The sequence below is a fragment of the Dermacentor silvarum genome, chromosome 2 (genome assembly GCF_013339745.2).
Source record: "Dermacentor silvarum isolate Dsil-2018 chromosome 2, BIME_Dsil_1.4, whole genome shotgun sequence".
Taxonomy (NCBI): Eukaryota; Metazoa; Arthropoda; class Arachnida; order Ixodida; family Ixodidae; genus Dermacentor; species Dermacentor silvarum.
The window spans coordinates 38,520,141-39,096,856 of NC_051155.1; the positions used below are offsets into that span (position 1 = coordinate 38,520,141).

Consider the following 576,716-nt stretch of genomic DNA (forward strand, 5'->3'; position numbering starts at 1 on the left):
CATATGCGTGACGCGCGGTGCCAATTCTGCTCTTATTCAGTCACTGGTCTCCTACACCATTGGTAACATTAACCTAGTATAAACAAAGTGATTTCCTTAGTTCTTCGACGACACAGTAAAACCGTTCTCAGGACGTAGTATAATAAATTAAAAATAGCCTGAAGCCAGGGTTGAGAAATTATTCGCAAAGCTTGTAATTAATAATGAGCTTTGTTGTTGCGCCATACCTTACACATAACACGCCAGCATTCTGACCAAATGTAAGCTCGCTATAACAGTTCTCTTGGGACAGTGCAAAACATGGCGGTGAGCGAATCACTTCAGGGCACTTGTAAAACAGTTTTTCACAAGACTGCATAAAGGCGCATAAAAGTAACGTGACAAGCCAACTAAATATCAACGTCGGCACATTCAAAATGTCATTTTAACCATTATCTCCCAAAAGTTTGCCTCACCTATATTTTTTACACAGCCATTGACATTTCTAGTAAATAGCACATAGGCAATGAATTGTATTGTATTCATTTTTTATATTGAAAGCAATGAGCCAATGTATGTTAGCCATACGTTGACGAAAATATAAAACGACCTTACCTACGGCGTTCCCGCCATGATATGGACCGTATTGAACAACGTTCGGTTTCCTTGAATGTAACGTAGCGTTATACTGTTTAGGATTCCTGTAAAGGTTATATGGGAACGTTACTTCAGGACCCTGCTATGCATGTACTGCTTTTCAGTAATGTGAATTTATACAGTAACAATTACTTTAAGATATAGCACCTCGAATTTGTGTCTGTATTATGTTTTACCATTACATTAAATCAAGACATAAACAAGAATGCCATATGTGATTTCTTGAAAATTTTTCGTTGATATTGTACATTTCAAACGCATTTAGGACAGACAGCAATACCTCATACAAGAAAAAAATGATCCCTAAATAAATAGGTCAAGGTCACCAAATATTTTTTAGTTACAGCATTCATAACACACATGTAACGGAAAGCTGCCGTCTGTCAGAGTGCAGCTGCTAAAGGAACACAGTAACGCTTCTTCATACCAGACACCGTGGCGATACAGGAACAATAGGTTGATGGGGCTAGGGAGCAATCAACACACGGTGCTATCCCGAGTAGAGATGGGTCGCTCAGGAGCGAGCCGGACCTTGTGAGCGGCTCTTCTTAAAGAGCGAGTGAGTCGTGATTCAGTAAAAGTGAGCGGCGGTTCTTTTGGAGAAAGGGTGCCGGTTCTCTCGCGTTCAGTGAGCCGTGCCGATGCGTTCCGTCAAAGCCGTGTCTTCTGCTGGGTGCGACTTCCGCGCTATCTATTAGCGGTACGAGAAAGCAACTGCCCTCCTGCCCTTCCTCGCAAGAGTCGCCTTCACCCCCTCGCCTTCGGCCGAAGAACGAAAGAACCGCCGCTCACTTACTGAACCACGGCGCCCTCGCTCTTCAAAAGAGCGGCTTAAATGATCCGGCTCTCAGGAGCGAGCCGGATTATTTGAGCCGCTCTTTTCAAGAGCAAGGGAGCTCAGGAGTGAGCCGGATCGTTTGAGCCGCTATTTTGAAGGGCGAGGGAGCCGTGGTTCAGGAAAGTGAGCGGCGGTTCTTTCGGAGAGAGGAAGCCGACTTTCTCTCGTTCAGTAAGCCGTGAGGAACCGTTCCTAGAGAGCGCTCAGGAGCGAGCCGGATCTTTTGAGCCGCTCTTTTGAAGAGCGAGTGAGACGTGGTTCAGTAAGTGAGCGGCGGTTCTTTCGGAGTGAGGAAGCCGGTTCTCTCTCGTTGAATGAGGCGTGCCGAACCTTTCCGTCAGAGCCAGGTCTTCTGCTGGGTTTCGAGGTTTCGATTTCTGACCGACGAATGGGGGCCGGTGTGGGCAGACTCGCGTCACTGGTACTCGCTCGTAGCGTGTGGTATGCGCAGCAGTCCCTTGGGCTTTTTGTGCGTCCTATGGTGTGGTACCCGATGCCACCAATGGGAGAAGTAAAGAAGCCTGTATGGTTGGTACCAAAGGATGGTACCGTTCGTTGCCTGCTGCCATTCGAACGATGTCTCACGACTCTCTCCGATCGCAGATCGTGCGCTGGTCCAATAACACTTCGAAGATGGTCTTCCGTGTCTTTAAAGAAAACAGGCGAACGTACAGTTTGCGTCCTGGTCTTCATTTGTGCTAATTAGTGTAGTGATGAAAATGTCGCCCATGACATCCACTTCAGTGCATTTTCTGAGCGTGTATCATTAGCACGTCATTAAAACGAGGCCAATGATGTGTTGTGTTGTAATAGAACTTCATTTCTTTTTTTTTTTGTCCTGGCGCATGAAGGCATGATCGCCAGTATCGCGCATGCGCTGAAGAGAAAAAGAAGGGCACCAAAATTTTAAAAAGCGAAAGGTACGTGCGGAAATTTTGTGGATCTTTCATATGATTTTTGTATTTTACTTCAAGCAATGATTTCTACATTCATTTTGCATGGCGTTACAGCTCACTCATATTATAGTGAATGTACACCCGTGAGCAAAAGCATACGGACCAGCGTCACGGGTTGGTGTCTATATGCGTGATTACATTTCAGTAATAGCCTTTATTTACTAGTAGTAATAACGTGTCATCATTTTGTATTATTCGCGGCACCTCCAGGACACCAAAGCGCCAACAGAAACACCAACGCTAAAACCCGGGCTGGTCCTTGTATTGGGGCTGGCCGAGGCCTGCGCGTCCTACGCGCGACCTACGCTCCGGCCTCGGCAGCCCCAACACACGGACCGCCCTACTTCCAGCTATGATCACCCCGCAGCCCCTTGGTTGCCCTGGAGATCCAGCGCCGCCTGCTTTATTATATTCTCAGACCTACTCCGGAGGCCATTTCAGATATACTCCGTTTTCCGGTTACATGTGCCCTCTTGGAACAATATTGGTATAAAAAAAAAACAATCGTCGTGACGAGAAAAGCACCCCGAAACAAACAAAAAAAAACGCCCGGCGACTTCTGCAACATACCACGCCCGTGCGACGAGAATTACGGAGCGCCAATGAGGAATGTGCCTAACTTTTGTCTGCCATGGCATTGGAAGAAGAAACGTTTTTTATACTTCTACCTACTTGTTTCCTATAAATCGACAATGAATAATGGAAGCAGTGAACACCGCGGAAGTGACGGTGGTGGGTTCGCCGGGTTTTGCGAAAGCGCGAGAAGTTGGGCCACGGGAAGGCTTCGTTGCCGCAGCTCCGGTTGCACGACGTTGAATACTATCGCGAGTATTGCTGACAGTACGTTTTGGTACCACTCTTGTCCTATAGCAAGGGTGGTTCTTGATTGTGTCAATTAGCATCGCAGCCGACACTATTGGTGCCATGTTCAATTTTACGACCGGATGCTTACATGCTAGTGCAACTTCCGGTCGAACTGAACGACGTTCTGCCATGTTTCCGCTTCGCCATGGCGAAAAAATCGGTCCGAGACCGATTTGGCTCGCCGCCTGATTTCCGCCCATTTTGCCACCTAGGCGGGCGGATTTTTCTGTTTTTGCCGCTTCCGCCTGCTTCGAGACCAAGTGTGAACGTACCCTAAGAGCGGAACTAGCTTACAGATGGAAATGACAACATATTGTGAGTAGCCATCAGGTCTGTCATCGAAGCTCGCACAGTGCGATAAGGGGAACAGTACGGCCCCGTTCAGGTTTCAGACCTCGGGCCTTTTATTGCGACAGCAATTATATGGACACTTCAAGCGGATTTATGCCGTCAGCGTCGCTGTCGCCGTGAGGTTCCGTATAAAGTCCACGGGCGATAAAATCGTCGCCGCGCGCCGTATGCGCGAGTGAAAGAGCGCGGGGGACGCACGCTATCAGCGAACGCACGGCGAAAAGCAAACGCGACTTCCGTCGCGCGAAAGGCCGTGGATGTATGGGAGGGAGGCGGGGCGTTGCTGTGCTGCGGCACCAAATGCGTATCTTGCAACCGGGCGCAAGGGGAACTGGCCACAGAATCTCCCACGCGAAAGGATGGAAGCGGGAAGGCAACGCGGGGGGAGGGGGGGGGCAGTTTCTACTCTGCCAACAACGGCGCTTGTACTTTGCCCGGCTGTGGCGGTCGCCCGCACCGTCTCTTAAAAGCGATCTCCACATGGCTCTGACCTTTGTATGCGCTGTGCATTCGCCGCTCAGTTTCCGTTGAAGTGATAGCCCGCACGAACCTCCTCTTTACAGAGGTTGGTGTTGCCACGGGATCACAAGCTGTCACAATCCCCGAGTTGCGAATGCCATTCGTGTTGACGCTACCAGAAGCTCTGGGGTCTGTATCTATGTGAGGAATGGGATTGCTGCCAGTGAAGAGCCAAACGTAGCGGTGCCCAAGGGTGAAGCCTGTGCCGTTCAACTTGACGAAAGTGGTGTGGTCATCGAAGCCGTGTACGTTTTGCCGAAGAATTCAGTTAAAGACACTATAGACGTAGTGGCTACGTCTTTACCTAGTCGTGCGGCAAGTGAACTAACTGTGTGTGGTGGCTGGTGACTTCAATCGTGCTCAACACTCTCTTGGTGTTCCTTTGAAGGACACGTTTAACATGGACTTAGCTCGTGTTCCAACTGTAGAGGCAACCCAATGGGGAACCACCATTGATCTTGTGTATCACAGACAGACAATCAATTCAAGATACTGCGTTGGGGATACAGAGACGGCAGCGTGTTACTACATTGACCACCAAGCCATCTTTGTGGCAGCATCAATTCAACATCGTTTTATTAGTTGCAAGGAAGCCATCCTATTTCGGATGTTCTATAACGGGCTTTAAAGAAGATGGACTTCGAAATCAACCCTCATATAATGCGATACCTGCTGCCAACCTCGTATGGTAACGTCGTTTTCGCCATGTATTTATTTCTCATGTAAATGCGCAGCTTGCGGGAAGTGCGAATGATGGGCTACAACGTCGAACCAATCGTTCCTTAAAGGCTGCATTTCATTGAGGTAGCGGTAAAGCTGAAACATATTTGTGATGAAGACGATACTCCACCAGATTGGTACCACATTTTGGTGTGGTGCTCATATTTATTACCCTTTTAAAGCGAAATTTTCATTTTTGTCAAAGCAATTACACTGGGAGTATAAATAGTCCTTGTGATTGTGACTCTTCTGTATGTGACTGTCATTGTGACCGCCATTAACAGCTATGCACATTTCGTGAATGCTTAATGATGTCACTGTGCTTCTATCTAGATATATTTCTATCTAGATAGCCGACTCAATGATCCAAGTTATCTACCAGCTTGGACCACGATGTGTGATGAGTGAAAGGAAACGATTATGGCAACGACGACAAAGTGCGTGCGGGTTCTTTCGCGATTGGACCACGCATGTGAGTGATCTAACCAATTCAGCCATGGTCCAGTGTTGTTCCAAAGATGCGCCGTGCTACGATTGGACCATGTATGGCGAGCACGTGACGAATTGCTTCTTGGCGAGACACGCGCCTAGTCAGCGGGAGACGGAAGAAAGCAGGCCGACGTGTCGGACGCCGACAATCAAGGTTCCAAGGCACGCCGCTGTCCATGCAGCTGCCGCCCGACCGTTGCCCTAGGTCAAGGCGTTCGCCCAATCAAGTACTGCAGCTTGGAGTGTGGCTTGGCCTGCTGTGCTACTCCTTGCCGCGAGCATTGCGGATCGCGGGCAAGGCGTCTCCTTGGTCAGCTCTTCGGCGGAGCACCGTTCGTGGCCTGGCTAATGGCCGCAGATGCGCCGAGCACTGCGGCTCGAGCGCAAGCTGTCCGCTGGGCAGGCTGACCATTCCTGCAACGTGCACTGCGGCTCGGATGCAGGCTGACTGCTGAGCGGTCGTCCCTGGTTCATCGAGAGCCATCTCCTCACCATCCGACATCGAGGCGTGTCCGACCTCTGCTCGCTTGTACACCGTACCGTGAGCTCTCTTGAACTGTTTGTTTGTAGGACTCACGGCAACTTTAGTTCTTATAGCCTTGTATGTGTATCATGTCATGTGTCTTAACGTTCTGTGCGTTTGTAGTTTGGTTTTTTTTCATAAATGTAGTTTGGATTTTTCCCAGCGTCAGAAAGGAGCTGTAAAAAAGAGTTGCCTTCAGAAATAAAATTGCACTGCTTATTTGGTGCCGACGTTAACTTTACTGTCACATTGTAGGTTGACGGTGAACAACCAGTGGCACAACGCAATTGGGCGAACCTGTGCCCCGGAAAACAAGTCGCACAATGGTAACGGCGATCACACCAGTCGATCGTAAAAATCTGGGGCCACATTCACAAAGCTTTTCTTTAGCAAGTTTGCTTTGCCATTGGCCGGTCGCCTTCGGTAATGATGTGCCTCGCATCCGGATTTGCTCAAATTATTTGTTACGAAAAATTCTAGCGTAAGAAGTTTTTGGTGAATTAGGGTCCAGGGGCCCTATCCCGTAAAGCTATTCGAAACTGTTTTTATTCCAATCTCCTGACGTCAAATTTACGTAACCATCCGCGCAAGCATCGGAACCCACTATCGGAACAACCCAATCAAACACTGTCCTCGTTTATAGGAGGTAACTTTAGTTCACTTTCAAAACCACTAACATTGCGTACACTCAGCGTTTTTTTTATCTAATTGGCTGACAATAGGCGAGGAGCACGCTCTAGTGGAGAGGCTTTCGATGGGGCCGAGCGAGCACAGTGAAAATAGATCACCGCATGAAGAGGGTGGTGCCGGCTTCTCCGATTGGTCCACTTCGTCTTACTTAGCTTGCGGTGACTGGTCGAAAATCGCGGCGGCGTGCAACGGAAGGAGAAGAATGCCGCTAAAACGGGTTCTCAGCAAGGAAGAGCGGGCAGAGCGACGTTGTATAGGTGCCAAAAGGGCTTCATACCGTTTTACTGCCACGCAAAAAGGTTTATCATGCACAAATAAATATATGCTCACCGGCAGGTGCGAGTAGCGAGGGCCTGAGCGATCGGGCGGCAGCCACCTTCTGTTCCTTTCGAAACGGGGCAGTCTCTGGCTATTTAGAAAGATTTTCAGTTTTATTCGGCTTAATAGTGCATTTTTTTCGCGTACACGTCACTTTGATGTGGTGAGTTTTCGCGGTTTTGTGAGGTCGCGTGACAGACAGGCGAAGTGGGCGTAGCCAGAAAGCATTGGACGAATAGCAGAGGGTTAATGGTGAAAAGGTGTGGAATCAGGAATGGTTATTTTTCTCTTGTACGGTTTAATCATGCATAATCAGTGTGTACACGTTATATCAGATGGGGAGCTATCGCGGTTGTCGTGACGTCGCGTGACAGACAGGCGAAGGTGGGAGTGGCCCGAAAATGTTTTGACCAATCATGGAGGCTGATTGCAGAAATTGGAGTCAAAACAGTTCGGAATCACTCTACGTTATAGCGCCCCTGTGCTGGAGGAATACGCGCTTCCGGCCTCCTCAAATTCAGTAGCTTCAGCCTATTACAGGTGGTCCTTGATCGCTTCTAGCGAGTTTCAGACGCCAGTTCTCCTACCCTTTTAATTACAGTGTCAACATAAATCACTCTCAATACCACGGGAATTCACGCGCACAACAGTTCTGCAGACGGCTTTTTAATCCTGCCTCCTGGGCGTCAGGGTATGATCACCCTCGGCCGCATAAATAGCGTCCTCCACCTGCTGCTCGCATTGAAGCTTGTAACCGGGATGCCCGGCTATTAAGGCGAAAGTCGTAAGGGACTCATGCCCCGATGGCCGTAAAAAATCGTACCGCCTTGTCCAGTGGTACTGAAATTGTCATCATCAGCAATGGCTCATACCCCCCCCCCCCCTCCTAAGCAAGCAAAAATGCAATGGCTCATTCCTCTTATAATGCAGAGGTTACAAGCACTCTGCAAATTGAAGAGCACAGTGCATACATTCATTGGGATAACCCATACAACGTACAGAGACACGGTGTCTAGTCGAGTGATAAGAAAAATGTTAAATCCCCTCCCCTACCAGGAACAGGGGTGCACACGAAGCTTGTCCAACCCTAGAGGAGGGGCTGGTTGGCTTTTTGAGCGCTTGAGATGTTCACGGGTCCGTTGCCGCTGCTTTTGCTTCAAGGCAGCCTGCTCTTTGACAGACAGAACCAAGCGCGGCCTCCCCATCAACATTTAGAGAAAGGGCACATCGCTAGCCGCGCCGCCCAAATTCTTGGACGATACGACTACCGAGCCCGGCCGGAGACGCGTATCGTAATCTGGACTCCGGCCCATACGGGTCTACGTGGTCATGACGCTGCCGATGCCTCAGCCCGCGTGCCGCTTCAACACCCGTCGCCCGAGCTTCCAGAACGCAATCCGGCTGTCAACTTCCGTGAAATAACGCATCTTTACAAAAATTATGACGGCCGATTCCCCCCAACCGCCAAAGGCCTAACCAAAGCAGAGGAGCGCTGGCTCCTCCGGCTCTACACTAATACGGTGCTGTGCCCGGCAGTACTTCAATACTTTAACCCGAACTTCACCGCGGAATACCCGCACTGTGAGTGCACGTTCTCGGATGTGTTCCACATGGTGTGGGCATGCCCCTCTACACGGCTTATCCCCCACCCTCATACCCCCCTACCCGAGAGAGCTGGGAGGCTGCCCTTCTCGGCTGTTTTACCTTAGAGGGCCAAAGAGCCCTCGTGGCTAGGGCCCGAGCTGCTTAGGAAGGCACAGGCGTCCCGGACTAGGGACCCCTCCTACATTTTGTAAGGGACCGGCCCTTAAGACCGACCCCACTGCTGTCTTTGCATATATGATAATAAATGTTTTCCACCACCACCACCTGAACTGGCGAGAAATGGCAGGCGCAAGGCGAGCGAACAGCGATTTGCTGCTCCCAGCAGGACTGAGGGCAGCAAATTGGCCGTTTTGGTGCAGCTTTGGAGCAGCAAATACGATGTTTCAAAGAATAAAATAACCATTTTACCATAGCCGCATCGAAGCCACCAACTTGTAGTTGTGTAGCAGAGAAAGTGAGTTTTGGAGCGGGTAGCCATCCTAAGAACATTTAAATTAGCAAACTTTTGCTTGTAACAAATACAAGTGCTGAGAGAAAAAAAATTATGTGCCAAGGTGAAATTTCTATGCAACATTCTATGCTCTCCCTGTTAAGCAACTTAAGGAAATTTGATCAATACGGAACTGTAGGGAACTGTAACGGTAGTACAAGCCCTAGTAACAACACAATAGCAATAAGAATATATGTATGAGCATAAGAGGCATGCAATACATGGAAAAAACTAGTACTTCCGCTTTATCATAAAGAAACACGTACAAAGCAACTCTAAAAGTAGCACAAGTAAATCACATGGGATGTAAAGCTAATTTTTACCTAATCAACAAATACCTGAAAAAGAGCACTGCCACACAAAACCAGCACTGTGTCCACAGTATTTTGTCTGTCATGCATTATATGTCAGCAATTTGTCACTCTAAAGAACAAGTCTTACTTAAAATTTAATATCTAAACAAGACAAATATATCTCTCAGTGAAATATAACGCATCTGATTAACTACAGAAATATTGCAAGTTGAAAATTGTACTTTCAGGTGCAAAGCACTATAAAAAGCCAACAAACTTAAATGCAAAAATAAGGTATGAGCAAGCACAGCCGGTTACTGCTTCCTGCGATCATTGTGGCACAAAACAGCACCCACATTTAAAACATCACACTTCACAACATAACATCCCAACAAAAAGGCGGAAAAGAATACAGTCAACGTCCGATTTTTCGGACTCCCTAGAGCCCGCGAAATCGCCACAAACGTTGGCCAGTCCGAAAGAATGAATGCATGCCTGCCGCTAAGGGCTCAAATCGCTACAGGCACTGCCGAAAAATAGTTTTGAAGGCCTGCTAGTAGATTGATGAGGCATATCAGTGCTCGTACTGTGACAGGAAACGGCGGGTGAAAGTGTGTGTAATTATGGAATACATACTTTGTGCCCTGACAATTGCCCCTTCCCACTCTTGTTAAGCTTCGCCGCCATACGCGTAGGCTTCACCGCATAACAAAGGTGTATTGAGGCGAAGCTGACTTTCGGGGATTGGCATTATGCAACGGGCCGTGCTTTCCGAGCTTCAAAGCCAATCGCGAGGTTTACAAAGGCGGAGTCAGTGCCATTGCTGGCAGAGACCAATTATTTCAATTCAAAACACGGCACCGAACGGCAAGAGCCTTAATAGCGAACGTCGAAACAGCAACGCCTCGCGTTGCAGCGGTGGTGACTACAGCGGCCAGTGGACCTGCGTGCGAGAGCATCGGTTCGAGGCAGCGAGCTAATCAAAATGGCAGAGATGGTGGCTTTTATGAATGCCGTTTCGGACCTGTGGTCACGGCACAAAGTCCGGAAAACAGCACGGCAAAGGGTTCCTGCATCCTAAATTTTAGACGTTCTTATACATTGAATCCGTGAGGTACATGGTGGTGCCGCGAAGCCGTCTGAATTATCGGGCATGTCGGACATGGAGGCACCGCTTGGGAGCAGTTTCGGGGGAATAAAGCGTTTTGAAGCAGGATGGCGCAGGAAAAGCGGATTGTCGCAGTGTGGCGCAAATGGCGCAGCACTTCCACCCCTGACGCCGAGCGTTTGAGAGGCTCACGGGCCCGCTGCCGCTGCCGTTGCTTCAACGCAGCCTGCTCTTCGTTAGAACTAACCAAACGCGGCCTCCCCATCTGACTGGCTGGCCTGAACTGGCGGAAACCGGCGGGCACGAGGCGAGCGAACACGCGATCGCACCCTTTGCCTCCTCCGGAGGGAGGGGATGCCTGTAATTGGGTGGGGGTATGGCCTGATCGCACACGCCAGCCGCGGGCGCCGCTTCTACTTCTTCATACATAAAAAACCCCGCTTATGGCCGCGTATGATGAACCGGTTAAATTGCACTAATGAATCGGAACCAGTGGCTGAATGAGTTAGCCTGGTGGTCTCGAAATCCGGAGTTCGGTGGTTAATTCCGCAACCCGACGTGCAATTTTTATTTTCGCGCGGCTTGGGTTTTTTCGTACGCCAACATCAACGCCAACATCAACACCGACGCCGACACGAGTGAGGAAATAACAAGCTTCGCCTGAGAAAAAAAAAAAAAACGTGACTTTCTCGATGGCTCATACCCTCGTAAGCAATGGCTCAAACCTCAGTAAGCAAGCAAAATATGAAATGGTTAATACCACCGTAAGGCTCAGGCTACAAGCACTCAGCAAAGTGAATCCCGATGTATGTTTTGATCATGCACAATGAACAGTGGATACTTTAATTGACATCACCCGTACAACACACAGACCATCATACTGAAAATCGAAGAGAAACGTCGTTGGCGCGTATCTGATCCCGCTATATGATCGCGCGAATCCGCAGCTAAGCGTCGAAAACGAACTGCGAAAGCAGCAACGTGATCATGCGAGAAGACGCATTACCAAGTGTTAAACAGGCTTCCGCCTTCACGTGTGACAGGAATGTGACATGCTGCCGAACTTATTTTGAAAGTCTTCGAGCATCGTTCTGCATAATTTTAGTTGATGCAGCTTGTCTTGCTGGTAGCCTTCAGATTTTTCGTGCCGCTGTCTCCAGCAGTGGATGAGTAATCCACCAACGCCAATGTGCCTCCGCAGTTTACGGCTGCCAATCTCCAAAGCACACTAAAGGGCTTCGAGCTTGAAGCGAGTAGTGTAGACTGCTTTCCGCCTCACTGTAATACGCATCTTTACTTCGAGGACTCCGCGTGCGTCTCAACAAAACGAACCGTCCGACAAACTGACGTGCAAAACACGGATGATTACCTGCTCCCTGCAGACGGCGTTGGGTAGTTATAAAAAAGCATCCTGCGTCTGCGCTCGGCCATCATCATCATATCGCTTGAAATATAAGCCCCGGCCATCGCTCCCGCTGCCGAGCTGAAGGAGATCGTTATGCGTCGAGATATACAAGCACATGGGCATACCTCTAGATTTTTCCCTGCATCGGCAGCCTTATGTAGCTGAGCACTGTAAAAAACATACATTGGGCTGCTATACACTAATTAGGGCACGACAGCATTTTCACAGAGAATTACTTCCTGTAATATGATTCAGTCTGTTTCAATGTCATCTGACATATCGCAATGAATCATGGGCTTTTACATACGCATCATATACCGTCATAGTATGCAATAAGAATAAGCGCGTCTGTATCACGCTGCACATCCTCTGTACCCCTTTCTTGCCGAATTTAACATCCATCCTTTTCAGTTAGCACGCGATTATAAAACTTCCGTAATACTCCGAAGTGTAGTTGCATCCAACACGCCTTATCATTCAACAATTGTGGTATCCGCAAAGCATGTCACTAGACAAGCACTTCATACCAACTTCAATTTAAAAAACCTAACAATGCATATGGTTACTGTAAGTTAGCATTTGTTACAGCTAAATTTTGCAATAACCTTCCAACTAGCATCGAAAGAAATAATAACACTCCAAAGTACATAAAAACATTTTTTTTTCTGGAAAATATCTATCTCCAATGTGATGCTTCCGATATTTTTTGTGAGACCATATATTATCTGAATGCCCTGTCTTCTATTTTCTGTTACAAAATCGACTTTCCTCTTTGTAATGGTATTTAGCGCATGCTTTCTTTTATGATGTGACATGCGACACTACGCAATGTTATGTAGTTTACTTATATGTCCTGGTATTTTATCTTTTTTCTTGTTTTGCAATGAATCCTTTGTAATTAACGTGTTGCAATGGGCCCCTCACGAGCGCAGTCGGCTATTGATCCGGATGATTTTTCAACTGTATTTTTGCATATGATAAAGAAGACACAATAAAATGTTTCATTATTTATATGCGGGAGAAAATATAGAAGGAAGGAAGGAAGGAAGGAAGGAAGGAAGGAAGGAAGGGGGAATAGACCGAAAAAGAGGCAGGTTAGCCAGTTCTAAGACCGGCTGGCTACCCTGTGCTAGGGAAAGGGGGTAAGGAGAATAAAAGATAGTAGAAATGAGATGTTACAAAAAAGGGGGGAGAAGAAAACACACACACAATAAAAGCGAAATACGGCACAGCTGAAAGTCTGTCTCTATCACCAATTCTACGCTAACAACACTTTCAAAGCATTATGTGCAGAGGACGGTCTTCGCCAGTGTCGCAGCACCCTTTCCTCCGACAAAGGACGCTTGTCAAGTCCATCTAACATTCTTGAAAGTTCTTTCCTGGGTGCACTGAAGCGGTGACACTCACAGAGAAGGTGGGCGATTGTTTCCTCGACGCTACCGTTATCGCATGTAGGGCTGTTGACCATTTCGATCCGAAATGAATAAGCATTCGTGAATGCCACGCCAAGCCACAAGCGGCACAAAAGCGTCTCCTCAGCTTGTAACAATTGGGGGTGCTTTGATTATGCGAGCAAGGGCACAAAGTCATGTGCATTGTTTCCTCGTGATTATAAATTCAATGATAGAGCAAAAAATTTGCTAAACGTCATCATCAGAGGAGCCTATAAGCAAGCCTCAGAAGTACCCAACCACACCAGCACGGGACTTCTACTACAATTATGTATCCACAACACTCTAGACGAGTTGATCGAAGCGCAACATAAATCGCAACTGGATCGGCTTACCGTCGAGGAAACGGGCCGCAGAATTCTAACCACGCTTGATATCACCTACCACCGCCAACATGGAGACAAACAGCCAATGCCACGCGACATTCAGCAATGCATACACGCCGACCCTATTCCCAAAAACATGCACCCAGACCACAACAAAGAACGCAGGAAGGCACGAGCTACCTCCCTCATTAAAGCTTAGGCCAACAAGCGGACATCACCTTCGTGTCGATGCAGCTGAATACCGAAACAGACGTCGCTTTGCGGCGGTTACTACAGCAGGCGACTTGCCCCAACATGCTGCCAGGATCGCTATCCAAAATGCCGAGACAGCCGAGGAAGTGGGCATCGCGCTGGCCACTCTTGACCCAGCCTGTCACACCATAGTGAGCGATGCTCGCATGGCAATCAACAACTACATGAAGGGTCGAATTTCTCAACAATCACTCCGTATCTCACATCAAGCCCCGCATTCACCTGAAAATCAAATCACCCTCGTCTGGATTCCAGCACACTGCCGGCAATGTCCACCCGCACCTCACCAACCTCAACGAGGTTACAGCACGAGAACTAGTCAACGGTGCTGGAGACGGTGCGTGTACAGCAGCAGGACACGACCGCTTACAAGATACAACGACCTTGTAAAGTCATTTTACCTCGACAGAAGTACCTTACCCACCCTTCACCGCAAGTTAAGCAGAGCGCTATGGGAGTGCAAACATCAATACCCAGACCTCTATCCCGTGACCCTCTCATCGAGATGGCACGCCGCCCTAGCTGCGCAGCTCCCATCTCGACGAACAACTCTGGGCTACCCAGCAGGCCTACGAAGCGGCGAAGAGGCAAGACCTCGACGTCCCAGCCGACTAAACTGCTGGTTCTCAATAAAGTTCACTCTCTCTCTCTCTAAATTCGCACAAACTACGAGTGTTGGTTTATTGTGATATATAGGAATTTGACAAATACACGAAGTTGAATATGTACTTTTATAGACTGTGTATATTGCCGTAAATCTTATAATACCAAGCTAGCATAGTGCCAAGCGCCCAGGAAATCATGCACAGATCTCACTCAATGACGGCGAGCATAAACTGTCACAGCGCTGGCCTCATGAGAAGCGCCCGCAGAAAGGAGTGAGCGTGATTGTCCCAAAGCTAACGTTTCTTAGTGCCAATCGCTTATCCATTTCGACCGCGCCGCGTTCCCAAAACTCAGAGTACGCCAGCTCATGGACTAGGTGAGCGGCAACAGTGTTGCCACCATTTTTCTGTTCGAGCGTTTCGCTAAACAGAGACACAGAAGTTGCTTTCTTCCCTAAATTTGTCGCTATACTTGTCCCCGAAACCTTCGAGTGGATTTTAAATAACCTAGGCGTATTCAAACACAATAATATAGACTAACATCGCGTAACGGACATCAGATTCCTCACAATGGTTCACCATTCTGAGGAATCCGTACATCGTTTTATAGTGTACGTTCGATGCAGCATTAGGAGTTAAATTACCGGCAGTATTTTCGGTAGTGTGTTTAGGGTGTAGCAAAGGGAATGTACTGATATATTTACAAAATAATGGATGATACCCACCCCAATTCTGGGTTTGCGTTAATATTGTACGGTTACTGATCTAATGCAGTCTGCCCATAAATAAACTCAGGAAAGCCGCTTTTTCTTACACGATAACAAACTTAGTTTAAGCTGTCCATTGAAAGCTTTCTGTTTTCTGGAATTCGTAGGAGCATAACTAACTTGCGTGGGATATGTTCAGTCGTGTTAGTGCGGCGATTATGACACACAAATTAATTAAGAATACAGCACAAAAGCGAATAAGACACACAAAAGTAGTTAAATATAGCGAGAAGCTTGCTAAAATGCCAACACTGCGCGGGTCGACCACGCACAAAACTAATAGACGCCGTGGTAATTACCCTTGCATGCCCGGCATTCATCCTGGCACTTCGGCGAATAACGTCCAACATTTAGCGCGCAGGCACCGTATACGCTCTGCCGCGAGTGCAGCGACGGGCAGCAATGGCGAGGCAAGAAGTGGAGACCTGGGCTCTCCCCTCCTTTCGCCTCGCCGTGCACAAGATACCGTGCCTCCAAAACTAGGACCGCTATTCTTGTCAGCTGACTCTCACATGCTATCTCTCAGATTCACATCGAGCATCTTTGCTTCCCGCGCCGCCTCGGGACCGGGTGTTGCGCAGTATTGGGTGTCACCGGAGAAAAATAAACTTGTTTCCGTTAACTTGATGCAATACTGCGTTTCATGCTGCCCAGTGCTTGGCGCATTTTGTATATTGAGCGCGCTCGTGCAGAGGCGCTCTGGATTACTCGAGGCGTCCGCTGACAGGGCTGTGAGGCTGGTTAAGCCCGCACCCATGGAGGTCGACACTCCTGTGAGGTAGACCACCAACTACCTACAAGGAAACAGCGTAGAACATAGCTGTTGCTTCGGGAGACGTGGTCTGCCTCTGATGTCGTCAAACTCTTTGCTGTCCAAGGCTTTGAAATGTCCTTGCAGTCACGTAATGTCACGTTCGTTACCGAAGATCGAAGGTAGGCCTTGCTCAAAGCCATTAAATAGATCGTCTTTTCACAGAAGTAGAGATGCTTTCGAAAAGATATGTCCTTTTCAAGAAAGGTTAAGCTGCTGTTCTGCATTTGTTATAAGTATCCTAAAAATGTCACAGAACTACGCGGCTCACCCGGCACAGTTACAGCATAAGCTGGAGGTGCGGCTCCATAGAATAACCATAGGGCTGACATTGCTTCGGTGAAAGTTTGAGTAGCCTCATTGATCGACGAAACACTTGCTTACGCTTGCAGCCAGGCAAAGCTTCTAGAGGATGCGGGCACAATCGCAAAAAAAACATCGGTAGAAATTTAGGAGCCCAAGAAATTGACGAACTGTGGAAGGCTGTGGCAAATCGTAGATAATGCGAATCTAGGTCGGCAGTGGTCTAATACCATCGGCATCGACTACCTGTCCAAGGAACTCGAGCTTCCTACGACTGATTTGGCTCTTGGCAGCGTCACTAACAATTCCTCGACTGTCAAGGTGAGAAAACAAAAACTGCAAGTGCTCAAGATATTGTCACGGGTATAAACTATTTACAGAATGTATTTACAGGAAATAGACAGCAGCTGAGAACATAGAGAGGCTGTTGCCACTTCGTCCTCTTCCCCTTCGTCGACATTGTCTGTTTTCCTCACCGTAACCCAACCCCCGGCGGAAAAAGCACCGTCCCGGTGCTTCAGATGGGGCCATCAGGAAGGGCATAATAGGGCTTAAGCCGAGAGACGTGTACCATGTCGGGTGATGTGGAACCGGTTGGCACGACGAATGTCACTGGGATGATCTCATAAGTGACATTGGTCACTTGACGGAGAACGCGGTAAGGACCTTTGTAGCACGGAAGGAGTTTCTCGGAGAGCCCCACACATCGGCAAGGGGACCAAAGGAGTACGAGAGAGCCTGGTGCAAAGTATGTCTCAGGATGGCGGCAATTGTAAGTGTGCTTTTGAGTTTCCTGCGATGCCAACAAACGAGTACGGGCAAGCTGGCGCGCATGGCCAGCGTGTGCGATGGCGTCGCGGGCATACTCGGTCCGTGAATTCCGTACCAAGGGGAGCGAAGCGTCCAATGGTAATACAGGGTCACGACCGAAGAGCAAGTAAAAGGGAGAATACCCAGCAGTATCGTGGCGTGACGAATTATAGGCGAACGTGACATAGGGTAGCGCAATATCCCAGTCGTTGTGGTCGGGTGCGACGTATTTCGATAGCATGTGAGTGATGGTCCGATTAAGCCGCTCAGTAAGGCCGTTGGTCTGGGGATGATAGGAGGTAGTGAGTTTGGGCTTGGTAGAGCAGGACCGTAGGATATCGGCGATGACTTGGGAGAGGAAAGTGCGGCCACGGTCGGTAAGGAGCTGACGCGGGGCTCCATGGACTAAAATAATATCCCGGAGTAGGAAATCGGCAACGTCAGTTGCGCAGCTCGTGGGAAGAGCTCGAGTGATGGCGTAGCGCTTCGCGTAATCAGTAGCCACAGCGATCCACCTGTTGCCGGAGATGGACTCAGGAAAAGGGCCAAGGAGGTCCAAACCCACGCGGAAAAATGGCTCAATTGCAATATCGATCGGCTGTAAGTACCCGGCAGGAAGCACTGCTGGCTTTTTCCGATGTTGGCAGGACTTGCAAGCAGCTACGTATCGCCGTACGGAGCGCTGGAGGCCGGGCCAGTAGAAGCGGCGGCGCACGCGGTCGTAAGTGCGAGCAACCCCAAGGTGTCCGGCAGTAGGTGCATCATGAAGCTCCTGAAGCACGGTTAAGCGGAGGTGTTGGGGAACGACAAATACAAGGGGAGGACCGTGAGGGTGAAAATTGCGGTGGTACAATATCCCGTCGTTGAGGACGAACCATCGTAACGATGGATCAGTGGGAGCAGATTGCACTCGGTCAATGAGGGTCCTCAAGGTAGCGTCATGGCGTTGCTCGTGGGCCATGTCCAAAAGCTGGGAAATGGAAAGAACACTTGCGGAAGCATCCGTGTCGGCGTTGGTGGGCCTGGGTTCAGGGTAACGGGACAAGCAGTCAGCGTCATTGAGTAGGCGACCAGACTTATACACCACAGAGTAGGAATACTCCTGTAGCCGCAAAGCCCATCGCCCAAGCCTCCCTGTGGGATCTTTTAAGTAGGAAAGCCAACAGAGGGCGTGGTGGTCCGTTACAATAGAAAAGGGCCTGCCGTATAAATAGGGGCGGAATTTTGCTACAGCCCACACAAGTGCCAAACTTTCGCGCTCGGTAATAGAGTAATTCCGCTCCGCAGGTGACAAAAGACGGCTAGCGTACGCGATAACACGTTCACAGCCGTGCTGAACTTGTACCAAGACGGCACCGACGCCGTGGCCACAGGCATCGTTGCGCACCTCTGTAGGGGCTGACGTATCGAAGTGTCCTATAATCGGCAGGGTGGTGAGTATGGTGGTAAGGCGAGAAAAGGCGGCAGCCTGAGAGTCTCCCCACGAAAACGGCACATTTTTCTTCAGAAGATCTGTCACAGGGCGTGCTATGGTGGCAAAATCTTTAACAAAGCGACGGAAGTAGCAGCAAAGGCCCACGAAACTGCGGACATCTTTTTCGCACTGTGGGACAGGGAAATCTTTCACGGTGCGAATTTTCTCCGGGTCCGGTCGGATGCCAGACGCATTTACGACATGGCCAAGGACTGTAATTTCACGGTGGCCGGAGTTACATTTATTCGAGTTGAGCTGCAGACCGGCCTCGCGAAAAACAGCAAGTACACCTGAAAGGCGCTCAAGGTGTGTGCTGAAAGTGGGCGAGAACACAATAACATCATTTAGGTAGCAGAGGGAAGTCGACCACTTGAATCCTTGGAGTAATGAGTCCATCATACGCTCAAAGGTAGCCGGAGCGTTGCAGAGCCCAAAAGGCATAACTTTGAAGTGGTAAAGACCATCAGGCGTTATAAAGGCGGTCGTTTCACGATCGAGATCATCCACAGCGATTTGCCAATATCCGGACCATAGGTCGATGGATGAAAAATACTGTGCCCCGTATAGGCAATCAAGAGCGTCATCTATACGAGGTAGTGCGTAGACGTCTTTCGTCGTGATGTGGTTGAGGTGCCGGTAGTCGACGCAGAATCTCCATGTGCCGTCCTTCTTCTTTACTAGCACATCAGGTGACGCCCTGGGACTTGACGATGGCTCAACGATGTCTTTCGCGAGCATCTTGTCCACTTCCGTTTTGATGACTTGGCGCTCCGAAGCTGAAACTCGGTAGGGCCGCCGATGGATGGGAGGATTATCGCCTGTATGTATACGGTGTTTGACAAGAGACGTCTGGCCCAAGGGACGGTTGTTTAGGTCGAATATATTCTTGAACGAAAGTAATAAACTGCAGAGCTGTTCAGCCTCCAGAGGCGTGAGACTCGGGGCAATCATTTTCTTAATGTCGTGGTCAGTACAATTGGTAGACCGGAAAGGTTCACAGGACGTGTCGACGGCAAAAGTTTTAACACATTGAACTTCTAAAGCAATGATAGTAGCCAGGGTAATATCTTTAGGCAGAATTTGCTTTGTGAGCCCGAAATTCATCACATGGAGATAGGTGCGTTTGTCTTTGACTCTCAATATTGTATGCGGGACAGTAACGTTGTGACTGAGAACGATGGCAGTTATTGGAGCGGAGATCTAATCACCATCGGGAACTGGCATAGATGGCGCCATTTCCATGTATTGCAAGGCCTGTGGTGGAACGGGAACCAAATCAGTCGGTCTCAGGCGAATTTCGTGAGGTGTTGTAGGATCGTCCAGCAGAGGCAGGTCAAGACGCACAGTACTTGAGGAACAATCGATGAGCGCTGAATGGGCAGAGAGGAAGTCGAGGCCTAGTATGAGGTCATGGGGGCATTGGCCAAGCACAGAGAAAAGGACGACAGTATGGCGGCCGGAAATGCACACGCGTGCAGTACACAATCCGACCACGGCCACCACGCAGCCGTCGGCGATTCGTACGACCCGAGTAACGGCAGGCGTAACAATTTTCCTCAAATGGCGGCGAAGGCGGCTGGTCATAATCGATATCTGTGCTCCGTTATCTATGAGTGCTGTGACGGGTGTGCCATCAACGTGGACGTGGAGAAGGTTACGTTTCGTAAACAGCGTCAAAGGAGGATTTTGTGGCGAATTCGACATTGCAGCACTACCCCGAGGTGCCGTATTGCCTAGTTTTCCGGCTGAGATGGTCCTGGGTAGGTCGGCGAGGGCGAGCGGTGAAGCTGGGCCGAACGTGGCTGGCGACGCTGAGGCGAGGGCGAGCGAGTATAGCGGCGAGGAGAGGTAGCGGCGTCGGAAGCGTCGTAGAAGCGACGGGGTGAAGAACTGCGGGGCGAACTTGTATTCCAGAACGTGTTTCGAGGCGGGGACGACCAACGGCTACGGCAGTGACGGGAAACGTGGCCGATTCGGCCGCAGCAGAAACAGATCGGCCTGTCATCAGGTGTACGCCAGTCCGAGGGATTCCGGGCACTGTAGTGATAACGGGAACTGTACGGTGGACTGCGATAGGACCGAGGCATAGGTGCAGGGCCGGTGCCAGGACACTCAAAAAGCAGGCGCTGGGAAGACCCATATTAGCAATTTCCTGGCGAACCACGGATTGGATCAGCGATATCGTCTCAGCTGTGTTGGTCCAAGACGTCTGTTGAGGCGAGACAGGAAACGCTGCTTCGAGTTCGCGGCGCACAATGCGGGTCACGTTATCACTTGGTGGTGTCACGCTAGATTGGTCAGTTGGGTCGGTGCAAGAAGAGGTCGCTGCAGTATTTGGAAGCCGTGTGAACTGATTATGTATACGGCGGCTCTTCGCCTGCTCGAAACGGCGGCATTCCTTCATGATGGCGTCGACGGTCGATAAGTTTCTACAGACCAGAAGGTTGAATGCGTCGTCCGCGATGCCCTTGATAATGTGCCCAACCTTGTCCGCCTCTGGCATTGACGTGTCGATTTTATGACAGAGGGCGAGGACGTCCTGAATGTAGGAGACGTACGACTCGGTAGTAGTTTGGGCACGCGTGGCGAGTTGTTGCTTGGCGGCTAGCTGTCGGCCGGTCGGATTGCCAAAAACGTCGGACAGCTTCTCTTTAAACAACTCCCAGCTGGTGAGCTCTTCCTCGTGTGTATAATACCACGTTCGCGGTGTTCCGTCGAGATAGAACACGACATTGGCCAGCATTATGGTCGGATCCCACCTGTTTACCTTGCTGACGCGATCATACATCTTCAACCATTCTTCTACGTCAACACCATTGAGGCCGTTGAACTTGCCGGGGTCTTGCGGCTGAGGTAGAGCAACGTACTGGGTCTGCGTAGTCGGCGATGCGCTGCAGACGCGGTGCCTGCCGCTGAATACATGTTCCCAGACTGGGCGAGACGTCCGCTGCGGAGCTCCGTGGCGAAGACGCGTACCCAGCACCTCACCAAAATATCACGGGTATAAACTATTTACAGAATGTATTTACAGGAGATAGACAGCAGCTGAGAACACAGAGAGATGATTATGATGATGATGTCCTCAGCACATGGCTCGTACCCACTTCGGGGGATTGGCCAAGAATTGAGCATCTGAACTTTTAGATATGCATTCTGAAACTACAGCTAATGTGCAATTTAGTAATCAGAACAACAGACAGATTAATTTTTCTGAACTGCATAAGTTATAATACTAATGCCATGAATTAAAACTGAAATATCTCTCACAGAATTGTAAAAGTGGGAATTTAAAATTTTATTCGTTTTGTTGATTGAATGAAACCACAAACGGCATCAAATACGTCCCTGTGGCTAAAGCCCAATACCGAGGCAGCGAAAGTGAGTACTGATTCTGATGTTAAATTTAACCCTAATTTAGCAAGCGGTATTTCAAGAAGTCTTTTTCTTTGTAATTTATACCGACGACTTATTGAAAAAATAGTGTTCTACGGTTTCTATTCCTAGGCAGAATTGGCACAGCGGCGATATCGCCAGACCAGCCCAGTGTAAATATAAATTTAATGGTGGGACACGGCAACGTAATTTTGTAAGGATGACTTCCGATTGTATTGGTGGACACCAATGAATTTTCCACGGAAATTTTAGGTGCTGCAATTCAGTCCATGATGGTATTGTTTCCATGATATCTCTATGAATTGTATATTTCCGATATCTGATCGCTGTTATTTGTGCCACCACTGGAAGGACCGATAGTATCGGTCCATTCAGGGATGCTCTCGCTAATGAATCGGCCATTTCGTTTAATTGTAATCCGCAGTGTCCTGGTACCCATAATAATTTTATAAGATTCAGCTGGGGGGGAACTAATGTTAGAAACGTCCTTAGAGCCGGTGAACTTGTTGAAGCTGTAAGCGCAGTACAGACAGAAAGGGAATCTGTTAGAATTAACGCGCTGGATTCATTTAAAGGGAGTTTCCGCAAAGCTAGAATCATTGCTAAGAGCTCAGCTTCAAATACGGGAGTGAAATCTGGTAGTCTGAAGGAGAATGACCAGCCAATGTGAAAGCGAGGAAATGCCTACGCCCGCCTCTTCGTCATTCACGGAAGCGTCAGTGGCTATTATGTTAATTGTGTGTACGTGTGCAAGGTAATCTTGCAACATATTATTTAATAACCGGACTGAATGAAACTTAGGGTTCTGTGGGAAAATTTCATCTAATTCAATCTTTAAGTTCTGATTTGAATCATATGATGGAATAACGTCTCGAATTTTTACATTAAAACTGTCTAATTGCTTTTGCACAAAAATAACCTGTGGGGTGTGAAAACGTGGCCAATGAGCAAGAAAGAAGGAGTTTGGATCGTTTATAAATGCATATTCAGATCTTCTAATTGGAGAACTGTAAAATTTGAGAAATGTTTGTATCGTTAAGATGCGGAATCTGCAGGGCAATGTTGGTAGGCGCGCTTCCTGATAAAGAACATTGTTTGCTACAAACCTAGGGATTCCCAGGCACAGGCGCAGGGCTTCACGCTCCAATAGAACCAGAGGCTTAGTTTTGTAAGCAGGGCTTCCCGAGAACAATACACAGCCGAATTCCAATATTGGACGCATGTACATTTTGTATATCATTAAGAGGGCTTGCCTACGTAGCCCATATTTTCGGTTGCTCAGTCTGCGTAGTAAACCTAAAGCACGGTGAGCCTTAGATGCCACGTTTTCTATATGTGGACTCCAGTTGAGTTTTCTGTCATAAATGATACCTAAATATTTAAGAGACTCAACCTGCGGAATGTTTTCTTGGTTGTAAAATATGGATATAGAAACCGGATGCATAAGTGGGAACACCAATATTGCGCTTTTACTTACGTTTAATGACATGCCAATTGATTGAAGCCATACCTCAAGCATACTCAAGTATCTCTGCAATTTTTGGTATAAAGAATATATGTCGTTGTCGGCGGCGTAGAATGCAATATCGTCTGCATAAACGTAAACAAGCACGTCCTGACTGGCTGGAATAGAGCTCATTAATATGTTAAATCATATTGGAGATTGGACTGCTCCTTGGGGGACACCACGAGTCTGTTTGAATTTAGACGAAGAGGAGCCATCCTTAAAGCAATAAAATTCTCTTGATCTCAAAAATTCTGCCAACCACGCAATAATATATTTTGGGACATTATGATTCCGTAGTACATTCAGTAAAACTGTATGTTCTACGGAGTCTTATGCTTTAGCTATGTCTAATGTCACTAAAGCGGCATATTGTCTTCTTTTTCTAGCGAGTTGTATGCGGCTCTCTAAATCAGCATGGGCACACCATATAGAGCAATCAGCTCTGAAGCCTATTTGATTTGGATTTAATATTAAATTATCCGACATCCTGACACTAATTCTGTAATCTAGAACCCTCTCTATGAGTTTGCCCATATTAGAAGTAAGAGAGATAGGTCTGATATTTTCTATGGTGTAACCTAATCCTTGTTTTTTAGGTATCGAGATTGCTTTAGCTAGTTTCCAATCGTATGGTATCCAGGCGTTGTTTAGAGAATAGTTTATAATGCTTAGGAGATCAGAAGGAGATAGTTCGAATAAAATTTTTATCATATGCACTGTAATTCCATCGGGACCTGGAGCTGACACGGGTAAGTTTCGAATTACTTGAGCTAATTCAGGCAAAGTAACTTCATTAAAGTCTGACGTTAGGGCTGGTTTTTGTAAGTTATGTGACATAGGATGACATGAATCTACGCTCAAGGCCTTTCGCAATCTGTTCTAGGGATTTTGTCATTTCATCAGATGATAGAGTTACATAATGAATATTAATTGCTGGTGGCAGAATTTTGCGATTTCGCATATATCTAAACAGCGCTTTTTTGTTTTGGGGATTTGAAAGGAAATCAAAGTGTTTCCTATCATAATCTTCTTTTGATTGAGCGACTGTGCGTTTAAATATAGCGGCGTAAAATTTGTAATCAGCCCAATTTTTGGGGGACTGGTTATAAAGTAGTTGCTTCCAAGCTGCTTTTCTTCGTCTGTAGTCTCGTGTACAGTCTGGATTCCACCAAGGATTATGAGAGGCTTCCTTGGCAGACTCAATAATAAATTCAGCTTCTTTGTACGATCGTTTGATTACAGCACAAATTTTCATAGGTTTGGATTCTTCGCGCTCTTCAGAATGGTGGGCCAAATGTGCTTTTAAATCATTTTTAAATTTATTGTAGTTTACGAATACTCGGATCTGAGAGCACGATGGTATTAACGGGCAAGCAATTTCAAATATTATTGGACAGTGATCACTGTTGGTGGCACAGTCCAAGGCTGCCCAAGATGAACTAGTGAGAGATGAAGTCATGAAACTTAAATCTAAGGCTGAGCGCAACCGATTACAAACAAATGTAGGAGTTCTAGTGTTGAGACAAGTCATATTATTATCTATTGACCAATTCCACAAGCGTTCGCCACATTGATCTGTTCGAAAACCCCAACACGTGTGATGGGAGTTGAAATATCCCACAAGGATTTTATCCTTGCACCATGACGTCAACGCGGAATCCAAAGATCGAGTGTCTTGCACACCCGCAGGAAAGTATACATTTACTAAAGAGAATGGTAGGCAGCCCGGTAAGGTTACATCTAAGGCAAAAATTTCACTTTCAGGGGACATATGTTTGTATGAAATCTTCACCTTAAGACTAACTCAATTACTAATGAAGAAGGCTAAGCCGCCGCCTTTCGAAGGACGGTCCAACCGGAAAGATCGGAAGTTATTTATGTGAAAAGGTTGATGTGTTGAAAGCCATGTTTCTTGTAGTGCAATAATATCCGGGAAGAATTTCGATGCCAAATACAATAAATCTGTTACGGAAGAGTGAATGGATCGGCAATACCAATAAAGAATTTTGAGGAATCCTATGGCTGCGAAAGGATTGACTCAGTAACTGCCTTGCTTAAAATGGTGTCTTTTAAGAAATCGTTCTTTGTAAGGCTTTCTTTCAGGTATTTTCTGGTCTTTGAGTGAATAAGTGTAGTGGCTGTTTTCGACAAAGGGGATCTAGAACGTTTTAGCGATCGGGGGTCGAGGTCCATTTCCTCTGAGCTTTGTGCCTCCTCATTGATGCTTTCACTGTGATTTTTGTTTGCATCAACAGATGGACCAGCAATTTGATCATCTTGGGACGTGAGTTTAGGAGCTACCTCTTCATTTGATGGTCGTGAACACTCAGTAGTTTGCGAAGTTATACTGATAGGTGCTGTTGTGCCGAATATCTGCGCCATCTGGATAGCTAAGATTTGTGACAAGGACTCACAAAGGTTTCCAGCTAGGCGCTCCATGGCCTTCTCCATTGCCCTTTCGACAGCATCGGCAATTGAAATTGAAAGAGACGCTTCCGTGGACATTGTATGACGGGCTGTGACAGCTGCGTACCCCTGTGTGTCAAGAAGCCTGCATTTCAGCTATGGCTTCTTGACGAGAACAACGTCTTCGCTCAACGATTTCTAGAATCTGCAGTTCTCGTGCCCTTGCTGAGCAATTCAAATAATCAGCAGAGTGGCCTTCACTGCAGAGGCAGCACTTTTCTTCTTTGTTGGTGCATTCGCTGGAATTATGTTCCTCACCACAAACTCGGCATCTAGGAGGAGCCCTACATCCTTTCATTGTGTGTCCGTAGCGCCAGCACTTTACACATTGGAGAGGACGAGGGGATAAAGGTTCCACTCGATATATTAGGGACCATGCCTTGATTTCTGTTGGCCTATCTGTCCCTGCAAATGTTACAATGACACAGAGAGGCCGTTGCCACTTCGTCGTCTTCCCCTTCGTCAACATTGTCTGTTTTCGTCACCGTAACAATATTCTTCTGTGGAAGAGCTTGTGAAGAGGAGTTCTTCAGTGTATAGAAATACCAAATGCAGGCTTCCGGTTTACAGAATGACATAGACGCTGAAAATACTCGCTAGCGTTTTGTAGGTCGAATGACATCCGGATGATTTCAAGAAGGCCAAATGGGTCAATCTTAGACAAGATGGTTGCAGCTTGCTGCGCTACATTGATATCCTGAATGTTTACTAGTAGCTAGCGATGCACTCTGATGCTATTCAATGACTCCAGTGGGACTAGCACCATGTGAAGCGGTGATGCCAAATTAGTGCAGGAAGTGCAAATGATGCCTAGTGTCAGCATGTCTTGAAACTCCGTGCATGAGATATTCAGCGTTTTCTGAAAACAAGCGAGGGGAACCGAAGTAGACTGGTAGACCGAAGTCGATGGTCATGTTGTTGGGATCTGTTTGAACTACGGCTTCACGTACGGTTAGGTGGCGTGCGATGGCATTGCGTTGTACAAACGATGCGTTGGAGGCGGTCGCAACGGGAGTCGAGAGGAGGTTGTGCTCGCCAAGAACAGGCAAGAATACGCTCCGTACCTGTATATGGACCTGTACACGATATGTCTGTTGCGGTTTGCTCTGGCGGCTACTTCTTTATCTCTGTCGGCCCACGCTGCAATTCCGGCCAAATCGACAATACAATCAGTCCCAAGGAAAACCTCAGCGTTAGCCGAGAGCCGTTGTAAGAGGAATTCGTGCAGGCGGGCGTGGTCAATAGATATCGCGTTTTCTCCGAGTAGCTGTCTCATGCGGCGAAAAGTTAGGCTAGAGTGGCGATCTCTGAGTTCTTCAGCTCACAGAAGGTGCTGGATATGATAACCCTGGAAGCTATTGTGGGCTGCAGCATGGTGGCTTTCAGCACGTCTGAGGTGGTCGCAGACGATGAGGCATCCGACAAATCGGCTAATTTTCCACTTGAGAGCGAATACCAGCAAGTAGGAACCACGATTTGCCTCTAAGTAACCACGACGAAGGATTATGGCCGCAGTACGTCAGCAAAATGACGGCGATGAGCCGCCTGGAGTTCTCACCACGTTGTTCGGGAAGGTTGTCGCCCGTAGAATTTCTAGCGTCGATCGGGGCCATAGCAAACGGTGTCACAGCAACGTACCCTCTGGATCACGTCTGGATCCGCCTAGCTGGGGCGACGTGTCGCAGTGCAGATTCTTATATCTCGGAAGACCTCAGATTAGAGCAGGCAGGACAAATCAGCAATATGTCCGACGTGCTTTCAATCTGCCAAAAGCTAGCCTGTTCCGGGGCGTGCTGAGTAATGCACCAGTGCTCGTAAGAAACCGGCTTCGCTACTTTATTCACTGGACGCCAATGATGCTGCAAAGTGATTTCTCTACACGTCCCTTTGGAGGGGTGTACACATTCCCTTGTTTTTCTCAAGATGCACGTTTAATTATTAACGAATGCTTTTTACACATGACTGGGAATAATGTTTATTAGCTGGGGAAGAAGGGCGTGTACGTGAAGGGACACACAAAAAATAAATTGTGCGTTTTTACTTGCCAAAGCCACAATCTGCCGGGCGTGGAACCGGCAGTGCTATGTCAGTGCCGATCACGCACGTTCTGCTTCTCGTGCAGGTTGTATGTAGCTCCAGAGCACTTTCAACAGGCCACGAATGGGACAGCCACGGGATTATCGCCAACATCGCCGAAGTATTCGCATGCAACAGTGAAGAAATCTTCAAAGCACTGGATCGTGGACCGGCGAAGCCCACTACAGTGGAATCCGGCACATGTCCAGCAACAGTCAACGAACCTTGGTTCACAGCCACTATCACCAGCCTACAAAAGGCGGTAGACTGCACTGTCTCTCTGGGGCGTGGAACCGGCAGTGCTATATGTCAGTGCCGCTCACGCACGTTCTGCTTCTCGTGCAGGTTAGTGAATGTTTACCTTGTAAAAAATTTCCCGTTCTTATCCTGCCGGTTCCACCCCATATCCTGTATAACTGTGTACGCATGCACTCCGATGCCAGAAACCGCTCACGGCGTCGCATTTTGTTGTTGCGTCGTTTTGCCTTTTATTTTCTATTGTTAATACTCTGTGGTGACATTGAAGTGAATCCCGGCCCTGACACCGATGCTTCAATACAGAAAATTTTGGATGGGCAAAACGTGATTGTTCGAAAGCTTAATACTATTGAGATGAATCAAGCGGAAAGGAAGGCAGCTATGAATGATTTGACTACGCGTGTATCGTCAATGGAAGGAAAAATGTAAGTATTGGCAAACTTAGAAGCCGCCATTACGGAGTGTACACACACTATGATACACAGCACAGTGCGACACAGTTGCTCCAAAATAAGATTGATGATCTTGAAAATCGTAGTACGCAGCATAACCTTGTGTTCTACGGCATACCTGATACAATGTTCGCGAATCTTGGTCAACTTCTGAATCACTTCTGAAGGAAGTATGCTCGACAAAATACAAGTTAACCCTGAATCGCTGGAAAAAGCCCATCGACTTGGAAAATTTCGAGAAGGAAAAACGCGACCCTTGATTGCAAGGTTTGGGTCATTCAAAGAAAAGCACTTGATTTTAGGAAAGGCCAAAAATTTGAAAGATACAGGTATCAGTATGTCGGAAGACTTTTCCGAGCCAGTGCGCAAGAGAAGGCGAAATTTGTGGCGGTTCGCTCAGGAACATAAAAGCACGGACGCACGTGTGCAACTAAAGCATGACATCCTTTACATAGACGGCATCAAGTACATCTATGATGATCCTTCAGGCAAGGTTGTGCCGTGCAAATGACCCAATTAATCCTTGTCGACTTCACTTTCTTTTTTGGTAGTCAACTGCAGGAGCATTAAAAACAAAGTTGATGTTTTCGATAACTTAGTGCGCATGGTGAAACCAAGTGTAATTATTGGTACGGAATCATGGCTCGATAAAGACGTAGCGAGCTCTGAAGTATTTCCTGGTAACTTTACATGTTATAGAAAGGATAGTAATTATCACGTAGGTGGTGTTTTTATCTTGGTAGACCAGCGCATTCCTTCTACACGCATAAATGTTATAGATGATAAGAGTGAAGCAGTTTGAAGTCAGCTGAAACTCTCGAACGGCGAATCACTATCAGTCTGCTCTTTTTACCGGCCGCCAACTGGTTCAGCTAGAGAATTGTGTCATTTCACTGCTACAGCTACAAAAATTGCATCCGATTACGTCATTGTGGGTGGGGACTTTATTATACCTGATCTCAACTGGAATGAACAACCGATAGCCTCTGGAAGCTCTATTAGTTTCAAATTTGAAATTGCTGACATTATCAACCTCCTTTTATTAAGACAAACCGTGTTGAAACCTACGCAAGGAAGTCATATCCTAGATCTTTTTTTCACAAATATGCCAGAAATGGTCGAGAACACTGAAGTATTACCAGGGATAAGTGATCATGATGTCGTGCTATGCGAAATAAATATGAAACAAGTAAGTGTTTACAGTGAGAAGAGTCGGTGCATGTACAATTACGCCAAGGCTGATATCCAAGCAATCAATACTTCACTGGAAGCATATTTCGTTGTGTTCGAAACGCTTGCGGATGAGTATTCAGTAGAAAACCTATGGGTTCTGTTTAAAGACAAAACTTTTGAGCTGCGAAACCGATTTGTCCCGTCATGGGTATTGACTAGAAGGCGTAATAGAAGTGGGCCATGGTACACTAAAGAACTGGATGTTTTAGTGAAGCGTAGACAACGAATTTACCGTTCATTCAAACGAAACCCTTCAAAAGAGAACCTAAGTAAACTAAAACTGGCAACGCATGAAGTGAACAATGCTACAGTCCAAACAAAAAGAGCCTACTTTGAAACAATAGAAAGTAAAATAAAGCAAAATCCGAAGGAACTTTGGAAGCACATAAAACGAAATAAAAAAGACAATATTTCAATTCCAGCTTTGACCAGTGGCAATACTATCATTTGCGACGCCTCAGAAAAGGCTAAGTTGTTCAATCTTTATTTTACATCAGTGTTCTCTGCCCCAACAGATCCTCAGAAAGATCTTAAATTGTTGACACACGTATCCACACCCATGCCAAATATAGTGATCGAACCTCGAGGCCTTGAATTACTACTTCGTGATTTAGATTGTGCAAAGGCCGTCGGCCCTGATTTTTTACCTAATTTTATATTGAAGTCTTGCTCTCATACAGTGTCTCTGTACTTGAAACTTATTTTTGAAAAGTCCTTAGAACACAGTTCTCTTCCCGCTGATTGGAAAATAGCATCGGTCGCTCCTATACATAAAACTGGCCCGCGCAATGTTATCAATAACTACCGTCCCATTTCACTCACTTCCGTGTGCAGTAAAGTTCTAGAACACGTTTTATATACCGCCATAGTCAAACCTATAGATAGTAATTCTTTATTTAACCCAAACCAGCACCGATTTAGACAGGGACTATCGTGCGTCACACAACTAGTACAGTTCACACATGTCTTAGCGGCAGCACTAGACGACAAATCATCGGCTCACTGTATTTTTCTCGACTTTCAAAAAGCGTTCGACACCGTCTCACATTACTTGTTACTGCAAAAACTAACCAGTTTTAATATTAATCCTCAAGTTATTGCGTGGATCGCTGAATATTTACGTTAGAGGCGACAATATGTAGTCGTAAACGGCGAACAATCTGCAATAAATGATGTTACGTCAGGGGTACCTCAAGGATCAGTTCTGGGGCCCCTTCTTTTCCTACTTTATATAAATGACATTAATGAAGACGAGCAATCCCATATTAGGCTATTTGCAGATGACTGCATATTTTACCGTAAGATTACCACTGAAAATTACTGCTTCGTAATTCAAAACGACTTATGTGCCATACACGCGTGGTGTGAGCGATGTGAAATGAAACTGAATCTTCAGAAAACGGTATGCATGAGGTTCTCCAGGAAGAAAAAACCTGGAAATTTTTAATACACAATAAACTGCTCTCCGGTAAAAAAGGTATGTGAATATAAATACCTAGGCGTTCACTTTTGCCCCTCTTAATATTGGAATCGCCATGTGGATTATACCGTAGGTAAAGCTTGCCGGAGTTTGGGATTTTTACGACGAAATACACGTGCGTTTCCACAACAAACCCGGGAGTTACTATATAAATCATACGTTAGGTCAGCGCTGGAATACGCGTGCTGTGTGTGGGATCCTTTAACAGTAACTAACAAAGAAAGGCTAGAAAAAGTTCAGTCCGTGGCGGCAAGATATGTACTTGATATACCAATGTACGACAGGCAGTTTAGCGCAACGAAATCTAAGGCGATGCTGTCCATGGCGGCAAAATATGTACTTGATATACCAATGTACGACAGGCAGTTTAGCGCAACGAAATCTAAGGCGATGCAGTCCATGGTGGCAAAATACGTACTTGATATACCAATGTACGACAGGCAGTTTAGCGCAACGAAATCTAAGGCGATGCTAAAATGGCAATCTCTGCAGCACCGAAGAGCGTCATTTCGATTGAAGCTTTTACACAGCATATATCATTTTCATACCCGAATTCCCCGTGACGTATACATTAACCAGCCTCACTACACATCAGCACGCAAAGATCATGGACAGAAGATTAGGGAATACAAATGTAATACATCAGCCTTTAGCAGCTCTTTTTTTCCAAGAACCATCAGTCAGTGGAACCGACTACCTTCCTCAGTTGTAGAAATCTCGTGTACTAACAAGTTCTTTTCTGCATTAAAAACGATTAAATCTTTTGAACACTAACGCTTGATAAATATCGCGGTTATGTCTAACAATCACCATGACCGATACAGAATTCTAGCTGCAAATGATATTCTTTTAGTGCTTCTTTTTTGTTGTACTGCACCCTTTATCACTACCGCGTGTTGCTGCTATTCTTCGCTTGTTCTTTGCCTTTTTATTATGAATATTTGTCGTCATTGTGCTTTATGTACTTTTTTTGTTTGTCACGCGGCATCTGCAAGGCGCCTGTGTTCGACGTGGCTGTGTTCAACGCGGCCGTATGCTTTCCTGTCGACGTATAATAATCTGTTTTTCATTTACACGAATTTATGCAAACCTGCAATTTTCATTTTATGCTTGTTTTCTTCTGTACTTCTGTAATGCCTTAATGGTCGCTGTGGGTATTAAATAAATAATAAATAATAAATCTGAGTATGAGGCACGCCATAGTGGGGACATCGGAATAATTTAGACAACCTGGGGTTCTTTAACGTGCAAGAAATTCGAAGTACGCGGGTGTTTTCTGCATTTCGCCCCCATCGAAATGTGACACATCATCCTGTGCTGGCTTCTGGTTGAAGAAACCACGACTACCACACCATTAGCAGGCAGTAAATATATACTCAATCTTGATTTATATTTATTTTACAAGTCTAGTTATAGAGTGAATGGCCGCGGAGTGGCTGTGTGTATCTGCTCGTATATATTGGACCAATTGTGTGCAGCAGCCGTTAATACATATCTGTAAGTGTCAGTGCCAAAAGGTCGTAGCTGATATTAAAGCTGCGATATACACCTTCCGCGTAAGTGTGAAGTGTTGAGCATGGATTCGACTTCTTGGTGTACATCTAGAGAGCAACTTTTATGTCGTATTTCTACTTTAGTTTTGTTTGTTCGTAAATACGACTTTAGTCATTCTATAAAGTTAAGTAATACTTCGCAATTTTTGTACAGATTGTTGGAGTCATAGACTTTGGTAGTCCTAAGAAACACATCAATGACAAATTAAAAATGGCCACCGCTTCTCTTCTACCCTCAACACCCCCCTAGAAATTAAGACAACCGGTTCCCCCTTATCTCGATTCCTTGGGAAACCGCTGCTGCTGCCGCTACAAACGGAATTTCGATCATGCTCTATCCATAAGGAAATCATTATAGTTATTGGCTTCGGCTGTTCTTTACATGATATTGTTACAAATTTGCACCATCTTTACAATGACAAGACTTCTGCGCTACTAGTTGAAGCTCACCGCGTGGTCGCAAGCGTGGTACGATGTCGTCACGAAAATCAGTAACTTTATCTACAGTAACTGTACCGCGTTCCCTAGATCCTACAGTTTTAACTGAAATTAATGCAAATGCTAGTTTTCTCCCTCTTAGTTTATTTCATTTCCTAACCGCAGATTATGTTTTAAAGAGTCTCGCGTGCTAGTACGATTGTGAAAATAGCAGTGCTTTACACTAAATAGAATACGAAAAAGCCTAACGAATACTGACTTTTTTCTTTTTCTGTAATTACGTTCACATAAACGTGGTTTTCGGTTAATGATGACATGCATCTAGAACATTGTAACGGAGTTTTCTTGAAGAGATCGCATAGGTGGAGGTGTATGTATGCTTATTAAACAAGGTATTAATTAGGAACTGCTTGATGACCTATCTGCATGTACTTCAGATACTCGGGTGATATGTTTGAAATGCGGAAAGTTTCTTTTCGCTGTGGTGTACGCGATATTCTCTCATGTTAATATACATCGGTACAATTTAGTTCTAGGTGGCGACCTAAACATTGAAATTATTTCTAATACATCAAAACAGGCCAAATTTTTCATGCTTCTTGATTCGTATTTGTTCTCAAATATGATACTGAAACCAACTCGTATTACAGCAACTAGCGCCACGTTATTGGACCTTTTTATTACAAACTTACCACGTGAAAGCCTGTTTTCTGGAACAATCAACATTACACTTAGTGATCATTTAACGACATACCTAGTTATTGATAAGTGCCATATTGAATCAAAGCCAACCTCTAAATTTCGGTGCCGGAACAAAACTGAAAAATCTCTTTCTCAATTTCGAGACGAAATCTCCAGAACTAGTTGGGAAGCAGTACCCTTGTGCTCAACAGCAAATGCCGTATGTGACAGTTTTATGGCAATAATTTCCCGTATATACAAGCGATATTTTCCTTACAAGGAAATAAAAAAGTCGAAATGTTCACGGAAATCATGAGTCACAAAGAAGTTCTTAAAATGATTAATGCGAAAAATAGCATGTATGAACTATTCTTGAGAAATCGCGATTCAGATACATTGGGTTCCGATAGGAAGTATAGAAATAATTTAGCTCAACTTATGAAAAAGCAAAACGCAATTATTATTCTTGCATGTTCGAGGGCGTCGCAGGGGTTAAGGAGATCTGGATCAAGTTAAATTCGATTACCGCATTGCATAAAGTTAATATTAGTTTAGAAGAAATAACTGAAGGCGATCGAACCCACAGGGGCAAAGCATTGGCTGAGAAATTTAATAATCACCTCACTGCATTGGTAGCTAGCGTCAGTGACACTTGTGTACTACATTACAAGGCCGCACAAGTAGCTTCGTCGATTTATCTTTCCCCAACAGATGAATGTGAGGTTATGTGTGTTTTCAAAAAAAAAAAAAACTAAAGAAAAGTAAATCGTAAGATATTGGCGGTTTACAGATGGCTCCAATCTGTTTTATTATAGATATATTAGTCGTCCCCTTAACATACATTTATAATCTATATTAATCACAGGTATCCTCCCACAATGCATGAAACATGCAAAAGTTACAGTACTGTTTAAGAGAGGAGACAAAAATTATTTGAAAAACTATAGGCTTATATCCTTTCTACCATTTTTTTCCAAGTCCATAAAAAAGCTAATATTTATAAGATTGTCGAACTTCTTTACAAAACACTCCGTAATTACGCCGGCTCAGTACGGTTTTAGGTCATGGCTGTCGACAGAGGTAGCATTGCTACGGCAAAAGGAAATTATATTAAGCAATATAGAGGACAGGAAATATACTAGGCATATTTGCTAACTTTTCTAAAGCCTTTCGACCGGATAAATGACAATACCATTTTACAAAAGTTACCTATTACGGCATTCGAGGCACTGCACTGAATTTATTTACCAGATGTTTGAGCGATAGGCTACAGTGTGTAAGCATAAACAAAGAACAATCATCTTTGCAAAAAGTTACTCAAGGTAGTATGTTAGGGCGGCTACTTTTTATTACTTATGTCAACGACATTATTAACTTAAACCAGACACTCCAATATGTCATATATGTGGATGACACCTCCTTGTATTTCACAGGTGTGGACGTTAATGCCCTTATTTCAGCAGCAAACGTGACACTAGATGACTTGTATGCATGGTCGACCGTAAACACTCTACAAATCATCTCCTTAAAAACCAAAGCCGTTCTGTTTCGTTCAAAGGTAGCAACGTACACAGCTGCTTCAAAGCTCTACCTGAATGATTCTGCGATTGATTTTTCTTCGACAGCTAAAGCATTGGGAATAATTTTTCATTAGCATATGTTATGGGAAATGGTCAGAAACAAGCTAAGTAAGGAGCTAGGCAGGCTTGGGAGATGTCAGTCATTTCTACCGGCTACTCAGGTGTTAATTATCTCTAAAACGCTTTTTTGTTCACAGCTGCGCTATGGTCTTTTGGTGTGGGGCACTGGCACCGGTGCAATCTAAGCAAAAATTACTAGTGCTTCAACAAATGCAATAGGTTGTATTGCAAATGCCGAATATAATGCACATACCTCGGCATTATTCAATAAATTCAGTGTTAAGATTTGATAACATGTATGAATATTGTTTATTAGTGCCTTTGAAAACTGAATTTAACAAAGGAAATAATAATCTTACCTCCATAGCATGCTTAGACAGTACCTCGTCTCGACCTACTAGTCAGAGCGATTATTGGAAGGTTCCTCGATGCCGAACAAACTGTGGCCTCCAAATACTGAAACATTCACTCCCACACATACTTAATAAATTCAATTTTTCATTAGAGCGATTGCGCCTTTTTTGGCGACAGGATATGTTCAATCTTTCTTACTGACATGATGTATTTCTTTTGTTTTCTTGTTGCTAAAAATGCGGCATTTAATGCTGCATTTTGTGGAGTTTTTTTGTAATTTTTTTTCGAGGAGTGCAAACCTGTCTGCATTTTCTTTACTTTTTCTATGTATTTATACTCATTATTGTGTGAATTTAACTATGTACTGACGTGCCCATTTACTTGCTTACATGACTTTTTGAATGTTGTCACTTTTCGGCCTTGTATTGCTGGGATGTAGGGCCATTCAAGTTGCGTTTATGTCGCAGCTTTTTTCCCGCATTCGACACCACACATTGTATTTTTTCTTCGTGTATGAATGTAAAAAAATGTGAACAATGCACCCCACTGTGGTGCAATAAACTTCAAACTTCAATACGAATCAAATAGTTCCAGAATATAGCCTAATCAAATATGGAATATTTTGGAATAATATTCTGGAAGTATGGAATAATGTAGAACTGTCTCCTCGTTATTAGCAATCAGATTGACGATCTTGTATTTAGTATAAGCGTCTGCTAATACACTGTTTGATTTAATAACACTAGGTATGCTTTGTTAATAGTACGAATGGAGTGTTAGGAAGTGCTAAGCACATTTTTCTCAAGTGCGGGGCTCTTAGGACGATACGCGGTCACGCATCATCAAAGAAAATTTATAAACGCAGCCCTGTGGAGCAATTAATATCTATTTACACCGTCTTGAAGAAAAGGGGTAAAAATCACTAGCCCTTCCCCAGTCGAGAAAATGGCGGTAAGCGAAGCTTGTCGTGTGTGTATCTGACCTACTACTGGTCCTTCCCTTTCCTTCTACTTGTCCTTCCCTTTCGTGCAACTTTTTCCTCCGTCGTGTTGTATACGATTCTATGCTTGTCGCTGTTGTCGCTTGCGTTCGATTTCTCTAGTTTGCTCGGCGCCGTGATTAGGAGCAGTCGACCGCCATTGGCGCTTGCGATTCTTCGAAATTAAATTGCTTCACAATTAAATCTGTCCGTCAGACAATGAATGGTTCATACCCCTTAAAGGGCTACTCAAGCACTTGTCAAGAAAAGTGAGCTTTCAATGAATTTCAATTTTTCTTTAACCCCCGAATACAGACCAGAAGTTTAACATACCAGAAGACCGCTAGTCGCTTTAACCCCCGAATACAGACCAGAAGTTTAACAGACCAGAAGCCACCGCTATAGTCACTTTAATTTATGAAAAAAACAAGTCGCAGCGTCTCCAGGAGACGCCGTGGGTCGGTTAACGGGCTCTGATGACGAAGACCATCTTGACGCCACATTAGGTATCGGCGAGGTGCGTGATTCGAATAGAGCGCTCACGTGACCCCTGCATTGACGTCATCAACGCGCCCGGCTTTTCACCGCTACGCTTGGTGCGCAAGGGGCCGGGAACAGTTACGAAAGTTTAAACGGTGATTGCAGGGCTGCTACGTGCATAATGGATAGAATAACTGCAGGAGAGAGTAACTGCAGGAGTTCAATCCTAACCCCCGTAAATCTTCCAACCTACAACCGCTTCAGCTTCCCTCTAAGCAATGGCTCATACCCCCCGTAACCGCGGCCTCCCCATTACGACGACAGAAGAGAAGTGAAATTCTACGCTGGAATGATGAAGGGTAACGCAGCCAGCTGTGGAAGAAGACGACGACGCTCGAGCCATTGCTGATGATGATAGTTTTCCGCGTATACCGACCCCGACGCAAGCGAGCCAATAAAGGCTAGCTCAAAAGCACATTTTCTTGATATCTAATTCTAATTGTCGTGAAACATGGTGCTACCGTTCTATAAAGTATGCTGCAATAAAACGCATTGTGTTTTATTCGAAGAGAGGACACACGTGATTCGTCTGTAAATTTTAGCAACATTTTACTTTGAGTGGTTGTGTCTAGCTGAAAAACTGTAGCTGACAAAGCGACGCATCATACTCTACATAGTACCGTGTGCACACTGTGGATAGGATAAGCAATATCTCATTTTTGCTACAATTTCATGTTTGATCGTGTACAGCCGAGACGACGTAAAGTATTTCAAAAATTGCCGCAGAACCCATCTCACAATGAAGGTCGACGCTAATGCTATTGGCAATGAAGCAAATAGCGGGACATAATTTTGGCAACACAGAGACGCTTCATGTATGATGCTTGTATGCAACCGGGCTTTTGTCGTGTCTGGTGCCACCTCGTGTAATCTGATCGTATGCTCGACGCGAACTGTGTAGTATGTTCTGAAAGGCACACGCGCACCAGCCATTACGCTGGAACCTTCGATGATTCATCTATAAAATTTGATACGTTTGTCCCGCAGATTAGGGCCGGTATTTTGTAGCGATGCCTTTAAAGTAATAATGCCTTTTCGCGCTTATCGCGCTTTGTCAGTGGTCAGAGAGACGGTCCGCTCGCGTTATCAACGTTGATATCGTTAGTGGACCGTCGCTCTGACCACTGACAAAGCGCGATAAGCGCGAAAAGGCATTATTACTTTAAAGGCATCGCTACAAAATAGCGGCCCAGATTTTTGAGGATCGTGGACTTTGCTCGCCCCCATCGTTGCCCCCATCGTGGACTTTGCTCGCCCCCATCGTTGCTCGCCCCCATCGTTGGGCGAGCATTACTTCCTTTGCTGGGCACAGATTCGCCCAATAAAGAGTTAAATTTGTAAATCACGGTTTCACACGCGTCGTTCTTCACCGTCACTACAACGTGACAATACTGGCACATGTACTTGTTTCATCTTTCACCGGTGACCCCTTTTTCACCGGCTAACAAATGTTAAACGTTATCGCTCGGCGCAGGACGCGCCTGCATGGGAAGCTTCTCGAACGTTATCGATGCTTCTTCCCGTTGGCTGTTTTCACCGACGCTTATGTTATCTGATTATATGACCGACGCGAATTGTGTAGTACTTTCTGGAAGACACGCAGGCACCAGGCATTACTCTGGAACCTTCGATGACTCATGTATAAAAGCCGACGCGTTTCGCCGCTGATCAGTTTTATTGACGACCGACGATTGTGCTCGCCGCTCTTGTGGTAAAGTGAGTGTTTCTTTGCTGGGCACAGGATCGCCCAATGAAGAATCAGCTTCCTGATTCACAGTTTCGCCACTGTTTTCTTCAACGCCACAGCGACGTGACAATACGCACTAAGTTCTTCTGAATATAGATGACGCGGGTTCGAATCCGCCCAAGCACTGGGTAGATGTGAAATGATTTTTTTACAGCGAAGCTGTTAGCCTGTAGTTTGTCGGGATTTTTCGTCGCCTCGTGCTCACCCAAGAACAGTACCGCCACCTTCCGGCAGCGGACACTCGGACAGGCCTCAAATGGCAGCTTTAAGAGGGCTCTGTCTTTCAGTTTCCCGCTAACAGAATGATGTTTTCTCGTATATTCGAGTTTATCATGTTTGTAGCTTGTGTGTAAGTCGTACTTCACGAATTTTTTGACCCAATTTACTTTGAAAAGTACAGTTACTTCATTAGGCCACTTGCGCTTGGCGGAGGGTCTAGAAGAATGAGCATGTACGCTGCATTTCCGCACACGTGTGCACACACTGTATCTGTCCTTGGTGCGCGGGTGCTCTGCCGCTTGCATCTGTCACACAGCGTGTGCTGCGACTGTACTCTACAATATGGCGAACACTGTCCGAATAAAAGTATTACATCAGCAGTTTGTGGTTGTCTAACTTCGCTTGTAGCGGTGGTGCTTGTCTAGCGTCGGCAACAGCTTCGCTGTAGAGTGGAGGTAGGCAAAGGTACACTGGAGGCTATGAAGACGTTTTTTTTTCATTTAAAAGCAACACATACTAAGTGGGACATAGGTACCCAAGTTGGCATCTAAGACGCTTATTGATGAGCGGTGCATAGCCAGTGTCACATGTCCAGTGACCTCGGTAACCCGATGGCATCAGCAAAGCCGCCTGATGCACTATCCAAGTTAGCGGGCAAACGGTTAGAGACAGACAGACAGACAGACAGCAGACAGACAGACAGACAGACAGACGGACGGACCACGAAAACTGGGTGAAGTATGGTAAGAATGCTAATCGCTGTAAAAAGACTGACAATTTGATTTTGAGGTACTAACCGAATAACGACTTCAACTCCATCACCGAATCAAATAGGACGAGAGTCATTTGGTTATTCGAAAGTTTCGAATGTTTGCAAACCCCTACGTGTCAACGCAGAGCGAACCCCTATCATACGCAAGGTGAATTATTCCGTCATAAACACGAAATACTTCGCCATTATCTTGGGAGATAGTAAATTTACGGCATTTAACACAAAGACCTGCTTTAGGCCTCCATTACTCTGCTCGAAAAGCGGTCACTGTGTTTCGCTCTCGAGAGTATAGTTAATGTGGCAATGCGCTCCATTGCAACAAACCGTCTTGCAGCTCACTTTGGTACCAACTGATGCCTTTTATATAAATGATATCTCACGTTCTGTAAATGACATTACGATTTATATGTTCCATGGTTAATTTTCTGACAACTGTGCTCAATATCGTACTTTGCGTGCAATAAATACGTAGATTCAGTATCAATTACTGACGTGTCACGATATAGTGTACATCATTACAGTTTAAACTGCACAGTATTTTCAGCATTTATATGTAAAAACAATCGTCACTAGCAATTAGGACAATATTGCATAGAAGCCACAATATTAACAAAGCGTCGGAGGAAAGCGTGAATGCGTGATGAATATTGTATCGAGAACTAAAGATGCTTCGCAGAAAACCATCAAAATATCACGGCTGTATTACCTGACTTGCGTAGCTTTCAACCCTTCTGCGGCCAGAAGCTTTACAATATCCGCCTAAAAAGAGTAATACGATTCCTAGAGAGGCTCGAGAAGACGTGGTACAGATCATGTTTCTCTTCACTAGGACCCCACAGACAATATATAGAACTGCGGAAATGATTTTGCAGTTGAGTGGTAGAGCAGTATTTATATGAATGTATGCCTGCTGCGATAGGACATTCTACTTGATACATACTGTATTGTTGATTGGCTTTATTTCTTCTGACGCATATTCCTTCTGAAGGAAAATAAACAGCGGTAGGTTCAAAATTTAATGGCGCACGAGGACGAAAATCGTCACCAGAAGCCCACATTTATTCTACCTTGCCCAATCGCAGCCGTTTTATTAAGATTTGAAGATGTTTGTTATTAAATCAAACACCTAAAAGTTTTCCACGAATATGACTCACCCATTTAAAAGGTCGCCTGCGTACAACGCTTCTGAATAACATATTCTTGGTATAAGCGCAAAGAATACACGGACGGTCGCTTCTTCGCACTTATACCAAGAATATGTTACCCTACCAACTCGCGCAACTATCCGTCCTTTTCCTTCTAATTACTTGCGTTATATTCAAACATACAAGATCACCCGACGTGTTGGCGCACTGGACTACGAGGTCGTGCTAGGACTCCATTACTCAATCAAAGTGGCGCCGCGCACGACGCGAATTCATCGTCGTAGACCGTCTTAAGTCATTCATTCTACTGGTGCTAACGACTTCTGAGCCTCGATTTCTTTGTTGCTTTGTTATTTTTCTTCACTACGCGTACTTTGGCTGTTTGCATTCGTGTTCATTTAAGAGCGGGCATTGGCACTCGTACTCATTTATACATTACTATCACTGCGTTTCTTCGGCTAAAGACTGCTTCACATGATGCGGCTAGAGGGTGAAAAAAAATGTGACGCAGTCGCACGCGTCGCAATGTGATTTTATGAGGGCTCCTTCCACACGACTGCGATTTCAACGACGCGGCTCGGGCGACGCCCAGGGTTGTTTGCATGGTTGCACAATGCAACATGCCATGATCTAGAAAGTCATCAACAAGAACACAGTTTATTTGAATAAAACATACAACAGGTCCGTATGTGAAATCCTGCTGCACTATGCCGGCATACTGACGGTAGAGGAGGTGGAGGCTGGGCTGGCAGCAGTATCAGCAGCAGGAGCGGAAGGGGTAGCAGAAGGGAGAGGCTGCGCAAGCATCGCTGCTTCGGCATAACGCCGCCTCCTGCCACCAGCACGGTTGATGGCGCCACGCAACCAGCTATTTATGAAATCGTGCGCCTGGCTCACATCGACCCCTTGCTTTTCACAGATTGCATCTGCACACAACACATATACCTATGTTGTCGAAACACTGCGCAAGCAGTGCGACAAGTATACAATGGACACAAATGAAATTAAACGCCTATCACCTGCTGCCACTCTGCAGAGGCGTGTGTTGACGAACGTCCTTTTGCCTTTTTTTCCCGTGAAGACTAAACTGCAATTGGACCGCATGGCCTGTAATGTCATTCATTATGCTGGAAGCCACGTCCCGCAGGCATGTGCCCCCCAATCGAATCAGTTGTTTGCGCTGAAAAAAAAGAGAAGACAGAAAAGACTCAAATTAAATAGAAAATGCGCTGCAATAAATTCTGGCAAGTTGTGCTTGGTCTCGTCATTGCAGATTTTTCTTTAACAGCATGACAACGGATGTAGAGGCACAGGGATTTTTACTTGTATCATGGTGTTAGAAAATGACATATATATATATATATATATATATATTTTCATTTCCTGCTCACAGTTGATGCTTGCAAGGCCACTGAAACTGCTGGTAAATCATGAATTAAGAGTTTTCACTTGCTCATCACGCAGCTGTCTTGCCCAGCTTCTACAACAAAAACCCGCCGTGGTTGCTTTGTGGCTTTGGTGTTCCGCTGCTTAAGTACGAAGTCGCGGGATTAAAATCCCACCCACAACGGCCGCATTTCGACGGGGGCAAAATTCAAAAGCACCCCTGTACTTAGATTCAGGTGCTCGTGAAAGAAGCCCAGGTGATCAAAATTATTTCGGAGTCCCCCACTACGACGTACCTCATAATCAGATCGTGATTTTGCCACCCCATTATGAAATTCTACAGTAATATCTTCGTGCTGTAAGCATGCCATGCCCAAAGCCCCATGCAAGTGCAATCTCATTCTTAGTTTTAGCAAGTGTGCTGGGTTGAAAATAAGCCACATAACATAGGAGGTGGCAGTATAAATAAAACACCGACGACCAATTTCTACAACAGATATCACTGCAATCAGTGGCAATCATTCAGATAATAGTATAATAAACATGGCTTCATTAATGCCATTGCTGTTTGCGATAAAAATAAAACGGCAAATACGAGAGCAGCATCCACATGTTCACCCTGAAGCGACTGCTCTGCCACCTCGACGCCTTCAACTGTTTCGGCGGCCAACTGCGGCAGTGTCGGAGGCACTGCCTGTGGAACAGTTGGGACAATTGTGGTTTCCAGCCGCTCCAGCCTCTCCGACACCAGCTGCAGCTCCTGTTTTATCTGTGCAAAGCCCTCCCGCAGCTGGTACCGGATATCCAGCAGCAAATGTATGCTTTTGAGATCAGCAGCTGAAACAAGTATAAACAACTTAACACTGCTAAAAGTAATTAATGCACATGAAAAATACTGCATGGAATGTAACAAATAACTGTGTTACATTATATGCAGGCTGTCCCAACTATCATGCACTAAGGTTTAAAAATATGCAAATGCCACGTAGCTGGCCAGAACCAAAGTAATGTTTGCCGTCGCGTGGAGATACTCAGCATTTCTTACATTCCGCCTAATTAAATAATTAGCCTAAATAATTAACTTCTCGAATACTATATTTAGATATAAAATTGTCAACGAGAAAAATGTAGAGCAACATGAAAAACTCCCGATACGGCTTTCTGTTCAATACGCGCTACATAAAAGTGTTTTTCAAAGCCCGCAAATGCAAAGGTGCCTCCAGCGGCCAGTCGCGCGACAATTTTGCATGTATTCGCGGCCTTCTTGAACGCTTGGGTAAACATTTTATGTAGCACGTATTGGGCAACAGAAAGCTATCGGGTGTTTTTCATGTTGCTCTACAATTTTCTCATTGACACTTTTCATGTAATCGTAATATTTGAGGTGAAGTGCAAAAAAAAAAACGCTTAACCTAGCACTCGGCCACGCAACGCTTGACACAGCGGAGCTGGGTGATCGTAGCCCAGAATTTTCCGGAAGTGCGCTAGAACTTTTCATCTTATTACTCATCACAATGATAATTTATTTTCGGGCGTCTCGCACTTACGGCCGTCACTGCGCATTGCATAGCGCAGCTTGCAACACCGACACCGCGTTACACCGCGTTGCAATGCAGGCGCGTTCCAGCAGACCCGCTCGGTGAATGTCTCTCTCTCTCTCTCTCGCTCTCATAGCGGCCCGCGAAACCTGTTCACCTCGCAGAGCACGAGCGTGCGAACGCGCGAGCTGTGGACGACGACGCTCGAACGCAATCATATGATATACCAAGGATCTACATCTACATTCGCATAAATGCATCTATAGCCTAGTGGCTACGACGCCAGCCTTGGGACCGTGGGTACGAGAGTTTGAATCCCGCCTTGGCAAGAAAGTTTGTACTTCTTGACAGTTTCTTGATGCGAACCACAAGCCACAAATTACGGCTGGCTTGAACAGCTTCGGTGTTAAAATACTCTAGGTATCACCAAGCGACGCCAAACAACCTTACCTTGGTTCTGTCGAGCTACATGACATTTGCATATTTTTAAATCTTGGAGCATGATAGTTGTGACAGCTAGTATAGAGCGCCGTTTATTATTATATATCCGAGCAACCTTTTCTTCAGAAATGCCGGCCTCCATACCCTGCAACACATCCGTTCCAAAAACGCTTTCAAAGAATGAACGTTTGCTCACTTGTTACGGTTACCGGCGCACGAGATATGAATCAGGACGACACACAAAACACATTTATAACGTTGTAAGCCCACGTCAAACCTTTATACAACCGCAAGAATCGTTACACTGAGTTTGATATCTCCTTCTTAAAACATCCTAATAAGTCACGTGCGATGTGGCGCATACATGTCTGATTTGATGTACTTCTTCCGCATGGCCCGGTGGAATGCTTGAATCTCTACTGAGGGTTGTCTCCGTAGAATAGGCCTGGCTTGCCGTGCGTTGTCGTCGGAGAGGGCGAGGTGGTCCCCGTAGCCTAGGACGGGGCCGTTGTCCTCGGACCAAGCCTTTGCTGGCGGCCACGGTGCACAGCCGCGGGGCGTGGAGGATCAAGCCCGACTGGTGCAGGGCCGCTGGTGTCCTCCGCCTGCTCAACTCTTCGATATCGATGTCATTGGTTCACCGCCTTCTTCACCCAGTCTCCTCGCGGACTTCTTCCTTCTTCTCTTCTAGTGGTGTTCTGCCATTTCCCACCACCCTCCATCCAGGCCACGTCAGCCTTCTTTCTCTTCGTTCTTCCCTTTCTTTTTCTTCTTCTACCTCAGCTCGTGACATCACTGCCTAACTGCCTGGGTTACAGCTAGCATACTTCAGCAGCTAATACATGTCATGCTTACATTGTCACTTAACAACCAGGTCAATTGAATGCACACTGCCGGTCTTTCGTTCCCCTTCATTGCAGCTTAATTTTCTCCTAATAAAATTAAGTCAAATTGTGGCTTTTCTACTCTGGCATATTGGAATTTGATTCCACACTACTGGTCACTGCATCGGCTGCAATTGTCACCATTACCAACGCCTTGCCACTTCCATATCGTTGCAGAGTTAGCAATGAGCATATAGTTATTTCAAATCATTTTTGAGACCGCTGGCACCGCAGTGCACAGAAACGTAATCGCATAATATTTGTTATTTGACACTACGAACAAAGTGAGAAAGAAAAGAGCATGCTGAAAACACTGAATGGAATGTTCTAGGACACCACAACTTTTTCATTGGAAGACAGGCCTTGAATTCCTAAATTAAGATGTTACCTCTCTGAATAGTAAAGCAATTGTGAAAAAATACATTCAGTGGCCGAATGTGACTAGTGACCAAGCATTAGCAGTATAATTGTATTTGCACGAGCGTATCATTTTTAAGTCCTAGGTTAACAGCTGACACACCCTGCTTACTTGCCAGTTGTACACGTGCTTACAAATTCCATAACTGGCAGAAAAGTTGTCTATTGCTGAACAGGAAGTATTAAGACAAACATCAATATATGCATTAAGAAAAAAAAGCAGGTTGTGACTAAGCAGCCTGCTTAGCAGTGCCGGCTCACATGAACCGGAACGTCTCTCCCAGCTCGATCAAGCCCAATGAGTGGGCCCACCACCAGGCGCGAGGTCTCGTCAACCGCGCCGGTCCGAGGGGCCGACCGGACCACGGAACCGCTGCTTACTTTCCACGACATCACTGCTCACTACCACCTGGGACACAGGCAGTTCCCGGCTCCTCACCCGAAGCTCGGCAGACCCCAGGCCTAGGTTCTGAGAATGCTGCAGACGGGCTCATTTCCGTCTCGATCCAGGCTGAGTCATTACGCTCCGGGTGTGGATCCCCGCTGCCCCGACTGTAGCGAGGAACTGTCCACCTTGAACCACCTGCTGTGGCAATGTTCTGCATTGCAAGAGACGGTCGTCAAGAGCGACCTTCAAGTTCAGCTTCAGGCTGTCCAAAGCGCCTGCGACAGGGCTTGAGATCACGGTCTTCCGCCTCCTGTGCAGGTGCGGCACGCGACTACGAGAAAGTAGTCCCTTAGGACAAAATAAAGTTTCTTGTCTGTCTGTTCCAAAGCTTTTCCGAAAATAATGTTTATCACTCGCAATGTCTGTACAGTTAGGATATGTGAGAATTGTTAGGGGTGATATGCAGGCAAACGAACTGTGTGAGTTAAACAGGGGATGTATAAATATGGCGACGCCCTTGTTGTCGTCTTTCGAGCCCTTATATGAAATGTTTGGAAAACTTCCCCTCTACTTCAAGCAACCATGGTATACCAGAAGCTTGTGGGAAAATAAAAAGGTTTTCGCCCAATAGGCCTTAAACGAGGCGTGCCGTTGGTTCTTCCTTTCTCCTCTGTGAAGTACGGGAGAAACTTTTTTTTTACACCGTTGACGTATGCAGCATGTTATGGGTGACTTAGGATATATGTTTAGTCTGTTTAAGGTTGTTATAGCGTTTGTAGAATATTACGTATTCTTTATATCTGTACATTGTGTTCCATGTGTTTCAGAGCCCTGAAATAACTGTATGTGGCACCGACTTCAGATTGTCTGGAAAGAGAGGGCTCGTTATGTATAACATATTGTCACCTGTAGTAGTGGGCATAGGGCAAGCGCAGAGGCGCAAGAAGAAAGAAGTGCGCGTGCTAACCGCCCCGCTCGATAGTTGCCTCTCGCCGCCGTTTTCGCCAGAGCCCAGGTGCTCTCGAGAATTAAACGTCGTCAGCCCCCTTTTGAAGACGCGTGGTAAAGTGGTGGATGTGCTGGGTATTTCTCACTCATGCCACAGACTCCTCCTGGGAGCAGAAGCACCAGCCCTGTCCATACTCCTGTCCATCGGACCAGCCGCAGGATCCGGGGACTGCCGCCTGAACACACCGTAGTACTTCAGACTACCCCAACCGGTATGGAACGTGCAATGACGAACCGGTACACACTTCAGAACCCGCTGGTGCCGAAGTCGTTCCATGGCGATGTCTTCGAAGGCGTCGAAGACTGGATGACCGACTTCGAGCGCGTCGCCGAATACAACGAATGGGACGACGCGACTAAACGTAGGAATGTCTACTTTTGCCTCGAGGACGGCGCGCGTACATGGCTTCAAAACCGTGAAGAGCAACTGACGTCGTGGCGCGAGTTCCGCCGTCATCTACTGGACACTTACGCCAGTCCTGATCGCCGCGAACGAGCCGAACGAGCAATTCAGGTCCGCGTCCAGCTTCCCAACGAAAGCGTTACCGCGTTCGTCGAAGATATGACGCGCCTCTTCAGACGAGCAGACCCTGGAATGACCGAGGACAAGAAGTTGCGTCACCTGATGCGAGGGGTGAAGGAGCAGCTCTTCGCTGGTCTGGTGCGCAATCCTCTCAAGACTGTCGCTGAATTTTTAGCCGAGGCTGTAAGTATGGAAAAGATGCTTCAGCATCGCTCGAACTTTTATGATCGGCAAGTGAACGCGACTACAGACATTTTGACGGCCATTGGAAACAATAATGACAACCTTCGAGAACTCATCCGCACCGTTGTGCGCGAAGAAATAATGAAGCTTTACGGCACCCCACAAGCCACGGTGAGCTCCATTGCGAGTGTAATAAGAGATGAAGTGCACCAAGCGCTCCGGTCCACCGTTCCTTTTCCTGACACCGCGCCTGCACCTTCTGTACACCACCGTGCGACCTACGCAGAAGTCTTGCGACAGCCTGCTTCGTCCCCGCCGCTGTTTGTTCAGGCCGCTCATCCGGTTGCACTCCCACCAGCCCAACCGGTGCCATACATCGAGGAACGACGCACGCCTCCACCGTTTCCCCATGTCGCTTCTCCGGTTGTGCTTCCGCAAGAGCGACCAGTGCATTACGCCGATGACCGACGCATGTCCCCTCGGAAGTCAGACGTTTGGCGCACTCCGGATCGCCATCCTCTGTGTTTCCACTGTGGTGAGGCAGATCATTTGTGCCGCCAGTGTCCATACCGACGCCTCGGGTTGCGGGGCTTTTCCGCCTATTCGCCGCCACCCCGACTGGGCCAACGACCTCGGGACATTGAGGATTATCTGGCTCAGCAACGCATGCCACCGCCTACCGGGCGGCAGTCACGCTCGCCGTCGCCAAGGCGATTTTCACCATCGCCCCAGCGGTATTCGAGCGGACGGTCGCCAAGTCCCCGGCGGGAAAACTAACTACAGCGACCTTTGGGGGCGAGGCCGCTGGCAGTCGACGCGCTGAAGACTTCCGATCGACGCGAGTAAACAAGGGTACCGGTCCGACATCAACTGCAGCTGAACGGAATGACCGGCTTTCGCTCGACATACCGGTGGTGATCGACGGTTACGCGGTTAGCGTTTTAGTGGATACCGGAGCGGACTATTCTATATTAAGCGGGAAGATGGCGACGTTTCTGAAGAAAGTAGTTACCCCTTGGCATGGCTCGCAGATTCGTACGGCTGGCGGTCACGTCGTTACTCCACTGGGATCCTGCACGACAAGAGTTCGAATTCGAGGATCGACATTCGTGGCGAGTTGCCTTGTCCTACGCGAATGCTCCCGCGACGTCATTCTCGGAGTTGACTTCCTGCAGGAATACGGCGCTGTTATTGACTTACGGGGAGGTGTAGTCACCTTCTCAGCCGACCAAGCAATCGACACAAACGACGACAAACGACGTGACGACGCGCTACGTGTTTCCGCCGATAGCGTTACGCTTCCTCCACGAGCCAGTGTTCTAGTCGAGGTGATGTGCGGTGGAATGCGCGAAGGTGGAGTGGTCGCAGAAAGTAACTCAGCTCATCTGTTGACACAAGGTGCTTGTGCGCCCAGGAGTGTGCTACAGCTTCGTGATGGCCGATCTAAGTTGCTAGTCACCAACGTTAGTAACGAGCATCGACACCTCTTCCGCAGTACTTCGATAGCGTTTGCCGAAGAAATGGAACACGTTGCTGAATGTTTTGCCCCTGAACCAGTGAGGCTGGCTGACAAGTCACTGTGCACCGTCGACATTATACCGAGTTATCTAACGACAAACAGGCAGCACTGCACGAGCTCTTGCTTGAATTCAGGGCATGCTTTGCAAGCTCGTCTAAGATACGCCAGACTTCGGTTACAAGGCACAGGATCATCACATGCGACGACGCACGCCCGATACACCAGCAACCTTACCGCGTGTCGGCAAAGGAACGCGCAGCGATTCGTACGCAAGTACAAGAGATGCTTGAAGACGGCCTGATCGAACCTTCCAACAGCTCATGGTCGTCTCCGGTCGTTCTTGTCAAAAAGAAAGACGGAACGCTACGCTTTTGCGTCGACTACCGGAAGCTCAACAACGTAACTAAAAAGGACGTGTACCCACTGCCACGTATCGACGACTCGTTAGATAGACTGCGGCGTGCCCAGTACTTTTCGTCACTCGATTTGAAACGTGGATACTGGCAGATCGAGGTAGACGAACGAGACCGCGAGAAAACTGCCTTTGTGACTCCCGATGGCCTTTACGAATTTCGAGTGCTCCCCTTCGGTTTGTGTTCAGCCCCAGCAACTTTCCAGCGTATGATGGAAACTGTCCTCGCTGGATTGAAGTGGCAGACTTGCCTTGTGTATCTTGACGACGTAGTTGTCTTTTCTGAATCATTTGAGCAACATCTTCATCGCCTGCGGCATGTGCTAGAAGAGCTCCGATCGGCTGACCTCACGCTTAAACCAGAGAAGTGCCACTTCGGTTATGAAGAGCTCAAGTTTCTCGGACACGTCGTCAGCGCCAAAGGAGTTCGACCCGATCCCGACAAGCTTGCCGCTGTAGCCGCTTTTCCTCTTCCTGCCAACAAGAAGGCCGTCCGACGCTTCCTGGGCTTGTGTGCGTATTATCGCTGCTCCATCGACAACTTCTCGAAGATTGCGGAACCCCTGACTCGCCTTACCAGGGATGACACGCCATTTGCTGGACGAATGAGCAACAAGTGGCCTTCGCTGAACTACGCCAACGCATGCAGTCAGCACCCGTCCTGGCACATTTCGACGAAGAGGCTGACACCGAGGTGCATACAGACGCCAGCAACATCGGCCTTGGCGCAGTACTCGTCCAACGTCAAGACGGCATTGAACGAGTAATAGCCTATGTTAGCCGCTCGCTGTCCCGTGCCGAGGCGAACTACACTATTACAGAAAAAGAGTGTCTCGCGGTCGTCTGGGCGATCACGAAGTTTCGCCCTTATCTCTACGGCCGTCCCTTCAAGGTGGTGACAGACCACCATGCTCTATGTTGGTTGGCGAACATACGCGATCCTTCAGGACGGCTGGCACGGTGGAGCTTGCGGCTACAGGAATTCGACGTCACCATAGTTTATAAGTCTGGCCGCAAGCACGAAGACGCCGACACGTTGTCGCGTGCTCCCACCGAATCTTTCAGTCGACAGTCAGAGGACGACGACGGCTTCCTGGGCGCCCTTACCACGTCGGACTTGGTCAAATCGCAGCGTGACGACGCTGAAATTCGACCTCTCATCGACCACTTAGAGGGCCGTGAAACAACCATACCACGCCATCTACGTCGCGTCTTGACGTCCTTCTGTCTACGAGACAATGTGCTGTACAAGAAGAACGCCCGCCCGAATGATCGAGCCTACCTCCTAGTAGTTCGATATTCCTTTCGCTTGCGACGACGAGCCTACATCTGGCCACCTCGGCTCCTCACGAACGCTTGCTAGAGTGCGCGAGATGTATTACTGGCCCGGACTTTCAGCAAGCGTCAAGCAGTATGTGAAAGGCTGCCGTGAATGTCAGCGACGAAAGTCACCACCCCTGAAGCCCGCCGGGTTATTGCAACCCATTGAACCACCTCATAAGCCATTCGACCAAGTCGGCTTGGACATTCTTGGGCCTTTTCCTCTGTCAACCGACGGCAACAAGTGGGTGATTGTCGCCACTGACTATTTAACCCGCTATGCCGAGACAGAGGCGCTCCCACGAGCCACGGCTTCTGAGGTAGCGCAGTTCTTCATGTGTCATATTGTATTGCGCCATGGTGCCCCAGCCACTGTTATCACAGATAGAGGCACGGCGTTGACGGCACAGCTCACGGACCAAATTTTTCAACTAAGCAACACCAGGCATCGAAAGACGACCGCTTACCATCCGCAGTCCAACGGCCTTACGGAGCGATTAAACAAGACCATCACAGACGTGATCTCTATGTACATCGACTTCCAGCACAAAACATGGGATCGTATCCTGCCTTATGTGACCTTCGCGTATAATACCGCCGTACAAGAAACAACGCGCTTCACACCATTTCGCCTTGTCTACGGCCGCGAAGTCCAGACGATGCTGGACGCTATGCTTCCGTGCCACGACGCCGAGAACCTAACTACTGACGTCGAAGAATTTGCTCAGCGCGCTGAGGAGGCTCGCCAGCTCGCGCGGCTGCACATCGGTGAGCAGCAACACGCAGATGCACGGCGCTATAACATCCGTCACCGGCAACTGCGCTACAGTCCCGGCGACCAAGTGTTGGTGTGGACCCCTGTTCGCCGCCGTGGCCTTTGTGAAAAGTTGCTCAGCCGGTATTTTGGCCCCTACAAAGTGCTGCGCCGCATTAGTGACGTGAACTATGAAGTCGTTCCAGACAGTGCGGCGCAAACACGGCGCCGACAACCACCTAGTTCTGACGTAGTTCACGTCGTACGCATAAAGCCCTACGTTGCGCGTTAGTGATTTTTAGGCGCCCATTTGCACTGTGATGTGTGGTGCGCGACGGTTATGTTTGTGGTGTGCGACAAGGTGCGGTACATTCAAACAAGAAGCAGACGACAAGGAGAGCGCGCGCCGCTCTACCGCGCCGCGCCGAAAACGACGACGCCGAAGAGCGGCCAGCGCGTGAACACGTGTCACAAGAAAAGAAATCAAAAGAAAAAAAGCCAATCCAATCACAAAAGAACACGGAGCCTCGAGCAGCCAATGAGAAATCGACGAGTCGACCAGAGCAGCAGAAAAAGGAGCCGCGCTGGCAGTAGGGGGAGGAGTTCCAGAAGCGGCACCAGGACAAGGTCGGCCACCGGATCGGGAGTTGAAGACGGCCGTCGGGTTCCGGACCCGAGCCACCAGGACTTCACCCGGCCGGGGCCTCCTGCCAACCCTTTCCTGGGCCAACCCATCCATTCGAGAACTGCTGCCCGAGGCCGGCGAGCGTCTGCGCCCGTGGGCAGAACGAGAGCAGTCGGGCTACGGGCCCGAGCTCCACGACCAGCTGCCCGGCCAGGACACCGCCGCCGTCAACCCCTGCTGCCAAGCCGCCTGCCTTCCAGGGCATCGCCACTCTGCCCGATAATCAACTGCTGCTGCCCGAGGCCGGTGAGCGTCTGCGTCCGTGGGCAGAACCTGAGCTGTTGGGCTACCAGCCCGAGTGCCACGATCAGCTGCCCGACCAGAACGCCACCAGCGTCGGCTCGTGCTGCCGAGCCGCCTGTCTTCTCCCTCCGAGCCAGAGCTGCCACGCTCTGGCAGCCTGTACGACGCTCCGACACAACGTCTTTTGGTGAGACCAACACCGCTTATGTCGTCGTCTCGTCTCCGCTTCGCCGCGTCGAGACTGTAGTGCATACTCACACCCGCAGCCTGCCCGAACTTGCCTCATATCATTAGCGTTCTAGCTACGTGTTTTCATGTTATCTTTGTGTGTTTGGTTTATAGTTTTCTTTTCGTTCTAGTTTTATTAAAAGTTTGTGTGTTTTTTCAACAAACGGCTTTGTCCTCGATTGGGTTCTGGGAGGCTTCGCCTCGGAGAACCGCCAGAAAATATCACACGAAAGAACCTGCTCATCACAAATTGGCGTCAGTTGCGTCTTAGAATGGCCGAAACGGATGCGGCCAGAGAGACAAGGACGGGGGACCGAGGGCCTGGATGGAGTCCACCATTCAGCATAAATCCTCACAGTCTAATACCAGGATTCAACGAAACCCGGGACGACTTGGATGCCTATTTAAAGAGGTTCGAGAGTGTCGCCACCGGACAAGAATGGCCTAGAGAGAAGTGGGCCACGGCTTTAAGTTTATGCTTGAGCGGAGAAGCCCTAAATGTTTTTGGACGTCTGTCGCCCGAAGATTCCCTCAACTATGATAAAGCCAAGTTGGCGCTGCTCCAGCGCTTTCGTTTTACGGCGGAAGGCTACCGGGAAAAGTTCCGTCAGAGTAAGCTCCAAGATGGCGAAACTGGGAAGCAGTACGCGACTAGGCTATTGAGCTTCTTTGATCGATGGGTTGAAATGTCCAAGACCGAAAAAGAGTATTTGGCAGTTCGCAACCTACTGGTGGCGGAGCAGTTTTTAAATAACTGTCATCACCGATTAGCGCTTTTCTTGCGTGAGAAGAGCTATAGTAAGCTTGATTACATGGCGGAGGCTGCCGACAATTTCTTAGAGGCTCAAAGACAGCCCAACTTGCTTTTGTTCCGTGAGAGAACAGAAAGCATTAACCCTCCGAAGAAAAGCGGAAGTTCATCCGAGAGAGCTTCAATAAGATGTTTCGTATGTGGCAAATTGGGTCATAGGCCATCAGAATGCCGATCTAAGCCTAGGCAACCTTATTGTGGGTATTGCCGTAGGCCCGGCCATGATATAAAAGCCTGCACAAAGAAAGATGGCCCAGTGAACAAGACGTCTTGCTTGTTGTCGCCGAAGGGGCACCCGGCTGAAGGTGCTAACAAGCCGGGCGATAAAGAAGAGGAGGGCGTTGCTGGCTCGGTGAGAACTCACCCAAAGGCCGGAAAGCACAGGATGCCAGTGTTACAGGGCATAATTTTCGGCCAGAATGCTTCAGTCCTGCGAGATACAGGGAGCAATACCCTGGTAGTACGTCGTTCCCTCGTACCGGACGAAGCTCTTACAGGTACCACTGCTACGCTGTTCTTAGCAGATGGCAGCAACATCACGGTTCCCGAGGCAAAGGTCGAAATTCATTCTCCTTATTTTTCGGGTAAATCGATCGTCAAATGTATGACAGCACCGCTGTATGACGTTATCGTCGGAAATGTACCAGGAGCTTGGGAAGTTCATGACCCAGATGAAACGTGGAAGGAGAGGTTGATGGGAAAGTCCACCGCCCACTGTATAGCCGGTGGAAAACGAACCACGGGAGAAGACGATTCCCCGGGTTCTCTGCTGGTCGGCATCAAGAGCCAAGAACAACCGCCAAACTTATCCAAAGTCGATATCAGCACCTTGAGGATGAATCGAAAGGATCTCGGTACAGCCGAAAAGGAGGACAAGACCTTGGAGTCTTGCTGGAAGAAAGTAGGTCAACCCTTCCACGGGAAAAGGTCGACATCATACTCATTCGAAGTAGAAAAGGGAGTGCTATATCGTTATTACCGGCCGCCCTCAGGCAAAGTCACCCAACAGGTGGTAGTGCCGCAAAGACTACGTAGCCAAGTGCTCACTTTAGCGCACGAGAGTCTCATGTCGGGGCACCAAGGAATGAAAAGAACGACCGATCGCGTTCTAGAATCATTCTATTGGCCGGGAGTCCAAGAGGCCGTCAGAAGATACGTACGCTCCTGCGACACATGCCAGCGGACGTACCCTAAGAGCAAGGTGGGCAAGGCACCTTTTGAGCGGATGCCTTTAATCGACACACCATTTGAAAGAGTAGCCGTGGACATTATCGGACCCTTAAAGCCCGTATCAACGAAGGGTAACCGATATATACTGACTCTGGTGGATTTCGCCACCCGTTATCCAGACGCAATACCTCTGCCGTCGATCGATTCGGCTACGGTGGCCGAGGGATTGATAGAGATGTTTTCTCGCATTGGGTTTCCGCACCAGATACTGTGCGATCAGGCCTCGTGCTTCACATCAGATTTAATGAAGGAGGTGAATGACTTGCTGGCTATCAAACATCTTAGTTCGACGCCTTACCACCCCATCTGTAACGGGCTTGTGGAGAGGTTTAATGGCACACTGAAACAAATGTTACGCAAACTGAGCCAAGAGGAACCAAAATCATGGGATCGGTTACTAGCACCTCTCCTATTTGCGTATCGGGAAGTGCCTCAAGCCAGCATGGGATTTTCTCTATTCGATTTGATCTACGGTCGACACGTCCGAGGCCCGCTCAGTCTACTTAAGGAGTTGCGGACCGGAGACCACCTTTGCGAAGAAGTCAAGACAACATATGGGTATGTCTTGGACCTTAGAGATCGCCTGGAAAAGACATTACGGTTGGCGCAAGAGAACCTGTAGCGAGCTAAAACGAGCCAAAAGAAATACTACGACCGGGGGAGCAGGACTCGTCATCTGAAAGTTGGAGACCGTGCCCTTATCCTGCTTCCCACGACGGAGAACAAACTACTGATGCATTGGAAGGGGCCTTTCCTGGTCACAGGAAAGAAAGGCAACTTTGACTACTGGCTGGACATGGGACATACCACCAAGCTGTTCCACATCAACATGCTCAAACGCTATGAAGAGCGCCAACCAGCAATGTCCCCACAGTCCGCATCATTTGTCGTAGTGGAGGAGGAGGAGGAGGACGGACACGCCTGTACCCGTCTTCAAAGCCAATGAAGGCTGTGGTACAGAAGCGATAAAGGTGGGCGATGAGCTCATGAAAAGCCAACGTGAGGAGCTACGCGGACTTCTAGCCCACCACAAAGACGTCTTTTCCGAAGTGCCCGGAAAAACTAACTTATTGGAGTGTCGTCTTCAATTAACAACCTCTGAACCTATCAACACTCCGCAATATCCACTACCCTTCGCAATGAAGGAAGTGGTCGAGAAGGAAGTGCAAGATATGCTGCAGCTCGGGGTGATTGAACCGTCTGACTCACCGTATAACTCGCCCTTGGTGCTGATAAAGAAACCCGACAAGAGCTACCGTGCCTGCATTGATTTCCGTCGCATCAATGACGTCTTGGTTTCAGACGCAGAACCGATACCATGGACAGACGTGATGTTCGCTGAGGTCGGCACAAGAAGATTCTTCTCCAAATTTGACCTCACTAAAGGATATTGGCAGGTGCCACTTGACAAAGGTTCACGTCTGAAAACAGCATTTTCCACTCAGTCCGGACACTACCATTTCCTCTATATGCCGTTCGGGATCAAGACAGCGTCTGCGGTGTTTACTCGACTAATGAGAATTCTCCTCCAGGGCATTCCAAATGTAGAGTCCACTACATCGATGACGTCCTCATCGCTACCATGACTTGGGGGGAACACATAGAAACCCTCCATTGCCTGTTAAACAGGGTCCGAGAAGCTGGATTAACAATCAAGCCTCAGAAGTGTGAGGTTGGCGTAAGATCGATAGTTTTCCTGGGACATAAACTCGGAGGCGGGACAATTCAGCCGATAGAGAACACAATTGCGAAGATTGCAAAAGCTGCACGACCCGAGACTAAGAGACAACTACGTACGTTTCTCGGATTGGCAGGATACTACCGGGATCTAATTCCTCATTACGCAGAGAAGGCTCAGCCGCTAACGGAAATGACCAAGAAGATGGAAAAGAACAAGGTCTCCTGGAACGCCGAAAGAGAAGCCGCCTTTGAAACGCTCAAACAGGCGCTAGCGTCCGGACCCATAGTGAAGGCTCCTGACCTTAAGCGCGGGTTTATACTCCGCAGTGACGCCTCCGACACTTGCATCGGCGCAGTCCTTATGCAGGAACACAATGGAGTTTTGCACCCCGTATTATATGCTAGCCGTCAGCTATTGCCTCGAGAGCAAAACTACTCAGCAATTGAGCGCGAGTGCTTGGCATTAGTTTGGGCTATAGAAAGGTTCCATATATTTCTATATGGCACACACTTTATAGTGCAGACGGACCATCAACCATTGCAATATTTGTCACGGGCAAAACACCTCAACAGTAGGGTGCTGCGCTGGAGTTTAGCACTGCAGGAATACACCTTCCGTGTGGAGCACATTAAGGGATCCGAAAATGTGGGAGCGGACTACATGAGTAGATTGCAGTGACTGCGGACTTATTATCTAATGTGCACCTGTGTGTTATGTGACTGCTGACGTGTATCTGTTAGGATATTGTATGTGAACAGTTCTTCATGTTGCTGTTTTCCTCTGTGTGCCACCTGACCTAGTTTGTTTCTCGTGCGTTTGTGCTGCTTGGTGCGACCAGTGAACTGTGGAACTGGTATAGTGCTGGACTTGGCGCGCACTAAGCGGCAGTTTTCTGTTAAAGCTTTTTCAAAAAGGGGCCTATTGTGGTGCGTGGCAGTGCGCGTAAACAAAGTTCAGTGAATTGTGCGCGTGTGAACGTGAGCATGATGAGCGCAAGACGACGACGATGACAAAGAGCGTCAAGCACGAGGCGCCGCGGCACAAAGAAACAAAGAAACAAACAAACAAACGAAACGCCATCCAATTGGAAAGAACCACGGCGCTCACGGGGGCCAATGACCGATGCCCACGGAGCCCGAAGGTGACCAATCCGAAAGGGACACACGGGCCAGAGGGAAGAAAAACGAGGCAGTGACCGAAGAGAAGGGCGAGTTCCAGAAGCGACGCCGGGCGAAGGTCAACCACCGGGCCGGGAGACGAAGACAGGCTGTCGGGTTTCGGACCCGAGCCACGCGGACTTCGCCTGACCTGGGCCTGCCGCCCGCCAGTTCGCAGGCGTCGTTACTCCACTCGGTCGCACACTGCTACTTGAGGCCGACGAGCTCCAGCGTCTGTAGGCAGCGGTCGAGCTGTCGGGCTACGGGCCCGAGTTTGCACCCAGCTGCCTGGCCAACGCCTTGGCCTGGCGAGAACGCCGCCTCGCTCCTCACGTGCCGGCCGCTGCCCGTGTCCCCTCCGCGAGCCGGAGCCGATGCGATCGGACGCTCTACCCAGTCGTCGACTAACACGTCATCCAGTTGGTGAGACGAACGCCCTTCTTTCGCCGCCTTACCACCACCCTTCCACGTCGAACTGTTACGCGCGCTATCACCTACGCCAAGCCCTAGCTCTGTGTGGTGTTTAACTTGGATTTTTTTTCTCGTGTCCTCCTTTCTATTTATGACTTCTGCTTTTCCCTTCATTTCTCCTACTTTCCTTCTTAACGTGTATATTAAATGTCTTGTTCTGCTCTTTAAAACCAACGGCTTCGTCCTTTGATTCGGTCCTCTGAGGCCCTGCCTCGGAGACCTGCTTTCAAACAAGAACCTGCACATCACATGCACCTAATGCACTTACCTCTCCGTTTCTAGAGAGGTAGAGAATTGTCTCTAGCTGCGCTGCTGTAGCTCTGGCTGTGTTCTGTGCGCGAGCATCTTCATTGAGCGTGTTTTTTTCCCCTTTCCCACACCACTTCTTGAGCATCGAGCCGATGCTCTTTCCGAGGAAGGGCGGAAATGTCACCTGTAGTAGTGGGCATAGGGCAAGCGCAGAGGCGCAAGAAGAAAGAAGTGCGCGTGCTAGCCGCCCCGCTCGATAGTTGCCTCTCGCCGCCGTTTTCGCCAGAGCCCAGCCGCTCTCGAGAATTAAACGTCGTCAGCCCCCTTTTGAAGACGCGTGGTAATATGGATAAATAATATGTTCTTAGCTTAATTAGGAGGTTTGCCAACTGATTACTAAACTATCGGAGTCATCAGGGAGGTTCCCCAGCTACCTTGATTCTCCACAAGAAAAGTAGAAAGATAGCTATCAAGAAAGGGGTCAGGCAAGGAGACACAATCTCTCCAATGCTATTCACTGCATGCTTAGAAGAAGTATTCAAGCTCTTAGACTGGGAAGGATTAGGAGTGAGGATCGACGGCGAATATCTCAGCAACCTTCGGTTTGCAGATGACATTGTCCTATTGAGCAACAATGGAGAGGAATTACAACAAATGATTGAGGACCTTCATCGCGAAAGTGCAGGAGTTGGGTTTAAGATGAATATGCAGAAGACAAAGATAATGTTCAATAACCTGGCAAGGGAACCAGAATTTAGGATCGCCAGTCAGCCTCTAGAGTCTGTAAAGGAATATGTTTATCTAGGTCAATTAGTCACAGGGGACCCTGATCATGAGAAAGAAATTTACAGAAGAATAAAATTGGGTTGGAGTGCATACGGCAGGCATTGCCAAATCCTGACTGGGAGCTTACCACTGTCGTTGAAAAGAAAAGTGTACAATCATTGCATTCTACCGGTGCTAACATATGGGGCAGAAACTTGGAGGTAAACAAAGAAGCTCGAGAACAAGTTAAGGACCGCACAAAGAGCGATGGAACGAAAAATCTTAGGAGTAACGTTAAGAGACAGGAAGAGAGCGGTGTGGATCAGAGAACAAACGGGGGTAGACGATATTCTAGTTGACATTAAGGGGAAGAAATGGAGCTGGGCAGGCCATGTAATGCGTAGGATGGATAACCGGTGGACCATTAGGGTTACAGAATGGATACCAAGAGAAGGGAGCGCAGTCGAGGACGGCAGAAAGTCAGGTGGGATGATGAGGTTAGGAAATTCGCAGGCGCAAGTTGGAATACGCTAGCGCAAGACAGGGGTAATTGCAGATCGCAGGGAGAGGCCTTCGTCTTGCAGTGGACATAAATATAGGCTGATGATGATGATGATGATGATGATGACTAAACTATCGTTTGCCTATATTTTCTTGCGTATTCGTAATTCGTCGCTGGTATTCCTTTTGTCCTGAGTGAGCAAAAGCAAGCATTGTGTATATCTCCTGCATAAAAAAATAAGGTTGTCATCATGCGCAGGCGGAGATCAAAGCGCGTCGGTTAATAGAGGCTTTTGAAACAATTTACGCATGCAAGCGCCAAACTTTAAATGTCACCAAGGCCAAGCTTAGCAAATATGACAAACCGCTATAGGCAATATGTATGCGGAAGTATTTGTGTGTATCAATTACAGCATTTACAAAAATATTATTGAAGCATTCATACGGCTGTTATTCGCGATATTTACCAGAGTCCTAAAGGAACTCAGCGACACACAACACCGAGTTGAGCTTCCTTAAAGTGTCGTGCTGGGAAAGTCCACGGTATAGCGTAGTGGAATGTCAGAATGCGGGAAGGAAACTAAAAAAAACTGTCAGCCCTGCCACTGGGGTGGAGATGGAAGACCAGCGAAGCTGTACTATGGTGGGAATTATGTATTTACAATTATGACTATTAGGATGTGATGGTGTAATTGGTTATTTGAACTATGAAAAAATGATAAATATATATGATCGGATGGTTTTCATTTATTTAGTGACCACAGGGACCATGGCCTTATGGTCGCTACGGTACACCGCCAAAGCGTGTACTTCAAAGGTTGGCACTATCTTCATAAACACGTCACCAACGCCGCGCGCTTTCGGAGCGAACGCCAGCAAAACGTCGCTGCCGTCGACAACAGTTGTGCGTGTTGTTTGTGTGACCTAACACAACCGCAGTCAAAACGCTGGCTACGTGACGGAATGGCTAAACGCTGTTGTCGAGACTGGGCTTCTTCGATTTTCGGAGTTCTGGCATCCCGCTGGCAGCCAGACGGCAGCCAGCTAGTTCCGGTTCCCAAGACAACCCGAAGTTGTCCGAAGTTTGCAAAATCGAACACCCCGACAGCTGGCCGCGGAATAAACGTAAACATGCTACCAGCATGGCAGCGGCCGGCGTGGGCGCCGCACGCTTAGCGTAGTCGGCCCATTTCTGCGTTACCAGCTTGAAAATATAAGTCGCATTCGGGAATACGATCAGTTTTGCAAGATTTCGTGCGACTCGGCACAGGACGCGCCCTGGTACCTCAATTTTAATAGCGCAAAAAACGGCGTGCGACGGGTCCGCTGCCAAGACGCGAAATCACACGTAAGTGCACAACGAAAGCGATCGCTCGAGGATGCCTGGTAGCGGCGATTACGTCAGCCAACGGCGACATTTGAAATCATTTGACAAGACACGAAAAAGCAGGATATTCGGTATGTTAAATATTAGAGGAAGAGGACGACGACTGCGACTAGCCGCTCAGCGCGAGCGGCTCGCTCGTGATCTGGCGCTTCTGGACTGATTCGAACGGCCAGTATGGACGCGTTGTTACTGTCCTTCGGGCAATAAACTTCCGCTTCCCGCCCTTCTACTGCGAAGACGCCTTTGTTCTGCAGTTTCTGGTGCCGAGAAACCCGGGACTGTGTGATCCAAGCGACCCGACAACGAAAGGACTTCGCCGGCAACGAAGATGCAGCGGATCAAGGGCAGCGAGCGACCCAATGAGCTTTGCACACGCGTCTCCGAAACGCGGCAAGCCAACCCATAGAATCGAGTCAGTTAAGCGCTCCGGCGCTTCGTGTGATGCATGACACACTGAAGAACTGCAACGACGGACTACGGGTGCTCAAAGAACAGATGGAGGGTTACCTCACGGACGATCAAGCATCCGAAGACTACATCTCGGTCGCGGATTATGAAGACAACGCGGTAGCAACCTTGTCCCTTCTCTGTCACCACATCGAACAACTTCAGTCTCAAACGACCGCGGATCGAGGCCTACCGACACCTAACGACGCCTCAGCTTCAGGTACGATCTCGGGACATCGTGCCCTCGGTGATACCTCAACACCAGTTGTCGGTGCTTCTCGACTTCCGAAGCTCGACTTGGTTTACTTCAATGGAACAGTTCAACAGTGGCAGCCCTTCTGGGACATGTTCAAGCATGCCGTCCACGAAAATTCCAATTTAACGAACATCGACCGCTTCCACTACTTGAAAACTCTTTTGGCTAGACCAGCAACCCAAGCGTTCGAGGGAATTCAAGTGACGGACGCATCATATGCAGATGCCATCGAAATTCTAACCAACCGCTTCGGCAACGTAAGGATCATCGAGCAGAAGTACTTGGAGAATCTTGGAATCTTGGCGCGTGAAAAAAGTTGTCACCAGGATTCCTGCGTTTGCGACATTCACGATGCAAGGCGTGACAGGAAGACCTGTGCCACGCCTACCGTCTCCGTATCGTACACAACGAATCCAGCAAGACGAAAGGCACTTGTTTTTTTTTCTGCCTTTAACCCACCCACGTTACGGAAACGTGCACTTCTACAACAAGCCTGCAGGAGAAGAAGAGCCTTTTGGCCAAGTCGGGCAGATGTTTCAAGTGCACGATATCAGGCCACCGCTCGAAAGATTGCCGACGCAACATCCGTTGCGCTACCTGTAAAGGCAAGCACGCAACAGCTGTTTGGGACCCCAACTATGCTAGCAAGAAGAAACCGAGTGAACGGCAAACCCCGAGCTTGCATGGTGCCGCACAGGCACCTAAAAGTAATTTATTTGAAAATGACGTATTACTGCAGACGTTCCGACTATGGGCTCTAAGTGACTGCAATTCTTGCTATACAAGAGGGGTCCTGGACAACGGGAGCCAGAGAACATTTATCAGAGAAGATATATCGCGGAAACTATACCTACCAACACTGAAGAAGGTAGATGTTGAAGTGAAAGCGTTTGGTGGTTCGAGCGGTGCGCCAAAAGAGCAGCTCAACTTTGTTAAGGTGACTTTGATGAGCCAATTTGACAGCTCCAAGCATGAAATAGAGGCTTTGGAGGTTCCCTTTATCTGTGATCACTTGCTTGAACCTCCACAGTCACAGTCATTTGTGCAGAAGCTGTCTAATGAAAAGAAGTTTATTGCTGACTTTGTATCGCTTCCTGGCCTAAAAAGATAAGTCGGCATAAGTTTGCGCATTGGAGCCGACCAAATGTGGAAGCTCGTGCTAAACATGTTTGGTCTCACGACGAAGTTACAGGACTTGCTGCGTTCAACACCAAGCTTGGCTGGACATTTCAAGGGCCTGTACCATGCGACGGTCGCATTTTTAAAGAAGTCCGCGCGCATGTTTGCGTCCTTCGCACGAGTTGCACAGAGACTGACGTGTCTGAAACCTTACAGCACTTCTGGGATCTAGACAGCATAGGCATTTCTGAACCTTCTACCCACGATGAGCATGGAAATGAAGTGGTCCGGAAATTCACGGAGAACATAGCATTCAAGAACGGGAGGTACAAAGTAGCGCTACCGTGGAAATCTGTCAACACATACCTAGCAGACAACCGAAGTGTTGCGGTTCGGTGCCTACACTGTTTATTGCGGCGATTTGGTAGTAATGAGGAGCTTCTTCAGCAGTACGTCAAGGCAGTCAGGCAGTATGAACTGGATGATCACGCTGAAAGAGTCAAGGGAAAAGACTAGGCAGAGAGATGTTACTACATGCCGCACTATGCTGTTATCAGGGAATCATCCTCGACGACACGGCTGAGGGTGGTCTTCGATGCCTCGTCACACACGCATGGAGCAGCGTCTCTGAACGAATTATTAGAAAAAGGACCCAAGATCAACAACAACATGGTTAAAATGCTTGTGAATTTCAGGCTACACAAGATTGAAATTACTGCAGATGTACAAAAGGCGTTTCTTCAAAACGGCATTCAAGAGCCTGATCGCGACGCCTTCCGCTTCTTATGGTTTGAGAGCACGCCCATGTTCAGTGACCATGTGCCGAAAATAGTGGAGTATAGGATGACACGAGTGCCTATTGGAACTACAGCAAGTCCATTCCTCTTAACAGCTGACGCTCCAGTATAATTTCAAGCACGTCGATCCAGCGCTGAGATTATCTGCCATGCAACTTGCTGAGAATTTCTACGTTGACGATCTTGTCACAGGTTTTCCTTCTTCAAAAGAAGCTTTCCGTCTTTATAAAGAAGCAAATCTCATCCTCAGCAAAGCGGGCATGAAGCTGCAAAAATGGTCGACCAATGATGATGAGCTAAGAAAGTACATCACTGATAGATTGGACTCTGTCTCAGCAATGGCTCCTACGAATGTTCTTGGTTTGCTATGGGACACAGCTGCTGACAAGCTTATTCTAAACATGGAATCTCTGTTGCAGATTCTCGAAAAGAAGAACGACACCAAGAGATGTGTCCTTCAGATGACCGCACGGATTTTCGATCTATTAGAGTGGCTATCACCGTTCGTCGTTAGGATGAAAGTCCTCTTTCAGAGATTGTGGGAGCACGGCACAGCGTGGGAAGGAGTTATGCCTGATCAACTTAGACACGAATGGGGAACTTGGTCGGATGAGCTGAAATGCTCTCTGGTGTTTTCACTTCCCAGGTGTGAGCTGAAGTTATTATTGGACAAGCCTTCAAGCTCCCAGCTTCACGTATTTACTGATGCCAGTTCTATTGCTTATGGTGCCGTAGCTTATCTAAGAATGGAAGATAAATGCGGTAACGTTGATGTTCAGCTTCTATTTTCGAAGTGTAGAGTAGCTCCAATCAAACGGATCACGTTACCAAGTTTGGAATTGATAGCAGCGCTTCTGGCTTCTAGAGTCCTAAAGTTCTTTCGGGAGGCTCTAGAGTCGAGGACAATGGAAAATAGAAGAGCAACTGTGGACGGACTCAACTGTAGCGCTTTCTTGCATACAAAGCACGGCAACCAAGTGGAAGCAATTTGTTTGTAATACAGTCAACGAGATACGTCAAGTAACAGATCCAGACCAGTGGCATCACTGTCCGGGAACACAAAACCCGGCTGATCTACTGACGCGTGGGCTTTCGCTCACAAACCTTCGAAATAGCCAGCTGTGGTGGAAAGGGACTAACTGGCTTCTACGTGCGGCAAATAGTTGGCCAACGACATCTGACGCTCAAGATTCTGGATCGGAAGACGAACAAGTTTCTTCCGAGTTACAAACAAACGTTCCTGTAGTGGTGAGCGTGATAAGAGAACCACTTTTCAGTGCCGAACGATTTAGTTTTTACTTCCGAATGGCAAAAGTGACAGCATATGTAAAACGCTTCGTGGACAACTGTAGATCGCCAACGTCGCATACAGAAGGATCACTTACAGCTACTGAAGTTCAAGAAGCTGAGAACATCTGGTTCAAGCAAATGCAGACACATACCTATGCCAAAGAGAGAGCCCAACTTGAAGTGGGACAAGACCTCGACAAGACGTCGTCCATGAGAGACCTACATCCCTTTATCGACGAAAAGGGCGTCATGATGATTAGAACTCGCCTTCAGAACGCCGATGTCACATACAACGAAAAGACACCTGTGCTGCTGCCGTGCAACCACCCGGTCACGCGACTCGTCATTTTGCAAGCTTACAAAACTTTGCTCCACGGCGGTGTCGGTGACAAAATAAATGAACTTCGCGCCCGGTTCTGGGTGCCCAGAGTGCGACAAGCAGTGAAGAGAGTGCTCCGAAAATGTGTGATTTGTGCTCGTTTCCGACTCAAGGCTGCGAGTGCACCGGCAGCCCCTCCTCGCAGTGATCGTGTGTCCAATTCGCGCCCCTTTGAGGTTACGGGAGTTGACTTTGCAGGGCCAGTTTTTGTGAAAGATTGCAGTGGCGTTAAAGTGTACATAGTGATATTCACGTGTGCAGCAGTTAGAGCAATTCACCTTACTACGCTACTACATTTAAGAAAGCTGCACGTGACCTAGCTTCCATGCACCAGTTGTTGAGGAAAGAGGAAGTCAGCCAGTATTGCTCTACCCACGGCATAACATGGAAATTTATTGCAGAGAGAGCTCCTTGGTGGGGTGGTTTTTGGGAGCGGTTAGTTAGGATTGTGAAGATGTGCCTTCGCAAGTGATTGGGAAGGGCGTCTGTTGACCTTCAACTGAGCACTTTGCTGACTGAAACAGAAGGTGTTGTGAATTCCTGACCCATAACTTTCATATACTCTTCTCCTAGAGAGCCAGACATTCTAACCCCGTCTCATTTTTTGTTAGGCAGCTGTCTCTTGTCTAATCCTAAAACGTCGGATGAACGGGGAGAAAGAAAGACTGAGCTGCTCGGTTTGTGGGTCCACAGGCAGCTAATAATGGAACTGACTGTGGAAGCGATGGCTTCGTGAATATCTACTGACACTTCGAAGCGTTCACTTGAGGAAAGCATCAAAAGCTTATAGCATCAGTAAAGGTGATGTGATTATTCACGAAGACAAAGCTCCCAGAATGTTCTGGAAGACTGGTGTAGTAAGTGACTGCATCCAAAGTAAAGGTGGCAGCGTCCGTGCATGTAAAGTTAAAATACTCAGTGGCTCACAGATGATCCGTCCTGTGCAGAAATTGTACCCTTTAGAACTCGCCACCTCAGTGCCCGGAGTATGTTAAATATTAGAGGAAGAGGACAACGACGGTGACTAGCGCGCTTAGCGCGAGAGGCTCGCTTGTGAACTGGCGCTTCTGGACTGATTCGAACGGCCAGTATGGACGCGTTGTTACTGTCCTTCGGGCAATAAATTTCCCCTTCCCGCCCTTCTACTGCGAAGACTCCTTTGTTTTACACGGTACGTCTTGTACACATAAAATTTAGTGCCGACATGCTTGAATTTGATTTCAGAATGCTTGTTTTGACTGCGGCAGCGGCTGGCGCAGGAAAATGCATGCAGCTTGTGACCAGCGAAAAGCTTCACACTAAAATAGTATTGGTCCATCATGAGAACATTAATAAATGTAATGTACGTGTGGCCATTACTCATCTCAACCAGCGCCTTCCTTTAACATCAACTGCGCATATATATATATATATATATATATATATATATATATATATATATATAGTTAGAACGCATCGGTCTGAGATACCACCCAAGCATACGACGGAGAGATGGAGCGAACACGGGCTAGCTGCGACGACAAGCTAACTGCAGAAAAAAAGATATCGCCGCATATACGCGGGCGATATGCAAAGGGATACCTCCAGAGAAAGATGACCCGAAAAGGCATCGCAATGTGTGGGAATGAGCGTCTACAACTTCGCGGACAACTTGCGCGGAAAACGATGAGGATACCATGCAAGCATGATCGAGAGCACAGCGCGCTGTTCACGACCGGGAAGAAGCATTCTCGGGACACAGACGCATAAAAGAAAGCTTCGAATGGTTCGCCGCCGCACCACCTCGCAAGGCGAAACGGTGCGTTAGAATCCTAGTAAGGTAACGCTAGAAGTAATGCAATCAGCGATCCCTGAGGCCAAATCCAAAACCACGTCAGCCGGGGAGGCGCGCGCTATACTCGCGGACAACTTTCTGTGGCAATGAAAGGAAACCTACGGGTGCCCCCGCAGGGGCGTCTGCGTCAGCAGGCGTTTGGTGTGCTGCGACACAACGGACCCGAGCACATGAGGGTTGGCCCCTTCCGCGTTTAACCGTACGTGGCTTAGCCGTGTCCGGGGGAAAGGGGATCATGGGGGTTGAGCCGATGCCGAGTGCTTGGACCTTTACAGCCCCTCGGCGGAGGCAACACACGTCTTTGGCCTCGGCTTCACGTAGACGGCACCCCCGGACTGACCCACCCGGGGGAAATCGGTAGTTGCCTTTTCCTGTCTCTCTCTCCCTCCAACCTTCGTCTTTCTCTCTCACTTTCCATCTCTCCTGTCTTCTCGTCACTTCGTTTTACTTCTAATTTTCCAGGCAGCAAGGGTTAACCTGGTGTAGTTTATCCAGCCTTGGGTCTATTATATTAGGTTATAGTGGCTATGTACAGCTGGCGTCTTCGTTGCCTTCGGGTTTCGTAGCGTCCCCATGTTGGGCTCGGTGGTGGGTGGCTGGCATAGCTACCGAAATTATAGTTCCCTTTATGGCTCTTTCGTCATTTCCCCGACTCCCTGATCGCCCTCATAAACAAGGGCGCACCGAAGATATCTTTCAATTCATTGGTAACAAATTGTAAAATTTCCCCCGATTCCATGTTATTCATTCTGATAACTCTGAAAAGACGATGAGAATGATTTCACCCTTCCTCGTGTCAAAGTGTCGCACCGAAACTCTTGGGGCAGGCTACAAGGCATCAAAAATGGCTAGTTGAGACCTCCTTTTGGAACTCCGCGATACGAAACAGCACGAAAAGCTTCCAAACCTAGTGTCATTCGGGGAAATCCCGGTGAAAATATCCCCGCACCGAACTATGAACACCAGTCGTGGCGTTGTCTCCGACGATGACCTGATGCAGCTGGCAGAAGCTGAACTGTTGGAAGGCTGGAGCGAGCAAAGCGTGATCAATGTTAAACGAATTATGCTAAGGCGGGACGGCAAGGAGATCAAAACCAAGCAGCTAGTACTTACTTTTGGATCAAGTATCCTGCCCTAGACAATCGAGGCGGGCTATGTAAAGCTACGGGTCAGACCCTATATTCCAAATCCTCTTCGTTGCTTCAAGTGCCAGCATTTCGGTCACAGTTCCCAGAATTGCCGAGGCCGACAGACATGTGCTAAATGTAGTTCCGATGACCATGCCTCTGAAACGTGCGAAAACACACCACACTGCGTCAACTGTGATGGCGAGCATGCCGCATACTCGCGGTCATGCCCGTCTTGGAAGAAAGAAAAAGAAGTAATCACGATCAAAGTAAAGGAAAATATAACTTTTAAAGAGGCTCGCAGGCGGGTTCATACCTGCCTAAAGTCAGTTTTGCCGAGGTGGCGCGTTAGGGGGCAGCGCCACAGCGGCATCCGGCAGCTGTTCGGCCCACACAAGGTGAGCCGGCGGTGACGCCATCCGCCCCTTCGGTGGCTGCGGCCAATGCTGCTCCGCCGCCCCAGAAGAAGGGGCCATCGCCCTCCGGGCTGGTGGCCTCAAGGGCCTCGTCCCTCGAGACGAGGCCTTCACGTCAAGCCAACCGCTCGCAAGAGCGCGTGTCCAGCGCCTCGCAAGAGGCGATGGACACAACCACCGGCCAGACGGCGCCGCCAGCGCCTAAGGAGCGGCGGGAATCTCTTGACCGCTCCAGAAAAGAGAAACCTCGCGTCACGGCGCCTGGAAAGGGCTCCGTGAGCTAGTCTTCATCTTCTGAACACACAGCACAAACAATTTCTTCACTATGGAAACACAAATACTACAATGGAATGTTAGAGGACTTATTCACAACCTCGACGATATAAGAGAACTCCTACACAAACATAATCCTAAGTTGCTGTGTGTTCAAGAGACACATCTGAAACCCACAAACGCAAACTTCCGTCGTGCAATACACCACCTTTCGAAAAGACCGCAATGAAGCTAACGTCTCGTCCGGCGGTATAGCAATAACAGCAGATAAGTCTGTAGCTTGCCAACATGCAGCCCTCCAGACGCCCCTTGAGGCAGTGTCAGTTCGGGCCATTCTGTTTAACAGACTAGTAACTGTCTGTTCCATTTATATCCCCCCAATCATCGCCTTGAAAAAACAGACTTTTATAACCTCATTGACCAGCTTCCCGAACCTTACATCCTCGTGGGAGATTTTAACGCTCACAACACGTTGTGGGGAGACTCGCGGTGTGACGCGAGAGGTCGTCTCATTGAAAATTTTCTTCTGACCTCTGATGCCTGCCTTTTTAATAAGAGCTGACCGATTATAACGTCCAGCATGATTCGTATTCATCGATAGATCTAGCAATTGGATCTGCCTCTCTTCTGCCTGACCTCGAATGCAATGTCACTAACAATCCTTTTGGAAGTGACCACTTCCCCGTAACCCAAAACCTAATAACGCAGCATGATAACCCTCCCAGTATTCCTCGATGGAAACTAGCATCAGCTGACTGGGAGCATTTTAAAGAATCAACTTATTTAACACGAGATTTTATAAAAAATTTTAATATCGACGATGCTGTTGCATATTTTACTTCTTTTATTATTGATGCTGCTGAAAAGTGTGTCCCACAAACGAATGGTGGTTCACTTAAAAGACGTGTTCCCTTGTGGAACGAAGACTGCAGAGAGGCACGAAAGAAACAAAACAAAGCATGGGGCAAATTGTGCCGACTTCCAACTGCTGAAAATCTCGTTGAGTTCAAGCACGTCAAGTCACAGGGAAGGCGGACGCGCAGACAGGCAAAGAGGGCAAGCTGGGAGAGGTTTCTCTCAAGCATAAACTCTTGCACGCAGGAAGCGAAAGTCTGGAATGACTTGAAAAGACTTAATGGCCAGCAAAGCCAGCCATTACCCCTGGTCGATGACCATTGAAAGACCAAGCTGACGCTCTTGGCGAGCACTTTGAGCGCGTATCCAGTTCAATTCACTATTCCGAGGCATTCTTAAAACACAAAAATATAGCAGAACTCAACGTAATAAACCGCTGATGTAGACATAACGAACCTTATAACCTCCCCTTCTGTATCGCCGAGCTGAAAGCTTCCCTAACTGCTTGCCTCAGCTCTGCACGCGGACCTGACAGAATCATGTACGACATAATTAAACACTTCCACGAAGACACTCAAATGACACTGCTTGCACTGTACAATCTTATATGGGCTGCAGGACATCTCCCACATTCATGGAAAGAAGCCATTGTAATCCCGGTCTTAAAACAGGGCAAGGACCCATCCTCTGTGACAAGTTATCGCCCAATTGCACTCACTAGTTGTCTATGTAAGCTATTCGAAAAAATGATTAATCGGCGTCTTCTACATTTCCTGGAATCTAACAGATTACTTGACCCTTACCAATGCGGTTTCAGAGAAGGCCGGTCTTCAACCGACCATCTCGTGCGCATCGAAACAAACATTCGGGATGCTTTCATACATAAACAGTTGTTCTTATATGTATTTCTAGATATGGAGAAGGCGTATGACACAACGTGGCGTTACGGAATCCTGCAAGACCTATCGGCAATGGGCATCCGCGGGAACATGCTAAATGTTATAGAGAGCTTCTTGCAGAATCGTACTTTCCGGGTTAAAATAGGTAATGTGCTGTCCCGCACATTCATACAGGAAACTGGGGTCGTGCTCAGCTATACGCTCTTCATAGTCAAGATGAACTCGCTCCGAACATCAATGCCTTCAGCCATTTCTTATTCTGTGTACGTCGACGACGTACAGATAGGTTATAAATCTTGTAACCTTACAGTATGCCAACGACAGGTACAAGTTGCCCTGAACAAAGTCTCTAAATGGGCCACAGAAAATGGCTTTAAAGTAAACCCAAATAAAAGCTCGTGTGTTCTATTCACGCGAAAGAGAGGGCTCTTAGCAGACCCTGAAGTGGAACTACACGGTCAGCTCATACCAGTAAATACAGAATACAAGTTTTTAGGCACAATTCTAGACTCTAAACTGATATTTATTCCCCACATAAAGTACCTTAAAGCCAAATGCTTAAGGGCAATGAACATTCTTAAAGTATTGTCGCACACCACATGGGGCAGTAACAGGAAGTGTTTGTTGAACTTATACAAAAGCCTCATTCATTCAAACAAGCATATTTACCACTGAGGCTCATGCCCTGTTGTGTGCAGGGAAGCATATAATGAAAACAAAGCTTAAAAAATCTGTTATATTCACTGACTCTTTAAGCGTAGTAAAGGCATTAATGTCTCCTCCTAAACACAAAAATCCTGTGCTCAGTGAACTCTATTCAGTGCTGTGCACAGCATATACATCTAACCAACGTTTCACAATATGCTGGGTACCAGGCCACAGAGGCATTAAGGGCAACATGCTTGCAGAGAAAACTGCCGTTTCCCTTGTAAGAAAGGGGAACACATCCTCTACAGCTGTTCCCGCAGCAGATTTGAAGCATTTCTTGCGCAAAAGCCTTAGGAGCTATTGGCAGCACTCATGGGATGCGGAAACAAGAAAACTTCACGCCATCAAACCACAATTAGGTAATTGGCCACCCACTACGAAAACACGACAAACCGAAATTACTCTTTGCCGCCTTAGGATTGGCCACGCGTATGGCACGCACTCTCACCTGTTGACTGGTAATGAACCCCCTTCCTGTAGCAAATGTGGCGAGACGCTAACTGTATTCCATGTCTTAAAAGAGTGCAAGGAATTAGAGCCTCAAAGAAAGAAATACTTCCCCTTAGCATTCAAACAACACGTTCCTCTACACCCAGCAATGTTTTTGGGCACAGAACCGTTCTTTGATCATAGGTTAGTTTTAAAGTTTCTTGAAGATGCCGGTGCATTGAGAGTCATCAGCCCCCTGCATTCGTAGCAGATCCTCTCTTCAGAGGCTGCTGCTGCGACAGCATTATTGTAGAGCACGTGCCTCTCAGCCCTTGCGTTCAAGGGTCCTGTTGAGGCACCGGTGCTACTCTCACGTACATGTTTTGTGACATCACTTCAGAACAAACCATCCATGGGCATTTCCCTCATCTCCGGTCACTGTCACCATTTTAATAGTTATATATTTTACGCAATTTACAGCGACTGATTTTAGGCCTATTTACAGCCATTCAAGATCCACCATCTCGCAGTACATTCCTATAGCTCATAAACAATTCATTTGAAACTCATCACCACGTGTATGGCGCTCTTTGGCCATATGTGGCCCTTGCGCCAAAAAACCCCATACATCATCAAAGCTACGGGCGCGTGGATGCTGCACATGTGTTACCGCGCCAAGTAGTCCGGCAGTGTTTGAGAGTGCTTTTGGTTGCTTGGAACAGACGCTGAATCGACGCAGCTCCCACGTGCGACGGTTTCGCGTTTGCCCAGACGCGGAAGGGAAATGCCACAAAATAAGTAAACTTTGACACTCAGTAGTATGTTCTGTCTTATTTAACTGTTGCTAATAAGCTTTTTGTGTTTTCTCTTCCCCATCCTAAACAAACCTGGATTAAAGCACGGGACTCTTTTCAGTATCGCTCTCACTTGTGCGCGCTTTGCCTCCGTAGCTTTCCCTTCATTGCCATAGAAAGTTGTCCGCGAGTATAGCGTTCGACGCAAGCCAGTAGCAATGTAAAAGTCCTCAAGCGCCCGCGTTGCAATCCGTCAAGCCCCCACAAAGATGGCGGCGAGCGCTCATCGCCACTTTTCCTCGTCTGCTAGCCAGAGAACTACCAGAGAGCTACCAGACCAAAATCGTCCTGGCTGGTTCTGGGGGCTCGCGGGTAGCCAGAAGCGTCCAGCCCCAGTAAAACGAACGCGCGGCAGGAAGTGCCTAACGCGGTGGGCGGAGCCACCCGAGAAAAACTAAGGTGCTCTGGCAGCCCGCGGGTAGCCAGAAGTGGAAAATCTTCTCCTTCTTTCTGGTGTTTTACGTACCAAAACCAGTTCTGATTATGAGGCACACCGTACTGGAGCGCTCCGGAATAATTTTGTCCACCTGGGGTTCTTTAACGTGCACTACAACGCAAGCCACATGGGCGTTTTTGCATTTCGCCTCCATCAAAATGCGGCCGCCACGACCGGGATTCGATCCCGCGATCTCGTGCTCAGCAGCGCAACGCCTTAGGTGACTGAGCCACCCCGGCTGGCGGAAAATCTAAGAAGCCCACTGTTGGGGTAGAGGTGGGCGAGAGCCCAGAGAGAGTGGGCGGCACAGGCGGCAGAGGCCGGCAGGGCTGCGCTCATGCGCCGCAGTGGGAGAGCGGGCACGCACATGCACAGTCTACGGTGCCTCGATTCCCTCCTCGACCACCGCTCCCCTTCTACTGGGATGGATGGATGGATAAAACTTTATTTCATCTATTTAAATGTGGTTGCCCCCCCCCCCCCTATATGTCCGGACCCGCCGCGGTGGCTTAGTCAGCTAAGGCGTTGCGCTGCTGAGCACGAGATCGCGGGATCGAATCCCGGCGAAATGCAAAAAACGCCCGTGTGCTTGCGTTGTAGTGCACGTTAAAGAACCCCAGGTGGTCAAAATTAATCCGGAGCCCTCCACTACGGCGTGCCTCATAATCAGAACTGGTTTTGGCACGTTAAACCCTAGAATCAATCCAATCAACCTATATGTCCGGGAGCCCCCTGGCCGACATCTCTAGGCAGGCCCGGTCCACCAGCCAGAGCTGGTCATCCGAGCAAGTGGCCCGAAGAGCCGCCTCCCACGTAGAAAAAGAAGGGTTGGGAATAGGTTGTACCGCCATGGGCTTGGGGCAGCTCCACAAACAGTGGAAACGATCTGCCCGGGGCGCTTGGCAGCTGGTACACTGTGGATTATTAAGACCAGGGTAAAATAAATGTGCCAGATATGGGGAAATAAGTGCCTTGGTCTGGATCTGGCGCCAGATTGAACACTGATGGGAGGTAAGGGAATGGTGAGGGGCAGGTAATTCTCGTCTACCTTTCCTGTAATACGTGGTAATCTGGTGGTAGGTGTAGATCCCCTCTCCTGGTTTTTCCGTGGGCTTGGGTGAGTGGTCGTCCAGAGTCCGGAGGGAAAGACCTCGGACTTGCGCATTAACGCGCTCGTTCCCGGGGACACACTCATGCCCATGCACCCACGTGATGGTCACAGGATGGGGAAGCGGAGGGATGTTTTGTAAAATATGTGTGACTGTCTTAGGCGTTATGCCTTGAAGGAAGTAACGATATGCACTTTGGGAATCGGTGCAGATTTCTGTAATGGTAAAATCCGCGGCCGCATGCGCCACTGCTAGGGCTAATGCGACCCCCTCGGCAACGTCGGTGCGCGCTGTTTTAACCGAGGCAGAGATGTTAATGCGTCCGTCCTCCGTCATGGCAGCAACCGTGGCTGTTCCTTCGAGCGGACCGACCGCGGCGTTGACGTAGAGGACGTCTTCGCGATTTTGATAACGCCGGGCGTAATAATCGGCCCGCGCCTTGCGTCGGCCCGGGTAGCGTTGAACATTCATGTTTCGTAGCAACGGTTTGAGATGCATGTGAGCCTCGAGTCTTACAGGAATGGGGCACCACGGCTCTTCATTCGGGATCGTGCCGCTTGGCTCGCACCCCAGAGTCCGGAGTAGGTTTCGCCCAGTGGGTGTTCGGGAGAGGCGCAGGAGTTGATTACTTCTCTGTGCCTCTATGATTTCCTGGACGGTATTATAGAGACCAGTTTGCAGAAGGCGGGTAGTGCTAGTGCGCACCGGTAGCCTCAGTGCGGTCTTAACCGCCCGCCTGATTAGTCTATTAGCCTGATCCAGTTGTTTTTCAGTGAGATGATGATACGGGAGGTGGTAGGCGAGGCGACTGACCACCAAAGCTTCAATCATTTGCATGGTGTCTTTTTCAGACAGACCGTGATTGCGTGACGTAATCCGGCGAACCTGTCCTGAGATTTGCTTTATTTGCTTATCGAGAAGGTTCAGTGTAAAACGTGCGTCTAGGTTAGATTGGATGTGCAGACCCAGGATCCTGATTTTATCAACCTTAGGTACTGCTTGACCGTGTACGAACAGGTCTATGCCTGGGTCGCACGTGTAGGGTTTAATCGTGAGCAATTCCGACTTTTCTGGTGAGCAGAAGAGTCCCATTATGCTAATATGCTGTTCGATGACGTTTATAGCTGTTTGGAGGACATCTTGGGCCTCCCCAATGGAGCCTTGTGACACCCATAGGGTCATATCATCAGTATAGAACGCGTGGTGCAATTTAGGTATATCTGTGAGCTGTCTGGCAAGTGGGGCCATGGCTACGTTAAATAATAGTGGTGATATGACTGCTCCCTGAGGTGTGCCCCTATTTGGGAGTGCAAAAGCGGCGGATGTGAGTGGACCTAATCTAATCTCGCCGATGCGATTTTCCGAAAAAGCTTTGAAATACTGACAGTTCCTACGGCCGCATCCTGTGGTGGCAAGGGTCCTGAGGATATGTTCGTGTCCTACGTTGTCAAAGGCTTTTTGTATGTCTAATGCTAGGATAGCTCTCGTGCGTGCCGTCCGTCGTTCGGGATAGAACAATGTCTCTTAATATGCAAGAGGACATCCTGCGCTGATAGGTTGGGGCGAAACCCAAACTGAGTGTCGGGGAAGAAACGTTTAGCTTCTAAATGCGGTTGTAGTCGCCGGACTATCACGTGCTCAAGAAGTGTACCTAAACAACTCGTTAGCAAGATAGGCCGTAAATTCTGAAGCAGTAAGGATTTGCCATGTTTGGGAATAAGATAATCTGGGCGTGTTTCCAATCACCAGGCAGGGTTCCCTTTCGCCAGTGCTCGTTAAAGAGGTCCGTGAGCTCCTGCAGAGATATGTCATCTAAATTTCGAAGGACTTTGTACGTTATCCGGTCGGGCCCTGGTGCCGTGTCCCGGGTAATATAGGCGAGGGCCTGTTTCACCTCCGGGAGTGTGACATCTGCATCCAGGTTTTCGTCCGGAGCAGGTGGCGTTAAAGGGGATGCGTTCGGGCTTCTAGGTAAGGGCTGCGGAATATATAGAGTTTTGGTTTGCGCCATAATATCCCTGCCCTTTCGCTCCTCTAAGTAAATGAGCTTATGGGTAGTAGTGTTCATGTGGGTTTTCGTGGAAGTGGGATCGATAAGAGCCCTCAGGATGTTCCAGGTACGTTTTGTGCCCAGCGTTACTTTCAGGCTGCTGCAAAAGTTGGCCCAGTTTGTTTGAGCAAGCTGGGTGGCATATTTTGCAGCCTCCTCCGTGACTGCGGCGATACGGAGGCGAAGTTTGCGGTTTAGTCTCTGGCGTTTCCATCGTTTGGAGAGGCTTCGACGAGCCTCCCACAGATGGAGGAGGTGGGGGTCTACTTGTGGGGCATTCTTGGTGTTCTTAATCTTTCTGCCAGTCTGTCGAGCGCATGTTGTTTCTTCTCAGTCCAAGACTCCAAGGTTTGCGGTGTGGTATCCTCCACGGCGATGTACGTACGGAGTTTATCCCAGACAACAAGAGTCTGAATTTGCGGCCGAAAAATTTTGGAATTTGGCGTTAGGATTGTTTGGATACGTGGTGATCACTGCCTAATGTGTCCGGCAGGAGCTCGTGTGTTTTCACTATCACATGTGTGCTTGCCATCGTGAGGTCTGGCGTGGTGTCCCTTGCCGTACTGGTGCCCACTCTCGTTGGTATGGTAGGATCTGTAATTACAGTAAGTGCGTGGTGCATCATAGTGTTATGTAAAAGGTTGCCCTTCGCCGTGTTATTTGCATAGCCCCATGCCGTATGACGCGCATTAAAGTCGCCCACTATGATTCGGTGAGTGTGTCGTGTTCGAGCAAGAATTTCCGGTATCCTTGTGCCCTTATCTTTAGGGGGACTGTATATGTTGACAACCAACAGTCCTTTTCCCGATGTGAGATTGGACGGGATCATCTCGAGAGTGGTGTACTCGGTTTCTCCTTCTGAAGGACCCCCCGTAGGGGTTCGGTCGATAAAGGGGAGGGTTTAATAATAAGAATAGCAGTACGCGATGTTACGGATGCCACGTTATATCCCTGCAAGGATAGCGACACGGACCCTGTTTCCTGCAGGGCCACTATATCTGGCGGGTTCGTGGAGTGTTGAATGTATGCGGCCAATTGAGCGAGATTCTTTTTGATGCTTCTACAATTCCATCGCCATATGTTTAGGTCAGATGAAGTTTGGTTTCCGGGTGGACGAGCTAAGCCCGCTCTACCCGAATTCTGTCCCTTATTGGAATTGGTCATGTTGAGGCGTTATGGGGGTCGAAACCCCCGATTGTGGGCTAGTCACCTCCTCCGTGGGCTGAGGGAAGCGTGCGGCGGCGGATTTGGGTTGCTTATGCTTACGGGTTGGTGATGATTGAGCATGCAAATCGTAGAGGTGATTAATTGCAGTTTCTATTTTGTCAATGCGTTCAATAAACATTGTCTCCATTCTTTGTTGCGCCTGTTCTTGTTCCTTAACCAATTGTGTTTTAACAGCCTCAAGGCTGTCGCTTACAAATTTTAGAACTAGCTGCGTGAGGCCTTGTGTGAATTCTGGGGTTTGGAAACATTGTGCACAGTTGTTTTGTAAAAGGACTAGTGCATGGGGCGGTGCTGAGTGGGGAGGTACTGGGGAGGCCTGCTCAACGGGCGACTTACTAGCGTCGGCCAGGGGTCCTGCCGTTGCTGAAGCTGTGGGTATGGATCCAGGCTCCCTCCTGTTGTCGAACTGGATGAACTCGTTGGCCCCCCTCTTGCCGCCGAGCCAGGTGGTTGGGTGGGTTCTCGTTGCGGGAGTGCTGGCCACGTGACCTCGCTTCTCGCACCGCACTGAGCAGGAGCGAGTGGTGGGTGGTTGCTGAGTGGTGTCGCAGGTATCCGTATGGTAGGAGGTACTCGGGGTTGAACCTGTTGTTTAGTCTTCTGTTCGTGGTATGATATTGCTACACGCGTGTGGTATTTGATTGTTTGACCGAGGCGCGCGGGCGCCATCACTCGAGAAAAGAAGAGGAAGAACTAGCTGGGCTCGCGCTGTGAACCTAACCGGTTAGCGCTGCAACAGCTGTTGTAAATACAACCTGTAAATAGTTGCCCGTCTTACTGACTCGTTCTTCGCGTAACATCGTGGTGGAGGTGCAAAGTTCCCCGTCCTCGCCACGGAGCTCCGAAGCGGCCGCACCGTCGTCTTCTCAGCCATGGCTTCCGATGGAAACACCCCGTCGCCACCTACACCTGCGGCGCCTACCACAACGTACGTTATGGTTCCTAGTCTCCGTGATCCTGGGACATTCTCCGCCCAAAATGGCGTTGACGTCGACGACTGGCTGAGCATGTATGAGCGTGTTAGCCGAAGCCACCACTGGGACCCTACCATCATGCTTGCCAATGTGGTATATTATCTGGACGGGACACCGTTTGTCCGGTTTCGCACCCATGAGGTTGAGATATCCAGCTGGGACACTTTGAAAGAGAGGCTTCGCGACCTCTTTGGCAACCCGTCAGGTCGCCAACAGGCTGCGCGAAAGGAGCTTGCTACCCGTGTCCAGTCGTCGACAGAATCGTATGTCGCCTACATACAGGAAGTGCTCGCGCTTTGCCGGAAAGTCGGAGAGCACATGACCGAGGTTGACAAGGTGGGCCATATCCTTAAAGGCATCGCGGACGACGCCTTCAATTTGCTCGTCTATAACGACGTTTCTACTGTCGACGCCATCGTCAAAGAATGCCGCCGCTTCAAGGTAGCCAAAAGCCGCCGCGTCGTCCCACAGTTTTCCCGGCTCCCAAACACCCCTGCCACGTCCTCTTGCTCCGCTCTTCCTGCCACACGACCTTTTCAAGAGAACGTCACTCGTATCGCTCGCCGTGAGATTGAAGCGGCGAGTCCGGCCCCCCTTCATCCACGACCCCTCGACGGTACCTTTGACCCAGTGGCCCCTACTATTTCCGTCATACAAGCAGTTGCGCGGCAAGAAATTGCAAACCTTGGCATCCCTACCGCCTGCTCTGTCTCCCGACCTGATTAGGCATCCATTCCCATGGCCACATCCTTCAACGACCAATATTTCGCTCCCCGACCACGCAATCCTGCTGAATGGCGTACCCACGACGACAAACCGATCTGCTTCCGCTGCCACCGAGTTGGTCACGTATCCCGCCACTGCCGCAGCACCTGGATGCCGCCGTACTGGACCTCATTCCCTGCTCCTCGCCCATACGCCGACGCTCGCCGTTACTCACCTCGCCGTCCATACTCTACTTCTGATGCCCCTGACAGCCGCTCCTTCCGGGCGAATCGCCGTCGCCTCAACGCCGTCGCTCCCCGTCACCCCAACCTCGCCGCTTTTCCCCGCCAAACCACCGGACGGAAAACTAGGCCATGCAGCTCTTGGAGGTAGTGCTGCATCCCGTCCGTCCTGTACAAATCCTCCGCTGACGCTCCTCACGAACGCGAACCTAGTTGACGTAGACGTGGATGGTGTTCCATTCAAGGCATTGGTTGATACTGGAGCCCAAGTGTCCATAATGAGCGCTAATCTTTGTCGTCGTCTCAAAAAAGTTATTACGCCTGCCATCACTCGGGCCGTACGCGTCGCCAATGGCGCGACTGTTGCCGTCAGTGGTATGTGCACTGCGCGCGTAGGAATTGCTAGCCGCCACGTTCCAGTCCTGTTCACCGTGCTGACCAGTTGCCCTCACGACCTGATCTTCGGGCTCGACTTTCTGACGACGTATTCTGCCCTTATCGACTGTTCCACCGGTACGCTGTGCCTCGAGCTTCCTCTTGTTTCCGACGTTCGCCCCGAACAACCGACCACCCTCTGCACTACAGCGTTTGTTCGGTTACTTCCAAAAGCCCTAACCTTCGTCGAATTGGCCCTCAACGGCAACCGTGCCTGATGGCGACTATGTCGTTGCACCTATTCGTGACGTCCTCCTGGCGCGCGACGTCTCTGTGCCACACTCCATCGTTACCCTTGCCGCTAATCGGATGTGTACTCCCCGTCATCAATTTTGGCTTGACGAAGCAAGTCTTACCTGAAGGCATAGTGGTGGCCACGCTCCGGTCTGTGACAGACGACCACGTCACTGCTTTTGCAGCCGACGCGTCTCCAGATCCTCTTGATTACCCACAGGGTGCCTTGAACCTCGACGGCCCATTACGTCCCATGGTCGCTCCGGAACTCGTCCCTGACCAAGCAGCCGCCCTATATCGCCTTTTCTTGTCCTACCGCGACATATTTGACACTGGAAATAGCCCACTTGGTCAGACGTCCCTTGTTCAGCATCGGATAAACACTGGTTATGCCGACCGTATCGTGTGTCCACGGCAGAGCGGCAAGTTATTCAGCAGGAAGTAAACAAGATGCTCGCCAAAGGCATTGTTGAGCCCTCGTCGAGTCCTTGGGCGTCGCCGGTCGTGCTCGTCAAAAAGAAAGATGGCACGAGGCGTTTCTGCGTTGATTACCGCCACCTAAACTGAATCACTAAGAATGACGTTTACCCTTTACCACGAATTGACGACGCTCTTGATTGTCTTCATGGTGCCAAATACTTTTCGTCCATTGACCTTCGATCTGGTTATTGGCAGATTTCCGTCGATGAGCAAGATCAAGAAAAGACCGCTTTCGTGACTCAAGATGGCCTCTACCAATTTAAGGTTATGCCGTTCGGTTTATGCAATGCCCCCGCCACGTTCGAACGGATGATGGACTCTCTGCTTCAAGGTTTCAAATGGTCAACTTGCCTTTGTTACCTCGACGACGTCCTTGTGTTTTCTCCTACATTTGAGACGCACCTTGAGCGCGTTGCAGCCATCCTTGACGTCTTCCGCAAGGTTGGGCTCCAATTAAACTCATCGAAGTGCCACTTCGGGCGCCGACAGATTACAGTGCTCGGCCATCTCGTCGATGCTTCCGGAGTACAAACCGACCCGGAGAAGGTTTGAGCAGTAACGGCTTTCCCTGTACCTCAGTCTGTCAAAGACGTCCGGAGTTTTGTGGGGCTCTGTTCCTATTTCAGACGGTTCGTGAACGATTTCGCAGGAATCGCTCAACCACTCACAGAACTTATGAAGACGTGCCTTTTACGTGGGGTTCCCCTCAGCCTGCCGCATTTTCACGCCTTATCACGATTCTGACTAATCCACCGATCTTGGCCCACTTTGACCCGTCCGCACCAACAGAGGTCCGAACCGATGCCAGTGGTTATGGCATCGTCGCCGTCTTAGCGCAAGGCCAACACGGACACGACCGCCTTATAGCCTACGCTAGCCGACTCCTGACAACTGCAGAGCGCAACCATTCGATTACCGAGCGCGAATGTCTTGCTCTCGTCTGCGCTGTTTCAATGTTCCGCTCATATTTATATGGCAAGCCCTTCTCAGTAATCACAGACCATCATGCGCTGTGTTGGCTTTCGTCGCTCAAGGATTCTACTGGCCGGCTCGGTCGTTGGGCTCTCCGACTACAAGAATATCCCTACACAGTGACGTACAAGTCGGGAGGCCAACACCAGGACGCAGATTGCCTCTCTCGCTACCCAGTCGAAGACCCGACCTCTACGTCTGATCCTGACACCGACGCCTGCGTTCTCTCTGTTTTTCCACTGGTCCATGTCGCCGACGAGCAGCGCCGTGACACGTCCTTGCGTGTCATCATTGACCGCCTGGAATCTCCACTTGCCGACAGTTCCCTTCGCTTATTCACACTTCAAGATGGCGTACTCTACCGCCACAACGTTCACCCCGACGGCCCAGCATTACTCCTTGTGATCCCTAAACACCTTCGCTCGGCTGTTCTCCACGAACTTCACGACCTCCCCACTGCCGGTCACCTCGGTGTGTCACGTACCTACGACCGGATCCGCCGACGCTTCTATTGGCCTGGGCTTGCTCGCTCCGTTCGAAGATACGTAGCTGCGTGTGATAAATGCCAGCGACGCAATACACCATCGACGCTACCTGCTGGGTACCTACAACACATCGACATTCCCGCGGAGCCATTCTTTCGGGTTGGTTTAGATTTACTTGGTCCCTTTCCTCTTTCTACCTCTGGGAACAGGTGGATCGCTGTGGCCACAGATTACGCCACGCGCTACGCCATCACCCGAGCGCTCCCTACAAGCTGCGCCACAGATGTTGCCGATTTTCTTTTACGCGACGTGATTTTATTACATGGAGCTCCGCGACAACTTCTCACAGACCGCGGCCGGACATTCCTGTCAAAAGTTATCGCGGACATCCTGCAGTCCTGTGCCACGAGGCACAAGCTATCCACGTCATACCATCCGCAAACTAATGGCCTCACGGAGCGTCTTAATCGCACTCTCACAGACATGCTCGCGAAGTATGTCTCTTCAGACCACACAGACTGGGACCTCACTCTGCCGTTTGTCACCTTTGCCTATAATTCCTCGCGCCACGACACAGCCAGCAGTGGCGTAGCCAGGGGGGGGGGGGGTTGGGGGGGTTCAAACCCCCCCCCCCCCGAAATTTTTTCCGCAACCCCCCCCCCCTACTTACCCACCCTTTGTTTTCGTCGCTTCGCGCTGACATAATCCATGAAACCGGTGCTACTATCACAATTTAATTCCTGGGCGCTTCCGTTTGGGTTGGTAATTTACAGCGAATCAAGTCTGCATATGGAAAAAACTGTCACGGTGTTTGTCAAGGCTTTCACACTCTGTGAAGTTTTGGCCGAGAATGTGGCGGCCACATTCTGAAGCAACAAATGCGCAACAAATGAAGCAACAAATGCGGCAGCCGCATTTTAGATGATGGCGAAAACGCTCGACGCCCGTTTACTTAGATATAGTTTGCACGTTAAAGACCCCAGGTGGTCGAAATCTCCGGTATACATTTCCGCCGCTTCCCTTCAGGTGCCGGTTAGGCCGCGCTCGCGCAGGATTTTAGGCTACGTTCACACTTGGTCTCGAAGCTGTAGGAAGCGGCAAAATCTCGCCTAGGCGGCAAAACAGGCAGAAAAAGAGGCTGCGAGCCAAATCGGTCTCGGGCCGATTTTTTCGCCATGACGAAGCGGAAACGCGGCGGAAAGTCGTTCTGCTTCACTGGAAGCTACACTAGCATGTACGCAACCGATCGTAAAATGGCACCGGGCACCAAAACAATGGCACCAAAAGTGTGGGCTGTAATGCTGATCGACGCGATCAAGAACCAGCCCTTGCTCTACGACAAGAGTGGCACTAAAACGTACTGTCAGCAATACTCGCGATAGTATTCAAAGTCGCGCGACCGGAGGTGCGGCAACGAAGCCTTGGCGTGACCCAACTTCTCGCGCTTTTGCAAAGCCAGGCGAACTCACCACCGCCGTTTCCGAGGTGTCCGCGTCTTCCGTTTATTCATTGCCCATTTCTAGAAAACAAGTACGTAGAAGTATAAAAGCCATTTCTTCTTCCACTTCCATGGCAGACAATAATTAGGCAGATTCCTTGTTTTGCGCTCCATAATTCTCCTCGCACGTGTACGGTATGTTGCAGAAGTCGCGGGGTGCTTTTCTCGTCGCGACGATAGATTGGGAGCGTAGGTCTCACGTAGGACGTCAAGGCTTTGGCGAGCCCCAACACAAGGGCCAGCCCAGGCTTTAGCTGTGGTGTTCCCGTTGCCCCTTTGGCGTCCTGGAGGCGCCGACAATACGAAATGATGAAATGTTATTACAACTTGTAAATAAAAGCTATTAAAGAAATATTATCAAGCCTAGGCTCCAACCTGTGACTCAGCGCTACCGCGCCCGTGTGCGGAGAATTACGCAACGCCAACGAGGAATTTACCGAAGGTCGCAGATGACAGGCGAAGTTGCGTAAAATGACCACTTTTGATGACGGTACGTGGGTCAAAGAATGAACATACCGCTCGAAATAATGCGATAATGTGCGCCACCACGCCGACAAACGTACGCAGACTAGATGGATCTGGACGAAAACGGCAGCGGCGGCCGCGGCGGTAGCAAAACAAATGTGAACTTAGACAGGCGCGGAAAAAATTTTCCGGCCGCTTTGGCCTTTCCGCCCGCTTGTCGCTTTCCAAGTGTGAACGTAGGCTTAGTCTGCGCGAGAAACGTCTCTTGTTTGCGATTGCGCCAGTACGGAAGGGTGGTAATTTCTGTTGTGTTGTTGACTCCCAAACCAGCAATTACGGAAGGCTGGTAGTTGCTGTTTTGTTGGGGAATCCCAAACCAGCAATGTACACACGAAGGGGTTGATGACAGCAGTGAAATTCCACCGACTCGCAATAGAATGCACGAAACAGACAGCCGACAAGCATGAATTACTGCTGTGCGCAGAACAGCGTAAATAAACTCTTGTTGCAGACGCGGACGGTTCTCGTCGGAGTTCACGCGTCCTGAGAAATTGATTATGTGCACTATGCACTGAATAATACCGGAGTTCATTCCTGCATCACTAGTACACCAATCAGTCGAGATTCTGTGAGGTACAAGGCCGCTTCCTGTTTGCACCGGCGCAAGTGAAGCAGAAATGAGTTGCACGCACTACTTAAAATGCGTACACATGTCATATCTGTGCTGTGCGGTGAAATATTCTGTACAATTCTGAATCTGTTGACGTAAAGGCAAATGACGGCTGCACGCTCGCACACAGCGGAAGACACAGCGGCCCATGCACTTGCCGCAGGAAATGCAACCCTCTCGTATGAGGGAGCAGGGCGACGAAAAGTTCGAAAAAAAAAACGCCTTACGCGTTTTTGCGCGTATTTAAGTTTTCTAGCGCAAAGACGCAGCGAACAAGCTATTGCTATGGGAGTAGGTATAGCCTGGTCCCACGTGCATTTTCACGCGTATAGCCGTCCTTGACTTGTGAAACGCACTTCGCCCCGACGAGGACGACGCCAATCTACGCTTAATGGAAATTAACAATTAATGATGTCTTCTCCGATCGCACGGGTCGTCTCAATGATGCGTTTTCGAACACTGGTCCATTGAGTGGCGCGATGAGAGACCGTTGCTCCAAACGCCCACTGTACCTGTCGTACTTACTGTATATGCTGAGCTTACTTTACATTTTACTTTATTATTGCGATAGCAATTATATGGACACTTCTACCGGATTTCTGCCGTCGCCGTCGTCGTCGCCGTCGCCGTGAGGTTCCCTATAGATAAAATCTTCGCCGCGCGCCGTATGCCCGAGCGGAAGCATGCGGGGACGCGCGCTTCACGGAGAGCGAACGCACTCAATCACCCACGCGCAAGCAAGGAAGCGGGAAGCCAGCGCCGGAGGGAGCGCGGGGGGGGGGGGGGGGGGGCGCACTTCTACGCTGCCAACAACCGCGCTCGTCGCTCGTCCGCACCGTCTCTTATCTCCACACGGCGCCGTTATGCGCCGTGTATTCGCCGCTCAGTTTCCGTTGAAGCGATAGACCGCACGTACCTTCGCCCGCTGCGGCGTATATACGCTCGCTGCCAGCGTTTTGACAGTCGTTGTCTGCAGTCGTTCAGTGTGATCTATTCCTGTTTGTTTGTGCGCGCTCACACCACGCTTGTTCATTCAGTTAGTAATAGTCGGGCCACATTTTCCAACGCACGCTACACATGCAATGCTGCCCGGATCGGCAGTGCAGCACTACAGGTGTGTCCCTTCGCACGCGCTGCCCACGGGAAGCGCTTCTCATGAACATCACGGTTTCACACGCGCCTTCTCGTGGTCATCGAGTCTCTCTTCATGTCGGTCTACTTACGCCGCAGCACACCTGCTTACTTAATCAGCTCATGTTTGCTACAATTCATATTGCTACCAAAGCCGCTCACCTTACTTCGTATGACATTGCTGTGTTGCTATCGCATTCATTGCTTCGCCCTTAGGGCGAAACTGTGACATTTTTTTATTCACAAGCACACGCACACGCGAGGGGGGGGTAGGGGTGGTCCCATGTCTTTGATATACATGTCTAGAGTCTGCTTACACTACCGCTATTTATTATCGATCACGTGACCTAGAGGAAAGCAGAAGCTTGCCCCCCCCCCCCCCCGGTCGGGCCGGTGAACCCCCCCCCCCCCGAAAAAAATTTCTGGCTACGCCCCTGACAGCCAGCTATTCCCCATTTTCCTCCTGTTCGGCCGAGAACCAGCACTCCTCCTCGACACAACTCTCCCTGTTCACGCGGCACCCACCAGTGAATATGCACCTAATGCCGTCGCCCGCACTGCTCACGCAAGGGAAATTGCCCGTGACCGCCTTCTGAACTCCCAGGAGAGTCAAAGGCGTTTGTACGACCAGCGACACCGAGACGTGCACTTCCCGCCTGGTTCTTTTTGTGCTTCTATGTTCTCCGTCGCGTCAGGTCGCCTGTCAGAAAAACTGCTGTCGCGTTACACAGACCCCTACCGAGTGCTTCGTGCCGTGACTCCCGTCACATACGAGATCGCCCCTGACGCCCCATCTGCTTTCCAGTTGAGCGATATCGTGCACGTTACACGACTGAAGCAGTATCACCCTCCCTGTGATGACATTTAGACGCTCCGGGACGTCGCTTCTGCCGCCGGGGGATTATGCTACACACGTGTGGTATTTGATTGTTTGACCGAGGCACGCGGGCGCGATCACTCGAGAAAAGAAGAGCAAGAACGAGCTGGCCTCGCGCTGTGAACCTAACCGGTCAGCGCTGCAACCGCTATTGTAAATAATTAACCTGTAAATACCTGTAATAGTTGCCTGTAAATAGTTGCCCGTCTTACTGACTAGTTCTTCGCGTAACAATATTTTCGGTTCCTTGGATTGGGCGGTGCTCTGAGGTCCTTGGCTGCAGGTATTCTTAGGAATGTCGCCAGGTTGTTGGTTTGTCGTCGATACCTTGGTATCCCGCCTTGGTGAAGTCGTATTCTGTCGCTTTGGGTCCTGGCACTCCTCTTTCACCACTCGGGGCCCGAGCCCCCTCTGACGAGCAGGGCAACCCAAGTCGATGGTGGGATGGTCATCGGATCCGCAGGTTAGACAGCGTGGAAGGCAACGTTCGTGGTGTTCATCAGGGTTAAGCACGCCGCAGTTCCCGCACCGCCGTTCTTGTAGGTATGGGCAGATGTCGTGTCGATGTCCGGTTCGGAGGCAGCAGTGGCACACTTGGGTGACTGGGCGGAAAGGTCTGCATCGAAATTCCACGCCTTGAAAGTATACGTAGCTGGGAACTCGCCTTCCCTCGAAGGTGTAGAGGTATGCTCCGTTCTTTCCGAAGGGTAGGGCTTGGATAATGTTGATAGCATGGGGGGTAGGTGACCGTTTCGTTCATGAGGGCATCCTCAGTAGGTATATGTAGGGCTCCTGTGATTACCCCTTTGCAGGAGTTGTCCGGGGAAGCCACATACGCAGAGACTTGATATGACTTGCTACCGAGCAGGAGCGTCTGAATGTGGCAAAGCTGTTCGGCCAGGTCAGGGTCCGGGGTACTGACCAGGGCGATGTTCTGTTCCTTGCGTACTCGTATTCGCGCCTCCAGAGGCAGTGGGGCTCGGAGTGCAGTTTGTATCGCGGCTCGCAGCGGTAAGAGCGCTTCTTGTTGTAGTTATATGCCTCCTCTAATTCGGAGAACCACCTTGTGGTCCCCTTCGGGAAGGCTTGGCAGGCGGGGCCGGCCGGGTCCTTGTCGACGTTTGCGTGAGTCGAATGGGGCGGGTGGTGTCTTCGAGGACTCCTCGGCGACAACCCTGCGTCGGGGAGCGTCGACCACCCGGTACCATGGAGTGTGAGGCATGGGTGGCTGAGGGGGTGTATCATTGGACCGTAGCCTCCTATATTTTTTCATGCCCGCCGAGTGGCGAGCAGAGCAAGGCGCTCCGCCCGTACCTTCTAGTTCATGCGCTCGCCACCACGCCGCACTGCCGCCCCATACCCAGTAGTTTTTTTAGGGACTTTAATACCCAGAGCAGACAACGCGACTACTTTGTTGCGCGCGTGCTTGTGGAGAGAAACTTGCGCTCGTATTAGAGATGGAGCTGTGAAATAAATGCGCAGGTTGCACTCGTGTTTGTTCATGATGTACAGGGCTGATGTGAAGAAACGCAAACAGTGCGGCGCGATGTTTTCATCCTGCTGTGGCCTTGGTGGAAATAAAAAGATGGTAGAATAGTTTTATTCTAGTGGCTTCTAGTTATCATGCAGGCTGCAACCACTCGAAAAGAAATGCGAAATATCAGAGAATGTAGGTGCCGCACTGTTCGTGTTTCTTTCCATCCCCACAGTACATTGAAAGCAAGCAACACGAGACATATTGTGAAAACTGGACCTTTCACTTAGGCCCCCAGCTGTGAGATCAAGCTCACAGTTTCAGGATCTTTCGTGACAGTGGCTTTATTGCGAACACTTTGGCAACGTCTTGTTTGTCTGTCGCTTTCAGAGCGAAATTGGTGAATATTGGGCGAAAGAACTTCGTAAGCAACAATTTGAGCAAATTCTCTTGGTGCCCTGGCTTCGAACACATCAAAGCTTTGTGCTCGCTGAGGATTTCGGTAGCATTGTTCACAGCCTCCTTTAGAGGGTGATGCATACGCCTTCTTCTTGCTAGAAGAACTTCGACAAACTTCTGTAGTGCTTAGCGAACATCTAGAAGTTGTGCGGACGGGTAAATAAGTCCACCGCGGTCTTGGTGTTTAATGAGCGAGTCCGGTGGTGTCGAGGCGTTTGGCTTTGTTAAGAGCGCGAAGCACTCCACACATTCGAAGTTTTATCGTACGGCTCTTGCGAGGTAGCCACCAACCATAGCCAATGCGGCCACATCTGGAGTGGGAAGTAGAGGCTTATCTCGGTTTAGTCGCTCTATGAGCTCTCTACGTGCATCTGCAGGGAATTCCTCGCTGGTTTGCTCCCTTGTGTTTTTCTGTTGCGGCAGCGTTGACAAGCAATCACTCTCTTCTGCTGACATTATGTTGCTTGTACTCGACGCCGATGGGATACCGGTCTTGAGGGTTTTCTCAATGCCTGTGAGCATGGCGCGGACGTCCGTTTGGTCATTTGATCCTGCTGATTTCCTGAGCCAGCCAAAGAAAGACTCGATTGGGTCCGATGACATTTTCCTCGTCAAAACGAAGTGAAAAGACATCTCTTCAAGAAGATATCTAATGCACTCAACGTTCGAACGAGTTGTGATCACAAGACCCTCATAAGTCTCTTTGGTTAGAAAGTTCTTCGCCAGGCACTGACTTTTCAGATCGGCCAGGTAGTCGAGGAAGCTTGTCTCCAACCATATTAGTCGTTCATCGCCTGCACATTCAAACTGCTTGCAGTCAGCATTCTTCTGATGTATATGCTGGGTACAATTACTCACGTCCATGAGCACGAACCAGCGGTGCACGGAGTTCATAAATTGCACCGTCGGTCCGACACCCGCGAAGCTTGCGTCGCACGTGTGGCCCGCCTGCTCTTGCAAGAGCTTCATAGCAGCTGTCATGGGAGGAGAAAAAACTTGCACTGCTCTCTGCACGTTCATTTTTTCCATATTCGTAGGGAATACGTGCTTTCTCGTCAAAAATCGTACTGGCTTTACAAGGCTGCCTTGCTGCATTCTGTAGAGGCTCTTCAAGTGGTTCGCTGATATTTCGCCGCCTTTTGCCGATGTCACGGGACAAAAACTGTGATCGCACGTTTTTGATCAGGTGGCACTGATCGAATGCAAGAAAGAGCTTTCGATTCGGTTTGCCAGGGTGGTCAATGCAATGCTTGAGGCTTCCGTTGCACAGAAGTTGCATAGCCAAGACATTGATCTTGTGGTTGTCTGTGACAATGCGCACGACGAAAAATCCTATTTCTTCAACTTCCTTCAGAACGTGTCTCATGAGCCTGTGCAGCTCACGGCCAGTGCAGTTTCTCGCGAAAAAGTATGCCACGGGTATTTTGAACGAAACTGGAAGGCCGTTAAGGACGAAACACAAGAGTGAGTTGGCCAGCACAGGCTCATTTGTTGTTTCTTTGGGGAAGTTCACACCATAGTCCACTTCGCCGATGAAGGCATCTCTTTGCTTGTGATACAGTAGCCGTTGTTTGACGCACATTTGGTCTACAATTAAAGAGCATGCCCTCGCATGCAACGATGGATGAGAAGCGAGTTCTGCAGACAGCCTTTGCTTCACTAGTTCGGTCATGCCAACTTCTCCACGTGATGAGCCCATAAAGATCTCGAGGGTACTTCGACAGGGAAGCCGAAGAATACCTGTGCTCCTTACGTGTTCGTATGCACGAGTCGAGAGGTTACGCAAAACCACAGCATGGCGCACTGTCTCTTCAGACCACGTTTGTTTCTTCGCGAAATTCTGAACTTGTTCCACTAATATTGAAGCAGCCAGGTCTTTCTCTTTCGCTTTCTCCACAACTTGCAGGAATGCAGACACATAGCATTCTTCCTTGAGCTTTTGCAGTTCCTGTTTGTACTTGTCGACAGTGTTCTTGAGTCGCTCAATTCGCGCGTTCAAGTCTCGCTCCTTACGTCTCCACTTTCGTTTGTCCATTGCCGAAACCGAGAATAATGACGACACCTGCACAGCTCTGTCCACCTGCACGGTAGTAGTGATGCAGCGCTCGCTTGCGCCGTTTTCCAGCGGTAGCGGCAGTTCGGTTGCGGAGCAATCTATCAGTAACAAACAACTCTTGAGAGGCGACGTCGACGGACGGCAAGTCATTGAGAGGAAGCGAAGGAGACTCCAGTTGGCTTTCAACTGCTCTTCGTTTCGGCGGTGGCGTGTTCACTGGCGCAGCTGCCTCACTTTTTCTCACAGACGCGTCGCTTCTCTCTCTATTTTTCGGAGGCTGCAGCTACGCAGGATACTCTTCGAAAATGCTGGGAACAGCGTCTTTCTTGAGTTTGCGAATTTTGCAGCCCTCCTTGAAGTCGGAGGAACCGAAGTGTCGGCTGCATACAGTCGAGTAACACGACGTCGTATTCGGTGTCCAGTCGTCCCGAGAAATGACCTTTAGCCATTTCGCTCGCAGTTCCGGATCGCTTGGTATCTCGTGGAACGATATGCCCGGCGTCCGTTGTTTGCTTGAAGACTTGCAGCGTGGTACGCAGCAGTACGGCATCTTGTCGGGCGCAGGGCACCCCAACTGATTCCACACTGCGGATAGAAAACCAAATCGGTATGTCGAAAGTAATGCAGCATGAAATATTGTCACATAGGTGACGGTGAGCTGCCTGGCACACAGGTAGACAAAAAAAATTGTCGCAGTTTCACCTGAAAGGCGAAGCATCAATTGCGATAGCACATTTGTAGAGAGCTATACGGAGTAATGATATTAGCTTTATCAGCTGTATAAACTTGGACATGCAGCAGCACCGGCAACACGGAGTATTGTCGACGCCGTCGGCGTTTTGCCCGCGTTCGCTCAAAATGCGTGCGGCGTTGGTGACTGTTGCCGGAGCCTCTGGTATAAATAGGCACTTGGTGCCGCAGCTAAACGTCGCCTCCCTTCCCTCCCCCTCCCCCCTCCCCCTCCCCCACGGCCTCTCGCGCGTCGGAAGAAGGCGCGTTTGCTCTACATATGTGGTGATTGTAAAGGAGGAAAGAGACGCTTACTTCTGCAGCCCTTAAGCGAGCACGGCGCAGAACGCGCGTTTGTTCTCCGCCGTGCGTTCACTCCCCGTGAAAGCGCGCGCCCCTCGCGCCCTTTCACTCGCACATACAGCGTTCGGCGCGCCAATCACTTATCCATCGGCGACGATTTCATCTCCATTGACGTCATACGGAACCTCACGGCGACGGCTACGGCGACGGCGACGCCGACGGCAGAAATCTGCTTTTGAGTGTCCATATAATTGCTATCGCAATAAAAGTAACACTGCGTCGACGATGAACTTAAAATAGAATTTATTGGGTGAACTTGTGCCCCTAAAGCAAGCGAACTCGGCAACAGCGAAAACAGCAAGCGCGCCTACGGCGTTCGTCGGACTCTGGCAGCACGAGCGGTGGGCCCGTATTTATACCCTCTTGCGTCCAAGATCGAAACGCCTCAAGCTACGCCGCTTGCGTCGGCAGGAACGCGAGGCGGAGCTCGCGTTCCTGCCGTATGGGGTGCGTATGGGGTGTGGGGTGCGAGCGCCTCTTGCGGAGAAGGCAGGCGTAAATCGAGGAGGAAGGGGGAGGGCAGCGGACGGCCTCCGCCGCTCCACTGCGCGGGCATTAAAGAATGTCACAGTTTCGCCCTCAGGGCGAAGCAATGAATGCGATAGCAACACAGCAATGTCATACGAAGTAAGGTGAGCGGCTTTGGTAGCAACAACACGCAGAACTGTTGTCGACGCCATCGGCGTTTTGCCCGCGTTAGCTCAAAATGCGTGCGGCGTTGGTGACTGTTGCCGGAGCCTCTGATATAAATAGGCACTTCGTGCCGCAGCTAAACGTCGCCTCCCTTCCCTCCCCCTCCCCCATGGCCTCTCGCGCGTCTGAAGAAGGCGCGTTTGCTCTACATATATGGTGATTGTAAAGGAGAAAAGAGACGCCTACTTCTGCAGCCCTTAAGCGAGCACGGCGCAGAACGCGCGTTTCTTCTCCGCCGTGCGTTCACTCCCCGTGAAAGACGCGCCCCTCGCGCCCTTTCACTCGCACATACAGCGTTCGGCGCGCGGCGACGATTTCATCTCCAAATGGCGTCATACGGAACCTCACGGCGACGGCGACGCCGACGGCAGAAATCTGCTTTTGAGTGTCCATATAATTGCTATCGCAATAAAAATATAGGAGGCTATGATTGGACGCGTCGGCTGCCCCACTCAGGCCGGGGCGGTAGTCGCAGGGCCCGATGTCGTGCTCAGGCTCCATGTATTCAGCATCCATGCAGTCCAGTTCAGCGTTCATAGATACTTTTTCAAAAGTATCTATGAACACTGGTCCAGTTGGCCTGCCGGGTCGGAATTGCTCGCGGCCATTTCCGCGGCTTGGGCCCCTAGCCAGGGAGCCGCGTTGCGGGGCGCGTCGGGTGCGCGTCCGGTGGCGACGCTGCGTCCCTGTCCACCGTGCCGCTGTCCAATGCCTCGTTTACTAGTAAAGGAGGCATTGCGCTGTCGCTGTGGCGCGTTTAGGCTTAACACGATGACCGCCGCTTAGGGATCTCAAGCGGCCGTCTCGGGGTGAGAAAAGAGCCGAGTCCGGAAATATTGGTGTCAAGTAAAAGCTGGTGACTTGCCGGTGACAATGGTTGTATGATTCGTGCCGATGTTCAAAGATTCCGGGTGGTCGAGGATGGATTAGCGGAGCCAGATGCGACGCGATGTGCATCCGCCGGCGCCCAGGTAGCAATCTTCTACTGGGAAGTCGCGTTTGCTTTCCGCCGTGCGTTCGCTCCCCGTAAAAGCGCGCGTCCCCCCTCGCGCGCTTTCACTCGCACATAAGTCGCGTTTGCTCTCCGCCGTGCGTTCGCTCCCCGTGAAAGCGCGCGCCCCCCCTCGCGCGCTTTCACTCGCACATAAGTCGCGTTTGCTCTCCGCCGTACGTTCGCCCCCGTGAAAGCGCGCGTCCCCCCTCGCGCGCTTTCACTCGCACATAAGTCGCGTTTGCTCTCCGCCGTGCATTCGCTCCCCGTGAATGTGCACGCCCCTCGCCCTCTCGCGCTTTCACTTGCAGATACAGCATACGGCTAATGAGAGTTTTTTTCTATTACCGGATGAGACCATCGAAGAGTGAGCCTTTAACAGCTTCGCTGTAAAACAGTAAGGAATCCCACAGAAATGAACAAGAAGCGTGCTGGTTGATATTCATTGGTTAACTCGGATTCTTTATCCGTATATGTAGCGGAACTACAGCGTTTGTGGTCTTATTAGGAGCTCTCGAAATTATTAGTGATGCTGCTGGTGAATACTCGCGCCGATGGTCTGAATCTAATCACTGTGGCCTTTGAACGACTGCTAAATTTTGCTGCGCGTTAACTTAGCTGAACGGCGTCGGCCGCGCGCGCAGTAGCCACGAAGGAAGAAGTTCACTCTTTGAGATCCACTTCGAGATTGGTTTATTTGCAGTAGTAAATGACTAGATTGCGGAAAGGAAAGTGGAAAGAGAGAAGTAAAGAAACACAGTAAAATGGCGTGAGTCAGGCACGTTCAGTGCCGCGTAGAGGGGGCAGTGGCCACTGTCGGGTCGGTGACACGGGCACGGTTGTATTCACAATTAACTTGCTCGGACGGTGTCGTTAGGGGCAGCCGTAGGCTCTCGCTTGCTTCTCGGTAGCGTCTTCGCGGTTGTCATCGAGGATATTGTTAGCCGCCCCCGCCTCCGTTCTCTCCTCTCAGTAGCGTCGCCTCTCAGTAGCTCCACGGTTGTCATCCAAGGTGTTGTTAGGCGCCCTCGCCTCCGCTCTCGCTTCTCAGTAGCGTATTCACGGTTGTCATCGAAGGTCTTAACAGCTGCAATAGTGGTATGCCTGCAGTTTTATTTTACAAACAAGTGAAATTAATGCGCATTGCAAGTTAAATGAAGGTGTCCTATCTCGTTTTTCGCTTGTAGCATTGCTTCCCGTTGCGTGGAAACTTTTTGTATATATTCCTGCTAGACAAGCGGCAACAAGCATCCTTACTTCTGAAGACGACAAATGAGCACGAGAACACATCGTTTTGAACCTCATGTGTTTGCAATGCTGGCAGTCTGCTCTGCATAACCAAAACTTCACAAAATTAACATTGTCATCCCGTTTCCATGATGCCTCTACATTTATTGCGATAGCAATTATACGGACACTCCAAAGCGGATTTCTGCCGTCGGCGTCGTCGTCACCGTGAGGTTCCGTATGACGTCAACGGCGATGAAATCGTCGCTATAGTGCCTAGAATATACGTAAGTATATTCTAGGCACTATATCGTCGACGCGCTCCGGACGCTGTATGTGCGAGTGAAAGGGGTAGGGGGACGCGCGCTTTCAAGCCTGCACTCTACAACTACGCGGTTGGACGGGTGGCAACCCCAGCCTCCGGTATCTTGCGTTCCGACACTGTTCCCTCTCGCCCAATCCAAATCATCTGGGTGCCCACTCCCGCGGCCCATCCTGGCAACGAATGAGCCAATTCTATCGCTCGCGATTCGACTGACCGAGCAAGCCCGCCCCTTCCTGGAATGGATACGCGCGACGCGCTCCTCACGTACCACGATATCACCTTGCACTACCGCCTCTCTCGTCTCACCTTCCCCCACCGCACAAATCCCTTTCCCAGCACCACCAACACTTGTGGCGCCACCTTCAGGCCCACACCTTTCTTACTCCTGCACGTCTTGCCCTCTTCCACCCCGGGACGTACTCGCCGGCCTGCCGCTTATGTGACAGCTCCCGCGCCGATTACGATCACATCTTATTCTCCTGCCCGGCACACTTGCCCCCTGCATCTTGGCACCTAACCAGTCCGCAGCAGTGGGAGGCTGCTTTGTCCAGCACCGAGCCGGATCTCCAACTCCGGCTGGTGACCTGGGCAGAGGACGTCGCGACTAGGCACGGCCTGGACGCCACAACCGGCAGCCTGAATGCCGCCCACAACGCTGCTTTTTAATTTTTTTACTTCAGGCCTTCTCAATAAAAAAATCACAGTATATCCACGGGGTCAATGATGATGATTGGGCGAAGCTCCGGAGGGAATCATCGGATCTCCCGCTTAAGGGGACGCTAGCACAAACGCGTTAGAAACGTGCAGTACTCTCTAGTAAGGGGGAGCGGCCACAGCGTCTTACGCAGCCATTTACACATGCCGGAACGTGCACCGCGTTTGCCGACGCCATCACATGACTGCTGAGAGAGTATACCCCCCGTATTCATAAACGCTCCTCGACTTGAACTTGACTTGCCACCGCCTTGGGCAGCGCGTTCGAAACGCGTTGAAGGTAAGGCGGAGAGGCCACAGCGTCTTACACCAGCTTCTTACACGGGCCGTAACGCGCTAGCACAAACGCGTTAGAAACGCGCTAGAAACGCGGCCTTTCGTTAATGTTGGGTATTTATTGCCATCGTGGTGCGTGTGTCTATGTGCGCTTCGTGGCGTAGTGGGCTAACGCCGCGCGCTTGGAAGCGAGGGGTCCCTGGTTCGATTCCGCGCTACAGACGCAACTTCGGAATTTTTTTCTCATTTTTCTCAGACTGGTTACACACTACTACTACGACGACGGGGATGGAACGGGTGCCGCTATAAGGAGCTTTGCTCCTAAAAGTTTTCTAACACCACCACTTTCGCGGGGAGCGAACGCACGTCGGAGAGCAAACGCGCGTTCTGGGCCGTGCTCCCAGGAGGGCTGCAGAATTAGGCGTCTCTTTCCTCCTTTACATATATAGAGAGCAAACGCGACTTTTTCCGTCGCGCGAAAGGACGTAGGGGGACGGAAGGGAGGGATTGGAGGTGACGTTTAGCTGCGGCACCAAATGCGTATTTATATAAAAAAATTGTCGCAGTTTCACCCCAAAGGCGAGGCATCATTTGCGATAGCAAATTAGTAGAGAACTACACGGAGTCAGGATAGTAGTTTTATGAGCTGTATAAACTTGGACATGCAGCAGCACCAGCAACGCGCAGAACTGTTGTCGACACCGTCGGCGTTTTGCCCGCGTTCGCACCAAACGCGCGCGGCGTTTTTATATAAATACGCATTTGGTGCCGCAGATAAACGTCGCCTCCCCTCCATCCCTCCCTCCCGTCCCCCCACAGCCTTTCGCGCGACGGAACAAGTCGAGTTTGCTGTGTATATATGGAAAGGAAGAAAGAGACGCCTAATTCTGCAGCCCTTCAGGAAGCATGGAGCAGAACGCGCGTTTGCTCTCCGACGTGCGTTCGCTCCCTGTGAAAGCGCGCGTCCCTCTCGCCCTTTCACTCGCAGATACAGCGTCCGGAGCGCGGAAGATAGCGCCAACCTTTCCCTTTCCCTCAAGAACCACTTACCACCGCGGCGACGATTTCATCGCCGTCGACGTCATACGGAACCTCACGGCGACGGCGACGGCGACGACGACGGCGACGCTGACGGCAGAAATCCGTTTTGGAGTGTTCTTATAATTGCTATCGCAATAAAACGTTGCGAGGCGAGAAATTGGGTAAGATTTCTGACGCAGCTCTATGTGTGTCCCATTCTGATATCGTCGAAAACCTCCGAGCCGCCCCCAGAGGCCCCGCCAACAGTCACCAACGCCGCGCGCCTTCGGTGTGAACGCGGGCAAAACGCCGACGGCGTCGACAACAGTTCTGCGCGTTGCTGGTGCTGCTACATGTCCAAGTTTATACAGCTGATAAAACGACTATCCTTACTCCGTATAGCTCTCTACTAATTTGCTATCGCCATTGATTCTTCGCCTTTCGCGTGAAACTGCGACATTGTTTACTCATGTAGTGCCACCACGCTTATGAGGTCAGAAGTCATCAGAAGCGAAGCACAAAGTTTTCCCCACTTTTTACTTGATAACAACATCAACAAAGGGAATAACCTTTCATTTCTCTTACATAAGCGAAGAGACGTGCTGCCACCATTCCAAATAGAAAATTTCCTTCTAGCGAAACACTTAAAACGCATACGCTGAAAAATTAACCTATCGGTTCGGAAAGGTCACAAAGCTTTTCTTCGCGAGAAATTATAGAGAATGTGATGACTTGCAAGTCAACAAATGTCCATAACATTGAAAGGCCGCAGATCTCGTCATAAACTTCTGCTAGGCTTGTTGTCGTTTAAATCTCTCAGATGCTTTAGCAGCAGGCTCCATGAGTAACGAAACTAAGGTCACATTCCCCATGGTACGTCAAAGGCTAACCAGCTGTTTCTAAAAGCGGTCGAGGTACTCAAATGTTTACGCTTTTCGTGTTGCTCTATTAGCGCCAGGCACGCGGCCTCTGCTCTTTCGTTTAGCATGTTGGCGCAATATTTTATTCTGGTTAAGGTGCGGGCAAACTAGGCCGACAGGATCTTGTCGATTGCTTGTCGCAGGGCGGCCTGCTCCTTCTGGAGTCGTTCCATGGCGCTTTCGATGTCAGCAGCATGACAAGTCAAGCGATGTTGGATTTTGGTCTGCCGACTTGCCGCAGCACCGCTCGCCGCAGTGTTTCCGTTCCTGTCAAAGTACGCCGACGCATCTAGTCTGCAGACTGTCCAGCGATGAGGCCATTCCGGCGCATCGGCGGGAGTGGATTCATCGGCGAACAGTCGTGCGGCTTTATTATCGTACTGCAATGACATAAGGGCCCCATCCCCGCAGCGATGTAGCTGCCGTGGAAGATTACCGCTTAGTTCACCTCATCCTGCTAGCTGCGTTGCGAGATTTTCCCATTCTCATAAAGACAATGCGAATATTCGTGGTAATAAACATGACAGCCTTATTAAAAAATCTCGTATGTACGTGTTATACGTGGCTCGTATATACTAGATTATTGGATACGTGTCCTCGTATCCCACGTATGGATGCGAGGACCTGGTATGTCACGTATGCATACGAGGACCGCGTATCCGACGTATTCACTGCAGCACAATGCAAGGGCCTCGTATACACTGCCTTACGCTACTATTGGGCTTTGTGTGCCGAAGAACAAATATATATAGTAATTATTAGTTCAATATCTCATGCAGAACCTGAGCCATGAGGTCCTGTTGTGACGGGCTCTGTAATAATTTTCCCTATGTGGAGCTCTTTATTGAGGAGATATACATTAAGCGGTTAATGTATATCTGCTGAATAAAGAGCAGATATACATTATAGAAGGCCTTCTAGAAATAATTCTCTGCATTTGACTTGGGACGGGCACATGCCTGCCATGCCCTCTAGAACCTAATTCCTTTAGAGATGCAACATGGCGTGGGGAGTGTGTGCCTGCAGGTAAAGTAATGATCCGTTATACACTGAAAACTCTTTATTTACAAATCTATGTACACATGCTGAATGTCCGGAATGCACTTTATTTACAAAACTACATGCAGTTATGGTGCATCTAATGTCACCATTGAGAAAAATCATGCGGGGCAATGTTGTGTTCGTGCTTGCGTGCAGAAAGCATGGTTGCTGAGCTCAAGAGCACACTCAAAGGCTTTTATGATGGCATGTATGTGTAACTTGCACATACTGGTCCATGGAAAAACAGCACAATGCAAGGTTGACCCTTTGAAGGAAGACTTTTTTCACCAAATGCGACTCCCAAGAACATTTTTACTGCATGTTTACAAATTCCTCAGAGAGACCTATTCCGGAAAAAAAATGTAATGTAATTTTTTCAGGGCAAATGAAACCTGTGAAAAAAAATTATTTTGAGTTGGTATAGCATAATCCACCCATGGCGTAATCAAACTGCGTAAGTGAGCGCACTGAGGAAACCTCTATGGTCGTGCGCTCGTCATAAAACAAAAAGTGAGAAACCTCCGCTAATCCTTCATCTTATTTGCAACGAGCGTTAATGAGCTTTGAAGTCTCAAAAAAAGGACACGCAGGCATGGCAGCATCGCCTGTGAATCGCACCCTTGTGAGCACTATATCAGTGGGTATCAAGCGGTCACCCTTTCAGAGATTAGAAACTAGATAGCCATCAGTTATGCGAGTTATGCGAGTGCAAGAAGCTGAAACTGCCTGCGGGACAAAGACCGAAGTAACTGTCACGGGCCCAAATGTGCGAGCGGTAGCAGATGCGCCGGTCAAACAAAGCAAAAAAAAAAAACGGAACAAAAATTTAAACCATTGGCGCGACAAAAAAAAACCTGTATTCCCGCAGACTGCCAGCGCATGCTGGCCAAAAAAAAAAAAAAAGGTTGGAGAATTAGCGCCGGCGTCGTAAATATATGGCATCGACCATTTTGGATTTGTTCGCGGAGCTGTATGTTCAAGGATTTTTTCGATGTTCGGGTTTGTTGCCGAAACCAAACACAGCTTGCATTCACGTCTTTGTCCATGCAAACGTTAAAGCGCAGTGTGCAATACATAGGTTGCACGGACGTGATCGCGGTCGCCATATTGGGGTACCAACAGGTCGACAAGGGGCATAAGCAAGGAACATGACAGCATGACAGCAACAAAAAGCGCGTCTTGCGTCGAACTTCAGAGCGATAAAAATGATAAACCGGTGAAACAGCAACAAAAAGCGCGTCTTGCGTCGAACGTCAGAGCGATAGCAATGATAAACCGGTGAAAAACAATCGCCGTGAAAAAGCAAAACAGTTTGCGCGTCATAATACGTTGCACTGACGTCATCGTAGTAGCCATCTTAGGGTACCAGCGCGCTGAGATATGGCTGCGTGACGTCACATGAATATTATATATAGGTGCCTCGCAAGCTAGTGAACCTGTGTAGTTAATGCCGTCGTCACTTCCTGGAACGCTACGTATGGGGTGCCATCACTGCATGAAGGGGGGAACCAAATTTTGATGATGCAAAGTTCCGGGGTGCGGTCATTATGCAAGTGAATATGGAACTTATCCTGCTGGAACACATTACCCTTGGACTGCAACAAACTACTGGACGCAACAAACCAGGATCGCCAATTACTTTCAGTAATGCAAAAGTTGTCAGAAGTAGCGTGTTGTAGCAAAGAAAAGTAGCAATTAAATTTCTTGCCTGGATCGTGTTCTTGTGTATGGTTAACCCTGCGATCTTCCTTGGCCCCTGCGGCTTCAAGTTAACGAAAGTTTACTCTATGTACACATGTTTACAATTCCACGCTTACTTAATGTCTCTCATCATGCCTCAGTTCTCTCAGTTCTCTCAGTTAGATAATGTCTCTCAGTTATACCAAGTTGTAGAATAACATGGCTAACTCACATCAGATATAGCTTGAAACGGGGCAGAAATCAATGCACATAAGCGGACATACACCACGCTGAACATGCTATGCGTGCACGTTTCCTCTTTGTGTAACTATTATTTACACCGCTTCATCTTCGTGTCAGTGTTGCCATGTTGCATTTGAGTTCTGTACATGACGTGTACAAAGCATACATACAAATGCGTGCCCAAAAAGCAACAAGCCGCGTGAATCGGAACGAAACTGCATGTTTATTGTGCTTTACTGAAAACAAGAACTTGTAAGACACTAGAAATGGGCTGACTAGAAGAAGGATTGTTTGAGAATCAGATTGACTGGTTGCTAGCACAACATGCCTCCTGCTTTGCCTGAAAAGGAAAATAAACACCAATAAATTAAGACTCTTTATTATTAGTAAAGTCTCGTTACAAGGGACACTCGGTTATGAGAGACATTTGAAGATGGTTTGGTTAGTTTTCCTAGGTTTGCCATGTTAACAACATTGCATACAAGAGACATGGTTACAAGAGATACTCGGTTACTAAGGACAACTTTTTTATGTCCCTAGAGCCATTCTTCCTTATTTGTAAGAGACACAACCCAGACACGCTCACGTAACGCAGCTAACGTCGTGCTAACCGGTATGCGCTGCAATTTTCATTCCCTTGGCTCGATTTTGTTCCGTTCCGCAGCCGGCTGTCATTCCCCGCATGGTTGAGACTACCAATTTCACAGAATTTTCTGCCATTATGCTTCTATAATCGCTGTCGCGCTCCCACACCGACTCTGCAACAGAGTACCATTGAGTTGGATTTCCGTCACAGCGTCTGCGGTGCTGGTCGCTTTGTAAGCGGGTAGTGAAACTCCGGAGCCATTGCCATGTTTCCATGAGACAGCTCTGTTCGCCCCAAAGATGCGTTTAAACACACTTTGGTGCTAATGTATAACAAAGTGGTACAGTCCGACCTCTCAGTGTTTTTAGAATTTTTGGTTACAAGAGACCCTGGTTACAAGAGACATGTTTCCCGGGTCTCTTGAGTGTCTCTTGTAACAAGGTTTACTGTACCACCATCATCACCGTTTTTAGTCAGATACATCAACAATAAGTGATTTCCAAGTCACAAATGTAATTACCAGAGCTCTGGTCAAAACAATTGGTTCATAAAAAAATGTCATACTCTGCCTTCTTGGTATATGTTCCTAGCCTTATAACATGAGAAGCTTCAGATGAAACCTACCCAAGTCATTTAATGGCTCGCTTGGAACAGACTAAGCTCTCACGTGCACATTGTCATTCAGAGATTACATTTTCTGCATATAGGTAGAGCTACCACGACCACATACTGCGGATCCCGGCCTTCGTCTTTCACTGCCCTAACAGAAAACCTTGCACATTCCACTGTTTTCCCAAAACAATGAAGCACTCTTGAAACGAGCTCAAACCACTCATGTTGTACGATTCTGATGCAAAACAACCAAGCCAGAGGTACTGTCCAGATGACAAGCTTATAAATTAGTAACAATATGAAGAAAGCATGCCTTGCACCAAAACATGTGCGCCTTTTAGCCTCGTTCAGATTTGGTTTGTTTTGTCATGAAAATATCAATGTGCAATATACTTTTTACTTAAGCAATGATAATTGAAAGTTACGTTCGTCAGTGCGTCAACATACTATCTCCGTCTCCTTAAAAGGTTCCTAATTATGCGCTGTGGTCACCGAAAAATTTGCCGTTTTGTCAGTCTGTGCTTTTCGAAGCAACCTGTAGCACTTTCGCGACGTAAAGGAACCTGCAACAAGTACACATGGACCCCATATGTGGCAGCTACAGGCAGTACCGTTTATTGTGTCCATTCCTTCACTTGCAGCCCCACAACCAAACAAATAATCCAACATCTCGTTCCAGACAGCGTTACTTCCGTGATGTGCTTAATTTGGGCATTTTTAAGAATCCCGCCTCTCCTACAGACATTTTAAAATAAAGCTCAAACTAAAGCAATGCGCTAACATGAGCGCTCCTCGTGGATTTTAAAAGTCAACGAGGGCAGAGCTATTTGCCCTAAATGTCTGCGTCTTCAATAGCAACAGAACGGCCAAATTCCGTGCTGTTAATAGATGCAGAGAAAAACGCACACAACTTAAAATATGTGCAACGTTGTGTTTTCAAAGATTTACTTCTTCATATTGTAGCAAGGATACTCCGTGGTAATTAGTTGGAATTCATGCTATTTGCCTGCAGTCTGCGCCAAAATATTCTTAGAGCCATAGCCACAACACTTTTTCCTTGGGATTAATCAAAATGCGGATTCGGCAAAATCCAGAAAAAAATGCTTCCAATTGAACAGGTGCTTCTATATTTTATTTTCAAAGACAATTCTTTTTCTTGAGAAACTAACGATGAGGGTAGCTATAGGGGCTTGTTTGTATGGCATCTTTTATTTTGTTGTAGCTCAAGGCTGAACAACAGGTACAACAAAAAGGCACGTTTGACATGCACACAGTGCTAACTTCCAACAACAGATTTATTTACCATTCTCGTCACTATAATTACCCTCAAAACGTCATATAACACGTGTAAAGCCTTGGTAAACATGCACAAAAGAAAACCCGGAACCAGACGCATGTAGTTATTTTAGCCACAGAGATTGAGACATGTACACGTTTAACGCGAACAAAGATAATCAAGCTCTTTCGAGGATAATGAAATTGAAGGCTTACTGACGCATGCGTCACCAAATGTTGATATGCTTTTAGTGTCTGTAGTTAAGCGCATTATCTTGCACCTGCTTCTATTCATGACTGCTTTTTTGAATCTAGGTTTGCACTTGCATCTTTGGCAATGAAGAACAAGAAAATCGTCAGCAGCCAGGGTATTTCATTTGTTATTGTGTTCCCATAGCCTGTCATTTATACATCTACCAGTTTGACCAATGTAGAACCCTCCACACTCAAGAGGAATGCGGTATACAACACATGCGATATAATCAATGAATTTGCTTTTATGTTGCTTCTCGCATGCAGTATCAGAAATTCTTTCTGGCCTTGACTTCCTACGTAGGTTCATAAATTTATTGGGCGTCGAAAAAACAACATTGATGTCAATCCTTCCAGCAATCTTTAATCTGTGGGAGAAACGATGGATGTAGGGGATGGCAGCAATCTTTTTCTTTATGTCGGTACTTGTACCATATACCTGCTCGGAACATTTTTGCTGTGCCTTTTTAAGCAGTCCTGCTGCGACTGACACGAGCATGTGGCTCGGATAACCAAAGCCGCTTAAACATGAGACTTGCCGTTCGAAGCTATCGTGCATTAGGTGCAGAATAGCCATGTGACGGGAAGATTAGATTGCTTGACATTAATTTTGTGCTCACCGATAACAAAACCTGCTGGTGTTAAGAACCTAGGGCAAGTAAGCCACTTTTACCGTTTCATTCCGCGCTTACAAATTTTGTGAAGAGGGGAATCAAGAAGGTGTGTTTCAGTGAAGCGCTGAAGAAGCCATGCCAGCACCTAATGCACAATGGCTTCGGACGGCAAGTCTCACGTTTAAGCGGCGCTGGTTACCCGAGCCAAGTGGAAAAAGGTTCCGAGAAAGTGGATGGTACAAACACCGACATAAAGAAAAGAAACGTTGCTGTCATCCCCTACATACATGGTTTCTCCCACAGAATAAAGGTTGCTGGAAGGTGTGACATCAACATTGTTTTTTCGGCTCCTAATAAATTAGGGAGCCTGTGAAGGAAGACAAGGCCAGAAAGAATTGCGGATACTACATGCGAAAAGCAACATGAAAACTAATTCATTGATTGCATCACGTGTGTTGTATACATTCCTTTGAGTGTGGACGGTCCTACATTGGTCAAACCATCATCATCATCATCATCATCATCAGCCTATATTTATGTCCACTGCAGGACGAAGGCCTCTCCCTGCGATCTCCAATTACCCCTGTCTTGCGCTAGCGTATTCCAACTTGCGGCTGCGAATTTCCTAACCTCATCATCCCACCTGACTTTCTGCCGTCCTCGACTGCGCTTCCCTTCTCTTGGTATCCATTCTGTAACCCTAATGGTCCACCGATTATCCATCCTACGCATTAGATGGCCTGCCCAGCTCCATTTCTTCCGCTTAATGTCAACTACTGGTCAAACCAGTAGATGTATAAATGACAGGCTACGAGAACACAATAACAAAGTAACAACAATAACAACAATAACAATAACCTGGCTGCTGACGGTTTCCTTGCCCTTCATTGCCAAAGATGCACGTGCAAACCTAGATTTCAAAAACAATTATCACGAGTAGGAGCAGGTGAAATATGATGCGATCTTTGTTCGCGTTAAACGTGTATATCGGTCAATCTGTGTGGCTAAAAACTCCATGCGTGTGGTTCCTGTTTTTTTTAGTTCATAGTTTACCGAGCTTTTATACATTTTGTATGACGTTTTGAGGGTATATATAGTGACGAGAACTGGAAACGAATCTGTTGTTGCACGTTAACGCTGGTTGTGCGTCGAATTTGCCTTTCTGTTGTCCCTGTCGTTCAGCTTACAACTAAATAGAAGATACCATTGATTTCATTGTCGTCAGGCTCGGGCACCAAATAAAATTTGCTCACCAAAATTAAGTGGTCAACAGGCATGTCTAGTTGAATTTATCTGAACATGCTCTACTGTCTGTGGTGTAGATGTTGCCAGTTTAAAGGCCTGCAAGAAGGCACTAGTTATGTTTTCTAGGGCAAGAAGGCAACACAGTATGTTACCTAAGGCAAGTAGTCACAGGAGTCCTGGATCAGTAGAAGAAAATTTAGAGAATAATAATTGGTCGGAATACTTGTGTCATGCACTTCTTAGTCATGAAGCGCCTGTCTTTGTCTCCCTTTCTTGTGCCCGTGTATTTTTATTGCGCTAAGTTACTTGTTCATTTATGCCCTATGATAATGAACTTGTTTTGGAAACTTCAAATGTGTACCTGACCTTTGACTCACTGTTGCATGTAAGTAAAAATTATGAACTTGTAGCTGTGAACAGTCATCTCTATCTGCTCTACACTTGTGAGATAGGGTTAACAGTATTTGATTGTTTATGCATTACGGCAGGAGAGCAGCACTTGCTGGATGGCTCATCATTTAATTTGCAGAAACATGCAGCAGTGTGCAACAATTGTATCACTAATGACCTTGAAAATCTTGTTAGTTATTCATTTGTAAACACCTGTTGTCAAACAGCCTGCTGACTAAAGGTCTGCACACATTATACACAAATATAGCATGTACTACTACACGAAAGAAAACCTGTAATAGATACCAAATACTGTATCAGTGTAGTGGCAGGTCAACTGGCTCCTCAATGCTTGTGTCCTTCCTGGGAGAAGGAAAGAAATGTTAAGCTTACACTGACAACACCAAACCACACAAAAGTAACTGCCACAGAACATGAGGAGTTGTAACTAGATACAGTCAACCTGCCTAACTATCTCATAGACATTAAACGACAGAATGTACCTTCATGGAGCCTCTAATCTATGAAATTAATACTGTAATATAAACATGCTAGCAGACAGAATCAAAGATGCATCTGTGGAAATTCTCAGGAAAGCTATATTTCCTAGCTACCACAGTCCACACTCACAATCAGAAGGTGGAAAATTCGGGATCCTTTCTACAAAACAACTAACCATATCTGTACCTGTACTCAGCAATACAAAGGTGAATCGCAAGTACTGATAAAGAACAGTTCAGAACTGCTGCCAAGTGAGTGCAATAAATGAATGATTTCGAATTTATCTTCATGTAAGACTAGGCGTGGTAATTTTCTTTACATTACACGAAAGACTAGTGAGAAAAATATTGCATTCAGTCAATATTGTGATTTGCAAAACAGTAGTAAGAGGTTGAGGTGGGAGGGAGTCCTTCAGGTGGTATGTTGCGATGTTTCGAGAAATTGTTTCAAGGAGCGTCTTTCCTTAACCCTTTCACATGCCAATTAGTTGTGTTGATTGAAAACTTAGCTTCACCGCATTTCTTACATCTTCAGAATCATAAAACTCTTACAGATGCACAATAGATTAAGAGTGTTCAGTTCTTTAGTGAGTTTGTCAAGTTTATAGTATGTACACTCCATGCAAAAACTCAGTGCAAGTACATCAGATTTGCAAACATCAACTGTTTCATGTCTACCAGGCTTGAATAGCACCTATCTAGCCACTCAAAAATTATGACTGGTGCAATACACTGTGATAAACGATGAAAGAAGTGACATACATACAATGACATACACCAAGCAAAGTACCCAGCCATCTACCTTTATACTTCTTTTATTAACCAATTTGCCTATGTAATTCAAACTTGCAGCACTATTTCAATCAGAAGAGTTTCAAGATGTATGGGAAACCTTTTAAATATCCTTACTTTAATCAATGCTATTGCTATTAATGCGATATCTTGGTGTATTCAATTGTGTAAAATTGTGTAAAATTGTGTAAGCATAAAAATTTGTTTACACATGGTTCTTAACACCAGCAGGTTATGGTACACGAACTAAAGAAAACCCGGAACCACACGCATGCAGTTTTTTTAGCCACACAGATTGAGATGTAGCGGTCCGGGTAGAATAACTAATCACCAGACATAACTTCGGTAAGACGGGTGTTGTCCGCCATTTAATATTATTCTCCGCCGACCCCTCTTCTTCCTCTTCTCCCTTCTCTTCTTCGTCTTCTTTTCACATTCCAGAAGTAGTCCGCTTCACCCTCCCCGGCTTTTTTTGTTTACACCTCCTGGTGTAATATTTGAACACATTGCCGATTGAGGCGCACTCTGTTTGGCCGGTGGCTCCCAGGTACCAAATAGTCTTCAATACACCGTGCTGCGATGCCGTTTTAACCACGGGGAAGGGTCCTTAAAACGCAGCGTTGGTACTTCTAATTCCTTTCCTGACTAGGACGTGGTCTTCCACTTCTATATCTGGTATGTCGCTGTTCCGCCTCTTGTCGAAGTTCCTCTTCATGCGCTGTCTGTAGGCGTCTTCTTGTTTCTCGCTTTTCTTGGCTTCACTAAGCGTAAGCTTCTCCAGGTTGCCGAGTTCGCTATCCGCAGGAAGAGTAGGCACAATTCCAGAAGTGGCAAAGATAGGACTGCATCATAAACCACTCGTATAGGAACGGTTGTGGTGTCTTGTAGCAGCCTCCAGGCAGCACTTCCAGCCACCTCGGAATTTTGGGTACATCTTCATGAATTGCTTGATGTCCCTTATAGCACGTTCAGCAAGGCCGTTTGCTGCAGGATGGTAGGGTGAGCAAAATTTTACTGTTATCCCATGATCTCGTGTCTAGTTGGCTAACTTTTTGCTCCGAAAGGCCGGGCCATTGTCACACACTATCGTCTTTGTATTTTGGAAGCACTGAGCTTGAAGAAGAGCAATAACACTGTTGGCGTCTTCTTTTCCTGCCTTGGCAGTGATCATTCTTGTGCATTCGTCGATACTGAGTAAAAACGCTTGAGTTTTCTTTGTGCCTTCTCCCTTCTTTTTAAGTTCCGCGAAGTCTAAGTGAATGACTTCAAATGGGATGCTTGAATGCTTTGGGGTTATCATCACATCTGTCGCCTGCTTGAATTTCACTTTGTTCACTTGACATAGGTGGCACGTGCCAATGTAATTTCTGATGTCGTCCTTCATACTTGGCCAAGTAAACCTTTTCAGCAGTTTGTTGTAAGTGCGCCAGAAGCCATCATGTCCCCCCGACTCTGGACTGTCATGGTATAGTTGAAGTATCTTGGGAACCATTGTCGATGGCACGTGATATCTTCCGTCCACAAACTTAATTTCCTCAGTGCCTTCCCACAACTTTACGTGATTTATTTCTTGTGGATGTTCGCTTGTCTCGTGGACAAGTAATCTAGACATAGCGTCCGCATCTGTCAGTAGTGGGCCAGGCCGATGTGATACGTCAAAGTCGAACTGTTGTAGGTAATTAACCCATCTCGCGATTCGACCCTTTGGTTGTGCCATGCCTAGGAGATGAGTCAAAGCTTGATGATCGGTAAAAATAGTGAATTTCGCGCCTTCTAGATAGGTTCTAAAATATTGCACAGCTTTTAAAACTGCCAGCGCTTCTTTTTCTGTGGTAGTATAATTGACTTCAGCAGGCTTCAATGCATGGCTGTAATATCCAACAACGCACTGCTTTTGATGATCCGAATGTCGTGGTGGCTTCTGATATAGAACTGCGCCCGTTGCATAGTGCGACGCATCAGTATTGAGCACGAAAGGCAACGAGAAGTCTGGTAAGCGTAGGATGGGATCTGACGATATCAGTTCGACAAGTTCACCATAGGCCCTTTCACACTCCAGATCCCATTGGAAAGGCACGTCCTTTTGCATCAAACGTGTAAGACACCTGGTCTTGACCGCATAGTCTTTGATGAAGGACCTGAAATGTCCAGCAAGGCCTAGAAACACCCGGAGAAAGTGGACATCGTATGGTTTCACCAACTTTGAAATTCTCTCAACGGAGTCGTGCTTCGTGCTTTTAGTAGACCCGTTGAACACCCTGCCGAGGAACACAACTTTCTCTTGAAAAAATGCGCTTTTCTTGAAGTTGACTTTAAGGTGGGCGTCGCTGAGGGCACTCAGGACTTGAGAGAGATGATTCTCGTGTTCTTCTTTAGTCTTCGAAAAAACGATGATGTCATCTATGTAGACATTACAAAAAATACCTAGGTGCGGTTTCAATATGTCATTCATAATCTTTTGAAACCAAGCCGGAGAGTTCTTCCAACCGAACGGCAGGCGATTGTACTCAAATAAGTCAAAAGGCGTAACAAATGCGGTGTACTTCTTTGTGTCCTCAGTAAGCGGAATTTGCCAAAACCCCTCACAAAGATCGATACGAGAAAACCAGCGGCATCCACCTGTTTCGTCAATAATGGTATCTATCTTTGGCATTGGGAAAGGTATCAGTTCCGTTTGCTGGTTAAGGGCTCTATAATCAGTGCAAAGACGGAAGGTGCCATCTTCTTTGGGTGCAAATGTTATGGGTGAGGCAAACGGTGAGACGGAAGGTCGAATAATATTAGCCCCTAACATTGCTTGCAATTCCTTTTTAAGCCATATTTTCTTTTCTCTTGACATGCTGTATGGAGCTTTTCGTACCACCTTTTTATCAGCAATTTCAAATGGAACCGCATGTCACTTCATCGTTGGCGGGTAGTTTCCCACACAAACGAGTTCCGGATACATAGCTCTTATGTTTTCATCGCACTGAATTACTCGTAGTGGTGTAGGTACCTCAGCATTTGCCTTCACTGTTGAGTCTTCTTCAACGAGCACTTTGTCGTCCCAATAAAGATTACTCTTGAGTTTCTTCATGTCAGGGCGAGACAGCAGAAAGTCATATGTAACATCTGGGATTGCTAACACTTGGCTGGTGACTGAATGTCCTTGAAATTCAATTACTACGGACGCCCACTCGTTGTGTAAGGTCACCGAACCATCACATCCTTGTACACGAACAGCTTTGCCAGTATGAAAACGACTGATATCCAATCGATTCTTGTTCATAATTGATACTGAAGCACCACTGTCTACCAAGGCTTTCATTTCGACACCATCTATCTTGACCGGTACCTGTAGTAAACTTGACGACGCTACGTACACCGTCTCATGGTGATCGTTAAGGTGGTGCCGATGACTTACACCGAGTTTTGCTTGTAGTTGGTAGGGTGCTTGATCCTGTGCACTGATAGAATGGTGTTCGACGCTGTTCCAGGCATTATCAGCAGATTGGCCCGAACTGTGAATGTAGTTACCTGCATAGCTGTTCGAGGATAGGCACTCCTTATGGGGACTCCACTTATTCACGTCCTGAGCATTAAAAACCAGTTGTCTCCTCCACACTGAGCCTTCCTGTTCGAGTTCTGGTCCTGGTAACAGATTCTGGAGGAACTGCAAAAGCTCGTCTAGGGTCTTCGGGGCTTTCATCTGAACATCATTTCGAATGTTCAAACAGAGACCCTGCATAACTAAGGCAAGAACTGTCGTTGAGGCGAGCCTAGGTTCAGCGGCATGCAGCAAACGACGCTTCTCAAGGACATACTCTAGAGGAGATCCTGATGCGTACTGGTAACCTAGAGCAGCATCCCATCTTTTTACAGCACTGATTTCGAAAGCAGCCAGGAAACTCACTTTCCATTTCTCCCAACACGGGGCTGCCTTGTCAAGAAGCTGCAAATCATACCATTTCCTGGCGGTGGCATGAAGATAACGTCGCTTGTTTTTAATTTTTTCAACATCAGAAATCCACTTATTCTTTTCCGATGCGTACTCATAAAAGGATAGCCATTGGTGAGAACTTTGGTGGTTGCCTTCAAAAATGTCCGGCTCCGCAAGCTTTTGCACTGGTTTGTCTAAGCTGAGTGACTCAACTAGATTTTTCATTAGTTGACCGTGTTGCGTCATTTGTCGCTGCTGCTCTTCAATAATTTTCATTACGATGCTCACCTTCTCCGCAGTGGTTCCTTGCGTGAAGCGTCCACATCGCATTGGCTCGAGGATCAGTTGTTCCTATGCCGGTAGTGACAGATTCACCTTCACCGATTCCATTTGAAGAAGTTGCTCGCGTGCTATGCAGGTTTCTTTCATAACTGTGTCGATGAGGTCTGCTTAACTAACATGACGTGGAAGGTCAGTTGATGGCTCACCTTGCACTTGGTAGCTCTTGAAGACAACATGCTGCGGCGACGTCTGGTCGATGCAGAACGTAACCCACATGTTCGTCGTCGACTGCGCCAAAATATGTAGCGGTCCGGGTAGAATAACTAATCATCAAACATAACTTCGGTAAGACGGGTGTTGTCCGCCATTTAATATTATTCTCCGCCGACCCCTCTTCTTCCTCTTCTCTCTTCTCTTCTTCGTCTTCTTTTCACATTCCAGAAGTAGTCCGCTTCATGAGACATGTAAAAAAAATTATATATGGCACATGTTCCTAAATAATCACAAATGCGACAGGAATAAAAAGCATCTTTATAAAATGCTGTAGAAAGCAAGTTGAAAGCAAGTTTCTACAACCTCTCGCGATACCGAGCCATTTCCTGCGAGTGTTCTAACATTTCCTTGTAAAATGATGCACTGTTTTCACAGACATAGCTTGAATCGCTGTATCTCAAATTTTGGAAGCAATTTAAGAATTGCTAGAACAAGCAGATTTGAAGCCCTACCCAGACTGCACAGCCCACTTACTTTCTTTAACACCACCACATGTAACGAATTATGTCATCCATATGGCACAGTTTCCGATTATATTGACACGTATACATGTTTATCTTTCACCGGCGGCCGCTTTCCACCGGCTAACAAATGTTAAACGTTATCGCTCGGCGCAGGACGCGCCTGTATCGGAAGTTTCTAGAACGTTATCGATGCTTCTTTCCGTTGCCTGTTTTCACCGACGCTTATGTTATCTGATTGTATGACCAACACGAATTGTCTAGAACTTTCTGGAAGACCCGCGGGCATCAGGGATTAATCTGGAACCTTCGATGACTCAGCTATATAAGCCGACGCGTTTCGCCGCTTATCAGATTTTCGACGATCGCCGACTGTGTTCGCCGCTATTGTTGTGCTTTGAGTGTAGCTTGATTTTGTGTGCACAGGTTCGCCCAATAAACTACCAGTTTCGTCATACACAGTTTTACGACTGTTTTCTTCACCGTCACTACTACGTGACATCTGGTGGAGGTGCTAGTTCGTTCATGCACCGAACGCCCCCGCAAAGCCGCGATCCAAGCCCGAAGCCAGAGGACAACGCCAACGTCGCCAAGGACCAGCGAGCTAGCCGTAGCCAGCAAGGACTTCTGCCGGAGTACGGACTTGTTCCCGAAAAGACCACTGCAATCAAGGCCAAGTCAACGACCAGAATGGCAGCACCAGCGTCCCCCATCGTGCTGCAACAACCTCGGGAGCCACCGACCTTTCGTGGATCATCGGCTGAAGACTCTGAAACCTGGCTGGAGACATATGAGAGGACCGCGAAGTTCAACAAATGGAGCGACGACGACAAGCTGCGCCATGTTTATTTTTGATTGCATGACGCTTCTCGGACCTGGTTTGAGAACAGAGAGACCACCCTGGTGACGTGGGACCTATTTCGTGAGGACTTCGTGAGTACCTTCACGAACGTCGAGCGAAAGGAAAGGGCCATAGTTTTATTAGAAACCAGAGTGCAATTGCCGAATGAGAACATCGCGATCTTCACAGAGGAGATGACTCGCCTCTTCCGCCACGACGACGCCGATATGTCTGAAGAAAAGAAAGTTCGGTTCTTGATGCGGGGCGTCAAAGAGCATCTATTCACCGGATTGATGCGCAATCCGCCCAAGACTGTGGCAGAATTTGTTTCGGAGGCCACAACGATCGAGAAGACGCTTGAAATGCGAGCCAGGCAATACAACCGCCGTGCACTGACAAACTACGCCGAAGCTCAAGCGCTGGTAATCTTGGGAGGAGGACAGCGTACCCAAGGCTATGCCTTGTGGGAGGACGTGGTCCCCAATTCCAAAGTTTACGAGAAGAAGGCTGGTGGAGTTGTTGGTGATAGTGACGACGGTGTGCGGAAGAGAAACGTGATGGGCAAGGAGGACGTCCGTGAGAGGAGAAACAATATAGTCAGCGTCAGGCACAGGTGGAGCGGGGGAGAGGAGGACGCAGGTCATGGCTTGTGGGTGGAGTCGAATGTGCTCAGCTGAGCACAGTCTGCTGGGAACTTCCTCGGGTGGGTCAGGGCAAGGCAAATCGAGTTGAACAAGTCCAGCGGAGCAGTCGATAAGTGCGGAGTGAGCGGATAGAAAATCAAGGCCTAGAATAACGTCATGGGGACACTGTCGAATAACAGTAAAAATTACAGATGTTTGGCGGCCAGTGACGCGCACACGAGCGGCACACATTCCTATTGTGGCCAGTGTTCTTCCATCAGCGACTCGAACACAGGACGCCGCAGGTGTCACGACTTTAGTAAGCCGTCGACAAAGCTGGTCGCTCATCACAGAGATGTGCGCACCAGTATCAAGCAGAGCAGTAACAGGGATACCATCCACATACAGAGTCAGGTATGATTCGGTCGACGTCTGGACGCCAGACCCAAGCTCCGTTTGCGCAGCTCGCTGACGGCCAACAGGCTTGCCGAATAACTCGCAGAGCTTTTGCGTGCATTGCTCCCAGCTAGTCAATTCTTCATCGTGGTTTCTAAACCAGACCCGTGCCGTGCCTTGCAGGTAGAAAATTATGTTTGCCAGCATAACAGTTGGATTCCACTTGTTATGGGCGCTGACAAGCTCGTACATGTGGAGCAACTCATCGACGTCAAGGTTGTCGTTTCCGGAAAACGTGGCTGGGTCGCGGGGCTGGGACAAGATGACCGTCGGCGTTGGGGTAGCGGTTGATCCTGTCGGCATGGCGGCTGTCCCAGCACCGGCTCCAGCGGTCGTCAAGTTGTTAGTGGCCAGGCTACGTCCGCTGCGGAGCTCCGTCGTGCACAGTAGAACCCAGCACTTCCACCAAGTATGTGACGGAGGGAAAAAGCAAGACGGGAAAATATATTTACAATATTTACATGATTGACAATGATTGACAACACCAGTCAGTCACTGAAGCGTCGTCTTCTTCAGCCCCCCAGCTCGTGTTCCTCTTCCTCGTCATGTAGCAATATTGTGCAGAGCCGTGTAACAATATATATAATACTTAATGCATGCATTGTACGTAATACAGGTGTCAATGCATATTATAAAGATATTAGCAGACCGCTTCACAAGTTAATTTCTGCTGGAGTTGTTTCGCGCTGCTGGCCGTGAGCGCGCGCAATTACCGTACATAATTTCTGAAGAAAGCTGTTCAGCGTTGCTGTTTACAATAAGCGCAATATGTACGCTGCTTCATTTGCTGCGTTTCTTCGACCACATCAAGCCTGGTCATTAACAAAAAAATATAATGCGACGCTCTTTGATATACACATGACAAATTACTCGCGTATAGCCAGGGGAAGGTGTGGCACGGTTTATTAGAAAGTAATGAACCGGCCCGTTTCAAACCAGTTTTTTTTTCTCCTAAACGCCAGCACAGCAGGGGCTGTATTCTGTAAGAGTCTACTTAGTGGAATGTCCATTTCGGCTGTCACTGATTGGCGGCTGCATCACGTGCAGGAAGGAGACTGGCTCGCACCTTCCCGCACGTCAAGCAGCAGCCAATGGTGACAGCCCACGTGGACAGTCTACTTGGTGGACCCTTACAGAATAGCCCCCCTGGAAAACAATAAACAAGGGAGCAGCAGGAGACGGAAGGGTCATTCGGTGCGCTACAGTTACCATGAAGAAATCAATGTTTACACTGCGAATTTTTCCTCTATTGAAGTCCATAATTTAGAAAAATATTATATCAGTGTAAAGAGGTTCATTGTGCGAGTTCAACAAACAGGCGGTAGCTCGGAACAGTACGCAGGGAGAACAAGATGGTGGTGTTCGAGCGCCGATCTCGTGCCTTTTTCCTCGTGATGTTGATCGCTCAGCCCGGGATGTCATTCTCTTCATTAAAATTGCCCCCGTCGAGAAAGGTGGAGCCATCCTGGCGATCTAACAGGTGGGGACAAGAGGGTCGAAGTACGGCTTGAGGCGGTCTACGTGAAAAACATCACGTCCACGTCGACGACGGTCGCCGGGCGGCGTAAGAGGTTCAGTGACGTAGTTTACGGGGGAACTACGCTTGACGACGCGGTAGAGACTATGATAATTGGAAAGCAGTTTGGATGACAAGCCAGGAGCGCAGGGCGATACATGAAGCCAGACAAGTGCTCCAGGAGCGAATGTTGAGACAGCAGGGTGGTCGTCATCGCGGGCGTTTTTCTGGCGTTGTTGGTCGGCCATAGTAAAGCGCTTGGCTAGTTGGCGGCAATCTTCAGCGCAACGGGCGGCTTCCGACAAGGGCGTGCACTCTGAGGCATCTGGTGCGCATGGCAGCAACGTGTCGATAGTGTGCGACGGCTGGCGACCGTACAGAAGGAAGAAGGGGGAAAACCCGGTTGTGGCTGGTGTAGCGATGTTATACGCGTATGTCGCAAATGGAAGAACCAGGTCCCAGTTTGCTTGATCAGATGAAACATCTGTCACCAGCATGTCGCCCAGTGTCCGATCAAACCAATCAGTAAAACTGTTCGTCGGAGGATGGTAGGCAGTACACGTCCGATGTACAATATTTCACTGGTGGAGAAGTGCTTGAATTACATCGGAAAGAAATACGCGGCCACGGTCACTGAGGAGTTCACGAGGAGGACCGTGTCGCAGCACAAAACGATTGAGGATGAAAGAGGCGACGTCCTGTGCTGTCGCCGTGGGAAGAGCAGCGGTTTCGGCGTATCATGTAAGGTGGTCGACAGCAACGATAGCCCATCGGTTTTCCGCTGTGGTTAAGGGTAAAGTCCATATAGGTCAATTACAACGTGGTCGAATGGGCTGCCTGGGCACTGAAGGGCTGTAATGAGCCTGCAGCAGGATGCGGTGGTTTTTATCGTCGCTGACACTCGTGGCAGCCGCGAATGAACTTGCGGACAAAGCGAAACATTCCGCGCCAGTAGTACCTTTTGCTTAAGCGGTCATAGCTCTTGAAGACACCGCCGTGAGCACACTGAGGGTCGGAGTGAAAGGACGCGCAGATTGTAGAGCACAGCGTTCTGGGGATCACTAGGAGTCACTTCCTACTATCTGGCGAGTAGTTCCGCCGGTACAAGAGGCCATCACGAATGCTGAAGTGCGAAGCTTGTCGTCGCAGTGTTCCAGTTGGCGAAAGGTTGGGTGCCTCGGATAAAACGTCAAGAAGTGAAGCGATCCATGGATCGAGGCGCTGTGCAGAGGACACGGTGGCGACGTCAAGAGCTGACAGTGGGTGGTCTGTAGTGGATATGGACGCAGTTTCGGTGGATAGTGGTGACCGCCACAGTGCATCAGCATCGGCATGCTTGCGTCCAGAACGATATCTAACGCGGATATCAAACTCTTGAAGTCGAAGAGCCCAGCGGGCAAGGCGACCTGGTGCATCCTTCAGCGAAGACAACCAACATAATGCATGATGATCCGTAACTACATCAAACGTGCGGCCATATAAGTATGGGCGGTACTTGACAAGCGCCCAGACTATTGCCAAGCATTCTTTCTCGGTGACGCTATAGTTTGACTCAACCTTCGTGAGCGTTCTGCTGGCGTATGCGACGACATACTCTGCGAACCCAGGCTTTCATTGTGCGAGAACAGCACCCAGGCCGACACCGCTGGCGTCTGTGTGAACCTCAGTTGCGGCCTTAGGATCGTAGTGGCGCTATATAGGTGCTGACGTCAATAGAAGGCGGAGGGTGGAGAAGGCTTGGTCACACTCAGAAGACCACGACGAGAGACTGGTGGCGCTGCTTAAAAGTTGGGTCAAAGGCGCAATTATAGAGGCGAAGTTGCACACAAACTGGCGAAAGTAGGAGCATAACCCTACGAAGCTTCTTAACTGCTTTAGAGTCGTCGGTTTGGGAAAGTCGGTGACGGCAGGTAGTTTGGCCGTGTCCGGAAGTACACCGTCCTTTGATACGTCGTGACCGAGAATTGTAAGTTTTCGCGCAGTCAAACGGAACTCCTTGAGATTGAGTTGGAGCTGAGCGTTCTTCAGACAAGTCAGGACATGGTTGAGGCGTTCGAGATGGGTTGCGAAATCTGGTGCAAAGACAACAATCTCGTCGAGGTAGCAGAGACATATGTGCCACTTCAAACCCCGCAGAACCGAGTCCATCATGCGCTCGAAGGTGGCAGGCGCATTGCAAAGGTCGAAGGGCATGACATTAAATTCATATAGACCGTCAGGCGTGACGAAGGCTGTCTTTGAACGGTCGGCCTCTGCTAAAGGCAACTGGGAATACCCGGAACGCAAATCTAACGATGCAAAAAACTCGGCACCTTGTAAGCAATCAAGGGCATCGTCAATTCTGGGTAAAGGGTACACGTCTTTCCGAGTGACCTTGTTTAGGCGCCGGTAATCCACGCAGAAGCGAATCGAGCCATCTTTTTTTTAACGATAACCACAGGGGATGCCCACGGACTATGTGAAGGGTGAGTAACGTCGCGTTTAAGCATATCGTCAACCCGGTCGGTAATAACTTGACGTTCCGCGGTGGAGACACGGTGCGGACGTTGTCGCACTGGCGAGTTGGAGCCGGTGTCAATGTAGTGAAAAATGGCAGAAGTTCGGCCAACGGCACGTTGGGCAACATCGAAAGACTCGTGGAACTGGTAGCGCAGCTGGAGAAGAGCAGAGCGTTCAAATGGCGACAGTCCGTCTGCGATCGACGAATTGAATAGGTCGGCAGCTGGTACATCAGAAGAGTTAAGAGGTCGCGTCGAGCGGAATCTTGCTGCACGGCAATAATTTGGCCGATATCAATGGGTTGCACGCATCAAAGGGATTCACCTTTAAGCAGTTGGATGGGATACGGAAGAGTATTTGTGAGGCAGAAAGCGCTTGTTCCATTCGAAATAGACAGGGTCGAATAATGCAGAAGTGGCTTCCGACTTAGAAGGAGGCATGATGGTTCAAAGAATGCAGCTTCATCACATATGATGTTGCAGAACACTGAGAGCAAAACAGCTCATTTCGGCGGAATTTCTGTGTCGTCTGTTATGACTAGTTTGTGGGCGGCTTGATGAGTGTCATTGTAGGGCGGGTCACACAACGGGAAGAGCTCAAGTTCAGATCTGGCACAATCAATAACGGCGTGATTACACGATAGAAAGTCCCAGCCAAGTATGATGTCGCGCGAGCAGGATGAAAGGACGATAAACTCAACAATATATAGTTCTTTAGCGATGATAAGTCGAGCAGTGCAGGCGGCTATAGGCCGAACAGGGTCCCCATTCGCTGTACGTAAGGGCATCATCTAAAGAGGCGTAGTCACATTTCGATGCGTGCGGCAAAGTTTGGCATCTATAACAGAAACGGCAGCACCGATATCGACAAGAGCATACGCATGGGTGCCTTCAACAAAAACTTCGACAATATTCGACGGCAAAGTTCGAGGACTTGAGCATTTCGACAGCGCAGTTCTTGCCTTATGAACTGCGGGGGCTAGTTTCCCTCATTTTCAGGGCCTGGTCGACGACGCATGGGCGACAAGGAGCGGCGACGGGGTGAAGGTGAGTGACGAGACGTGGGTTGCGGATAGTCACGTGAAGACGTGCTTGTTTGGGGATCCGGACTTTCATAACGAGAGCGGGGACGATCCATGTAGTTCGATGAACGGGCGTCTGGGTATCCTGGGGCGCAACGACGGCAGTGTCGGGCAATATGACCAGGGCCGCCGCAAGCAAAACAGATCGGCCGGTTGTCGCGCGTTCGCCAGGAATTTGCAGTGATGGGAGCAGCCCATGTCACGGACGGCTGAGTCGGGGCTGCAGCATACGACACACCATCGAACGGCGAGCACTGTTGTATTTGCTGCCGCTTTACTACCTCAGCGTAACTAAGAGACGCGGCGACAGGGTGCTGCTGAATGGGCACCGGCGAGGCCTCGGAAATTTGTTCCTGTATGACGTGTCGAAGCACGGGAGCCAACGGGATTGGTTGCTGCAGTTGCTGCTGTTGTGGGAGCTCCTGACGCTGAGCAAACGGCAGGAGAGAACAACTGACGGGCCACCTCCTCACGCACAGTCTTTCATTTGTGCGAGAAGGTATGACTGGTCAGGCACGACGTCCAGTGCAGTGAGTGGTTGGTTGTACGTCTGAGATGAACGTCGAGTGAGAGCTCGCTGCCTTCTCAATTCGTAATAGCTCTGGCACAGGGTTACCACTTCAGACACAGTGCCAGGAGACTTCGCAAGAAGCATTTGAAAGACATCGTCGTCGACACCCTTCATGCTGTATTTTGGTACTTTCGCTCATTGAAGTGTCGACGCGCCTGCAGAGATCGATTATGTCCTCAATATAGCCGGTAAAAGTTTCATTACGTTCCTGTGCCCGTGTGCGCAGCCGTTGTTCGGCGCGTAACTTCCGCACGGCAGGGCGACCGAAAACGGCAGATATTGCCTCCCTGAAAGCGGACCAGTTCGCAAATTCAGATTCGTGGTTCGTATACCACAGCTTTGCCACGCCAGTCAGGTAAAAGTTCGCGGTACTCAACTTAGCAGCGTCATCCCACTTGTTGGGTCCACTAACTTTTTGGTAGGACGACAGCCAGTCCTCGACGTCCTGGTCTTCCGTACCCGAAAATACCGGGGGGGGGGGGTCTCGCTGGCGAACCGGGCCGGGGCAAACGGCAGCCGGGAGAGGTGGCGGCCGTTGGGTAGCGTTAGCTGGCATGGTCGAGTGCAACGTGCGGGATCGGAGTTCCAGGGTGCCGGCCATGTGCGTACCCAGCACGATCCACCACATGTAAAGAGGTTTATTGGGCGAGTCCAACAAACAGGCGGTAGCTCGGAACAGTACGCAGGGAGAACAAGATGGTGGTGTTCGAGCCCCGATCTCGTGCCTTTTTCCTCGTGATGATGATTGCTCAGCCCGGGATATCATTCTCTTCATTATATCAGTATTAATACACAGAGTTTACTGCAGATACTGCGAAGTATTTTGAGTTCTCTAAGTTTAATTTCGTTCCCCACTTCTGAATCGTATAGAGTCGATCGTTCCCTGCAAACTGATATATTTCTTTGCTTGTGTAAATCAAAGAGCCACCACGAGCAGGAAAATGCAACCACACTTGCATGCGTATAAGCATGCGCAATATCCGCAACGTGACCCAAGGGTGCATTATAACTGAAGGCTGTAGTCATTGACTTATTCCTTAAGCGTTGAAAACTGTGTACGTACTATACCGCAGCGCGCAAATGGCTGAACTTTGAAGCAAAGCCCTTGTTTCTATGGTGCTACTTGTTAGTCAAATGCACAACACGTGATAGCCTCTACAATTATTTCGTAACCGAGGTGTCCAGAAAAGCGCGATGTCCACCAGACATTCTTGAGCCCAGGCAGTTATGGGCTTCGTCCAAACAGCACAGTGGGCTCCGAAAGACGCCAGACCTTCCAGAATTCAAGTTATTGATGATTTTAGACGCACTGAAGTAAAATGGAGAGATGAGCTAGCTGGTCAACATTCGTCATTGAAACGAACGTAAGCGCAAACTGAGACAAGCACAAGAGTGGGCAACGACACCAACGCTTTGGTGCAGAGCGCGTCTGAAATTAGTGACAGAAAGACCAGGTTCGCAAAGGCCGTTTGAGCGCCGCAGACAACCTGACAAGTGGTTCCTACAAGTTCTACTTTTCGCTAAGATATATCCTTTGCTTGCGTCGTTTAAACTTTCTACGGCGTTGTTGAACAGAGCTTTTTTACTGTAAAGTGGCATCACTAAATTTCCTCCTTAGCAGTTTATAAATGTCAGCTGCTGCAATTTTATATGCCATGTGTGTATCGGCCAAGGGCATCTCCGCCCAAAGAGCGCCAAATTTATATGTGGTGCAATGCACACTTCACTGAAGCGCACCAGTTATGTTGAACAAGACACAAGCAAAAAATATACAAGCACACTGTCTAGAAACTTTACTGGAACCTAAGTGGAACGATAACTGGATCATAAAACACCGCCTCCGTCTCTTTACTAAGCTTCAGATAAGAACGATAAACATAAAGAAAACATAACGAACGTTCCGCATAAGATCCACTTATATGTCTCGTTCCACTTATTAACAGTTCGGATCCAGATAAAAATATGTGGATCACCTTTTTAGCTGGAACTTATATGGAACCAGATTAAGAGCCTTGTGCCACTATACTGGCGCAAGTCTAAAGACACAGCACAGCTGATCGGTTCCTAGCTGATTGTGGGTATACGAAGTGATGCTAAGTTATACGAAGTAATGCCAAGTGATGCTTAGTTATACGAAGTGTATAAGGATTTCCTCGTGGTCCGTGGCATCGGGGAACGCCTCGCGAAGCACTTGAAGTCTGAGCGCACATAGGGGAAATGGGGCGAAAACTATGTACAGTGTATGGGCGGCGCGCAGCAGAGGACACGCCGGGATGATGTCACGACGCATGCTCAGTAGCGCGCAGCTGGCGGGAGCTCGGCGGAGCTACGGTGGCTAGAGGGGTAGGTGTGCCGACCGGCGCGACTGGAGCGTAGCTCACCGCTTCTCCGCGTCATGACGCAAAATTGGCGCTGCGGTCAGTAGAACGGTTCCGCAGCGCGCGTCGTCTGCTACAGGGAGCTGGGGGTGAGCGAGTGAGCCAAAAAAAAAATCCCGTATTGGAATAGTTGTATGTCGTCTGTTCGTGTCAGTTTCAAAGGTGAAGAGCTCCGGGTCTCCCGTACTGTTCGCAAGTTCCTGAGCTATGTGCAATGTTCCAGGTCGGAAAAATGACCGGCGAGATTAGCGGCGGCATTGCTCCACCAAAGAAAACCACCAAGGAGACTTACTGCTTCGCTCCGAACTGCAAGTCGGGCTCTAAATTTGTGAGAAAGACAGCGGAAATGTTCGCCCCGAGCTGCTCAGTAGCTTGCTCAGTATCGGCGACGTTAATGAGCAAGCGGTACACCGAAAAGCGTACGTCGATGAGCTCCTTCATCGACATTGGAAATTTGCAAGCCGCACACGAGGTGCTGAGCGCCTGCGTCATCAAGCACCACTGCGCTGCTACAGGGAAAAGAAAAGTGGCTCTAGGCTGATATTATATATAGCGCAGGCTATGTAGCAAGGAAGTTCCTGCAAAGAACCAAGTGCTCCGATTGTTCAGGGACATTACTGAATTCAACAGAATGACTAGGTCAGGGCTGTTGCTCCCTTCTGAAGCACTAAAAAACTGGTAGCATCGCTCGAAGACGCCTTAAAGCTGTGCTTCAGTTTAAATGAGTTACGAAAGAACAGTATCGCCGAATTTGCATCCTTTCTGCAGCTAGATCCTCCGAATTTGATCGGCTGTAAGCGGCACAAGAAAGAGATCACAAACGAAGTTGTGAAGTTTCATTCAATTACAGGCCTTTACTTTCTTGTCAAGGGCAAGAACATGGCACGCGAAAGCAACAGGGAGAAGAGGAATCACCTGAAGCGGAGGCGTGTGCCGTGAATAATATGTTAATGTGGTGGACCAATGTTGCGACCTTGCTGGCGCTAAGCAATTTATGAATTGGTGCGTTTGCTGACTCAAGTTATGAGAGCGTTTCTTGTATTTTAAATATATTCATGAATCCAGCCCAAAACGTATTGCTTTACTTTATTGCAACGAAACAGTGAACCATATACACTTACCAACACAATTCGTCTCGTAACAATTTAAATACCGTAACTGAAGCAGCAATAAACACAATAGCTGGATTTCTCGAAATTGAAATATTACAACTTACTAAATATCACGTAAACACGTTTTCAAATACTGTATAAAACCACGGCAGTATTGTTTTATGCATGAAAAATGCATCTACGTATTTATAGCAATGGGCTGGAGCACCACGTTTATAGCAATAAACGTGACCAATCGCCAAGCTAGAAAATTAATTTCAGCATATCGTGTCTTCTGACTAGACGACAGCAACAAAATACCCATTATGGCTTCGCCTACACTGCTCAAAACGGCATTGAATAACGCGTACTTCAAAGCTAGAGCAGAGGCAGCGATACTATCAACCACGCTGCTCGTGTACGTTCCGCGCAGCTCAGCCGTTATACTGTCCGCAGCGCCACTTTTGCGTCATGATGCGGAGAAGTGGTGAACTACGCTCGGTCGGCACACCGACCCATCTAGCCACCGTAGTGGAGCCGTGTCTGTGTCGGGCGAAGCGAGCGCGCAGCTGCGCCGGCGGTTACTAGGCAACGCGAGATGACGTCATCGCTACTGCTTCAGCGCATGCGCGGCTAGGCGAGGTTGGGCCAGGTGGTGCGCAGCTGTTGCTTGGTTGCTAGGTAACGGCTGTGGCTTGGTTACTAGGCAACGGCTGTGGTTTCGTTGCTAGGTAATGGCGCGGAGTTTTCTGCGGACTTCGGACATTTCTCCTCCAGCTTTAACTACTTCGCTGTTAAAAGACACGATCAAGCAAAGGCATCGTTGCAGCTCGCACAAACGACTGGCATCTTGAAGGCGGAGGAAAAAGAAGACCGTCACCTGCATACTTGTGAGATTGTTCTGGCCTCTGTGATGCCAAGAATGTTAACCACTGCACTCACATTTTGTGCTGGGTTGCGCACAAAAATGTATAGATGTTGCCAGAGAAAAACAACCATCGAAGAAGCTGTATTTCGCGCTATAGTTAGCGCAGAAAGAAATTCTATGACGTGTTTTCAACTTTGAATCGCTTCTGCCGTCTGCAGCCAGCAAAAGCATGGCCTTCGAGATCGGATTATACTATCCATAGGAAGCCGTCGCTAGGGCTAGATTAGGACGATTTGGGCTTCGGTCACCTGTCACAAAGCCGGACGAAGCCCCTCCATGCTACCTACGCCGTCACTTCGCTTTAAATAACTTCTTGTTGTCGTCAACATCAACTGGAGCCTCAGAAATTGTTGGCACTTTCTCCCAGGTACACACGTGCAGTGTGCGAGTCAGTGCGCGTTGTAACTGTGTTAGTCGGAAAGCATCAAATCTACGATAGTTCTTCGCTTGTGTGGCCCAGCTTACACCCATGTCGTCTGTACCTTGCTTTCGTGTCGGTCCGCTTATATGCGCGGGTTGCGCTCATGACGTCCGTGCCTTCTGTGTTGATCGTGCGACCCACGAAGATTCCTCGAAAAAACTACATGCCTCTGCAACGTGCATGTGTCCTATGCTGTGTGCGCCAGAAATGTGCGGCGGTGGGCGATATGTTTGCAGCCAAGTGTAGCAGTGAATTCCATCGAATAGACGCCACAGCGTACGCGCAGTTTTCTTCATAATCTTTTGGGTTTACCTGCATCTGCGATAGAACCCGCAATACGTTTCCATGACATCACATTGAGATTGTGTAATTTTGTGTCTTGTTAGCCTTCTTCAATGAGTGTCCTTTCAAATATATTTTTCCTTGATAGTAAAAATGTCTGTAATGAAGTTGAAATAATGCGGCTTTTTATTCCATGAATATTGGCGTAGTGGTAATTGTACGAGATCTTAGCCATCCAGCCCTGGACACCGAGCTATAAAGCAGAATAGCTGAGCATGTTGCCGTACCGGTGTCTTATTAAGGTGTGTCAACATCTCAGCATGTTCTCGGTGCTGAGGGGCTTGCACCATGTTAAACGAAAATGGAATTGTTTACTCATAAGAAGTGTATATCATTTCTTTGTATCACTTGTTCCGAGTACAATATTTTTATAGGGGCACTGTTGTCTTTTCGAGTTAAAATAATACTTTGAGATATTATTCAACAGTATGTGTTGCAATGTTTCGACATGAATTCAGGAGTATTATATGTTGTTCCATACATAGTTACTGCGTACAAGTATTTATATGAGTACACAAAATCTGATTCCTCCATCGCCTGTAGTTTGTAAGTCATGAAGCAAAAAAATATTTAAAAAGAATATTTCAGCCGGCGCTGAAAGAATATGCTTCCACACAGTGTTGCTAGTTTGGTAATAGGCTTTGCCACCGAATTATTGTGTATGTGGGATGTTTTTATATACATTTGTCTGGACAATGGTACATAGCATGACATGAGCAGCAATCTGCTCACTAGAAAATAAGCTTTTGTGTTGCACTACTGCTAACATGACAGATTTACTGAGCGAACTTGTGTGTGGTTGTCGGTGTTACACATTTGCCAAGCACACTGCTTGTGTTTAGTAAATATCAGCCCTTTCTTCCCTTCACTCTGTGGGATTCTTACCTGGTTCTCACATAATGTTTAGTATAAAATAACGTAAATAAAAGCAAGCATTATGAAGCACAAATGTTAAGTACGAGTACTGGCTTTCAGCAGATCACCCGAAATTGATTTTATGGAAGCTCGAAGTAGAAAATTCCATTCGTCATAACCAATTTGTTTCATGCCTTTCTATGAAGCGTAGGAATGGTACGCATTCATTAGTCATTACACTGATATAATTTGAAACTCTAGCGAAGGGTACGAACGCCATAGTGGGTCGTGCTCTCCAGCCCTTTCTAGTGGGACTATCCCTCCTGCGCTCTCCTCGAGAAACGCCGCTCGTGCTGAGAGCTCGGACCTTGAACTAACGTTCGGTCTAAAAAGGCTGGTGCCTAATAAACGCCTTAACAAGTGGTGGAGGGTGCTTCTGCCTACATCGTGCATCCTGCAGCTTCGATCCCATACCCTTCGCTCAACCATGCCAGAAGTCGCATCGCAGCAAGTTCCACCTATCCCATCCCAGCAAGCGCCTCCTCAGTCTGTCATGTGCTCTGGTGTGCCTCACCACAGGGACCCTGCCATCTTCAGCGGCGCGGACGAAACCGATGTGGAGGCCTGGCTGACAACATATGAGAGGGTAAGTAGTCACAACAAATGGGACGACCCAGCAAAGCTAAGCAATGTTATCTTCTATCTCGCGGGTGTCGCCAGTCTCTGTTACAGCAACCATGAGACCGATTTTCCGACGTGCTCCTCGTTCAAGACTTCTTTGGTGGTGGTGTTTGGTCGCCCTGCGGTGCGCAAGCTGCGAGCGGAATCGCGTTACCGACATCTTCACTCTATGCCAAAGCTACGAGAGGCTACGAAGGCAGCGCTCCTTGAGACGTCGCCCTTCATCGTGTGACGGACACATTGCTGGTTTGGCCACCATCTCCGACCAGACAGCACTGCTGACAGAAGTGAAAGCGTTCGTTCGGGAGGAAGTTGCACGTCAGCTCTCCTTGCTAACCTTCGCTCAGCCGCCGCATGTGCAACAGCCCGCAACAAATGTTATGCCCACGCTCCGTCACGTGATCGAGCAGGAAGCCGGCGATGTCTTACCAGACCAGCATCAACATCGTCCTGCGGCCGCTCCACTAAGCTACGCCGATGTCTTCGCGACGCCCCAACATGTCCCGACGGCTGCACCACTCAGCTACGCAGAAGTTGTCGCGACGACTCAACCACTCTCTCCGAGTGTGCCTCTCTGTTATGGCGACGTTGCGGCTAGGTCCCGACCGCAGCCCGCCATACCGTCATACCAGCATCCGCCGTGTACAACATGACCTCTTACATGGATGGGAGAGGGCCCAGCGAACCGATGGCATACTTCCGACAACCGGCCGATATGTTTTGCGTGCGGCTATGCCGGTCACGTCGCTCGTTATTGTAATCGCGCTCAGCCGCCTAGCGCAACATCAGCGGTTAAACCATCCATATCACGACCCCCATTCGGCTATGTCACCAACTTTGCGCCTGACGCCAACTACCCGCCGTTCCCCGTCTTCACGCCGTCGCTCAGTGTCGCCGATGCGACCCCGTCCCGTAGCTCAGGACGAGGAAAACTAATCTTCGCAGTCCAAGAGGCAAGGGCTGCGGCGCCGTCGAAACGTGAAAGTCCTCAACGCAGTCCTTCAAATGTGATCGGAAGCGTTTCTTGAAGGTGTTCGCGCATCTGCACTTGTGGACACAGGAGCCGCCGTATGTGTTATGGACGCTTTGCCGCGTCCATAACACATACGGTGCATACACATGCGCTTTGCCGCCTACTTCAGAAAGTCACGACGCCACTTTCTGGATTGTCCCTCCACACAGCCAGTGCTCAGCATATCCATCCCTTAGCGGCTTGCACTGCTCGTGTTGTTATTGACGAGGTTCTGTACGCCGTAGAATTCATCATCCTCACCTCGTGTTCTCACGACGTTATCCTCGGCTGGCATTTCCTCTCGCGCCACCAGATGAACTCTCGCCGCTCTTAGATTTGCCGATCACCGACAATACTTCCCTGTCGAGGAAGCCAATTGTCGACGATGACACCCACGTTCCTCCCCGCGCGTCAACAGTCGTGCCCATGTACTACAGCGGAATCTCAGACGCTGTTTCGCTGCTGTCTCCATCTGACCGCTTCCTTACTCGGACAGGCCTGCTGCTACCTTTTGCGACAGTGGACATCAAACAGGGCTACAGCACCATTTTCGTTTGCAATCCGTTCCCATACGCTGTCATGCTGCTCCGAGGGGAATGTGTAAGCAATGTCGAAGCGATTGAAGACGTGTAAAATTTGGACGTGCCCGACGAAAATTACTGCGCTAGTTCTAGTGTGCTCACTGCTATTTCTGCCTGTGAGGGACCATCCAGTGATGTATTTGGTTCTTCTATTGCTGATGATCTTACGCCGGTCCAGCTATCTCACCTTTTGTGCCTCTTACAAGAATTTCGTTCTTCTTCCGATGTCGGGCAATCTTCCCTAGGCCGGACAGAAACTGTTATTTACCGCACCGACACTGGCTCGCAACCGCCATTGCGGCAACGCCCATATTGTGTATATCCTGCAGAATGTCGTGTAATGAACGAACAAGTCGACGACATGCTTCGCCGCGAGGTGATATACGAACTTCCAACAGTCCATGGGCATCCCCTGTGGTCCTCGTTACGAAGAAAGATGGTTCTGTGCGGTTCTGTGTCGACTACCGGCGCCTCAACAAGATCACACACAAGGACGTCGACCGTCTCCCCGCATAGACGATGGCATTGACAGTCTACAAGGCGCAGAATTATTTTCATCTTTAGCTCTGCGTTCAGGGTATTGGCAAGTACCCATGGCTGACGCCGATCGGCCAAATACAGCTTTTGTAACACCCGACGGCTTATACGAATTTAACGTAATGCCTTTCGGACTTTGTAATGCGCCAGCAATTTTTGAGCGCATGATGGACACCGTTCTGCGCGGCTTGAAGTTGCACACAAGCTTGTGCTATCTTGACGACGTTCTTGTTTGTGCGCCGGACTTCACAACGCACCTTCAACGCGTACGCTGTGTTTTGACGTACTTAAGAAACGCAGGCCTACAACTAAACCTAAAGAAGTGCCGATTTGCAGCTCGGCAGCTGACAATCCTCGGTTACGTCGTATCCAAGGATGGGATACTCCCCGATCCAGTCAAGCTTCGGGCCGTCGCCGAATTCCCTAAGCCAACATCCGTCAAAGAATTGCGCAGTTTCATAGGTCTGTGTTCCTACTTAAGACGCTTTATTCGCTATTTCGCCGCCATCATCTCACCCCTGACGAAACTGCTTAAACGCAACGGGCCCCTCACTTCGTGGTCGTCCTAGTACGACGAGGCCTTCACAAAGCTTCGTCATCTGCTTGCGTCTCCGCCAATTTTGCGCCACTACAATCAGACAGCTCCTACTGAGGTGCATACAGATGCCAGCGGCGTTGGCCTCGGCGCTGTTCTTGCTCAACGCAAACAAGGCTTTCCTGAATATGTCGTCGCCTAGGCAAGTCGCACGCTCACGAAAGCTGAGACAAATTACACTGCGACAGAAAAAGAATTATTAGCCATCATCTGGGTTCTGACTAAGTTCCGGTCTTATTTATATGGCCGTCCATTTGACGTAGTCACGATCCACCATGCACTATGTTGGCTGTCGTCCTTGAAGGACCCTTCTGGCCGTCTTGCTCGATGGGCACTTCGCTTGCAGGACTACGATATCCGCGTGCTGTACCGCAACCGACGCCAGCATTCTGACGCCGACGCCCTCTCGCGCTCTCCCTTGCCTGACAATACCAACTCCTCCCTATCCGAGATTATGGTTTCTTCGCTCGACCTTAACACCATCGCTTCTGAGCAGCGCAAAAACCACTGGATTGCCTCATTTGTAGACTTGCTTTCTGGTTCGTCGGCACAACCAAGCACTCGCACGTAGCGTCGCCAAGTACGTGACTTTGCCATTCGCGACAACCTGCTTCACCGACGCAATTATAACCCCGACGGACGCCAGTAGTTGTTAGTGGTACCCCGCAGTCTGCGTTCCGAAGTATGCGCAGCTTTCGACGCTGATCCACAGTGTGCGCACTCCAGCGTTTTCTAGACTTACCAGCGTCTTCAACAGCAGTATTACTGACGCCCGAGGTACAGCTACGTTCTCAAGTTCGTTCGCTCTTGTCCCGATTGCTAGCGCCGGAAATGTTCGCCCCACCTCCCGCCAGCCAGTCTGCAACCTTTTCCTTGCCCTACCCGGCCGTTTGGACGCGTCGGCATCAATTTGTATGGGCCCCTTCTCCTGACGTCGGCTGGAAATCACTGGGCCATTGTGGCAGTTGACCACCTGACGCGATACGCCGAAACTGCCGCCCTACCGGCAGCTAAAGTGCGCGATGTTGCCTCCTTCTTGCTTCGACGATTCTTCCTGCGACATGGGCCACCTCAGGAACTGCTCAGTTATCGCAGACGTGTCTTCCTGTCCAAAGTAGTTGAAGCCATTGCCTCAAGGAGTGCCACGTTGTTCATCACACAACTGCGGCGTACCACCACCAAACCAATGGCCTTACAAAACGCTTCATCCGTACTCTCGGAGACGTGCTTGCTATGTGTGTCGTCTCCGACTATACTAATTGGGACGCCATTCTGCCCTTCGTCACTTACGCCTATAACACTGCTACTCAGATCACCACTGGCTTTTCACCTTTTTTCGTACTGTACGGTCGGCACCCGTCGCACACCATCGACACAATTTTACCGTACCGGCCGGATGCATCTGAATGTGCGCCCATTTCTGACACGGCAAGACATGCTGAAGAGTGCCGCGATCTCGCACGGGTTTTTGCATCCAGTGACCAAGAGCGCCAGAAGAGCACACGCGGTGACACCACTTCTTCACCCACCTTCCTTCCTGGAGCGCTTGTGGGGTTCTCGGCGTTGCGCTGCTGAGCACGAGATGGCGGGATCGAATCCCGGCCACGGCGGCCGCATTTCGATGGAGGCGAAATGCAAAAATGTCCGTGTGCTTGCGTTGTAGTGCACGTTAAAGAAGCCCAGGTGGTCAAAATTATTCCGGAGCCCTCCACTGCGGCGTGCCTCATAATCAGAACTGGTTTTGGCATGTAAAAAACCCAGAAAGAAGAAGGTTCCTTCCACTACACCTGGTCTCTCATCCAAACTAGTGCCCAAGTATGAAGGCCCCTACCGCATTGTCCAACGAACATCTCCCGTCAACTACGTGATCGAACCACTTCAACCTTCTACGGACATGTGCCGTCGTGGACGCGACATTGTCAACGTCGAGCGCCTCAAGACCTACTATGACCGACTCATAGTGACCAGGTGTTAGGTCGCCCGACGGCTCCCTTTTCGCTCCCGGGGGTGATTGTAGTGAAGGATACGAACGCCATAGTGAGTCATGCTCTCCAGCCCTTTCTAGTGGGTCGATCCTTCCTGCGCTCTCCTCGAGAAACGCCGCTCGTGCTGAGAGCTCGGGCCTTGAACTAGCGGTCGGTCCAAAAGGCTGGTGCCTAATCAACGCCTTTACAAAACTACTTGTTTTACGAAGGTTCATATCAGCCAACCACGTGGAAGCGAGACACTAGACACAGGATAAAACAAGCATCACAGTATTCTTACTATTACTAATAACTACACTCGCATGCCTATCTTCAACTTTGGATTGGCAAAACAAATTCTCCCGCAAGGTATTTGCCTTGCCAACGTTGACTGCCTCGGCGACCATCAAATGGCAGCTTTATCAACCGATGGTTCTTCCGAGCTTGGCGTGCCCCTCGCGCCAGCCTCGGGCGCCGATCCCAACATAAAGAAAATGGTTGCGGCGGACCTGTCCTCTACTCAGGCTGAAGACCTTTCCAAAGTGTTATCGGCCTACGGAGATATTTTCGACTTCGACGATCGCCCTTTAGGCCAGACGCTCGCGGTCAAGCATCGGATTCCTACTGGCGTTGCTACGCCTATTCACCGACGACCATATCGCGTTTCTGCGTCGGAACGCCGAGTAATTCAAAATGAAGTGACCAAAATGCTAGATAAAGACATCATTGAGCCTTCTTCGAGTCCCTGGGCGTCACCTGTGGTGTTGGTTAAGAAGGACGGCACGTGGCGCTTCTGTGTAGAGTACCGCCATTTGAACAAAATTACTAAGAAGGACGTCTACCCGCTCCCACGAATCGATGACGCCCTTGACTGCCTTCACGGTTCCAGCTATTTCTCTTCTATTGATCTTCGCTCTGGATACTGGCAGATTGCTGTCGACGACATGGACAGAGAAAAAACCGCGGTCGTAACACCTGATGGCCTATACCAATTTAAAGTAATGCCGTTTGGGTTATGCAATGCCCCGGCCACCTTTGAGCGTATGATGGACTCCTTGCTCCAAGGTTTTAAATGGTCCACGTGTCTCTGTTACCTCGACGACGTCATCGTCTTCTCGGCAACGTTCGACTCTCAACTTGAGCGTTTAACAGCTATACTTGATGTATTTCGAAAGGCGAAGCTGCAACTAAACTCGTCGAAATGTCGTTTTGGCCGCCGCCAAATTACTGTTCTGGGCCATCTCGTCGACGCTTCCGGAGTGCAGCTTGATCCCGACAAAACTCGCGCCGTCCGAGACTTTCTGGTTCCGAAGACAGCCGCAGACGTTCGCAGTTTTGTTGGGCTATGCTCGTACTTTCGTCGTTTTGCTCAGGATTTCGCGGCAATTGCTAGGCCCCTCACTAATCTTCTGAAGAAAGGCGTACAATTTTCGTGGGGTACTTCAGAAGGCACCGCCTTCTCTCGTCTCGTCACTCTTCTCACCTCACCGCCCATTCTCGCCCACTTCGACCCTGCTGTCCCTACAGAATTGCGTACAGATGCCAGCGGCCATGGTGTAGGTGCCGTCTTAGCCCAGCGTCAGCGTGGCCAGGATCGCGTTATTGCTTACGCAAGCCGCCTCCTATCACCATCGGAGCGCAACTATTCCATTACGGAAAGAGAATGCCTTGCTGTTGTCTGGGCAGTTGCGAAGTTCCGCCCTTACCTTTACGGTCGCCCTTTCTCCGTCGTCACTGACCATCATGCTCTCTGTTGGCTCTCATCGCTAAAAGATCCTACAGGCCGGCTTGGTCGATGGGCTTTGAGGCTACAAGAATTTTCATATACCGTGGTGTACAAGTCTGGCCGCCTGCACCAAGACGCTGACAGCTTGTCGCGTTACCGTGTTGACGACTCTGACACCTCCAATACTGACAGCGCTGCTTCCGTTTTCTAAGTATCCCAGCTCTTTCATTTCGCCGACGAGCAACGTCGTGATGCCTACACCAGAGCACTCATCGACCGTTTGGAACACTCTCCGGCCGATACTGCTCTATGCCTCTTCGTACTCCGCGACGGTACTCTATACCGTCGTAACCTTCATCCGGACGGCTCCGAGTTCCTACTTGTAGTCCCTAAACACCTCCGCTCAACCGTTCTAGAAGAGCTTCACGACGCCCCAACGGCAGGACACCTCGGCGTCTCTCGAACCTATGACCGAGTACGTCGCCGTTTTTTCTGGCCGGGCCTTGCCCGTTCCGTACGGCGTTACGTCGCCTCTTGTGAACTTTGCCAACGACGCAAGAAGCCTTCCCAGCTCCCCGCTGGTTACCTGCAGCCGCTCGACATCCCTGCCGAGCCCTTCCATCGTGTTGGCTTAGACCTTCCCGGCCCTTTTCCGGAATCTACATCAGGAAACAAGTGGATTGCCGTCGCTGCGGACTACGCAACCCGCTACGCCGTAACACGCGCTCTTCCGACCAGTTGCGCTACTGACGTCGCGGACTTCCTCCTACACGATATCATTTTGATGCATGGTGCTCCGCGTCAAATGCTCACCGACCGTGGCCGTACGTTCTTGTCCAAAGTCATTGACGACATCATGCGTGCCTGCTCAATACAGCACAAAATTACCACCTCCTACCACCCACAAACGAACGGCCTCACTGAGCGTTTGAACCACACGCTTACAGACATGCTATCGAAGTACGTTTCCGCCGACCACCGTGACTGGGACCTGGCTCTACCTTACATTACCTTTGCATACAACTCTTCCCGTCTCGAAACTGCTGGCTTTTCCCCATTTTACCTCTTGTATGGCCGAGAACCGACGCTACCACTAGACACTGTGCTTCCGTTCCCCACAGCTTCAATTAGCAATTATGCCCGTGATGCAATCGCCCGTGCTGACCATGCTCGCCAACTTGCGCGTGCTCGTCTGCAAGTGTCTCAAGATAAACAAAAACACCGCTACGACCTCCGTCACCGTGATGTGCATTTTGCGCCCGGCACCCTCGTCTTGCTTTGGTCACCATCACGTAAAGTTGGCCTTTGTGAAAAACTGCTCTCCTGTTACACAGGCCCATATCGTGTGCTCCGCCAAGTGACCGATGTCACCTACGAAATCGTTCTAGCCACGCCCACTACGTCCTCCGCTGTGACAACCAGTGATATTATCCACGTCGCCCGGCTCAAACCCTACACCTCTCCAAGCACCTTGGATATTTAACAGCACCGTGACGGCGCTTTTGCCGCCGGGGGGGGGGGGGGGGGGGGGGGAGTATTACGATAGCATCGAAAGATGTTGAAGCCACGAGCCGCCGCGCGAAAGACGATGACGTGTGTTTGTGCTCTTGCTGCGAGCGATTGTGGGCCTGGCTATCTGGCTTCAGTGTAAATAGCCTGTAAATAGCCTCTTTCGTCTGTGTCCTTTCACACGTAACAATATACACCGAGTTGTTTGTCAGCCATTATTCAACTATTTCCCAAGGGACTTGTGCTTGTGCCGAGGAAAACATTACCCATCGAAGTTACCGCTCTTCTAAAAGCTGAATTGTAGGGGATTTAGGCAGTAAAATTTTAATTGCAAATTGACATACCGTGGAAATATATACTTACATATAGTTATATACACAATGTATCATCATTTTATTAACCAGCTTTGTCGTTTATCCCACAGTTGTGCAAGCAAATGCGCACCTTGGTGCTCATGGAAACATTTGTGTTAATGTAGACATAGTCATAATTCAGAACATGTTTACTGTCATAAGTTCAAGGCATAGCTCTCATGCAATGTTTTCCATTGTAATGGTTCCCATATTTAAAATATTCAGCTTGCCACTCTCTCTTCCTGTCGCCACGTTCAATCGTTGAAGCTTTTCCGCGTTTTGATTACCTCTTGACAATTTCCTTTACTCAGCAGCTTCATAACAACTACTAGACCTATATCCACTTAACACCGTTCTGACTGAATATGTCTCCTTCTCATCACCGCGCCGAAACATTGAAATAGAATTTTTTCCCGACTATAAAACTGTGGAATACTTTACCCGGTCATGTTCGCTCTTCGTCTCCTGCTGAATTCCTCTTGTATATTTTAACCACTGATCTTGCGTTGCATCTTGTTTTGTTTTTGATTTCGCTTTTTTTTCCTTTGCTAAATATGTGCTCTGTAGTCCCAATTCCTGCAGTAGCCCTTTGGGGCTACATTATGTTGAAATAAATAAAAGAAATATTTCAACCTGATGGCTGTGCTAATTTGAAAGCAGCCAGTTTACATAAAAAAATTGAGCCCTTTCACTAGGTGAAGATGGGAGACCAGCGAAGCGGTTGCTTTTGTTTAGGTATATTGATTTTTTTATTAGGTGGTTATGTTAAATTGTTGAAAAGACACAACAAATAACTTCGTTGCGTCGCCACACGCTATATGCTTTACGCGCGAGTGAAAGCGAGCTTAGGCGACTAGGTTTACACCATCTTGCACCATCGGCCGCAGCCCGTTGGGCCACTGCACGTTCGGCTTGTGGTCGCTTTCGCATCCATTCGGGCTGTCGCTTTGGGTCCCACATGTGACAAGGGTAGTTCAAGGGCACGTTACAGGTCCCCGAGACCATTGAGCGTGGACCCTTTCTGCACTATCACCAGGGTCATCCCACATGACAGGGGTATGTGCCATTGAGCTTGGACCCTTCTACACTATCAGCAGGGCCGGCCCAATTGTTTTGTCTAAATCTGAATGACTGAATAAACTTTACTAAAACCAGCAAGAGGTAGTGGCTGGGCCTAGGCCTCCCACTTGGGGACGTCGAGGTGTTGCCTCTTCGCCGCCTCGCAGGCTTGCTGGGTCGGCCAGAGTTGGTCGTCAAGGTTCGAGCTACGCAGGGCAGCGGACCTTCTCGACGAGAGGGTCATGGGGTTAGTGTAGGGGTATTGTAGCGTACAGTCCCAAAGCATGTGTGGAAGTGTGGCTGGCTGTGTCTTGCATATATTGCACGTGGTATTGGGGTAAATGTCTGGGTAGATATTGTGGTAACGGTGTAACGTGGGGTAGGTATTCGTTTGCAGCAGGCGGAAACTTGTAGCCTGCGCTCGGGATAGCTTGTTGTGTGGGCCAGGGAAAGTTCTACGCGCTAAGTAGAAGGATTTCACAGCATCATTGTAGCGTGTCAGGCGATCCCTACCATTGGGGGCAGCCTCCCCGTCTCCCACGCGGTTAACGAGCCCTCGCAATAGGGAGTGGGTAACCTCGTTGAGGTTGGGGAGGTGTGGGTGGACAGTGCCTACATGATCTGGGAACCAGACGAGTGTAACCTGATGGTTGGCTGAGCGGGGTGCTTGTTGCAAGATGCGCAAGGCTTGGTGGGAGATACGGCCATTGATGGAGTTGATAACCGGGGAGCGGGAATCAGAGACGATGGTATCAGAGACAACAGAACACATCCGACCGTACTGATGGGTCCAATATTAGAGGTGCAATAGTGCACGCAAGTATTGGTTTTCATGCACCAAACGAGAGCAATCATAATTGCAGTGTGCAATGCTGACTATGTGTATCTTCGTTAAAGAAAAGGCGGAAGAAATCGGTGACATAGAACAATGAGCTATATTATACAAGTGGGTAAACAGGTATAGTTTGCCATTTTTTTGTACATCACATGAAATAAATCTGCACTCAGCTAAATCTGAGCAACCGCGCGCGCCCGCCAGGCGGCGACTATACAATTGCTAGTAGGTACCGCGGGGGTGTGGCACTGCGGGTCACGTGACTTCTGCCATAATCGCTTAGGGACTTTCGCTTAGGGACTTTAGAGGCACTGGTCTGCACGGCCGCGCGGCGCATGCTAGTTAGTGAGCGTGGCTCTCTTGGCGGAAATACTTGCAGTAGTGGTGGTGTTGCATGACGGCTTTTGATCTCGGTGAAGTGTGGTGGTGTAAACAAGCGGATACTGCTCGCGTTTGTAGCCCGGAGCTGTGGTGGAAGCCGCAGTGCCGGGCGCCGACGCGAAGCGGCGGTCGCAGGCGCGAGGACAACCAGGTGCGAGAGAGAAACGATGATATTCCTAATTAAACGCATCACTGTTTTGATGATCCAAATATAATCTCACTATCAGGGAGGGAGCACTCTACCTGACTGGCGCAGTATCTTTTTATTTGTGGTGTTGCTACGCAGGACTCCGCAACCCCCCAACAACCGCCGCTTCCCGTCGGCGCCCGACACTGCGGCTTCCGCCGCAGCACCGAGGTACAAACGCGAGCAGTATCCGCTTGTTTACACCACCACAGTTCACCGAGATTAAAAGCCGTCATGCCACACCACCACTACTGCAAGGATTTCCGGCACTATAACAAACGCTACAATAATAAAGCACGGCCGGCGTGGCCCAGACACCGCCTCACATTCAACGTGCCCTAAACGACTCGCTCCCTATTGACCCTTTTCGAAGAGCAGTTTGCTCTAGAGTAACGAGATGGCGCTTTCGGCGACGCGCCATACGTTGCCTCAGCGAATGCGCACGAATACAAAACCATTACTGCTTCTGCCCTGCTACTGGGCGATCAGCTGTCAGAAATGCAACTGGGTGTTCCCTAATGCACTGTGCCCAATTCATGCTGCAAAATGTGTAACGATAAATGTAAGACATGTGCGGTAGTTAGCTGCCGAAATAGTGATTTGCATATCAAGGAATGGAATCAACCTGTGTCGCCGCTGCTACATAAGGACTGCCTGTGTGCCGGCCCTTCGCGATGCACGGCTTTCCTCGAGGATAACAAAAAAAGTTAATTCATCCACCAGCGCTGTATAGCTAATCTCCAAAGAAAGGACTTCAACTTCGGAACGTCGGAACTGAAGAGTGAGTACCGCTTGTTACAAAAGGAATTCTAATTAGCGCCACTTACTGGCATGGTAAGTTTCTCGCACGTTATCTACACACGATACCCCTACTCACACGCAAACTTACGCCCACCCTATCGCCAACGTATCAATGCATGAATGGACGCACACTTGAATCATTGTGGCGAAACATGAGTGACGGCGACTACACCGACAAGACACGAATGTTGAAAGCTGAACGTTTCATGACGGTCCACAGAGTAAGCGAGGGACCAGCGTTAATACGCCCTTGGTACTAGGTACTACAAAGTACAGAACATTTACATTCCTAGCTTTGTGGCAAGCAAGAACAAATCTATCGCAGCAGAGCACACTCGCGAGCGATTAGGCTGAAAATTAACAACCAGATAGTTGCCGCACCGAGGAGCCTTACTGACTCAGAAACATGAAAATCCGTTGCTTCAAAATGTTTGCAAAATAAAGAACGAAGAGCACGCTAATACTGATTTAATTCATATGCGGAAAGTTCGGACAGCTTGGAATGCATTTTTGCCACGCTTTTAGTATGTACAAGCACCGTATACGCCGATCGCGCCGTTTGGACAACGCGTAATCCGCTCTGAGAGCACTAACACGTTCTCTGACGCTGTGACAAAAGCTTCGTGTCGTCCACACAGTCGCCGTGTACGATATGCGTCGAAACAGGTTTGCTGCGGCGCACCGGTGTCACGCGCTTCCATTGAAAACACGGAGGCAGCTGAGGCAAGCAATGGACGCGTCACTACGTGATCAAACATGGCAGCGCCCACGGGAGCGCCGAGAAAAGGGTCAATACGCACGTAGGAGCTGCGCTCGGCAAGGTCGCTGCGCCCGGTCTCGGAGATAAGAGAGCCACGCTCAGCGGAGACCAGTGCCTCAAAAGTCCCTATGCGATAATGACCCTAGGCATCTAGGCGCTCCACGATTGCCATGACCACACGTGTTAAGCGGAAGTCTCCGCTGTACCTTCTAGCAGTAGGTACAGCGGAGACTTCCGCTGTACTTCCGCCAGGCTCCGGACTTCCGCCAGGCTCCGGGGGGAGGGGCATGGAGGGGGAGGCTGCGTACTACGCCGTGCGCTCCCGGCCGAACGGCTGTATCTTGAAAGTCATCTTTGGCGAGGGACAGAGTCCTTCCTTCTGCGCGGTGTTTTAGCGGCTTAGTTCACACTGATTCGAGCGGAGGGACAAATGTCAATTCCCATCCCTGCTGCTGCCGCGCTTACACACTACAGCGTTTTGACAGCGAGTTTCCGAGATCGAGAGTGAGATGCGTTCATATTTTTTGTGCGCGCGTTGCACAATGCTTGTTAATTTAATTTGTTTACCTATGTTTACACGTTTATACGGCCAATAAAAGTAATATCCTTACTTCGTATAGCTGTCCACTAGTTTGCTATCGCAATCGATGCTTGGCCTTTCAGGCGAAACTGCAACTTTCACTGCTGCGTTTTATCCGGGATAGGCGCAATTTATATAGAAAGCAAACGAGTACACACGAAAAACGCATGGCAGAAGGACAAGAAATCTTTGCTTCACTAGAACAAGTATGCACTTGATTGTGTTTAGATGTTTATTTATATTAAGGTACCACCTGTTATTTTTTTACGTAAAACGTAGAGAATTTAAGCGATCAACGGCATACATTTAGGACTATTACCAAAAGCTATGCAGAGCGTGCTATATATCATGTACTGTGTTTTAAAAAACAATTGTGCATTTGAAAGTCCGCTTACCGCAGAAAGAAATGCCCGGATTAGGCAAAGAGCACGTGTATGTTTCTCGAACAAAATGTAGCTTCGAGAAATTATTGAAAAATGACGCCACGCGTATATGAAGTGCATTAGCGCAAGCCCTTGGGTCACTTGGTGCATGATGAACTTGAAAAAGAAGGGTACCAGCGAATACACAAGGATGCCAACCTAACGCCTTTTCTTTGTGCGGCATCCTTGTGTATTCGCTGGTACCCCCCTTTTTCAAGCGTATACGAACAAGTTTGTTTAACGCATAAAGTCTATCAAAGATCGGTGAAAAAGCTGAAGTATTACGTGCTGTAGGTCACGAGTGCAGCCTGGCCAGAGAATGGTTTCTCAGAGGTGCCGAAGACGCGTTTGCAGCCGCCACGGAGATGACCACTCCGTGATCAACACCAGTTGAGGTCAGACGCGGTTCCAGATCTAAGGACAAGCGAGCGACAGGATCAAATGCAGAGAGCCCCCGCAGGGGCGTCTGCGGCAGCAGGCGTTTGGTGGTTGGCGAAACCATGGACCCAAGCACACGAGGTTTGGAACCTCCCGCGTGTAGCAGTGCGCGGCTTAGCCGTGTCTGGGGAAAGGGGGATCCTGGGGGTTGAGTCGATGCCGGGTGTTCGGACCTTTACGGCCCCCCAGCGCAGGCGACACACCTCTTTGACCTCTGCTTCACATAGACGGCAAGAGGGCGAAACGAAGCAGCTGAATTTTTCTAGAAAAGGAAAGTGAACTTCGCAAAATGTCATGTAGTGCATAGTAACACCGAAGAAAAGCCAGCAAGAATCTCGTCACCATTCACAGTATCCAAGTCCTTGACAGAAACCCTAGGCTCTGGCTACAAGCTTTCCAAAATGTCCAGTGGCGACTTGCTGCTCGAACTCCGAGACAATGTCCAATACTCAAAGCTTGCAAACATTGTGTTCATTGGGGACATTCCTGTCTCCATCATATCCCACTGATACCTCAACACTGTCCGCGGTGTAATATCAGAAATCGACTTCGTACACCCAACAGAAAAAGAAATGCTTGAAGGGCTCACCGACAAAGATGTCATACACGTTCACCGAATCAAAATCCAGAAGGACAACAAGGAAATAGACGCGATACACCTTATACACACGTTCAACAGCAACACACTCCCTGAATCAATAGAAGTCGGCTACTTAAAAATAGATGTAAGACTCTACATCCCCAACCCCCGCAGATGCTTCAATTGTCGGAGGTTCGACCATGGCTCACAGAGTTGCCGGGGCCGCAAAACTTGCGCGAAGTGCGCTTCGAAGGAACACGTTTCCAAAAACTGTGACGCTGCGCCACGTTGTGTAAACTATGAAGGAGAACATGCCGCATACTCAAGGGCGTGTCCGTCCTGGAAAAAAGAAAAGATATCATTACATTGAAAACCAAAGAGAACATTTCATTCAAAGAGGCAAGAAGGCGTATTGCGTTAAGAAGCACGTTCTCCGTCGCTGGTGTGGTGCGACGGCGCGTAGCACCACACCAGCTTTCGGCGCCTGCCCAGGCCATGGTCACCGGGCCGCCGGCAGAGCCACCCACTCCCCAGGCAGAGACAGTGCAAGCTGCCCTGCCAACTGCCAAACTGGGCCATCCCGCCCCTCAGTCAGCAACCCAGAAGGTTCCTCCCGCACGGGAGAGGCCTGTAACACGCACACCCGCGGTTTCGCGGAGCTCCAGCGCCTCGGGAGAGGCGATGGAGACCACTACCATTTCGGCCCCGCTACCGCGGAGGCACAACTCTCTCGAAAAAAAAAAGAAAAAGGAAAAAACCCCGATAACGGGTCCTCAAAAACTAGGAACATAATTGTTTCTAGCCACATTTCCACATAATAATTAAACATGGTATTGCTAATACTACGAACTGCCGTGGACTCATCAAAAACTACAGTGATATAAAAAATATTCTAAACTCATTTTCTCCTGTGGCTTTATGCTTACAAGAACGTAACTTAGGACCACAACACAAGAACTTTTAAAAAATTAAAAGTATTTTGTTGTGACAGAGAGCAAGCGAGTAGGCTCTCTAGAGGTGTCGTCGCAATTATTGCAAGAAATGGTGTTGCTACTCAAGAAATCAGGCTTCAAACCACATATGAATCTGTAGCAGTGACCGTTCTTCATTTTAAAATAATTCCAATATGCACTGTGTATCTCGAACCCATTCTAAATGTTACACTTGATGATTTAGAAGCACTTTTAAACAGTTACCAGAGCCATATTTGCTTGTGGGGGATGTTCATTCGCACTCCTCTTTTTGGGGTAGTGACCAAACAGATACCAGAGGCGGTATCATAGACGATTTTATGCTATCTAATAAAGTATGTCTGCTCAATACAGGAAAAAATACATATTGCTCTCCGAGCTCAGGAAAAATGAGCTGCTTAGATTTATCTTCAACCTCTCCATCAGTTTATAACTATTTTAATTGGGATGCACTTAACAACCCCCATGGTAGCGATCACCTTTCTGTAAACATTAGCTTATCATCCTCACCACAGATCATCCCAAGCAAACCACGCCGTTGGAAGCTGCACTTAGCTAACTGGACACTGTTTCGAGAACAGGCCAGCCTGGATAAAGTGTTCACTTGTCATCTCGATGTCGGCGACCTAAACGAATGTGCGGGCTCTTGTGTGCAGTTATAAAATGCGACATCGAACGGAGGAAGGCGTTAAAACTGTTTAGCATGCAGTGCTTGTGATGAAGAAATGCCATCATACTGGGTCTAGAAAAGCGAGGAATTCTCGTCGCTGACCGTATTAGCGACACTGCAGCTCCGAAACATAGCCGATGACAGAGCAGCCATCACGAACGACAGCTGCGATACAATGTCGTTGGCAAACATTACGTACTCCTCAGCATCGTCGTCCACCAAGGTGCATCGAGGCCTTGCAGGTAGCTACAGTGACGTGCCGAAAATTATTTGCTGTGCGCTACGTCGCCACGAGGCGGGCAATGAAACCGTGTTGTGGGGCCATCACAGCCCAAGAAGATATATGCATAAGTCAGCGACAGCTGGCGTTCCGTACATCACCGATGACAGTGCGTTGTGCGTGTTTTATCTCGGCGGTCAAGATTGTTGATGCCTCTCTGCTGAGCACCGCGTCGCTGTTGCCGTATGGCTTAAGCTAGCTAGGCCGGTATTTAGTAGCGATGCCTTTCCGATGCTAATGCCTTTTCGCGCTTTTAGCGCTTGGTCAGCGGTCAGAGCGACGGTCCACTCACGTTATCAATGGGATCAGCCGGCCGTCAGCAGTGGATGATAATACTAGTATAGATTAAGGCATAAGGCATCACTACAAAATACCTGCCCTGCTTTAGGCTACTCATTCCAGCTTCCTGAACAAATCGTAGTTTGATGTTTCTTAGAAATCTCTACAATCTCCTCAATAACGTCGTCTCAACTTGACTGTTATTAACGAGTTAGGAAATCATTTGTGTCAACATGATAAAAAATTACGTCATAAGAAAATTATTGTTGGCTTCTGAAGTATACCGTGAAAATTATTTACTTATTTTTGATCGCGCAATATGATCCATCTTTTCCTAAAGCTTGGTTCATTTAGTAGGGTCACCCTGTATAACGCGCAGTTTCTCAGATATATTCTAGTAAAAAGAAACACGACATACTCAAAATCTAGTGACCTGATTATGGTAAAATTCATATCTGTGATTCGATTTTGTCACCTATGAAACATAGTTAATAATTATGGGTGATACTGTGACTCGCGAAGTTTTTTCTGATAAGCAAACACATTAAACAAACTTTAAAAGCAAACAACATTATACAGTTACAGCTTAAATTTATTGACGTCATAACCAACTATAATGACAACGACATTGCACAGGTGGATGTACGAAGTTAAAGAATGCTTTGGAATAGTCATGTTTCAATGGCGTCGTGCTCCATAACTTCCATTGTCATGTCTTCTGAAGATTTATCACCATAAAATGCATCTTTCGTTGTCGGTCGGGTTCATATACGATCCCACTGAACAATTGAATGCTTCTGCGAAAGATTTAAAATTTCGTAGTGCGACGTTGACTCTAGAACAAGAGGAAAACAATCCTGCAATTAGTTCATGACCACAAACCTCTTCACGTGCGAGCTATAGCTCAAGATGACGCTCAGAGCCTTAAAGTACTAACGCAACACAATAACTTTTTTTCTTATTGAATGTACAGTTCTACGTATAATTACTCGGTATAACGTCGCGAGGCTTGTGTCGGTTGTGGAATGTGGCCTGATAGACTCCTTTACCATGCCCCCAAAGCACGGGCATGGCATTATTTGCATTGCCAACCCCTTCCCACCTCCCCTCACCTCCATTAAAGTGTGGCTAACCCAGCCGGGAATAGTGCTGCGGCCTCGTGCTCAGCTAGGTAATGTCACAGCAACTGATCTCACGCGTCGGATGTTTCCGCAACTATGTAGTCAGAGAAGAATAATCTGAAACGACGGGCTCGATTTACTGTTAACAATAACACTATCGAGTGTACTAAAGAAATTCTGAAAGCAAATTGAAAAAAAAAACGATAAATAAAGTGAGAAAAGAAACCATGTAGCAAGAAAAAATTGCCACAGTATTATGACTATAGAAAGTGCACTAGCTAAGTAGCTTTATTCTTGCTTTTCCTATTGCAAAACTCAGTGCCACTGGGACCAAATGTCCAGTGGCATACCGGATGCCGGTGCCGTGCTCAGTGCTGCAACACTTGACCGGCGCGGTATACTGGTTGCTGTAGAGAAATGCAACTCTAGAGCGAAAGAAAACGCATCGCCTAGCTGCCGTATAGAACTTTCCTTTTAATTAAAGGCAGCGAGACCCCGAATGTTTCGGCAATGAAAACAAGAACAAATAAAATTTATAAAACAAACCACTAGCATTACCATAATTCAAACTTCTCGCCGACTTATCGCAAAGTCAGTACCCATACCTCTACGCCGCGCCAACAACTACCAATTGGAAAGACGGACGCCGTTTGTGTTGGTGTTTAGATTACGTGCACGTAGAGACAGCGCAGACGCGCTTTGTCCCTGAAAATAAAACTTGCGCTTCTAGATTGGTACTTCACCTTCGGAAACTACTCCCAAATCGACCTCTGAACGGGGAAGCCGTACGGGCTGTTACTCCCAATTTTGAAAGCCGTTTCTCGTTCTTCGCGTCCAGGAAATTCAAGATTGTCTTCGGGCTCTATTCCCGACAGACATGGCGGCTGCACCGCAACCATTACCCGCCATGTTGACTCTGATTGGCTGTCGAGATGTCTTGTGTTTCAAAATTTGTGCCGGGAAGCCAAACTTTTGCAAATTTGCGTTTTCACGAAGATGACGAAACGTGACGTGGAGCTGCAAATGTTATCGACTAATACTCTTTTCTCATTGTTGACAGCTATGTTGCGACTTTATTGCTTTCAAAAGAAAAGTGTACAGAAGCGTGCAAAAGCCCGTGCAATGGATCTGCAATTTCGCGCAAATGTGGTGGCAGTCCACGATAGACGCCATATATCAGCTTGCTGATTCGCGAAAGGAATATCCCGTGAGGAGCGTCACGGGGAGGGGTCATTCGTCAGCCTCAATTTGACGTCGCATGACATGATGCTAGGCCACCATTGCAGATATTTCCCACCATAATTTGGGGTGCGCAGAGTTGCGCGAATTATGCTACTGAGCAGCCATATGCAATGGCAGTGGAGAAGCATGGCTATCGCCGAATTTTTCCCGTCTTTTGATACCATGAAAATGTTTTGTCCATAATGCGTGCTTATAGCTTTTCATCGCTCTCGGGTGGTACTGGCGTTTGTGTTCTGAGCCATCATTACAAAAAAAAAAGGTCAACCCTTCCACTGGGGAGGAGATGGAAGACCAGCGAAGCTGTATTATGGTGGGAATCATGTATTTCTAATTATGACTATTAAGATGTGATGCTGTAATTGGTTATTTGAGCTATTAAAGAATGAGAAATATATATGATCCGGTGGTTTTCTTTTATTTAGTTACCACAGGAACCATGGCCTTATGGTCGCTACGGCACACCGCCATAGGGTATACGGCAAAGGTTGGCACGTTCATCATAAACACGACAGCAACGCCGCGCGCGTTCGATGCGAACGCGGGAAAACGCCGCCGCCATAGACAACAGTTCTGCGCATTGCTGCGGTATGTCCATGTTTATACAGCTCCCCAGAATTTTGCGAATGACAGCCCATAAAAAATGCCATGAAACAAAACACCGGCAGCGCATGCCTTTTATGTTAAATCTTCTCAGACTGATGTATTAAAAGTGCGAAACAAAAAAATTATCGAGTCATTGAGAGTCGCTGTAAAAAAAAAAAACCGCGTGCATTTGAAATAATATTCGTTAAAGATTGAAAACCTTCTGCGAGTTTGTGCATTTTTCACAGATGAGTTCATATAGTAATCAAGAATAATGACTTTTTACGTGATGACAGATTATGACAGCGGCGGTTTTTTTAATTTATAAGAAGCACTGCACACCATGCGGCGCCTTGAAGTTTCCTCACGCGGCGCGAGTAAGCAACCAAGTGAACTAAAGACGGTAGTACCGGTGCTTGCGTTGGACAAGCGGCTTCTTGTGGCGCGCTCAACACTATAGGAGCAATATTCGTTCGCTTCTCAGAAAGCCGAGTCGGCCTGAGTCACTTCCGTTTCACGAGACAATGATAACGCGGCCTAGAATGTGCGCACATGACCACGTGTTGGTCACATATGCTGTGTCAAGGTAGAAAACATCCGCGCTGACGCCAATTCGATGACGCCAATCGTTTTGTACGCCCACAGGCTTGCATTCGCGGGCACGCGAGGCTGCGTGCGAGAACGTGATTCCGAAACTTGAGTCGGAAACTTTTTTTAAGATTCAGCACAGTTCTTTTGACAAAATTTGACAATCGAGCGTAAAAAGCAATCTGAGAAAAGCAACTCTCTGCCGTCTGTGGTTACTTACTAGCCTTCTTTAGAGCGAACAGCTTTCTTGGCCTCTTTTGTTCGTGTTCGTCGTTGGCGGGAGCGCGGTGGTTTTGCGATACAAAGGCACCGGTGAAAAGCGCGCGTGCTCTACCGAAATCGAGTTACAGGGTGTGTCCATCGCCGAACGACATGATCAAAGGTGTTTGAGACGTACGTGCTAATTCGCGTGAGCATTTAAGAGGGTGAAAGTTAAGAAGCGGTGGTGAAGCACTCTAAAAAAAAAAAAAAATGTGCGGTCGCCCGCTCGTCCACGGCTGATTTCGTTTAGTCGTTTGCTCGTTCGCACGCTCGCTTAGTCGTTCCTACGCTTGTTCGTTCAACTATTGGTTCGGACGGCGGCTATGTCTCTCAGACGCACTAGGGCACTTCGGCTGGTGCGTTTATTTATGTAATCCGACAACAAATGGTGCTTAAATATCAACGACGGCAAAAAATATGCGCCTTCAAGCGCGTCATTCATTTCATAAAGGGAACATGTTTCTCGAAGGTTTTGCCTACTGCTTACATTGGCAATCATTCTCAATTATTTTCTGCATATATTTTTATGTGTCGCGTCTAATGGCGAAGACACTGTCTTGCACTCGCGGTTCCGTTTACTTCGAAGTGCTGTGCAAGCTAGTATGAACCGAATTCTATTCGAAGGAGTCTAACTGAAATTATCTGTTTCAGGATCAGTTCATCATCATCAGCCCATATTTATGTCCATTGAAAGACGAAGGCCTCTCCCTGCGATCTCCAATCACCCCTGTCCTACGCTAGCCGAATCCAAGTTGCGCCTGTAAATTTCCTAACTTCATCACTCCACCTAGTTTTCTGCCGTCCTCGACTGCGCTTCCCTTCTCTTGGTATCCGTTCTGTAACTCTAATGGTCCACCGGTTATCTATTACACGCATATCATTGCCTGCCCAGCTCCATTTTTTCCGCTTCATGTCAACTAGAATGTCGGCTATCCTCGTTTGTTCTGTGACCCACACCACTCTCTTCCTGCCTCTTAACATTAGGCCTAACATTTTTCGTTCCGTCGCTCTCTGTGCGGTCCTTAACTTGTTCTCGAGCTTCTTTTTTACCCACAAAGTTTCTTCCCCATATGTTAGCACCGGTAGAATGCAATGATTGTACACTTTTCTTTTCAACGACAGTGGTAAGCTCCCAGTCAGGATTTGGCAATGCCTGCCGTATGCACTCCAACCCAATTTTATTCTTCTGTGAATTTCTTGTGATCAGGGTCCCCTGTGAGTAATTGACCTAGATAAACCTACGCCTTTACAGACTGCAGAGCCTGACTGGAGATACTGAATTATTGTTCCCTTGAAAGGCACATTAACATTATCTTTGTCTTCTGCATATTTATCTTCAACCCCACTCTTATGCTTTCTCGGTTAAGGTCCTCAATCGTTTGCTATAATTCGTCCCCATTGTTGCTGAACAAGACAATGTCATCTGAAACTGAAGGTTGCTGAGATATTCGCCGTTGCTCTGGACTCCTAACCCTTCCAAATCTAAGAGCTGGAATACTTCTAAGCATGCAGTGAATAGCATTGGAGAGATTGTGTCACCTTGCCTGACCCCTTTCTGTATAGGTATCTTTCTACTTTTCTTGTGGAGAACCAAGGTTGCTGGGCAATCCTTGTATATATTGCCAATATATTCACGTATGCCTCCCGTACGTCTTGATTACGCAATGCCTCTATGACTGCTGGTGTCTCTACTGAATCAAATGCTTTTTCATAGTCTATCAAAGCCATATACACAGGTTGATTGTACTCCGCAGATTTCTCTAATAACTGATTGATTGCATGGATATGATAAATCGTAGAATACTCCTTCCTGAAGCCAACTTGTTCTCCTGGTTGGCTTAAGTCAAGCGTTGCCCTTATTCTGTTTGAAATTATCTTGGTGAATATTTTATACAATACTGAGGTACTTAAAAAGTTATCAAAACAGGACGAAAAAAACCTGCCGTTAGTGAATTTGTATTACCCTCCTTATAGAAATCCTATGCTATACACGAAGCTACTCGAAGCTCGAAAGCAAACGCTCAATGCACACCGCCTGCTATGCGTACATTCACTCTGCAAAAGGCCGTCTGCTACGCTAAAGCGTTGTAGGCGGCGCCACGTTCGAGGAGGGAGAGCGGAAGTGAGGAGAAACGAGGAGGAGGGAAGGCGAACGAGGAGTGTCGCTACTTTACGAAGTTTCAGGGTTTTAATCAGCCTGCTTCCCTCACTCCTTTTGCTGTTCCTCAAGCTGTGGTCACTCCCGTCCGAGTAGGGCGCTTTCGCATTTTTCTTTTGCTTCATCCCTAGGAACAGGCAGTGATGGTATTATTGCACGCAACGTATTCGTCGGTATTGTCAGGAATTGGACGCTCCGAATAGGACGCTTTTGTTATCGTCTGCGAAGAGGCAACCAAGGGTGCGATTTTGTAGTAATTCTATTACTTTTGCCTATGGCTTTTGACATCATCACCCGGCTGCCATTGGTCGAAAATGATCGGGCCGCGCTCATTTTGTCTGTAAATCACGTGACGTCAGTAACCCGCCAAAACCTGCTACGTCAAAATGACGTTGACGCACTTATTATGAGGAGCAAAAGTAATAATGTTTTAGCACTGCCGCAGGCAGGGTCGTTTCAGAACGCATAAAGAATGACTTCCCCTTGCGGTGAATCTCCGCCGTCGCGGACAGAGAGAGCCAGATGACGCGTTTGACATGCCGGATGACCTTTCTCGACGGTATTTTTCCCCCTCGAATGAAACGGTGCGTTTGTTGTGCGTGGAACTGGCGGGGGAACTAGAAGCGGAGCAAGCGACGGGACTGTCGGTGCAGCGGAAGGTGTGCGCGCCGCGCTTCTTTGTCACGAAGAACAAGCGTCCGTAGGGAGTGAGGAGACGTTCAAAACGAGACGATCGGGTGCCGCAGTCGACCGTGAGAGAGTGCGTGCGACGCGTAGCAGAGGCTGTCGTAAACGCAGGGGTCCGCAACAAGTGTGACCATTTTCCGAAGACCACCGAAGAAAAGGCAGCTGTGAAGGAGGGTTTCCTACGGCACGGCGCTATTCCTGGCGTGATCGTATGCATGGATGGTAGCCTCATTGCCATTATCGCACCGAAGGGTGAGCGCAAGGCTGCGTTCATGTGTCGGAAGGGATACTACGCCGAAAACTGCATGTTCGTAAGTATGCGTCATGTTCTGTAGTGCTGCTCGTTCTTTTGACAGTTGTGTTGCACTTGTCAACTCGGACTTTATCCGTTCACATTTTCCGCAGATCTGCGACGCGGACATGCGGACCCTGACTGTGGATCCCATGCGACCGTGTATCACATGCGACCATGGATCACATGCGACCGTGGATCACATGCGACCGTGGATCACATGCGACCAGGGTCGGATTGCGAGCTGGTCGCATGGGAGTACGCGAGCTGGTCGCATGGGATCGCGAGCTGGTCGTAGCAATCACGCTTCATTAGCGAGTAGAACGCCATGTCCGCCCCAACACAAACTTTCAACTAAATAACAAGTACACGAGAAAGTGCCTGCCTAAAGTAGAAAAAATCAAACCAATTAGTGCTAGCACTGACAAGTTTAAAAGTGCTAATAAGTTACAAGCATGCTACCAAGTACCTACCAGGAGCAGAAGAAAGCAACAGTAGTAGCTCGTAGATGAGGGTGCGGCGCCGCTGCAGACAGCGTGGTACTACTGTGTCATTGGTAGCCCCAATAAATGTTGATTTCTTCAGCATCAGGCGGGCACCTAGTAGTACGCTTGTAATTTGGTTAGCAGTTTGTGTGGAGCGGACATGCCCAACTCGTGCTCTTACTTGGGACTCACGACAGCGTAAGGTCTGCAACGTCTGAACCCTACCTTTGTTGAATGATGCAGTAACTTTCCTCAGTTGCAATTGTGCCTCTCGTCAGAGCAGTACTCGGTGCACGATTTCCATCTTCATGCACGTGACAGCGGCTACCCCTTGGAGCCGTCGCTCCTGACCGCGGTTCCCTGCCATCCTCCAACGCAAACTGCTGAGGGGAAGTACAACACAGCACATGCCGCCATGCGACCTGTAGTGGAGAGGTGTATTGGGCTCTTGAAGAGCCGTTTCGACTGTCTGCAGCGGTACCGCACCCTCATCTACGAGCTAGAACACGCGGCAAATATTATCGCTGCATGTGCTGTGTTGCACAACCTTTGGCTATCTGAGGGCGACAAAGACGACGACGATAGTGGCAGCAGCAGCAGTAGTAGCGAGCTTGGCAGTAACGGAGAGCCCATTCCGCATGGTATCCACGAAAGAGGGGGTCTAGATGAAATTATCTGAGAGGGGGGCTGTTCGAGACAGTGTAATCAGCATGTTCGGCACAACCCGTGCCCAACAGATGCACTACTTGAGGCGTGTACGGCGGCAGTTGCGACGTCAACAGCATCGCTAGGTACATACACACTGTTGTAGTGTCAGCAAGATGTGGTCTAATAGATACCAAATAATTGCATTGTGCATTTATTGCTGTGAAATTTCTGACAAAACATTTTCCAAACTCAGTTGTAGTTGATGTCTACCTAATGCAAAGCATTCACGATTTGTAGAGAAATGTAAAAGTTGGGTAGTCAAGGGTTATGTTGACCTTACATATAAAATAAATAAAACAGACTATTTAGCGGTAACACATAAGACTGAAAGCAAACTAAAATTATCTGGCTTTTAAAACTGTGTTTAACATAATTTGCTTGCTGCCGCTGTCGTCATGTAGATGCCGTGTTTGCCATAGATGTAGCGTGCAGTTTTGTTTTGTAGCCTTCTTTCTGACTGGTATCCCTAACAGTTCACCGCTGGCCTTATGCAATGAAGGACATTCGCGTTTGTCTCCTAACTTTCTACTCGGGCAGTGAAGCTCACAAAAGCCAAAATGCACAGTGCCCATCACACCTTCCGCTCCATCCAACGTGCTGTTACACCCACACCTTCTAGGTCCTTCACCATTTTCTCTCGCAACAACCACACTTTCGTCCTAGTGACGAAAATGCTGCCAACTGGTCATCCAACTTCTCAAACGGTGTGTCTCCCGTGAAGTGTGTTCACGCATGAGCAGTTGATAGATTTCAGCAAAGTGCCCTCACTTGTAAATAGCAGAGTCAATAACTGAAATGTTCCACAGTAATATTTTTACAGTTCAAGCTAGCACTGTAAATGTAGCAGTGATATGTAAATAAATATATTAAACAAAAACTGCAGCTTTCTTTATTCTTCAACCTACAGCCCTTTTTTAAAGTAAAACATGTTTATGCACACATGACATGCAATAGCCACTACATTAAATAACCGTTAAAATCACCAGGCTGCAGTACTAGAGACATGCAGTATATATCCCACCAGCTTGTATAAATATCACATCCCCTTGCACTTGCATCTAAAATATCACAAGTGACGGCACGCATTATTTCAGAAAGCTATTGTGCAATCCCTAGTTACACAGAAATAGCACCCACTTTAAACTGTACCAGAAAATAATGTACAGGTGCATAAATTATCACGCACCAACAGAACCATATTTATCACAGCCAGATGTGTAGGCACATCACCACATGTGAAAGGAACATGCTGTCGCGGAGTACACAGAAAAAAAAACAATGTCGTTCTTTGATATTCACAAATATACAAATGAAATGAAGGAGCATTGGCAAGGAATCTTCATCATATTTTTGTGTGTGTGTTCACAGGCTGCTTTCAATGTTATATTAAAGTCCGGATTCACCCGCCTCTCAAGAAGTGATCACCGCTATTTGATGAGACAGGATGAAATTGTAGATCAAAAGTGGTGTAGCCTTCTGCGCACATTGACATGACAGCAATCAGGCGCCTGGAAATTTCAATCTTACAGTCAGAATGCTCGCACCACCAGGCTTACTGGCACTTGTGGTGGTGTGGACACGCCTGTTGTTGCAGTATCAATTCAAGCACAAAATCATGCTGCATCTGCTATGCTATTTGTGATTGCACTAAGTGATGATATAAGCAATTATTTATTGCAAACCAGCAATAGTCTGACTTCATATCATCATTACTACATCAGCAATTTTTTTAAAGCGATTGAAAAATGCGATAAAAATTCCTTGCCTATGCTTCTTTACATTTCATGAGGGGCCTGAAAGAAGGGGTGAGGGGCTTGGCTTGCACCATGAGAAAGTGCAACCATCAACAACTGCAGGAGGCGTTGATTCGTCCCCTGAGACCGCCGATCGTGCTCGAGGCACTGCTGCTGTATGTCCCACAGGCTGCGCACTCGCTCTGTTAGCTGCCGCAGGCCAGCCATCTGTGCCTTATGGTATTGCTTGCAAGAAAAAAAATAATTTACGTACAGAAGCTCAGTAACAAGGCCTTGGTATGTTGTTGTATTGGTACGCATTCGCAGGCTTTGGAGTTACTACAATAATACTATTGTCACTCTATATTGAGACACCAAAAATATGTTTCTGGCCCATCAAAATTCTGCCGTCCCATTTAATTAAGATTTCTTGGCTACATGAACTTCGCCTTTTTCTTTTAGCCACACAAGTGCCTAGAAATTGCCAGTTATATCATGCAAATGTGTACAAGAAATGTTCATCACAGCACTACATGTAAATTTTATGCTTGTTTAGTGATCGATACAATTAATACAGAGGTCATCACATGCTGGCCCATTGATTGCGCCAGCGGCTTGTCTTTAGAGGGGCCACTATCTCCTCCCACAGCTCGTTTTTTCGAACAGCACTCATACGTGGCGACAACTCAGTAGAAGCTCTCACCAGGTATGGATGCTGCTCAATAAAGTGCAACAGAAACTGCGGCCTGTTCCTTTGACACGGGTGGGCCTTTTGCCGGCATTTTGAAGCCTTTCTAAAAACTAGGGAATTTCAGCTCGACCACAACACAGTAAGGCAAACATTTTGTCTAAGCTTATCGCCTGCGTAAAACGCACACTTCGATTTGATTACTTTATGTTTTACATGTTTATACCGTTAATGCACAAAAAAGTTAAAGGCGCTACACACATTTACCGTTGTAGCAGCTTCTTTCTCGGAGCGGAACAGTCAGTGCAGGGGTGCCTGACCGAGGAAGGGTTACCGTCGCTGCGATCACTTTGACGAACCGATTGTTCTGTTGTGACCGTGCCCTACTGAAAGGTGCTCGCTGCCTCGATAGTTATAGATCCACTATATGCGACATCTTGTCCTCCAGGGTTATGAATAATCCTTGTTGGCTCTTCCTAAAAAAAGAAGGGATCGCACGTCATTCAATACATGCAACGAAAACCACACAACAATGCAAGCACTACACGAGAATATTTACTCACCTCACTCTTGTATCTGACGTTTCCCGGAAGCAGCATTTGAATTTCTTCGCAGACGAAAGTACACCGTCGTGGGGCGCAATCACTTGCGGAACATCACGCACTATCGTAAATGTTCGGTGATGCGACAGTCAGCTGCTCGGCTTCAACAGAGGCCGCCATTTTGCGTGCGCTCAACGGCATTGATTGGATGCAGATTCGACAAATATGTGGCTACGGCTTCAAAAATAGGAGCACTTGCCTTTGATTTTCTTTATGCAACGGCCGCTTTCGCGTTGTAAGGTTATAAAACAAATTTGCTTTACGAAAAAAGGACGTGTGCTTTTATTAAATGTCTTTTTACAAAACAAGTTTGCTACAGAGCACCGGAAAAAGAGAAGATAACACGAAAGAAACATCCGCCCAACGGAGGGAGCTGTTGATTGGATTATTCAAAAACATCTTGCATACGCCCCTACCATTTCCAAAAGCGTTGGCGTCACGCGAAAAGGCATTGTGACATAGAAAGTAATTTCTACAAAATTGCACTAAAAGTCTATGCTTGATCGCAACGAATCGAAATCTTAAGGTAGAGAGAAAGGGTGGCGAGTTTGTCGTGGGGTGATTGATGTAGCATGGGACAGCCAACGAGGGAGAGAAGAATGCGAAATCGTGATTTTCACTGTTCCGAAACGGGCCGCTCGATCCCTGGTGTGCTAGGCCGGTCGACGCTCGAGCGATAACCTTCAAATCGCGCTAGACTGTACGCAGCAGACAACGGAAGCGAACGACGGCTTCGACGACATAATCGTACACTTTAAAGTGGCTGCATAGAGAAAGGAATTCAACAAGAAGGGACACTCCCATAGAGCCCAGCGGCCGAATTGACTGCGGTGCGCCAAGCGGTCGGTATAAATCACTACCGGTTTCGGTTACGGGCGCGCGCATTTCGAACGCAAGCTAGCACGCCGGCTAGCTTGCGTTCGAAATGTGCGCGATTTAATTTTAAAAATAAATCAATGCCTGTTAACTTAATTTCTCTTTCTTTTTTTTCGATGCGCGCGGCAGCTAACGTTCGGCGTCAAAAGTTTAGCGTGACGTATGGTGACGTGTTTCCGGTTGCCAGTTTTTGCCGAGTGTCCCCTATTGTTGTATTTCTTTCTCTATGGTACGAGACTAATTGTTTATTGTTTATTGCATGTACAAAAAAAACGGGCTTACATATTATATACAGTATCAGGAGGTCCCAGAGTAAGAAACTGCCAGGGGGACCTCCTATCATTAGTGGATACATAAGAGTATTAGAGCACCAAGAAGAGGGCGAACAAACAAACACAACAAAAAAGGGGAAAAAACGCGTCAAAAAGTACAATTCGTAGGGAACAAGTTATAATAAATAGAAAACAATTAGATATCTATTTAAACAGCGTTATACAATATTATCACAATAAATAATCAAAAGCAGGAATATCTAGTAATGCGTAACTAAAAATTTCGCTATTCTACATATCAATGAACAATCCAAATACAAATTCTTGTACAGAAATATGAAGCCTAACGATACAATAATAGAAGTAATGTAAAGAAAATGTGATTGTGGAAATGTATTTGTGACAAATGAAAAGATGGTTCTGCTAACAATATTCTTTTCATATTGTGTTTAAAAAATTGCAATGAAAGAGATGACTTAATATTAACAGGGATGCAATTCCAAAGTGAAATACAATAGAAGCGAAGTGTAAATTTTCCATAGTTGGATCTGATTTTAGGTAAGATTATTGCGTTCTGAAAACCTAGTATTATTTGTGTTCATGATTTTATCAAAAGGAAGGCTATCTAATGATATTTCACGATGAAAGAGACAAAATGTAATGAGTGACAACTTGTGATGGAACAGCTGTTCAATGGGTAAAATGCGAAGATGTTGATAGATTGGTAAAGAATGGCAACGGAATGAACTAAAACTCATTAATTTTATTGCCAGATTTTGAAGACGTTCAAGTGGTTTGAGATGAATGGCATATGCCCCATGAAGATAAACAGTATGATAAATGACTACTAATATAAACATGATACAACGAGCTAATCACATGAGGTTGGAAGAATGCACGCGTTTTAGTCATAATGCGGATGCTAAATGAAACCTTTTTTATTAATGAGTTGGCAGGGCTATTGAGCTTAAGGTGTTTGTCGAGAGTAACACCCAGGAATTTAACAGTATCAGATGTCGGTATAACAAAAGTATTTAAGGAGACAGTCATGGAACAAGAAATCGCAGTTTGTGGGTTATGAAATAGTACAAACGTTGTTTTTAAAGGATTGATTTGAAGTTGATTATGTATACACCATGAATACACATTGTTAAGATCGGTGTTAAGTGTGTCTTGCTGCTCGGTAAGCGATTTATGCAATGAGTAAATGGTCGTGTCATCAGCATATAACAAACAGTTACAAGTGGTAAGTACATTAGGTAGATCATTTATAAATAATAAGAACAGCAATGGGCCTAGTATAGATCCTTGGGGAACGCCACAATTAATTAATTTAGTAGAAGAGAACTGGCCATTAAGACACACTACTTGAGGCCTGTTAGACAAGTATCTACGAATAATATTTAAAGGTGGACCAGTAATACCGAAAGATTCGAGCTTATACAGAAAAATAGAATGATCTAGAGCGTCAAATGCCTTTGTTAGATCGATGAATATGGCTCCTGCAACAAACCCTTCATCAATAAATCGTTGAATGTTATCCGTGAAGTTAATAAATGGCAATTCCGTCGAATAACCCTGCCTACAACCAAATCGGAATGGAGAAAGAAGGTTAAATTTATTTAGATAGTGCATTAGATGAGTGTAAATAAGTTTTTAATGGCCTTACTAATAAACGGCAAAATGCAAATTGGCCGGTAGTTATTAATGTTTTCACGAGAACCCTTTTTGAACACAGGGATTACGTTACCACGTTTCAGCAAATCAGAAAATATACCTGTTTTAAAGATTTTGTTAACGATATTCGCAAAAACAGATGATATGTCTGCCGCAACCAGTTTTATTCTAGAAGGCTGGATAGAATCTAGGCCAGGTCCAGTAACTTTAAGAGAAGAAATTACCCTTAAGACTACGGAATAAACTGGTCGAGCATGAGCCAATGCTGACGATGATAGTTTTCTGTGGACAGGCGATTTCGCCTAGTCATATAATGCTTGGCTTTAAAAAAAAAACGATTGTTTGAGTTACCGTTCGCGGCGACTCATTGGGGCAGCGTCAATGCGCTTTTGCTGCAGGAAACATGAAGTGTTCATCGTTTATGTTCGCTGTGAGATTGTAAGAGTAGCAGTGTCATTTGCTGCCTGTTCGTTCTTTCACCCGGTGCTGTCAAAGGCGCACACCGCTGGAAATCCATGCAGTGGCATTTACGCCGGCTGGCACTAACATTTTCTTAGCACTCCCGAAAAAAAATGTCAGCTTAAGATAGTCTTGTATTACAAGTTCTTAGTCATTCCCATTTTCGCTATCAATAAATGTAATCCGCACGGATATTTACTCTGAGTATTGTTGTGCCGTGCCTACGTGCCTATCATCGAGGCCACGGGAGCTCCCACCTCTGCGCGACACAATCAAGAATTCGACGCGCGGGGCGACTTCAAGAAGCACCTATCTTTGCCGCGACGAAGCAATTAGACGCCTGTCATTTGAAGTGGCACCAGGGGCGCGATCTTGTACGCGTTCCAAAATGGAACGGAGGCGTTCCGTTCCATCGAGCCGCACACGATTGGTCAATTTGAACGTCGCGGTTCAAATTGACCAATCGTGTGCGGCTCGATGGAACGGAACGCCTCCGTTCCATTTTGGAACGCGTACAAGATCGCGCCCGAGGTCTTCCCCCGTGGAAAGAAGAATACGATAAGGGTGACGTCAGCAACCACCCCGTCTGGGTCCTGTCCACAAGGAGTCGCCGCCAAGAGGATTTAAGAAAGAACCGGCCCATTGTTAAGCCAGAGAGTCTCCACCGGCCGCCCCGTCGGTCTGGTGCGCTCTTACTGCTTTTACCAGCCATCACCAGCTAATGGCAGTTATTACCAGTTATTACCTGCTATATCTGTATATATTTGTACATATTGTATAAAGCTTTCGTCTTATCTTCGTCTGCTCCATGACTCCGTCTCTCGACCCCGACCCCGAGTCGCAACAGTATCCAGTGCATAAAGTCAGGGGAGCCCAAGGGGGCCCCCCGTCTCCGTTCTCCACTTTTTAAGAGAACCCCCCCCCTCCCCCTCCTCGTCAGGTCACCTGTAGCACAGGCGCCTCTTCGAGAAACGCTGGAGGTGACTTTGTTACCAGTAGTGTATTGTGCGGGACAATTCTAACCCTCCAATTTTTCAAATAATGACTTAATTGCGATTATAGGGTTGATGTAGCATGAAGAGCAGGTTTACTGCTGCATGCATTTCCCCGAGACACAGCACATGACAGTCACCATCCTTGTTCGACTAAAATTCTTGGCACAGCATACTGTTTGATGAGCTACCTCAGTGAGAAGCTAACTAGTGAAGGTTCATTTCAGTTTCTTTAGGTTACCATTTAATTTTAATTTGTTTAGTTGTGCATGATGAGTGCTGTACCAAAGACGCATGAATTTTGTCGACTGTTGTAGGTAAGTACTTGTGAAAGCACAAAATATATTGAGACGTTTACTACTTGTTTATCTTTCTCGGATCACCAGGTTTCATCTTCTAACAAATGTTATCGCTCAGCGCAGGACGCGCCTGCATGTATCGGAAGTTTCTGGAATGTTATAGATGGTTCTATCCGCTGTTTGTTGTCACCGAAGCTTATATAATCTGATTGCATGCATGCGCGACGTGAACACGCTGGCACCATGGATTACTCTGGAACCTTCGATGACCCATGTATAAAAGCCGACGCGTTTCGCCGCTGACCAGATTTCGACGATCGCCGATTGCATTCACTGCTATCGTTGTGTTTTCAGTGTACCTTGCTTTTGTGGGCACAAGTTCGCCCGATAAAAATTTCGTCATTCGCATTTTCCCTGCTGTGTTCTTCACCGTCATTACTACGTGATAATATTGTTGTAGTGCCTCAGCCCTCAGGTTGTACATGCAGCAAAGTGACTAATGCGTTGAATTTCAGATACCTATTTGCTTTGACTTTACATGTCGTCATTTTACATTACCTTTACATTACCTCCTGAGTTATCTTCGAAAAAGAAAAGTTTTCAAAATGCCATTTTTTTCTAAATTGGCAGCTCGTGATTCAATCAGCACAATCAAAAATGCCCGAAATACACTCAGAATAATATATTTATTTGCAGTACACGTACTCACAATTTCTTTTTCAATTCTAGAGAGAGTTGGCTTTTTCAGCGACAATAAGGTAAACAAAAAGTGGACCTCCCAAACACAACTTTTGTGGGCTGTGAGGGTTGTGACGAAACCGATTGCAATGTAGAATCACATTTAGTCATGTAGTAAGGCCCTATAGTACGGCACACGTCAAATCCAACATCACAAGGAGTAATATTGCAGTCTTCGCAATGTGTGTGCGTTTCCTTCTTTTTATACGTTTATGCACTATAATAGCAAATCGAAACCCGATATAGGGAATCTGAAGGGCATCACAAAAACTGCTCGATATATAGGTAAGTCGACAAGTAAAATTAAAATTTTATGCAAAAATTTTACAATGAATTTTACTGCTGTTCGTTATACACAATAATTCGTTATATGTGAGTTATAAGGCCGGTCCGGAACGTCCGTAAAATCCTGGTATTCTTGCTACGTGCTGTTATTCTTTGACTCGTATCACTGCCGGATGACGTGATTCAACGCTACACTGCTTTATATATATATATACAATAAAGGCTTTATTTCCCAGGAGCGCCGATCGTATGTAGACGAATTCAGACTGTGCTCCTCAGGGAAAGTTTCGGTGGAAGAGAACGATATTTGCGCAGGCGCACAACCTTTTTCATATTATTTTTTTAATGAACTAAGGCAAAAGGGAGTACAGCTATTGCCTGAGCTCTGTTATAGGAGCGATACTATTGATCACCAGCAGGCATATAAGGGTGCGTTCGAACGCTTTCGAACGACTGTTGGGTTCGTTTATTTTGTGTCGACTGCAGAACTTTGCGACAACTTGTAGTCAACGATCGCGTCATTGCTCCTAAGCACTGCGGTTGAACAGTTACAACGACGCGTAACAGGTCTGACACTGGTATAATAAATGCAGTAAACGTGCACTGCTGCTGTGGAAAGCGCTCGGCGATGCTCCGTGCCTAAAGTAAAATAATAACCACCAAGCGTTAGTGACATTTGTGTATTTTGGTTCAATAAAAATATTATCCGCACATGTAAAAGGAAGATGTGAGAAACATAAGTAAGCTTCAGTATATATTCATACATAAACAGTGGAACAGCGAGTGCACGCTTATTGCAAGCTGCGAAAAGAAAAATTTTTTTACTTCAAAATATAGTGTTATTTATGACAGGATACTAATATCTTCCAATAACATCAAAGGAAGCATTTATCATTTAGGGCCACCGGCGTCATATACACCTAAACAAGGTTGCCTGAAAATATGTATGTACACACGCGCTGTCCGAATTGACATCCCACTGTTTTGCTACCCGAGGGCCTTCATGCCATTCCTGGATCTGCTTTTGTCGAACCAGGGGGCGCCATAACCGAGGAAGCGTAAAATGTGTGCAAAAATTTGAACATTTGTAGACCTTGTAACTTTTGATCAGAAGAAATCTGCCTTTAATATATTTGACCACATATGACTGATCTATCTCTCTCTCGCTACTGCTGATGTTGCTTTCTTGCATGCCGCGTCGGGGACAGGGGGGGGGGGGGGCAGAGGGTATATATACATCGCAGGAGCGTGGCAGAGGGGAAAGTGGACGCAACAAACACGTTTGGGCCTTTCCATCGCGTGGCATGCGCACAGTGTCCTTTGGAGCTCCCAGAGTGTCACCACCTTAGCGTCTTGACTGTTAGAATTATAAGTCACATCCCTCAAAATCATTACAGAAATTGCAGCGCCTAGCCTTCGACTAACGTGCAAGTCCAAAGGGCAGATAAAAACGGCAGACGAGATAGCCGACGTCAACGACGTTTCGGTAGGTGATGGTTCAATAAAATCGCGGTGAAACGCGGTGTACCGATTGTACGCGGTGAAAAATTTTATTGAGGGATGACAGGAGAGAGTTTAGGACGGCCTTAATAAGGGCCGGCCCCTTACAAAATCTAGGAGGGGTCCCTAGTCCGGGACCCCTGTGACTTATGCTGCAGCACGCGCTCGGGCCACTAGGGCGCGTTGATCCTCCAGGGTCGAGCAGCCGAACAGGGCAGCCTCCCAGCTCTATAGGGTAGGGGAGAAGGGGTGTGGCGGGACCGCCGAGTTTGAGGGGCAGGCCCACGCCATGTGGAATGGGTCCGCGAACGGATGGTCACAGTGTCGGCTGGCCCCGGAGAATGCCTTGTTAAAGTGTTTGGGTATTTCCGGGCACAACACCGTGTTGGTGTAGAGACGGAGGAGCCAGCGCTCGTCCATCTTGTTTAGGCCCGATGCCGGCGGTTGGAATCTGAGCCTGTGCGATTTCTACAACGCAATGATTTCTTTGAAGGATGTAGCCGGATTGGGTGCTGGAACATCAGGCGATGGAGGGCGAGCCGGATCCCGGTAATTTAGTGCACGGGCTGAGGCATCGGCAGCCTCGTTTCCACCTAGCCCTGTATGGGCGTCTTGCACTGGAGTTTGAGGTATAGTAGCGGCGCCTGGTGGCGGCGAAAAACGTCATCTGGGTAGTACCAGCTTGGATAGTATTGAGCCCTGGCTGTGGCGAAGCACGTTTCTAGCCCGCGTTTTGCGTCGATTCGCACTTTTTTCTGCCCTGTTTCGAGTGCGAAAAGGCTCGTCACTTCTCACAGACCATGTCGACCAGGCTGCGAGCTGGCCGCAGCCTATAGTTTACGAAAACGGACTATCCGTGTGCCGTGGGACTTAATACTGGAAGCAGAAGACGTCGGCGACGCCGATCCGGAGAGACCTAGCTCAGCCTCGAAAAAGCGTCACCGTCGTTACTGCTGCGTCGTGGGCTGCCATGAACAAGAAGGCCTGAATCCCAACATCAGATTCTACCGTTTTCCTTCAAGGCCTCACGCTGAGGAGCGTCGGGCGCGCTGGATAACTGCAGCTTGTCGCGCTGGGTAAGCGAAATGGAAGACCGATATAGCAGCAGGCATGGCTGGTGATTCACGATTCGAGACCCGGCCACAGCGACAATTCACAATTCGACCGGTGCGAAGTGAAGTGACCAGGTGTGTGCAAATGACCACAAATGGTCGGGCTGATTCGGTGACAATTCACTACCCCACTACGAGCAGCACAGGTTAGAGAGTTGAATGTGCTCATCCTTGACCTCAAGCCAGCACGTTGAGGCAGCACAGCAAGGTAGTATTGCTTACAGCACATCCGATGTTCGAGCGCCGTCATTAAAAACTTCATCAAGCGAGCAGTGCACGAGCGCGCGCTGCAGCGCGAATCGCACGTACGTACGTTACTGCGAGCTTATATGCATTGCATCAGTTATTTATCAATTGCTAGACAGATGGCCACTACTACAGCGCAGGCATAACTACTTGTCTAGCGGCATGCAGTCAACAAAGATTGCAGGAGACCTGCCGTTTCGCGGCATGTCGAAAGACTGCTGCCGTCGCGGCGTGTACGATCGTGCGCTCGAGCAGTTCGTACACCGCGGCATGCTGAAAGACCGCTGCCGTCGCGGTGCGTACCGTCGTGCGCTCGAGCAGTTCCGTACACATGTCTGCTTATCGCTGCTGTCAATTCATTTATAGAAAGCATTTCCTCGCGTTTGTGCGCCTGAATCTAGCAGCGTGCAAACCTTACCTGAAGTTCAACTTCGCACGTGCGTGACTCGCTTCACTTGCGATTGACACCACGCGAAAACTTCGCCGCTTATTTCTTGAACGGCGTACACGTATTCGGCGTTGCATAATTTCCTGCCTTTATGCAGCATGCCACCCATAGAAAAATCTTCGGCGCCCGATATTCGCTGCAAGCCGTGGTACAACACAACCGAAAGTGGCGGGTCCATATTGTAAACGTGCTTGCCGAAGCAGACGACCGAGCTTGGTACTACCCAGTTTCGGATTGACGGCGCTTTTTAGCACCATTTTTGCAGCACCCCCTGGGCAACGCAAGAGCCCCATGGCCAGGGGTTGGGATGATTGTACGCGGATTGGGGCAATCGAGATAGTAGCATCGTTTAAGAATTTAGGCTGCGGGTTCAGTGATGCAACCCCGGATGAGGTTTTGGCACGCACTCCGCGAGTCGGTAATGATGATCCGAGATGTGGGATCCGCTGCGGCGAGTGCTATGGCGACTTCCTCCGCATATGCGATGTCGGGTGATCAAAAAGTGAGCCCTTGAATAGGTATGTTTTGGTGAACAACAGCGGCCGTGTACCACCCGCCATGATGCGGGTCGGATGCGTCCGTGTAGAAGACCCCCGTTCGTAAAGCATAGCGTTGCTGTAAGGCATTAGCCCGCGCTATACGCCTACCATCGTGGGTCCCCTTAGGCATGGTTTGGGGCAGAGGCGGAATGATCGGGCCACCACGCCAGCCCTCAGGGATCGTGGTCCGCTCTTCTACCATGTAGGTGTAGGAGATGTGTAAACAGTGCAGGAGGTCTCTCCCTTCCTGCGACGTACTAAGTAGCAGGTACTGGTTCTTGAGAAGAGCCTCTTTAAGTTCCCCGTATGTGTTTGTCCTGCCCAGGTCTACGAGACGTTGGTTAGATGTCGAGGTCAAGGGCACGTTTGAATATTTTGCGGAGTATACAGTCGAGTGTATTCTCGTCACATTTAAGCAGACGCAGGTAGGGGGTCGAATACAGGATCCTGCTGGTCACGAAAGCGTTGGCGAGGCGCAGGGCATCCCTGCTACGGAGGCCTCCCCGTTTGTTCGAAACCCGGCGGACCATACGGCCCACCTGATCCCCTACTGTACGCAGTTTACGCAGGGTGGTGTCGATCTTGCGGTGTGTGTGGATGAAGAGCCCAAGGACTCTGATTTGATCAAGTTCCGGGATAGAGCCGGTACGCAGGGAAAGTTCGACTTGTGTGGTGTCCTTTGGCTTCGGGCGCACATGCACGTATTCCGATTTGGCAGGTGAGCATTCGAGACCGCTGCCACTGGCGTAGTCGTCTACTACCGACGCTGCTTGTTGCAGGCACGTCTCAATGCTGCCAAGAGATCCCTGGGTTGCTCATAACGTGACGTCGTCAGCGTACAGAGCGTGCTGCACACCTGGGACGTCATTGCGCAAGGGGGGTATAGGTGAGCCATGGCAAGGTTGAATAGGTAGAGCGGGGCCACAATGCCCTCTGACCCGCCCTGGGGGAGGTCAAAATTCTTTCGGAACCTCCCTGGGGGGCGGAACAATGGCCTGTGGACACCGTAATTACACGTGATCCCCTGCAAAATCCTTGCAGGAGCTACCGAGCTGGGCTCTGTGCTCACGCGCAACAGCAACGACAGTCGAGGGAGGAGGCAGAAATAATGTTAGAGAGGGAGTACAGAGAGAGGATGCAGGGAGGGTGCACAACCGGGTCCCGTAACGGTGCAGTCAAAAACGGGTGATTAACCTTACCCCTCTGCGGGCGTGGCAGTTCACCTAACATGACACGGGAAAAACAAAATGCGTCGTCAGAAAGCATTGCTAATTTGGGCTCTCTTCAGTAAAGGATTGAGTGAATGACTGACCCGTCTCTCTGTGATCTGTGTATTAAGTGGACAAACACAAGTGGTGCATGCAAAGTGGTAACATTTCACATCATACCCCGACTGTCGTATGCAGTAAACATCCCCGCCAAACACCGTCAATGAACGCAAACGTGCAGAGAAAGATTTGCTTGCATCGAGTCCCACAGTACCTGGGACATGCATAGTTTTTTCTATACACAGCGATATCAAGGTGACTCGCGTGGCTAGTACAGTTTTAAAAAAGCTCAATGATATGGGTTATATCATGTTTTCATTACACGCGGTTACGGCAAGCGATCCCTTCTAATGAACTTTAGACTTTTTTCTTAAGATGTCACTGAGCATATATGCAGACAAAAGTTTTAGGCCTTATTGTAAATAAATAGCTACTGCACACTACCACTATCAATTTCTAATGAGGCAAGGTATAATTTCTTGTTGCAAATTTCCCTACACATGGACCAGCAGGATTTATCCCTATTAGAAGTGTAAAAGTTTTACATTTTAAGGAAGGACATGCTATATCTGATGCGCAAATTTTTGCCATAAATTCCTTCATACCATGATATCCTGCAAGAAAGTTACGCTTCTATGCCTGGCATTGTCTCGAACCATCGAGAAAACTACACAGATACGATGAAAATGTACATTTAAGTACAGTATTTGAAGAAAAAACATTTCCTTTTATTTGCAACACTACGCGCCGCAGGATTTTACTGCAGCTGAATAACAAGCATATAATCTGGAGAGAAAGGCTGATGTATACAATAACATTTAGCAACCTAAAAAGTAGGAAACGGTAGCCCTAATTGCATGGGTGCGTCAGGCGGCAAAATAATTCGGATCACAATTTATCTTATTAGGGTGCATTAAGTACACTTTAGTACCTGCTCCGCTTACCTGAGTTGTTCAGGGCTGTGTTTATCTTTCTCAACTTGAACGAGGATTCCATTTCTACTTACGTTGCGACAAAAACCCTGTTTGAAAAACCAAGAACAATATCACTTGCAGCTTATAACGTAAATGACACCTTTGGAATCAGTAAATTTGCAGTGTGCCACCACGATTACAAAAGCAACCTACCATTGCCCATGAAACGAAGAACAGCTGCGCCCCCGAAAATTGGGGCACGCCTTGCAGACGGGTATCTATATTGTCGCATTCGTCTTCAAGTACTCTGGAGTAAGCCTGAAAAAAGGTTATCGTTGAGATTATCACTGCAACTCGAAATTGAAACAGCGCCGGCCTGTGGTAAAAAAAAGAAACCTAAATCACTAAATAAGAAAATGCGCACTGCTTGAACACTGTATTTTACTCACTGCACTCACATAAATATTTATCTGTGTGACCTGCCATTGTGGCCTTCGGTTATCATGGGTTCTGGGGTGGCATAAGACACATGCGAATACCGCAGAAAGCAGAAAGGGACTGTCTCTCAAATTATTAAGCATTTTTATGCCTACCTAACGAGGAAACCCGTTCGTCCCTCTGTCACTTAAGACAAATCGTTATTAAGAAATTTGTGTACAAAAACTGACTAAATTTGAAAGTAAAACGCTGGCAGTGGTGAGTTTTGAACCTACGACTCCACTCTCAACACTGGGCTGAACACCACAGATAAACACGCTGGGGTCAGTGTTGCCAGGTTTGGCTATATATAGCCAAATTGGGCTACGGGAAACATTTTTTGGCGTCGACTTGGACGAGTTGGCTATGTGGCTATATTTGGGCTACTGAAAATCTGCAACTTCGCTGTGTGTGGGCTATAGGAGGCGCCCTAATACACGCGCTCCACAGGTGGCTCTGATCTCGGGTACAAGCATATCTCGAAGGCTGTATTTTAGCTGGCTGAGGCGGCAGCGTGGCTGTGCGTGTGTGCGTGCGCGGAAGGAACCCCCCCCCCCCCCCGCCTTTCCTACCCTCTCTGCGCCGTTGTCTCAGCCGGCGGCTTTGATCTTTGAGGCACTTAAACTTACACCCTGCTTGACCGTTAGGCACACGATCCCCGAGCATCGGGATGAACCTGCGAGTAGTGGGTTTTTCACAGGACACTGTACTAACATGGCTATGCTAAGAAAGGGAGAGCAATAACATAGGGTCGGGGCCGTCGGGCGATCGTGGCGCCGACATGAAACAAGGGAAGCACGGGTGGATGACACGCTCCAGTGTGTTCATGACCATGTCTTCCGGTTGAAGTATCACGCCGGGTACAGCTTTCGACCTACTCCACGTTTCGGGCGCGAAGCTTTACTGCCATTTTCCTTTTCCTGCTAGATGAATTTTTCTTCGTGCTTAGATTCGAGATTCATTTGGATAGGTTGGATGTAAGTACGGATCCTGTTTAGAGAGCAGAATCCAAACATGGGGAAGGGGGCCAAGTATGCGAGAACCTATAAAAACGAATTGGAGCAAGACCCCGAGCCAAAGGTGGGTTCTGGTGCTTTTACTTCTAGATGGTTTCCCCGTAACGTCATGGATGCAGATACTCTTTCTGCTAATATCGAAACATGTTTGCCACGATGACATCAGTGCACCACGTCACATAAACTTCACCCACCGTTTTAGCTTAGCTTGTGAGGTGTCGTGGTGCTGGCTCGAGGACGCGGGTTTGATTCCCGGCCACGGCGGCCGCATTTCGATCAAGGCGAAATGCAGGAGCACCCGTGTACTTCGGTGTACGTTACAGAACCCGAGGTGACCAAAATTAATCCGCAGTACCCCACTGCGTCATGCCTCCCAATTATATCATGGTTTTGGCACTTAAAACCCCAGTAATTATTAGAGTTTTAGGATAGGGGCCTCAAACGTATTGGGGTCCCAAAGAAATAGCGTCGAAGCCACTGCGCATGCGCAAGACGGTAACTGTGTTTGGGTTTTGCGCCAGGCACGCTATTTCATCGATTTAGCGGGAGTCTCCAAAGCTGCGCCAAAAGTTTTCGTCAACAAACATAGCCGCGCCCAGCGAAGCGACGGCTCTAACCTAGCACAAAACTGGGCTCGATTCGTGGTAATGCGTGAAGTTCGTAAGCTAGAAGAAGTGATTGCGGTTATTACTTTCTCTGAACTAACATGTGTAATGAAGATTGATTCATTATACGCCGCTGATTGCAAATTCAACTGTCGATTTCATGGCTCGTAGGCCTATCACGGATTGACTTGACTGGGTTAAGGTTCGTAAAGTTGGTTACTCAGCGGTTGGTTACTCAGCGGTTGGTTACTAAGCGCAACAAGTTGCATGCTGCTAATAGAATACGTTCTAAATTGTAATTATAGGCGAATACACAAAAGTCTAAATTACTTTTCTTATAAAGTGCTACATTTTATTTTAATATTTATAACAGCTTTTCTTGATGCCGTATTGTCGCTGCAAACGCAAAATGCTATCCGCAAACGCAACACGCCTATTCCAAAGCTCTTCACTCCTGCATGACCCATCGCTCACCCACAAAGCTCTTTGGGGCTCCACACTTTAGGGGCCCCTATTCGAAAACTTTATTAGCCATCAGCATGGTTTGTTTTTGACAGTAACTGGTTTTCACAGCATTACCACTGTTATCAATTTGTTGTTTACCATTGCTCTTTGTGCGCCGTCGCGGCTTTTACCATTTCGAGCGAGTTACGTTCTGGACGGGCTCGTTGCCGAAAACGACTGCGTGCTTCTTACACTAGTGTGCCGGTTTGCGCAGTAACCTTTTAAAGCTCCGCTTACACCGATTCAGACAGTGAGAGAGTGGCATCTGTTGCCTGTCTCTTTTCTTAACGCATGTTCTTTGCGTGCTAGAGACCTAAGATGGCGGCCAGGTTGATGTGAATTGACACTATATAGGTAGTGTGTGTCCCAGCTAATCCGGGCCAAGCTAATTGAAAAACAAAAACAGGAAAATGAGAAAACAAGATAGGACAATGAGACAAATAACGCGAGATATTATAGCGCGAAAGACTTGTTTTAGCTAATCAAAAAAGAAGCCGTGAGCACGACGCCGTCGCAGATCGCTGGACATCTGAACTTCTATGGTGTAGGCAGACATAACATGAGAGATCGATGAAGCTAAACATTATTTTGTGCTCTCGGCAGCTAAAAAACAAAGTTAGTAGTTAATATCACTGTAAATAACTAAAAATAATAGCTTAGTGCTATCTGTCATAAAAAAAGCACTGATTTCGCTTTCTGCAGCAATTCGCTGGGACTTAAGAGCTTATGAGCCCAACCAAAAAGTGTTCTGTTCAAGCATGATGTCGCTGTTGCTGGTGTAAAGGGCCGACCGTCGCGGTGGCACGGACATTTTGTTACGACGGGTTCTACAAAAAACGATCGCCATAGTCGACTGTGAAAATGTATACACAAATAAAATTGCAAATAAAATGGCTATATTTGCCTACGAAATATTTTGCACTTTTTTCTGTTTGGCTGCATTTCGGCTACAACTTCTGTAACTTTTGGCTGCGCCGCCTCGTCTGACCTGGCAACACTGGCAGCCTGGGGTAGCTGTCAAAACCGCATCACGTACACACTTCGCGAAATCTTGAACGTTACCAATCACCATCAAATCGTACTCGAAATACAGTCTGTTGCACACCGCACAATTGAATCCGAAATGTAAATCCAGAAATTCCCTCTGAAGTTTCGCATCCGCATCCTTGTGCTTTTCCAATTACTGGTGTGGTATCTGCGTCGCTTCGCCGCATTATCCATTTCGCGGCACCCGTCTTCCTGTCCAGCCCACCGCTTACGGGCAGTCTCTCGGGCGCGATCATCGCTGCTACTCGCTGCTCGTTCATTCGCTTTCCTCTTGCTACGCCAGATGTCAGCACATGCCTTGCTGGTTTGATTTGCCTCCTCACAGAGAGCGCGAGAGTTTTTAGGAACGGACATTGAAAAATCTATGGAAGGGTAGACATATACAGCTCCGCTGTAAATGAACGATATGACAGGTGGAGCACGTCCGTCACAAATGCAAGACATCAGCTCCGTTGCTTTAAATATCTGGCTGTCTAAAATGTGTTCATAATAATGAGGGTATATTTACGTTCACTGCAGGACGGATGCCTCTCTCCGCGATCTCCAGTTACCCCTGACTTGCGCTAGCTTATTCTAACTTGCACCCGAAAAAATCTTAACTTCATCACCCACCTAGTTTTCTGCCGTCCTCGAGTGCGCTTCTCTTCTCTTGGAATCCATTCTGTAACTCTAATGGTCCATCGGTTATCCATCCTCCACATTCATTGCCTGCCCAACTCCATCTTTTTCTCTTAATGTCAATTAGAATATCGGCTATCCCCGTTTGTCTCTGATCCACACCGGTCTCTTCCTGTCTCTTAACGGTAGGCCTAACATGTATCGTTCCATCGCTCTTTGTGCGGTCTTCAACTAAAATGTATTACCATCCTCGATATTACCACCACTGCTGCACGCCTTGACCAACTACAGTCTTTTCGCCTTCGACGTAGCTGTGGCTATACACATCGCCCTTCTGATCTCTGATCAGACGCATCGCACGAGAAGAGCTTTATGGGCTAGATACTCGGCATTCGTCTGCCTCTGGTGTCCACCCTACTCCTTCCGTGTTGCTTGACATGATCAAGCAAGAAACATCCACAAACACTGCCTTTCTACGAAACTTCCTACAATTCGTGGTACAACAACGTGTACAGTATGCGCAGATGCCTTAGCAGCTACCATCGACTGCTTCCCCAACTATTCCATGCCCGCCTTAGAACGAGATGGCGTCAGTGGTAGTGAAGACACCCTCAACACCTTATTTACTTTTCATGGCGCACTGTACGGCCTATTTGCTACTACTGTGGCAATCGTGGTCACACACGGTGCTATTCGAGAGCCTCTTTTTTTTCACTCGGCACTCTTCAACTAGGTGCTCAAAATTATCGGTACGACACGTTTTAGCACGACTGCTTACCGCCCTCAGTTAAATAAACTTGTCGACCGTTTTCACCGGCATCCCTATTCCTCTCTTATTGGGCATCAATCGCCGGAGAAGTGTGTTCTAGATTCGCCTCTCGTCTCATTTGCCATCTGAACTACACCGAAGAGCGACTTAGGTGGCTCTGTGGTGAGCTAGTCAACGCCATTAACCTACTCCTTCCATGGAATTTCTTTGCCGCCACAACCAAAACACCTATGCCATCTCCTCCTGACTACGTTGACGCATTGCAAGCTTTCTTCAGCCAGATACGCTCCGTGCCAACACGTTCTCAAAAAGCAAGGTCTCCGTACGTTTCCCCCGCATTCACCTCTGCTACCCACGTTTTCGTGCGTAACTGCGCCGTGCACAATTCGTTGCAGTCGCAACACTCCAGACCATAATCTGTTACCGAGCGCCGTCCGTCGACTTTCGTGATGAACGTCAACGACCGACCAGACACAATTGCCTGGAACGTCTGAAACCCGCCAAATTGAAGCACTCTCACTGCATCCCTCGAAGCCGCCTCCGTACGTGATCCCCAAGACGCGCCGCGTTCCGTGGGCTTTCTATCGTTCGTCGAACTTTCCTCCTCTCTGATGGATGAGACCTCTGCAGCAGCAGCAACAACAACATCGGCGTCGCATCAGAATTACGTAGTAACTCGCGTCTACACTAAGCAGTTGCGGCTGGAACGCGCCGGCACGGGCTAGCTTTCCGGGAGAGAGAGAAATAAACATTTATTTTCTGAAACGGTTATCCGAGTCAGGACCCGATTCACCCTACGTGTAAGGATTCCTTATTGCAGGAACCCTCTGGTTTGGGCTGCCTCCTTGGCCCGGGCGACAAGACTGCATTGGTCGTCCAGGTCGTCAGAGGAAAGCTTCGCCTCCCATGTTTCAGTGGTGGTATTCAAGTGCGCTGAATTGGTGTGCTCTTCTTGTCTTGTGTCGTCTTGTTGAGCTTGTGAGCTGGGGTCTGGGGATGTGTCACGCAGGGGGCAATGCTGGACCATGTCTTTGTTGCAGGGTGTCTGGACGTCACAGTGGGTGCATGTGTACGAGTACTGCGTAGGATAGAGTCTGTCCATGATTATTCCGTGTACATAGGTGTTTGTCCGTAGGCGGCGGAGGATGACTTCTACATCTTAGCTCAGCTTCTTGTGTGGTGATGGGTACGTTCTTCAGCTGGTTGCGGTGGTGTTGCAGAAGCTCCGAGTACTATAGGGCGATGTCATCAACGTTGGTGGCCGGCCTCAGTGTGGGATGGCAGGAAAGCCCGGCTGGTATGCTCGCGGGCAGCGGCGTGTGCCGCCTCATTTCTTGCCATGCCCTGATGGCCTGGAATCCAGTTGATGTGGGTGTCGGGCAGCGGGGCGCGTGCGATATGATTTTGAAGTATCTTGAGTGCGGTTTCTATCATGCGTCCTTTTTGATAGTTGCGAGCCGCTGAGTTGCTCCGCGTAATCTTGGGCCTGTATGGTGAGAAGGACGATTCGTTGCTTTACTTTTCTATTGAGTTTCTGCCTCTTCCACCTCCTCGCGAGGCTTATTTTGGCCTCCCAGAGATGAAGGAGATGCGGGTCGACTGTGGGGATGTTGGTGCTTAGTCGGATATTCTTGGTGTGGTGTTCTGCGGTGATGAGAAGGTCCTTCAGCCAATGGTCGATGTCGTCGATTGTTGTGTTGCTGCAGAGGTTGTCTCTGAAGGACTTCCAGTCTGTTAGTCGGGCAACTCCAGTTTATTTTGTTTCCGGTTTTGGGCGATGTCAAGCTGGAGAATGTGGTGGTTCGCTTCCGAGCGCCTCCGCGAGTCGGCTACACTCGGCCCAGAGGATATTCGATGTGTGCTCCGGGTTTGTGTCTCTGGAGACACTGTTTCCGACTCTCGTGGCCTGTAGCGGGTCGTTCCAGAGGGTCAGTCTGTGTTGTTGAGCAGTATATACCACCACCTTCTTGGTGGTATATACTGGGTGTATCCACCTTCTTCTTGGTGATATACATACGGGCGTATCCAAATACCACCTTCTTGGTGGTATTTGGATACGCCCATGCTGTATGTGGGGCGTTGGAATCTCCCATGATGACAACTTGATGGTCTTTCGTGCGTTTCCTGAGTTCATGAATAAAGTGGTCGAATTCCGAAGTTGGTCCCGAGGAGGACTGTATATGCTGACGATAAAGAGGCTTTGCTGCATTTTTCTGTCTGGTAGGATCTCCACCAGGGTGTGCTCGATGGGGATGTCTTCTATTTCATGTTCTTCTGTTGTGAGAGTTTTCGTCGTTAGGATGGCTGTGGGTTGGGTTTGTGTATGAGCGGTGTATCCTTGAAGTCGAACGTTGCGGGTGTTGGTTTCCTGTAGCGCAATGACATCGTGGTGGTCCTGTTTGACGAATTCTTGTAGGTTTGCATAGTGGGGGCAGAAGAACCGGCAGTTCCATTGCCACATGCGCAGGGGTTTCTGCGGGCTCTTTGTTGTGGTTTTAGGTGTCGCCATCATTAGGCTCCTCAGTTTCACAGGCCGAGTCACAGTTGGGTGAGATCGAGCGAGATGCATTGTGACTGTTCGTGCGAGCCTTCTTTCTGCCCTGCTCGGTGCCGTTGAGAAGGCTGTCAAGGTAGGACTTGGTTACGTAATTGTTCTTCGCGTGCGCTACGAAGTTGACCTGGCCTGTTAGGCTGGTCACCTGGCTTGTGAGAGTGGTTACTTGATTTGCGAGGGAGGCGACTTGCGTAGTAAGCGTTGCAATCTTCTCGACGATAGGCTTGGTGATGTTTTCGATCATGGCTACAATGATCTTTGTCAAGACATCCTCGAAAGCAAGGAGGTGCTTCTGAACTCTTGCTTCGAACACGGCATCCACTGCCTCCGTGGTTAGCGTTGTAGACGGCTGCTTGCTTCCATGTCCGTATTCTTTGCATCTTTGGAGTAGTCTGTCTATAAGGCTTTGTGATTTTGCACTTTGCTATCGAGGGCTCTTATGGTTACCCCTTCTGCCGATTCGACGCTGGCGCTGCCGGAGCTGCCGACAGCTTCAGCGTAATTGACGTGTTTTCGGGAACGCGACCGCAATCTTGATCGTGATCTTGACATGGATCTGCTACTTCTTGTGGTGCTACTGGTGGTGTTAGTTGAGTTTGAGGCGTATCCATTGGCAGCTCCTAGTTCAGGGAAGTCGTCGCCGTTGGAGCTCCGTCAACTGTCTCGTTCTTGGATCCTGTTTTCCCATTGCTGTGTTACTTGGTGTTACTTGGGTTAGGCTTGAGCTTTTTTTTGCAGTCTTTCCCGGCTGTACCGTGTCCTTCTGCGCAAATCTTGCACGTGGGTTGTGTCTGTTACACTTGTGTCTGTTTGTTGTCTCTCTTGGAAAGCCGAGACTCGACCGGTCTACGCGGTCGCTCGTCGCCACAAGACTCTATGGCAGTCGGGCAAGGTAGTATGGTGCCATGTATCGAAGCGAACCGGACTTCTGCTATCTATTATCTATTGTGATGGCACAGTGATAGTAGACGGCGCTGCACAGCTTTCGAGCCTATTACTTAAAACACCTGGTTTTGTGGATATGCTTGATCAAAATTACATAAATTTCTGTTCTTTGCGTACGTAAGAAAGGGCACTCGAGCAGCTCTGAGAACAGCTCGGCTCCGGCTTGAACAAGTGATGGTGTTACGAACGTTTTTGTGCCACGACCACGCCGTCGCCGCGCGAAGCCTATGCGCGTGCCGGATGCGCGCCGAGAATGGAGCGGAAAATGGAGGTTCAAGTAATCGGTGAAGACATCGCCCCAGAAGAGTTGACCGCCGAAATGGACTGGCACACTGCTTGTTCCCGCCGTCCCGACGAGAAACGTGGCCAAAATGCATCTCGCGACGACCCACCCCAATCGCAAAACTCCCGCTCTCGCTCTAAAACCATGAAGACCTCTAAATATCAAGTCAGCGAGGCCGGACGTATGCCCCAATTACCAAAGAACGAAATTAAGATCATCGTCAGACCTAAAGGGGCACTAAATATCCCCAAAATCGGCAGCCCCACAGTTACTGGAGCCATTTTCTAAGCAACATGACTTAGCCCGGAAGAAAGCCAAGACAACACGATGTGCCCGAACGTTCAACTAAAAATCATCGTGATCAGCACGCCCCGACCGCACAATGCTGACAGGTACGTGCGCATGAAATCTGTTCACGTCAATGGTGTCAACCACGAAGTGAACGCATACGAGGCAGCCCCGGACAACACTACCAAAGGAGTTATTTGAGGTATTCCCCTCACAGACAGCACCCAGGAAATCGACGTAAACATCATAAATGCCCGCAATCTACATCTTTTCTGGCGTTCCACAGGGCAGGGTTCTAGGCCCGCGTCGTTTCCTGATCTATATAAATGACCTGTCAAATAACATATCTCAAGTATTAGAATGTTTGCTGATGACTGCATGTTATACAGAGCAATAAACAGTCCCAACGACCACCTGATCCTTCAAGACGATCTCAACACTATCTCTATCTGGTGTAGCACCTGGCTCATGACCCTAAATACTAACAAATGTAAAATTGTTTCTTTCGGACGTAAGCGTGACGTTTCCATTTTTTCCTACCACATACAGGGAGACAAGCTTTCCCGGGCATCATGTTATAAATATCTTGGCGTTTACCTTACACCAGGCCTCTCCTGGTTTGAACACATCACTGCTGCGTGCGCGAAAGCCTCAAAAACTTTAGGGTATTTACGACGTAACCTCCGTCATTGCCCCTCAAACGTTCGCAAATTATCGTATCTAACTTTCGTCCGCCCACAACTTGAGTATTAATCATCTATTTGGTCCCCTTCCGCTCGTTATCAAATTAACATGCTTGAAGCAGTTCAGAACAGAGCCGCACGTTACATTTCAAGGAACTATGACAATCATTCAAGTGTGACGCAACTTAAACTTGATCAATCCCTTAAACCATTGGCCATTTGCCGTCAAGTGTCTCTCCTATGCCTGTTTCACAAGTACGTCTACAGCAATAAAATAGCCTCGTTACACCTTGAACGCCCCATTTTCACGTCACGCAGGCTACATAATCACCTCAGCTTCACGCGAATCTTTGGCAATATGAACGCTTTTAACACATCCGCACTTCCACAAGCCATCCGCATGTGGAATGAGCTTCCCGATGATATCGCCTCTGATAATAACCTTAATTAAGGGGAGAGGCGGGTCAAAAAAACGGCGATTTTCATTAAAGAAATAGGTTTTGTGTTTTTAGTTGTTTCAGCAACATCGATCTCTCCTCTTTCACATATGAAGAAATCAGAGCCAGAAATGATCGGGAAAAGTATAACAAACTCGGTTAAAGCACTCGAGGTGGCAAGAAAAGGCACAGATATGACGCATTTTCAAGCGCGCTATGCGTCAAACCGCGGTGTCGCACGCCGTTGGGCTCGTGCAAGGTGGTAGGCCTAAGCTTTTTCTCTGCAAGGTTAGCTTTGCCGCATCACAATGTCCCCGGGAAGTAATAATAATAATTAAAAAACACGATTTCTCCGCCAATGAAATGAAATATCCAAGTGCTTTCAGTGAATCTTTAAATCACGTGGTGCGATTCCGGCCACGCCATTGGCTGCCAGTGCGCAACACGATTACAGGTCGTCTGCAACTCGTCTGCTCTTCTTGCGACAAACAGCTGTCTCAACGTGTTCCCAGGCTTTCACGCATTTTTCTGCTCCTCATTTTGATGGATGCTGATCAGAAACGCGATTTTCGATCTCGAAAGTATCGGACAAAGCACAAGTTCGAAGGAACCCGCCGCAAGGTCAAGCGGCTTGCAACGGAGACCTCCGCGGTAGCGAAGCCTAACCTCGGTGACGACGACGCTTTCCACGGTTCGGAGCCGACCCGGCGATCAAGATTCATCGATAGCGTAGACGAATTCGTCAGCACATCGGAGAAAAAGCTAAATATCTTCGAGAATGAAGATAGGAGCGGCGAGGAGATGGCGAGCACCTTTAGCTGCGAGATCGGCATCGTCAACTTCCTGGTGAGTGCCGCGGCATGTCCGGCATGCGGACGGTGCGAACTCTCCATCCGCGAGTTACCCGAAAAGCGTAAAGGACTCGCGTCATTTTTGGAGTTGCGTTGCAACAATGCGGCGTGTTTCACGTCCATTGTCTCGTCGACGTATTCGTCGCGACATGCAGCTCCGGCGGACGACGCTAACGGCGGAGCGCACCCTTCAGTCAGGCCAAGAGAGAGTTTTGCCGTGAACATCAAGGCAGTGGTTGCGGCGCGTGCAATCGGAGCTGGACACAATCAACTTGTCAGATTTTGTGCAGTTCTTGGTTTGCCAAAACCGATGCACCATAAGTCGTTCACCGCCATAACAAAAAAAGTACACCTCACTGCTACGAAAGCAGTGGCTGAAAACCTGAAGTTGGCTCGGAAAGTAACAGCACAAGAAGCGGGATCTGCCAATGTAGCTGTTATGTTTGATGGCACTTGGCAGAAACGAGGCCACAAGAGCCATAATGGCATAGGCACAGCCATTTCTGTGGAAACGGGGCTTTGCCTAGACTTTGAAGTTTTGTCCAACTACTGCCAGAGTTGCAGTACACGCAAGCCATTTGAAAGCGAAGAGGAGGAAGAAATATGGCAAGCTTTTCATATGCCAGTGTGCGAAAAAAATGTAGATTGCTCAGCACACGCCATGGAGACTAATGCTGCTGAGAGAATATGGAAGAGGACCGAGTCCTACAGTACTCCGCTGAGGTTTACAACCTTTCTCAGCGATGGCGACAGCAAGGCTTATACAGCTGTGTCAGCGGCAAACGTGTATGGAAGTGTGCCCATCACAAAAGAAGACTGCACCAACCACGTAGCCAAGCGGCTTGGGACTGCCCTGCGGAAACTCAATATGCCGCGAGGGGAGAAGCTTACAGATGCAGTAATTCTGAAGCTGCGGAGCTACTTTCAAGTAGCCATCACTGCCAACAGAGGAAGTGTACATGGAATGTATTGTGCAATCTGGGCATGATTTTTCCATTCATGCTCAACAGATACAGCCCAGAACCATAAGTTTTGTCCGGATGGAAAGGACTCCTGGTGCAAGTTCAAGCGGGCAGAAGCGTTGGGTCAGGCAGCCCCAGCACACACCCCTATTCTCACAAGCAGCCAGGCCAAGACAATGCTGCCCACATACAAAAGGCTGACGGAGAAACAGCTACTCACTCGCTGCGCCAAGGGGAAAACTCAAAATGGAGCCGAATCATTCAACAGTAATATTTCGCTGTTGTGCCAAAAGACGAGGTTTGCCTCGCGCACAGTCGTGGAGATGGCAACAGCACTCGCTGTCCTGTGGTTTAACTAAGGTCACAAATGCTACGAACAAGTTCTGCAGGAACTAGGAGTGCTTCCCTCAAAGGAACTCGTTGCGCTGAGCAAAGACTGACAAGAGAAGGATTTCGAGCATGTCGACGAAGCAGACAGCAGAGGCAAGGTTTCGCCGTCGCCGTCTAGCCAAGTAGGCTCGTCTAGAGGACGCTGCTCACAAAGACTCTCAGCGAACAACATACGGTGCGGGTGAATTCTAATGTTTTGGATTGAATCTGGATACCCTGGCCTACATTGTGTGCAATGTTCATATAGATACCACTTCTACAACAGAAGCAAACAACTTTTATAACTTTCAATCGCATGTTTCTCAACTTCATATTTTGGGCCAAACAAGGCTTTTGTGCACAATATTTTATGTACTTATTGTGGTCCAATCAAGACCACATTTGATGGGCGTAATTTTTAGGATATGTAGAATGCACTTATCTAGGATTTAATGCAATCAATTAATTTTTTTAAGGATGAAAATTTTTGTTGTACTCGGGCTCCAGCCACTGAATATGAAGCACCAGATACGAAATTCTCTTAAATGTTGCCTGTAAAGGGAATCACATTATCTTGCTTCTTAGCACTCAGTGGAGTGTTAGGGCCAAGAAAAATAATTTTGCACTGCTCTATCATGCTAACAGCTAAGTCCAGCAGCTGCACAAACATGCACTGCTTCTCACATATGCACGGCACTTAGGACATGAAAGCATCGAGATATCCTAAAACTAAAAGTAGATTTTGAACGAAGAGATCAAGCTCTATAAGTGGTAGAATTTTCATTCGCCCAGCACCATTACTTAAAAAGAAATGTTTCTGAGGAGCATCTCCCCTTAACACATTTCGCCACAAGCTTGAAGTAGATATTTTTTGTTAAATAGTGCTGTAACATGGTCTCGTCGTTTAAGTTCTTTTGTTTATTTTGCTATGTGTTGCGTTCTTTTTTTTTGTTGTTGTTGTTTTCTTCTTCACTTGCACTCAAAGGGTCTTTTAGTGCTTATTAGGCGAGCAGTGTGAAGACGACGACGAAGATTAGAGGCTACTGTGGGCTGTGGCTTCTTGGCCAAGTGCGGCGCATTTCTTTGTAAATATACTTGTATATAGCTTTTCGTCTGCGTCTTCCTACGTAACATATCTGGTGGAGGTGGACGTTCCCTGTACCTCGTCACGGAGCTTCGCAGTGGACGGTACGTCGAGCCTTCCGTCATAGTTCCCGGCGACGACAGCTCGACTCAGCCGGCTCGGACACCTGCTGCCACTTCGACGACCTACATCGCTCTCCCCGCTTCCCGCGATCCTGGCGTATTCTCGGGCAAAGATGGGGAGGACGTCGACGACTGGATCAGCCTGTACGAACACGTCAGCCGCAATAACCGGTGGGACCCTACTATCATGCTCGCCAACGCACTCTTTTACCTCGGTGGCACACCTCGAGTTTGGTTTCGGACACACGAAGATGATATCACCAGTTGGGATTCGCTTAAGCAAAAGCTCCGAGACTTATTCGGCAACCCCTACGGTCACCAACTTGCCGCGCAGAGGGCGTTATCCGGCCGTGTGCAGACGTCCACAGAGCCCTACGTCACGTACATTCAGGACGTCTTGGCTCTGTGCCGCAAAGTTCACGCACACATGACTGAACCAGACAAGGTTTCCCACATCCTCAAAGGCATTGCCGATTACGCCTTCAACTTGCTCGTATTCAACAACGTGGCGAAGGTGGGTGCGGTTATCAAAGAGTGTCGCCGCCTGGAACACGCTAAAAGCCGACGTATCGACCAGCAGTTTGCCCGTCTGCCCAACACCCCAGCGACATCTTCCTGTGCCGACGCTCCTCGTCCCAACAACACTGGTGATGTTACCAGGATCGTCCGGCGTGAGATTGAGGCAGCCTATCCGGCTGCCTTCGACTTCAGCTCCTCCAACGCACCTGCAGTCACGGTTTCCCTGATCCAGGCAGTTGTCCGCCAGGAGTTCGCGAACATGGGTCTTCACACCGTCTGCTCGGCCCATCGCCCTGATACCCACCCGGCTTCTTCGATTACACCCCGTCCCACATCTTATTACCCACCACGTTTCCGCAACCTATCTGAATGGCGCACTGCTGACGACAAGCCCATTTGTTTTCACTGCCGTCGAATCGGACAGATTTCTCGCTACCGTCGCGGTCGCTGGAGTTCCCCGACCCGGTCTCCTTATACTGCCTACTCTCGCCCAGATGGCCCTTCTCGACCCTATGCCGCACGCTCCGATAATGCCGCCACTGATTCTCCTGCGCCGACCCGCCCATATATTCTCGTTCGCCTTCGCCCCAACGACGACAATCTCGCTCTCGTCAGCCCCGTCGCTCCTATTCGCCGACTCCCTTCGGACGCCGCTCCCAGCCGGAAAACTAGACGATGCAGCGCCTCGAGGTGACGCTGCATTACTCCCTACGCCGCCAAATCCTCTGCTGACGTTGCCCACTCATCTGAACCTTCTTGACGTGCACGTCGACGGTGTTTCTGTATCTGCTCTTATAGACACTGGGGCGCATGTATCTGTAATGAGCACTGATCTTCGTAACCGGCTGAAGAAATTACTCACACCCGCCACGACGCCTGTTGTCCGTGTCGCCGATGGCGGAAGAGCCCCCGTAATCGGTATGTGTGCCGCCCGCGTCTCCTTCGCCGATCGCTCCACTATCGTGCTATTCACAGTCGTCGCCCACTGTCCCCACGACATCATCCTTGGCTTGGACTTCCTCTCCGCGCATTTTGCTCTCATCGACTGTTCCGCCAGTACTCTCCGCCTTGACCTGCCTGTTCTGGATCCCCCTGAACCACACACTAGTCGCCTCAGTTCCGTCGACTTCGTTCGCTTGCCACCTTCGGCACTGACTGACGTTTACTTAGTGTCATCCCCACCAGTGCCCGACGGTCACTACATCGCGGCTCCCATGCAAGACGTCCTGCTTACACACGGGATCACAGTGTCTCATACAGTTTTATCTGTTACGGCGAATTGCGTCTGCCTGCCAGTGGTCAATTTTGGCTTGACGGCACAAGTGCTGCCACGCGGGATGTCTCTGGCCCAGCTCTGCTCGTTCGAGGATCCCTCAGTAGCATCTATTGCAGTAGACGACAATTCAGCCGATCCTCCTCTACCATCGCAGTCGGCCACGTGTGCCATTGCCGACTTACAGAAAATGATTGCGCCCGACATGCCGTCCGAGCACGCTCGTGAGCTCTACCACGTTCTGTTATCCTACCACGATATTTTTTACTTTAACGATCGTCCCTTGGCCCAAACTACGCCTGTTAAACATCGCATTACTACCGGCGATGCCCCTCCTATTCATCGCCGCCCGTATCGAGTGTCCCCGGCTGAGCGTGAAGTTATTCACGCAGAAGTTCGCAAAATGCTTGCCAAGGACATTATTGAACCGTCGTGTAGTCCATGGGCACCACCTGTTGTACTGGTGAAAAAGAAGGATGGCTCATGGCGCTTTTGCGTGGATTATCGGCCCCTGAACAGGGTTACCAAAAAGGACGTGTATCCCCTACCTCGGATTGATGACGCCCTTGACTGCCTCCACGGTGCTCGCTATTTCTCCTCTATTGACCTTCGCTCCGGCTACTGGCAGATTGCCGTGGACGATCTAGACCGCGAGAAGACTGCTTTTGTAACACCCGACGGTCTTTATCAATTCAAAGTGATGCCGTTCGGTCTATGTAACGCTCCTGCCACTTTTGAACGCATGATGGACTCCCTTCTTCATGGTTTCAAATAGTCCACGTACCTCTGCTACTTAGACGACGTTATCGTATTCTCCCCAACGTTCGCTACACACCTAGAGCACCTCTCAGCAGTCCTGCATGTTTTTCGTCGAGCCGGTCTCCAACTCAACGCATCGAAGTGCCAATTCGGCCGTCGCCAGATTACTTTCCTTGGACATCTTGTTGACGCGCACGGAGTGCAACCGGACCCTGGTAAGATCCATGCTGTTACGCACTTCCCTGTTCCGAGTGTGTCAAAGATTTGCGCAGCTTCGTTGGCCTTGGTTCGTACTTCCGCCGTTTCGTGAAAAATTTTGCGGCCATAGCACGACCACTAACCGAGCTTTTGAAAAAAGACCCCTTTCCAGTGGGGCGATAACGAGGCTTCTGCGTTCTCTCATCTAATCGACCTCCTCACAACGCCTCCCGTTCTGGCCCATTTAGATCCTTCTGCGCCTACCGAAGTCCGTACTGATGCTAGCGGCCACGGAATTGGTGCAGTACTGGCACAACGCCAGCGCGGCAACGACCGTGTTATCGCTTACGCCAGCAGGCTCCTTTCACCCTCCGAGCGCAACTATTCCATCACTGAGTGGCAGTGTCTGGCCCTAGTTTGGGCGGTTGCGAAGTTCCGCCCATACTTATATGGCCGGCCCTTTTCCGTTGTCACAGACCACCACGCGCTTTGCTGGTTATGCTCACTGAAAGATCCTACAGGAAGACTTGGTCGCTGGGCCTTACGCCTCCAAGAATATTCGTATACTGTTACCTACAAATCTGGCCGACTACACAAGAACGCTGACTGCCTGTCTGACTACCCGGTAGACGAGCCTGACGACGCCGACAGTAGTACCGCCAACGGTATTTTCTCTGTGTCTGCCTTCGCTAACATCGCCGATGAGCAGTACCGGGACATATCGCTGCGAGCACTCATCGAGCGTCTGCGCTCTACACCTACCGACGCCTCCGTTCGCCGATATGTCCTCCAAGGCGGCATTCTGTACCGAAGGAACTTCCTCCCTGACGGATCTGATCTTCGTCTTGTCGTGCCAAAACATCTACGACGGACTGTGCTCTTTGAGATGCATGACGCACCCACTGCAGGACATCTTGGGGTAACGCGCACGTACGACCGCGTCGGGCGCCGCTTCTATTGGCCTGGTCTCGCTCGCTCCGTCCGACGCTATGTTGCTGCCTGTGATCCCTGCCAGCGTCGGAAAACACCTCAGGTGCTGCCTGCCGGTCATCTCCAGCCGATCACCGTCCCTGTGGAACCGTTCTTTCGTGTTGGATTAGACCTCCTCGGCCCCTTTCCCAAGTCATCATCGGGGAACAAATGGGTAGCCGTCGCGACTGATTACGCCACCCGATTCGCTATTACGCGGGCTCTCCCGACCAGTTGCGCCACTGACGTCGCGGACTTTCTCTTGCGTGACATTATCTTGGTTCATGGCGCCCCGCGAGAGCTGCTTACTGACCGTGGTCGCAACTTCCTATCGAAAGTTATCGCCGACATTGTGCGTTCCTGCTTCACTCAACACAAGCTGACTACCTCATACCATCCTCAAACCAATGACCTGACGGAGCGGTTAAACCGTACCCTTACCGATATGCTGTCCAAGTACGTTTCCAAGGACCACCACGACTGGGACATTGCCCTTCCTTACGTCACATTTGCGTACAATTCTTCCCGGCACGACACCGCCGGAATTTCTCCCTTTTATCTACTGTATGGTCGCGAACCGACCTTGCCCCTTGATACGGCACTTCCTCCTGCTGCGATCTCAACAAGCGAGTATGCGCGCGACGCAATCGCCCTCGCGGACCATGCACGCCAGCTAGCCCGTACTCGACTGACGGCCTCGCAATCCACTCAGCAGCGTCAGTACAACGCCCGCCACCGTGACGTACAGTTTTCACCTGGTGCGCTCGTGCTCCTGTGGTCGACCTCTCGTCACGTCGGACTTTCGGAGAAGCTCCTTTCGCGATACACGGGGCCTTACCGCGTGCTGCGCCAGGTGACGCCTGTGACGTACGAAATTGAACCTGTGAGTTCGACCTCGCCGTCTACTCGGGCATCTAGTGATGTCATGCACGTCAGTGGGCTCAAGGCCTACTACACTGCTCCCGAGTCCGGCCTTTAATTGCTCCGGGACGGCGCTTTTGCCGCCGGGAGTAGTGCTACGGAACAGTATTTGCCTTGACGAAGAGGCGAGCAGTGTGAAGACAACGACGAAGATTAGAGGCTACTGCGGGCTGTGGCTTCTTGGCCAAGTGCGGTGCATTTCTTTGTAAATATACTTGTGTATAGCTTTTCGTCTGCGTCTTCCTACGTAACAATATGGTCACGAGCGGAATCGCTCACGACACTCCCACCCCGCCACCGGCAGCCTCTTAGATCATCATCATGGCACACGCAAACACTGACGCAGTCATACGGCAGTGGAATTGTCGAGGATACCTTCACAAACAGCCCGTATTTCGTCAACACCTTCGGGCATCTTCACGTCAACCGGATGTGCTTATACTCCAGGAAACGCAGGACACTCCGATCACCCTTCCCGGATAGCAACTATTCATCGCTACCAACGCCCCCACGGAGTCTCTACGCTCGTCCGAAACAGAATCACCGCAATCGAACACTATCTTTACGACCGTCGCACCGAACACTTTTTCACTGAACTCATCCCGCACAAAAAGCGGACGGACGGCATCTTCATCCTCAATATTTATAACGCCCCGTCCCTATGCCACAGACGCTTTTTAACGCTCTTTAAAAAGGCTCTGAACGCCGCAGGCAGCAGCCCCCTCGTCATCGTTGGCGACTTCAACCTGCCGCACACAGGATGGGGCTCCAAACACTGCTATGCTGTGCGCCGTAACCTTTGGCAAGACTCCCACGATCTCGGCTTCACTCTCATCAAAGACCCGACGTTCGCCACGCGCCTCGGCACCTCCACTGCGCGAGACACGACGCCCGACCTCACGTTCACCAAAAAGTAGTGAACGCTCAATTGCGCAATACTGAATATGACCTCGGCAGCGATCATACGATCATTGAAATGACTCTCCCGCACCTCACAGCTCTATCGACGAGAACGAGGGAGTTCACATGGGTGGACTGGGACGCCTTCCGCAAACAGCAGAAACGTCAGACACCCCGATCATCGATATAGAATCTTGGTCGCGCACTATCAAAATCGACGCCCCGACTGAACGCATGGATAATCGACTTGCCTACCTTATTGAAGCCAAAACGTCCGTCCTCTCCCGGTGGAAGGATCAACGACTCAACAAACGACTCGGGAAAAAGGTTGCAGTACTTAATAAGACTATCGAAGAACATTGCCGAGTCCTTGATCAACAGCAATGGGTGGAGCTTTGTAATTCTCTAGACGGGCAACTCCACCACTCCCGCTCGTGAAAAATCCTTAAGCATCTTTTTGACAATACCAGCACCCGTTTACAACAGCAGGATCGTCTCACCGAGCTCCTATTCACAGAAACCAAGGCGCACGGCCAGGATCAAATCACCAATACCTTATGCCAAAAGTACATCCCCTCCGGGCCTCGAACTCAGCCCTCGATGAGGACTTCAGCGCAGCCAGGATACACGCTGCTCTGCGCAAATTGAACAGCCGTTCAGCCACAGGCCTGGACGGCGCCACGAACAAAACTCTGAGAAACCTATATGACCCTTCGGTTGAACAGCTCACTGAGTACATTAACGACTGCTGGCGCCAAGGGTCTATTCCCCCATCATGGAAAACAGCCAAAGTAATGCTTGTTCCAAAACCTGGTAAGCTATCTAGCCTTGTCAATCTCCGCCCCATCTCGTTAACCTCGTGTGTCGGTAAGGTTATGGAGCATGCCCTTCTTACCCACATAAACTCTCACCTTGAAGACACGTCCGGATACCACTACTCAATAATCGACTTTAAAGCGCATCTCTCAATCCAGGACGCCATGCTCCAACTCAAGCATCAAATACTCGACGACAAATCCCGACACACGAAGGCGGTCTTGGGCCTCGATCTCGAACGCGCATTCGATAACGTCGCGCAATCTACTATCCTGGAATGGACCTCCCTGCTTAACCTCGCCGAGCGCACCTACACTACGCACGAGACCTTCTAACCAACCGACGGGCGTTCCTTTCAGTTGGAGATATTAAATCGGAGATATTCACTCTCGGATGCGCGGGAACCCCACAAGCCTCTGCCATTTCCCCAATGCTGTTCAATTTGGTCATGCTCGGATTAGCACAGGAACTACAGAAGCTCGACGGCATAGAACATACCATCTATGCCGACGACATTACCATCTGGACCACAACGAGGAGCTGCGGACAAACTGAAACCGCTCCCCCGACAAGTCAGAGCTCCTCCTATACCGTCCCATGCTCCGTGGACGCCCACCACTAGGGTCTACGCACAAATGCTACTACGAGGAAATCCAACCCACCATGAGAGATGGTGGAACCATACCCGTGGTCTCCACCATCCGGGTCCGCGGCATGACCATCGAAGCCAACGGCGCCAACTGAATGGCTATATCCAAGATCCTCCGACAGACGGCCAATACGTCGCCGCTGCAGAAACGGCTGACCGGCCGGCGACAGGGCATGAAGGAAGAAAGCCTCATCCGCCTTGTTCACTCGTTCGTCATCTGTCACATCACGTACGTCGCCGCCTTCCATAATTGGTACAAAGCAGAAAAGACTAAATTGGACATCATTATACGCGGCGCCTGCAAGCTAGCCTTAGGACTACCAAACAACATCAGTACTGAACTACTACTCAAATTAGGACTCCTTAACACCCTCTACGAATTAATCGAAGCACAGCGTCGGTCTCATATGGAGCGTCTCACCCTCACAGAAACGGGCCTGCACATTCTGACTAAACTCCACATCACCTACCACCGTCAACATGGAGACAAATACCCAACTTCATCCGGCGTACAGACTTGGCTAAATGCCCACCCTATCCCCAAAAACATGCACCCCGTCTACAACAAAGAACGTCGGAAGGCAAGAATTGCCTCCCTCAGTAAAGCCTATATGGCGACAGCACGGGCGCCACCTTCGTCGACGCAGCTGAATATCAAGACGGGCGCCGTTTCGCGGCGGCTACCACCGTGGGCGACTCGCTCAAACATGCAGCCAGCATTGTAACCAAAAACGCCGAGACGGCCGAGGAAGTGGCCAGCGCCCTGGCCACCCTCGATCCGGATTTCCACACCATCGTGAGCGATTCCCGCACGGCAATCAGCAATTACATCAAAGGCCGTATTTCAAAACAAGCACTACGCATCCTACGCCACGCCCCTCACTCACCTGAAAACCAAATCACTCTCATCTGGTTCCCAGCGCACGTCGGCGACGTACATCCGCACCTCACCAACCTCAACGAGGCCTTGTCAACAATGCCGGAGACAGCACAGGTGCACCCGAGGAACGCGATCGCCCCACCAGCTACAACGACCTTACGAAATCATTCTATCTCGAAAGAAGAACCTTCCCCATCCCTCATCACAAGCTAAACAGAGCACAGGAAACCACCCTTCGCGTGTTACAGGCAAACACGTACCCCTCACTAACACGTTACCACAGGATCTACCCAGACACCTACCCTAGTAACACTTGCAAGATTTATAAGACTCAGGCAGCATCGCTTCCCCACATGCTACGGAAATGTGAAGACCAATATCCAGCAATTAATACTGTGACCCTCTCGTCGAGATGGGCCGCCGCCCTGCAGAGCTCCCACCTCGACGACCAACTCTGGGCTACCCAGCCAGCCTGCGAGGCGGCGAAGAGGTAAGAAGACCTCGACGTCCCCACGTAGGAGACCTAGACCCAGCCAACCAAACTGCTTGTTTCGATAAATGTTCCTCCTCCTTCTTTGGAGACTGCACTTGCTGTTTCCCAAATTACAGTTGACTTTGTCGTGCACTGTAAACGTGGACAGCCTCTGCAGAACCCTTCATCTGCCAACGGCCATTGAGGGGTAAAGATAAAAAAACAGCGTCGAACATGCACTGTAAAAAAAGCAATTGGAAAGCTTGATGGCGCCATTCAACCTGGTCTACGGAAGGAACCCGTCAACGACGCTTAACGCCACTGCTACCGGACGTCACCGACGAAGAAAATCTCGACGTTGCCACCTATTTGCAGCGTGCCGAAGAAGGTCGACAGCTCGCCCGCTTGCGCATCAAGAACCAGCAGAGGACCGACAGCCGAAATACAATCTTCGACGACGCAACGTCGAGTACCAGCCCGGCGATCGTGTTTGGGTCTGGACTCCGATACGCCGGCGAGGACTTAGCGAGAAACTGCTACGACGCTATTTCGGACCCTATAAGATTATCCGACGAATTGGCGCACTGGACTATGAGGTCGTGCCAGACGGCATTTCGCAATCACAGCGGCGCCGCGCACGACCCGAAGTCATCCACGTGGTGCGTCTGAAGCCTTTCTACGCCCGATGACGAACTTGGGTACTTTGTCACTTTATTTTTTTTTCTTTCTTTATTACGCGTGGTTTTGTTTTCGCTTTCACATTTGTTTATAGCATCGGGAGGATGCTTTTTAAGGGGAGGGTATTGACACGTATACATGTTTATCTTTCACCGGTGGCCGCTTTCCACCGGCTAACAAATGTTAGACGTTATCGCTCGGTGCAGGACGCGCCTGTGTCGGAGGTTTCTAGAACGTTATCGATGCTTCTTTCCGTTGGCTGTTTTCACCGACGCTTATGTTATCTGATTGTGTGACCGACGCGAATTGTCTAGAACTTTCTGGAAGACACGCGGGCATCAGGAATTAATCTAGAACCTTCGATGACTCAGGTATAAAAGCCGACGAGTTTCGCCGCTGATCAGATTTTCGACGATCGCCGAATGTGTTCGCCGCTATCGTTGTGCTTTGAGTGTACCTTGCTTTTGTGGGCACAGGTTCGCCCAATAAAGAATAAGTTTCGTCGTACACAGTTTTACGACTGTTTTCTTCAGCGTCACTACTACGTGACAATATTTATATTGGTTTGTCTGAGCAAAGTAAGGGGCTAAGGTGAAATTATGTTTGTGGCGGGTTTTCCGCGTAACTGAGGGCGTGACGTAAGGGTCTGGAGAAATTCCAAATTTTCTATGAAGAAGAGAATGAAGTAAGCTTAATCGAGAAATTTTTCGTCTTATGTGGAGGGGCTGAATTTGGTTAGCTACCATTAGAGCAGATGGAGAGTCAGTACTTCGAAATTTGTTGTAGATGAAACGCACTGCACGTCTCTGCACTTTTTCCAGTTCTGTAATGTCTTTTTTGGTATGTGGATCCCAGACTATTTCTGCATATTCCAGTTTCGGCCTGATGAGAGATATATGCCAGTTTCTTAACGTTGCTTGGTGCTCCTTTAAGTTTGTGCCTCAAGAGGCCTAGGTTTCGTTTTGCAGATGACGTGATATAATTAATGTGGTCAGTCCAACTAAGCATAGAAATAATGATAACACCTAAGTACTTATAACATGTAACATTAGAAATAGGTCTGTTTTCAAGAGAATAGTCAAATTTTAGTGGCATTTTCTTTCTTGTTATTCGCATGGATACCGTTTTTTCTGTATTAAGAACCATTCCCCATTTGTCGCACCAGTTCAGGACATCGTTTAGTGCAGTATTAAGCAAGACTTGATCAGAAGGTGAGTAGATCGGTTTATAAAGCATGCAGTGATTAGCAAACAGACTAATAGCAACACTGGGATCTATAGCAGAAACTATATCGTTCACATACACTAAAAAAAGTAAGGGGCCAAGTACACTTCCTTGGGGAACACCTGAGGAGACGGGAAGGAGTGAGGAACAAGCGCCATCAACTTCTTCAAATTGTGTACGGTGTTTCAAATAGGCGGCAATCCAGTTGATGAGGGCTAGAGGAACTCCAATTATCTTAAGCTTGAGAGGCAATTTATTGTGCGGAACCTTATCAAATGCCTTACTAAAATCAAGAAATATTGTGTCTACTTGTCCTGAGTTATCTAAAATGGCACTGAAGTTGTGAATGGTCGTCTTGCACCCTTCTCATACAAAACTGCCAAGCGAAGCGGATGCTCTGTCTCGGAGATATGTTTCAGTCAAGTTGTACATCCTACTAGCTTCGTTATTCATCAACGTTTGAATTTCCATCCATTTTACCTGGTAGAAACCGCCCTGCATATTTATTTAACAAATTTTACCGTCTCTGTACTTGTCAATTGTGCGTCTTTTGTTAACTGCCTGCGTTCTAATTCTATTCTTTGCTTGTGTGTCACTACATTCAATACTTAATCTACCTTGCTGATTTCCGGGGGCCTGCAAAAAAAAAGCTACGACCAGTGCCGCGAATCAACGTCCAACCGGTGTCGCTACACGATCCATAAAATATATCCCATCACACACAAAAGTGTCTTCGCGGCCTTCTTGCTGCACTTCTCGTTTGGTGTTAACGGTTGTAAAAGCCTTAGATAGGATCAATTCCTTTGTTTACAGCAAGCACGGCCCATTCAATTCCATGTCCCTGCCTTTCAACATCTGGCACCATGCACACTGCAGCTTGCAATTTCTTTGAAACATTTCGCAGATCGGTAACCTCTTTGGCTATTTTTTTCGCTATCCCTGTCCCCCGTCCGTGCAGAAAATCACCACTAGGTCTCTGTCCTTCATTGTGTCCCATATGTGTTGTTCGCTTTCGCCATCATTTCCCTCATCGGTTTCCGCGGAAGTGCGCCAATCTGGACTCGCTCCTCTGCACCTACTCCCTCAGTCTCACCTTTCTACTTTGCATTTTTGAATCACTAAAAAAGACAACGTGACGCTTTTCATCCGCATCTCTGCTAAAAGCTGTTCCTCAAGCCGCCATGATCAGTCAAATTGGTGGCTCCACCTTGTGTTGGCGAGCTCAACCTGACAAACACGGAGTTATTATCAAAGTAGCCAAGTATTCTAGTTGGCGGCTGCTGCAAAGTTTCGGCAGCGGGGTAATCTTCAACACGTTGCCTTCTAAATGTATTTTTTTTCTGAACACTCAAGGAAGAGCAAATCTTGTCTGTAAGGCATCGGGTCTCCACTGAGCGTTGCAAGATTCCGCTACGAGCGTGCGCTAACATGGTATTACGCAAAAGTCGTTGCGTATACCGGAATAACGGCAATGCTAAAACGCTATATTTTCTCTAACGAAAACTAAAAATCACTGAGATATCCTTCTATTTTCAACATATGCATGGCAAGTTGTAAAATATCAACTATTTTTTTCGTTCCACTGTGAAAGTACCCGCTGTTAGCACACGTACTACAACCCCCCCCCCCCCCCGCCCTCCTTAATATATACAATGCTGCAGGGCGTTTAGGAATAAATGACGTGTCTAGCTGTGTCCAGCAATATGTTCCACAGGTGCAACATCCGCCACCCAGAATTCTGCAAAAATAAAAATGCATAGTGCACACAACAGTGCAATTAGAGCAGGTAAGTTACCTCGGCAGCCATGTAGTATACAGTGCCTAAATATATACAGCGTTCTGCCTCAACAATTCTCACACATTTCAAGTTTCATTAAAGCACTCCAGGTACGTGGTAACCTATGTTGTTTAGGAAAGCAAAATGCCTCGGTTCGGAAATCTTGTTTGGCACGATTCCGCAACAAATACTGGCGTCAAATATAATTAAAGAGAAGGCATGCTACTCGGAATGCACCGTCCCCAAGAAAACACATTAAAAGAAGTAGAAGCCACCTACCATAAAAGATGTCCGCAGGCCTCCGTTGTCCACGATATCCTCGTTCAATGTTTTCGCATAATTGACCGCGTTGGATATCGTTAATAACATCGTAAGCCGCTGAAGAAAAGGTTGTAATTGTGGTAAATTCATACAAAATATAACCTCGACATGTAAACAAAGAGACACATTGCGTTTCAAAAAAACATAAAAACGCCTAGCAAATACGGTTTCATTCAAAGCTTTGAGACACCAAGATAGGTAGTCTTAATTCGAAATAAATACACCATGTTGCAATGAGTGATATAGCTTGCCGCAAAATAGACGCCCTTGTATATGTTGACAGAGATTTCAAATAACTTTGCCAAATTATATTACTTACCTTGCCGTAGCTTGAGGGCACAGCTCAGTAAGACCGCAAGTAGTACGACTCCTGCTACCTTGCGGAATCTCAAACCGATATCCGGAGTGCCGGCTAGGGCCTGCCAGTTGCCACCCCACTGCCTCGCATTTCCCCAAATATTAAGCGCGATCTCCCGAGCACACTACCATATCAACAAAAACGCTGTCGCTCTCTTAATTTTGAGGATTTGCCGGCATCTGCAGGCTTTGGAATGGTAGCGCCGAGGCCAGTATCGCTCGGTGTACTTCTTCGGACGTTGAAATCACTCTCCGGAGAAACCAGGACGGCTACACCGACTAACTAAAAGACACTGTCGTTCTGACTTGCGGCAGGGAACTCGCCGCTAACGTGATTTCTTTTTTTTGACGGCCTGATTCGTGTTGCTCGTACAACAGCGAGTTCAAAAGCAGTCAGTATATATGCGCTTGACCAAGTTATCTAGGTCCGTAACAATTTACCACCTGCTTTAATGTGCAAAGGCTGTAAACAGTATTTCTCTTATTTTCTTTAAAAAGCTGCGCAAATTCTCTGACCCTGACATAATGAAAACTGCTTGGGTATTCGCAAATGCACTTTTCAGACTTCAAAGACTTCAAAGTATTTACAGTATTCCTCCAGCGGCTTTGAAATCGTATCACCTACTTTCTCCGCGAACATACTGTATGGATCAAAATTCTCAACGCGATTGTCTTAGTATAGTCTCAGTCGCGCTTGCCTCGAGTGGTCGAGTGGCCGCCTGCGGACTGCGCCAGCTGCGGTAGCTGCTGGGTACCAACTATGGCCATGCGTGGTCGCATTGCGGTGTCGGCTTGATTTTTTACAGCGTAAGCTGTTATCGGCTCATTCCAATAGCCGTTCCGGTTCGCGATGTCACCGCCGCCGCCGCCGTTGGACGACCCGAGCCTCCGCCAGTATGGTGGTGGCATCTAGTTAAGGTACCTGCAAATGGACCCTGCGCAGGCGCAGACGACGAGATACGATTCAGACGAGGTGCGCAATCAACGCGATGCCGATGTGAGATGTGCTTCACGTATTCTGGATACCTCTTCCAACGGCGGTGCCTCTTCGGTACACGTTATGGCGTATCCTCGCAAGGTACGAACCGCTGCTAAAGAAGCAAATCGTAGAGCTACGTGCACGGCTACAACCAGGCATCATGGGGCTCAGCAGACTGCTGTGCAGAGAGCATTTCATTACAAGCCGCATCTCGCCGTCGGCGCCGGGCGGACAGTACAGATCGTCCTCGTCAAAACGAGTCGAAGAGACTGTCTCGAAGACCCTTGTGTGCATGGTGCCGAAACTGGAGCAACTTTTGAGCCGCTCCACCAGCTTAAGCTGTGACTGTGCTGCGGGTGCCACGCAGGCCTGTGACTTTTTTAACAGCAAAGGTGTTTAAGCTGGTACTAGTCCTGTGGTGTACGCCCGAAACTTTGGCCGATCCTGGAGGTACTGCTGAAAGAGTGCAAGCGCAATGGCACATAGCCCTGTGAAATATCGAAGCTGTTTAAGCTCGAGGATGGTACGTCGATTGTACGCCGCAAAACCTCCGCCTGACACTTCACCCCACCTGCGCCGACCGCGCCGAGCCTCGCCACAGCTGCGTGAGCTGTGACGCCATCACGCGCGTCGCATCGTTTGGCCTTAGCTTTGCCGAGCCATGACGTCACCGCAGCATGTGGAGTGGTTGCCGCGGCTGCGCAGGGGCGGAGTTAAGCCGTGAGGTCACTGCGCCAATCCGTGAGAAATATAGCTCCGCGTCGCCGCCGCGGCGACACAAAAGCCCCTCCGTCTCCACGCCGAGCACATCGTCGTGAAGATGGGGCGGCCGAAGCTGAGCGTCACTCCTGAAGAGAAAGCGTGGCGCGAATGCCGCCGTGCCGCTACTCGAGAGCGAGTGAGACGACTTCGGTCCGATCCCGTGCATCGCGCCGCCGCAGCGGCGGCGAAACGTCGGCGATTCACAGAAAATCCAGATTTACGAGCCCGCGAAACCGAGCAAGGGCGTTTGAGCGTCCAGAAGCGTCCCGATACTTTAATGACCGAGTGTTCGTAGCTCCTTGGGCTGTCGATGATTCCGGATGATCATGTGCAATAAGTGGCTGAGTCTCGAAGCATCATCTCGCAACAACTTGGCCGAACCAAAATAAAGCTAGGTAGGGTCGCCAGCTTCGCTGTTTGCCCAGTCTTCGCATCGCTAGTGTGAAGCTGCCCCTAATTTGTTTTGCGAGAAATGGCAGCGAAATCATCTGATTAACCACTCTAGGCAAGTGTGATTATGAATGTAGCTATCTATGGCAGTCGTGTTAAACTCTTCGCAAGCGCTTAGCCACAGCGAGAACGGTACAGTTTTGGCATCACGTTCTGGACCCCACATTCAGTCAAACCCTTTGTTGCATAAAGAAGAATACACAACAGTACAGCGGTTACCTTTAGTTTTGCATTTTTGTGCATGCAAAAAGGTAAAAATCTTCTTTCTTCTTTCAAGTGTTTTTTTTCACACACTATAGAATGACCACCACAGTTCAAAATGTGGGCACCAGCTTCGGTTTATGTAGGTACTGACGGCTTTTATGCTCCAAAGGCGAGAATAATTTAACAAGAAAAACACACGTACAAAATACAAAATTTTGGTACGTTGGAATGAAATACCAAAAAAGAGGCCAACTTCATTTCACGCTGACTATGGACGCTAATGCGTTTAGCGTTGAATCAATGTGGCGGTACAACGTATTGTCACCTTCGAATCTAGTTAGGTACGAGGCGTGTACTAGAGCGAGATTCCTATTTCCCACTTCTCTAAGAACACTTGACACCGTCTAACGCCGCCACCGCGAAATCTGCACGTGGCCTCCGAAATGCATGGCGTGAGAATGCGTGAGAATGCTGAATAATTCAGTTGCACTATCACCAAGATCGGCCCTGGTGATAGCGCAACATACTCAGTGACCCAAGTTCATCCGATGTTTCGTATCAAATCCGGCTACTTCATCAGGGCAGCACGATGCGCTAACCATTCGACCATACATAATAGATACATACGTACTGTAGTGAAGAGAAATGCCCAGCACTGCAGTCTCATCGGCAGTCTTACGGGAGGCCCGAGCTCTAGATTGGCTGAGCTGCTCTGGTTGAAACGCACTGCCAACGCTGCTTGCTGCTCTCTTGTTTTGTGTTCGCACTAGATTCTGGTGGAGGTGCTGTGGTTTTTCCGCAACCTGGAATTACGCACCCGAATTCTGCCATCCGTCATGCCTGACGACCCCAGCCCGACATCCCCAACGGTTACACCAGCCATTGTAGGTGCCGGTGCCCAGCGTCAGCGGGATCCTGACATCTTCAGCGGCACCGATGAGAAAGACGTTGAAGATTCGCTGGAATCGTGTGAACGAGCCAGCAACACCAACAAATGAAACGATCCTCTCAAGTTCAGCAACGCGATTTTCTATTTATCGGGCGTCGCCAAGCTGTGGTTCAAAAACCACGAAGCCGATCTCCGCATGTGGGGTAGCTTCAAAACCAGCATCGCAGAAGTTTTGGGCCGCCCTGGGATGCCCAAACTTCTCATTGAACAACGCCTACGAAGCCGATCCCAGCAAACTGGTGAAAAGTCTACCACCTACATAGAGGACATCTTCCGGCGTGTTAACCCGACGATGGCAGAGGCGGACAAGGTATGTCACATCATAAAGGGCATTTCCGACGATGCCTTTCATATGCTGCTGTCCAATAGCCCAGGCACTGTTTCTCAGGTCATTGAGCTTTGTCAGAGTTTAGACGAGCTCTGCAGGCAGCGTCTTCTCACGCGGCGCCCACCTGTGTCCGACGAAACTCTCGCGAGCATGGCCGTGGCTCCTGAGATCGACTCCCTCCTTTGCCAGATAAAAGAGTTTGTCCGTGCTGAGGTCGCTCGTCAGCTTTCACTGCTGTCCTCAGCCACGTCACCACCCTCGCCTTTACCGGCCAACCTTCGCCAGGTCATAGAAGAGCAAGTTTGGGCAGCTCTCCCTTCCACCCGCGAGACTCCGCCGGTGCCGACTTCCGTTGCTTTTCCCACACAGCAGTGGACAATTGCGCACTCCTGACAAACGGCCAATATGTTTTGCGTTTAGTCTACCTGACCACGTTGCACGATTTTGCCGTCGCCACGCAACATCCTACCACCGTAGTTTCGACAACGAACCATACGTTGCACCTTACCGGTCGTCCTCCGCGTCTCAGAACCCTGGCCAGATGTCTTCTTACTCGGACCACCGCCCTCTTGTTGACCGCCGTTCGCCATCGCCCCGACGCCGCTCGCTTTCGCCGATGTGTCTTCGTCCTTCTACGCCGGAAAGGGAGAACTAAGCCGCTATTCTGGACATTCCGCCATTTTCTTCGAGGCGTGACGTAGGCGCGACGCTTACAAAATGGCGCGGATAGCCCAGTTTCGCTTTCGTAACGTGACGCAAATTTGACGTTTCGCCTAAGAAACTGTAATGTAGGCATTGAACATAGCGTGGTTGATAAAGCAAAACAGTTTTCCTCCCCAGTGAAAATAAAGCAGCTAGCTCAAAGCGTACGATTATTCGATCAAAATCGTTTCTCGCTTCCGTCGTCTGCATGCGCGCAGGCTGTCGTCTGCTTCATTAGCTAGGATGCGTGTCCTCGGGAAACGGAATGAGTCATCGTATATTTGCGCCCACGCGATTACTTTCTACCTTGAGGCAATATACGCGACGTGCTAGTGATGAACAGCGCCCGCTCTAGGCCGCGTTATCGCTATCTCGTGATCCGCAAGTGACTGAGCCCGACACGTCTGGCTGAGAAGCGGCCGAATACCATCGATAGCGTTGCGCGCGCCACAGGTATCCGCTTGAGCGACGCAAACGCCGGCACTGCCATCTCTTGTGCACTTCGCTGCTTACTCGCACCGCGAGAGGAAACTTCAAGGCGCCGTCTTGCATACATTTCTTTTTGTAAATTAAAATGTCACCGTTGTCATAGCCTTTGATGACGCGAAAAGTCATTAATACTGATTAAAATACAAACACAATAGTGAAAAGTGCGAAATGTCGCAGAAAGTTTGCTAGTTTCAACCAATATTATTTCAAATAAACGTGTTTTTAATAGAAATGATGGTTCAAACTACAAATGCCAACACCACCCGAGAGCGATGCAAATGCTATGAGCACGCGTTGTGAACAAAAGATTTTCATGGCCCCAAATGACAGGGAAAATGCGGCGATACGCATGCCTCTCGACTGACACTGCATATGGCCGCTCATTACCATAATTCGCGCGGCTCGTCGCACCACAAATTATGGCGGAAAATCTGTGCAATGGCGGCCCAGCGCAACGTCACGCAACGTCAAATTGACGTTTACGAAACGACCCTTGCTGTGACGCTCTTCACGCGATATTCTTTCAGCCAATCAACAACTGACATGCCGGCTATCTTGGAACGCCACCACACATTCGCGAAATTGCAGATGCATTCCACAGGCTTCTGCACGCTACCGTACACTTTCTTTTTAAAGCGCTAAAGTCGCAATATTGGTGCCAAGGACCACACAAAAGTATTAGTCGATAAAATTTGCAGCTCCACGTCACGTTTCGTCATTCTGACGACAACGCAAAATAGCATTTTGCAAAACTTCCGTTTCCCGGCACAAATTTCAAAACACGTGACCTCTGGACAGCCAATGAGACAGCCAAGATGGCGGATAATGGCGGCCGTGCAGCCACCATGCGTGTCCAGAATAGAGCCTCTAATCGCCGCAGTTCCAGAGGCAAGAAGAGCGTCACCCACGAACAGACCAAGGCCTCTCCCTTCCCCGACTAATGTTAATGATGTACTATCGGCCAGGACAGTAAACGGACCACGGCTCCTGCGGCCGGAGCGCTGCCTGGCCACAAGGGGGCGCTGCTGTTTCGCTCCACGCGCTTGGGTCGAGAGTGCCGTGGGTGACGTTAAGCTTCTCCCTCACTCTCGAGCTCCGTCTCGTCACGCTTCATAAAATGCCTAGTGCGTCTTCCGGTTGCGCTGCTGCTGGCGGTCGCGATGAAAGGGTCCGTGCATAGCCGGTATTCAACACATGGCGCTGTCGCGCGCCGTAGCCAAAGGCCGCAGGGAATCAAACCCCGGCGCTGTGAAAGAGCAAAGACCTGCTCTGTTATTTTTTTCCCTATATTGACCTAACCTGCCATACTAGTGTCGGTCGCCTACGTAACTTGCTGCTCGAGTTTACGCAACATTGCGCAAGGCGCCGCAGCGGCGGCTGACGCGCGCGCTTTAACGCCTGCGGCATAAAGGCACGTTCACATAAGCGGCGTGGTGACTTGCCGTGCACCAGGGGCGTAGCCAGGGGGGGGGGGGGTTCATTTTTTCGCCCGATTTTCGTACCGATCTTTATAGCCTGGAGGAAGCCTTACAGTCCTTAACTGCCGCCGGCCTTCAGTTCAACCTGAAGAAATACCACTTTGGCGCAAGTCAGCTCACTATCCTTGGCCATGTAGTATCTTAAAAAGGTATTCTTCCTGATGCCGCGAAGCTCCGTGCAGTTGCCGATTTCCCCAAACCTACGCTGTGTGTTCCATCGACTCTGTGAACAAACCCTGTGATCCGCGGGTGAGCGGGCTGCAACAGGGATGCCACAGAGTTCGGTAGTGGCCAGCAGCACATCGAGGCAGCTCTGCATCGCTGCGTCTACGGCAACCACATTCCTTTTCGCGTTTACGCGCACCGCAGTCACTCCCTGGAAAGACGATAGTGCACTAGCCAGTGCAAGGCGCGATTCCTTCTCGAAGGAGCCGCCCTTCTTAGAGGGCCCCAACAAGACCGTTCCTGCCACGGCAGGATTTGAGGCCAGGGCCACGGCGATTCTCGTGCGATGGCGGGCGGCGCGCGACATCACCAGGCTGAAGTCATCAGCAACCTCAGGCATGCTGCCAGCAGGCTCGTGGGCCCTCACCCGACTGGTGATGGCCTAAGGCGTCGGCTGTCTGTGGTCAGCCTGCTGTGGGGGGGGGGGGTTGCTGAGGTACACATTGAGGCGTCCTGCAAAGAGCTGCAACCAGCAAGGGGTGCGCCAGCCGGGGGGGGGGGAGCGCTTGGCCTATGCTCTTTTCTATTTCTTCGGCTTTTTCGTTGCAACGTTTGTGGCTGGCCGCTGATTCCTTTTCAGGAAGTCAGCTGCACTATGTTGGGGCACCTTTTGGTGAGGTCCAAGCTGACGAGGTTCTGCTGTCTCCTCGGAAACAGTCACTCAGGTAAAGGTAGTAGCCGGCTACCCAGGAACAGCAGTTGATGCGGACTTTTCTGCAGTAGGGGTGGTGGATGCAGCGACTGCGCCCGTTGTGGCCGTCGCTGCATCTGGAGCTCATTCTCCAGCAGCAGAGCCGGATGGAGGAGTCAAAGGCTTCCGCTTTGAGTCAGGTAAGGCACCGAGGCTCTTCGACTGCTTGGGAACCTCCTCCTCGTCCTCGCTGTCTCAGCCACGCTTCCGGGAGGTTGACTCGACCACGACTGCTTCGTCGGTGGTCATGGAGAGCTCCACCGTGACTGGCTCAAAGGTATCCGTGGGCTGCAGTGCCGCGGGAGCTGGAGTGGTCAGGGGGAGATCATTTGGGACCTCTGCCGATGGGACCGGAACATCGGCGACAGACGCAGCCGGGGCAGATCGGCACTGGATGGCCACGCAGCGCTTCACCAACCACTGTTCGACGATGTCCGCAGCCCTTGCCCGTGCGGCATCGCGATGCCAAAGCTCAAGGCCCAAGGACTGCGGCATGTCGACCGTCGCACTTGCTGAACGCTGATGTCCCTTGCGGAAAGGTCGGCAGGAGGTTACCCCGAACTCCGCCATGTCGCGTGGGCTTTGCGGGACACGGGAACGGCTACCGCAAGTTGCACAAACACCGCGCGAGCACGCGCACGAGAGGAGGACGACGCTCACGTAATGCACAAAATGAACGTGGTACAGCACAGGGTGCAAGTACGACACGCACCCACGGACACCTGACACACAAGGCGCATGCATAGCGGCGAACACGTGGCACGTGTAAATCGCAAAACACTCGGGCATGTGCAATTCCAGCAGGCCAGGAGCGCGTTGCTCGCGGAGAATCCAAGCGCAAGCTGGAGGTTAGGCCGAAGTCCTTGTCGTGCCACGGCCGCTCGATGAACGCTAGGCCTAGTGGTCCGCGTTCGGCTTGAAGCAGGAAAGTCGAGGACTTGATGATCGGGCCGGAATTGGCCGTGAAATGGTGGAAACGGGTGTAGAACACCTTCACTGACCAATTGCGGCTGGAGTCAGACCATGGTAGGTCGAAAACCGCCTTTCCGAGTCTAAATTTGCGGAGCCGATGTTGAGTGCGTCCGCTCGCTCCTGTAGTTGTGAACTCGCTGCGCCGAGCTGTGGGCATGTCGGAAGGCGCAGCGCCTATGCAGTGCTCTCTCCCTTGCTGGCACCTCTCTCACGCCCGGGCATGCAAAGCTGCAGCCTCCTCCTCCTCTGGTGGATATAAAAGGCCGGCGCCTCTGGTATTCAGTGCCTTTTGGTCATCAAGCTTTGTCCTCATTAAGAGGTAAGCGTATTACCCTTTGGCTACCTCTTGCCTCGTCACTATCAGGATCTCCTCCAGCCCACACCTTCGGCCCTCATGTCACGCTACCAATGAGAGCCTGGTACAGCTGGTGGCAGCGGTGGGATGGCAGTGGACCTTGCAACTTGTGCTGACTGAACGAACGTGACTAAAATCCCGTGACTGCAGCTACGTGAGTGTCAAACTTTTCCCATTTGAGATTTGCCAAGATTTTGAGATTAGCATTAAAGCTTGAAGCTGGCAAGTTGGCTTTATCGATATTTACCTTTCGCATTATGACACTTGCTAAGAGGTGATAAAAATACATAGGTAGAAGGGTTCAGTGTCTGAGCTGGTCATGGATCTGTATTCTCTGCGCTTGCCTGCTTATTGCTATGTGCAGAATTGAGGGTGGAACCGGCGAACGCCATGCACAAGCCGCAAATAACCCGGGCTTTACTTGCCTCTGACACAGATGATAGCGAGCGCATTGAATGTTGGGAAGTTATCAAGAGCGCGAGGCAAGCGTAGAGGCGAGCTGAACAGAAGAAAAAAAAAACAATTGCGTAGAGCTAGAATTGCAAAAAGCGAAGGCGACCATTGAAACACAACGGAGAGCCGCAGAACCCCTAAAAAAGTTTAGCATGAAGGATCTGCTGCAGCCTTTCCAAGTAGGAGAGGACATTATAATGTATCTCGTGAACTTTAAAAGGACCTGCCAAAGAATGAAGTTCCCTAAAGCGTCGTGGCCACAGCGCCTGTTGACAGTATTGCCGTGTCACGTAAGGGACGAGATGGAGAGACTTAGCGTGGAGCAGTATGATGATTACGATGTTGTAAAATCCAGTCTTCTGAAGAGGTACCGCTTGTGCCCAAAGGAGCTTCGGCAGCGCTTTAGAAAAGCCACGAATTTTAAAGACGAGTCCTAGGTTTAGTTGGCCTACAACTTAACGCTCAACTTTGTGGAATGGCTTAAGAGCGCGAAAGTCTACGGATACGTGGAGAAGGTAGTCGAGTGCTTGTGCCTTGAGCAGTTTTACGACTTCATCCCTGACTGAATGCACTTATGGACCCTCGACAGACGCGACATGACTACAGTTGAAAAATCAGTAGGTCTTCCCCTGTCGAGGGATTGGGTGTAAGCGAAGCTTGTGTGTTTCTCGGTGTTCCTCCGAACAAATTGCACTGACGAGTACCACGTTGTGCTCGAACTACAACCGACCACACGCACTGCAGCTGGTTCTGAAGTAGGGCTTGAGAAGCTCACGTTGAAACCTGGCCGTCGCAATGGGAAGTTGGCGCTAGCGCTGCCGAGGCGTGCACCACGTTTGGGCTCAACATATCGCTTCCGCAGCTCGGAGTCCGCGGCTATTCGCTGACGTTTTGCCTGGGTGTTTGCTGTGTCTACGAGATTACTTTCTTCCGAACGCAACACGCGTGAGCTGACTTGCGCCAAACTAGCATTTGTTCAGGTTGAGCTGAAGACCGGCGCCAGTTAGGCATTGTAACATTTCCTCCAGCCTACAGAGATGGGTGGGAAAACCGGGCGAAAAAATAACCACATCATCTAAGTAGCACAGACACATTTTTCACTTGAGACCATGCAAAAGGTTGTCCATCATACGTTCAAATGTTGCTGGGGCGTCGCAAAGCCCGAAAATCATGACATGAAATTCATATAGGCCATCTGGTGTTACAAAGGTCATTTTAGGTTGGCCTTTGGGTGCCATGGGGACTTGCCGATAGCCGCTACGTAAATCGATAGAAGAGAAGAACTCCGCGCCTTGGAGACAGTCAAGGGCGTTGTCAATTCTCGGAAGAGGGTAAACATCTTTACGAGTTGTTTTGTTAAGACGACGGTAATCGACACAGAATCGAATCGATTCGTCCTTCTTCTTAACAAGAACAACGGGAGACGCCCAGGGGCTATCCGAAGGCTGAATTACGCCGCGCTTCAGCATGTCAGCTACTTGGTCGTCGATGACACGGCGCTCTGTCGCGGATACACGATATGGTCTTTGTCGATGTGGCGCACTGGTACCTGTGTCGATGCGATGACAAACAGTTGACGTGCGGCCCAAGGAAACATGTTGGCAGTCGAAAGACGAACGGAACTTGTCGAGAAGGCGTAGAAGCTGGGCGCGTTGGGAAACAGTCAACGTGTCGGCGATGGAGCTATGTAGAACATCGGGCGAAGTCGGCTGCTGCGCGGAGTTACAGATCACTCCGGCGAGCTCTGAGTGGCGATGGAACCAGTTCGCATGTCAATGATGGCAGCAGGGTCGACACACTGGACTCGGCCAATGCACTCCCCACGAAGCAGAGTGAGAGGACAGGACAATCGGTTGGAGACGAGCAGTCTGCTGAGGCTGGCATGAACGTCCAAAACAGCGAAAGGCAGCGGGGAAGATTTGCGACGAGCGAATGGTGGTTGGCGTAAAAAGTGCGCTGGCATCAGCAACGATGTTGCATGACACTGTGGCAAGAGCAAAAGAGTGCGGTGGAATTGTAACGTCTTCGGCAACAAAAACTTTACCTTCAGGTTCACGAGCGTCAAGGAGCGGGGCGTCGCACAGCGTTTGAAATTCCGCTTCAGCGCGAGAACAGTCGATGACGGCCTTATTAGCGGATAGGAAGTCCCAGCCCAAACTAAGATCGTGGGAATAAGCACACAGCACCAAAAATTCGACGATGTGGAGGAGGGCGTTGATCACAACACGAGCTGTACACGCAGCTGCAGGCGAGATGCGGCCTGCGCTGGCAATACGAAGGGATACGTTTGACAGTGGCGTCATAACGTTCCTGAGCAAACGGCAAAGCTTGGCACTAATAGACACTTTTAGTTGGGCGTACGTAACAAGCCTACGTACGCAGGACGATACGTTGCGTACGGTGCAAGCGAAGCGCGCAAGAACACTTTTAGTTTACCGTATCGACCATGTCGGGATGCGTTTCGTTCAACTAGACGTATCATACGTGAAATGAAACAGCTTTTGAGTGCTTCTTAGCGCCATCGTGCGGTGGCGGCCGCGATAACGGCCACTAGCACCCAAGTCAAGCCGAATCGTTGGATCAACGTTTTTGCGGTGTTTGCGTCGTTCTGCGTGGTTTCGCGAAGTCGCCTTTTGCGTGCGCGTACGCTTTTACCGTGTGTTTGGTCGCGCTGTGTTCTTTTAGACTGACTGTGTTGAACCCTTCACTGTAGCCTTGCCGTGCTGAGCCCTGCGGTGTGTGTGCGCGCTTAGTGTGTGGTGTGGTTTTCTTCGTACTTGCCGTGAGTGTACCGCCTTTGTTCAGCTCGGCGTGCGCGCTTAAGGATGCCACCCTCAGGCGTTTTATCAAATGCGCGCTTGTTGTCGGTCCTGACTTGGGCCGAAATTGATGACCTCCTGTTGTCCCATAAAGAGCGGCGGCTGCTAAGGCATGAGTATACCTTGGATGAGCTTGAAGACGAAATGAGGCGAAGCAGGGATGCCGAATTGGTGAGGTACCGTTCTCAACATGGACTTCTTGACATCGACGGCATGGACTCTTCAACGTTCAAACTCATGTTCCGGTTCCACAAAAATGACTTTGACGATCTCTGTAGTGCCCTGCTAGTGCCGCAAGAAATCACAACTGCACAAAACTGTAACAACTGTAAAACAACTGCAGACTTACTTTTTTTGACTTCGGCGATCGTTCGCCGAGTAGCGCGACAGCAGCAGATTTAGGCGCTCGCGCACACTGCGCGCCGTAAAAGGCTTCTTGAGGACATCTCTGAGGCGCCAAGCGATCTCCTCCCATTGTTCGGAATGCCTGAACAGATCGCTCGTCTGCACCTCCGTTAGCAGCGCGACATCGTCTTTCAACGCAAAATAAACTCGATTCGCGCCGGCTTTGTTGTTGCTCTGTCCGTTCGCCATGGCAGCCATCTTTCAAGCGCTACGTCCGCTACGTCTGGTTACGTTTACGTGCGCCGCGTTTTTTTGCGGGCGTACGCGCGCATCTCTGGAAGAGATACGTTACGTACTGCGCATGCGCACTTCTCCCCCGCAGCCGCGCTGCGTACGTAGGCTCGTTACGTACGCCCAACTAAAAGTGTCTAATAACTGAAACTGCGGCACCAGTGTCAACGAGGGCGAGTGCAGCGACGCCATCCACATATACATCAATAGCATTAGTCGGAGAAGGGAGAGGCCTTGGTCGGTTCGTGGGTGATGCAGTTCTCGCCTCTGGAACTGCGGCGATTAGTTTTCCCGGTCCGGCGTAGAAGGACGACGACGCATCGGCGAAAGCGAGTGACGTCGGGGCGATGGCGAAGGGCGGTCAACAAGAGGGCGGTGGTCTGAGTAGGAAAACATCTGGCCAGGGTTCTGAGGCGCGGAGGACGACGGGTATGGTGATACGTATAGTTGGGTGTCGAAGCTACGGCGGTAGGATGTTGGACGGCGTCGGCAAAATCGTGAAATGTGGCCAGGTAGACCACACCCAAACCCATTGGGCGATTTTCAAAAGTGCACCATTGTACACTGCTTTGTGGTTACCGCGGCTGAACGAAGTGAGGAGCTGGACGCACTGGCACGGCTGATGGGAATGGCGCAAAGGTCTGAGGTGGCGGCCGTGCGAGAGCCTCGGCTTAGCTGAGAGGTGCAGTCACCTCGGGAAAAGCAATGGGAGTCGGCACCGGCGCAGTCTCGCGGGCAGAAGCGAGACCTGCACAAGCTTGCTCTTGGATAACCTGGCGAAGGTTGGCCGGTAAAGGCGAGGGTGGTGACGTGGCTGAAGACAGCAGGTAAAGCTGATGAGCGACCTCAGCACGGACGAACTATTTTATCTGGTAAAGCAGGGAGTCCATGTCAGTAGCCGCGGCCACGCTCGCGAGGCTTTCATCGGGCACAGGTGGGCGCCGTGTGAGAAGACGCTGCCTGCAGAGCTCGTCGAAACTCTGGCAAAGCTCAATGACCGGAGAAACAGTGTCAGGGCTTTTTGACAGCAGCATGTGAAAGGCATCGTCGGAAATGCCCTTCATGATGTGACGTACCTTGTCCACCTCCGCCATCGTCGGGTTGACACGCCGGCAGAGGTGGACGATGTCCTCTATGTAGCTGGTGAACGTTTCACCAGTTTGCGGGGATCGGCTGCGTAGGCGTTGTTCAGCGCGAAGCTTGCGCACGCCATGGAGGCCGAAAACGTATGTGATGCTGGTTTTGAAGCGAGCCCACTTGCGGAGATCGGCTTCATGGTTTCTAAACCACAGCTTGGCGACGCCCGAGAGATAGAATATCGCGGTGAGGAGCTTGAGGGTGTCGTCCCATTTGTTAGTGTTGCTGGCGCGTTCATACGATTCCAGCCAATCTTCAACGTCTTTCTCATCGGTGCCGTTGAAGGTGTCAGGATCCCGCTGACGCTGGGCACCGGCACATACGATGGCTTGAGTAACCGGTGGGGATGTCGGGCTGGGGTCGTCAGGCATGACGGATGGCAGAGTTCGGGTGCGTAATCCTAGACTGGGGGAAACCGCAACACCTCCACCAGAATCTAATGCAAACACAGGACAAGAGAGCAGCAGGCAGCGTTCGCAGCGTGTCTCAACCAGAGCAGCTCAGGCAATCTCGAGCTCGCGCTTCCCGGATGACTGGCGATGTGGCTGCAGTGCCGGGCATTCCTCTTCACTACAGGCTAACATTTTATTGCGATAGCAATTATATGGACACTCAAAAGCAGATTTCTGCCGTCGGCGTCGCCGTCGCCGTCACCGTCGCCGTTGCCGTCGCCGTCGCCGTCGCCGTGAGGTTCCGTATGACGTCATTTGGAGAAGAAATCGTCGCCGCGCGCCGAACGCTGTATGTGCGAGTGAAAGGGCGCGAGGGGCGCGTCTTTCACGGGGAGTGAACGCACGGCGGAGAACAAACGCGCGTTCTGCGCCGTGCTCGCTTAAGGGCTGCAGAAGTAGGCGTCTCTGCTCTCCTTCACAATCACCATGTATGTAGAGCAAACGCGCCTTCTTCCAACGAGCGAGAGGCCGTGGGGGAGGGGGAGGGAAGGGAGGCGACGTTCAGCTGCGGCACGCAGTGCCTATTTATATCAGAGGCTCCGGCAACAGTCACCAACGCCGCACGCATTTTGAGCGAACGCGGGCAAAACGCCGATGGCGTCGACAACAGTTCTGCGTGTTGTTGCTACCAAAGCCGCTCACCTTACTTCGTATGACATTGCTGTGTTGCTATCGCATTCATTGCTTCGCCCTTAGGGCGAAACTGTGACATTTTTTTCGTTGCAGCGCTCTTTGTGCGGTCCTTAACTTGTTCTCGAGCTTCTTTGTTAACCTCCAAGTTCCTGCCCCATATGTTAGCACCGGTAGAATGCAATGATTGTACACTTTTCATCGACAGTCGTAAGCTCCCAGTCAGGATAAGGTATTGCCTGTCATATGCACACCAACCAGATTTTATCCTTCTGTAAATTTCCGTCTCATGATCACGGTCCCTTGTGAATAATTGCCCTAGATAAACGTACTCTTTTACAGACTCTAGAGGCTGACTGGCGATCCTGAATTCTTGTTGGCTGCCAGACTATTGAACATTATCTTTGTCTTCTGCATATTCATGTTCAATCCGTTTCTTACACTTTCTCGATTAAGGTCCTCAATCATTTGCTTTAATTAGTCTCCATTGTTGCTGAATAGGACAATGTGATCTGCAAACCCAAGGTTGCTGAGATATTCGCCGTTGATCCTCACTCCTAAACCTTCCAAGTCTAAGAGCTGGAATACATCTTCTAAGCATGTAGTGGATAGCATTGCAGAGATTCTGTCTCCTTGCCTGACCCCTTTCTTGATAGGTAACTATCTACTTTTCTTGTGGAGAACCAGGGTAGCTGTAGATATTTGCCAAGATATTCACGTATGCCTCCTGTACTCCTTGATTACGCAATGCCTCTATGACTGCTGGTATCTCTACTGAATCAAATGCCTTTTCATAATCTATGAAATTCATATAGAGAGGTTAATCAGGTAATCAAGTTTATCAGGTAATAGAGTTTCTCGAGTACCTGATTGATGACATCAATATGCCCGATGATCAGATATCAAGATGCCAGCAACAAAGGCTCTATATACTACATACAAATTGTCCATTCACCTCGCGAGAATCATACAGAATCATACTTCGTACAAAAGTGTAAATGCCTACACTCGACGAGAATTGATTTGGGACGTGGCGAACTAGAATAAAAAAAGCTGCAACTTAAACATGAAATTCTCATTACAAAGGTTCAAAACACGTTATGCGACCAGCTAACCTCGATGCATAAGTTTCCTATTCCTCCGTTGTCAGCTCTTCCTTGCCTCTCCCCCAGGACTCAATTCTTGTGCGTCGTCCGTGCTTGTACGCATATATCAACCAATCGAGCCTTTTACCATGTACACCGGCCCCCTACCGCTTTTTCCGCTGTCACACTCCTATTTGTTCTTCCGTTATGATTTTTTTGTCGTTCCTTCTGCCCCCCCCCCCCCTTTTTTTTAAAGAGCTCCCCCTCCGACAAATTCTAGAGTCTCAGACGACAGAATATTTTTTTCGGGGCCTTCACCAGATAGGGCCGCGCCTCTTCTGTATACCGCCGTGACGAACGCCGAGCTACTGAGGCTAACGTCCCTTGAAATACCAAGCCGCTGCGTTACAACTGACCCATCAATTGCCCCCAGACTCCGTGTCGCCATCTTAGTACCTTCAAGTCTACCAGAAGGACTGCAGCTGCGCTACTCCAGTCATTCCTTCAACTCATGTCCTTTTGTTACTCGCGCACTGACCGGCCCTTGTAAAACCGCAAACGCATGCCGCCTACGACACCTACAGCTTCTGTTCAGTTCTCTGAAGGCTTCCTAACCTTTCTCTGCCCCAATACCCTCCTATGTCCTTCTTTTTATTTTCTTTTTCTGCCGTCTTCCCGCTCTCTCGCTCTTGTACCCTCGTCTCAGAAACCCCGCCTAGAGACTCCGAGCGATAGCGCCCATTCTCTTTTCAGTCTCTCCCCTTACAGCCAGCCGCCTCCGACAACGGCCACCATGTGACATCACTCTACTAACCAGTTAAAACTAACCTGCTGAGGGTGACAAGGCCGCCTTTGACGAAGATAGGTCTTAGTATGCAAACGTTTACCAGCTTTCCTGAGGCACCTTATTCTTATAAACATAGATGCCGGCTGATTTTTTAGACCGTATGAAATTTTAATTATCGCCTTTGACAGATAGCATAATTCTAGTCGTTGAACTGGAGTACTGAAGAGGCGGCCGTCACTCGCACCGGAAATCGAAATGACATTGTATAATCGAATAACTAAGAAACATTCACCAATATTCTTACGGCACAGTTGAGGTTGATGCCTTGAGGGGCCGTTACTCGGCCGCCGCCCCGATAGTAGCAATGTTGATCTGGGCTCTCAGAGCTAAATTTTTGATTAGTTGTCAGGCTATACGCTACAAACAGGGCTCACAACAACTCTTCCGAATGTACAGGTTTATTTAAAAATATATATGCCAACAGCAGCTTGCGGAGTGACAGAGCTCCAGAAGCTCTCACTCCTCCCATCACCAAATCGAATTCCCAGTTTTAAGCAATTTGATTCAGAAAAAAGTAACACAATAGGAACCCCTCCTAGACTTTGTACGGGGCGGGCCCTTCTGGCTCGTCCCAAACTCTCTCTTTGTATATAGTGACAATAAATGTTTTTCACTCACTCACTCCACCCCTCGGTAACGCAGAGCCGAAGAACACTACCCATAAGAAGCGCTTTTACAAGCTCACATCTGTTACCGGAAATAATCGTTAGAACACCGTTACCGAAAATATTTCTTTCTTCCAACCCTATTGGTTCCTTTCCTTCCTGCCCGTTTTCCTCTGGTCACTCTTTGAATTGTGGCTTCACTTCAAACAAACATAAACGAACCAAAATTCACAAACCAGCAAAAAGGAACAGCCACAATAGAGTACAACCCGAAAAAACAAGAAAATACATTTCCCTTCATTTTTCGAATCCGCTTGTTACCGGGCCCTTGCACACGAGCAAACTGCACACAGGAGAACGTTCCGTGTAATTGCTCAAACAAGGGCGGCTCGTTACTCTAACGAAGCCCACCTGAGCAACGCTACTCTTGCCTGCCCCTTAACTTCACAGGTATCGCTGCCGGCCTTCGCCTTTTTTCCCCTTTGTCCAACTCCCACGACGCCTTGGTGCGACGAACGTGACGACCGGCAGCTGCCGCGTTTGTCGGCGTCCTTGTCTGCGGGAAAGCCAAGTGTGTCCGCGCTGGCTGTGCGGTTCGAAACACGTGCAGGTGCGCTAAACGACCATCGTTTCGCCAATGACTGCGATTCTCTCTAAACGACCTATCCTGCTAGCCGGCAGCGTGCGTACTCCCCGAGCCGACACACAAGTGGGAACTTTTCTGCAACGTCTCCCTATGTGTCTAAATGCAAATAAATAAAAAAGCACAAGCAAACATAGTCTTAACAGGAACATATTCGGATTTGCGTATTGCAGCCAGTGCACAGTGTTTTTATCATTGGCAAGTCGTATCCACTTGCAACGAACTTTTAGCATGACACCAGTTTCGAGGTATTCAGTGCCAAAGTGTGCGATGAATTACGTGGTCGTCCCAGTTACTTCAGCGCTTCAATGCATCAAATACATTTTTCATGAATTCATTTGATAAGAAAGTGGAACGACCGCGAATTTTCGCCGCAAGTTTCACGACGCATATCTTGAAACCCGTTCCATCATTGAAATTTGTTCGAAGTGGATTTGCAATATATTAGCATATTTGCCATAAAATAAACATCTGGCGTGGAGTAGAGGTAGAACACCCGACCTCAAATCTGAAGGTCGTAAGTTCGAATCCTGCTCCATTCCACTACATTTTCAGGCATGGAGTGGTGCCTGACACCGGCAAAGAAAAAAAAATACATATTGCCGAGAGCTAGTGGGGCTATACTAGTTCAGGTGCAACCAAACTAGGCAGGCCCACTAAGCTTAATCAAAGTCACTCCCTCACCAGAACAGGAATTGGCCTCCCTGGTGCAGTATTCGGCCACTACCTCCCTCATGACTCCGACAATGAACCCATGGCCCTCAGTTCCCAGTGGCTGCGGAACACCTGACCAAGGCGGCGGTCAGACCTGCTACGCGGCAGAGGGTGCTAAGAATCTCTGGGTCAAGGCAGGCCGCCAATGGAAACTGAACCTGCCAACGTTCAACACGCGCACCCTTTCGAGTGAGGCTAGCTTAGCAGGACTATTTGAAGAATTATCAGGCATTTCCTGGGATATTATTGGCCTTAGTGAGGTTAGAAGAACTGGTGAGGCTTACACAGTACTGACTAACGGCCACGTCCTCTGCTACAGAGGTCTTCCAGATAAGAAAGAATCCGGGGTAGGATTTCTAGTGCATAACAACGTAGCGGGCAACATTGGTGAATTCTACAGCATTAATGAAAGGGTAGCAGTCGTCGTAATAAAGCTGAAGAGGAGGTACAAAATGAAGGTAGTACAAGCCTATGCACCAACCTCTAGTCACGATGATGAAGAAATTGAACAGTTTTATGAAGATGTCGAACTAGCAATGAGAAAGGTGCAAACTCAGTATACTTTAGTCATGGGCGACTTCAATGCAAAAGTGGGGAAAAAGCAGGTTGGTGAGCAAGCCATTGGCAACTACGGCATCGATTCTAGGAATGCAAGAGGAGAGATGTTAGTAGAATTCGCGGAAAGGAATAGGCTCCGAATAATGAATACCTTCTTCAGGAAGCGCAGCAACAGGAAGTGGACCTGGAAAAGCCCTAATTGAGAAACAAGGAATGAAATAGATTTCATACTCTCTGCCGATCCAAGCATAGTGCAGGATGTAGAAGTGTTAGGTAAGGTTAAGTGCAGTGACCATAGGTTAGTGAGGTCTAGGATTTCTCTCAATTTGAAGAGAGAGAGAGTGAAATTAGTCAAGAGGAAACAGGCCAACCTAGAGGCAGTAAGGGTAAAAGCAGACCAATTCAGGCTGGTGCTCGCAAACAAATATGCAGCTTTAGAACAGGAAGATGAAGATAACATAGAGATAATGAACGAAACCGTAACTAGGCTGATCTCAGAAGCAGCAATTGAAGTGGGAGGTAAGGCACCAAAGAAACCTGTAGGGAAGCTCTCCCAAGAAACAAAGGACCTAATAAAGAAACGACAAAACATGAAAGTGTCCAACTCAAGAGATCAGATAGAATTCGCTGAACTGTCAAAACTGATCAACAAGAAGAAAGTAAGGGATATTCGAAATTATAACGTGGGAAAAATTGAGGAAGCCGTAAAATATGGACGCAGCATGAAATCAGTAAGAAGAAAACTAGGCATAGGACAAGGCAAGATGTATGCACTGAAAGATAAGCATGGTAATATCATCAGCAATTTCGATGACATAGTAAAAGCAGCAGAAGAATTCTATACTGACCTGTACAGTAGCCAAAACAGCCAAGCTTCTTCCATTCGAAATAGTGATGAACCGGATACAGAAGCTCCTTCTATAAATAGCGATGAAGTTAGAAGGGCCTTGAAAGACATGACCAGGGGAAAAGCCCCTGGAGAAGATGGAATAACAGTAGATTTAATCAAAGATGGAGGAGATATCATGCTTGAAAAGCTTGCGGCCCTTTATACGAAATGCCTCACAACTTCAAGTGTACCAGAGAGCTGGAAGAACGCCAAAATTATACTTATCCATAAGAAGGGAGACGTTAAAGAATTGAAGAATTACAGACCCATTAGCTTGCTTTCTGTATTGTATAAAATATTCACCAAGATAATTTCCAATAGAATCAGGACAACACTTGACTTCAGTCAACCAAGAGAACAGGCTGGCTTCAGGAAGGGATATTCTACGATGGACCATATCCATGCCATCAATCAGGTAATCGAGAAATCTGCGGAGTACAATCAACCTCTCTATATGGCTTTCATAGATTATGAAAAGGCATTCGATTCAGTAGAGATATCAGCAGTCATAGAGGCATTGCGTAATCAAGGAGTGGAGGAGGCATACGTGAATATCTTGGCAAATATCTACAAGGATTCCACAGCTACCTTGGTTCTCCACAAGAAAAGTAGAAAGATACCTATCAAGAAAGGGGTCAGGCAAGGAGACACAATCTCTCCAATGCTATTCACTGCATGCTTAGAAGAAGTATTCGAGCTCTTAGACTGGGAAGAATTAGGAGTGAGGATCGATGGCGAATATCTCAGCAACCTTCGGTTTGCAGATGACATTGTCCTATTGAGCAACAATGGAGAGGAATTACAACAAATGATTGAGGACCTTCATCGAGAAAGTGCAAGAATTGGGTTGAAGATGAATATGCAGAAGACAAAGATAATGTTCAATAGCCTGGCAAGCGAACAAGAATTCAGGATCGGCAGTCAGCCTCTAGAATCTGTAAAGGAATATGTTTATCTAGGTCAATTACTCACAGGGGACCCTGATCATGAGAAAGAAATTTACAGAAGAATAAAATTAGGTTGGAGTGCATACGGCAGGCATTGCCAAATCCTGACTGGGAGCTTACCACTGTCGTTGAAAAGAAAAGTGTACAATCATTGCATTCTACCGGTGCTAACATACGGGGCAGAAACTTGGAGGTTAACAAAGAAGCTCGAGAACAAGTTAAGGACCGCACAAAGAGCAATGGAACGAAAAATCTTAGGAGTAACGTTAAGAGACAGGAAGAGAGCGGTGTGGATCAGAGAACAAACGGGGGTAGACGATATTCTAGTTGACATTAAGCGGAAGAAATGGAGCTGGGCAGGCCATGTAATGCGTAGGATGGATAACCGGTGGACCATTAGGGTTACAGAATGGATACCAAGAGAAGGGAAGCGCAGTCGAGGACGGCAGAAAGTCAGGTGGGATGATGAGGTTAGGAAATTCGCAGGCGCAAGTTGGAATACGCTAGCGCAAGACAGGGGTAATTGGAGATCGCAGGGAGAGGCCTTCGTCCTGCAGTGGACATAAATATAGGCTGATGATGATGATGATGATGATGAAACATCTGCAAAGTTAGGTTGCGGTTTTTGTTAATAGTCAAATATGCATTACCATTTATCGAGTGAATTATGTCCGACGCTTTCAGTAATCTAACTCAAGGGCTGAAAATTACGTTGTCTGCTGCAGGTGAGGTTTCAAATTTATGTATGATAAAACGTGCTTCGTATTTTATTATGTGCAGTCATTTCAACATTATTTATTGCTTGATATATTTCACATTCTCCCCATGTTGAGCCTCTGGCAGGAATGCGAATTTCTTTATTGGGAAATGAAATAGTGGGAATATAGGAAATCAATTTTATTGCTAATTCGACGGTGCTTGCCTGTTTAGAATTTCGGGGAAGAGCAAGCTGGTATATTAGTCGTACTCAGACGGCTGGCTTTTGCGTGCCCTAGAATACATCTTGAAGGTTTTTACTGCAGGTATACATGGCCCTCGGCACCTCCTGCAACGCTTTGTGCAGTCATTCATTCCTTGATAGGTTTGTATTTTGTCGAATAACGGTTGTCTTTAAGGGTTCACTGGAATGAGTCTAATGGAAGCTAGCAAATTCTTTTATTGTGCTGGATGCTGTTCACTAGTTAGTCTCTAGGTCCTATTTACTATACAGGCGTCATCGCGATATTAATTTCGTGGGGGTATTCAGTATTGCTATGCGTTGTTAAGGAGGAGGACGTAGCACTATTGTCAACAAAAATTCATTTAAGCACTTTATCAGCACTGCAACAAATCAGAATACCCGCCTTCTGCGTTACAGGCGATGCATAGTGTACTTGCAAGTATTTCTGACTGTCCCTTAATCTCAAATCTAATCTGGAAAGTGGAACATGAAAGAATACATGTTTCTTTCACTTGCTTTGATGCCATATCGCCCCGTCCAGCACCTAGGGGTTCCATGTATTTCTTGACCATTCTTATATATGAGTGACTGATGGCAGGAAGCGTAATGTACTCACCAGAGCCTTCAAGTATAACGGATGCTGAAAGAGCGAGGAAACATTCGAGGTTATCGTGGCTTCGTTTTATTCAATGTTTCTGTGAATAAATTACTTATCAGCCCGTTGCATTTAACACCTCGTTTTCTTTAATTACTATCCCTTGTGACAGAGCCATACTCACCTGCAAGACTTCGTATATCGGCTGATAGTTCATATGAAAAAGGACAAAATCGAGAGGGGACAAACACACCGTCAACAACCCCCTTAGATGGCTGTTGCGTATTGATGTTTATTTATGATTACGGGAATGAGTGTTTTTCAGGGTATGTTTGCAGTGTACTTTCTTGACAAGCCACATGATGAGTTATTTGGTGCTAGCTAAGTTTATTTAGTAGTGTGTTCTCAGCAGCTCCGACATGCATGGACAAACACAAACTGTAAGTGCGGAGGATTCCAAAGTAACTGCATTTAAATACCTTCAATATTAAGCTATTCGTCAAGAAGTACCTCAAAAGAGGAGCAGTTAACCTCCTAGAAAATGATATAAGCCCGGTATGCGGAAGTTACAGCTCATTATTCATGCATCAAACCATGTGAAAACGTCACAAAATGTTTTGATAAGAACGACACGGTGTTCATGAGAGTTGATTTCAGGGTACAACAGATAATCATCGTTACAAAGAAATATATCAAGTAATCTCTTCTACAGCTAGTCATTGATGTCGATTACAAAGGCATAAGCGCCGAGGAAAGTGCGCGGCGAACAGGTATGACGTGTGCGGTAGAAGAGGTGGAAGCTTTGTCGTGCACACATACAAATGTATTGGAAAACTGGCAGTTTATTGAGCCAGTTTAGCACCATTCTGGATGTTACCGTGTTTCTACAGCAATTTATCATTCAAAAGAATGCTCATTTGTTTAGTGAAACTTGCGAAGTTTTTATCAAGCTGCATACCAAGAACTAATGCTTAATAACGCCGGCAAGTTAAACATTCGTGTTATTTACTCCAGACGAGGGCGATAACCATTCTAGGAATTAAATGTTGTGGTACGAGATTCTACGTACCCCTTAATATGTTCTAGCAGAGTACAAGAGTAGCAGGTAAGGGGTGCTCTAGCACTGGTACTCAACCATATCTTTGGCTCCGGGCTCAAACAAAGCTGAAATTTTAGTTATCTGCCGCGGTGCCTTAGCGTCTCTGGTGTTGCGCTGCTAAGCACGAGGTCGCGGGATCAAATCCCGGCCGTGGCGGCCGCATTTCGATAGGGGCAAAATGCAAGAACGCCCGTGTCCCGTTCATCACGTTTAAGATCCACTGGTGGTCAAAATTAATCCGGAGTACCCACTACGGCGTACCACATAATGAAATCGTGGTTCTGCACGTAAAACCCCCAAATTCATTCATTCATTCAAAATTTTTGTGCATCGCTAAAAAGTAACAGGTACAGTTGATGATGTCGTGTTTTACATATCTTCGACGGTAAGGGTTTTCCAAACGAGTGACTCACAAAGCACATTTTAAAAATATCATAGGTGCCCCTTATATTCTTACAATGAAATTTTTACACAAGGTCTACAATGCCATCAAGCGACATAGCGAAATCATGAATACCAGTTGTTTTGTTGTAATTGAGAAGAAAAAGTTCGAACACGGTCGTGTAAAAGTGGAATAAAATATCCGTTGAAGGCAGATGCTATTTTGGAGGCAGGATTTTAATCACAATTATCTGTACATGGAGTAATATCATGATCTTTATTACTAAATTTATTGAGACAAGTATCCGAGCGCCAGTTTTGCGATGCCCTATGAAATCTAACAATAAAATTCACGTCTCTTTTATTACTTGTGGTAATGTAGATATTCCGCGATCACACACTAATTCACACTTCACTTTCCTCGCTTGATATTGTTCGCGAGAAACTTTACCATGCGATCCACACCATATCTGCAACATAATTCTATGCTTATGGTTGCAAATCAGTATCCACCACTCACATTTTTAAATACCTTCGCTGTTAGTATCGCGCACTTATAGCCTGATGATTGTTTGTTTTGTTAGCTTTGATAAGTGAAAGGTAATGTTGAAACTAGTGAATATTGTCACGTTGTAGTGAGAGTCAAGAATTAGGCAGAGTCAAAAGTGGGAGTTACAAATTGAACCCTTTATTGGGTGAACTTGTACCCTCAAAACAATACTCAATCGCAACGACAACGGCGAGCTAAGTCGGTGATCGTCGAAAATCTGATCTGCCGGTCAACCGCGTCTGCTTTTATACATGAGTCGTCGAAGGTTCCCGAGAAATCGCAGGTGCCCGCCTGTCTTCCAGAAAGTGCTACACAATTCCCGTCGCCCATAGAATCAAATTACACAAGCTTGAGTGACAAAATTCAACGGATAGAACCATCGATAACATTCGAGTAAGTTCCAATCATGTTGGCGCATCTTGCGCTGAGCGATAACATTAGATTGCTAGTGGGTGAAATGCAGTTCCCGAGAAAACGATATAAAAGTACACGCGTCAGTACCCCCCTCTTTTAAAAAAGCATGGTCCCGATGCTACAAACACGAGCGCAAGAAACTAAGGCCCATGCAGTGAAACAAAATAACAAACAAGCAAACAAAGTCCTAGAATTAGCGCTGGTAGAAGGGCTTCAGGCGCACAACATGGACAATTTCCGACCATGAGAGGCGCCGCTGTGATTGCGAAATGCTCTATGACACGACCACGTAGTCCAATGGGTGAATATCTCGGCTGATCTTGTAGGGTCCAAAATAGCGGCGCAAAAGTTTCTCGCTAAGTTCTCGTCGGCGTATTGGGGTCCAGAACCAAACACCGTCGCCCGGCTGGTACTCGACGTAGCGTAGTCGAAGATTGTAGTGTCGGCTGTCGGCCCTATTCTGCTTCTTGATACCCAGGCGGCCGAGCTGTCGGGCTTCTTCGGCGCGCTGGAGATAGGTGGCGACAACGAGATTCTCTTCTTCGGTGACGTGCGGCAGCATGGCAGCGATAGTCGACGGGTTCCTGCCGTGGACCAGCTTCAACGGCATTATCGGCGTTGTTTCTTGCACAGCCGTGTTGTAAGCGAAGGTTAGGTACGGCGGTAGGGCATCCCACATCTTTTGCTCGACTTCGATGTATGTGCGTCCATTGCTGTCGGCGAGGGTCTTGTTCAGCCGATCGGTAAGACTATTTGTCTGCAGGTGGTAGGTAGTTGTCCTCCTGTGGCTTGTCTGGCTGTATTGCAAGGGTTACCTCTACAGTGAAGGCCGTTCCTCTGTCGTTGTTGACAACTTCTAGGACACCATGTCACAGCAGGACGTTCTCGACGAAGAAATTAGCAACTTTGGGCGCACTTCCTTTCGTTTCGGCCTGGCGGCTAAGGTAGTCGGTAGACACGGCAATCCACTAATTTACAGATCTTGACGTCCGGAAAGGGTCCTAACAAATTCATCCCAGTCTGCTGAAATAGTCGGCAAGGAGGCCTAATTGGCTGTAGTAATGCCGCTGGCCTTGTCGCTGGTGTCTTGCGTCGCTGATAGTCTCGGTATGTATTGCGCAACGGGCGATGTGGGCAGTCAGGCTCTTCCAGTAATACCTTTCCTGGGTCCTCAATAGCGTCCGGGAGTACCAGTGGTGCCCAATGGCCGGATCATCATGTAGGGCCTGCAGTACTTCTGGACGCAATGCTGAGGGAACAACACGAAGGTAGTTCGCGATGATTGGTGAGAAGTTATTTACGACGACGCTGTTCTGCAGCAAAAACGAAGACAATCCTCGCGTGATTGACTTCGTCAATCCTCGCGTGATTGTCTACGTCGTGATTCGGCTACACCGGCGTTGTCTTCGAGGGATAACGTCGGTGTAGCCTTCCAAATATCCGACAAGGCTCTTTAGCTCCGGGTCTACCCCGGTTGCTGTTTAGCGAAGTCTTCCGCGCCTATTGTTCCTTGTAAAGCGCCGTCATCGCCGTCGTCTTGCGGCGGCGGGTCAATAGGGGCGCGTGATAGGCCGACGGCGTCAGAGTACTTTCATCCCGGTTTGTAGACGATGGTTATCTCAAATTTCTGGAGTCTCAGACTATCAGACGAGGCATCCTGAACGGTCCTTTCAATTTGCAAGCCAACAAAAGGCATGGTGGTCGCTTACGACATTGAAGGGCATGCCGTATAGGTAAGAGCGGAATTTCGTGGTAGACGAAATGATGGCAAGGCATTCTTTTCCGCAGTGAAATAATTGCATTCTGCTGTCGAAAGTGACCGGCTAGCATAAGTATTGACCTTTTCAACTCCGTCTTTGCTTTGGACAAGGACGGCGCCCAACCTCGGCTACTTGCGTCGGTGTGCACTTCGGCGTCGGCGTCTTCGTCGAAGTTGGCGAGCGCTGGTGGTGACTGAAGCAGCTGTTTAAACTCTTGGAACCCTTCGGCTTGCGGCGCTTGCCACTTGAAATCGGCGTCTCGGACGACGTTGGTGTGATCGTCGCGGGGCGGGCTTGGATACATGAACGCAAAGCCCCTCCCCCAGATGTCGGTCAATTTGTAGTGACAGTCAAGAATGATGCAGAGTCAAAACTGGGAGTTCCAAATTGAACTCTTCATTGGACACACTTGTGCCCCGAAAAACAACACTCAATTGCAACGATAGCGGCGGGCAAAGTCGGCGATCGACGAAAATCTGATCTGCTGGTCAAGCGCGTCCGGTCTTATGTATGAGTCGTGGAAGGTTCCAGAGTAATCGCTGGTGCCCGCGTGTCTTCCATAAAATACTGCACAATTCGCGTCACGCATCGTCAGATTGTACAAGCTTCGGTGACAATAGACAGCGGATAGAGCCATGGATAACATTACAGTAACTTCCAATCATGCAAGCGCGTCTTGCGCATAGCGATGACTTGGTTTTTATAGTGGGTGAAATGCAGTCCCCCATAAAAGAATAAATCAGTACACGTGCCATTATTCTCAACGGCCATATCAGTTATTATATTGTCACGAGCGGCGATCCTGTAGTCGGTGCTTGGACGACGACGACGACGACGGCGTGGCTTTCTGGTGTGCACGCGCTCTCCTGAACCATTGCTGTAGTGTTGTGCGCCTTACCTTGTAAATATATCCATTGTATATATATTCTCCCCGTAACACCTTTGGTGGACGTGCGGTGTAAGCTCACTACAACACCGCGAACTGGATCTTCGCAGCGGACGGCGCGTTCCCGCCACCACAATGACCGACCAAGCGACCCAGTGTGAGCAAGGCCCGTCACCGGTCATTCTCTTGCACCCTCCTGACCCCGAGACATTCAACGGCACAAGCGGCGTGGACGTCGATGAATGGCTGGCAATGTATGAGCGCGTCAGCCGCACTAACAAGTGGGACCCGACGATAAAGCTTGCGAATGTCATTTTCTATTTGCGGGGCACTGTGCTACTCTGGTTCGAGACGCATGAGGCAGATCTGACAAGTTGGGACGTCTGTAAGCAGAAATTAAGCGATCTATTTGGGAGACCTATCGAACGACAACGAGCGGCCAAGAAGGAGCCCGCCATTCATGCTCAGACGTCCACAGAGCCGTACATCTCGTATATTCAGGACTTGTTGTCTCAGTGCGACAAGGTCGACAAGGACATGCCTGAAACGGACAAAGTGGCCCACGTACTGAAAGGTATAGCCGATGGTGGTGCCATCCAATCTGCTACTGTGTAAGAACTGCTCCACAGTGGAGTCGGTCATCGCTGAATGTCGTCGTTTTGAGCTGGCCAAAAGTCAACGTATCACTCACCGCTTCGACCAACTTCCCAATACGGCTGGCACGTCCTCATGCGAAGGTTTAGCCACGCTTCGGCAAGCGCAAGCTCCAGAAAACGTCACCAGGATCCTCCGTCGAGAACCTGAGGCCAAGGCACCCGTTACCCCTCATGACGGTATGCAAAGCAACAACCTGGCTCCAATTTCGCTAATTCAGGCCGTGGTTCGCCAAGAGGTCGCCAATATGGGCATTTTACCCACCTTTAATAACGGTCATGCTGCTACCAACCCGGTCGCCCCTGTCGTCGCTGCTGCAAGACCGAACACGACCTTCAGGTCACGTTATTGAAATCCAGCAGATTGGCGCACACCTGATGACCGGTCCATCTGTTTCACATGCTGTGGGATTGGACACATCGCCCGCCATTGCCGCAGCCGCTGGCCCACGTCCTATCGATCAAACACTTACAATCGCCCGGACCGCGCACCATATGCCCCGTCATTCCGTCCTGAGGCCTCAAGTGCTGAACGTCCTCCTATGGAACACCGGATCAGCCGCTCACCATCGCCCCAGCGCCGTCTGTCCCGCTCGCCCCAACCTCACCGCTCTCGGTCTCCCTTTAACCGCCTCTCGGAAAACTAGCCAGTGCAGCCCCCGGAGGTGACGCTGCATTTACGACCCGGCCTGAAAATCCTGTGATTGTCCCTCATACCCGATGTAACCTTCTTGAAGTTCTGGTTGATGGTGTGGCAGTTACCGCTCTTGTTGATACCGCCGCACAAATTTCTATAATGAGCTCGAGCGTCCGGCACCGTCTCCAGAAAGTCCTGACGCCCGCGACTTCACCTGGCGTCCGAGTAGCCGACGGGAGTACACCCGCCGTACTTGGAATGTGCACTGAGCGCATCACCATTTCTAGTCGCCACACATCTGTTCTTTTTTCTGTTCTAGAACAGTGCCCCCATGACCTCATCCTTGGAATCAGCTTGCTGTCCAGACAGGCTGCCCTTATCGACTACTCCGCGGGCCTTCTCCGGCTAGAACTTCCTTCGTGCTCTGACAACGTCGATGCCGGCCCACCCTGCCTACGCTCCGTCGAGTTTCTTAGACTGCCTCCGCAAGCCGCGATATACGTCCAGCTTTCAGCCTTTCCGCCCCTACCTGACGGCGACTACGTTAGAGCACTGCACGGGCCGATTTTTTCTGCCCGAGCCCGGCCCGGGCCAGATTTTACGTCGGGCTACCCGCCCGAGCCCGACCAAAAGTTTTATGGCGAGACCCGGGCCCGGGCCGGGCCCGGGTTTCCCGGGTACGTTACCCGCCCGGCCCGGCCCGCCACCCCTTTACCTTAGGCCGAGCCCGGCCCGAGCCCGGCTCGAAACCAGCCCGAACCCGGCCTGAAACCGAAAAAGACCACAGAGTGGCATTAAAAAATTAAAATAAAGAAGAGAATGCAAGGAATTTATTCTTAAGGCATAAATACATGTCATATGCAATTATGAACACTATTTGAGCATTCTGAACGCAAATGCCAGCGCTCGAAGTAGTACGAATGACGCTGCCGAGCAGTATCGCCAGCACTTTCAAACGGCGCGACTTTGACGCGGCCCAATCCACTTCTATCGCCACGCCGCCACAGTATTTTTCCACGTCGGGCACCTCACTGCAAAGCATGCGTCGCCCCAGCCGCTCGTACCACTCAACCGTATTCTAGTACACTATAGCCGAAGCGCAGCCACGACCGCTGATCTCCACGCCACGACAGGTCCTGAGCGCAGCGCATGGATGGAGTAAATGGAGAAAGAAAGCTTCTCGTTCCTTCATTGTGCAGCGTAATGCGCTGCTGCAAGGCGGCAGGTTGAGAACATGCGTGCAATCATAGATGGACGTAGTGCCATATTTCAGCCGCGTGACGAAGTATCTTATCTTACCAGTAATCGTTTTACCAATTCGCCTTTGAAGAATCATCAAGTCGAGAACGCGCTTATACCGCGCTGAAAGCATTAATTACATTGATTTAGGTAAGGAATACAATGGCATCCTTTGGTTTCAGATGACCTCGGCCTTTCTGGACTTTTACATTCTGTTCAAACAGCGCAAAATACGAGAGAAGGAGAAAAGGGAAGTACACAGGAGTAGCACTGCTACCTTCCTGCTGCGCCGGGTCAACAGGTTTTTCAGAGTCGAGACGCGCGAGTATAACTCGCTGCACGTTACATGCACACCACCAGAAAGTCCGAGCCCCGCCCGGGCCCGGGTCAAAATACGGGAGCCCGGCCCGGGCCCGGGTCAAAAAGCCTATGCCATGCACGAGCCCGGCCCGAGCCCGTGAAAAACGTACCTACCCGGCCCACGGGCCGGGCCGGGCCCGGGCTTTCGGGTAAGCCCGAGCCCGTGCAGTGCTCTAGACTACGTTGCCTGCCCTATTCCTGAGGTCGCCATGACACGCAACGTCGCGCTCCCCTATACGGTGGTGACAGTTACAAACAACGGCACCTCTTTTGCCATCCTCAATTTTGGCTACTCGACGCAAGTTCTTCCTCGCGGCATATCACTGGCTCATCTGACCCCATTGGCCGGCCACACGATTTCTGCCCTGACCACAGAACCTCCACTGTATTTTTCACCGCCGTCATCGCAGTCAGGTTCGTCCTGTGACCACTTCGCCCGCATGATACCAGGAGACCTCGCTCCGGCACAGTCCGCTGCCCTTCGCCGCGTTTCCTACCAGGATATATTTGACTTTGGCGACCGTGCTCTGGGCCAGACTTTCGTCGTCGCCCATTGCATTCATACCGGCGATGCGAGTCCTATTCACCGACGGCCTTACCGTGCGTCAGCTCCGGAGCGTCCTGTCATCCAACAGGAAGTGGAGAAAATGCTGGGCAAAGGCATAATTGAACCCTCACGTAGTCCTTGGGCCTCTACCGTCGTACTTGTGAAAAAGAAGCTGAATAGCTGGAGATTCTGTGTATACTAGAGCACTGCACGGGCCGTTTTTACTTTGGGCTGCCCGCCCGAGCCCGATCAAAACTTTTATGGCGAGACCCGGGCCCGGCCCGGGCCCGGAAATAATCCACGTTACCCGCCCGGCCCGGCCCGTCACCCCTTTACCTTAGGCCCGAGCCTGGCCCGAGCTCGGCTTGAAACCCGCCCGAACCCTGCCCGAGACCGAAAAATCCATGTTTTTCAGAGTTTAGACGCTCGAGAATAACTCACTACACGTTACATGCACACCACGAGAAAGCCCGAGCCCGGCCCGGGCCCGCGTCAAAAAACCCTAGCCCGGCCCAGGTCAAAAAGCACAGGCCGTGCCCTGAGCCCGGCCCGAGCCCGTGAAAAAACCACTCTACCCGGCCCGGCCAGGACCGCGGGCCGGGCCGGGCCCGGGCTTTCGGGTAAGCCCGAGCCCGTGCAGTGCTCTCGTGTATACTACCGCCACCTCAACCAGATTACCCAGAAGGATGTGTATCCTCTCCCGCGTATTGATGACGCACTGGACTGCTTGCACGGCGCCAGATATTTCTCTTCCATTGACCTGCACTCAGGATACTGGCAAATCGCTGTGGACGACCAAGACCGCGAGAAGACTGGCTTCGTGACTCCTGATGGCCTCTATCAATTCAAAGTGATGCCTTTTGGCCTATGTAACGCTCCTGCTACTTTCGAGCGCATGATGGACTCTCTTCTTCGAGGCATCAATTGATCAGTATGCCCTTGCTACCTGAATGATGTTATCGTTTTTTCGACTACGTTTGAAAACCATCTCAATCGCCTGTCCACCATCCTTGATGTTTTTCGGCGTGCTCGTCTTCAGCTTAACTCATCGAAATGTCGCTTTGGGCACCGTCAAATCTGCGTACTCGGCCACCTTGTTGACGCTGCAGGCGTGCAGCCAGACCCTGACAAAGTCCGTGCAGTTAGTTAGTCAGTTCCCTACTCCACGGTCGGCCAAGGACGTCCGAGTTTTCGTGGCCCGTGCTCGTACATCTGTCGTTTTGTCCAGAACTTCGCGGAAGTGGCCCGCCATCTCACTGGCTTACTCAAGAAGGACGTCGTTTTCACTTGGGGTCGTGACCAAGCGGACACCTGTTCATCGCTTGTTACCTTCCTAACGAACCCACCTGTTCTAGCACATTTCGACCCGTCAGCCAGCACGGACGTTCGTACCGACGCCAATGGCCACGGTATAGGTGCCGTCCTTGAACAACAGCAGCACGGCCTCCACCGCTTAGTCGCCTATGCAAGCCGCCTTCTGTCGCCGTCGGAGCAACATTACTCGATCACAGAACGCGAGTGCTTAGCTCTCGTCTGGGCCATCGCAAAATTCCGCCCGTACCTGTATGGCAGGCACTTTTCAGTTATTACAGACCACCATGCGCTTTGCTGGCTTTCCTCGCTCAAGGACCCCACTGGTCACCTTGGCCGTTGGGCACTCCGCTTGCAAGAGTACTCATTTTCTGTGTTCTACAAATCTGGACGGCTTCACCAAGACGCTGACTGCTTGTCAGGATACCCGGTCGATCCCCCTGATACACTGGAAGATGAACCTGACACCTTTGTTCTGGCCATTACAGACTTCGTCCACACAGCTGATGAACAGCGCCGCGACTTATCTTTGCGGCCTATTATAGACGGTCTCAACTCACCACACCCTGACCCTTCCCTACGGTTGTTTGCGCTCCACAACGACATCTTACACCACTACAACGCCCGGCGTGACGGCACTGAGCTCTTTCTTATTGTTCCCGCGCATCTTCGCTCTACTGTTTTGCGCCAGCTTCACCCTGCACCGACGGCCGGACACCTAGGCGCTTCACGCACGTATGAGCGCATCCGTAGGCGCTTCTTTTGGCCTGGTCTCCACCGTTCTGTGCGACAGTACGTTGCGGCTTGCGACCTCTGCCAGCGACGCAAGACGCCTGCCGTACTGCCTGCTGGCAGCATTCAGCCCCTCGATATCCCTGATGAACCATTTTTCCGGGTGGGACTCGATCTTCTAGGCCCTTTTCCCATGTCAACCACTGGCAATAGATAGGTTGCAGTCGCTACTGACTACGCAACGCGGTGCGCTGTTACACGAGCACTTCCCACCAGCTGTGCTACTGATGTAGCCGATTTCGTTCTTCACGACGTCATCCTGCGCCGCGGTGCTCCTCGTCAGTTAATCACGGATCGCGGCCGGTGCTTCCTGTCTAAAGTAGTCGACGACATTCTTCGTTCTTGCTCGACCAATCACAAGTTCACCACTGCGTACCATCCACAGACAAACGGCCTTACTGAACGCCTCAACCATACTCTCACAGATATGCTTGCTATGTACGTGTCCGAGGACCACCGAGACTGGGACATTAACTTGCCTTTTGTGACCTTCGCCTACAACTCTTCTCGTCACGACACAGCTGGCTGGCTACTCACCCTTTTTATCTACTGTTTGGCTACGACCCACCATTGCCTATGGACACCATACTTCATCCTCACGCAGCCACATGCGTATGTCTATGCATATGCATATGCATGTATGCCTATTCCTATGCTCGTGATGCTCTTGCCCGTGCTGACATCGCCCGTCAGATTGCCCGCAATCGCTTGTCGGCTTCACAGGTCAATCAAAATTGTCTCTATGACCGCCGACACCGGGAGCTGAACTTCCCTCCAGGATCGCTCGTCTTGCCGTGGTTCCCGTCGCGTCGCGTTGGCGTATGCGAAAAACTCCTCTCCCGTTATGCTGGCCCTTACCGCTTCATACGCAAAGTCACTAATATGACCTATGAAATCGCCCCGCTAAATCCTAAGTCAGCCTCTGCAACAATTGCTCGTGACATAGTCCATGTCTCACGCCTTAAACCGTACCACTCTCGGCCCGGGCCCTAACTGCACCGGGACGGTGCTTCTGCCGCCGGCGGATAATGTCGCGCGCTGCGATCCTGTGGTCGGTGCTTGGACGACGATGACAGCGTGGCTTTCTGGTGTGCACGCGCTCTCCTGAACCATTGCTGTAGGGTTGTGCGCCTTACCTCCTAAATATGTCTATTGTATATATATTCCCGCCGTAACAATATATCATCTGTTTTTCCAAAGAAGCTGTATATGGCTCGGGCATTCGGTTCGTTAGCGAGCAGAAACACCCCCTCCACATTGCTAGTGAGCGAGTGAGCGCAAAACCGAGAGTGAGGGCGCGAAAAAACCCCAAAGCGAAAGAGGACGTCTGCTTGTTACGCATCGAAGCGCGGTTCTAGCAGCCACCTGTGTCTGGAACCACGTGTCTGTAACGTAGTGCCTGTCCCATAAGCCGATAGATGCTCGTTTTCACTCCGACATTGCCGACGTTGCCACGGAACGGCCGTGAGTGGTTCGTACGCCCCAGCAACGGCGAAAGTAGGACGAAGGACGCCGAGAGCAGCGGCGGGAATGTGACTATCGACGGCGCGCCACCGACGCGTCGGTGATAGAAAACAACGCGCCCATGCTGCCTAGCGAGTAAGAGCTCTACGAACCACGATAGCAGCTTCGCAGGTCAACCACCGTCACAGAGTGAAATGACCGATGAATTTTAAATGCGAGAAATTTCTTGGCAAACATTTGCCACTTTGACAGTATCAATCTATCTATCTATTTATCTTTCTGTCTATTTATCTATTTATATATTTATCTATATCTATCAATCTAGGCGCCTACGTCTTGGTGCTCTCATGGTCGTTTCGTGAACTTGGTAGGTACCAAAATTTGCATAGTATGACAAGAGTGTGTGAAGAACATAAATGATAAGTCATGACATGAATATCATGTGATGCGTGTTATGTAGGTAATGAATCAGCCCCCTACGTCTTGGTGCTCTTATGGTCGTTTCGTTAACTTGGTAGGTACCAAAATTGGCATAGTATGACAAGAGTGTATGAAGAACATAAATGATGGGTCATGACATAAATGTTAATTGCATTTATGCCATGACATGTGTTTCATGTAGGTCATGAACAGCTGCCTACATCTTCGTGCTCTCATGGTCGTTTCGTTAACTTGGCATGTAACTGTAGTGCGCTCGAACATGGGTACTAAGTGAAGGAAACACTAAAGGATAATGATAAAGGCAAAAATTACAATGACTCAGCGAAAAAATATTAACACTCAAACTCCGTGAAATCGATTCAGACGGAGGACTAAGTGAAGTAAACAGTAAAGAATGATGGTAGAAGTCATAGACATGAGCATGACTCAGCAAAAATGACAATTACTCAGCGTAAAATGATTAGCAGTAAAAAACCACTGAAATGGGTTCGTACCTGGGTACGAAGTGAAGGAAACACTAAGGATGATGGTAGAAGTCACAGTCGTGAGCATGACTCAGCAAAAATGACAATGACTCAGCGAAAAATTATTAACACTCAGAAGCCACTGAAATGGGTTCGGACATGAATCCGCTGCCTACGTATATAGGCCATGGCACAGCCGCCTACGTCTTGGTGCTCTCATGGCCATTCCCTTAACTTGGTGGGCTCACCGCACTCTGCTTCGCATAACATCGATTCCCACTGGGCACGGGATCTGCCGGCTGATTTTGTTATTGCTGATTATGTACCATATTACATAGTATGTGAGCTCCCGAGGTCGACTTGGCAGCAGCGCGGCAGCGAAGAACATGCCGGATACCACCTGATACCTGATGCCGCCGCAGATAAGCTCGTAAGCTAAGCCAGAATTGCTGTTCTTTGCCGATCCACGTGCAAACGTTGGGGGCGTGGAAGCTGGTGTCACATATAACACCGCCACGAGGGGAAATTCAAGCTTACATAAGCCGTGCGCTTTCGTGCACCAAGTGACTTGCTAACATCAATGCAGTGAAGAAGACGCCCGACAAACGTCTTTCTTCTATACTCAAGTTGAATATTGAGCCTATATTTTCTTATATTTTTGCTGCATTCCTGCTGCCAATATTGTCTTCGGCTCTTTCGTTTTCGTTCCAGCAATTTCTGCTCCTTTTGAAGAAGGGGTGAGACTAGAAATACCAAGAATAGAAAGCTTACTGAGAGAAACGTGAAAGGCAAACCGTAGCTAAGTAGAGTCATCGCCAGCTCAATAAACTCAAATACAACAGGTTTAATAAACTAAAGAGAGAGGCACACAATGCCAGCTCAGGAAACTGGTATTGGCCATATTGACGCGAGATTGGCTGGCATCTGCGGCCGCTGGCCTCTGCAACGAGAACGACGAAGTGGTAACTGGAACGCGCACTCCCCGAGTGTCAGCCCAGATTAAAAAGAACACCGTTTTGCCAAGGCCTCGATTGCTAACTTCGGGACAATATTATAAAATAGTGGAAATATACTAAAAATGTCTAGGCGATGGTATGTTGACACATAAATCAAATAGAGCTTCGGATAGCGTCAAAGCAACACGAATGTTATAAATACTCCACTTAACACGTGGTTTTGAAGTAGCATAGGTGGTATCTCGATCAATGGCACAACATCAACTGAACGTCTGTAGTTGCAAGCAGCTTCAATAGTTATCTAACAACAATGACGTCTAATATCACCACATTCAAGGCATATCATTTACTGCCATACTCCCGATTTACAACTAGTATTCAAGTTCTTTCTTCAACCTCCTGACATACAACATGTCAATATAGCCTAACTCCCTCTCCTTAAAGTATTCCATCAACTAAAGCAATGTATTGAAAATGTATTGAAACATGGATAAGATTTCATCATCAGCAGACAAGGGCAGGAGGGAGACTTAGATAAAGATAGAACAGTTTAATCCCGGGATAATTGATACTCTTACAAATACTACATAACAGGACCCCTTCTGGTTAACATTTCCCACTGGCTCTTCTATAAAGAAATCTGCCGATATATTTAAAGGGACACTAAAGTCAAATGCTCAGTCAAGATGAGGTGATGTATTAGTACTAGAGTATATCTAAAGCGCCAATATCGCGAGCACAGCCTCAGTAATCAAGAAATCGAGGTAAATACAGAACACAATTAGAGACTCCCCCGGGACATTCAAATACTTGACCGGGGACGACGGCACTCCTCATTTGAATTATGTCACTAGTACTCAACAGTCGTTATAAAAACATAATTGTACTGTATTATAAGATGAAACAAAATGCGACTTAATCATTTCCATTGCATTTTTAGAAAAATAAACTTATTGACATTACACCGTTGACAACGACGCGGGCAGACGAAATGCTTCGTTTTCGCTTGACTCTTCGCCGCCCGCGCTTTTGCGTTTCAGTAGTTCCGTTATCGCGCACACTGGTTGTGCTGGTTCACAAAACTCACACAAATTGCAAGTAGCAGAAAATTCCACTTCGATGTGATGCCGCGGGAGGCCCGAACAGTCCACGCCACTTAACCAAAAGCAGCTGCAGCGGCTCATCGTACCACCTCTCTCGGGCGCTGTTTTACTCATCCACGGCAGCAAAGGGTGAGGATGGTATATGCAACGTTACCACTCTCCAGTTGGGGTGGGGGGACGTTTTAACTGCCATAAAGGCATTCGGACCTTTCAGATGCAATTTTCTCGTAAACTAAGTATTTTATTTGCACGAAACAAGCCTTGTGAGGTTTCTTAAATGGTGTTTACCAGTCTTTGTTGACTTATTATTTGCCTTTAGTGTCTCTTTTATACCCCTAACACACGGACCCTCTAAAGTCCTTTAGGTAAGGGGACGTCTACCAGAAAGGCGTTCAAGAACAGTGACAAACCACAAAGGAGGATCTCCCTGCCGGCAAAGTTCCTTTGTGGGAATGAAGATCGGGCATCTACTTTTCAAGCAGAAAGGTGTAGTCTGGCATACAGCGTGAACAACTCATCAATAGAAGAAAACCTGTTACACAACTACGGCGCGCTGTAAGTATTTTTTTACCTTGGAAACTGTTTAAATATTTAGTGGTAATGCAATTTGTCGAACAGCAAAGTTTTACTATAGCTATACTCTCAAACGCTCGCAACGCGTCGCTAGCGCTGCCATGTTGAATTCCGAATGTGCGCATTATCATCAAAGTCGGGGAAAATGTTTTTGGGTTCTACAATCACTAAATGTAATCTACATGCGCAGCTTTTTGTAAATGTTGTCTCTGTGGCTGCTAAGCAACGCTTTTTTTTCCGCGTTCTTGTGAGGAACCACCTAAAGAAGTTAGTGCGATGCCGTGTGTCATCGGCGCAACTTCTTTCCGAAAATGGTCTATCGAAGTAACAACAGGGTTTCCTGCTAAGGACTTTAGTTTTGCCCGTGTGTCAGGGGTATACGACTGCTTACGTTTGGGAATGCGAAAGCACTACTGTCTCTTTGCTGAATTTTTTCCGCGCAATCCTTCTCTGCGCATGCTCTTGCCTGCGTTCTAACTGCGCCTCAGTAAGGCCAAATAAAAACTCGCCACGCGTCTCAACGCTCTCGCTTGCCCGCGAGCAGTTCATAACTGGAAGGACCGCTCACCGTCAGTCCGATTGAGCTATAGTCATTTTTTATTTTATATATTCATTTTACACACTCTTGACGTGGCACCGCCTCCTCCCCAGTGGCTGCGCTTTGACAAGCCCAGTGGCGCACGCACTAGGCCACACCTTTATTTGCCAGATGGCTGCGACGTGAAGTGCGCAATGACGCCCGCACTACGCCCGCCGTGTGCCTAGTGCGTCGATGATGTTTTATTTCTTTCTCTTCCGGACGAACTTTGTATGGTGGAAAATATGTTAATTTTTTTAGTCAAGCTCTTAATGTACTAACCGTGATGGTTGGATAGGCCGCTGAAGAGCTCTGTAGTTTCTAGCTGTCCAGCTTCAATTTTATAACCAACACACATATTTTATTCATTAGCCTTGAGCCACGAAGTTTATCACCTATAATTCCGCCACTCAAAACTGGACAAAATGGGTATTTTCAATTTGTGTCTAGACAATGTCAGAAAATACAAGCCTAAAGAACAGCCTGAACGTTTTTCTCCGGCAGGGTATCCGAGTACCTTGGACATGTCTGTAGCGCAGGGTTTCCTCAGGATGCGTCGTACGGAAAGTGGCACTCAAAGTACAGTAAATAAACAGGCGTCAAATAAACAAACGATAGACTGCGATTGTGACCTACCTACACAGGACGGCACACTGTCCTAAAAGGATGGCTTGTCGGGGAAACGCAAATGTTCTTTTGCCAGCACCAGATAAACTTAGCAAGGTGTATCTGTAGAAAAACCCTTCCCATAAAAATGCGTCTGGGTGTATCACGAGACATCGAAAACCGTTTCTTTGATGGTGAAGAGGTAGTGGTGTATCAACTGAAATTGGCCTGTGCCAGGAAATACATAGACAAATGGCACGATGTCTTAATGACCGCCTAAGAGAGCAGTTTTTTTTTCAATTTACGGAATTACTGCTACGGTCATTTGTCTGTTCGCAGCCAAGAGTGCGGCTACGCATAACGTTGCTCAGTTTAGATATGAAGAACCGCTTTTTCATTTCTAAACGAATATTTTTAAATATTACTTAACGTCTTAGTAGAAATACCCTGCATAATATTTTGGGCTATATTCCTTTATTAAATACAAGAAAAAATTATAATGCTGAGCCTTGCTGGCTATTGCGCAACGGGAATTCATTAGATCCCACGAATTTACAGTTGAAGTGATCAGACAGGCAACTTACATTTTCTTCGTAATATTCATCCGGGTCCCAAAAGTCCGCGGGGTCGATACCCTAAGGAATATACAAAAACTGCATGAAAATAGTAACACAATGACACTAGTAACAGAATAACACAACTTATTGCAATTAAAAATACTCTTGATACAAACATGTCATGGAAATTTATAAAACCGATCAGGGTTTAAAACACTTAAAATTTCAAATGATGCCCTTGGCAATCAATTTGATACCCACACAGCGCTGTCCTTAAATTCAGCCTATTTGTTGTGGTACTCCTTGAAATAAATTTCGGAGAGCCTACGTACCGCCATACTACGAATTGCCGTCTCGCTTTCACAATGATATGCATGCCTATATCATAAAGGGGTCATGAATCCCCCTGTGGAAAGCGTACGAACATCTGAGACAAACTTAGCAATTGTACGCGTCTCGTGCAGCTCGCAAAAGAAGACCGATGTCACCTTTTTGTCAGACACTCTGTCTTCAACATAAGCCTTTTCGTCACTCGTTTCGGGCTTGCCATATTTCGTCATAGCATATTCCCATACGCTGCTGCTATTGGTGAATAACTGTCATAAATCATGAAGGGTATTTAAATCATTCTACTTCTTCCTACTGGTACTGTGTACATTTTTGACGCAGTTTAATAAGTAGGCAGAAGGATGCGAAAAACTGCGTTTCAAATTTCAATAAGAATTACATACTTCCGCAAATACGAACAGCGTATTATCACCGACTGTCTTCTGCCAACGCTCGGCCGCGCTCGCCCACGTAGGAATGAAGCTTTGGACAGGCTGCTTATCAGTGTCGTAGCCGTCTGGTTTTGCTAATTTCTGTTAGTTTTGAACATTCAACTAGTTTCCAACCACGCGTAACTTAAGGTAGGATCGCACATACGCTTTCCAGCGCGCTCACTCCTTGCCGATCATGGCTAGACGCCTTGGCCGACTTCGGTAAGTACTGAGCTGTCATGCAAAAACCGCAATTTGGATGTGGCTGTCGGTGAAACACCAGCTTCACCGACATTGATGTCTCATGATGTCTCAGTCATTGATTCAAAATATCACAGCATACTACTTAAAATGTGCCCAAGTAGCGTATGTACAAAAAACACGGGCGCATTTCGTGCTCCATTGTGGCTGTTGATAAATAGCAACTTTGTCAGTCTAAATACATAGAAAAATCGCAGGGACGTGTCGTACCTTTAAGCTATCCTTTCTGCATAACCTATACAGGGTGTTTGAGCTAACTTGGGCCGAGCATTAAAAATAGAAACAAAAGCGCTAAGCGTGTCGTATGGGCGCAGTATTATTCTGAGCCGTATGGAGCACGTCATCATATGTTTTTCCAATATACCAAGCTGGGTAATTAACAAAGATTACTTAAATAACTTAGTTAACTATAACTTAAATTAACTTAAATACAAAATAACTTAAATTATTAACTCTAGCAAAAAAATCTTCAATGCAAAAGTGGTAGCGCTTGTTCAGAAACATCGAATTACTTCATCTGTGCCATGATAAATGCCATGTTTAATGTTTTTTCTTCCTTTCTTTAAAGTACGCGAAATTTAAAAAACTACTACGTGAATGCTGGCTAACGCGCCGCTCTTTTAGTGCTCTCAAATGTAAGTTGAACGAATTAGAAAGGGCTGCTCCGTGCACAGAGGTCAATTGAACAGGCGGTTGGTGACTTTTTGGTAACCGAACGGTTGTACTTTTCGAGAAACACTCTGGAGTGGATGCGCCTTGCGAACTCAGCGGCTATAATTCGTAGATTGAAAGATGTGCCGCAAAATAAATAATTAAAAGTTATTTAGCGTAACTATGGTAATTATTCAATTAGGCGTTTAGATTTCTCGTCGAAGTAATGGCAGGCTCATCGCGTAGTTTAGATCAGGGATTATAATTGTGCTATCCGCCAAAGGCAATTTTTTAAAATTTGGGCAGCTAAAATGAAAGACCCTGTATATACATAACTGCTTATAATTAGGGCTTCGACGTGCGACGTACACTCTAAACCAATTTACACCTAAAGGGAAGTTTCTGTGTGTGTATAACTTGCGCTCTTACACCCCTCGAGATTCGTATTACACTCACGACGTTATACGCTTAGCAATTTAAGATTTCACAAATCACAAAAAACACTCTCCATGACGGCATCAAAATTTATTTTAACAATGTCGCTAAATGACTGTCTATTCGTTGTGAAGAAATAAATGTATTTTGCATGAATATTCTCCAAAAAAACGGCATCAAGGATACGATGCGACCATATCAGCTTTTGAAGCGCGAACTCACAGTTAGGATCGACACAAAGATCGACCAGTTCATAAACTCTGGGCAAATTACTAATACACCGTGGAAAAGCTCACACAAGACCGCAAATATATGAAAAGTAGCACAGCTTGTTTCTGAAGTTTTTTGATGACTTTCAACCCACTACGCGAGATGCAATAAGAGTTACTCAAAAGGTATTCGTGTCGACAAACTCGAGGTCACCGCTCGGAGTGGTAAGCGCCTTTGTGCGTGCACAAATGCGCGGTCATCTCCGGTCACTTGCCGAACCTATTGTGCAAGCTTTTGTGTGTAAGTGAACAATATATATTGTTAATTGAGCGTTACGTGAAGACAGTCATTTGAAAAATTAACTTTGTCGTGTCACAATCATCTTTACTGCACATCCAAAATAAAAATATTCCTACACCCTTACGCTCGCGTAGGGTGTAACCTGCGAAACATACTCTTCGTACATCCTTAGACACCTTAAGGATACAGTATAGAAGTTTCCGTAAGTTACGCCACATTCCAAAAAGGCGGCCGAAAATAAGGACATGTCAAGGGCATTTTGTACGGCATTCCACCCTTAACAAAGTAAATAGTTTTACACTGTAGGAGACAAACTGACATTCTTAACACATTATCAGAACACAGCAATGTATGTAATGTTTATACAAAAAATGTTTCTGCCCATTTTGGCATATTGGTCTTGCTGTCCCGCAAGCCTTAAAATTCTACTTTGTTCCGAATAGCTATACAACATTAACGACAGCGTGACTCGTATTTTGCTTTTTAATCATATTTTACTTGTTCACCTGCCATGTTTAATTATTGTTACATTGTTAACGTATTAGAGCAAGAACTGCGTACGCAATGCCTAGTATTGCTATCATGCGTGAACGGTAGCTTTGTGCCGCATATCTTCTTCGAAATTCGGCGAAACACCGTGCTTAAAATGTTCGTTTTCTTATACCCAGTATCGTGTACATAGATTTAGATGCAGGTTAGACAACCGGAGGTAATCAAAATAATTCCTAAATCTCTACCCAACGGGTGTCTCATAATACCATTACTGGCTCTTGTACGGAAAATCCTTTGATGTATTTTTTTTACTAAAGCGAGCCGATAGGCTTGCATGTCTACTTTGCAATAAGGCTAACTTGTAACGTTGTAAGTGATTGCAAAACTAGAATTTTTATTTATGCAGTAACACAGCCGAGTGGTGTCGTGGAGCAGTGGTAAAACACTCGGCTTCTAATCTGAAGATCATAAATTCGAAGTCTTCTCCATTCCACTACATTTTCAGGTACGGAGTGGCGCCTGACACCAGCAAAAAAAAAAAAACTTCGCCGAGAGCTAGTGGGGCTATACTAGTCCAGGTACAAGCAAATTAGGAAGGCCCATTAAGTTTCAACAAAGTCACTTCCTCACCAGAACAGGCATTGGCCTCCCTGGTGCAATATTAGGCCACTACCTCCCTCGCGACTCCTGCTACAGTTAACCCATGGCCCTCGGTCCCCAGCGGCTGCGGAGCACCTGACCAAGGCGGTGGTCAGACCTGCGACGCTGCAGAGGGTGCTAAGAATCTCTACGTCCGGCCAGGCCTCCACTGGAAACAGAACCTGTCAACGTTCAACACGCGCGCCCTATCGACTGAGGCTATAGCTTAGCAGGGCTATTTGAAGAATTAACAGGTATTGCCTCGGATATTATTGGCCTTAGTGAGGTTAGAAGAACTGGTGAGGCTTATACTGTGCTGACTAACGGCCTCGTCCTCTGCTGCAGAGGTCTTCCAGATAAGAGGGAATTCGAAGTAGGATTTCTAGTCCATAAGGACATAGCGGGCAACATTGATGAATTCTGCGGCTTCAATGAGAGGGTAGCATTCATAGCAATAACGCTGAATAGGACGCACAAAATGAAGGTACTACAAACCTACCCCCCAAACTCCAATGACGATGATGAAGAAATAGAACAGTTTTATGAAGATGTTGAATAAACACTGAGAAAGGTGCAAACTCAGTATACTGTAGTCATGGGCGACTTCATTGCAAAAGTGAGGAAAAAGCAGGCTGGGGAACAAGCAATTGGCAACTATGGCATCGATTCTAGGAACACGAGTGGAGAGATGCTGGTAAAATTCGCGCAAAGGCATAGACTCCGAATAATGAACACTTTCTTCAGGAAGCGCAGTAACAGGAAGTGGACCTGGAAAAGCTCTAATGGAGAAACAAGGAATGAAATTGATTTGATACTCTCTACCGACCCAAGCATAGTGCAGGATGTAGACGTGTTAGGGAGGGTAAAGTGCAGTGACCATAGGTTAGTGATGTCAAGGATTTCTCTTATTTTGAAGAGAGAACGAATAAAATATTCAAGAAGAAACAGGTCAACCTAGACGCAGTAAGGGTAAAAGCAGACCAATTCAGCCTAGTGCTCCCAAACAAATATGCAGCTTTAGAGCAGGAAGATGAAGACAACATAGAGGTAATGAATGAAACCATAACTAGGCTCATCTAAGAATCAGCAATAGAAGTAGGATGTAAGGGACCAAGGCAACCGGTAGGTAAGCTCTTCCAAGTAACAAAGGACCTAATAAAGAAACGGCAAAACATGAAAGTGTCGAACTCGGGAGATCAGATAGAATTAACTGAAGTGTTGAAACTGATCAAGAAGAAGAAAGTAAAGGATATCCGAAATTATAACCTGTAAAATATTGAGGAAGTAAAATATGGACGCAGCGTGAAATTAGTGAGAAGCAAACTTGGCTTAGGACAAGGCAAAATGTATGCACTGAAAGATAAGCAGAGTAATATCATCAGCAATTTCGATGACATAGTAAAAGCAGCAGAAGAATTCTATACTGACCAATACAGTACCCAGAGCAGCCAAGTGAATTTCAATCGAAGTAGTGAAGAACAGGATGATCATCACTACTTACACAGGTTCCTTCTGTAACTAGCGATGAAGTTAGAAGGGCCTTGGAAGACATGATCAGGGGAAAAGCTACTGGAGAAGATGGAATAACAGTCGAGTATTTAAAGATGGAGGAGATATCATGCTCGAAAAGCTTGCGGCCCTTTATACCCCATGCCTCACGACTTCAAGTGCACCAGAAAGCTGGGAGAACGCCAACATTATACTCATCCATAAGAAGGGAGACGTTAAAATATTGAAGAATTATAGACCGATTAGCTTGCTTTCAGTATTGTATAAGATATTCACCAAGATAATTTCCAATAGAATCAGGGCAACACTTGACTTCAGCCAACCAAGAGAACAAGCTGGCTTCAAGAAGGGATATTCTTTAATGGATCATATCAGTGTCATCAATCAGGTAATCGAGAAATCTGCGGAGTACAATCAACCTCTCTAGATGGCTTTCATAGATTATGAAAAGGCATTTGATTCAGTAGAGATACTAGCAGTCATGGAGGCATTGCGTAATCAAGGAGTACAGGAGGCATACGTGAATATCTTAGCAAATATTCCACAACTACCTTAGCAAAACAAGGATTCCACAACTACCTTGTTTCTCCACAAGAAAAGTAGAAATTTACCTATCAAGAAAAGGGTCAGGCTAGGAGACACAATCTCTCCAATGCTATTCACTGCATGTTTAGAAGAAGTATTCAAGCTCTTTGACTAGGAAGGCTTAGGAGTGAGGATCAACGGCGAATATCTCAGCAACCGTCGGTTTGCAGATGACATTGTCCTATTCAGCAACAATGGACACGAATTACATTAAATGATTGAGGACCTTGATCGAGGAAGTGTAAGAATTGGGTTGAAGATGAATATGCAGAAGCAAAGATAATGTGCAATGGCCTGGCGAGGAAACAAGAATTCAGGATCGCCAATCAGTCTCTAGAGTCTGTAAAGGAGTATGATTATCTAGGTCAATTACTCACAGGGGACCCTGATCATGAGAAAGAAATTTATAGAAGAATAAAATTGGGTTGGAGTGCATACGGCAGGCATTGCCAAATCCTGACTGCGAGCTTACCACTGTCGTTGAAAAGAAAAGTGTACAATCATGCATTCTACTGGTGCTAACATATAGGGCAGAAAGTTGGAGGTTAACAAAAAATCTCGAGAACAAGTTAAGGACCGCACAAAGAGCGATGGAACGAAAAATGTTAGGAGTAACGTTAAGAGACAGGAAGAGAGCGGTGTGGTTGAGAGAACAAACGGGGATAGGCGATGTTCTTGTTGGCATTAAGTGGAAGAAATGTAGCTGGGCAGGCCATGTAATGCGTAGCATGGATAACGGATGGGCCATTAGGGTTACAGAATGGATACCAAGAGAAGGGAAGCGCAGTCGAGGACGACAGAAAACTAGGTGTGGTGATGAAGTTAGGAAATTTTCAGGCGCATGTTAGAATCAGCTAGCGCAAGACAGGGTAAATTGGAGATCACCGAGAGAGGCCTTCGTCCTCCAGTGGACATAAATATAGGGTGGTGATGATGATGATGTATCGGATGCTGGATTGTCGTCATTCGCATTTCGACTGAATCGGCAGTGGCCTTCCATCACATGCGCCCAATTGGCTCGACGCAGCATTTCTGCAATAGGGGTGCATCCGCTGGTGCGGATCTTCGCTGAACTGTTGTGCACCAGCGTTCATTCCGGAAGGATGGCGCTTGTAAACCTGCGTCTTGACGTGGTTACGTATTGTCATGCTTTAGGAGACTTCGTCGAGGAGACTTTAGGAGACTATTGTCTTTAGGAGACTTCGTCGGCGCATCGTCTCTAGGAGCCTCTCCAGTACTAAAGACCACAGACGGGCTTCGTACAGTTGAAGCTTTGAAACTTGCAGGAAGTCGTGGCGGGTTCCTTGGACCGTCCTTCCAAAACGGTTTCAACTACGGTAACTTGAGGTGATAATCGAGATATCTGGCCGGATACAACGTCCCAGAAGAAGTCGGAGCCTATCACACATCGATCACAGATCGATTTGTTTTCCCGAAGGTGAATAGGGTGAGGCGCTCAACGCCTTGAGTCGGGTAATTAAGTGCTCGAGAAACGTCCTGCCGAACGAAAGTGCGCTGACTGCCCATGTCTAGCAGGAACCGCAGCAAAATTGGCCTTGCTGTTGCTACAGCCCAAAGTCTGTCTGTCTGTAGGAATACCACCAGCCTGAGACCGGTGCAACTCGTGCGCACGGATGTTGCACGAGGTGATGTGTCTATCTACTCCGGCCCGCTTGCGCGTTGCACTGAAGGCGAAGACGCGTTGCCCAGACGCTTTGCTTGGTTTTCAGTCGAAGTGCACACGTTGCACAGTGACATCAAGTGTTGTCGAGCACAGTGTGCGCATTGCAAATCCTTGGCGATTAGGCATTCACTGACAACCCCGTTGCGCTTGGCGCAGCGGAAGCCACGCCTGCTCGCCTGAGCCATCCCGCGTTTTTTTTCTGATGTAAACGACGTGGAGCATTCCTGAACAGTGTGGACCAACGCGTTGTACGGGAGGCAGTGACGCGTGTACGGCGACCTCACTTCACTTGATAGAGCCTACACAGGGCGGGTTTAGCTCCCGTGGTGTGGATGATGCCACGGGCATGCAGATGAGCTGGCTTGGTCGAGGCCGTCTTCCTCCCTGGCTTCGACATGAATTCGTAGGAAGGTAATCGGTTGCTTTACCTGCTGGGAGTTGTCTTGTGTAACTGCTGCCGTGTCATCGTGGTTCGACGAAGAAGCCTCGTTCAGTCGCTGACGATACAGGATAGCAAGGTCAGGTGGTAAGGCCTTCACGATGACGCGTCGCAGAACAGCAGCATAGTCATCTGGTGAAACGCCATGTCCCTCCATTGCTCTTGTGCAGAAATTTATCTCATCATAGAGATTTCGAAGCTTGTCTAGACTACGAATAGGTGCCATTGCAAGTCGGTGGTCCGGATGGTCATCGACCAGCATGTCGTGATGGCCGAACCAGTCAGACAGCACCTTGATGGCGACATCGTCATTTGCCTCGGTGAGGCGAATACCCTGAATTGCTGTCTTAGCTGACCCAGACATGTACGTCAGCGGATATTTAAATATGTCTATCTTCGATAGCAAGTCATTGCCGTGAATGCTTGCCTGGTACTGGTCCCAAAAGCCTTGCCAGTCGTATTGCTCCCCAGAAAAGCTCAGGATGTGCAGCTTTGGCAGGACAACGCGGGAGAACGACGCCGCGGGCGACACTCCGGGCGCGGCAGAAGGGGCGTTGGGTACGGTGGAGAGGCAAGTTGCGCGGTAAGACCAGGAAGGATCGGTAGACGCTGCTGGGTAGCGAGGCGCACGCTGGTCTTGGTGAAGCTGACCTTTTGTCCATACTCGAAAGCTGTTCTCAGGTCTGCCTCCAGGTTTACATCCGTGAGTGTGTCCTGTATTGCGCGGTCGAACTCGATGAGCTCCGCCTGCTTCGCTAAGACGAGCTCGAGGTGGTGGTGCACCACCCGCACAACGGTGACCTCATCTGACAGCAGGGCGTGGATCCTAGAAATGGCCTTGGTGATGGCCACCCAGACGAAGCCACGCTTGGTGCTGAGTTGCTACATTGCCGGAACGCGAAGACCAAGTGACAGGGTGGGTTTCGGCACCAACCTGTAATCTAGCAAACAGAGACGGCGATATGACCCGGACACTGGCGCTTGACTCGTCCCTTCATCTGATAGCAACTGAGCGAGCAGCGCCCGTGGCCGCTGCGCGCGCTCGGCGCACCTTCTTCTTTATTTGCAACAGGCCCGGCAGTAAGATGAGGAGGCTGCGTCTGGTTCGTTCTGTCGAAGAGCAGGCTGCGTTGTAGGAACGGCAGCGGTAGCGGGCCCGTGATCATATCAAACGCTCAAAAAACTAAACAACGCTTCCCCAAGGGTTGAACAAGCTTAGCGTGTACCTCTGTTCCCGGTAAGGGAGGTGTTTAAATTTTTTTATATTACATTTGGTATCTGTACAACACATACACTCTCTGAATGTAGTGAGGACGTGTAAAAGTGAAATGGTCTTCGACGTGGTGAACACTTCTACAAGGTCGTATAGTTCATGCAGTGTGCGATATTTGTAATGCAACCCTGATACGCCTTAGACTATCCGAATATCTGCTTCGTCCCATCCCTCCAAAATTCTTAAACGAGCTACAAACTTAATGAAACCAAATTAGAAGCAACCGGAAACTTACCGTTAAGGCCTTTTGAAAATTATGAATTTCGCACGCATGAAAATGTGTGCGAAAACCGTTCACAGAACATGATATTTCAACAAAACTTCGAGCTTTTTTTCTTATAACTCTAAATTGCACGAACTAGTTGTATGGCAGGTACAAGCACGCTCGATGCTTCTCAGGTCGATATATCCATTTTTAAAGCGAATCTGTCTATGGCTAGAATCCCGAGATTTCTTCGTGGCGTAACATCGACAGAAAAGTATCATTATCATTGGCTCATACCCCCAAATGCAATGGCTTATACCCCCGTAAGACAGAGGCTACAAGCACAGAACAAAGTGAAACGAACAGGGCATACATACTTTACAAACACACAGACTAGCATACGTTTCAATGAAGAACAAGCTGAAAACAAGCATCCATACCACATAATAAGGTCTCCAGAGCCTACATACATTACAAAGCATGTAGCGTCCCCCACATACGTTTCCCGCTAAAGAGAACTGCTGCACAAGCTGCCACGGTGACGGCAGCTTGACTGTAGCATACGAAGCAGGGAGTGATGTAACTACAGTTTCGTACGTAAAAGAAGAACCTGCCTAGCAATTGATTTGTGTTGTGACAGTGCTATGGGAAGGTGAGGTGCAGTGAGGACTCCTGAAGAGCAGCGTGCATACGAGGCACGGCGAACTTATTTTCCCTTTAATCCCCTCTTTGTAGGTGCACGAAGTAGCGGCGCAAGGCAAGTCACAAGCCGTTGAAACATCTTAGACTAATAAATAGGTAAAATGCATGTGAATGTCGCCACATTAATAATTTCAACCTAGGTTGCAATGGGTTCTAGTTGTCGTTTACAGCTTCGTTGTCCAACCTATTTCACAGCCTGGACTGGAGACCACACCTTCCCGAATCATTTGTGAATGAAAAAAAAAATCGTCTTGATTAGATCGTTAGGCTATGTTGAGTGTGATTTACTTGCATATAGTTTTTTTTTTCGTTTAAGAATAAGCAGTCTCCAGTTTTTTTCAATGGTGCTAAAGCACCTTTATGTACAGGGTATTTCTACGAAGACGTTCAGTAATATTTAAAAATAGCGGCTTAGAAATAGAATGATGGCTCCTTCGGAGACATGCCGTCAGCGTTGGTGACCATGGGGTGAGCGGGGATAAGTGATAATCAGTCAAGAATGAACAAAAATGTATTAAATTCTGTACTTTCGATATCAGCGGGTTCATCGTAACTGGACAACCGAAGCAAGATATCCGTACAAGCCATATCAACTTTTTAATCTAGAATATTGCGATTACCTACGTAACACAGATTACCCAGTTTTCGGACCACGCGAAACCAAAATTGGGAGGCAGCCAGTGCGCTGCTACAGCGAGGAACACCGAGCTGCAGAGCCCTGCTGTCTGACGTAAGCAGAACGCCAGATAGAGGGATTCGGCAATGCTCTCGCTGCACCATCCCAGTTTCGGTTTCACGCAGTCTCAGAACCGAAATTCCTTCGTGCCACAGTTCCGCGGGTAATCGCATTTTTCGAGATTCAAAAGTTGATGTGGCTTGTATGGATTCGTTGCTTCAATTTACCAAATAAAACCAGTTGGCTGAAATAAAAGTTCAAAAGGTAATTATTATATTTTGGTTAATTATGAACCAATTACCGCTGATCATCCGTCACATGGAGTCCCCCAATACTGGCGTCAGTTCTCTGAAGGGACCGCCTTTATTATTTCTACCCAAATGTTTTTAAATATTGCTTAAAGTCTTCGTAGAAACACCCTGGATAATAATTTGCGCTCGACTTGTTCATTAAATAGAAGATATAATAACAATACTAAGTTTGCTTGTTATTGCACACTAAGTTTGCTTGTTACTGCACAACGGTTATTCAATAAATCCCATGAATTTACAAGTGAAGCAATCAGAGAGGCAACTTACGACTCTTTTAAAAACATAGTCGCTGTCCTTAAATTTCCTGGGGTCGATACCCTAAGGGAATGAACAGAAACTGCATGAACACGAGTAACAAAATAAAAGGAATAACATGCATAATGACTACTAAATATAACAGTCTTGATTCAAGCGTGTCATGGAATACTGTAAAACCGATCATGATTTCAAACACTTAACATTTCAAATGCTGTCCTGGGCAATCAATTTTATACCAAGACGCCACTGTCCTTAATATTCGTCCTCTTTGTTATGCTGCTCCTGGAAAAAAGTTTCCGAGACTCTCGTTTGGTTCCCAGCGCACGCCGACGACGTACATCCACACCTCACCAACGTCAACGAGGTCGCTCACTCCGTGGCACGAGCCCTTGTCAACCGTGCCGGAGACAACGCAGGTGGACCCGCGGAACGCGATCGCCTTACTAGCTACAACGACCTTACGAAATTATTCTATCTCGAAAGAACAACCTTCCCCATAACCCATCACAAGCTAAACAGAGCACAGGCAACCACACTTCGTTTGTTACAGACAAACATGTACCCCTCACTAACACGTTACCACAGGATCTACCCAGACACCTATACCCTAGTAACACTTGTAACATCTGTAACACTCAGGCAGCACCGCTTCCCCACATGCCAAGGGAATGTAAAGACCAATATCCGACAATCAAGAGCCTCTCGTCGAGATGGCACGCCGCCCTCGGCAGCTCACACCTCGACGACCAACTCTGGATTACCCAGCAAGACTGCGAGGCGCCGAAGAGGCAAGACCTCGACGTCCCCACGTGGGATGCCTAGGCCCAGCCAACTAAACTGTTCATTTCAATAAAAGTTTGTTTCTCCTCCTCCCTACGCACCGACACACGACAAATGTTCCTCTTGATTTCACCGTAATACGGCTATATTAAAAGAGGCACTGAACCACCCCGCAGATAGCGTAGGCTCCTGTGAACGCAGGCAAATTTTGCACGCGCACGCGGCGCGTGGAGCTCGCAAGAAAAACACGGAGTCACCTTTTTCTCAAACACTCAACACTCTCTTTTCAACAAAATCCTTCTCATTACTCTTTTCGGGCCTGACATATTTCGTGATAGTAAATTCCCGTACGCAGCTGCTATTGCCCAATAGCTCACATGAATCATAAAGCGTGTCTTCCTACTGGTACTGTGCATATTTTAACAGGGTTTAATAGCAGGCCTAAGGGAGACAAAGTGCGCTTTTCGAATTTCGAACTTCGGGGAGCACAAATATCGTACTATCACCGACAATCGTCTGGTAACGCTCGCCTTGACCGCCCGCGCAGGAATAAAGCTCCGTCCACATCTGCTTATCAGTGTCGTAGCCGTCCGGTCTCGCTAATTTAGATTAGCTTTGGGCATTCAACGATCCTCGGACAACACGAACCTTCAGGTCCAATCACACATACGCTTTCCAGCGCGCACTCACTCCTGGCTGCTCCTGTGTAGACGCCTTGGCAGACTTCACTTCCTATTGGGCTATTAAACTGCAATTTGGATGTGGCTACTATCTGTCGGTAAAGCTGCAGCAGGACAAAGTTGATCCGTGCCACGTAGCACCGCCACATTAGAGCACATGAGCGCCAACGCCCACTCCAGCCCTGTGATGCACATGGGTAGCTACTGCAGTCGCGTGTTGCTGCGTCTGCAGCGTAACGCAGATACCGCGGCCGCTGCGGGAAGTCGCGATGAGCCCGATCACCGAGGACAACAGCTTACTGTGATTGGTATATTTGTGCCACGTGACTGAAGGCCCGAGCGCCAACACCTGACGAACAAGTCAGCTCCATCCAAAGTTCAACACACTCTAAGTTTGTCCAAATCATGGTCTGAGCTCGTTTCGCTAAGAATAATTCCAATGCGAGTCCGGAGTGGAGCATCTATTGCTTATCCAATATGCGCAATGGCGACGTTCTCGCACGAACGAACATGCAGATGAAGCTTGGTCGACCCATAAAAACTATGTGATTGTCATTGAGATAAATGCTAAATGGAATGTGCTTTTAATATCACTCGGAGCGCATAGTAGCCGCGCGTAGCTCTCCAGTACATTGCAGACGAGAGCAAAGAGATGAGAGATCATGAACTCAACGACTAACTGAGGGATAGCCTCCGAGTTTGGCTCGTCGTAGTCCCCAAAATTGAAAGTAGCAGCGCCTAAGTGAACATCCAATATCAAGCTTGAACTGCGCGCCACGGTGAAGCTAAGTAGGTGGAGCGTTTAGGTCAGCACTCCAATCCGCCATAGACTTGGCATTGAAGTAGGAAGGGGAGCCCCGCGAAGGTCTTCAAATGCGATCTTTGGTTGCCAATAATTCTACATCGGCTGAACGCATTGATGTACTTTTTGCTAAAAATTATTTCTGAAATGATGTATTTTACCCTGAAATGCACTTCTCGACTTCAAGAAAAAAAAAACGGTTCGAGAACCCTTCAAGGCTCTGCCATTCACTCAAAAAATCAGAATATACTACTAAAAAATGTTCCCAAGTGAACTGTGCCCAAGTAGCATATGTGCGAAATACTCGGGCGCATACCGTGACCCATGGTGAGTCTCAATAAACAGCAACTTCTTATGTGTAAACAAGGGCCGTGTCGGAGCGCCGACATGCTTAACGGCATCAGAACCAAGTGTGCACGAAGAAGACGAGGGACGCGAGCTGCGCCTGGGCGCCCTTGGGCCCAGCCGGCCGAGACTGGAGACTGCTTGTGTGGACTGCGGGATCGCGCCGTTTCCCACATTAGCACACAGGGAGGGGGGGGGGAGGGGCGGTTGCGTTCCGCGATGGACCATGGTCGCGGGGAAGGCCGACGGTACTTGCTGTACGGGCCGTAGCGACCCCTACCCCAGCCTGCTGCGTGGCCATGTCCGCCGTGCGAGCTACACCTCTGGTGTTCGGTGGCGAGCGTTTCCACCGGTTCCTCCTGCGTCGCCGTCATCGAGCCGACCGTTGGACCTGGTGACGGCGTGGTTTCCTACGCGCTGCTGCAGTTTCCAGTGCCGCCTTTCGAGAAGGGGACCACCGGAACAGGTGACGTCATGAGCGTGATGGCGCCGACACCACCTCAAGAGCGGCTCCGTCCCTCGGCGCTGCGGCGCGTGCTTCTACACAGACAGCTCGGGAGGACTTGGCGAGCGGTGTCCAGTGTTCCGGGGAGATTTCGGGTGCTCGAGGCCACTTGCCAACGGCAGCGGCGGCGGCTCCGTTAGAGTGACGATCGGAATCACCTGAAGATCTTCCCCTTTGGTCACCTGCGTGCTGCGGTGCTGTGCAGTCTCTCTGGTGGCAAGGCATTGAGCAGGCGGCGGCCCCTTCCGGCGATCGGCTGCGTGCACTCGTCAGAACGAGGTGGGAGAGGAAAACCAGACCAGGTGTGCATCAAGGGGCGGTTTAGGGCCTTTAGGTTCCAGCAAGGCGTCAACTCCGAGGCTGCACCACCTCGCCTGCCCAATCTTCGCGAGGAGCCCATCCTGGAAGCCAGCCAGGCTTAGGGCCTGCGTTCTTGGAACACCTTGGTGACTCCGGCGTTGCCGGCTTCTCCGATCCTCGTTTAGAGCATTAGTACTCTACAAGGTTCGCCCATCAGTAGGGGTGTCATGCCGTCGCTGCCAGCCACCGTGGGCCAGTGCCGTCAACGCCCTAGCAGAGGGAGGGGCAGTGTGGGAACGCCGACATGATTAGTGGCAACAGAGCCAACTGCGGACGAAGGAGACAAGGGACGCGCGAGCAGTGGCGCGAGGGACGCGCGAGCGGAGGCTGTGCGCCCCTGGGCTCGGCCGGCCCAGACTGGAGCCTGCTGCCGTGGACTGTGGGATCGAGTGGTTTCCCACAATACATAGGTAAAAGCGCATTGAGGTGCATTTTTAAATGCGAAGCATTTCTTGCGAACATTTGCTACTTTGACGGTATCTATCTATCTATCTATCTATCTATCTATCTATCTATCTGTCTATCTCTCTATCTATCTAGCGGCCTAAATCTTTGTGCTGAAATGGTGCTTTCCTTAACTTTGTATGTACCTAAATTGGCATACTATGACAAGAGTATATGACCAACATAAATGATATGTCATGAAATGCGTGTCATGTAGGTAATGAAGCAGCCGCCTACATCTTGGTGCTCTTATGGTCGTTTGTTAACTTGGTAGATAGCAAAATTTGCATAGTATGACAGAAGTGTATCACGAACAAAGTGATAGGTCATGATATAAATGTCATGACATGCGTGTCGTGTAGGCCATGACCTCAAAAATCACTGAAATGGGTTGGGACGTGGATGCTAATTGAAGGAAACACTACAGCATGCTGGTAGAAGTGATTGTCATGAGCATGACTCAGCATAAACGATAATGACTCAGCGAAAACGATTACCACTCAAACGCCACTGAAATTGGTTCTGACGTGGATAGTAAGTGAAGGAAACACTAAAGAATGTTGGTAAAAGTCATAGTCATGAGCATGACTCAGCAAAAATGACAATGACTCAGAGAAAAAGGATTAACACTCCAAAACCACTGAATGGGTTTGGACGTGGATACTGAGTGAAGGAAACACTAAAGGATGCTGGTCGAATTCATAGCCATGAACATGACCAAGGCTTTCGCCTTAAAGTCTCTGAGGTGTAGCTAAAGGGACTCCTGAGGACTCATGACATGAATGTCATGACATGCGTGCCATGTAGGTCATGAAAGAGCCGCCTAGGTCTTGGTGCTCTCATAGTTGTTTCGTTGACTTGGTAGGCTCCCCGCACACTGCTTCGCATAACATCGATTCCCACAGGGCGTGGGATCTGCAGGCGTTTTTATCTGCTGACTTTTATCGGCTGTGTATGAAAACACAGTGCGGTAGCGCTTATCGGTCCGGCCTAGACTGCACCAAATTCTATGCGTTTTTGTTTATGCATTTTCGATTCATAAATCTTACGCTCGTAGCATTCTAGCAGAAAGTGACGATTTAGACAGTCTAGTGTGAGCATATGAGCATCATGTATTTATATTTACCGAAACCTGGATGCACACCGACATTAGCGACGATGAGACCATGCCTCAGGGTTACCGAATCTACCGCAAGGATAGGAGTCCTTGAGGCGACGGGGTAGCAATGGTTTTCAAGGAAAGCTTACGAGTTGAAATATTGGCATATATACCAGGTCTAGAATGCGTTATCATGAAGGTAGACTAAGGTGACTTTAAGTTTGTAGTCGGCAGATTTTACCGACCTCCATATAGACACGAAGCATTCTTTAGTAAGCTCAACGATGTTCTTTGTGCCGTCTGTGGTTACTCTAAAAATATACTATTAGTCGGTGATTGCAATGCCCCTTAAGTTACATTGGATACCGAATTTCCTGTACCGTTATCAAATGCAGCTATACCCTTAGTCCTTCGTGTATGAATGTAGTCCTTTTTCATGATCTAACCCAACTAGTTAAGCAACCTACCCGCATCCAGAATGCCATTAGTGTAACACTGGATTTCTTTTACATGTTTTTTTTGTTAGCAGTTGCAGGTTACGTCATGTGTCCAGCACCCATGCGCTTGACGAAATAGCAGATCATAAATTATTGTGCTTCAGAATTAACCTTACCGAAGTGTCCAGAAGCAAGATGGAAGAACGCGTGGTCTCTGTCTTCTCGCGCGCCAACAACGTAGAAATACTGGACACATTAGACATATTCTTCAACTCAGACCAGCAAGACCAGGTCTGAGCCACCCAGCTAGCCGAGGCAGCCACTGAAACCCAGGGGATCTCGGCCGTCTGATAGGCGGAGGGAGGCTGCGTCCGCCCTCGTGATTTTCTGGCACCAATAAAAGTTAAATATCTCTCTCTCTCTCGAGTTACCGCACTTTGTGTGTAACGCTTGTACTGTTGACGGTCTTTTGTGTTTCTTCAAGAACCTTGTATTGGGATGAGTTAATGATTTCGTACCGACAAAGGGAAAAGTCATAAGACATGTAAGCCCGTGGATTACTAAGCCAGTTCACTTTGTACGAAAGGTGACGAAAAGAAAACAGTGTCGCCATAACCCATCTTTTATCTTTCATGCATAAAGCCTGCGTCATGCGCAAATAGGTAAAAGACTGTATAAAAAAAGCAAAAGATAACGCCACTTCAGAAAACTTCTTAATTTCGTGCCCAACGAGAATGTGGCAACGTTTTTGCCGTTGAAAGAAGTGCTTCCTTAACATGTCCATAAATGGGGATATTGTTACTAACAAAGAAGCCATCTCAGAATCATTTAATACGTTCTTTTGATCTGATTTTAGCGGTGAGGAGGGTTGAAGACCGTGTTGAAAAACAGCTCATGATATCCCGCTTACAAGCGACATCTCGTTATCAAACGAGCAAATCTTATCATGGCTGCTTAATACTGATCCCAAAAGGTCGTCTGGTAATGATAGCACATCTACTGCGTTTCTTGTTAGGATGTAGAATGGCTCTTGCAGTTCTTGTGCGTAATTTTTAAGAAGTCATTGTCGCGGGGTGAGCTTCTAAACAATTGGAAGTTTGCAAAGAGTATTCCTTTACGAAAAACAACACCTTTCTCATTTCTTCCTACAGACAGATTTCCCCGCTGTGCTGATGCGCAATAGTTTTAAAACAGATCATATTCAAGCACCTTTCAACTTTTCTCAAGGAGCATAATCTGATCAACGACCGGCAGCCCAGCTTTCGTAAAGGTTTCTCTACTGTTACAACACCTCCTGGGGAAGCTGTTCACGATATTGCAGCGATTCTAGATAAACAAGACCAAATTGATATGATATCCCAACACTTTGAAAAAGCATTTGACCGCTCATCATATAGAAAACTTCTGGCAAAAGGTAAACGTACTATTGTGAGCAATATGAGCTGGAACACGCAAAGGCGTGGCAAATAACCTCGAACCCTACCTCAGGCGATTCGCAGCGGCCACTGCAGGAAACAAAGTGGAAAGGGCGTGGCGGTTCCGCTAAGTGTTGGCACTCCCACCTCGCTGGTGTTCGTAAAAAACGGCAACTGATAGTTTGTCAGCAGCCGCATGCGTGATATGGGCTCATGTGCACGGGCACATATTGCAATGACCCATCAGGCTATGCAGCTCTACTTAGGGGTCGGCTGTGACGTAGTCTGCCGTGATCTGTGGTGGGGTTGGCTGAGCTTTGATACGCATCTCTTATTACTTTTTTGTGCAAAATGCCTATAACGTAGACGACAGCTGCCTGTGTGTGGTCTTATCGGTTTAAGTACCTAATGATGTCACCAGTGACTGCGTAAGCGGAAAGAAGTCCTTGAACTTTCGAAAAAAACAAAAGGTTTCTCGCAGCGCAGCATTGCTACCTTGACAGGCTGTCGGTTGAACACTAATTCTTCTTTCTGAGGTTTTACGTGCCAAAACTAGTTCTGATTATGAGGCATGCCGTAGTGGAGGGCTCCGGAATAATTTTGACCACCTGCGGTTCTTTAACGTGCAATACAGCGGTAGAACACTGTCAACAGGGTAGTCTAAGCATACCGAGATGAAGGACGCATTCAAGATGCGCGGCACAAAAGGCGAGCCCATGCCACGTCGATGTACAAAGATTTACAAATTGTTGCTGTAATCAGTGAGAAGCCATTTCAAAGCGCGAAAGATGTGCGCCGTACTCTCAACTTGGCACATGTAAGTGACAGCACGGTACGGCGAAGTCTAAGGGAAGCCGCCCTTCGAAGCCACATTGCCGCTCAGAAGCCCCTCCTCACAAGACTGCTCGTCTCAACTTCGCTCTCTATCACCGCTGATGATGATGATATATGTTGTTTTGTGGCGCAAGGGCCAGCTATGGCCAAAGAGCGCCAAGACGTGGTCTACTGAGTGAGCAATGGTATGATCAATGACAGAGGGTAGGTGTAGGGTGGCTGTAAAGGGGCCTAAAATCCTGCGCACTGAAGGTGCATAAAAGACAAAATTAATAAGATCATGACAATGACGTGATAGGTCCTCTGAAAGAGGACCCTGCTACGAATCTCTCGGGCGAAGAACTTGCAAAATGTCGATGTCGCTTAAAAAGGCTATAACTGATTCTTGCTGAAATACCGGGTCATTATGTAAAAACATCGCTGGGTGAAGGGGTATATTCTCTCTATAGGCTTGAACAAAGTGTTTCTTTCTTTCAGGTTTATTAGTGGACACTGTACTAGGATGTGAAGCACAGTAAGTACCTCCCCACATCTAGTACAGGTCGGGGGTTCGCCTCCAGACAACAAGTAATTGTGCGTGCCGTAAGTGTGTCCTATTCTGAGCCCACAGAATAGGACATCATTTCTTCTAGATTTCGTGGTCGATGGCCAATTCCCTAAGCGAGGCTTAATTAAATGAAGTTTGTTTAGACTCTGGGCGTCCCACAAACGTTGCCAGTGGGCTCGAAGCCTCTTGCGTAGATATGGCTTCATATCGGGAACAGGGACGGGCATGGATGTGTTTCCAGCTTTTGCGTCGATAGATGTGGCAATCTGGTCTGCCAGTACATTTCCCTCGATGTCTCGGTGTCCTGGCACCCAGCCCACCACAACATGCTGCCCAGACGCATAAATATTACATATTAATGAATAAAGCGATACTATTACTGGATTGTTGCGCCTTTTAAGAGATTTTAAAGCTTTTACTACGCTCCGCGAGTCTGCGTAGATAATTGCTTTTGGTATTTTCGATTGTTTGATATGTTTAAGAGCCGACAGACAGTATTGCATAAGCCTCTGCTGTGAAAATGCTCGTTTGGGGGTGCAGGGCGTCGGAATCTGAAAATCATGGGCCAACCGCTGCATAAGAGACACCAGCATGAGACTTTGATGCATCGGTGTAAAATTCCGGACAGGAGTATTTATGCTGCAGTTCGAGGAAATGCATTCGAATGTGTGCAACCGGGGCGTGCTTCGTAACATGTAAAAAGGACAAATCACAGTCGACAATCTGCCACTGCCACGGTGATACCTGTATAGTGGGTGTCATTAGACGATGTTCAAAGAGTGGGACATCCATTTCCTCAGCCAGACTTCTCACACGCAACGAGAAGGGCTCTCTTACTGCAGGTCGGTTATGAAAGAGGTGGGAGCTGGACAAATTATTTACGGTGGAATAAGAGGGATGTTCACTGTTTGCATTCACTCTAAGGAAATATATGAAAGCTGCGTAGGTCCTCTGCAAGTGGAGGGACCACTCACTGGATTACACGTAAAGACTTCCTACAGGGCTTGTCCTAAAGGCACCTGTAGGCAAGCGAATACCTAGATGGTGGATGGGGTCCAGCATCTTCAACGCAGTTGGGGTGGCTGACTGATAAATTATGGCCCCGTAGTCTAGGCGTCTTCGTATGAGGCTTTTATACAAATTTAACAGACACTTTCTGTCACTACCCCATGTAGTGCGTGACAACACTTTTAAAATATTCATTGTTTTCATGCACTTGTTTTTTAGATGTTTAGGTGTGGTATGAATGTTAGCTTTGTGTCAAGAATTATGCCTAAGAATTTATGTTCCGTTTTTACAGGTAGACGCTGTCCTTGCAGGTCAATGTCGGGTTCGGGGTACAGTCCTCTCTTTCTAGAAAAAAGGACGCAGGTGCTCTTTTGTGGATTTAGGCAGAACCCATTCTCGTCTGCCCATTTAGCCACCTTGTTCAGACCAAGTTGAACCCGCCGCTCACAGATTGCAAGGTTGCATGATTTAAATCCAATCTGTATATCATCGACGTACGTTGAATACAACATGTTGCGTGGGATGCATAGACGCAAGCAATTCATTTTTATAATGAAGAGAGTACAACTGAGCACCCCACCCTGTGGCACTCCAGTTTTCTGCACAAAAGGTCGTGATAATGCATTGCCAACTCGAACATGGAATGTGCGATTCACCAGATAACTTTCAATGACATTTAACATATTACCGCGTACACCAAAGTGGGAGAGGTCTCTCAGTATCTCAAACCGCCATGTGGTGTCGCAGGTCTTTTTCATGTCTAGGAATACAGATAAAAAGAATTGTTTGTGAACAAAAATTCACATATCTGTGCCTCAATACGTATCAAATGGTCAATGATGGATCGACCCTCGCGAAAACCGCACTGGTATGGGTCAAGCAGCTTGTTTGATTCTAGGAAATGTATCAGACGACGGTTTATCATTTTCTCGAAAGCTTTGCAGAGGCAGCTTGTTAGAGCTATGGGCCGGTAACTCGATACGGACGATGGATCCTTGCCCTGCTTCAGGATAGGGATCACTATGGCCTCGTTCCAGGCAGAGGGGATCTCGCCGGAGGTCCAGATAGAGTTATAGAGACAGAGAAGGGTTTTCTTCGTTTCAGAGGGCAGGTTCTTCAACATTTCGTATAGTATGCGGTCAGAGCCTGGGGCAGATTGGTTGCAACAGGTGAGTGATGCATGCAGCTCTGCTAGGGAGAAAGGTAGGTTATATGGCTCGTTCCCGGTGCTCTTTCGGTCTATCTTTTGTTTTTCTATTGCCTATTTGTATCTTATAAATGCTGGTGTATAGTGCGATGAACTGGAGACATGGTCAAAATGTGCACCCAGATGGTTCGCTTGGTCCTCCAGGCTGTCTCCCTGCGTGTGTACCAGGGGAGGCGGATGTGTTTGTCGTCCTCTTACTCTATTCACCCTGTTCCAAACCTTGGCCTCATCCGTGTACGAGTTGATACTTGATAAAAATGTTTGCCAGCTGTCTCTCCTGACTTGTCTGCGTGTTCTCCTACCTTGGGACTTGATTTTCTTGAAACTGACAAGGTTTTCAGCAGTAGGATAATCGCGAAGCTGCCTCCATGCTTTGTTCTGCTGCCTAGGTGCGTTCCGGCATTGTTCTTTCCACCATAGAACACGGCGTTTGCTAGAAAGTCCACTTGTTTAGGGAATACACTTAGAACCTGCATCAATTATGAAATTAGTAAAATACTCGATGGCACCGTCAATTCCGAGCGATGAAATGTCAGCCCACGAGAGCTTACTGGTAAGTGTTTGGAATTTATCCCAGTCCGCTGCATTGACCTTCCACCGGGGAGCATGTGGTGGAGATTCGTATTGTCTTGGTGCTCTCAGCAGTATTGGGAAATGGTCGCTCCCGTAAGGGTTTTTTATAACTTCCAATTCAAGTTCAGGTAATACGGATGGAGAAGCTATGCTGAGGTCTATAGAGGAAAAGGTTTTGTTTGCAAGACAACAATATGTAGGTTCTTTTTTGTTAAGAAGAGAAGCACCGGATGAGAAAAGAAAATCTTGAATTAGGCGGCCTCGCGCATCGATGCGAGCGTCGCCACACAGACTGTTGTGTGCATTGAGATCGCCAAGAACAAGATAGGGCTCTGGCAATTCGTCTATCAAGGACTGAAATTCGTGTTTGTGTAAGCGGTAATGTGGGGGTATGTATAGCGAGCAAATGGTGATGAGTTTGTTAAAGAGAACCAGTCGAACTGCCACTGCTTCAAGGGGCGTTTGCAGCTGCAAACGTTGACATGCTATGCTTTTGTGAATCACAATGGCAACACCGCCTGATGATGCGAGACCATCATCGCGACCTTTACGAAACGTAACATACTGTCGAAGAAAGTTTGTATGTGTCGATTTTAAATGAGTTTCCTGTACACACAGCACTTTTAGATTGTGTTTGTGGAGAAGTTCTTGCACATCATCGAGGTTCCTAAGAAGGCCTCTGATGTTCCATTGTATAATTTGTGTGGCCATACTGAAAGTAAATGGGTGCTGTGTGTACTAAAACAAGAAGGAAGTGTTGCATTAGATTACAGAGGCATTTTCAGGCCATGTAACGCGGGATTTGTCTTTTCTGAAGCGGTCGAGGGAACCTCGCTGCACCTTAGGCGCTTGGTGCGCCGTCGGGGTGGGTGTAGTGTCCATTGCCTCTTGTGAGGCGCCGGACACGCGCTCTTGCGAGCGAGAAGTTTCACGAGAATTTCCCGCCGCGAAGGACGAGACATTTGCGCCCACAAGCCCGGATGTCGATGGGGCTGCCTTTGGGCCTGAGCTGTGCCGGCTGTTGCCAGCACCAGCAGGGGCCGGTGAGGGTGAGGCAGCCTTGACTGCACCCACCGTGGGAGCTGCTGGCGGGCCTGTGGGTTCGCTACGCGAAGCGCAGGCTGCCACCGAGGACTGTTGTGGTGCCGGCAACCCTAGGGTAACTGGGCCTGTTCGCTCTTTGAGTGGAGTAGACTTAGCTCCTTCCACCCTGGGGGCAGGAGCCACAAGCGACAGCTCGCTGCGCGCGGGCAGGGCAGGTGGCAGTAGCCGCTGCGACGCTGCCCCTTGACGCGCCGCATCAGCATTAGTGGTAGTGTGGAATGGTGAGCACCTTTTGCGTGCTTCCCTGAACAATATGTTTTCACGGACTTTCAGTGTTAGAATTTTTTTTTCTTTTTTCCAGCTTGGACAGGACCGGGAGTATGCTGGATGGTCACCATCGCAATTAACGCAGTGAGGTGTGGCCTAACAATTGTCTGAGGCATGACCTTGTATTCCACACTTAGCACAGGTGAGTCGACCACGGCAGCTCTGCGAGCCATGGCCGAATCTTTGGCATTGGTAGCATCGCCTAGGATTTGGGATGTATGGTCTTACGGATGTCTTTGTGTAGCCTGCTTCAATGCTTTGTGGCAAAACGCTCAATTCAAAGGTAAGTATCAGGTGTTTCGTGCGAATTTCTTTATTGTCCCGTCTAATAACAATGCGCTGCACATTCGTGACATTTTGCTCTTTCCACCCTTTCAACAGTTCGGTTTCAGATAGGTCGATGAGGTCTGCTTCAGATACTACCCCCCGTACTGTGTTCATGGATCGATGCGGTGAAACGGAAACTGGGACATCACCAAAAGTAACAAGCTTGCCGAGTCTGTTGTATTGCTCCTTATCCCGTAGCTCAAGCAGAAGATCCCCGCTTGGCATTTTGGTGACTTTGTAGCCAGGGCCTAGCGTGTTGATCAAGCTTTTTGCAACTATAAATGGGGATGTGATTCTTGCTAGTTTTTCAGTTCTTTCACTGTGTACTACTTGATATCGGGGGAAAATGTCTTTTGCTCTGGTGAACAAATTCAAAATCTCATCAGCGCGTCCCCTCTTAAGAGAGAGACGATCAAGAAGCCGGGGAAAAGCGGGTGTTCCCATAGCAGTTTGGTGTACTTCGGCAGCAATGGCAGCAACCCACCACGGAGTCCAACAAGGGGACGCTGCAGCACTAAAAGTGTAAGGCTGCAGGCGCCAGCCGTACATTGCCGCTATAACCTTATATATAAACCCAAGAGAGGGCACCTACACAAGGTTAACCCAAGCCGCCTATGAAAAGTGAGGAAGTAACAGAAGAGAAGAGGTGACAGGACAGTGAAAACAGAAAGATAGAGCAGAGAAATATCGGAGAGGGGGACAGGAAAAGGCGACCACCGATTTCCCCCGGGTGGGTCAGTCCGGGGGTGCCGTCTATGTGAAGCAGAGGCCAAAGAGATGTGTTGCCTCCGCCGGGGGGCCTTAAAGGTCCATACACCCGGCATTAGCTCAACCTCCAGGATCCCCCTTTCCCCAGACACGGCTAAGCCACGCACGTCTACGCGTGGGAGGATACAACCCCCGTGTGCTCGGGTCCGTGGTGTCACAACACACCAAACGCCTGCTTACGCAGACGCCCCTGCGGGGCTCTATCACCGCAGTTGGACGGTCGAGGACTGTAAATACGTCATCACTCCGACGAATCTACTTTCTGCAGCCGCTGGGACCAACAGCAAAGCATGTGACGCTTGCAGAATATACGCTTCTGTGCGCAGAACAGCAAGGAAGTGGCCGCAAGTGGACGCAGGTCAGTAAACGTGTTGGCGGCCGTTTCACGTGAAGGTCTGGGTCCCCTTGTAAGACTCTTTGGGAGATTCACAAGTGGTGCGTTTAGCACATTGCTGGAGCACGAGATCATACCATACGCGTTGAATGGTCCATAGTCTGGTGGTTACTACCCATTCCAGCAGGACTTGTCTCCCGTGCATACAGCATAGGAGGTAGCACGTCTTTTAGATGGACGAGGGGTAATGCACCTCGAGTGGTGCAGAAAAGGTGCGGGCATGAACATAATACAAAATGTTTGGGTGCGTGTGGAGACAAGCCTTTGGAGGCTTTCCTTCGACTTGGCGACAGCTGATGATCTACGGGAAGCCACATGAGGAGAGTGGCAACGTACTCAAGCTCCCACAGCCTTCATCGAGCCTCTCTACAGGTCACAGCCAGCAAGAATGGAAGCCTCAATTCAAGCTGGCGGAGCTATGACCCGCTATTAGCTCAATAAACGCACAAACAAGGCTCAAGCTAATGGTGGTAAATGAGGTATTTGTGTTTATTCAAATTTTGTTACCATTTGGCAAGCACCCAATAAAACTGTTCAACTAACTGTCCTTCGTGCCCCTTTTCTCCGTCCACGAGACCAGCACACGGCTGAACAGACATAAAAAATACTGCTCTTGCCTACGCTGGTGCTACAATAGGAAGTTTCAGAATTGGGCACCCAAGCTTTGCTTTTCTTGGGTACGGACGCTATTTTCGAAAAATAACGTGCGTATACCCAAAACTTTAGCGTATGACGCATGCGCCTTCGCAGCAAAGGCAAACACAAAGCTTTGGCTATTCTAAAGCTGCCGAGCTGGCAAGACGTAAGGCGCTGGCATAGAACGAGAGTGCGAGAGGCTTATTTCGCGGATAACTATGGGCAATAGATATGCCATCGCCTTATCATCGCTAGCGGCTGTTGATACACTGGTGATAGCTGGTGATAGCGCTGGTGATAGCCGCTGATTTCTCAGCAACGCTATCGAGGCGGGAGTGGCAACAGTCAGCGGAAGAGCGCCCGCCCTTTCCTCCCCGGCTGCAGCAGCGCAAGCGCGTATCGCGCTCTCTGGGTTTTGGAGCTGTTTGACACGCGTTCGCGTGTTCCAGCTCATATTGCTCACGATAGTACGAGTATACAGAAAATGATACTTTATTTTCATGGATTGGGGTCTACCTTCCTTACTGAAATCAAGTATTTGCTATCGATAACGTATGTTCCGATTCACAACCGGTGACGTCCGGAATTCCACAAGGCTCAGTGTTTGGGCCATTATATGTATTAATTTTATTGACAGCATCACCCACGATATTCCGGTTACTATTAAGTTATTTGGCGATGACTGCATCTGTTACCTACAAATACGTAGTCCAGGCGACCAGGCGCCTTTTAAGTAGAGCTTTAACGTAAGTACCTTCTTGGTGCGAAACCTGTCAAATAAAGGTTCATGAAAAGAAAACGGTGGCTTTGACTTTAGCATGAAAACGATTCGCTTTACGGTGTGAAACCCCATCAATTGTCAAAAACTATCGTTCGTTAATACTTTTATATACTTACGCGTTATGAGCAGCACAAAGCTTAAGTGCCTACATTCCTGCAGAACAGAAGCCTTTAAAATGCATTTTCTTTCTGCGCACTGTCACTGGTTGGAATGATCTGTCTGCGGATTCATAAACTGTACAACCGTTCAATCTTTCATGACAAAACTGCGACAACAAAAACTCATTTGATTTCCGTCTGTTTTGTTCTTTTTCCTTTCATCATTTCGCCACGCATAACGCATGCGTACTACGTTCGAAATAATGTTTCATTTTCTTGTGCTTTTGTGTACGCTTGAAACGTTTTTTTTTTTTCATTGGCGTCCATTGCATTATTCCGTATTTAGAAGTCTTTGTACTTGAAAAAGCTGTACCTCATCATCCTGCAGAGGGCTAGTTATAGCCAATGAGATCCCCTGAGGCAGGATTTGCGCAGTTAGCGCGAAATTGACAAAGGGAAGGCAGGTGCAGTTGCCAGTAATTGTCAGCACAGTGTGCGGCATGGTAACACCATGTGTAAGTATAACGGCCGGAATTGGTGCGACCACGTAATTGCCGTCAAGTACAGCTGGTGATTGAGAGAGGGCAGCAGTCGGGTAGTATTCCGGTAGCAGTCGGGTAGCAGGCGAGTAGAGAGGTAGCATCGAGGGTAGCATTCGTCGTAATAAAGCTGAATAGAAGGTATAAAATGAAGGTAGTACGAGCCTACGCCCCAACCTCTAGTCACGATGATGAAGAAATAGAAGTTTTATGAGGATGTTGAATTAGCAATGAGAAAGGTCCAAACTCAGTATACTGTAGTCATGGGCGACTTCAGTGCAAAAGTGGGGGAAAAGCAGGTTGGTGAGCAAGCAATTGGCAACTGCGGCATCGATTCTAGGAATGCAAGAGGAGAGATGAAGTTAGAAGGGCCTTGAAAGACATGACCAGGGAAAAAGCTGCTGGAGAAGATGGAATAACAGTAGATGTAATCAAAGATGGAGGAGATATCATGCTTGAAATGCTTGCGGCCCTTTATACGCAATGCCTCACAACTTCAAGTGTACCAGAGAGCTGCAAGAACGCCAACAATATACTAATCCATAAGAAGGGAGACGTTAAAGAATTGAAGAAATATAGACCCATTAGCTTGCTTTCAGTATTGTATAAAATATTCACCAAGATAATTTCCAATAGAATCAGTGCAACACTTGACTTCAGCCAACCAGAGAACAGGCTCGCTTCAGGAAGGAATATTCTACGATAGATCATATCCATGTCATCAATCAGGTAATCGAGAAATCTGCGGAGTACAATCAACCTCTCTATATGGCTTTCATAGATTATGAAAAGGCATTTTATTCAGTAGAGATACCAGCAGTCATAGAGCCATTGCGTAATCAAGGAGTACAGGAAGCATACGTGAATATCTTAGCAAATATCTACAAGGATTCCACAGCTACATTGGTTCTCCACAAGAAAAGTAGAAAGTTACGTATCAAGAAAGGGGTCAGGCAAGAAGACAGAATCTCCCCAATGCTCTTCACTGCATGATTCAAGCTCTTAGACTGGGAAGGCTTAGGAGTGAGGATCAACGGCGAATATCTCAGCAACCTTCGGTTTGCAGATGGCATTGTTCTATTCAGCAACAATGGAGACGAATTACAGCAAATGATTGAGGACCTTAATCGAGAAAGTGTAAGAAATGGGTGTAAGATGAATGTGCAGTAGGCAAAGATGATGTTCAATAGCCTGGCAGGGAACAAGAATTCAGGATCGCCAGTCAGCCTCTAGAGTCTGTAAAGGCGTACGTTTGTCTAGGTCAATTACTCACAGGGTACCCTGATCAAGAGAAAGAAATTCAGAGAAGAATAAAATTGGGTTGGATTGCATACGGCAGGCATTGCCAAATCCTGACTGGGAGCTTACCACTGTCGTTGAAAAGAAAAGTGTACAATCATTGCATACTACCGGTGCTAACATATGGGGCAGAAACTTGGAGGTTAACAAAGAAGCTCGAGAACAAGTTAAGGACCGCACAAAGAGCAATGGAACGAAAAATCTTAGGAGTAACGTTAAGAGACAGGAAGAGAGCCGTGTGGATCAGAAAACAAACGGGGATAGTCAATATTCTAGTTGACATTAAGCGGAAGAAATGGAGCTGGGCAGGCCATGTAATGCGTAGGATGGATAACCGATGGAACATTAGGGTTACAGAATGGATACCAAGAGAAGGGAAGCGCTGTCGAGGTCGGCAGAAAACCAGAGGGGGTGATGAAGTTAGGAAATTTCAGGCGTAAGTTGGAATACGCTAGCCCAAGAGACAGGGGTAATTGCAGATCGCAGGGAGAGGCCTTCGTCCTGCAGTGGACACAAAATATAGGTTGATGATGATGATGACAGCTGGTGAGGAAAACAAGTCGACGTGTGCCACAGAGTGAGGCGGTAGGAGAATAAAATCCATGCAGCTGAAATGGCTTGGAGGCGGGTCCACAGGGTCGGCAAGAAGAGGCAAGTCAGGCGAAGTGAGCCGGCCGAACAGTCAATGAGTGCAGAATGACTGGCGAGGAAATCCAGATCGAGAATAAGTTCGTGAGGGCAATGCTCGATGACGGTGAACAGAACGACGGTGTGTCTCTCAGCAATGCTGAGTCGGGCAGAGCACATGCCAACAATAGCGACAGTCCCTCCGTCGGCGACTCGTACAGCTCGGTTCGGGACAGGTGTCAGAACTTTCTTGAGCTGACGGCGAAGAGCAACACTCACAATGGACACATGCGCCCCAATGTCAATCAACGCGCACACAGGAACATTGTCGACCAGAACGCCCAAAAGGTTCTTGTTCGTTGGTAAGCTGAAGCGAGGATTTCGTGCCAATGTCGTCATTGCAGCTTCACCACCAGAAGCCGCACTGTCTAGTCTTCCGATCGGGGGTGCTGCAAGTAGGTCGGAGAAGGAGCACGGCATGACGGGGGCGAACGAGATTGACGGCGGTAGGGAGAAGGCGAGCGAGAGTAACGGGGTCATGCAAGAGGTGTCGCAGGGTCAGATGATGGGTCTGGCATAGAAGGAGCGAAGGAAAAGGATGCACTAGAGGGACGAGGGTGGCAATCAGAAGAATAGCACGTCGGAGGAGTTCCGCGGCTGTGGCAGTGGCGAGCGATATGTCCAATGCGGCGGCAGTTAAAACCGCACGGCTTGTCGTCCACGGTTCGCCATTCGGACGGGTTGCCCTGTCCATAAGAGGAGTAAGAAGAGCAGGGTGGGAACGTGCGTGGAGAAAGAGGTTCCTAGCGCAGGCCGACGTTTCACAACTCCTGACGGACGATGGCCTGGATCAAGGAGATCGTCGCCGGACAATGATCAGGTGACGGGAATGAAAGGGCCAACGGTTGTGCTGCCTCGACCTCACGACGAATGATGCGGGGTAAGTTGTCACACCGCGAAGGCTGGTGGAAGAGGTCGTCACAGGTTGACGTAGCAGCTGTTTTGGGAAGTCGCGTGATGTGCTGGGATAGGAGCGGCATTTAGTATGCTCGAGACAGCGGCACTCCTTGACGATCGTATCGATGCTGGTGACGTTCGTTAACACCAGTAAATTGAAGGCGTCCTCAGCAATGCCTTTGAGGACGTTTAACCTTATCGTCCTCCGACATGTTCGGGTCAGGCTTGGCACAAAGGGCCAAGACGTCGAGAATGTACGACACGTAGGACTCGGTCAACTGAACATGATACTTAGTAGCGCAAAACTCGAAATAAAAGACAACAGTGAGAGGCGAGAGGAAATTAAATACGAGCGCTACACTCACAACTGTTTATTACGAAGCAGGGCATCCTATATCTACACGAACATACGCATGCACAAACGCATAAATCAGACAAAGGGCGCCAGTCAGCCGAAGGCAGTGTAGCCACATTATATGCTTAGCAATCTCGTTTCCCAATAATAAAGTGTAACAGTCGTTCGACTAACGCAGGCTAAAACATTGATTTGGATGGGGTAGGCCTCTAACAGTTCACGAGCTGTTTTTTTCTTGCTTTTACCTAGGATGCTGACTATAAAAAACACCGGTTCACAGTCGGGAAAAGACCTGCAATGCGCAGACAAGTGCGCAGTGGTATCCTGCTTTAAAATATTTGCGTGATCTCTCATTCGGTCGTTGACGGAGCGCCCCGTTTGTCCAATGTAGCACATGCCACAGCTGAGGGGAATGAGACAAATCACTCCAGTGGAGCAATGCACGGAACGCTGAACGCGCTGTACGGGGTACCTGTTCGTAGCGCCACCCGTGATTCGAGGGCAGAGACGGGCCAGCTTGTTCGGGGCGGACGTTTGTCTTTGTCTCACTGTTGTCTTTTATTTCGAGCTTTGCACTACTAAGTATCATGATCAGCAAACACCAACTCGCCCAAGAAGGAGTTATTCTGAAGAAATCGGTCAACGTCTGTACACGGTTGGCAAGGGCCTTCTTGGCATTGAGTTGGCGACCAAACGCAGTGCCAAAAAGGTCGCGGAGCTTGTCTTTGCAGAGATCCCAGCTCGAGATCTCCTCTTCGTGAGTCTCGAACCATGCCCGTGGAGCTCCGTCGAGGTAGAAAAGAAAGTTGACAAGCATAATAGTCGGATCCCACCTGTGACTGGTGCTGACACGTTTGTATAAGCGTAGCCAGTCGTCAAAATCAGGACTGCCGACTCCGGTGAAAATGTCAGGATCCCGAAGGGGGGAAACGGTAACGTCGGTCGGGGCTGCAGGCGGAGACGCTGGCGTAGATGAAGTGCCGGCAGCAGGAGCCGAAGTTGCAGTGGCGCTGCTGCGACCACTGCGAAGCACCATGGCGGGTACGGGGAACGTTCACCTCCACCAAATAATGTTACGTGTAACTGATTCCCAAGGTTATTTACAATTTATTTACAGGGAAGCTAACAGAGGCCAAAATGGCGACGCTATATCAAGCGGGAACTCGTCGTCTTCCTTCTCCTCAGTGCAGCCACATGGTGGCGGCTGTTCTGCATCAATATCGTGCCTCATGGAAAGCATGAATTCGGACAGAAAACCATTGAGTAGTCAGTAATTACTTGGGATGATTGTGATTAGGCCAGAAATGCCGAACGTTATTTTCCCACTATATATACATAGAGAGAGAAATGCGGGTTGATAACTCGTCGAGCCGCAGCCCACCCCCCGGGGACAATACAACAGGGAATACTTAAACATTCGCATAATGTTCAAAGAAGAAACGAACTAAATTTGTTTAATGTCACAGCCGAATAGAAAATGAATAAATACTCACCTTCCACAGCGTCTCGCTGGCGTTTTTGTATTGGTTGAAAAAACACTTCGTTTTGTTCTTAAACGCGGTTGTATCGTTAGAATCCAGATTCTTGTTTGATTCAACCTTTTTGATTATCATAGCTTGAAAAGAAAAGAATCCATGTAAGACACTCAGCATGGTCATAACGTTATGTGTGTCCACTGCTAGAAAATGTCCCTCCCAGCCATCTTCACCTATACCTTCTTGCATATGCTGACTCCACTGTACGCCTTGACATTTTAAACGGAATGTCTTTTTTTAAAGTATTACCCGCACTTTACCGTATCGGTAGGTAGGTTTCTAGCCTCTCTCACATATCAAGAAAGCCACTTTAAACAACAATTTTAACAAAAAAATCACGATAACAAAGTCATAAATTAGGGAATTTCAGACAATCTAGACAATGCAATAAAATGGTTTTACATTAGAAAATTTCGTTACGAAGTACACAATGCATTGAAATTACCTAACAAAGGGGGCCAATCGCGCAGGCGAAAGCCGCCCCGTTTCAATTAGCCTAAATGCCCAACTACACCTCGCACAGCAATATAATGGGTCTAGCTATCATCCCATTGATCCACAGTAGCTCGTCACATATATGGGAGCCTAGGCGTCATCCGGGTGACTGTTACATATTGAAGGAGAGGTAACGTGTGTGGGGTCGTCCTAGGCTCCTCCTACTGCATGACCCGAGGGGTGACGCGATAGACTGCCGCGCACAGTGACTCCGCCTTCAGCACGTGGATGAGCACTGACTACATCGCGCTTGCACCGGATAAGTTTGAGGATATCACGACACAAGATTGCAATGAGAACGGCGTCCACTTGCCCAGTACCAGCCTTCACAATGAAATGCCAACCTCACATTGGCATTGATCGACGTCAAATGTAGGCTAAATTGCCAACCAACTATTTTATTCCTTGTTATTCTCCGCCTAGTCCTCAAGTGTCATTGCCTCATTTTCCTATCCTTTTGCACCGTCTCTTTCACTATAATAAACGACGTTCTATATGTTTTACGCCTTTAAAAGGCACACCAGCCCTTCTTCTTAGGAGGCAGATTTAATTCGGGTACCCCTAACTAAATAATTGGGAACAGCGAAATTGTTTTTCTCGGCAATCACTGCACCGTATTTGATGAGAGTTGTTGCATTTTCAGCTTGTGCAACTCTCCACAAGACGCCGGCCATAGCGTATATCTTGCTATAACCATAACTGAAGAGGAAGTGAATGTGCCAGCGTGTTTCTCGTCTTGCACGTGGAGGCTGAGGTCGACCTGTGAAGTGCATTCCAATATATCCATGCGTCACAGCATCCGCATGCATCATAGCATCAATCAATAGACGTAATAAATAAGTATCCTGCAGATGTATCTCAGCATGTATCAGTGAATCTATGGCTTTTTTTTTGCAATCTGCTACATTGCCCGGATACTGTTTCAAATTGCCTTAGTGACTGTTCGCTAACATACTGCAAGCAAGGAAGTTCGCCATTAGTACTTACATTCTTGAGGTCTTTCTTCTCGAGGATAAAAGAAGTCACAGGCCTGAGCAGCACACAGCACAGTCACAGCGTAAGCTGGAGAACGGCTCCATAGCAGCTTAATTTTCTGTCACTTCGCGTAGTTTTTACGAGAACAATTTGAACTGTCCGCCCGGTGTAGACGGCGAGCTGTGGCTTGTGTCACCCCACGTCTGGTTCGGCACAGAGGTCGGCTGAGCCTGACCTTGGCTGGTTGCTGCCGTGCGCGTAGCTCTACAATTCGCTTCTTCGGCAGACGTTTGTATACCTTGGAAGGTGGCGCCATAACGTGTACTGAAGAGTAAACGCAATCATCCAGACTACGTGGCACACATGTCACATCTCTTGACCCATTGGCACGATGTGGTGCTGTTGGTGACGATGATGGTTTATTAGCATCCCCTTCGAAACGAGGTGGTGACAAATAGTCACCTAGCCTATTTGAGTTAACCAGGTCCACCTACGTGCAACATTCAACTGTTATATGCATTTGCTACATGTCGGGACACCTGGTGGAATATAGCGCAACTGTAATGCAATTTTCGTACGTATGGATGCTGCGTGGCGCGCATGTAACATTGCGTGACAAATGGCACGCTACGATGCCAATGAAGATTACAATGACGAGGATTTATTGGCATCCCTTTGAAACCAAGCGGTGACAGTCAGATAGCCAGCTAATGATGATGATATTTATTATTTATTGGCAGTCCCTTCGAAACGCCGCAGGGACAGTCACTAGCCGGCTTGATTTAATCCGGTACACAATACATTTTTTCTAGCATTTTTTCTTCCTCAAACCTTCTACCTTGTACCGCTCCCTGCGCATCTGCTACATGGCGTGCCACCTGGTGTAATAACATGCAAATGCAATGCAATGTGTGCCCGTATCGACGCTACGCGGTGCTACGTGCAGTCGAAATTAAGGTCCCTGTACAGGGACCTTAGTGGAAACACGTCACATCGCGTGTTTCCTATAGCGCTAAGAGGCATCCATAGGGCATTTTCCCGCAGCAGGTTAGCAAGCGCTGACATGGCTCAGTAGTAGAGCAGCTGACTCCTACGCAGCGGGCGCGGGTTCGATCCCGGTGGGGACTGGGTATTTCTCATGCCAGGCGATAGCTGCAACGGACACCACCGGCGGTAGTGGCGGACACCGTCGCCAAGCGAAGCGGCTATTAGAATGAGCCCATAACAGCTTATGCTGTAAAAACATTTTGCCATTCTGTCACGTCCCGGGGACAGTTTACGTCCGCTGCCATTGAGTATGCCGCAGTGCTCTTTAAATGACATATATACCCGTGATCTGTTATTACATCGACTCTTATTCTACTCCAGCATGCGGCTTGTTTGCTCGATCACATTTCGCTAAGCTGCTCTGCACTCTTCGGTAGTTACACAATGGGTTTCCGTTTTTTTAACTACTACGTATAATCCAGATTAGGTTGCGGTACTAGGTAATGCATATTACATATCGACTTCCATTGATGACCTTATTATATGACAAAAAAAAATGTTGCTCAGATTGCTATGCTCAGCTTTGACAACGTATACGCTGTTCCTTCTAGACAAATTTTTCTGTTTATAGCGTCACACTGGCAAGTGTCAATTAGTTCATTTCATTTACTACTCTGATCACGCACGTTGACTTCAGGTCTGAAGTTATAGATTGTCATGCCGTCCAGTGTCACCCATTATTACCTCATTGCTGACAAGTCTGTCACGTAGTTCCCAACTTTCCTTTACCTCTTCTTAAATTGGCGGCAATATGAAACCTCACATATTTTTGGATAGCATCCTTCAGCCTGCCTAACACTTCAGCATAGCACAGTGTACTGGGATTCGGATATATTACCAAATTGATCCGGCTTTATATTTCAGCAGTGGGCGTTCCGTCTCTCCACTACATCTTACTGCGTTTGCGGAAGATGGTAGTCATTTTATGCAATTGGTTCCTTTCCCCGAATGCTGCGAATAAATCAAAATTTTTTATAGAAAACACACCGTTGCCATTTGTCTTCCTCAGCCTTCCTGTTCACGCTTCGAGCTCAGGTTGCCCGTGACTGCACTATAGCACTGCTAACCGATAAGGCACAGCCAGTTCTTATTTTTGGGAGGCAGATTTAACTAGGGAGCTACAAGCTAAATACTTGGAAACTACAATCTCTGTATTCAATCTTCGTCATGACTGGTCTCCGAATGAACCATCCCCTAGCCCTAGGCTAATCATACAATAATGTAGCTTATTCTCACCGCTTGCGTCGAAGGCATGGAGCATTTCGTGAGCAATAAGCCCGCCGATGGCACCAAAGTTTAGGGAACTGCAAACAAAAAGACACCTACAATTACTACGTGGTTAAAACAAAGTATTTTCACACGGCACTACTTCCTTGTGTTACAGACATGCACTCAAAGACACTCGCACAGTGGACGCGGCTTGCTAGAGAACGAAATGTAAACTAACGACGAGTATTTTTCTACGTGTAGCTCTTAAGAAATCCTAATTTTCTATTTACTGTCCAAAAGCTACATATGAGCTATGTGTGATGGTGTTGTAGAGAACTGCGAATTAAATTCAACCACTTGGCGTTCATGAAGACCCCAATGAATATCAAAAAGACTGAACTTCAAAGGAAGATGGAAACTTGAAATGGTGGGGAGTCGAACAAGAAATATGGCTTTAAACTAACTTTTCGACAAGGGAGTTTGAATGAAGCAATGTCCCCTTGTCAAAACGTTAGCCAATAGCATTCGTAGACCCGCCTGGTTGCTCAGTGGCTATGGTGTTGGGCTGGTGAGAACGAGATCGCGGGATCCAATCCCGGCCACGGTGGCCGTATTTCGACGGGGGCGAAGTGCGAAAACACCCGTGTACTTAGATTTAGGTGCACGTTGAAGAACCCCAGGTGGTCCAAATTTCCGGAGGCACTTAGGTGTGCCTCATAATCAGATCGTGGTTTTGGCTCGTAAAAATCCATAATTTTTACAGCATCCCTAGTTTGATTACTGCTCATCAAACAAATATAAACAAATAAGCAGCTGTGCTTATCACGCCGTTTATATCTGGGCGCCCCGACCATGAATGAGGAACGCGACCTTGAGCTGAGTAGTCGAGCACTTTACCAATTGAGCTATAGCGGCAGATGCGTATAGTTTCGCACACTCACATATGTGTGTAACATTCACATTGTCTTTCTATGCAGGGTGTCCCAACTAACATGCTACAATATTTTAAAATATGCAAATGCCACGTTACTGGACGGAACCAAGGTAATCTTTTTTGCCGTCGCTTGAAGATAGATTAATTTTTTGCATTCCGCCTAATTACATATTTAACCTTAATAAAAATAATAAATTCCTCAAATATTATATTTACATTCAAAGTTTCAATGAGAAAATTGTAGAGCAACAAATAATTGAAGCACGCTTAAGCTTCGCGTTTAAGAGTAGAACGCTAAAGCGTTATCGGGGCCCGTTCGCATCGCATCATTCGCATCCGGCAAGTAAGCGTCATTCACTGCAACACTGAACGTGGGAAAGCCAGCTTACAAAGACCAAGCTAGAACCGATACCCTTGAAGTCGTCTTCACTTTTAAACCGAAATGCATTGCTGGAAAGACGTTTATCTAGCGGCAATATAAGTGGTCTTATATTAAAATGCGATGGCCCTAGCACGGTTTTTATTGTTTTATTCATTGTTTGCTATTGCCCCGATGCGCGCGCGTGTCCAAAACAAATTATCAGGCGAAGTCCCAATTTGACCTGCCTAGGATGCGAGCGCCATCTGGATATCATTTTCGCAAGTACCGGAGCGCGCGGCTGTAGGTCTGGTAGAAATGCTAGAAAAGGGGTTTGTGCTTGAGTTTCCTCGTAGAAAAATTAGGATTTCTTGCACAATACAATTAGAATCTGACGCCGAATGGTAAGCAATCCGACGGAGAATCCAACGCCGAACGATAAAGTCGTACCTTACCATTCTTCTACGGATTTCACTGTGAAAAATTCAATGTTTGTTCACCAGAACCTTGCACCGCGTGGAGGGTCTGCGGGGTCGGGTGGTTGGGGATTATTTTCTCCACCACCGACGCCGACATCGCACGCCGACGCCGGACGCCGGATTTTCTGCGACACCGGGACCCTTAACGCTATCGTGTTAAATCTTCCGATACAGCTGTCTGTTGCTCAATACGTGCTACATAAGCGTTTTTCCGAACGTGAAAGAAGTCCGCGAATAAACGCAAAGTGCCTGCAGCAGCCAGTGTATTCGCGTGTATTCTCGTGTATTCTGCGTGTATTCTGCGTGTATTCGCGAGGCTTCTTTCACGCTCGGAAAAACACTTTTATGTAGCACGTATTAAGCACCAAAAAGCTGTATCGGGAGTTTTTCAAGCGAAACTTGTATACGCTAGGCTGCGCCGGCGACGTAACATTGAAAAAAAAAAAACAGCTGCTCCCAGAGAAGGAAGGAAGAAGAAGGAAGAAAGAAGGAAGAAGAAGAGGCCGAGGAGTGCGGACGTGTTTATGTCGGCTACGGCTTGACAAAGCGATGACAAAGGCTATGCAACATATTGTTCAAACTGTTACTGAATGCATTTCCCAAGTGTTTACCGCTCAGATGACACAGCTGTTGCAAACAGCCGCAACACCAATCACCAAATCGCTTGCTTGTGCTGCAGAACAGGTAGCCAGTTCAGTCCTAGCGCCGAGTACCAGATCGGACCCAACGTTTGTTGGATCCGATCCTTGTTCTTTGCGTCAGACAGACTCACAGGATGACATGGAAACAGGTCATGATACCAGGCCGCATAAGCGAACTGGTTCTCCAGTAACAGCGTCTTGTCCCTATTCCAAAAACAAAAAGGGTAATCCTATTTCTCATTCTGGCATCCAAGAAAGTACATTGCGACGGTAGTCGCTGAAGTAATTCTATCAATTAGATCATCACCATAGCTTCTTTAAAAGTGCTACAGTGGAACTGTCGTTCCTTGATTTCTGCTTCAATAGACTTAAATTGCTTAACTGCACATCTTAACCCTGACGTAATAATTTTACAAGAAACCTGGCTTACTCCAGAGAAAAATTTTAATTTTAAAGATTTTCGACCTTTTCGATTAGATCGCCTTTCACTAGGAGGTGGTTTAATGATTTTGTTGTCATCTAAATTCTGTCATAAGGCTAAAATAGCTTTCAAGTTAATGTCTCCGGAATGTGAAATTTTGGCAGTACACCTTAGCATAACCGGCTACCGTACTTTTTCGATTATAAATGCTTATTTCCCTACGGGCGTACACAGTACATACCAATTGGATAGTGCGCTTGCTAGCTGCAAAAATCAAGTCATCCTTACTGGTGACTTCAACTCGCATCACGTATCATGGGGTTACAGAACAGATGCATGTGGGACACGTCTATTGGACTGGACCATAGATAAAAATCTTTCATGCCTAAATATGAGACGACCCACATTTGTCCGTGGCCAATCTCGCTCAGTGTTAGATTTGACGTTTTCTAGCACAAGTATTGCCGTGACATCTTGGACTACGATTGATTTCTCTACAAACAGTGATCATCTCCCAGTATACTTCGAAATTGCATGCCCATTAACATCAGTTGAGCGACAAGACAGAATATTTGTTAATTGCAAAAAAATTTAAAGACTGCTTACACTCTTCCATTGCGTCATTAACTAATACTAATGAGGAAGAAATTGGCCTGAAAATTTGTTCAGCGTTACAGATGTCCCGACAAAAGTCTGAATTCGAAATTCAGACAGCTAAACGTACATCATCTAGTCCCTGGTGGAACAATGAGTGCTCACGAGTTTATCGCAGAAGAAAAGCTGCTTGGAAAAAACTTCTACATAATCAGAGCCCACAAAATTGGAAAGATTATCAATTTATTTCGGCAACCTTCAAACGCACTGTCAAACACGCAAAAGATGAGTACGATAAAAAACATTTTGATTATCTATCTGAATCCAAAAACAAACGTGCTTTATTTTATTTCCTTCGATCTAGAAACAGACTCCCACTGAGCGTTAATGTAGACTCAATTGTCTATACCGCACAGGAAATGCAGGAGTCCTTAGACCTATTGGCTAAAGGATTGGAGAGCCGGTTCACAACGCGTCTTCAAAATTCTGTTCTTACTCCTACATTCTCGGACTACAAAGAGATATCCTATTCGGAACTAGCACAGGTCATGTTACGGTTACCAACTACAGCGCCTGGCCCGGATGGAATAACAAATGCAATGTTAAAAATTTTCTTCCAAGAAGCCCCACGTGAGCTTCTGAAGTTGCTAAATTACTCTATTAGCAATGCATGGATTCCACATGAATGGAAGATCGCCAAAATTATTCCGTTACTTAAAAAGCAAGGGGCAGGGTATACTATCGACAACATCAGACCAATTGCGTTGACATCAAACATAGCAAAACTTATTGAAAGAGTGCTTCACGGGCATATAATGAAGTTTATTGATGAAAATCAATTGTTGAGTCCTTGTCAAATTGGATTTAGATCTGGCTATTCAATATGGTGCGCTTCCTGAAGAATGTATTCATTATTCGGAGCCTATTCCTTTCCGCGAATTCCACCAACATTTCTCCTCTTGCATTCCTAGAATCGATGCCGTAGTTTCCAATTGCTTGTTCGCCAACCTGCTTTTTGCCCACTTTTGCATTGAAGTCGCCCATGACTACAGTATACTGAGTTTGCACCTTTCTCATTGCTAATTCCACATCTTCATAAAACTGTTCTATCTCCTCATCATCGTGACTGGAAGTTGGGGCGTAGGCTTGTACTACCTTCATTTTGTACCTCCTATTCAGCTTTATTATGACGACTGCTACCCTCTCACTAATGCTGTAAAATTCATCAATGCAGCCCGCTATGTTGTTATGAACTAGAAATCCTACCCCGGATTCTCTCTTATCTGGAGGACCTCTGTAGCAGAGGACGTGGCCGTTAGCCAGCACTGTGTAAGCTTCACCAGTTCTTCTAACCTCACTAAGGCCAATAATATCCCAGGCAATGCCTGATAATTCCTCAAATAGTCCTGCTAAGCTAGCTTCACTCGAGAGGGTGCGCGTGTTGAACGTTGCCAGGTTCAGTTTCCATTGGCGGCCAATTCAGGCTGGTGCTCGCAAACAAATATGCAGCTTTAGAACAGGAAGATGAAGATAACATAGAGCTAATGAATGAAACCGTAACTAGGCTGATCTCAGAAGCAGCAATTGAAGTGGGAGGTAAGGCAACAAAGCAACCTGTAGGGAAGCTCTCACAAGAAACAAAGGACCTAATAAAGAAACGACAAAACATGAAAGTGTCCAACTCAAGAGATCAGATAGAATTTGCTGAACTGTCAAAACTGATCAACAAGAAGAAAGTAAGGGATATTCGAAATTATAACATGGGAAAGATTGAGGAAGCCGTAAAATATGGACGCAGCATGAAATCAGTAAGAAGAAAACTAGGCATAGGACATGGCAAGATGTATGCACTGAAAGATAAGCATGGTAATATCATCAGCAATTTCGATGACATAGTAAAAGCAGCAGAAGAATTCTATACTGACCTGTACAGTAGCCAAAACAGCCAAGCTACTTTCATTCGAAATAGTGATGAACCGGATACAGAAGCTCCTTCTATAACTAGCGATGAAGTTAGAAGGGCCTTGAAAGACATGACCAGGGGAAAAGCGCCTGGAGAAGATGGAATAACAGTAGATTTAATCAAAGATGGAGGAAATATCATGCTTGAAAAGCTTGCGGCCCTTTATACGCAATGCCTCACAACTTCAAGTGTACCAGAGAGCTGGAAGAACGCCAACATTATAGTTATCCATAAGAAGGGAGACGTTAAAGAATTGAAGAATTACAGACCCATTAGCTTGCTTTCAGTATTGTATAAAATATTCACCAAGATAATTTCCAATAGAATCAGGACAACACTTGACTTCAGTCAACCAAGAGAACAGGCTGGTTTCAGGAAGGGATATTCTACGATGGACCATATCCATGCCATCAATCAGGTAATTGAGAAATCTGCGGAGTACAATCAACCTCTCTATATGGCTTTCATAGATTATGAAAAGGCATTCGATTCAGTAGAGATACCAGCAGTCATAGAGGCATTGCGTAATCAAGGAGTAGAGGAGGCATACGTGAATATCTTAGCAAATATCTACAAGGATTCCACAGCTACCTTGGTTCTCCACAAGAAAAGTAGAAAGATACCTATCAAGAAAGGGGTCAGGCAAGGAGACACAATCTCTCCAATGCTATTCACTGCATGCTTAGAAAAAGTATTCAAGCTCTTAGACTGGGAAGGATTAGGAGTGAGGATCGACGGCGAATATCTCAGCAACCTTCGGTTTGCAGATGACATTGTCCTATTCAGCAACAATGGAGAAGAATTACAGCAAATGATTGAGGACCTTATTCGAGAAAAAGTAAGAATTGGGTTGAAGATGAATATGCAGAAGACAAAGATAATGTTGAATAGCCGGGCAAGGGAACAAGAATTCAGGATCGGCAGTCAGCCTCTAGAATCTGTAAAGGAATATGTTTATCTAGGTCAATTACTCACAGGGGACCCTGATCATGAGAAAGAAATTTACAGAAGAATAAATTGGGTTGGAGTGCATACGGCAGGCATTGCCAAATCCTGACTGGGAGCTTACCACTGTCGTTGAAAAGAAAAGTGTACAATCATTGCATACTACCGGTGCTAACATATGGGGCAGAAACTTGGAGGTTAACAAAGAAGCTCGAGAACAAGTTAAGGACCGCACAAAGAGCGATGGAACGAAAAATCGTAGGAGTAGCGTTAAGAGACAGGAAGAGAGCGGTGTGTATCAGAGAACAAACGGGGGGAGACGATATTCTAGTTGACATTAAGCGGAAGAAATGGAGCTGGGCAGGCCATGTAATGCGTAGGATGGATAACCGGTGGACCATTAGGGTTACAGAATGGATACCAAGAGAAGGGAAGCGCAGTCGCGGACGGCAGAAAGTCAGGTGGGATGATGAGGTTAGGAAATTCGCAGGCGCAAGTTGGAATACGCTAGCGCAAGACAGGGGTAATTGGAGATCGCAGGGAGAGGCCTTCGTCCTGCAGTGGACATAAATATAGGCTGATGATGATGATGATGATGATGATGATTCATTATGGCACGCGCATGTAGACCTTGAAAGTCGCATTAACATCGCCAGACAGAAAAAACAATATGCGGCGTTAGTTACTTTAGATATATGTAAAGCCTATGACAGCATTGAACATGCAATTTTAACAAATCGGTTACAGGGCAATGGCTTTCCAGGATATATTGTAGCATGGGTGCATGAATTTTTGAAAGACAGGGAATTCTTTTGTTTTCGAAGCGGGTATTCATCTGGTAAACACAAGCAAACAAAAGGTGTGCCTCAGGGATCGGTACTTTCACCAATATTGTTTAATATTTTACTGAGCGGAATCCCCGTTCACCCAGTTGTCAGTACCTACGTTTATGCTGACGACATTGCCTTTTTTGGTATTGCTAGTGACCTATACTCCCTTTACGAAATTTTGCAGTCCTATCTAAAGAAACTGGAAGGCTGGCTGGATAGCTTACACTTAAACCTGAATGCTAATAAGTGTGCTATCCTTGTTTTTCCCGTTAAAGACCCAGTATACATATCGCTTAACTATCATCTCGAAGATATCCCACAAGTACAGTCACTGAAGTACCTTGGAGTTATCTATAACGGAAATCTTAACTGGCGGCCGCATATTGAATATCTTGCAACAAAAGGAGCTCGTACAATGGGCATTTTGCGCAAGTTAAGCAATCGAAGAACAGGTATGCGAAGAAAATCCCTTTTGATGGTATATAAAATGTACGTTCGTCCAGTATTAGAATTTCGCTGTGTTTTATTCTCAGGTGTTCCCTCATACAAGCTTCGACCACTAGTTTTATTAGAGCGAGAGGCGCTACGTCTGTGCTTAGGCCTTCCAAAATACGTTGCAAATGCCGTATTATATCTGGAAGCGAGAATCCCACCTATTATATGCCGATTTAACCTTCTGACCGTTCAGACTTTCTTACGACTATATGAATCACCATTAAGCCGTCCTCAAATAATTTTCATCTCCGATCTACAATTATTTTTTCCCGTTCATTGGCCCAGGTTTCATACAGCACAGATTATATTTGTGCAAAAATTACTTGAACCACTAAATGTGCAAATTCGCGATGTGCTTCCTAACAATACTCATTCAAATTACCTGGATAACAGGTTCGACGATATTTTCCCAAACCACGCAAAACTACTACCTTACAGCATCTTAAACGCCATGTTACAAGACCACCTAAGCTCCCTAGGAACAAATATTATCATTGCAACAGATGCATCACAGAGCGAGGAAAAGACTGGCATTGGGATATTTTGTCCTGCACTCGACTGGTCTTTTTCTTTAAGATTGCCCGATTTTGTGCCTATTTTTCTGGCCGAGTTTTTAGCAGTAATCCTAGCTTTACGTAAATTAGACCAAACGACTACAACAGCTGCTATCCTTACTGACTCCCTTTCTGTTTGCTCTTCCCTTACCGCCACTAATGATTCACCTATGCTAAAACTATTTTACTTGCTAGTTCCTGCCCATGTGCAATGTGTTCATTTGATTTGGGTACCTGGTCATAAAGGGTTGTTTTTTAATAAAACTGCCGATTCACTGGCAAAGACCTCACTTTCCGGACCTGTTCTTCCCATTCTACCAGTGACTGCACACATCACGGCGGCTAGATTTCGAATGCGATCAATTAGAAAAGCCTTATCAAACCCAGTTCTGACTGCTTCTCCAGATTATAAGCACCTGATATTTCCCTGGCGTAGCGAATCCTGTAACACAAAGATGCTTGAGGTCTCTCTCACCAAATTACGTTGCCGTATACCCTCCCTAAATTTCTACTTACACAGGTCGGGTTTGGTTCCCTCCCCCCTCTGCCCGTTTTGTAATGAAGAAGAGACGATACACCACTTTCTTCTATCTTGTCGCCGCTTTACTGCGGCAAGAAAACGATTGTTGGAAATACCTTTTCGAAGGCTTGGCCTGGACTTAACAGAACCTAATATTCTTTCGTTCGGGGCGTCCACTTCGGGATTCAGCCACAGGGATGCTTGCTTCGCCGTCCAAACGTTCCTTACAGACTCCAATCGAATACCCTGCTAAATTCTATCCTTTTTTTGTACTTTCAAATTAATGATTACTCATTCGATATGACTTTCTTGATTTACTTTAACATATAACTCTACGCTGTTCAATACTAATTTCATAGATATTCGGAAATGTATGCTCCATATTAATTTGGAATAATCCACCCATTTCTTGGCCAATCCCCCTCCGTGGGTAGGAGCCACAGGCGTGACAGGCTACAACAACAACAACAACGGCTTTCTCAAATGTTTTCGTTGGTTTTTTCTGTGATTATAGCTACCTAAATTCTTCACCGAACGATTCGTGAAGTTCGCCGGACTCCGTGGACACCTCGTTTTCAGGTGGGACTTACCATTTTCCTGGGAACCGCACGTTTTTGTCCACCCGCCACGTCGCCGCCACACTAAGCCTAGCTCGCCGGTCGTTAGGCCTCCGACTGCGCTGGCTGAGTCTCGGCGGCGTGTCACCTCCGTCTTCACTATGGATGTCCAGGTCGCCGGCCAGAATATTTCGCCGGAAGAAGTGACCGCCCAGTCTGGGTGACTCACTGCCCGATCCCGCCGCTCAAAACGCGGCACGGACAATTCGACCGTGACCGATGAATCATCTCAAGCCCCAAGTAACCGGCCCCGCTCAAGTTTTGAAGGTGGGCCGCATGCCACCCCTTCCAACGGAGGATATCAAGATTGTCATCCGCCCCAAGGGCGCCCTTCATATAGCAAAGATCGGCAGTCCTGTGGTGACCGCAGCCATTCTCCAAGCAGCCAAACTCACGGACGAAGAAAGCTTAGAAGACACCGTCTGCCCGAATACGCAACAAAACATTGTTGTCTTCAGCACACCTCACTCGGACCATGCAGACCGGTACGCTCGCATCAGCTCTATCCAAGTGAATGGCGTCACCCATGAGGTGAAGGCCTACGAAACTGCAGCTGAGCACACGACGAAGGGGGTCATCCGTGGTATCCCACTCACGGAGACCCCCCAGCAGATCCACAACAAAATTGTCACTGCCCGAAACCCGACAGCCTTGGCAGCCAAGCGCATCGCCTCTACTACAACGGTGATCATCGCTTTTGACGGACCAGATGTGCCTTTTCAGGTGCGCTACGGCTCCACGTTACTCCCATGTTCGCTATATCGGAAGCAAATTGACATTCTCTATCAGTGTGGGCGCGTCGGACACCGTATGGACGTTTGTCCCTACCCAAAAAACAAGATATGCCGGGGCTGGGGTTCCCGCAACCCCCCCCCCCCCCCCGCCGACCACAACTGTAACCCTAGGTGCTCCCTCTGAGGTGGTCCCCATCTCACCGCGGACAAAAGCTGTGCCGCTCGTTATAAAACCCCGTATGTCATTCGCAAGCGTATCGGGGAACGACGAGCAACCGGCCAAGCCTCCTATCAACAAGCCGGCCCCTCCACCCTCAACACCAGAACCAGGTCACGCTCCCAAACACCGTCAAGGGGGAGCCGTTCCCGCTCGAGAACTCCATCTCGATCCAGGCAACAACGCTCAAGATCCCGGTCTGCATCGACATCACGCATCGCATCTACCAACAAGAACAAGGTGAGCTTCGCAGAGGCCCTCAAGGGCACCTCACGAGAGGGTCGTAAAATCACCAACAAACATGCCCCATCCCCTCCTCCCTCACCAGATAACCCAGAAATAGCTCACCTTAAGCTCGAGAATGCCATCCTACGTGATCTCCTAACTAAACTCACGCAGGAGGTTAGAGACCTTAAACAAACCCAAACACCAGCCCCTACACCTATCGCTCAGAACGCCCCTGCCCCTAGTCAAGAGGCCCCTACAACTCCCACCCCCAAGAAGAGAGCCTTGCAAGATGGAGCCACGGGCCTAGTCCGCTCTGAAGTTAAAGACATGCTCCCCTCACTTCAAACAACTGTGAGCACTTTCCAACATGCACTGGACTCCATCCAGCACGCACTCATCGGTATTGTCCAATGAGTTACAAACCTGGAAATTCATATTCTCGCGCCTCCTAGCCAATCCGCCCCCGTCTGCGACCCTTCCGGGACGCCGATGGCGACATCCACCATCTCTCATCATGGCTCACACTAATCAAGACACCCTCATTTGGCAGTGGAACTGCCGAGGTTTTCACCTGAAACAACCGGTACTTAATCAATACCTACGCTAACAGACCCGCCGCCCGGATGCTATCCTACTTCAAGAAACCAATAACGCCCCCACTACGCTCCCTGGTTATGAAACCTTTCATACAACCCACCATCTTCACCAGGTCTCCACCTTAGTACGGCGTCGTATCCCTCTTATTCAACATGATCTGCATAGTCCTCACATCGAACACCTATTCCTCGAATTAATTCCCAATCGTAAACGGAAAGAATGCATCTTCCTTCTGAACATTTACAATAGCCCCAAGGACAAAGCAAAGTGTCGCTTCCTCAACCTCTTTAAGAAGGCTCTTCACGTAGCTGGAATGCACCCCCTCCTCATCGGCGGCGATTTCAACCTCGCCCATGCAGGCTGGGGTAACGTTCGCACGGAAGCTGCAGCTTGCAATCTCTGGCAAGATTACCACGACTTAGGCCTCACCCTTCTCACGGATCCCTCCTTTCCCACACGCTTCGGTACTTCCACTACCCGGGACTCTACCCCCGACCTCACCTTCATCAAACATATCAACAATGCACAATGGACCAATATAGAGCAAGACCTGGGCAGCGACCATTCAGGCGCGTAGCCAGGGGGGGGGGGGGCTGATGGGGCTTCAGCCCCTCCCCCCCCCCCCCCGAAATGTTTTCGTGCTGGCATGCACCGCCGACCAAAACTACCACAGACGCCGGCAATCACTCTAGATTTTGTCTACAATGTCTTTTTCACGCTCGAACAGACATTTCGGCACGAACATTGCGAACTCGGGCTGGATTTCGTGACAACGCCCTTGCACCTGGAGTCACGTAACGGAAGGAGCCCCATCCGAGCACAATCTTTCAACGGCTTTTCGATAGCGAGCGGGCGCGTTGCGGCATCTCGCAACGGCCGCGGAATCTACGGAGCGCATGGATTTCAATTACGAAACTTTATGGGTATAAAGTTCTCATAAACTTTTGACACGAAACGTGCGCAGACATTTCCAAAGGCATGCTTTAAAAGATTTTCAATTCTAGAACTTTATGGGGTTAATGATCTTATAAACTTGGGCCAACATGCGCGCACTGGAGCCCTCCCGTGCAAGCCGTTCCAGAAATGGAAGCACGCGCTTGCAATCTTCCACACACAAGAAAATACTAAATATCACCGGGACTGTCAGCAAGCAGCTGATACTTTTCTCCAAACATTTTCAAGAAGCGTGCCCAATGTGATTGATCAGCTGGACCAGGGCAGGAAAAGTAAAATATGAGAAAACAGAAGAAAGTAAACGGCTTATTATTGAGAATTTTTTTTTTGCAGGCGACAAGGTCTGGCTCTCCGTGGCCACAGGGACAGGGGCCCTATCGATTTAAGCAATGCCACTGCTAAAAATACAGGCATTTTCAGAGTGCTTCTTCGCATGCGAGCTGATTGTGGAGATACATATCTGAAGAACCATTTGGAAAGTTGCCCCAGTAATGCCTCGTATTTAAGCCCAGACGCACAAAACCAAATTATAGAAATTTGTGTTGACATTCTGAAAGAAAGCCTAGATTCAAAAGCAGGCTGCTTCTCCATACTTCCTGACGAAACGACGGACATCGGTAGAATCGAACAGCTTACTGTTTCTGCAAGGTACCTAAACAAGTATGACAACGACATCAAGGGAGTGTTTTAGGTTTTAGCACCGGAATAGATGCCCATCTCTCATTGCGACAGCAGGTTCGATGTAAATGTGTAAATACAGCTGCAGCTTCTAGTCACCCTTCCAGTGACCACTGCCAGCGCAGAGAGAATATTTTTTTAGCAAGAGTTTACTGAACAACTACTTGCGCTCTACAGTGTCTGTGGAACGCATGGTTAGGCTGTCGCTTCTATACACCCACAGAGACGTCGGCATCAACGTGTCCAAAGTCATTGACCGCTTCGCTCAACTTTCCCGCCGAGAGAAGTTTGTCCTTTAGATAGCGAAGCAGCAAAAATCAATGCAAGTAAAAAGCACTGTTCCTTCAGGTTCATAAGTTCTTAAATATGAAAACGTATGACCGTTCATTAGCTTTTAAAACCGCAGAAGTTTTCGCCGTTTATTCTAGCAGTTAGCATCATGATCACAATTATCACTCGAACACAAAAATTACGAGAATACCAACAACCAATTTTGACCGACCTTGCTCATTGAAAGCCCGGCCCACGCGGCGTTCGCCAAAAACACACTCGGATATTGGGTATTTCAACTTACCGCATCATCGTGACCTTCGTTTGTCCTGTTCTTTCATTTTCAGCTACCTGCTTTTATTTCTTTTTGAAACGAATGAAAACCCTCCTTTAATTTTGGGTGCAGAATAATTATGGCGTTGTGCAGGCAGTTAAATTACACATTTTTGTACGGGTTTATGCATTATTCTTCTATTATTATACCCACATGGCGCTGTCGCGACCACTGCATGGCCCAAGTACATAACACGATTTCTGCGATCATAGTTGTGTTCTTGCCTTTCTGTGCGCAAAGTTACTATCTGTGACTGAGCAACATGTTTATTTGTCTTATTTGACGCATTATATACACTGACGTTTGCTTAAATACGTAGATTTATTGGAGACTCATACGTATTTTTAAATATCTTATTGCGAGGTTTTGTGTATACAAGCAGTGAACTTTGTTTCCAGCGACTCTTTTTTTTTGCCCTTTAGCGAGTTGTATCTTCGCATTTCTAATATATATTTTGCAGAACTCCCACTTTTTATTTGTACTCACTGCTGCGAGTATTATCTCGGTGTAATTACAATACATGACGAGTTACAGCTGCTCCTGCGCAATCGATTGCAACGAGGGATAGCATCATTGAGGTTTCTTCCTGGCCGTTGCATATGTAGAAAACTGTAAACAAGGTTATTGAATGAGAAAGATTCATCAAAATATGTGTCCTCAACTAATTCATTTCATGGCCTTGACGTTTTTCATATAAGCTGCATGCACTGCTTTGCTGGTTTCGAACTGATATTGACCCTTTTCGCGGTGATCCCGTGGGCGCTGCCATATTTGATCACGGGGTGACGCGTCCATTGCTTGCCTCAACTGCCTCCGCTGCCTCCTTGTTTACAATGGAAGTGTATGACGCCGGCGCGGCTTAGAAAACCTCTGTTTTCGAAGATATCGTAGACGGTGACTAGGTGGATGACACGAAGCTTTGATCACAACTTCAGAGAACATGCAAAAGCGCTTTCGGAGCTGATCAAGCTATGTCCAAACGGCTCAAGCAGTGTATGTGGTGCTTCTTCTAAAAGCGGGGCTAAATATTCATTCCAAGCTTTCCGATTATGAATTCAGTCAGGATTAGTGTGTTTTGCTCTTTGTTCTTTATTCGGCCAATTGTTCTTTATTCTTTGTTCTTTATTCGGCCACTATCTGATTATTTGCTGCCTAATCACTCGCTAATGTGCTCAGTTCCGAATCCGATAGATTTGTTCTTGCTGCGCACAAGGCTTGAAACGTAGCTGTTTTGTACATTGTAATACCTTGTAGCAAATATATATTGCAGCTAGTAACTTGTTTACTCTTGTGGACCGTCACGAAACATTCAGCTTCGACCATTGGTGCGCCATAGGTGTAGTCCGTCATTTATTGCGTGTATACAGTGCGCATATATTTAACTGTGCGTCCATACGTCGGCGATACGTCGGCGATAGAGTGGGCGTACGTTTTCCTGCCATTTGGACAGATGTGTATAGATAACGTGCGTGAAACTTACTATGACAGGAAGCGGCGCTACTCCCTTTGTCATTGTTTAACGAGTGGTACTCACTCTTGCAGACGTTCTGGGGATGAAGCCCTTTCTTTGAAGGTCAGCGATACAAGGCTGGCGGATGAGCAAATTTATGTATCCTCGAGGAAATCCGTACATCACGAAGTGCCGGTAACACGTTCGGACAGTTGCAGCAGCGGTCCGCGAACTTCACGACACAGATTCATTCTATTGCTTAACATGCCAGGCATTATTTTTGCAGCCAACTACTGCACACGTCTTCAATCCACATTATTCAACTTAGCAAGATTGGAGCACAGTGTGATAGCGAAAACTCAGTTGCATTTCCGACAGCTGATAGCAAAGAAGCAAGGTAGAAGCGGTAATGGTTTCGTATTCGTGCGCCGTCGCTGAGGAGAGGTATGGCGCGCCGCCGTGAGCGCCATCTCGTTTCTCTAAAACAAACTGCTCCGCGAAAAGGGTCAATAGTTCTAAAGTTCCTGTGATGTTTTCTTTACTTATTATGTAACAAAAAAAACACGGAAGCATTGATATCAGTTATTTCTGCCACAATTTTTGGGGCATACGAATATATTCTTTTATGAAAACATACATATTTTAATGGATAGTGCATAGCGTTCAATAATTCGTTTGCAGCATCTAGTATACAATGGAATTGGCAATGCAGTTATTATTCATGCATTTGATTCCTCGACAAATTCTATAAGGAGGAGGCCGCGCCGCAACCTGAGCCCCCCACCCGAACAAAATTTCTGGCTACGCCACTGCGACCATTATATCCTTGCTATATCTTTACCCCAACTTGCTGCCATCCCTGCCCCCACTAAAGAATTCGCCATTACCGACTGGGATGCTTTTCGTAAGATACGCATTGGTGCTGCCTCAGCAGAAGGCATTGCCGACATCAACACCTGGATGCAAGCGCTACGCACTGACGTTCAAATGGCTACTCGGGTGGTAACTACAGATGCCCCAGTTGAACGCATGGATAGCCGCCTCGCCCATCTTCTGGAGGCTAAGGCCTCCATCCTAGCTCGATGGAAGGGGCAGCGCCTAAACCGTCGCCTCAGAAGTAAGATCTCTAAAGTCAATAGAGCCATCGAGGAGCATTGTCAAACCCTCAGCCGGCAACAGTGGACTGAGCTGTGTAACACGATGGATGGACAACTTCATCGCCCATCTACGTGGAAACTCCTCAGACACCTGCTTGACAATACTACCACCCGCACTGCCCAACAGGATCGGCTGCAGAAACTCCTTTATACGGAGACCCTTAAGCAAGGTCCACAACGAGTGCTTGACTACCTCTGCACCAGATATATCTCCAGGGGACAAGTCAGTCCACACAGAAATTACATCGGTAATCCCAACCCTACACTAGACACCGATTTCAGCGCATCTGAAATACATGCTGCACTTCGCAAGCTTAACGGTCGTTCTGCTCCAGGCCCAGACGGGGTCACTAACAAAACCCTTCGCAATCTCGATGACGAGTCCGTGTCCCATCTAAGTGACTACATCAACGATTGCTGGCGCAATGGCGCCATCCCAGCTGCCTGGAAGACTGCCAACGTTATCCTAATCCCAAAGCCTGGCAAACCATCTAGCCTCAACAACCTAAGGCCTATCTCCCTCACTTCATGCGTAGGCAAAGTGATAGAACACGCCTTCTTAGCACGCATCAACACACACCTCGAAGACAACTCTATCTATCCCCACACCATCATTGGATTTCGCCCTCACCTTTCTACTCAAGACGCTATGTTGCAGCTCAAACATCAAGTACTAAGCGACCGTTCCCGTAACACGAAAGCCATTCTCGGACTCGACCTCACTCAAGCCTTTGACAGCATTTCCCATGAAGCTATCCTTGACCAGGTCTCCCACCTCCACCTGGGAGAGCGATACTACAATTACATCCGTGACTTCCTCTGCAATCACACAGCCACCCTCTCGGCCGGGGATTTACGATCAGACCAGTTTCCCCTTGGCAGCAAAGGCACCCCGCAAGGTTCAGTTATCTCTCCCATGCTTTTTAACTTAGTAATGATTGGCCTTGCCCTGCAACTACAACGAGTCGACAATTTCAACCATACCATCTACGCCGATGGCATCACCATCTCGGCGTACCGAGGCAGCGATGGTCAAGTGGAGTCAGCCCTACAAACGGCGATTGACACGGTTGAAGCCTATCTCCAAGGTACCGGACTGCGCTGTTCGCCGGCTAATTCGGAGCTTCTTCTCTACAAGCCCATTCAGCGGGGACGCCCTCCAAAACAACAATCTGAGCACCGACCCTGTGACTCTATCACCTTACGCCTTCAAGATGGCAGTCCTATACCACACGTCCCTAGTATCCGGGTCCTCGGTCTCACCATCTCTACCAACGGCTCCAATGCCTTGGCTCTCAACAAGATCTGCACCCAATCTCAAAACACCCTACGGCTTCTTAAACGCATCTCCAACCGACGAGGGGGACTCTAAGAAGAAAGCCTTCTCCGCATCGTGCAGTCCTTTGTCATATGCCACATCACTTACGTTGCTGCGTACCTCAACTGGTACCGGGCTGAGCAAAAGAAGCTCGACACCCTCATACGAGGGGTCTACAAGCAAGCACTTGGCCTCCCGCATTACACCCGTACTGAACTCTTCAACCAACTAGGAGTTCACAACACCCTTGCCGAACTCATTGAAGCACAACAATGCTCTCAGCTTGAACGGCTCACCCTTACTGAAACGGGACGCTTTAATCTATCTACGCTTGGCTTTACTTACCACCAGCAGCAGGGCCCCAAACAATCGATCCCGACTGACATCCGTAGCTGGATCCACACAGAGCCTATTCCTAGAAATATGCACCCTCAATATAACAGGGCCCGGCGCCAAGCTCGGGCCGGAGCAATCATAAAAGCCTTTGCTCGTGTACCTGGCGTTACATTTGTTGATGCAGCCCAATATTCCCATGGCACACAATTTGTGGCCGTCGCCACACGCGATGGAGTCCTACACCACGCCTCCAGCGTCATTACCCCCACTGCCGAAACGGCTGAAGTGGCCATCGCCCTGGCCACTCTAGATCCCACCTGTCACACCATCGTGTGTGACTCTCGCTCAGCCGTCACTAACTTCAGCAAAGGCCGTATTTCTCCTCAAGCTCTTCGTATCCTCCGCCAGGCACCACACTCTAAAGAAAGCATGATCTCCCTGACATGGATCCCAGCTCACGCGGGCACTGTCCACCCACACCTCCCCAACCTCAAAGAGGTCACCCACTCCATTGCGCGAGGACTAGTCAACCGCGCCGGAGACACTAGAGACGAGTTGGACACCAGGGACAGTCTGAGTACTTACAACGATCTCGTTAAGGCATTTTACCTTAGTCGCCGAACGTTCCCCCCACCTCACCCCAAGTTCAGCCGGGCGCAGGCTACCACCCTGCGTCTGCTACAAACAAATACGTACCCTTCACCCGCCCGCCTCCACCTTATATTCCCTGAAGTTTACAATACCCGCAACTGCCGGTGCTGTGGAACTCACCCGGCTACGCTTCCGCATATGCTGTGGGAGTGCCCAGCACAGTACACACACATTAACACCACGACCCTCTCGTCGAGGTTGCGTGAGGCTCTGCGGAGCTCCGCCCTCGACGACCAAACCTGGGCGACCCAGCACGCCCGTGAGGCGGCGGCGAGGCAAGCCCTCGACATCCCCTCATGGGAGGCTTAGGCCCGGCCATCTTAAAGTGCTGGTTCCGCAATAAATCTTTATTCCTCCTCCTCCTGCTCCCAGAGCTGCACAGGTGGTCGGCACGCGCTCGTGCCACGGCTCCTGCATTCGTCGTCGTCGTCTGCTTCCACAGCTGGCTGCGTTGCCGTTAATCATCCCAGCGAATAATTTCACTTCTCTTCTGTCGCCTTAATGATGAGGCCGCATTTACGGGGTTATGAGCCATAGATTGTCTTACGTAACGGACAGGTAATTTTGAAGCAATTTCGGGAAAATTTGTCCAGAATGAACGTGCTCGGGAAAGGGCTCGTCTTGGAAGTGCAGATTCCAGCGTGAGGGCTTCCGAAGCCCAGGTGAAAGGTCAGCCAAGATCAGAGGACCCCGAGTTCCGGGAGCGCAATGTTGAGGCCAAACGTCAGCGTTGTCTTCCTCCAGCAACGCGACAACGGTGGTGCACGCCTCGGCAGCGCCAGCGCCAGCATGCCCGGTGCGACGGCCAGGTGTCAACGCAACTTTGTGGCGGAACTTCGGAGCCAGCAACAGTGCGTATGACCGGTTGTGATTTGAGCACAACGTGGTACTCGTCAGTGCAATTCGTTCGGAGGAACACCGAAGAACCACACTACAAGCTTCGCTTACCCTCATTTCCTCGACAGGGGAGGGGCTACTGATGTTGCTCTACAATTTTCTCATTGACTCTTTTCATCTAACTATAATATTTGATAAGTTCACTAAATAATTAACACTAATTATGCAATTAGGTGGAATGCGAAAAATAATGTGAGTACCTCGCAGAGACTGCAAACATTACCTTGGATCTGTCCAGCTACGTGGTATTTGCATATTTTTAAATCTTGGTGCGCGATAGTTAGGACACCCACTGGTGTGGCTTAACGTCTGTCGCGCGGCGCTGCTTTTACGAGGTAGCAGAATCGAATCCCAGCCAGGGCGGCTGCATTTTGATGGAGGCGGAATGAATAACTGTCCGTGTGCCGTGCATTAGGTGCACGTTAAAGATTCTCTGGTGGTATAGATTCCCCACTACTGCGTGTCTCATAATCATACCATGTTCTGGCACGTACAATCCGAGAATATTTTTTATTGCGATAGCAATTATATGGACACTTCAAACGGATTTCTGCCGTCGCCGTCGCCATCACCGCGACGTTCTGTATAAAGTCGAAGGGCGATAAAATCGTCACCGCGCGCCGTATGTGCGAGTGAAAGCGCGCGGGAGACGGGCGCTGTCACGGAGAGCGAACGCACTGCGGAGAGCAATCGCGACTTCTGTGGCGCGAAAGGCCGTGAGTGTATGAGAGGCACGGAGGGGGGGGGGGGGGAGGGGCGTCGTTGTGCTGCTGCACCAAATGCGTATCTTGCAACCGGGCACAAGGGGAACTGGCGACGTAATCACCCACGCGAAAGGCGGAAAGCGGGAAGGCAGCGTTGGAGGGAGGAATGGGTGGTTTTTACTCTGCCAACAAATGCGTTCTTGTACTTTGCGCCGGTACGGGATATCGGTGTTCTCGCACGCACCGTATCTTGCCAGCGATCTCCACACGGCTCTGACGTTTGTATGCGCCGTGCATTCGCCGCTCAGTTTCCATTGAAGCGATAGACCGCACGAACCTTCGCTCGTTGCGGCGGCTGGGCTTGCTGCCAGCGCTTTGACAGTGGTTGTCTGCGGTGATAGAGTGTGATCTATTCATTTTTGCTTGTGTGCGCTGACACCACGCTTGTTAATGCAGTTAGTCAGCGAATATGTCCAAGTTTATACAGCCGATAAAACTACTATCCCTACTCCGCATACTACTAATTTGCTATCGCAATTGAATCTTCGCCTTACGGGCGAAACTGCGACATTTTGTTTAACATTCGCGTGCATTGGCTTTATTTACTTGACTTCCAAAGCCTTATTACAAGCATTATGAAAGAGGGTATGTCGGAATGCTTACAATTTCATTCAGCACTAATGGCACGAAATTTTAATCTAATTGACAGGTAATGCGTGTCACTCTACCACACTTGAAGTAAAGGAGCCACCAACTGGGGCACCAAACGAAAACTTCGTATATACTTCAACGCAAATGATAACGGCGCTACGTGGACGACAAAGTCAAGTTATCGCGACGATAGCTGTACGTTAAGTTATTTTATGCGGGAAGGTTTAAGGAGTACCATGGTTCAAAAACACGACACTTAGGAAGTCGACGATTGCACAAGTTCTCATACATCACAAATGTGGGCAGAATCTTGTGATGTTATCAGGCGTGTTGAAATAGAAAAATTTCCAAATTGCATCACATATGAGTGCCGAAAAATGGACCAAAGAATAACGAACGCAATACCTAATAATATTTCATTTGCAACGCGACAAAAATCCTAAAGTTCTCGCGGACTCCGTTTACTAGCAAAGACATCAGGCTTATATGCACCGGCGCATGCATGTGATGCCATTTACAATCGCCCGTTCGGACAACGGAGGAGCTTGTAAATGATAGACGAGTGCTTTGAATTATCCTGTGCTGCCTGACGACACGGAGGAAACACCTTTACTTCGTCAACTTGGCTTAGGTGGTGGCTGCGAGGCGATGCATCACAGCCACCTCTCTGGCTCTTTCGATGGCCCGAAGTTGAGCCTCCAGGCTGTGTTGCCGGAGTATTGCTTCCCATGCCTCAGGTGAGGGAGATATGGTGAGGGGGGGGGGGGGGTTGCCTGCAGTCCCAGAGAATATTATTTGAACAGGCTACGGACCCACATAATGAGCAGTGTGGGTCTATCAAGTCACCGTGACAAGCATTGTAATGAAACAAGGGAGTAGCGTGTTACCAGACGCACGTATAGTGTTGTGCTTGCAGAAGGAGAGAAGTGTCATACAACACCACCACACATTGTTTTCAAGAGACGCACCCATTGTGATGCAGGCCAAATGACAAACCTGAACGACTCCGTATATAGGCTCCCTCAAAGGATGCCATACTTGTGGTATGACAGGAATTGAGGAGTGCTTGCGTCCAGCATGAGTTTTTTTTTCGGGGGGGGGGGGGGGGACTTGTGTACTCTGCAACAAAGCGCCGCTATACAGCTGCAGAATCACCCGTAACAGTGCTCACATTCATCTTTCTATCTCCCTCACTATTCTAACAGGTGCTTTAACTTATTATATTGTCACGTCGTAGTGACGCTGAAGTACACAGTCGTAACACTGTGTATGACGAAACTGATTCTTTATTGGGCGAACCTGTGCCCACAGAAGAAAGCTACGCTCAAAGAACAACGATAGCGGCACACACAGTCGGTGATCGTCGAAATCGGATCAGCGGCGAAACGCGTCGGCTTTTATACATGAATCATCCAATGCTACAGACTATTCCCTGGTGCCCGCGTGTCTTCTAGAAAGTTCTAGACAATTCGCGTTGGTCATAAAATCAGATAACATAAGCGTCGGTGAAAACAGGCAACGGAAAGAAGCATCGATAACGTTCTAGAAACTTCCGATACCGGCGCGTCCTGCGCCAAGCGATAACGTTTAACATTTCTTAGCCGGTGGAAAGCGGCCACCGGTGAAGGATAAACACGTATACGTGTCAATATATTTAAAAGATGTGCCCATTTGGGAACTTTATATACTACATTCACGAGTAAAAATTGAATCGAATAAGAGGAACTTTTCAATTTATATTCGAAATTATGAATATTCGCACGCCCTCAGTAATTCCAATCGCAATAGGAGATGTGAAGACCTGCAGCGAGCTTGGAATGGCGTTGACTTTCGAGGCACGCAAGAGACCTAGTCAGCGAGTTGCCTACATGACCTCAGGCACGGGCTCTGCACGCAGTCCGTAAATTACTGGAAATTTGGCTTTCTGCGCAACTGAGCACACAAATCCGCGGCTCCATGCTTTCTCTTCTTCGGAAAGAGCAGCTCTCTACCGCGGTCAGAATAAGAGACTGCTGGCAGAGTGCTCACTGTTGCAAAGAAGCTAAAGAGTCCCTCGAGTAGCGCTGGCCGAGCTACCAGGATCGTGACCTGGTTGACCACCTGAGAGGGCGCAGACATACATTAGGCGACGAATTTAACAACAAATGGTTAAATTTCCTCACTACGTAAAACACGCCAGTTATCGGTCTTTAACCTCATCGTAATGAAGAGCGAAGCGCAAACTAATATGCGGAATTTTGCAATGTGTGCTGTGTATTTATAATTTGACGAGAACACTGTCTCACGGGAATGAGAGTGCATCTTCTCTGTCCACGCTCGCGCAAGGGGTGGGCCCAGACCAGAGTTACGAAGTGGCCACTGAGGAGTTGTAATGATTCGAAAATCATTCCACATTTTCAAATACCCGGAATGCCATGGTAACTGAATGATGGCATCAATTGGGATGGAATAGGAATGAAATGGGAGCTTAAGATTGCGAAACATACTCCGGAAGGGCTTAATGCTTACTTTAGGCGCCACTACAGAACCGATAAGACGAACTACTCTCCGCCAATTTGTTGCACTTCTACCTTATTTGCTCAAAACACGTGTTTTAGCATCCAGTTATAGGTGATATCTTCGTGGCTGTACTTATAAAGAAGTTAATGGTATACACAATCTTCAGTTCTGATTACGTGGTAACTTGTATTTGTTAAAATGTGTAACTGCATTTAAATACAGCAACTTGTAGACAGTGTCTATTACTGAACTTTTCGTTAACAAGTAAAGCTTGTGAACACCTTAAATTTAGTCAACGGCGGATTGAGCGAACGCTGAAGAATTTTTCGATTTAGCGAGAGCACACTAGATCGATGACAAACATGTGGAGACAAAATATTGCCACATCGCAAGCGGTTGCACCCGGCGCGAGTCCGCGGTGATTTGGAAAGCGAGCCATCTTTATTCGCGCACTGTCGACTATCTAGAAGCAACGATAGCAGGAGGGCAAGGACGTGTGCTGGAAAATGGTGCCTGTTATTGTGCCAGCAAATGTGAAACAAGAAAGGGCAGCAGACCTGAGCGATTCCATCGGATCTGAGCGAATGTACTGCGACAGCATAATTCTCCAATGAAGTGAAGCACACCATCTAACTTTTGCTTGCCTACTCTCTACTTAAATATTTGCACATGCTCACTGCGGATGTCACATTGTTAAATTATTTTGTACTTTGCTTTACTACAGTAAATATTGATTAGAGAGATTACAGCCAACGACGCCCTTAAAAGATAATCATCATCATCACCCTATATTTATGTACACTGCAGGACGAATGCCTCTCCTTGTGATCTCCAATTATCCCTGCCTCCTTACCTCCCACATGACTCCTTAAAAACAATCATCATCATCAGCCTATATGTCTGATAATAAATAAGAAGCCGCAATGCCAGCTTTTTTCTTGTGCAAGAAATGTCCGGTAGACTGCTTCAGGGACGCAGTCGCAGTGGGGTACGGAAAACGTCTTGCCCGTGTTGCAGAGGGGGTGTGGGTAGAGAAATGACGTAACCAGATATACAAGTTACATTTATTCGCGCATTAAAACTCTCACATGCTTAGTTTCTGTTGCAGCTTATGATGGTCTTACTAGAGCACTGCACGGGCTCTGGCTTACCTGAAAGCCCGGGCTCAGCCCAGCCCGTGCGCCTGATTGGGCCGGGTAAGGCAGTTTTTTCATAAGCTCAGGCCGGGCTCGGGCACGGCATGTGCTTTTTGACCCGGGCCTGGGCCGGGCTCGGACTTTTTGCTGGTGTCCATGTAACGTGCAGCGAGTTATCCTCGCGCGTCTCGACTTTAATAAATATGTTGCCATGGCGCAGCTGGAAGCTGGCAGTGCTACTTCTGTGTACTTGGCTTTTCTTCTTCTGTCGTAATTTGTGCTGTTTGAACAGAATGTAAACGTCCAGAAACACCGAAATCGCCCCAACCCAAAGGATGCCATTGCATTACTTAACTAAACCAATAAAATTAATGCTTTCAGCGCTGGGTAAGCGCGTTCGCGACTTGCTGATAATTGAAAGGCGAATTGGTAAAACGATGACTGGTAAGATAAGATTTTTCGTCACGCGGCTGAAATGTAGCACTGCGTCCATCCATTATTGCACGCATGTTCTCAACCGGCCGCCTTACACCAACACATTACGCTGCACCATACAGGAACGAGAAGCTTTCTTTCTCCATTTACTCCATCCGTGCCCTGCGCTCAAGACCGGTCGTAGCTGCGCTTCGGCTAGAGTGTACTAAAATATGGTTTAGGTGGGACGAGTGACTCGGGCGGCGCATGCTTTGCAGTGAGGCGCCCGACGTGGAAAAAATACTGTGGCGGTGCTGCGATAGAAGCGGATTGGGCCGCATCAAGGTCGCGGCGTTGGAAAATGCTGGTGGTACTACTCGGCAGGGTCATTCGTACTACTTTGGGCGCTGGTATTTGCGTTCAGACAGCTCAAATGGTGTTCCTAATTGCATATGACACGTATTTATGCCTTAAAAATAAATTCCTTTTATAGTCTTCTGTATTTTATTTTTTTAATGCCGCTCGGTGGTCTTTTCCGGTCTCGAGCCGGGTTCGGGCCGGTTACAAGCCGGGCCGTGCCGTGCTCGGGCCTAAGGTAAAGGGGTGGCGGACCGGGCCGGGCGGGTAACGTAGATTATTTCCGGGCCAGGCCCGGGCCCGGGTCTCGCCATAAATCTTTTGGTCGGGCTCGGGCGGGCAGCACAACGTAAAAACTGACCCTGGCCAGGCTGAGAAAGTCGGCCCGTGGAGTGCTCTAGGTCTTACTGTATGTGCAGTTGTGCTCACTTCATATTTGTAGTGGGGTTTATTTTGCAGAGGCCCTTTACGCACTAGGGTATAAGAACAGTCCCCTTACTGGTGGCGCCCGAGTGGCGCTGCGCCACTCGAATCCGACAAACTCGTGGATGATTGGGGCTTCAGCTCTTACTTACTTATTAATTTTTATTTACAGATACTGCAACCCGCAAAAGGGATTTTAGCAGGCTGGAATTACAATATATCAGCGTACAAATGCAGGCAACAAAACAAATCAATACGGAGTTCATTGCCTATACAAACAACATCGGTTTGAATAAACGTGGCAAAAAGAAATGAACGAGGTCACATTTGAGCTTGTAGTCCAATCAACAGATGTTAGCAGCACATATAGACAACGAAGGCTGAGTAAATTCTATATTAGTCAAATTATTCCATTCAATCACAGTCCTAGGAAAAGAGGACTAGTTAAAAGAATTATTTTTTACGCGGAATGATGTCATTGTTAGTTGATGCCTTTGTGTTGTGGCATAACCGGTAGAAAATGTAGTTATATCAGAGATATTAATGTTGTAATGTCCATTCACAAGCTGATATGAGAATTTTAGTCGGGAAACTCGATTGCGCTCTGTTAGTGCAGGCAAGTTGGCTTGTTTTAGGAGTTCTGTGACTGAGGTACGGGAGAAGTGATTGTAAATGAAGCGACCGGCCTTTCTCTGCACCCGTTCCAGCTGTTTGATGTTAGTTTGCGTAAATGGATCCCAGATAATAACTGCATAATCTAGTACTGGGCGCATAATTGTTTTATACGCTTATAAGCGAACGGGACATCTGAACAGCTTTAATGCTCTCTTAAGAAAAAAAACAATTTACGATAGGCATTAGTGGTTAATTTATCGATGTGCCGATTCCATTTGAGGTCGTTAGTTATCCGCAGGCCAAGGTATTTGTAATCTGTTACTTGAGATCGAAAAATATTGTTAGCCGAGTTACTGAAACTAAGCTTATTCTTTTTGTGAGTAATGCTCATAAAAACAGTTTTCTTAATGTTCACTGACATCTGCCACTCTTCACACCAGGTAAATACCTTCTAAAATGCAAAATTTAGTAATACTTGTTCAGAGGGTAGTCTATTACTGATTATAAACACAGTCGTCTGCATATAATTTGATTTTAACAGGAAGATCATTTACAAGATCGTTTATATACAACAGGAAGAGGAGTGGCCCAAGAACCGAGCCCTGGGAAACTCTTGCCTGAATGTCTTCCGCCTGCGCTCCCTATGGAGACGGACACGTTTCGCCGCCGTCTAAGGGGTTAAATATATCGCTGTCTTGCTCGCCATTTGTGGGACCTCCATGTTGAATGCATGGAGTGGCGCCATAGCGCAAAGTTTCTACCACCAATTGCGCATTTGTAGGCCAGATAACTCCTGAAGAGCACCGGTTTTAATTACATGAATTATGCGTACTATGACTAAGCGAGCTCTGATAAACGCCGACCACTTCTGCTCGTATCGAGAAATATAATGCCGAGCTACGGCTTACTCAACGCCGCGCGCGGGGCTAAATCGATCTCGGATTGCGTCCAGCGTAGCACGGATAAGGGCACCATCTGTGCAAGCTACACATGCATGGTCGAGTAATGACGTCCTTGCTGTGTACAAAGATAAAAACGTAAGGCTCGTAAGTACCGTTGCAAAGTCATAAGCGGCAATATTATAACATGTTTTCCTGACATGTGGCCTTAAAGGGCCTGGTAATCGTCGCGCAGGTCAAGTTTTGTAAACTATTGACCTCCCAACATCCCGACCACTCACGCCGCTGACGATGCCGTGGCCGCCGGCAACTCAGCGCATGCGCAAGCCGTCTCCCCTCCGCTCCTCCTGCCCTCCCGCCTCATGCTATCACTGTAGCCTCCTCCTCCCCTTTTCTCCTCGTGCGCACTTCTTTCATCTGCCGCTGCGGTCGGCATTCGCTTTCCTCTTTCGCTGTTCTCGCTCGCTCGGTTACGATGTGTTGCAACGCTGACGCTCAGTGGAGGAACGGGCGCCTAAGGACTGCGCTTTAAAAGTGAGTAGACGACAGGAAGAATTGGAATTGAGACACGAAGACGTAGATTTGGGAGGACGACGACATGTCGTCTAACCACACATTTCGTTACAGAAGAGAACACGAAAAGGCAGCGAACGTTTTCCCCTGAATGAGTCAGCCCGAGGCTGCCGTCTGCGTGAAGCGGACCCCAATGCAGTGTGTTTCCTCCGCCAGGTTGCCTTAAAGGTCCAAGCCTTGAGCATCAGCTCAACCCCAGAATCATCTTTGCCCCTGGCACGGCTAAGCCATGCACGGATAGACGCAGGAGGGTCCTAACCCACATGTGCTCGGGTGCAGTATATTGCAATACACCAAACGCCTGCTGACGCATATACCGCTGCGGAGGGAGACACGAAGATGACTGTTCCTGTCGAACGGAACTGGAGACATTCGTGAATATGCGCTGCCAGTGCTCTTTTTCAAGCTGTTGCTCGTGCTGGCAACGTTCACGTTTCTCATTCAAATGCACATCTAAATCCTGGCTGCTTTTACCAAACGCAATTTTTTTTAAATTTCTGGCAATAAAGGAAATATGCAGCTTAGGGTGACTTCAACTTTTTTTCTAATTGTGAAGGTAGTACGTTGTTCTTAGCGAAATTTCGAGGACCGCTATACATATGTCAAAGTTCTGAGCATCGAGCTGTTATAAACGACGCCTAATAGTAAAAAGAACTATAAATTCGTGCAAAGTGTTTCATCACAATATATTTATTACCCAAGGAACAATTAGAAATGACGAAGCAACGCCCGTTGCGGTCGTTACATTGCTAAAGTAAATTAGATATTTTTTTCTAGAAATATAGTTAACTTTGCAAGAACTGCTCTGTTTCAGGCATATTAATGGAACTTTCACAGTGTAAAAAGAAACCATTTAACACACTTCCTACTTTTTAACTAAATGTACTCAGAAAGTGCAGCTCCTAAAATCTCATATAGTGAAATCTCTATACCATGTTTCAGCCACCCAAAAAACACGCCCTTTATTTGCCCCAGACGCCATAATTTAGTGACACATTGCGCCATGAAAGCTGAGCGTCGCAGTCGATCAGATTCTTGCACATTCTATATTCGTGACTTCACCTAATCTCACAAAAATATATGCAGACAGTGCACATCTTACCGAGGAACTCCTCGCTGGAAAAATGGAGGATGGAACATTGCCCAAGGTATTTCTGAAATAAGAACATGAACTGCGATTTTCAGAGAAACGTAGAAAACACGTCATTTATTTAGGTGTGTGCGAATAGTGATTTTTGAGACGGAATCGAATACGAATCGAATACTGTAAGAGGCGAATCGCATCGAATACCGAACAGTTTTCGAACATTTTTCGAACAATGAATAGCCATTATCACAATTATTGTAAAGCGATGTTCACATCCCAGTATATTTCAAATTAGCAAGTTCCCACTATTACATAGTGAGTTATGGAGCGTTGCTTATTAAGAGCACAAATTAAACATTAGGAGCAAACAAGTACTCTCTTCGCATGCACAGGACTCTTCAGAGCAGTGGCGCACCAAAGGGGGGGGGGGGGGGGTTCGGGGGTTGCAACCCCCCCTCCCCTCAGAGGCCGAGTTAACTCCCCCTCCTCTTTTTTTGTTTAACCCCTTTTCTTTATGCCTTTGAGTACTGCAACTAAGATGTAAGACGCGCAATCGTCTGCACACTCGCAAACGTGCGCAACATGCGCATTTTTTGACAATATCCCGTGACGAAATTGAAATTAGTGCTGTTTAGAGGGTACTAGCAAACTGTCACCGCCCCCCCGCCCCCCCACCTAGCGCAACCAATGATAAAAAAGGAATGCGTTTGTCGCGTTTTTAGAGTGCTGCGACTTTCAATTTGAAACTTTCAACTTTCACACGCGTTTTTTTTACGTCTTCACTTTGTAGCATTTCGAGAGTTTGTGCACTAAATTTTGTGCATTTCATGTAGCCTGATCATTATAAGATTTGGTATCCTTGCGCTTTAACATGTCCTTAATTCAAAGGAACAACTTTCAGGGTTGTCCAGAAATGTATTCAGGAAGATATTTCAAAAGTTTTTTTTTTTGATTGAGAATAGTAAAACTGAAACTCAGCTTTGGAATTTTTCTCGAGACTAGACAGAAATCTGAAACTATATTTTTGCTTTATTGAATTCTACTATTCATTTCAAACTACTATTCAATGTCAAACTCAGCTATTTTTGTGTTTTCTTGTGCTCACTGTTACCGCCTTAGCTTGCACAAAAATGCTTTGTTTTTGCAAGTGCATGGTGTGCAAAAAATTTACCAAATGAGCTAGCAAAGAAAAAACTAAAAGCTGATTTCAAAAAAGGAGCTAAAGCTCTGTAAATGTCGGTGTATCATTTAGCTGTAACGAATATTAAAGAAAACGTTTTTGCGAGTAGTTTGTCGCCTTAAGCGGTTGAGCTGATGCGCCTGTAAACATATGTAGATTTCTTCTGCCCCGTAATTTCGAACTAGTAAATCATCGAGTACATGGAGAACACTATGAAAGAGTGATATTGCCCCACTTGTGTGAAATGACAGGTATATGAAGATGCTAAAGGGGGGCATGGATTCAGATAAAAGCAGCGTTGTTAAGCCGAAATCCATATATCATACAGTAGGACGTAAATTGGTTGCCTTTATTGCGATAGCAACTATATGGACACTTCAAGCGGATTTCTGCCGTCGGCGTCGGCGTCGCCGCCGTGAGGCTCCGTATAAAGTCCAAGGGCGATAAGATCGTCGCCGCGCGACGTATGTGCGAATGAAAGCGCGCGGGGGACGCGCGTTCACGGCGGAGAGCAAACACGACTTCCTCCGTTGCGCGAAGGGCCGTGGGGGTATGGGGGGAGGGAGGGAGGGGTGCGACGCTGTGCTGCTGCACCAAATGCGAATCTGGCAACCGGGCGCAAGGGAAACTGCCGACGCAATCTCACACGCGAAAGGAGGAAAGCGGGAAGGCAAAGCGGGAGGGCAGGAGGGGGGGGGGGTGTCTCCTACTTTTCTAACTGCGCACTTTGCGCCGGTGCTCGCTTGTTGCGCGCACCGTATCTTGAAAGCGATCTGAAGACGGTTCTGACCTTGTATGCACTGTGCTTTCGCAGCTCAGTTCCCGTTGAAGCGATAGACAGCACGAACCTTCGCTCGCTGCGGCGGCCGCGCTCGTTCGCGCCAGCGTTTTGACAGTGGTTCTGCGGTCATCGAGTGTGATCTATTCATGTTTGCTTGTGCGCGCTGACACCACACTTGTTAATTCAGTTAGTAAGCAAAGGTGTTCAAGTTTATGCAGCCGATAAAGCTACTATCCCTACTCGGTATAGCTCTCTAATAATTTGCTATCGCAAGTGATGCTTCTCTTTTCGGGCGAAACTGCGACATTTTTTAAAGCAGAACGTGCTGAAATAGCTAAAGTATTTATACATACAGTCACAGTACATACAACCTACAATGAACCATGGTTTACTCAAGTATTAAAGTGCCTAACGAGCAAAAAAAATATTTCTGTTATGCGGCCAAACAACGCGAATTTTATGCCTTCAGGCCTAGTATGACACCAAAGAAACTACACATTGAACCGTTGTGTGCAGGGTCAGGGGTTCTATATAGTGAGTTGCGAAAAGTTTTAATAAGTAACCTGACGAAATTCTCGCATGCAACAAATACATTACAAGCCAGCTCTATCACAAAGCAATAATTAACGAGACATAGACTCCGATATAAGAAAGGTAGAAGAAGAAGAGGAAAGGTGAGGACAGAAGTGAAAGACGTTACAATAAACAAGGGTGGCTGCCTTGTCATGCTGATATAATCATTATGACAAGGTAGCCACCCTTGTTCATTGTACCTTCTTTCTCTTCTCTCCCCACCTTCCCTCTTCTTCTTCTACCTTACATACAATAGAGCGACAAGATTAGCTTTCGCTCTTGTACTAGAAAGGCCCCCTTTCCGTCAACCGCGAGGTGATTTATCTACTGTCAGCCGGAATTTCAGTCTAAGTGGTACAAATCTCTGATCCGCAGCAGGCGTTCATGAAATTTACTCTAAGGTTCTGAAAGCATCAAGCATAGTTCTTCAGCGTAACTTGGTTTTTGAAGCGAAGCTTGTATTGCGCTACAGATTTTGGTGGCGCCGTTGTCACGCAATAAATCACGTGTGAATGGCCATACCCGCATGGGATATTCGGGTATTAGCCAGGGACAAGAGATAAAGAAAGAAAGAAAGAGCGAAAGAAAGAAACGATGAAGGAAAAAAAGAAATAAGGGAAGGAACAAACAAGAGCAGGTGCGGGGACAGCTGCGCCGGCACCGGATCACGTGACGCGTGCGATCAATGAGAGTGGTTTGGTGTGTCGCGGGGAGGGAAAGGGACGGAAAGTGGCTTCGAGTGCACTCCGCTGCGCTTCCCTCACCTCAGATCAGTTTCGGCGCCCACATGGAAAGCCTCGCCTAGTGCGTTCCGCCAACAAGCAGGCTCCGTTTCAGCAATGGCGCCATGAACTAGCTCGGGAAAGGGCTCGTCGTCGGCGTGCTGATTCTGGCGAGAGGCCTTCCGAAACCAAGGCGAAATATCATCAAAGAGCCGCGCACCCCGAGTTACGGGAGCGCAATGTTGAGGCCAAACGTCAGCGAAGAGCCGCCGACTCTGAGTTTAGGGCAAACGAAGCGGAACGCCTGCGACAGCGTCGTCTTGCCACAAGCGTTGCTTACCCCAATTTCTTCGACAGGGCATATAAACTTTTATTCACAGAGACTCTTCTAAAACCTATAATCCAGATGACCTACTATTTATCACGGAAGTTTGTTCGAGCCTTCAAACCAGGTAACAGAGACTGTCTTTAACTACAATTCCATCTCAATAACTGTCCCTGAAAAATCACGAACACGTCAACTTTGAGCATTCTAATGAATCAAGGGAGACACAGAGGCAGCACTCGTTCCTGAACCAGCTGTTCTATTCCCTCCTCGTCGTTTTCCCCCTAGCGCCCGCTTTCCCAGCGCGCGAGTCCCACTGCATCTCTTCCACTTCCCACGATGCCCACGATGCCGCCCGAGCTCTCGCACACCAGGCGCATCATCCGTCTCCTGCATCTTCCAGTCCTGATGAGCCCTTAGTTCTGCACCGCGGACACGCGCGCGACCGCATGGTCACATTCAGAGAAACCTCCTCCACTACTGCAGAGAGCGATTACGCTACCCACCAGCACACAAAACACTGAATAAATCACAATCCACCACTTGGCGACTACTTCAGACGCGAACTTTCCCAAACCCCGTGCTATACCACCGAATTTACCCCGATGCATACTCCCCACTCTGCAAAGCCTGCGAGGCCCGCGCTGACCTCGATCACATCATCTGGGCATGCCCGAAAGCTACACCCACTAACACTCACCGCACTAACACTACACACATCATAACTACGGCCGAGCAGTGGGAGACGTTGCTGCTCAGCTTGGACCCAGAAGAGCACCTCTGGGCCGTCCGGATGGCCGAAGACGCCGCCAGAAAACAAGGGCTGGCCGCCGTCTGAGGAAGGGGAGGCCTGGGGGTTAGTCTCCCAACCCCTGCCGCCCCCAGACCCCATCATGGACAAAATAAAGTTTTATCTCTCTCTCTCTTCCACTTCATTACACTCGGCGACGCTGCTGAATATAGCTCGAGCCATGACAGATTTTCATCATCATCAGCTCTTACGGTTGTGAGGGCGCGCTGCTGCTGGAAAACCATTCGGTCAGGAATGCGAAGAGCGACGCTTTTAACAATATACGGAATGTATGTCTAACCGGTATTGGAATTTGGCTGTGTACTGTACTCTGGAGCTCCTGCATATAAACTTCACCCCCTTGTACTTCTGGAGAGGCAGGCGTTGCGACAATGTCTAGGGATACCTAAATTTGTAGCAAATGAAGTTTTACATCTGGAAGCTAGGAGCCATCTCTTGTTACGAGGTTTCGATTATTAGCTGTACAGTCATATATAAGACTATATGAATCCCCTATAAGTCGTTCACAAACAGTTTTTATCTCCCAGCCGGACTTGTTTTTCGGCTTGTACTGGCCGCGATTCCACACACAACAAATTGTTTTTATTCAAACTCTCCAAGATAATCTAAACATCCAAATTCGTGAGGTGAGTCCTGTTGTTTACAACACCAATTCCATTAAAATTCACAATGATGATATTTTTCCTAAAAATGCAAAGGCATTACCTTACCGCATGCTAACCTCGATCTTAAATGATTACTTTTTGCACGTTCCGATCAAGGCAGTTATTGCAACTAACGCTTCCCAAAATGAACAAAAATGTGTAATTGGAATATTTTCTGCTATTCTTGATCGGTCGTTCTCTCTTCGCCTCCCAGACTTCGTATCTATCTTTCTAGCGGAAATTTAGATGTTGTTCTAGCCCTCGGTAAACTCAATACGTTAACATGTTCCACAGTGATCGTGACGGATTCTTTATCCCTGTGCTCCTCCCTCACAGCTTCCGATAATTCCCTGGCTTTGGGAGCTTTCAGATCGTTAGTGCCCCCTCACTTAGCTTTCATTACATTAGTGTGGGTACCAGGGCATAAGGGCCTATTTCTAAACGATATGGAGATTCGTTGGCGAAAGCGTCCCTTAATGGCCCGGTAATTCAAATCCTCCTGGTTTCAGCTTTCATCATAGGGGCTAGATTTCGGAGAAAAATGACGCTGCGTGTATTTCACACCCCTTCTAAAGAAACTCCTCAGATTTTCAGCACTTGTCGCATTATTGGAATAGCAAACTCTTTCAAATGCGATTACTTGAAGTCGCAATCACTGGACTACGCAGCAGAATTCCATTTATAAATTGTTACCTACCGAGAGCTGGTCTGGTTGTCTCACCGAACTGTCCCTATTGTCATTGTCTGTCAAAGATATTCTTAATTGCGAAAAAGAATCTTAGAAACACCGTTCCGCCTTCTTAGATTACGAATAAATGTTCAAAATTTACTATCTTTGGGGGTCTCTACCCTTCGGTACAGCGACAGGTAGGTTGTCGATGCAATCCTGGATTTCATTGCAGGATCAGAAAGATTTAGATGATAAAATCAGGGCTTAGGGTCCCGAAATATTTTTACAAATTTCATGACTAGCTGTTTATTTTAATTTTTTAGTTTTCCTTTATTCCTTTATTCTATTAAAGTCATGTTATATATTCTACCCATTCATTCTCATATGCATACGCATTCCCAAATTTTTGTTTGCAGTATTTTATAAATATCCTTTCTCATTGTCATATCGAACTGCCCGGTTCCTGGCCAATCCCCCAGAGTGGGTATGTTCCACTACCATCAAGGCTCTACATCTACATCTATATCTATGTGTACTCCTGACTGTCTCTGTTGTTTCGCCCGCCATAATATACTTTGTCGAGGACAGCATATGTCCGCTTGAAAAGGACACTTCCACTGGTCAAAACGTTGGCTCCTACATTGACCTTGTTCTCGTTTTGCTCGTCTTAAATTTACATCTCCCACCTTCCCCGTGTTTTGCCAGCTTGCTCCTAAGTCACTTGTAAGGACCTAACTTGCACATGCATCACCTTTATGGAAGCCCCACTAGTCTTGCATTGTGAATTAACTCGAAGCCGCCCAAATTGCGCCAACTTGGCTATCAGCGCATGCATAGACAACGGCACAGCAAGAATGACGAAAGGCAAGCGCTTCTTGCTGTACGTCTGCGCTGTAAGTCATGTTTTCAATGGAATACCAACTAGCCCGTACCCAAACCCTGCTTCAGTATAAATCGTGCCGCCAGTTTTATATATTCTTCATATTCATGGGTAATCAGTGTTTTAAACCTGATGGCTCAATTCGACCGATCTCCTCCTTTGTTACGTCGTCAGATTGAAAACGCGTGTCTTGACTCCAGAAGATTCTTAGTGTATTCCTAGTGGTGAACCAGAAACCTATCACAGCCCCTACGAGCATATCCCCACTGTTTGGTCCCTCCGTTCAAGTCGCTCATCAAGCAGCCCCTACAGCAAATATTTGGTCTTCATACTTCTGCAAAGTTGCGAAGGACTAACGGTCCTCTCCACAACATCAGCGCAATCACCTTGTTGCGGCACTCCGGCCACTTATAGGTCACGTCGCCATAAAATAAGAATCCGTGAGACATTTAACATAGCATTTAATGGCGAGAAACTGACACAAGGTAACCTGATGATGATAAAGGTGTGCACGTGTTCGCGCTAGCTGTGGAGGCAGCAGCCCACAACGCGGTCCATTCTTTTTCTTCGTCATTTGCTAATCTCCGACAACCTCCGTGACCTCAAATGAGGTTACATCTAGTTCTAAACGATTTAGCTTCCGCACTGGCCTCTTGAACACTTTGCATCCTTGTTCTGGTTAACCTCCCTGTCTTTCCTTTACCTTTTTCTCTCTCTCTTGCATCCTTGTAATCGGATTAAACAGGCGCACACAAATCACTCGACGCCTGGGTACACAATTGAACCAGGTGGCCAGAATAACTTGGGCGTGTTAGGAATGTCGACTATTATGATGTCGCCGACCATTAAATTTCTTGAGTGATCCGTGGGTGGGCGATGAGCTGATCGTAGTCGCAGCAAATATTAATGTTTCATAATTTTCTGTCGATGTTGAAAGCGCCGCTGATAATCGTTGCCATCGTGGCTGGTTACTCGGTCTGACAATGTCTTTCCTTCTGCTAACGTCGTATACGTTGCTGGCCCACAAGGAAATGCGCTAGCGTGAGGGCTACAGGCTCGCCTGCCTGATTATCACAATACGTAAGTGGCTGTGAATTGAGCACAGCTTCAATCACAGACATAATAGATCAAAGTTCTTCTGCGCACAGACAACCTCGACCTAAAACTTTGCGGAGTGCCATTTTTACGGTTCCGACCTACCATTCCCACCAGCCTCCCCACCATGTGGCCGCTTCGACGATGAACTTCTACTGAATTCTTTGGTTCGCAATGTAAGCCTGGAAGTCGTCTTGTCGTTGTACTTTCCATATTTTTGTAGGTCCCGCGACGTTATCTTCAACGTTAAGGCATTGTCGGAGTAAATGGTATTTGGGAGCTCCCTTCTTGCAATGAAACGCCGGAATGCCAACAGGAACGCAGGTGAACACATCCGAAACCAGTTCCAAATGCAATGCTCTTGTTACTGCAGATGTGAAAAGTACGATGTACACTTTGCTGTCGGAGCTCTCGGATGACCTTGCATACAATGGTCCGGAAAAATCAAGTGCTGTAGTGTCGAAAGGTTTCGTCCTTTCGACCCGGCAGACTGGAAGCGGCGGGAACGGCGGCACAGTGGGTTTCGCGCGCAAACGGACGCATAGCAGGCATCGGTTGATTGCTTTCTTTGCCGCTTGTTGTGCTCTTGGGACCCAGAATTGTTCGCGTACGTTGTGTATCATCGCTGTTACTCCTCCATGCATGACTCGACGATGGGCATCCGCAAATACCTGCTCGGTGAAACGATGTCGGCTGCGATCGATGTCGATAGTTGTCCTTTAACAAAATAAACATTATTCTTTATCAAGCCTTTTTACGCCTGTATTTGTTATCCTGGTTCCACCTTTCAAACGTTAAAATTGGTACTTGCGCCAGTGGATAACTGTGTTTCAGCCTTTTTAAAGCGGCCGGAAAAAAAGTAGATTAATCGAATAATCGATAAAAAACCGCGCATAAAAATAGATTATTCGATTATAGTGTAAACGGACGAAGAATTAATTGTTAATCGACTAAAAAATTTCATCGACCATCCCTAGTGGAACACTGTGCGCTGCCTTTTTTTTTTTTTTGTAATGGACGCATACACGAATAAAATACTTGGGCCAGATGCCATGGCCTTGTTGTGATGGTTTGCGGTATAAGTCGTGCGTCTCGAATAGTGCAAAATCATAAATTTTGCAGTAAATCTCACATAGCATGATTTAAGAATTTATAGTTTATACTGCATTTAGAAGTTAACATCCGCACTTTTTCACTAAGTTACTCTCAAGCAATTGTATTAAGCGCCTTTTTACTGTGTATGTTTAAAATGTTCATGCATAACTCACTCAGAAAACCATTATATTTCTCACCGATTCGGTTTTCCGGAGGATAGTAAAAGGCACCCACGTCTAAGGCGCTTTTCTGCCACCTTTGCAACAAGCTAAAAAAGAAAATCAGCAGCAACAATTAGATTTTTAAATATGCTTCAGTTGCCTAAAGCTAATGCGTAATTGAAAGCTCACTGCATTGAATATTTCTCTGGGATAAGCATAAACTATAAGAGGTGCAGACCATGTCTGAGTAAATATATAACTGCATTTTTTTAAAGGTGCTCGCACAACTTACCTGTCGCTGTGGCTTGGTCCCCTTAACGTAGCCAGTTGCTTCAAGTACTTGTTTTGCTCAAGGAAGTACATCATTTCGAGTATAGTTGTTGTGGTACTGAATCTGGGTACCTGCGGAAAGCGTTTATTAGAGACAAGCGTTCCACGTTGACGATTCTTGTTCAAATAGAAAGACCGAGTTGTTCTGGCAATAATTACATAGAATAACAGCGTAAATTATATCTATGCTTCCCCATCTTACCCTTTGCGAATAATGCAGAGCAATGAATCAAGCCTTTTACCATGGCCAGAAAAAAATGGTGTGTTCTGCTCATAATTAATATCAAGTGGAGGTTTGCTTGCAGCCTAATGGCATCACATTTTGCTACCAACCGTATTCCGATTGAACGGGGCGCATATCCGTCTTGCTGAATGCCATTGCCTTCAGAGAATGCACCGTGAATTAAAATTGTTATTTCTGCAGAATGACGTGTTAAGCAAAAACACTTTGTATAACTTCTTTCAGCTTCACTGAAGTAAGTGTGTATTGGCATCAAATTAGACCGTCGCCTTACGTTAGATTACATGTCAAAGTCGGTGGCCAAGTTTTCAAATGTGGAAAACTTGCCAAACGTCGGTGTCATTTCTGGACACCGTGGTCTTTTCGTGGTGCAGAATTTAGCCCATTCTCACAACGTGCAGCTCTCATGCGCATTATTCCTGACAGACTCACTACTGAATGTGTAAATGCAGAAGATGTGGTGAAGGAAGAAGGACGCATGTGTGTTGTTGGCTTATACTGGACATGGTCATAGAGATATACATTTCAGAGAGGTCGTAAACAACGCCATCAGGTTTTCTTTTTTCAGTTTGTCCGCCATGTGTGAATTTAACAAAATTTAGTTCTCACTCCCACTGTTTATATTCAATTTCTTTCATATCTCTCATATCAAGAGGAGGTTGGTAGTTAAGCCACAAAGCCTGACAGAGGTCCCAAAACCTTTGAAACATTTCGTAAATCACTAAGATAAGCACAACAAAAAGAACAGTTGGCAGAGCAACTTACCTCACATGCAAGCACAAATTTACAGATACAATATTGCATAGACAGCCTAGGAAAACGGAAAACGTCAACAGTGGTAATAAAGAGTTGTAGCGCGGCTGGTTTACGGGCCAGCGGGCGAGCGGAGACGTCACTGCACATGTGTGGTACGCTAGCGTGTTTACGGAGTGGGCTGCTCGATGTATGGCATTATCTCCCCAGAGAGTATGTTTGTCTTATTTATTTCCTATAAAACATCGTTTTGTTTGTCGTATACGTGCGTCCTCAACCTACAAATTCCTGGGTGTGTGTGCGTGTGCGCGCGCTTGCGTGCGTGCGTGCGTGCGTGCCTGTGTGTCTGCGTCTGTGTGTGTTCGTCTGTCTGTGTTGCAAATGACTGTGGTTACTGTCAGCAAATTCGAAAACATCGAGCATAGTTGAGCGGGGGTTTCCGCAATAATGTTGACCAACTGTGGTTTTTCAAAGTGCGCCAAATCCACTGTACACGCACGCTTTCCCATTTCCCCCATTCGAAATACACTGCATTGTGAATGTGGCCGCAGTGGCCGTGAATTGCAGCGTTGACCTCGTAGTTGCCAGCGAAGCGTCATCACGGCTCCATCACGGTGGACTGAAAATAAATTTGGTGTTCCGCAGCAGTGCACACAACTGGCGGCGTAATTTAGCAATGAACACTGATTTCAGTCGTGTCAGACACGCCGCGGTGGCTCAGTTAGCTAAGGGGTTGCGCTGCTGACCACGAGGTGGCGGAATCGAATCCCGGACGTGGCGGCCGCCTGTCGATGGAGGCGAAATGCAAAAACGCCTGTGTGCTTGCGTTGTAGTGCGCGTTAAAGAACCCCAGGTGGTGAACATTATTCCGGAGCCCTCCACTAGGGCGTGCGTCCTAATCAGAACTGGTTTTGGCACGTGAAACCTCAGAAAGAAGAGTTCTGTCATGGCTTGCCTTTAAACGCTACGCTTATAGTAGTAATAGGAGTGGCTGTAGGCACACAAGTACGCTGTATCTAGAACAGAAAGGGTGAGTGAGTGGCTTTGAAGACATACTGGCACAAGTCTGATGAAATAACCAAACTTTTGTACTTAAATTTATTGGTTAATTTATATAGCGCACACGTTCGAAAGAGAAATGAAATTGACGTGAAATATGACTTGACGCCGGTGTTAGCCGCATGCCCAAATTTTGCATAAAGAGCGCGGTGCTCCACTGACTAAGCTACGGAGGTGGCTGTATCCCCATATTGTTGTGCATGTGTGCGCCCATATGTGTGATAATAATGGCCGTGGGAGGGCCAGCCCACATAACCCGTGGTTTCGGTGGAACTTGTGCAGCTGTAATGTGATTAACATAACTGCACAGGTATAAAGGCAGTCAATCCCAATTTATTTAGCGAAAACATTAAACCGTGGATTTCGGAAATGTACTTACGTGTTTGTACTGGCCGTCAATATATGTGATGTTCAAAATATAATCCGGGCATCCAATTCCTAAAACCATGTCATTTAACTGCAATTATATTAGAAAAAGAATCGCTATAGAAGAGTGAAAATGTATTAAATGTGAACCATTTCTTGGCGAACATTTGCTACTTTGACAGTATCTATCTATCTAGCTATCTATCTACCTTCTATCTAGCCGCCTACAACTTTGTGCTCTCATGGCCGTTTCGTTAATTTGGTATGCACCAAAATTGGCATACTATGACAAGAGTATATGACGAACATAAATGATATCATGACATGCGTGTCATGTAGGTCATGAAACAGCCACCTAAGTCTAGGTGCTTTCATAGTCGTTTCGTTAACTTGGTAGGTACCAAAATTGGTATAGTATGGCAGGAGTGTATGACGAACATACGCGATTGGTCACGAAATAAATATCATGACTTGCGTCATGTAGGTCATGACAATAGCCCAGCGAAAAATATTAACACTCTAAAGCCACTGAATGGGTTCTGACATGGGTACTAAGTGAAGGAAACACTAAAGCATGATGGTAGAAGTCATAGTAATGAGCATGACTGAGCAAAAATGATAATGACTCAGCGAAAAAACATTAACACTCAAAAACAGTGAAATAGGTTCGGGCGTGGGTACTAAGTGAAGGAAACACTAAAGGATGGTGGTAGAAGTCATAGTAATGAGCATGACTTAGTAAAATGACAGTGACTCGGCAAAAAAGTATTAGCACTCGAAAACCACTGAAATGGGTTCGGATGGGGTACTAGGTTAAGGAAAAGGCTAAAAATGTTGGTCGAAGTCATAGTCATGACCATCACTGAGCAAAAATGACAATGACAGCGAAAAAACTATAACACTCAAAAACAGTGAAATGGGTTCGGGCGTGGGTACTAAGTGAAGGAAACACTAAAGGATGGAGGTAGAAGTCATAGTAATGAGCATGATTTAGTAAAATGGCAGTGACTCGGGGAAAAACTACTAGCACTCAAAAACCACTGGAATGGGTTCGGATGGGGTACTAGGTTAAGGAAAAGGCTAAGAATGTTGGTCGAAGTCATAGTAATGACCATCACTGAGCAAAAATGAGGATGACTCAGCGAAAAAACATTAACACTCAAAAAGAGTGAAATGGGTTCGGGCTTGGGTACTAAGTGAAGGAAACACTAAAGGATGGTGGTAGAAGTCATAGTCACGAGTATGACTTAGTAAAATGGCAGTGACTCGGGGAAAAACTACTAGCACTCAAAAACCACTGGAATGGGTTCGGATGGGGTACTAGGTTAAGGAAAAGGCTAAGAATGTGCGGGCGGAGGCACTGGCCCGCCACTATGGGAACTAACACGGAATCTTCTACGTGGACGCATCTGGCCCTCACCATGGGGGGTGGTACACGGCCGCAGTCGTCAATGAAAACGTCGCGGTGAAGACCTAACATTCAGAGCTCAAGACAAAAAACATGCGGCGGAAGTCGCCATCGCGCTAGCCGCCGCAGACCAGCACTTGCGCGTCATCATCACCGACTCGAGAGGGGCCTGCAGAAATTTTGAACAGGGGGCACATTCCTCTCATTGCGTCTCGCATCCTTCAAAGCAGTGACTACCTCGGGGCCCCCACGTCTGGAACAATCGTATGGGCTCCTGCTCATATGGGCCTCGAAGGCAACGAAACGGCAGACGCCGCTGCCCGCGCTCTGACTCTCCGGGCAACGCCTTCAGGCCCTTCCGAAATGGATCCCGAACGCATTCCGGCCCTCACATTTCGAGAAATTACTTAACTATACCAATTCGGCCAAACAATTTATCTTAAGCCCTGTAAGGGCTTTACAAAGGCAAAGGAACGTACACTCCTCCGCCTTTAGACCGAAACACTGCTGTGCCCGGCAGTTTTAAAAAAACTTTGATCCTGCCTGTACAGGAAAATGCCCGCACTGGGCGGAGAAGTATTCGGATATCTTCCGCATGGTGTGGACATGCCAATCAACCACAAACCTCACCCGAAGACCAAACCCTACCAGGAGGACTGGGAGGCAGCCTTGCTCGGCTGCTCTGATGTGGCGAGCCAGAAGGCCCTGGTCGATCGAGCACAAGCTGCGGCGGTTGTCAATTGGCTCCTGTAATGAGGAGCCCAGCTAGTGAGTGTGAGAGGTGGCCCCCTCCAGGCCACCTCAAGCTTCCGTGTACTTTAAATAAAGCTTTTCAGATAGACAATGCACAACGAAGGGTGCGAGCGCGGACGCCCCCAAGTGCTGTGCTTCAAAATAGACGACAACAAAGCACCAAGAACAAGGACACACACCGCCAGAAAAAAAAAAAACGCTTAGCCTTTCACTCGGCCGCGCAACGCTTGAAACAGTGAAGCTGGTCGATCGTAGCCCAGCATTTTCCGGAAGTGCGCGCAAACTTTTTATCTTATTACTCATTGTCATTTCTTTTCGCGCGTTTCGGACTTTCGGATCAGACGCACCAGCTCTGGAAAACGACGACAACGCTCAAACGCAGAAAAGGGGCGTCTCGGACGTGGGCTATGTGCAATAACTTAATTAACGTTTGCATAAATGCATGTCCTGCAAGCGTGGCTGTATAGCCTAGTGGTTACGACGCTCGCCTTAGGACCGGGGTACGCGGGTGGGAATCCCGCCTCTGCAAGAAAGTTTATTTTCTTTTATTTTTTGTTGTTCGCACCACGAACCACAAATCACGGCTGGCTTAAACAGCTTGGCTGTCAAAAACTAAAAGGGAAAGGCGCCAATCTTGGAAGTTCACGAAGCCGCTCTTAATCAATTGTTCGAAAAAAAACAATCTTGGGGTCACACGAGGCCCAGTGAGAATAAAAATACGAAGCGCGTAGTAGAACGTGGGCGGAGTACCACGAAACTACGCAGGAAGAAGGTCAGCACCGGCGGAGACGCTGAAGATGGGCCGTCGGGTTTCGGACCCTTGCCACCACGACTTCGACCGTCCGCGGCTAGCATTCAAGGGCCGACCTATGCCTTCCAGCGCTTGGCAACTTCCCCTGGTTGTGCACTGCCCTTAATTTTTGTTTCTCTATGCACTGCCACCCTGCACCCGTAGGCGGAATGCGAGTGGTCGCGCTTCAAACCCGAGGTTAAGCACAGCTGCCTGGCCAGGACTTCCCGGTCTCCTGGCACTTCCATCCTCTAGCTTTCCGCTGCAACGCCTGCGTCTCGTCATTCGGCTAGACTCTACATCCATCCAGCCATCACCAACCCGTCACTTAGCTTCGTCACTAGTTTTCTCAGATCCTCACCGATTACCTTACCCGCCTGTCATTCATCGATGAATTATTCTTGATGAGACTGAGCCACATGCTCTTTCGTGCTTTGTGGCATGCTGTTTGGTATTCTATTGCCTTGTTATGATCTCTCTGATACATATCGTGCCGTTAACTGGCTTAAGTGTCTTTCACCTACATCGCGTTGACATGCTGGCGGCGCTGCTAGATGGACGAGCGTGTCTAGGGGTAAACGCTGGAAAGGGGCCTAGCTGCATACACGCCAAATAGATGCGGTGTCTAAGTGGCGGCAATATGGTGTATGGCATCATCGCTTCAGTGCAAACTGCGTTCACGTCAACATCCACGTTGACATTGGATGCATAGGGTAGAAATGTGGGTTCAAAGCATGTCAGAAGCACAAAGTAGATCGATGTCCTCCATGGCGTCCAGCAAAGAGGCGTCGCGGACGTGGACTATGTGCAGGGATTGAATGTCTTCGAAGCGGCTGATACGTTGGTCCCATAGCATTGTGAGCGGGGAGAAAAGGTGGTTGTATACCAAACTGGTGTTGAAACTAGCCCAGGGGTCGACAGCCGCAAAGCGCAAGTGTTCGCTGTTTCTGCTTCGAAATTTTTAGAAAGGGGCAACGAAACAATTGCGGCATAAAATGCGTCGCAAGACACAGCTCAAACTACAGCGGCGCAAGGCGGTACGTTGTTCTCCTCCGTGGTTACAAATTGCAGTAAAAATTAGGAAGAATCGTTCGAAGTGAAGTTGCATATACGTAACCGTTCGACTATGCCCACGCGCATTTGATGAGAGTGTTACAGTGGCGTGGCCAGAAATATATTTCGACGGGGGTGGGGTCACCGCCGTCCTCTTTCTGTCTCTGTATAGATGGGGTCCGAGCTATCAAGCAGCACGATTAAAAAAATGAGGAACAGTGTTACGGGAAGCAGACCTAGTGGGTATTGTTTCCAGTACAGTGGATAGCCGCCAGTAATTTTTTGGTTTCTTAGATTTAATGAAGCAATTGTCATTAATTATCTAACTCGAGAAGTACTGTCCTAAGTATCAAAGTGTCAATGCGAAGATTGTAGAGCAACATGAAAAACTCCCGATACAGCTTTCTGTCGCTCAATACCTGCTACATGATGTGTTTTCCGAGCATGGAAGAAGCCCGCGAATACACGCAGAATTGCCGCGCGACTGGCCGCTCCAGGAATTTTGCGTGTATTCGCAGGCTTCTTTCATGCTAGGAAAAACAGGTTTGCTTCGTGTAATGACTTTCCTTTTTTTTAAATCGTGCTGCGTGATAGCTGGGACACCCTGTATATAAGATGCATGCTGCCGAAACATTAATGCTTAGCTTCTGACAAAACATTCCCATTGCTAAGATGTGCAGCCACTTCGCATCAACTTATGCTATCATCCTTGTTCTATATTAGAAAATGGTGATATTATAAAAGCTAAAAGTTTTGTTTACGACTTGATGCATTTATATAACGTATGTTATTGACCTAGTTGGTATATGACTTGGAAAAACGAACAGCGCTCTTGCATCTTATTGCTCAGCCCCGTTTTAGCGCTGGCTGTTTTACGAAGCATTTATCTAAGTAGCAGTGTTTAAAAACTCACAGTGAACAGCGTAACCATCGATGCCCATCCTTTGCAGATACATTACGCGTATGCGCGAGATATATTTTGCAACCACGACGTTCTCGTTCACAGACTCGAAGAACAATGTATTCTTCACATTATTGAACAGCTTCGCCTTTACTCCTCCAAACCCACAACTTGATCTTCAAGGTTTCGCTGATGGCAAAAGCATTTGAAGCGCAATAACACATTTCCCCTCGGCGTCTAGGTATGGGGTCGGGAAGCATGAGGATAACAAATTCTCTCAGATAATTTAAATTCTTTTGAGCTTGCACCTCCTCTTCAGAGACCGCACTTTGAGGGTGGAAGAGAGTGTGTGAAGAAGAGCTAAAGTCTCCGTTGGGAGTGGCCGTATGTATAAAAAGAATAAGATACAGAAAGCACCAAACAACAGGACAAGGAAACAAACTAGAATATTTACAAATGAACTATAAAGATCCGCCGCCTATCCATTTTTCGTGAGACAAAAAAGACCTGGCGATTCCTTTAATTATTATTTGGCATACAACAAGTAAAGACATAGAAAGCCAAATAGCAAATCCGCGTAGATACTTGGCACAGCCCAGGTAACGGCGGAGATAAGCGTTGTTTTCCAGCCAGATCTTGTATACCCCGTTCTATACATAGCAGTCAGCGCTGCAGAAGCTACGCAAGAAGTTTAGTCAAGAAAAGTTATCACTGCACGTTCCATCTATGTTTCGCTGGGCGTTCCGTCCATGCTTCGAAGCGCGCCAACAACGTTCGCTCGCGCGAACATGCACGTGATGGTCGTCGCGACGTATTGCAAAATAACAGAAAGAAAAATTATCTAAAACAACGGAGTAGCAGCCGTATACCACAGTGTGCTTGTTTATAAGGATTAAAACTTGTTTCATTCCATACTGAGCCTATGTAAAAAAAGCCGGCAGATCGCACGCCCTGTGGGAATCGGTGTTATGCGAAGCTGTGTGCAGGGAGCCTACCAAGTTAACGAAACGACCTTGAAAGCACCAAGACGTAGGCGGCTCTTTCAAGACCTACATGACACGCATGTCATGAAATTCCTGTCATGAGTCCTCAGGAGTCCTTTTAGGTACACCTAAGAGACTTTAGGGTGAAAGCCTTAGTCATACTCATACTTCTACCACCATCCTTTAGTGTTTCTTTCACTTAGTACCGATGTCCCAACCCATTTCAGTGGTTTTTTATAGTCAATATTTTTGTCGGTGAGTCATTGTGATTTTTGCTCAGTCACGGTCATGACTATGATTTCGACCAACATTCTTGGCCATTTCCTTCACCTAGTACCCCATCCGAACCAATTCCAGTGGTTTTTGAGAGTTAATCTTTTGTCACCCAGTCACTGTCATTTTACTAAGTCATGCTAGTTACTGTGACTTCTACCACAATCCTTTAGTGTTTTCTTCACTGATTATCCACGTCCGAACCCATTTCATTGTTTTTTAGTGTTAATCTTTTTCGATGGTTCATTGTCATGACCTACATGACACGCATGTCATGACATATCATTTATGTTCGTCATATACTCTAGTCATAGTATGGCAATTTTGGTTCATACCAAGATAACGAAAAGATCAGGAGAGCACAAAGTCGTATACGGCTAGATAGATAGATAGATATATAGATAATGTCATAGTAGCCAATGTTCGACAAGAAATGCTTCGCATTTAAAAAAAAGCCGGCAGATCCCACGCCCTGTGGGAATCGATGTTACGCGAAGCAGTGTGCGGGGAGCCTACCAACTTAACGAAACGACCATCAGAGCACCAAGACGTAGGCAGCTCTTTCATGACCTACATGACATGCAAGTCATGACATTCGTGTCATGAATCCTCAGGAGTCCCTTTATCTACACCTAGGAGACAAACCCCTTAGTCATACTCGCGATTATGACTTCTACCACCATCCTGTAGTGTTTCATTCACTTAGTACCCACGTCAGAACTCATTTCAGTGGCTTTTGAGTGTTAATCTTGTTTCACTGAGTCAATGTCATTTATGCTCAGCCATGGTCATGACAATGACTTCTACCAGTCACTGTCATTTTACTAAGTCATGCTAGTTACTATGACTTCTACCACAATCCTTTAGTGTTTCCTTCACTTATTTCCGACGTCCAAACCCATTTGAGTGGTTTTTCAGTGTTCATCTTTTTTCGCTGAGTCATTGTCATTTTTGATCAGTCAAGGTCATGACTATGACTTTGACCAACAACCTTAGCCTTTTCCTTCACATAGTACCCTATCCGAAGCCATTCCAGTGGTTTTTAAGTGTTAATATTTTTCCGTTGAGCCAATGTCATTTCTGCTGGGTCATGCTCATGACTATGATTTCTACTATTGTTTTTTAGTGTTTCCTTCACTTGGTGCCCGCGTCCGAACTATTCCAGTGGTTTTTGAGTGTTAATCTTTTTACTGAGTCATTGTCATTTTGCTGAGTCATACGCATGACTATGACTTCTATCAGCATCGCCTAGTGTTTACTTCCTTTTGTACCCATGTCCGAACTCATTTCAGAGGTTTTGGAGTGCTATACTTTTTTCGTTGATTCATTGTCATTTTTGCTGAGTGATGCTCATGACTATGACTTCTGCCATCATGATTTAGTGTTTTCTTCACCTAGTACCCACGTCAGAACCCATTTCAGTGGCTTTTGAGTGTTTAACTTTTTTCGCTGAGTCATTGACATTTTTGCTTAGTCATGCTCATGACTATGACTTCTACCCTCATCCTGTAGTTTTTCTTCACTTAGTACCCATGTCCGAACTAATTTCTGTGGTCTTTGAGTGCCAATCCTTTTCGCTGGGTCATTTCCATGACCTACATGATACGCATGTCATGACATATCATTTATATTCCTCATATACTCTTGTCATAGTATGCCAATTTTGGTGCATACCATGTTAACGAAATGTCCATGAGAGGAGAAAGTCGTAGGTGGCTAGATAGATATTTAGATAGATATTTAGATAGATATAAAGATGAATAGATAGATAGATGCTGTCAAAGTAGCAAATGTTCGCCAAAAAATGCGTCGCATTTATTAGGGGCAAGTTTGCACTCGGTCGTGCAAAGCTTAGGCACAGCGAAAATGCCGATTCTCAAGTCTTACTGGCTGCTTCTGCTGCTAGGTATTAACTTGTTGCTGCTCGGTCTTGGTTTAACCTAACTATGCATGTAGGAAGGCATTCTCGAGCGATCATGTTCGGAGGTACCTTTCCTATCGCGACATTTCGCGTGACTAGAGCTGGACGCGTCGGCGCCTACGCGCGACAGCGTTCCTGGCATGCCACAAATGCAGGCAGGCTAACCAAGCTTGGCACAGTGCCAAAAATGCAGCATTCGTAGTTCGAACATGACTGAAGACAAGCAGCTTGAGTACCTTATGAGGGCCGTCAAGGAGCAACGTTTATTCGCTCTCATTCGAAACCCACTGAGGGCCATCCCAGAGTGGATTAGCGAAGCTGCCACCATCGAGAAGACGTTCGAGCTTTGCGCAAGGCAATATGACCGCAACTTGCGTGCCCCTGCATCAGACTGTGACGAGCCCCGAAGTGCCTCCGCGGAGGCCCTTTGAGTAGAGTCACTGTAAATGCTCTCCTTGGGGAGCAGAGTTGCGCATCCGATTGAACGCACCGCTCGCGCCCCTATTCTCCAAATCTGGTCACATGGGCAAAAAGCACCCCATTGAGGGAAAGGCAACTTCACGACTGCGCCGGCACCATAGAGTTTTAAGGCCTGCACTGCAGCCCGCCGCGCAACCGTCGTCGCGAGCCTCTGTGCACTGGCACCCGCCGCCCCACCTGGCCTTCGCGGAATGAAGCAGCAAGCACACTCGGCAGCTGAGCCGCGCCGCATCCGGCATTCAAGATGAGTGGCTTTTCTGCTTAACACGGATACGTCGGCGGGCAATATGGCGGACCTGTGCACAACTCTGCTCCCGTAGGGAGCATATACAGTAACTCTACCTTTGAGATGCCATCCGCGCCATCGTGCGCGACGAGCTGAGCAAGCTGCTACGGGGTGTGCAACTACAAATTTCGTCACTCGCCGACGTCGTACGGGACGAGGTACATCAAGCCCTCGGCACACTGCATCCCACCGAGGCGAATTCGTCCCCCTCGCCGCCTTGCCCGGTGCCGCGGGTGTTGAATTACGCCGCCGCTTTGCAAAGCCGAGCAAGGTCAACGTGCTGGCCATGGGAAACCCACCCGCCGCCGCCACGCCACAGCAGCCGAACTTTTCAAATAGGTTCCGGCAAACCACCCTGAGGAAGGTTGATAACTGGAGGACCTCATATTGACAACCGATTCGTTCCACTGCGGTGAAGCCGGCCACTTCCTAGGGCAGTGCAGCTACCGTCAGATGGGCTCCGTAGGTGCAACGTCCACGACCCACGACCCCTTGCTGGCCAGTGGCCTGGAGAAATTGAGGCCTACGTGCGAGAGATCGAACATGCCGCCCCCCGTCGCTTCAGGTCCTCGTCGCCCTATCGACCCCGCTCGTCATCGCCGTACAAAGGGCACGCGAAGGGGAGGCCGCCGAGCTCTTGTAGGCTAAACTAAAGCCAGCGACGTCGCGAGGTGACGCCGCTCTCAAGCCTTTGGAGTGATCGAGACGCTAGGAGTGGCCATATAATTTCTATAGCAATAAAATTGGTTTTGGTAGCTTTTTTTTCTGTAGGTTACTTATATTGTTCATACCTTCTGCTGCAGGATAGCTTTGCTCTCGTTGTTCATCCAGTCGGCATTTTCAATTGTGGCGTTGAATGTCTCACGAATCATTTCGGCTATGTTCAACACCTGAAAAAGCATTTAACAATGACAAATCACAAAACAAATTGCACGGCCTTTCATACGACAGTGCTGCAAGTAACTTTACACAATCAGAATACAGAATAAGTACCATAACAACGGCATTGCGTAATAAAATGGCTTGCCTTGGCTATGTGCCAACGTTCGCAATTATGTACGAGCCTAGTGTAGAGAATATTCCGTGTAGTGAACGGCACCTATGAAAATCGCTTAGACGCTAAAACAACTGCGATACTAACCTCACAAGCCTGCTCGCATTATTTTGGAACATCTTGTGTTGTCACAATACGACAGACTGATCTTACAATATTGTTCCAAGCGGCACCACAGGAGAGGTGAAAAAGGCGCTAGGTCCTATGTCACGCTGCTAAAACGTTGTCGTTGTCAACTTATTCAGCAGCAAAAGATAAAACCACTGTGTTTAACTTACTTGCGCGAATTGACAAACCAGTTTGTCCCTTATGTCTTTGAGTCATGCCTAAGCTTTTGAACAAGAAAACATGCATTCCAACATAAATCCTGCTAGATCAGTTCATTAAATAAGCCTTATTGCAGCTATTGTGGTTTGCGACCTTCGGCTCTGCCATAGAGTGTTCACCAACCTTGCAAAGCCATGATATGTCCTCAACGAACATACTTCGCTTTCGTTGGACTTTTCAAACCGACATTGAAGGGCTTGTCCTTCTTGCTCTTTTTACCTAAAGTATCACGCAACTACCTTTGACAGAAATGCAAGGAGGTAGGAGAAGGCTGACAGGTCTAGATCTATGTAGAGGTAGAATCTTCGTCTGCGAAATACACGTTTCTTTGCTTCCTCTTATATTCCAAGTCACTGAAAGTCGTTACGCGATGAAAGTCACTTACGCAATCGTCCACGTCCTGGAAGCATCGCCACCAAACGACGGCGGCAGCCATGGTGTTAAAATGACGAAGAAGCCTGTCGCCTAACCTAAGTGTCCTGCTTGTGTGCAACATCCCGTTGTGGTAACATTCTTGTGTCCAACATTCAGGCGGGAACATTCCGGCCAAGGAGATGATAGTCCCTCACTAGCGATATGCGTTGCGCACTGAAAGCGGGTGCTGAAGTGTCTCGCAGCCAACGCAAGACGTACACGATGGACTGGTCACACGTCATTGTCTGTATAAACGTTCGTGCACGTTAACACAGCCAACCCTTAGCTTGAGTAGTTGCGCTCTAGCGCGACGAGGCGAGCCTCGACCGCTAACACGCGGCGGGAACGTTCCATTTGCGACGCTCTGGTCGGGATGCTGCTTGAGTAGGTGGCGACGAATCAGCAGACGAGCGTCATCAAGCTTGCACAAAATATTAGGGCAAGCACAGTTGTTATGAGTGCAAGTTGAAGCCAGTCGATCAGCCTCTTCATTTCCGGCGATCCCTACGTGCGAAGGTATCCATTGAGCAAAGAGAGATACGCCACGTGAAAAAATTTTGTTGGCAAAGTGAGTAATGCTGCGCACTCAACCTGACTGCGTTGTAATCTGCTAAGGGCAGCACGGGAGTCCGTAAGTATGACAATCTTCGGCGTGGTTAACTCCTCTAGCACGTATTTCAGTTCAACATTAATTGCTGCTAGCCCCGCAGTTGTTGACGAGGCTGGATGGGGTATATAAAATATACGCCGTACTTGAGTTGAAGGGCAGAAAAAAGCTGCAGAGGCGCCTTGACCGTCGCTGTGTACAGATGCATCTGTAAATACTTGAAGGTACTCCAGAAATCCCTCGAACATGTGCGGCTGAGCCAATTGGAATATGACCGAAACAGGCATATCAGACTTTTTTCTGTTTGTCAGGGGTTGTAAGGTAAATGGGCAGTGCGTGTTTGGTGATATCTTGCGGAGGCGAAGGCGTAACTGAAGCATCATGTTCAGAAATGTCAGTAATGTTCATAAATAATGCCGCCATTTTTCCAATGCCAGAAAACTGGCGGTGAATCGGACGATCAAGGAGCATTTGATCATTCGATGCGCGGTGCAGACGCTCAATATGATATAGAGCTCTCCGGTCTGCTTGTAGCCTTATAGGTAAATCATATGCTTCAGTGAGTAATCGAAATGATTGCGCCTCACGAGGGAATCCCAGCATTAGTCGAACGGCAACGCGATGATCACGTTACAGTTGGGCCATCAAACTAGTGGTACGTTCAGGAATGCTAAGGCATACATCATGCCTGAGAGTACGGATGACTGGTACACCTGCAGAGCCCTTGTTTGGTCACAGCCAGCACCTCTAACAGTCAAGGCGGCCACATACTTAAGTATGAATTGCGATTTCTTTCGCACGAATTTAACGGCAGTACGCCAAGAGATGCGATCATCCACAATTAGCCTCAAATAACGGTGTTGTCGCACCCAGCTTATCGGCGTTTCGCCAAGGTACAGTCGGCTGATTGTTCGGCGAGCGCATTGTTTAGGGTGGTATGCTATTGCAGCCGACTTAGCAGGTGATATCTGCAGGCAAACTTCAACCAAGTACTCCGAAGTCGCATTCTGAGCTCTTTGCAAGCTTGCACGAAGCCACGGGCCAAGGTGCGAAGGGCCGCTTATCAACAGAACAATATCATCTGCATAGATAGCTATGCTCACAGGGAAGTCACTGTCTCGAGGCAAGCGACACGGAAGCGCGGCGAGTAGTGTGTTAAACAGAAGCGGCGATAAAATGCTGCCCTGTGGGACACCGCACTTAAGAGTGCGGGATTCACTTGTTATTGCTCCGACACACCCTTTCATCCGGCGCTCCTATAGAAAATTGCACACAAAGTGAAGCAGACGAGCTTAAATTCCCACGGTTGCAAGAGCGAAAATAGTCGCCTGATGCGGAACCAAATCGAAAGCTTGCTATATACCTATCATTAGCATACCATGCACCAACACTGCGCCTTGGTTTAATAGCCATCTACGTCGCCTTAACGATAAGAAGAAACGCCTCTACAGACAGGCCGACTTAAACAGGCAATCCGATTCCTGGCAACACTACAAAGCCTGCGATAAGGAATATCAGTCGGTGCTGATGTCTACTCATCGCCATTTCTTCCCACGCAATCTAAAATCAATGTTAACAAACAACCCTCGCAAGTTATGGCGGACAATCAATCCTTAAAATCCCGATATAACCCCGATATAAGCCTGCAGCAATACTGCAGGAGGCAGTATTCCTGCGGCGGAATGCGCTGAAGTTTTCAGTAAAGCATTCACATCAGTTTTTACCCGAGAATAGCCTTTTTTAGCCCCTGTCACAATGAATTTTTCCAACATCCCAATGTCCGAAATAGTTATTAGTGAGACCGGTATCTTATCTTTACTCACGAAACTTAAAAATTCATCAGCCTCTGATCACCTAGGTTTCAACAACAAAATACTCGTGAAGTCATCAGAAGGTATTCATCGCATCTTGTCCGCTAATATTTCACAGTCTCTTTCATCTGGTTTCTTTCCAAGCAACTGGCGGTTAGCTAAGCTCGTGCCGATTTTCAAGTTTGGGGAGCGTTTCTTTAATTTACCGTAAAACTTATTCTAATGATGATCACCTTGCCCTACAATATGACCTTGACCCAGTAACAGCACGGTGCTCTACCTGGCTCATGCAACTTAACTCTTCTTAAACAAAATCTGTCTTTCACTAACCGTAAGTCTCGAATTTTAACCGCATTTACCTTAAATAATAATCCACTTGAGTTGGTAACCACTTATAAGTACCGCGGTGTTCACATTTATTCTGACTTAACATGGAAGCATCATATTAACCTTACTGTTGCATCTGTTAATCGGTCATTAGGTTTTAAAACATAACTTAAAGCATGCCCCTTCCCAGATCCGATCACGTCGTTATACCTCTCTAATCCGACCTGAAATCGAATATGCTTCGGCAATTTGGGACCCCTATCAAGCATATTTAATAAATAGCATTGAATCACTGCAGAACCGCGCAGTGCGTTTTATATACTCTGATTATTCACGTCATACCCGCATCACAGCATTGAAGAAACGTGCTGGCTTTCAAGAACTATCTCTCCGCCGTAAAATTGCACGTTTATCACTTTTTTCATAAATTGTATCATCACTCAACTCTTCATAACGACTTTTTTTGTTTATCATCTGCTATTTTTGATAGACGCGACCATCCTTTCAAAGTCAAGCGCTTGTCATGTCGTTGATTTAACTACGCACATTCATTCATTCCACGCACTATGACTGACTGAAGCACTGTGCCTCCACGTGTTGCTACCACCACAGGTCACGATAATTTTTTACATCTACTGTCTGCCAGTACTACAGCGTAATCCTTATGTAAACTGTTATCTCGATGTGCATTGGGTTTTTGTTTTATTTATTATACTTCTATCATAATTCTCGTTTTCTTTAATGCTCTTGTATGTAGGTTGTATAGCTGTTATTATTTGTATAGTGTTGGATAGTGTTATGACTTTATAACAAAATTCTAACTTGTTAGTATAGTGTAACATGTGTTCCTTTTGTCATTGTAATTGTGCCCCCCCCCTCCCCTATGTAATACCCTCGGTGGCAAGGGCCTTTAGAGGTATTTTGTACAAATAAATAAATAAACAATGAATTGCAAGTACACTGCCCTGGCACATAAGCAACAGAGACGAACTGTATTGGAAATTCTTTCAGATTAAGTAACTTTATATACGTAAAAGCTATGAAGCTTACAGGAATCACGTTGCGACAGAGTTTCGCCTTGTAAAACCACAGTATTACGTTAAATTGTTTACCCCACTCGACGGACAGTCACAGCACACATACAAAAAAAACAATCACTTGCGCTCGTGCAGGGTGACTGATAAATAACAGGAACCGAGCTGGCAAATGAATTCATTGATTTCTTTCTTTCTGTTGGCCCTTCGTCATTCCATTACGTGCCCAGATCCAATAATAAATCTCACCATGACGCCATATTTTTTAGCGTGGTTCAGAAAATGAAGCTAGCAAATTCTGCTATCTGATTATGAGGCACGCCGTAGTGGAGGACTCAAGATTGATGTTGATTACCGGGAGATCTTTAACGTGCACGCAATGTACAATACACGGGCGTTTTTGCATATAGATTTCATTGGAATATGGAGAAAAAGAAGATTTTGCAGTGTTCATGAACCTAAACAACAACAAGGACACTTCAGTGACAAATCCTGCCAGACTAGAAAACAACTACAGCATATACACTATCCACAAACCCGATAACTGGCTCGTAAATAGTTGCAGAACCAACTATGGCAATCAAATGTGCCGTTTTTGGCGACCTACATTATTGAATAAACTCTTCTTACGTGATAGTATTGATTTACGTGCAATGTCAAATAGAAAACTGCAAGATGTATTATCGTGAAAGTTTTGTTAAACTTAACATTAGTGAGCAATTATCACTCCCAATAATAATGATCCCTAACTTAAGAAGAGAGCTGATAAGCTATATGAAGTATTTTTTCCACTCGTCATTTGTAACTGCTGTCTTTTTTTATATTCTCTTAATTGTTAACGCAGAGAAGCTGTCATGTTTTATTTTTTCTTACGATGCGTGTATATAAGAAACAAGAACTGTTGATACCGCATGATTTAAGCATGACAGATCTCTCTCAAGCCGCAATTTTTGCGTCTTTCTTTATTGCCTGTGCGCCCTGGCCCCATGTGCCATGATCGTGAATAAATTTAGATAAAATTGTATTGAACATAGGCAACAGGTCAGATCGCGTAATGCCAGAATCGAACCTGATCATTGGAAACAGTAAATAGCCGACAGATTTATTATCTATTGGGGATTGCATTTGTTTACTGCCGAAACAATGGCGAAGTATTCGCGCTCTGTTGTTGAATGCTCGCGTTCTGCAGGAGAAAACAGCGTGCTATCATGTAACTCGAGCTAGGCTACGTTGAGAATACTTGAAAAGAGCGCTAGTAGATAGCTCACACTGCGTAGCAACTAGCATCTGTAGGGACCTCTGCTGGAGAGGATGCGTCAAAGCGAGGGATAATCGGAGGGGTAAGGAGCGTTATAACGGGTGTGAGAAGGCAGTAGCTTGACTTTTGGAGCAATAGCTTTCAACTTGCTACCGTCAATAGACTCTGCTAGCCGTGTGGCCGAATATCTCGCTTAAGGCAAAGGGCAAGCACTCGCGCGCGAGACCTATCTCATATAAGGACGATTTCGTCGCCGAAAGCCAACTAGCTCTTCCTTATGCACACGTTCTCACACAAGATCTTTGGGACGTTTTGCGGGTCTGATTCTATCGTTGGTACTGGCACTGTGTCACGTTTCTATAGTGCCTAGGCTGGTACTTGCGGGGCGCGTTCGTCGGCGAAGTCTGTTGAGCGCCTCTTGTGAAGATACGCCATTTCGTCTTGCCCGTTCACTAGAGCTTGCGTTCGATCACGTCCCGCAGTTCGGGAGATCTGCACTACATAAAACGATTGTCCGGAGGAGTATGCGACCTCAGTAGAACCAATGAGCGAAGAAAGTACAGGTGTGAAGATGTCACAATGCCATAGTTTTCATGCTAAAGTCTTCGCGCCGCCATAGTCACCACGTCGTCGTCCGGCTGCCGTGATTTTGCTGTGTCATGCCGCCTTGCTCGTGTTGCGGTCGTCGTCCTTACACATTCATGTAGGCTACCAAAACACTTCAATGACAATTTGGGCCGTCGCTGTCATGAAATACTATTATCAACCTCAGCAACACTTACATTTGGCAGTACCCACATTTTAATTCAGTGGTCCCCGCAAAATTATGTCCCCGAAAAACTATTTTATTAAGAAGGTTTGTGAGAAAATGGGCAAGTTAAGTAAAGTTTTCACAGACTAGCGGAAGTTGAGCACAGGCTCAAAAGCTGGTGACATTTTTGGCACAGACCGATACATGAAAATAGAGGACATCATGAATATTCGCAAGATCAGTGCGGACGCCATTTGAGTTGACGAGATGACCGGGGGCGGTAAGTTGGCTTCGACCCGAAGTGACCTTTCGGAGAACCGAGTTGCAACCTTGCAGCGCACGACGTCGAAGAAAGGCGTTCGAGGTGTGTCGCACAGGTCGGGGAGAACACCATTATTTTGTTTAGGTTGCACAAACAGACCCTTTCAAAGCCGCTTAAGAGCGAGTCCATGGAACGTGAACGTGACCCTAAGCAAGCAAAACGACATAACTCCACATCGCTCGAACGTCGTATTGCTGCAAGAGCATCCTGGAAGGGCAAGTTCTTACGAGCAGCAAACTACGGGGACAGCCTCTTTACGCCGGTGGTAGTCAAAAGAGGAGCAAGCAGAGGGTGGTAGGCGATGTTCGCAACATACTGAAACTATGTCCTGCATCACTACTGTGGAAGTAAACCGGCTTGCCCCGCACTAGCCCGGCTCACGAAGGCTGTTATATTTTTAGACGGCGAAGCAATAGTAGTAACGCAAGTGCGACTGAGGAGTCAACTTAACTTAAGTACTGCGCTAGGGCCTCCTCGTTGATTTTAAATGCGAAGCATTTCTTGGCGAACATTTGCCACCTTAATAGGATCTGTCTTTCTATCTATCAATCTATCTATCTAGACACCTACGTGTTTGTGCTCTCATGGTCGGTTGGTTAACTTGGTATGTGCCAAACTTGACACAGAATGACAAGAGTGTATGAGGAACATAAATATTAGGTCATGACATACATGGAATGACATGCGTGTCATGTGGGTAATGAAACAGCCGCCTAAGTCATGGTGCTCTCATGGTCGTTTCGTTAACTTCGTATGTACCAAAATAGGCATAGTATGAGAAGAGTGTATGACGCACATAAATGACATGTAATGGCATAAATGTGGTGACCTGCGTGTCATGTAGGTCATGACTGATCCTGCGAAAAAAGATTAACACTCAAAAACACCTTAAATTGGTTCGGACGTGGGTACTAAGTGAAGGAAACACTTAAGGATTATGGTAGACGTCATAGTCATGAGCATGACTCAGCAAAAATGACAATGACTCAGCGAAAAAATATTAACACTCAAAAGCCACTGGAAAGGTTCGGATGTGGACACTAAGTGAAGTAAACACTAAAGGATGATGGTTAAAGTCATAGTCATGAGCATGACTCAGCAAAAATGACAATGACTCGGCGAAAAAAGATTAACACTCAAAAACCACTAGAATGAGCTCTGACGTCGGTACTAAGTGAAGGAAACACTAATGGATTGCGTTTGAGGTCATAGTCATGACCATGACTCAGCAGAAATGACAGTGACTCATCGAAAAAAGATGAACACTAAAAACAATGGAGCGGGTTCGGATGTGGTACTAAGTCAAGGAAAGGGCTAAATGTTAAGGGTCGAAGTCATAGTCACGGGCATGACTGAGGCTTTCGCCTTAAGGTCTCTTAGGCAGAGCTAGAGGGACTCGTGAGGACTCATGACATGAATGTGATGGCATGCATGCCATGTAGGCCATGAAACAGCAGCCTATGTCTTGGTGCTCTCATGGTCGTTTTGTTAACTTGGTAGGATCCCCACCCACTGCTTCGCATAACATCGATTCCCACATGGCGTTGCGATCTGCCGGCTTTTTTTGTATCTGTACATAGATATAGTGCCCACCTGCTATTCGTCTCAGTAGAGACTGGCACTATTGTAAATAAATAAATAAATAAATATCCTATCGGAAGTCATCGCAAGAAGTTGCGAAAACTAAAACTAGAGACGTCACCTCAATTGCGCGACACACGATCCACGGACCAACTTGTCGGTGGTCGATAGATGACTGGATGAGTAAAACTCACAGAGCGACGTAGCGGCACGGTTGCCAGCCACGTGAACTCTTGCTGAAAGTGGAAGTCGCATACAATGACTCCTAATAACTCTTCTTTGAAACACGATAATAAATGGAACCGCAGTGTAGTTGAGCGCTAACTGATATGTACAGTCAACCACAAAAGTTTGCGGACGACGCGAGCGCGTGGCCAAGAGCCTCTTCGCGACACTTCCGCTACGTCACCAGCGATCGACAGCAGCGCTACGTTGAAGACGCATCCCTCCTTAAATCTATGGCCTGTCTATTTTCGCACTGTGCGCAAATATCTTCTACCTATCTCTTTCAACGTGACGCGCTCTTTGTTAGCCAGGGCTACTTGCTTATATTTTGAGAGCAGAATATCAGTACAAGTAATCAGACAGCGTATTCTTCGGCTGTTATCAGTTCTATTTTCGCGTAGCCACGCTGTTTTTTTTTTTCGTGAGTGCGTGAGTAAGCGGTGAGGCAGCCATGGGACACAGATGCTTAGTCAGTAGGCAGAATTTTTCCGTTCCTCCCCCATCGCTAAGTGACAGTAGCGGCCGGGATTTGATCGCCTGCGCCCAGGTTTTGCTGCGCAAAGCCCGAACCACCATGCTGCTATAGTGGTTACATTTAGAAAAATAAGAAATAATCGGGTGCGATGACTCTTTTTATAACCCTTTGGGACACGACGTCCTCGTTTGGGAACTCGAACTTCGGAGGCGCGTCCCACGCCACGTGTTTCTTCAAATGACCTAAAACTCAGTGTGCACATTCGTGTCCGCTTCCTGATGGGACAACTAGCGGTCAGTTAACTTCATTGTCCTGCGTATTGCTGCAGATGATCACTTTGCTGGAGACACTACCATGCTAGACAATCGTTCGACGTGCCGCGTTCCAAGACCAACGTGAAGAGTATTTTTTTTTCTCCGGTCGACACGAATACAACCGAAAAAGCAAGTGTGCATGCGTTTCGGGCCTAATAGTTGATTCTTTTTATGCAAGCATTGAAGCTGACGGATTTCAGAATAATTAGATAATGAGTTATACGCTAATTAACTTTTTTTACTGAAACTCGCACAAAACAGCACATTGCTTCGTCTTCTTTCTTGGAATGTAATAGCGTCTTGAAATGTTGCCATGCGCATTTGACGCATTTGCAGACAGTGCATCATAATTCGTGTCTGAAGGGGATGAATTTATTCACAAGACATTTACAGAAGTGTCATGAAACATAGGTCTCTCAATGATCTAGTAGGAAGTGAAATGTCCGCCGTTTTCTAGCACCTTATTGATGCGTGTGGGCATCGACTCGTACAAAGATTCAGTAATCTCCGGTCGACCGCGCAGGCTTTCCCATTCTTGTGCGATCGCTTGCCACAGCGTATCGGCCGTGCGGCCGCGGTTGGCTCGTGTGGACAGCCGTTTCTTCAACATGCCCCAGACATTTTCTATGGGATTCAAGTCGGCGCCACATGGAGGCCACTCAAGCTGGCAAACAGCATGTTCTTCTAGCAATGACTGGACGATACGTGCTTTATGGATCGGGCTGCGGTCGTGTTGAAAAAAAATAGCAGCCGTCGCTGAAGGGACCGTCCAGCGCATACGGAACGAGGTGTCTAGTGATGACGTCGCAGTACCGTGACGCAGTGAAGGGCCCTTCCAGACGCACAAGGGGACCAAGGCCATCTTTGCTGATTGCTCCCCACACGCTCACGGAACACCGTCCACTGGATAGAACACTCTGTGTGTAATTAGGCAGATATCTGCAAGAAATAGCATACAATTGGGTTCCAGCGGCGCGTCTAAAAATGTTGTGATTCCTCTTGCGTATGAACTTTATAATGCTGTTATAGAGTTGCAATAGAAAACGTGCAAACATCATTAGATAGTACTGAAAGACCCACTGGCAGCTTTTAATTAGCTTCAGAGTAAGTAGTACTATGAAACAATCGTTAATGTTTTCAACATAATACCACTACAGAAAAATCTCGTAATGTCCAAAAGCTCATTTTACGTGAAACATGTTGTAATGCAGAATTAGCTTCGTGAATTAACTGCCAATACACTGTAAACACACCTGCAGTTTAGTGGACGCCAAACCCGCTTCCGTTGGTCCCAGCGCGTGGAAAAAGTTGACTCGTCGCTAAAGATGACATCGCCCCATTTCTCTGTTGTCCAATCTTTCATTGCTGTAGCGAACATGAGTCGTTCTTGTAGCTGGCTGTCTGAGAGGCAGGGCTTCTGTGCTGCTACGAAAGACTGCAGGCCAAGCTCACTCAGCCTTCTTCTTACAGTCTCAGACGATACCGTGAGCGAGAGCGCTTCTCGGATATCCTCTGCACTTTGAAAAGGATCAGCCACGATGGCGGCCGTAATCAGGCGGTCCTCTTCCTCTGTCGTGGCCCTTGGACGCCCACTGCGCTCCATATCTGTGAATCTGTCATCGTCGCGGAAAGCTTGAATAATCCTATTCACGGCAGTCCGGCTCCTGTTGGTTCGGCGGCAGATTTCGCGCTGAGGTATTCCCTCTATCAATAAACGCACAATGTGCCTTCTTTCGTCAAGTGGAACACGCAGCGGCATCTTTCCAAATAGGCAATCACCACGTGGCCTGAAGCAAGTCTACTACGTTTTCAGCGACTGATGCGAAGATGCGCCTATGTGTGAAAGAAAATTTTCTATGCATCCGCTTTTTCTTTATTTTTGATGACAGTGAAACACCTCCCTACCCTTTCTCTCAAGACGCAGAAGCAGCAACACTCATTGGACCAAGATGCTGCCAACCAAAGTGCGCCAGTAAACGTCGCGTAAAAAAATCGTCGCAGCGCTTCGTGAAACTTATCTACCCACTGGCACACCAGTCGACAAAGGTAGCAGTGATTGCTCCGATAAGACCGCCAGATATGTGGCGGTCTTATCGCAGACAGCGCTCTGCGTCAACACAACGAACTAACAATGTCATGCACGGGAATAAAAAATTAACAGGCAGGCGAGTACCAAGAGGGCTCATATCCGGGAGAGCGCCCCTGTCGCCGCTAGGTGGCGCACCGCTAGGTGGCGCGGATAGGCCGTCTGGCACGCGCTCGCGTGGTCCGCAAACTTTTGTGGTTGACTGTACATTATACTTTGCATACTGGGTGCCAGGCAAACAAAATTTCCATCAAAAGGTTATAATTTCTGTACTTGCTAACTCCAAATCTAGCATTGCATAATGTGCTGTTTACTTATTCCTCTATTCTCTATTGAATTAGTGATGAAATTACTACTGTTGGGCGTTCAAGAATAGTGCTGCCGAATATCACGTTGCTCGAGATTTCCCCCTTTCTATTAACCTCAGCCAGCTCAAACAAGGATTTACTTTCGAATCACCTATATTGACATGAAGCTGTGGTCGCTGAAAGACGCTGTCAGATTTATAACCTCATCAATTATTATCAGTTCACTCATATGAAAGAAGACCTGCCGTGAGTACTTTCGTTTTAGCCAAGGCGAAAGTATAAAAAAAGTGACCGCCTTTTAGAACTGCCTAATTATATAGATTATTTTGAGTGATAAGTAACTCTCAGATATTGACGTCATCACCATTCTTTGTGCTGCTGGCAGGAATGAGTTCACCTGGACAACTTAATACCTGTGAAATGTGTTGGGTAAGGCATGTACACGGTAGCGCAGTGCCTACGTTGCTCTCTTGTACGCACAAAATATATTGATAAATTCGTGGCTCTTACCTCATTTCGATCGTCGAGACTGGATGTGGAGTTTATAAAGATGTACTCAATCACCTCAGGCATATTTTTTCTTAGGAAATTGTAACAATCGTCCCAGTCTCCTTTACGCTTCGCTGCCCCGAAGCTCTCTCGAATTTTTGTCGAAGCGTGCTCGAGTAGTAAATATAGGTTGCAGATGGGTGCGTAATTGTACAACATTTCTCTGAAAATTGGAATTATTAATGTAAGTAAATCATGACTTTCTCGGCAATATTTGAGGCACCAACGCAAATTTGACTACGGGCGATTATTAAAAAGCCGTGATAACATCTACAAAACCAATCAGGTATGGTGCTACTAAGGTATCAAGTTTGCATGTGTTTTTGCGGAAAATTCCCAACTTTTATCCGCATGTTTAGCCCATACCTAGGCTAGTAGTATAATGATATCTAATACTAATAAATAGGGTTCTTCATCCACTTGATTGAATCATTTAGGGGACGGAGAAAGACGACGACGTTTCAACGCAGACGTGGTTTCCTTGGGTTCCTTGGAAATTGCTCGACAGCAACAAAAATCTCGCCCTTATCCGGATACAAAGCTTCTCGGAAGCCTATGGGGATCTGCGGACTCTGGTGAGGACTCTCCTTTGCCTTGTCCTACTGATCGTGCTGGTCTAATAGACTCAAAACACGCACGGCTGGCGCTTAGGCCTAGTGCGGCCGCGCCGCCGCGCTCGCCCGACGAAGAAGTGTTTGTGCCAGATGTGAGCTCCTCATCTGTACCTTCCACTGGACTGCTGCGCGTGACAACATCCATGCCAACTATGCAGCAGCAGTGTGCAACCGATAGCTCGAAGAGACAAGATGCAACATCGAAGGACAGTCCACTTCGTGATGTGAATGTGAACCTATCCGCAATCGTGCCGACGGACACTGGTGACCCTATGGACGTGCAGCCCTCTGGCGGTTCGACGAATGCAGCCAAGCGAGGTCCCCCAGTCAACGTGCTTCAACAAGACGTCATCGCATCGGAGCAACCGGCAAAAAAGGTAAGGGCCACCCCAGACAATTCCTCCACGCCCTCCCCTACGCCCGCTCCCTCTCAGTATTACCCTACGCCCACCCCTTCTGAATCCTATCGAGTTCATATACGTCCCCTTTCATGCTACGACATAACTTCAGTAGCCACGAAATATGTCCAAAGGGTCATCGACCAATATCTTGAAACCACTGGATACAAAGGGTTCGCCGCATATAAATCTACCAACTCGATCACTGTGCACTTGGCATCTATTCCACTGTCAGAAGATCAGCACCTACCTGTGCAGTGCTACTTTGCATCGGGCCCTAATATACAGAGGTGTGTTGTCTATGGCATTGACTCGGAAGACACCCCTGAGATAATATGTCGTGAATTGACGTCCACGACACACAGGGTGCTCGCAGCTAGGTTCATGGGCAAAAGCCGTACTTGCTTAGTGACGGTACAGGGCCCCCCATGTATTCCAGAACGGTTTTACTATTATGGTTGTATATTGCGACCTAAACCCTACCTCCCTCGGGCGATATTCTGCTACCGCTGCTTTCAACGTGGACACATGCAGGCTTTTTGCCCACAACGTACTATTGACCCAGAAAAGCTCACACCAGAAGGCCAACCACGATATCGATGTGGCTTATGCAAATCTGATGAGCACGATATGACAAGCACAAATTGTCCGACTAAACAGAAGGCCACAGCACGGATACGAAGGGCTGTACCAAAAACGAGTATAGTAACAACTCACAATCGTTATGAGGTTCTTGAAGAAGAGCCAGAGATGCTCATGACAGAAGAAGCAGAAGCCCCAGAAACACAACTGTATTCTTCTGCTCTTAAACGTGGCAAGCAGTCGCAGACAAAGAAACAGAAATTACCGGAACCTCTGTATCAGTCGGATGATGACCATGATGACATTGACGCTCGGATAGACGCACTGGCCAGAGAGATCGAGCGACTACGCAAACATAAAGAATTGGTAATTCTGCGGCGTCAGAAAACAGGACCAACACGTAACACATCAACCAGTGCGAATGCCACAGTTACGCCTGGATCCCGTCCGGCACAACAGGTCAACCAAGCTGTTTCGGCAGCATCAACCAGTACGAATGCCACTGTTAAGCCTGGATCCCGTCCGGCACAACAGGTCAACCAAGCTGTTTGGACAGCAGTTTTAGATCAACTTGCTCAACTAACGTTGCTCATTCAGGATTGCCTGCATCATGGCTAATTCTCTGCATCAACTGTCACAGGATGGAATTCTACAGTGGAATTGTCGCGGCCTAAGCTCCAAGTTAGGAGAAATTAAAACCAAGCTTCAATATAATAAGCTACATGTATGGGCACTGCTTATTCAAGAGCATAATAAGCTATGCTCACTTTCCAATTTTAATGGGTATCATAACCCATCTATTAAAGATAGACGTGCTACTACAATGGCTTCAGCTCCCGGAAAAGCTGCAGTGTATGTATCATCGCATATTGCTCACACAGTGATTGATCTGGAGCCATGGTGTAGTGTTAATAAAGAAGTTGTCGGGGTCCTGGCACGACCAGTGAAGACTCCTGTCATTCTAGTGTCATTCTACGCCAGACCACAGCGCACACGCTTGAACTTGGGATGGATAGCCCATCTACGGTCTACGTACCCGGGAATTCCTATTCTCGTGGGTGGAGACTTTAACCTCCACATACAGAATGGCGGTACAAGTACAACTCCCGAAGAGGATGTCAAGTTAAAAACGTCATGAGCGATGCCACTTTTACTCTGTTGAATCTTCACGCTGTGGCTACCTGTGCTGTACCCGCAGTGTCTAGAACACACGCTCCAGACCTCACGTGGTGGTTGGGCCCTGGAATGCCGCAGTGGCGGGTGGAACCAGATACCTGGGGCAGTGATCATATGCCAATGATGATTGGTTTGCGTAGAACGTGCATAAAGAAAATTCGACGGCTTGTAACAGTCACGCATTGGGATAAGTTTCGGGAATCATCGATTGATCAAGTACCCTCAGAGCCCTCAGAAATTCTTCCCGCTTTGCAAGAACTGCTCCGAAGTAACACCACTGTAACCACAGTTGACGAAGAACAACCTCATCCGGACCTCGCTCTTTTGCAACTTTGGGCAAAGCGACGTCAGGCAGAAGTGTATGCGTCGAGGAATCCCGATGTACCAGGTAGCCGTGCACGTCCTAACCATATAGCGGCGAAGGCGCGTCGGCACGAAAAGCAACTTTCTCGACGACGATGGTATGAGTGGTGCGAGAATCTTGGATCGGGCATTGGAAACAGAGCACTTTGGCGTACGTTCCTGTCAATGGAACGCGGTCATAAGCGACCTGACCCTGCAGCGAGCGTTAGGTTAGCGATGCAAAGTTCGCCACATGAATTTGCAGAACACGCTGCTAGAGCGTTTTTCCCGAAGTACGATCACGCGTCACCTGTAAACTGCCCTGAAATTGATGAGTCTGATGAATCCGAAATATCCAGCCCTTTCAGCATGGCCGAACTAATAGCGGCGATTGAATCTTCGAAGAAACGCACAACACCTGGACCCGATGGTGTTCCTTATGAGGTTTTCAAGAACATGGAAGGAGCAGCTCTCGACGCACTTCTTCAGGCTATTAATAAAGTCTGGGAGACTGGAAACGTTCCACCTGACTGGAAGCATTCAATTGTTGTCCCGATCCCGAAACCAGGAAAGTCTCCAAATAACCTGCAGTCTTTACGCCCAATTTCGCTAACCTCAACTGTCTGCAAGCTCGCTGAAAAGATGCTGGCCACACGTGTTTCCTGGTGGCTTGAACGCTATGATAAATATAATCCTGCTCAAATTGGCTTCCGTTCTTACTTGGGAACTGAAGACGGTCTTTCTATCTTATCAGACGATGTTTTACAGATTTCACCGCACAGCCACGCTGTGCGCACGGTAGTAGCAACTGACATAACGAAAGCTTATGACAATATAGACCATGAAATCATTATTGCCAACCTCATCGACCTGGGACTTCCACCGCGGGTCCTAAGATTTATCTACTCATTTCTTCAGAATCGCACATTTGCGATTAGAGTAGATGGGAGGCAAGAAGGATACTTCACATCGAACAGAGGAGTCCCACAAGGTTCGGTTTTAGCTCCTCTTCTCTTCAACGTTGCTCTAATACCTCTAGCCTGGCAACTACACGAGATTCCAGACGTGAAGTTTTTAATCTATGCGGATGGCGTCACTTTGTGGTCCGCACATGAAGATGTATCTCGTCAAACTAAACAGATTCAAGAAGCCCTTGATGTTCTGCACAACTACGCTCGGAAAGCAGGGTTGGACATTTCCGCCCAAAAATCAAGCTATGCTGTGGTGGCCAACAAGAAAGGACGCACAAGAATCACGCAGGGCCCCTTTACATTTAAAATCGGCGCAGTGACAATCCCTGAGGCTTCGGAGGTCCGCATACTGGGTCTCGATATTCACCATTCCGGCGGTGGTGCACACTGGCTCCGTAAAACCAGACAGACTTCGACAAAAACACTTCACCTTATTCGTCGCATTGCAGCAAAAGCAGCTGGAGCTCGTACTGACGTAGCTCGACGGCTGGTACGTGCAGTCTTGCAGCCACGAATTTTATATCAGGCACAATTTCAACGGCTAACTTTGGCACAGTTGGCACAGTTAGAAACGATTAATCGCGATGCTATGCGTACAATAACAGCACTACCACGCATCACTCCGATACCAACGTTACGGGAACATGCCCAGCTCAACACAATTGCAGAGCTAATTTCGCAACGTGAAAAAGCACGTGAAATAAAAAAGCAACTTGTTCCGGCTGTCGCTGCGTTACATGCTCATTTTCAACGCGGCTCTCGTATTGACAATCAACCCTATCCAATGCCTCCCTGGGAATTCACCAGCATCACAACTAATAAGCCAACGAAGTTACGATGCAGCAATACAACAGGTATTATTGACGACCACAATATCATCGATGCATCATGCGCTGACACCTGCAAAGTCTATACGGATGCTGCTATTCTCCCAGACGGCGGGAGGACATCATTCCTCAGTACAACGCATAATTTCATCAGCGGCCACCAGCGCTATTTATCTACGGAAGCCAGCGCTCTAGTAATGGAACTTCAAGCCATCCACGACGCTGTGCAAGATGCGACATCTAAGCTGCCTACCATCAAACAACTAGATATCTTCACTGATTCTTTAGCGGCTATTCAGGAACTGAAGAAGGTTGACAAGGCGATGGAAATCTGCGAGACAATACACACGATGAATAGAAAAAAACAGCTACCTGCGTCAAGGTACACTGGATTCAAGGCCATGCAGCGAACCCTCACAACATTGCTGCTGACCAGCAGGCACATTGCCCTCCTAATCCAGACCTTCCGTCTATTCCCCTCCCACCTCAACCCCTTAACTCGCTCCGAGCCCGTAAAAATTTTCTCCGGCAGGACACACGCGCTCTTATCCCCCCGTGTGTCTGCTCCCTCCCCCTTGACCTTACTAGGGCGGAGGAAGTTGTGCTTAGGAGGCTTCGGGCCGGGGTGGCCCTTACACCGGCTGTGATCTCAAGGTGGAACTGGTCGCATTTACCACTGGGTGCTACATGTCCATACTGCTCCGTCCCTGTGATGGAAGCAGATGCATACCATCTAATATGGACATGTACTGGTTTACAATCGGAACGCTCGCGTCTCCTACTGCAAGCCGGCCTCCGCTACAGTGTGACAACCAGCTATGACCGCTGGATACATGATAACAGATTCCACAAAACACTGCTTCAATTCATACACAACACAGGCCTCACAGCACACATATAATACACATATACACATCAAGAATTATGCCTTAACGGCAAGTCTTTATCGCAATAAAAAAAAGAATCATTTAGGGTAACTGAACTTCCTAGAGTTTCTTTACTAAGGTTTCAAGCGCATCCCAAAGATTTATCGCTTGGGTACAGTCTTCAAAAAAGTGTTAATGGGCTCTATAACGTAAAGCTATTGCAAACTGTTTTATTTCCGATCTCCTGACGTGAAATGTATCTAACTACTGACGCAAGCATCGGGCGGTGACCCGCAGCGTTGTCTGAACAACCCAATCAAACACTCTCCTTGTTTACAGGAGGTCACCTTTGTTCGCTTTCAGAACCAATAACATTGCCTCCACTAAGCGGTTTTTCTTATCTAATTGGCTGACAAGAGGCGAGGAGCACGCTCTAGTGGAGAGGGTTGCTACGGGGCCGAGCCAGCACAGTGAAAATAGATAACCGCATGAAGAGGGTGGTGCCGGCTTCTCCGATTGGTTCGCTTCGCCTTACTTAGCTTGAGGTGGCTGGTCGAAAATCCCGGCGGCGTGCAACGGAAAGGATAAGAATGCCACTAAACCGGATCCTCAGCAAGGAAGAGTTGCCAGAGCGATGTCGTATACGTACCGAAAGTGATCGATAACGTTTTACTGCCACGTAAAAAGTTTGTCATGTGCAAATAAATACATGCTCACCGGCAGGTGCGAGTGGCGAGGTCCTGAGCGATCGGCGGGCAGCCATCTTCTATTCCTTTCGGAACGGGGCAGTCTTTGCCCTTCATAAAAAATTTCAGTTTTGTTCGGCATATTAATGAATTTTTTTCGCGTACACGTCACTTTTATGCGGTGAGTTTTCGTGGTTTTGTGAGGTTGCGTGACAGACAGGCGTAGTAGGCGTAGCACGAAAACATTGGGCCAATAGCAAAGGGCTAATGGTGAAAAGGCGTCGAACCAGGAATAATTATTTTTTCTTTTGTGTGGTTTATTCATGCATAACAAGTGTGTACACGTTATATCACAGGGGGAGCTATCACGGTTTTCGTGACGTCGAGTGACAGACAGGCGAAGTTGGGAGTGGGCCGAAAATATTTTGACCAATCGTGGTGGGCTGAATGCAGAATTGGAATAGAAAAGTTTGTAATAGCTTTACGTTATAGCGACCCTGATTCAACGTAAGTTCTGAGCAACATATTCTTGAAGAAAACAGTGCTAAAACTGTGAATGGCGAAGCTGATTCTTTATTGGGCGATCCTGTGCCCAGCAAGGAAACTAACTCACTTTAAAACAGTGGTGAGCTCAATCGTCGGTCGTCGATAAACTGATCAGCGGCGAAACGCGTCGGCTTTTGTATATAAGTCATCGAAGGTTCCAGAGAAATCCCTGGTGCCGCGTGTCTTCCAAAATGTTCTACAAAATTCGCGGCGCGGCATCTACCGCTTTGCTTGCCTTGTGCCGCTTGACTTGTTATAACATGTTGCACGTGCTCGCATGAGCGCTCAGTGTGGTGTGCCATGGCAACAGCAAGCCCAGCCAGTGGATGTGGTGCTTCGTCGTCGGTAGCGGCGGCAGCCGCGTCTGCTTCGTCGAGACCTCTCGTGCTAATCAGCGGTATATTTCATTGTTATTCCTGGGCATATGTGACCGTATCGTCGATTGAATGTGATCACCATTACGCTTTGCGGTTGAGGGTTGCCTCATTTAGCGAAAGCAGGCGCGTACGTAGCTGTCGGGCAATGTTTAGAACCAGGCGCTGGCGGCCCGACGACGCGTGTCAGTGGTTGGTAGATATGCGGTGTTTATTCCGTACGCTTCCGACGCCACTGAACAGCTCAATCATGCAAAATTTGTTGGATCTGGTACAGTGCAGGGTGCTTATAACCAAATGTCAAAGCATAAGCGTGGCGATCGAGCAGCGCAGTACCTGCAACGAACCGACGTGCGACATAGATCACAGATATCAGCGCAACTGATACAGCCCAGGTGCTAGATTTTTATTTTTAGTATTTATTTATTTATACATACTGTAAATCCCAACAGAGATTATAACAGGACTTGTTCTAAAGATGTATTTGTTTACCTATTTTTTACGTTTGTGTGCCTGGAATGGCTTTTCTTTCGAATGTCTGAGTTTGAAACAAGCTTAGCTCACGGTGAACCTTAACGTAGATCGTGCGCGAAGTTTGTATTGATGATATGGCGTACGTGCGTGTGCGCTATCTCTGAAGCGAAATAAGCCAATAATATTGCAGCGTTAAGGCCATCTCTGCTCTTTCTCTTGTTTTCCTTACACCGTCTCACTGTGCTATGTTCATAATAAAGTAATGTCGAGTCTTAACAGTTGTCGAATAAATACATATACATATGACTGTAAACCACTACTGGCCGTGAGTGAAAATCGCTTAGTGGTCAGCGAAGCGGTCATTGCACGCACGTAAGTATTTCACTTGATCGACTGTGCGAATAATTTATTTTTTTCGTTAGTGTTATTCTTGCAAGCAAGATGCTATTGTCTGCGTTTGCATGCGAATACCGTTTTTTACGTTCTCACTTGCGCGGGCTAATTTATCGCGTTTCTACGCCACGCACAGTTACCGCATTACAGTTCCCGAACTCTAGCACGGGAGCTGGGCCGCGCTGATAAGGTTGACACGTTAGTTTTTGCATTCTCTTGCTGCCCAAGCACATAGAGAACGCTCAAAATGGGTGAGCTCCATGCAGCACCACACTGTTGAAGTTAATTAGCTTTATGGGCAGTGCCGCGCAGGGTGCGTGTGAACGCAGAGACAATGTATTGGTGGACACAGGGTCTGCATACATCTTCTCTAGGACACGATTTTTCCAGATCGTTGCGAAGTGTATTTACCGAGTAGTTCTCTCGCAGAGTGCTTCAATCTGTCTTATATCGGCGTCACACGGCCACTTTAGATAGCGATCGAGACGGATCTGGATCGGAATGTTCGACCTCGATTGGCTCTCTTCCGCAGATTGAGCAAAGAAGCCAATCGCGACCAAGAAATTCGACCCAGACCGGGCTCGATCATGATCAAAAGTGCGCCATGTGACCCCCGTATTAGGCACTGGTATGAAGTTGTGTTTCAAGAGTAACAAATGTAGCCTCTGCCACTACATACGAGGAAATATTGCATCGAAGAGCTGACAATTATCGCAACCTATTGGGAAATGTGCCGAAAAGGGTTTACCAAAATGCGTTATTTTACTGATCTGTGCATTGGTTCTTATTAGACTGAAATGCCAAGTCCTCAGGTGATGCAGAAAACCGGCGAAGCGTGAACATACCACATCGGTAGTGGTCTCGCGGAGTGCTGTGTTGTGGACACACTTAGTCCCCGAAATCGTTATTTTCCGCTGGTTGTTTGTGCTCCCATAAACTGCACAGTGCTGGCCTGTAGCCTTTTGATGAATATATATGCCATTATTTACGAGCGTAAGTCATTCGTGACAAAAATAAACGGAAACATTGAAGGAAAGCTACCACTCCGCAATGCAAGCGCAAGGCAAGCTCACAGTCCAGGCCGAACAAGCAACACTGACGCATACTCTCTACTCCAGACCGTCGGAAGCGCCCTCAAACGTCTATATAGGGATTTTATTCAGTCCGACTGCGCACCGCCGCCACCGCCCGCGACTGCGGCAGCACAGAGTGACTTTCACCATGTCTGTGAGTCGAAAAAAAAACTAAATATAAAGAAGTGAAAGCGCGCGCTATCATCGTGCTATCGGGGATACAGGAAAAGAGAAGAGGCGTTGATCAAAGGATGGTGGTACTTTTCTTATACAGGGCTTCAGTTTAGTCGCCGCTATCTTGGTCTAAAATTTTGCACTCGACTGTACATGCATATGTTCTATCATTAATGTTCCTCATACCTTGTCTTGCATTCTTGGCAAAGCTATCCCTCGGAATTTTGAGAGCGACAATCCACAAACAAACGTCATGAAACAAAACACCCACAGCACATGCCTTTTAGGTTAAATTTCCTCGGACTGAAATATTAAATTTACGAAACAAAAACGGGAACCTGAAAATTATGCAATTTTTTGGCGCGGCTGTGCAATTTATCCTGGATCGCCCCACGCAAGAGGCCGCGTTTCTACCAGAAATATCACCTTTGTGCTTAGCGTTCGCTGCCAGTGTTTCCCGGTAACCATTACGGTTGCTTAAGCTGCAGTTGTCGGGAAGCGTGAGAAGCAGTCAGGGATCTTTGAATGTTATCGCGCTCCACTCTTAAAAGCAAAGCTTAAAGGGACACTAAAGAGAAACCGATCGGAACTTCAGCTTTAATGGTAGAATATCAAACCACGATCACAGACATGCCATTCTTACTGCGAACAGAGGTTTAATAACAGAGAAAGTAGCGAAAAACTGAAGGATAGGTGCTGACGCCCCTTCGAATTTCCCGCGCTACACGTTCATGACGTCGAATATCACAAGCGCAGCCCGGCCGCGATTGGTCGAGAGCGATTTATCGCTGTTAATAAAACGCAAAATGAAATGCACGTTAAACGTACATTCACAGCATTTGCCAACTTTTTAAGCCGTTTCAAGCGAGGACGCACAAGTTTAGAGCAAAATTAAATAAGTAATAAGAAAAAATGGCGAGGCGCTAAATGCGGTCGTGATAGTTTCGTAGTTTTGTTTTTGCTCCAGGCATCATCGCGCGCCTGTCCCGCTCTACAGTTTTGCAGTGTTTGGTTGCGTGTTGCGTGGCTCGAAAAACGTTGACTTCGCGGGAAACAGCCAGAAAATTTCCCTTTGTGTAGTGTTGAGAGCTGTATAAACGGTTCAAGGTGCTTGCTCAGGGGCGGTGGCAGTGTTGACCCGACTGTGTCCTTTCACGTGGTGCCGCGCGATGAGCCCCGGCGTTCGCAATGGCTCAGTACTCTACCGATGATAAAACGACAAAAGAGCCAGAGAAACCGATGGTGTGCTCTCTGCATTTCTCGCCCTAGGATGATGTATATAATCCTGCCCTCGGAAAGTATTTTGGCGTGCCCCAGAGGCCAGTCCTTTCTCGAGCAGCTGTCCCATCAATGTCGCCTTCATCAAATCCCCTACTGATGCCCCTGAAGCAGCAAACTGCATGGAGGCTAGGTGAGTGCTGAATGTCATTAAAAAAGAGACACCGAAAAAGCATACCAAGTACGCGCGCAACTTTCTACGCTTGTTCTGTCGGGAACATCGTCGACTGGTGGACCGGCCGCCTCGCCTTTCGTCGACAAAAACGAGGCTTCGCTTCTCCGTCAGCGCGGCCAGCTGCTCACCGCCATTGTACGCGGAAACACCTACCGCGCGAGCACAGAGGATCATTTCGTGCTCTGTTTCACTGATGTCGCTCAAATGCAGTCCTGCTTCCCTGGCGAACTCTTCGTTGCAAGGTTCAGCGTCAGCAACGGTATCCATCGCGGCCACAGAACACCTAAGCAAAAGTCGCAGCGAACGCAAACGCATAGCTATGCAGCCTATGATGGAGCGAGCGCCTCGGCCGTTTACGCAAGCGGTGACGTTTCATGGCGCCCTCTAATTCGCTGCGAGCAATGAAATCCGTGACGACACTGCTTCAGCGCGCGAACCTGGGGTGAGAGAAATTGAGGAAGAGATACTTGGTCTTTGTTTAGGAATTTCTCCGCAATTACCTGATATTTTTTTCACCCAACAAAAACTGAATGCATTCCTGAAGATCCCTGTTTTATTCCAGCAGAACTTCCCGGTTTTATTTCATCATCAGCCTTTATTTTTATGTCCACTGCCGGACGAAGGCCTCTCCCTGCGATCTTCAATTACCCCTGTCTTGCGCTAGTGTATTCCAACTTGCGCCTGCAAATTTCCTAACTTCATCACCCCATCTGGGTTTCTGGCGACCTCGACTGCGCTTCCCTTCTCTTGGTATCCATTCTGTAACCCTAATGGTCCATCGGTTATCCATCCTACGCATCACATGGCCTGCCCAGCTCCATTTCTTACGCTTAATGTCAACTAGAATATCGGCTATCCCGGTTTGTTCTCTGACCCACACCGCTCTCTTCCTGTCTCTTAACGTTAGTCTTAAGATTTTTCGCTCCATTGTTCTTTGTTAGGTCCTTAACTTGTTCTCGAGCTTCTTTGTTAACCTCCAAGTTTCTGCCCCATATGTTAGCACCGGTAGAATGCAACGATTGTACACTTTTCATTTCAACGACAGTGGTAAGCTCCCAGTCAGGATTCATGACCTCTATGTTGTCTTCATCTTCCTGTTCTAAAGCTGCATATTTGTTTGTGAGCACCAGCCTTAATTGGTCTGCTTCTACCTTTACTGCGGCTAGGTTCCCTTCCTTGCATCCCTACCCTACCCTTATTTACCCTACCTGAATTTCAAATAGAATCAGCGCAACACTTGACTTCAGCCAATCAAGAGAACAGGCTGGCTTCAGGAAGGGATATTCTACGATCAACCTGACGCTAGAACAGTTCTCTAGTGTAAGCTCAAAGGTCTGTCTGAGATGTTCAACACCAGGACAGCAAATGCAGATTCAGGAGAGCGCAAGGAGATTGCATGGAGCGGCAGTCACTGTCTAGTGGTGACAAACAATGCAATCAACGAAGATGTTTGTAGCTAAAGAAACGCCCGTGTCCCACCAAACGGGGACCAACGCAGCAGACGAAAATCGCATAGTTACAGTGGAATGCTGCTATCACATGAAGCGAAAGCAATGATGTCTGGTGAACATCGTTTTTGTGTGCTTCGATGAGCACATGGTCAAGTCGCGTACCGGAGTGGTAAGGAGCAAATCTATTATGAATGCGGCGTGGTGGAAATCCATGTACACTCCAAGTCTCTGACAGTTGGTAAACCGTTTTCATAAGTTAGCAGAAGACCAGCTGGTCCAATGCCTCCAGCTGGTACAATGGCAATGCCTGCCGTATACACTCCAACCCAATTTTATTCTTTTGTGAATTTCGTTGTCATGATCAGGGTCCCCTGTGAGTAATTGACCAAGATAAACGTACTCCTTTACAGACTCTAGAGGCTGACTGCCGATCCTGAATTCTTGTTCCCTTGCCCGGCTATTCAACATTATCTTTGTCTTCTGCATATTCATCTTCAACCCAATTCTTACTTTTTCTCGAATAAGGTCCTCAATCATTTCCTGTTTTCTTCTCCATTCTTGCTGAATAGGACAGTGTCATCTGCAAACCGAAAGTTGCTGAGATATTCGCCGTTGATCCTGACTCCTAAGCCTTCCCAGTCTAAGAGCTTGAATACTTCTAAGCATGCAGTGAATAGCATTGGAGAGATTGTTCCTCCCTGCCTGACCCCTTTCTTGATAGGTAACTTTCTACTTTTCTTGTGGAGAACCAATGTAGCTGTGGAATCCTTGTAGATATTTGCTATGATATTCACGTATGCCTCCTGTACTGCTTGATTACGCAATACCTGTATGACTGTTGGTATATTTACTGAATCAAATGCCGTTTCATAATGTATGAAAGCCATATAGAGAGGTAGATTATACTCCACAGATTTGTCGATTACCTGATTGATGACATGGATATGATCCATCGTAGAATATCCCTTCCTGAAGCCAGCCTGTTCTCTTGGTTGGCTGAAGTGAAATGTTGCCCTGATTCTATTGGAAATTATCTTGGTGAATATTTTATGCAATACTGAAAGCAAGCTAATGGGTCTATAATTCTTCAATTCTTTAGCGTCTCCCTTCTTATGGATTAGTATAATGTTGGCGTTCTTCCAGCTCTCTGGTACACTTGAAGTTGTGAGGCATTGCGTATAAAGGGCCGCAAGCTTTTCAAGCATGATGTCTCCTCCATCTTTGATTAAATCTACTGTTATTCCATCTTCTCCAGCAGCTTTTCTTCTGGTCATGTCTTTCAAGGCCATTCTAACTTCATCGCTAGTTATAGAAGGAGCCTCTGTATCCGGTTCATCACTATTTCGAATGAAAGTAGCTTGGCTGTTTTGGGCACTGTACAGGTCAGTATATAATTCTGCTGCTTTTACTGTGTCATCGAAATTGCTGATGATATTACCATGCTTAGCTTTCAGTACATACATCTTGCCTTGTCCTATGCCAAGCTTTCTTCTTACTGATTTAATGCTGCGTCCATATTTTACGGCTTCCTCAATCTTTCCCACGTTATAATTTCGAATATCCATTACTTCTTCTTGTTGATCAGTTTTGACAGTTCAGCGAATTCTATCTGATCTCTTGACTTGGACACGTTCATGTTTTGTCGTTTCTTTATTAGGTCCTTTGTTTCTCGGGAGAGCTTACCTACTGGTTGCCTTGGTGCCTTACCTCCCACTTCAATTGCTGCTTCTGTGATCAACCTAGTTACGGTTTATGTTGTCTTTATGTTGTCTTTATCTTTGTTTTCTAAAGCTGCATATTTCTTTGCGAGCGCCAGCCTGAATTGGTCAGCTTTTACCCTTACTGCCTCTAGGATGGCCTGTTTCCTCATGACTCATTTCACTCTTTCTCCCTCCAAATTGAGAGAAATCCTAGACCTCATTAACCTATGGTCACTGCACTTTACCTTACCTAATACTTCCACATCCTGCACTATGCTTGGATCGGCAGGGAGTATGAAATCTATTTCATTCCTTGTTTCTCCATTAGGGCTTTTCCAGGTCCTCTTCCTGTTGCTGCGCTTCCTGAAGAAGGTATTCATTATTCGGAGCCTATTCCTTTCCGCGAATTCTAGTAACATCTCTCCTTTTGCATTGCTACAATCGATGCAGTAGTTGCGCATTGCTTGCTCACCAACCTGCTTTTTCCCCACTTTTGCATTCAAGTGGCCCATGACTACAGTATGCTGAGTTTGCACCTTTCTCACTGCTAATTCAACATCTTCATAAAACTGTTCAATTTCTTCATCATCGTGACTAGAGGTTGGGGCGTAGGCTTGTACTACCTTCATTTTGTACCTCCTATTCAGTTTCATTACGACGAATGCTACCCTCTCATTAATACTGTAGAATTCATCAATGTTGCCCGCTATGTTGTTATGGACTAGAAATCCTACCCCGGATTCTCTCCTGTCTGGAAGACCTCTGTAGCAGAGGACGTGGCTGTTAGTCAGCACTGTGTAAGCCTCACCAGTTCTAACCTCACTAAGACCAATAATATCTCAGGCAATGCCTGATAATTCTTCAAATTTCCTGCTAAGCTAGCCTCACTCGAGAGGGTGCGCGTGCTGAACGTTGCCAGGTTCTTAGCACCCTCGGACACGTAGCAGGTCTGACCGCCGCCTTGGTCAGGTGCTCCACAGCCACTGGGGACTGAGGGCCATGGGTTAATTGTAGTAGTCATGAGGGAGGTAGTAGCCGAATACTGCACCAGGGAGGCCAATTCCTGTTCTGGTGAGGGAGTGACTTTGATGAAGCTTAGTGGGCCTTCCTAGTTTGGTTGCACCTGAACTAGTGTAGCCCCACTAGCTCTCGGCAAAATATTTTTCTTGTCGGTGTCAGGCACAACTGCATGCCAGAAAATGTGGTGGACTGGAGTAGGATTCGAACTTACGACCTTCAGATTTGAGGCCGGGTATTCTACCTCTGCTCCACGCCACCGGCGTTTCTCTTTAGTGTCCCTTTAAGCGTCCTCCAGTTTTTTTTTACATGCCAGTGCAGATTGAGAATGCTGAGATTAGCAATCTCTCACCTTAGTCTTTCGGGAGCGACGTCTGTCCAGTTCTCTGGTCGTAACCTGCCAAGTCGCAGCATGAGGCATCGGTTGTAGACACGGACACCGGGGGCATTCGGGAAAAACGCGGGGAAGCGCGGTCGGCGTCGGCAGCAGCTCTACGCGTCCCACTACCACCTACCTCCCTCCTCCTCTCCACCTCGCTTCCGCTATGCTTCGCGATGGTATTTTTATTGCGATAGCAATTATATGGACACTCAAAAGCAGATTTCTGCCGTCGCCGTCGCCGTGAGGTTCCGTATGACGTCAATGGAGATGAAATCGTCGCCGCGCGCTGCCGAACGCTGTATGTGCGAGTGAAAGAGCGCTAGGGACGCGCGCTTTCACGGGGAGTGAACGCACGGCGGAGAAGAAACGTACCTTCTTCCGACGCGCGAAAGATGGTGGGGGAGGGGGGGGGGAGGGGCTGGGAAGGGAGGCGACGTTTAGCTGCGGCACCAAGTGCCTATTTATATCAGAGGCTCCGGCAACAGTCACCAACGCCGCACGCATTTTGAGCGAACGCGGGCAAAACGCCGGCGGCGTCGACAACAGTATTGCGTGTTGCCGGTGCTGCTGCACGTCCAAGTGGAGACGCTGCGGAGCGTTCGGAGCGAGCGGACGTACTTCGCGTCGGCTCCGTTGATGAGGCCAATTTTGGGAGGACCATTCGACCCCAGCCCGTCCAAAACGGTACGATCGGTTTCGGCTTGACACCCGGAGCACGTAGAGCCCAAATTTTGGTGAGTCCGCCCATTTTTGCGGATTTTACGCCTGTTTTGCGCCGGACAAAGTGGCGAGCCAGCTAGGCCTAACCGGCCAGCTAGGCTTAGCGACGGCTTCGGCCGCATCGGACCGCGCCGGTGGCCCCGCTTCGTGCGAATGTCGGCGTCGGGTCACTCAGCCATGGATACGAGTCCGGCCCGGGACCAGCAGCCCACTTTGGACCGCAGCTCGGGACGCATGGTGGTTGCCGTCCCCGGAACGCCGATCGACGAGACCCCAGAAAACATCGCCGGTTGGGTGATCGCCACTCAGCGAGGCAAGAAGGCCACTCTGAACAACGCCGAGACTCCGCAGCAAGTTTCGGCACCCCAGCCCGGTAAGAAGGCAGCTCAGCCAACCCGGGCCCAGATTATCAAGAAAGTCAACGCGAACTTCGCGAAGACGGCACGCATGCCTCACGTGCCACGTGGCGAATGCAAGGTGATAGTCAGGCCCCGCGGGGGACTGCTGGTGGGCAAGATTATGATGCCGGAGCTCGTGCAGGCGATTGCGGGTGCGGCGAGAATAAGTCTCGAAGACATACAGAGGGACACGATCTGTCCAAACGTTGTACAAAACATTATCGTGATCAGCACGCCGGAAGGCGAGAGAGTCAGCCGCTACGCGGCCATCCATGCACTCATGATTGGAAATCAAGCATACGAAGTGTGCGCTTACGCGGCGGCACCCGAAAATACGGTGAAGGGCGTAATCGGAGGCATCCCGCTCAGCGAAACGCCTGAAATGATCCGAGCGAAAGTTGTAAATATCTACAACGGTACGGCGCTCGAAGCGCACCGGATCGGAAACTCGCACGCAGTGATCGTGCTCTTTAAGGGGAACAAAGTCCCGTCCTACGTTAAATACTGCGGCGCGCTAATAAGGTGTCGGCTATACCGCCAACACAAAGAAGTGTGCAGAACATGCGGGCAGGTCGGCCACCGGAGAGACGTGTGCCCCCGACCGAATGTGGTGGTTTGCTTCGCCTGCGGGAAGGCAAACCCCGGCGAAAATCACGAGCAGGATTGCAAACCTCGCTGCAAACTGTGCGGAGGCTCGCATCCCACCGGCACGGGAAACTGTGCGAACAAGTTCAAGACGCCATTCTTGCTTCGGAAGCGCGAACACGAGCGCAAGATGGCGGCGGAAAAGGCGGGAAAGTCTGGCCAGAGCAAGGCCAGATTTTCTAGAAAAGACGAATTCCCCGACCTCTCCCCGAGCAAACAAGAGGGGCGGCGCAAGAGCCGCAGCAAGAGCCGAGGGCGGCCCCCAAGCCGCGGACGCTCGGAGAGTCGCGATAGGCGGCGCAGTCCCTCACGTGACGGCCGGAAGTTGTGGTCAGATATCGCCAGAGGCGGAGCCAAGGGCGAAAAAGACGTGAAGGAGCGCCAGCGCTCGCGCACGCCGGCGAGAAAGCCGCAGAACAACTCGCTTGCATCCAAAATGATGCGGCTCGAGAGCACGATTAAGCTGTTGCAGGAGACGGTGAAGCAACAACAGGAGACTATGAAACAGCAGAAGGAGCTGATTGCAAGATTCGCTTCGCAACAGCACGGAAACCAATCAGATACGACATGGAGTGTGGGAACGGCGCAGCAGACGGCATCGTTCACCCCGCTGGGGACGCCGGTCATGCCACCGCCACCACCGTCGCCGCAATCGTTGGAACAAGGCAAGACCCCTTGCCAGAAGAAGGCCCACCGTAGCTCGGTGATCGAGTCGGACGAGGACGAACACCTGAACATGAACACCGGGGACGACGAGACCGAATCCATCTCATCGATCTCGACACTTCACTCTAGGGACACAGATACCCAAGGCGGCCTTAACTACGGGGCCCGGTTCAAACACATCAACGCGCGCCTAAACAGGCAAGACAAGTGCACAAAAGAGATCTCACAGAAGGTCGACAACGTGGCGTCAGCCATGAAGAATTTCAAAAACGACGTCAAGGCAGACTTTGCAAAGCTCGAAGCCCGAGAGGAGGCCCGCATCAACACGGGCTTCGAGGAAATGAAACATTTCATGGTCCAACTACTGCAGGAGGAGATGGGGAAACTCGGCCACGGCAGCCGCACGTCGCCCGGAGCCTCGCCCAGCCATGGATAAGGCCGCCAACAACGCCAAGCTCAGAGTGTGGCACTGGAACGCCAACGGCCTCCGGTGCCGCAAGGCCCTACTACAACAAGTACAATCCATGGCCGCGCCTCCTGACGTGATCATGATTGAAGAGACACATATGGAAGAGACCCCGAAACTCCCGGGTTACCACGTTCACGCATCACCCCCCAGCGCGCGCACCAGCAACACGGGCGCGGCACAGGGAGTCTGCACCTTTGTACGCAAGGGCATCACCCTCATCAAGCTCGACCGCTTCCTCGATGGCAACACGGCCCTGGAGTTGTGCGCGACCGAAGTCGTGGTCGGTAAGAAGACGCAAGAGTCCGTTTGTCTGAGGAACGCCTACAGCAACCCGCAGCACCGCAGCCAGCGGTTCCGGACGCTGTTCCAGAAAGCCAGGCGAAAAGCCGTCGACATGCCGATCATCGTGGCGGGTGACTTCAACTCGTCCCACAGGGAACTGGGCTACCCCCGCACGACTGCCAAAGGACGGAGCCTACTGGACGAGGCTGAAGAGGCCGAATTTGAGCTGCTCTTGGACCCGCAGCGGCCGTCACGAATTGGCACTTCAGCAACCAGGGACACCACCCCCGACCTCGCCTTCGTGCACCTCCCGGATGACAGACCGGTGAGCTGGCGCAACACGGGGCTCAACTTGGGAAGTGACCATTACATCATAGAAGTGGAATTGCCGCTGCGGGTCCGGAGCAAGCAGGCCCCGACTCGCAAGCACAAGCTGACGGATTGGAACGCCTTCCGTCGGCAGGAGATTGCGCCCACCATTGAGGACCTCGAAAAGTGGACGCGCAGCCTGGTAGACGCGGTGGCGCGTGTGAGCACGGAAGTGGAGACGGACGAATCGATCCCCACTATGGACCCTCGACTGGCCCACCTGATCGAGGCACGATAATCACTGCAACGCCGATGGAAGCGCATGCGGCACAACAGAACACTGCGCAAGCGCATCGCCCACCTCGGCCGCGAAATCGAAAAATACAGCACGCAGCTCTGCGTGCAGCAGTGGCATGCCATCTGTAACGAAGCCGACGGGCAGCTGCACGCCAGCCGTACGTGGAAGCTGCTCCGCCACTTACGTGACGCGACGCAGAGCAAATCGTTCCAGCAACACAGACTGGCGCAGATCCTGCACGCGGCAATCAAAGAACACGGCGAGGACGAAGTGGGCAAACGCCTCATCGATCAATATCTCCCGGTCACCGCACAAGTCCGCCACCCGGACTACGAAGGCACAGACAACCCCGCGCTCGACGCGGATATAGAAGAATGGGAGGTCCGCCGAGCGGTGCAAGAGCTGAACTGCAAGTCGGCAGCCGGCCCGGACCTGATCCACAATAAGACCCTGCGAAACCTTGGCGACGTGGTCATCACGGCCCTTACGAATTTCTACGACTGTTGGCGCTCCGGCACGCTGCCCAAGCAGTGGCGGACCGCCCGAACGATATTGATCCCTAAACCCAACAAGCCGCCCAGCATTGAGAATCTCCGCCCGATCTCCCTGACGTCATGCGCGGGCAAGGTGCTGGAGCACGTGCTAAACAACCGTTGGCAGAGTTACATGGAAGAGTACGACGCGTACCCTGCGGCGATGCTGGGCTTTCGGGCCCGGCTGAGCACGCAGGACGCAATGCTACTGATCCAGCACGACCTGCTCGAGTCCCCCAGCAAGACCGACTGCAGGGCGATCCTAGGCCTCGACCTCAAAAGTGCCTTTGACAACGTGCTACACTCCGCAATCCTGGCACAGGTCGAGAGGCTCGGGCTGGGACGGCGAACGTACGATTACATCCGGGCCTTTCTCTCGAATCGGACGGCGTGCCTCCACGTCGGTCACCTGCAGCTGGAGGAGCGAAGGTTGGGCAGCGTCGGCACACCGCAAGGGGCCGTCATCTCCCCCTTTCTTTTTAATATAGTCATGATACCAGTGGCCGAGCGCCTTGCCCGATTGCCGCAGGTCCAGCACACAATATATGCAGATGACATCACATTGTGGATGACGGGAGGCACGACCGGCCACATAGAGGAGTCACTGCAAGAGGCAATCTGGCAGATAGAAGACTGCCTGCGGGGGACAGGCCTCCGATGCTCTCCGCAGAAGTCGGAGCTACTGGTATTGCCACCTCCTGGTCACTGGCGCAAGTCAACGGAGAAGGAGGCGGCTAACATCACGCTGAGGACCGAAGACGGCACCACCATCCCGCACGTCCGAGGAATCAGAGTACTCGGCATGCACTTCGACGCGGGAAACGGCAACCACACCGCTCTGAGCCGGCTGCTAACGAAGATGGGAGTTGCGACCCGCCTGGTCAAGCAGATCTCCACCAAACGACATGGGATGCGAGAGACGAATCTCCTGCGACTGCTGCAGTCGTTCGTGACGAGCCACGTCTGGTACGTCGGCGCGTTCCACGGATGGCTGCGACACGAGCGGGAGAAAATCAACGCTGCAATAAGGAAGGCCCACAAGACGGCGCTGGGCCTCCTCGCCAGTATGAGCAACGATGCCCTGGCTCGACTAGGAGTCCATAATACCCTGGAGGAGGTGAGCGAGGCCCAGCGCACGACGCAGCTGTCTCGCCTCGCAACAACCAAAGCCGGAAGAGCGATCCTACAGAGGGTCGGCCTGCGCCCGCCAAGGGCCGAATCCTATTGGGAGGAAGCCCCGAAGCGGGAGGAGGTGAGCAAGCAAGTAGCAAGGCGCCTGGTGGTCCTGCCGCTCCCGCGCAACGTGCACCCGGACCGCAACAAGGAGCCAAGGGTGGCCAGGGCGAAAGCGCTGGCAGAAACATACGCCGACGACGCAAAGGCGGTGTACGTGGACGCAGCCAAACACCAACGCAAGCCGAAAACGTATATGGCAGCGGTTGTCCGGGCCACGGACGGGAAAGTACTCAACGCCTGCAGCGTCCGAGCGACGTCTGCGGAGCAAGCGGAGGAAGCCACCATCGCCCTGGCGCTGAGCGGCATACCGGAGGCGACCACGATCCTGAGCGACTCCCGCACGGCCATCGCCAACTGTGGCCGCGGGAGCGTCGGGACGCCGGCGGTGAGCCTGTTGCCGAGGGCCAAGTCAACCACAACCCATCTACGTTGGTTCCCGGCTCACGTCGGAGTCATCCCAGGAGGAGCGGCCAACCGCAACGAGGAGGCGGACGTCGTCGCGCGTGAGCTCGCGTACCGTGCGGCGCCCCCCCCCCCCCCGCCCCTCGGAAGCGGACGAGGCTGACTTCCTGGACCCAGACCCGCTACTGGACTACGGAGGAATCCTCGCTTGGTACCGAGAGGGCCGCCGAGCGTTGCCTGGGCCTCACCCGAGACAAGGGCGACGTGAGGGGGTCCTCTTACGACAGCTACAGACTGGAACACTACTCACGCCGGCCCTAGCCCGGCACGTGTGTGCCGGACTGTTTGAAAGTGCTACGTGCAGTGTGTGTGCGCGAGAACTGGCAACCTTAGCCCACGTGCTGTGGGGGTGTGACGCGTGTGCGGGGGGAACCGTGCGGGACTCTCTGCCACCGGACATGGAACACTGCATCAGTTCGCCTGACCATCAGGCGCAACTCCAAGCCATCCAGCGGCTCGACGCGGCCCTGGCCCGGCAAAAGCGAACGGAGGCAACTCCTAGTAGCTAGCGCCGGACCGGTCCGCGCTGAGGTCTAGTGAGATAGGGGGTTGATGGAGCCCTACGTGGCCTGATCCACCTCTACATGCCGGATTAATGTCAATGAAGTCATTTTCTCTCTCTTCTCTCTCTGCACGTCCAAGTTTATACAGCTGATAAAGCTGCTATCATTACTCCGTGTTGCTCTCTTCAAATTTGCTATCGCAATTGATGCTTCGCCTTTCAGGTGAAACTGCGACAACTTTTTTTTTACTCTGCTTTCACTCTCGCTCCGCTCTCTCTCCCCCAGCTCGGTGAAGCTGCGGACGACGAAATGATCATTATAACGAGGTTCTAACAGTTCCGCTGTAAAAGGTGCGGCCTGCCGCGTCAGGCGAGCTTCCCAGCCGTAATCGCATTCATAGCCACTTGGCTCGCCCGAACGGCGCTTCTTGCGGGGGATTCCTACTTATACGGGCGACGCCGTTCCTAGCGCGTGTCTCACGCTTTTAAGTGCGGACCACTTTAGGGCACCGCGCTGTCGGCGTCTAATGTGTCATGTCGTCACACTCAAGTGACAAGTGCAAAACAAGACCAAAACTTGCCAATAACAGCGAAAAACCGAGTAAAATTTAACTAACTAGATTCAGAATAATATAAAATGCAGGAATACTTATGAAATATATCAATTAACAGAAACTTGTTGAAGTCGCTTCAAGAACGCCCAGTTCATAACGGCGCAGCGCAATAGAGGGCGCCACTGCCCCACAAGTGGAAGGATTCCGCTCGCCAGAGCGCGACATCTGCAAGCAGAGGAGCTTTTCAGCTTTTCTAGCACCTAGAAAAGCTGTTATCGCGCTCCGGGACGCTCTTTCCCGCCATGTACCCGCACAGCAAGCCCGCTTGGAGCGACAGCGCCCGCTCGCCCGCGAAAGGCAACGCCGACGCAGGGCTCATCAGGCGGTGCGCGCCCGAGAAGCTGAAGTTGCTCGCCAGGGCAGGCAAACTAATCCCAACCTCATGAAAATAATAGCTAAACAAAGATAAATACAAGGGCAACACCGGCGAATCACTGCTTCGCACTTCCCCAGATTCCACGTAGAGTGGAACTGCATTACCGCCGAGTTTACCGTTGCTTTAGCGCCGAGCGAAGCCGCAATAACTTTAAACAGCGGAGCCGTTTAAGCCGGCCGTAAAGTATGCCGCCTGCCACTGCGTTGCCTAACAACCGCCTCGCGGAGCGTCAAGCGCTATGTTCGGTCGAGAGAAAGAGTAAATGAGAGCGAGCGAGAGAAACATTGTAGCAGCACCAACAAGGCAGCGCGCAGAGGTGCTGCCGATGCCATCCGCGCTACTCCGTTTCCCCGCATTACCGCCGAACCCCTGTGTCTTCTCTGCCTCGCGCGTGTCGTTAGTGGGATGCTGATACGGGAGGGGTCAAGTGCTTTCCGGACATCCCGAAATACGCGATGTCTCTGTACCTTGTCCACAAATTGTTAGCAGCGTATGTATTGTCTGAGAATATGGCGCCGTGTTGCCGGCTGCCTCTGTTGCTTCTGTGCTTGTCAACGGACCCAAGTGTGTGCGTGTGTGTCTGTGTTGTGCAGTGCGGGGCCGCGACCTCTGGCAGCGGGGGAGGGGGGGAGGGAATCACCCGTTCCCTCGCTCCTGATTAAGAGGGGTGCGGCCAAGACCTTTGGGAGGAGTCGTGAAATAATTAGGTGTATCGTCACCTACACCTGCCGTTCCCCTATCTAGGGAGCTAGAGGAAGGAGAGGCTATTTAAACGCGGGTTTTAGTTCCTGCTAATCGTCTTGAAACTGCAGCACGGACTCCAGAAACGAGGACAATATGGCAAAGGTAACAGACAGGCGCTTTGCCTTATTGTCCTCGTTTCTTGTGTGCATGCTGCAGTTTCAAGACGAATAGCTCCTAACTCGCCCAACTTTCAGTACTTTCACAACCCGTGTAATCAGTCTAGAATATGAGCTTGTAATCTGCCGAGAAGCAGTGGAGGGGCTAGTGCCGTCCAGTATCGCCTGGGCCGCCTAGCCACTTCGGAACTCCGAGTAACTAGTTGACGTACAAGACGACAAACCAACGTCTGCAACGAAGCTCACGGTAGTTCGCCTGAGGTTAGCTCAACCTGCTTGAGAGAAGTCGTCAGATAAAGATCGGCTCGCCGGCGTTCTTCTAGAAAGCTCTGCGCGCCGACTTCACAGGTTATGGACTTGCTGCTGCTGCCCGGCCACGCGTATGACATCGCTTGTTTTCTTTTCAACTCTCTTTTCTTTTGAACTTTGTTTTAGTGAACTACTGTTAAGCTCTTCTTCTATACTTGATCCGCGCCCTGCTTCATTTTTATATGCACTGTTAATTGCTCGTCATATTGCTTTGTCGTCATCGAGCTATAGTAAGTTCGGGGGCGTTAATTTTCTTGTGTAATTTTTAAAATTATTTTATTTGAGAAACTTGTGTATCATTGTCAGCCGATAAAAATTTTGTTTTTTGTTTACTTCCGACTCTGACCCTTTCACTGTGTTCGCTTGAGTACTGAATGACCAACCGGCTCGTATACTCCGTCGATGACTTCGCGCCGACGGCGAACGGGTGGCAAGCCGTGACATAAACTGGCGTCCGCAGGCAGGACGTTCTGTACAAATGCAGCACGGTGCAGCGGCATTTTGGAGGGAATTGAGTTTAAAAAGTCGATAGAACTAGGCAAACAGTTAGGCCTAGAGGGCGCTGAGCTGAGGACATAGGTTGCGGAACAGCAGGGGCAGGCAGTAGCCCGAGAAGAGCTGGCGTTGGCCCGAGAGAAAAAAAAGGAGAAAGAGCGAGAGGAAAAGGAGACAGAGTGGTGGCGGCGAAGGAAACTGGAGAGCGCGAAGTAGGGTTCTCACAATTAAAGATTCAGTTTATTCAAAGTGACAACGAGAGTAGTGCTAGCAACCAGTACCGAGAAGTACAGGAGGAGCAGCAGAAATGTCAGGCGCCCGTAGAAGGCGCACGCACGGTTCTGCCGATGGTAGAAAGAGAGGCTAATCTTTGTGAGCCCAAATGTACGTTCACAGATTATGCCAGATCGATAGACCGTGGCGTAGTTGATGAGGAAGTCGTTGATGAGGACCGGATTGAGCGCGACGACATACTGTGCCAATGGAATACTAGAGAAGCAGCTAGGCCAGCTGTGGACGATTTGGCACAGTTATCTTGGGAGTACGTCGCGAAGGTAGTAGCTCTTGCAGAAGTAGTCCGATGGGACACAAACTCGTTAGGAAGAGCACCAGTGTAGAGTCAAATTGGTCAGAAAAGTGCTTGTGCTCTAAAGCACAATGTAGGCAGGGCAGTGCGGTTGGGGACAGCTCCCAGGTATGCGAGCTACGTTTCGCAAAGAAAAATATCGGCATTGTCCCGAAGTGTTTGAAACTCTCCACCAGTCGAGGTAGCAAGGAGAGGAATTATTTACCCGCAAATCATTCAGACTGTGTGGTTGAGATGGCAATCGTGACCGGCGATATCAGTGTGCTTCATGACGAGATGCGAGCGGAAGGCTTGAAAATGAGCACCTGAAGGCGTGCTAGGAGAAAGAAGCGGTGTCGCAGAGTGCGTAATGCGTAGACAAGGCAACGCAGTCGAATAAAACCAAGCGCGCTAAACCCTGTGGGGAGCGCAGTCAAGGAGTTCGAAAGGCGCGTTGGCCGATTGCAATGGCTCCAGTAAGAGCACGTCCGAGCCGCTGGGTGAGGAAGAAACGAAAGGGCCATTCTGCACGGGGCGGACAAAAGCAAGGGGGCAATTATGTTCCCCCTCGTTCGGTTCTTTTCAAGGTGTACTAGGCATGGCACAAGAGAGCGAGCCGGTAAGGCGACGCGAATTGGTCACTGGCGGCAGCGAAGTCGTAGCATGACGCCCAGAAGACATATTGCCTGTATGTAGAGTGTCGGGGGTCGGCAGCGAGGAGAATGACCTACGTACCCTTTTGTATTCCTTCGTTGACAAGACGAGCCCTCAGACCGCGCCCGCCTCGAGCATGGCTTAAAGCTATGGCGCAACCGTAGGCTACTTGGAATGAAAAGCGACGCAGGTCTTCTAGAAACAGTTTATTTATTTTCAGAGTTCGGTTAAACGTTAGGACATCTCCAATACTAGAGATCGTTTCAATGGGCAAGTTTAGAGCTTTGTTTAAACTGTTTTAGAAGCTCTCTGATATTCTGAAAGAGCTGGTTTGCGCGCGCATAAATTTTTGAAACTTTGTTTGCTCGAATTGTCGTTCTTTCTTTAGCCAGTGGGCTTCTTTTTGGGTGAGATACTCTTGCAACCTCAAGTCAAGGTTATTAGTTTCAATGCTGTTGTGGCGTGCTTTAGTATCAGTTCACTTTACGGAAGTGTACGCGAGATTTTTTTCTCTGCGAGGAAAGCGCTTTATTTGAAGGAGCCGTTGTATAACCTTACATTTTCGAAAGTATTTGTGCCGTTCCTTTAAGGCGTGTCATGCGCAGACACAAAGAAGCAAAGCGTTGGTGCCTGTCTCACGCGTGTATTTAGAAGACGGCAACATTTTGAGTTTCATTTAGTGCGTGCAAGTACTTATAAATAAGCGCGTATCTTGTAGGCTTGATCGCGTCATTTTCGCAAGATTATTTTTGTTTCTTTAATGCGTGAGTAAGAGTTTTCACCGCAAAGTCAGAGCGACAATTATAGTACATCCGTGAAGTCAACGAGGCTCTCAGTGGCACTAGTATGTGCGTTAATAACGGCGTTTGCGCTGCATATGATATTTCAATTATCATGTATTTAGGGTCATTCTGCAGTTAAGTTGTAGGATTTTGGAGTTGTATACCTAGACGTGTAGTGTTCTGTTCGATTATTGTTTTTTTGTATAGTACAGTTTGTATATTGTAGGTTTAATGTTATGTATACATGAACAATGTTCTTTTTATAGTTTATTTTTCTCGAAAGTCACACTCGTGGAAGTGAATATTATGTTACAATATTCTGAAAGTGGGGGGCAGTGTCACAGGGCGGCATAGTTTCGAGTCAGCGATGCGCCGATTAACGGGCGCCAAAACGTCGTGGGCATGGCAACGACCGAGCAAGACGGGTATTGCCAATCACTCGTGCAAGCGGACGAAAAAAGGGAGATTCTTTTTTTGTTGTTGTGAATCTTGGCGCGACCTTGACACATACCCGGAGAGTCCTTTCTACGAACTCATGTCTGCTGTGCCCCGCGCCTGCCTTGAGTGGGTTGCTGAGACGGGAGGGGTCAAGTGTTTTCCGGAAACCCCGAGATACGCGATGTCTCGTACCATGTCCACAAATTGCTAGCATCGTATATATTGTCCGAGAATATGGCGCCGTGTGGCTGCTGCTTCTGTGCTTGTCAACGGACCCAAAGGTGTTCGTGTGTGTGTTTGTGTGTGTGTGGTGCAGTGCGGGGGCGCGCGCTCTGGCTGCGGGGGGGTATCGCCCGTACCATCGCCCATGATTAACAGGAACGCGACCAAGACCTTTGGGAGGATTCATAAAATCATTACGTGAACGGTCACCCATACCTGCCATTCCCTGACCTAGGGAACTAGGGAAAGGAGAGGCTATTTAAGCGCAGGTTTTAGTCCCTGCTAATGAGTCTAGAAGCTGAGCCTGTGATCTGCTAAGAGGCAGTGGAGGGGCTAGTGCCTTCCAGTATCACCTGGGCCGCCTAGCCGCTTCGGAACTCCGAGTAACTGGTTGACGTACGAGATGATAAAGCAAGGTCTGCAACGAAGCTCACGGTAGTTCGCCTCAAGTTATCTCAAACTGCTTAGTGAAGTCATCAGGGCCGGTATTTTGTAGCGATGCCTTTCCGGTAATAATGCCTTTCGCTCTTATCGCGCTTTGTCAGAGCGACGGTCCACTCGCGTTATCAGCGGGATCCGCGGGCCGTGAGTGGTGGATGATAAGACCAGTATAGAATACGTCATAAGGCATCGCTACAAAATCGGGGCCCAGGGGCGGTATTCTGTAAGAGTCTACCTAGTGGACTGTCTATTTCGGCGACCGTTGATCCGCTGCAGCTTGACGTGCAGGAAGGAGACTGGCTGGCACCTTGCTGCACGTCAAGCTGCACCGAATCAATGGTCGCAGAAGTGGCGAAATGGACAGTCAACTAGCTAGACTCTTAGGGCCCATTCACACTTGCGACTAGGCGAGGTCGCGCGACCAAGTTGGTCGCAAAGCGACCAGTCGCAAGTAGTCGCAAATGGTCGCTTTTCTCGAAATGCGACCGTTTCGGGCCAGTCGCTCACTGTTCGATTTTTCAGTCGCGCGACCACAGTCGCAGAACAGCTGAACCAATCAGATGCGAAGGAACAGGACGTCCGTATACGCTGACGCTTATTTTACGCGGCGATGACATTTCAAGCAGACGTGAACGGCATATCGTGATACATTTCGGTTTAGCGACTCGTCGGTCGCATTTGTAAGTGTGAACATCGTTCGTCTTGAGTAGTTTTCCGGTCGCCAGTCGCAATCGGTCGCGCGACCTCGCCTAGTCGCAAGTGTGAATGGGCCCTTACAGAATACCGCCCCTGTTAAGTGTATTCTTGTATATTTGATCCGCGTCCAGCTTCATTTTTATATCCACTGTTAATTGCTCGTCATATTGCTTTGTCGTCATCATTGAGCTATAAAGTTCAGGTGTGTTAGTTTTCTTGTGTTTGTTTATTATTTTATTTGATTAATTTGTGTATCGTTGTCAGTCGATAAATATCTTGTTTCTTTTCTTTTTTTTTTGCTCCCCACTCTAACCTTTTCACTGTGTTCGCTCGAGTAGGGAACGACCAGCCTGCTTGTATACCCCGTCGATTGACTTCGCGCCTACGGCGAACGGGTGACAAGCCGTGACAAGCACTTGCCAGAACACATATCGTGCCGTCCCCATCCATTAAGTATCCACCAATCCACATCTTCAAACTGCGACAGAAAATCCTAACTCAAAGAGACAGGAGAACTTTCTTCAAAACACAAAATGAGACTGAGCACAATCAAACTTCTCCTTTTCACCAGTTATATCTGTCGCGTTTGCATCACATGATAAATTATGATCACGTGACTTCATTTGATGCCGAGTTCCTCGCGAAGCAATCAAAATTGTTTTTTTTTCAAACGTGTGTAATATTCGAGTCTATGTTACATGACTTGAGGATCTGAAGTGAGAATGCTGGTTAGGCTATAATTTCCCTGTGTTCTTTCTTATCCGTGCACGTATAACTTTTGTTGAACAGCAGGGTGGTCAAAGTGTCAAAAAACGTGGATAAATGCCGTTAACATGAATGTTTATTGGTACCATACCAGTTAGCATTTCTAGTGTGGCGCCTAGGTATCGGTCCTAGTCATATTTTTTGCTCTCTGTTTAATCATGTACACTTCACATTTCAAGCCGTAACAATTATTATGCGGTCCTCGGTCCATTTTCATGTTGATTATGTATATCGGGATGGCAGCTTGCAATTGCCGCCTTTATCGAAAGCGAGCTGGTACGCAGACATTCATGACTCCTTGATGTCCGTGGTTATTGGTCATTATTCTCTACAACATATCCTAACCAATTGCTGAAACAGTCTTATTGAAGTTTGATAGTAAAATTGCCCCTATAATAGGATACACAAATTATATGGGGTACCCTAAGGTTGTGGTACAAGAAGAAGCAAGGAACCATAAAAAAGTCAGCGTCTAACCAGAACCATAGACCAGTCGGCGCAGCAAAGCCCCCCCCCCCCCCAAAAAAAAAAAAAAAAAACGCCGCTATTTTAAATAGAACTTCTGTCTTACGGGACCGTAAAGTTGTAGGTAGCCAATATATATAACTGGGGCCGAACGGGATAACGCAACACTCGTTGTGGTATGCATAGTACTGGATAAAGAATAATTTCGACCATCTACAATTTACTACCATCTAAAATAAGCTACGCATGCATGAATAGAAATCGCAACGTCTTGCTCTGCAGTGTAATGCCTTAGGAAAGAATCCACTGCAGAACGTGCAGATAATAGTGCTACTAATGCTGTTCGATAACTGAAAGCATTTCTACCACAAGAATGCATGTTTATCACGGATGCGGTACTCACAGGTCAGCAGAAGACGCTTTAGGCAGAAATTCGTTTAGCTGCTCGTAGTAATACAACGTGTTGACGAGCACTCTCTCTGATTCATTTAGAGTGATGTTCAACTTTGAAAATTCCTTGTTCAGCATTTGAAGAAGAGGAATCTGGAAATAACAATTTATATTTATATGCATACTGTTGGGAAAAAAACAAGTATAAAATTTTACAAATGCAATTTTTGACATTTCGGCCGGGGACGACATTGGTCTTACAAATGCAACGACAGCTCTATTATACACTTCCGGCAGTCTTTCGCGCAAAATGCGCAAATAGTTTCCAAAAAGAAGCATGCACAGTGAACTACAGAGGTAACAAAAGAAACTGTTAGGATGTAACGTGGGGTGTAAATTACCCAGCTATGCTAAGAATGTACTATCAGCGTCAAATGAAAGCCGAACAGCGGAGCGCGTGCCACAAGCATTAGAAACAGCATAGTGCGCGCCGTCCAGTCATCAGCGCAGACAGGCCCACACATCCGGTTTGGTAGTACAGCGCCACCCCACTGAAGTGCGATTTCTTTTTTGCCTGTGTTCCCACTAGTATTTTTGAAAGGAAAAAAAAGAAAACAGAATCGAAAATTCTGCAACATTCATGCATTCGATCGGCAAACATGCGCATCGCGGTATATCGCTCGCAGCTGCTACGGTTGCCGGCATGGGCGTGCCGATCGCTTGTGGTTGAACAAGGTTGTGCTGAACAAGAAAAAAACGATAGCTTGAAATCAACCACAAAGCGATTAGATGTATCTTTTTTTTTTATCGTGCCCCGACGCTGATTGCAATGCAGCGCTCGAGTAAAAGCGAAGAACTGCGAGCGATACGACGAAAAGCGCTTGGCACGCTCACGCCGGCCACCGCTATCATCATACGAAAACTGGAACAGAAGTGAAGATAACGCACTATAGGGGGATCGAGCAGTGCTGCCACACCGGATGTGCTCGCCTGTCAGTGGTAATGACAGGACGCCGCGCACTATGATGTTAACAGTGCTTGTGGCACGCGCTCCGCTGTTCGGCTTTCATTTGACGCCGATAGTACAAAATAAAGGTGACAAAGCACTGCCTTCTACAAAAAAAATTAATAAAACGAGTTGCAGGAAAAGAGAAAGCAGAAGTTCCATACGGGGTCGTCACTAGCGCCAGGTGACTGCTCACAAACAAACATCAGAAACACGCATGATAACATAGTGCGATTGCAACATATACGCATTTAACATAATACATACATGTAGTCATCAATCAGGTAATAAAGAAATCTGCGGAGTACAATCAACCTATCTATATGGCTTTCATAGATTATGAAAAAGCATTTGATTCACTAGATATACCAGCAGTGATAGAGCCAATGCGCAATAAAGAAGTACAGGAGGCATACGTGAATATCTTGGCAAATATTAACAAGGATTTGACAGCAAACTTGTTCCTCTACCAGAAAAGTAGAAAGATACCTATCAATGAAAGGATCATGCAAGATGACACAATCTCTCCATTGCTATTCACTACATGCTTAGAAGTATTTAAGCTCTTAGACTGGGAAGGCTTAAGAGTGAGGATCAACGGCAAAAATCTTAACCTTCGCTTTGCAGATGACATTGTCCTATTCAGCAACAATGGGGACGAATTACAGCAAATGATTGAGAACCTTGACCCAGAAAGCGTAAGAGTGGGGCTGAAGATTAATACACAGAATACAAACATAATTTTGAATAGCCTGACAAGAGATCAAGAATTAAGGATCGTCAGTCAGCCTCTAGAGGCTGTAAAGCAGTACGTTCATCTAGGTCAATTACTCACAGGGGACCCTGATCATGAGAAAAAAATTTACAGAAGAATAAAATTGGGTTGGAGTGCATGCGGCAGGCATTACCAAATCCTGACTGGCAGCTTACCGCTGTCGCTGAAAAGAAAAGTGTACAGTCGTTGCAATCTAGCGATGCTAACATATGGGGCAGAAACTTGGAGGTTAACGAAGAAGCTCGAGAACAAGTTAGGACTGCACAAAGAGCGTTGGAATGATAAACTTTTACGCCTAACGTTAGGAGACAGGAAGAGAGTGGTGTGGATCAGAGAACAAACGGAGACAGTCGATCTTCAAGTCGACATCAGGTGAAAAAATGGAGCTGGGCCGGCCGTGTTGCATAGCATGGATAACCGTTGGACCATTGGAGCTGCAGAATGGATACCAAGAGAAGTGCAGTCGAGGTTGGCAGAGAACTAGGTGGGGTATGAAGTTAGGAAATTTGCAGGCACATGTAGGAATCAGCTAGCCAAGACAGGGGTAATTGGAGATCACAGCGATATGCCTTCGTCCTGCAGTGGGCATAAGTATAGGCTGACAACGATGATGATGATCATGATTATACGCGTAGCGCTGCTTCCTGCTTAAATTCACGTAAATCACGGCCCTAGAAATTGACGGTCCTAGAATAAGCCTAACAAATATATATTGGCACATCCCGTGACATATGAGCCATACGCTGTGGCACGTACACGCTTGGGGGTTGGAAGAAGAAAACCTTTTTCCTAGGTCTGCCCTACTAAAAAATCCTATTTAAATTCAAACAGGGTTATACAGGTTTAAACTGGTTTTAACAGGGACCTATTTGGCAACAAACAGGTGTAAACAGGACCCGTTTACACACAAACGGGTCTGAACGGGGTCCTGTTTGGCTTGCAAATAGGTTTAAACAGGACCCCCCACACACAAATAGGTCTAAACAGGGACCCCGTTTAGCGAACAAACTGGTTCATACCGGGCACTGGCACCAAACAGGGGCCTATTTGGCCCGCAGACAGGTTTAAACAGGAATCTCCGACACAGAAATGGGTCTAAACAGGGGACCCGTTTGGTAGTTAAACAAGTTAAACTGGCACAACTGGTAGTTAAACCAGTTAAACTGGCACAACTGGTAGTTAAAACAGTTAAACCAGGCACAAGCGACGGCGCCGTCAGAGAGGGAAAAAAAGAAAATGGTAATACAAAAAAAGAATAAGCCGAAGTTGGATTCTAACCCGCGAACCCCAGATCTCAAGGCAAACGTCGTAACCACTAGGCCACACCAACGCCTCCTGTAGACGGTGGCCACACAGCCGCACTTCTAGAGCACGTCGCTTTCGGTGCCCCCAGGAGGCGCTGCCACTGCCCCAGGGGCATGCCCGGTAAAAATACAGATATTATTTTCCCGTGTTCTGCTGTTGCTCCCTGTTGCTGTGCGTGCGCGCTGCATTGAGGCAGGTCGATGTGGATGTTTAATCGTGTGTACGCTGTGCCGCGAGAAAATGTCGTGCCCCTTGTGTGCTTTGATGATAACTTAGCCCCTGGGACCGCGTAACGTAGCTCGCAGTATCTTTCGTGTGGTTCGCCAATGTCGATTATCGTATTGGCCCGCTCGCGCTTTCTTTGTTCCCGGCTCATGACAAAGCCTCTGATAATATCGCATCGGATCACAGTGCACGGAAGAATTTGTTGAGGTAATACGTGCTGTAGTTCATCCGCAATTCAACAGTGTTTACGTCGGAAGGATCGTCGTGCAGTCGACGCCGGGACCTGACATGAAGGAGCGTTTGCCGACTACGCCTAGAAAGGTAAGTCCGGCGCTTGCTCGCAGTTTTGTAGTCAGTGGTTTGTGAAGTGTGAATTGTTATATGGATCATGAGATGATTATTAAAGCGACCACAATTATAAGTGTGTTTTTTCGAATGTTCGTTGTTCATGTCACAGTGCACATTTAGCGAACAGTTTCACGAAAAATCTCCTGAAACTTATTGGACGTTGCCAGGAGCGTTATAATGTATTTGCTTTCTGCTATAACGTATGCTAGCGCCGGTGATTGTTTGACCTTAATGGTAAAGAAAGAATTCAACCAGGAAAGTTACTGCTTGTGTACATAATTTCTGTATAGGTATTTCTAGAAGTACAGCCTTCCGCATTTGTAACTATATTGTGCGAGCGTCGATCATGGGTCATTTTAGCGCCTTCAACGGCGATACTTAGCGAGACCGACAAAAGTAAACAGACGCGCATAAAGAACTCTCCAGCGCAAGCATCATCTGCTAAGCTGCTCTTCTCAGGACGACGCACGCCCATTTCATATTATGCTGGTGCGATATAGTTAAAAATGCGGGAGGCTGTACGTCAGCTAACGGCTGCGCGAGATGGTACTAGATTGTTGTGTCTGACGCATGGCCAGATTTTAGCTTGTATGCGAATTCTCCTACATATAGTGTCGCCAGACAGTCTGTATTTCTTGTGTTGGGTGTCCTGTGTGTTTTCGTGTGTTTGTAAATGTTTGATTATTTCACAGAAACGGAGATTACAACAGCAGTGTTTCTTTTTCATCGAATTTTTTTTCTACTGAAAAATAGGGCGTTTGTTCTTGTGATTACCAGTGCAGCATCCTTCGAGACAATGCTTTGTTCCACCGCATAAAGAAATTCGATTTTGGAACACTTTTCATGTGCTAAGGAATTTTCTTCGTAGTACAATTCACATTTCACTTACTACAGATGTGCGTTTGTGTGAAGCTTTTGATAGTAGATTTATGTTTGCTGCAGTTTCATTTCATGTTAAATAACCACCCGTGAGGTAACAATCAGATGTTTGCACAACCAGATGCAGCTTCGTGTAGGTTGTATGACACTTTTCAGAATGTAACATGATCTTGTTAACTCGCAAGCTTGCAGTTTCAGCAGGGATTACAGTAAATTGAACATTTATTATTGTTTAGGGATGTCAAGATTTCGTGAACCAGAGGCATCTCTACACCGCATAGGAACCTAAGACATTTCTGCAGCCGAACAGCATGGCAAAGCATCTGATCTGCATGCTAAGACAAGGTGTGTACAAAACGGTCCCTGCCACTTACACAAGCTGTAGGTTTTGTTGGTATAAATCATACCTGTCAACTCTCCTAATTTTTTCGTGAAGATCTCTAACGAGTATACAGAGGGGGCACTTGCTTTAGGCCAGTTTGTTCAGATAATTTCCTTAAACAGGCTAAATCGGCAGCAGCAAGAACACTGAAAATGCGGTCTGTGATATAAAACAGTGTTGTCAGTTCTGGTGTTTCAAGTTCGCTGCCGCTTTGTGTGCTATATCTCAAGTTAAATAATGGTTAATTATGTGCGAATCAATGCAACAGTGTGGGTGCTGAGAGGAAGCTTTAAAAAAATCTGTGCTATCTCGCCAATAAAAAATTTTTGTCTGCAGAATTTTTACAAAATATAAACTTCACAGGTTGCCATGTATGAAATAATGTACACCACTGTTGCTATGAATATGCCATATTCATAACTTGCAGTTTCGGTCTACTTGAATCGCATATATTGAATCTGGCCTACCTTGGTTTAATCAATTCATTTAGGTAGCCTCCTCTGAGTTATATGTAATTGGAGGCTATTGTAGAAATGCATGATGTGCTCCCCACTGACTGCATTGTGACATTTTTTTTAGGGACCATCTTGTGAGGCACGCATATCCTTTCATGTCTTGCTATGATTTGCCCAGCAAAAGCAGCAGGGCTTTGGTTACCTTTGTTATTACGAATTCTTGTAGACTTCCATTTCTCTCTCTTGTAACATACGTGCATGTGCAAATTCTGTGTTCCTAATTATATTTCCGTAAGTTGTCCTAATTGTGTATTACATTTTTAAAACATTTGGGGGGGGGGAGCGGGTTATTGATTCCCATAATACTAGAGAGAAAGGGACCTCAGAACAAAAGGCCACAAAAGGTGGCTTAAAGTGTTCGAAGCTCAGAATCTAGCATTCTGTCTCCTAAAGCACTACCAGTATGAAACTGTTTCTAATTGCTTTGTTTTTATAAGCTAGCTGCCTGATTTGCAGCCACATTGTGATAAAGTATGTTTTTTTCTTCTTTTGTTTGAGTTCTTTTGTTGAATGTTCTCCTTTTTAGTTCAGAAATTTTTTCCTACCGCCTCACGCAATACTTTCACTGGAGCCTATGAGGTATGTTTATAAATAAATAAGTAAATTCCTGAGGCATGCAACAAACCATGCAAATCAGTCCCTAAAAAGTCCTAACGAGGATCTATTATTTTCAGCAGCTACCTCAGTCATACTGTGCTCACTGGCGCACTGACAAAAACCATTGCAGCATTAAAGCACTACTCTAAACATTTCCCTTTCAACATTTTTAACTCTCATATGCTGTCTTCTCCAAATCGTGTTGAGTGCATCTGGAATGTTTCGGCAATTGTTTTTACATCAACCATTATGCAAAGGTTCAGCTTGTTGACTGTTGCTTATTTATATCTAGCCTGATCTGTGGAGTTGACTGTATGCTTTCTTTTTTTGCATACCTGCCATGGTTGCTTAGTGGCTATGGCGTTGAACTTCTAAGCACGAGGTCTCGGGAGGAATTCGTGGCCATGGCGGCTGCCTTTCCAAGGGGGTGAATAGCGAAAGCACCTGTGTACTTGGATTTAGGCGCACGTTAAAAAACCCGAGGTGGTCCAAATTATTCCGGAGTCCCTCACTACGGCGTGCTTCATGATCAGACTGTGGTTCTGGCATGTAAAACCCCATAATGTAATTTAATTTTTTTGGACAAAAACTAAGGTGGCTTTTAATGATGCCACCTTTTCACATTCCTGCATAACCACAAGTTTGTCGAAATAATTGAACAAATGTCATCAGTCTTCTGTAAAAGCAAACTTGTCTTGTACAGCAGCTCAAATAAGCCATTTTCAGTGCAATAGCAGGCTTAGGATGTTGCCAGAAAATTGTGTCGCATAAGGATGTGCTGCATCGGAAGGCACGTTTCTTGCTCATTGTAGCATTATTTCGTCTCTGTGTTTCTTTCAATGGTATTCACTGTGCACACATACTAAAGAGATAAGGAACAGGTAGATGGAACATCCACAGTGCACGCATACCAAGGAAGTCATGGTCAGACAGAGAGCGATAGAGCACAGCACGCTTTCACTCTCTGTCTGTCGCTTATTTCCCTCACATGTGTTCATTGTGAGCACCACCAAAATGAACAGTTACCGACTTGCCCAAGCTTCAACTCTTGTGCTTGGTGTTTTTGTCTACAAAATGCCCATAAGCAAGTCATAGTGGTGGTGATTTTCGCATGTATGGAAAAGGCTTATTCAATTCCAGAATAGCTTCATTTGTTCTAGGCATAGTAATGAACTTGCCAGTGTTTATTTTAAAGGCTGAATTACATAAGAAACTAGTGTGGTATTCCTAATGGCACCCTTTTGCATTAAGTTTGTGCAGATGCTTGAAGCTTGTACTACGTTGAAGAAAATACGGTTGAAGCTATAGAAGCATGTTTGTCAAAATGTAGTGAATGCTTCCCGGTAGAAATCCGGAGTTATGCTTCTTGGGACACTTATTGGTTAGCCTTATTGGGTAATGCGATGAGCCTTATCGATGCTATAATGTGGCAGGGTCTGCAGGATGGCCAGCGTTACAAAAACATTAACATCATTGTAAGAATACATGTTCTGCAATAATATAAGGATTGCCCCCCCCCCCCAAGTGACAACGCTTGCTTACACTATATCTGGGATAAACCAGGTTTACTCAGCCAGACAGCCATCCGTGCATGAGAGGGAGGGGGCGGCAAAAAAGGGGCTTTTGAGTAATCTTCTTCAAGTAGGTGGCTCATACATCAGATCTTTCTTACTGTGCATGCTATGTTGCTCAAAGTCAACTTAGCTATGGGTACAATGTCTGCATTTTATTACTGTTTATGCCTAATGCAGGTTGCTTTGTTCACAGTGTCACTTTCTATATTGTTTCTGTTATGGCCCTAACCTCACTTGTTTTAATGTTGCTATGGGTATGGCTTGGCCTGGAGATGAAGTGTAAGCAGACCATGCTATGCTGCGGATTGGTGCCAATCTTCACATCCGAGTTGTTCCCACGACAGTCAAGCACCACTGTGATTTGCTTCATTGGCAACGTAATATAATATGGTGAGCTTGCACCTCAATATTGGTATTGAAAATTATGTTAAGTAAAAGACACAAGAGTTGGCCTTTATGACAGATACTCATGTTCTTTTTTTTAAAGAGCTCTTTTAGCACTGTCCTTTATGGTCACGTTTTCAGAGGATGCTTATACTCCTTTATTGCAAACTGCCGTGGAGCTAGTTTATGTGTTAAACTAGCACTCTTTCACCAAGAAAAAGTCCAGTTTTTTCTCGCACAGCGATATGGTGGAAAGGACGAAAGGGTTGGAATAGATCAATCTGAATGCATGTTGCTGACACAAATACAAAAAGGGCGCATGGCATGGCTAGCGTAATTTGTTTTACAGTGATGATAAGCAGTCTCAATGTCTTAAAGCACTCTGGTCCTTATATTTTGCCACACTCAAGTGGTTTTTAAATATGGGCGCACTTGCACTAAGAGCAGTGCAATACTAATGCCAAATGACCCACACATCAAGTTTGCATGGTCACGCAGCCTGCCATTTATACATTTGGCTTGTTTTGTGCAAAGGTCTGAACTTTAACACTGCAGGATACTTCACGATATGCTGGCGAGAGTAACCTGCACCGTGGAACATGCGTTCAGTCAGCTCCTTCTAAAGTAAAAGAAAATGTCCACGTGTGTAGCTGCCAGGGTGTAACCCTGAAATCTGTTTCTGCTCCGCAGCTTGAGCTTTTTTTCAGTGACCACAATTTCATTATTATGAAACGGAATGCATTAACAGGTTCAAACTCAGGGTAACGTTTTTATCTGCATGACTTTGTGGACAAAAACTGATGAAAGGAGGCGCAATGCCTCCTTTCATCAGTTGAACCTGTCCAGGGGACAGGGACGTCAAGAAGTTTTAAATCCATTTGCATAGGCTTACAATCGCAAGGCAAACTGCTGTAATTGTGTGAAAAAGTACCATGCACTTATTACTTCAAGGAATAGTGCCAATCTTTTTCAGCTGTAGTTAGCACCATGTATGTACACTGCACGTATAATTTGAGTTAAATGTAAGGAAGGTATTGCAGAATTGGCAATTTAAAACTAATGGCCATAATTTTGACATCAGTCGATCTTTGCTCAGACCATCTGACAATTTCTTGAAAGTATGAAATTTTGTTTATGTAGCTGCTGTCAGCATATTCTATATTAGCATTTGGTCTTATGCATATACTGTTTGCTATAAAAAATTAACTTCTTGAGTTTCACATGCTAAAACCACGATATGATTATGAGGCACGCTGTAGTAGGGAACTCCGGATTATCCCTTGCACCCTTGTTAACTCAAACTCTGATATCTCAATATATCAGTTAAGTCGAACATTTTTTCGTGGCTTGGTATCGACTTTATGTATATTTGACCTCTTATCTAGCAATGCTTCTGTTCTGTGCTCCGGATATCTCGAAATCTTGACTGCAACACTGTAGGGAAAATGTTATCACCCAAAAGTTTCCATACGTTGTACGCAGCTGCGATATCTCCAAAAGTTGCAAGATCGCAAGTTTGTAGCAAATTCTGCTTCATTCTACGCTACTCTTGTCATCCACTGTTAACGGCCGGCAGAGATCTCATTGGTAATCCGGGCAGAATTTTTCTCTGACCCCTGACAAAATGCAATGAGCATGATAAGGTACTGCCTCCTGCTTTTTAACTATATTACATGAGAACACTATAATATGGTTGTGCATCATCCTGAACGGGACATCGCATTAGATGACTCTTGCACTGGATAGTGCTTGGTGCACCTGAGAGTACTTCTACATGTCTCGCTGATTATTGTCCCTTAAAGGCACTAAAATGACGCGCGATGGACGCTCGCGCGATATAGTTAGAAATGGGGGAGGCTGTACACCTGGCCTACAAAACATGCATGTTCATGTGTACGCATAGAGTTGTCAGCTTGCTTATTTCCTGTGCTCTGTGTTTCTGTGTGGATCTGTGCGCTAAGCTGTACTGCGTGCTGTGCCGAATGTTTGGTATGTTATTGGTATTTTCTTCATTAATAAGTTCAGGGCCACGATCTTGTAGCAATGCATTGTCTGATGCCATTTCTAATCATGCTGTATCTGTAGCAATGCATTGCTACAGATGCAGCACCAGGCCATGATCTTATTGCATTGCTACAAGATCGTGGCCCCGAACTTGTTAATGAAGAAAATACCAATAACATACCAAACATTCGGCGCAGCCCGTGGCATGGCCTAGCACGCAGGCCCACACAGAAACACAGAGCACGGGAAATAAGCAAGCTGACAACTCTATGCGTACACATGAACATGCATGTTTTGTAGGCCAGGTGTACAGCCTCCCCCATTTCTAGCTATATCGCGCGAGCGTCCATCGCGCGTCATTTTAGTGCCTTTAAGGGACAATAATCAGCGAGACCGGAAGAAGTACTCAGGTGCACCAAGCACCCTCCTGTGCTAGAGTCGTCTAAGGTGATGTTCCCTTCAGGACGACGCACGACCATATTATAGTGTTCTCGTGCAATATAGTTAAAAAGCAGGAGGCGGTTCCTTCTCATGCTCACTGCACTTTGTCAGGGGTCAGAGGAACACTCTGTCCGGATTACCAATGAGATCATGGCATAGAATGAAGTAGAATTTACTACAAACACCATTATAAAATGTTCCATCAAGCCAGCAACCAACTAGCCCATCTAAGTCTCTTAATTATCTATATGGGATAAACCAGCCAAACACGGTGGATGCTAAAACCACTATTCCACTACGGTATTTAATTGCTGGCAGAACAGTAGCTTCCAAGTAATTTATTAGCTTGTGTCCATGCTGCTTTTTAAATGTGCATTTTATGCTTGTACTGCTTCTGTTGCTTCAACACAATTGTTAATCAAGTAAGTTGTCTTTTTTATTATAACACTTGTTTCAGTGGCCCGCTAATTGTGACAGTTTATTCTACCACAGTAATGCATGTTCCCTTAGAATCGTAGCCAAATTGCCTGAAACCAGTTACCTTTGAATGAGATTTGTTAGTATTTCCTATGTTCTGAATGCTTACCCATTCTTATCTGTGTGAACATAACTGCTTTTGCCTTTGTGTGAACCTGTTGCTTCAGTGAAAAGAAATTGTTCGCTTTTCTTTACTTTTTCAGGCGCCCTGCAAGCTCTCACCAAAGCAACACATTCCCCTGGTTTTCTGTCAGAGTACCATTTGCATTTCGAATAAACTATGCTTGTCAGATGTGCGACATGCCCCACCTTAAAATTGGAGCGCTTCAGTATTATTGTTTGAATGGGTGCACATAAAAACATATGTAAAGTATACTTATGTCTTTCTTTTACAAGTCCTCTTCACCCGACATTTTTCCAACTTAAAATTAGGCTTTGCTGTACATTTGTTTTATGCACAAACCATGACAGCAACACAACACTGCACTAAGATGAGTACAAATGATAAAGCATGCAGTACACCTGCAAGAATTACATTTGCATACTTGCAGTACATATGAAAATGAGCTACCAATCTTTTTCAGGTTGCATACTCTTATTGGTCATACATGTCAAGCGCACTCATAGGCCATACAAAAATCGTTCAAGGCTGATGTCAAATCCATAAGTGCACCAAATAGATTTAAAGAGTGACTTATGTTAAGTGACATCGGACCAGTCTAACGGAACCTCGCCCAAATAGGGAAATAAATAGGTTCGAACAGGGTTAAACAGGACTGGGTTAAACAGGACAGGACTGAACAGGGCCAAACGGGAGTGGACTGAACGGGGACAAACTGGTCTAGACTAAACGGGTTCAAACAGGGGCAAACAGGTCTGGACTAAACAGGTACAAACGGGGTCCCGTTCCATAATCCTTCATAATCCATAATCCGTTCCAAATGCACCTTCACTCCCAAGTTTCCGCCGTCAATCTTAGCACGCTACAGACAGCCAAGGCTCCCAGAGCACGAAGCAGCCGCTGCCTGCAAGCACTACCACCCGAATTCGGTGCTTTGTCATCGAGGCTAGAAATAACGATGTCAACGACCACTACAAGCCAGACCAGTCAAATGCACGATACCCAGTCTTCTCTCCCACATGTTTTTCATGCGCCACAGACACCCATACCATTTCAGGGAGACACTCTTGAGGATGTCGAAGACTGGCTGGACCACTTCGTTCGAGTTGCCAGCATCAACGAGTGGGATGATTTTTGCAAGCTGCAGAGAGTTTACTTCGCGCTGGAAGACTCTGCGATGTCGTGGTACGAGAACCATGAGTGTTCCATTGAGATATGGTAGGAGTTTAGCCGACAACTCCGCGATGAGTGCCACAACGCCGAAAGAAAGGAGAGAGCTGAACAAGCCATCTCTTCTAGGAACCAGCGGCCCACCGAGAGAGTCTCGATGTGTGTCGAGGACATGCTTCGTCTTTTCAGACGCGCAGAGTTTGCAATCTCCGAGGAAAAGCAAGTGCTATATATAATGCATGGAGTCAAGGAACATGTTTTCGCCGGACTCGTACGCAATCCACCAACAACCGTGTCAAAGTTCGTGAGTAAGGCAACTACGCTGGAGCGTACTCTCCAGCATTGGTCGTCACAGTACAAACGCCACGACATCACGGCTACGGCATGCTCTGTTGGTTTCGACAGGGAGAAGCAGGACCTCGCAGACTTCATACGAAGCGCTGCGCGTGACGAACGGCGGCCACTCCAAGCATTGGGACCAGTGGCACCCCAACCACCTCTGACAGCACTTGCGGACATCGTCCGGAGTGAAATCAGACAAGGAGCGCCGCCACTCGCGTCACGAAGACCTGAGGGCCCCGACCTAACACATGCGGCGGCATTGAGGGCTCCTGCTTCGCCATCCACAGGCGCCATCATGCGGAAAGTGAACCAGGCTACTTCTTCTTTCTGGGGTTTTACGTGCCAAAAACAGTTCTGATTATGAGGCACGCCGTAGTGGAGGGCTCCGAAATAAGTTTGACCACCTGGGGTTCTTGGAGTTCTTTAACGTGCACTGCAACGCAAGCACACGGGCATTTTTGCATTTCGCCTCCATCAAAATGCGCCTGCCGCGGCCGGGATTTGATCCCGCGACCTCGTGCTCAGTAGCGCAACGCTTTAGGTGACTGATCCACCCCGGCGGGCTGAACAGGCTACACATAAGTTCCCGGACACCCCTTCGCATCCGCTACCCGGCTCAAGGTACCCGAAGGTACCTATGTATCTACCACCTGGCTCAAGACAGAGTGCAACTAAAGCAAGTGTATGGCGCTCGTCGGATAATCGTCCGCTCTAATACACCTGTGGCGAAGTGGGTCTGGTGTACCGCGACTGCCAGTACCGCCAGCTAGGTCTCCGCGGCTTCTACCCTGACGCGCCATGCCTCCGCTACAGTGAGCGTCCCCGCGAAATCGAAGTGTATCTGACGGGCCAACGAATTCCTTCGACTGTTCAACGCCGCCATTTGCGATCACCATCGCCTCGCTGGTCCGTGTCACCTAGCTTGCCCTCGTCGTCTTACGCTCCCCTGAGGAACCGATCACCGAGTCCTCACAGGGGATACTAGGAACCGCGACTTCTGGGGTGAAGTCGTTTTCCAACGAACTTTCAAAGTAGCCCCCCTCGACACAACGACCCGATGACGACCGTTCCGGTTTTTCTTATTTTTCGACACTACTAAGATTATTTCTGCCGACTTCGCCGTATTTGCTTATAATCATGCTGTCACTGCCATCGTCGACGCCGGTACCGATTATTCAGTTACGAACGTACACTGGCATCTAAATTGCGGAAAGTCGCCACGCAATGCCAAGGGCCCCAGTTGCGCACGGCCGGTGGCCATCTGGTGATGCCAACTGGAATGTGCACGGCACGTATTCGAAACCGCGCGTCGACGTTCACGGGGTCTTTCCTCGTATTAACTTATGCTCCCACGCAATAATCCTTGGAATGGACATTCTTCGTGAATAGGGCGTAATTATTGACCTTCGTGAGTTTCTGTTGTCATGCGAGGACCCTTTTCCTTCTGAAGCTGACGCTACCACACAATTACGGAAGACAGTGCTACGTGTGTCCGATCAATCTGTGACTCTGCCCCCTCGCAGTAGCCTCTCTGTCGGTGTGTAATGTGAACAGGACGTCCCCGACACTGTTATTGCGGAGGCAAATTTGTCTTTCCTTCTTGAATGACAAATCTACGTTGCCCGAGGAGTTATTCAGCCATGCAACAGACAGGCTCACCTGCTGGTCACGAACTTCAGTGAGGAATATTGTCATCTTCAAGACGCACCGCCATTGCCTACTTTACGCAAACTGCGGATGTCGACTGTCTACCAATATTAGCAGCTCTTTCGCCGTGCGACCATTCTGCCAAGGTGTTCGCCAGCACTCTTGATGTGAACCTGAACATACCGTCAGCACAACGAGAGAACCTTCTGGATATGCTCGATTCTTTTCAATGTTGTTTCGCTATAACGACGAAGGTTAACCAGACGCCGCTTGCTCAGCATCGTATCATTACCGAGCCTATGAACATGCCCATTTGACAACATTCCTATAGGGTGTTGTACTATAGGGTGTCTCCTCCAAAATGACTTTGGACCAGAAAAAATTTCGTTTTGGAGCAGCTTGGATCAGACTAAATTTCCTGTTGGAGCAATTTGGATAAGTTAAAATTCCATTTGAAGTAGTCTGGAGCCGGCCAGTGTGAATTGTGATGTAAGAAAGGAATATGGGAGCCTACTTGCAAACCCCGACGAAACACAAAATTAAACACGATCAGGGTAGTAGAAGCGCGCTTTGTAGCTACAGCAGAAAATGTACTCAAATGATGCGCTCCATTCGACGCGTAAATAATTTCTGGGTCATCATATGTCACCGAAGACCCAGAGAGCCGCAATCAACCCTGGGCTGGTATGACGTAAAACCTTTCCAATCTGTTTTTATTGCAATATCAATTATATGGGCACTCCAGGTGCATTTCTGCTGTCGCATTGACGTTCCATATAAAGTGTAGGTGGGATAGCATCATCGACGCGCGCCGTTGCTGTGTGTGCGAGTTAAATCGTGCAAGGGTGGGCTGACGATGGCGGCTCATTCTCACGCGCGCAAGGGAGGAAAGCGGGGAAGAAGAGCGCTGTCTTCCGTAGCGCGCAAGGCACCGGGGGGAGGAGAGAGAGCGGCGTGTTCTACTTCGGTGGCTGCTGTGTCTGGCATAGTAGCGTGGGCCTTATTTTAAAAGCGATAGGCGTAGGGGATAAACTGCGAGCGGCGATAGCTTCGCGTGTGCTTTAATTTCGCCGCCGCTTAGTTTGTGTTCAAGCGAGAGGCAGCACAATGGTCAATTCGCTCCCTGCTGGGCCACGCTACCTCACTCCAGCGTTTTGAAAGTGAATTTCCGCGGTCATTGAGTGAGATGTGCAGATATTTGCTTGTGCGCGCATGACACCATGCTTGTTAATTTAGTTAGTAAGCGAATGTTTAAAAGTTTACACGCCCGATAAAACAACTATCCATACTTCGTATAGCTTTTTCCGTTAGCTTTAGGTAATAGGTCAAAATGGCTCAGGTCACGCCCATATGGGCATAAAGAAAGATTGGCCTAGTTAAACGTTATACGGCCCTTGTCACAGAGACCCCCGCCTGCTCAACCCACTTCAGCATGCGCCTCCCTTATATCTGATTGGCTCGCAGTGCCCTCATCCTACTTTTTGTTGTTTTGCGCCTCATCTAGGGAGCGCCGCGCCACTTGGCCCACTCAACCATACTCTAGTACACTCTACATACAGCTGCCCTTGGCCGTTCCGACTGCACCGAGAACAGCCGTGAGTGGCCGCTCGCGCGCCGCCCACTTGCCTGAAGCGCCGAAAAGCACAGCGTTCACATTACGTGGTGTGCGGAATGTTATTTTTGGAGAAGAAATCCACTATCTGTTCGCGGCCACTGCTGCAGCACACATTCCGAAGCCGATGTGGCACAGCTTGGCGCAATTTCGGTCGCATTTTCTGTGTCTGGCTCAGTTTGGTCCAGAAACTTGCGTTTGTATCAAAATGGCGCAGGAGTCCCACCTCTGGCGACTTGGATTTCATTCCAACGCTACCTTGCGTACCAAAGGAGGAAAGGAGGAGGAAAAACATTTATTAAGAAAAAAAATAAACAAGCAGGTGTCTTCCTGCTTGTGTTGGGAGGTGCCCTCAGTCCAGGGCTCCTGCGGCTCTTGCTGGTCACGAGGGTCCGAGCTAGGCAGCACGGCCTCCCACTGCTCGGTTGTGGGGTTGGGTATATGCGAGACTACCTGTATTTTGGGGAATGCCCATGTGGTGTGATATAGGGAAGCGTAGTCGTTGCAAAGGGGGCATTTGTACGAGTACAGTGCACTGTGTATTGCGTGTAATCTGCTTAAATGGGGGTATGTGTTGGTTTGTAATTGTCGCCATGCTACTGCGTCTTCGCGTGAGAGGGTCTTGTGCGGGGGTGGGTATTGACGTCTGTTCAATCTGTGGTGTTCTAATATGGCGTGGAAATGTAAAGGTACAGGCTCCATAGATGCGGCCGTATCCCTCTCCTGTGGCGCCCGGGTGGCATGAGCTCGGGCTACAGCGTGCGCACGCTGATTTCCACGGAGGGACTCGTGTCCTGGAGTCCATACTATTTCAACGTCGCGTAATGGAGAGGCTTGTTTGAGGAGTCGGGCGGCGATGGAAGATATTCTGCCTCTGGCATAGCTACGGCAAGCTGATTGGGAGTCGGTGATAATTGTAACGTGTTCTTTGGTTTGACTACAGGTGATGGCTGAGGCGATGGCTGTCTCCTCCGCTTCGAGGGCGTTGGCTGTGCGGACCGTCATCGAGACCATCTCTTGAAGGTTATGGTCGACAACGCTGACTGCCATGGCTGCTTTTCGGGGGTACTGCGCGGCATCTGTGTATAGTATGGTGGGGAGGTTACCGTATCTTCTTTGAAGAGTCTTTGCGCGAGCTTTGCGACGACCGGCATGATGTTCCGGGTGCATGCTTCTGGGGATGGCGGCGACCTTGATATGCTCCCGGATGTTGGGGGCCAGATAGATTGATTTTTCGTGGCCTCGGCCCTGTGTTGGGTAGCCTAGGCGCGCTAGGAGCTTCTTGCCTGTTGGTTGAGGGCTAGGCGTTCTCGTTGGCTTGTGAGGTGGGCGTCTATGATTTCTCTTACTGTGTTATGGACTCCTAGGGCTTCGAGCTTGAGTGTGGCTGTTCCCGGTGGTAGGCCGAGCGCTTGCTTGTATGCTTTCCGCAGAAGTATGTCTAGCTGATCTTTCTCTTTGGGAGTGAGGGGAAGGTACGGGGCAGCGTAGGCGATGCGGCTGATTATCAGGGCCTGGACGAGCTGGGTCACGTCGTCTTCTTTCAGGCCGTGTTGTTTGGTGGTGATGCGGCTGACCATTCGCATGACTTGGAAAGTTGTGTGCTTGAGACGTTGGATGGTGTATGCGCCTCCGCCGTCCTGTTGTATATGGAGGCCGAGGATGCGGACGCCATTTACTGTGGGTATTTATTTGCCGTCGAGGGTGAGTGTAATGTGAGGTATTTCATTGAGTTTTCTACGGGATTTCTGTCGAACGAGTAATAGTTCCGACTTCTCGGGGGAGCACCGGAGACCGCTGCTTCTTGCATAGTGCTGGACGACGTCGGTCGCTTGTTGGAGTGCGTCTGGCTTTTCTCCTTCAGAACCAGTGGTGGTCCAGAGAGTGATATCATCGGCGTATACTGCGTGCCTGATTCCTGGTATTGCGTTGAGTTTGTCAGGTAGCTTCATCATAGCAATGTTGAAAAGGGTGGGTGATAGAACGGCACCTTGTGGGGTTCCTTTGTTGAGAGTAGGTAACGTCGGAGTTCTGAGTGAGCCAACGCCTACTGTGGCCGTGCGGTTGGTTAGAAAGGCGCCTACGTAGTTGTAAGTATTACGACCACAGTTGGTAAGACTTAGGTTTGTAAGGATGGTATTGTGAGCCACATTGTCGAAAGCGCCTTTAAGGTCTAGTGCTAAGATCGCACCGGTGTTGTGTGGTGAAATGTGTTCAGGGACTTGTTCCTTCAGCTGAAGGAGAATTTCGTGGGTAGAAAGGTGGGGCAGGAATCCGAACATCGTTTCGGGCAGCAAGTCGTTGGATTCTAGGTAAGATTGAAGTCGGTTCAGAATGACGTGCTCCAGAAGCTTACCTAGGCATGAAGTTAGTGAGATTGGTCTAAGATTTTCTAAGCTGGAGGGTTTGCCTGGCTTTGGAATGAGGATGATGTCAGCGTGCTTCCAATCCGCTGGTAGCGTACCCGCCTCCCAATGATGATTAAATAGGTCAGTAAGAGATTAAATGGTGCCGTCATCCAGATTGCGCAGGGGCTTGTTATTTATTTTGTCTCTGCCTGGGGTGGTGTTTCGTGTGAGTGCATGGATTGCTTGTTGCACCTCAGAGATGGTGATCGGCTTGTCCAGGTCGTGGTTGTCGCCTCCGCTGTACGTGGGAGGTTGTCCCTGTGTGGGTTTGAAATCTCCTATGTACCGCACCCTCAACTCTTCCAGGATGTCGTCATCAGAACCCGGATGGTTGTGGAGGAGACGTTGAATTGTTTGCTGGCTGACTGCTTTGCTTTGCGTGGGGTCAAGAAGATGGCGTAGTAGCGACCATGTTTTGGCCGTGCTAAGAGTGCCCTGCAACTTATTGCATAGTTGTCGCCAATTCTGACGGGTGAGCTCCCCAGCATAAAATTCCGCGGTTGCCGTGAGTTTCGCTATACGTAGTCTCAGTTTCCGGTTATGTTTTTGCCGCTTCCATCTCCTAACAAGGCCTCGACGGGCCTCCCACAAGTGAAGAAGGTGCGGGTCTACTGCCGTAATGTCTGTGGTGAGTGTGATCTGTTTTGAATGTCTGTCTACATCTTGCTGGAGCTCTCGTACCCACTGTTCGAGATCCGCAATAGCCCTCGAGGAGTCATCCGCTCGCTCTTTGCGAAAAGCTGTCCAATCTGTGAGTGTTATCTTTTTTATCGGGCGGCGTGCATGTGTAAGGTACAATGTGGTGGCAAGGATGCAGTGATCACTGCCCAGGGTTTCCTCCGTGTTGTGCCAGGTGGCTTGTTGTATCCCTTTAGTGAGGGTGAGGTCAGGGCACGTATCTCTGGAGACGCTGTTTCCTAGACGTGTGGGGTATGCGGGGTCAGTGAGGATGGTGAGACAGTGCTGCTGTATCATATACTGGAGTGCAGTACCTTTTGATGTGGCTGTCGTGTAGCCCCATGCCTGGTGAGGCGCGTTGAAGTCCCCTACTATAAGTAGGCTGTTGTTTTTGGCTAGGGTAATCGATTTTGTGATCAAGTAGTCGAACTTGGCCTGCTTCTGCTTGGGTGGGCTGTAGATGTTCAATATGAAAAGGCTCTTTCGGCCTCTTCGGAGGGGTAGGATCTCAATTAGGTTGTGGTCGACGTCACTGCCATCTACTGTGTGTTGTATTGTAGTGAGCGTTTTAGCTGTAAGTGTGGCCACGCGGCTTTCAGGCGTGGTAGTATGTGTGTTGTAGCCGGTTTGAGTTGGGTGTGTGCCTGTTTCCTGCAGTGCGATGACGCTCGGCGCCGTATTGGCGTTACTTATGTACTGTCTCAATGATCCGTGCTTGCGTTTGTAGCTACGACAATTCCATTGCCAGATTAAGAGTGGGTTTTCGTTGCTGTGGTTGGTTTTGCTATTCATCCTGGTTTACGGGTGGATCGGCAGGGTGTCCCTGCTCTACTTCCTGTTGTGCCATTGTTTTCACCTTCTTTCGTCGCTGATCTTTCGCGAGCCGCGTTTCTTCGATTGCATTTGCAAGTTGCTGAATACTTTGCTGCATGGCTAGCATCTGCTGTTGCAGTGCATCGACTTTCTCTTCGACTTGCGCGATTTCTGTCGGTTTTGCTGATTCCGCGAGAAGCATAGGTTCAGAACTCTCCGAAGATGATAGTGATGAGGGTGTGCTTATTGGTGCGGACTCCTGACTGGTTGTACGACTGGCGTATAATTCTGCAATGTGCGTGCGAAGTTTGTTGTTTTCTTCGTGGAGGCGTTTGTTCTCCTCTCTGATAGCCTTTAGCTCAGCTAGAATTTGTTGTTGAATATCAGTATTGTGTTTGGGGAAAGAAATGTGTGGGGTGGGTGCTGGGTGTAGATGTGGTGAGAGGGTGTTGTTTTGCGGGGCTGTGTGACAGGGGAAGAACCGTGCTGACCAGCTCACCGTTTGTGGTCCCGGCGCAGCAGGTCCGCTGGGGTTCCGGGTCACTCCCTGTTGGTTCCGCGAGCAGGAGCAAGACCTGGAGCTGGAACGCTTCCGTCGCTGGCCTGGGCGTGACCGAGACCTCGATCGTGAGTGGTCATGGCGGCTGGTCCTTTGTCATGCTAGGGGTATCTTCTTTAGTCGATCAGGGCACTCCTTGGAAGCCGTAGAATGGGACCCCTGGCATAGGGCGCACCGGGGCTGGCAGGGGTGGTCCTGAGTGGGGTTTCGTGCACCACACTGGGGGCACACGTTGACTTCTGGCGTTGGGCATACATCTGTCCGGTGGCCTACTTGGTGGCAGATGCGGCAGACATGTGTCGTTGGTCTGTATGGTTTGCAGCGTACTTCACCGCTGTAATATCGCACGTAGAAGGGTACGGTCTTGCCAGTGAATGTGATCACTGCCGCGGAGGTCTGTCCAAGCATCCGGGCGTGTAATATTTCACTACCAGGTGCATATAGACCGTTGAGGAGAATTTGCCGCCACGTATGCCGTGACCGCAAATTCTCGACCGCCCAGATGAATTGTAGTTATGTGACGGATGCTCATAGCTAGCTCTTCATTTGGTGTGCTAGCAATAGCGATGTTTTGTACTGGGTCAATTCTTACCGTGAGGGTCCGTACGTGCTCAGTGGTGGTGTGCTGACATGTCATCTTGATGCCTTCAGCAACCTGCGGCGTGGTCCATGTGGCAAGGTTGAGTCCCTCTCGGGGGTGGATGATGACCTTGAGGTCGTTTCGGGGCAGCGGTGGGAGTCGGGCTAGTCGGGAGACCGATGGGTGTCGGGGTTGAAGTGGGGGATTGGTGGGAGTTGATATTTTTTTCCGACCGTACTTAACAGTGAGCCAGTCTCCGCCGTCAGCTTCGTCACGAAGTGGGATTTGTGTATGCTCGAGATTCATCTCGGTACCGTCGTTGGTGGCCATTGGCTCGTCGGAGTGGATCAATGTCTTCGGCCAGACCTCTAGGGAGCTTAGCCTAACCTCTCTTAAGCCTAGGTCTCGAGTGCGGCAAGAGATGGCGATCGGCCGTACTCGTCGTTAGGGTTAACTGGGCGGACGCCGCTTACGAAGTTGAGAGGCAGGTAATTCGTGGAGCAAGAGACTCCCAGTGTAGATTTGGGTGTCCTCGTGTTCTACTCGACGTAAGGAGTCGATTGATGCTGGTTGGGGCGGCGTCGATGGCAATTATCCGGAAGTTTAGCGATGTAGAGGCGGAAGCCCATGTGCGGTCCTGATCGAACGGCTTCTTCTTCGTCTTCCTTCCAGTGCGTACCAAAGCACTGAGCAGAGATGGGAACTGGGAGTAGGTATTTATCTGGTGTCGAAAATGTGGGCTTGGACAATGAGACCTACATTTTTCTTCTTTCTTGTTTTCTATTCTTGTGTATCCAAAAGGATGGGGCGTAGAGAAAATTGGTGCACATGGCCATATATCTGGGAGAAACGAAAACGGATGCACGGGAAACAATGATACTTGCATGTATTGCTTTATTATTATATCATTTCTGCCCGCGGGAACGCAGCGACCTGTCGCGAAGCGCGCAAGGGGGACGGGGGTGTTAAAAACGGGAACCCAGGAGGGTTGAGGTGGGATTTGCCAGTATACTTTTACGAAGCCTCGCTTAGAGAAGTATTTCTTTTTCGCGGCACTGGCGAAAAATGCGTCGGCTCTGGGCAAGGGTTCTGAATACGCAATTAGTACGTCATTCAGACGCCGGAAATCGAGCAGAAAGCATTTGGTTTTGTGGGGCTCATCCACGAGTAGGCACTGGGAAATTACAGTGCGACCTCGAGACCTTAATTATGTTGAGAGCCTTCATCTGCTGTACCTCGGCTTCGATGTCGTCAGTAGTAGCAAATGGTAAATGGTGCTGCCTGACGTGAATTGGGGCGTCTGTTGTTAGCTCCAAGTGGCATTTTATGCAGTCAGTCTTGCCCGGAACATTGGAAAAGATGGTAGAATACTTTGACATTGCTTCCTCCAGTTCCTCCCTTTGCTGACCGGTCAATTTGGCGGGGATTTTCACGTCTTCTACCGCTTATGTCTTTACATATTCTGGGATGGGGATTTCTTGTTCTTCGCCCGTGTCGCTTACCTCTACGAAGGCCTGACACTGATTGGGCATGCCTAGGGTTGCTTTCCGCTATGTGTATTCAATTAATATGTTAGCGTGGAAGATTTTTGGCCCGTTCGGCGTCTTGACTGTGAAGTCGAAGTCCCCAATTATTGTTTGGACTTCGTATGGCCCCTTCCAATGAAGCAGGAGCTTGTTGTTCTCGATTGTAAGCAAGATGAGGACTTTGTCACCTGGCTTGAATTTCCACTCCTTGGTTTTCCGTTTGCAGTGTTTCCCGTAGCGGGCTCCCACTTTTGGTTGTTCCTCGTGGGCCAGGCGACACGTGGCTTCCACCCGGTTTCGGAGGTCGAATATGTACTGGTAGGTTGTCCTTAGATCCTCGCCCAGCTCTTGCTTGGTTCATACTTCTTTCAGGATCACCAGAGGTCCTCGGACATGTCGGCCGTATAGTAGCTCAAAGGGTGAGAATCCGAGGCTTCCCTGGGGCACCTCTCAGTATGCAAACAGCAACGGCCCTAGGTAACGGTCCCAGTTTGGTTGTTTGTCTGCGCACATGAGCTTGCGTATCATTTTAGGATGCCGTGAAACTTTCCAATCACCCACTGAGAGCGGTGTAGAGTTGGCACACTGATAGAAGGCGTGCCACTTCTCTCATTAGTTCTGAAGTAAAATTGGGGCCTCTATCACTCAGAACTCACTCGGCACACCGAAACGCGAGAACATGTCGACAAGACCTTCTGCGACTCGCTCGATCTCAATGCTCGGGAGTGCTACAGCTTCGGGATAGGGCGTGGCACCATCCATGAGCGTTATAATATAGCGGTTCCCTCATCCTCATGGTGGGTGGATAGAGCCTGCTATATCAATGGCCACTCGCTTGAAGGGTGTGTCAATGTTAGACACCTTGCAAGAGCGACATGCCGCACGCTCCCTTTTGGGAAATTATGCTGGCAAAATATCGCACGATGCCGCAAATGGTTTCTCATCGGCGGTTGCGCCAGGCCAGCACACATTTTCCTGAATTTGGTTTTTCGTTTTCTCGGTACCCAGATGTCCGGCCGTAATTCCGTCGTGGACCAGCTTCATTACGGTTTCTCGGCTATTCTTCGGTACTACGTGCTGTCGAATATAACGTCAATTCTTCTCCCTGTAGTACCTGCAAAATAACTCATTCTCATGAAAGAACTCTACCGTGAAATTGCTGTTGCGGCATTTGAGATAATTGCCGACTTGCGAGAAACATATCTTTAAAGACTCGTCTTGTTTTTCTTGTTCCGTAGTGTTGAGGCGCAACCAAGGACGGAAAAAAGTCAGGACAGGAAAGAACGTCTAAACACTACAGAATAAGATGAACCAACTAGCCCAGCAACAAGTCCTGATCGTTCTTCTTACTTGTCGTAGTTATGATTCCCGTCGGGTTCTTCTCGGAACCGGGCGGGGAAAGGGGCTGGTTGGGCCTTGCCTGAGCCTTTGCTTGAGCTAGGGTGACAGCTGCCGTGGTGTTCTCGTCAGCAGTTGATGGTTTTCCGCGAGGTTCTTCGATTGCTGATAATTCGATCTTCGGCTCTTCCTCCAAAGGTTTCGGATCGTGTGGGGCTCGAAATTCATCGATGTTTCCTAGGGTTAGGGCATACAGTGGTTTGTTCATACAAAAATCAGTGACACTCCCACTGTAATAGAGGGTTTCGACGTCAATGTTGGCTTCAAGAAGCTTCTTAGTCATACCATCGACCAGGTACACTAAACTGGTTTCGCCTGTGAGATCATCGTTGACTAAGTCCCTTCAGACAGCCTCTGTGCTACTGCCGGTATCTCTTAACACCGTGATTGGTTTTCCTGCCATTTTACCGGCAAGTATAGGCATTCCTTTTAGGAGAAATTGTGAGCGTGGTGTCATCACAGCTTTAACAACAGAAATTATTTTTTCGTTTCGCAGTTCAACAAAGCCGGCGTTTATGTCTTCTACTTGGTGTGTTGGTGGGGCATACACACATGATGCCTGGGAGCTTCTTTCCCTCCATTGCGGCATGTCTCGGCTTCGTGACCAGTTCACCTACATTTAAAACACCTGGCATCAATGGGGCGAGTAAAATTGCTCCGAGCATTGCTAGCAAGGTGGCCCAGTCGGTTACAGAGATAACACATCGGAACGGGCTTCTGACGATCTCTCTTTTCATCACATGCCGGTTTCTTTGCGTCCTCTGGCCCCTCTTTTTTTGATCTTGCAGAGAGTGGTGCGTCCCTGCGCTTCCATAAATTGGTCTGCCAGTCCTAGCAAATCATGAAGCGACTTAACTTTCCTTTCTTTCAGATAGAGTGACAGGTTCGGGTGGTAACTCATGAGAACTTGCTCCTTGAGCAGAAGGTCCCTAAGCGCACCGTACCTGCGCAGTCTCTGAAAGTTCCATTCACTTATAAATTTTGCGGCTGAGCCGCGCGCAAATTGCGTAGTAGTCTCGCCATCGGCAGGCTTTCCGGTCCCAAACTTATCGCGGAAGCCTTCTCGGTGAACCTAAATCTCTTTAGAAGAGCGGCTTTCACCCTCCCATAATTAGAGGTATCCATTGGGTCCGCTTACCGTACACACTAAGTGCTTCGCCTGTCAAACACGTGCACAACAAGTCAGTGGCTCATTGATCCTGTGGTCAATTCTGGCTTTTAGCAATTGTCTCAAACCTGTGCAAGTAAGCATTCAGGTCATCTTTTCCTTCATGGAATACCAGAAGCAACTTGCTTGGCTTCAGACGGAAGCTAGTTTCTTTCCTTTGAGTGCTATCAACTCTTGCCTGAGCGAGAGCGTCCAGCTGTGCGCTGCTGCAAACGAACTCGTTCGCTTTAGAACTCGTGCTGTCTTTGACTTTCGGTCTACGCTATTTCAGCTTCTCTTTGTTTTCTTATGCGTCGCTCCTTAGCCTCTCTTTGTCCTCTAATATGTCGCTCATTTGCCTCTATTTGTCAATTTATCTGTCGTTCCTTTGCTTCCCTTTCTTCTTTTATCTGGCGCTCCTTTGCTTCACTTTCTTCTTTGGTTCTTTCATCCGCTAGCTTCTCTCTCTCTCTTTCTACAACATCTTTTTCCTTCTGGCTAATCCATTTCCGGAGTTCAGCTCCGGAAAGACCCATCTTCTCACCGAGGGCAACTAATTTTTCGTGATCCATGACGTCCTTCAAAAATCTAGCCGCGTGCAAAAAAAAACTGCCTAGATTTTGACTATCGAACTGCTGTCTGCACACAAGTTAGCGAAACGTGGTACAACACTCGAAATAGTTTACAATAGTAATGTGAACTACCCCAGGCTCTTTTTCCATACTAATGACACACAATTTGCACCAGACAGGTCCTGTTGCGGACGCCAGAAATATTGTCACACACCGCGTGAACGAGGCACCAACGCCAGGGCAAATTCCAAAGCCGACTTATCAGCTTCCAAAAAATAACTCAGTGAATACACGGAAAATTAATATGAGGCCTTCTGGTGTACAGGCGAACCCCGACTGTGTTGCCCAAAGACTGAGTCAGAGCACAGATTTGTCAGAACACAACAAAATATATTTTTCAAGTATATTCTTGAAGCACACACAAGCACACTTCGGCTAGGCACATCACACTGCAATTCAGATGGGTGTTAAAACATTGGAAAATAATCAACGACAAGCACTAAGAGTTGAACACCTGCAGTATAGAATTAATACGAACGCAACATCTCCACTCGTATTTACCCGTGCTGGTCTTGAGCTGGACGACCTCGGCGTAGCTTGGGGCAAATATGGAAGAAGGAACTTCTTACGGAAATGGCAGACGCTCGAGGAACTCGTCGTCAAGCTTGCCGGGGAATCGCTTTATTCTGCAGACGGTCGGTCTACACGTACCTTCCCCGGCGCGGTTTGATCCCCCCTACTGATTCCCGCTCGGCGCTTTTATAGCCTTCCCCGGCGTGTCTCAAAACTTTCGGACTGAGTCGTGCTCCCATAGCACGAACAAAGCCTGGGAAGCTTGTAGACATTTCTCACGTTTCCAGCCGCAGCTGACGAAGCGTCTTCGAGGGTGGTGACTCATCCGTTGGCGCACGCTCGTCCTGTCGCACACCTTCTCTCGCTCTGCTGGGGTCTGGCAGAGTGGCAGAGTGTTACGACGCCCGTGCTCTCTCTCCGCTATCTCGATGCCGTAACCTTCGCGTATCTTGTCAAAGCTTCAGTGGGGCCAACGTCCTTCTTTGCTGGCTTGGGTGATACGCGGTGCGCGCTTTGATTATGCGCACTTTCATAACAGCAGGGCACGGCATCGGTGTCCGGATGGATTGCACTGGTGGTCGTAGCCGCAGATGTGTGTCCAACAGCTTTCGCCCAGTAAAAGCTCGGCGAACCGCTTTAGAAAGGTGTTCCATTCTAATTTGAGAACAACGCTTATGGCCCTATGAGCTTCAGCTGCAATCTCTGGGTCACAGCAGGTGTCAGTCAGAACAACACTGAAAACACAAACACTCGGCCGACATGCACGAGACCCAGTGTCACTAAGCTTCAGCAGGCTTATTTACACAGTCCAATGCCACGCTAAACTCACGAAATAACGCAGTGGCAGTAATATCACACGTGAATAAGTCGCACTGCAAAACACTATCTGAAAGAAAACCTCAATACAAAAGCTATAGATCAAAAACCTCAGTCAGGAAGAAAAACCAACAGAAATTTGATACTCGTCGAGGTTATTCACGCGTTGAGGGATTCGGCTTGAGCCATCGGCTTTGCCTGTGAGACTCCCCTCTTTTACGCACCCCGAAATAATGTTTCTACGAGCCTATCGGTGGAAAAGTTTCTACATTACTATTAAGAAAACGCAAATCCATCGCTTTTATGCTTCTCACTCTGTTCGAGCGCGAATGGAAAAGAACATCGGCAGTATACAGCCGAGAAACGCTGGACAAGTTTGCATCAAGAAAAATTGGCTGTTTCAGCCGTACATAGCACAAGCGCAGCGAAATAAAAGCAATAAAGAATAGAAAGGAACAAGGCTATACAAGAAGTCACACCAGAGGCACTTCACCAACTGAATTTTACTAGTACTAATGAATTCTCAGTGAAATTCCCAGCGTAAATGCCCAATGAAAAAGCTTTGCTGGTGGAGCAGCGGTTTCCCTCAACAACGCCGATGCCAATGCGGGCACCTCGCTGGCACCTAAGCTAGGCGGTTGTTTACATTCCTGTATCGAAGGGTATATATCGTCGCCTATCGGTTTAGCATTGGAACAAAACCGAGCATGACGGCTTTTCCGTGAAACTATTCACTACAATGCGTTCAGATTTACCCATCATATGTATGACCCGAATACTTTAAGGGAATTGCCGCCGAGAGTGACTGACATACTTCGGGAGCATCAATATTGATTGGTGTTGGCATCGCTTGCCTTGTCGCCCCTTCCTTTGTACACATTGTGCGAGGAGTGGTTTGATTTTAGCTCGTTGCGAACAAAACTGAAATATACAAAACCGGTTTATACTAACGAATTTTTTTACTTTTAATTCAGATCTGTGGTAGCTAGCTCACGAACTTGTCTAACACGCTAGACCTATACTTCTGCTGAAGTGGATCGACATCGGCTTCAAATAATGTGGTCGTCTGGCAAGGACTGAAGTTTGTGCATTTCAACTTCGAATGAAAGTTTTGAGCCATTTGAATCACGAGTAAATGTACATAAAGGTGAAGGCGTTGCGGAAAGAGCGCTGTCGGCGCGACATTTTTCCTCAGTCCGCGATCACACGGATACCAGCCGAACGACAGCCGGATCTGCAGGCGTCAACGGCTCGAAATCCTGTCACACTGCGACGACTCGCAAACGTCGGTTGCGTTGGTGTCCGTGCCTGTCTACGTGGTAAGCTCGTACTTCAAAGAGACGGTCTTCTGACTACTTGGCTCATCGTTGACGTTGAAATTTTGCGCACATAGGTTCCATCTCAGGCCCGACAGCGACTTTACATGCGGAGCGGCCGCCACTTTGTTTTGGTCCTAATGGTGTTTGGAAGCTGCCAGTAGAACTTCTTGATGGACTATTAAGAGTCCTAATGGTGATTGCAACGTGCCCGTAGAATTGCTTAAATGAGCGCCAAGAGTCTAGATGCCCGTAGAAATTCTTGAACGACCGTCAGGAGTCCTAATGATGTTGGGAAAGTGCCAATAGAAATTTTTGAACGACCTTTAGGTATCTTGATGGTATTGGGAGAGTGCCGGTAGGAACTCCTGGCTGACGTTTAAGAATTCTACATGTCCAACAAGATAGCTCTGATGTATTTTTTAAGTGTGTAGGCATGTTTGCTTCCTCTATGCCCTCGGTGCATTTCTGTAGTCTAGGTATATCTATCCGTGGTACTGCGCCACGCAATTTAAACTAATCTGCGCAAATAGTTTGGAAAGGAAATGGATGGATGGACGAATGTAAAACTTTAATGAACGTCCTGAGGTACGCGACTCAGCGCGCAGCGGGCCGCTCCCACGTTGGGACAGTCAGGCCATGCCCGACCGCCGCATCGTGGGCCCTCTGGACAGCCCATAGTTGCGCCTCGGCATCGGGGCTCTTGATAGCGGAGAGCCACTTGTCCTCATTTATTTGTTCCGTGCCTCGTAACGAGGGCCAACGCCAGAGCATATGGTCTAAGCTAGCGAAGTCATTACTAAGTCATTGATTTGGTGCGGAGCACGGCTGGCGCTCCGCACCGAAGTCATTGGAAAGGAAATGTAATTTTTTACTTGTACCGTATGATAGAAAACTGCTTGAAATTCAAATGCCAGAAATGGTTGCGGGCGGCCTTGGTTGTTATAGCACTGGCAGCTGAGCGCACTCGTGCTTATTAGTGCTGATTGACCGCTATTTCTTTCACGAATATGTATTGGGTACGGAAATGAACTTATTCACGTTCGTGTGATGTGCTTAATATTGTGCCTTAAGTGTATTTTTCAAGCAATAGAAGAAGTGACTTACATTTGAGAAATTCTGCTGTAGCTCGGAGATCGACGCAATAGAAGGAGCCGGCCGGGAAACATTCACAGGATTGGAGAGCTAGGGATATTAATAATACTAATCAATGGTAGCACCACAAGATAACAACGTCTACGTTCGATATGTGAGGTGAATGGGCCTACTGTTTACATGACATTAAGCTTTGTTTGCAGACATGCTAAAGGAAATCAGGACATAAGGACGATACAACTGAGGTTGGGACAGTGCATATTGCCTCTAGAGCATAAAAGTGCGTAATTTCGGCGCACTCACCAACTGGCTGTCGGATTATTGTCCTGTCACCCCATGTATGAATCTTGCGCGCGACGGCGACATGCAACGTCATGGAGATTGTGGTAGCATCGACTCGGCGCCTACGAATCTAACTCTACGTGAGCGATGACTTTGAGCGATTTCGCCCGGACGTTGCTGGTATGAGGGCAGGAAATGCGTACCGAAACTGGCCTGATGCAAGCTATACTAACTTAAGTAGTTTGTTTTGCCGTACAGTACAGCATAAAATATGTGTGAAGGTCTTGCAGTAGGTTTTCTTGTTATTTATTTGATCCTGGCACGCATCACACTTTGGTCGTTTGCTAGTTTCGTGCGACAACCCGGTAGCATGTCACTGATGTACATTCTCTTCCGGTTTGATGCTGTTGGCTAGTCGCTCATAGCTCTTCCAGGCGTCGGGCGGCGAAATCTAGATTTCCTGAACCGAGCCATCAAGAGACAAGAACTGGCGATCTGTTCGCGCAACGGCTTGTTTCGTCGCTGGAAGCCGTCGCTGTGGCACACAAGATCACTCGCATGGGGTTTGAGCTTGACTGGTGAATGCCGTTAAGCGTTGGTATAGTGTTAACGTGGTAATCGTTTAACCAATACATGCTGTCTAGATTTGCTAGCGTCGGTATTCTTCCCACCAACGTTGCCATGGTACCTGCCTTGCTATTTGATATTCCAGCTGACAAAGCTGACAACGGAGTTCAGTTTTACTTGCGAATGGCAACGTTTCAACAAAAATGTCGTCGCCTATTAGAGCCGGCAGGTGATTCTGCTGCCCATTCCACAGTTGTATCGAGTGCTGCAGATTACTAGCGTCACGCGCTCACTAGAATTTAAAACAATTATTAATTCCAGATAATTACTCACATAAGAAGAGAACATACGTTTTCTTACACATTTTGCTGGCTGCTGGCTTTCAATATCGACAACAAAACAAACCCCCCATTATGAACCAAGCGTTCTCCCCCTGATCTCAATGAATGATCTCAATAAAATTTCTACTGCCTCTAAGAAGTCAGTCACACAGAATACACGTACTTGTGCTCATTATCATTCCGACTTCGTGAAGGACCTGGGCGTAATGCATTCTGTCCGTGGAAGAGGTAGGTGGTACACTGCGCTCTCGCCTTCAATAACGCAAGCTGAACAACGTAACGGAGAAGCGCGTCTATCGTGTTGTCTGGATTGATGACTCCTTTCATGGCCTTCGTCACGTCCGATTCTCCTTATTCAACATATAGATGTAGTGATTGTGGGTATGTCACGAATCGCGGGGGCGCGGATGTTTATGAGGTGGACTGAGACAGGTACGGTGGCACAGCACACGTGATTTAATGATACAAAACAAAAGAAAGTATCCCCAACAAACAAACTGAGAATAATGAACAATAAACTCATACATACTGCTCTAACTAAAACACAAACAAAATTGGCAACCCGTTATGCTGTCCCTATCGCCAGTGTTGGACTTCAACCCTCCCAGCACTCTGACAACCTTAGTCTCTCTGGCTGCGTCGCTGCATGAGTGGAACGTTCTCACGTTTTTGTTGTCGACTCTTGTGGGTTCCACGTCCAAGTCGAGTCTCCTCTAGTGTCGTGTCACCCGACGATCCTGTACAAGTACCCGCCGATGTAGCCACCTGAGTATCCCGGTCATCGCCGATGACGTGGCAGTATGGCTCGGCAGGTTAGGCCTAGCGATAAATTCGGCCGCCATTTCCGTCCAGTACCCTACTCTTGTGACGAAGAGGTGCCCCGGGTACTGTGTTGCGTGCCGCCGCGGGCCTGCCTTCGAAGGGGGATTGTTACTGGAGTGCTCGGCACTAGCGTGAGAGGCTGCAGGAAGCCCGATTAGCCTAACTGGAAGGTCGCCGAGGTCAACGGCCACGCCTTTGACTGCCAGCGTCACGGCCTCCAGAGCCGAATACCCGCTGCTCCCGTAGCCAGTGCGGTGCTAGCGAGGATACCTTCTCAGACCGGATCCACGCAGACAATGCCAGCTGAGCGCTGCTTTTTCACTTGTTCACGACTCGGGCCAAGTGCCTTGAGCGCTCGTGCTGTTTGGAAAACTGCTTGTTCTTCGTCGTCATCGTTCTTCTTGCGCATGTATCTCTTACTCATGAGAGGGCAAAAGTCGCACTTTCGCCCGAAAGGCGAAGCATCGATTCCGATAGCGAATTAGTAGACAGGAATACGAAGTAACGATAGTATTTTTATCGGCCTTATGAACTTGTAAACATAGGCGTACTAAGTTAACAAGCATGGTGTCATGCACACACAAGAAAACATCAACACATCTCACACGATGACAGCGGAACTTGCCTTAAGAATGCTGGAGTGAGGAAGCGCGGCAGCATCAGCGAGCGAAGTGACTTTCGTGCTACCCTCGCATCAACGCGAACTAAGCGGCGAAAACAAGAAAACAGCGCACGGCGAACTCTGTCCCCTTCGCAGATGATTTCAACATGGCCGGCAGGGCGCGCATCCGTCCGGCCGCGCCTTACGCAGCAGCCTCCGGATTAGAAAGCGCCCCCCTCCCTCCTCCCCCCCAGAGCCTTGCGCACAAACGAGGACAGAGCGCTTCCTCCCCGCTTTCCTCCCTTGCGTGCGCGAGATTGAGCCACCATCACCGGCTCATCCTCGCACGCTTTTATTCGCACGGATGGCGCACGACGCGCGGCGACGAATTTAATGCCCTAGGACCTTATACGGAACCTCACGGAGACGATGACGACGGCTGAAATGCGCCTGGAATGTCCATATCATTACTGTCGCAATAAAATAAATAGATGTCTGCCACACCAAGGAAACAACACTTATGCTAACGAATTTCGTAATTTAGGGTACATTCTTCTGGCATTTATTCAGCGCCTGCTCTGTTTTAGCACAAATTTAATGCTGTTTTGTTAGGTGTCATTATGTCAAAAATGTTTTGTTAGGTGTCAAAAAGTGGTAGAGGGTGCGCCGCCCCTATCGCTGACCAGGGATTTTGTCTACTAAGTGTGGTGCGGTGTTGTGCTGTGTGGTGTTTGGTACAGTTAACGCCGGCAAGAGCCACCCAGTGAGCCCCTTGCTGCGACCCGACCAGCACTCATGTCGGCAGTGTGTAGTAGAGCACTGCACGGGCTCGGGCTTACGCGAAAGCCCGGGCCCTGCCCGGCCCGTGGGCTGGGCCGGGCCGTGTAGGTCAGTTTTTTAACGGGCTTGGGCCGGGCTCGGACTTAATGGTGGTGTGCATGTAACGTGCAGCGAGTTATCCTCGCGCGTCTCGACTGTAAAAAAACCTGTTGCCCCGGCGCATCTGGAAGCTAGCAGTGCTACTCCTGTGTACTTCCCTGTTCTTCTTCCGTCGTATTTTGTGCTGTTTGAACAGTAATTAGAAAAATACGAGGGCGCTGCGGTCGCCGAGGTCTGTGGACGTGCTCTTATCGGCTCCGTCATCTTCACATGATCCCTCAGCGATTTCTATCCAATTTCGCCGAAGTTCTTGCACCAAGAGTTTCGTGAAGTTCCAAGGAAACCGTGGATACCCGATTTGGAGGTAGGGCACCATTTTTGACGAATCTACGAGAACTTTTCTACCGCGTCCACGTCGCTACCGAACTGACCCTAGGCGTGCACACCAGACGCTAGGCTCAGCCGACGCGTTCGCCGCGCGCCGGTCGGAACGCGAGTGCTCGGCGAGACGCCACCCGCCCTTCGCGCCGGGCGCGACACGGAGAGAATGGCGACTTCCAGCAAAGAAATGGATAGCTCTGCGGAGGAGTTACCAGCAACTCCGACTACTTCAGCAATACCTAATGAGCAAGAGGACAAGACTGGCTGGAAAGTGGTGATCAGCCGGAAAACGAAGAAGAAGGAACGCGCCGAAACAACTGCGCCACAGCAAGCACAACATACAAGCGGCGGGCAGGTGAGCTCTTCTCGCACGCCTCCTAACATTATGAACCGGGTGATTAGAGCCTCACGCATGCCACCCCTACCGCAAGACAACATCAAGATAGTGCTTCGCCCAAAGGGCGGCTTGAACATACAAAAGATCGGACCGACCTCAGTGAGTAAAGCCCTCATGGCAGCAGTAGAACTTAATCCAGAGCAGACCACGGAGGACATTATATGTCCCAATATTACGCAGAATATCATGGTGGCGAGCACGCCCTTTCGAGAAAATGCAGACAAGTATGCGGACGTAAGGGCTATAAGAATAGCCGGAAAAGAGTACGCAGTCAGCGCTTACGAAACTGCCCCAAGTGACACCTGCAAGGGGGTAATCAGATACATTGACACTGCCGACGATCACAGGACGATTGAAAGAAACATCGTGAATGACCGCAACCCCTTGGCACTAGCGGCGAAAAGAATAAAGAACTCAGGATCAGTGATCATTGTGTTTGATGGACTTCGCGTCCCAAACTTCGTAAGATATGGACCAACACTGGTACCCTGCTCCTTATATCGCAAACAAGTGGACATATGCTACGTATGCGGCAAACTCGGACATCGTGCGGACGTTTGCCCCGAGCCGGACTCCACCGAATGCAGGGACTGTGGACTTCCTAACCCCACCTCATCCCATGTGTGCGATCCGAAATGCAAGCTGTGCGGGGGCTTGCACGCGACAGCGGACAAGGTGTGTAAGACCCGCTATCTCATTCCATACGTAGTACGCGCACGACGACAACGAGCACGACTGGAGCAACAAGAGAAGGCACAGCTAGTCGAAGAAGAAAAGCAACACGCGGAACGAGGCCGATCTACGTCGAAGACGCCGGGACGCAGCCGCTCACGCTCTCGATCGAGGAGCCACACACCTGCGAGGGCAAGCAGGAGTCGTTCAAGGTCACAGGTGCGCTTCGGTGGAAAGAACAACGGAGGCGACGGCACATGGGCAGACAAAGTCAGAGGAGCTACGACGACCACGCCAAAGGAAAGTGAGTCCCGCAACCCAGATAAAGAGCGGATAGCTATGTTAGAACAGGAACTAAGAGAACTAAAAGCCGCTTATACTAAGCTAACACTCGAATTAACTGAAATACGTAAAGCGAACATCAGTAGGCCAACGCGCACTCCCGGACCACCAACCGACATCGAAACTCCCCAGCCAGTTGAGATTGCGAGACAGGGAGAACAACGCGAAGAATGCCCGCCTCCTAAGAAGCGAGCTGTAACGCAACCGCGAATGGCCGTGCGATCAGACGTGAAGGACGCCATGGACGCCATGAGCGAGAACATGAGGCTCATGCACGAGAGCATGGTGCGAATGAACGAGAAAATGGACATATTTAGCACGCGAGTTCAGAAAATGTTAATGTATCTAAACAACACTGTAGTACCGTCCCTGGAGAGGATGAGTTCACAACACGTCGGTGCGCAAGGCCCACGACATGACGGTTTCACTGCAAGTGAAGGGGGCTACAACAGCCAACATGGCAATGACAAATAAGACACGAAATCTCCGCATCTGGCAATGGAACTGCAGGGGGATCGCCTCAAAAAAGGCGGTCCTCCTGCAGATGGTCAAATCAGAAACCGAGAAGCCACACGTCATCTTGCTACAAGAAACACTCATAACTGAACTGGCCCTTACGGGATATAAAGCCGAAGCCCACAGAAACGAGCAAGGCAGAGGCGTCGCTATTCTGATTGGAAAGAAGATCCCGTACATTCGGCATGAAATCCGCAACACAGCCTGCTATCTAGAACACCTCACGATCGAGATCATACCAAATGACCACGTAGGGAACAAGGAAAGCATTTTTCTCACTAATCTGTAAGGCAGCCCTAAGGACACGAGGCAAGCATTCAGAGGCATACTGGGCAAGATCGCGCGCCTCGCCAAAGATAGTCCGCTGATTGTAGGTGGGGATTTTAACGCCCCACACCAGGCGTGGGGCTACGCGTATCCCTCTAGCAAGGGAGATCGTCTTCACACGACAGCCTCCGATCTCGACTTCACGCTGATCACAGACCCAGAAACCCCAACTAGATGTGGCACTTCCACATGTCGAGACACAACACCGGACCTCACTTTCGTCCGGGGCGTAGAGAAATGTGCCTGGCACAACTCGGGCATAGACCTTGGCAGTGACCACTATATTCTCCGAATTGATGCAGAGCTACCGGGAAAGAAGCAAAGGGAGTACAAACTAATCGATTGGGACAAATTTCGTGCAATACGGACGCAGTCATCCAACTCAACAGGAGCAAACACGAAGCATACGATAACTAGTTGGACCAAACAGCTCAAAGCAGACATCGTAGCCTCGGAACGAACGATTACGACGGACGCTAAGGTAGAGACAATGGACTGTCGGCTAGCGAATCTACTCGAAGCCAAACAATCCATACTAGCCAGGTGGAAGGGTCAACGTTTCAACAGAAGACTACGAAGGAAACTCGCCGAACTCAACAAGACCATTGAAGAATACTGCGTGGTTCTCTCCCGACAACAATGGGACGAAGTCTGTAACTCCCTCAACGGGCAAATACGCAAAGGGAGTGGGTGGAGGCTCATAAAACACCTCCTCGACGAAAACGGAACAAAGTCCAAAACTATGCAACGGATCAGGCTAAGCAAATTAGTACACCACGCGAAGCAAAGCAGTACTGCCGAAGCACTTATAGAAGACCTTGCCAAACGGTACTTACCGCTTAAATCGGGGCAATCTCGTAGCTTACAAAGGAAGAACTACGACGGTGTCCCAAACTCGGAGGTAGATGCGGACTTCACAGAAAGCGAAGTACGCTTCGCAATTCACAACCTGAACAGTAACTCTGCAGCAGGCCCCGATGGTATCACAAATCGGACTCTCCGAAATTTAGACGACACATCGGTCATGTTCTTAACGCAACAAATCAACGAAGCCTGGAAAACCGGCCATCTACCTGCAGAGTGGAAGCATGCCAACACGGTCCTCATCCCAAAACCGGGCAAGCCGCTGGGGCTACCAAACCTGAGGCCGATCTCACTAACGTCATGCCTTGGAAAGCTAGCCGAACACGTCATCCTGAACCGACTATCGGAATACGTAGAGGAAAAGGAGTACTTCCCCTACAATATGATAGGCTATAGGCCGGGTCTCTCAACGCAAGACGCTATGCTAAGAATCAAGAAAACTCTGCTGGATCGCCCCACACGAGACACCAAGGCGCTACTAGGACTTGACGTGGAGCAAGCTTTTGACAACATCCAACATCAAGCCATTCTCAAAGCCATATCTGAACACAATCTCGGAACACGTTTCTACCGCTACGTCAAGGCGTTTCTGGAGGATCGAACGGCCACTCTCCGGATAGGCGAGCACATCTCGGAGATCTTTGAACTGGGCGATAAGGGAACACCGCAAGGCTCGGTACTTTCGCCATTCTTATTTACCTTGGCGATGACAAAGCTCTCTCGCGCACTGGGTGAAATTGCCGACGTGGAGCACACCATATACGCAGACGATGTCACCATCTGGAGCACTGGTGGCAGTGATGCGGAATTAGAATCTCGCATGCAAGAAGCCATCTCGGTTACTGAAGCCCATCTCACCCCAATGGGACTTCGCTGCTCTTCCAGAAAATCCGAGCTACTCATCTACCATCCCCCAAGACCAGGGCGCCCGTCCAACGACTGGCGCAGACACCACACTCCATGCATTGAGTTACACGACAGGGACGGAAATCGCATATATACGGTTGACAAAATACGAATCCTAGGACTAATCATCCAAAGTAACGGCTCCAAATGGGTGATGCTGGACAGCATCAAGATCAAGATTGCGAACGCGATCCGAATGTTTCGGCGCATCATGAATAGGCACAGGGGACTGAGCGAGGACAACGCCATTAGAATGGTCCACGCTTTTGTACTCTGTCACATCACATACGTGGCTGCGATGCTCAACTGGAAAAAAGAACACCGGAAAAGGCTCGAAGTACACATACGACGAGCTTTCAAGACAGCGTGGGGGCTCCCCGATAATGCCTCCACTGATCTACTCTTACAGCTAGGAGTGCACAATACCCTTGCCGAAATCATCGAGGCTCAGCACACGGCACAGATCGCACGCCTATCAGGCACCAAAGCGGGCAGAGAGATTCTCGTCAAGCTCAGCCTGAACACCATAGCGGAAAGGGACAACGTCTTGCAGTTACCTAAAGTCATGCGAGAAGCAATTAAAGTGCTCCCCTTCCCAAGAAACGTACACCCAATCCACAATCAAGGAAGAAGACTCGCCCGCGCCAGAGCACTCGCGGCAGACGCGACAAGGTTTCCCGACGAGACAGCTTTCGTCGATGCTGCGTACATACCGGGAAAGCACGCCTACTCGGTAGCAGTAATCGACGGACACGGGCGAACGCGCAACTCACTCACGCTTTACACTAAGAAGCCAGATGTAGCCGAACAAGCAGCGATAGCACTAGCGCTCAAAGACTCGAGCTTCACAACTGTATACAGCGACTCTAGAGCAGCCACTCGAGCTTTCGCCAAGGGCGGGATAGACAAGACGACGCTACGAATCTTAGGCGGAAGTAATATCACCGATCACTCCATCATTTGGTTCCCGGCTCACATGGGCAGCTTAGGGGGCAGCCTGCGGAATCTCAACGAGATCGCACACGAGGCGGCGCGAGGACTCATCGACCGCGTCCCTCCAGTTTCCCCCGCTACCCCGCATATCGAGTACAGGGATCAATTATTCACTTACAACGAGCTCACTAAACACTTTTATCTAAGCAGACGAGAGTTCCCCCTCCCGGATAAGAAATTAACGCGCAGCCAATCAGTCACACTACGCTTGCTCCAAACGAACTCATACCCCAACCCCTGGCGCATGAAGCACATCGACCCAGACTACGACGGACAACATGTGTGTGAACATTGCAGTGAACGTGTTGACTTGAACCATATGCTGTGTGGTTGTGCATCGAGTGACGATTACGGCAAGAACAAGGAACATTGGGACATAGAGCTAAAAAGTGCTTCACTACACGACCAACTTCGGGCTGTCCAGAAGGCCCGCGAGGCGGCGGAGAGCTTCGGGCTCTCTGTGCCGACGTGGGAGGTGCCCTCTACACCTGGCGCCTAGCCAAGTGTCCTTCAGGACCCCTTCTTTGGGAAATAAAGTTTTACCACCACCACCACCAACAGAATGTAAAAGTCCAGAAAAACCGAAGTCGCCTGAAACCAAAGATGCCATTGTATTCCTTACCTAAATCAATTTAGTTAATGCGTTCAGCGCAGTGTAAGCGCGTTCGCGACTTGCTGATTCTTCAAAGGCGAATTGGTAAAACGATGACTGGTAAGATAAGATAATTCGTCACGTGGCTGAAATAGGGTACTGCGTCCATCCATGATTGCACGCATATTCTCAACCGGCCGCCTAACAGCAGCGCATTACGGTGCATCATGGAGGAACGTGAAGCTTTCTTTCTCCATTTACTCCATCCATGCGCTGCTCTCACGACCGGTCGTGGCTGTGCTTCGGTTATAGTGTACTAGGATGCGGCAGAGTGGTACGAGCGGCTGCAGGGCGGCGCACGCTTTGCGGTGAGGCGCCCGACGTGGGAAAAAACTGTGGCGGAGCTGCAATAGAAGTTCATTGGGCTGCATCAAGGTCGCGCCTTTGGAAACTGCTGGCGATAATGCTCGGCAGGGTCTATCGTACTACTTCGCGCACTGGTATTTGCGTTCAGACCGCTCAAATGGTATTCATAATTGCATATGACATATATTTATGCCTTAAGAATAAATTCCTTTCATTCACTTATTTATTTTAATTTTTTAATGCCGCTCGGTGGTCGTTAATGGTCTCGGGCCGGGTTCGGGCCGATTTCGAACTGGGCTCGGGCCGGGCTCGGTCCTAAGATAAAGGGGTGGCGGGCCGGGCCGGGCGGGTAACGTAGAATATTTCCGGGTCCGGGCCGAGCCCGGGTCTCGCCATAAAACAGTTGATCGGGCTCGGGCGGGCAGCTCAACGTAAAAATGGACCCTGGCCGGGCCCGGGCTGAAAATATCGGCCCGTGCACTGCTATAGTGCGTAGCCTACCTTCCAACCATCCTCAATCTCCTCCCAATACACTCATTTCACATGGCATAGTCCTTCATCGCAAGCCAAAACTTTCTTCTTATCATGCGGTTTGAAGTGGCAGTCGTAGGGCTGGTGCACTTAGCAGGTTTCGCGGTGTTCTGTCCAATTTTTAGGGACAATTTAAAGAGAACGTATGTATTGGATGGCGGAATTTTACTTCCCGGTACCCCAATAACGGCTCCTAGAATGCGACCAACTGAAATATCAATACGTCGTTTCAAACATTGTAGGCAACGCTGAAGAAAGTACGCAATCAACGAGGCCATACGAATCTCTCTGCGCAAGTCTCCCAGTACAGTCGCTCTCGACCTGCGAAGCTTTCTGCGCAATACTTAATTAGCAATTACAACTTGTTCAGTTGATGCTATCTCAAAGGAAGTTTTATTTGTGGAGAAACGGTGACGGTGCACCCTAGTTATGACCAAGGGAGCCAAATAACACAACCTACTTCTAACCGTGTGTTTTTTTCCTGTTTTCTTTTTCAATCTTGTCCTGTTATAACTTGGCAGCGTAACTCTGAATCTACGATATTTGTGTAAGTTTTCACTTTCGGTATGTGATATACCATGCATTATACCATGCGAGCGCAGGCGGTGCACTGCGGCTGCTGTTCGCAAAACGTGGCACTCGGTTGGTTCAGTGCAAAAGAGCTTTTGATTACAGATGCCTTCCACCCAATATTAGGGCTATATTTCGGCACACAAATACATCGTACCTAATGCTTCACTAAACTACATGGCGCCTACCTATATTCATGTTTGACGCTGTCAATTCGGATCGCGAATGCCAACGGTGAGAGCAGTCTCTTTAGCATTCATAACGTTATCAAGCTATGTACGAAATGAAATGCAATAGAGTGTACAACTGGGTGAGTAGGTTGATCTTAATAGTAAGAGCAACGCCACAACAACGGCAACACCAGGCAGAGAAGCACACAGGACTCAGCACCTGTCCTGTGTACTTCTCTGCCTAGCGTTGTCATTCCTTCTGCGCTGCTGTCACTATATAAAATGAGGTATGGGCGATGTGTCTTCTCTCCATTCCTTTCTAAACTGTTTCACAAGAAGCAGCCTTGTGAGCAGCCGAGTAATGCATCGACACCTATGGGACAGGGAAGTTCCACAATCATGGTGAACTGAGTCTTAATTCTTTTTTTGAATATCTTAAATGCGTTGGTTCACTCTTTCTGCAGAAAGACGGGATATGAGGCTGGGGCTTAAGCTGCATGTATATGGTCAAGCTTCACTCCAGCATTTCGCGAAGTAATGTATTTCTAGCTAAAGAGAACACGATCCTTCAGGGTGACCTAGAAAGAAGCCTCGGAGCCGAACGAAGTTTTGCTCGGCAGTCGATTGTTTCATTTGCTTTCTACATCGCAAGTTCGAAGTGGTCACGGAAACAAAAAGTTCATCAACGTTTACGCGGCGCACACTAGGGCCTGGGGCCTACGTTGTAAATTCCAGATACCGAGTGCCTCAAATTTGCATGTCCCATATTCTGGGAGTATATCACGACGAATGAAAAATGTCGGCTCCTTTAAATACAGGAGACCTTTTTCTGAACTGAGCTATGAGAAAGTTATCCGACTATAGGATGAACGACATTCTGCAGCTGTAGACAGAGGAGCTTATAACGTCCATAGCTGAAAAATTTTTAGTCATGTCACATAGACAAAACTGCTTAAAAAATTGACGAGCATAAGAGAGCGGTAATTTGTGCACATGAGATATCGTGCACACAATTTCGCGTGGTCTTATAAGATTGCGAAAGGCGCGACGCCAGATTCTTTGTTTTAGCTCTATAAAATAACTTATGGAAAATAGCTATTGACGCCTCACAAAAACCAGCCATGAATAGGTGCGAAATAAAGCGCGCAATTAAGTAGACAATATTGGTGACCTACAAGATCTCTTTCAAGCGTGGGAAATCATACATAGGGCTGACTGGCCGCCGCATTACCGCCACGTTAATGAACGCATATACGCAATATGCTTCAGCTAGCTTGAAATTTGGCGCCACACTGCACACAGTGCGGCTGCAAGCCTATCGCTTGTGAAGCCAGGACTATGGCACGATGCAAACTCTAAAAAAGCTCGAGAAATCTGACAAGGCTATTTCATGTTATCAAATTCTTATCATTGAGCAGGCTCAATGCCTGCTCAATTGTTAGCAAGAATCTTAATCGGTTAACCCGTGAAATCATTGAAGCGGAATTGATTGGCACGTTCGGTGACACCTGTGTGTCACAACCATCTGTCGCCCTTTCTAAAAAGGAGCTATATCTTTCTTGCGTAAAGACTCGAATTTTCAGCGGGCAGCCCACCTGATGTGTCACAGTCTTTAGGGGCGAAGCTCCTTAGGGTGTGGGTCGTTCGCTCCTCTGTAGTAGTAGTAGCAGTAGTAGTAGTAGTATGTAGCCACCTCTAGTTTATGAATTGCTCAATAGATGGCGTTGTGTGCCCGTACGTGAAAGAGACGCCGCATGTAATTTTATGAAGTGTTCACTAGAAGTCCGTAGCTCTCATTGGCATGGAGACCGCTAGGCATGTATGTATACGCATATATACATATATATGTATATGTATAGTATAACTGGACGCCAACTTCCGCTTCCGTTTCCGGTTCCGGAAGCCAGCTTCCGGCTTCCGGAGAAGGCTTCCGTCGTTTTCTCTCTCGTCCGTAGCTAGGTGCGCTGCGGTGCACAAGGACGTTCGTTCCCGACGCGTGTTCTCTTTCTCTCGTTCCCGACGCGCGCTCTTTCTTTCTCGTCCGTAGCTAGGGGCGCTGCGGTGCACAAGGGCGTTCGTTCCCGACGCGTGTTCTCTTTCTCTCGTTCCCGACGCGCGCTCTTTCTTTCTCGTCCCTAGCTAGGGGCGCTGCGGTGCACAAGGGCGTTCGTTCCCGACGCGTGTTCTCTTTCTCTCGTTCCCGACGCGCGCTCTTTCTTTCTCGTCCGTAGCTAGGGGCGCTCGGTAGAACCCGCAAAACAGACGGCAAGCGACTCTTCCGGATTGCATCAGCGAAGCGAGACGCGGCGCAGAGGAAGGTCTGGCTTCAAAGAATCAGCCGCGCTGATTTCAACCCAACACAATGGTCCCGGCTGTGTGAGGTAAGCGAGAGATTCTTCAATGATCCGTAATCTCACATGCTGCCACTTGCTGTGTGAGGCTTCATTAGTTTTTCTCCCTCTTAAGTGCCGCACTGTTCCCGCTGCATGTTCGCGCTGCATTTGCAACTTTCGTGGCCGGATTTCATCTTGTCCTCAAACGCACGTGGTTTTTATTGACTCGGTTATACAATGCATGGCGTTGTGTTTGTGTGGCCTGAATGTATGGGAACGGCACGTTTTGAGTGTATCGCAGCTGTTACGAAGCGGTGACGGTACGTAGGGAAAAATGGGCGCTTACCTGCGGAAAGACGATTAGGGCTATTTAGTTAGGGCGACTTTGCGCCTTCAGCAAAAACTCAACTCGGTGGTCGGCGAAGATCAATGTTCTTGTCGCTAAAACTTGTCGCTATCGTCCTAGATCCTCGAGGACCGATAACTATCTCGAAAATGGTAGAAAATGCTGCGCGTGAAAAGTGTGCTAATCTAGTCATGTATCGCGTAGCAGAACAAGAGATAAGGACCTGTGCTGGCGGCGAGCTGAAAAAGGAAAACGGTATACAAGACTTCCCGGCGATATGTAGCAGAATAAGAGATAAGTACCTGTGCTGGCGGCGAGCTAAAAAAGGAAAACCGTATACAAGACTTCCCGGCGATAATAACTTGTGCCGGGAATGTTGTGTTACGCCTTATACTTGAAGGAGAGAGGTTTTACGGTGACCTTGTTTTCTGATTTCCCGTTTGCGCAGGATCACTTCACGGATGATCAATTTGAGCCGGCGATTCTGCAGAGCTGTGGCACAAAAAAATTGAAGCGTCAAGCCATTCCATCGCTCTTCGTTCATCGGAAGCAGCTGAAGCCAAGGAAGCCGCCTGCCAAACGGAATACACCGTGCACTTCAAAGACATTACCGTATGCTGGCAGCAATGCGATCCACATTGCAACGCCCTTGATTATAGAGTTAACTCATTCCTGCGTGGCTTTGTCAGTGGCCAGGATAAACCTGGATGTTAACTCATCGTTTCTGCTCTGCATTTGATAAGATAGTAGATACAATACGCACGGTAGAATTTCTCGGACCCGCGCGCAGCACATGCAAGCGGCAATATGATCCGCAAAAGCAGCCTCTCATACACCTGTAAGATGACCGCTGCCGCGCTACTCAAGTACGCAAAAAAAAGAAAAAATCTGTGGAGTAGTGCAAGGCTTCCTGCAAGCGAGCGAAGCCACTAGCCTCATTATCGACGGACCGCTTCCGCCGAATGATCGGTAGCTCACTAGTCAGTGAAACCTGTAAGACAACTGCATACATACAGCTGGTGGATCATTCACTCCCGAAGCGTAGTCATTGTTAGAGGCCCGCTGTGCACGTTAGCCGCTGGCCAAGGGCGTTCGTTCCCGACGCGTGTTCTCTTTCTCTCGTTCCCGACGCGCGCTCTTTCTTTCTCGTCCGTAGCTAGGGGCGCTGCGGTGCACAAGGGCGTTCGTTCCCGACACGTGTTCTCTTTCTCTCGTTCCCGACGCGCGCTCTTTCTTTCTCGCCCGTAGCTAGGGGCGCTGCGGTGCACAAGGGCGTTCGTTCCCGACGCGTGTTCTCTTTCTCTCGTTCCCGACGCGCGCTCTTTCTTTCTCGTCCGTAGCTAGGGGCGCTGCGGTGCACAAGGGCGTTCGTTCCCGACGCGTGTTCTCTTTCTCTCGTTCCCGACGCGCGCTCTTTCTTTCTCGTCCGTAGCTAGGGGCGCTGCCAGGGCTCTCACACTCTCAAGTTCATCAAATGGCCACAGAGGGCGAAAAAATCGACCGCGCGGGCGCGGGTAATAAACCAAGCCTAGTGCGTTTTCAAAATAATGGCCCCGGTGAGTTCCGTCGTCTTCCGCAAGAGGCGCCGTAGTAAGCGCAATTTCAACCTACAAACTTACTTCCACGCTTATCGAAGTGTTATTTTATGAAAAAGAGTACATACTTATTATTCCTAATTATACGTCCCACTTTTAGTAGTAACACTATTGTTTCTTTGTCATTATAGACGCAAAAGAACGTTCATCATCATCGACCTTCCACGTGACCTTTCGCCTGGATTTAAAATTTTTACGGGTATTTTCGGGACACGGAAAGCACGGATTCATTGGTCGGTACACATATGCTAGTTGCTTATTTGTGCTGAAACCACTTTATTACGCTTCGACACCACGCGTTGTTTAACTTGGGGTGAAGTGACGTGTTTGCCAGCTGAGATGTAAGCCCGAAAGCTAGGTTTTGGTCGTGAACCATGCGGAAAAAGTATGCATTGAAACGGGAGCCGGATTCTGCTGCGACTGAGGATGGCAATATCGGTGAGTCGTTTAACATTGCTGTTTGAACCGTTATTTAATAATCGTCTCGTTAATTCACAGGTGTCGACAAGTTAACAAACCAAATTCTGCATTACATATGGGTAGTCGGGATCCTACGTTGCCGTTTCTGAAATAAACCTGTAGTTGCCAGACCGTCGTTGTACACACAATCACGAAAGATAGAGAGCGATATCGGAACGCGCAGCAAGTTTTTGATCTCGTTGTAGCAGTAGCCTTGGGCGACTTAGTAGCCCTATCAATGGTTTTTTTTTTCGAGTCCGCTGGCAACTTCTTTCGTCCACAAAACCGATTAACCCTTTGGTAAACTAAAGTGAAAGTACTGAATTTAATGTATTAAATAATTGCACGCATAATAATTAACCCATATTTCGGTCTTGTTGGTTCCAAGTGTTCTTGCTGTTAAGTTTGGTTTACCTTAGGGCATTTATGTTTGCAGTAGTGGAGCGGTGCATCGCGGTCGTGCAGAAAAAGAATGCATCAGTTGTAATACATGAAATTCATGTCTATCATGCGTTTGTTTGTGGAACCAGCAGTGTGATCTCTTCTAGTGTATAAATGAGCGCAAAAACGTTCTCATTTGTGATCCTAATAATACTTCATGTGTTCAGACGCATTGTAGTTAGGCAGACATCAATTTTATGGACAGTAGCAATATTTGGTTAATTAACATGCTGCTTAAGCTCCATAGAACAAACGGTGTACATTTACATGTGTTGTGCAATCAGAAACCATTACAATATATATATATATATATATATATATATATACATATATTGTGAGCAAAATATTAATCCTTCATCTTCTTCATCTGTACATAATCATCATCACTGTGCGCGTCGTCTTCGTTCAGCGCGTGGCTCAGCCGAATAAAGGCGACGAGACAACTGTGCTGCTGCCTTACAAAGTGGTGGAGATTGCTTTCGATCCCCTAGACCTCTACGCCGTCGAGTTCCACTGGAGCTTCGTTCGGGTCGCCGTTTGCTCCGCCTGTCCACTACCATGACCCAAGTACCGCAACCCGGAGCCTCCGGCATCACCCCCGCTGCCCCCCAAGCAGCCTCCTCCGTATGGACCGTTACCGCCCCGCAGCGTGACCCCACTATATTCTCTGGTCTCCCGCGCGACGACGTCGAGGACTGGCTGGAGAACTATGACCGGGTGAGTGAGTACAACCACTGGGACGACACTCAGAAACTTCGCCACGTCGCCTTCTACCTGTCCCATGTCGCGAAGACGTGGTTCTTTAACCACGAGAGGGCCTTGCCCGATTGGACCACCTTCCAGCACCAAGTCCGGAAGATTTTCGGAACGCCATCCATCCGTTCTGAAGTTTCAAAGCGGCAGCTCGATGCGCGCATGCAACAACCAGGGGAGACGTACACTTCGTACATTGAAGACGTCCTTTCCCTTTGCCGCCGCGTCGACTCGGCAATGAGCGAGACCGATCGCGTTCGACACATTTTAAAAGGCATTGGACACGTTGCGTTTAACGCACTAGCAGTTAAAAACCCCACCACCGTAGACGACGTCATCGCGACCTGCCAGCATCTGGATACCCTGCAAGCCATCCGGTTACAACCAGACGTCTGTGACACGCGACCTTCTTCGGATGCCGATTTGCGCACGTTGATTCGGGCTCTGATCCGCGAAGAGCTTCAAGCACAAGGCCTGTCGTGCTCTGCTGCTCCTCCAGCTCACTCTACGTCCACTGGGCTACGAGACATCATCAAGGACGAGCTGTCTTCCTTGGTTTCCGCTGTACGCCCTGACCCTCCAACACCACCAAATCCGCCACTCACGTACGCCCAAGTTGCTGCCATGCAGCCTTCCGTCGCTCAGCGTGCCCTTCCGGTTCCTCAGAACGACATCGCAGCCTTTACACCACGTGCACCTGTACCTGCATTTTACGCCCCCTGGCGCTCCTCCCGCCCAATCTGTTATTATTGTGGCATTCGAGGCCACATCTCGCGGTTTTGTCGAAAGCGCCAGCAGGACGAACGCCGCGGCTACGATGCATACGAGAGGGATCTGGTCTCCTTTCCGAGCCAATACCAGCGCCGCCCTTCAACACGTTCCTTCTCCCCACCCGCTCCATCCGACGCTCCTCGAAACTACCGTCCAGGACGCCGCCGCTCTCCTTCCCCTCTCCGACGCTCCACATCGCCTCTCCAGCCAGTCACCCATGCCGACTACCACTCGGAAAACTAGATGGTGCAGTTTTTGGAGGGGAAGCTGCATCGCTCGGACAAACAACACCTCCTGAGAGCCCGGCCAATTTGTTATTAGTGTATGCTGAAGGTGTGCCTGTTCGAGCATTAGTTGATACGGGAGCCGCTATTTCTATTATTCATGCCGATTTGTGCTCTCGTCTACGCAAGGTCACTACACCTTACCATGGCACTCCTTTACGTAGCGCGAATAACCTTACGATACGGCCATCGGCACAGTGTACCGTTCGAGTTTTTATTGATGGGATTCGCCACCATATTCCGTTCGCAGTGCTGCCTTCCTGCGCTTATATGCTCATTCTTGGTTGGGACTTTCTTTCTGCCGCTGCCGCTTTCATCTCTTGCCGACAGCGCCTTGTCCACATGCGCGAGACCGATGACACCGACAAGGGGCCTCAGTCCCGCCACCGTCTGCGAACCGTAGCCGATTGTGTGGTCCCACCTGGCCACGAGCAACTTCTTGTGATTGCTTCCGACGTAATTGACAATGGCGATGTTCTAGTCACCCCATCAGCCCGTTGCCTCTCCAAAGGAATTGCACTAGCGTCGAGTCTCGTTCGATTCATCAACGGCACGGCCCTTCTCACAGTATTCAACGTCACAAATGAGCCGATTTTGCTTCCCAAAGGTGCTGTCGTGGTTTGCGGTGTGGACACACAGCCTGTCTCGGTGATGGCTTCGAGTACTGGTACTGCAGAACCACGCCCACCTACAGCTGCTGCTCCTGCTACTGCTCTCGCCAGCGCAATCAGTAAGGATCTGACTCCACAGCAAGCACATCAACTACTGGCCTTGTTGTCGAAACATAAATCTTCCTTCGACGTACACTCACCTCTCTTGGGACAGACTTCAGCGGCAACTCATCGCATACACGTCGATGGAAGTTCTATTGTCCGCCGTCGACCATATCGCGTTTCTTCCGCCGAAAGCGAGATAATCGACAAGCACGTTGCCGACATGCTCGAGCGAAATATCATCCGCCCCTCCGCCAGCCCTTGGTCGTCACCCGTCGTTTTGGTGCGCAAGAAAGATGGCTCAGTGCGATTTTGTGTTGATTACCGTGCCTTGAACAAAATAACCCGAAAAGACGTATATCCTTTGCCTCGCATTGACGACGCCTTAGATTCATTGCAAGGCGCGGAATACTTTTCCAGTCTTGACTTACGCTCGGGTTATTGGCAAATTCCGATGCATGAGGCCGACAAGGAAAAAACTGCCTTTGCAACACCAGATGGACTGTACGAATTTAACGTCATGCCTTTTGGCCTCTGCAATGCACCAGCAACCTTCGAACGAATGATGGACACTGTTCTGCGGGGCCTTAAGTGGAAGTCTTGTTTGTGCTACCTTGATGACATAGTCATATTTTCTTCAACCTTCCAACTCCACTTGCAGCGCCTCGATGAAGTTCTGACGTGTCTCTCTGCTGCTGGTCTTCAGCTGAATACCAAAAAGTGCCACTTTGCCAGCAAGACTATTAAAGTACTGGGCCACCTCGTAAGCAAAGACGGCATTCGGCCTGACCCCGAAAAGATTACCGCCGTCCTACGCTTTCCGAGGCCCCAACGCTCCAAAGAACTTCGCAGCTTTCTTGGCCTGGCTTCTTACTTCCGGCGCTTCATACGTGACTTTGCTACCATCGCGGCTCCGCTTCACCGACTCCTCCCTTCAGGAACTCCATACGTATGGTCAGACGAGTGCCAAGCGGCTTTTGACACTTTAAAGCATGCCCTCACGTCTGAGCCCGTGCTTTGTCATTTCGATGAGTCCGCACCCACTCTACTCCATACTGATGCCAGCGGCCATGGAATCGGCGCTGTTCTTTTGCAACGACAACGTTTTGAGGAACGCGTGGTCGCATACGCAAGTCGGACGCTAACATCGGCCGAGAAAAATTATACAATCACTGAGCAGAGTGCCTCGCCGTTGTTTGGGCCATCCAAAAATTCCGACCGTATTTACACGGCCGCCACTTTACGGTCGTGACCGACCACCATGCTTTATGCTGGTTGTCGACGTTAAAGAATTTATCTGGCCGTTTAGGTCGCTGGATACTTCGTCTGCAAGAATATGACTTCGACGTCACGTACAAATCCGGCAAGAAACACAACGATGCAGATGCTCTCAGCCGCTGTCCGTTACCACCGCAGTCCGACGTTCCCGGCCAGCCTCCATCCGTCACCGAGCCTGTAAACGCGTCCTCTGCAGTTCTTTCACTCGCCGCTCTCAACGGTCTTCCTTCTTTCCACCCTGAGACGTTCGCGTCCCACCAACGCGACGACGCTTACTGCCACTCAATTATGGCACGCCTTCACGGCTCATCTCGTCCTCCTAACGCGCGAGCCCGTCGCCAGTTAAAGGACTTCAAGTGTGAAAAATCAATCCTCTACCGGTATGTCTTCCACCCCGAAGGACAGCGTTGGGTTCCTGTCGCTCCTCGATCACTCAGGGAACAGATATTGAAGACATTTCATGATGATCCCACGGCTGGACATCTCGGCTTTCACAAGACCTATGAACGCATCCGCAGTCGTTTTTCCTGGCCTGGACTTGCCACCTGCGTAGCGAAATACGTCGCGTCTTGCTCGCTCTGTCAGCACCGCAAACGGCCCACTTCACCTCCGGCTGGACTGCTGCAACCTCTTCCCTGTCCTGACGCTCCATTCGCGGTCATCGGGATTGACCTCTACGGACCGCTGCCATTATCAGCTAGCGGCAAGAGATGGGTCGTCACTGCAGTTGACCACTTGACCAGGTACGCCGAAACAGCTGCGCTACCTTCAGGATCCGCGGAGGAGATTGCTACTTTCTTCCTGGAAGCCATCTTTCTACGACATGGAGCGCCACGCGTCCTTTTGAGTGACCGTGGCAAGGCGTTTCTGTCGAAGATACTCGGGGACGTCCTCCGCACATGCAACACCATCCATAAGACGACTACCAGCTACCATCCTCAGACTAATGGCCTCACAGAGCGCTTCCATCGAACTCTCTCTGACATGATCTCCATGTACATCAACGCTGACCACACCAACTGGGATACCATCCTGCCATTCGTGACTTTTGCCTACAACACCGCTGCACAGCGCACTACTGGCTACTCACCATTCTTTCTAGTTTACGGGCGTCAACCGGCCTCTCTCCTCGACGTCTCTTTTTTTGATGCCCCCGTGAAATCGTCGGCGTCAGTGAGTGAGCAGATAATATCTCGCCTTGCCGCGTGTCGCCATCGCGCCCGCCTCAACACCGAGGCAAGTCAACAGGATAGGAAGACTCGCTACGATGCATTTCACCGCGTCCTTCAGTTCAGCCCCGGCGATGAAGTGTTATTGTGGACACCCACTCGAGTTCCTGCCCTGTGCGAAAAGTTTCAGTCGCGTTTTATAGGGCCCTACACTGTTGTAGAGCAAACTTCGCCAGTGAACTACCGCGTCACTCCCGTTGTCACGCCTTCCGATGGCCGCTACCGTGGCACAGAAATTGTCCACGTTTCGCGCCTAAAGCCCTTCCAACGACGTACCGCACCGCTATAACCAGCGGCCAGGTTGGCCGCTTTCGCGCGAGGGGGTAATTAGTGTGAGCAAAATATTAATCCTTCATCTTCTTCACCTGTACATAATCATCATCACTGTGCGCGTCGTCTTCGTTCAGCGCGTGGCTCAGCCGAATAAAGGCGACGAGACAACTGTGCTGCTGCCTTACAATATATATATATATATCACAGATTTTTGCATTTCATATTGTGAAATTGTGTTTTTTTCAATTTTTGATGCAGTCAAAATTTCTCTTCCAGACATGAAGTAAAGCGGACGGCACCAGTGTAAAGCAACACACTGCACACACTAAAGAGAAGCTACTGCCTGCTACAACCAGGTCATCGTGTGGACTTTTGCTGCTACTACAAGGTAAACAACACCGGGTTCAGAAATAAATATGCTTGATATACGCTGTATTGGCTTGCTAGTCTTGAGATACATTGTCATTTGTTTGTAGCAGATGATATCAATGTTTGTTCATATTTACGGTGCAGCATAATGGATTCAAACATAGAAAGCACTACACGAGTTTGGGTAACCTCTGCTGTGTCTCATGTGTTACTGTTCTGCCCCAACAGAGTCTGCACTAGAGCACTGCACGGGCCGATTTTTGCGGCCCGGACCCGTTTTTACATTGGGCGGCCCGCCCGAAGACGATCAAAACTTTTATGGCAAGACCCGGGCCCGGCCCGGGCCCGGAAATAATCTACGGTACCCGCCCGGCCCGGCCCGCCACCCCTTTACCTTAAGCCCAAGCCCGGCCCGAGCCCGACTCGAAACCGGCCCCAACCCGGCCCGAGATCAAAAAATACATGTTTTTCAGAGTTGAGAAGCCCGAGAATAACTCGCAGAAAGCCCGAGCCCTGCCCGGGCCCGCGTCAAAAACACCCTAGGCCGGCCCGGGCCCGGGTCAAAAAGCACACGCCGTGCCCGAGCCCGGCCCGAGCCCGTGAAAAAACTCCTCTACCCGGCCCGGCCCGGCCCACGGGCCGGGCCGGGCCCGGGTTTTCGGGTAAGCTCGAGCCCGTGCACTGCTCTAGTCTGCACCAAGCACATCTTGGCACTCATCACAGGAGCCCTCATATATCTACACCAACAGGAAGGGGCTGGAGCCGAACTCACAAGGATCTTACACCACGAACAAAGAAGCGGATCCAGAAGTATTTGGATGGGATACCAAGTCTACGTAGGACTGTATCAAGACTGAAAAGCGCCTCAGCCATCGTTCCACCAGCACGCATATTGGCAGAGTCATCCAGGTACCTCAACAAAAGAAATTCTTCGTGTTCAGATGCGCCTGCAACCTCTGAACAAGCATGGACTATGCTAGCCACAAGAGTTCCATCAGTTTGCCCTTCCTTAATCAGCTTCCTGGCCTTGTCAAAGTCAATTTGTGCCAAGTATAAATTTTCTTTATGAATGCAAGCTTTTTCATTCCCCGTTCTTGCTAAATATCATTCTTCTTTCTTATCCAAACATAAAGGTGAACTGATTCTTTGCTCATACTTAAGGCCCGTCATTGTCTATTACCATAACATCTTTGTAGCAGTATTCTCTACTGTACGTTGCCATGTTAAATTCCTCTCCTGAAATAGCAGATGCGGCGTCTGCATGTGTCTTGCATTAAGCTTTGCACCGTGTGGCATGTAGCATTTCACTTTTCTTAATGTTATTGGCCGTCACTGCTTGCAGAGCAGAGTGGCTTGCTGAATGCAAGCTTTCTCATTCCCATATTTAATTCTTGGCCTCGTTCAAAACTGCTCTTTTTGCTCAATAGCCTGGGTTTTTGTGCAAGCTACACTGTAGTGGTTGATTGCAGAATCTGATTGCAGAAACTTGGTCGTGGTTGCTGTGTTACATTTTTTCGGATTTGGGGGGCCTGGTAAGTTGCAGTGGGAAGCAGTCTCTCGAGGTAAGCACCTGCTCCTGCAGTCCGTACAGCGACATAGACTCCCAATTTACACGCACCATGATTGGTGCTCCCCATTCCGTCCTTTCCTGCTGCAGCCGTGTGTAAATTTTACTTGTGGCCTTCGTTGGCCGTGATTTGGCGTCAACACAGAGCAGCATACATGTTTACATGGTCCGAAGTGTATGAGTTGATAGCCACTGGGGGGTGGAAAGGCCCACAGAAGTGGCTGCTGAAGGTGATGCCCAAGAAACCGACTTGTCCATATTGAGACAAAGTGGGGCACCAAGTGTGAGCCACATATTAGCGGCCCCCGAAAGAAAAGAAACGTGCAGGCTTGAAAGGAGTTAACCCTAAAATGCTGGGTAGTCGATGTCGCTGTGTTGGCTGCGGCAGCAGATGCCTGCGTGAGCCGAATGCTTCGCAATGCAAGTTGTTTATTTTCAACGATGACTGTCGGTGCAAACAGGTGGGATATGCTGCCCAATCGGTTTGCGTTTCTTGTTGTCGCTTGTTACCAGACCACCATGTGCAACGAAAGCAAGCACAAGCACTGTGCCTGTAGTTGGACTGCTGAATGAGCCTAAGTGACCCGTGTACGTCATTACTCACTGTTACCATGTGGATCTTAGCCAATGTATAGTGTATTGTCTGAACCTTATGCGGTGATTGAATGCCGAATCTCATTTTGCTGTTATCTCACTTGTTTATGGTCGCTGTATTACGTTTCTTGGATGTGGTGGCCTGGTAATTTGCATTGGGAAGCGGTCTCTCGAGGTAGGCACCGCCTCCTGCAGTCCGCGCAGCGACATAGACTCCCAATTTACACGCACCGTGATTGGTGCTCCGCGTTCCGTCCTTTCCTGCTGCAGCCGTGGGCAAACTGTGCTTCTGGGCTTCCTGAGCCGCAATTTGGCATACGTGCTTACATGGTCGGAAGTAGTTGATAGCCAACTGGGTGGAAAGGCCCGCAAAAGTGGCTTCCGAAGGTGATGCCCACGAAACCGACTTGTGCATAAAGACAGAAAATGGGGCACCGAGTGTCAGTGACATATTAGCGGCCCCGATAGACAAACATAAACGAGCAGCTTGGAAAGGAGGTAATGCTAAAACGCACGGTAGTCTATGTTGCTGTGTTGGGTGCGGCAGCAGATGCCTGCGTCACCCGATTGCTTCGGTATGCAAGTTGCTAATCTTCAACGGCGACTGTCGGTGCAAACATCTGCTTGCGCTGCTGGTTGTCGCACGTTACCGGACCGCCATGTGCGATGACGAAAGTGAGCAGTTTACGAGCTCGCGTTTATTGTTTCAGCGTATCTCAATATGCAAATTTTATATTTGCTCTTGTACGAGAAGGTGCACTGCTTGTCTTTGACCAATAAAGTCCTACGTCCTGTTCACTCACTTGTGGTTTGTTTGTATGGGCGTCAGTAGGGGGGGGGGGAGGCTCTTTGGTCTCCTGGCAATTAGAACGCACAAGCTAATCGGCAAGGCACTGAGGCACGCCGCAACGCCAGCCGGGCGAGCGCGGCGCGTACCTGCGTGCGCGACCGGTAAAAAACGGCCATATTGGGTTTTGCATTAAAAAACATATTTCCGCTTCCTGTTTGAGCAGCGCCATCTGTCGGGTACCCCAGCGTGTTCCATGCGCTGCCGCTTCTTATTTTCGGACCACTGTGGAAGGTACAGTTTCCCTTCTCTAAAGTTGGTCTTTATTCTATGGCGCTGCATTGCACAAGGGCGTTCGTTCCCGACGCGCGCTCTCTTTCTCGTCCGTAGCTAGGGGCGCTGCATTGCACAAGGGCGTTCGTTCCCGACGCGCGCTCTTTTTCTCTCTCGTTCCCGACGCGCGCGCTCTTTATCTCGTGTCCGTAGCTGTGGTTTACCCGAATGATCCCCCGGTGCTTCGCCCACTCATCATCATTCACTTCGTGGATATGCTGTGATTTTTTTTTTCAATATGGGTGGTTGCTTGCTTCAAAATAAAACACTGTTGTAAATCCGCGCTCACGTTTCTTAGCCTCGTCTTTGTCCTCGTCTAGTGCAAATGAAGTTCTTTTACGTAACAGCTAGGCATGCGCCTTGGCAGTGGCGCAAGCGTTATCACTCTCTGGTTGTGCTCAAAAGCGTTGGCATTCAAGCTGGCGCGCGCTTTCATTCCTCTAACACTGAACCGGACAGTTCACCCGCCGCTGTTAAGTTGATGGCGAAATAAAGCCGTATTGTATTCGCTCCAACATTGCGCTGTCCTTCCGTCAGACAAGACAACTGTTCGCTTAATTCCGGAAACTCGCTTCTCTGATGAAGAGGTGCACATCGACTGTGGTTTTAGATTTCTGAATAATCATGTAAGGAAAGATTACGTGTGTTTTCCAAGGAGGATAAAAAATGTACAAAGTTCATTGTCTCTCTGTCTGTCTGGCACATCTGATCAACAAGATTGTGGCGTGAACAGCAAAATGTTTTAATAGTAACTTTATGAAGAAGCCAGGTTATTGCCTAAGACACCTGGTTAGACAAATATCATGTTCTCGATTACCCGCCATGGTTGCTCAGTGGCTATGGTGGTGGCCTGCTGAGCGCGAGGTCACGGGATCGAATCCCGGCCACGGCGGCCGCAGTTCAATGGGGGCGAAATGAGAAAACACCTGTGTACTTAGATTTAGGTGCACGTTAAAGAACTCCAGGTGATCCAAATTTCCAGAGTCCCCCACTACGGCGTGCCTCATAATCAGATAGTGGTCTTGGCACGTAAAACCCCATAATTAAATTAAATTCATGTTCTAGATTGATAATTTGCATCTAACCAAAGTGACAGCCTTACGACAAAAATTCTTGCTTAGTTTAGAAACATGGTATAGCGCAGCCTCTTTCGGGTAGCGAATTCAACTCGCATTCATTATTATGGTGCCGATAATCGCCAATAAAAGGTCCGCCAGCCAAACTCCCTCCTTTTTAGTGATGTCAACACCTCTAACTGGGGGTCATTGATGAAATGTTCGCTCTTTTTAAGGTTGCACACATTTGTCACCTGCAAAATATACCACCCACTGAAAGTCTTAAATGTGTTATGCCCTCTTCTGGGTCGTGTTTTTATAGTTAGTCTCGCATAGAACCAACTAGACCAGTTTTCACAGTTTCAGTTATGTTTTTTCATTTACTAAAACACTTGATCACTCACATTGACGAGCAATGCCTCGATCTCATTTACGCGGTCAGCGAAATTTTGAAGAGATACGTTGTCATAGTTTGAGCTCCCTGAGCTCATAAGGGCCATCAGTAGTTGATTGTATTTGATTAGTGCGTCGCCTGTTGATATTGCCACGGGCTTATGGCCAATCTGAAAGAGTAAGAAAATGTGTTTTTCTTAAATGGCGAAAGGACAATACACGAACTGTCTTTTCTTTCGTTTTTCTTTTTTTGCAAGCCGAGTAAGCGAAAATGTGTACAATAGCGTTTCACACGCTTTTACCGTAAATATAAGTAATCATGTAGAGTATGTTCTTTAGGTCTTGGCGTTTACTCATAACTGCGAACAGTGACAAGTCTCACGCTTTTACCGTACTAGAAACTACTCATGCAGACTATTTACCTTTAAGTGCTTAGCTTTATTAGTGACTTCTCGCAGAAAAAAAAAGTTACTTATGTTTTTTTTTCATTTTTTAGCACTAATGAGTCCAATTGCACAATTCACAAATACTTGTTTTTATCCAAACAGTCTTTTTGTTACCTAATCCAGAGATGTATAGCGATACCCAACACTGATATTCTATACAAACGGCAAAAGAAGGCCCGTCGCAGCAGAGATAAAGCTGCATAGGAGGCGCAAAAAAATTAAATTATGTGGTTTTACGTACCAAAACCACGATCTGATTATGAGGCACGCCGTAGTGGAGGACTCCGGAAATTTGGACCACCTGGGGTTCTTTAACGTGCACCTAAATCTAAGTACACGGGTGTTTTCGCATTTCGCCATCGAAATGCCGCCACCGTGGCCGGATTCGATCCCGCGACCTCGTGCTAAGCAGCCCAACACCATAGCCACTGAGCAACGTCGGCGGGTGTAGGAGGCGCACACGGAACTAACTTGCTAAGCTCTAAATATACTACTTGTAAATTAACTGCTACCTGAAAAAACGGTTCACATGAAAGAGACGCTAAGGGATCATGGCAACAACGTCCGTAACGGACCATTGGTGTCATTAGCCTCACGTTGCAAAGATTGTGGATCTCAACTGCAATGTGAAGCAACAATTCTCATTGGAAGCATCAGTCAGATTAAGACCGAGATGTTTATCGAGTCAAGAAATCGCGAGGCTAGCAAGGTGCGCGTATGCACGCGCTCGTCGTAGCTGTACTGAATGCTTACTACGCCGCGCGCTCCCGGCCGGGCGGCTGTATCTTGACAGCCATCTGCGACGGGGAGAGAGTCCTTCCTTCCTGCGCTGTGCTTAGCGGCTGAAGCTAAGCTCGCTCCCGCTGCCGTGCTTACCAATTATAGCATTTTGACAGCGAATTTCCGAGGTCATCGAGTGAGATACGGTCATATTTGCTTGTGCGCGCGACACGATGTTTGTTATTTTCATAGTATGCCTATGTTTACAAGCTTATACGGCCGCTAAAACTACTTTCCTTACTTCGTACAGCTGTCCACTAGTTTGATATTGCAATCGATGCTTGGCCTTTCTGGCGAGACTGCCACTTTTACCACTGCGTTTTCTCCGGGATCGGCGCAATTGGCGAGAAAGCAACCGAGCACACAAGAAAACGCATGGCAGAAGAATAAGAAACCTTTGGTTCAATAAAACAAGCATGCACCTGAATGTGTTTATATGTTTATTTTGTCACGAAGCACTTGGGGAAGTCAGCGTTCGCGACTAACAGCGAGAGCAACGATAAAGCAGCGAGAATCAGCACAGCCTTGCTTGCTTGCTTCCTTGATCCTCATCTGTGGCGCTTAACCACTACGGGGGATTGGCCAAGAAACCGGCGGTTAAAGGTTAAAGGGATGGGGGAGACGGGAAAAAAATCAGAAAAAGTAAATCAGGTGGAAGTATAGCATTTATGATAACTTGGAAAGAGATTTACAAAATTAAAATCATTGTAATTGTATATAAACAGCAAAATTTTTTTGTGGTATTAGAATAATTGCGAAACAACAATTAGCGATTTCATGAGTTATCCAATTATTTACTTCGAGAATTAACTGGGTAGTCTTTTTGTGTTACAGATATAGTCACAGAGGACCACGCAGATGTTCTTGTGGCAAAAGCCCATTGAAGAAGCCCCGAAGGAGAGGATATCTTGAGTAGTTAGAGAAATACCCAATTTACAGAATGAAAATTCGAATTTCTTCTTTCTGATTCCTAAAGCGACAATAAAATAATAGAAAGTGATCAATTGTTTCGGGTTCCTGGCAGGTAGGACACAGAGGAGATGGTGCCAGACCGGACCTGTACAGGCAAAAATTTAATGGAAGGGTTCGGCAGCGTAATGTTGTTATTGATAGTTCTAATTTACGTGTGGGGCACCATTTATTGTCCCACGAAAGAGGAGAAATGATTAAATTCCGACGTTTGGATTCTCAGTTTCGTATAATCAGCCGATCGAGAACCGAAACAAGGTTTATCTCCCTCGTCGTCGTTCTCTCTCTCATAGCCACATCTCCACTGCTCCTCATTTCACAGTACAGTTATCTCCCCCGCGGAAAAGAAAGCCATTCCGGCGACCTAGTGGTAGGACAACAGAGGTGCATCATAGTACGGCTTGAGACGCTGGACATACACAATGCCGCGTCCTCGACGGCGATGATCCAAAGATAGCTCGAGGGGTTCGACGATATAATTGACTGGAGACGTTTGGCTGATGACGCGGTATGGGCCCTGGTACTTCGACGCGAGTTTCGGTGACAGTCCAGGAGTAGGGGCTGGAACCCAAAGCCACACTAACGAGCCTGGAGCATAGGATGCAGGAGCATGGGAAGTTTCTCGATGGTGCTTCTGGCGTTGCTGGTCTTCGGACGTAAACATACGTGATAGCTTGGGACATTCTTCTGCGTGTGCTGCAGCTTGACAAGGTAGTGGTTTCCGTGGTGTCAGGGCGGTACGTAAGGATAGTGTCCATCGTGGGAAAAAGGTTCGCGTCCGTACAGGAGAAAGAAGTGCGAAAATCCCGTGGTAGTCTGCGTGGCGGTATTATAAGCGTAGGTCAGAAATGGTAGAACATGGTCCCATTTGGTTTGGTCCGATGCAACGCACATGGCCAGCATATCACGAAGAGTTCTATTAAATCGCTCGGTCATGCCATTAGTCTGCGGATGGTATGCAGTAGTGGTGCGATGAATGGTGCGGCATTCTTTGAGGAAGTATGCGCACAGCATTTCCAGCCCAAAGTATGCGCACAGCAGGGCGACCGAATACTTCATGAAGTTTCGTTCGGAATCTTCACGGATCTTCACGAGCTCTGGCGACGCCCCAAGACGAAACGAGTAAGGGTAACAAGACAAAGTTTGTCCGTCGGCACGCCTCCAGTTTCATAGGTTCATCTAGATTCACTCTTGGTGGCTATCATCCCTTGGGCGTTGCCATATGGGCGGTCGGCAAATTGGGGCTCACATGATCATACGGTCGGTGCATGCTTATGCTTTCTTTCACTTGTTTGTCGTTCCACCGAGTGCATTACATGCACGAAGAAGTTATAAAATAAATGCATCTGGTACAATAATATTAGTCACAATAACGTCGGTTGTAAGCATTTCAATGTTTACAAGATGTACACTTAATCTGTATTAGACTTATTTGTAGTTTAATACGTTTCGCGCTATACCACGAGGGGACGCTAGCCCTCCTTTTTATTTTCTTTGGATTCGATTGGGGCGGCTCGCTACGTGCTTGCGCTCGCATTTACGAGCACAGATTGGTGTGCGCCTGGTATCACACTGGGCTTTTAACAGATTGCTCATTGCTCGCGCTAAAGAAAGGCTGCGAGTAGGATGCCTCAATGCGCGCACGCGCATTGAGGCACCCTACTCTCAATGCGCGCACGCGCATTGAGGCACCCTACTCGCGATCCGTGGCTTCTTAGAAACGCAAGAAAGGGTCCTTGCAGCGCATGTGGCCGTTGAGTGCCACCACATCCATCCCAGGTGGGACTCCAGCATCGGTGCAGTTAACCCGTACGCATCACTCACGAGGTGGCGCTTCACTCTTTGACAATAACTTTATATTTTTTGGTGTGAACGCCCGCGTTGGGGTCCCAATGTTCACGCTGTGGTTCACTTTCTCCTAATGAAGATTGATGCATAGCCCCGTTAGCATCCACTAAATTTGGGATACATTTCTTTGCGGCCAATTCGTCACTATGAATAATGGTCCCCGGTTGAACATTGGCTGCAATAATGGCGCCTAGCGTCGCCGCCTTTCGTCGGCCGACCTTGAAAGTCACAGCACCCCTCTAGTCGCGCAGAACATGCCGAAGACCAAAGAGCCACCATCTTTAACACCGCCGTAATTTTGGCAGCTCGGTGGAAAGTTGTCACCCGTCATTAGGTGGCCTCGATTGTACTTTTGCTCGCCGCGAAGAATGCACTCGTCAATTTGCGCTATCTACATGGAGCCACCGAGTGGAAGTCGCGCCAGCAGCTCCTCCCTCGCGACCTTATGGGGGTAGTTCCTCCAGTCGGCGATGACGTGCTCTGATAGAGGAAACAATCACCGGTCATCTACTTCAACAGCCATATCAACGCTTTTGCTCACGCAGTACGTGAGCCAAATCATTTGCCGCCTGGAGAGGTGGTCGTCCGGACGTCCGAGGCGGTCCATGTTGGGGATGTCACTTCATTCGCCTCTCTGCCCATGCAGTGCAACGGTACCGTGCAACTGCGAAAACCGATTTCGGCACCTATTGCACCGGAAGGCAGCCCGGCGTCCATTCTGAGTCTTCCAATATAATGTGACCACTTCACCTGCGCAGGTAGCTTGGTCCGGGTTGAACACCAGGTGCTAGTAGGTGCCCCAGTACTCTGATGACGACGCCGGAAATGGCCTGAGGCTGGGGTGCGGTGGACTAGCAGCGCTTGAAACAGCAGAGAGCCGAAGCGATCGCACGAACTTTTCCTCCGCAGCCAATAGTCACACCACTCTGTGCTCGGAAAGCATAATTTGCCCACCACGCTGTCTCCGCAGACGAGGGCCTTCGCCTAACTCGTCACAGCCAGCGCACTGACGTTTTGGAAAGGCAAAAATGACGCTGAAACACTGCGTCGGTCATGTAGGTGAACGGGTCCAGACGGTCATATTGACGCTTACTGCCGCTGGATGCGATGACACAGGCTGCTGCTGCCACCGCCATATTCACGAGTTCAAGTCGAGGGGGGTTTCGCGATGTGCGAGTTTGGCACGAGTTCCCTTTTCAATCAACAACATAGGTCACGCCCCGCGCGAGTCATGTAACCCTTATGCGCGCCCACCCCGGTTAGGCCACGCCCAACTTAATTTTCGGCAACTGTGACGTGGTTCGGAACTGAGAGACATTAGCAATCTTGACCGGCGAAATAAAACACGCACAACGCACTGTCATCGGTGGTGTACTGAGCACCACTATGAAAAAAAAAGTGTCGACTTTCACTGGCTTATGCATATATCTTCTTGGGCTGTGATCGCCCACAACACGGTTCATTGCAGGCATTGTGGCGACGAAGCACACAGCAAATAATTATGGGCACGTCACCGTAGCTGCTTGCACGGCGTCGATTCACCGTGGTGGACGACTATCCAGAGCAGTGCGTAGTGTTTGCCAACGAGAACTTACCCGCCGGGGTGGCTCAGTCAGCTAAGGCGTTGCGCTGCTGAGCACGAGGTCGCGGGATCGAATGCCGGCCCCGGCGGCCGCATTTCGAAGGAGGCGAAATGCAAAAGCGCCCGTGTGCTTGCGTTGTAGTGCACGTTAAAGAACCCCAGGTGGTCAAAATTATTCCGGAGCCCTCCACTACGGCATGCCTCATAATCAGAACTTGTTTTGGCACGTAAAACCCTAGAAAGAAGAAGTCCAACGAGAACGTATCGCAGCTGTCATTTGAAATGGGTACTCTGTCATCAGTGATGTATCGGAGCCGCAGTTTCGCGAACACGATCAGCGGTCAGCGCAAACACACCCATTTCGATGGGATTTCTTCGTCACAAGCATGACACACTAAACAATTGCAACACCTTCCTGCGTTCGAAGTATAATTTCCTAACTGCACACAAAAGCGCTCACCTGCCAAAATGCGATTGCTGCGCTGTCGTTACGATATCAACTGCGATCGCTGTTAGCTCAGCAGCGGAGGCAATAGACAAGGACATAGGAGTGCACAACACACTCATATTCTGCGGACATGCACACGGAAGCACCTTCACTGGGCAAGCGATGACAAGAGATGATTTGTGTCGCTGGGCAGCACGCTCTTCTTCGCAATGCATCGCGGACACTTCGCGCACGTAGATAAACCGATGCATTTTCACCGTGCTGCGTCACTACGGAACCTAGAATACCGCACAGCAATTTTGCCGTGATAGCCGTTGCTCCCGTCTCTATGGCTAGAGTGTCGTTTCAGTTGGTAAAGCGGTGGCCTTAATAGCCGCCTTAGTGAAAGCACCTGCGGTGAACAGCCATGCTGCAGCGCTGCGTTGCCATTCCCCTAATAGACAGGGAATGGACAGATCATTGCCATGACTAACTTTATGCGTCATTATCGCATCGACTTTATCGAGAATGACACTGCAGCGCCCCTGGCGACTGCTCACCGTGTGAACTTCCTCGTGCTTGCGACCCTCTAGAATGTATCCGCGTGTAAGCATTCGCCTCACTGTCGCCACTCGCTGCAAAAATGTGCAAAATTTTATAGTTCACTCGATCTTCATATGTTAGCACAAATTTATATCATTGAAAACAAAAAAGCCATACTTTAAGAAATAAAATGCTTGTTATCTTATTTGCTGTATTTCAAGGTATTCGATTGAGGGAAAGTGTAGGTGCAAGAATCACCGCATGTGCCCTGTTCGCATTCGACGGAGGATGTAAAGATAATGCCCGAAAGAGGTGGCACGCCCTTGACGCACCAGAAAAAGGCGTGGCAAGCGGCTCACGGCAAGTGTGCAGATAGAGAGCGGGACAGTGACGGTATTGCTAAATTGCGATAATACGTTGATAACAATACGAGTCGCTGGCGCGTTTTGTTGCGCAGTCCTCTGTGCTTCAAGCGCGGAAGCACTGTGCCGCGCAGGGTGCGCCCATGTTGTCATACGCTGCTTTATCTCGACATTTCTTTTTGCCGGCTGTTATTGCACGTTCCTTGCTATCTCCGTTCACTGACTGCCATCGAGCAAACTCGGGTAAAACTCGCGCGAACAAAAAACTCGACGTATCCTGCATAGCACCCGAGGGGTGTTATGCAGGATGCGCCGAGTTTGCCGAAACTCGGGATCTTCACGAGCTCTAGCGACGCCCCAAGATAAAAGAACTAATGGTAACAAGACAGCGTTTGTCCATCGGCACGCCTCCAGTTTCATTGATTTATCTAGATTCACTGTAGGTGGCTATCATCTCTTGGGCGTTGCCATATGGGCGGTCGACAAACTGGGGCTCACGTGATCATGCGGTCGGTGCATGGTCGTGCCTTCTTTCACTTGTTCGTAGTTCCACCGAGTGCATTACAGGAACAAGCAAGTTATAAAATAAATGCATTTAGTACAATAATATTACTCACATTATTGTGGGTTGTAAGCATTTTAAAGTTTACAAGATGTACACTGAATGTGTATTAGACCAATTTGTAGTTTAATACGTTTCGCATTAAACCACGAGGGGACGCTCGCCCTCCTCTTTTTTTCTCTGGATTCGATTGGCGCAGCTGGCTACGTGTTTGCGCTAGAATTTCCGAGCACCGATTGGTGTGCGCTTGATTTTCTCACTGGGCTTTCAACAGATCGCTCGTTGCTCCTTCTCTTTCCTCTGGATTGGATTGGTGCGGCTCACTACGTGCTTCCGCTCCCATTTCCGAGGACATATTGGTGTGCGCCTGGTTTTCAGACTGGACGTTTAACAGAACGCTCGTTGCTCGTGCTAAAGAAAGGCTGCGAGTAGGCACGCTTCGAGGCACCCCAGCTGCCCCAGCTGCGAGACGAAGTGCGCTTCGGCTAGCGCATAAGTGATTTGCCGCGCGCTTACCATGTTAATTCCCGTGCTACACGGGCAAAGTAAAGTGCACTTTGAGCGAGTGCAATTCGCGGCTAGTGTCATTCGCAGGCTGCTACACGGAAACGCTTAGTGACAATGTGAGTGTGTTAGTGAGTGTGACGAAGTGTTTAGCCTCGCTAGCAATGAGTAAAAAATAAGTAAAGTATTATTGAAAAGAAAGTCAGCAATAATTTTTAATTACATTGTTTTAAATTGCTAACTTTACAAGATAATAAAGTCTGCCACACCGAAAGAAAACAAGAACAGCAAAAAACTACTCTCGCTCTCGGGCTGTTCATGACCACGCCGGGTAATGGCTGCGCAGTTGTTTGGCGGATCGAGCCGTTTTGACTGTTGCTGGTCAAGTTACTATCGTTGCCGGCGCTTGCAAAGCTTGATTGGAAATGTTGTTTCTAACAATAATAAACTGTTTTTGTGCACATATTTTTATATTAACAAATATATGCTTTCCCATCTGACTCCTGGTGGCCATTGCGCTCAGTTGGAAAGAACACTTTTCTTTCTCATGTAGCAGCGTGCTGAAGTGCACTCTCTCAAAGTGCACTTTACTTTGCCCGTGTAGCACAGGTATTGCAGGAAACCACCCATACAAGGGTCAGAAAACTACGCTTTATTTTCTTTTACTTTGTGATGCCCCTTCACACTGGCTAGCGCCGAGCGATGACTTCTAACAACCGCAGGAAAGAGTAAACTGGGTAGACCGAGCGATCCGTGGCTTCTAACCAACGCAAGAAAGTGTCTTTGTAACACACGTGGCCGTTGAGTGCCACCACATCCATCCCAGGTGGGACTACAGCATCGGTGTAGTTACCCTGTACCCATCGCTGACGAGGTGGCGCTTCACTTTTAGATGCGAAGCAGTTTACGGTCGGGGCTATGTCACTCTCTCTCTCTTCCTCCCTCCATCCGTCCGCCGTGCGGCGTCCACACTCGCACTGCGCATGCGCATCCTCCTCCCCCTCCTCTCCTTGTCTCATCTCCTCTCCTCTCGGCATTCCTCCTCTCCGACGCTCCTCTCCTCTCCGGATTGCGCAACGAATGGCAACACCAGCGGCTCCGCGCGCGATATAGCGAAGCAGCTTAGGTTGGAGGCGCGACGGTAGGCGCTGCATACTCCGCTGGGGGGCGCCACTGTAGCTCACGGTGTAATGACGCGCGCGCGCGCTCCGCTCCTCTCATTCTCCTCCCGAAACGCCGCCGCCGCGATGAGTGCCACGGACAGCGCCAGCGTCAACACCAGTGTGAGCGCCGTGGACAGCGCCGCGGATAAGAGGGCTCGAGCCGCTGCCACGAAACGGCAGCAGCGACAGGCCGATCCCGAACTTCGAGTCGACCCCATGGCTGCTTCGCATGCTACTCAGGGTTCCCTTACGGGAAGATGGGGTAATTTTTTTGACAATAACTTTCTACTTTTTGCGCGTGAACGGCCGTGATGGGGTCCACAAAGTTCACGCTGTGGATGACTATCTCCCAATGCAGAGTGAGGCATAGCCCCGTTTGCAACCACTAAATTTGGGATACATTTGTCCGGAATAAGGAAAAATGCGGAAAATGCGCTAAACCCGGTGGGGAGCGCAGTCAAGGAGTTCGAAAGGCTCGTTTGTCGATTGGAATGTTTCCAGTAAGAGCGCGTCCGAGCCGCCGGGTAAAGAAGAAAGCAAGGGCTGTTCGGCGCGGAGGAGGTCAAAAGCAAGGGGGCAATTATGTTCCCCCTCGTTCGGTTCTTTGCAAGGTGTGCTAGGCATGGCACAAGAGAGCGAGCCGGTAACGCGACGCGAATTTTTCATACGCGGCAATGAAGTCGCAGTGCGATGGCTAGAAGGCATGTTACGTTTTTGTAAAGTATCGGGAATCGGCGGCGAGGAGAATGACCTACGTACCCTTTGTATTCTCTCGTTTACAAAATAAGCTTTCAGACCACGCCCCCCTGGAGTACGGCTTAGGGATATGACGCAACCGTAGGATATTCGGAATGAAAAGCGGTAATACAGGTTTTATATAAACAGGTTATTTGTGTCTTTATTTTCAGTGTTTGGTTAAACGTTTGGAGATCTCCGATACTAGAGATGGTTTCAATAAGCAAGCGTAGAGCTTGTTTAATTTGTTTTAGAAGCTCTCCGATATTCTGAAAGAGCTGGCTTGCGCGTGCATAAATTTTTGAAACTTTGTTTTCTCAATATGTCGTTCTTTTTTTAGCAGGTAGGCTTCTTTTTGGGTGAGATAGTCTTGCAACGTTAAGCCCAGGTTACTTGTTTGAATTTTGTAATGGCGTGCTCGAGTATCAGTTACTTTACGGAAGTGTTCGCGAGATTTTTTCTTGATAGTAAGGCGCTTTATTTCAAGGAGCGGTTGTGTAACTTAACCTTTTTATAAAGTGTTTGTACCGTTCCTTTAAAGCGTGTATTGCGCGGACACAAAGAAGCAAAGCGTTGGTGTGTGTCTCCCACGTGTATTTAGAAGACGGCCGCATTTTTAGTTTCATTTAGTGCGGGGAAGTACTCATAAATAAGCGTGAATCTCCTTGTAGTCCTAAGGGGCTTAGTTTGCACAATTTTTTTTTAATGCGTAAGGAGCAAGTAAGAGTTTTGACTGCAAAATGAGAGCGACTCTGATAGTGCATCACTGAAGTCAACGAGGCTCTCAGTGGCACTAATACGTGCGCTAATAACGGATGTAGAGTACGAACAGACTGTTCAAGGCGTTTGTGCTGCATATGATATTACAGTTATCATTTATTTATGGTCATTCTGCAGTTAATATTAAGGATTTTGGTGTTGTATACATAGAAGTGTAGTGTTCTGTTCGATTAATTTTTTTTGTACAGTACGCGTTGTATATTGTATGTAAAATGTTATGTATGAATGGAACGGTGTTCTTTTTCTTGTTTTCTTTTCTCGAAAATGCCACTCGTGCAACTGAATATTATGATATAATATTACGAATTTGGGGGCAGTGTCACAGTGCGGCATAGTTTCGAGTCATCGACGCACCGATCAACGGGCGCGAACACGTCGTGGACATAGAAACAGCCCTGCAAGGCGGGTATTGCCAGTCATTTGGTCAAGCGGCTGAAAAAAGTGGCATTTAGTTTTTTTTTTTTTTTTTTTTTGTGGGCGCGACCTAGACACAGGCCCCGAGAGTGCTTTTTACGAATTCCTGTGTGTTCTCTGCCCCGCGCGTGCATTGAGTGGGTCGCTGAGACGGGCGGAGTCAAGTGCTTTCCGGAAACCCTGCGATACGAGATGTCTCTGTACCGTGTCCACAAATTGCTAGCAGCGTATGTATTGTCCGACAATATGGCGCCGTGTGGATGGCTGCGGCTGTTGCTTCTGTGCTTGTCGGCATCCACCTCAACAAGATCGTCTCGCAGGCATTCTTCGAGCAAGCTCTGCACGCCGACTTCACGGTTTATGGACTTGCTGCTGCTGCCCGGCCACGCGTATGACACCGTTAGTTTTCTTTTGAACTTCGTTTATTTAACTTTGTTTTAGTGAGCTACTGTTAAGCGTATTCTTGTGTGCTTGATCCGCGCCCTGTTTCATTTTTATATCTACTGTTAATTTCTCGTCATGTTTCTTTCTTGTCATCATTCAGCTATATTAAATTCGTATGTGTTAGTTTCTCTTGTGTCATTTTTTTATTATTTTATTTTATTAATTTGTGTATCATTGTCATTCGATAATATCTTTTTTTTTCTATACTCCGGATGATCGCTTGAGTACGGAACGACCAACCAGCTTGTATACCCCGTCGACGACTTCGCGCCGACGGCGAACGGGTAACAAGCCCTGACAGTCTCATATGTATACACATGATATTCGGATCACTCATATTGATAATAAAAATCCCGCACTTGCATTCATATATGACCAGATATTACCTATACCTTACATGGCAACGTGAACTTTCAAATGCACACAAATATCGCCATATGAGGTTATACTACACTCTTATAAGGCAATTATAAGTCCGTACTTGCCGTCATATAAGACAGTACTTGCCTTATATGAGCCTTTATATAAAGTTATATGGGCTTATGTACAGTCGTATTGGAAAGTCTATCGCTTATGTGGACCCTGATATGGCAATGTAAAGCTTTGCATGCAGACATTTATGCAATATCTCGTCTTATATGTACGCTGATAGGTTTCTGCGTGCCAATATACAAAACATATACAGGTTAAATATGATATTTCCGTAAAGGAACTGCTACTGGGAATATCACGTAAGGCGAATACGAACAATGGCGAGGTCCCTAAATTAGCAACTAATTCGATTAGATGAACAGTAGCACGGTAGTTCTCCACAGCGTGTGATGTTCTCAGTAATCTGGGAGATCAAAATTGCCGGCTCGAACTTTCTTTAAGGTGTGGTATTGTTACAATATATGCCATGAATTGTGATGACTCATTCGCTGTAATCATATGAATATACCTTTGCATCGAATTGACTAAATTACATGATGAGCAGCCTCTAAACTGTGCTTTGTCGTGGTTAGTTATCTCAATTTAAAATGGCTGCTTCCGTGCAGAGGCCTTTCGTTCCTCTATTACATGACAGTAAGTAGCGTAAAACCTGTATATTAGTCGATATACCTTGTAGAAAAAAAAAAGTTTGCTAAAGTCATCGCTCGTCTCATATCGCAGTCTTGAGCAGAATTTGAGCCGTCGTCTGGCAAACAATGTCGTACACGTTGCCAAACGCCTAACTAAAGCCGTGTTCGTACCTAAATGTGTTTGGTGGCATTTTTCATTATTGCCGCTGTGCCATTTTGTTAAGACTTTTTCAGATCTACATCGTTTGTGATTCGTTATTTGTTTATTATTTCGTGAGCGATGAACAGCGGCAGGAGAAGACAGGTTTCAATGTCGTTCATCATTAAAGCTCTCGACTTCGCTGAAGCAAACGGCAACATGGCCGCTCAGCGCAAGTCCGGCTTATCTGAAAAACGTTTATCAGCGGGCACAAAGGAGGAAACCCGTCCAGCTGCAACCCACGTAAAACGTCACATCGTGGGCGTCGTGCAATGCATCGACAACTTGAGGACGCATCTGCGGATTAAGTGCGGAGCCGTGTGCAAGCTTGCTACCGGTGGCAGTGCCTATTGTGGAAATAAACCTCTTTCGGTGATTTCTTGCGGTTGTGGTTTTTCACTTTTTTTCACTTAGAATTAAAGGGTCGACCTATATCTCGCTTTACGCGGCACATTTCGCGCTGCCTGTAGCTCATTTTATTGCTATTTGTGGTAAGAATAATTACTGATACATACTGTACAGAACTCACTGGAGCAGCTGAGGCCAATGTTGCTTTGAGCTCGTTATAAAGACATTTACCGCAGTATCGTTGCGATTCAGTTTTTAATATCAAAACTGCACAACGTGACAATGACGACAACGCACTCATAGAAATAAAGTAGTGTAACCAAAAAGTGTCATGAATTCGCCGAAATTACGTTTCTGGTTTAAAGACCGCTTATAACAGTTAGCCTATAACTGCGTTAAAATTACACCCCACGACAGTCTAAAATGCACGTTGAACAGTAAACATGAAAAGCACAATAAAAAGAAAATTTTCAATTACCCTAATAATGAAGTTCGAGGCGTTTTTGGGGTCTGTAATTACCGCCAAATTAAAGAGTACGTTAATTCCAGAATGGTTAAAGAAATCCGTAAGATTCCATCCAGGATCGCCATTCTTTGTGCTATTTATTGGCCAGGTAGTATATCCATATTCCTTTAGAACATTGGCGAAATCACCAGGAGTATCATTCTTGTCTGAAAAATTTAAATATAATGGTAAGACCATTGAGATGAGTGTGTCAGAGTAAACTAAGTAGTTTAGTGATTTCAAAGGCCTTGATACATGAACCACTGCTTTAGTATTTCGTAGGAAAAGCATCGCACTGAGGCACACACATAACATGGAAGCCCTAAGTATGGTTAACCTGCTGGTTCGGAAAAGTTATTGATATACATGGTGTCCCAGCTATCATGCAGCACGATAAAAAAAAGAGGAACGACGTTACGCGAAGCAAACCTAGTGCGTAATGTTTCCAGTACAGTGGAGTAGCCGCCAGTAATTTTTTCGTTACTGATTTTTAATTAGCTAATTGTATTAATAATCTAACTAGTAAAGTACTGTCCTAATTATCAAAGTGTCAATGACAAAGTTGTAGAGCAACATGAAAAGCTCCCGATACAGCTCTCTGTTGCTCAATACGTGCTACATAAATGCGTTTTCTCGAGTGTGAAAGAAGCCCGCGAGTACACGTAGAATTGCCGCGCGACTGGCCGCTCGAGGCACTTTGCGTGCATTTGCGGGCTTCTTTCACGCTAGGAAAAACACTTTTATTTAGCACGTATTCTTCAGCGGTGGCATGTTCTTCATGCGGTGGCATTACGTTCTATGGGAGCGGCGTCGATGCCGTGGCCACAAGCATAAGCACGAAGGATGGTCGGGGCGTTCTCATCGAAGTACGCAGGATTGCGCTTGAGGTGAGGGCGTGATTGAAATTGTCAAAGACTACGTTGGAGTCATCAGACACAAAAAGGAATTGTCGGAAGTCAGACGGCTGTAAAGAGGAGTCGAAGTAGTCACGAAGTCGCGTACCAATCGCTTCAAGTACGACGCAAGGGCAGGAAAACTGCGAAGTTCTTTCTGGTTGCAGGGTCGAGGAAACTTGAGCACGGCGGCAGTCTTATGTGGGTCTAGCTAAATTCCGTCTTTGCTGAAAGCATGATCTTGCTGATCTTGCTGGCAAATCGTCATTTTCTTGCATTTAGTTGGAAGATGGCGTTGGTAATGCACGTCGTTCTCCTACCGGACCTATTGCAGCCGAGTACGTGCGCCACACGCGCTGCTGGGTTTCTTGCACCACCACGGATGACGCTCGCCTCCGTGCATCCGCGGTAGCGGAGGCGCTGGCCGTATACGTGGGCAATACAAAAAACAGAAAGCTGGCCTTGGCGCATCCCCAGCTGCACGGTAATGAGGAAGCAAATGCTTCTTGCTGATAAAATGGATTCGAATTGTGCTACGTAGATATGCACATGCTTCCTCTGAAATCATCACCCGTTCAAAGACTCGGTCGTACTCACTATAGTAGTCAGAAACACTGCGTAAGAAAAGGCTCGGAATAAATTGTGTATGCCCGTGCTTGTGTGTGTGGGTGTGCGCGCGTGTGCGCGCGTAGATGTACTCGTGCTTCGACTCTTTATGTACTTCAACAAAGTTTCGCTGTATATAAGAAGATTCCACCTTGTTGGATCTGCCACACTTCTTCTCTCCTGTCAAATAGATTATCGACTTCTTCTGTTTTGTCAAATAGAATATCGACTATCCTTGTTTGCTCTCTCACCCAAAGTGATCTTTTCCTGTCTCTTAACGTTAAGGCTAACATTGTTCGTTCCATCCTTCCTTGCGCGGTCCCTAACTAGTTATAGAGCTTGTTAATCCCAATTTTGTCACCAATATATTAGCACGTTGTGCACTTTCATTTTCAGCGAGAGCATTAAGCTCCCAGTTTGCATTTGGTAATGCCAGCAGTATGCACTCCAATGCATTTTTATTCTGTAAATTTACTTCTCATGATCAGTGTGCCCTCTGAGTAATTAACCTATATAAACATACTCTTGTACTGACTCTAGAGACTAAGTGGTGACACTGGGCGCCTCTGCCTAGATATGTAAGCACTTCAAAAAAAAAACAAAAAAAACATTGGAAATGTCGGAAAAAAGCTGTTTCTTTCTTTCGTGTTTTTTTTTTCAACCAGGATAAAAATGAAAAAAAAACACAGAAACAGAGCTTACCCGCAGAAGTTTCTTTTAAAACGTTTTGCAAGGAAATTTGGCGAAAAGAAGGAGTTTGGGAGTCTGCGAAGCACATGGATCCATCCACGCGGTGGCGAAGACTTTGCTTTAACCAATCCTTGAGCACCCTTGCCTGTCGCGTTCTGAAAGTTGCCCCATTCTTCTGCGGCTTGTGAAAGAACTGGTCCGAGTTTGCAAATGTGCACACCAAGCTACGCAAAAAGCTCGCAGGGGATCGTGTGCAAAATCTTGTCTACGCGCACTCGAACCTGAATGTCCGGAAGGCTTCGTCCGCTGCACAGCGAAGAGTTGACGCGTGACGCGGGAATGAATCCGACAAACATGGATACAAATGTCGGTCTTGGCGCTTCGATGTTAAATCAATGCCTTGACGTGAAATCGTGCCTAGATTGTGAATCTGTAATCTCTGCTGGTACTTTCGTGATGCAATATTGTGACAATTATATTCTTTGCATTGTTAAACAAATAAATGTGTTGGGGTTTTCGTAGCTCTGTGGGCAATCGTCTTTGTTTATTTTTCGCAATTTTCTGAAAAAAAACTTGAAAGAAACCAGTTTTTTTTTCATGCCCCTCATAATATCATGCAATTTTACATCTCAACCTCTGCCTGGCCATAGTGTTTAGTTTTTCGCCTGCCAACTTCGGCTCCTGCAGTTGACTTCGGAACCTCTCCCTAAATGATCGAAGAACAGCAATTTTTGTAAACCTTGTGCCGCCACTGAGTGGACATATATTCATAGGCTGCTTTAAACCCCAGCTCACCGAAGAACCGAAGAACTTCTTTGTTATAGGGGCACCATTTCAGGCGGAGAAGGGCCTTACCCTACTAAAAAATCCTATTTAAATTCAAACAGGGTTATACAGGTTTAAACTGGTTTTAACAGGCACCTTGTTTGGCAACAAGCAGGTGTAAACAGGACCCGTTTACACACAAACGTGTCTGAACGGGGTCCTGTTTGGCTTGCAAATAGGTTTAAACAGCCCCCCCCCCCCTCCCCACACACACACACAAATAGGTCTAAACAGGGACCCCGTTCAGCGAACAAACTGGTTCATACCGGGCACTGGCACCAAACAGGGGCCTATTTGGCCCGACCACAAGTTTAAACAGGAATCTCCGACACAGCAATGGGTCTAAACAGGGGACCCGTTTGGTACTTAAACCAGTTAAACTGGCTCATACTGGTCCCACTAGCACCAAAAAGGTCTACACAGGAGCCTACTCGGCACAAAAACTGGCTAGAACGGGACCTTTGTAGCTGTCGTACTGGATGAAGTCATACCATGTCATTTAATGCTTGAACAGATTTACGGTAAAATTCGATTTGAAATTGGTACACACGCGCGAGCGCTCCGCAACACCATAACGACAGCCGCTTCGCCTAGGCGCCCGGCTCCGAGGCACAACCGACCGCGCCGTCAGAGAGGGGAAAAAAAGAAAATGGTTAATACAAAAAAAAAAAGCCGAAGCGGGATTCAAACCTGCGTACCCCAGATCTCAAGGCAAACGTCGTAACCACTAGGCCACAGAGCCCGACTTCCAAACTACGTCCAATGCCTTCTTTACTATTGCCACGTCGCTTTCGGGGCCCCCAGGAGGCGCTGCCACTGCCCCAGGGGCATGACCGGTAAAATAACAGATGGTATTTTATTTTCCCGTGTTCTGCTGTTGCTCCCTGTTGCTGTGCGTGCGCGCTGCATTGAGGCAGGTCGATGTGGATGTTTAATCGTGTGCACGCTGTGCCGAGAGAAAATGTCGTGCCCCTTGTGTGCTTTGATGATCACTTAGCCCCTGGGACCGCGTAACGTAGCTCGCAGCATCTTTCGTGTGGTTAGCCGATGTCGATTATCGTATGGCCCGCTCGCGCTTTCTTTGTTCCCGGCTCATGAAAAAGCCTCTGATAATATCGCATCGGATCACAGTGCACGGAAGAATTTGTTGAGGTATTACGTGCTGTAGTTCGTCCGCAATTCAACAGTGTTTACGTCGGAAGGATCGTCGTGCAGTCGACGCCGGGACCTGACATGAAGGAGCGTTTGCCGACTACGCCTAGAAAGGTAAGTCCGGCGCTTGCGCGCAGTTTTGTAGTCAGTGGTTCGTGAAGTGTGAATTGTTATACGGATCACGAGATGATTATTAAAGCGACCACAATGATAAATGTGTTTTTTCGAATGTTCTTTGTTCATGTCGCAGTGCACATTTAGCGAACACTTTCGCGAAAAATCTCCTGAAACTAATTGGACGTTGCCAGGAGCGTTATCATGTATTTGCTTTCTGCTATAACCTATGCTAGCGCCGGTGATTGTTTGACCTGAATGGTAAAGAAAGAATTCAACCAGGAAAGTTACTGCTTGTGTACATAATTTCTGTATAGGTATTTCTAGAAGTACAGCCTTCCGCATTTGTAACTATATTGCGCGAGCGTCGATCATGGGTCATTTTAGCGCCTTCGACGGCGACACTTAGCGAGACCGACAAAAGTAAACAGACGCGCATAAAGAACTCTCCAGCGCAAGCGTCATCTGCTAAGCTGCTCTTCTCAGGACGACGCGCGCCCATTTCATAGTATGCTGGTGCGATATAGTTAAAAATGCGGGAGGCTGTACGTCAGCTAACGGCAGCGCGAGATGGTACTAGATTGTGTCAGACGCATGGCCAGATTTTAGCTTGTATGCGAATTCTCTTACATATAGTGTCGCCAGGCAGGCTGTATTTCTTGTGTTGGGTGTCCTGTGTGTTTTCGTGTGTTTGTAAGTGTTTGATTATTTCAGAGAAACGGAGATTACAACAGCAGTGTTTCTTTTTCATCGAATTTTTTTTTCTACTGAAAAATAGGGCGTTTGTTCTTGTAATTACCAGTGCATCGTCCTTCGCGACAATGCTTTGTTCCACCACATAAAGAAATTCGATTATGGAACACTTTTCACGTGCTAAGGAATTTTCTTCGTAGTACAATTCACATTTCACTTACTACAGATGTGCGTTTGTGTGAAGCTTTTGATAGTAGATTTATGTTTGCTGCAGTTTCATTTCATGTTAAATAACCACCCGTGATGTAACAATCACACGTTTGCACAACCAGATGCAGCTTCGTGTAGGTTGTATGAGACTTTTCAGAATGTAACATGATATTGTTAACTCGCAAGCTTGCAGTTTCAGCAGGGATTACAGTAAATTGAACATTTATTATTGTTTAGGGATGTCAAGATTTCGTGAACCAGAGGCATCTCTACACCGCCTAGGAACCTAAGACATTTCTGCAGCTGGAACGGCACGGCAAAGCATCTGATCTGCATGCTGCGACAAGGTGTGTACAAAACGGTCCCTGCCACTTACACAAGCTGTAGGTTTTGTTGGTATAATTCATACCTGTCAACTCTCCTGAATTTTTTGTGAAGATCTCTAACGAGTATACCAGAGGGGGCACTTGCTTTAGGCCAGTTTGTTCAGATAAATTCCTTAAACAGGCTAAATCAGCAGCAGCAAGAACACTGAAAATGCGCTCTGTGATATAAAACAGTGTTGTCAGTTCTGGTGTTTCAAGTTCGCTGCTGCTTTGTGTGCTATATCTCAAGTTAAATAATGGTTAATTATGTGTGAATCAATGCAATAGTGTGGGTGCTGAGAGGAAGCTTTAAAAAATGTGTGCTATCTCGCCAATAAAAAATATTTGTCTGCAAAATGTTTACAAAATATAAACTTCACAGGTTGCCATGTATGACATAATGTACAGCACTGTTGCTATGAATATGCCATATTCATAACTTGCAGTTTCGGTCTACTTGAATCGCATATTTTGAATCTGGCCTACCTTCAGTTTAATCAATTCATTTAAGTAGCCTCCTTTGAGTTATATGTAATTGGAGGCTATTGTAGAAATGCATGATGTGCTCCCTACTGACTGCATTGTGACATTTTTTTAGGGACCATCTTGTGAGGCACGCATATCATTTCATGTCTTGCTATGATTTGCCCGACAAAAGCAGCAGGGCTTTGGTTACCTTTGTTATTACGCATTCTTGTAGACTTCCGCATCTCTCTCTTCTAAGATACGTGCATGAGCAAATTCTGTGTTCTTAATAATATTTCCGTAAGTTGTCCTAATTGTGTATTACATTTAAAAAAATTTGGGGGGAGCGGGGTTATTGATTCCCATAATACTAGAGCGAAAGGGACTTCAGAACAAAAGGCCACAAAAGGTGGCTGAAAGTGTTCGAAGCTCAGAATTTAACATTCTGTCTCCTAAAGCACTACCACTATGAAAATGTTTCTAATTGCTTTGTTTTTATAAGCTAGTTGCCTGATTTGCAGCCACATTGTGAGAGTATGTTTTTTTTCTTCTTTTGTTGAATGTTCTCCTTTTTAGTTCAGAAATTTTTTCCTACCACCTCACGCGATACTCCAACTGGAGCCGGTGAGGTATGTTTATAAATAAATAAGTAATATCCTGAGGCATGTAACAAACAATGCAAATCAGTCCCTAAAGAGTCATAACGAGGATCTATTATTTTCAGCATCTACCTCAGTCATACTGTGCTCACTGGCGCACTTACAAAAACCATTGCAGCAGTAAAGCACTACTCTAAACATTACCCTTTCAACATTTTTAACTCTCATATGCTGTGTTCTCCAAATCGTGTTGAGTGCATCTGAAATGTTTCGGCAATTGTTTTTACCTCAACCATTATGCAAAGCAATATGCAAAGGTTCAGCTTGTTGACTGTTCATTATTTATACCTAGCCTGATCTGTGGAGTTGACTGTATGCTTTCTTTTTTTTTGCATACCTGCCATGGTTGCTTAGTGGCTGTGGCGTTGAGCTTCTAAGCACGAGGTCTCGGGTCGAAATCGTGGCCATGGCGGCTGCCTTTCCAAGGGGGTGAAATGCGAAAACACCTGTGTACTTGGATTTAGGCGCACGTTAAAGAACCCGAGGTGGTCCACATTATTCCGGAGTCCCTCACTACGGCGTGCTTCATGATCAGACTGTGGTTCTGGCATGTAAAACCCCATAATGTAATTTAATTTTTTTACACAAAAACTAAGGTGGCTTTTAATGATGCCACCTTTTCACATTACTGCATAACCAGAAGTTTGTCGAAATAATTGAACAAATGTCATCTGTCTTCTGTAAAAGCAAACTTGTCTTGTACAGCAGCTCGAATAAGCCATTTTCAGTGCAATAGCAGGCTTAGGATGTTGCCAGAAAATTGTGTCGCATAAGGATGTGCTGCATCAGAAGGCACGTTTCTTGCTCATTGTATCCATTGTAGCATTATCTCGTCTCTCTGTTCCTTTCAATGGTATTCACTGTGCACACATACTAAAGAGATAAGGAACATGCACAGTACACGCATACCAAGGAAGTCACGGTCAGACAGAGAGCGATAGAGCACAGCACGCTTTCACTCTCTGTCTGTCGCTTATTTCCCTCACATGTGTTCATGGTGAGCACCACCAAAATGAACAGTCACCGACTTGCCCAAGCTTCAACTCTTGTGCTTGGTGTTTTTTGTCTACAAAATGCCCATAAGCAAGTCATAGTGGTGGTGATTTTCGCATGTATGAAAAAGGCTTATTCAATTCCAGAACAGCTTCATTTGTTCTAGGCATAGTAATGAACTTCCCAGTGTTTATTTTAAAGGCTGAATTGGATAGGAAACTATTGTGGTATTCCTAATGGCACCCTTTTGCATTAAGTTTGTGCAGATGCTTGAAGCTTGTACTATGTTGATGAAAATAGGGTTGAAGCTATAGAAGCATGTTTGTCAAAATGTAGAGAATGCTGCTCAGTAGAAATCCGGAGTTATGCTTCTTGGGACACTTATTGGTTAGCCTTATTGGGTAATGCGATTAGCCTTATCGATGCTATAATGTTGCAGGGTCTGCAGGATGGCCAGCGTTACAAAAACATTAACACCATTGTAAGAATACATGTTCTGCAATAGTATTAGGATTGCCCCCCCCCCCCAAGTGACAACGCTTGCTTACACTATCTGGGATAAACCAGGTTTACTCAGCCAGACAGCCATCCGTGCATGAGAGGCGGCAAGAATTTAAGGGGCTTTCGAGTAATCTCTTCAAGTAGATGGCTCATACATCAGATCTGTCTTACTGTGCATGCTATGTTGCTCAAAGTCAACTTAGCTATGGGTACAATGTCTGCATTTTATTACTGTTTATGCCTAATGAAGGTTGCTTTCTTCACAGTGTCAGTTTCTATATTGTTTCTCTTATGGCCCTAACCTCACTTGTTTTAATGCTGCTATAGGTATGGCTGGGCCTGGAGATGAAGTGTAAGCAGACCATGCTATGCTGCGGATTGGTGCCAATCTTCACATCCGAGTTGTTCCCACGACAGTCAAGCACCACTGTGATTTGCTTCATTGGCAACGTAATATAATATGGTGAGCTTGCACCTCAATATTGGTATTGAAAAAAATATGTTAAGTAAAAGACACAAGAGTTGGCCTTTATGACAGATACACTCATGTTCTTTTTTTAAAGAGCTCTTTTAGCACTGTTCTCTATGGGCACCTTTCCAGAGGATGCTTAGATGCTTATACTCCTTTATTGCAAACTGCCATGGAGCTAGTCTATGTGTTAAACTAGCACTCTTTCACCAAGAAAAAGTGCAGTTTTTACTCGCACAGCGATATGGTGCAAAGGACGAAAGGGTTGGAATAGATCAATCTGAATGCATGTTGCTGACACAAATACAAAAAGGGCGCTTGGCATGGCTAGCGCAATTTGTTTTACATTGATGATAAGCAGTCTCAATGTCTAATAATTCTATTGATGGGGAGCTAACACACTGGTTCCTTGTCATTTGAATAAGGAAATCTTCACATATCTCTGAAGCACTCTGGTCCTTATATTTTGCCACAATCAAGTGGTTTTTAAATATGAGTGCACTTGCACTGAGAGCAGTGCAATACTAATGCCAACTGACCCACACATCGTTTGCATGGTCACGCAGCCTGTCATTTATACATTTGGCTTGTTTTGTGCAAAGGACTGAACTTCAACACTGCAGGATACTTCACGATATGCTGGCGAGAGTAACCAGCGCCCTGGAACATGCGTTAAGTCAGCTCCTTCTGAAGTAAAAGAAAAGGTCCACGTGTGTAGCTGCCATGGTGTAACCCTGCAATCTGCTTCTGCTCCGCAGCTTGAGCTTTTTTTTTCAGTGACCACAATTTCATTATTATGAAAAGGAATGCATTAACAGGTTCAAACTCAGGGTAACGTTTTTATCTGCATGACTTTGTGGACAAAAACTGATGAAAGGAGGCTTAATGCGACTATTGAACCTGTACAGGGGACAGGGACGTCAAGAAGTTTTAAATTAATTTGCATAGGCTAACAATCGCAAGACAAACTGCTGCAATTGTGTGAAAAAGTACCATGCACTTACTTCAAGGAATAGTGCCAATCTTTTGAAGCTGTAGTTAGCATCATGTATGTACACTGCACGTATAATTTGAGGTAAATGTAAGGAAGGTATTGCAGAATAGGCCATTTAAAAATAATGGCCATAATTTTGGCATTAGTAGATCTTTGCTCAGACCATCTGACAATTTCTTGAAAGTAAGAAATTTTTGTTTATGTAGCTGCTGTCAGCATATTCTATATTAGCATTTGGTCTTATGCATATACTGTTTGCTCTAAAAAAATCAATTCTTGAGTTTTTGCTAAAACCACGATTTGATTATGAAGCATGCTGTAGTAGAGGACTCCGGGTTATCCCTTGAACCCTTGTGAACTGAAACTCTGATATCTCAACATATCAGTAAGTCCCGATACAGAGCCACGAAAAGTTTTTCGTGGCTCGGTATCGACTTTATGTATATTTGGCCTCTTATCTAGCAATGGTTCTGTGCTGTGCTCCGGATATCTCGAAATATTGACTGCAACACTGTAGGGAAAATGTTATCACCCAAAGGTTTCCATACGTTGTACGCAGCTGCGATATCTCCAAAAGTTGCAAGATCGCAAGTTTGTGGCAAATTCTGCTTCATTCTACGCAGAATGAGCACCCTCCTGTGCAAGAGTTGTCTAAGGTGATGTTCCCTTCAGGACGACGCACGACCATATTATAGTGTTCTCGTGCAAAATAGTTAAAAAGCAGGAGGCGGTACCTTCTCATGCTCATTGCACTTTGTCAGGGGTCAGAGGAACACTCTTTCCGGATTACCAATGAGATCATGGCGTAGAATGAAGCAGAATTTACTACAAACACCATTATAAAATGTTCCATCAAGCCAGCAACCAACTAGCCCATCTAAGTCTCTTAATTATCAATATGGGATAAACCAGCCAAACGCGGTGGATGTTAAAGCCACTATTCCACTACGGTATTTACTTTGCTGGCAGAACGGTAGCTTCCGAGTAATTTATTAGCTTGACGTGTCCATGCTGCTTTTTAAATGTGCATTTTATGCTTGTACTACTTCTGTTGCTTCAACACAATTGTTAATCAAATAAGTTGTCTTTTTTATTATAACACTTGTTTCAGTGGCCCGCTAATTGTGACAGTTTATTCTACCACAGTAATGCATGTTCCCTTAGAATCGTAGCCAAATTGCCTGAAACCAGTTACCTTTGAATGAGATTTGTTAGTATCTCCGATGTTCTGAATGCTTACCCATTCTTATCAGTGTGAACATAACTGCTTTTGCCTTTGTGTGAACCTGTTGCTTAACTGAAATAAAATTGTTGGCTTTTCTTTAGTTTTTCAGGTGCACTGCAAGCTCTCACCAAAGCAACACATTCCACTTGTTTTCTGTCAGAGCACGATTAGGATTTCGAATAAACTATGCTTGTCAGATGTGCGACATGCCCCGTCTTAAAATTAGAGCGCTTCCGTATTCATGTTTGAATGGGTGTACATAAAAACATACGTAAAGTATACTTATGTCTTTCTTTTACAAGTCCTCTTCACCCGACGTTTTTCCAACTTAAAATTGCGCTTTGCTGTACATTTGTTTTATGCACAAACCATGAAAGCAACACAACACTGCAGTAAGATGAGTACGAATGATAAAGCATGCAGTACACCTGCAAGAATTACATTTGCATACTTGTAGTACATATGAAAATGTGCTACCGATGTTTTTCAGGTTGCATACTCTTATTGGTCATACATGTCAAGCGCACTCATAGGCCACACAAAAATCGTTCAAGGCTGATCTCAAATCCATAAGTGCACCAAATAGATTTAAAGAGTGACTTATGTTAAGTGACATCGGACCAGTCTAACAGAACCTCGCCCAAATAGGGAAATAAATAGGCTCGAAGAGGGGTAAACAGAACTGGGTTAAACAGGACAGGACTGAACAGGGCCAAACGGGAGTGGGCTAAACGGGGACAAACTGGTCTGGGCTAAACGGGTTCAAACGGGGACAAACTGGTCTGGACTAAACAGGTTCAAACGGGGTCCCGTTTCATAATCCTATTTGATGAAACCCGTTTGAAATCAAATAGGATTTTTTGGTAGGGTAGTGACCGACGCACGAATGTAAATGCTCCTAGGCGGACTCGCCGACTACGTCCGGATGTCTTCTGTAGCGTCCGGTATTTCAAACCTTCTCGTATCATAGAATCCCTGGTTATGCGCTCTGCCCTCCAACGATTTTTACTGCCTTTGTGGTGTAAGTAAGACTGTTGAGTTTGTGCAAGCTTTCACACACGATTAATTTGCACAACTTCTGCCCATTAGTATCCGCCTCGCCAATGCCTTTCAAGTAATGCCGCCAATGCCGTTTTGGTGTTGGTTCTTCCAAGACTCGGTCTGTCGAGTCCTGTATTCTCTTAGGCGTTTGTTCTTTATTTCCTGCGACGTCGTAGTCCGGGGCGCGTGCTATAATCGCTTAATCCAGATCTCTCGATTGAAAGCCCTGGGTACTCCCTCAAGCATGCCTGGCAACTATCTCGAACAATATATACTCTCTACAGGCACAGAGCTTTCCTTAACGTGTACCGTGTCTCCTCCATGAACCCTCCAGCACCATGATGCGGCAGCAGCGGAAAGCCCGGTAATCAAGTGAAGCTTGTATTGCCTCACAAGTGTCAGTGCCGTTGTAGGGTGACCGCAAAAAAAAAAACCGTCTCGCGCAGGTGAAACACGTGAGGCGCGCACCTGTAACACGGGAAGGGAACACCCAATCAGGAGTGGGCGCGTGCCGGGAGAAGGGAATGGAAGGAAAGGGCCTCGCGCGCGTTGCGACGGGTCTCTTTTTCAGTGCACGCTGGTCATACGGATGGGGAGGCCACGCGTTGTTTGGTCGGTGGCGGGACAGGCCACTTTCGACGAGAAACACCGTCAACGCCTCAGGAAGCACGCTTGCGTTCGCTGTGCGGATCCTGTTGCGTTCAAGGCAGTCCAACCCTAGACTCGGTTACAACGGCAGGCAGCGGATCCCACGTTCAAATCCTGTCTTACCGAAGCCCAGCGTCAACGAAGGGCAGCGAACTCCGAGGCCAGGGAACGCGACATCCAATTTTGATGGTACGACAAGCTTCGCGTGCCCCTCTGTTCCCAGTAGGGGTAGGGTCTTTGTTATATATCAGCGTTTGACGAGCGAGCGAAGACGAGGAGAGCGAAGGGGCGCACCCAAGGACTCTGAGCTCGTGACCACGCAGCCGCCTTGCAGCGTTCTAAAATGCAATAAAAGACACTTTATAATACTGGCGACGAGGGAACGCGACCCCGCGAAGCAAGTTTTCCTTGAAGACGATGCCTAAAGGCAAAATACCAGAATTTGTGCCCGGCTCCGACTGGTCATCGTGGGTAGAGCACCTGGAGTTCTATTATAAAGCCAACGACATTGTCGAATCTTCCAAGAAGCGAGCGGTTCTCCTCACGCTGTGCGGTGAGCAAACCTACGAGACGCTTACGGCCCTGGTTGCACCACGGAAACCTTCTGAGGTGGACTTGGTGGTCATCGTCAAGTTACTGAGCCAGCACTTCGACCCCCGGCCTTCCGAGTTACTGGGACGACATCGCTTCCAGAAACGAGACCAGCTCGCTAATGAATCGGTGAAAGACTATGTGACAGCTCTGCGAATTTTGTCAAAGCACTGCAATCCATGCTTCTTCCTCACGATGACCACTGGGCGACGCCAGTGGTGATTGTGAGGAAGAAGAATGAATCCTTACGATTGTGCGGGGATTACAGGAGCACATTAAACGCAAGAATCAAGCCAACGGCGTACCTTTTGCTAACGGCAGCTTAGCTGCTTGCAACTCTTCGAGGAGGACAGATCTTTTCAAAGATTGACTTGACACAGGCTTATCAACAGCTGCACGTCGACAAGAACACTTCGGAGAGGCTGACTATCAACATAATTAAAAGCTTGTACGCAGTGGAGCGACTGCCATTCGGCGTTTCGGCCTTACTATCTATATCCCAGCGCTTCATGGATACTCTGCTCGCTGGACTAACCGGTGTTAGCGCTTATTTAGACGATATCCTCATCATGAGAGCGTCGAATGAAGAGCATCTAGATCGACTGGAAGCAGTTCTGCAGCGTTTGCAACAGGCAGGTCTCAAAGCAAACAAGAAAAAATGCATATTTGAGGTACGCGAAGTGAATTTCCTTAGCTACAAAGTGAGCGCTAAGGGAGTTGAGCCGACGTCTGAATAGATTGAAGCAATAACGAGGGTGCCAGAACCAACAAACAAGCCTGAGCTACAGTCATTCTTAGGAATGATAAGTTTTTATAGCTGGTTCCTCCGAGACAAAGCGTCCATCGCCGAGCCTCTTCATCGTCTATTGGATAAAGAAGCTAAGTGGAAATGGGAAGGCCAGCACAAAGCCGCTTTCATCAAACTTAAGGACGCACTACGTGAGTGTACGGTTCTTGCGCATTACGACGACTCTCGCCCACTGATGCTCAGCTATGATGCTTCGCCTTATGGGTTAGGAGCAGTTCTTGCGCAGTTGGATGGAAACTGACACGAACTGCCAGTAGCGTTTGCAGTCAAGAACATTCGGCAAATGTGAGAGAAACTACTCCCAACTTGACAGAGAAGGGCTTGCAATTGTGTTTTCAGTCACGCATTTCCATCAGTATATTGCCGGTCGGCATCTATTCATAGTGACTGACCATAAGCCGCTTCTTGGAATAATGTGCCCTAGGAAGCAAATTCAGCAAGTGTTATCACCCCGGATGCTTCGTTGGTGCGTAATTCTGAGCAGGCTATGACTACGAGTTGTTGTACCGAGAAGGGAAAAAACATCAGATTGCGAATTCGCTCAGTCGACTTCCTCTTACTTCCGATGTCGATGAGCTAGCGGAACCAGGTGACGTGTCGATGATTGAAGGTTTGCGCAAACCTCCATTGAGTGCCGAGGAGATAGCAAGGCTGACAGTGGTTGACTCCACGCTTTCACAAGTTTACAAAGGGTTGCAAACAGGATCAACAGCGTCATGGCAAGGTATACACTTCCAACCTTACAAGAGTCGGGTACAAGAGCTTTCTACGCACCGTGGTTGCGTATTATGGGGCACACGGGTTGTGATTCCTACAGAGGCTAGAGAGGAATGTTTGACTCTCCTTCACTCTAACCACTCAGGAATGACTACGATGAAACGCTTCGCTCGCTTTCACCTGTGGTGGCCTGGATTGGACGCCGACATCGAGACCACGGTGCTGTCGTGTGAGACATGTCAGATGCACAGCCATCTTGCTCGAGCAGCTGTAATTCCGGAATGGCGCCGTCCAAGTGAACCATGGAAGATCGTTCATGTTGATTTTGCAGGGCCGATGAACAATCAGAGCTTTTTAATCCTAGTGGATGCCTTCTCCAAGTAGCTAGAAGTAAGACAAGTGCCCTCATAGTCTACTTACGCAGCCACGGATGTGCTACGATCGCTGTTCGCGACTTTTGGCATACGGCAAGTGATAGTTTCTGATAATGGAACAGTATTCGTATCGTCGCAAATGCAACACTTCTTCAAATTGAACATGATCAAATACGTACCATCAGCTCCATACCACCCGGCCACAAATGGACAAGCGGAGCGCACGGTTGCAGAAACGAAGATGGCGCTCAAGAAAATGACGGTAGGAAGCCTCTCCGGCCGGCTGCCACGGTTTTTATTAGCAGCATATGACACCACACACCACAACGCAGAAGACGCCTGCAGAATTAATGTTTGGCAGGCAGCTTCCGTCTCATCTGGATGCGCTACTCCCCCGAAAAGACACCGAAAGGGGAAGGGTGGACGATATGAGAAAATATTATGTTCCAGATGACAAGGTGTGGATAAAGAACTTCCTGAACAATAACCCCGCCTGGCTACCCGCTGTAGTAGTTGAAGACTGCGGCAAGAGGTCCTTTGCAACGATGACTCAGGATGGCAGGCGGTACCGGCGTCACGTGGATAATATAAAAAGAGATATACGTTGATTGAAAACGCAGTTCAAGAATCACCCTACCATTCTTGTCCAGGAAATTACTCACTCGAAGACAACCGTTTCACTACAACAAGACCATCACTCACTTCAGGGGCCTAGCATCCAACAGAAGATGCACCCACGGCTTCTGACTCGTCTCCTAATGCGTACCCGGATTTGCCCACTGAAGCAGGGACGCCCGAAAGAACGCCGCGATCTGAACAGTCGCAAGCCGTTCCCGATTGTATACCACGCTGTCGCTATGGTCATGTTCTGAAGACGGCAGAGCGACCATACATCTCAACATGTCAACATAAAATTGACTAAGATACGTTAAGGGTTCACTAGAGAGGGGAAGTGTTATATATCCGCGCTTGGACGAGCGAGCGAAGATGAGATCGACGGGGCGTCCCCAAGGACTCTGAGCTCGTGACCACGCGTTCTAAAATGCAATAAAATGCACTTTATAATAGTCTTATTCTTTATTGTTTTACTAATGAGTACCTGATCCAATAGTGCTTATTGGGGCTGAGGCGCGCTCCCTCAAGGGCTGCAGAAGATAGCGCCAACCTTTCCTTTTCTCATAACCAGCCACTTAGTAGTAGTGCTTAGAGTTTGCGTCCGTCCACCTCAAGAGACTCCCGTAGTGCGTTCGCCATGATGTTCTTCAGCCGCAGCATTGTGTCCGATAACAGAACATGCCACACAATGTAACAGTAAAAACTGTACGGTCTTCGAGATTACTTTTATACCCATGCATTATCGCTATGTCTTCCTTCAGGGCCACTTCATTCTCCTTGAAGCTCTGGCTATTAGTATCTCGTTTCTACGGCAATTTCCCTTTCATTCATTGCAATATCTCCCAAATATCCCATTTCAGAGACCCCCGTTCCTGCGTTCGTGACAAAGCTGTTTTTACACAAACGACATTAGTTGTGGCTTTGAAGCAGTTCATATTTTCCCCCAGTGTCAAAGCCAACAATGTAGGCTGTGGTAGATATGCACAATTCAAGAACTATATAGGGAGAGATTGAGAAACAAAAGTTCACGGACGATCATGATACTCCCTAACGCAAAATTTTGGCGCAGCTGTATACGTGTTTTCATTTCGCTATATATTGGCTGGCGCGGACAATTTGCCTCGTGCGGCACGCTGCAAATGGAGCGAATTGTCGCGCTACTGCCTCGCTAATCTGGAGATCGCGAGAGCCAGCGTGTGGGTGACGTGTGGGCGCAATTCACAGCTGCCGCCGCTGACTAATATACCAGACGACGTGCGCTACTCTGGCGCTATCTCGTAGCCATCGTCGCCGCACTACGCTTTACTTCTCATGCTTTCGCCACACCCTCCTCCCCTTTCCGCCCCATGTTTCCGCTGCACCCTCCTCTCTGCTTTCCTCGTCACGTCTTTCATCCCCCGCTGCTATCCGCGTTTGCTTTCATTTTTCGCTGTGCTCGGTTGCGTCGCCGCCGCCGCCACCGACACTCGAAGCCGGAACTGACGCCTAAGGGCTGCGCTGTGAAGGCTAAGAACTACCTCCTTGAAGAGGGGACTACGACATTGACTATGAGGTGCGTTCACGGGAGATTGATAGCCACCAAGTAGCCATTTCGCCAAGGTTTATTGTCTAGTGGTTTGGTTAGAGACCTAACAAAACATGTAATATGCTAATGATTGCCTCATTAGAATATTAGGGGAGGAAAGTTTATAAAATAATAAGTTAGATATCTAACGTAAAGGTTGCACATGTGTTACTTAAAGGGACACTAAAGAGAAACCGGAAGTTAAGCTTTAATGATAGATTATGCTATCACAGTCACAGTCATACCATTCTTACAGCGAACACATGTTTAATAAGCGAGAAAATAGCGAAAAACTGAAGGATAGGCGCTGACGCCCCTTCGAATTTCCCGCACTACACGTTCGTGACGTCGGAGATTACAAACGCAGGCCGGTCGCGATTGGTCGAGAGCGGTTTATCGCTGTTAATAAAACGCAAAATGAAATACACCTTAAACGTACATAAACAGCATTTGCCAACTTTTTAAACCGTCTCAAGCGAGGAAGTACAAGTTTAGCGCAAGATTAAATAAGAAAAAATAGCATGACGCTACATCCGGTCGTGATAGTTTCGTAGTTTCGTTTTTGCTCCATGTATCATCGCGCGCGCCTGTTCCGCTCTACAGTGTTCGGTTGAGTGTTGCGTGGCTCGAAAAACGTTGACTTCGAGGGAAACAGCCAGAAAATGCCTCGTGTGTGAAGTGTTGAGGGCTGTATAAATGTCCCAAGGCACTTGCTCAGGGGCAGCGGCAGTGTTGACCCGATTGTGTCCTTTCATGTGGTGCCGCGCGATGAGCCCTGGCTCCCCGGCGTTCGCAATGGCTCAGTGCTCTGCCGATGATAAAACGGCAAAGAGCCAGAGAAACTGGTGGTGTGCACTCTGCATTTCTCGCCCTCGGATTATGTATGCATTCCTGCCCTCGGAAAGTATCTTGGCGTGCCCCAGAGGCCAGTCCTTTCTCGAGCAGCTGTTTTCTCAATGCGGCCTTCATGAAACCCTCGACCGGTGCCCCTGCAGCAGCAAACTGGCGGCTCGGTGACTGCTGAATGTTATTAAATAGAGCCACGAAATAACCATACCGAGTACGTGGGCAACTTTCTACGCTTGTTCTGTAGGGAACATCGTCACCTGGCGGAGCGGACGCCTCGCCTACCGTTGATGAAAACGAAGCTGTGCTTTCCGCCGGCGCACGCGGAAACACCTACCGCTCGTGCATGGAGGATCATTTAGCGCTCCGTTTCACTGAATATCGCTGAAATGCAGTCGTGCTTTCCTTGTGAGCTCTTCGTTACAAGGTTCAGCGGCAGCAACGGTATCCATCGCGGCGAACGCAAACGCAGTGGCCATGCAGCCATGATGCAGCCAGCGCGTCGGCCGTTTACGCAAGCGATGACGTATCATGGCGCGTTCTGATTCGCTGACGGCAATGAAATCTGGGACGACACTGCTTCAGTGCCAAATCTGGGGTGAGAGAAATTGAGGAAGAGATATTTGGTCTTTGTTTACGAATTTATCGGCTAATAACTCATATTTTTGCACCCAACAAAAACTGCATGCATTCCTGAAGGTCCTTCTTTTATTCCAGCTGAACTTCCTGTTTCTCTTTAGTGTCCCTTTAATCTGGATGTTCATTCGTCTTGGTTAAATTTCTCAAACACGGCGCACCAGAACGCCCGAAAAAGATGGTCTCGAAAGGTATGTTGGCCAGACCATTTGAGGTGCTGCTGGTTTTCTATTTTATCAATCTGCTGACACAGAAGGATAATTGTACTTTTTATATTTGCGCCTCTCTGTCGGTGACTGGTGTTTTACACTTTATCAACCAGCATGGTTTCTTCCCTACCAACTGACATATTATTCGGCGTCAATAACACAGTACTTGAAAGCACAGAGTTGATTAGATTTAATGAGAAAAAAAATCTGCACGTTCCAGTGACGCTTATTCCCTCAACGGTAACCACACGTATAACGCGTTTTTTCGAGGCTCTCTGCAGTGTGGTAGCCGGAGGGTGGGCATGTTCAACCCGTTTTTATTCATTGAATTATCTGGTCCGTCTTATATATAAACATCGTGTTTATTTTTAATCTTGAATTGACATTATTCCCGCTTTCTGTTCGGGAAGGCCAAGGAAAACAAAGATGCGTGAGCAGCCGAATGAATCCGTCATGCGTGACTGTTTGTGAACAATAATTTATGGCAAAAAGAAGTAATATTCGCCAGAATAAAACCATTATAAAGACTATTTAGAGTGTTAATAGCATTTTTTAAATCATATATTGTCAAATCATCTAGGCTTAAAGCAGAAAAAAGTATGTTTTATAATATTCACGATGGTGAATAGCCTATCTGTACACGCGAAAATACTTTCATGACAAATAGCCCGGAATAATTTCCTCTTATTATGTTTTCTTCATTCAAGGTTATGGCAGTAGTTGTTCCCCTTAAAAACACATACTAATTAACCTGTGACAGAACCATAGAATTATACCACAAAATTTTTACTTTTTTATGAAGTTCTTTGTGACGGCATGCCGTCCTTATTATACGGGAGAGCTGAGCTAAAGCACTATTCGCAGCGGGGGAACATCAATTACATGAACCTTAAAACCATGCATTGCTGCACTGTTAGAAAATTTTAGATATACATATACCTTATTACTTACCTAAACACTTCCTGTACATGGTTCCTAGATTGTGCACAGTATTTGGTTTCTTCCCAGCGCTGCTCAAGTTTCCCAGCACATCTTTGGAGGAAGAAAAATACGGTCTTCTTGCATTGCAGCCAATAAAGTGACAGTTTGTTCCTTACTATTTAAAGTTTAGATCACACAAAAAGCAACTTCAGGCACGTTCCCAAGAGTGCCCCAGATATCATGCACAAATGTTTCTGAGAGTGGGGCCCACTGCGGCTAAAGGTAATGATCTTTTTAGCATTGCCGTGGTGCAGGCGCCAGTGTTCTCGTGCTGTTTTATTGCATTTAGATACTTCTTAACTTCGTAATAATTTATTTAGGTCACGTATGCGACTATCGGTTTACCAAACGCATCCGAAAACATCAAGGTTAATTTGTTCTGGCGCGCTATTTGTTGTGTGGGACGTTTTGAAGAAAGCTCACGAAATATTCCGAAAATGCTGTCAGAACAGTGGCGCTCTAAATCACACTGAGCACGAAATAATTCCGGCCTTGTAATGTAATGTTCCTGTCGTAACCCCTTCAATGCTGGTATGCAAATTTGGGTATTTCACTTTTGCAAGATTTGAAGAGCGGGACTGTTTAAGTAAGGCGCAATGTGTCCACCGCGAACAGAAATCGTGGCTCGATCCTGGCGGTTGTGCAAAAAGGGTTCAAGCGCAACGGCACATACCCATGTGAACTAGCGAAGCTGAGCCTGGCTATTTCTAGCTAAGCATGGTTGGGACTACTTAAGCTTAGTCAGTCATCGCGGGCCAATCAATAGCTAATCGATTAATAATCAAGAAATTCCGGAAAATGCTGGGGATGACTTGGTAGTGCTTAGCCTAGCCCAAATAGGTGGCCAATACCTTGCGATCGCCATTCGATAGCCAAAATAGCTAATCAATAAATGATCAATAAATTCCGGAAAATGCGTAGGAGGACTTGATAGTGCTTAGCCTAACCCAAATACGTGGCCAATACTTTGCGATAGCCACTCGATAGCCAATCAGTAGCACGGCCGGACTCGACTCTCCTCCGCGCTCCCTTACGGCCTTTGCAACGCGATGGGAGTCAATAGAATTTTTTCATTGACGAGTAGCTCGATGGCTCGCCGCAAGAGGTCGCTACCTCATCGTGAGGTCGTTGGGACTCACGAGTGAAGCCGACGGGAGCGGACGTGTCGAGTCGAGGTGCCATTTCAGCGCAGCAGGAGCAGCGTGCCAGAGATAAGTTTTGTTATTTTATATTTCACTTTTTGGTTTTTTTAGGAGGGTTAGCTTAGCCAAACAATCTTTATAAATTATTTTAATGCTTTCTCACTTTCTTGGTCTTCTCGCTTAGATAAAGTAGGTAAAGAAATTTTTTTTCTTTTCCACATCTACGCCTTGTTAGTACGAGATGATGGTTGGTACTAGGGGGAACCCACGCGTGCGTTGTTCTGAGTGCGAGCGTTCCTACGCGCTGGAAGAAACGCGGTTTAAATCAGCACGCGAAGCGAATGGTGCAGATTTTATCTGTAGGATGTGTGTGCTAGGGTCGCGGCTAGACCGCCTAGAGCAAGACAAGGATAAGTTAGCTAAGCGGGTTGGAAAGCTAGAAAAGGAACTTCAAATCGAGCAGAAGCAGAGGAAGGAGGCAGAAGAAAAGCTAGCTAACGCAGAAATCCAGCTGAGCGCCACCATTCTGCAAAGCACTGATGAACGCATCGAGGCGAGCACCGCCAACGGAGCTGGCTCCGATGCGAGTGCAGAGACAGCCGAACCCGCCACGCCGGTAAGCAGTGGCGCAAACGTCAGTGATAGTCACGAAGGGGATACCACTGACGCGGCCGGGGAAGAAAACAAAGCCAAGGGCAAGAATAAGAAAGGAGGGGAGGGCATTGTGACTTCGGGGGCAGCTTTCGGCGATGAGGGGGAAGGAAAGCGTCGAGTTGTCTTTGTTGGGGATTCCAACATGCGTAAAGTAGAACCGGCGATAGCAGAGAGGGTAGGGGCAGACGAATGAGTCCAGGTTAGCGCGCTTCCGGGAAAGCCGATTAGAGAGGTGATCGCGAAGGCCAAGGAACGCATGGCGTTCGCCGATTGACGTACTGAACGGACGAGGAGCAGGAATCACAAAGCAAATAGCCAAAGGGGTCACCGACCTGCGGAATGTTTCAAAAGAAGTACAAATCGCGGTGTGCACGGTACCAGAGGTTGAAAGGCAGGGTTATAAAATTGAAAGGGCAGTTCTTGCAGTAAACAGGGAAATTTGGACTCTAGCTAAAGCAATGAATTTTACGGTCATTGACATCAACCGTGAAGTGCACCGAGCAGGCCGCGAAGGCGCTTTTGTGCGTGACGGGATACATTTTAGTGAAAGTGTAGCAACACCGGTCGGAAATCGATTCGCGGCACGAGCTGTAGCTTTTTTAGGCGGGCCCCAGGCAATCAGGAAGCAGGATTAAGTATTGAACATAGCGAAACACCAGTAAAGGGCAGAATTAGGCGACCAGGAGTCAGGAAAAGACGCAGAAAGGATAAGAATAGAGAAGGTAAAATTTGCTACATTAACATGCAGGGTGGTCGTAAGCAGGAAAAATGGCTGGAAATTCAAACGCAACTGAATGATGAAGCGATTAGTGTGTACGCCTTGACCGAAACGCATCTACGAGATTTGGAGCAGCCGCCTGTTATTGACAACTTTGTATGGGAAGGGTGCAACAGAATGACCGGGTCAAGGAAAGGCGGAGGCGTAGGCGTACTAATTAGGCGAGGTCTGAAGTGGCGAAGGGTAAGCGAGACATGTAAAGAGCATTTATGGATTAGTGGTACATGGCAAGGTAAAAAGACGTGGCTGGGAGTAGCTTACCTGTGGACAGGTAGTGATAGCAGGGAAAAAATAAGGAATTGGTCGATTGCATTAGAAGCGATATTAATGAGTTCAGTAACTCGGGCCAGGTGATATTAGTGGGAGATATGAACGCGCACATGGACGATTTAGACGGATATACTGATTACAACGGCTCTCTAGTGCTGGATTTGTGTGATGAACAGAACCTTATAGTAGTTAACAGGGAGAATAAGTGTCATGGACAGGTAACGTGGTAATGCGGAAACAGGCAGTCATGTATCGACTACGCCTTAGTCTCAGAAATGGTCTACGAACAACTGGACCAAATGATAATAGACGAAAATGGAAAAAATAGCCTGGGAAGCGATCATAGACGTTTAGCATTAAAGTTTGGGAGAGATACCAGCGCAGAACAAGAACCAATAGCCTCAGAGTTTTTAAAAATGAATGACGAGCAAATAACAGAGATCGCAAACAACATAGAGAAGAAAATTGAGGCTTTTCCTACAGCAGTCTGGGAATATAAGGAACTGGTGGAGGTTATGCAGCATGAAATAAGGCAGACACGGCAATACAATTGTTGGATTGGAAAGAGGAAACCACGTAAGTGGTGGAACAAGGAAATTAAACAAGCTATAGAAGAGCGTAAAGAGGCATCTAGGGTTCATCGAGAAGCCAAAAAGTTGGGATTACAAGAAGAAGAGGTGCTCCTTAGATGGAATACGTACCGAGAAAAGAAAAGGGTTGCGAGTGAGCTCGTGCAAGAGAAAATTAAATGCGCAAGTGAACGTTGGGTGCATAACATTCACAAAAGAGACAAAGGCGCCCCAAAAAGATTCTGGAACCATATAAAAGCACACGGAGCTCCAACTAGAAACTCGCAAACGGCTATAAGGGATGAATACGGTAACATCTATGAAGGCGATGATGCGCTGCGGTACATCACAGACGTTATCAGGCATAACTTCGGTACGAGAAAAAGCGTAGTTCAGACAACAGATCCAGCAACAACAGAGAGGCCTGAGAGATCAAAATTCAGCATAGAAAGCTTTTATTGGAAAAAGGCAGCAGAAAATGTTCCTAACAACACGGCAGCAGGACCCGATGAAATCCCAATACAGCTAATCAAAAACCTCGGTCCAAAAAGCAAGGCACTGCTGACTAATGCCATAGAGCAAGTGATTAGAACAAAGAATATTCCCGTTGGATGGCGTGAAAGCAAGATGAATCTTATCTACAAAGGCAAAGGAGATAAGGATAAGACGAGCTCGTACAGGCCAGTTACAGTAACGTCGGTGATATATAGAATAGCAATGCAAGCCATAAAATTAGAACTGTCGAAGTGGGTGGAAGAAAACGGTGTATTGGGGGAACTACAGAATGGGTTCAGGCCAGGCAGACGCTTAGAAGACAATATGTTTGTACTAACTCAGTGCATAGAGATTTCAGTAGCTCAGAAAAGACCTTTATGGATAGCATTTCTAGATATTAAAGGAGCTTATGACAACGTAGACAGGGAATTGTTGTGGGATATTCTTCAATACGAAGGCATAGATGACGATTTCGTGGAGGTGCTGAGGGAGATATATCGAGACAACCAAGTACAAGTGGCATGGGAAGGCCGAAAAAGGAAATGAAATGGTGGGAATTCACCAAGGATTGAAGCAAGGATGCCCTCTGTCACCATTGTTGTTCACGCTTTACGTCAAGGGCATAGAAAGACGACTGGAAAACAGCGAATTAGGTTTTGATTTATCCTACATGCGTAATGGACAAATGGTGCAACAGAAGATCCCTGGACTGATGTACGCAGACGACATTGTGCTACTAGCGGACAATAAAAAAGATTTACAGATACTTGCGAATATCTGTGGGAACGCAGCGACAAATCTAGGCCTGAAGTTTAGCACAGAGAAATCAGGGATTATGATCTTTAATGAGCACACGAGTAACTTCGTGGTGTCAATTCAACAGCAAGTAATACCCATAGTGAAGCAATATAAGTACCTCGGCGTACACATAAACGAAGGAAAGAATTACTCAAGCAACCACCAAGGTAATCTGAAAATAAAGGGGAAGCGGAATGCAGCATTAATGAAACACAGAGCACTGTGGGGCCACAATAAGTATGAGGTGGTGCGTGGAATCTGGAAAGGAGTAATGGTGCCAGCGCTAACATTCGCGAATGCCATTATATGCTTAAAATCGGATATATTGGCGGGTTTGGAAGTTAACCAAAGATCAGTAGGCCGGTTGGCTTTGGGAGCACACGGTAATACGACAAATGAGGCAGTGCATGGAGACATGGGTTGGGCCTCTTTTGAAGTCAGAGAAGCACAAAGCAAAATTAGTTTTGAAGAAAGGCTCAGGAACATGGATGAAAATAAATGGGCGGCTAAAGTGCACAAATATCTCTACATGAAAAGCGTGGACACAGAATGGAGGAAGAGGTCAAGGAAGTTGGCAACCAAGTACAGGATAATCGAAACTGTAAATAGACAACCAGGGGTCATCAGAAAGAAAGTGAGAGAAATAGAGACCGTGAATTGGATGCAAAGAATGGAAACGAAAAGGACAATGGATATTTACAAGAATGAGAAGAAAGAAATTAGAAGGGAAAATCTGTACGATAACACAAAGGGCAGTGCCTTGCTATTTGAGGCTCGAGCCGGTTGCCTAAGGACGACAACATATCGGAACAAATATTCGGAATTAGATGAGACATGTGTATGCTGCAGTAAAGATCCAGAGACCACTCAGCACATCCTAATGGAATGCGACGGGATCCACCCAGCGAGAACCGTAGGTAACGTGCAACTCCCAGAAGCGCTTGGGTTTAAAGTGGAAGGAAACATAAACAGATCAGCCGTAGAGATCAGCAAGAGACGATTAGAGTACTGGTGGAAAAAAAGTAGGGAAAATATGGATGCGACCTGATCTCTTAAAATCATAGGCAGCGGTACAAGGTAAATTTTTGAAAAAGAAAAATAATGATAGGTATACAAAAATGCAAGATAAAGAACATGTATAGTATACCTGATTAAATCAAGCAGGCTAGGTGACTATTTGTCGCCGCCCGTTTCAAAGGGGATGCCAATAGATCATCATCATCATCATCATCGTCGTGACCCTTTGCTCCGCGGGAGCAAAGGGTCACGCGTGCTTGGTTTTGTTGTTCCCATTTCCTTCAGATGCTGCTGTCTAATTGGTTCTTTATTCTATGCTGCTGTGCCGACTGGTGAGATTCTTGTGCGCACAACGTTCATCAGAATTGTCCGCTGATGGCCACCACATGAGCGTGGACGTTCTTCCTGCAACCTTGGTCTGCTTTTGTGGGCGTAATTACCTCACCACTTCTGTGCTTGACGGCGGCATCTGAAGCAGCATGCCTATGTCGCCGATTGCTCGTGTGCTACCTATTGTGCGCCGGTTTTTGCAGCTGAATGTGTGAGCTTTCTCCGTGGGATCGTTGCAAGTGCGAAAGCATCGTTTCTTCCTTCTGCCTTAAACGCGATCACTGCAGCCACGATGTACTTTAGTGTGCCATATTGCAAATCTCAACAATGGAAGACGCGCGGTGTTTCCTTCAACCAATTTCTTAGCGGTGCGCAACTGTGGTCTAAGTGACTAAAAAACATTTTACATGAAAATCTCGTCATCAACGACAAGTCCGCATCAACTGTAGTGTGTAGCAAACATTTCAATGAGAGTGATTATGTTCCCGGATGCCGAATACGAAAGTAGGAGCTGTACCGACCATCTTCGAACTCTATCCGTCCTACGTGGTGCCAGCTGCGAAGAGACCGCGTAAGGACCCTGCATGTCGTGACCCCCCAGCTCCTGGGAATTCATCAAAGTGAAAAGCAGAATCGCTGTTGCCTGCTCATGAATATTTTGGTACCAGTGAGGAGGTAACCAAGGAGAGACAAAGTGCTTCAACGCAAGCCAACAGTAAATAGCGCTCACCGACCTATTCACTATCTTGTCATGATGAAAAGGCTTCGCGCTCAGGTTGCCTACCAGCGCTCGAAGTGCGGGGGGCTCCTGAGAAAGCTCGCTGTAGAGAAAGAAAAGATGAAAGAGTACAACGACGACAAACACTATACTTCCGTCAAAAATATCGTTGCAGATTCCCAGAATGGTCACAAAAAGGTTGTTTTTCTCCGTCACCAGATGGAAGTCTATGGCAGTAAACGATATTGTTATTCAGAAGTTGTCTGAGAGTGTGTCATTTAGCGTCTTTCGCCAATAGGTTATGATCACGCCCGAAAATATGAACTTTTGACACTGCCGGCGAAGTGTGCGCTTCAGAGGTATGTGGGTCCAAGCCCAACGTCTTTAGGTATGAGGTCTGCCATGATGGAGAGGCTGATCTTTGAAACCTCGATCCTCAGCAGCAAAAAACATATGGCGTCGTTGATCGTAGACGAGGCTGCCATTAAGCCAAAATAAGTGTATGACAGAAAGGCCGACACAAGTATTGGTCTCAAAGGCAAACCCAGTAACAGTGCGGCATGCAGCTCAGCAGATACTCTTGCAAATAGAGTACTGTGCTTTGCTCTGCATGGTGTGGCGAATTCACACAGGATATCATCTGCCTACTACTTTACCAAACAGCTGAGTGGGAGAGACCTGTTTGCCTGGACCAAGGAGCTAATCTTTGCTGTGGAGTCCGGTGAATCCGTAATTGTCAGAATCGTTAAAGATAATTACTCAGCAAATGTCATTATCTGTAAACACATGGGAAGTGGATTTTTGTATACAGTAGTCCCCCATCCTCACGATTCAGATAGGTTCATTTTCCTGAGCTTTGACTCTACTCATGTCCTGAAAAACATACGCAGCCAGTTCTGGAACGTGAACTTACAGTCGGCACAGAGTTCAATACTGGGAAGTTCGTCCCGAAACGTTATGCATTTCGAATGGACAAAACCGTCAAACTGGCGAGCAACTTCAACAGAAAGCACGTTTACCCGTCGTGCTTAGAAAAAATGAACGTGCTCCGCGCTCTTTAGATATTCTCCTGGCAAGTGACTGCAGCGTTGTGTCACCTCCAGGAGAACCGGTGCGGCGACTCCGCCCTTTACAGTTTTAGAGAAGTGAGCCCAACAATATTATTCATGAAGCCGATGAAGCAATTTTTCGACGTCCATTATATGGTGTACAGAGGGAGTGATAACAAGATGCCCATCTTTGACGAAAACGACCACAGAATGCTACGGCTGGAAAAGGATTTCACCTGCTACGTGAGGAATATTCAAGAGGCGTCAATCGCATCAGGAAAGGGCGAATTCACAGACGAAACATACCACGCCTGTTCACCACGAAGGCAAAAGTGGAGGCAACAAGGTTCCTCTTAGGGAGGGGATTCAAATATATTTTTATAAGGAACTTTAACAGTGACCCAGTTGAATCACTCTTCGGACGGCTCAGGTCCATGTGGGGGGTAATGATGGCTACACAATTGCCCTTGATAACATTGTCAAAGGCAAGGTCATCCCTCTAATGCAAATGCAGGTGACATATACTCATGCTGAAGAGCTTGCTATAGCTGTACCACAGGAGGTAACTGCACAGCTGGAGAACCAGAAAGGAGACTTTTTGAATCCATCACCCTCCGTGATTAACTACTGTCTAGTGTATGTTGGGGGCTACCTCGTGAAACTCATTAGTGAGTTTGGCTGTGATGCATGTATGATGATGGTGACGACGACTAACAAAGAGGATCCTTTGGTCACTTATTTCACAAACAGAACAAACGTGGGCTCCATTACCCAAATCGCATGCTTTTTGCACTTTTGGACAACATTGTGGCTTTATTTGCAACTGCTGCGAAGCACCTTCCGCGATAAAAGTGCGTGAAGTGCTGCAACTTTTCGTTGCACCCTACCTTGAACAATCGGCAAATTTGAACTGCCCAGAATATATGGCAATGGTCACACAAGGCGCACAGCTGGTGTGATTGCTGGCAAATTTATCAGACTGCTTCTAGTAAATCACACAATGATGGTAACGGAAAAAATGAAAAACCAGTTGCTTATGTGCATAAGCCACCCAGAAAATATTTTAGGCTTTATTGTACGAGATGTGAAGCTTGTTGGCACCGGAATGTACAAGAGTTCACTCTATTGATAAATAGTTTGTGCCTGTAAAACGTTTGTTTTTGTTGTAGCGTCGCAGTATCTGTACATCTCTCATAAATTGAAGTGCATGTACTGAGATAATCATTTTACCTAAGTTACGACATGTGTATTCAATAATTGTGGGTGGTGGCTTAACCTTCCCCTTTAATCTTTCGAGCATCGTCTGCTACAGGCTTGCGGCTTCAAGCAGAGGCTGTAAGCCGTTGCATCCACATCGTATGACGCTTTGGTGTTGACTATTGACACTGACAATAAAGATTAGGCTTTACAATTTGAGATAACCTGCGTCCGACAGCCGGAGTTACACAGAGTGGCGGTGGCAGGCGGCAGCATACATCATTGCAAAGGCCGTAGGGGAGCGCGGAGGGCGGAGTCGAGTATGGCCGTGTCAGTAGATAATCGATAATTGATCAACAATCAATAAATTCCGGAAAATCCTGGGGATGACTTGGTAGTGCTAAGGCTAGCCCAAAAGACAGGACTAGCTAAGTGCCCATCAGCTCCGCTGTCTCTTTAGTATTGCGCCTCCAGTCCACGCAATTTTTTTTCCGCACTTTCACTCACACACACAGACACAAAAAAGAAAAAAAAAACATTGCTGTTAGGATCGGCGCAACTTGAGCCCTCTGAATATTTGATGTTTATTATATTGGGTCATTGCGCACACTGTTCTGCACGCTAATTTCATCTTAGTGAGGGATCCCGACTTTTCTGTAACGGGAATCTGGATTTGTAGCATATTTCATTTGCCAATCCCGAAGATTGTTCACTGTAAAAATGTTTGCCGATTATACACCGCCTAGTTAGCGCAAGGACTTTGCACTCTGCTTTATGACGTCACACTAATATGTCTGAAATGTCCTTTGCCAAGCCTGGCGGAACGAAAGTGGTGGCCTCAAAATCACCACGCCTTACTCGGGAGCATTCCCATTAAATTCTATGGCAGTCCCGCCAGATAACATGACGTCACAGATCGGAGTGGACAGGCTTGTGCTATTAGGTGCTAGCCTAAAAATCGGGGCCGTCGCCGCGGGTGTGTACAGGGAAAAGTGTGTTGATTTAGAAAGTAGTGCAGTAAAAATTTAGGCAGGCCGACACTCCTTCTGGTGACTTCACCCGCAAGGCGACGGGTTACAGTGCTGCGTTGTGACCGAATTTTCTTCAAGAGTGTCGCTAAAGTTATACCACGAATTGTAGCTACATTTTTTTGCAATGATGCTCAACTTGTCGGTAAAATTTTTCATTTGAAGTTGAAAAATCGTAGGTGGTTTGGAGTCCTAAATTTTCGCTATGGTCGGGTGAAATCATTTAACACAACGTGTGTTCTAGTTCGTGTAGATGTTTAATAGGCAGTGATTTTAACAGTAGGGTGAAGATGACGTTTAATTTACGAATACATTTACCAAACAACGAATGGTGACACCTGAAGTATTGAGTTTACATTCATGTTGTAAGGTGAAAAATCCAGAACGCTTCGAACAATCACGGGTAAGCCAATTTTCTCAACATCAACAAGCAATCGGTCTTATGCCTGCAGACTTTCGCAAGTCATTCGTGAAAAGAGGCAATATTCTTAGACTCGCGATAGGTCATGTTGTTGAGAAGGCGATGTCAATGTTGAACAGCAAAGCAGAACCAGTTTCAACGACTAGTTGTTGTTTTTTTCGAATATGAAACTGTGTTCACGTAAACCATTCTGGAAGCAACGCTGGTAATCTTGAAGCTGCTGAAATGTAGTGAAATTGTTATGTCATATCGCAAAAAAAGTTTATAGCTACATAGATAAATTTGTTGACAAACAGAAAAAGATGTTGCTAATTGTAGCTACAAGAATTGCTAATATGTCAACTGCGGCGTCCCGGCCCATTTGCACTCCCAACTCGCTCTGGACTCTGGACTTCATCGACTTCAACTATAGGTAAAATCGCTTGATAACTCCTTTTTGATCACTTCTTCTTGAATCTCTGTCTCATGATCACTACCTCAGCCTTTGGGCTGATGAGCACAAGGTCGCGGGATCGAAACCCGGCCACGGCGGCCGCATTTCGATGGGGGCGAAATGCAGAAAATAATAGTGTACTTAGATTTAGGTGCATGTTAAAGAACCCCAGGTGGTCGAAATTAATCCGGAGTCCCCCACTACGACGTGCCTCATAATCAGATAGTGGTTAGATAAAAAAACAAAACAAAACAACACTACCTCAGCCAGAAAATGTTCTGTACACAGACACGAGGCTCGCCACGAGTGCGGAGGAGAATCCTGGCAAAGCAATGCAAGCGCAGGTTTACCCCCGCTGTTTCGTATCGAGTATGTTTATTTAAACCAAATTTTGTATGTCCGACCTGTTTATAATAGACTCTAAGAATACGGCCTGATTCCGAAGGTAGTATTGTCTAAAAATGTCGGTCGGTCCCTCGCGTATGTATAGTCCAAAAATATGGGGCGATCCCTAAGTTAGTGCAGTAAAAACAAACATTTAAGCAGTACGACACTCCTCCTACTCCCGTCACGCAAAGTTAAACGCGATAAAGTTCAAGCGCGCACACAGTTTGCTCTATTTTGACGGCCAACTCGCTCAGAAAGGCTGTCTTTAATATATAGGCTTCAACTGGTGGTTCAACCGTCTTTCATTTGTTTGAGCGAATAGACGAGAGGACCTCAAGTTTCCGCCCTCTACGCTGATAGTCTTCCCAATCTGGACTAGGTGGGCCTAGGGACGCTGCTGAGCTGTGTCACTTGCGGGAGCAAATGAAAAACTCGGCAGGCAGTGCGGTCAAGGGCGCGGTCGCATAGGCTTGTTTCGTGCGGGAGTACGGGCTGTGAGATTGAGTCTCATAGATGTGTCCGCACAAGCCTGCCGTTAAGTGCCACAACAGCCTCAAAAATCCGAATGGCCGACGCCCCGCCCCTTAAATATTACACATATCCGGCCATGTAGTGCAAGGAAGCTTTTGTTGACAGAGCCGAGTAAGTGGCGCTTGTAAGGTTTCTTATTACAGGGGACAATGCGGTAGCCTCAGCTGGGCGCCACCGATGAGCATCCGCAGCAACAGGCAGATTCGTGCAGGTATAGAGAGCGGCGTGATGGGATATCACTGCACGGTAAAAACAAGAAACAAATAGTTCGAGGATTTCCCAAAGATGAGGAAAAGCGTGAATACACTTGCCTGTAATTGCGCCCTACAACTTATATTACCGTCGGGCCGGGCGACACGACTGTGAGATCTCTGAGGTACCGAAACCCATGAAGATTTTATGCCACTGTCATACAGGCAGATTGTATCGTGATCGAGTCCGATCCGTATATGGTGTTTCCACACGGACACTTTCGACCACGATTTAGCACGATGCGAATCCAGTAGATCGCGATCGTCTGCACCATCACGCTGAGTGAGATCAACCAACCCGATACGCGATGGTGGACTGTACAGCAGCGCCCATTGTTGATCGAAAGAGAAAGATGTCATCGAGATCGGGCTTGATAGCGCAGCGCCGGTATTAAATAACGACCGAAAGCGATTCAAAGTGCTTCTGCCCTCCTCTCGCAACACAACCCACCCCGTGGAGTCGAGATATCACACAGTACGATACGCTTTATTTTGACAAATTGGCTACCTACACATACTCCTGTGCTTAAACGCTCAACTGCTTGCAACTAGCTACTACAGAAATGTTACCGATCTAGCGCGCGCTGTCAAACAAACACGAGAAAGCACACTGGGCGTAGGACGCTCAATCTCATATCGGGTTGGTTGATCTCACTCAGCTTGATGGTGCAGACGACAGGCTACAATCGCGATCTACTGGATCCGCATCGTGCTACATCGTGGTCGAAAGTACCTCCCCTTCTTAAGACTGACCCGAAAAAGTTTTGGTGAACAATTGCTCCTGATCGTCTCACCCATAACGTAACAATTCTTAATGATTACCAGACCATAGGTCGGCAGTGTTGGAGAACACTCACTCACACTCACTCACCATAATTTTTTCCAGGCACTGCACTCACTCACGTTCACACTCACCTCCACTCACACTCACAGCACTCACTCGCACTCACACTCACTTCCACTCACACTCACTGGCGCTCACCTCCACTCACACTCACAGACACTCACTCGCACTCGCACTCATCTCCACTCACACTCACTGGCACTCACTCGCACTCGCACTCACCTGCAATCACACTCACTGGTACTCACTCGCACTCGCACTCACCTGTACTCATACTCACTGACACTCACTCGCACTCGCACTCACCTGCACTCACAATCACTCGCACTCACCTGCACTCACACTCACTGGCACTCGCTCGCACTCGCACTCACTTACACTCACATTCACTGGCACTCACACTCACTCACCATAATTTTTTCCAGGCACTGCACTCACTCACGTTCACACTCACCTCCACTCACACTCACAGCACTCACTCGCACTCACACTCACTTCCACTCACACTCACTGGCGCTCACCTCCACTCACACTCACAGACACTCACTCGCACTCATCTCCACTCACACTCACTGGCGCTCACTCGCACTCGCACTCACCTGCACTCACACTCACTGGTACTCACTCGCACTCGCACTCACCTGTACTCATAGTCACTGACACTCACTCGCACTCGCACTCACCTGCACTCACAATCACTCGCACTCACTGGCACTCGCTCGCACTCGCACTCACTTACACTCACATTCACTGGCACTCACTCGCACTCACCTCCACTCACACTCACTGGCACTCACTCGCACTTCATTAGGCCTAACATTAGGCCTAGTAGCTTCATTAGGCCTAACACAGCCTACGAGTTCGTCCGCTACCGGCGGACCTGAAATATAGGATAAGCAAGTGCTACGAATAAAACTGCTTATATACTTCGGTACTGACCTTACCGACTTGAAGTGAACCACTCTTAGCGTAGCACGATGCGCACACAGAGTGGGAAGCGGCGACACGGCGCAGTGCTAATACCGCGGTACAAAGCATTGCGCGGTGGTGCCACCCCGCTAAGGTGGCGCCACAGCTCAATTCAAAAGGCGGATTAACATTACACCAGAAGGGATACCAAAACTCATCTCAAGTTTTCCGCAGGCATATATAAAATACATTCCAAGATAAGAAAAAATACCTTGTCCATCTCTAGCCAAATCCCATGCATCATTTTCACGCAGTCGTTATTATTAGGGCTGCTCCCGAATGACTGGAAGGTTGGCAAACTAGTTCCCGTGTTCAAAAGTGGTAACAAGAATTCGTCGAAAAATTACCGGCCTATCTGACTAACTTGCATCTGTGGCAAATTGTTCGAACATATAATTGCATCTAATATTTTTACCCACCTCGAGTCTAACAACTTCTTTGTTAATAAAGCATGGATTCAGAAAATAATTTTCGTGCGACACCCAGCTATTCGAATTCACATCCTACCTGCATTTTGACATGGATAATAACCTCCAAACTGATTGTATCTTTCGGGAATACTCCAGAGCATTTGATCGCGTTGCTCTTTCTAGGCTCATTTCAAAATTATCTGCTCTCGGACATGACTCACAACTGCTATCCTGGCTTCCAAATTTTTTGAAATTACCTAGGCAGCTAACAGTAGTAAATTCTTCTGCTTCTTCCCTTTCTGATGTGACTTCTGGCGTACCACAGGGTAGTGTTTTGGGTCCTCTGCTTTTTCTAATTTACATTAATGACTTACCCTTTAACATTTCCTCTTGCATGCGACTTTTTGCCGACGATTGCATTTATATAGAGCTAATTTCCTCTTGCATGCGACTTTTTGCCGACGATTGCATTATATATAGAGCTAATAAAAGTCCTGACGACCACATCTGCCTTCAAAAGGATATTAATCTTGTCTATTCCTAGTGTTGCAATTGGCTAATGACCCTCAATTCGTCATAGTGCAAAATAGTCTCATTTTCTCGTAAACAGTGAAATTCTATTTTTTCGTACACAATAAACAACTCTCCAGTGGCTCGGGCGCAGACATATAAGTTCTTGGGCTTAAATATCACTTCCAATCTTTCATAGAAAACACATATCTTGAGCATATGCGCAAAAGCATCCCAAACATTAGGTTATTTACGCCGCAACCTAAGTCACTCACCCACTACCACACGCAAATTAGCTCATGTAACTTTCGTTCGTCCGCAGATTGAATTCGCCTCGTCAATCTGGTCACCTCATCAAGATTACATAATTTCGAAGTTAGAAGCAGTGCAAAAACAGAGTCGCAAGATTCATCTCATCTAACTACGAGCGGCATTCCAGTGTCACTCAATTTAAAGTAGTTTATTCCCTTCAAGCATTATGTACCCGTAGAAAAATCGCTCCGTTATGTCTAATACATTTATACATTCACGACACAACACAACACAAATTACCCCTCGTAACCCCACTACGCACTTCTAGGCGTCTTCATAATCACCTCAGCCTCACGCGAATATTTGGTAGAACTAAAGTTTTCAATTCCTCAACGTTACCACAAGCCATAGCACTCTGGAATGATCTTCCTGGTAGCCTTGTGTCCATCACAAACCATGAAACGGTACCTTGCTCCTTGGCTACCCAACCGTCGAGCCATCGCGATACAATGGCGACGCGATGAGTCATCTTACAAAGATCGCGGTCAACGAGTATTCCTCACGATGCCGGTGACCTGAAACACGGTGACGCAGCTCTCCGCTAGGGAAAGGAGTGGCGCTGAGGTCTGTCGGAAAAATTCAGGTTGGGAGCTTTATTGCTCCAGCAACCTTGTAGATTCAAATGTCGACTTTCGCCTCATTTCCCGTCGGAGCAACAACGAGCCCGTTTAAGCTGGAGTGCGTGCTAACAGTGGTTGTGACGACGTTGGCTGACAAGTAAACACTTGTCAGCAAACGTGGCCTCATCATCCTGCAAGCTTGGTACACAGTATTCGTGTGTCGCTCAGTGCCCCCAATAGCCTCGAAAACATAAAACACTGAGACGAGCCCGTGAAACAGCCTGTTTAAGAAAAATTCGACAATCCTCAAGTCTTACTGGCTGCTACTGCTAGGCATTAACTTGGTTGCTGCTAGGTCTTAACTTAGTTTAACTTAACTTCACATGTAGGAAGGTATTCTCGAGTGATGATTTTCGGAGGTACCTTCCCTTTCGCGATATTTCGCGTGACTAGCGCTGGACGCGTCGGCGCCTACGTGCGACAGCGTTCCTGGCATGCCACAAACGCACGCAGACAAACCAAGGTTGGCACAGTGCCAAGAACGCTGTTGCTTGCCAACGCCGAACACGTTGGAGGCTAGCCCCTCGATGTCAATCGGCCAGCTTCTCTGTGTCTTGAGCTTTGCTCGGGCTAGTGCAAGCTTTCACCTTTTTTTTCTTCTCCTGACTCAGCGCACCGGGGAGAGAAGAAAGGGGGTGTGAGGGTCGGGAAAGGAGGGAGCTGGCGAGAAGGAGACTGGGTGCGCATGCACCGCGCTACCCTCATCCGCCCTCCTGGTTGCCATGGCTACTGCACGGCAGTTTACTGATAGGAACCACAAATTGCGGCTGGCTTAAACAGCTTCGCGGTTAATAAGTTTCTGTTTGTATAGGTGTGTTTACTCGTGCTTAAGCAACTTCACGTACAACACATACACGCTACATCTACAATATTGGTGACCACGGACTTTGTAAACTTTCCGGTTTTGTGCTGACTACGGTGAGCATGGAACCCACCGGCGTCTCCGACGCCGTACGCGTACCTGGCAGTCTTGGCTTTCTCCTTCAGCCTTCCGAACTTCTGGCCAGCTTATCCCAGCCTCTGGCTAACGTGGTGGTTCGTGAGGGCCCGTATAACAACGCCTCGGTACGACATTGGCCACGGTACGACAACGCCTCGGTACGACACCGGATCGGTACGACACTGGCCACGGTACAACAACGCCTTGGTACGACACCGGGCACGGTACGACAGCGGCCTCGGTATGACATCGCCTTGGTATGACACCAGCCATGACAGTGTAGATTTCACTTTCACCAGGCCTCTTCACTAGCCGGCGGCCCATGTAGCAACACCAGCAGCGCGCAGAACTGTTGTCGATGCCGTCGGCGTATCGCCCGCGTTTGTACAGAACGCGCGCGTCATCTGCGGATGTTGCCGGTGCCTCTGGTGGCGGCTCAGAGGTTTTCGAAGAGATAACACTCGTCGAGCACCATCGTAAGTCTTTGCTGCCACCTTATCGCCTCGCAACGTTTCTATATAAATACGTTTCTGGTGGAAGATCTGTGCTTACTCGTGCTTAAGCATCTTCACGTGCAACACATAAACGCTACATCTACACTGTCTTGCAGCCCCCGCTGTGCTCCACGTTCGCACTTTCATCCTTCGCCGCTCTAGTTCGCTCGGTTACGCTGAGGAAGCTGACGCTCGCTGCAAAAACGGACGCCTAAGAGCTGCGCTCTAAAATGAGCAACTCAGAATTACACTTGGTGAAAATGAAAAAAAAAAGCTAATTGATAATTTGATGACCAGCATTGAATTCAACGATCTGGTTGAGAAAATGAAGAATGGGAAGGCTACGCTACTGAATGGAAATAATGCTCTGAAAGCTAGCAACAGTACGCTCACAAAGAAAAAAAATCGATAGATATGCTTAAGACTGCTTACATTTGGGATTAACAGCTAAAAAGCAGAGTTCGTAGTTAATATTAGCGTAAATAACAAAAAATAATTTCTTAGTACTATCGATCTGTACTAGTAGTACAGAAAATACTAAGTAGTAAGATAGAGTAGGGTAACGTCATTGGCATAAGCTATAGCTTATGCCGATGACGTTACCCTACTCTTTGTAGATAGGGAGAATGTTCGGTCATTATTAAGACCTACTGAAAGGTGTTGCCAGAAAAGCGGCAGTCAAATTATTAAGCAAAATAGTACTGGTCTCTGGATGGAGCATTGGAATGACACACCCTGCGTTTTTGAAAATATGCAGTGGCTCACGGACACCTAGCACTTAACTGTGGTTACCTTTGGATAGGTATCGTGAGAACGAGTCACTCTCGCTCGAAAAAAACAAAAACAAAATGATGAAATGGTTGAGATGGCTAAAGCATGGGGCGGCCATGAATCGCGGGTTATTTCACGTGCCACTATCTGTAACGCTTTTTTTTTCGCTGCAAGAATTATGTATCTTCTTCAGGCACTGTGTCGCACCACGTAGCACATTCAAAAATTTCACCCCATCTTTGCCATTGTCATGAGTAAGTGGCCGGAGGCGAAATAAAAGAAGACGAGGACGATGTGAGCGGAGCGTTCTGAACGGCGCGAGCGCGCGAGGCGCGTGACCCGAGGCGTGATCGAAGGAGAAACGGCGTTGTCAGCATTATCGACGTGGTTCCGGGCCAGGAAGGTCGCATCGCCAGCACCGCTCTGGCGACGGGAGACTTGGGGGTCTGGCCGAGTCCGTGACGTTGGCCGTCCACGGTGTGGCCGTCGACCTCGGCAAGTTCGGGCGAGGCTCCTGGACGAGCTGCAGCTTCTCACGGCAGGACCAGGCACCCCAGATAGGCTCCCCCTTCTACGGCAGACCGGCACGTGCGATGATCCCCGGAACGCCACGTCGGCACTCGGGAAAGGAGCGAGACGGAAGCAGCGGCCGAGGACGTCGCTAGGCCTAATCCGTCACCTCTCCCGGCCACGTCAGCAACAGCGACCGGGTCAAACAGGCTCCGAAGATGAGCGGGTGAACGTACCGACTGCAAGGCAGCCACGACTATGCGATAGTCGGCGAAAAGCAACGACTTCAAGAAAGGCCCAACGAGATTTTCGCCGGGAGAATACGAGCGACGAGGGCGAACTGAGTAAGGACGATACATTCTCGTAGTAGGCCAGAGTTGCCAGACGTTCGCGTGGGAAACGCCCAGAATTAGTGTAGGCGTAGTTAAAGAGATGTTTAGTGTGTATTTTAGTGTCTTCATTAGGTTGTACATTTGTTGGCATTTATTTATTCATTGTGTTTTAGTTCAGTGTGTAGCTTGATTTTCGGTTTGAGGCTTTTTGGTTTTGAGTTCGCGTGTAAATAAAATCTGCTTGCTGTGTCGCCATGCGTCTTCCCTATCCATCTCTCATAACAGCCGCACGCCCCCGAGATCAGTGACAACAAAAAACATCACAGCCATGTTTATCTGGTGCTCCACGTGCAAGCGAACATCAGACAAATTTCTTTCTTCGAGTAAAGAAAGGTGATTTTTCGTTGTGTCACCTGCTTCTTCAGCAAGTTGTACAGCGTTTCATATTGATAAAATAACAAGCAGGCATTTTCAGTGTTGTTTTTCTCAAACCACGTTAATATTTGGTATGCCTGATTTTTTTTCCTTCGGCCATTGGCCCTTGTTACACAATGTCACGGTTCTTGCGCAAAGTTGTGACGTCTTATCGGTTGCTCAGGGGAAGACTTTCAATTCAGTACCTGTACAATATAAAAAGAAAGCATCTCATGAAGGATCTTTTGAGAATGTTATCCCCCTGTGACATTGCATATCGGCTAATGCTTCAAGAGGGGCGTGAGAAATACGTACTCAAAGGGAATAAAAATATGTGGATACCGGCGAACGTTAAAACATTTTGCTCAAGCTTCGCACGGAAACCTTGCCTGTTAAAACGTGGTTAGAAGAAAGAGATGATTATGTGCCGCAGGGAAGCATATGCTTTCTGTGCAACAAAGCTGAAACTTTTGAACATGTTTTCATTCATTGTAATAATGCTATATTCTTTTGGGATATATTGAAGAGAATATTAAAGCTGGACCTACCCCCTCAGTTCACATGACATTCGTTTTTTACAGCCTGAACGGGATTTTCAACAGCTGGACGTGATCTTTTTACACGGGCTGCATGCTGTCTGGCGTAGTCTGTTGGCATAAAGACACTGGGATGGCAAAGGCAGATCTGCGCACAAATACTTCCCGGAAATGGTTGTGAAAGCACGTGATGCCTATAAGACGATTGACTGCGACGAAGATGTGATGTCAATATTGGATGCTTTAACACATATAAAACGAGTTCGATATGTGATCACAAACACCTATTTAGGCTTGTAGCCAAGCTGGAAATGAAGGGAAAAAAAGTCACCTTGGCGTCGGGGAACCCTACTTCTCTCGCACCCTGAAAGCCCTTGTTCGATTCCCACCCAAAAAAGACATTTGCAAAATTTTATTTACTTTGTCGACAGCAAGTCAGTGTTGCCACGTCCCACGAGGCGGCGTAGCCAAAAGGTAGAGAAGTTGTGGCCCAAATGTAGCCAAACAGAAAAAAAAGTGCAAAATATTTCGTAGCCAAATATAGCCATTGTTATTTGCAATTTTATTTGTGTATACATTTTCTCATTTAACAACGGCAAACCTTTTTTGCACAACCCGTCGTAACAAAATGTCCGTGCCGCCGTGACGGTCGGCCCTTTACATCAACAGCGACATCATACTTGCACAGATCACTTTTTGGTTGGCCCCGGTAGCTCTTAAGTTCCAGCGAATCACTGCATAGGGCGAAATCAGTGCTTTTATTTTATAACAGATAGTACTAAGTTATTATTTTGAGTTATTGACTGTAATATTAACTACTAACTATGCTTTTTAGCTGTCATGAACACAAAATAGCGTTCATCCTCGTCGATCTCTCACGTTATCTCTGCCTAGGGCGTAGAAGTTCAGCTGTCCAGCGACCTGCGACCTGCTCACGGCTTCTTTTGTAATGAGCTAAAAGAAGTGTTTCGCGTCATGATATCTCGCGTTATTTGCCTCATCATCCTGTCTTGTTTTTCTCATTTTCTTAATTTTGTTTTTCAATTACCTTGGCCCGGATTAGCTGGGACACACACTACCTATATAGTGTCAATTTTCATCAACCTGGCCAGCATCTTAGGTCTCAAGCGCGCCAAGAACGTGCGTTAAGAAAAGCGGCAGGCAACAGATGGTGCTCACTGTCTGAATCGGTGTAAGCGGAGCTCTAAAAGATTACTGCGCAAAAGGGCACTCCAGTGTAAGAAGCGCGCAGTCGTTTTCGGCGACGAGCACGTCCCGAACTAACCCGCTCGAAGTGGTAAAAGCCGCGACGGCGTACAAAGAGCAATGGTAAACAAGAAAAAAAGAGACGAAGCTACCTTTGGCTCCTCGTGATGCATAGGCTCAGTCTTTTTCGTGTGTTGTGTCCAAATTATTGCCTCGACACTTGTGATTTTTGGACCACTGGCGCTGTAAGTCTCCCGCTCTCCAACGACACCTCTTCAGCGGAAATCGGACCTGCCATATTAAATTCATTGCCGATTCTTCGCAACATCCGTACCCCCGCGCCCCTGCTGCGCAGAGCCGGCAGTGTGCGTCGGCGGTAGCAGCTGCAGCAGACATGAGCCAAGACGACGTCATCGATGCTGTCGACATGACTCCTCGATTGGCGTGAGAAATTTGTTTACTCTGACGCCAAGAGGCCTTGGCCTACTTCGCCAAGCACCCTCAAAACTCGACTGCAAGTAAGCCACATGCTGCCTCGTCCTCCTCCACTCCCTGCCGCTCAATACAAAATCATTCTTCGTGTACATGGTGGTGTCAACTGCGCTAACATACATCCAGTCTCTCTCCGTGACATTGTCATCAAGTCCACAGGCCTCTCCGCGGCTGCAACATCGCTAGATCGACTCCTGGCCAACGAGATTTACAAAACAATCATCATAAGCACCCCCTGCATGGACAGAGCTGATCGCTACTTGAAGATAGCCACCCTCATCATCATGGAAAAGAGCTACGAGGTCTCCACGCAAGTGGCAGACCCCGAAACTTCGTGTACGGGCATCATCAAGCTGCCGGCCTCCCTGGTGGAGGGGAACGTGTTGGTTAACCTTCGAGACTCCAATACAACAATCAAGATCCAAGCTGCTCGAAGAATGGGCTCTACGAACTCCATCCTGGTCACTTTCGAAGGCTCAAAGGTCCCCTTCTAGATTGATTACCTCCGCACAGACTTCCGCTGCCGACCATATTGGCAAAAAGTGGAGGCGTGTGCTAAGTGCTGTCAGCTTGGCCATCGTCAAGATGTCTGTCCTAATGTGACAATATCTCTCTGCCCAAAATGCGGCACGCCAGATCCTCCTGAGGACCACAGCTGCATCCCTACTTGCATCATCTGCAACGGTACACATGAGACTTGTTCATCAGAGTACAGACTTCTTTACAAACCACGGACACCGCCCCCTGCACCACCAGAAACTAAGCTGACACTTCTGGCCAGAAACAATATACAGGCCTCCAACCAACACCCAGGACAAGAGAAGCCGCAGAGCAGCTCTGGGTGCAAGAACTCTGCAACAGTGGCCCAGGTTCTATCATTGAAGCAAGCTTGGCCTCCGCTGACTCCACGCAACGAGGAGATACCACCCATCAACCATACAAAGGTGAGCTGGGCAGGGGTAGTCTCCACAATAGCAGCTCCTCACTAGATGCTGATAGCCCTCTCATCAAATACTTGCTTAATCAGAACAAAATGTCCAAAACCGAAATGAAACAGCTCAAAGCAATGCCTGGCAGTGGAACTGCAGGGCATTCCGCAACAAGCGTGCCAATCTAACACTATTTCTGCAGAATCTTAACGAGCTCTCTGATATTATAGCCTTGCAGGAAACACACGGGAAAGTAACTCTACCAGGATACAACACTGTTTCAAGACCCTTACATAGTCAAGCCCAACAGTGCCATACTCGTAAGACGGCACCTTTCTCTTAAATGGGAGACATTGAGCAGTACTGACATCCTCCACGATTTCATCGAAATTCTACCTCAAAGCCTCAAACAACCCACCCTATACGTGTTGAATGTTTACAGCCCTCGCAATGCTCGACAACAGCGATTTGAGCACATGCTTGCTCAAGCCAAAGCTAACGCCAATAAGCAGCCGCTAGTCGTGATGGGTGACTTCAATGCCTCCCTTCAAATGTGGGGCCACTCTGCATCTACCCCTCAGGGAAGAATTCTGTGGCAGCACATACAGAATCAAGGTTGCACCATCCACAATGACTTTACTCTTTCTGCCCGCCTAGAAAATAGCGTCAGTAGGGATACATCCCCCGACCTCACCCTAACTCACCGCATCACTCAGGGGACGTGGCAAAACCACCAAAACAACTTAGGAAGTGACCATTACATCCTCGAACTCCGCGTAAATTTCAAGCACACACCACTGGCCATGAAACCATTAAGGTTTACCAATGGGACGGAATTCATAAAATCTCGCTCCAACACCAACGAAGAAATTACCGACATAGAGCATTGGGCGAACGCTTTACAAGCAGATGTAGAGGCCCATACCACCACTCTTCTGCTAGATATACCCTTGGGAACAATTGATTCGCAGCTCCTACACATGTGGGAAGCGAAACAAGCCTTACTCAGGAAATGGCTAACAGCCCGTTACAATCACAAACTCCTAATCAGAATCGCCAAATTGAACTCTCAGATTGAACAATACGCCATCAGATTGGCGGCACAACAATGGACTCAGGTTTGCGAAGAAGCACATGATCATCTTAGCAGTAAAAGGACCTGGCAATTGCTCCGGCACCTGCTCGACTCCACCACGGCTAGGACGCGTAATAACCACCAGATCAATAAACTGCTACGTGAACATGCAGTGGACCTGCCGACAATGTTCAGTAACTTGGCTTCCAAACATATGCCCCCTCCTACGCAAATCCGCATGCCCGACTATACTGGTGAACCCAATGAGTAACTTTGCAGCCCCATCACAGAAGCGGAGGTTCGACATGCCCTCAACCAAGTGTGAACTACCACGGCACCAGGTCCAGACTCTGTGACAAATAAAATGCTTTGCAACCTCGATGAGCAATCCATAGGCAAACTCACCGAGTATTAAAACCACTGTCTCGAAGAGGGCGAGATACCCCAACAATGGAAATGAAAAGCAGCCAAGGTGATCTTCATTCCCAAGCCGAATAAGCCAATTCACATTGATAACTTCCGTCCCATATTTCTCACCTCATGCATAGGGAAGATCTTGGAGCACGTAATCCAGCTACGCCTCTCCAAATACATCGAAGTTAATCTCTTCTTCCCCTCGGAAATGACTGGATTTCGCAAGTCTCTTTCTTGCCAGGATGTCATGCTAAGGCTCAAACAAGACATTATTGAACCGAGCGACGCACGTGACACAAAAGCGTTGTTCGGCCTCGACCTCAAGGGAGCCTTCAATAATGTGTCCCACTTGGCCATTCTACGCGAACTTAACAGTATAAACTGTGGAGAGCGAATCTGACGCTATATATGCAGCTTACTCACGAGGCGCACTCCAACGCTCCACTTAGGCAGCGAACAATCAGGTCAAATACGTTTAGGAAGCCCTGGTACGCCCCAAGGGGCAGTACTCTCCCCTGTCCTCTTCAATTTGTCTATGCGACCTTTAGCTTTCACTCCCAAGAAGATTCCCGACCTCCGATTCACACTGTACGCGGAAGATACTACGCTGTGGATGACCGGAGTTTTGGATGGGCACATCCAAGACACCCTACAAGCAGCCATTGACCATATCGAACAAGTAGGTCACGACTTGAATGTTAGGTGCTCCCCCACCAAATCACAGCTTCTCCTTCTGCCACCCCCCCCCCCCCCACGAGACGCTTCAGGACATCACCCCCGAATATCGAACTCACGGTTGAAGGGCACTCCATACCCCAGGCAGACAGGATAAGGGTGCTAGGCCTTCACCTTCAAGGCAACCGAGCAAATCAGCGTACCTTGCAAGCACTACAAACAACAGTAGATAACACGCTGCGCCTCATAGGAAGGATCTCCAACAAACACGGAGGGCTTCGAGAGAAGTAACTGATTCAGCTCATCCAAGCTTTCGGCCTAGGCAATATCACCTCCGCACTACCATATCTCTCACTCTCTAGGAACGAAGCGGATACGGTAAACTGCTTGATCCGCAAGATGCACAAAGTCGCTCTTGGTGTTCTGATTAGAGCATCCACACAGAGGGTGATGGCCACAGCCACAAATAATACCTTTGAAGAATTAACCGAAGCACATATATAATCGTAATACCACAGACTCTCCACCACTGAAGCTGGGCGAGAGGCCTGAGACAACTTCACTACACTCCACCACTCAACGAGAACAAGCGACATCAACTTCCTCCGAACATACACGACCAATACCACATTCAACCCCTACCCAGAAACATGCACCCCGAATTTCACGCCGAACGCCGGAAACTTCGAGCCAAGGCGCTACAATGGAGCTATGGACAGGCGGAAGGAGTCTACCATGTGGACGCCGCAGCCTATAACACTAAACATCGTTATATTCTAGCGGTCGTAGACAAGCAGGGCAACACTGTTCGTTCAACATCAGTGAAGAACACCTCAGCGGGCGACGCAGAAGAGGCCGCCATTGCACTCGCATTGGGGATACCTGATTGCGATGTCATCATCAGTGACTCGAAGACTGCTATCCGGAACTTTAGTAGCGGCTACATTACAAACCTCGCGCATTCTCTACTAGTCGCTCACCCGCCGAAAAACTACATCGCTCTCATCTGGACTCCAGCAGATCAAGGACTACCAGGCAACGAAATGGCTCATGCCGCTGCTCGAGGATTCACGGACCTAGTGGACGGAAATGTGGGCCTTACCCTAGAACCCAATGACATCAACAACAAACCAATAAATACGCACTCATTACATTCCATGAAATTTGCAAACATTACAAACACCAACGCCTAACGTATGCCCCTCTCTCTGTGTCGAGCACGCGCCAGAGAGAAGTATTGTGGCGCCAACTACGAACTCGCCCTTTTCCTACCCCACGCACTTTGCACTTATTCTTTCCCGACACATACCCGACACCCAAGTGTCGCTTCTGCCCTATCCAGACAGCATATCTCTCCCATATCATGTTGAAATGCCCCATCAAATATCCCCCCCCCCCAACCTTAAACCATGAATTAGTAGTGAGGAGCTGTGGGAGACTGCCCTGCGCAGCTGCGATCCCACCCCGCAGGACCGAGTCCTGAGGTGGGCCGAGGCGGTAGCGGAGGCCTACCACGACTGGTAGGCGGACGTCTGGCAGCAGAAAGTGCTATGACTGGAGCACACAGACCTGCCTCTCCTCCCCCCCCCCCGGCCCCTCCGCTTTCTTAAAAGGGGAAATAAAAGTTCATTCATTCATTCAATGGTAAACAACACATTGATAACAGTGGTAATCCTGTGTAAACTGGTTACTGTCAAAAAGCAAACCATGTTGATGGCTCGTACAGTTTAAGAATAGGGGCCCCTAAAGTTTGGGGCCCCAAAGAGCTTTGCCGGTGTAGCATTGGGGCACGCAGGAATGAATAGTTTTGGAATAGACGTTTTGCGTTTGCCGATAGCGTGTTGCGTTTGCAGCGTCACTACGGCGTCAATGAAAAGCTGTGATAAATATTAAAATAAAATATACCATTTTATGGTAAGAAAAGCAATCTTGGACTTTCGTGTTTTCCCCTTTAATTACAATTTAGAACTTATCCTATTTGCCGCAAGCAACTTGTTGCGCTTAGTTTTGAGTAACCAACTTTACGCACTTTCGCCCAGCCAAGTGCATCCGTGATAGGCCTACAAGCCATAAAATCGACAATTGAATTCGAAATCAGCAGCGTATAATGAATCAATCTTCATTTCACATGTTAGTTGAGAGAAAGCGATAAGCGCAATCACTTCTTCTAGCTTACGAACTTCACGCATTACCACGAATCGAGCCCAGTTTTGTGCTAGGTTAGAGCCGTCGCCACTGTGAGCGCCGCCATGTTTGTTGACGAAAGCTTTTGGAGCAGCTTTTGTGGCTCCCGCTAAATCGATGAATTAGTGTGCCCGATGCAAAACCCAAACACAGTTTCCGTCTTGCGCATGCGCAGTGGCTTCGACGCTATTTCTTTGGGGCCCCAATACGCTTGAGGCACCTATTATAAATCTCTAATAATTGCTGGGTTCTTACGTGCCAAACCACGATATAATTGGGAGGCATGACGCAGTGGGGGACTCCGGATTAATTTTGGCCACCTCGCGTTCTTTAACGTACATGGGTGTTCCTGCATTTCGCCTTGATCGAAATGCGGCCGCCGTAGCCAGGAATCAAACCCGCGTCCTCGAGCCAGCAGCACGACATCCCACAAGCTAAGCTAACACGGTGGGTTAAGTTCATGTGACGTGGTGCACTGATGCCATCGTGGCAAACTTGTTTTGATATTAGCAGAATGAGTATCTGCATGCATGACGCTACGGGCAAACCATCTAGAAGTAAAGGCACCAGAACCCACCTTTGGTTCGGGGTCTTGCTCCCATTCTTTTTTATACATTCTCGCATACTTGGCCCACTTCCCCATGTTTGGATTCTCCTCTCTGAGGAGGATCCAATTTACGGCCAACCTATCGAAAGGAATCTCGAATCTAAGCACGACGAAAAATAAATCTAGCAGGAAAATGAAAATGGCAGTAAAGCTTCGCGCCAGAAACGTGGAGTAGGTCGAAAGCTGTGCTCTGCGCGATACTTCATCCGGAAGACAAGGCCATGATCACACTGCAGCGTGTCATCCACCGGTGCTTCCCTTCTTTCATGTCGGCGCCACGATCGCCCGACGGCCCCAACCCTGTGTTTTTGCTCTCCCTTCCTGAGCATCGCCATGTTCGTACAGTGTACTCTGAAAAACCCACTACTCCCAGGTTGATACCGATGCCCGGGGATCGGGTGCCTAAGGGTCAAGCAGGGTGTGAGTTTAAGTGCATCAAAGATCAAAACCAGCTCAGACAACAGCGCAGAGAGGGAAGGAAAGGCCGGGGGGTGGGTTGGAGGTCATTTCGCGCACGCACACACGCACAGCCACGCGGCCGGCTCAGCCAGCTAAGACACAGCCTTCGAGATTTCGTTCTACTCGATCAGAGCCCCCTATGGAGCGTTGATTAGGGCGCCACTTATAGGCCAAACACAGCCAAGTCGCAGATTTTGAGTAGCCCAAATATAGCCACATAGCCAACTGGTCCCTGTCGACGCCAAAAAAATTTTCCCGTAGCCAAATTTAGCTATAAATAGCCAAACCTGGCAACACTGCAGCAAATATGCTGATAATCTTGCGTTAAACCGAGCATTCTTGATGTATTTTTACAATTTGCGTCGTCGGTCACTTTTGGTACGAACCCTCAGTAGCGACGCCGACGACACAGGATCTTCGCCTAATGCAGCATATAATGCTTTCGCATTAAAAGTGAAAGATCCAGAACAGCATACGAGGCTGAACAATGTCGACGTGAAATGTGTTCCTTGCACACAAGAAGAAAGCTGCTTCGTGGTGATACATACATTTGGCAACAAAATTGGTTGCCCAGTAACGCCAGAGGATCTCGACGGTATTCACTGTGTGCGTACGAAAACTGACAGCAACAAAAAACATAACTGCCCTTTTTGTCATGCGAACTAAAAAGTCTGACTTCGTGACCAAAGCAAAGAGACCACGGCTAAGTATAGGTGACATCAGAATATCAGCAACTAACGCCGCTTAATCACCACAGAACATCAAAAAAGAAGCGCCTCTAAGGCCTTAATTCCTAAGAAATCTAGCACATGGCAATTCTTATGCACTGACCACTGGGAAATAAAGGCTCGGCAAACAGCTGGCAGCTGCGTTTTTCGGATCATAGAGTCAGACCAATCTGTGATCACTTATATGCCTTCGCCTTTGACAAATCGCATCACCAGACAAATTTACAATGTCATCATATTTTACAACTAACGCGCTAAGTAATAATTTGCCTAATAAACACAAATATATCATTCACTTTAACGCATGATGTCTACGCAGACACTACGATGACTTTAAATTTGATTGCGACACTAGACTTAACGTGATCATTTACTGGGATCTGGGAAACTTGGTTAAGTGAACACGACAAGAACCTGTTTTGCTTTCCTAACCATGAAGCAGAATACAGAAATCGCGAGTATGGCTGTCATGTCGGTGCCGCAATCTATATGTCATGTACTCTCACGTATGGACGAAGGCACGACATTATTCTGAACGTAGGTAACTGTGAAACAGTTCGTGTTGTACTTATAAGTGGGTTTCTTAAAGAGCACAACAAAAATCTTATGACTGGTTGTGTATATCACTCGCCTTCATCGTCTGTGAATGATTTCTGCGCCGCGCTTCATGACGGGCTGAGTAGCCTCGCAAACTAGAATGAAAACGTGGCAATCATAGGCGATACTAACATTAACCTCGTAGACAGCTCGCCTACTCACGTCTTACAATACTCAAATTGCTCCAACAGCTTCGGTTACGAGTGCTTGATAAAAGTGCCTAAATGGTGCGCTAACCATGGAGATGGCACATTAATTGATCATGCGCTTTCAAATTTGCTGTCTCCTTCCAATGCAGGCATCCTATATAAAATTTGTCTACTCATTGTCCAATATTTTCACGCTGTCAGTACAGTGAACACTATGTCAAAGCAACTTGCACTAAGCTAGCACTTGAAACGAATATTTCATTCAATAACTAAGCCAAGCCGATTGGTCTGTTGATTGGATGGGCCATGCATTTATCCTGCGGACGAAATAGAAGTGGCATAGCAGACGAAAAAGAGGACGAGCTATATGCCGGCCCGCCATCTTTGTTGTTGTGGTGCCTCTCGCTGTCCCTTGTAAATATTTTATTTAAACCCTTTTTGACATCTCCCTGTAAAACCTTTGATGGAGCATGCGGGGTATATCCGAAGGACACCACGGCAGTTCACAGCGGACATCGTGTGGACTATGTCGACTGAGAGATCCGTCGACTCAGCATCGGATACAGCAACATCAGTTGTCCTGGCCCAACTCCGAGACTGTGGTGCCTGCTCCGGTACGGACGCCATGGTTGTCGAAGACTGGTTAAAGGAAGACAAGTGAGCCAGCAAGAACAACGAGTGAAGCCCAACCATCACGCTGGCTAACGTTAGCTACACGTTATCTACTAGCTTAAGGGAACCACCCGTGTTTTGTTCAAACACACGAGGAGGAACTGACAAGTTCGGGACATCTGCAAGCCCAAACTGCAGGACCTCTTCGGGTAGCCAGTCGGGCGCCAGTGAGCCGCCAAGAACGACCTTTTGTGCCGGCCCAAAGAACAACTGAACCATATGTCGTGTACACTCAGGAGGTGTTAGCTTTGTGTCGGCGGGTTGACGACAAATGCCTTTATTTGACAATGTCAGCCACGTACTTAAAGGCGTCGCCGATGACACCTTTCATTGACTGATTGATATATAAGGACTGCTCTACCGTCGACTACACCATAAAGCAGTGCCGACGCTTTGAGGAAGCGAAGAGCCGTCGTGTCACGCAGGAACGTGCGGCTCCCTAACACTGCCGTTACCTCAACGTGTCAGGACATCAGGTCGCCTGGTACCGAAAGCCTGCTGCGCCTTGTGCGGCGTGAGATTGAGGCCGCGTCTCCATCTGTTCCTCAGGCCCGTTCTTACAAAAGAGTCCCGCCCGGCAGGATCGTTGATCCAAGCCGTCGTACGCGAAGAGTTGGCGAACGCAGGCATTCATTCCATTTGTTCCGTAAGTCGCCCTGGAGTCAGCAATTTCTTTCGATCTCAGCGCCCACAATCAACATATTCCGGATGCCGCGATCCAAACCAGTGGCACACGCACGACGACAGGCCGATATGCTTCAACTGCAATGGGATAGGCCATATTTCCCGCCATTGTAGCTATCACCGGCCGTCGTCACCTCGTCCGGCGTACACTTACCACCTGGAAGAAGTTGGTTATCTTTGTTTCGTGCTCGCGATGACTTACCGCGCCCTGACGTTACTACCTCTACTCCACGCTACGACCGCTCGCCATCCTCATAGTATCGGTATTTGCGCTCTCAGCTGTCCTGTCGCTCGCCTTCGCCCTACCCTCGTCGTCCATCTTCGGAAAAGCGGCCAGTGCAGCTCCCAGAGGTTACGTTGAATTGGCCAACCAACCCGGACATCCTCCGTTGACCCTAGCTACAAGCTGACGCTTTCTCTGAGCTCATCGCCGCCTTAACGACTCCACCTATTCTTGCCCATTTTGACCCAGCTGCTCACACAGTAGCACGCACAGACGCTAGTGGTCATGGAATCGGTGCGGTTTTGGCCGAAATCCCACGAGGAATTGAAAGTGTTATTGCGTACGCAAGTCGTCTCCTTTCGACATCTAAACGCAATTACTTTATTGCGCAAAGGGAAAGTCTTGCCCTTGTCTGAGCGGTTTCGAAATTCCATTCTTACTTGTTTGGTCGCCCTTTCCGTGTTGTCACTGATCATCAATCTCTCTTTTGGCTTTCTACACTGAAGGACCCTACTGGACGACTTGGTCGTTGGGCACTGCACCTTCAGGAGCACTCTTACTCAGTTACAAGCCTGGCCACCTGCTTGTCCCGCTACCCAGGCGGACTGCTTGTCCCGCTACCCTGTTGACCAGTCAGACGGATCAAATATCGAATCTAGCCCCTGCGTTATGTCCTATGTCTCAGTTTCTACAGATTAGTGACGAACAACGTCGTGATGTTTCTTTGCGATCGCTGATTGACCACCTGGTTTCCACACCTAACAAAGCCTCACTGTGCATGTTCGTCCTCGTGAATGCCACACTTTATCGTCGTAACGTTTATCGTCGTGCTTAAACATCTGCGTTCAACGGTCCTGTATGAGCTTCACAGCGTGCCAACTGCTGGTCACCTTGACGTATCTCACACGTACGACCGTGTCCAGCGCCGCTTCTTCTGGCACAGTCTCACCCGGTCTGTTCTACGTTACGTGACCTCCTGCGATAAATGCCAACGTTAGAAACGACCTGCCACACACCTGATGGACTCCATCCCACCCGAACCAATATTCCGTGTTCACTTAGACTTTCTCGGTCCTTTTCCTGAGTCAAGATCCGGCAACAAGTGGGTCGCCTTTGCTATCGATGATGAGACCAGATATGCAATCACTCGAGCGCTCGCCACCAGCACTGATATTGTCGTTGTCGAATTTTTTGCTCAATGGTGTTATTCTGCACCACTGCGCCCCTCGCCATGTGCTCACAGATCGAGGCCGCGCATTTTTGTCCCGAGTAATCGACGATCTTTGCGGTCCTCATCAACGCAGCACAAGTTGACTACTGCCTACCATCCCCAAATAAATGGGCCCACCGAGCGCCTAAATCGCACCCTCACGGAGATGCTCACAATGTTTCATTTGACCACCGTGACTGGGACCTGGCACTACCTTACGTGACTTTCGCCTAAATTCACCGCGTCAGGATACCGCCAGTTATTCACTATTTTATATGCTTTTTGGCCCTGAACCGACGCTACCATTGGACACCCTACTTCCGGCTGCGACCGCGCCCCCTATCGAATATGCACGTGATTGCATCGCTTGTGACGATCATCGCAAGGGACTAAGAGCCTTTATGACAGCTGGCATCACGACGTTCCCTTCTCACCCGACGCCTCAGTTATCTTGTGGTGTACATTCTGTCGTGTTGGCTTGTCCGCGAAGTTGTTATCTCGGTACACGGGTCCTTACTGGATCGTCCGCCAGCTAACGGACGTCACCTACGGGATTGTTCCCGTCTCTCCGACTGCCACCTGCGATCGCTCCAAATGACATAGTTCACGTCAGCAGACTAAAAGCATACCGCTCTCCTTCTAACGACAATCTTTGAAGCGCACCGAGATGTCGCTTCTACCGCCTGGGGTAATGCTATAAAGTTACCGCAACGAACCCGTGAGGGACATTCTGTCTGGAGCAGACGACAAAGAAGACGGGTCTGTCTGGTCCCGGGGGATTGCCCACCATCTTAGCTAATGTGTAGCTCAGTGTAAATAGAATGTAAATAGTCCCGCCTTTTGTCGTTTTACGTAACAATATTCATATACGGTCATCTACAAATCTGTTCGTTTGCAACGGGATGCCTATTGCCTTTCCTGGTACCCCGTCGACCAACCAGAACCTGCACCGAGCGACTACAGTCATTGTGTGCTTCCCATCTCCGAACTCTTCAACATAACTGCTGAACAACGCTGGGACACGGTTCTACGCAAGATTATCGACCGTCTCAATTCCCAGGCTCATGATACCTCTCTCCGACTTTTTATGCTTGCTGACGCTTGCTTCAAGATGGTATTGACCTCTAACTTGTGATTCCGGAACACCTCCGCTCGACTGCTGTGACCAAGCTTCATGATGCGCCAATAGCGGGTCACCTCTCCGTTTCGCGCATATACTACCGCGCAGGCCGTCGGTTCTACTGTCCAGGCATGTCCCGCTCGGTACGCCATTACGTGGCCTCTTGTGATCTTTGTCAAAAGCGGAAAAAGCCGCCACACCCGCCAACTGGCCGTCCTCAGCCTCTCGTCTTTCCGTATGAGCCGTTTCACCACGTTGGCCTCAACTTACTTGGCCCGTTTACTTTGTCTGTCTCAGCAAACAGATGGGTCGCCGTCGTTACAAAATATGTGACGCGATTCGCGATCACCCGTGCTCTTCCCACAAGCGGTGCGACCGACGTTGCGAACTTATTACTCCATAACGACATTCTGCAGCATGGTGCACCTCGGCAACTCCTAACTGACCGGGGCAGACAGTTTCTTTCGAAGGTGATCGAGGACACTCTACTTTCTTGCCCGACGCAACACAAACTGACGACGGCCTACCATCCACAGAACAATGGCTGACTGAGCGACTAAACCGAACAATTACGGATATGTTGTCAAATGACAAGTTGTCAAATACCTAGTGGGTCGGCAAGTGACCGATATAACCTATGAAATCGCTCCATTGTCTTTGCACCATTGGGTCAACCCCACACCGACGTCGTCCACGTCGTCTGCCTAGAGCCCTACCATGTCCGAGACACTTATGAACCCAGTGTGTGTAGTGAACCTTTTACCGTGCCATCGTACTTCGATTGCAACGTGTCGGTGCTTTCGCCGCCAGGGGGTAATGTTATGAGCCATATGCACCTATCCTGCGGATGAAATACAAGTGACATAGCAGACGAGAAATAGGACGAGCTGTATCCGGGCCCGCGATCTTTGTTGTTGTGGTGGCACTCGCTGTCACTTGTAAATACTGCATGTAAACCCTTTTTGGCTTCTCCCCATAACAATATACACAAACGGCCTTCTCGTTCTTTTTTCTGCAATAAATTTGTATTTTGATCACCACACCAACGAAGTCAAAGGCAAAAAATATCACTGGCCTGCTGGGAACACGCAGCACAGTCAGAGCGTAAGCTGGTGGATCGGCTCAAGAGTAGCTCCAATTTGGGCACCACGCACAACAGTGTGTTCGCCTCGTTTCGACGAGAACGATCCGAACTGTCCGCCCGGCGTCGACGGCGAGCTGAGGCTTGTAATGCTCTTGCACAGCATTGTGCTGAGCTCGATCAAGCCTTACAACTGCAACTTACATTACGGGCGCACCGCGTTTACAGACACCTTAACCAGATGGTGCCCCCACACTGGCGGAGGCTCGGCAGCTCGGGATCACGTTGATTGCGTGCCTCGTCTGAATCGCATATCGTCGTCTGTGCCTGAAGGCACTGCGTTTGCAGGCATCTTACCTAGATGGCGCCACCATACTGGCGGAGGCTCGAGTCTTCTCCCCCTGCGTGCTAGGGAGCGTTTTAAGGCATGCTTCCGCTGCCTGTTAGCTAGCGCTTGCGTGGTTCAGGGGTACAGTATCCGGCTCCCACGCAGCGGGCGCGTGTTTGATCCCGGCGGGAATCGGTGACTTTTTTCGCGTTTCCGGCGAGAGCGGTTACGCAGCGGGAGCCGCCGGCAACGGCATCATCGCGACACGAAACTGCTATTGGAACGAGCCCATAACAGCTTACGCTGTAAAAGCAAAAAAAGATTGCATCGCTACAGAATTGTCAGATAAGCTTCTATCTAGCCTTGATGCGCAAGAAAGCCTATCGGTATAAAAACATTTGCGTAGCTTGCACTGGAGGCGCAATGCTAAAGAGACAGCGGAGCTGCTGAGCACTTAGCTAGTCCTGGCAATTGGGCTAGGCTAAGCACTACCAAGTCATCACCAGCATTTTCTGGAATTTATTGATTATTGATGAATTATCGATTAGCTATTGATTGGCTATCGCAATGTTTTGGCCATGTATTTGGCCTAGGCTAAGCACTACAAAGTCATCCCCAACATTTGACGGATTTATTGATTATTTATCGATTATCGATTAGCTATTGATTGGCTATCGCAAGGTATTGGCCACGTATTTGGGCTAGGCTAAGTACTATTAAGTCACCCCCAGCATATTCCGGAATTTATTTATTATTTATCGATTAGCTATTAGCTATTGATTGGTTATCGATTGGCTATCGATGACTGACCAAGCTTAAGTAGTCCCAAGCGTGCTTAGCTAGACTTAGCCAGGATCAGCTTCGCTGCTTTACAGGGCTACATGCCATTGCGCTTGGACTCGTTCTGCACAACCGCCAGGATCGGCCCACATTTTCCGGTCGCATATTACGGACTAACGCTCAGCTTAAACAGCTCCACTGTTAAAAAGAAACTGAACTACGGTTATTTAACGGCAATTCGGATAGCCGGTATAAACAATTTTTGAACTTCCTAATAAACTTGGGAAAACGAAAAACTTTATTACGAAAAACATTATTAGAGTGCGGAAATGTTATTTGTAAGAAATCATCATCAGCCTATATTGATGTCCACTGCGGGACGAAGGCCTCTCCCTGCAATCTCCAATTACCCCTGCCTTGCGCTAGCTGATTCCAACTTGCACCTGCAAATTTCCTAATTTCATCAACCCACCTAGTTTTCCGCCGTCCTCGACTGCGCTTTACTTCTCTATGTATCAACTCCGTAACTCTAATGGTTCACGGTTATCCATCCTACGCATTACATGGCCTGCCCAGCTCCATTTTTTTTCTCTTAATGCGAATTAGAATACCTGCGATCTCAGTTGGCTCTCTGATAGTAAATATTTTTAAATGGGCAACACAATCGGCAAATATTACTTGAAGTAATTCATAACGGCTGAACGTACACCACCTCACGAGATATGACTGATGCCTTTTCAGATTTTTTCTTCAGCAGCGATTCGCATACACCCCCCCAACACAAAATAACCATTTAATCCAACGCCTACCTAACTTATTCTTTTTGTTTGCAATCACACAACAGGAAATATGGAACACTATAGCAATCTTTAAAAAAAAAAGTAAACCCCGCAGGTCTCGGTAAAAGCGACAGAAATTCTGAGAATTGTCTGTTAACCCGTAAGCACTGTTTCACTCGGTTGTGACTTCGCTTTTGAGTACTTTTGCTTACTTGCTTTTCTAAGCTTATGCTCCTCTACTGATGGCCTCTCTGGTGGCAAAAAATGCTTAGGCTTTAGTGGGCAAATTCCCAAATTTTCTCACCGCATCCGGCCCCTTCAAAGCTGGAAGGGGCCGGATGCGGACATTGAGCTGGAAGGCCTCGATGGCGCAGAGCGGGCGAATGTCAACACCAGCCTGTGTTATGCGCGCGTTCCTTGCCCGCGCAACCTCTCGCCTGCGTTCTAACAGCAACTTTGCTTAAGGCCCAATCAAAACACGCCAAACGTCTGAACGCGCTCGCTTATTGGAGAGTTCATAACTTCAAGGACGCTCAGCAACATTCAGTTGCAAATTGGGCAGCCCCAAAACCTTATACTGGTTCCACCCCCAAATTCCAAGTTGGCCCAATACCACATTTCAGTTTCTTGCACCAAGCACAGGATTGAATTTGGGTCACCGCCACCCTCAAACTTCAAACTGGCGCACCCCTAAATTTAAGTTGGCCCACCCCTACTAGAAGCTTGCCCATGCATTTTCTATGGAGCGCTATGTATATCTATGAGTATGCCTTTTTATTTTTTGTTTAGATTGTTCCTTATCCCTTGCGAAGCTACCGATCATCTACATTTACACAATTATAACGATTAAAATCTTAACTTCGCAAATTTTGTATTTTTGTGCAGATACATGGCATTACACATTTCGCATGACGGAGCTCGGGTACACGCCACAGAATGTTTTACGCATTAGTAAGAATTTAAATCACATTAAACTAATTACACACTTAATCTAAGAGGTTCTCGCAATTATTATGAACCTTGTGCTTTAAGTTGTAACTTTCCCACAAGAACTAAAACAATGCAGAATTACTTCAATATTCAAAAATGGTCACCGTGACTTGATTACTAATTTTGAACAAATATGTATTTTTCCATTTTTCAGCAAAGTTAATAAACGACTATTAGAAAAGCACCTAATTACCTATCTAAATTTATTATTCTTTCACCATTCCAATTAACCTTTCGCAAGGGCTAATTAGCCAAACTTCTCATCGCCCTAACTGAAAAATTAAAGATGGCCATTGGTAAGGGCATGTATGATGGATCAGTGTTCGTGAATCCAACTGAAGCCTTCGATAAAATTTTACCTTGAATTTATCAGAATAATGGGTCCTGCTCTAACTTTACTGTAATATTACTTAAAAGATAGAACACGATACTAAGAAATCATGGTGTTCTTTCTAGGTCAATGATAACTAACATTGGCGTGCCACATGGATCCACGCTTGGCCGATATTTGTTTTTAATATATGTTTACCACCTACCTAATTGCCTGCTTTCTTCTAACGGCATTCTTTATGTAGATGGCACAACTATCTTTAACTCCGACAATTGTGTAACCAACCTAGTTTCAAGACTGCAGCATGATAAGTTGGTGCAATATTAACCATCTTGAAATAAACCCGTCTAAAACTAAATTTGTTTTATTCACGTCCCACCAACGCTCATCTGCATTCATTCCTCCGCTCGACCTTGGCAATAATCATATCGACCTTAGTGCTTCCTGTAATTATGTGGGTTTAGAACTTGGCCGTCTTAAAACATAGCCAACATTAGACAGAAGGCAACCGACGGAATACGGGCACTTTTAAAAGTCCGGTATGTATTTAGCTATAAAACACTAGTCTCTTTGTAGTACTCAATTATCCATTCAGATATAAACTATTGCAATGCATGCTGGGGCATATGCTATCCACTTACAATCATTACAAGTCTTCCAAAATAAGGCTGTTAGAATAATAAGTTTTTGTTCTCACCGTTTCAATGACAAGCAGTAACTACGTGACTATAGCAAAAACGCCCATGTGCTTCCGTTGTAGTGCACGTTAGAGCACTGCACGGGCTCGGGCTTACCCGAAAGCCCGGGCCGGGCCGGGTAGAGGAGTTTTTTCACGGGCTCGGGCCGGGCACGGCCTGTGCTTTTTGACCCGGGCCCGGGCCGGGCTCGGGTTTTTTTGACGCGGGCCCGGGCCGGGCTCGGGCTTTCTGCGAGTTATTCTCGGGCTTCTCAACTCTGAAAAACATGTATTTTTCGATCTCGGGCCGGGTTCGGGCCGGTTTCGAGTCGGGCTCGGGCCGGGCTCGGGCTTAAGGTAAAGGGGTGGTGGGCCGGGCCGGGCGGGTACCGTATATTATTTCCGGGCCCGGGCCGGGCCGGGGTCTTGCCATAAAAGTGTTGATCGGGCTCGGGCGGGCCGCCCAATGTAAAAACGGGCCCGGGCCGGGTCCGGGCCGCAAAAATCGGCCTGTGCAGTGCTCTACTGCACGTTAAAGAACCCCAGGTAGTAAACATTAATCCAAAGCCCTCCACTACGGCGTGTCTCATTATCAGAACTGGTTTTGGCACGTAAAACCCCAGAAAGAAGAACAATAGCATTCATACTGTAGACCAACCTAAGAACTTTATAGTTTGTACGTTTTTATACCGAGCACTTGATAAGTCTCATGGAACAGTCTGATACCTCGATCTTGTCTAGTGAATACTAATCATACGCGATTTGTATTAAACAGTAATTTAACCTACGACAGTAAAACCTACGACCGCAGTAATGCGGTCGTAGGTTTTGTGAAATCCGAAGTGGCCAGCCGTTGCGTGGTCGTGAAACGCTTGTAAAATTTGCAGTAGGAGTGAGCGATGGACGTCTGGGACCCATCAGTGACCAGTAGGGTGGTAAACTTGCCGAAAAAATGATACATCATGAAGTTTAAACCATGCAAGTTGCCGTCTTAAGGGGCTGTTGGGAGGACGGGATAATCCAGTGAGCCGGTCGATAAATGTGCGGCAGTATGTATCTAGACGTTGGAGGGAGGCGAGGTCTCCTGATTATAGAATGTCTACCACGGTCACGAACCGTACCGGGGCCATCGTTGTGGTTGGTTGGCTGGGCGGTGCCGAACGGATGGAAGCTGAGACATGGGTATTTGGCGACAGCGGGAAGCGAGATAAAGCGTTAGCATCTTGGTGATGCCTGCCAGACCTATCTGTGACAGTGTAGTCATACTCCTGTAAACTCAGCACCCAACGGCCGAGGCGTCCTAAAAATTCTTCAGGGAGGAGAACCAACACAGAACATGATGGTCAGTCACCATTGTGAATTGGCGACCATATACATAGGGGCAAAACTTTTGGATGAACCATACAATGACAAGGCATTCTTGTTCAGTGATAGTATAGTTTCGCTCAGGAGGAGAAAGAGTACGACTCGCGTAGGCCATGACTTGCTTTTCAGACGCTTGGTTCTGCTGCAGCAGGACAGCGCCGATGCCATGACCACCTGCGTCAGTGTGTAAGGTAGTAGAGGCTCTGGGATCAAAGTGACGAAGTACTCGTCCTGACGTGAAGCATCGCTTGAGGGTATGGAAGGCGGATTCACATTCATCCGTCCAGGTAAGGGTATGGTCGGGGTCAGGAGTTTATAAAGAGGAGCTGCGGTAGTCGCGAAGCCACTGACAGAGCGGCGGAAATACGACGCTAATCCGAGAAAGCTGCGAAGGTCTTTAGCTGTGGTTGGTGTTGGGAAATGCTGTACAGCAGCGACCTTGTCGAGGATGCGGTTCAATGCCGTGCTTGCTGACCATGTAACCTAATGCTTTGATGCTGCGGCTCGCAAATCGACCCTTCTTAGAATTGAGCTGGAGACCGGCCTTGGCTAGACGCGTGAGAGCGTGCTGTACTATCATAATTTTATTCCTGGGCGCTTCCGCTTGGGTTGGTAATTTACAGTGAATCAAGTCTGCATACGGATATACTTGTCGCGGTGTTTGTCAAGGCTTTGGCACTCTGTGAGGTTTTGTGTGAGAATGTCGTCCCATTAATTAAGGGACGTCATTCTTAAGCCACAAATGCGCAACAAATGAAGCAACAAATGCGGCGACCGCATTTTAGATGGGGGCGAAAACTCTAGAGGCCCGTTTACTTAGATTTAGGTGCACTTTAGATAACCCAGGTGGTCGACATTTCCTGAGCCCTCCACTACGCCGTCTCTCATAATCATATCGTGGTTTTGGGATGTTAGATTCCAACAAATAACAATTAAGAACTGTGGTTTTACGACTGCTTGAAAAATATCAATCCCGGAATAATTTCATATAACTTTCTTGCTTGAGTTTCAGCAGGCGCCTGTGGTTCATTCTACGCATTCAGCTTAAGCCGTCAGCGTTCCCGGTTGATAACAGAGAGAATGTCTTTCCGGTGGACTTGAATTTCACGGTGGATGTGTAGAAGAGCGATGACAACCAATCTTTCATTTGTGGTTGAAGCTCTGAGGTACGTCTTTAGGCGTCTCAGGGATGAAAAAGAGCGCGCCGCTTCAGCTGTGCTCACGAGCATAGTTGCCAGAATCTTTAAAAGATGGTGCGCGTTTGGAAAGAATACATCTGGGCAATTGGCAACCGCTTGCATTGCAGACATGTTGGGCATTCCTCGCTCTTCCTTTCCGCAGCCAATACTACCAACTCCCCTTGCAGTTCCGAAGCTGAGATTACTTATTAGTACAAAGCTGCAAACTTCTCGGCAATGGAAAGAGTGGAAGCTTCGAGTATATTCTGTGGCAGAAGGGAACAAAGCACTTTCAAGGTGTGCCGATGCCTTTTTAACCGCACATTCAACTGGCTCCATACGCCCACTGTACCTGTCGTACTTACGGTATTTTACAGCGCTTGCTTTACTGGTAACTTAACTTCTTCGCACGCTCACGCGCACGCGGGGGGGGGGGGGGGATGGTCCCATGTCTTTGATATACATGTATAGTCTGCTCAAAGAATCGATATTTTTTATCGACCACCTCACGGGGAGGAAAGCTGATGCATGACGCTCCTCCGGTCAGGTCGGTGAACCCCCCCTCCCCCGAAAAAAATTTCGGGCTACGCCCCTGGTGGACACAAAAATAGGCTGATGATGATCATAAGACATTCGCTTACTTATTAAACGAATGTGTTACCAGGTGCCATAACAGTCACATGAAGAGAGTTCACCCTTTGGCCGCCAGCATTCGCAGGCATAAAGCAGGCGTTATGAAAGCCACTGACAACGGGGAGAGCACATGTTTTCCCCAAAGCGATTGTCCTTGCAGGCGCATAGTTCAGAATTCGAGCAGTTCTGCACCTTCAAAATTCACCGCACGTGACCTCCAACGTTGAGTGCAATGGAAGCCACTAGCCTTTTCGGCTCGCCCTTGCATACACTGCTGCAATACACAGAGGGGGCTGCGAGCGTGCACCTTCTCATCGTGTATAAATCACGGCGGCACTGACGATGCGAGTAAGATGAAGTGCCGGTATAATTTCAAACGCCACAAAACACGTCGTGAAAACAAAAGCGAAAAAAAATATATTTACCTTTCATTGTTCTGTGCATATCTTGATTCAACTGGTCATAAACACCAAACGCTAGATGGCCCCCTGGTATATTGTGGTGCTTTAGCCACCCTCCACAGGCATACGAGTAAAAATCTTCACAACGGTCAGCAGTGGCATTAAGGGATGCATTGATGAGTCTCGCTGAAAGCAAATATAGTTTCTCAATAGAAAATCTACCCACAGCCTCCTAAATCTGTCAAATATTCTCAACACTTCACTTTCCTCTGTGGTGGACGTATGGAAATTGAATTTTATAAGAAAGAAAAAGAAAAAAAACACAATAAATTATTTTGCATTTACAATGCAGAATTTCACGAGATTAATTTTGATCTGGAACGCATACTTTGAGCATCCCGTCATAAACACACCATAAACACTGAGCCAGTGCACTCGTGTCAAAAGCTCTATTTACTTAATATTGCCAGAATGATCACTGATTCGAATTTCTTGCACCACTCTTCTTCCTTGCTCAATTCCACTGACAATATCGTATCGAGATATACTTACTTGCTGTAGTAACCTATCTTCTTTGCATTGTGAAGCTCTCCTGGCTTTAGTTCTTTTCACAAGTTGCTGTTATTACAGTAAACCTCTGTATATCCATCGTCGCAGAAGCAATGAAACACGGCAGCAACGGCATCGTCGCTTGCGCTCGCTTTTCACAACTCCAGCAGCTTGCTATAGAGCACTAAGAGGGCCAAATTTGCCCGAGCCCCACACGGGTTCTCGCTCCAAGCCCTGGCCCACCCCGGGCCCGTCGCCGCATGGACAGGCCCGGCCCGAGCCCGCCAGGGACACTTGCTCTTTACTTTTATTAAATGTATCATGACCTCGCTCATGTATTCCAAGTCATTACAATGAGACTACATGTAGCGAGGATAAAACGCTGCGAAACCTTTTTCCTGGAACGCACTTCCACAGCTCGCCTGAAAAGGTCGACAGAAGCAAAACCTTGGTTAAAAAACGCTTAACCTTGCACTCGGTTGCGCAACGCTTGAAACAAACAGCGCAGCTGGGTGATCGTAGCCCATCATTTTCCGGAAGTGCGCGCAAGCTTTTCGTCTTATTACTCATGATGATGATAATTTCTTTTCGCGCGTCTCGCCTTACGGCCGTCACTGTGCGTTGCATAGCGCAGCTCGCAACACCGACACGGCGTTACAATTCCGACACCGCGTTCCACCGCGTTGTAATGTCGACGACACGTTCCAGCAGACCCGTTCCGTGAATGCATCTCTCTCTCTCTCTCTCGGACTTACGGCCGTAACTGCGCGTTGCATAGCGCAGCGTGTAACACCGACACCGCATTCCAATGCCGACAACGCGTTCCAGGAGACCCACTCCGTGAATGCGTGTCTCTCTCGCTCTCATTTTCTCTCTCTCTCCCGAGCATAGCGCGCAAAACCTCTTCTTCACCTCGCAAAGCATTGGCACGAGCACGTGTGAACGTGCCAGCTGTGTACGAAGACGACGAAGCTCGAACGCAATCATATGGTTCGCATAAATGCATGTTCTGCAAGCGTGGCTATATAGCCTAGCAATAAAGAAAAAAAAAGTGGCTATATAACCTAGAGATTACGACGCTCCCCTTGGGACCATGGGTATACTTGTGCTCTAATCTCGGCTAGGAAGTTTATTTTCTTTTCTTTCTTCATTGCTGATGATGATAGTTTCATGATACGAAACAAAAATTACGGCTGGCTTAAACAGCTTCGCTGTTAGATGTTCTGGCAAGGCATTTTATTGTAAAGAAGTGTACAGAACCATTGTGTACACTTTTTGTTGTACACCCCAGGAACTATGGACGCTAGTGAAATATGTAACAGAAGCAGAAGCATTTACTCCGACAACGAGGATTAGCCTAGCCCGCTAGCTCATCGCAAGTTGTATGAACAAAACGAGGAGTCGACAGGGCGCTACACGGCAAGCGACCCTACTGCTACCGCGCAGCAGGAACAGCGTCCTCACCTGTAGCGCACCCAGGATCTCGGCCAGGGGGGGGGGGGACAGTTTGCCAATACCATCTAAACAGCAGCTGATTCCAATTTCCTCACGGGCAATTGTCAGAAAATGCGCTTTTCGCGAGTGTGCAGACGATTGCTCTTCTTACATCTTAGTTGCAGTACTCAAATGCGCAAGGAAAGAAAAGGGGTTAAACAAAAGGGGGGGTTAAGTCGGCCTCAGGGGGGGGGGGGGCGTTACAACCCCCAAAACCACCCCCGTCGGTGCGCCACTGGTCCTCACAAATACCTGCCATGTCACTACGCTGTAGCGTGAGGAATCTTGACAACGGTGTTACTGGTGTCGCATTTCAGTAGTGCACGAGATGAAACAGACGGAAAACAGGCAAATACTTTGGCAATTGGCAGCGATAGGTGTAGCTCGACGTTTGCTCTTCTTTTCGTTAGGACCAGAGTATGCGCTAGGGTATGGTAATCAGACAACTTCTCAGTAGGAACTCTAATGCGCGAGCGTGCAACGCTAATGACGCATATAGAAGTCGGAACGCTGTCCTGGCTACTGCAGCGCTGATTAGGCGGAGCGCAACGGGGATTCATTTCCTCACACATGATCGAACACGATGTAGCCCTAGCAAGCCCGGTCTCATATCCTGCGTGAGGATGATATGGCTTCGACGTTGTTGCAGGTAGTCACATCCTTCAAGCGAAGGTGACTCGTGCGCGTCGATACCGTGACAGCAGGATAGCGGGGGCGCGAGCGCCCCAAGGTGACTTAATTCCTATCGTTATAAAATAGCTCTCCCTGTGACAAAAACCTAAAAAAATAATATTGTGAGACAGCTGTTCAACCTCGATGGTTTATTATGCAGGCCGTGCGCTGAAGAGAATGACGCTGGCCATAATGATGAGTATATACAGATGAAGAAGATGAAGGGGTAATATAATGCTCACACAATTACCCCCGCGCATGAAAGCGGCCAACCTTGCTGCTGGCTATGGCGGTGAATGCCGTATGAAAGGCTTTAAACGTGAAAAATGCAGAATCTCTGTGGTACGGTAGCGGCCGTCCAAAGGCGTTACAACGGGAGTGACACGATAGTTAACTGGCGAAGTCTGTTCCTGAACAGTGTAGGGCCCGGCAAAACAGGACTGAAATTTCTCGCATAAGCCAGGAACGCGAACTGGAGTCCACAGCAACACTTCGTCTCCACGCTGGAAGGAAACGACACGGCGGGATGCATCATAGCGACTTTTGCGGTCTTGTTGACTGGTGTCGGTGTTGAGGCGGGCGTGTTGGCGACACTCGGCAATGCGCGAAACAAATTGCTCACACATTGATGTGGACGAGGGCACGGGGCCGCCAAAGAAAGAGACGTCGAGGACAGCGAGGCGTTGACGACCATACACAAGGAAAAAGGGGGAGTACACCGTTGTGCGTTGGACGGCCGTGTTGTAAGCGAAGGTGACGAATGGGAGAATAACATGCCAATTGGTGTGGTCAGGGTTGATGTACATTGAAATCATGTCGGACAGCGTACGATGGAAGTGCTCTGTGAAGCCATTAGTTTGAGGGTGGTAGCTGGAAGTCGTTTTATGGATGGTATTGGACGCACGGAGAACATCGTGGAGTTCAGACAGAATGGTCCTGCCGCGGTCACTCAAAAGGATACGTGGGACTCTGTGTCGTAAAAAGATGGCTTCCAAGAAAAAGGATGCAACCTCCGCTGCGGAACCGAAAGGTAGTGCGGCTGTTTCAGTGTACCGTGTCAAGTGGTCTACAGCTGTGACAATCCATCCTTTACTGCCAGCCGATAAGAGTAGTGGTCCATACAGGTCGATACCAACGACTGCGAAAGGCGCTTCAGGACACGGGACAGATTGGAGCAGTCCAGCCGGAGGTGAGGTCAGTCGTTTGCGGCGTGGGCAGATCGAACAGGAAGCCACGTATTTTGCTATGCTTGTTGCAAGTCCAGGCCAAGAGAAGCGGCTGCGAATTCGCTCAAAGGTTTTATGGAAACCAAAGTGACCGGCAGTGGGATCGTCGTGAAAGGTCTCCAGTATCTTGGTCTGAAGTTATCGGGGAACTACAGGAACCCAACGGTGTCCTTCGGTGTCCTTCGGGATGAAACACATGCCGGTATAGCAACGAATTTTCGATCTTGAAGTTCTTGAACTGCCGACGGAGTCGAGCGTTAGGTGTGCGAGAGGATCCCCGAATACGTTCCGTAACGGAGTGGCAGTAGGAGTCACTACGTTGGCAAGGTGCAAACGTATGAGAATGGCTGGGTGGGAGCTGGTCGAGATCTGCAAGTGACGGAAATGCAGGAGACACGTCCGGCGGGTTGCTCATGGAAGGTGGTAAGCAGTCAGTGTTTGAAGACGGTGGTAGGGGACAACGGGAGAGAGCATCGGCATCCTGGTGTTTCTTTCCAGACTTGTAGGTGATGTGGAAGTCGTATTCTTGTAAACGAAGTATCCAACGGCCGAGACGTCCCGTTAAATTTTTAGTGTCGCCAACCAGCACAAGGCGTGGTGATGAGTAACGACCGTAAAGTGGCGGCCATGCAGATAAGGCTGAAATTTTTGGACGGACCAAACAACGGCAAGACACTCTTGCTCGGTAATCGTATAATTTTTTTCTGCAGCTGTTAGCGTGCGACTTGCGTATGCGACCACACGTTCTTCGGAAGTTTTCTGACGTTGCAGAAGAACAGCCCCGATACCATGGCCGCTGGCGTCAGTATGTAGAAGAGTGGGTGCGGTGTTGTCGAAATGACAAAGCACAGGTTCGGACGTGAGGGCACGATTGAAGGCGTCAAAAGCAGTTTGACATTCGTCCGACCATACGTAGGGAGCTCCAGAAGGAAGTAGTGGATGGAGCGGTGCCGCAATGGTGGCAAAGTTACGTATGAAGCGCCGGAAATACGAAGCTAGGCCAAGGAAGCTACATATGTCTTTGGCGCGTTGAGGCCTGGGGAAGCGCAGGACAGCGGTAATCTTATCGGGGTCAGGTCGAATGCCCTTCTTTCTGACAAGGTGTCCGAGTACTTTAATGGTTTTGCTGGCGAAGTGGCACTTTTTTGTATTCAGCTGAAGGCCAGCAGGAGAGAGGCATGTCAACACTTCGTCGAGGTGCTGCAAGTGCTGATAGAAGGTCGACGAAAATATGACGATGTCGTCAAGGTAGCATAAGCAAGTCTTCCACTTTAGGCCCCGTAGTACAGTGTCAATCATCCGCTCAAATGTGGCGAGAGCATTACAGTGTCCGAAAGGCATTACGTTAGATTCGTAAAGTCCATCGGGTGTGGCAAAGGCAGTTTTTTCCTTGTTTGCTTCGTGCATGGGGATCTGCCAGTATCCGGAGCGTAGATCAAGGCTTGTGAAATACTCCGCGCCTTGTAATGAATCTAACGCACCATCGATTCGGGGCAGTGGATATACATCTTCGCTGGTTATTTTGTTCAAGGCAGGTAGTTAACGCAAAATCACACTGAGCCGTCTTTCTTACGCACCAAAACGACAGGTGACCACCGAGGGCTCGAGGAAGGGAGGGTGATGCTTCGTTTCAGCATGTCGGCAACGTAGGTATCGATGATCTGGCGTTCGGCGGAAGAAACGCGATATGGCCGCCGGCGCACGATGGAAGTTCCATCTGTGTGTATGCGATGAGCCGTTGCAGAAGTCTGTCCCAGAAGAGAAGAGTGCACGTCGAAGGAGTCTTTATGCTTGTATAACAACGCCAGTAACTCCTCCGTCTGCTGTGGCGTTAGATCAGTGCTGATTGCACTAGCGAGAACAGAAGCAGGGAACGTATCTGTAGCTGTGGGTGCTTGTGAAACAGGAGTAGTCGAGGCAAGCACAGAGACAGGCTGAGTGTCCAAGACGCAAATTACAACAGCGCCTTTAGGACGAAGTACTGGCTCAGTGGTTGTGTTGAGTACAGCCAAAGTGGCCGTGCCGTTGGTGAAGCGAACGAGGCTAGGTGCCGGACCAATCCCTTTGTATAGGAAACGAACTGATAGTAAAACTAAAACGTCACCATCGGCGATTTCAGAATTAACTACAAGAAGTTGTTCGCGGCCATGAAGCACCATGCAATCGTCAGCAGTTCGTAAGCGTAGGCGCGGTTTGGGCACGTCGTCAGAATTGTCGGTCTCAGTCAAGTTAACGAGGCGTTGACGGCACGAAATGAAAGCAGATGCCGAAGAGACAAAGTCCCACCCTAGTATAAGCATGTGAGCACATGCAGTCAACACTGTGAACTGGATATGGTGGCGAATCCCGTCAATCGAAACTCGAATGGTGCATTGCGCCGTTGGCCGAATCACCGCATTATTTGCGCCACGTATAATAGCTCCATTGTAAGGTGTAGTAACCTTACGTAGACGAGATAACAAGTCAGCGTGAATAATAGAAATAGCTGCGCCTGTAGCAATCAATGCAGGAACTGGCACACCTTCTACACACTAATAAAGTATTGGCCGGGCACACTGGAGGTATTGTAGTCTGTGCGGGCCATGCAGCTTTCCCTTCAAAAACTGCACCATCTAGTTTTCCGATCGGTAGTAAGGAGTGCGGGAGGCCGGTAGGAGAGGTGATGTCGAGCGTCGGAAAGGGGGAAGGTGAGCGGCGGCGCCCTGGACGGTAGTTGCGAGGCGCTCCGGGATTTCGAGGCGGGGTAAATGAGCGTGGGGAAAGCCGGCGCTGGTAGGGACTCGGAAGAAGCAACGGGTCTCTCTCGTAAACATCGTAGCCACGCCGTTCGTCCTGTTGTTGTCTTCGACAAAAGCGCGATATGTGCCGGCGAATACCGCAATAATAACAAATCGGGCGGGGCGTAGGCCGGGTAGGGTAAAATGCTCTGGCAGGTGCACGGGCTGCCATAGTCGGCAGATGGTTGGGAGTAGCAGAAGCAGTTGTGTGAACGAACGCTGGTTGCATAGCTGCAACCTGAGCATACGAGGGCGATGGCGAAGGAGGGGCACAGCCCACAGTGCAGGTCATGGAGGACAGTTCCTCTTTGATGATGTCGCGCTGGCCAGGAGCCGAAGGTTGCTGCTGAAGAACGGGAGAACTGAGCACGCCATACACTTGGAGCTCTTCGCGTATGAGAGTCCGAATGAGGACACGCAGGTCCGTATCCGAGGAAGGAGACGTGTCACAGCTGACAGGTTGTGAGCGGATGGCCTGCTGGGCGTCCAGATGCTGGCAAGTCGCGATAACATCGTTAAGGTATTGGGACTCTTGATGGCCAGTGCGTTGAACACGACGTGGGCAATGCCCTTCAGGATATGACGAAGACGATCAGATTCAGTCATGGCTGCGTCAACACGGCGACAAAGCGCGAGGACGTCCTCGATATAAGAGGTGTATGTTTCCCCGGGAGATTGCATGCGTGCATCAAGCTTTTTCTTGGCTACCCCAGAGCGGACGTTTGGGGCGCCAAACTTTTGCCGAAGCTGAAGTCTGACAGCTAGCCAGTCATGCAAGGAGCTCTCATGGTTAAGAAACCAAGTTCTGGCAACGTCAGAGAGATAGAATGCGACGCTCCGAAGCTTGTGAAATTCATCCCACCGGTTAGACTCACTCACTCGGACATAATTGTCCAGCCAGTCGTCTACGATTTTAGTAGGAAGGTCAGAGAACATGGTGGGATCGCGCTGCCGCGTTCTGACGGTCCGTGAAGGAACGGCCGCTGGGGCAGAGACGGTGACGCTGTGGGCTCCTGGCGGATCTTCCTGGTGCATGGTGGCGGTAAGGTGAAGCAAACGGCAACCTGAACGAAGCTCCAGGGAAACTCGAAGTCGAAGAGGACCAAGGGATCGAGAGCAGCCTCCACCACTTGCGAGACAGCTGTTCCACCTCAACGGTTTATTATGCAGGCGCGCGCTGAAGAGAATGACGCTGGCCATAATGATGAGTATATACAGATGAAGAAGATGAAGGGTTAAAGAGAAAGAGAGGTGATGTCGAGCGTCGGAAAGGGGGAAGGTGAGCGGCGGCGCCCTGGACGCCTAGCGGATTTCCGCTGAACTATTACATCAGAAGATGAAGGGGTAATATAATGCTCACAATATAAAGAAATAAGTCGCAGTATCTCCCGAAAGGTGAAACATCGATAGTGATAGCAAATTTGTTGATAGCTATACGAAATCAGGATAGTAATTTTATCAGCCGTATAAACTCAGAAATATTCGCTTGCTAACTTAACTAACAAGCATGGTGTTACGCGTGCGCAAGCTAACATGAACGCATCTCATTCGATGACCGCGGAAGCTCTCTGCCAAAACGCCGGAGTGAGGAAGCGCGAAGCAGCAGCGAGCGAATTGACCTTCGTGCTGCATCTCGCTTCAACGCCAACTAATTGGCGAAAACACAGCGCACATGAAGCTATCAGCACTCGGTGAACTGTCCCCATGGCAGAGAATTTTCAAGATAAGGCCCGTGCACCCTTGCCATACGCAGCAGCCACCGGAGTAGAAAGACCGCTCGCACCTCGCTCTCCTCCTACTGGTACCTTGCGCTCGACGGAAGACAGCGTTGATTCCCCGTTTTCCTCCCGCGTGCGAGACTGAGCGGCCATTGTCGGGTCTCCCTCGCAAGCTTTCACTTGAACATAGAGCAAACGGCGCGTACGTCACACAGTAACATCACAGCAACGGCGGCACCGACGGCGACGCAGAAGTGCGCCCAGAGTGTCAATATAATTGTTATCGCAATGAAAAGTCACAGGCCCGCACAACACACGCAGCGCTGTCAAAGCGTAAGCCGGAGGAGTGGCTCCGTAGGAGCTCCATTATCGGCAACAGGCGCAAGATGGTCTTCGCGACGAAGACTCTATGCGTCGTTCTCACGAGTACGAAATGAGATGTTCGCCCGCCGTCGACGGTGAGCTGCGGGTGGTGCTGCTCTCAAAACAGCGATCTGCTGAGCCTGACATTGCCTGGTTGCAGCTGTGCGCGCAGCTCTATGATTCACTTCTTCAGCAGGCGTTCGTACCTTCCGAGGAGGCGCCATAAGGTGAACCGAAGAGCAGACACAGGTATCGAGACTACGCGGCGCACATGTCACATCATTAGACACGTGGCACGATACAGTGTAACTGCTACATGTCGTGACGGCTGGTGGAATAGAACTCAACTGTAATGCAAAACTTACACGTACAGTAATACCCCGTTAACTCGAAGTAGTAAAAACTGGAAACAATTAGATAAGCGGACTTTCGAAATATCTAAATTCGCGAAAATATAAGCATAACCACCGCATAAAGCCGACATGACGCATTTACAATATTGCGCCGGTAACCGCTGATTTCCTCACAAAGGCTCAATGTACCAGGCTGGCCTAATGACCTTAAGTGGTCTAGTTGGAAGCTGTTTACTTGCAGGCATCTCTGCATGTTACCGCTGCGATTTTTATGGGGCTAACAATTATCAGGACACTTCAAGCGTACTTCTTCAATCGGCGTCGCCGTCGCCGCCATGAGGTTCCGTATAAAGTCCAAAGGCGACAAACTCGTCGCCGCGCGCCGTATATGCGAGTGAAAGCGCGTGAGGGACGTGCACTTTCACGGATAGCGAACGCACGGCGTAGAGCAAACGCCACTTCGGTCGTGCGAAAGCCGTGGAAGTATGGAGGGAGGGGAGCGACGCTATGCTGCGGCACCAAATGAGTATCTTGCAACCGGGCGCGAAGGGAACTGGCTAGTCAATCTCCCACGCGAAAGTTGGAAAGTGGGAAGGCATCGCGGGTGGGAGAGGGGGCAGCTTCTACTCTGCCAAGTAGTAGTAGAAAAAATCACCGCATATCCATGAAGTGAATGATGATGAGTGGACGAAGCACCGGCGGATCATTCGGGTAAACGTGAATCCCCCTTACATGCAACGAAAGAGGTAATCTAGTAACGCTGCCTTACATGTGACAGCGCGGGAAGCGGCGGCAAACCGCCGGAAGCGTTCACTACCTGAGGTTGGTGGCGCCGATGCTCGGTTCAAGCGCGAGCTTCGCGAGCCCTCACCTCCGGGTCGGCTTGCCGGCATTGCCGTTTTGCTGCAACTTCGCGCGCCCTAGACTCCGGGTCCGCTTGTTGTCTGCGTCACCGTGCTGCAGCAGCTTTGCGAGCCTTCGACTCCGCTTGCAGTTGAGCCGTCACTCTCGCCTTTTCATCCATAGCGGCGGCGCCGTTATCGGAAGCGACCGTTATCATCCATGGCTGAAGAGAGAAAGAGAGCGCGCGTCGGGAACTAAGGCCCTTGTGCACCGCAGCGGACTACATGCAAACCAGAGCTACGGACGAGAGAGAAAGAGAGCGCGCGTCGGGAACGAACGCCCTTGTGCACCGCAGCGCTCCTAGCGGATTACATGCAAACCATAACTACGGACGAGAGAGCAAGAAAGCGCGCGTCGGGAACGAACTCCCCTGTGCACCGCAGCGCTCCTGGCGGTCTCCATAGAAACCAGAGCTACGGACAACGGAAGACGATGGACAAGGCTTGGCCCTAAGGTGCTTCCCTCTTAAACATTTATTGTAAATAATGTCACGTAGTAGTGAAGCTGAAGTAAACAGTCGTAAAACTGTGTATGACGAAACTGATTCTTTATTGGGCGAACCTGTGCCCACAAAAAGAAGCTACACTCGAAGCACAACGAAAGCGGCGAGCACAGTCGGCGATCGTCGAAAATCTGATCAGCGGCGAAACGCGTCGGCTTTTATACATGAGTCATCGAATGTTCCAGATTATTCCCTGGTGCCCGCGTATCTTCCAGATAGTTCTAGACAATTCGCGTCGGTCAAACAATCAGATAACATAAGTGTCGGTGAAAACAGGCAACTGAAAGAAGCATCGATAACGTTCGAGAAACTTCTGATATATGCAGGCGCATCCTGCGCGGAGCGATAACGGTTCACATTAGTGAGCCGGTGAAGAGCGGTCACCGGTGAAAGATAAACAAGTACACGTGGCACTACTCTCTACTTAAAAAACATCGTCCCGATGCTACTAACGAACACGAAACCAAAAGAAAACCCACGCATAGTAAAGAAAATAAAAAATAACAAAGCAACGAAGTACCTAAGATCGTCAGCGGGCGTAGAAAGGCTTAAGACGCACTACATGGATGACTTCAGGTCGTGCGCGGCGCCGCTGTGATTGCTAAATGCCGTCTGGCACGTCCTTGTAGTCCAGTGTGCCAATCCGTCGAATAATCTTGTAGGGTCCGAAATAGTGTCGTCACAGTTTCTCGCTAAGTCCTCGTCGGCGTATCGGAGTCCCGACCTAAACACGGTCGCCGGGCTGGTACTCGACGTAGCGTCGTCGAAGATTGTAGTGTCGGCTGTCGGTCCTTTGCTGATTCTTGATGCGCAAGCGGGCGAGCTGTCGACCTTCTTCGGCACGCTGCAAATAGGCGGCACCGTCGAGATTTTCTTCGTCGGGGACGTTCGGTAGCATGGCGTCAAGCGTCGTTGCCGGATTCCTTCCGTAGACCAGGTTGAACGGCGCCATGTGCATCATTTCTTGCATGGCCGTGTTGTATGCGAAGGTCAGGTATGGAATGATGGCATCCCACGTCTTGTGTTCGACGGCCGACGCCGAGTTCAAATCCCGGTGCCGCCGGGAACCCACCGGTTTTTCTAATGGGTAGAGATGTCCCCTGGCCTGGTGCTCGGCTGTCGTGGTGGTCCACATCTCGAAAGAGGGCCCAATAGAGATTTCAGCTCTTGTCTCTGGGCGCCTCTTGTCCAACCACAGACGGCCTTGTAGACGAGCATCCATGCGGCTGTGGGAGGCAAGTGCTGCCGCCGGGTACCTACCGGTAAAATAGGTACAAGCGCGCTCCCGGCCTGGTGCTCGGCCATTATGGGACCTCAACGCTTGGAAAGGGGTGCTTCACCTCAACCCGAAGGCGCCCCCACCGCAATAGGTGCTCGGGGCGCCACATGGGAAATGAGCGCCATGGGAGCGGCCCAGACATCACTTTTTTAGGGGCGAAGCTCCTTAAGGCGGCACCCGCTCGCCTTAAGGCGCAAAAAAGGCATAGATAGGCAAGACATGGAGCAGTACAAGTGCTGACTGTCTTTTGCAGGGTTTCTTTTGCGCTCTTTTAGGGGCGAAGCTCCTTATAGCGGCACCCGTTCCGTCCCCGTCGTCGTAGTAGTAGTGTGTAACCAGTCTGAGAAAAATGAGAAAAAAAATTCCGAAGTTGTGTCCGTAGCGCGGAATCGAACCAGGGACCCCTCGCTTCCGAGCGCGTGGCGTTAGCCCACTACGCCATGAAGCACACATAGACACAAGCACCACGATGGCAATAAATACCCAACATTAACGAAAGGCCGCGTTTCTAGCGCGTTTCTAACGCGTTTGTGCTAGCGCGTTACGGCCCGTGTAAGAAGCTGGTGTAAGACGCTGTGGCCTCTCGGCCTTACCTTCAGCGCGTTTCGAATGCGCTGCCCAAGGCGGTGGCAAGTCAAGTTCAAGTCGAGGAGCGTTTATGAATACGGGGGGTATACTCTCTCAGCAGTCATGTGATGGCGTCGGCAAACGCGGTGCACGTTCCGGCATGTGTAAATGGCTGCGTAAGACGCTGTGGCCGCTCCCCCTTACTAGAGAGTACTGCACGTCTCTAACGCGTTTGTGCTAGCGTCCCCTTAAGCGGGAGATCCGATGATTCCCTCCGGAGCTTCGCCCACTCATCATCATTCACCCCGTGGATATGCTGTGATTTTTTTCCGTGCTCACGTTGGTTTTGACGGGAACTCAGGGCGCAGCCTCCTTTCCAAAGCGCATCACCCCTGAAGAAAGCCGAACGCCAGGCCGGGGCACGCTTGTACCCATTTGAACCAGTGGGTGCCCGGCGGGGTGGGAATCGAACCCATAGCCCCCCGCAGCCGAGGCGGGCGCTCTACGCAGAGGAGGATGTTCTAAACGAAGAATCGGGCTACCTCGGTGGCACTGCCTTTGGGCAAGGCTTTTGTTTCGGCGTAGCGGGTGAGGTAGTCCTTAGCTACGACGATCCATTTATTCCCGGACGTCGACGTCGGAAAAGGCCCCAATAAGTCCATCCTGACCTCCTGGAACGGTCGGTGAGGTGGTTGGATTGGCTGTAGAAGTCCCGCTGGCCTTGTCGGCGATGTTTTGCGTCGCTGACAGCATCGGCATGTCCTTACGTAATGGGCGACGTCGGCAGAGAGTCGAGGCCAGTAGTATTTTTTTTTTGTATCCTCGCGAGTGTGCGGGAAAAACCGAGGTGTCCAGCCGTTTTGTCGTCATCGAGAGCTTGCAGAACCTCTGGACGCAATGCTGAGGGTACCACGAGGAGGTAGTTGGCTCGGAGAGGCGAGAAGTTCTTCTTTATGAGAATGTCGCTTTGCAAGAAAACGACGCCAATCCTCACCTGAACACCTTCGGCACAGTGACGGTCTTGCCTTCCAGGTAGTTTACAAGGCTCCATAGTTCCGGGTCGGCTCGCGGTTGTTCGGCGAATTCGTCGGCACTGATGGCTCCCAAGAAAGTGTCGTCATCCTGGTCGTCCTGTGGCGGAGGTTCGACAGGGGCACGAGTCAAGTAGTCGGGGTCAGCGTGCTTTCGGCCAGACTTGTAGACGATGGTGATGTCGAATGCTTGAAGTCTCAGAGTCCATCGCGCGAGGCGACCTGAAGGATCCTTCAAGTTAGCTAGCCAACACAAGGTGTGGTGGTCGCTAACAACTTTGAAGGGCCGCCCATAGAGTTAGGGGCGAAACTTTGATGTAGCCCAGATAATGACGAGGCACTCCTTTTCTGTTGTGGAATAATTTGCTTCCGCCTTCGATAGCGACCAGCTAGCAGTAACTTACAACCCGTTCTAGTCCGTCAGTCCTCTGCAGAAGTACGGCGCCGAGTCCTACGCTGGTTGCGTCAGTGTGGACTTCGGTATCGGCGTTTTCGTCGAAATTCGCAAGTATTGGCGTCGATTGCAAGCGTCGCTTCAGTTCTCCAAATGCTGCGACTTGCGGCATCTCCCACTTGCGAACTCGATGTCGGCCTTCGTGAGGTATGTCAGTGGCTCGGCGATCTATGAAAAGTGCTTGACGAAGCGCCTGTAATAGGCGCGCAGTCCAAGAAATCTACGCACTGCCTTCGTGTAGGCGGGCGAAGGAAAGTCAGTGATGGCCACTGTTTTCTGTGGGTAAAGGCACACTCCAGACTTGCTGTTGACGTGGCCCAAAAATAATAGCTCCTCGTATGCGAAGCGGCATTTTTCTGGCTTCAACGTGAGTCCGGAGGTCTTGATTGTTTGAAGAACTGTTTCAAGGCGCCGGAGGTGTTCCTCGAAGCTTGAGGCAAACACAACGACGTCGTCCAAATAGACGAGGCAAGTCTGCCACTTCAAGCCTGCCAGTACTGTATTCATGACGCGTCGAAAAGTCGCAGGTACCGAGCAGACCAAACTTCATAACCTTAAACTCGAACAGTTCGTTTGATGTTATAAAGGCAGCCTTCTCCCGGTCCCTCTCGTCGACTTCGATTTGCCAGTAGCCGGTTTTGAGGTCCATTGACGAATAATACTTTGCGTTGTAGAGTCGATCCAAGGCGTCGTCAACCCATGGGAGAGGGTATACGTCCTTCTTCGCGATTTTGTTGAGGCGACGATAATCGACACAGAAACGTAGGCTTCCATCCTTCTTCACTAACACCACGGGGGATGCCTACGGACTCTTGGACGGCTGCATGATGTCGTCGCGTAGCATTTCGTCGACTTGTTGCCTTATGGCTTCGCGTTCGCGCGCCGAAACTCGGTACGGGCTCTGACGGAGTGGGCGGACATATTCGTCGGTTATGATGCGGTGCTTGGCGACAGGGGTTTGTCGAACTTTTGACGACGACGAGAAGCAGTCCTTGCATTGTAGGAGCAGAGATTTTAGCTGGTGTTTCTTATGCCTGGGAAGGTTCTGGTTGACGTCGAAAATTGGTTCAGGTACTACAGTCGTCGTTGCAGGTGCACTAGAATCGGTGAATGCGAAAGTACTGCTGGCTTGTACTATTTCGTCGATTTAGGCGACCGTGGTGCCTCTGTTAATGTGCTTGTATTCGGGGCTGAAGTTTGTGGGCATCACTCTTGCTTTCTCTTCACGGAGCTCAGCTATGCCTCTAGCGACGCAAATTTCATGGTCGAGTAGTAAATGATGACCGCCCTCGATGACGCCCTCGAAGTTTGCAGGCACTTCGGTAGTGACGGAAATCATTATGCTGGAGCGAGGCGGAACGGTGACTTGTTCTTCCAGCACATTCAAGGCATGGTAACTGATGTTTGTATCCGGTGGTATCGCTTTGTGCGTTGAAAGCGTTATCGACTTGGAGCGTAAGTCGAAGACTGCACCGTGTTGGTTTAGAAAGTCCATGCCTAGGATGACATCCCTAGAGCAGTGCTGCAGGATTACGAAGCTCACCGGGTAACTGCGGTTCTTAACCGTGACGCGCGCTGTGCAGGTTCCAGCCGGCGTTATTAGGTGGCCTCCCGCTGTCCGGATATCGGGTCCTTGCCAGGCCGTCTTCACCTTCTTCAACTTGGCGGCAAACGCGCCACTGAAGACGGAAGAGTCGGCGCCAGTGTCGCCGAGCGCGGTGACGTTATGACCATCAATTACCACGTGTAGATCGGTAGACCGGCGTCTGGCGCTGCGGTTAATTCATGGCGTCGGATCACGCCTGCGTCGGCTTGCTCTGCTGCTGCTACATCACGTCGGAAGGTCTTCTTTCGGCGGCAATATGTTGTCAAGGCTGTTGCTAGGCGGCGTGCTGATATCTCGTCGTGATGATTCGCGAATCGTCGTCGTCGTCGGCGGCGGAGGATCTTCGGCATTGCGTCGTACAGCAACCGCACCTTCATCGGTTGCTGCTTCAAGTTTCCCGGGCAAGGGCTTGGAGATCGGCCCCGGGTGGTACCGGTGTATTGACGGCGATGCGGCGACACGTAGCGGCCTGGTGACGGCAAGCGTGAGGGTCGTCGTGGTTGCCACTGGGTGAGGTAGTCGGCGATGTCACGTGGTCGCTAGCCAAGCTGTAGACGTTGCGCGTTGACGGCGAACCCTCGTAGGCCCATCTCGCGGTATGGGCATCGGCGGTAGACATGGCCGGCTTCCCCGCAGTGATAGCAGAGCGGGCGGTGGTCGGGGGCGCGCCAAATGTCCGTCTTCCTCTGGTAGCTGCGCTGGGCGACGGGCGGGCGTGCTGCCGGCGGCGTTACGGGGCACTGGCACGAGTGCTGAGGGGGCCCTTGACGACGGGCGACGGCGTCGTAGGTTATCGCTTCTGGCTAGGGTTGCGGCGATTGTGGCTGCACATCGGGAACTCCTAGTGAGCGCTGAACTTCTTCTTTGAAGATGTCGGCGATAGATTCCACTTGAGGCTGCGACCTGGGAAAGAGCTGCTGCAGTTCCTGGCGAACGAGTGCTCCGATGGTTTCGCGCAGGTCGTCGCTGCCAAGTGCTTGACCGTCAATGTTGTTCGCGATCAGTGTTTGGCGGTTATATTGCCTTGTCCGCAAGTCGAGCGTCTTCTCAATTGTTGTGGCCTCGGAAACAAATTCAGCAACAGTCTTGGGCGGGTTGCATATCAATCCGGCGAAGAGCTCATGCTTGACACCCCTCATCAAGAAGCGAACATTTTTCTCTTCTGGCATGTTGGGGTCGGCATGCTTGAACAGGCGAATAATCTCCTCCGTGAAAATTGTGACGTTCTCGTTGGGCATTTGCACCCGTCTTCTAGGAGAACTTCGGACTTTTCCTTGCGCACGACAGTCGTGAAGGTCCTCACAAAGTTCTCACGGAATAGGTCCCACGTTCGAGCAGGTTCGAGCAGCGTCATCCAACGAAAAATAGACATGGCGCAGCTTGTCTTCGTCGCTCCATTTGTTCAACGTCGCGGTCCTCTCGTATGTCTCCAGCCAGGTTTCAGGGTCGTCTGCCGGTGATCCACGGAACGTCGGTGGCTGCCGAGGTTGTTGCAGCAGGATGGAGGATGCTGGGTGCCATTGGGGTCGTCGACTTGGCCTTGATTGCTGTGGTCTTCCCGGAAAGAAGTCCGTATTCTGGCAAAAGTCCTTGCTGCCTACGGGTAGCTCGCTGATCCTTGGCGACGTTGGTCTCGTCCTCCGGTTCCGGGCTTGGGTCACGGCTTCGCGGGGGCGTTCGGTACATGAACAGAAAAGCACCTCCACCTGATCTCACGTAGTAGTGACGCTGAAGTTAACAGTCGTAAACTGTGTATGACGAAACTGATTCATTATTTAGCGAACCTGTGCCCACAAAAGCAAGCTACACTCGAAGCACAGCGAAAGCGGCGAACACAGTCGGCGATCGTCGAAAATCTGATTATCGGCGAAACGCGTCGGCTTTTATACATGAGTCATCGAATGTTCCAGATTATTCCCTGGTGCCCGCGTGTCTTCCAGAAAGTTCTAAACAATTCGCGTCGGTCAAACAATCAGATAACATAAGCGTCGGTGAAAACAGGCAACGGAAAGAAGCATCGATAACGTTCGAGAAACTTCCGATACATGCAGGCACATCCTGCGCCGAGCGATAACGGTTAACATTTGTGAGCAGGTGAAAGATGAAGAAGTCCACGTGGCAATAATAGGACGAGTGGTCTTCAGGTTGGTCGGGGCCCCTATTCAAGGGCTCCGCTGGCGTGTGCTCTGCGGTTGGCCTGGAGTATGGCAGCTCTCTGGGCCGTGTCCTCCGAACCGGAGAGCAGGACCTCCCATCCCTCTCGCATTGTGGTTTCGTGAATGTTGTCTTGAGGGGTGTTGGCGCATTCCCCCGTGATGTGGTCCAGCGTGGGCTCGGCCTCGGGCCACGGGTACTCATCTGGATATCTCTGTTTATTTATTTTATGTAGGAGATGCAGGTGCGGGTAAGGTTTTGTTTGCAACCTCCTCCATGTGACTTGTAGCGGTTTGCTTAGTTTACGATGGGGTGGGGTGAATTTAATTCGAGCTCTCCTGTAATATTCAAATATTGCCGATTGGCTCCAGTCTACCGGTTTGGGTTTGATGCTCGCATCACTATCGCGGTGGCACTGGTATGTTGCGTCAGCAGTGGCAACCATGTGGGCGAGTTCATTTCACCGATGCTAGTATGACCTGGTATCCAGATGAGTTTGATTGCGCCAAGGTCCTTGTGTTTATTTATTATCTTGGTGGCTACCACGCATACCCTACTGTTTCGGAAGTTTCTACACGCCTGCATGGAGTCCGTGAAGATGTGGGCTACCTGATTTGTGTTTGTGTAGGCTGCAATAGCCGTAGCGATGGCTATCTCTTCGGCCTCGCAGATATTGTGGGCCCACGCTGTGGTGCTGGTAACTTTTTTGTAACTGCTATCAATGTGGCTACAAACCATGATGTACGTGTTCTGTGTACTGTGGCGTCAGTGTAGTATGTTTTACTCCTGCCCTCACATGTTTTCTTGTAGTGCTTGATCCTAGCTTCTCTGCGTCCCGGGTTTAGGGCGGGGTTCATCCCTTTTGGGACTGGATAAATCGTGATTTTTTCCCTCTGGGCGGTTGTGAGGTCCACCTGTCTCTTCTGGAGTTTCGCGCAGTCTCGGAAACCCAGTCTGCGCAGGGTGTCTCGTCCCGTTGCTGACTGGGTGAGCCTTAACTTTTGCACAGTGAGCTGTGCCTACATCAGTTCGTAGAAGGTATTCGAGACAGCAAGGGCCATAAGGAGTTCCGTTGAGCTGGTTTGGGAAAGCTGCAGGGCCGTTTTGTAAGCTCCCCGCAGACAGGTTTCTATGGAGCCTATATCCATCTTTAGCAATTTGCAGTAGGGAAGACTGTATAGGATTCCACTTTCGATGAGACTTTTGACAAGCCGAATTGTGTCGTTTTCTCTCATGCCCATCTTTGTACTAGAGACCCCACTGATCATTCTAGACACCTGTTTTACAGATGTCCGAATGCGGTGGAGGTTGACGGTGCCTCTTTGGTTTGAATGAAACCACATGCCAAAGATTCGGTTGGTCGTTTTCTCCTCTATCTTTGTCCCAGCCAAGTGTACCTCTAATTTGTGTTGCACATCCGCTGGGACCGATCGGTTGCCCTTGTCCTTCCATATCCTAATCAACTCTGAATTTGTTTTTTTTTTGGGGGGGGGCGCATTGCGTGCCTTGTGCCATTACGTATGCCTCGATGATGCTTGCGGCTTCCTTCAGTCTCTCTTCCTTTTGCCCCAGCGAGCCTGTGGTAGTCCAGCGAGCCTGATGTCGTCCGCATACATAGCGGACCGTACATGCGGCTGGTGCTGGAGTGTCCTGGCTAGGCCTAGTATGGCTACGTTAAAGAGTGTTGGAGCGATTACTGCTCCCTGCGGTGTTCCGCGATGTGGCACTTGTATTAATCGCGATTGTAGGGTGCCGATCTTGATTTCAGCCGTGGAATGACTTGGCAAGGCCCTAAAGTATTTGTAGATCCTTTCCCAACATTTTGTGTCGACGAGGCCATCCAGGATCCCCTGATGGCTTACGTTGTCAAAGGCGATTTTTATGTCGACCGCCATGAAAACGTGCTCGCATCCTGCTGCTGGTTGTATCAGCACCGCCTCTTTCAGCTGGAGCAGGACGTCCTCAGGTGACAGGTGGGGCCTGAAGCTAAAGATGTTATGCGGCATTAGGTCATTCTTTTCGAGATGGTCCTGCAGCCATTTGTTGACCACCCTCTCGTACAATTTGCCCAGAGATGATGTGATGGAGATTGGGCGCAGGTTTGCTACCACAAATTTCTTGTCGGGCTTTGGGATTAGGATTACCTGGGCATGTTTCCACTGTTGCGGGATGGTGCCAATTGCCCAGTGCTCGTTAATGAATTTTGTAATGGCCGTGATGGAGGATAGGATAGGAATAAACTTTATATCTCCAACGGTTATGACTCTTGGTGCCCAGGGCTAGGCTGCCAGGGGTCCATCGCCGGAGAAAAATCTTTCGAGATCCTCGGCAATAGCCCTGGCCCGCTGGACAGCCCACTCTTGGTCCTCGGGTGCCTCGCTGAGGAGGGCGGCTTAATGTACTCGCCTTAATGTACTCGCTCTTAGTTTTGGTAGGGTCTGTGATGGCTCTGAGTATTCGCCATGTTTTGCTCGTACTCAGCGTTCTGCCCAGACTGTCTCAAAATGTACGCCAATTACTTGCAGCCAATTCTAGGGCATAGTCGTCTGCCTCCTTTATGATTTCAGCAATGCGAATTTTGATTTTCCGATTTAGTTTTTGCCTCTTCCACCGTTTCGTGAGCCCTCTACAGGCTCCCTATAGGTGGAGCAGATGCGTATCGACGCCTGGAGCTTTCTCTGTGGTAGCCACTTTTTTGGTGACCGTCTTTTTGTGGCTGCGGAGGTCATCACACCATTCATTCAAGGTTCCTATGTCGAAATCCGCATCTGAACAGATGCGGAACAGATGCGCACAATTGTGCGTTCCCTGTATACGTGCCAATCCGTGACTTCGGCGGTGCCAATTTGCCTTCTAATTTCGCGGTTTTAAAAGAGATGCTGAGTATGTAGTGATCACTCCCCAGGTCTACTCTGTCAACAACTGCGCACTTGGACTTTGCGTCGGTGTGGGCTGTCGCGCGCACCGTATCTTGAAAGCGATCTCCCCACGGCTCTGACCTTCGCATGCGCTGTGCTTTCGCTGCTGAGTTTCCGTTGAAGCGATAGAACTCACGAACCTTCGCTTGCTGGGGCGCTTGCGCACTCCAGCGTTTTGACAGCGGTTGTCTGCGGTCATCGAGTGTGATCTATTCATGTTTTCTTGTGCGCGCTGACAACACGATTTTTAATTCAGTTAGTACACGAATGTGTCCAAGTTCTTGCAGCCGATAAAACTACTATCCCTACTGTGTATAGCTCTCTACTAATTTGCTATCGCAAGTGATGCCTCGCATTTCGGGCGAAACTGCGACATTTTTCTATGCTGTGTTGCCGACGTCTGCGTCTCTGAGTGGGTGCGTCAAATGTCATGCACCTTATGACCCATATAATTTAAATGTTTGACCGTAAAGCAAGATAAGCGTAGAATAGTTTAGGAGTAGTGCATAGCAGTGGTTAGAGAAGGGTAATCTTAATCATGGCGTCCGTAAGCGTAGGGTTGGTTAAAAGGCAGAATGGGACGTCATTCCATCGAAGGCTGCAGGACATCGCAGCTGTTACCATAGTCATTTACTCGCCGCTGAGAAGTCTGTGGGTATTTTTGCTGAGATGTATATCGGTATTGACAATGTTTAAAAGTACGAGCGTATATATGATCTACGGTAATACTGTTTGACATGATTACAATGAAGGTATTGTGATTGTGCTCAGAGGTCAACACGCGGTCCCTAGCACGTGCTTCGCATTGCCGCGCACTGCATTATAAGTCGACGGGTTATTTATGTGATGGGCGAATTGTGGATGTCTGCAGGATTTTGGGAAGACGCAAGCTACTGTTGAAGCACTTGGAATTTTTTAGTGCTATTCGCGTACTTTATCTACTTCAGATGTTTTGAGCCTATGTATTATCTTATCTATCTGCGATGTTGAAGTTTGAAATTTATTCTGGAAAAATATATGTACAAAGGTAGGTACGACGTTGCACAGAAGGAGGTCTCATAGTGAAAACACTGTAGGGGGACCTCCTCTAGTACGTTAAATGAAGTGTACAATGACTAAACAGCAAAAAAGAGTATTAAAACAGCTACAATAAAGTATGAAGAGTAAAAAATTATTAATAAAATAAGTAGTCTAGTACAGTCATTTCAGTGACACAACCATTCTGTTAACATACAAACAGTCATTATTCATTAAAAAAGTATAAAGGACAGGTTATTTCATTAGTGAAATTGTGTTACTGGTTACGGATAAAATCACGAAGGAAACGTTTAGATTAGGACATGGAAACAGCAGTTTTATTATTACAAGGCAAATACTTTCACAATTTCATTAAAACAAAACCAAGTCTTTAGGTACCGTAGATAGTGCGGACTTCTTGCAGTAAAAAATTGCTTAGAGAAAAAAAAGTGCATTAGGTATTTATATTGGTGAGTCCTTGCAGGAAAACAAATTTTAAGAGGTGGTGGTCTTTAATTGCCACATGTGCAAATATGTAAACATTGAATTTCGCAAGATTAGAAATGCAGAGTATGTTATGATCGCGGTACAGTTCTGTAGCATGTGATCGGCGATTACTCTTAGTAATAATAAGGGTGGCTTGATTTTGGACATGTAAGGCAGAAAGATGAGAGTGATAGGTTTGACCCTAGGAAGTTATGCAGTAGTTTAGACGGCTATGAATTAATGCGTAGTATAGAGTAACCAGACTACGTAAATCAATATGACACCTAGCTTTGAGTTGAATCCTAATCACATATGAAGTTTTTCTTTGAAGTTAAAGGATATGCAAGTTAAATTTTAGGCGTGAGTCAAGCTCGACACCAAGGAATGAACAGAGGTTGAAGGAATAAATAGCAAGCAAATCAATAAAAATTGGCATACCTTGCGACTGATTATTGGGTTTAGATCTGGAGTTTATGAACTAACTTATAATTGGAAGGATTAATTATGAGTTTCTTTTTACTACCTAGGCTCTTACGCCGACCCAGTCACCCAAGCTATCAGCATGAGCCACTTGGTGTGTGCTCATGGTGGTGATGCCGTCATGGTCGTTACGTCGTCGTCATTGCAGCTTTGTCATCAGACTCTCGTCATGCCGTGGTCGTCACGCCTTCTGTGACAACCATGTGGTGATTATGCCATCGTGGTCGTTGCATCATCGCAATTCCAACCTGTCAATCGTTTATCATCATACTATCATCATACAGGTTTCGTCATAGAGTTGTTACGCCCAAGTCGTCAAACACTCGTCGCCATCCAATAATCCTCATACCGTGGTCATGCCATCGCGGTCATGTTGTTGCCGTCATATACAGCCGTCGTCATGCATTCGTTGTCATACAGTGGTCTAGATGCCGATTGTCATCATACCATCGACGTTACGCTGTTGTTTTAACATTCAGGTCACTTCAGTAACGCCATACTTTTGTCCTGTCGTCACCGTCGTATTGCCTTCGTTGTTGCATTGACGTCAATGCTTCTTCGTTATTCGATAGTAATTATGCGGCCGTCATTCAATCATGATTATGCCGCCGTTGTCATGCAATGGTCGTCAATGCGTCGTCTTCAGACAGTCACTAACATGCATCCGTTATCACACCGTCGCCGTCATGCCGTCCTCGTCGTGCCTTCGTCGTTATTCCAGCTTCGTGATCCAGTTGTCCTAATGCCGTCGTCGTCAAGACATAGTCGTCATGCACTCGTCGTCGTGCAATTGTCCTCAAGTCAGCATCCTCACCTCACTGTCACCTTGCTGTTGTGGTGACACCGCCTTTGTCTTTCCATCGACGCAATTCCTTCGTTGTCATGCCATAGTCGCTGGTGCGTCGGTGTCATGCAGTTGTCACCATGCCGCCATGCTCAAGCTTTAGTATGACAAGTGAGTGTCATAGCAACATGGGGTGGTTCTGGATTATACCACATATTGACCCTTTTCGCGGTGCAGTTTCTTCTTGAGATACGAGGGGGCGCTTTCGGCGGCGCGCCGCAAGTTACCTCAGCGAAAGCGCACGAATACGAAACCATTACCGCTTCTGCCCTGTTTCTGTGCTATCAGCTGTTGGAAACGCAACTGGGTTTTCGATAACGCCTTGTGCTCTATTCATGCTGCAAAATTCGGAGCGGTGTATTGAAGACGTGTGCAGTAGTTGACTGCAAAAATAGTGACTCGCATATCAAGAAATGGAATCAATATGTGTGACCAAGTTTATGCACCGTTGCCACATACGGACAGCCTGTGTGGCCTGCCCTTTTCGATGCACGACTTTACTCGTGGATAAAATGTTTCACTCATTCGCCCGCATTGTATCAGTAACCTGAAAAAAAGACTTCAACGCGGGAACATCGGAAAGAGTGAGTACCGCTCGTTAAACAGTGACAAAGGGAGTAGCACCGCTTCCTGGCATAGCAAGTTCCGCGCACGTTATCTGCGAACATCTACCCCAACTCCCACGCAAATTTCCGCCCACTCTATCGGCAACTTATTAGGAACATGCGAATGGGCGCAACACTTCAATCAATGCAGGCAGCTACTATACTGACAGCACACGAATCGTCGTAGCTAAATGCTTCGTGACGGTCCACAGAAGTAAGCGAGTTACTAGCGATAATACATTTCTGCTACACGCTATTACAAAGGGAAGAACAGCGGCGTTCCAAATCTTCTGTGCAGCAAGAACACAGCTATTGCAACTGAGCACGCCCGCGAGCGATTAGGCGAAAGGTAATCGCATAGTCACCGCGCCGACGAAGTTCACTGAGCCAGAAACGTGAGAAGCCACTGCTTCAAAGTATGTGCCAAATAAAAAAACGAACATCAAAACACACTGATCTTGATTAAATTCATGAGGGCCAAGCTTCGGTATCTTCGAATACATTATTAGCCTCGCTTTTAGAACAAGCACCATATACGCTGCTCGCGCATTTTACACAGCTTAATAAGCCCCGAAAGTGCTTTTACATGTCCTTTGAAGCTGTTGCCAAAGCTTCGTGTCATCTACCTTGTCAGCGGCTACAATTTCTCCCCAAACAGGTTTCCTGAGCAGTACCGTGCGTCATGTACATCTATTGCAAACATGAAGGCAACGGGGCAAGCAGAAACAAGCAATGGACGCGTCACAACATTAGCAAACATGGCGGCACCCACGGAATCGCTTCGAAAAGGTCCAAAACTAAAGCAACAGAAGTCTCAGATGACAACTACAGATGTTATACAAACGTGAGTTCAGAAATATGGTGTGTCACTACGTTGCTGGAATGCTAATCACATCACCATCGACAGTTATCCTGAGTGAGTTCTGCCGTAATTCATCAAAATTTGGAACACTGGCGCTATATGTGTAAACCGGTGGTGGAAATCATTCAGGAAAGTTATTTAAAATAGATTACATATTGTTACGTTGCGGAAGTCATATATAAAGATGTATTTACAGTATTCACGAGAGGCAACGATACAGAAAAAAGATGGCTGCCGAGATCGATTGCACCTCCACACGGCAAATGGTCTTCTGGTTAAAACACATTGGCGGGCTAGTTGGTTAGAATCCATGATAGAATGTGTAAGCGCGACTGAACGAGGGCGTAGAAAGAAACAGACTCACATAGAGAGCGTGTCTGTTTCTTTCTACGTGCTCACTCAGTCGCACTTACACGTTCTATCAAGTCTTCTCCTGCCTGGCCCCACTCTTGGTTGCGCCGTAACATAACCCCCGCCTGTAAAGGCACCGTGTCGGTGCTAACTATAAGGTAGGTAAACTCGCCGCAAAGTAAGGCTTCAGCCGGGACACATCCACAACGTCACTGGGGACACGCGAGTCCAGCGAAGCGTTCTCGTAGTTCACATGGCCAAGCCGATTCAACATCGTGTAGGGCCCTGTGTAGCGCGGCAGCATCTCTTCAGATAAGCCGACATGGGGACAAGGTGTCCATAAGAGGACCACGGAGCCAGGAGCATGTCGAACGTCCCGATGTCGGCTGTCGTAGCGGAGCTTTTGCGTCGCCTAAGATTCATTGAGCCGGGAGCCGGCAATCTGGCGTGCCGTGCGAGCTCGGATGAAGATGTCTTGAGCATATCCAATGGGAGTGTTCGTCAAGGAAGGAAGCAGTGTGTCAAATGGCAAAGTAGGGTGGCAGCAGAACAGATGGTAAGAGGGTGAAAACCAGCGCTCTCGTGACGGGACGAATTACAGGCGAAGGTCACGAAGGGTGACATGCTGTCCCCATCACTGTGGTTGTCAGAAACGTACATAGACAGCATTTCTCACAACATGCGATTGAGCCGCTCCGTGAGTCCGTTTGTATGCGGGTGGTAGGCAGTGGAAAGCCCGTGCTCGGCAGAACCAGAACGAAACCTTTTGAACTATTTGGGACAAGAAGATGCGGCCGCGATGATTGAGGAGCTGCCGGGGTGCTGCGCGATGGAAGCTGACGTCATGTAAAAGTAAATCCGCCACCTCAGTTACACAGCTTGTGCGCAAAGCTCTTGTGATCGCGTACCGGGTCGTGAAATCAGTCGCGACAACGACCGATTATTGCCAGATTTCGACGTCGGAAAAGGGACGAGAAAAACTTGGAGAACACTTAAGCTTCGCCCTTAAGAGTACAACGCGATAGCGTTATCGGAACCCGTTCGCATCGCATCGTTCGCGTACGGCAAGTAGACTTCATTCACTGCAACGCTGAACGTGGGAACGCAAGCTTACAAAGACTAAGCTTACACCGATCCCCTTAAAGTCAGCTTCACTTTTAAGCTGAAATGCATTTCTGAGAAGAAGTTTTTCCAGGGGCAATATAAGTGGTCTTATAATAAAATGTGAAGGCCCTAGCACTTTTTAATTATTTTATTAATTGTTTTCTATTGCCCCGACGCTTGCTGGTCTGGTAGAAATGTTTGAGTTTCCTCGTAGCAGAATTAGGTTTTCTCATACATTCAAATTACAATCCGACGCCGATTGGTAAACAATCTGACGGCGAATCCGACGCCAAATGGTAAATCGTACTTTACAAATTTTCTGACGGACTTCACTATGAGAAATTCCATTTTTGTTCACTAAAACCTTGCACCACGTGGAGGGCCTGCGCGGTCGATGTGGTTTGATGATTTTCTCCACCACCCGCGATGACACGCCGGTTGCCGACGCCGGATTTTCTGCGATACGGAGCCCTAAACGCTGTCGCGTTTAAATCAAGACCAACGCGGAAGAATGGTTCTGAAGGCGCATCGATGGGGTGATGGAGTCCAGCGGCCCGCACAGCAGTTTTTACAGAGATGCTGTTAAGGTCTCACTCTTCGATGGTCGCGTCCGGCAATAGAAAAAAAATTGGAGGACGCTTAAGCTTCGCTTTTATTGCGATAGCAATTATATGGACACTCAAAAGCAGATTTCTGCCGTCGGCGTCGCCGTCGCCGTGAGGTTCCGTATGACGTCAATGGAGATGAAATCGTTGCCGCGCGCCGAACGCTGTATGTGCGACTGAAAGGGCGCGAGGGGCGCGCGCTTTCACGGGGAGTGAACGCACGGCGGAGAACAAACGCGCGTTCTGCGCCGTGCTCCCTTAAGGGCTGCAGAAGTAGGCGTCTCTTTCCTCCTTTACAATCACCATATATGTAGAGCAAACGCGCCTTCTTCCGACGCGCGAGAGGCCGTGGGGGAGCGGAGGGGAGGGGGAGGGGGAGGGAAGGGAGGCGACGTTTAGCTGCGGCACCAAGTGCCTATTTATATCTGAGGCTCCGGCAACAGTCACCAACGTCGCACGCATTTTGAGCGAACGCGGGCAAAACGCCGACGGCGTCGACAACAGTTCTGCGTGTTGCCGGTGCTGCTGCATGTCCAAGTTTATACAGCTGATGAAGCTGCTATCATTACTCCGTATAGCTCTCTTCAAATTTGCTATCGCAATTGATGCTTCGCCTTTCAGGTGAAACTGCGACAACTTTTAATAGTGAAACCGCGATATCATTCAAAGATCCCTGACTGCTTCTCACGCTTCCCGTTAACTGCTGCTTAAGCAACCGTAATGGTTGCCAGGAAACACTGGCGGCGAACGTTATGCACGAAGGCGAGCTTTCGTAAGGAGCCTGCATGCAAGCGCTGTCGCTTGCATGTAGGCTCCCTAAGCTTTCTGGTAGAAACGCGGCCTCTTGCATCGGGTGATCCCGGAAATATTGCACAACCGCGCCAAAAAAATTGCATAATTTTCAGGTTCTCGTTTTTGTTTCGTACTTTTAATATATCAGTCTGAGAACATTTACATAAAAGGCATGCGCTGTGGATGTTTTGTTTCATGACATTTGTTTGTGGATTGTCATTCTAAAAATTCCGAGGAATAGCTTTGCCAAGAATGCAAGACAAGGTATGAGCAACAACAATGATAGAACATATTCATGTACCTATATATATTCGGAGGGCCTGCGTGGTTGGGGATGGTTTTCTCCGCCACCTCACGCACGCCGTTGGCCGACGCCGGATTTTTGTGACACGGGGCCGTTAACGCTATCGCGTTAAAACTCTCATTGGCCGTATGCTATATGTGCGAGTGAAAGCGTGCGAAAGCGAGGGACACGCGCTTTCACGGGGAGCGAACGCACCTGCGGAGAGCAAACGCGACTTATGTGCGAGTGAAATCGCGCGAGGGCGACGTACGGCGCAGAGCAAACGCGACTTATGTGCGAGTGAAAGCACGCGAGGGCGTGGGACGCGCGCTTTCACAGGCAGCAAACGCATGGCGGAGAGCAAATGCGACTTCCCTGTGGAAGGGGAGCGGTGGATGAGGAGGGCATCGAGGCACCCTAGACTGTGCGTGTGCGTGCCCGCTATCCCACTGCGGCGCATGCGCGCAGCTCTGCTGCCTGTACCGCCGACTCTCTCTGGGCTCTCGCCTGCAGCTCTTGTGTGGTTGTGCACAGCGAGCCCAACTGTTGTGGATGGCGGCGGCGTTTCGCTCGCGTTCGCACCGAACGCGCGCGGCGTTGGTGACGTGTTTATAAAGAACGTGCCAACGTTTACCGTACACCCTATGTCGGTGTACCGTAGCGACCATAAGGTCATGGTCCCTGTGGTCACTAAATAAATGAAAACTACCGGATCACATATATTTCTTATTGTTGAATAGTTCAAATAACCAATTACACCATCACATTTTAAAAGACATAATTGTATATACATAATTTCCACAATAGTACTGCTTCGCTGGTATTCTATCGCCACCCCAGTGGAAGGGCTGACAGTTTTTTGACGGCGCTAGCGCACAAGCTGCAACTTAGCGGTGCACAGAGCGGTACAGGCCTGGTCAGTAGAAGCGGCGCTTTACGCGGTCGTAAGTACGGGAAACGCCGAGGTGGCCTGTGCTATGGGTGTCATGCAACTGCTCAAGAACAGATGTCCGGAGCTGGCATGGTAAGCCAGCTCCGGACGCCTGCCGCGTAAATAAGGAGTCCGTCATTCTTTCGATGGTTGCCGGGGCATTCCAAAGGCCGAAAGGCGTAACCTTGGATTAATAGAGGCTTCCAGGTGTTACGAAGGCAGTTTTCTCACGGTCCATGTCATTATACCGAGATTTTCCAAGAAAGAGAGGCTATAGTCGCTCCGATCACCACACCTGCGCTATTGGCGTCAGGCCAATGACCTAATACAATCTCGTCAGCTATTATTCTTTTAGCAACTCGTTCAATAGTAGTAATAAGGCTCTGCCACTCTCGCGCGTACTCTGGGCACAAGCAAAATATATGCTCAAGTGCTTCTGGCGCTTGGCAGTGATCGCAGTTGGGACCGGTGTCCCTGCAGCGGATGATATGCGTATAACGCCTGATGAGTGCAACACCAAGACGAATCCGGTGTATCATACTCCTTATACTCCTCTTCAGTTTATGAGACCTGCGGAACTTCATTTCTGTGTCCCATTTGTGCAGTCGCCTGCCTCGTAGATCTCGGTTGGTCCAGTGCTACAAGTGTAGAGTTGAGCATAACGCACCGAAGCAGGACATTCGTGTCTGTTCGTGAAAACGCAATGCTTCCTTCAGGCGCCTTATTTGCAGCTATTTTAGCTTCAGCGTCTGCTTGTTCATTTGCTATCACACCACAGTGTGCAGATATCTACCGAAAGGTGACATGGCGGCCACTTTTTGTCGCAATGTCGAGAAGCTCAGCGATTTCGAGACCTAATATATAATAAGGGCCTTGTTTCAAAGCGCACTCAATGGCTTGACGAGCGGGTTTGGCATCGCAAAATAAAGTCCACGTGCGAGGAGGCTCTCATGCAAGGAATTGTATTGCCTCGCGGATAGCAACAAGTTCTGCGGCAGTTGAAGTAGACTTGTGGTTTAATTTAAACCGTCGAGCGATGGTCATTTGCGGGATGACGAAGGCTGCGGCGGAGGCACATGGGATAACAGAGCCATCGGTATACATGTGTGAAGTGCCACCGTATACTGTAAAAATGTGCGATAGGGTAAGTTGCTCAAGGTCAATGGATGAAACACAGGACTTCCTCGTAATCCCAGGGATTTGAAGTTTAACAAGCGGTTTAAGCAGGACCCACGGAGGTGCTCTAGGAATGTATGGGGAAGAGAATCTTAATGGTCGTATGTTCTCATGACGTGATATAGCTCTTGAATAACTGCAGTTTCGGTGTGTGGCAGGAAGTGCTCATAGGGGATGTTGCCTATGTCGGGTCCAACAAGCGTAAGTTCACTCGAAGAGGTTCGCAGACCATATATACATTGATGAAACAAGCCCGAGCTTGCGCGATGGTTCCATTCGTTGAGGTGCAGCGTGGTAGGCCCAAGCACGAGCGCAATCCTTGATATTGAATGCTGTTTAGCGTCCGCACACAGCTAGGTCTCATGTTCGAGAGCACCGGCATGCAGTATCTTATATAGTCTACAATCAGGCCTTGGTACAATTTAAGAGACGATTCCGACGGGCCCCATAATGCTGCTGCCACAATCCGAAGCACAAGTACGAAACTCTTCAGTTTTGACTTCAGCGCAGAGACGTGCCTTGACCAGGATAGTTCACGGTCTATGATTACACCAAGGAACTTGTGGTGTGTTATGCAAGGTATCGCTGTTCTATTAACGACTATCGGATATTTCGTCATTTGTTTGTGGGGGAATGCAAGCACAGCACTTTTTTCAATGGAAAGTGTGAGGCCTCGACGTCTTAAGTACTTGGCTGTAATTATCACTGCACTATGCAGACACGCACGCAGTTTCGGGCGTGTAGCACCAGGTGCCCATATGCATATGTCGTTGGCATATGCGCTAATCTTTACTCTTTTGGGAAGCTCAGACACAAGTCCAATCAATGTCACATTGAAGATAGTTGGACTGAGAACTCCTCCTTGGGGAACACCGCGGTGGATATTACATTGATCGGTGTATCCATCGCTTGTCGACATATACACGGTACGGCCACTCAGATAACAAACGATCCAAGCATATAGTCGGCCACCGATGCCTAAAGCTTCTAGCGCGTCAAGGATCGCGTAATGCAGAACATTGTCATAGGTGCCCTTACTGTCGAGAAAACTGCCCCCACTAATATGCGTCGACTTCTTTCCTGTTCAACATTGGAGATCAAGCTGACCACACCGTCAATGGCAGGTCGGCCTCTTTTAAACCCATGCATAAATAGGGGAAAGCAGTAATTGCTTTCTAAGAACCACTCTATTCTTCACAGTACCATCCTTGCCATTACTTTGCCGACGCAGCTGGCTAAGGCGATCGGTCTGTAGGAGGAAAGTTCATGAGGGCACTTCCCCGGTTCGAGGAATGCAATAATGCGGCTACATTTCCAATTAGCTAGGACATTTCCTAATTCCCGCGAGAGGTTGTAGTAGGACAGCACGGCATGTCGTGCTTCTGTGACAATATGACGGAACGCAGCGTACGTGATTCCGTCTGGACCTGGAGCCGATGAGCGTCAGGACCCAAATTGGAGCGTCAAGTTCTTGCCTCGTAAAACGCACCTCGAGACGCTCATCAGGTGACGGAGGTGCAATGATGTAAGAGCTTCAATTTCGGTATTAAACGGATAGAGGCTTAGGCTAGTATTAGAGGTTGCAATGACAAGTTTACAGTAGTCATTGGCCACCTCCAATTCGCTCCGGCCTTGATGTAGAGCCACGGCACGGAATGGGTGGCTTTAATGTGGACTCGTGTACAGACTTCGTACTACCCGCCAGATCTCAGATAAAGGCTGTCTTGAGTCCAGAGAGCCGCGGAACGCGTGCCACCGCTGCCTGTCAAGCTTGTAGAGATGCCTAAAAACGTGTCTTTGCACTCGGCAACTGGCTGAAAGGTGTGACGGAGACTTTGTTCTTCTGTATCGTCGTTCTTCGCGACGCCGGATTGCACGAAGGGCCTTGTATTGTGAATAGATCGCTGATCTCTGCATTGGTAGTTTAACTTGTCTCGTTGTGTCGCACACAGAAGTAGCAATGATGTCCTCAACTTCGGATGGTGTAGTCATGCAATGACATCTAGTTTTGATAGATGCCTTCCATAAAATGCGGTCTGTTTGGTGCGTGCATCATGAGGCTGAGAGGCGGAACCAGCTAAATTGAACGTATGTTGGGAGGTGCTCACTTCCATGAGTTTCTACATCCGTGGACTAACATGCAGTTTACAGAAGGCTTCTGGACACAAAAGTAAGGTCAAGGCAGCTGCCGTAAGAAGTTCCTCGAATGAATGTAGGCGACACATCATTGAACACACTTAGTCCTGTTACCATAGGTCGGCAGTGTGGGAGGACACTCACTCACACTCACTCACCGTAATTTTTTCCAGGCCCCGCACTCACTCACGTTCACACTAACCTCCACTCACACTCACAGCACTCACTCGCACTCGCACTCACTTCCACTCACACTCACTGCCGCTCACTCGCACTCGCACTCACCTCCACTCACACTCACAGATACTCACTCGCACTCATCTCCACTCACACTCACAGGCACTCACTCGCACTCGCGCTCACCTGCACTCACACTCAATGGTACTCATTCGCACTCGCATCACCTGCACTCACACTCACTTGCACTCACTCGCACTCTCCTGCACTCACACTCACTGGCACTCAATCGCACTTGTACTCACCTGCACTCAATCACTGGTTCTCACTCGCACTCACCTGCACTCACACTCACTGGCACTCACTCGCACTCGCACTCACCTGCACTCACACTCACTCGCACTCGCACTCTCCTGCACTCACACTCACTGGCACTCAATCGCACTTGTACTCACCTGCACTCAATCACTGGTTCTCACTCGCACTCACCTGCACTCACACTCACTTGCACTCACTCGCACTCGCACTCTCCTGCACTCACACTCACTGGCACTCAATCGCACTTGTACTCACCTGCACTCAATCACTGGTTCTCACTCGCACTCACCTGCACTCACACTCACTGGCACTCACTCGCACTCGCACTCACCTGCACTCACAATCACTGGCACTCACTCGCACTCACCTGCACTCATACTCACTGGCACTCACTCGCACTCACCTGCACTCATACTCACTGGCACTCACTCGCACTCACCTGCACTCACCCCCACTGGTACTCGCTCGCACTCGCATTCACTTACACTCACATTCACTGGCACTCACTCGCACTCACCTGCACTCACACTCACTGGCACTCGCTCTCACTCGCACTCACTTACACTCACATTCACTGGCACTCACTCGCACTCACACCTTTGAAATGAGTGCGAGTGTGAGTGAGTGAACTCATGAGTCACTGTGCCGATCTATACCGTTCACAATTCGTGTGTATTCATAACGAAGCTTCCAATTTAGCACCTGTTGCAACAGGAGTGCGCCAAGGCAGTGTTTTGGTCCCAGGTTTATTTTTAATATGCATAAAAGATTTGCCTTCCAGATAACATGGTAACATCCGTCTATTCGCTGACTATTGTATTTCGTACCGCGAAATTAATCGGAGTAATAATTACCATATACAAAATTCTGCCTTTTCTTGGTGTCAGGAATGGCAGATGACTCTAAATGCCGAAAAAACTGTAACGCTAGCAGTAAGAAAGAAACAGATGTCTGAGTTTACTTACATTATTGATGACACACCTCTCACTCGTGCATTTCAGCGTAAATATTTAGGTGTCACTTTAACATATATATACGCTCTCCGATGGAAAATTCATGTTAACAAAATAACCTCAAGTGGAAATCAATGTACATGCTGAGCACTAAAGCGACTCTTGTTTCTGAGAAGACACCTTCGTCTTGCGCCCCCAGATAAAATTCGCTGGCCTACAAAATGCTTGTTCAAGCAGTGCTGGAGCCCGCCAATATTGTTTGGTTTCCGTACACATTATAACTCATTGCAAGAATGGAAAGGCTGCAGAGGAAGGCAATAAGATTATGTTTTAATAAATACAAATTAACGCATTCATTGACTAAATTATTAAAGAGAGCTGGTTTATTAACACTGCGAAGTAGAGAAAAACTAGCACGTCTAAAGTTTTCGTTTCAATTTATTCATGGTGACATAAACATTGACGTCAGCCCCAAACTCTCTCTGTCCATCTCTCTGTCATTGACATTAGACGTGTGCATGCTTGCCGCCCATGCTCGCTAAGCTCCCCTTCGGTCGGATTGAGCCAAGAGAGCGGGAAATAGAGGGAGAGATTGACTGTCCTTATACTTAGTCAACCACTTAACGCCGAAACAAACACAAAAGGCAGAACAAAGCGGCATCTATCATTGCATCTTCGCTTTTTCTCCATGTATGCGAGCGTGCGTGTCTGTTACTCTGTGTTAACTTGGCTAGTCCCTCTTCCGCTCTGCCTGTTTATATAAGGAGCCTGTACGAGTACGTTTAAGAGGGAAGCAGGAAGAAAATGAGGAGCCATTCCACCCTCTGAAGGCAAATGACCAGCGAAGCTGTAGCAAATCACACGGTATTAAACGTCTTCACTCAGTGGAAGTCATGGCAAAATTTGCTGGTCATGATTTGGATATGTCTGCCATCAGCACTCCAGACCATACATATTCATTGGTGTATTAAAGAAAATGTCGCAGTTTCGCCCGAAAGTCGAAACTTCGATTGCGATAGCAAACTAGTAGAGTGCTATACGAAGCAAGGATAGTAGTTTATTGGGCCGTATAAACTTGTAAACATTCGCCTACTACCTAAATAGACAAGCACGGTGTCACGCGCGAACAAGTAAACATGAACGCATCTCGCTCGATGACCGCGGAAACTCGCTGTCAGAACGCCGGAGTAAGGAGCAGCAGCTATAGGTGCGGACAAATTGACCTTTGTGCCGCATTTCGCTTCAAAGCGAACTAAACGTCTAAAACACGGCGCATACGAAGTTAAAGGCTCTAGATGAAAATAGTTCACGTGGCAAATCGCTTTGAAGAGGAGGCGCGCGCGCGCGCGCTTTTTCCACGTCACCGATCGTATTCGAGATACGACAACCACGCGGCCGCCGCTGGAGCAAGGCGACCCCCCCCCCCCCCCCTCCAATGCCTGGCGCCACGGTGCTCTTACATCGTGGCCTGACGCGCGACAGAAGCAGCGCGCTTCCGCCCCACCTTTTCCATCGCACGCGCGAGATTGAGCAGCAAGTGTCGGCTGACCCTCGCAAGCTTGCACTCGCACACGCAGCATACCGCCGGCACGCTGCGACGATTTTACCGTGTTTGGACTTTATGCGGAACCTCACAACGACGTCCATGACCACGGCAGAAGTTCACTTGGAGTGTCCATATAATTGCTATCGCAATATATCCGCTCATCTTATTATGCATTGTCTCACTCATGCCTGATCCTTCTATTATTACGACCTTCGTGAGTGATTTCTCTTGGCGTGCACAATCTGCTAGTGCGATAAGTCATCACCGCGAGTGAGCTTGGGCACACAACGCGCCTCCATTTTTCCGCAAGCAAGGTGAACCGATATCACCTCTGCTTATCGTTCAAGCACGCACCACGTTCACACTCACCTGACTCACACTCACGTTCACACTCACCTCTATACACCCAGAAGCACTCACTCCGTTCACACTCACAGCACTCAGTCACGTTCACACTCATCTCCACTTACACAGCACTCAGTCACGTTCGCACTCATCTCCACTCACACTCACAGGCACTCACCACGTTCACACTCACTTCCACTCACACTCATTGGCTGTCACCTCCACTCACACTCACTGGCACTCACCTCCACTCACTCACACTCACCGGCACTCACCTCCACTCACTCACACTCACCTCCACTCCCACTCACCTGCACTCACACTCACCGGCACTCACTGGCACTCACTCTCACTCGCACTCACTTCCACTCACACTCACTGGCACCCACTCGCACTCCCACTCACACTCACTGGCACTCACTCGCACTCACCTCCACTCACACTCACAGGCACTCACTCGCACTCGCACTCACCTGCACTCACACTCACTCGCACTGGCACTCACCTGCACTCACAATGACTGGCACTCACTCGCACTCGCACTCACCTGCACTCACACTCACTGGCAGTCACTCGCGCTCGCACTCATCTGCACTCACACTCACTGGCCCTCACTCGCACTCGCACTCACCTGCACTCACACTCAGTGGCACTTACTTGCACTCGCACTCACGCATTTGAAATTAGTGCTAGTGAGTGTGAGTGAGTGCACTCATGAGTGAGTGCGCCGACCTATGCCTGTTACACATGAATTCGGCCAAAACTCTACCACGACCGTTCACTGCAGTGCTACCTCATAGGAGATGGTGTGCATTAAAGTCACCAATCACAATATGCGGACCTCGTGTGACTTGCAGCAGCGACGTCAGGTAGGAGCAGTCAATGTTCACTCTTTGATTGATGTATCCTCCAATTGCAGAGAACGTTCGCCTTTTGTGTGTTTTTGTGCTTTTTATAGGAGCAGTCAATCTACGCTCTTGGATGGATATATCCTCGAGTTACAGAGAACGTTCGTCTTTTGTATGTTAGAGTGTGCCACTAGCCTGATCGAAGGTCTATCAATGAAAAGTACATGGCTCCGTGCAAGCAGTCCAAAGCGTCATCAATACGCGGCAAGAGGTAGACATACATGCATGTTATTTTGTTGAGGTGTCGCCAACTGCAGTTCTTCTTCACATTGACAACAGGGGACGCCCACGGACTGCAAGATTGCTGAATAATGCTTTTAGTCAACATCTTATCGATTGCTAGTTGTATCACGTGTCGTTCAGCATGTGAAACACGGTACGGCTGGCGGCGTATCGGATTGGCATCTCCGGTGTAAATACGATGGGTGACCACTGATGTCTGAGGGCTGCCGTCAAGGCAAAAAATGTTGCGGTAAGTTTAGCAGCTTCTGCAGGAAGAAGATCGGTGCAATCATCTTGCTAAGTTCGTCAGTGAGAGTCGGTGAATTGGAGGTTTGTCTAGAGGACCACGGAATTGCGGCGTCAAGAGCCGATATATCGCAATCGTTCACAGGCGCCCACAGACATGCCTGTGGAAATAATTTCAGGTGAGGAGTAAAAATAAGGAGAGGGGGCGAATTCAGATTGGATGTAACAGTGATCACGATATAGGGAACAGCCAAATTTCCTTCAAGCACTATGCTAGTGGTGGGACGTAGCACATAGACGCCGTCAGAAACAGATGGGAACTACATTTGAGTAACCTACGTAGTGGCTTGAGGCTACAGCGGATGTCGTCGAGAAAGCATAACCATGGTTGTGCGACTGGTGGACTGTAGCAGCTGTGGTGCTGCTCAAGCTGAATGACACTTTCAGCTTGAGCCGCAGTCAAAGAGGGCTGAATGGGACGATAAAAATTCTAAGCGGAGTATAACGGCATTGTTCCGAAACGGCAAACAAAGCAGTCGTTAGGCGCCTGCGATGCCAGTGCGAGCAATACACATACCAAGCAAGGTAGGTGCTCCTCCGTCAGCGACGCGGAGTTCGCGTTATGCAGCGGGTGTGTGAACTTTGTTCAGGCGTCGGCGAAATTGGGCACTCATCACGGATATGTGCGCGCCAGTGTTAATGATTTCTTGGAAACTGACACCATCGACTACGGCGTCCATCAAGTGCGGCTTGGTCGGCAAGGTGATCAGTGGGTGTTTTGGTGGAGTCGTCAAAGCAGCATCACCCTTGGGAGCTGCATCGCTTAGTTTTCCGGAGACCGGCGTCGGGGTTGAATCGGGTACGATGGTCGACGAGCTGGTGGCGAACAGGACTGGTGACGTCGCAATGACGACGAGGGACTGTTCCAAGAGGCACGAGCGTCATTGTTTGGCTGAAGTGGTTGAAATGGTGGGTGGTAGCGACGCTAGCTCTGTTCGGCGCGATAATAACTGGTGAATGGTAGTCGCAGAGGGGAGGAGGCAGTAGGGTTGTTACAATGGCGAGCAACGTGGCCGATACGCCGGCAGGCAAAACAGATTCACCGACCGTCTGCGGATCACCATTCGGCTGAATTTCGGTAGAGTGCAGGATACCGCTGACCAGTCGATCAACCAGGAGTACGAGACAGCTGTGAAGCGGCAGCGGCACATAAAGAATGAGCTGAAAGATTAGCGAGTTCCTCGTGGACTGTAGGCAAGTTGTTCGGCTCACTGGAGCGGGGAAAAAGGCTGCATGAATCATGGCTTCAAGTTCTCGCCGCACTATTCGCGTATTGTCGTTTGATGACGACGGTCGCTGCATTCCTGGCCTGTCTTCACGACAGAATGTCGCAGCTGTGTTCGGCAGACGTGCGGACGGCATTGCGATGTGGCGGCTCTTGGCCTGCTCAAAGCGTTGACATTCTGTTACGGTGTCCTCTACTGTTTCACAAGCATCATCAGCGATCCCCTCCGGTATATGCCCAACCTTGCATGACTCAGCCATATCACTGTCAGCCTTGGGGCACAGAACCTGCACCTCTTGGATGTAAGAGACGTATGATTATGTGGACGTTTTGACGCGACTCGCTCATTCTTTCTTAGCGGCGCTTTCCCGCCCAGCGTGACGACCGAATCAGCCCCTCAGCTTCTGTTTGCACGTGTCCCAGTCGTTCAGCTCTTCGTGTTTGTCATACCACAGCTTGATCGTGCTATGTAGGCAGAATACCAAGTTAGATAACAAAATCTTCGGACACCATTTGTTGTGGGCACTTACACGCTCATGCGTGGCGATGCACTGTTCCACGTCGAGGAGGTCGGTACCGCAGAACATTCCTGGATCTTGCCACTGAGCCAGCACAACCATTGGGGTTGTAGGCGTTGATGTGGGCCGCACCATTTCGGAGTACTTTTTCATCCGTCATGGTGTCGAGTCCTGGCTGACAACCACTGCAGAGCTCGGTCATTGTTTCCGTAGCTACCCCGCACGTCTCAACAATTTTTTACGTTGAGGAAGTCACATATAAAGTTGTCGTTACATTATTTAGATGGTAAGCTGCCCTCTACAGCGAGGCACCCGAAGACCAGAAGTGAGCCGTTCAGCGGGCCTGGGTCATTGCCGGGGACCTCGGAAGATTTTGCTACAGCGATGGACCCCTGGCAGCCTAGCCCCGGGCATCAACAGCAATAACCGTTGGACAAATAAAGTTTATTCTTATCCTTACATTAGTGACAAAAGAGGCAACGCTACATAAACAAGATGGCTGTCGAGACCGATTGCACCTTGCTTGCTAGGTTGCTTGCTCGCTAGCCTTCGAGAGTGGATCATACTCACTATAGGGGAATGCACCTGCGCACGTAAAATCGCCTTCTTCTGACTGGCGCCAATCTAGGTTGCACCGTAATATACATCTGCTACCTGGACGATGTTATCGTTTTTTCGACTACGTTTGAAAACCATCTCACTGGGCTTTCCACCGTGCTTGATGTTTGTCGCCGTGCTCGTCATCAGCTTAACTCGTCGAAATGTCGCTTTGGGCACCAGTAAATCTGCATCCTCGGCCACCTTGTTGACGCAGGAGGCGTGCAGGGAGACCCTGACAAAATCCATGCTGTTAGTCAGTTCCGTACTCCACGGTTAGCCAAAGACATCCGCAGTTTTATTGACCTGTGCTCGTACTTCCGTCGTTTTGTCCAGAACTTCGAGGATGTAGCCCGCCCTCTCACTGGCCTACTCAAGAAGGACGTCGTGTTCACTCGGGGTCGTGAACAAGCAGACACCTTTTCATTGTTCGTTGCCATCCTAACGAACCCGCCTGTTCTAGCATATTTCGACCCGTCAGCCAGCACGGATGTTCGTACCGACGCCAGTGGCCGCGGTGTAGGCGCCGTCTTTGCACAACAGCAGAACGGCGTATACCGCGTGGTATACGTTTTGCGCCTTGCCTTGTAAATATGTCCATTGCATATAGAATCTCCCCGTAACAATATCAACATTCCCTAACCTCCTTGAAGTTGACGCTGCGTGGCAACTTCAATCACTTGCTCGCCACATCACTTCTAAGATTGAATTTACCAGGCTTCAGCAACTCACGCTTGCATTCTCTCGACCCTAAATTGCGACTTCACATGCCACCTGGACTCTCCCGTAGCGAAGCAACTGTACTGTGTCGCGTGTGGTTGGGCGTCGGATTTACAAATTCCTATTCATTCCTTATAGGAATGGCTAGCAGTGCGGCATGCTATTCGTGCGGTTGCGATGAGACGCTAGAGCACCTTCTGTTTCATTGCCTAGCTTTTGACGCTCAACGACGTATTCTTCAAGCTCAACTCAGCATGTTAGACAGCAGAGTGCTGTCGGAGGAAAAGATTCTGGGATCATGGCCTACGCATTCTTGCATGCGAAAGGCCACAAAAGCTCTTCTTCACTTCTTGAAGGAGACTGGACTGTATGAACGCTTGTGACATGAACCCTCCTCTGCGATTGACTGTGTCAATGACTGACTCATTATGATTTATTTTATATTCTCGCTCCTTATCTATTCTTCCCCCTTCCCTCTGCCCAAGCGTAGGGTAGCCAACCGGGCACGTCCTTGGTTAACCTCCTTACCTTTCCCTTTCGTTTCTCTCTCTCTCTCTCTCTTTCTCCTAACCTGCTAAAGGAAATGGGCTTGTTAGTATGGCATCTTCTAATTTGTTGTAGCGCAAACTAAACGACCGGTACATATTTGTTTCTGTCAAATAAGCCTTTCAGTGTCCCTGTCGGCCCATGTAACATCTATATTCTACTTACGAAGGACGTGAACAAGAAACACAATCGCAATAGTTAAAAATCTCGTAGTAAAAATTTTGTATAGTCATTAAAAAAAGCTTGCTGCCTTACATTGTTCACTCAATCGCCTTAAAATACCATACCTCTTTCGGAGCATTCTGCTGTTGCACACAGGAGGTTTCCTGTAAATAGAAGAAAGCCTATTTAGTCGGAGAAAACAATGCTGTGAAGACCACGAGAAGGCACACGAGTGCGCAGTGCAATGCTAAACTATGCATCGCGCACGGAATAAACTCTATCACTCATTGAGGCTATGGTTGTAAAATACCCTAGATAAAGTTATGCACATGGAATGCACTGCGCAAATTTAATTATGCGAAGCATTCGTCACGTAGCTACGTGGCTTAGTTAGGGATTACACAGTCTTGGTGGCTGACGCAACGTATGGGCGCGATGCGAGAAACCACCTAACGCGATGTTTAATAGACGTTCGTGATCAGTCAAAAATGACAATGTCCACAGCATTGAATGCGTTCACACAACGAATTTTCTCTGTGTTCAGAAGATGTCTTGCGACAGACGACAAGTAGAATACATTGTTAAGGCGTTTAGCGTCTGCAACTTCCTAAAAAGGTTACGAAACATTGTATGCATGCAGTTAGAAAACGTTTACCATAAATATATAGAAACCATCTGTCTAGATTTCCATCTATATGTATTATAAGGTATTTGTGCATTTCCTCGAGTTTATACGGTTTTCACTGATGCAGCGATCGAAATAACCATACAGCATGCAGCTGAAGAACGCGTTGTCATGAGCCACAAAATGAAGAAAGAAAGAAGAAAAAGCAGAAGAAGAGAACAAGAAGACACGTGGAGTCGGTGACAGAAATAAAGAAAGAAGAAGTTAGAAAATAAGAGCGTCTCAATAAAAGGAATACAACATGAAAGCAAAAGAAGAAGCGCTAAAGTGCACGCGCAGCTACGTGGCCAATGGGATAAGGGACACGTAGCCGAAGAGAACAGCCCAGCTACGCTATGGGACGCAGGCAGGCGGAAGGAGCTGGAGGCCGAACAGGAAGGGTGGATCGCGGAGACGGCGGCAACCCAATGGAAGCTGTGCTTCAGCTGCCGCGGCCACGACCCGCGAGCTGAGCGAACGCCCCATCGGAAGCCGCAGCTACGGGCTGACGGCGCTGTTTCGCGGATTCCCTGCGGCTACGATCCGCAGGCTTGCGGAGTTGACCGGGCAATCCAGGCGCCTTGGTCACCCCACCATCCTGACCTCCTGACCAGCTCAACCGAGGGCCGGACGTCAGAATCAGCGACGCCGACTCTACGACGACGCATCAGCAGGCCCAACAACGTGTCGCCGGAAGCAGCGACGACGACGTTACGTGGCCTTGTCGAGGGACTTCATGTAAATATTTTGAATTGTTTAATACGTCGTGTGCGAGGACTTAAGATAGTATTTGTAATTAACCAGCTTTGTATATAGTTTGTTGTATGTTAGGGTTTAGATATTGGTTTGATAACGCGTGTTTTCTTAATATTTGTATTTTTCTTATGCTCATGCCCCATAAAGGCTTTTCCTAACCCAGTTAGGACCGGTTTCGAGCCGGGCTTGGGCCGGGCTCGGGCCTAAGGTAAAGGGGTGGCGGGCCGGGCCGGGCGGGTAACGTAGATTATTTCCGGGCCCGGGCCGGGCCTGGGTCTCGCCATAATAGTTTTGATCGGGATCGGGTGGGAAGCCTAACGTAAAAACGGTCCCGGGCCGGGCCCGGGCTGAAAAAAATTGGCCCGTGAAGTGCTCTAGCTCCACGTGCATGCTTCATTGGAGCGTTTAGCGGAACGAAAAAGTAGTTTCTTTTTATTGTTCAATCGCTTCAGTGTGACATTGAACGATGGGGATGACTTCTTTTCGGTTAAGATAATCTTGGGTACATGCTTTGTGAGGAGGTGTATTATTTTGTTTTTAAAGGGTAACTAGTTAGTCGAGATTCAACGCTTTGAAAAGTCAGACGAAAAGTAGCAAATTCTTCAAGCTCAGAGTTTATAGCAGAATAATTACCATTATTCTAATGGTATTGTTTGAGTTATCTTTGTGGGATGCGAAAGTTGACAGCAGTAGGAAGCATGGATTACTGAATGGTCACCGAGCCCTGGTAAAAACGTCATTTTTGATACCCTGTCGGGGTTAGAGCCAAGAAGATCTCGAATAGTAGCACAATTATCGCTGCATCGTGTGGCTTCATCGATGATTTGCGTAGATCCAAAGGTGCGGCATGATTTGATGAAATCGCTCTGGACCCCGTTTTTGGAGGCTACTTATGCTAGATTAGTCAAGGATACTGCCAGAAAATTAACGTCGCCGAACAGCAGTATCGGAAGATCTCGATAAGATTCGGTTAGAGAGCGAAGAGCCACGTAGAGTTCGGGTACAAATAGGGTCACTACTAGCAGGGTGATAACAAATACCAATTATCCCAGGAGGATAGGACCCATTACGGAGGACGAACATTATTTCCAAATACGAGGTTGGCTTAATGTCGCTGCTGAAGATTTTTATGACCACCTATTAATATGACCACCTCCACGTCTGTTAGTGGGGTCACGTAGGAAAATATTGAAATCCGGGAAAGTTGTAGCATCTCAGAGTCATTATATGAGGCACGGTAAGCAACGAATCAAGGGAAAGTCACCGACACGTCGGTAGGGCGTCGGTGAGTGATGCGGTCGTGCGGGCAAAGGGGTCGGGAACTTCTAATTAAGGTGATAGCCTTGCACTGATCATGTGACAAAATATTTGATGTCCGGCGTTGCGCCGTTCGGCGTTATGGCACTTAAATTTGTGGCACCAAAGTTCATAGGGAGTCGAACACGCTACCTGTGGGATTAATTACGGCGAATTTAATTAGGACTCACGACCTATGGTGGGAGTGTAAACCGCGACGTTTAGTTTTAATTAGGGCAAACTAGGCCATCACTTTCTTTAGAAGAAAGCTTAAAGCCGAGGCGACGAAGAAGCATCAGCGTGACCTGTGGTGTTAAGGCAAACTTCAATAATTAACAGTTAATTAAGATACAGATATTAAGGCACTCGAACCCTCGACCTTTGGTGAAATCGAACCCACATGGAGATATTGTTAAGGTATTGTTAGATATTGTTAAACTCACTATCTTTGGCGTTAATTAGGGCACCGTTAATGATGGTAGAGTTCATTAAGACAGTCGAACCCACGACCTTTGGTGGCTGAAAACAAATAATAGGAAGTAACAACACATTAGAATGAAATGTCAAGTAAAGTAATGAATGTCTCGTGAGCAGGCAGGCTTTTGCCCCCATCCTATGCTAAATTCCATCCTATGCCTATGCTAAATTGACTCCACTTTTGCTATATCTGGGTGGTAAGCCGGGAGTACTAGGCATCCGACGGACGTTGGAAAACTAAGCTAATGCTAATTAAAGGGAAAGTGAGACATCCACCCAAATGTAGGAATTTGCTACAATGGAAACCCAACCAGATTCCTCGAAAGAAAGCCTCGCAGTTGAAGAAAAATTCGTCCTGGTCCGGGACGAACTTATCTCCACCTAGCGGATTTCCGCTGAACTATTACGTCATAAGCTAATGCTGCGAGCTTCAAAGACTGCAACAATGGCAGGAAATATAGCCCCTGAAAGTTAGTGAAATAGATATAAAGGTCGTTCAACGTGCGCCATTTTACCTGGTTTCTGATAATGGCTACAGGCGTAGCTCATTTTCCTTTTTCCTGAGACCGTTTTTTTACGGGCTAAGAACTGTTCCCATGCTATCGCTTAGCGGAAGACGCACCTTCATCTATCCTAACTTTTTGGAATGCGGTTGCCCATTCTATTGTGAAGTAATATTTTCTGATCAGATTGCGTGCGTACATGCGTATACATTCTGGAAGGTTCGCGAGCACCAGCGATTGCGCTGCAATCTATACGCCGACGCTAATACAGGGTGATCATTTTTAGGTTTTACCGAGTTTTCGAGTTTCTTGGGATATTAATGTCCGCCTATTCGAATAAACCATCACAAGTGCTTCAATTGTGCTATCGCCACACGCAATTTTTTGAAGTTCTATATCATAACTTAAAATGATATATATTTCTTTATAATGTATTTCTATAATAGTTCTATATAGTAACTTGAAAATTATAACTTATGAATAACTTGACCATTATTGCCCGGTATGAATAGCCGCCACACGCTCGGCGTTACACGCGCCTTATTGTATGGGTATTCGTAAAATATGGGACCAGCGCATCGACTTCAAATTTCAGGGAGCACGTAAGGCGTCTCATAATCATATATATTGACAGATCAAAATACGTGAAGTTTGACGATGGTCGATTGTTGTTCTTCAATGTTCTAATTTATAAAAAGTTCGCGTGGGAGTCGTATAGGCCACGGACATTGGTGGAACTGCAGCGGCAACTTCAATCTCAGCGTGAACAATGCGTGCGATATTGTCGGTTATAGTGAGAACGGGTAGGAGATGTGGATGCTCGCAGGCAGATGTTGCCGCCGCGTTTAGAAGGCAAGAGGAGTGATGAGCTTTGCGACAATGCTCGGGTTATAATTAACTAGCATACAGCGCGCAGTACAGGGGAAAAAGGAGAACAAATGAACGCGGCAGCACTGGGTTCAAAACTACTTCTTACTCAGAAGGAGCACTGTTATTATACTTAACACGAGCTTTTTGTTGAACGTTTCCCTGTTACATCGGGCGCTCTTATATGGCCCAACTACTTCACCCGGAATTCCCCGAGTACCAAGGCTTCAATGTTGGCAGTTCGCTTTTGCAAGGCACGAGCGGAGTCTTGGCAAGCCATGTACAACGCGGGTCCAAAGGAAATCCAAGCAATTTGTTGTTTCATGCAACCGTCTTCAACGCACTCGAAACGTCTCGGCCAGATTTTGCAGTCTGTATGGCACATATGAGCAAGTCACTTTGAGAATTGCCGGCGAGTTTCTTCCGCCGCCCAGCAGGTTGGCTTGCATAAAAACGATCTGTCTTGAAAATACTCCAAGGCTTCAGATAAGCTGGCGGCCTGTTTGTGGAACAAGCTAGATCCCACTTGCCCAACCCAGAAAAATTGCAGCCGTCGTAAAAACAGGGAGGTACCCTGGGAGACCTAAGTAGTGCAGTATTTCCTAAGTAGTGCAGGAAAATTTTAGTACTAGGTCGTAAGTTCTGCTTCGAGCCTGCCTTCAGTACACAGGAAAAAGTAGCACGGGCGAAGAGCTAAACCTGGTAAACTGATAACCCTGGTATCAGTTTCGTGTGATAATATCAGAAAAGAATTCATGGCAGTTAATTTTATCCACGTTTCTGCAACTCAACCATGGTGACTTGTAGAATTCCGAACTGTTTAGTATACCAAGCTACAAATCTTTGATACATTATTTACGTGAGAACCAATGACGGTGCAATGTTTTCCACATTCATATGCAGAATATATGCATTTAGCTTAGTACTGTAATTTCTGCTGTATAAAGTACGGCGAATTATTATGATGAGTGGTATAAATGTGGTGTCACATTAGAAATTTTGTAATTATATTGTTTTACCTGGAGTGCCCATTTATTCAGTGGACCAATAAACTATACCGATAACAGAAGTCAGCTGTGTGCGTCAGGTAGGACTGAATGTCATTTTAAACTCTGAATGAAATTAATTTGTGTATTGCACACTGGGGGCACCGGACTTACATAACAACTCATGAAAATTGGGTTTGGGCAGAGCTCAGCCGATTAGTTTTGTCTCGTGGGTGGAAAAGCAGACTCGCTCAGATCTCGTTATGTAAAAGATCATGTGCGAAATTCACTAAGCGAACTTACAAAGGACTTTTTTTTTTGGGGGGGGGGGGGGGGGTCGTAAGAAAACTGGTACGAAGAAAGCCTATTCAGAAAGCTAAAACTGTTCGTAAGATGAGCAAGCTTGCGATGCCCGCCGCTGCAAAGACAGGCGCTGTCGTAAATAAGAAAAAAATCACCAGCCCTTCCCTTGTCGAGGAAAGGAGGGTAAGCGAAGGCTGTCGTGTGTGTACCTCACCTAGCTACTACTTTCCTACCCTTTGCTTCTACTTTTGCTTCCATTTCATGTAACTTTTTCTTCCATTGCGTTGTACAATTCTCTGCTCGTCCCTGTTGTCGCTTGCAGGCGATGTCTCGAGTTTGCTCGGTGGCGTGGTTGCCGTATGTAATTCTTCGAAATTAAATTGCTTCAAAATTAAATCTGTCCGTCATGTAAGACAATGAATGGCTCAAACCCCCCTTAGGCATTGGCTCATACCCCAGTAAACGTGGCCTCCCCATTGCGACGACAGAAGAGAAGTGAAATTATACGCTGGAATGATGAACGGCAACGAGCCAGCTGTGGCAGAATGCAAGGACGAACGTGGTGGGAGCAGTGGCACAAGCGCGTTCCGAGCACCACCACGAGCGCAAGCCGAGGGGCGCCAACGAGCCAGCTGCGGAAAAGATGACTACGTTGGAGCCAATGGTAATGACGATACCGGGTACGCGTGCACTGACCCCGACACAAGTGAGCCCATAAAGCTTTGCTTAAAAGGCTTGTATGTAATGGTAGAGCAGGTGCGAAGTTCAGTATACTTGCGGCTAAACAGCCGTCACAGCTGCCGACATAAGAAATTTCATTGATAGGTGGGTAGCTGCCTCACAAACCTGATGATGTCTATCGGCGCCGATCGACCTGATCCGCTACTACTGAGGCCACTACCAATAGCCGAGGATGGTGCGTGCTTATACTTTTGTGGCGCGCTCTGATTTGGCATCGCAAAATGTATTGAGCAGTTTTAGTGCATGATTGTATTGGGCGTGTGCTGCTGTACAAGCCATTGAAATTATTGCTGGGCGGCGAACTTGTGCAGAACGTCTGATAGGCTGTGTTTCTTTGTACGTGCAATAGCCGGATTTTTCATATTCCTCATGAAACTCCGTTGAGAAGTCGCAAATAGAAGCGTAGTTTTCATCCCTGAGAACCGTCAAGCTTGTCATTGATGTGTTTTGAGTACCTATATTTAAATTTTTCTAGTTTGAGCATTCTCTCGCTCATAGGGCTGCGGATAATTATTTGTACCACCGCTTTCGATACTACATTTCTCCATGGGAGATTAAACATACAAACGCCTAAACGTTTATGATTATCAAAACTTTTTGTTGTTGTACAATTCGCTGTCGTCTTACGTGCTGTAAGCCTCAGCCTTCTATTATATTGCTCCTAGTTTCAATTCAGCATTAAGTCGAAGCGACGTAGTGTACGTGCTCACGGTTTGCATATCCTGTGGCCTACGGTGTGAGCGAACGTAGGCCTACGCATACGACGGACTGCAATCCTATTTATGATAGGAAGCGGGGCATCAGTAGGATGACATATAAAAGAAAAGAAATGGCGAATAAAAGCCCGCGCCGCCATTGGTACAAAAATCATGTGGACAGCTAGAACAAGAGTGATGCTGTGAAATAAAATGAACCTCATGAACGGAGGGAATAATTGTCGCAGAAGTATACACACACACACACACACACAGCAGATAGGTAACGCTGTCTCCATGATGTATATGATCTATTTTATATTGTACCCCATAACGATCTGTTTATTGCAGTTCGACAATGCATGGAAGCACAATTCACTGTCATAATACAGCTGGGTTGAACGTTGACAATGTTTTGACACTTTTAGAGTTTAGAGTTATGACACTTTTCGTGCGCCACATTCATCCAGTTTGACAACCGAAGGTTTTTACAACCCCAAGGAATTTGCATAGGATCATGTGTAGCTCTAGTTATGTGTAATATTTTCCTTGCATCAATTGACAACATTCTGGCATCATTAACTGACGATAGAATAGACCGTAAGATATTTGAATATATTGATGATTTTTTTGTAATTTTAAAGAAATGGAATATAGGTGATTATGAAGAAACCGCTATTGGTATTTTAGAAGAGTTCGGACAACGTGGCAAAGGGCTCTCTTTCACGTACGAATTGCCGCAACAAAATAGCTTACGATTTTTAAACATCAATGTCAAGCTCAGAGAAATATGTGTTTTTGCTGGTGGTATCGCCCTAGAGCCAAGAAAGATTGTATTTGCCTTTTGATTCGGCTTAATCAAAAACTGCCAAGAGGGCTATTGGGACACTTTCTCTTGAATCTGCACTCCTCAAGTCATGCCCTCACATGATGCAGGCGAGCTTTCAGGGTGAGGTAGCCAGCCTGCGAAGAGCAGGGTTCCCTGACCATGTTTTTGCAGCCGTGACCAAAGCGCTGTTACTGAGAATCAAGGGGAGACCAAAAAATACACGTACACAAGAACGTAGCAGAGCCAAACCAGTGGTGATCCCGTACATACATCAGGCGACCCACAATTTGAAAGGGGTTGGTAACAACTAATGTGTTCACATCATCTTCTCTGCACCAGGAAAATTGGCGAATGGATGCCCACAGGTTAAACGTGGCGGCCTTGCCACTTCCGGGTGTGGAATGAACCACACAAAGCCGTACGTACAGCGTTCCACGGGTGTGGACTATGAGATCCCTCTTTCATGTGGCGAAGTTTATGTTGGTCAAACTGGGCGCTGTGACAACGAACGCGCCAGAGAACATGAAAGGTCATTAGGAGACCTTACAGCCTCATTCCAGAGTCCTACCCGTCCATTGTCTCTCGTTCAAAGATCTAAGCGATAAGAACTGTGAGGCACGCGTTGATAAAATTAGGGAATTTCAAAAATTAAATGCCAGCTACCAGTAAGGACAGATTAGCGCGCGAGCTATCGGAAGCCTTTTTTTTTGTCTAACAGAGAGGCGACAGGCGCGTGAGCTCCACACCAGTCTCACTACACGCTAGTGAACAGATTAATAAACAAAGCGCTAATAATGTTCAGTCGGGCCACCTTAATCTACGGTTTTTATTGTGTGTGTGTTTGTTTAGGTTATTCCTGCAGGTACGGATGCACATACGCTCAGTACCTTGATTTTTCATAAAGAATACGTGTTTATTTTTCAATAAACATAGAGTCAGCGCCCACCCTGTCACGTCTTTCTGTTTCGTCTTCTTGAAAAAGTAGCACTCGATTACTTTCGTAAGAAAGTATAAATAGGCATCACCAACTAGCCGCCAACTTTTTTTAATAAAGTGTAAGATAGACAACTTGAACCGATTTGATCCGAAACCAGCTAGAATGGTGAACGGTGATGTGCTTCGTGTACGGTGGTGTGCCGTATTCCTCTGACGTGCCCTTGAACGTGTGTTCTTGTGAGGCTGGTAAATTATGGCAACGTTAGCGCTCGTAATTATGCTCATGTTGACAGATTAGCCTTGACTTCTAGTGAGCAGGCGTTGTGCCCCTTCTGGTGGCAGTAGCCAGCCTTGCTCCTCGCTTTCTCTTTCCTGTGTATATGTTTACAAATCAAATAATAATATGAGGTGCCACTTGGGTTATTATAGACAACGTAGTTAGGGGCACCATCCCTGGCGTCATCAACACATGAGTGGCCGCCTGAACCTGCACACCAAACTCTTGATCGGGTGCGAGAGAGCAACGTGTTTTATCAGCTGAGGAGAAGACAAGAAGAAGCGATAAACGCTTATGTGATATCAAAATGTCATAGGCAGCGAAACCTTTTCTTTCTGGGGTTTTAGGTGCCGAAACCTTTACTGATTATTAGGCAAACCGTAGTGGAGGGCTCCGAAATAATTTGACCACCTGGGGTTCTTTAACGTGCATTACAAGGCAACACATGGGCGTTTTTGTATTTCGTCTCCATCGAAGTGCGGCCGCCGCGGCCGGGATTTTGATCCCGCGATTTCGTGCTCAGCAGTGCAACGCCTTAGCTGACTGAGCCACCGCGGCATGTGTGGAAGCCAAACCTGCAAGTGCGGATGTTGCTAAGTGAAGTTTTTTTGTCGTAATTTTGGAGTGTAGGTAGCCACTGCTTATGTCTGCATTTCTCTTTTAGGGCTGCTTTCATAACTCTCCAGCGCCTGTGACAGGGATTCTATGCAAAGGGAGGGCGCGTTTCGACGAAGACCAACCCCTTAGACGGTGGCGGCTGCCGAGGGATCTGATAATTAGCCTATGCACGGCACTATAGCCGCACCTGCAAACGCGTACAGCGCGATCACATACCATACCGATGAACATCCGGTTGCTGGTCGCCTTGCCTTAAGGCCATATGAGCTAGTACTATAAGCAGCTTTCTTTCTTCGCTTTCCGTAATTAGTATCGAAATAAATGCATTTAGTCGCTTTGTAACATCGTGCTGATGGTGGTGGTGATGCTGCTACAGGCGGGGTTAGCCTTGCAGACTTGGCCGTCAATTGCACCACTGAGCGTCGTTTCCTTGCGCCAAATATACCAGCATGTGTCCATCAGTTCGGTGTCTCGCAGAAATGTGACAATAATAAGTGACTCTTCCACTGCCATTCTCTTGACGGCGGTTTTATGAACGGGCGTGCATGGTTGCGCTTGTCGACGCTGTAGCAGACGCCCGGGAAAAGAAGCGGTCGAACAAGGCTGTGCAGTCATTTGCCGTAATACTATAGCCTAAACTACCGATGCACGATGTGTGATCGTGCTATCAGTTGACCGTACTTCTTTCATTTCTTGTCGTTTAATCCGAGTTTTGCTTCCTCCTGGCTCTCATACGACGCCGCAAGGTAAAAAATGCGCTTCCTCTTCAGATGAACGCTTATCTTAGCGTAAGAATGTTTTGGCGAAGCAAATACGAATAGCACAGCTTAATGAATTCCGCCCCATGTGATTTCGTACAAGAGTCGGGTTGAAGTGGATGTGTAAGGTTGTCAATAAGTATATCTTGAGCAAGTAATCCACATCAATGCTGTCAGTGTAGCAAATATCTTTATGTCCTGCGGCGTAAACGCTAGCCAACGTGTCGGAAGCATTAGTGCCTCGAGATTCCACAGCTGCGTAATTCTTTGTAGCGTGCATGGAATTTCGGTCGTGTACACCAATGTTACACGGGAAGGAGAGAGAGTGATGGACTAAGTTTATTTTATAACTATTCAGAATGGGATCAGGAAATTAGATTAGCCGGTCCCTGCATGCGCCGATGTTGTGTTACAGGGACACACACGCTCAAGGGGCCGGCTCCTTCGGCCTTCTATTGTGAACTGCAAGGCGATAACGCACTGCACTGGCAAAACAAGAAGCATTACACCTAGATGGCGGGTATTATTAAGAGATCCGGCAGACGGGTCTTAAATTCCAACTGCAACGATATCTCACTTCGAGTAATTGGTGGCAAATGATTAAATTGTTCTCCTGTAGCCATCTTATTGATGCTACAGGAATGGTGATTGTCTAATTTTATTATTAGGAAGCGTAGGGTCAGCTGGGCATGCTGGTGTGGTAACATGATCACCAAACAGCGCCAGGGACGCAGTTGAGAGTCAACGCACCTTTTTTCTTTTTCTGCGCCTGCGTCTCTGGTGGTGTTTTCATCATCATCATCAGCCTATATTTATGTCCACTGCAGGACGAAGGCCTCTGCGTGCGATCTCCAATTACCCTTGTTTTGTGCTAGCTGATTCCAAGTTGCGCCTGCGAATTTCTTAACTTCATCGCCCCTATCAGTTTTCTGCCGTCCTCGACTACGCTTCCCTTCTCTTGGTATCCATCACTTCGTATCCTTCATTTGGCAGCGGCAGCAGCAAAGCGACGCAACCGTGTAAAAGTTGTTCTCGCCGTTGTGCAGGGATCGCTCTTGGCTTACACTGCCGGAAAGAACGTGTCGTCACTGTCACGGATTTCCAAAGACCGGCTGCCAGCTGAGATCCGCATATCGGCCACGCCCCCCGGAATGATACGCAGCCACGCAGCGACTTCCGCCAGGGATTACTGTTTAAATACTGGACTGCCGATCAGCGGAACTTCACTTGGCAGCGGCTGAAGCAAAGCGACGCAACTGTCTGAAAGTTGTACTCGACGTTGTGCACGTTTGAACCTTGTTTTTATTACCATATTTCCTGGTTAGGCTCACTGTCCTTTACTGCTGCTGCTGTCGAGCCTTTTTTTAGGCTTTTTTTGCACCTTTTTTGAACCATGCCGAGTGAAATTGACAAATCGAGAGATGAGTTACGAAAAGAATTCAAAAAAGGAGATCGCAGCTGTCCGCAGCGCTTTTGAGAGAGGCATAAGAAACGAAACAAAGGCTATGACTAAGACTGTAGAGTAATGAACTCAGCAATTCGATGACATTTCAACTGAAATTGCTGCCTTACAGGAAGAGAACAAACCCCTGAGAAATGAGAATGTTTCGTTGCGTACCGACCGAGATGAATTAAAGAAAGCAGTTTCGGAACTGGAGCAATGCTTGGTGGACCTTGAGAAATAATATAGAAATAGATATATTGAGATCAAGGGGCTTCCTGTGGTTGACAGGAAAGACCGATGGTACTGCAAAAATTGAGTGATGTTTTGGAAGAGCCAATAACTAAGGATGACAATGACAAATGCCACCGTGTAAGAACAAAGAATTCTTCTTGCCCACATGTGATTGTGCAGTTTCGAAGTCGTGCAAAACGAGATGCTGTCTTGCAAAAAGCAAGGAAAACCAAGATGACTGCGCGCAATCTTGGCTACAACCAAAACAACGCTATTTGTGTTAACGAGAATTGGTGCCCATACCTTAAGAGACTGATGGGGAAGACAATCGCGCAAAAACGAGACAAGGCGTGGAGGTTTTTCTGGACTAAGGATGGGCAAATTCTCGCCAGGAAAGACGAGAACACGCAGGTCGTCAGGATTGCTTCTGATCGTGACTTAGAAAAAATTTACTGAACTGTATCTTCTGCGCAGATGCAAAAAGAAAATTAGTTTTCGAAATGGCTGGAGAATTTCGTACAACCACTGATGTTAACTCTCTGTACTCTGGTAGTCAAAATCTTTCGTCATTTTTACATCTCAATGCTCGATCGCTCTGCAACAAAGAAAATGAGGTGATGACCTTTCTTTATAGTTTCAATTTTGATTACGATATTTTGATGATAACTGAAACCTGGTACCGGGATAATTCTGTACATCTGAACACCACGCGTTACAATACAAACACACAGAACAGGCAAAACAGAAGAGGAGGTGGTATTCTGATAGCTGCAAAAGAGTCTTTAAAGTGCTACGTGCTACTTAATGCCAGTTTTTTCCCAAATGCATGACGACTACAATATGTCATCTTTAAAGTGTGGTGACTATGTATTCTCTGTCCTGTATCGTCCTCCAAGCGGTAATGTTACATCCTTCTTCCAGTTTTCGATGCCTTCTTATATTACATTAACAAAAAAAGCTCTTGTTAGTCTTGGGTGGCAATATAAACATTGATTTTTTTGTCATCGTCACCTGAACAACGTGAAATGCATAGATTGTTGGAATGCAATAGTTTTTGTAACTTGATACAAGAGCCCACGGGACCGCTCACATCTACATCCCTTGATGCCTTTATTACCAACGTATGCGAACAAAATTGTTTGTCAGGAGTCATATGCGCGCTAATCAGTGATCATCTACCTATTTTTTTTGTTAAGCAATCAGGTAGAAGGCATCAACAAACTTCTCCTCTAAACAAGTACCAATCAATAAACGAGGCGACACTGAATAAATGTTGTGCCAGACTAGCCAATACGAACTGGAATTTCATATATGAAATCACTGATGCAGAAACTGCTTATGATAATTTCATTACCACTATTAGAGCGGTATATGAGGAATGTTTTCCCTACAATGTTTTTTTAAAAAGCTCAGAAAGGCATGTAAACCATGGATAAATAAAGAATGTTTGGAACTCATAAACAGAAAAGACAATCTTTATAAAGGTTTCCTTCAAAGCATAAATTAAGACGATCTTGCCCTATTTACGGTGTATCGCAATAAGGTTACGTCATATCTTAGACGAGTGAAGAACGACAACTTGCATGAGCCGTTTAACAACGATACCCTAAAAAGAAGCGATTGAACATGGACCCGACTAAATCATATTTTAAATCCCAATAAAAACATCGTTAATACGTAAATGGATATTAATGATGAAAGGCTTTCTGGCGGAAGGCTTGCTAATTGTTTCAGTGATTATTTTATATCCTTGCTGCATAGCGCATATGATCCTGCTTGTCTCAACTACCTAAACCCACAAAACCATGAAAGTGCATTTTTATTCCCTACAAACTCTAATCAAATCCAAATCATTTTTTGGGGTATTCGAAACAGCAGATCACGAGATGCATCTGATTTTCAGATTCTCCTATTTAAGCGTGCTATTGACATTCTCAGCCCTATCTTAGCTCACATACTTAATTGCTCTTTCAAAGATGGTATACTTCTCAAGAGTAGTGCAAAATGCTAGAGTTACTGTAACTTATAAAGGCGGAGATAGAAATAATTTAGCAAATTACGGCCTAATATCTATACTTCCAATATTTGCAAAGTGTATAAAAAACATACATACACGAATTTCAAATTTTTGCGAAAAACATCACTTGATAACCCTCACCCAGCATGGCTTTCGAAAATTCCATTCAACCGAAAAGGCGCTTTTCACTCAAAAAATATCACAGTTTCGCCCTAAGGGCGAAGCAATGAATGCGATAGCAACACAGCAATGTCATACGAAGTAAGGTGAGCGGCTTTGGTAGCAATATGAATTGTAGTAAACATGAGCTGATTAACTAAGCAGGTGTGCTGCGGCGTAAGTAGACCGACATGAAGAGAGACTCGATGACCACGAGAAGGCGCGTGTGAAACGGTGGTGTTGATGAGAAGCGCTGCCCGTGGGCAGCGCGTGCGAAGGGACACACCTGTAGCGCTGCACTGCCGATCCGGGCAGCATTGCATGTGTAGCGTGCGTTGGAAAATGTGGCCCGACTATTACTAACTGTGGTGTGAGCGCGCACAAACAAACATGAATACATCCCACTGAATGACTGCAGACAACGACTGTCAAAACGCTGGCAGCAAGCGCATATACGCCGCAACGGGGAAGGTACGTGCGGTCTATCGCTTCAACGGAAACTGAGCGGCGAATGCAGAGCGCGTAAAGGTCAGAGCCGTGTGGAGATAAGAGACGGTGCGAGCGAGCGACGAGCGCGGTTGTTGGCAGAGTAGAAATGCCCCCCCCCCCCCCCCCTACGCTCCCTCCGGCGCTCGCTTCTCGCTTCCTTGCTTGCGCGTGGAAGATTGAGTGCGTTCGCTCTCCGTGACAGCGTGCGTCCCCGCACGCTTCCGCTCGGGCATACGGCGCGCGGCGAAGATTTTATCTATACGGAACCTCACGGCGACGGCGACGACGACGGCGACGACGACGACGACGGCGACGCCGACGGCCGAAATCCGGTGGAAGTGTCGATATAATTGCTATCGCAATAAAACAAGTTATTTAAATTGTTTTGAAGGAAAGCAATTAGCAATGGTTACGCTGACTTTTCTAAAGCATTCGATAGGATTAACCACTATACATTACTCGCCAAACTTCGTGTATATGGTTTCCGAGGTGTGTTCTTTAACCTCATCAGATCCTATTTAACATACCGTCATCAACACGTAGTTGGCAATGATCAATATTCGGATAATAAAGCTATTACCGCAGGTGTTGCTCAGGGTAGCATATTAGGCCCACTGCTATTTAACTTATATATTAATGACATTGTTAACATTAGCGATAAACCTACTTTCGTTATATATGCAGGTTGATTATTGTTTATGCTTATTACACCAATGGTCCCTCTGTAAGTGGCTCCCTATCACTAGTAATAAAACAAAAGCTGTGTTGTTTAGACCCCGGAACAAGGTTATTGAATGCCATGCTACTGTTATTAAAATAGGATCTGACGTTATAGAAACTGTACCTCGTGTAAAGAGCTTAGGTGTTCTGTTTGAGGAACACCTACAGTGAAATAGTCATGTTGATTCTGTTGCAGTAGAAACTTCAAGAACGGTTGGGATCCTTTCGAAATTCAAAAATTTATTTCCTCGGTGTATTAAAAAACTATTATATTACTCATTGTTTTACTCTGTCATTAACTATTGTTTTCTGGTATGGGGGACGACTTCTTTTTCCAACACTAACAAACTATACACAATCCGAAAATGGGCTGTACGCAATATTGCCAGTGCTGCGCTCGATTCCCCCTCCAAACATATTTTTGAAGCACATAAAAAAATGCCCATAACAGAATTGTACAATAATGTGCTGCTTAAAAGATATAAAGTTATCATTAACCAAAATGTCTTTCTTGTTAAGCTATCCAATTTAAAACATAAAACGTACACATACGAGTCCCTAGCCATTGTTGATTGGTTTATACCAATCATACGTACGAATTATGGTCAACAAATGCTTTCTTATCGACTACCCTCTCTATTAAATTTATGCAATTCCCTATAGAAGAGTGATTTTTGTTTGTTTTCGCGTGTATATCAACCTTAGAGGGTAAGTTTTAAGATGCATTTTTTGTCTTTTTTTTAGTTCTTTGTTGCTGCTGTATAAATGACCACTTTGTAGTTATTATCTATCTTCGTATAAGCCAAGGTTTTTGAGGGGGTGTAGAAACTTTATTTACATCACAAAAATAAAGTTTCTGTCTGTCATTCTGTAACTCTAATGGTCCACCTGTTATCCATCCTACGCATTACATGGCCTGCCTAGCTCCATTTTTTCCTCCTAATGTTGACTTGAATATCGGTTATCCCTGTTTGCTGTCTGATCCACACCGCTCTCTTCCCGTCTCTTAACGCTAGGCCTAACATTTGTCGTTCCATGGCTCTTTGCGGTCCTTAAGTTAATCTCGAGCTTCCTTGTTAACTTCCAAGTTTCTGTCCCATATTTTAGCACCAGTAGATTGCAATGATTGTACACTTTCTTTTCAACGACAGTGGTAAGCTCCCAGTCAGGATTTTGTAATGCCTGCCGTACACACTGCCACGCAATTTTATTCTTCTGTATATTTGTTTCGCATGATCAGGGTCCCCTGTGAGTAACTGATCTAGAAAAAACCGTACTGTTCTACAGACTCTAGAGGCTGACTGGCGATCCTGAATTCTTGTCCCCTTGCCAGGCTATTGAACATTATCTTTGACTTCTGCATGTTATTCTTCAACCCCACTCTTACACTTTCTCGGTTAAGGTCATCAACCATTTGTTGTAATGTGTCCCCATTGTTGCGGAATTCGTGCTGTTGGTGCTTATTATAGTCTCAAGCATTAGTGCTGTTTTATAGCTATGTTATTGGTAGCAGATTTTAAGCAGCATCTAAGCCGACGACACCTTCACCTGGTGGTTAGCATATATCGAGTAAATGACTTATGGTGGCGCCTAGTCCCGCAAGTCAAGCAGAGAAGCTGCGCGTTTTGAGTCATAAGTAACTCCCAGCGATCGCTATATGCGATGTTTTTGGTCAGTTTTGGTGTCAAACAAGTCTAGATTGCAAAGAATTTCTTGACGCAGCCACTCGTATTTTAAACGTTATTGCCTATGTAACGAAGTTTCTTCTTAATAAGAAATTGTAATACCGGGTTTGCAACCTAAAAATATTCACTAAATATATGTTCAGTTGTTCATGTTAGGGCAGGTAGTGAGAAAGTAAAATTTAAGCTGGGTATTAGTGAATAAAGATTACTTTCAGGAAATCATAAGACTTCTAACACTTTCGAGAGGTACAGCCTAGAGTTCTCCTAATAATATTGTTACGTAAAACGACACAAGGCGGGACTATTTACACTGTATTTACACTAGACAGACACAGTAGCCAAGATGGTGGACAGCCACCCGCACCCGACAGAACCGTCTTCTTTGTCGTCTGCCCCTGGCAGAATGTGTCTCTCGTAGCATTACCCCCGGCGGTGGAAGCGCCGTCTCGGCGCACTTCAAACATTGTCGTCAGAAGGAGGGTGGTATGCTTTCAGCCTGCTGACGTGAACAATGTCACTGGGAGCGATCGCAGGCGGCAAAGTCGGAGAGACGGGAACAATCTCGTAGGTGACGTCCGTGACCTGGCGGATGATTCGGTAAGGACCCGTGTACCGAGATAACAACTTCTCGGATAGGCCCACACGACGGAATGGACACCACAGGAGAACTAAGGCACCGGGTGAGAAGCGAACGTCATGATGCCAGCTGTCATAGAGGCGCTTTTGGGTCACTTGCGAGGCCGACAGCCTAGAGCGGGCGATCTGACGCGCATGATCGGCACGAGCGATGGCATCACGTGCATATTCGCTAGGCGGCGCGGCAGCAGCCGGAAGTAGGGTGTCCATTGGCAACGTCGGTTCACGGCCAAAGAGCATGTAAAAGGGTGAATAACCGGCGGTATCGTGACGCGATGAATTGTAGGCGAAGGTCACGTAAGGCAGCGCCAGGTCCCAGTCACGGTGGTCGGAGGAAACATACATTGAGAGCATGTCCGTGAGGGTGCGATTTAGGCGCTCGGTGAGGCCATTTGTTTGAGGATGGTAGGCGGTGGTCAACTTGTGCTGCGTTGAGGAGGAGCGCAAAAGATCGCCGATTACTCGGGATAAAAATGCACGGCCTCGATCTGTGAGCAATTGGCTAGGGGCGCCATGGTGGAGAATAACATCGTGGAGCAAAAAATCGGCAACGTCAGTAGCAGTGCTGGTGGGGAGCGCTCGAGTGATTGCATACCTGGTCGCATAATCGATAGCAACGGCGACCCACTTGTTGCCGGATCTTGACTCAGGAAAGGGACCGAGAAGGTCTAAACCAACACGGAAGAATGGCACGGTCGGGATGGAGAGTGGTTGAAGTAGACCAGCAGGGGGTGCAGCAGGACGTTTCCGACGTTGGCATTTATCGCAGGAGGTCACGTAACGTCGAACAGACCGGGCGAGACCACGCCAAAAGAAGCGGCGCCGGACACGGTCGTACGTGCGGGATACTCCAAGGTGACCAGCAGTTGGTTCGTCGTGAAGCTCATGCAGGACCGTTGAACGCAGATGTTTAGGCACAACGAGAAGCAGCTCAAGGCCATCGGACTGGACGTTACGACGATAAAGTGTGCCATTCACGAGGACGAACATGCGCAGTGAGGCGTCGTTAGGTGCCGATTCCAGCCGGTCAATGAGCGATCGCAAAGAATCATCACGGCGTTGTTCGTCACCAATCTGGAGAAACTGATACATGGACATAACGCAGGGGCTATGTTCGATTTCCGATCCGTCTGGTTGGTCAACAGGGTAGCGGGACAAGCAGTCCGCGTCCAGATGGAGGCGGCCAGACTTGTAGGTAACTGAGTAAGAGTACTCCTGAAGACGCAGTGCCGAACGACCAAGTCGTCCAGTAGGGTCCTTCAGTGAGGCAAGCCAACAGAGAGCGTGGTGATCTGTGACAACACGAAAAGGGCGGCCATACAAGTAAGGACGGAATTTCGAAACCGCCCAGACAAGGGCAAGACATTCCCGTTCCGTAATCGAGTAATTGCGTTCAGATTTCGAAAGGAGACGAATTGCGTACGCAATAACACGATCAATGCCGCGTTGGTTTTGGGCTAAAACTGCACCGATGCCGTGGCCACTAGCGTCTGTGCGTACTTCTGTGGGAGCAGGTGGGTCAAAATGGGCAAGAATAGGTGGAGTCGTTAGGGCGGCGATGAGCTCAGAGAAGGCGTTAGCTTGTAGAGGACCCCAACAAAACGGGACGTCTTGCTTGAGAAGGTCAGTGAGTGGACGTGCGAGCGCCGCAAAGTTTTTCACGAAACGGCGAAAGTAGGAGCACAGCCCCACGAAACTACGAACGTCATGGACAGATCGAGGAACGGGGAAATTCGTGACAGCGCGTACCTTCGCTGGGTCTGGTCGGACACCGGAAGTGTCAACGAGGTGGCCCAGCACAGTAATTTGACGAAGAGCGAAGTGGCACTTCGAGGAATTGAGCTGGAGGCCAGCTCGTCGCAAAATTGCTAGAATGGTCGAAAGCCGCTCAAGGTGTGTTGCGAAAGTGGGAGAGAAAATTATCACGTCGTCCAGGTAACATAAACACGTCGACCATTTAAATCCTTGAAGCAGTGTGTCCATCATTCTCTCAAAGGTGGCTGGTGCGTTGCAGAGACCGAAAGGCATGACCTTGAATTGGTAAAGGCCGTCAGGGGTCACGAAGGCGGTCTTCTCGCGATCCAGGTCGTCTACAGCGATTTGCCAGTAGCCAGATCGAAGGTCCAGGGATGAAAAGAAGGTGGCACCATGGAGGCAGTCGAGGGCGTCGTCGATACGTGGAAGAGGGTACACGTCCTTCTTGGTGATTTTGTTGAGGTGCCGATAATCAATGCAGAAACGCCAGGAGCCGTCTTTCTTCTTTACTAATACGACGGGGGAGGCCCAAGGACTAGATGATGGTTCGATGATGTCCTTCGCAAGCATTTTTGCCACTTCTTTTTGAATAACATCGTGCTCTGATGCGGACACACGGTAAGGTCGACGGTGAATGGGCAAAGAGTCGCCAGTGTTGATTCGGTGGGTGACAATCTTAGTCTGACCCAGGGGTCGATCACGAATGTCAAAAATGTCGCTGTATGAGGCCAAAACCCGACAGAGAGCGTCGGCCTGGTCAGGAGAAAGGTGTGATGAAATCATGTTGCGAAAAATGCTGTCGTCAGAAATTGGTGACCGGGAAACTTCAGCTTCTTCAGGCGCAGTTATTGCGACAACCTTGACGTCATGGTCTGTTATAGCGGTGAGGTGGGCAAGTGACATCTTGTGGGGCAACACTTGAGGGGTCAGACCAAAGTTTAGTAGCGGGAGGAACACACAGTTATCTGATAATGTCGCGATGGTATGTGGCACAGTAACATTGCGCGTCAGGCGTACGTCAGTAATCGGAGTGACGATATAGTCGCCGTCAGGAACGGGTGGGGTCGATGACAAACACACGTACGTAACGGCTCGAGGCGGTAGGCGAACAAAAGCGGCGGGGCTTAAGCGGCTGACGGTCGTTTCGCAGGCATCTGATAGAAGAGGAAGATCGAGACAGAGTGTTTCAGAGGAACAATCAATTAAAGCCGAGTGTGCCGAAAGAAAGTCAAGGCCAAGGATAAGGTCATGGGGGCAGTGAGCAAGGACGGCAAAAAGTACGACAGTGTGACGACCGGCAATGCTAACACGGGCGGTGCACATTCCGATCACTTGAACAGCACCACCATCGGCAACACGTATTGTCTGTGTCGTAGACGGAGTCATAATCTTCTTCAGGCGGCGGCGTAAAGGGGCGCTCATAATATACAACTGTGCACCAGTGTCGATGAGGGCGGTCACAGGAACATTGTCGACTTTGACTTCTAGAAGGCTATGGTGAGTGGGCAGAGTCAGCAGAGGATTTGCAGGGGACAACGGCATTGCAGCTTCACCTCCATAAGCTGCACTATCTAGTTTTCCGGCGGCGAGCGTCCAGAGAAGGACGGCGAGGAAAAGCGGCGAGGCTGCGGAGAGCGGGACTGGCGGCGTTGTGGCGACGGGGAGCGGGAGAAGCGGCGAACAGGAGCAGTGGCGTCAGAGGGAAGAGGCTCGTGGGAGGACGACGAGTAGTAAGTAGGGGAACCAGCGGCTGGACGTCTAAAAGGAGTAGAGTGCATGGAGGTCTGGCGAGATGCGTAGGTCCAACGGCGACGGCAATAACGAGCAATGTGCCCGGCTTGATGACAGGAGAAGCAGATGGGCTGATCGTCGGGCGTTCTCCATTCCGCAGGGTTGCGGAAGGAGACAGGAGAGGTGTAGGATCGTCGAGCAGGTCCAGAGGAATAAGGCTGAGCGTCAGGACGAGTCAGTGGGCACGCCGATGGAAGGCGGAGATTGGCAAACTCCTGCCTTACTACAGCTTGAATGAGGGACACTGATGGCGGCGTTGGGTCACTGGCGTGGGATGTAAATACGGGTGGTGGAATAGGTGCAGGACAGGCAGCTTCAATCTCGCGACGAACAATACGGGTAATGTGGTCACAGGTTGGCGGCAGGCGAACGGCATCACACGATGAACTTGCAGCCGTATTGGGCAGCCGGGTGAATCTCTGGGTTATACGGCGGCTCTTGGCATGTTCAAACCGCCGACACTCTTTGATGATTGTGTCGACGGTATCAACGTTGGTGTACACGAGCAGGTTAAAGGCATCGTCAGCGATACCTTTGAGCACATGAGAAACCCTCTCGGACTCAGGCATGTGCTCGTCAACCTGGCGGCAAAGAGCGATAACGTCCTGGATGTAAGAGACGTATGACTCGGAGGATGTCTGTGCACGAGTCGCAAGTTCATTCCGCGCAGCATGCTGCCGGCCAGTGCTGTCCCCGAAAAGGTCGCGTATCTTCTCTTTGAAAGAGTCTCAGCTTATAATGTCCGCCTCGTGCGTCTCGAACCACACCCGTGGTGGGCCATCGAGGTAAAAAAGCACGTTGGCGAGCATAAGGGTCGGGTCCCACCTGTAGCTGGCGCTGATCCGTTCGTAAAGGTTGAGCCATTTGTCGACGTCAACCCCATCCTGGCCGGAAAAGACTCCAGGATCACGAGCAGGAGGCAGAACGATGTAGGTGGGAGCCACGGGAGGGGCAGCGGGTGAAGACGTGGTGCCTGCACCGACTGACATGGTCGGAAGCGTGATGAAGCGGCCGTTGCGGAACTCCGTGATGGAAACAGGGAACTACCCAGCACTTCCACCACAAAGATGTTACGTAAAACGACACAAGGCGGGACTATTTACACTGTATTTACACTAGACAGACACAGTAGCCAAGATGGTGGACAGCCACCCGCACCCGACAGAACCGTCTTCTTTGTCGTCTGCCCCTGGCAGAATGTGTCTCTCGTAGCAATATGCTGTTTCAATAAACGCTTTCACAAGTCTCGCGTCAAGCAGCTTACGATCCTAATTGAACACCCCAGGCGTTATTTTAAAAATTTAGTCAGGAATGAATATCGTACACATTCGAATATAGGTCGACCTTTGTTTGTTTTTTCCTGAACTTTTACCCATAATTAGCTATCGACCTATATTCGTGGTCAAAACAAGCAAATGCACCGAGCTAACGGAGTTTCATTGTGAAACAGGGACGGCTCCGGTGGCTACCTACGAGTAAGCAAGTGCTCACTGAGGCAAAGTTCAAAACCACGACACCGGGGCGCCCCGCGCTCGCCGCGTTCGACGCAACTTTGGTTCATAAACTGCCATTCGGGTAGAGCCGAAGTAGTATGTTTCTAGTTAAAGAAACACACTTCTTTATTGGTTGTGTGGTTGCTTCCCTATGCGTCGCCATTTTGCGATCATTTCTTCGTGACGGTTCGCATTTGCTGCTGCGTGGCTGTGCGACTATGTCACGTCGGCAGTGCTACACCGCTGACCTCAAGCGTCAATTTGTACATCTTGCGAGAACTCCTAACTTCACGGATGCAGTCCAACTGGTTTTGGGCGGTGCGGACCAAACGTTTGGCGACAGGACATCGATTCGGCGAAGCCGACGTGAAACGCGTCCGTTCTCGTTGACGGCTCGCAGCGCAACAACTGCGCCTCTCAGCGCGAGTTCGACGTGAATAAAAATGAGATTAGGGGCTTGGAGGAAGCAGCGGGACCAACTTTTTTCGACGGCGTCGTACATGTCGCGGCCTAGCCACCGGGAGGCATGACGCTCTCGAAAAATAACAAGCTTCACGTGGAAGAGGAGCGTGGAAAAGGTCTTCAGGTGTCCTGCGAGTACATTCAGACGAACGCCCGGCAGTTGGTGCAACGAAATCGGGTCGTCCGGTCAATGTTTAAAGCGAGTCAGGGCTGGTTCCAAAAGTTCATGCGGCGCAACGAACTCTCCCTTCCGACGAAGACAACTTTCCTGACAGTTCTGACAAGAACGTGGCTTGTGGCAGCGACTAGCGAGTGGCCAAGCCTACCTTATTTTAATAAAGGTGTTGCAGGTTCCAGTTTTCTGTTTCTCAAATAACACGGGTCTACCTACATTTGAATATTTAACAGCGAAGCTGTTATGGGCTCACTCTTCGATGGTTGCGTCCGGCAATAAAAAAAAACTTTAATTGGCTGTATGCTGTATGTGCGAGTGAAAGCGGGCGAGGGCGAGGGACGCGCGCTTTTACGGATAGCGAACACACGGCGGAGAGCAAACGCGACTTATGTGCGAGTGAAAGCGCGCGAGGGCGAAGAACGCGCGCTTTCACGGGAAGCGAGTGCACGGCGGAGAGCAAACGCGACTTTTGTGCGAGTGAAAGCTCGCGAGGGCGAGGGACGCGCGCTTTCACGGGGTGCGAACGCATGTCGGAGAGCAATTGCCACCTCCCAGTGGGAGGAAAGTGGTGGGTGAGAAGCGCATCGAAGCGCCCTAAACTGTGCGTGTGCGTGCCCGCTCTCCCACTGTGGCGCATGCGCGCAGCCTGCCGGTCTCTGCCGCCTGTGCCGCCGACTCTCTCTGGGATCTCGCCCGCCTCTCCCCTTACAGTGTCGACAACGGCATTTGGTGGTGGTAGAAACTTTTATTGCCATTGATGGTGGGGGCGAAGACCCCTACATGGCACTTGGGTGCTCCCTTACTGTGAGGACGCACCCTTACAAAGCGAAGGAGAGCCCTTGGAGCGCAATCCTTCTCATAGCACTGGAGATGATCCAGCACTGGTCTTGAGGGGAAGTGCAGGTCAAAAGAGTCTCCCAGTAAGACTCCGCCACGGTCTGTGATGGGGGATGAGAGAAGGTGGGGCATGTGAGGAGGGTGTGTAGGAAGTCTCCTGGTTTACTGCAAAGTTTGCATGAGGAGGGGAATTGTTCTGGGTATCGTGCATGTAGCAGCAAGGGGTATGGGGCAGTCGGAGTTTGTAGTCGACGCCAGTGTGCGGCCTGCGCTATGGTGAGGGATGGGGCTGGGGGTGTGTATTCCCTTCGTTCGTCCCGGTAGTACGAAAGGATATCACTGAAAGAAAGCAGGCGCTCCCTGGCCCGTAGAGGGGGCTCGACTCCTCCTGCCCGGAATGTAAGACCTCGGGCTAGGGAATGAGCCTCCTCATTGCCAGGGAGGCCGGCATGTGCTGGCGTCCAGATGAGGGTTATGGGGTGCCGGGGCTGCCAGAAGCGTAGTAAGCGAGCAGCGGTGCGGGATATGTAGCCGTTGGCATAGTTGACAATGGCAGATTTGGAGTCAGTGATAATTTTGGTGGCAGATGTAGAGATGAGAGCAAGCGCGATGGCTGCCTTTTCTGCCTCTGTGGTGGAATTGGTGATGATTGAGCTGGAGGTTAGAAGCTTTGCCTGATTGTCGGCTACCGCCAGGGCCATACGGGAGCCTGACGTATACTCTGCTGCGTCCACGTAGACCACATCATGGTCCTCGCTGTACTGTCTGCGGAGGGCCCGAGCCCTTGCTATTCTGCGGTTCCCATCTCGCTCAGGGTGCATGTTCTTGGGGATGGGAGGTATGTTGAGGTTAGAGCGGAGGATAGAAGAAAGGGGGACCCTCTCAGTAGGGTGTGTAATTGCGGTTAGGCTTAATTGGGATAATAGAGCGCGGCCAGCGGCTGAGTTAGATAGACGGGATATTTGTGCCGTAAAGGTGGCTTCTGTGAGTTCCTCAAAGGTGTTGTGGACACCGAGTTTGAGGAGTCGGTCGGTGGATGTGCTGGGGGGAAGGCGTAGAGCCATTTTCGTGCAACTCCGTAGGAGCGCGTTTACCCGGTCTCTCTCCTTCTGTCGGAGGGGTAGGTATGGAAGGGCATATGTGGTGCGGCTTATGATGTAAGCCTGAGTAAGGGGAAGTGCGTTTCGCTCACGTAGGCCAGCCCGGCGGTTCGCTATGCGGCGAATAAGTCGGGTGGTCTGTTGAGCGTGTGTTTGGAGAGTCTTTATGACTTCTCCGTGCGCGCCGTGGGAGTGTAGAACTAGTCCTAGGACGCGGATTTTGGATACTAGTGGGATAGGATGGGTACCTAGCGTAAGGGAGATGGAAGGAATGACTGAATCGTGTTGCTTGGGGCGGTAGAGAAAGAGCTCTGATTTGGAAGGGGAGCATGTCAGGCCGCGCTCCTGTACATATGTGTCGATGGTGTTTAGTGCCAATTGTAGATGTTCTATTTCGGCGTCACTGCCGTTGTTTGCCCAGACAGTGATATCGTCGGCGTAAAGGCTGAAATGAATTTCGGGAACTTGAGCTAGTTGTTGGGGTAAGTGAAGAAGTGCTATGTTGAATAGAATAGGGGAGAGGACGGCGTCCTGGGGCGTACCTCGTGCTTCCAGTGTTATGCCTGGGAAGCGGTGGTCGCCGAAGGTAAGTGTAGCTGTGCGGTGGCTGAAGAAGTCTCGGATGTAGTTGTACATCCTGGCGCCCACTGCCAGGGTTGTAAGGTTCTGTAGGATAGCTGAGTGTGTAACGTTATCGAATGCCTTCGTGAGATCCACACCTAGGATAGCTTTGGTGTCGTAGGTTTGGGAATCTAGAATGTGTTGTTTAAGCTGTAGGAAGACGTCCTGTGTGGAAAGCCCAGGACGAAATCCAAACATACAGGTGGGTATGAGATTGTTACCTTCTAGGTACTTGCTGAGCCTGGTCTGGAGTACATGCTCCATGAGTTTGCCGACAGAAGAAGTGAGGGAGATCGGTCTGAGGTTAGAGGTGAGCAGAGGTTTCCCAGGTTTGGGTAAGAACACGACTTTGGCTTCTTTCCATTGCGGTGGGAGGGTGCCCTTTGCCAGCACTCGTTAAAGTATTCGGTAAGGGCGGCAATGGATTGGGCGTCGATATTCCGGAGCGCCTTGTTGTGTACCCCGTCTGGACCGGGGGCTGAGGACGTGTTAAGTCTCTGGAGTTCAGCCTGAACTTCTGCTTCTGTAATGGGTTGGTCAAGGAGGTCGTTAGCGGGGCCTGTATAGTCGGGGTGTCTTACAGGACGGTATGTGGGGAAGTACTGATTTCGAAGTTCTTGGTGGAATTCCGGTGGAGGTGTATCGGAAGTATGTATGAGTTTGGTGAGGTTGTGTCTTTGTGTGGTCTTAGATTGAGTGGAGTCTATCAAGTGCCTAAAGAGGTTCCAGGTCTGAGGTAGACTCATATTGCCATCTAGCTTGTTGCATAGTGATTCCCAGTTTTGTCGTGAAAGAGTCGCCGCGTGCGTCTCTATCTCTTTGTTGAGACGGGCGAGGCGGCGTCTAAGTGTTCGGTTCCAGCACTGCCTTTGCCAGCGTCGTTCTAGGCCTGCTTTAGCTTCCCATAAATGCAGGAGGCGGGAGTCAACTGTGTCGCTTGGGCAGTCCTCTCGTAGGGGACGAGTTACGGATCGAACATCACTTTCTAATTGTTTGGACCAGTCGGTGATGTCCGTGATGGGGACGACGGTGCGGGCTGCTCTACATGATCGGAAAGAGTCCCACTTCGTGAAAGTGGAGCCTCTGGGAGGTTTGCGGGGTAGTTGAGCATTTAAGAGAATTTCGATGATGCTATGATCACTACCCAGATTCTCTTGTGTGTTGCACCATGTGGCGTGAGGGAGGCGATGTGCGAATGTAAGGTCTGGTGTAGTGTCTTTACAGACACTGTTTCCCGTGCGTGTAGGAGAGGTAGGGTCGGTAAGAAGGGAGAGACCGGTCTGTTGCGCTGCTAGCCACACCCGACGTCCTTTCGGTGTGTCGTGCTGGTAACCCCAGGCCGTATGCGGGGCGTTAGTCTCCTACGACGAGTAAGGGGCACTTGTTTGCTATGCGCTTCGCAAGAGTAAAAAGGCGTTCGAAGTTGCTTTGTAGGCATTTAGGGTGGCTGTATACATTCAAGACGAAGATACTATTCGTTCGAACGTGTTGTGGCACAAGCTCAATTAGAAGGTGATCAATGTCTTGAATCGCTAGGGAATGGGAAATGGTGGTGATTGAGCGGCTAACTAGAAACGCTACCCGACTGGGCGGGGGGGATGTGGGTAGAATAGGAGTATAGCCGGGGAGGGTGAGTGGGTTGGAGGGCTCCTGCAGGGCAAGGATGTCGGGTCCTGTAGCGCAGGACAGCAGTTGGTGGACCACATGACGCTTCTGGCCAAAGCCCCGGCAGTTCCACTGCCAGAGAGTAAGATTACGGTTTGGAGCTGCCATCATGCATGAGAGTCGATTGGGGGTTGGGAGTCGTGATAACTGGGGGGTGGGAGTCGTGAGCTGTGGTAGGGATAGGGTTGTCCTGTCCTTCAGCTGCTTTAGGCTTCTTACGTCTACTTGGGGTGGAGTCCAGCTTTGTGAGGCGGGTTGCGTAAGAATTGAGCCGGGACTCAAGATCGCTATAGCGGTCAGAAAACCCTTGGGATAGCACGTCGAATCGGTGATTAAGAGCAGCATTGTCTTGTGTTATGTTAATAACCGCGTCTTTGAGGGTTGCACATTCCTGGTTGATGTGAGTGACAGCGTCCCGCAATTTTGCCTCAAAGCGAGCAGCAAAGGACTCAAGCAGGGTTGGAATGTCGTCTAGTGAGAGGGGGGTGGAGGGAGGTGGCGTTGTGCATGTGGTTGAATTTGTAGAGGGTTCCGTGTCAGCCTCCATTGCTAGCGAATCAGGAGAGGAAGTAGGGTTGGAGTGGCTGGGCAAGGTATGGTCGTTGGGTGGGTTAAGGGGAGGAGGTTGAGGTGCGGTTGGAGCGGGGGTAGGTGAAATGGGAGATCCAGTGGCAAGAGCACTTATCTGGGCTTCCAGTTTAGCGATGCATTGTCGAAGAGCGGCGGCTTCTGCTCGGGCTGCTGTAGCTTCTGCTTTGGCTGCCGCTGCCTCCTCCTGGGATTTCGCCAGGGCGTGTTGTAAACTGGGATTCACTGTCATGGATGTCGTGTGCTTGTGAGAAGAAAGGGGCGTGTTCCAGGCTTGTTTCAATGGCTCTGTCCAGGCTTGCTTGTGTTGGTTGGGCTGGGTGGGTCCTGATGACAATTGGGGAAAACTGTCCCTGGGTGGGACCGATTCCTGCTGCTGCGTTTCTGGGTGGCTTGGCTGTTTCCTTGGCTGGTGAAGGTTGTGTCCCTTGCACGATCCCGTGCCGGTAAGATGAGGGCCCTCACACAGAATGCATTTGGGCGTACAAGGAGGGTCTTGTTGCGAATGCTGTGTTCCACAGCGGGGGCAAAGATTGGTCTTGGGGCTTGGGCATACGTCGTGACGGTGACCCGGCTGTCTGCAATTGGTACAGGCATCCGGACTGCCGCGGTATAGGGTGCAGCGGTTGATGGCTCCCATGTACTTGATGGAGTGCGGGACTGCGTTTGCGTCGAAGGTGATTAGGATGGAGTGCGTCTTTCCCATGCGTCGGGCTGCTAGTATGGTGTACTCCGGATTTCTTCTGACCAAGTCTTGGTAGATTTGCGTTGGGGTCTCGTCGTCATAGGCGTTTGTGATGACTCCTCTGGTAGCCCCCGGTGGGGGTGCCACGTAAGCCGTGCAAGGGTAGGTTTGGTCTCCAATTGCGAGGGAGGTTAGCGTCTTGAGAGTCTCGGCTGTTGGGAAGTGTGTTGTTGCCATGGTGAAAGTATTGTTGGTCGGGTGGGTGCGCAGGCAGAAGTCGTCCGGTAGAGGGATTCGGAGCTGGGTCTGCACTGCTTTCGTAAGTCGAGGAGTTGGGACGTCTAGAAGTCGTAGTTCACCTCGCGGGCGAACGACCACTCGAATAGCGTTGGGTGGGAGTGGTGGCAGCTGCTTGCTACGCTGCACTGTGAGGCGCGTCTCCTTGGTCGCAGGTGGTAGGCGGGCCGGCGTCTTGCCGCTGCGGGTGGCGGCTGTTGCGTCTTGCGCCGCGTTCCTGGCGTTCGGGTTAGCTGCCTCGGAGGTAGCGTTGCCGGAGTGGTGAGGTGGTTTCGGCGAACTGGCTGGTCGGGAGGCGTAGGCTTTATACAGCACTGGTGTCCAATCGTCTGACTGGAGCTCTTGTGCGGTTATGGTGTGGCCTTCAACCGTTACATCCATCATAATGGCTGGCGTTGCCGGTGGTGCCGGCGGAGAGGTAGAGTCCGGGTGAGGCTTAACTGGGCAGCTGAGCGTCTCGGTCCGATAATCGTTCTCAGCACAAAAAAGGTCCGATTTCACCCGGAATGGGCGGTTTCCCTGTCTTCCTTAGGCACTTATGTCGCTTCTCGAGCAGATTAGTGGCCGTAGGAGAGATTGGGTAGGAGCAGCACGTACCGTGTGCCGGAGCCGACGTTGCAGGCATCCGCTCGCGTTGGCCCCTACGCGGCGTCTCTCGACAACGGCATTTAGCCGTTCCTTCACGTAGCCAGCGTTCTGACAGCGGTTGTGTGCGGTCACACAAACAACGCGCACAACTGTTGTCGACAGCTGCGGCGTTTCTCCTGCATTCGCGCTGAACGCGCGCGGCGTTAGTGACGTGTTTATGAAGAACGCGCCAACCATTGCCGTACACCGTATGGCGTTGTACCGCAGCGACAACAAGGCCATGGTGCCTGTGGTCACTAAATAAATGAAAACCACCGGATCATATATGCATCTCATTCTTTAATAGTTCAAATAACCAATTACATTATCAACCTTATTAGTCATAATTGGAAATACATAATTCCCACCATAGTACAGCTTTCGTATTCTTCCATCTCCGCCACAGTGGAAGGGCTGACAGTGTTTTTTTTTATTTCTCGGAGAGCACAATATATAGGGCTTGACCTATTTTCGAGTAAATATGGTACCTCGTCAGGGGCGCTGAGCCTTAGGATTTCTGATAAAGAGACATGATTTCATTACTGCTCGGCGGCAATTAGGGACTTTAACATGTGTGCTATATTCATAGGTAAAACGTACACGAGGAAGTTATTCCCGTCACCTAACCGTTGACGTGTAGCACGCATGAAATATCCAATACTTGAGATGATGCACTTGATCAGGCCGGATTCTACTATATTTGTGATAAAATATCTTGGAAGTAACGAAAAAGCACATGTGTGTGCGCTTGATTTTATTATGAATAAAATATCATCAGTCAGCGGTCGCCCTGTGCAACTATTTCTTTTGTTCTTTCACACTGCATATCTAGAGCAGATTGAGTGCAGCTCGCTGAACACTAACACTGACTGCGGTTAGCTTGCACATTTCTCTTCGACCTCCAACTGCTTGAAAATTTTCAGCCCAATAGGATCAACAATTCTATTTAGGCTAGATAACTAACTAATAACTAAAACTGCCAGCAACTAAATAGCTAGAACTGCCGCATTTCTCAGACAATCAAGCTGTTCCCCTCAAAGCAAGTTACTCTGCAATGACCTCTGTTGTCTCGTTGCCGTGATGAACAACTACACCATGGCGCAATCGCCACTCATGGAGCCAGCTTTCTAATGGGTAAGCTAGCACTTTGTTAAGCTAGCCATAGTAACCAGCTCTTTATTGCGTACAAAGCTTCAAAGATTACTCAATATCTAACGATGCCTCTACTGCAGAACACATGGAAAGTTGTTACACTGATTTTATTGAAAATGAAGGCGATGTTGATGCGTTATAGAACCGATCTTCTGAAATGTGCCATCAAAGCATAAACACTTTAGTATCGATCAGATGTAACAAGATTGTTGAAAGCACGCTTTGGATTACGCGTAAAATTATCCATTTAAAACGCCAATTAAAATGACTGAAAAAGAGTAACCCACGATCCGTTGTTATTCATGAACTTAACTAAATTTACTAAGCGTTTTGCGCTAATCAAAGCGTTTTTATTATAAAAGTACCCTACCAAACTAAAAAAAACGACCCTACTAAGTTTTGGAACTTCCTGAGCGACTGCAAGAGGCAGGTATCACAGATATTGGTTAATGTAAAAACAGTTACCGACCTGAAAATCATTGCGGAGCATTTTAACAACTTTTTTTCATAGATTCTTTGCTAAGATCAATCTTACCAGGCCCCACCAAAGAGTGTTTGAACCCACTGACGTTGACTTTATATAATACTCCGGTGTTGTTTCAACGATTTGGAACATGAACACAAAATCATCTTGTGTTCCAGACAACATACCTAATATACGAGTATTTCTTCGCCGTTATGCAGAAATTATTGCTCATTTTGCCATTAGGCTGTTTTGATGCTCACTGTTAACTGCGAAACTACCTATAGTGATTAGAAGAGGGCTCGTGTTGTTCCCATCTTTAAGAAAGGCAACCATTGCTCTTAGAAAATTACCGTCCTATCTCATTAACATCACGAATTTATAAAGTGCTTGAACATGCGATATCTAAACGCATTGCGCAATTCCTTGAACACAACTCTACAATAAGTAACTTTCAACAGGGCTTTCAGAATGGCAAAACTCTGGATAAGAATGGTAAAATGGACGTCATATTCCTTGATTTTATTACGGCATTCGACAAAGCTATTCATCCCAAACTAATTACGAAACTTAAGGACAATAATCTGCCAGATATATTTATTGCATGGATTGAAGACTACTTGACAAACTGTCCACAAGACGTACACGATATCATCAAGCCCATTCTTTAACCTAGTATTTTCGTAAGACTAACGCTTTTCAGTTTTCCTTTTCCCGTGTACTGTATTAGAATGGAAAGCACAACAGCCAATTTTCTGTAACTTAGAGCCTTCATACGTACTAATATTTGTTGTTGTATTTCCATTTTGCGTAATATTTTCCCATGTTACGTACTGTTAAGTAGTGACAAGTATTGTTAATTGGTGTTGGTTCCATTTTGCGTAATGTTTTGCTATGTTATATTTTGTATTTGTGCGTTTTTGGTCACACGTATGAAATAAATAGAGAAATAAATAAATAAACCCTTGCCCATGAAAACAAGTTACACTCGGGCAGAACGACAGTAACAAGCACATGCATCGATTGTCAAAATCTGAAGTGCTCATCAAGCGCGTTGGCTATTTGTACATGACTCGTCGAACATTCCAGCATGATCGCTGGTATTCAACAATGCAGAACATTATTCGCGTCGCACATGCAGTTTGATTACCCGAAGTCCCAGTGGCAACACGGACAATATATATAACAAGCTATAACAATCTAGAAACTTCCGACACAGAAAGGCACGTCTTGCACTGAGCGACAACTTTTAACATTTTTTAGCTGGTGAAAACTGATCACCGAAAAACATACCCTTTGAGTTGGAAATTCCCGCAGTTCCCGAAGGAATAAACTTGATCCATAGAAATGTACAATGAAATATAAAAAATATCATCGCGTCGGCTGCACACAACGCCCGCCTCAAAGGAGAATTCCCTGCAAAGGCAAGAAAGAGGACATGCATAAAATTTTCATTTTATCTTATTCTCTACCACAACCTACAGGTACAATATATTATGGGTGATATTGAACAAACACATTTCATATATTTGTATGGAGCATACAGCCCACCTTTCTGTGTTCACGGGGATTACGCGATAAGTGGGACTTTTAAGACAGTATACAATATCCATGGCGCTAACTAGCAATATCCATTAAATAACTTTTTATTTATTCAAGATCGGCGATGTGTCTGATGATGAGACGCCCGGAACGGATAGCTGGGTCACGGAGTCGATGAGACGGCGTCGTGGAACGTCGACAAAGGGTCCGTAGTTATGCAAGAAGTCGGCTCCAATGACCTGCAAGACGGACGTCTGCAACCAGGAAAATCCAGCGGAACGCTCGTCGGAGGCTAAGGTTTAGCATGATGGAGCGTGACGAGAAAACTGGAATCCTGCTGCCGTTGACGGCTTGAAAAAACGACACAGGTGTCCCTTTTCGGTCGGAGTGGTGGGCGGGGAGAATACTGACGTCAGCTCCTGTGTCGACTAAGAACCGTTGTCCCGTAACTCTGTCCGTCACGTAGAAAAGGCGACTTGTATGTTGGGCCGGACCACTCGTCGCCGTTAGTGGTCGGCCGGCCTGTTTCCCTGCCAAGCGCAGGGACGCCGACAGTGACGAGCGTCGTTTCCAAAACGGCAGTGGTAGTAGCAAACGCCAGACGTATTAGGTGATGTTTCATTGCGTGATTGCTAGGGCAATCCTTTCTACCTCTTCTCTCCCTCCTTCTACCCCCAATTCTCACAGACTCCCAGGCAGCTTGTCGGCGTTTTCTTTTCAACACTTTACATCCTACTACCACGTCCATACTGAAGTCCTTTCTGTCATCCACCTCGCATACTTTTCGGTTGGTCTGGGTGCCTGGGCACGCAGCGATCCCCGGTAATGTGCGCGCTCATGCGCTGGCCCGAGAACTCTCACACCGAGCCGCTGGGGATCGCTCTGCCATCATCCGACCACAACCTTTCTCGTACGCATCCCAACTTGCTGAGATACGACTAACTCGGCAACAATACCCCCCACCTCATCCTTCCCTTGCTCGCCGACAGGCTGTCTGTTGGTGACAACTACAAACGAATACTTTCCCGACGCCCCTTTTCTATTCCTACCTCTACCCCTCCCGTGGTCCAGCTCAATGCCCACACTGTGGTGACCGCCCCACCCTACTGCATATGGTCTGGCTTTGCCAAGACATTCCCCACGTCCCTGCCGTTCCAAACCCCACCCTCACCTCCTCGGAGGAGCGGCTGATCGACGCGACGGCGACTGGCCAGCAATGGCTGGTCGACCGTGCCGAGGCGGTGGCTGCTACCTATGGGGCCCCGGACTAAGGGCTCCACCTTCGAGGCACAACTGATAACGATATTTTAATAAAGTTTATTCTCTCTCTCTCATTGCGGGTGCCCGTGCGTTTTGATTTGTTGGAACTACGGCTGTTTAGGCGTCCAGATGACGTGCGGCGATTTTCCGCTCCACAGATGATGCGTTCCAGGCGCTCACTCAAGGAGTCGAGCGGAGATTGCGCGGCTGAAGAGCAGAGAAGGGTTCGCAGGGCGGCTGCATTGTCACCCAGGGACGATGTCGGGGCTGCGATGGTTGGGGTGGCTACTTCCATGACTTTGTCGGCCAAAGCGGCCAATCCGGTAAGATCCATTGTTGAGGCTGTCGCCACGACCATCTGCATGTTAGCCGGTAGTCGTTGCAAAACCAATTCGCGCAACAGCGCATCGTCGATGGAACTCGCGATGTTTCCGAGCAGCTGCCTCATCGGCGAACAAGTTGACTAGGGCGTGGCTCGCCGAGTTCTTCAGCGGACGGAAGCTGCTGGTTGCGAGAACGCTGTGAAGCTGCTGTGCGCTGTAGCAGGGCTGCCTCGAGATCGTCATAGGAGGTTGTAGACAAAGGGGCGTTCAACAAATCTGCTACTTCGTCAATGGCGGCAGGCTAGAGCGCTGTAACGGCGTAATGAATGAGGCTTGAGAGCGGATACCAGCGATTTGAAATTGCGATTTGGCCTGAAGAAACCACGCCGAGGGATGCTGGCACCAGTACTGTGGGAGGCGGACGGCGATGGCCGAACAGGAGGGCTCACCGCGTTCGTCGACGTGGCCTTGAACTCTCGTAGCGTTGGTCTGGTCCATGGTCATCTCTACTACAGGAGCGTATGGCAGTATCACGTCCGAGGTCACCAAACTGTGCCGACGAGCGACCACGTAGACCGGTAAAGTCTCAGGCTCTCGCGGGAGAGGAAAAACCGACACCCGATCTCTTAAAGTAGCATTTTTAATCTGTCTCGGAACGCTAGCCTGTGCCGGTGCGTGCCACCGCTCGTGCCTCGTGCAGACACGAGCGTGTACGTAATTATGATGCGACGCCGGTGCTGCTGCCGCTACAGATTTAAACTTTGCGACTAATTTTTCTTGCCTTACCTAGCGACAGGCCAATGACGCGCCAGATGCATGCGTCATCCGCCAGACACTCCCTCGAGGCAAGCGAGGGCGGTTGCGGGCGCGTTTGAGCGCTCACCCGCGGCGACCCGTCTGTCTCCTTTTAGGGGCGAAGCTCCTTAGGGTGTGGGTCGTTTCCTCCTCTGTAGTAGTAGTAGTAGTAGTAGTAGTAGTGTAGTGAAGCGTTGGAACTCTGAAGTGGGTCGTCCGCTCCAGCGCCTTCTAGTGGGTCGTCTTCTTCGGCTCTCGAGCGCCGCTCGTGCTGAGAGTCCGTGCTGCGCTTTTTGCACTGCCGCTCTTGCGCTGCTTTAATCGCCGCCTAATAAACGCCCTTATAAATTGGTGGAGGTGCTAGGTACCCTCACAACTGCTCCGAAACCCCTTCGATGCCCCTGGAGCTTCGATCCCGTGCACTACCATCTACCATGCCACAAGACGCCTCCCAGCAAACGCCTGCTCCCGCACCCCCCGCCTGTCCCGGTGTCCCTCGTCAACGCGACCCACCTATCTTCACTGGCGCGGATGGCACCGACGTGGAGGACTGGCTCGCTATCTACGAGCGGGTGAGTGTACCCAACAAATGGGACGAGTCAGCCAAATTGAGCAACTTGGTCTTTTACCTGGCGGGCGTAGCAAGTCTGTGGTACCACAACCACGAAACCGATTTCCCGACCTGGTCCGCTTTCAAGACTGCCATTATCGACGTATTTGGCCGCCCTGCTGTTTGTAAGCTGCAAGCAGAACAGCGTTTGCGCGAACGCGCTCAGCAGGCCAAGGACATTCTGGACTTGTGCAAGAAAACAAACGCGACCATGTCCGAGTTGGATAAGATCAAACATGTCATGAAGGGCATCGACGACGACGCCTTCACCATGCTCCTCGCCAAAAATCCTGGCACGGTGGCAGAGCTAATAACTTTGTGCCAGAGTTATGAGGAGCTACGCCGGCAGCGGTCGTTGACCCGTCGGCCGCCAGCATGGGACGCAGATCTCGCTGGCTTGTCAACTGTTTCTGACCACACCTCCTTGCTGGCAGAAATGAAGACATTTGTGCGCGAAGAAATCGCACGCCAGCTCTCTCTGCTGCCCTTAGCTCACCCGAAGCATGTGGAACAGCAATCAACCACACTCCCGCCTCCCCTCCGCCGAGTGATTGAGCAGGAAATCGCCGAAGTCATGCCCGAATATCACCAGCGCCCTCCGGCACCAGCGCCACTTAGCTACGCTCAAGTTGTCGCCAGGCCAGCCCAACCAATCGCTGCGGCTGCTCCGTTTCGTTACGCCGAAGCCGTCCCTGGGCCTCAGTCCTACGTACGCTGATGTCACTAGGCTCCGTCTGCAGCCCACCATACAGCCATATCAGCAGCCGCTACGTCCATCGCGTCCTGAGCCATGGGTGGGAACCTCTCCGGCAAACCGTTGGCGCACTTCCGACAACCGTCCCATATGCTTTGCGTGTGGTTACGCCGGCCATGTTGCATGTTTTTGCCATCGCGTGCAGTCGCCTCGAGTCGCATCACCCGTCATGAGCCAGTCCAGCCGCCCTAATTACGAACCACCGCCGCCTGTGTCACCGACGTTCCGCCCAGCTCATTCTACCCGCCGTTCGCCGTCTCCACGACGTCGCTCATTGTCGCCGATGCGGCCGCGTCAGGTCGCACGGGAAAGGGAAAACTAGTCGTCGCAGCCCGCGAGGAAAGGGCTGCGACGCTATCGAACTGTGAAACCCCTCAGGAGCGACCATCGAACATAATAGACGTGTTTGTAGACGGTGTTCGCGCATCTGCCCGTATAGACACTGGAGCCGCCGTATGCGTTATGGACGCCACACTTAGCCGTTTCCTACGAAAAGTGACGACGCCACTTTCGGGGCTATCCCTTCGTACGGCTAGCGCCCACAGTATTCACCCGACAGCAGTATGCACAGCTCGCGTCGTCATTCGGGACGCCATGTATGCCGTCGAATTCATCATCATTCCTGCATGCTCGCACGACATCATCCTGGGATGGGATTTTCTCTCCCGCCACAACGCCGTCATTCATTGCACACCCGCCGAAATAGAACTCTCGCCGTTCTCAGAGATGACGCCGGCAGACAGACCGTCGCTTTCGCACAAGATACTCGTCACAGATGATACCCAAGTGCCGCCGAACGCGTCAGCGGCTGTGTCAGTGTACTGCGACGGTCTCTGCGACACAATTGCACTCCTTTCGCCATCTGACCGCATTCGCACTAAGAAAGGATTGTTGGTGCCCTTTGCGACAGTGCAAATCACTCACGGTGACAGCGCTATTTTTGTTAGCAATCCATCTCCATATACTGTCACATTGCTGCGCGGGGAATGTCTCGGCAGAGTGGAACCCCTCGAAGACGCACAAGTAGTCGACGTACCGGATGACACGCACTGGCCCAGCTCCTGTACGCTCAGTGCTGTTTCGAAGTCGGATTCATCACTCGAAGATGTATTGGCTCCTCCATCGATGAAAAACTTACGCCAGTCCAGCGTTCACAGCTTCTGTGCCTGTTGGAAGAATTTCGCCCATCTTTCGATGTCGCGCAGACTTCCCTGGGCCGCACGTCCACTGTCACGCATGGCATCGACACTGGCTCCCAACCGCCACCGCGGCAACGTCCATATCGCGTCTCTCCTGCAGAGCGTCGAGTAATTAACGAGGAAGTCGACGACATGCTTCGACGGGATGTTATTCGACCATCAAACAGTCCCTGGGCGTCTCCGGTTGTTCTTGTTGCGAAGAAGGACGGTTCCGTACGGTTCTGTGTGGACTACCGACGGCTCAACAAGATAACCCGCAAGGACGTCTATCCGCTGCCACGAATAGACGACGCGATTGACAGCCTCCAAGGAGCTGAATTCTTTTCATCGCTCGATTTGCGCTCAGGGTACTGGCAAGTCCCTCTCGCTGAGGACGCTCGACCGAAGACAGCCTTCGTCACGCCCGACGGCTTGTACGAATTCAACGTCATGCCGTTCGGACTGTGTAATGCGCCCGCTACCTTCGAGCGCATGATGGATACCGTCTTGCGCAACCTGAAATGGCACACGTGCTTGTGTTACCTCGACGACGTCGTCGTTTTCGCTCCGGACTTCTCCACGCATCTTCAACGCCTCCCGCAAGTTTTGACGCGTTTGAACAACGCCGGCTTACAGTTGAACCTAAAGAAGTGCCGATTTGCAACACGGCAGCTGACAATACTGGGCTACGTCGTGTCCAAAGATGGCATTCTCCCAGATCCAGCCAAGCTTCGGGCCGTAGCCGAGTTTCCCAGACCTACGTCCGTCAAAGAACTGCACAGTTTCGTAGGTCTATGTTCCTACTTTCGACGTTTCATTCGAAACTTCGCCACTATTATATCGCCATTGACGAAGCTCCTTGGCAGTAAGGGGCCCCTCAACTCTTGGTCGTCAGCGTGCGAGGACGCGTTCGCAAAGCTCCGTCGTTTGTTGACGTCTCCTCCCATACTACGCCACTACGACCCTACGGCCCCTACAGAGGTAACTGAACAAGTAACTCAGCGCAATATAAAAGACAGAAACAAGAAAGGGACAAACAAGGACAAGCGCTACCGAAGACTGCTGAGGATACACACAAAAGGAAAGGCCCAATGTACGAGAAATGTATTCTAGAATAGTTAATTGTTGGGCTAGTTGGTTCTGCATAACTGAACAAGTAACTCAGCGCAATATAAAAGACAGGAACAAGAAGGGACAAACAAGGACAAGCGCTACCGAAGACTGCTGAGGATACACACAAAAGGAAGGGCCCAATGTACGAGAAATGTATTCTAGAATAGTTAATTGTTGGGCTAGTTGGTTCTGCATAACTGAACAAGTAACTCAGCGCAATATAAAAGACAGAAACAAGAAAGGGACAAACAAGGACAAGCGCTACCGAAGACTGCTGAGGATACACACAAAAGGAAGGGCCCAATGTACGAGAAATGTATTTTAGAATAGTTAATTGTTGGGCTAGTTGGTTCTGCATAACTGAACAAGTAACTCAGAGTATAACAGAGGTACACACGGACGCCAGCGGTGTTGGCCTTGGCGCTGTCCTTGCGCAGCGCAAGCCAGCGTTCCCTGAATATGTCGTGGCGTATGCAAGTCGTACGCTTACTAAAGCCGAGGCCAACTACACCGTCTCCGAAAAAGAATGCCTGGCGATCATCTGGGCCGTTACGAAGTTTCGCCCTTAATTGCATGGCCGCCCGTTCGATGTCGTTACTGACCACCATGCACTCTGCTGGCTGTCGTCATTGAAGGATCCCTCAGGCCGTCTCGCCCGTTGGGCACTTCGTCTGCAGGACTACGACGTCCGCGTGCTCTACCGCAACGGACGCAAACATGCCGACGCCCTCTCGCGCTCCCCCTTACCCGATGACAACGCCCGCTGCTCAGGAACTCAACTGGCCGTTTCTTCCATCGACCTTCACACCATCGCTACAGAACAGCGCAAGGACCAATGGATTGTCTCGCTGATAGACTTACTCACTGATCCGTCGGCAACACCACCCACTCGCGCTTTGCGTCGTCAAGCCCACCATTTCGCCATTCGCGACGAGCTACTTCACCGACGCAATTACAGCGCCGACGGCCGCCAGTGGTTACTGGCAGTATCCCGCAGTCTCCGTTCTCAAATATGTGAATCATTCCACTCTGATCCGCAGTGTGCACACTTTGGGGTATACAAAACTTACTACCGAATTCGACAACGGTACTTTTGACGGGGATTGTACCAGTACGTCCAGAAATTTGTTCGCTCCTGCCTCGATTGTCAGCGCCGGAAATCTTCGCCGAACCTCTCGCCAGCAGGTCTACATCCTTTACCTTGTCCTAACCGGCCGTTTGGGCGCGTTGGCATTGATTTATACGGACCTCTTCCTCTGACGTCGGCTGGTAACCGCTGGGCCATCGTCGCTGTTGACCATCTCACGCGATACGCCGAAACAGCCGCCCTTCCAGCGACTACAGCACGAGATGTGGCCTCCTTCCTGCTCCACCGATTCATACTACGTCACGGTCCACCCCAGGAGCTACTCAGCGATCGAGGCCGTGTCTTCTTGTCGGAAGTCGTCGAAGCCATCCTCAAAGAGTGTCACGTCGTTCACCGCTAAACTACTGCTTACCACCCACAGACAAATGGTCTCACAGAGCGATTTAACCGCACGCTCGGCGACATGCTCTCAATGTACATCGCCGCCGACCACACAAATTGGGATGCCATTCTGCCCTTCGTCACCTACGCCTACGATACCGCCCCTCAGAGTACTACTGGCTTCTCACCATTCATCTTATTGTACGGCCGCCACCCGTCGCACACGATCGACACGATCCTTCCCTACAGGCCAGACACATCTGAGTATACGCCTATATCTGCCACAGCCAGACATGCTGAAGAGTGTCGCGACCTTGCCCGGACCTTTACTGCAAATGAACAAGAGCGGCAGAAGAGCATCCGCGGTGACAGCACCACTTCTGCGCCCACGTTTCCCCTGGGACGCTCGTCTGGCTCTCAGTCCCTACCACCGCAATAGGACTCTCTTCGAAACTACTGCCCAAATACGACGGCCCCTACCGTGTCGTCGAACGCACGTCTCCAGTCAATTACCTTATCGAACCCGTTGAACCATCTTCGGACATGCGCCGTCGAGGGCGCGACATCGTCAATGTGGAGCGCCTCAAGATATACCATGACCCACTCCTGGTGACAACCTGTTAAGTCGCCGGGCGGCTCCCTTTTCACACCCGGGGTAATTGTAGCGAAGCGTTGGAACTCTGAAGTGAGTCGTCCGCTCCAGCGCCTTGAAGTGGGTCGTCCGCTCCAGCGCCTTCTAGTGGGTCGTCTTCTTCGGCTCTCGAGCGCCGCTTGTGCTGAGAGTCCGTGCTGCGCTTTTTGGACTGTCGCTCTTGCGCTGCTTCAATCGCCGCCTAATAAACACCCTTAGTGTAGTAGTAGTAGTAGTAGCACGGCCGCCGGATAAAAAAAAAGGTGCGGCCTGCCGCGTCGGGCGCGTTGCAATGGGAGCGAATGTGACAGCCATAGTTGCATTGTCGACCGCTTGGCTGGGCCGAACGGCGCTAGTCATCGGCGATGGAACGCGCCGTCGGGCGGCAAGCGCGACGGCGTTCCAAGCGCGTTCCTGGCGCATTTGCTATGACGATGCCAGACAACAGCCCCCGACGTGTGGCGCCGCGGCGGATCACACCGTTTTCGATGCACGCGGCAGGCCGCACCTTTTTTTTATCTAGTGGCCGTGGTAGTAGTATGTAGCCACCTCTAGTTTTATGAAGTGTTCACTAGATGGCGTAAGTCCGTAGGTCTGGTTGGCATAGAGACCGCTATGTATGTATACGCATATATACATATATATGTATATGTAGAGTATAGCCGGAAGCCGACTTCCGCTTCCGTTTCCACTTCCGGTTTCGCTTCCGTTTCCACTTCCGGTTCCGCTTCCGGAAGCCAGTTTCCGGCTTCCGGAGAACGCTTCCGGCGTTTTTCTCTCTCGTCCGTATCTAGGTGCGCTGCGGTGCACAAGGGCGTTCGTTCCCGACGCGCGTTCTCTTTCTCTCGTTCCCGACGCGCGCTCTCTTTCTTTCTCGTCCGTAGCTATGGGCGCTGCGGTGCACAAGGGCGTTTGTTCCCGACGCGCGCTCTCTTTATCTCTCGTCCGTAGCTGTGGTTTACCCGAATGATCCCCCGGTGCTTCGCCCACTCATCATCATTCACTTCGTGGATATACTGTGATTTTTTTAATGTAGCCTGATTTCTTGGGCTCCCGGTACATTCTTGCGTTCCTTCTGCACTGCGACAAGACACCACTGCACTATTGGACTACGGCAAGGTGAGAAATTTTGTTTCACAGTCTACGACGCAATTAGGCTCACGGCACGGGACTGAGACTTAGCGAAAAACCGCTCAGCCGTCCTGGCGCAGTTAATTTGAGTTACTGAATCCTGCTGGGACATGTTTCCGACGCATCCTAGGGTAATATTGTAACTTATTTTTGTTCTGTTGAAGTACGCTGACCGCACAGCGCGCTGTGACGCAGCGATAAGCAGTTCGGTCGTGGTGACAAAGTTTGGCATGTAATGAATCTTAGAGGGACAAGCTTGTGACGTTTTTTGTGGCCCCGCTACAACATATACCGTCTTTCGGTACTCACGCCTGTCGAAAACGCGATGGGCGATTGCCGAGAGTGATGACATGGGAGCGTGTTGCTGGCGCCTGCGGAACGCGCAAACGATAACGCCGAGGAACATATCAGAAGCTTGTAATTCGAAAATTCTGTCTTCTAAAGGACTGAAAACAGGCTTTGCACCCACGCATTTGTCTTGAGTGCGAGTAGAAGGCATTCTGCGAACGTCTAGCATGGTCCGGCTGGAAGCTTCTGTTGCGTCCGTCTGTGTGTTTTGGAAACGCGAAGTCGCCCGTGTATTTATGCTGCTAGAGTGCAGAAAATCATGCCCGGAAATTGGGGAATGCTTGGAAATCGGATGTTTTCATATTTTATGGTATTGTTTGGGATGAGTCGGGTATTTTCTACGCCATGTATGTAAAAGCGAATTACTTTTGCTCGTAACGCTGCCCATTCACCGCTTTCGCACGTTTCGCTTAAACGCAGTATTGATATGTCTGGATACCAAAATAACACAGGCTTGTAACATTCTGTTAAATGGTTTTAAATGTAACATTCTTGCAATTAACCTTTTTTTCAGCTGATGCCGTCCAGTGGAGCTTCATACGGGAACCACTGCTTACCTGGGTCACAACGTTGTATGCACGCAGAAAAAGCGCGGAACATGCTTTTATATAGATCAAAATAAATCTTTCCTCCTTTCACAAGGGGTCTTGCGTCTACTCTGTGAAATTGCACGTGGCACAGATTCGATGGGACTTGACATGATCGTTCGCA

At 48.3% G+C, this 576,716-nt stretch overlaps 1 protein-coding gene and 1 pseudogene across 1 annotated transcript; both read right to left on the bottom strand.

Moving 5' to 3' along the window:
• Window positions 1–89,177: 89,177 nt before the first annotated feature.
• On the bottom strand, window positions 89,178–90,892 carry LOC125942978 (uncharacterized; annotated as a pseudogene).
• Window positions 90,893–144,257: 53,365 nt separating this feature from the next.
• LOC119439972 (membrane metallo-endopeptidase-like 1) lies at window positions 144,258–450,941 on the bottom strand. Its single transcript, XM_049662691.1, has 21 exons — window positions 450,923–450,941; window positions 450,548–450,688; window positions 430,667–430,860; window positions 417,033–417,191; window positions 390,342–390,419; window positions 361,058–361,197; window positions 330,915–331,116; window positions 318,302–318,400; window positions 308,676–308,753; window positions 306,206–306,315; window positions 305,950–306,020; window positions 296,992–297,043; window positions 268,474–268,541; window positions 264,679–264,800; window positions 232,637–232,687; window positions 230,639–230,655; window positions 215,078–215,093; window positions 192,307–192,405; window positions 166,592–166,696; window positions 166,409–166,485; window positions 144,258–144,441 (listed from the first exon to the last, which is right to left on the bottom strand). Exons 1-21 carry the CDS (start codon window positions 450,939–450,941, stop codon window positions 144,336–144,338), a joined length of 2,004 nt encoding a protein of 667 aa, XP_049518648.1. The 3' UTR covers window positions 144,258–144,335.
• Window positions 450,942–576,716: the final 125,775 nt, after the last annotated feature.

Bases quoted from the DNA above. Each gene is read 5' to 3' on its own strand.
- LOC119439972 (XM_049662691.1), bottom strand. The intron at 318,401-330,914 runs GTAAGAGCCACG...ATGCTTTTTCAG, and splicing joins GTCTCGACGATCGAAATGAG to GTGTTGAACATAGCCGAAAT. The intron at 166,697-192,306 runs GTAGGTGGCTTC...ACCTTTTTTCAG, and splicing joins GCCTGCGGACATCTTTTATG to GCTTACTCCAGAGTACTTGA.